The sequence below is a fragment of the Neofelis nebulosa genome, chromosome 5 (genome assembly GCF_028018385.1).
Source record: "Neofelis nebulosa isolate mNeoNeb1 chromosome 5, mNeoNeb1.pri, whole genome shotgun sequence".
NCBI lineage: Eukaryota > Metazoa > Chordata > Mammalia > Carnivora > Felidae > Neofelis > Neofelis nebulosa.
Window position 1 is genome coordinate 7,580,115 of NC_080786.1, and position 531,821 is coordinate 8,111,935.

Here is a 531,821-nt window from a genome sequence, read left to right on the forward strand (position 1 = left end):
TTTTTCTCCTGCTGTATAACAAATCAGCACACATGTAGCAGCTTTAAATATAACACCCATTTAATAACACACAGTCTGTAGGTCGGAAGTCTGGTAGGACTCAGGTCCTGGTAGGAGTCATAGGACTGAACCTTACTGGCTGTCAGCTGGGGTCACTCTCATTCCGAGGGGCTGTCCACATTCCTCCCCACATGATCCTCTCTATCTTCAACAGAAAATCCCTCCTCACTCAGAATCTCTGTCATGCTTTGAATCTTCCTGACTTTGAACTCCAACCTCTAGACCCAGGTTTGAAGGGCTCCTGTGAACAGGTCAGGCCCACCTGGGAAATCTTCCCTTAGAGACAACTGTCCCCCATAACTTAACCTAAGCACATAGCGAAACCCACCATGTTCACAGTGCTGGGGTTATAAAGTGCTTGCACGCCAGGGAGCTGGGAAGCTCAGCCCATCTTCAAATTCTACCCACCACAATATCTATATCAATATGTAGTCTAGATAGATGTATAGATAGGTAGGCACACAGAATGTTTATTCATAATGTATGAGTATGTTCAAATATGTGTCTACTGGATATAACTGAATTCCCAACTCTAGGCCAGCCAGCCTGTGGTAGATTAAATAACGAAATACTGTTATTGCTTTGATGTATGTGTCCTTACATATGTTTCTGGGACGTTCTTGCCTGCTCGCTACCTCTAATGGCAATGTAATATCACATGGAATAGTGTGTGTGCAGTGACAATAAGAATTGCAAAACTGCATATTAGGATTCCTACAAGGATCAGATTGAAAATTGGGAAGATGGGGTTTTTCATTATTTTGTAGTTGTTATAAGGTGGGGGATGGGCAGAGAAGGAGCAAATGCCTTCAGATAAACAAAATGGGCTTCTCCTGTCTTTACCATTTGGGGGCTTCTGCTCACACCAGGCAAAATTTTCAAACTAACGGGGCAGAAGTAAAATGAATTTGGCAAACACACGCTTCCAGGTGAAGCCAGACTCCCAGATCATTTCACGGCTGTGTGAAGTTGGCTTGCAGAGGCAGGGCGGCTGGGGAGAGGGATTCAGTGAGGAGGGCAGTGGGGGAGGGGGACGGGTGACTCGGCTCCCAGGGCTCCCTTTGCTGAGAGGCTCTGTCTGCTCCTGACTGTTCCCTTCATCTCTGAGTCACTGATCGTGAGTGACAGCCAGAGTAAATATAAAGTCCTTTTCTCCTCTTTCCAGCCAGCCGTCCAAACTCCGTTCCCCTCTGGCAGAGAGGCCCCATCCTGGTTGCTGACTGATCTCCCCAGGCCTTGGACAACCTTCCTTCACACTCCAGGCATCAGACTTCATTTTCCTTGCTTTCCCAAGCAGGCTGCCCTGTCGAAGGCCTGGAGGGAAGAGGCCAAGCAGGGGAGAGAGGCCAGAAGCTTGCCTTCACACTTCAGAGACTTTGGTAAATGAGTTTTTCTTCCCAACAGTAAGAGCACTGGGACGGAGGGGCCATGTCTGTTTGAAGCTTGTAATTCAGACATCCATCTTCCTGGTGAATTCGTGTTGTAATTTTCTCGGGAATCAGAGTAAACTAAACTTAGGAAGGCCTCTGTGCTTTCAAACAGCTCAAGCTAGGTCAGAAACTGAGGTCCCATGATGGCTGCTCCTTCCAGTGGGTGGTTGGCTCCTACCCCTTCCAGTTCCTGAGTCGTCCTGCAAAGCTGTTCTCCCCATTTCATGAGAGTGTTTTTAAGCTTTAAAAAATGTCTCCTTTCTCTTGCTACAAGTCACTGAGGGCTTTGAGGAGCGTGATAAATTTTCCTGTGCTTGACATCTAAGAGACTTGGAACAAATGTGCGTGGGCTCAGGAGATGCCAGTGCAGCTGAAAGGCACAGAGCTTCTTCTTTTGTTTTGTTTTTCTCCCATGCCAGGGTCCCATCCCTGACTTGCAAACAACATAATCCCACCCCTGCTCACAAACATAGGTAGTAAATCTAGGCCCACCACAGGTGAGGTGTTTTGTTTGAAAACTTCCTGAAATCTCCCTTCACGTTCACAATAAGTCTCTGAACCAAAGATCCCCAGGTCAGTGACTTTCCCCTATTTTTCAGACGGTAAACAGGCCAGTAGAAGGGCCAGAATGGAATAACTGAAACAAAAATCCCAGGAAATCAGAAGACTTACAACAAACGAAGACAAACATTTCCTAGGGAATATAAGAAAAAAATGCAAAGAAGGCTCCATTGTGAAATGCAAAACACCAAGGACTTCTTTCCATTTGTCCAAATGAAAAGAAAAAAACAGCCAATTTTGAAAACAGTTTGGCGGTTTCTTTAAATATTAAACATATGCTTATCATATAATGATCCAGCCGATCCTAGGTATTTTCCCAAAAGCAACAAAAGCATATGTTCACACAAGGACTTGAACGTTGAGTGGTCACAGTGGTTTTATTTGTAAGAGCCACAAACTGGAAGCAATCCAAATGTCCAGCAACAGATGATGAATAAGCAAACTGTGACACATGCATATAATGGAAAGCTACTCAGCAATAAAGAAGATGAACAGCTGATACATGCAACTACACGGAGGGGTAAAAAAATTATGCTAAATGAAAAAAGCCAGACAAAAAGAGATTGCAAATGGTATGCAACCATTTATATAAAATAAAAACTCATCCATACTGGCAGAAAGCAGATCACTTGTTGCTGGGGATGAGGTATGGGCTACCAAAGGCATGAGAAAACTTTTGGGACAATGGCCTTAATTGTGGCGATTGTTATATGGATGTCATCAAATTGTACTTTGTATTTATTCATTTATTTATATTTTTAAAAAAATTTTTAACGTTTATTTTTGAGACAGAGAGACACAGAGCATGAATGGGGGAGGGGCAGAGAGAGAGGGAGACACAGACTCTGAAACAGGCTCCAGGCTCTAAGCTGTCAGCACAGAGCCCGACGCGGGGCTCAAACTCACGGACTGCGAGATCATGACCTGAGCTGAAGTCGGACACTCAACCAACTGAGCCACCCAGGCGCCCCAAATTGTACTTTTTAAATATATGTCCTTTATTGTGTCAATTATCTCTCCATAAAGCTGTAAAAAATAGCAATGATTCTTTCCTTCATTTCAAAATGAAAAGTAAAAAAGAATATGCTGTGTGTCCCCAAGACCTGTGAGATGATTTAGACGTTTGCAATGACATATACATAGACATAGACGCTTTTGACTTGAATGTTTAAGACTGGTTAGGAAGGCCCAGAGGTCGGAAAAATAATTTCTACTGTTTGGGCTCTCCAAAAATATATAATAATCTGATTGTTCTGAACTTGGAATAAATTTTATAGCTTCATTTGCGACGTTTCCTCACAGATGATGTGCCTGTAGAGTAAGAGATACTGATTTGGTCCATGGGATAGGATCTGTCAGTACTTCCATTGGGAAGTGCTTCCATTGGGAAGACCCTTTGCCCTTACACACTTTCCATGGCAGGAGAAGTGACTTACCTGATGGGCGAGATTAAAAGACATGGCCCTCTCTCTGGCTGAGCCTCATGGACACAGGCTGTTATTTTCTTCTGTCTCCCCCTCCTTCTAATGGCAAGTACACCTGGGTTGGGCCCCTTGTCCACCCATCTGATGGGGCTTGAGGTACATTCCAGATCCATCATCCACATGACTATAGGAGTCCCCTGTGCAGATGATTCCACCACCCCCCCCCCCGCCCCCGACCCTTCGTGTAGAAGCAAGGTCTACGTTTAAGTGGGGGGGGGGGGGGGGAGAGGTCATTGAAAACAGAGTTTGGCCTCAGGTCTGAATCATATTCTGTAATTTCACTAACAATAAAGTGGATACTATGATTCAATTCCAACCTCTCAGTTGGTTCAAAATCCATGGAGATGGGTGGTGTAATTAGAGGATGGGATCATATCAGGTGGTGCTGTAACTGCAGTAGCATTTTTCATGGAATGGAATGATGGGTAGGTTGTCATATTCCCAACAGGAGGGGGACTCTTTCCATAAATAACGTAGAAAGTAGGACTTCCAGCTATAAAATAGATCGATGATGGGAAAGTATGGTGACTATAGTTAGTAATGCTGTATTGTGTATATGAAACTTCTTTGTTCACAACCCCCTCGGGAGCTTCCAGGGTAAAATCTGAAACTGGCGCCCATACTGGAGTGCAGGGAGAGGTGAAGAAGGAGGCAGACGACTCCAGAGCGGTAGGTGGCAGCTTTCTTATGTACCAGGTTTGCCTTGGGCAGCATTGTGTCAAGTGGGTCCTTGTACTCACACGCCAAATCTTAAAAGTTTATAGAGAGTCCTTAACTGGGTTTATTCACATATGCCATGCAACTATTCTCAACATCACACCATTATGTTAAGGCTGTGTCCTTGGAGCAGGCTCCGAGAGCGGGAAAGGCAAGCCAAACCCACATTCCAAGGACTGGGGAGGGGGTGAGGAGCCTCAAATGCCCAGCTTAGGTCTTATGGGTCAACTGGCAGTCACATCCTGTCAGTGACTTCCCCCAACAAAAGTTACTGAAGAGTAGATCTTAAAAGTTCTCATCAGAAGAAAAAAATGTTTTGTAACTATGCATAGTGATGGATGTTAACTAGACTTTCTGTGGTGATCATTTCACAATTACCATGTTCTAGGTTAACTCTATCTCAAAAAAAGAAGAGGAAAAAAGTGTTATTTTTAAAAAGTAAAGGAAAACGAAAGGTGAAATCATTGTCATATTCCTAAATTAACCAGAGTTTCTTCCCCTCATTTGGCGTTTTGATATAACAATGATAAAAAGTGTTACACCTTTAAATCAATAGGTTCACAGAAGAGATTAATCACCCTTTGACGCTAAGAATGCCAATGCTGCCTGATAGTATGCTACAACATTTTGATATGTAAAGGTATTTTTTGTCATTCAGTTGCCAAGTAGTTTGAGAAGGATTTAGAAGATGTTGAAGATATATGGGAAGACTTGTTATATAACATTTAAATGAGTAAACTATTTATGAGATTATTTTTCCTGCATTCTTTGCGACTTTAGTTCTCTAAAATAAGAAACCTGAGGTCCAAAAATAAAGGGAAGAATTTAAAGCCATTCAGAGGTCCTTTTTCCTTTGTTACACATCTCTCCACTAATTTTCGAACTTGTTATGGCTGAGGAAAGGTTCGAGAAGTTTTGCACGGGAAGAGCCGGGGAACAGAATTGCCACGCGCACTGTGTTCCCTCCGGGCTCAGGTCAAAGGACGTAGCCTTGACACCTGCCATTCTCCCACAGGCCCTCTGAAATGTGGGCCAGGGAAACATCGGAGTCCAGTGGGTACCACTCGTGAGAATTTGCGTTTGCTGCTTATTACCTAACCCTCAAGCCATAGTGACAGCAGTAATTTTGAAACAACAGGTACTTTTTCTGTAGTGCTCACCATGTGCCAGGCATAGTCTAAGTGCTTTACGTGCATTATTTCATTTAAATCTCTTATCATATCAATGGAAAAGCTAGAACAAATCTTAATTCATTAGAGATCTTCAAGCCACATCACACCACTTATAAAGTCTTGTGATCACTGCAAGTTTCCAGAAGACAATTTGTATGTTGATTCTCACTCCTAATCTCTCTCTCTCTCTCTCTCTCTCTCTCTCTCTTTTCTTTTAATGTAGCTTTGAAGAGTGGCCCAGAGTATGAGCTGTGTGTTCATGGCAAATAAATACGACAAAGAGAAAGAAACGGTGCCCAGAGAATCAATCTGTAGTAATAAGTAAGAACTGACAGTCAATATAGGGGCTTAGAGTGCAGAAAAGAGAGGTGTGTGTGTGGCGGTGGGGGGGGGGGGGAGGGTGGTATGTCTGGGTAGCTTAGTCAGTTGAGTGTCCAACTTTGGCTCAGGTCATGATCTCATGGTTCATAAGTTGGAGCCCCGTGTCGGGTTCTGTGCTGACAGCTCGGAACCTGGAGCTTGCTTCAGATTCTGTGTCTCCCTCTCTCTGCCCCTCCCCCACTTGTTCTCTCTCTCTCTCTCTCTCTCTCTCTCTCTCTCTCTCTCTGTCTCTCTCAAAAATAAACATTAAAAAAAAAGAAAAGAAAAGATAGGTGTGATGGCCCCATGGAATGATATACCCACCATGCATCATTTTTTCATGTCATAGTACTCTCAGTTAAAGGACTAAGAGTCTCGGGTACACTGCCCAGATGGGGCAGCTTTGTGAATAGTTTCTACCACACACTTGCTGAGGAGTGCTCTTACCTTCTCCCATCATCTGCCACTGAGCCTCATCTCTCCCCAGCCCCATTGATTCTCCATCTCTCTTTCTCCTTCTCTTCCCTCTTTCCATCTCCCTCAATACTCTTTAACTATTTTTTATTTTAAAACCAGCTCATTGAATACCTCTTTTTTTTTTTTAAGGGACTTGAGAAGCCCTCTCCAGGTGCAGTGGAGAGAGGCTCCAAGTTCTTGGGTTGGACAGGAAGTGCCACCAAAATGGTTTAGAACACAATCCTCTATACCGCATTTACTTCCAGTTCATGCTGGACTAGTGTTCTAGTAAAACTGCTGTCCTAGAGAAAAGAATTTTGAGAGTTGGTTGGACTGTCTCCAAAATAAAAATTGGATTAATAAGAAGCTTCATGGGGGGAATGAGGATAAATTAAGTGACATGTCCAAGACAGAGCTGGAGCCAGCCAAGGTTTGAAGCCAGCTGCGTCTGAGTTCGGAACCACCCTCTCTAAGCACTACTCTGTAGGGTCTCCCAGCTAAGGGGCAGTTTACCAATTACCAGCCCCAAGTAGGTCAGTCTGCATAACTGTAGTTGTTTCTTATAGAGCTTTACCTTTTCGTTGTGAGTGGGGCAGTCCATGGCAATGTCTTTGGTCTTTCTCTTTTAGGAGTGCTTCCCAGGGTCAAAGGCCTTCTAGTCTTCTTTCTAAGTACTATCATTATTTCAGGTGTAACTGATAATTCAAGAGCCTCGCACTTTTAATTCTTAGTGTAACGTGTGTGCTGCTTCTTGTCATTCCACCTGCCATGGGTTCCCGGCCTCTGGTCTCACCCCAAAGCCAGCCTCACAACACTATTTACTTGTTTCCCCAATTCCAAATCCTATCTGCAAATGCAGATTTTACTAAAGAATTTGTAAGAGAGGTGGAGGAAGTACTTTACATAGCACGATAGATGTGTTTCACTCAAAAATCCCTAGATATCTTCTAATTCTCTCTTCTGGGACTTGCAGTCGCAGAATTTCCTTGCTCTCCTCCAGCCATCTTCCTGTAGGCTCCTCCTCATCTTCTCCTCTCAATTCATATGCAGAGCAATGTAGTTCTCTCTCTGTTTCCATATTCAAGTTTGCATGGCTCCACAAAACCACTGATAGCGTTGTCAAAGGTATTGTTTCTGAACACAGAGATTTTTGTTTGAACCAAGCAAGCAAATGATTCATCAACCATTTGATGAATAACCAACCAGCAAACGAATAACCAACCATTTTAAAGACAGTGGAATATGGTGAATACTTAATGCAGAAGGAAGCAGGGTAATCAGGGCTGATTAAAACCCATCTTGTCCAGGAGGACAGAGAGGCTTCTTAGAGAGTGACTCCTGAAATCTTTAGAATGAACATCTCATGGAAACGTTTGTTCCTGGAGAGGCTTCTTCATCTACAAATGGAAGAGGCTGGGAAAGACCTTTGACAGACCATTCATCTGTATGAGCCCAATGTAAGGACCAATGGGACTGTAATTCACATGTCTAATGCTAGAGATCTGGTGGGAGGGTCAAGACCTCCCCAGGAGAGGCCTCATACTTGACCCAGAGTTAGGTGGAAGAGCCAGTATTTTATTTGCTCCTGAAATAGTTTTTAAAGAGTTAAGAGTTTGTGTCCAGCAAAGATCTATAATACATGGCAGGACAATGACAATGTGGACCAGGGTCAAAGAACTCCATTTATGTAGGCACTTATTCTAATATCTTTTTCTTTTTATCAACCTGTGTCCTGCCATGATGTGGAGAAAGATTTTCATGAGGTTTTGCACAAAACTGTAGAGATGACAGCAAGCTTCCTAGCATCTCACCGTCTCCCGCCATGATCTTTCCTAGCTTCCCAGTACCTCATCCACTTTTCTCTTTAGCCAGAATGAATTATACAAGAGGCTCAGTCCTACGACTGTGAAGATCCAAGATCTGGCATTTGTCGTGGAGAGGCAACTACAATGGAAGGATGTATTGGTTTCTTGGCATTTTATGTCCAAATGTTGATCATTTCTTCCTGCCAACTACTGAAGATCCCGAATTTGAGATACGAGCAAGAATCAGCTCCCTCCCTCTGACCCAGGATAAGAACCTAAGCGTCTGCATTTCTCAAAAACACCGGCAGCTAATTTTTGTGCAAATTAAAGTTTGGTAATCACAATGATAGAAAGATTATGGATGGAAGCTACCAGGAGAGTATATTGGGAAGGGTGAGGGAGCAGTGCTAGTACATATGGGCCGAGGATGGTTTGACAGGCTGGATTCATCTTAAGAATAGAGAGAGTTAGTGAGGCAACTTTTGGTGGTTCCTCCAGAACTTTCTTACCCCTTGTCAGATATCTTTGCTGGATTGACATATCCTTGGCTGACTACAAATCAGGTCTGCCACTGTCCCACCATCTCCCTCTTTTCCACAGACACAGAGCTGCTGAGGTGAACTGGTTCATAACCCCTTGAGAGGAGCAGTGATGATACATTTGCATTAACATCTGTCCCTTTATCTTCAGACACAGTCTGGGTGGCCTCATTTAGGTAGATGCTATACACTCGTGTCCTCCTAATTATCTCCTGCAAACGTGTAGTGTAGTCTTTGCAGCTGTTTCTGGAGTCTCGAGGGGCATCCACCAGGCCCTTCTAGTTCCCTGCCCATCTGTCAGCCTTTCTATCCTCACTCTCAACAGTGGGACTCAGCTGCAGCCACTGCATAGAGGTCAGGGCTCCAGCTGACCTTTACCTGCTGCATAAGCAAGCCAGAAGCAGGCAACAGTGTCTTGAGTATGTTTCTCTCTGGCTTTGCAAAGGCTCACTGAGGCTCCCCGCCTAGGTATCCTGAGACCTTTTCCCTGGAAGAAGAGATGGGACAGCAAAGATATCTAAAAAGCTCCTTAGAAGTCGAGCCTGATCCAGAACTTTAAGTGTTGTGGTGTTCCTCCCTGGGTCAGAGCCAAGAGGGCTCAGGCCAGGGTTGGTAGCTGTGGGGAAAGAGGACCTTAACGTCTGTTCTGAGGCTTTCTCCTGTCTTGACTTTGTATCACCTTTGAAGCTGAAGTGGGGAATGGTTTGTATCTTGAGATAGATTCTGCACAGTCTCTTAGAGCAGACTCTGCACTGGCTGGCCTCCTATTAGGGTGTTTTTCCCCACAAGGGAGAAGATAGGCATGTAATAACCCTTTAGGGAACAGGGTCAGGCTCTTTGAGCATAAGTTTATTCCCAAGACCTTAGAGCTAAAGAGAAGTTTCCTTTAACCCTAATAAGAGGAATCATGAAAGACTGATGGATGCAGGGAGAAGGGAAGGGAGATAATAACCCAGCAAGCCTAGCCTCTTGGTAACCAGTAAGGAGAAGTGTCAGAAGATCTTCCACTATCAGTGCGCCCATGTTATCAGACTTGTGCTCATCTGTCTTGAGTTGGGTTTCTTAGAACAGAGCCCATGAGAGACTCCAGGTTATGGAATTTATTGATGGAGTGCTTTTCAGGAAAAACCTGTGAGGAAGGGAACCAGAATAGGAAAGTAGAAAGAGTTAAAGAAGGATAAAGTCTCAGCCTGATCCTTGGGTCCAGAGAAAGGAATACTCCCTATACCTCAGCCTTGACTTCACTCCCCAGGGATTCTGCACCTCATTCTTTTTTTTTTTTTTTTTTTTTAATTTTTTTTAAAATTTTTTTTCAACGTTTTTTATTTATTTTTGGGACAGAGACAGAGCATGAATGGGGGAGGGGCAGAGAGAGAGGGAGACACAGAATCGGAAACAGGCTCCAGGCTCCGAGCCATCAGCCCAGAGCCTGACGCGGGGCTCGAACTCACGGACCGCGAGATCGTGACCTGGCTGAAGTCGGACGCTTAACCGACTGCGCCACCCAGGCGCCCCTCTGCACCTCATTCTTTTTTTTTTTTTTTTTTTTTTTTTAAATTTTTTTTTTCAACGTTTTTTATTTATTTTTGGGACAGAGAGAGACAGAGCATGAACGGGGGAGGGGCAGAGAGAGAGGGAGACACAGAATCGGAAACAGGCTCCAGGCTCCGAGCCATCAGCCCAGAGCCTGACGCGGGGCTCGAACTCACAGACCGCGAGATCATGACCTGGCTGAAGTCGGACGCTTAACCGACTGCGCCACCCAGGCGCCCCTCTGCACCTCATTCTTAACTGCTGCCTCACTCAGCTCCACAAGCTTCGCTGGGTGCTGGAGGTGGGCCAACATGTCCCTGTCTTGAAGAGCTCACAGTGGTCATAAATGACTGTAGGCAAGCAAGTATCTTTGTTCTCGCACTTTTTGCTATCACTGGATTTCTATACCTTATACTGGGAAGTGAGTTATTTCTAGTGAATCTGTCTCTGCTCTTGGGCACATCAGTTCATGAACACGTTTCAAACCTAGTTTTCTAATGGTTCTGAAATAACCTTCCTCCCAGATTTTGCTCTGGGCTACAACGGTGGGTTATTATTCCTATTTTAAAAAAACCCCTGCAAACACTTACTTCCTTTTTTAAAATCTACTTCTATTTTTAGGAGAGTTGCTTGTAATTTGGTGTTTTAGAAATGATTAACATATTGAGGTTTTCCTATTTCTAACTTAAAGTTAACTTCTCAATCAAAATGAAGGGAAAAAGAAAAAAAAGAGAGAGAAAAGGAAGCAAACTATAAGAGACCCTTAACGATAGAGAACAAACTGAGGGTTGCTGGAGGGAGTTGGGTGGGGCATGGGCTAGATGGGTGATGGATATTAGGAGGGCACTTGTTATGAGCACTGGGTGTTGTATGTAAGTGACAGATAACTGAATTCTACTTCTGAAACTAATATTATACTATATGTTAACTAACTAGAATTTAAATAAAAATATGGAAGAAAAAATAAGATGCTAAAATCAGTAAGTATACACCATGATTTGTAACATGTAGATAAAGTTAATTTTATTTTAAAATTAAAGTTGATGGCACAAAAACAGACACATAGACCAATGGAATAGAATAGAAACCCCAGAACTAGACCCACAAACGTATGGCCAACTAATCTTTGACGAAGCAGGAAAGAACATCCAGTGGAAAAAAGACAGTCTCTTTAACAAATGGTGCTGGGAGAACTGGACAGCAACATGCAGAAGGTTGAAACTAGACCACTTTCTCACACCATTCACAAAAATAAACTCAAAATGGATAAAGGACCTGAATGTGAGACAGGAAACCATCAAAACCCTAGAGGAAAAAGCAGGAAAAGACCTCTCTGACCTCAGCCGTAGCAATCTCTTACTTGACACATCCCCAAAGGCAAGGGAATTAAAAGCAAAAATGAATTACTGAGACCTTATGAAGATAAAAAGCTTCTGCACAGCAAAGGAAACAACCAACAAAACTAAAAGGCAACCGACAGAATGGGATAAGATATTTGCAAATGACATATCGGACAAAGGGCTGGTATCCAAAATCTATACAGAGCTCACCAAACTCCACACCCGAAAAACAAGTAATCCAGTGAAGAAATGGGCAGAAAACAAGAATAGACACTTCTCTAAAGAAGACATCCGGATGGCCAACAGGCACATGAAAAGATGCTCAACGTCGCTCCTTATCAGGGAAATACAAATCAAAACCACACTCAAATACCACCTCACGCCAGTCAGAGTGGCCAAAATGAACAAATCAGGAGACTATAGATGCTGGAGAGGATGTGGAGAAATGGGAACCCTCTTGCACTGTTGGTGGGAATGCAAACTGGTGCAGCCACTCTGGAAAACAGTGTGGAGGTTCCTCAAAAAATTAAAAATAGACCTACCCTATGACCCAGCAATAGCACTGCTAGGAATTTACCCGAGGGATACAGGAGTACTGATGCATGGGGGCACTTGTACCCCAATGTTTATAGCAGCACTCTCAACAATAGCCAAATTATGGAAAGAGCCTAAATGTCCATCAACTGATGAATGGATAAAGAAATTGTGGTTTATATGCACAATGGAACACTACGTGGCAATGAGAAAGAACGAAATATGGCTCTTTGTAGCAACGTGGATGGAACTGGAGAGTGTGATGCTAAGTGAAATAAACCATACAGAGAAAGACATATACCATATGTTTTCACTCTAATGTGGATCCTGAGAAACTTAACAGAAACCCATGGGGGAGGGGAAGGAAAAAAAAAAAGGTTAGAGTGGAAGAGAGCCAAAGCATAAGAGACTCTTAAAAACTGAGAACAAACTGAGGGTTGATGGGGGGTGGGAGGGAGGGGAGGGTAGGTGATGGGCATTGAAGAGGGCATCTTTTGGGATGAGCACTGGGTGTTGTATGGAAACCAATTTGAGAATAAATTTCATATATTGAAAAAAAATTAAAGTTGAAAGCTTTAAATAATGTCATCTATTTGTTTAGTGTATTTCCATATACTATATCAGTATATTATAATTAATGAACAAAGGAAGCCTATGCATGATGAAAAAGAGGGAACTAGTAGCTTAAACCTGATGTTTGGAGAATTTAGTTAGCTCTTAATAAGAGGTCATAAAGAGCTGTTCTCTGCACTTTGTGTAACCTGCCCCCAAAACAGACATTCCTTGTCTCCCCCCCCCACCCCCCACCCTAAATTCTCACTTGAGTGCTGGATAACTTTGTGTCTTTGTGCTGACTTTTGCCATCCTCTTGAATTACTTTATAAGCAAACATCAAAAATTCCTTTGTCTAAAATGTTAAAGCTCTTAGGTTACCTTCTGTGATGTCTATTTTATTTTATTTTTTTAAACTTTATTTATTTATTTTGAGAGAAGGGGGAGAGAAAACACGAGTAGGGGAGAGGCAGAGAGAGAGGGAGAGAGAGAATCCCAAGCAGGCTCTGCACTGTCAGACACAGGGCTCAATCTCACGAACTGCAAGATCATGACCTGAGCCAAAATCAAGAGTCAGATGCTCAACCGACTGAGCCACCTAGGCGTCCCTGCTGTACCTATTTTAAATGTTGCATTGCCACTCTGGTTAATAAGGGACCCAAGCTATTAGCATTTTTTATTCTCAGGCTCCTATGCTCCTATCCTAATGAAGAGGCCAATCTCCTGCAACAATTTTTTTTTCTGGATATAATGCAACTTTATTACCTTTAGAAACATCTTTTACATATGTGTCTTTTCAGAGTGCAACAACTTTTTTTTAATGTTGCGCCCACTTAACAGGATGGATTGGAAGCCCCCAGAGAGATTTGTAAAGGCTCTCCACAGCTACAATATGTTCTTACCTTCAGGGTAATAATTCAGCCTGACTTATTTAAAAAATATATATGTGCATGTATACTTAGCATAACATTCTCCAGATCCATCCACATTGCTACAAAAGGCCATATATATGTGCATGTATACTTAGCAGAACACTCTCCAGTTCCATCCACGTTGCTACAAAGGGCCATATTTCGTTCTTTCTCATTGCCACGTAGTGTTCCATTGTGCATATAAACCACAATTTCTTTATCCATTCATCAGTCGATGGACATTTAGGCTCTTTGGCTATTGTTGAGAGTGCTGCTATAAACATTGGGGTACAAGTGCCCCTATGCATCAGTACTCCTGTATCCCTTGGATAAATTCCTAGCAGTGCTATTGCTGGGTCATAGGGTAGGTCTATTTTTAATTTTCTGAGGAACCTCCACACTGCTTTCCAGAGCGGCTGCACCAATTTGCATTCCCACCAACAGTGCAAGAGGGTTCCCGTTTCTCCACATCCTCGTCAGCATCTATAGTCTCCTGATTTGTTCATTTTGGCCACTCTGACTGGTGTGAGGTGATATCTTACTGTGGTTTTGATTTTTATTTCCCTGATGAGGAGTGGTGTTAAACATTTTTTCATGTGCCTGTTGGCCATCTTGATATCTTCTTTAGAGAAGTGTCTATTCATGTTTTCTGCCCATTTCTTCACTGGGTTGTTTGTTTTTCGGGTATGGAGTTTGGTGAGTTCTTTCCAGATTCTGGATACTAGCCCTTTGTCTGATATGTCATTTGCAAATATCTTTTCCCATTCCGTCGGTTGCCTTTTAGTTTTGTTGATTGTTTCCTTGGCAGTGCAGAAGCTTTTTATCTTCATGAGGTCCCAATAGTTCATTTTTGCTTTTAATTCCCTTGCCTTTGAAGATGTGTCAAGTAAGAAATTGCTGCAGCTGAGGTCAGAGAGGTTTTTTCCTGCTTTCTCCTGTAGGGTTTTGATGGTTTCCTGTCTCACATTCAGGTCCTTTATCCATTTTGAGTTTATTTTTGTGAACGTTGTAAGAAAGTGGTCTAGTTTCAACCTTCTGCACGTTGCTGTCCAGTTCTCCCAGCACCATTTGTTAAAGAGACTGTGTTTTTTCCATTGGATATTCTTTCCTGCTTTGTCAAAGATCAGGTGGCCATACTTTTGTGTGTGTGTGTGTGTTTATCAGTCAAAGAATTCTATCATCCTCCATTTTTAATTCTCGTTTGTCACTGCAACAGATTAAACATTCATTTTGTTTTGTCATCAGTAGGTGGTCTCTCTGCTCTCCTCTCACTTTGCCTGAGGGCCTATTATGAGTTACAGACCAGAAACTGCAGCTTCTGAAAGTAACACAAAGGACAGCCTCAGAGCATCGTAGGAAAGGCTGCACCAGAGTCTGATACTGATACTGTAAGGAATATATTCAGGGAAAAGCATCCAGAAGGAATGACGCCCATAAATAACCAGGACAGCTATACCAGAATATACTGGTTGAAAATCCATTGCACAATTATCACCTCTCCCTTTCCTCTACACCCACAACTTAGATTCAAATATCACTATATGAGATGCTGTATCTAACTGTGACAATGTCCTTGACCCTTTGGTCTTCAGCCTTTTTTATTTCCTAATGCATTCATTAACTTAGAGAAAGTAAATCGAATTACCTGTAAAGTCCTCCCTTTCTAGGATGTAGGCTTCTGGCTTCTTAATGTTTTGCTGACCTTTGAGGAGAATTTTTTTTTTTTATCACTAGATAGTAACTATTTAGGTTCAACACAAATATATCCAGGCTCCAGGCCAATAAACCAATGCTGATTTGCATGCCTACCCAATTTAATCTTGTTATTATTTTAGTCAATGTAATTTCTCATAAAAATAATTGACTAATGATTTGTACTTTCATTATTCAAAGAGCTCTTATAAGTACAAGTGTCTCTTCAGTGATGTAAAACTTCCTTTTCTTCAAGATTAAATACAAAATTTTAATTAAAATACGCAAAGCAATAAAGTAAAATTCAAATCCCTTTATGTAGTCAATGAAATGGAATTCAAAGAGAGAGGAATAGTGGATTTTTTAAAAATGATCCATCCAATCTTTTTAAAAATTTCATTAACTTTCAAAAATAAGTTATCTGAGATAATGTTTCCTCTTAACAGGAGGCAGAGTTTTCCAATGAAGTTGTTATTATTCAGTCAATAGTAAAATAATCAGCTCCAGGGGATTTTGCATCCCTAAAATAAATGTCTGGTCTGCTAATGGACACATACCACCTCTTTCTAGGCCACTTCCATGTAATTTTATTTTATGTAGGTATATCTCATCTCGGCGTTCGTTAGGGAAGTGGAGACAATTCTCTCATTTTAGGGACTGCAAATATGCCAGCAGCAAGCAACCGTGTCACGTAGAACTTTCAGAATTTGCTCTACAGCATTTTAGTACACAACATCCACACCTGCAATTTCCACACAAAGTTGCTTGGCCTAAGTTGCCATGAAAAAGGTTAAAGTTCACTTGATCCTACATATATATGTATAAGGGAGAAGTTCTCTCCACCACCACAATTATGCTATTACACATCTTGTGTACTGTGAATAACAAATTTAACTATTCTAAGTGTCTCTTCTTGCACAAAGTTGCCAGCTCCCTCCTTCTTAAGATGCATAAAACCTTAAAAAGCTAATATGTGGTAATTAAAAATTACAAGTAACAGGAGAAGCGTCTGTTGAAGATTAGAAGAAAGAATCGTCTTTGAGAAAATGACTTGTATAGACAATAAAATAAAACTTAAGAAATTGTCATGTTCTATGAAACGGAAGGGGAAAGCTAGCATTATGAAATGAGAGTCACTTTGCCTTCTTCATGAGCACATTAGAATGTTTGCCACATAGTACTCACTGAATCAATATTTGTCATTTTAATAGTTGAAGAAAAAAATTTCTGAACTAAAAAGAACACCAGGGTATGCATAGCAACACAAAATGCATCCTGGGTAAGTTTTGTATTTAAAGAATGAAAGGTAGGTAGATAGATAGGTAGACAAATAGATGAGAGAGAGGGAGGACAGAAATTTCTATGAGCATTGAATAAAGGGGGAAAAACTGGGAATGGAAATCCGACTGGCCTCACATCTCCCTGGAAGGAAATACTAGACCCCAAAGTACAATGAAGAAACCTCTATAGACTTTAGGAAAAAGTTACAACTTTTTCCTAAAGGTGGAAGAGAGAAAGAGAGAGAGACAGAGAGAGAGACAGAGGAGATCATGAGTGGGGGAGGGGCAGAGAGAGAGGGGGAGATAGAGAATCCCAAGCAGGCTACGTGCTCAGCACAGAGCCTGATATGAGGCTCGATACTACGAACCATGAGATCAGGACCTGAGTGTAAATCAAGGGTCGGATGCTTAACTGATTGAGTCACTCAGGTGCCCATTCTGTCAAACCTTTATGCTTAAAAGCAATAGAAAAATAGTTCAAACATTTTGTTATTATAATTATTTTTGAAATATTACATAAATATTTTATTCCAGCAGTCTTCAATATAAGATACACTTACCTCAGGAGTATACAAAGATTCTTTAGGGAGATAAATGGGCAAGTTTCATGGGAATCAATTCCTATATCCTGAACATATGCACTATTTATTAGAACTAGTTTGCTTGGTGGGCTTTTCTTTCCAAACTCCCATTTAATGATCACCCTTATCCCACTTGAAAAAATAAAGGTCCACTTCTTACCCACCCAGAAAACTACTACTGTACATGATTGCCCTTGGTGTAAATATCTCTGGCACAATTCAGAATAATGGTGTCAGGATTGAAAAAGTGACCCTAAAGACAGTAAAAACACTTTTGGAGATCAGGGAAGTGATCACTTTGGAGTGATCACTTTGGAGATCAGATGCTGACAAACAGCATCTGTTGTCTTTAATAACCTAAATGGTAAGCTGCTGGATTGCTTAAAAAATTATTTCACACTAGTGAATGTGATTTTTGACTTATAACATAGAAGTCTAAAGAACTAACATTGTTATAGAAAAGACTTTCTATTGCAATCTACTTAAACATTATTTTGTGCTTCCTAGAGTTTCATATAAATGTACTGTTTTCAGTCTGACTTCTTTCGCTCAGCATAATACCTTTGAAATTCACCGGTGTTGTTGAATATATCAACAGTCCACTTCTTTTTATTAATGAACAGTACTTGATCCTATGGATATACTACAGTTTACTTATCCACCAGCTGTCAATGTACGTTTATGTTGTTTCAGGCTATTATAAATAAAGATGTTATGAACATTCGTGTACAAGGTTTTGTAGGGACACATGTTTTAGCAAGTATCTAATATGAAACAACAGTTAATGTTCTTTACTCTTTTATAGATATCTCGAAGTGGCATGAGCAGATCACATGGTAAGTTATGTTTAATATTTTAAGAGGCTGACAAACTCTTTTCCGGAGTGGTTGTGCCATTTTATATTCCCATCAGCACTGTACGAGAGTTCCAGTTCTGCCACTTCCCACCAACATTCTGTAAGCTGAAGCGAAAGCAGTGCTTGTAGAAAACGTATAGCTTAAATGCTTATATTAGAAAAAGAAAGTTCTAAAATCAAGCATCGAGTCTTCCAAAACAAGGATCTAAAAAAAAGAGCAAATTATATCCAAAGCAAGCAGAAAGAAGGAATTTATTGACATACAAGGAGAAATCAATGAAATTGAAAATAAAAATAGAGTAGAGGGGCGCCTGGGTGGCGCAGTCGGTTAAGCGTCCGACTTCAGCCAGGTCACGATCTCGCGGTCTGTGAGTTCGAGCCCCGCGTCAGGCTCTGGGCTGATGGCTCGGAGCCTGGAGCCTGTTTCTGATTCTGTGTCTCCCTCTCTCTCTGCCCCTCCCCCGTTCATGCTCTGTCTCTCTCTGTCCCAAAAATAAATTAAAAATGTTGAAAAAAAAAAATTTTAAAAATAGAGTAGAAAAAAATCAAATGAAACCAAAGGCTGGCTCCTGAAGAGCATTAATAAAATTGGTAAATCTCAACAAAAGCAAAAATGAACTATTGGGACCTCATTGAGATAAAAAGCTTCTGCATGGTGAAGGGAACAATCAGCAACACTGAAGGCAACCAACGGAATGGGAGAAGATATTTGTAAATGACATATCTGATAAAGGGCTAGTGCCCAAAATCTATAAATAACTTATCAAACTCAACACCCCCAAACACCAAATAATCCAGTGAAGAAATGGGCAAAAGACATGAACAGACACTTTTCCAAAGCAGACATCCCGATGGCCAACTGACACATGAAAAGATGCTCCACATCACTCATCATCAGGGAAATACAAATGAAAACCGCAGTGAGATACCACCTCACACCTGTCAGAATGGTTAACATTAACAACTCAGGCAGCAAAGATGTTGGCGAGGATGCAGAGAAAGAGGAGCCCTTTTGCGCTGCTGGTGGGAATGCAAACTGGTGCAGCCACTCTGGGAAATAGTATAGAGGTCCCTCAAAAAATTAAAAATACCCTACAATGTGGCAATTGCACTACCAGCTATTTACCCAAAGGATCCAGGTGTCCTGCTTCGAAGGGGCACATGCACCCCCATGTTTCTAGCAGCGCTATCGACAAGAGCCAAAGTCTGGAAAGAGCCCAAATGTCCACTGACGGATGAATGGATAAAGAAGATGTGGTATATATACAATGGAGCATTACTCAGGAATCAAAAAGAATGAAATCTTGCCATTTGCAACTACATGGATGGAAGTAGACGGTATCTTGCTAAGCAAAATTCATCAGAGAAAGACAAATATCATATGGCTTCACTCACATGTGGAATTTAAGATACAAAACAGAGGAACATAAGGGAAGGGAAGCAAAACTAATCTAAAAACAGGGAGGGGGACAAAACATAAAAGATGCTTAAATACAGAGAACACACTGAGGATTGCTGGAGGGGTTGTGGGTGGGGGGATGGGCTAAGTGGGTAATGGGCATTAAGGAAGACGCTCGTTGGGATGAGCACTGGGTGTTATATGTAGGGGATGAATCACTGGATTCTATTCCTGAAATCATTATTGCACTATATGCTAACTAACTTGGATGTAAATTAAAAAAAAAAAAATTGGTAAATCTCTAGCCAGATGTACTAAGAAAAAAAAGTGAAGATACAATTTAACAACAGAAGGAATAAAAGAGAGGCCACTGCTACAGATATGCCAAAACACTAAAAAGATACTTAATTCATCTGTCATAAAGATGACATTGAGGGAACTAAAAAGATATGGGAATATTACAAAAGATAAAAAGATTATAAGGGAATATTATAAAAACACTATGTCTATAAATTTGACAACCTAGGTGAAATGGATCAATTCTTTGAAAGACACAAACTATCAAAATTCATTCAAGAAGAAGGGCAGATAACTTGAATATTGCTGAATTTATTGAAGAAATTGAATAAATTATTGCTAATATTGTTTTAAAGCAATAAAGAAGACTCCAGGCCCAGAAGATTTCACTGGCAAATTATACCAAACATTTAAAGAAGAAATAATACTAATTCTACGCAACTGTTTGAGAATATAGAAGAAAAACAAACTTCTCAAAGACAGAAGAAAGAAATCTGTAGGTCAATATCCCTCGTGAATATAGATACAACCCCCCTCCAAATATTAGCAAATCGAATTCAGCTATACAGAAACAGGATACTGCATCACAATGAAGTGAAGTTTATTATGGAAATGCAAGGTTGGGTCAACACTGAAGAATCAATACCATTTACCATGTTAACCGACTCAAGAAGAAAAGTCTTATGATAATCTCCATAGAGACAGAAAGAGAATTTGATGTTTCCATCCCAGTACTACCTAGCAGTGACCTCAGGCCAATGTACTTTTCAGAGCAGAAAGACCCTGTCAGCCGGTCAATACTTCCATGGCCAGAGGTGAGCTATGTTTGCTTCTGTGTTCTAAGAAATAAGGACGGCCTGGGTATAAGGGTATCACCTGGACAATAATCTTTTCAAATCAAGCTCCTTGAGCCCTCTCTCATGAATGGAGAACAGGGCAGGGGGAGGGGGGGAGGAGGTGAGAAGGCAAGGACCTTTTCAACAAAACATTTCTGCCCCTGTCATCAACATTTTGCAAAGAGCTGAGTTTTAAGAGAAATGGAACAAGAGAGGAGATCAAAATAGCTCAAGGGCCATCAAACTTCTTTTGATAATGTTTTAACGAGATTTGTGAGTCTCATTTTGTGGCTTAAATAAAAGTCCTTCCGTCGAGAATTTGAATAGTTTTCATAGACTTCATCTTTGTTATGAGACAACAGAAGGCAGTGATGAGTCCCAAGCATTTTTCTTGGGAAATTCCTTTTCTTTTCTTTGGGATGTTTCCCCCCTTTGGCCTTTGAGACAACAGCTGTGGAATATCTTCTAGTACCTGGTATCCCTAATACCTGGAGAAGAGCTCGTGGTGGATATGTTCTAATTATAGTAAGGGCTTGAACCTGGGGTGCCTGGGTGGCTCAGTCAGTTGAATGTCCGACTTTGGCTCAGGTCATGATCTCACAGTTCATGAGTTCCAGCCCCACGTCAGGCTCTGCGCTGACAGCTCAGAGCCCGGAGCCTGCTTCGGATTCTATGTCTCCCTCTCTCTCTCTGCCCCTCCCCTGTTCGTGCTTTGTCTCTCCCTCAAAAAGAAATCAACATTTAAAAAAAATAAATAAATAAGGGCTTGAAACTAATTGCAGCCCTACTTTCCATTCATTTGCTCATTGTTCACAGTGAAATTCAAAGTTCTCATCCTGGCTCACGAGGCCCTACAACTCTAGCCTCTTCCCCTGTAACTCTGTCCTTTCTTCTCCTCGTTCTAGTCACTATTTCATAAAGCCTTCCTAAAATTTGCCTTCAGACACGCTGTTCCCTCTATGCGAGATGTTCTTCCCTTCATTCCCCACCTGCTTACCTCCTATTCATGCTTCAGGGGTCCACCTAAAGGTCCTCCTCAGAGATAACCTGCCCCGAGCCCACCACCCCAAGTAGGAAATGTTCTCCCCTACGCTTTCTCTCAGCACCCCTACTACGGCTTCATTGCACTTAGAATGATTTGCTGCTTTGTACGCATTTGGGATCTCATCCTTGGCACTTCTCCCACTAGGCTGTAAATTCCATGCAGGCAGAAGCAATGTTCACTTTACTTTTTTTTTTTCCAGAAAAATTTAACAGGTTTATTTATAATTGTTATACAGTTGAACTTGTTCACAGAAGCATTTTGACTTGCATTAATGCTTTCTGTCCCCGCATTTATATTAAAAATTCACCCACAAATGAAAATGGAAAAACTGCCAATACCTGACTTGGGTCCCCTATTTTTCCACTCGCAATGGTATACTTAGGTGCCCTTTGGCCCCATGGGGGAAAAATATCTAATGTTTGGAACTATCAATAACAGGAAGAAGAGATTTATCTATTTATCTATCTATCTATTTATTTATTTATTTGTTTATTTATTTATTTCTAGGAACGAAACGATTTCCATCATAGCACCATGTTAAGCACGCGTTCCTCTGTGCAGTGCGCTAGCTGGGTGTCTTCTGGCGTAATTATTACACGTTAGGCATGGACAGCCCACAGGCTGGTGTTTTCAAACAGCCTCACCAGATAGGCCTCGCTTGCCTCCTGCAAAGCACCAAGAGCTGTACTCTGGAAGGGCAGAGGTGTTTTGAAGTCCTGAGCAAGTTCTCGCGCCAGGCGCTGGGAAGGAAGTTTGCGAATCAGACGTCCTGCGGGCGTCTGATAACGTCTCATTTCACAGGATCAGGCCCGTGACCACGCGGTTTCTTCACCCCTCCAGTAGAAGGCACACTCTGGCCAGCAGCTTTTGTAGCCAGTTGCTTCCTCTGTGCTTTACCACCGGCGGAGTTGCGGGCAGTCGGCATGGTGTAGAGACCCCTTCCTTGATTCTCCTCCTTGGACAGCAGCGACCTGAGCTGGAGGGGGCGCGGGTGTTAGCGAGCCGAGGAAGGCATAGCGGTAGCGGCTGCGAACCCCGCAGTGTTCGCTTCATACACACACTCCATACGTACACTCCAGTGCGTAAACAAGTACTACCACATAGTAAGCGCTCAATAAATCCTTACTGAATAACTGTTGAATGGACTTCCATTATTCTTCTGGACTTTCCTACTTGATCCACAGTGAATACTCCGGACTTAAGCCCGGTCGAAATATATTACTGTAATTAAAAACTTTTAACCACATGGCATACCTATTAAAATCACGTGCACTATTAGAATGAAAATGAAATTAGTGTAGTCTAAAAGAAAAAGGCACGGTTTTGAATGTTTAGTTACCTTGGAGTGCTGGAGAGTCAAGCAACCTCACCACCTGTGCCATCCGGCATTGCCACCATGGGTTGCTACCAGGTATGATCAGATAGCTTAGAAAGAAGTCGTTCTGCAAACAATTCCACTAATTTGTTTCCACTTTTCTCTACTTTTCCCACCCATTTCCTAGTAAATGCTCATGCAATGGGAAACAATCATTTTATTTTTCTAGTAGGCTACTCTGTGCTTGATGAAGTGATCAGCACAGGGAATCCAAGAAGTGTATGTAATACAGGCTGTCTCCTCTCCTGCTAAAAATAGGATGATATGTTGGTTTCATTTGTTATATTCTAATTTTTTCCATTTTAAAAAGCGCCCCAAAGTTGGGGTAAGGAGGTTGAAATACCCAGTCTGTCTTTGCCTTGGCAGCTGAGATACACATCTGTACCTTTCATTTTTCAGTTGCTGGACCACTACTGTGTCTAGCTACGGAGTGACAATGATAAGGAAATTAATAATGTTGACCATTTTGCTCCTAGACTAATGGTTTGTTTAATTAATTGGTTGCCAGGCACAGCAAACAGTATTTCGATGTCCCAAGTCATCCATAATGGGGACAGCATCTCTAATAGACTCAGGATCCAAGAGGTAAAGGAGACTGTATTTGAAATCAGGCCAACTACAATGACAGCATTATAACTTCAACATGAAGACATATGGTTTGATAAATACTTTCGGGACACTGATTCATCATGTGAGATTGGAATGGCTCCAGGAAAAATCAGAATCAGGTTATCCTAGCCAAAATGTAAAGAAGAATGTTTGGATTCTTGTAAGAAACAAGGCCTGATGAGTATTTCCAGTGTCCAAGGCATCCTTCTGACCAATGAAATGGAAAGGGGAAGCGAAATGGAGTCACTTCCTTTGCAGCCTTCTTGGGACAGAAGGAAGGGGCTATTGGCCTGGGACCTGAAGTGGAAGAAAAACCATAAAAAGCCTGCATGATACTAGGACCCAGAGAACTGGAAAAATTAGCAACCATGGCTAAGAGCAAGACAGACAGAGAGAGAGAAAAAGATAGTGACAAAAGCCATCTGGTCACAGTGGGGACCAAACTGAGTGACATGATAGAATTCTGTGCTCATGGACAGCTGAGGATCTGAATGGGGCCCTACAGAGAGGTGAGGTAAGTACATTTTGCATGCTTTTGTCACCCAGAAATTCCCAGTGGCTCTTTTCAAACTACATGCTTAATGTTTTATATGTGTTGTGTGTATATATGTAAATAATATATATAATATATATATATTTGTGTGTTGTGTTATATAATACTACGTATATATACTATTATGTGTATATGTAATATAGAGACGTTATATATAAATAAATGTAGTACTCTATGTTATTTAGATAGTGCTTACCCAATGTTTCAAATAATCTTCCAAGTGGTTGGGACAGGGGGTTGTGGTATCTGGCAACATTCTATGCAAATCATTAACTGTTTTCTCTTTCATTCCTTTCTTTTCTAGAGTAACACCAAATTTATTCCCTTTTTAATAAAGCATGAATCTGCCCAACCCCAAGTCCCTGACTCTCCCCTCTTTCCATGAGGCGGACCCAGTTCCTTAAGTGGAATACAGAAATAACTATTGCTACAATTGTATATACAGTTGAGTTATATCAAGTGGCATGTAGGAATATTCAGAGTTCTTTACGTTCATTCTTTGGGGAAAGAGAGCCGTGCTTTAGGCTGGTATAGTCAGTGTTGGTGTTTCCTGTCCCAGAACCCCTTAATGGAGCCAATGGACCCATCCCCTAGTGGGTGTGTGCCCTCACATGGCTCTCCACTGTCCCCTTCCCTGGAGAAGAACTGTTTTTGGCCAAGGAGAGCTCTTTCTGGAAATGTCCGGGAGGTTGTGTCCTCTGCATCCCCATGATTGATTCATATGTGGTTAAACTACTGAGTTGTTTAAACTAGGGAGGTCTGAGCAGGGGACTACAGGAAATATAAAAACGGCATTGTTTCTTCCCCAGAGGACCATCCTTCACCACTTAACTGAATGACCTACCTGGGGTCATTCTTTTGCCCAAAGGGGTGAGGTGTAACATCAACATTGACCCTTACCTCCACAATGGGGAGCAGGCAGACAACTGGCTGAGCAAACAGCATAGAGTATAAAACCAAAGCGAGAGACTCTTAACTATACAGAACAAACTGAGTTTTGATGGAGGGAGTGGGTGGGGTGATGGGCATTAAGGAGGGCACTTGTGATGAGCACTGGGTGTTGTAAGTGATGAATCACTAAATTCTGTTCCTGAAACCAATGTTACACTCTATGTTCATCAACCAGAATTTAAATAAAAACTTGAAACAAAAAAATAATAATAAAAGCTAACCACCACCCCCAACCCCCCCCCCCCCCCCACCACAATGGCAAGAAAAGCCATTTCTGGGGGAAATAAATAACCAGCAGCAAGAACTTTGGAGACGGCATGGAAGGACACTCCATGGAGGAGACTCAGCACTTAAAACTACATCTGGAAAATCTTAGAATCAGACCTAAAATTAGCTGCAATTGGTAATAAGAACCTTCACATAAAAATAACAGTAATAAAAAGTAATAATAGCTATTGTTGATTGAGCGCCTGCTGAGTCTGGGGCTCTGGGAGGCTCTCTGCCAGGTTCCTTACAGTTATTCATCATAATCCCTGCAACAAATGTGTAAGGCTGGAGTGGGGCCAGCGCCTGCCTCCAGCCACAGCGCCATATTGCCCTGTTCTTATTCCGGTACAAACTTGCATGGGAAAGAGGGGTGTGGAACATGTAAAAAAAGAGAAATGGAACCCATAGTATCATTTCCTTCTTAGCACACAACACAGTGAGTGCCTGGCTCTGGTAGTCACTCAATAAATTTTTATGGAATGAATGAAAGACAGGAAATTTACATACCAAAATTTTAATAATACTTAACTTTGGATGGTGGGGCCAGGAGGTGCACTTTTGTTTGTGTGCCCTCAAGCTTTCTGCATTAAATTAATTCTTTCATAAGTTGGAAAATTATGAGCATATATAACTACATGCCGATACTTAAATATTTTGGAAATTATGATCAAATTATGTATACCAAAAAATGCTTTAATGAAGAGAATTTTTTAGTTTTTCCATGTATCCCTTTAGGCTTTAATTTATTGGTACACATAAATCCAAAGTTGCATAAATGCCTCTTAGAAATAACTGTTAGCACCAACTATGGCAATCTGCCTTATGTCATTATGACTCCAACTGTGTCCCAAGTTGAAGTGAGCTTCAGCTTTTCCCTGGGGGAGGGGGCCACGGTTTAAGACATCTCTTCTCTATGAAAAGGGAACTTTTACTTTCATCTGTGGCCATTACAAACGTCCCCATGAGAGTCCTGGACATGTTCTTTAAATCATGGGCCTGTTTTTCATAACAAACAGCAACAAACAAAAGAAATCTCAGCAAATGTGATGGCAGTCAGATTCAAAAATTAGGATTCTAAGAAGTCTACTTAGATTAAAATATGCCTGGGTGCCATGACTCCGTTTTCTGGAATTACACCTCGGTGAGATAAATGAAAATACTCTGGAATGCCATTTCTTTTCCCCAGTGAGCCGCTTTCTGACCAGCCATCAGTCCTCTGCTGGGTAACCTGGACCCAGAAACTGAACTGTGTTCCCATTTTAGATGAAGAAACCGAGGCTCAGAGCCGTCTGCCAAAGAGCACAGCTAGCTGAGAGCAAGTCTGAAATGAGAATAGGTTTCCTGGTTGCCCTATGCAATCTCTGTGGTACCCACTGACGAGCACAGTTTTTCTGGTTCTCCTGCACACGTTCTTGTCCAGAGGCCACTCGGCTTCCCCATCTCACCTCTGCCTCCACCCCATCACCACTTGCTTCTGGAAGAACTCAGCATCTGGTCCATCTCTCCCTGTAATGCTTTCCCCATCTGCAGCTGACATTTTTCCTGCCTTCAACCTATAGGGGGCAGAGGTGGTCCTTCCCGAGGGTCACCGTGCCAGGAGCTCCAGGGCGGGGCCCAGCCAGCCCTCTCAATGCCACTTTCTCTGACCCCTGTCCCCGAGCAGCCCTTTTGGCTGATCCTGGTCCTTGGAGGCTGGGCGCTTTCTTTCAGCTGTGGTTGAATGAAGCTCTCACTAGGTTCTGGCCAAGCAGCCTCCCCATTTCCTCCTAGCTTGGGGTCCTCACACTTGCTGGGCCTCCTGGAGAAGGGCTCCTCTTAACTCCACCCTGCTGGGTGCTGACTACATATTCGGTTAAACCATATTATCCATATTTTTTTTTTCACCTACGAAAACGTCAATTTCGTTTGGTTTAACTTAACATGGAAAAGTCCTGCACAAACACCAAGACACCAGACATTGTTGCATTGTAAGTGGGTGAGATTTGAAAGAAAGGTTATCTTCCAGGCATTGTACTTTCCTTTTTGGAAAGGCTTGACTTTTCTAGTCACTTACATACCATATAGTTATACATCCTCCTGTATACATGTGCCTGTGCGTGTGCGTGTGTCTAAACGCGTTATGTTTTAATATGTGTTGATGCTATTCTCACTGACTACCATTTAACATGGGAACATAACGGTTTATAACTGAAAGCGAAGCCAGGGCTCTAGGTCCTGTACTCTTAGCACACGTGGAGGGGCTCTGTTCACAGCTGTGCCCTCGGTGGGTGGATTCCAGCAGGGACCACAATCTTCAGATGTCCTTCAGTGGGCACAGCAATGTCATTCTGCCACAGGCTTGGTTCCCTGCCAAGGAAACAGCTAAGCTCCAGAACAGAGAAGCCAGCACATCTGTCTGCTTAGGAGGAAGTTTTGGCCCAGTCACGCAGAAGGTCTCAAAATGGGGCGGGAGCAATTTGCAATTAGGCACCCTCATTTGCATTTTTGTTACGAACAGCCATGTCGAGAAGAGCTTAGACATGCTGGCTAATGATTCTGGGAGCTGGGTCTGCCTCTATCCACAGACCTGCAGGCAGAAGGGATTTTACCAGAGCATCATTTAAATACTTACGGGAAAACACTTATGAAGCAGATATTCCATCTTGCTTTTTGTGTTAGTAATATTTTATCTGTTCTCGGGACTGTTTACTACAGCACATACTGGATTTCTCCATAGGCTATCTGGGTGAGCTTAGACAAAGCATTCAACCTTTCTAAATCTCGGTCTCCTCATCTGTAAAATGGGATAAGAACGTGTTCCTCATAGGATTGTTGTGAGATCACGGTTACATTGTGGTGGGGCGGGCATCCAGCAAACCATGATCGTACTGGTAAGTGTTTGTTGTCGTTGTGATGAATGATGAAAAGGAAGCATTCAGGACATCATAAGAGTCACTAATGGGGATCTGAGTTGGTTGGGGGTAACTTTACGTCTTAGGGAAGATGTACTGAAGAATGACGTCATTATGATACCCAGTTAGGAAAAGACAAGGGGAGCGTCCTGAGGTTATTACCAAAGTTTAGGTCTGGGATGCATGGCTTTGGGTAAAGGAAGGAGCTAAGACACCATAGTTATCAGTAGACGCTTTTGTATTCTGTTAGTATTTCTAAATGTGCTTGATGAAGCAAAATAAAGGAAGTGAATAAATCAGAGGTAGGCATTTACTTCTGGTTCAGGGTTTTAAACACTATCGACATTTTGAGTGGGGTAATTCTTTGTTGTGGGGATCTGTCCTGTGCACTGTAGAATACTTAGCCACATCCCTCAGGTCTACTAACCTCCTAGTCATGACATCCAAAATGTCTCCAGACACTGTCAAATGTCCCCTGGTAGGCAAAATCACCTCCCACGGAGAATCACTGTTCTAGTGAATTCATCTTAGAATCATAGCATTTGGAGTAGATAAATCAATAGCAAATAGTCCCCCACTTTTGAGAAGAGAATAGATGAAAACAAACAAGTGAACACAGTAACAAAGGCAGCCCAAGACTTGGTCAGCGCGCAGGGTGGGTCTTTCAGCATGAGGACGTCTCCCTGAGTTGGCTGTGCTGGGTCTTTCTGCTGTCAACTTTGTAAGCTGGGACTAGATTTCTCAGAAGCCCCATCCCTGAGCGGCTTCAGACAGGGCTGGTCAACAGAGGAACCTGCATCGAATCTGGGAGGCCAAAGTGAGGCACCAGCCATCACTCTCAGAAGACGTTCAGGGTCTGGGGCAGACACACAGCCAACTCCAGCTTGTCCTCATTCTCTTCCACTCCTTGTCTGGTTCTTCCCGACAGCTGGTCCTGCTGACCGACAACGACCCCAGTTCACCACCAGAAATGTGACTGTGGAGGGGCAGAGATGGTGGCTGAGAGACAACAGCTTTATCTCCACGACAGATCTGCTTGGGGAACCAGACACGCTCGGCTTCTCAGAGATCCCTGCAGCCTCTGACTTGTCCACCTGACTTGTGCTTCAGGACGTCTGGTGAGGGCTTCTCTGAGCTCCTGATCTCTTTCCGAACTTCACTCCCCCTGCTTTTCCCATAGTTGGGCAATGTCCAACTTCTATAAATAACCCAACCCCTTATTCCATTAACACTCATCACAGTTGAACGACCGATCTTTGAGACCACCTCTCTGTCCCTTAGCCTTCCTCAGAACTGGAAATTCAGGAGCCACTGCTATCTGAGCCATTGTTAGTCACATCCATCCCAAGGGAGGACACTTAGGACATGAGTCATCACCCAGAACAGAGGCAGAGGGAAACAGGACAAACAGTCAACTTCCTTCCTAATTCAATGGGCACTAATAAATTTATCTCTACTATGCCTGTTCCAAGAGCTCAATTTGTTTTGTCTGCCCTGGAAGATTGTAGACTAGAAGAAAATTAACTCTTTGTAGGCTGGAAGAATAAGGCTGTCCCCTGAGCAGCCTCAGGCTTTAGATTTAAGCTGTGGTGATAAGTTCAGTAGAGCGGCCCCCGGCCCCACCTCCCTACTGAAGGTAGTAACCACCGTGCAACTGTGGGATTCTTCTGTGTCTTAGTTCAGGTTCCCCAGAAGCAGACCCAGAGGCAAGGATTTGAGGCAAGCCGTTTACTTGAGAGATGATGCCAAGAGACACTGAGAGAGGCATGGGGAAACGGGGCAGGCAGCCGATAAAGGGTTCGTTATCAAGCTAGTGGCTGTGTGGCTAACTGCAGGTGCATTCCACTGGGGGGCTCTGGGAACCAGCATAGAACACACTGGGTGAACCCACCTGGGGTTGCTGCCTCTTAGGAAGGAGGAGTATTATGTTAATTCTTGACACGTGCTTGTGACGTGCTCTGCACACCGGCAGAAGACCCCAGCGTCCAGAGAATGCAGATGTTATAGCTGGACGTTGGCCAGTGGGCACTAAAATGTTAAGGCCCAAGGGAATATGCAGAGGGGCACTGACAGCATCTGTTGTTCTCTGCAACACCGGGTTTTGTGCCTAAGAGTCAATATTCAGACAGAACCCAGATCTTAGAAAAGAAGCACATCAAAAAATGTAAAAGGGTGTGTCGGATGTCTTGTCCCTAGTCTCAGGAAGTGTTTGGTACCACTGTCTTTGAATCTTGAGTCCCGGAACCTTAAAGTCTTCCTCATTCATGTTCCTCTGTTCGATTTAGAGTAATGTGGAGCACAACCCATGTATTTGCTCAGTTTATTTGTTTCCTATTCTTTCTGGATTTACATCATCTTCAGACTTGATGGTCATTCCTATGCTTCCTCTTGCGTTGGTACGTTGGGCCACAGAAAGGAAAGAGGTCAGAGGTTGTTCCTGGAAACTTCACAAAATGAAAAGGGTGACTCTCGAACATAGGGATATATACAGGTATCCAGGGAAAAGAGCAAACTCAGAATGAAATGCACCCATGACTGGAGTGCCACTTGTCTTGGCACTCAAGGAAGAGAGAGAGAGAGTGATTAAAGTCTGGGGGAAGGACGAAGAGGAAGGAAAAGGGAGGAAGAAAGAATAGACAGGTGGGCCATAGTGCTTCCTGTTGCCAGCCGGTGAGATGGTCTCATCTTAATTTCGTGGTGATGCCCCTTAAGCTCAGAGACATTAAGTGGCTTCCCTATGGTGATTTAGCCAGCATGGCCAGGCAATGCTCACATTCAAACCAGGTCCGACTTCCTCCAAAACCAATATCTTTTCTACTTTGCAACCCAGTGCAACAGTTGTACTTAGCAGACAGCCTGGGTGGGTGGGTGTGGGGGTTCATGGTACAACTCCCTGCAGAGGTGAGAAAAGCCCAGTAAATGCAGTTACTCAAGTGTCACCCGCAATACCTTCGTCTATATTATTAACGATAAGTGAATGATAAATTGCATTTGGGAAATTACTACATGCTGTGCACTGTGCCTGTCACTTAATCATCAGAGCAACTGTGATAACACTTTAGAATTACCTGGGAGCTTTTAACTATATGAACACTTGCTGGCTAAAATGAACAAATCAGGAGACTCTAGATGCTGGCGAGGATGTGGAGAAAAGGGAACCCTCTTGCACTGTTGGTGGGAATGCAAACTGGTGCAGCCGCTCTGGAAAACAGTGTGGAGGTCCCTCAAAAAATTAAAAATAGATCTATCCAGCAATAGCACTGCTAGGAATTTACCCAAGGGATACAGGAGTGCTGATGCATGGGGGCACTTGTACCCCAATGTTTATAGCAGCACTTTCAACAATAGCCAAATGATGGAAAGAGCCTAAATGTCCATCAACTGATGAATGGATAAAGAAATGGTGGTTTATATACACAATGGAATACTATGTGGCAATGAGAAAGAATGATATATGGCATTTTGTAGCAATGTGGATGGAACTGGAGGGTGTTATGCTAAGTGAAATAAGTCATACAGAGAAAGACAGATACCATATGTTTTCACTCATCTGTGGATTCTGAGAAACTTAACAGAAGACCAGGGGGGAGCAGGAGGGGGGAAAAACTTACAGGGAGGGAGGGAGGCAAACCATAAGAGACTATTAAATACTGAGAACAAACTGAGGGTGGATGGGGGGTGGGGGAGAGGGGAAAGTGGGTGATGGGCATTGAGGAGGGCACCTGTTGGGATGAGCACTGGGTGTTTTATGGAAACAAATTTGACAATAAATTATGTTTAATATAAAAAATAAAATAAAAAATAATAAAGAAACATTAACAATTTTTTTTAAAAAAGAACACTTGGTGGGTCCACCTGGGATCAGTATATTGGACTTGCTTGGGGTTGGAACATGGCATTAGTACATTTTAAAAACTCACTGGGTGCTTGTAATGAACACAACCAGAGTGAAGCACTATGGCTTATGACAGTGGTTTCTAGACCAGCGTGCATCAGAATGCCCCCGAGGGTCAGTAAAAAGGATTTCTGGGCTTCCCTCTGAGAGTTGATGACTCAGTAGATCTGGGGTGGGGACCACAATTTTGCATTTCATACAAGGCCCCAAGGGACCACTGATTTTGCTGGTCTGAGGACTGTACTATGTGAACCATCAATCTAGAGCAACTTTGAGGATGGTGTTAGGGTGATGTCCATTTTTCATTTAATAAACTGAAGCTTGGTGGTGACCAGGCAAGAACTTGCACTCAGGTCTGGGATGCTTAAAATCTATTCTCTATTTGCCTAATTTTATACACAAGTAGATCAGGCCTGACTTTGCCGATTACTTCACTGAAAAGCAGCTGCAGCCAATTTCCAGCATTGTGTAAAAGTCTGCCTGGTGGGCTGCATTAAGTCAGTTCCAAATTCTTGCCTAGCAAGAAGAAAGAAGCATTAGAAATGAGAAGGCTAATTTGGCTTCATTAATCAAGATAACATTAATTGCTCCAATCTTCTTAATGAAAAACTGCTAATGCATACAAAAACACTTTATCCAAGAAAACTTCCAAGTGCCTCCTCCAGGGCTTGTGTTCAGAATGAAAGCTCTTCTGGATAAATGTTCTCTCCTGAGTGGACTCAGCTGTCTGCACTGCCTGCCTAGGTAGCCAGGATGTTCCTTAGAAAGTACAACTTCTGTTCCAGCTGATCCCCGGGGCAAGCCCCAGCCATCCCAGTGAAGGAGGGCTTTGGTCTATGGGGAATTCAGGGACAGTCCTGGGTGGATTTAAATCCGTTGTGAAAGTCAGAAGTTAAAGCCAGAGAACATCATAAACAAATTGATTATGAGTTCAATTTCCTCCAGGATATATATTTTTTTATTGCCATGGAAGTGAATTTTGAAACCTCAAGCATCCAAGTGATTTCACTCCTAACTTCAATCAATTCTCAATTTAACTTTTAGAATAGGCTGAGGGTCTCTCAGATTCTAGAAGGAGGCCAGCCTTCCGTGTATATGCCCTCCCTCCCAGATCCTCCCTCCATGCCACCTTGCTCCTTATAACAGTGGTCCTTTCACTTAGAAGAGGGGTATGGAGCTGAGACATGCCCTGATAAGATTATTCCCTGACCCTCCTCTCTCCCTTCCATTTCTCCCTCTCTCCCTATAATATTCCTCACTTCCTTCCTTCCTTCCTTCCTTCCTTCCTTCCTCCCTCCCTCCCTCCCTCCCTCTCTTCCTTCCTTCCTTCCTTCCTTCCTTCCTTCCTTCCTTCCTTCCTTCCTTCCTTCCTTCCTTTTTCTCTCCCTTTTTTTATTTCCTTCTTTCCTTCCTTCTTCTTTCTTTCTTTCTTTCTTTCTTTCTTTCTTTCTTTCTTTCTTTCTTTCTTTCTTTCATGAGAGCCATACCACCAACAATCTGAGAGTAAACATAGAAAACTATCTTATGTGGATTCTCTAAAAGCAGAACCTGAGATGGCTTATTTGCAAATAATGAAAGGAATGATCTCAATTCCCATGAGAGGGAGGAGAGCAGGCAGGAGAGGGAAAGAAGCCAGGCAAAGATGTGAGTCAGCTGAAGTCTAGCCTCAGCCTGACTTCACGAGAAGGGTGAGTACAGTACAGGGTTCCTTCCCTGAGGCCAGGGGGTCAGCCTTCTGTACCCTGTGTCAGTCAGTGACTGGTATGCCACTGGTGGAAAGGGCGTAATAGATAGGCATTTCCAGAAGTGATTCCCAACAGACCAAGGGCATATCTTGGGATAAAGAGACAGCTATCTGACATTCACAGAAGCTGCTTATGGGAGCACCTGCCTGATAAAAGGGATCTGGACACCAATAGCATCACTACGGGAACTTCACAGAATCAAGGGGATTCTTTCTCTTGTGTGCAGATAGCAAGTGCCACTAGGAAGAAATCGACATTTTCCTTCTACAGAAGGTCCTTTCTTTAGGACCGCCCAGGGCCCTTGGCTTTCCCCCCTCTCTATTCATACCTCCTCTGTAGCCCTGGGGTATGTTAATGTGTTTATTGTGTCCTTCTCCACCTTGAGAGCAAGAGGTCCTTGAGGGTTGGAACCCGGACTTACTCCATCTTTGTATCCTGAGACAGCACCTGGCACATGCAGGAGCCTCCTGGTTTGCTAAAGGTATGATCCAAAGCTTTCCTGTCCCTCCTCTTCATTAACACTTCTCAGTCCAGTCCCATCTGGGCCACTTTCAGTGAAAAAGACGGCAATCAGGATCTTAAAAATGCACATGTCTGGAGCTTAAGAAGCATCTTAATGTAATTGCAATTGTGTAGAAATAAAGACCGATTATTCTCTCTGAACAGAAGACAGTGCCAAAAGATTTAGTTATTCTTGAACTTTTCTGGTCCAAAGAAAGACCCACTTACTGGATCTTTAAAGGACGAGGCAACAACCTGCACAGAGATTAACAAGAGAGACATGGACCATTCTTCAGGGTATTAACTGGCACATTCAGAGATAGCATTTTGTATAACAAAAGTTGTTATGGAGAATAAAGGCAGAATAACTTGGGAATAGACGCTCATTTCGCAAGGCCGGTAGCCTGTAAGTAGATATCACTCTGGCATTGTTATAATATGTAGAAATTGGGTTTTTCAAGTATATTCCAAAACATCTTCTACTTAAACGAAAACTCTTTCCTTTCCACTTATAACCATGAAAAGTTATTATTGCAATACAATAATCACAAGCAAAAAACAACTTGCACAGAATTGATCCAAATTGCATTTTAAGGAAAGCAAAGATTGTTTTTTTGTGGTTGTGTGTGTGTGTGTGTGTGTGTGTGTGTGTGTGTGTTTAGAGAGAGAGAAAAAGCATGTGAACCAGGAGAGGCTGAGGGAGAAAGAAAATCCTATGCAGGCTCCATGCTCAGCACAGAGCTTGATGCAGGGCTCGATCCCATGACCCTGGGATAATGACCGAAGCCAAAAACTAGAGTCCGATGTTCAATTGACTGAGCCATGAGGCACCCGAGGAAAGCAAAGATTGTATCATGATGGCCACTTGAATACATGGTTTTGCCTAAAATCTCTAAAAGTCACACATAAATGATGAAATCAAGGTCTTGATTTTGATCGAGAAGATCAAAGAAGAGCTCCATCTGGACACAGTGTTTCTGGAAAGATTAGGAGTGTTGGAAAGGGTTCTCTTGGACCACTACCCACATACTTAGCTACTGTGACATTCCCTTCTAAGAATGCGACTGGTGGAAACTGGGCGATGTGCCTAATCCTAGTGCCATTTTCATGGTCCAGTGGGTCTTTTTTTTTTTTAATGTTTATATGTATTTTTTTCAAATATGAAATTTATTGTCAGATTGGTTTCCATACAACACCCAGTGCTAATCCCAACAGGTGCCCTCCTCAATGCCCATCACCCACCCTTACCTCCCTCCTACCCCCCATCAAACCTCAGTTTATTCTCAGTTTTGAAGAGTCTCTTATGGTTTGGTTCCCTCCCTCTCTAACTTTTTTTTTCCTTCCCCTCCCCCATGGTCTTCTGTTAAGTTTCTCAGGATCTACATAAGAGTGAAAACATATGGTATCTGTTTTTCTCTGTATGACTTATTTCACTTAGCATAACACTCTCAAGTTCCATCCACATTGCTACAAAAGGCCATATTTCATTCTTTCTCATTGCCACGTAGTGTTCCATTGTGCATATAAACCACAATTTCTTTATCCATTCATCATTCTAAATGGTGGACACTTAGGCTCTTTCCATAATTTGGCTATTGTTGAAAGTGCTGCTATAAACATTGGGGTACAAGTCCCCCTATGCATCAGCACTCCTGTATCCCTTGGGTAAATTCCTAGCAGTGCTATTGCTGGATAGATCTATTTTTAATTTTTTGAGGGACCTCCACACTGTTTTCCAGAGCGGCTGCACCAGTTTGCATTCCCACCAACAGTGCAAGAGGGTTCCCGTTTCTCCACATCCTCGCCAGCATCTATAGTCTCCTGATATTTTCATTTTAGCCACTCTGACTGGCGTAAGGTGGTATCTCAGTGTGGTTTTGATTTGTATTTCCCTGATGAGGAGCGATGTTGAGCATCTTTTCATGTGCCTGTTGGCCATCCGGATGTCTTCTTTAGAGAAGTGTCTATTCATGTTTTCTGCCCATTTCTTCACTGGATTATTTGTTTTTTTGGGTGTGGAGTTTGTTGAGTTCTTTCTAGATTCTGGATACTAGCCCTTTGTCTGATATGTCATTTGCAAATACCTCTTCCCATTCTGTTGGTTGCCTTTTAGTTTTGCTGATTGTTTCCTTTGCAGTGCAGAAGCTTTTTATTTCCATGAGGTCTGAATAGTTCATTTTTGCTCTTAATTCTCTTGCCTTTGGAGATGTGTCAAGTAAGAAATTGCTATGGCTGAGGTCAGAGAGGTTTTTTCCTGCTTTCTCCTCTAGGGTTTTGATGATTTCCTGTCTCACATTCAGGTCCTTTATCCATTTTGAGTTTATTTTTGTGAACGTTGTAAGAAAGTGGTCTAGTTTCATTCTTCTGCATGTTGCTGTCCAGTCTCCCAGCACCATTTGTTAAAGAGACTGTGTTTTTTCCATTGGATATTCTTTCCTGCTTTGTCAAAGATTAGTTGGCCCATACTTTTGTGGGTCCAATTCTGGAGTCTCTATTCTATTCCATTGGTCTATGTGTCTGTTTTTGTGCCAATACCATGCTGTCTGGATGATTACAGCTTTGTAGTAGAAGCTAAAGTCTGGGATTGTGATGCCACCTGCTTTGGTCTTCTTCAAAATTGCTTTGGCTATTCGGGGTCTTTTGTGGTTCCATACAAATTTTAGGATTGCTTGTTCTAGCTTCAAGAAGAATGCTGGTCCAATTTTGACTGGGATTGCATTGAATGTATAGATAGCTTTGGGTAGTATTGACATTTTAACAACATTTGTTCTTCCAATCCATGAGCGTGGAATGTTTTTTCCATTTCATTATATCTTCTTCAATTTCCATCATAAGGTTTCTATAGTTTTCAGCATACAGATACTTTACATCTTTGGTTAGGTTTATTCCTAGGTATTTTATGATTCTTGGTGCAATTGTGAATGGGATCAGTTTCTTTATTTGTCTTTCTGTTGCTTCATTATTAGTGTATAAGAATGCAACTGATTTCTGTACATTGATTTTTGTATCCTGCGACTTTGCTGAATTCATGTGTCAGTTCTAGCAGACTTTTGGTGGAGTCTATCGGATTTTCCATGTATAATATCATGTCATCTGCAAAAAGTGAAAGCTTGACTTCATCTTTGCCAGTTTTGATGCCTTTGATTTCCTTTTGTTGTCTGATTGCTGATGCTAGCACTTCCAACACTATGTTAAACAACAGCGGTGAGAGTGGACACCCCTGTCATGTTCCTGATCTCAGGGAGAAAGCTCTCAGTTTTTCCCCATTGAGGATGATATTAGCTGTGGGATTTTCATAAATGGCTTTTATGATGTTTAAGTATGTTCCTTCTATCCCGACTTTCTCAAGGGTTTTTATTAAGAAAGGATGCCGAATTTTGTCAAATGCTTTTTCTGCATTGATTGACAGTATCATATGGTTCTTATCTTTTCTTTTATTAATGTGATGTATCACATTGATTGATTTGTGAATGTTGAACCAGCCCTGCAGCCCAGGAATGAATCCCACTTGATCATGGTGAATAATTATTTTTATATGCTGCTGAATTCGACTTGCTACATTCTTATTGAGTTTTTCTGCATCCATATTCATCAGGGATATTGGCTTGTAGTTCTCTTTTTTTCTGGGTCTCTGTGTGGTTTAGGAATCAAAGTAATGTTGGCTTCATAGAATGAGTCTGGAAGTTTTCCTTCCCTTTCTATTTTTTGTAACAGCTTGAGAAGGATAGGTATTATCTCTGCTTTAAATGTCTGGTAGAATTCCCCAGGGAAGCCATCTGGTCCTGGACTCTTACGTGTTGGGAGATTTTTGATAACTGATTCAATTTCTTTGCTGGTTAGGAGTCTGTTCAAGTTTTCTATTTCTTCCTGTTTGAGTTTTGGAAGTGTGTGGGTGCTAAGGAATTTGTCCATTTCTTCCAGGTTGTCCAATTTGTTGGCATATAATTTTTCATAGTATTCCCTGATAATTGCTTGTATTTCTGAGGGATTGGTTGTAATAATTTCATTTTCATTCACGATTTTATCCATTTGTTTCATCTCCCTTTTCTTTTTGAGAAGCCTGGCTAGAGGTTTATCAATTTTGTTTATTTTTTCAAAAAAACCAACTCGTTTCATTGATCTGCTCTACAGTTTTTTTTAGATTCTATATTGTTTATTTCTGCTCTGATCTTTATTATTTCTCTTCTTCTCCTGGGTTTGGGGTGTCTTTGCTGTTCTGTTTCTATTTCCTTTTGGTGTGCTGTTAGATTTTGTATTTGGGATTTTTCTTGTTTCTTGAGATAGGCCTGGTTTGCAATGTATTTTCCTCTCAGGACTGCCTTTGCTGTATCCCAAAGAATTTGGATTGTTGTATTTTCATTTTCATTTGTTTCCATATATTTTTAAATTTCTTCTCTAATTGCCTGGTTGACTCATTCATTCTTTAGTAGGGTGTTCTTTACCTCCATGCTTTTGGAGGTTTCCCAGACTTTTTCCTGTGGTTGATTTCAAGTTTCATAGCATTGTGGTCTGAAAGTGTGTATGGTATGATCTCAATTCTTTTATACTTATGAGGGGCTGTTTTGTGACCAAGTATGTGATCTATCTTGGAGAATGTTCCATGTGCACTCAAGAAGAAAGTATATTCTGTTGCTTTGGGATGCAGAGTTCTAAATATTATCTGTCAAGTCCATCTGATCCAATGGATCATTCAGGGCCCTTGTTTCTTTATTGATCCTGTGTCTAGATGATCTATCCATTGTTGTAAGTGGAGTATGAAAGTCCCCGCAATTACCACATTCTTATCAATAAGGTTGCTTATGTTTGTGATTAATAGTTTTATATATTTGGGGGCTCCCGTATTTGGCACATAGACATTTATAATTATTAACTCTTCCTGATGGATAGACCCTGTAATTATTATATAATGCCCTTCTTCATTTCTTGTTACCACCTTTCATTTAAAGTCTAGTTTGTCTGATATAAGTATGGCTACTCCAGCTTTCTTTTGACTTCCGGTAGCATGATAGATAGTTCTCCATCCCCTCATTTTCAATCTGAAGGTGTCCTCAGGTCTAAAATGAGTCTCTTGTAGGCAGCAAATAGATGGGTCTTGTTTTTTTTTATCCATTCTGAAACCCTATGTCTTTTGGTTGGAGCATTTAGTCCATTTACATTCAGTGTTATTATTGAAAGATATGGATTTAGAGTCATTGTGATGTTTGTAGATTTCATGCTTGTAGTGATGTCTCTGGTACTTTGTGGTCCTTGCAACGTATCACTCACAGAATCCCCCTTAGGATCTCTTGTAGGGCTGGTTTAGTGGTGATGAATTGCTTCAGTTTTTGTTTGTTTGGGAAGACCTTTATCTCTCCTTCTATTCTGAATGACAAACTTGCTGGATAAAGGATTCTCAGCTGCATAATTTTTCTGTTCATCACATTGAAGATTTCCTGACATTCCTTTCTGGCCTGCCAAGTTTCAGTAGATAGGTCTTCCACTAGCCTTACGGGTCTCCCTTTGTAAGTTAGAGCCTGTTTATCCCTAGCTTCTTTCAGAATTTTCTCTTTATCCTTGTATTTTGCCAGTTTCACTATGATATGTTGTGCAGAAGATCGATTCAAGTGACATCTGAAGGGAGTTCTCTGTGCCTCTTGGATTTCAATGCCTTTTTCCTTCCCCAGATCAGGGAAGTTCTCAGCTATGATTTGTTCAAGTGCACCTTCAGCCCCTTTCTCTCTCTCTTCCTCTTCAGGAATTCCTATGATACGGATATTGTTCCGTTTGATTGCATCACTTAGTTCTCTAATTCTCGCCTCATACTCCTGGATTTTTTTTTATCTCTCTTTTTCTCAGCTTCCTCTTTTTCCATAATTTTGTCTTCTAATTCACCTATTCTCTCCTCTGCCTCTTCAGTCCGTGCTATGGCCGCCTCCATTTTATTTTGCACCTCACTTATAGCATTTTTTAGCTCCTCATGACTATTTCTTAGTCCCCTGATCTCTGTAACAATAGATTCTCTGCTGTCCTCTATGTTTTTTTCAAACCCAGCGATTAACTTTATGACTATTATTCTACCTTCTTGTTCCATTATACTGCTTAAATCATTTTTGATCTACTTCCTGGAGTTTCCTTTGAGGAGAATTCTTCCATTTCGTCATTTTGGGTAGTCCCTGAGGTGGCTCCAAACCGCAGGGTGCTTCCCCTGTGCTGTCTGGAGTAACTTGTGTTGGTGGGCGGGGCCACAGTCAGACCCCACGTCTGCCCCCAGCCCACATGGGGGGCCACAGTCAGACTGGTGTGTACCTTATCTTCCCCTCTCCCAGGGGCGAGACTCACTGTGGAGTGGTGTGGCCCCTGTCTGGGCTACTTGCACACTGCCAGACTTGTGGTGCTGCTTCGATGGGATCTGGCATACTAGCTGGGGTGGATCTGCAAGGTGCACAGAGGCGGGAGGGGCAGGCTCAGCTCACTTTGCCATTGGTGGTCCCCTGTGGGAGGGTCCCTGCAGCACCGGGAGGGAGGCAGGCAGACCCGTCGGAGGAATGGATCCACAGAAGAACTGTGTTGGGTGTTTGCACGGTGCAAGCAAGTTCGGTGAACTGGTTCCCTTTGGGGTTTCTGCTGGGGGATGGGCAAGGGAGATGGCGCTGGCCAGCACCTTTGTTCCCCACCAAGCCGAGCTCTGTTTTCCGGGCTCAACCCCTCTCCCTCCTGGTGTCCTCTCGCCCTCCTGCTCTCCAAGCAGAGCTGTTGACTTTTAACATTCCAGATGTTAAGTCCCACTGGCTGTCAGAACCCATGGAGTCTGGCCCCTCCACTTTTGCAAGTCTGACTCAGGGGCTCTGCCTCCCGGGCAGGCTGCCCCTCCACGGCCCCGGCTCCCTCCCGCCAGTCCGTGTAGCGCACACCCCCTCTCCACCCTTCCTACCCTCTTCTGTGGGCCTCTTGTCTATGCTGGGCTCCGCAGAGTCCATTCTGCTAGTCTTCTGGTGGTTTTCTGGGTTATTTAGGCAGGTGTGGGTGGAATCCAAGTGATCAGCAGGACGAGGTGAGCCCAGCGTCCTCCTACACTGCCGTCTCCCTAGTGGGTCTTAATCCAAAGGTGGTTTCCCAGGAACAAAGGCAGATCCTCTTGTCCTGCCCTGACCAGGTACCACAGCATCCTCGTTAGAGCATGTATGTGCTAGAAGGAAAACTCTCCCTAGCACTCATGGATATCAGGGCCCTTTTGGTCGATCTCCACTCCTGCCTACCTTTCCTGAACTCCATTCCCTTTTTTTGTGGTTGGTGGTGAGCAAGGGGAGGGAGTTGCCATTTGAGGGGAGTCACAGAAAGAATTCCTAAAAGATATCATGGTGATAGGGGTAGGGAACCCTTCAACAAGCCATGATGATTCCAGGTTTTTCAATTGTTAAGATTCCTAGAGCTCTAACTCAAAGATTAGCCCTGGGAGGAAAGCCTGTGTTTGTGTCACTTTCCTCGCCATGCCCAGTACTTTCCACCTGGGAGCTGCTGTGGCCGATACAGGCATCAGTTGCTATTCTAGATTCTCACCAGAGTGATAAAACTAGTGAAAATCTCCTTGATCCTGGAAGTCTGTCTACTTTGGGGCATTGACAGGAGTGTAGTATGCTACTGGGACTATGCAAAAGGCTGCTCAGACTGCATTCAACATGTCATTTTTACACCCAAAACCCCTAACTTTTAGTGGAATGTAGTTAATGTGACTGCTTCTGCTTCCAGCTTTTTAATGCCTGAACCACTTGGATGCTTTACTACCTGATGTCTTTAAGACAGATCTTCCTTCCATACACTTATGATGCATGAACTTTGCTCACCTACATATTTTGGTGTGTTTTTAAATGGTTTTCCATAAATCAGTCAGAAAAATACAAATACCATGTGATTTCACTCATATGTAGAATTTAAGAAACAAAACAAATGAGCAAAGAAGAGAGAGAGAGAGAGAGAAACCAAGAAACAGACTCTTAACTAGAGAACAAACTGATGGTCATCAGAGGGGAGGTGAGGGAATGGGGGAATAGGTGATGGGGACTGGGGAGTGAATGTGTCCTGCTGAACACTGGGTGATATATGGAATTGTTGAATTGCTATCTTGTGCACCTGAAATTAACATAACGTTGTATGTTAACTACACTGGAATTAAAACAAAATCTTAATTAAAAAATGGTTTTCCATAAGTGTTACTTAACCTCACAAGAAAAATCTAAGTGATCTGATAAACACTCCTAGTATTTTATCTAGTTAATTTTTCATTTTTCCCAATGTTTACTTTTTAAAAATTGAGCCTATAATAAACTGAACAAATATTAAGTGTACACTGTGATTATTTTTTATTATTAAATTCACATATAATTAAATTACAGTTAAACATTAGTTTCAAGTGCACAATATAATATGATTCAACAAACGGTTTGATTAATTTGACATGATAATCCACCCGGGGAACTTCCTCATCCTCCTCCCATTCAGAGGGAGCCAGAAGGTAACCACTATTCTGATTTCTGTCACCATAGACTTGTTTGGTCTGTCCTTGAACTTCATGTAAATAGATGCTGTTTTCCTTTTTTTTTTTATTTTTTTTTAAGCATTTGATTTACTTTTGAGAGAGTTCAAGCAGGGCAGGGGCAGAGAGAGGGGGACAGAGGATCTGAAGCAGACTCTGTGTGGACAGCAGTGAGCTTGATGTGGGGCTTGAACTCAAAAACTGTGAGATCATGACCATGAGCCTGTGCTCAACCAACTAAGCCACCCAGGTGCCCCTATTTTGCAGTTTTTCAAAAATTTATTTAACATAATGTCATTGAGATTTGTCTTTGTTTCTGCATGTATCAGTAGCACATCCATTTTTTTTTTTTTTTTTTTTTTTTTTTTGCTGAGTGGTGTTCCATTGTGGGAAGATTTTTGTCCTTTTGAAATAAGTGTTTCTATTTTTATTGAAATATATAGGCATGGAATTGTTGGATCACAGAATAGGTGTATGGAAGTCATTTCTTGTTCCACATGAATGATGAGTGTCAGTGATAGTGATTTAACAATCACAGACATTGAAAGCCAGAAGTTAATTTAACCTGTTCTCATAATCAAATTTAACTATGGGTATGGGTGAATTGACCTATGGCCAGGACCTCCCTGCTCAACAGAAATAATAGCCATATAAGGAGGCCAATCAGAGACAGCTAGCTACCACCTCTGGAGAGATTCCCTGCCCTTGGTGTGCCTTTAGAACAAGAAGAATTAGGAAAGGGGATTGAGAGAGTCAGGGATACTAAACATGGAAATCTGGTTAAAACAATTTTATTTGGCAATGTAGTTCTTTGCTGAAAGGGTTGTGGAATGTCCTGTGGTCCAATATGCATGGCCATGGGTGGGGGCCAGTGCTGGATCATGAGGACATTTATCTGCCAAGCTACCCAACTTACATTATGTTGAAGGCAGCACGAAACCATTGAAGGTTTATAAGCTGGAAGGTATGGGATTGAATTTAGACTACAGAATGATCTTTTTCATCATGGTAGGAAAAAAATAGATTAGCAAAACAGAAGGATCGGGAGCAGGGAGACTAGCTGAGAAGATGCAGGGGTCATCTATATGAGAGTCAGTGGGGTCTGAAACCAGAGACGTAGCGAGGATGGAGTATGAAGGATCAGAATCACCCTGGATCGCTGGGACTGCAGATGATGAGAAAACCAAGGAGGTAAGAATGACATTCTGATTTCTGACTTGGCTATTTAAGGGGATGCAATGCCATTTGCTGCTTCCCAAGACAAAGGAGAAGGAGGGGTTTTGACGTAAAAGAGGCATAGAGATGAGTTTCGGACACTTTGAGTTGGAGATGTACCTGTGGGACAACCAAGTGGAGGTGTCTCAGAGACAGTTGATATTTTGGTCTGTCTCTCATAGCAGAGCAGGTCCCGTGGGTGTGCAGCATGTGGCAGTCACACAGGGCCGCGAGTTCAGAATAACCCCCTGCTGGGCTTAATGTTCTGCTGTTGCCATCTTGAAATTCATGATAAGTTTTTAAAATTTATTTTTCTTAACGTTTATTTTTGAGACAGGGAGAGACAGAGCATGAACGGGGAGAGTCAGAGAGAGGGAGACACAGAATCTGAAGCAGGCTACAGGCTCCGAGCTGTCAGCACAGCCCCACATGGGGCTTGAACTCACGGACTGTGAGATCATGATCTGAGCCGAGGTTGGCTGCTTAACCGACTGAGCCACCCAGGTGCCCCATGATAATTTTATTGTGCATTGGGCCCCACAAATTCTGTCACTGGTCCTACTCAGTAAAGTAATCAGTTCTGGGGATACAAATTTGTAAGTAATGAGTATACAGGTGGTCACTAGAGCCAATGGAGTAAGAATCAACATAGGAATTTCCACAAGAAGAAAGTATGGAATGAGAAGAATCTAAAGGTGTCTCTGGAGAAAGACATATTTAAAGCATGAGTAAGAAGAGCCCCACAAAGGGAATAGAAAGCATCCAGCGACATCAATGGGGAATGAATCCGTGGACATTATGGAACCAGCATCTAGAAAGATGGACATGGAGAAAAGAGAACATGCTTATAGAATCCTGAGAAAGTTACATGCAGCTTTATACTTTCGATGAATACTATCTATTGGTCCATATGGAGACTTCTGTCAAACACATATGAGCCCTTTTCCCCCGATCTTCCTCCTCCTTCTCCCCTTCCCCAGGATTCATTTGCCTCTTCTACACTCCTATCCTTCCTTCAGGGAGCTCATTTGTGAAGTAGACACACAAGGTTACTGGTCCATGACAGCAGATCTTGATGCTCTGACCTTGGGAGTAGGGGGATGGGAGGTAGAGGCAACAGATTGTAGCTCGAGGCCCTTCCCATCCTTAAGAGTGCTATCTTCAAGGTGAACATATCTTTTTCATGCTTATATTAGCCATCTCCTGTGGCATACCTTTAAGCATTATTATAGCAAGAATATTTCTATCTCCTTACTTTGTCTTACCAGAGACAGACCTCCATCTGGACCAGGTAAAATATCGGGTGGGAGAGAAAGGATAAAGAAAAAAGGAAATCCCAACCAATCACTTAAATCAAAAGAGAAGAGAGCATTAAAAGGATGTGGTAGTTACCTGTCAAATCAACAGACAAGTCAAATAATAGATGATCTCACAAAACCTGCATCAAACTCTACAATGTAAAGATCACAATTGACTTCTTCCAATCATGATGGAATAGCTTGTAATAGACCAAGACTAGCCCGATCGGTTATTTAAAAAATATATTGGAAGGCATAATACAGATTCTGGGGGCTCCCAGGACTTCAGGGCCAGTATTCTGGAAAAGGAAATCGTGAAGAGGTGGGCCAGCACCCTACAGTTGGTTTTGCCTTGGGGCATTTGCCTTTTCTAGGATCAGGAAGAAGACTTGGGAATCTGAGTGGCTTCCATGCCAGAGAGCTACTGTTAACAAGCAGAGAAGCCAATACATTTTGGGGAAGTCTTGTAGACCTAAAGGGATAAAAATACGAAACTTGGGTGGCAATACTGTGGAAGAAGAGAAGACAAAGAGTGAATGGTAATGAAGATTTTGAGAAGTTTGCCTTCCAAGAGGAGAGCAGAGACTGGGTAGGAACTTTAAGGATATTCAGGGAAAATAAAGCGGTAAAAGTGAGGGTCCTAAGAACAAATTTGTAGGACTCAGATTAACTGATTCTAAGATTTATTATAAAGCCACAGGAACTGAGACAAAGTAATATTGGTGAAAGGATGGGCACATAGATCATTGGAATAAAATTAAGACTCTAGAAATAGACACATGAATATGATCAATTGATTTTTGACAAAGGTTCAAAGATAATTCAGTGGAGAAAGGACAGTCATTTCAAAAAACAGTGCAGTGCTGGATCAATAGAACATCCACGTGCAAATAAATAAATCTGACCTATGCCTTGCATCATAGAGAAAACTTGCCATTCACAAAGGATCAAAAGCAAAAAAAAAAAAAAATGCTTATGAGTACATTTAACCTAGGGGTGGAAGATCCAATACACTGCTAACTGTAAGGTATTGATGAAAGAAGTTGAAAAACACACAAATGAAATTATATCACGTGTGTATGAATCAGAAAAATTAACGCTGTTAAAATGTCCATACTACCCAGAGTGGGCTATAGATTCAACGCAGTTCCTATCAAGATTCCAATGGCATTTTCCACAGAAATAGCAAAAACAACCCTAAAGATGTGTATGGAACCACAAAATACTCCCAAATAGCCAAACAATCTTAAGAAAGAAGAACAAAGCTGGAGGCATGACATCTCCTGATTATAAACCATATTTAGGGCACTCTTTGGGATGAGCCCTGGATGTCATATGTAAGAGATAAATCACTGGGTTCTACTCCTGAAACCAATAATGCACTGTGTGTTAACTAACTTGAGAACAAAAAACAACACAAAACAACAAAAAGACCACCCCCCTCCCCACAAAGCTATAGTAATCAAAACAGCATGGTATTGGAATAAAAACTGGCACATAAACCAATGGAACAGAATAGGAAGCCCAGAAATAGCCCCCACATTTATGGTCAACTAATATTTGACAAGGGAACCAAGAATACTCAATAGAGAAAAGATAGTTTCTTCAATAAATCATGTTGGGAAAACTGGATATTCGCATGCAAAAGAATGAAATTGGGCCCCTGTCTTACACCACTCACAAAAACTAACTTGAAGTGGACTGAAGACATAAATGTAAGACTGAAACTGTAAAACTCCTAGGAGAATACTTAGGGGAAAAAAACTCCTTGATTTTGGCCTTCACAATGATTTTTTGGATATGACACAAGAAGTACACGCAATGAAAGCAAAAATGAATGAGCAGGGCTAAATCAAACTAAAAAAAAACTTCTGTAGAGCATACAGTCAACAAAATGAAAAGGCAACCTATGAATGAGAGAACATGTTTACAAACTATATAGCTGATAAGTTAATATCCAAAATACACAAGGAGGGGCGCCTGGGTGGCTCAGTTAGTTAAACATCCAACACTTGGTTTGGCTCAGGTCATGATCTCACCGTTCTAGGGTTCAGGCCCTGGGTCGGGCTCTGTGCTGACAGCGTGGAGTCTGCTTGGGATTCTCTCTCTCTCTTCCTCTCTCTCTCTGCCCCTCCCCTGCTCTCTCTCTCTCTCTCTCTGTCTCTCTCTCTCTCTCCCCCAAAATAAATAAATAAACATTAAAAAAATAAACCCAAATTAAAAACAAAACAAAACAAAATACACAGGGAACCCACACAGCTGAGGAACTGGGGTGGGGGGAAAGTGATCTGATTAAAATGCGCAGATGAATTGAACAGACATTTTTCCAAATAAGAGATACAAATGGAACAAATACATGAAAAGGTGCTTGGCATTACTAATCACCAGGAAAATGCAAATCAAAGCCATAATGAGACACCACCTCACTTGTCAGAGTGGCTATGATCAAAAAGACAGAAGATAACAAGTGTGGGCAAGGATATGGAGAAAAGGGAACCCTTGTATACTGTATAAATTGGCACAGTCACAGTGGAAAACAATGAGACTCCCTCCAAATTAAAATACAACTACCATATGACCCAGAAATCACACTTTTGGTACATATCCAAAGAAAATGAAATCAGGATCTGGAAGACATATTTACATTCCTATATTCATGGCAACATTATTCTCTGCAGCCATCATGTGGAAACAACCTAAGTGTCCATCAATGGGATGGACGGATAATGAAAGATGTGGTATAATGGGATATTATTCAGCCACGAGAAAAAAGGAAATATTTTCCACAACATAGATGGACCTTGAGGGCATTATGTGAAGTGAAGTAAGTCAGACAGGGAGGGACAAATATATGTGGAATACAAGAAAAGCTAAACTTACAGAAACAGAGGGTAAAATGGTAGTTGCCTGGGAGAGGGGAGTAGGGGAAATGGGGAGATGTTAGTCGCAGAGTACAAACTTCTTGTAAGATGAGTAAATTCTGGGGGTCTCATGTACAGCATGACGACCATAATTAACAATACTATATTATATATTCGAATAGTGCTTAGAGAGTACATCTTCTTTTTTTTTTTTTTAATGTTTTTATTTATTTTTGAGATAGAGAGACAGAGTGTGATTGGAGGAGGGGCAGAGAGAGGGAGACACAGAATCTGAAGCAGGCTCCAGGCTCTGAGCAGTCAGCAAAGAGCCCGATGTGGGGCTCCATCCCATGAACTGTGAGATCATGACCTGAGCCAAAGTCGGACACTTAACAGACTGAGTCACCCAGGTGTTCCAGGACTTTGAATTTTAGAACTGGGATCGTGCTGAGTAGCCCAGGATAAGTTGGTCACCCTAGATCTCACCTTCTAGGCTCTGAGAGATGTTTGTCACAAGAAGGGATTTGCAGAGGCTTACTCCTCTAGGGTCTCATGCGACTCCTTTCATGAAACCGGGGGGCTCAGTGGTTCTCTTCCTACTTTCACCATGTGCCTTTGCTCTTCTCAGAAACCTGTGGCCCCTGCAGAGAACACTGTCTAGTAAGACTCAAGGAAGGAGAAACCAAGGATTGATTTTGTTTTCTTTCTCTCCCACTCTGAGGCTTTTTCTGTTTCCAGTTCCCATGTGAGTCTGGGAAGAGCAGACGTCCAAAGGTCCAATCAGTCACCAACCCCCTTCCCGTCAACAGTGCTTCTGGTGCTCACAACCACTAAATCAGAATTAATTTAATAATTCTGGATCTTGCATTTATATCGCCCGTTGCCTCAAAACCTCTTTGAGAACGATCCCTGAAAGAGAAACAAAATGATTCTAGCTTTCGATGGATTTCTTTAACTTTCTGTTTTGAATGCATTTCAAGAGAAATTTCCAGTTGATTTCACTGAGGTTTTTAAAGTCATCGCCTGCAGCAGATGTGTGTGCTGCCTTCCCATAATCCCTCACTCTTGCTTCCTCAGGGCATGGCTGTCCAACTTCCAACTGGCAGCACCTGCCTTTCTTTGTTGAGAGTTGTCCCTGGTCTCCCCCCCCCCAAAAAAAAATCACATGAGGTGACCCAGAAGTGCAGAGGAATTAACATCTGCAAGGAGCAGCCCCCGGTCCGTGACTGAGCTGTAGTAGAAACAGCCTACAGCTCCCTTGCCTTCCAGCAGAATAACGCTGAGGCCGGAGTTTCCAGCTGGCTCCAAATTTCCCCTGTGGGATTAAGGTTCAGGTGCCCCCCGTGGTAGCTTTGCTTGATGATACAGCCCTGGTTGGCTGTCTTCCCTTTGCTGTCTCACTTCCCCACTCACCCACCAGTGTTTTCTTCATTTCGCTAGGAAGCTGCCTGTTCTCCAGGCTCTGTGTCAGGTTCTGCTTCTGAGGAAACCCAAACTACAGCTCTCCCGGTTACAAACCCAGAGCAGGTTGTTTTCTTTCCGAGCACGCTGTTTGTTTCTTCAGAGCACTTACCACGATGTAAGATTATTGCTGGTGTTTTTTTTTTAAACCAATTTATTTATTTTGAGAGAGAGGGCATGTGTGACTGGGAGAGGGGCAGAGAGAGAGGGAGAGAGAGAGAATCCCAAACAGGCTGTGCGCTGTGAGCACGGAGTCCAATGCAGGACTCGATCTCACGAACCGGGAGATCATGACCTGAGCTGAAGGCAAGAGCCGGATGCTTAACCAACTGAGCCACCCAGGCGCCGCACAATGTAAGATTATTGTGTTTACTTGGGTATTAACTCTCTCCCTAACAAGGTAAGCTACGTGAGTTTAGTCTATGCTCATGTTCCTCAAGCCTTTCTCCTTCGAACCCTCGCAGAGCTTTGCATACAGCAGGTGCTCAATAAATGGTCGTTCAATGAATGGATGAAAGAGTGAATTTGAAGAAAACTGACTCAAAACCAGGAGATCTACAACCAGCTTACCCAATTATGTTTCAAGGAACACACACACGGTATGTGTGTGTCTACACCAAGCTTGTCTAATAAATGATGTGCAAGAATATCCTCCGGTCGAAACTGGAACCTGAGCCACTAGACTGACGTTTTCATCATTTAAAAGCAGTTATTACCTACATTATTCCCAACCACAGAGGCTTCCTGGGATCATTACAGTACTGTGCGTACGACACAGCTGTGAAAAGCATTCCGCACGCCCACCTCTGGCAGACACTGTCCATGTCTGTGTGCGTGAAATGGGAAGAATAGGACCCTTGTCTCTGACGGAGGTTGAGGGCATCCTCAAGGACATAACATCTATAATCACAACCGGCTTTCCAGAGGAGATCCCTATTTCCGTAAAGCCCCTGGGTACCTGCAGGGTACCCGAAGCATCTGTTTTCAGGATACCGGCCAGCTTGTTTGACAAGTCAGGCTGCTTAAAGACAAAGAGGCTGGAGTGCAGGGAAAGCAATTAAGGAATAGGCTGAAGTGTGAAGCCACAGGCCCGGATGGACGAAGCTTGAAGAGGGTGTAAGGGCAGAAGTCCAGCTCGGTTCACTGGCTCCCACCATGGTTCCTAGGATACTTTCTCCTCTTCTTTCAGGATCTTAAAAACAAATCCCACCCCTTGCCTCATGCAGAGCAACTTTTACTTTTTTCTTTCTTTCTTTACATTTTTTAAATGTTTATTTATTTTTTTTTGAGAGAGAGACAGAGTGCAAGTAGGGGGGGGTGGGCAGACAGAGAGGGAGACACAGAATCTGAAGCAGGCTCCAGGCTCCAAGCTGGAGCCCCACGTGTGGCTTGAACTCACGGACCGCGAGATCGTGACCTGAGCCGAAGTTGGGTGCTTAACTGACTGAGCCACCCAGGCACCCCTTTCTTTATTTCTTAATACCTTCCAACACCCAGGCCCACAGAACCTCCTCCATTTACATGGCTGTGTAAAGTGGAGGTCCCCAGAAGTAGAGTCTGAGACAGGGATTCACGTGCACAGGACATATTCGGTATGTGCTCTCAGGGGGAGACTTGAAAGGGAAAGAGAGAAGCAGATAAGGTGGACAGAGGGGCTGAGAGAGAATATGATCTCAGCTGGGGTCCAGCTTCAGCCCGATCCAGTGGGGAGCTCAGGAGTATGAGCTCAGGAGTCGGTCCCACTCTGAGACAGGCGGCCAGTGTTTGTCAGTCACTCATTGTTGTGGGGCTGTCCTGGGCTGCCACCTTGTAGCAAGTCAGCTCTCCTCTGGCTGAGGGTATCATTTTGGAGAGGGGACAGCTATGAACCATAAGAGGTCTACACTCACTTCTACCCTTCACTTCTCAGTACTACAGTACTGAGGTGATGGGGGCACCAATTGAATAATGGGGTCTGAAATGGGTATCGAGAGCAGTTAAAATGGGGCTATGGAGTTACTTTGCAAAATGGAGGCACCGAAGAGGACTTAGGTCTTGGGAATCTCCAACATGCTCATTTGTAGTTATGCATCCCCCTTTCTGCACGTCTTTGGATGAATGGATTAAAAGCTATAAGAAGAATCCTATACCGTCCGTCTTTTTTTTTTTTTAATTTTTTTATTTTAAAATTTACATCCAAGTTAGTTAGCATATAGTGCAACAATAATTTCAGGAGTAGATTCCTTAGTGCCCCTGACGCATTCAGCCCATCCCCCCTCCCACACCCCTTCCAGTAACCCTCTGTTTGTCCTCCATATTGAAGAGTCTCTTCTGTTTTGTCCCCCTCCCTGTTTTTATATTATTTTTGCTTCCCTTCCCTTATGTTCATCTGTTTTGTCTCTTAAAGTCCTCATATGAGTGAAGTCACATGATATTTGTCTTTCTCTGACTGACTAATTTCGCTTAGCATAATACCCTCCAGTTCCATCCACGTAGTTGCAAATGGCAAGATTTCATTCTTTTTGATTCCTGAGTAATACTCCATTGTATATACACCACATATACATACCACATCTTCTTTATCCATTCATCCATTGATGGACATTTGGGCTCTTTCCATACTTTGGCTATTGTCAATAGCGCTGCTATAAACATGGGGGTGCATGCGCCCCTTCGAAACAGCACACCTATATCCCTTAGATAAACACCCAGTAGTGCAATTGCTGGTTCATAGGGTAGTTCTATTTTTAAATTTTTGAGAACCTCCATACTGTTTTCCAGAGTGGCTGCGCCAGTTTGCAATCCCACCAACAATGCAAAAGAGATCCTCTTTCTCCACATCCTCGCCAACATCTGTTGTTGCCTGAGTTGTTAATTTTAGTCATTCTGACAGGTGTGAGGTGGTATCTCACTGTGGTTTTCATTTGTATTTCCCTGATGATGAGTGATGTTGAGCATTTTTCCATGTGTCTGTTGGCCATCTGGATGTCTGCTTTGGAAAAGTGTCTATTCATGTATTTTGCCTATTTCTTCACTGGATTATTTGTTTTTGTGAGTGTTGATTTGATAAGTTCTTTATAGATTTTGGATACTAACCCTTTATCTAATATGTCATTTGTAAATATCTTCTCCCCTTCCATTGGTTGTCTTTTAATTTTGCTGATTGTTTTCTTCTCTGTGCAGAAGATTTTTATTTTGATGAGGTCCCAATAGTTCATTTTTGCTTTTATTTCCCTTGCCTCTGGAGACGTGTTGAGTAAGAAGTTTCTGTGGCCAAGGTCAAAGAGGTTTTGCCTGATTTCTCCTCTAGGATTTTGATGGCTTCCTGTCTTTCACCCATTTTGAGTTTCTTTTTGTGTATGCTGTAAGAAAGGGGTCCAGGTTCATTTTTCGGCATGTTGCTGTCCATTTTTTCCCAGCACCATTTGCTGAAAAGACTGTCTTTATTCCATTGGACATTCTTTCCTGCTTTGTCAAAGATTAGGTGGCCATACGTTTGTGGGTCCATTTCTGGGTTCTCTATTCTGTTGCATTGATCTGAGTATCTGTTTTTGTGCCAGTACCATACTGTCTTGAGGATTACAGCTTTGTGATACAGCTTGAAGTCAGGATTGTGATGCCTGCAGCTTTGGTTTTCTTTTTCAAGATTGCTTTGGCTATTTGGGTCTTTTCTGGTTCCATACAAATTTTAGGATTGTTTGTGCTAGCTCTGTAAAGAATGCTGGTGTTATTTTGATAGGGATTGCGTATACCATCCATCTATATGTCACCTATATACTGACTTCTATAATCATGCATTTGTCACTCATATCAAAAACAAAAACTGCCTGAAACTTGTGACTATGTCCCATCCTAGCTAATATTAGTTGAGTGCTTACTCTGTGCTTGCCACGGATCTAAGATTTTTTTTTTTAATTTTTTTTAACGTTTATTTATTTTTGAGACAGAGAGAGACAGAGCATGAACAGGGGAGGAGCAGAGAGAGAGGGAGACACAGAATCTGAAACAGGCTCCAGGCTCTGAGCTGTCAGCACAGAGCCTGACGCGGGGCTCGAACTCACGGACCATGAGATCATGACCTGAGCTGAAGTCGGACGCTTAAACGACTGAGCCACCCAGGCGCCCCGATCTAAGATTTTTATATGGGGGCACCTGGGTGGCTCACTTGGTTGAGCAGCTGACTCTTGATTTCGGCTCAGGTCGTGATCCCAGGGTCGTGGCACTATGCTGCTTGGGATTCTCTGTCTTTATCTCCCCCTGCTCCTCTCCCCTACTTTCACACTCTCTCTCTAAAATAAGAAATTTAAAAAAATATGTTAAGATCTTTATGTGTTATATGACCTAGCTCTTCCACAAACAGAGGAGGTACTATTGGCCCCAAAGTAAACTGCTCTGGAACAGAGTAGAAGAGGTCAGACTTCCGAATTCCTTTTCTAAAAACCAATATAACTCAGATACCCAAACCTGACAAAGAGCACACGAAGGAAGGAAGAAAAAAAGGAAGGAAGGAAGTAGTAGATCAATTTCACTTATAAATAGGGACAAAATCCTACAGGCAGGAAAAATTTAAGAATTCTTTTATCACTGTAACTATATAACACATATATGTAATATAATTAATACCCAATATGATTAGATAAGAGAAAGAACAAGAGGTATAAATCATAGGATATTAGAAAGGCACAGGCAAAAATATTACTATATGTAGACCTTGTAATTTTATATCTGAGAATTTAAGAGAATCCATTGTATTTTACAATTCAGTGATCATATTTTTTTTTCTTGAAGGCATTTTTTTTCCTGATCTAGATTTCTTTCTATATCCCTTGTTTTAAATTTTACACTTACAGTGGTGTTATGTTGTTGTATTTGAGTCTTTTGAACTAAGCAGGGAGGAAAGCAGTGAATTCTCACTTAAAATGCTGCATGGCAGGAAAATTATTCACTGTGCTGAGAGGTAGGTATCTGAAGCCTGAAGTTGACTGATCCACTCTCCCCTTTTCAAACTATTTCCATGATTGGTGGATATTTTAGATTTTAGATTAATTTACATATTAGTGAAATATAGTATTGCTACATGTGTCCCTTTCTATTAATAGGGCCAAAGTAAGTTGTTGGGGTTTTTTTTTCTGACTGCTAGAAGGGAAAAAAAGGAGAAATTGTATACTAGCTTTGGTTGTTGTGATTTCTTATTTGTTTGTTTGTTTGTTTGTTTGTTTAAAGTAGGCTCCATGCCCAACATGGGGCTTGAACTCATGAACTCTGAGATGAAGAGTCATAAGCTCTACCACTGAGTCAGCCAGGCCCCCCTACTTGCTGTGATTTTGATGCTAATGTCAACTCCCTACTACATTAAACTGGAAAGATTTTGAAGGCAATATACATCTCAGCTGGGAAGCCTAAAGGAGGACTAAACAGAAGGAGTGTGGGATGGTAAGGAAGCAAGTAATCTTGCAGAGTATTTTCAATTCTCAAAAAAAAAAAAAATACATTTGAAAGTAAGCTTTGCCACAACAGGAAATATTAGAACTATTCCAAATGTCCATTAAACATATCATCAACCTGTCTGAGCAAAGCTAGGATTGCTTCCTGGGAAGCAGTAATATTTCCAGAAAATAAAAATGTAAACATTCTTTTTGCCTAATTCCTCTAATATGGGGAATTAGCAATTAATTACAAACGTAATAGAAGGGCTTATTAAAAAGACGGAAAGTATCAGGGTGCAACTCTTTTCCTGGTTCCTCCACTTATTGGCTTCATGAGCCTAGAAAAGTTACTTAACTTCACTGAGCCCATGGTTTGCATCTTAAAATGAAAAGAGTATATATAGTATGCCACTTTTTGTGTAAGAGAAATAATGAAATAATAACACTATGTATGTATCTGTAAATTTTTGCAAAAGGAAACACGGGAAGGACTGTTGGAGAAAGTCATTGAGAGGATGTGACCCCTGGTTGACCCAGAAGCTGGACACGGGTGGGGTAGGGAGCAGGGGCTAGAGGGTGGGGGAGCAGTTGGAATTTTCTCACCCCAGCTGCTGTCCTTGGAATATACACTCTCCCCAGCCTTCCCCCAATGGGAGCCGTTTTCAAGGATGCAGTCTTCAGATAGTGATGTGGTTTTGAGACCATCTGCAGGGTATATGTGACTCAATCCTGATAAACCTCTATATACACTTTTAAGATTCTGGTAGGGAGGCATGGGGATCTACTGGTCTTGTAGCCACCAGAGACAAGCATCATAAGTAAGTTCCCTTTGCTTATTAAATCACCACCCTTTCTCCTTTCCCTCCATGTATGGAGCCAGTTTGTGAACTGACAACGATAAACCAAAAACTAATGGGATCGTTTACCTAAAGGAGGTGGATGTGAACGGGGTGGATGGGTTGGGGGCAATAACTCATATTCCTCTGCGTATCTGGTTTTGGATAGTTTTGACTTTTGGAACCATGGTGGTGTTTCATAATAAACAACAAGTAAAATTAAAAAAAAATTACCAAGGATAAGAAGGGAAACCCTAAAATAGAACAAACAAAACCAAATGTATTTAATTATACTTCAAATGAATAACATAACCAAACTGAAGAGGGGAAAAAAAGAAATAACCAATGTAACTTCTCCACACAGTATTTTGACTAGATACCCTCAATCTGAAATTAATAAAAAACTTAAGTAAATATTGAATTCTAGTTAGTAAGTTTCTTTTTTTTCCCCCACCATTGTGTGTTAGCGATTCTAATACTGCTTTTTATACATTCTAAGATTGAGCAAATAAGTCAATATATTAAGGATGGAGAAGGTACAATCAAAGCTGTGGTTTTGGATTGGAATTGAAAGCATCAGCACAAACTTGTGGTTTCTGATATAGAGATACATTGATAGGTGATAGATAGAGATGAAGAGATGCGTATATTTACATGTACATACATACATTTCCTAGCTCTGTCCACTGTGAGTCTGGAAGCTATGATACAGCAGTAGTAGTAAATACATCTGATGCCCAGATTGTAGTTGCTAAATATCATCTTCTAATGAAGAAAACCAGAAGTCCTTGGAGAAACGGCTGATGCCAGGGCTGGGGCTGGGAGCGTAAAGGATAAACCTTGACATTTTGTCGTGCCATGTTGACATAAAAGCTAAGGTAGAGGAGCACACCAGGCCAAATAGGGGACGATGTGAGGACCAAACAGAATAATGGCAGTAAAAGATTAGAACACATGAATTGGGGAAAAAAAATCCATGAGTCCATAGTGACACCCCAAAATAGAGATAAACAAGGAAAGACCTTTTCTTTAGAGAAGAAAGCTGGCTAACAGATAGAGAAGAAATAATAGAAATTAGGGAGGAAAATCACCATCCTGCAACCTGAGTGTCATAACTGATTTAGGCAAGAATTCACAATGGATGCTGATATCATTTGTTGATAAGTTATTGGGAAACAAAATATTCAAATGGTTTCAAGTTACCTTTCCACAAACTACTCATTTGCAAAGGGAAAAATTTACCTTCTAATGGGAGACACAGGATACTACTTTTGCTTAGGAGAGGTATTTACAGCAACCAAGATCAAATAACATACATAAAAGGACAAGGAATAGGAGAGAGGCCAGTTCGCTCATCTGATATACAAGATTATAGCATAGAACTTTGTCATTGCAACAATACAAGAAATAGGAATATGAGATGCAAATATTCTTCTGGAAAGATTAAACTCTGCGTGTAGCTGATATGGCTATATGTCTAGAAATTCAGGAGAATCAAATGAAAAGCTATTGTAACCAATAAGACGATTCAATAAGGTAGCCAGAAACATAACCAACAATTTAAAAATTCAATCATTTTCTATACATCAGAAAATGTTAATAGAGAAAGATTGATTCACAAAGGAAACCAAAGCTAACAAATGACACTGAATATGTGCAAGACTTGTGTGAAGGAAACTATTCAATTACCCAGAAGGACACAGACCATCAAGATCCCAATGGGACGAGTCGATAATGTAACGTTAACCGTTCTTTCCAAATTATTCCATGATTTAATTCAATGCAGTGTTAATCAAAGTCCTCAAAGTAATTTTCCAGGTCTGTTTTCTCAGATGACAAAATTAACAAAGATTGCCTATATATTTTTGAATAGCTTTAGTGACGTGAAATTTACAAACATAAGGTTAACTTGTTAAAGTGTACAGCTCAGTTTTTAGTATTTAGAGAGCTGTGCAACCATCATCAAAATCTAAGTTTAGGACATTCTCATCATCCCAAACAGAAATGTGGTATCCATTTTCAGTTGCATTTTTAAAATGATAGCTTTCTTGAGATATAATTCACATACCATAAAGTTCATCTTTTTAAAGTATCAATTCAGTGATTTTTAGTGCATGACAAAGTTGCTCATAGATTGCCACTAATTCCAAAACATTTTCATCACTCCGGAAAGAAACCTCAAGTCCATTAGCGGTCGCTCTCTATCTGTTCCTCCAACCATCCCTGGCAACCACTCATCTAACTCTTTCTCCACGGATTTGTCTATTCTGGACATTTCCCTGTAAATGGAATCATACAGTAGTGCCTTTTTGTGTCTGGCTTCTTTTGAAAAAAGAAGAAATGGAAGAATTTTGCCTGATATTAAAACATACTGTAAACAGCACAGAATTTTGGTAGACATAGAAAAGCATATCCCGATGATTAGTGATGTTCAGCAATTTTTCACGTGTTTACTGGCCATCTGTATGTCTTCTTTGGGAAAGTGTCTATTCAGGTCCTTGGTGGCCAGAGGGGAGGAGTGTGGGATAATGGGTGAAACAGATAAAGAGGATTTAGAGTACACTTATCTTGATGAGCACTGTGTAATGAATGTATAGAATTGTTGAATCATTACATTGTACATCTGAAACTAATATAACACTGTATGTTAATTATACAGAAAGAAAGATGGGGCGTCTGGGTGGCTCAGTCGGTTAAGCGTCCGACTTCGGCTCAGGTCATGATCTCAGGGTTTGTGGATTCGAGCCCCGCGTCAGGTTCTGTGCTGACAGCTCAGAGCCTGGAGCCTGCTTCGGATTCTGTGTCTCCTCCTCTCTGTGCCCCTCCCGTGCTCATGCTCTGTCTCTCTCTGTCTCTCAATAATAAATAAATGTTTAAAAATTTTTTTTAAAAAATTATACAGAAAGAACAAAAGAAAGAAAAAAAAGAAAGAGAAAATAATGAATCTCTCCCTCCTTCCCTCCCTCCCTCCCTCTCTCTTTCACACACACACACACACACACACGCACACACACACGCACGTGAACACACACACACACAGCATAGACCACCACTTTACACATGATAATGGTGGCAGTTCAAGCCAATGGGAGAGAATGTTAATACATGATGTTAGAATAAAAAGTGACATTAGGGCAAATAAAAGTAAATACAGAAGAAACAAATTTAGAGCCTTCTCTCATGTCACACACAAAATTGAATTACTATTAAATATTTAAACGCCATAAAGCTTCAGGGAAGTATTATTATTATTAAGGCGGCAGAAGCTGTTCCTCACAAGGTATAAAACACATAAGATATATGTAAAAGGTTGACAAATTTGAAAACACCGAAATTCAAATTTCTGTAATAAATTGAACGATAATCCGAAAACTAAAACATTCATAAAGCCATATCGACACAAAGGAATGACCGAAGAATAAAGAAATAAGTGGTGAAGGGGAAAACCTTAACAGAAAAATTTCATATAATAAATGTAGATTCTTTCCCCTATTCCAGGCGGCGGAGCTTAATTTCCTTCCCCTTAAAGTGTAAGCTGGATTTAGTGATTTGCTTCTAACAAACAGAGAATGGAAAAGGAAAAATAATGACTCTGCAATGGAGAAATCTGGCAGACACCATCTTCAGTGAGTGATGAAGGCTAGCGTCACCAGTGGAAGGTCATGTGGATATTATGTACCCCCGATACGATGCGGTGACAAGGGCACTTCACCTCCAAGGTGTTCTTCCTCCAAGTCAGATTGTGAGAAAATGCCAGAGAAACCCAAACTGAGAACATTCTACAAAATACAGATAAACACTCACCAGAAGTATCAACGTCATGAAAAACAAAGACTGAGAAATTGTCATAGATTGGAGGCAGCAAAGGATACATGATAACCAAATGCATCAGGGTGTCCTGGATGAGATCTGGGACCAGAAAAGGGCCAGTCGTGTGAAATCTGGTGGAATCTGAATGAAGCCTGTAATTTAGTTAATACTATTGTACCAATGTTAATTTCTTAGTTTTTGACAAATACATAATGATTATATAAGATATTCATATTAGAAGAAGCTGGGTGAAGAGTATACAGGAAGGAACTCTTTGTCTTATCTTGCAACTTTTCTGTAAATCTAAAATTATCTCAAGACTTAAAAATGTTTAAAAGCTTGATAATAATGAAGAATCCACACCACAAAAAGAGACAATATTATAATGACAGAACAGAAAGAAAATTATACATACATACATACATACATACATACGTACATAAAAAGCCCCTAAAAATCAATAAAAGGCAAACAGTCTGGTACAGAACTGGACAGAGAGTGTGAAATGGAGGGGCTCCTGGGTGGCTCACTCAGTTAAGTTTCCGACTTCAGCTCAGGTCATGATCTCACAGTTTGTGAGTTCCAGCCCCTAACTGGGCTCTCTGCCATCAGCATGGAGCCTGCTTGGGATGCCCTCTGCCCCTCACTCTCTGCTCCCCCCTCTCCAGCTCATGTGTGCTCTCTCAAAAATAAGTAAACATTTTTTAAAAAGAATATGATGGAAAACAAACACAGAAAGAAATTACTATGACTGATATTTCTATGAGAAAATTCTAAATAATCAGAAAAATGCAAATCAAAACAAAAAGATATGGCATATGCCAACACAGATGGCAAAAAATGAAAAGAATGCTAATAATGGGGACCGGGGGGCATGGAAACTTACTTTTTACAGCTGACTGGAGTGTAAATTGGGGCAACGTCTTTTGAAGGCAATTGGCAACATCTATCGAGCTTTTAACTTGGGATAGTCTTTATTCACAACTCAACCATTGGGAAAATATTCTGGAGAAATGCTCTCACTCATACACAAGTGTATACACACAAGGATAATCATTAGAAATTTGGTTTATAAAATCATAAATGCTCTAAATGTCCACAGAGGAGGGTATTCAGAAAATTGACAACAATGTAAATGTCTAAAAAAGAGCATTTAGGGGCATCCAGGTAGCTCAGTCAGTTAAGCGTCTGACTTCAGCTCAGGTCATGATCTCACAGCACATGTGTTCAAGCCCTGAGTCAGGCTTTGTGCTGCCAGCTCAGAGCCTGGAGCCCGCTTCGGATTTGTCTCTCTCTCTCTGCCCCTCCCCTGATTATGCTCTGTCTGTCTCTGTCTCTCAAAAATAAATAAGCATTAAAAAATTTTTAAAAAGAGAATTTAAATTAAATAAGTGTATGAATATATGAAATATCATGCAACTCTAAAAAGGAGGGAAGAGATAGAGAGGTAGATGATAGACGAATAGATAGATAAATAAAAAGAAATGATAGATATGTGCTTATTGTCTTTTCTTCCTTTGACGCGACTATGGGCCCTGTGATTTCAGAAATATAAGCAACAAGAGGGATGAGTGGAACAAATAACGTACTTATTTTGTATCAAGCGTACTCTTTACGAATACCTGAGCTTTGTTGACTTTGGGAAGGGCAGTCTGTCTCCTTGTCTTTAATGATCTTGAAATAGAAAGAATATATGATCATTATTTCACCTCAAATGAAATCAAGATGCTCCGCATTCTGAGTAATGCTGGGAGAAGGCTAACGTTTTTGTGTGTCTGTTTGGTGTTGCATAGATACGTGCTCATTGTTTTGCAGGAGTGTGCCTCTGTACGTGTATCTGGTATTTTGTGTGTGTGTGTCGAAGTGCGTTTGTGTGTCTGGGTTATAAGGAGGTGCTGCTTCTCACCAGTCCAAGAACTGTGTAAATCCTCTGCTGTCCTTGTCTCCCTGGTCCCCTATTTCCACCCATGACAGCTGCATTGGCATAGGAACGTTTTGTTCTGGCCAAATGATTGTGCGCAAATGGCAGTATTAATGTTTTTGGAGCAGGTATGTGCCAAACTCTACCAAGGATAAAGGGGAAAGAATGTTTTCATGCCCTGTCTACAACCACTATCCAGGCAGGGCTCAACTTAAAATATTTTATTCTCCCTACAAATCGGAAAAAACAATTCTTTGTCAGACAATGTATCTCACTTAGAGGTTCAAAAAATGCAGCCATTCAATCCATACCAGGGGATACTATTCATCAATAAAATAGCCCCAACTTCTGATATTGACTGCCACACGGATAAACCTCAAAAACATTATGTTCAGTGAAAGAAGCCAAATGCCAAAGACCACATTTTTCTGGTTCCACTTACACTAAACGTCCAGAAATGACAAATCTGTAGAAACGGAAAGTAGATTAGTGTTGCTTGAGGTTCAGGGGTGAGAATAGGGAACGTTTGCAGTATATATCTTTTGGGAGTGATCAAAATATTCTAGGAGTGGATTGTGGTGATGTTTGCACATCTTTGTAAATTTACTAAAAATCGCTGTACACCTAAAATGGGTGAGTGTGATGTTATGTAAACTATACCTCAATAAAGTAGCTAAAGATATTTATACAATCTTAAACAGAACAGTCAGACGATGCTGAATTTACAGCATCTACGGGGTCTATGTGGTACTCAATGCGTCGCTGCCTACAACTAGACTACGTCCCATATCCACCGAATGAGAGTTGCTGTGGTTTCTCATCTGATGGCTTACTCATCCATCGGAAAGTGCTCAAAGGCCACAGTGGCAGGAGGTTGCCTTTAGCCATGGGCACACGGAAGCCCTCGCCTTCACATACTGCCCTCTCCAACCCCTTACATACACCAATCAATATACAACCAAACAACTAAAAGAGAGGAACAACCATCGATGTTGATAGACACAGAGGCTTGGACAAGGTAGGCAAAAGCATAGCTCAGGATCATCATTCACATTAATATTGGGCAAAGAACAAGCCCAGTTAGAATTGTCCAACTTATAACTTGAATAACAAGCAGGAACATCCACAAAACTAAGGACTAAACAGCTTGCAAGAGAAAGATGGAGAAAACATATGGATTACTGCAACAGATCCCATACCCCCATCACAGAGGCAGAGCCATGGCCCAAGCCGAGCCATTCTGTTCTTTGTAAAAAAAAATTTTTAATGTTTATTTATTTTTGAGAGAGAGACAGAATGTGAGCGGGGGAAGGGCAGAGAGAGAGGGAGACACACAATCTGAAACAGGCTCCAGGCTCTAGCTGTCCACACAGAGCCCGACACGGGGCTCAAACCCACAAACCGCGAGATCGTGACCTGAGCTGAAGTTGGACCCTCAGTCAACTGAGCCACCCAGGCACCCCTGAGCCATTCTGTTCTTAATCTTTTGACCACACTCACTGATGTAGGGATAGGAATGTAATCAGGCTACCTCCTAAATACTCCTTTCTCCCTCTAGCTAGAGAGAAAGTATTTTGTCTCCCACGATGAAGGGTTTGAACGAGGGCCTGTAGGAACCAGGTATACCATGAGAGAGAAGGAAATTAATCCAATGATACAAGTAGAGGCAGGAGACAGAGAGGCTGCCGATGGCATTATGCCCCTAAATCCAGCTCCAACCCTGCCCCTCCTGCAGTTTGGTTATGTGAGCCAATAAATTTCCCATTTGTACTTAAACTGGTTTGTTTCCATCAGTCGTAACCAGAATCTTTTCTAATGTAAACTCACACCGGAAAAAAGAATCAATGACAACAGGGACTCAATGAAACAGAAGTTAAAGAGGAGACACAGCACTTCAAAGAAGCAATAAAGCAACAGAATGGGATGTAGAGGTAGCTAGCAGAATAAATTAAAGAGACGGAAAAGAAACCGAAAACCGCCTCAAAGCTAAACATTAAAACAAGAAACAGCAAGAAGTAGGATTGACCAAACGGGAAAGTGTATCAGGGATATGGAGTGCAAGCTTGAGGGTGAAAAATCACAGAGAAAAATTACAGAGGGATTAATAAAGCAATTTTTTTCTGAGATAAAAAGGCCCGCATCTGTAGAGGGAAGGGATCCACAGATCCCAAGAAGGGATAGAGCCATCACCAACCTTTAATGCCAGCATGCAAAAGAAGCAGTACACTTACAAAGGAAAATGAACTAGACCAGCCTCAGAAGAGGATAGAACAACACATATGACTGCAGAAGACACAAGAATATCGATACCGAGTGCCATCTACATGATAAGAAGGTATAATGGAATTTAAAATGACACGGGAGGCATTGATCATACACCCTTTGCTTTTGTTTGTCTTGTATTTATGACTGGATAACTGAAACTGTGCTATACTTGAATGTGGATCAACACCTGATAGTTGTAGCTTAAAACTAATCAGCCATGTGAAGTCAATACTGGAACGTTCTCTGGTGCGTGAATGTTTTCAGGGATCTATGTCACAAAGAAACAAGGTGGGAGGCAAGTGTGTATGAATGTGGGTCAAAAATGACCTAAAGGTCTGAGTTAGACACATTTGAGGAGGAAATATTCCAAAGGCATTAAGGCCACAGAATTTACCTACCATCTCTGTTCATGGGCTATTCAGGGACTTGACCTAAGTGATATTCTGTGACACCAGGAGGAGAAGGACTAAACACTTTACACCGCTGTTCCAACTCAAACGTGTGAGGCCTTGGCGGTCCATGCCTGTCAGATAGTTCCAGAGCACCACAAGCGGAGATCCCAGTGTGCCCCTCAGCCCCACCTCAGCTGAATAATTACGGGAGCCAGCAATGGCTAGGTGTCGAGACTAGATTGGAAAAGACACAATTCCCCAAAATGGTGGAACCCCAGCCAAAGGAACACCCTGTCTTGAAAAAACAGGAAAAGTAGAATGATGGTAGTTGGGGCCCTATCATGATTTCAACAAATTATATCCCAGTAAATATTTCTATACTCCAAAAGCCTGGCTACCCAGAGAGTTCCATGTTATCTGTTTTAGGCAGATTGGGAAGAGAACTGGAAATCTTCGACTCCACTCTGACCGGGGCCATCCATCATAGAAGTCTTGATGGAGATGTGATCAAATATGCCAGGAAATCTAAAACGAATGCTCTCTAATGAAAGAATTTACTTCAGGGTATAACGCAGCCCAAGAGGAAGAGAGAGAAAGGGAAGGAGAAGGAGGCAAAACGAGAAGAACTCACAAAGGGACAAGCTGTGGCAATAAAGCCACAGGAAGTCTTGGCTCCATTTAAATATATTCTATATAAACAGATGTCAGTGTATGATATATAGATATATATTGGTACAATATTACTACACAAATATATAAATATATATTAATACGCATAAGATGCAATTACATACATTAATCACAGTCTAAATAATTACAGTAATCTTGATGACAAACATAATGTATGTGTATAGTTCCTAAATGAAAAGATAAATAATGTAAAATATAATTTATCTTTAAGACACAGAAATATAGCTCAGAGGACACTTGGAAATAACGGGAAACGGGGCCAGAGGTGGGAAGAAGTATGAGTTGCTAATTTTCCCACTTTAATTCGGAGAAAATAGAAACTTCTTGGTTTCTGAAGTTGTTACATTGGTGTTGGTGTTGAGATGATTGATTTTAATAACCAAACTTCTGTCTGGTAATATCTGAGGCTTTTAGGAACTGTAAGTGGCTCTTCTGGAGAGTAAAATGGCATAACCTATCCAAGGTCTGAAATACCTTTGTAAATGTTGATTAAAAAATTCTACTTTTGGGAATTTTCCTAAGAGAGTAATCAGATGTACACAGAAGCACACAGATACATGCAATCAGATGTACAGCAATTTGTGTGCAATTTTGTTTACAGCACCAGTATGTATGTGTACAAGAGGTCATTCAAATCCTGTACAATCAGGAAGGTGCCAGTGCAAGTTGCATTCTAGCCAGGATATTTCTGAGAGTGAAAGGCAGTGCTGTTAATAATTATACCAGGACGGCAGGTGCCAAGAGGGATGGTGTCAGACACCAGCGTGTACTACGAGTACCATAGGTATATATTACCTTTATAGTCAAGAGAAAAAGGGTTACTTTAAAATCTACTAAGTTCTGGGGCGCCTGGGTGGCTCAGTCGGTTAAGCTCTGACTTCCGCTCAGGTCGTGATCTCACGGTTCGTGAGTTCGAGCCCCGCGTCGGGTTCTGTGCTGACAGCTCAGAGCCTGGAGCCTCCTTTGGATTCTGTGTTCCGCTCTCTCTCTGCCCCTCCCCTGGTCATGCTTTGTCTCTCTCTGTCTCAGAAAAATAAATAAAAAACATTAAAAAAATAAAAAATATATACTAAATTCTTTTTTTTAATACTTATTTTATTTTTAGAGGGAGGGAGGGAGAGAGAGAGAGAGAGAGAGAGAGAGAGAGAGAGAGAGAGAATCCCAAGCAGGCTCCATGCTCAGCACGGAGCCCAACATTGGGCTCAATCCCACAACCTTGGGATCATGAACTGAGTCAAGATTTGGGGGGCCTCCAGCATATACAGGCTGAGATGCTGACATTCTAGCATCACAGGACTAGAGCAATCGAGAAGCTTGCCTGGCTGCTTCTCACCACTCACCGTCCCCCAGTCTGCTGTAAGACAACATGACTTTGATGATTCTCTGTTGTATACCTAAAATCTCTTAATCCAGAATTTTCTTAACTTTTAGGACATCAGAACAATCTAGCAGTATCTTAACCACACAAGGAATCAAACATCCAACAAAAGAAAAGTCATCCACTAGTAGGAGCACGTTCCTTCACATACACATCTGTTAATGCACCAGGAATGACTGCACACAAAGAAAAGCTCTCGGGGAGTTTTGTGGAGGCTCAAAAGGCTGTCTCATTTAGCCAAGTTTTCCTGAAGGAAATAGGATCAGGGAGGCTCTCAGAGAGGAAGAGACATTGAGGTAGTCTTGAAGGAAGTCTTCACATGTCGGAATTTCACGAAGTCTTAGTGTAGCTGGTGCAGAAAATATAGGTTGAAAGCCCAAAGAGAAGCTTCCAGAAAGGGAAGAGTGAGGAGACGCATGGGTCCTTCCACTGCACCCGTCTCACAGGCTCCAGCCTAGTACCTAACAAAATCATCCCTTGTTTGCTGGGCCAAGAACCAAGTGTGTTTCGTTGGATCTCCACGTTCACAGCCTCCTTGGGCATAGATGACAATACCAGACACTCAACTGCTCGAAGCCACCTTTGTCCCAACTCTGACGCTATGAAAATGTGTTAGGGTTGCAGCTGCTAACAGACCTAGGAGTGACTGCTCTTCCCTCACCATTGTCTGCCCAAGGAGAAGGGGAATTAGCAGGAGTCTTCTACCAATGGGAGCACTTTGAACTCTACCCAGTGTGAGCAGACACTGTGGGGCTGACCTACAGGAGTGGTGTGAACAGCAACAGGTTGCCCAAGATCTCTGAGAGGATCGGCATTTCGAAAACAATCTTGCTACGGTTGGTGGTGTCGGACAAAGGAACTCAATGGCAAGATTATTGAAACTGTTGAATTTGTACCTGATACACAGATCGAAGGCTGACTTTTCTTCATTCCACTGATCATCACGACACTGAATGGGCAGAACTCATCACCATAAATTAATTTTACTTTGTTTCCCACTGCCTCTTTCAAGTTTGCTCAGTAGGAGGACTTCTCCGCCCCTAGTTCAAAACTCACTCAGTAAATTGTTTTCTGATCTCTCATAGATCATGGAAGATCCTTCACACATTTAAAAATAAAGCATAGGGGTGCCTGGGTGGCTCAGTCGGTTAAGCGTCCGACTTCAGCTCAGGTCACGATCTCACGGTCCGTGAGTTCGAGCCCCGCGTCGGGCTCTGGGCTGACGGCTCAGAGCCTGGAGCCTGCTTCCGATTCTGTGTCTCCCTCTCTCTCTGCCCCTGCCCCGTTCATGCTCTGTCTCTCTCTGTCTCAAAAATAAATAAAACGTTAAAAAAATTTTTTTTTAAATAAAGCATAGAATCTCCACTGAGAAATTAAAGTTCTAGTCACCTATAATAATTTAGATTCCAAACTTAATTCAAAGTTAAATCTTCCCGGCCTTCCTAGTTAGGGCCTTCTGTAATCTTTCCCTTATATCCCTTCTGCTCACCAGCCTGGTTTCTGACCCACATTTGCTTTGCCCTGGCAGGTTGCGTGAACAGCCTCTTTACTCCCAGCCACTTCAGCCTGTCAGGTAGCAGCCTGTGTCTCACCCTTTGTCTTCTCAGTCAGCCCTCGGTCCACTTTGTCTCTCCAACTGTAGGTGATACGGTACTGTGCTATGAAGAGTTTCACTGAGATGAAACTCTTGGTCTGAGATGAAGGGAAGCATCGCCCACCTTCACCCTTGCTCACAGCCCATGAACAGCTCCCCACAAATCAGTCCAAACTATGATAAGCTCCCTCTGATGCCCAGAAACCCAATCCTTTTATACTCTCAGTGTCAACGAGGAGTTTAAGAGTCACGTAACTGGTTTCTACTCATTCCTTTGAAAATTTTCATTTTGGTTTAACACCTTGTTATTCAAATGTGGTCCAAGAACCCTCTAGCATCGTCTCAGCGCTTGTTAGAAACAGAGAAACTCAGGTCCCTGTCTCAGACCTACAAAATCAAAATATGCATTTTAGCAAGATTTCCAGGCAATTTGTGTGCATGTTAAATTTTGAGAAGTGCTGCTTTAGAAACTCTTTTCGACTGTATTTTGGTGTCTCGGTCAAAACTTCCTATTTAATTTTCTGTTAACACATTTGTGGTTCAACCTCCTTAATGTAGCAGCGTGGGTTCTATTTTCAGAAAGGAGGGATGCTGGTGTCTGTCCTTTGCAAGTTCGGATCTCCAACCGCCTAAAGAACTAAAGTAAATGTCTTTCTACTGAATTCAAACATTCCTCTGTTACTTCCAATTCAACATAACTTAAACCTTAGTCATCATTTTCCCCCAGACTTGACACCTCTTCCCGACTCCTTTTACCTATAAACCTACCCATTCTTTAAGACCTGATAAAGGTCAGTCTCCTCCAAGGCTTTTCTTGACTACTACAGACCACACTGATCACTCCCAAGTCTCATCTCACACACCGTATCATCCTTCAGCACTTCTTATATCCTGCTATGTTTCATTTAAGCTAGACTGCCCTGAATTGGTATTTAATTTTTTATTCATTCACTAATATTTATTGAGCACTTACTATGTGCCAATCAATGTTCTAGGAGCTGGGGATATAGTGAAAAGCAAAACAGATTAATTTTCTGCCCTTATGAAATGCATATTCTTGGGGGAAGAAAGAGACAAAAAAATAGATAAACAGATAAATACGTAATCTTCTAATGATGACTATCAAATTAAGATCATGAGTCCCAACCTCTCCCTTTACCTGTAGCTCATACAGTCAGTTCTCTGCTCAGTATCTTCACTTGGATGTCTGACATGTGTCTCTAACTTAACATATCCCGATCGAACTCATGATTTTCACCCTAATGCCCCCTTTCTCAGTGTCCTCGTCTCAATAAACGGCATCCACATCCCATCGATCTCTCCTTCTGTCCACCCCACTTCTACTCCATCACCAAGTCCTGGTAACTCTGCTTCTAAACTTATCCAAAACATCGCCACGTCTCCCCACCTCCTCTGCTGCAGCTCTGACCAACAGCTCCTTTGGACTGTGACAGTAACCACCCGCCAGGTCCCATGCTTCCGGCTCCGTCCATCTACCACAGTAGCACTCAACACAGGAGCCGGAGCAAACCTTTTACAGGGTAAGTCTGAGCATTCCCTAGCTCATACCCTCCAGAGGCTTCCCACTGCACTAAGAATTAAATCCAGAGACGCTGCAGACTCTAAACTCCTTGTGACCACTGACTTTACTCCCACCTTTGTCCCCATGCCTTTCCTAGCCCAGCCACCTCAGCCTACTTGATGTGCTCCGACTCACACAGCAGGCTCCCTCCCTAGGGCTTTTGCAATTGATTGTAGCACTCTTCCCCCAGAGAAGGCCTTCTCCCACCTAGGAGGCTGGCCTTCTCACTTCCTTTAGATCTCTACTCAAACATCACCTCCTCTGAGAGGTCTTTCCAGATTACTTTACCCAACAAGGCACTCCCTCACCTTCTCCTTTTCTTTTCTTCATGACATTTGCCCACTGTCCACCCCTGCCGCCCCCCCCTCCACCACCACACGGAAACACACATTTCTTCATTCACCTGTTTATTTACTGTCTTTTCACTAAAATGTAATTACCCTAAAAGGTAATTTCTACAGATAGCAAGAAATTTGTTGTTGTGTGGTTTTTTTTTTTAATTTTTTTTTTAACATTTATTTATTTTTGAGACAGAGAGAGAGAGAGCATGAACAGGGGAGGGTCAGAGAAAGAGGGAGACACAGAATCTGAAACAGGCTCCAGGCTCTGAGCTGTCAGCACAGAGCCCGACGCGGGGCTTGAATCCACGGACCGCGAGATCATGACCTGAGCCGAAGTCGGACGCTTAACCGACTGAGCCACCCAGGCGCCCCTGTTGCTGTGTGGTTTTAAACTATTTCAAGCCAAGCCCCTCGACCAGTGTGTAGGGAGTCGATATTCAGTAAATATGTGTTGAGTAAGTGAAGCATAATTAGAGTACCTAAGTTTGCGAATTATTGACTTTGTTTAATGACAACCCAAAGTGTCCCTGTAATTACACCACTGTCACCAACTTGTATTTTAAAATGCTTCCTTAAGTAGGATTACAGCTGGGAACTAGCCCTCGCATATTCCAGCCTGACAGTGTCACGCACATGAGTATCGTCCATCATATGCATGGCAGTAGAAGGAAAATTTGAGAGCAGTTGGTCTAAAACACAATTTCCAGGCCCGTTGTGCAGGTAAGTTTTTCTTCTGGAGGCATTAAGTGACAAGGCGGGAGCATGGCCTCAAGAAGCTGTCCCCTGACCTTCTCTGAGGAGTTGGGAAGATGTTGCCTCCCACACGCAGTGAGGAATTCACCCTGCCACCACCTTGCCTGCATCAGAGCAAAGATGTGGACATCAGTTTGATGGCGATGTCCTCTCGGCATGGCTCTGACTGTGACCCCTGACTGCGCTGTAGACACACACAGAAGTTTTTAAGAAACAGCCACACCCCTAGAGATTCTGATTTAATTGTTTTGGGTGAGCCAAAGCATTAGCACTTCTTAAAAGCTCCCCTGGCGATTTTAATGTGCAGCCAGGGGGCCAGCGTCTGGTCTATAATCCCCGGGTGTTAGCGCCAGGGTAACACAGAACAGAGGCACATTCTGGGCAAAGCCAAGTACGAGGCACTTGGGGTGAGACCCGGGAACCACAGCTGGTCTCAGCCTCCTTGAAGAGCTCACGGCCCTGTGGAGGGCTTCACAGCTGTATGCTCATATCCCAGTTAGAACACTGGGAACACTTCGGGGTTCGACAGTTCTAGAGGTGTGGAAAACTTAGGAAGATTCAAGAAAAGAATGGATGGAAATATCTGCGGTGTTTGGAACATGAAATATATGAGGCAAAAGTCAAAAATTAGGTTTAGCTAGCTTGGAGAAGTAGAGTTGGTAGGAAAGTTGGTAGAACAGAATTAACTTTTCGATCATTTTTAAGTGATTACATATATACCTACACGAAGAAAGATCTAGTGTACAAAAACGTGTGAAATAGACACAAGAGAGGTTAATTATTTATGCCTGTATTATACACACAAATACACACAGATTAGTTACAGGCTGATATTTACACAGTATTTACCATGGGCTGGGTACCATTCTAAACTCTATGTACAGCTGCGTGTATATTCACTCATTTAGCTCTTTGGATAACCCGATGAAATAGATACAGATATTATTCTTATTTTACGAGGAAGAATCTGAGGCACTCGAAGGTTAATTAACTTGCTCTTGTTACCATATGGATCTGGAACTTAAATCTAACTGGACTGGTTGCAGTGTGATACACATACACATATGTGTATATACATGTATATATACATAGATATATGTTATATACGCTGTGAGTTTATGCATGTATATATCCATCTTTCTAGATACATACTATAGCTAGCTATGTAGTACTATGGGTGAGTATACCCACCCATCCACAGACATACAGATGCACATACGTGTGTAGTAATGTCTTAAAGAACACACATACACATTTTGCTTTACAAAAAGATGCAGTTTGCTTTCAACAATAAGCAATACTTATTTAAACAATAACTTTTAACATTGGGATTCACAAACAAGTAAGCAAGAATTTTGAAGAGAAAAACACTTCCGTGATCATGTGATAACCCATTACAAATCTCTTGCTGGGAAAGGTTTTTGAGACAGATTAACTGGAAGGCACGAGTAGTTCAATGGAAAGTCTCGTACATTTGTTCTGAGTTATTTTAGCATGTGATGGATAAATATGGTGAAAAATGTGTTCTTTCAGGATTTTCCTGAGGGAAAACATAAAAGCCTGGCTTTTAAATATTAAGGCTCCGAAATTCGGTGACTCGATGACTTATTGTTCTCTAACTGGCTAATTGGCAGGGGGGCAGGGGGGTTGGTATTGGGGAGGATGGCATGTTCTTGAGGAGACTGCACATCAACAGGGCCATTAAAAAGCTTGAGTTTGGGTTTGTTTTTGCTTTCGCTGTTGTTATTTTAATAAATTAGGCAAGGTGCTTAAAGGATTGCCCAGGGAAGTAGTTGAAATGCCAGTTTTACAAATACCATCTAAAATTTTCTTGGAAATAGGTCTGGGTTTAATGCGATGATCTTTTTTTTTTTTTTTTTTTTTTTTTTTTTTTTTTTTTGGTTAATGTTTATTTATGTTTGAGAGGGAGAGAGAGACAGAGTGCTAGTGCAGGAGAGGCAGAGAGAGAGAGAGGAAGACACAGAATCCAAAGCAGGCTCCAGGCTCTGAGCTGTCAGCACAGAGCCGGACACAGGGCTCAAACCCACAAACCGGGAGATCATGACCTGAGCTGAAGTTGGACGCTTGACTGACTGAGCCATCCAGGCGCCCCATGCAATGATCTTTTAAACGACGAATGTGCACATGGTTCTAAAAATTAAAATATTCTTTTATTTTCTATTGGTTTACTTGAGAGACAATTTAGAAACCTTCCTATGTGGGATTGAAATTCTTTAATTTCCTAAATATTTGTGATTTGATCATTGTAATGCAAACTCAGCTGAAAGGTTAATTTGAAATGAACTCACAACATAATCATTTGGTCAATTTAATTAAGTAGTACTGAGTGTAAAGAGTGTGCAGCAATAATGAACAAACATAAGCTGAGGGTGAGGGGTGAAAGTCTCCGAAGGTCGAGGATGATGAATAAGTAAGGAGGGTGATACCAGTTACACTGGCCCTTGTTCCATTGTCCTGAAGTTGTTGATAGTTAATGAAATATTTGAGTATCAAAGACAAGAGACAAAGGTGCTTTATGGAATACTGGTGACCAAAGTCTTCTTGTGAAAGGGCAGCCGCTCAACTTGGTTGATGCCCATTAAGGGCCAAATTAGCCAATTTTTAAAACACAGAAGCCCTGCAGAGCCATCCTTTCCCTAGTTTCATATTCCCCTTTGTCTAGTAGGATGTGTGCTGTGAATGTAAATGGACTCTTCAGACGTAGTTACGAAGTGACTCGTGGAGCATCCATAGCATTTCCGTCCTGTCAGCCGGATTTCCTCGGGGGGCTGGGTCTGCCACCTCCCCTGCCCTGCCCTGCCCCATCCGGTCTCCCCTACAGTTAGGGATCTCTGGGAGACAGGGAGCGTTCTCCCCTGCAGCTCGCACCCTGCCCATTCTTAGCCAAGCTTTCTGCTCCAAACCTTTCCTTGTGTCCTGACTCTGGTGGTGAGTGGAGCTACATCTCTAGGATCCCCACTTGGATCTTTCTCGAAAAAGACCAAAAGCAGGAAGCAGGGCCACTGCCTATCCCATGCCCCTCCTCCTGGCACTGCCCAGATCTTGTCATTAGAGGCGACCTTCCACACAGGAGGTACCATTAGATCATATCAGCCCCAGGAGAGAAAAACCATCTAGCACTAGAAGAAAAAGGATGGCAAGAGTCTCAAAGAACTTATTTTAGTCATCTTCACTTTTCCAGAGCTACCAACAATACCTGGCAGTCACGGGTGTTCAATAAATACTGGTTGTACTGAACTTAGACTCCTTTTCTTCCTCCTCCCAACGTCACCTTCAGGATCAGCAGCCCTACTGGGGGTTTCTTATGAAATTACCATAAAATATTTTACTTATAATGCCTCGCATGTGAATTGTCCCAGGTCAACAAAATTTCCAAAATTCAGATGCCTTAATTAAAAAAAAAAAAAACTTTTTAAGAGATAAGGTATGGTATATAATTTGGAATATAAGGCATAATAGTAAAGAAATGAGTTTTAAAACTCTGTAAGCGTTAAAAACTGGCAATTACCAAAATGCCCTTTAATAGTGGAATGGATAAATAAACTGTAGTATAGCCACACACTGGAATACTATATAGCAACAAAAATAAACAGTCTACAGCTACACAGAAAAATACGAATGCATGTCGCAAATATAATATTCAGAGAATTAAGCCACATACAAAAGAATACAGTGTAGGAGTTCATCTATATAAAGCACAAAGCAGACTAAATGATCTATGCTATTAGAAGTCATGATAGTGGTTGCCTCATAGGCAGAGGTTCTCAACCAGGAGTGGTTTGGTCCTCAGGGCATATTTGGCCATATCCGGAGAGATAGTTTTCGTTATCATGCCGGAGATGGGAGCTGCTACTGTGGGTAGAGGGTAGAGGCCAAGGATACGGCTCAAGATCCTGGAGTACATAGGACAGCCTCCCCCACCCCCAGCAAAGAACTCTTCGGCCCAAAACATTAATAGTGCTGGGGTTGAGAAGCCCTATCTTAGGAGGAGTCATGGCTGAAAACATACAGAGGAAAGCTTCTGGGGTCTGGTAATATTCTGTTTCTTATCTGCTTGCTGATTACACAAGTGTGCTCCATTGGAAAATTCATCAAGCTATACACATGGCACGTGTACTTTTCTAGATGTACATTATCTGTCAACAACATGTTTTTAAAATGCTGAAAAGCTACCTATGCTTTAGTAAACCTTTGTTTAATAAAAAATATACCCTAGGATTCAAACAAAGAATATGCTAAGCAGCTCTCAGCTTACATTAACCAAAATCATCTAGACTTAGTAGAAAACAGAAAAAAACAAGTAACATGTTATAGAAAACCCTAAATGTTTAATGATAAGACACAATTTAAATCTTTCACTCATCGAATCTTGCACTGAATATTAGAATTTAGGATGCACTTTAAAATGGCAATGACAATTTCATAAAAAAGAATCATGCACTAATAAAAAATGCATGAATGTTTTATTTACCAGAAAATCCTGCTTGATCTGTAGGTAGGAATCCGGCCAAGTCACTTAGAATCAGAATTTGTTGTGTCAGCATCTGCAGAGACCAAAGAAGAAATTATCTACTTTAAAATGCCTCAGTGCTTTCCATAGCTTCTTCTTGGGACCTCTCTTCAGCCTGCACATCTGCAGCGTCTCCTGCTCTGGGGTTGTTGGTTCGCAAACCAGACCCATACATGGAGGCCAGGCAGAGACCCAAGGAAAGGGTAGGCCACTCCAGATTGGCAGATGGCAGGTTTAACAAGCAAGGGAACTTACTTGCCAGGCTTGTCTTGGGTGGCCATGAGACGAGTAGACCCATACCTACTGCCAGAATCTTAAAAAGTTTCCATAAATTCCTGGACAGGGTTCAGTCATGTATAACGACCTTCCAGAGGGTCTCAACACCACCTACCTCACTATCTCGAATCTGTGCCCTTGAAAATGGCTCCAGTTGTAGGAAAGGTGGGCAGAAGTTACATTCCAAGGACAGGAGAGGGGTTGGGGAATCTCTCATTACCTGCTAGCAGCTTGCGGGTCAACTTGGGATCACATCCTCTTGATGACCTTCCCCAACAGTGATGAGGTCCTTTGGCCCATGAAATTTACAAGATTTTCACTGAATGAATTGTTCTCAACAGAGCGTTCTGAATGAGAAAGTCTACTGTGGTCATCCTGTCCTCACCTCCCATTTATATGTTGTATGTGTTGAGGGCAAATAACTTCTCTTCTTAGTTCCCAGGCCTCCAATCAAGCCTCATGTGGAAGGAGGTAGATCCCAAAACCATGGACTCCAATCCAGATGGAAAGAGATCTTGGAAGGGGGTAAGTCTATTTTGCATGTAGAGGAAACAGGAATAATTATGGCCAGAACATAAGGCTGTGAAAGATCATTTACAAAAATGGCCATAGTTACTTTCTTCCCTCAATCTAGACCTCCATGAACCATGACTTTGCAGTTCTTTCCCTGGGGAGATGGAGTCCATTTCACCCCTGCTTGAAATCCGGACTGGACTCGGGGCTTGTTTTGATTAAAAGAGTGCAGTTTGGAAAGTGAGGCCATTCCAGTTTGGAGCCTAATGCTCAAGAAGTCTCGCCCACTTCTGCTTACAAGAGCCATGCCCCTGCCTCGTGAATAAGCCTGGGCTAGTCAGCTGGATAATTAGAGACCACATGGAGTAGAGACAAGCCATTCCAGATGAGGTCATCTTAGACCAGCCAGGTCCAGCTAATCAAGGGGATGCCCACAGATATGCAAGTGAGTCCATCGAAGACCAGAAAATTAACTCAGCTGAGCCCCGTTCATATTGGCAGCCCACAAAATCATGCACCAAATAATTTAGAGTGATTTCTTGTATACCTTTGTCCTCAGAAAGATGACTGTAAGCAGCTCCGGCATTTATTCTGTTCATGTCAAGTCCAGTTTTATGAATAGCCCCTCTTTCTCAATAGTTGGCCTAGCTCACGTAGCGTAACACTGTGGCCAGGGAGTTGGATGCTTGGTGGCCATATCTTGGTCCTTTTCAGAAACCGGGGAGATGGGATAGACTGTGAGATAGTGGTACTTCCCAAAAGGCAAAAATGCACAACGCACAGGTTGCACCGTATCTCATTGCCTCTAATGTGAGAATTTAGCTGCTACGATGTTTCCAACTGGTTGGTCACTCATTGCTTTTGTAGATTCTGTCCTCACCACGGACACCAGAGAAATTCATTTATTCGTTATTCTACTTACATGATTTGAAACATGAAGGATCACGAGGAAAAAAAGTCAATCAAAACAAGTTTTGTCTTGGGCGCCTGGGTGGCGCAGTCGGTTAAGCGTCCGACTTCAACCAGGTCACGATCTCGCGGTCCGTGAGTTCGAGCCCCGCGTCAGGCTCTGGGTTGATGGCTCGGAGCCTGGAGCCTGTTTCCGATTCTGTGTCTCCCTCTCTCTCTGCCCCTTCCCCGTTCATGCTCTGTCTCTCTCTGTCCCAAAAATAAATAAAAAACATTGAAAAAAAAAAAAAAAACAAAACAAGTTTTGTCTTTTGAACGCTTCAGTGTTTGGATTTCTGGATGACTTATCTTCTACCATATTTTATCCTTGAAGTATATCAGAGATCTTTTCTCCTGAGAGTGAAGGAAGGAAGTGTTGGCCAATTTTACACTGTGACATGTTACGGAATGACACTCCTTATAGCGAATGCTCCCGTTTGTATGGAAAGTAGAATTAGAAGCATAAAATGAAGAAAGAGATGTTAATGCTTGAATAATAAGTACAGAGCATTGGCAGATAATGGACAAAAGAACACTATTTCCTTTAATCTTACTTAATAAGCTTTGTCTTCTAGCCTTTTGATTTTTTTCTGGCTGACTGCGGATGCGCTTGACTTGAATTTATTTACTTTCAAAAATAATGAACACTAAGAGGTGGACATAGTGCGCGAGTGGGAAATGCAGTGGAAAGCACTGACAGAGCTTACTAATCCTTCAGGAGATGAAGAGTGTGTGGGTTCCTTCTGTTGAAACATTGGTTTTGTGATGGGTAATTCACCAAATCATCCTGGTGCGTAAAGCACTCAGGAATCAAGAAATGAATTCTAATACATTCATAGGACGGAATGATCTGCAGCTGTTGAATAGTGGTGGCAAGGGGAGTGTACATAACATTTTGCCAAGTGAAAGAAATTTCTAGCAGTATATTATATTATCATTTTCATTACCCACACACACATATATGTGTGTATATACACACACATATATTACATATATATTACCAGTGGGGTCTCCAAAGACAGATCATTTGAGTGCATTTCTCCCTTTAATGTTTCTTTATGTTTTCCAGTCTCCCAGTGTTAGAATATATATATATATATATTTTTTTTCTGTGTCTCCTTCTCTCTGCCCCTCCCCCACTTGTGTTCTGTCTTACTCTTTCAAAAAAAAAGAAAAGAAAAGAAAGGGGAGCCTGGGTGGCTCGGTTGGTTAAGCATCCGGCTTTGGCTCAGGTCATGATCTCACGGTTTGTGGGTTCGAGCCCTGCATCGGGCTCTGTGCTGACAGCTAGGAGCCTGAAGCCTGTTTCGGATTCTGTGCCTTCTTCTCTCTGCCCCTCCCCCACTTGTGCTCTGTCTCTCTGTCTTTCAAAAAAAAAAAAAAAAGAATATATATATATATAACCAGTGGGGTCTCCAAAGACAGATCATTTGAGTGCATTTCTCCCTCTAATGTTTCTTTATGTTTTACAGGCTCCCAGTGTTAGAATGTATTACATTCATAATTATAAAATATAAAAATGTAAATGTATCAATTAACTATATTGATAGTCATGCTGACAAAATATTTGCAGCCAGAAAAAAACTGATTCCCTCCCTCCTCAAGGTGTGTCCCCCTTGTATGAATTTTGAAATCAGTATTGTAGTCTGATGGGGATATTCTTTTGAGGGCTGCCGGGTCTAAGCTAAACTACATAATTCCTGACATCTACAGAGGACACGCTCTATGTCAGACCCTGTTCTAAGTATTTCATGAGCTTACGCTCATGGGATAGTCACAATATCCTATGAGGTGGTGACAACTGTTATCATTTTACACATGAGAACATGGAAGCGTGGAGATTTGAAGCTCAGACCCCAGGGTTCTTGCTCTTGACAAGTATTCTACAGTTCTCTCCTGTCTTGTGAGACAAGCCTTTCCAAGTATCACTCATCTGAAAAGGAAGGACCTCTTAGAGAAGAATGTAGAACTGTGAACGCAGAGCTGAGGTAGCCACAGAAGGTCCTGATATTCTTCTCTTTGTCTCTTCATGGAGGAATTCATCTTGAGTTTTCAGGACAGCATCTACCATTTAGAAGCTGAGAAGGATGTGGGGAAGAAGAGACTCTGGCACCCTATTTGCCTTATGTGGGTCCCCTTTGTAAGGCTTGGGATACAATTCAGGTAACCAAACTGATATCTCAGGACATGGTGTCCATAAGATATTGGTTGTGTGCTAAAATAAAATGTTCTGTACTTGAGAATCGCTGCACTAGGAAAAGTTAGAGGTCTGTTGCAGGACTGCTCAGAGCCTTTATTATGCCCATGTACCTTTTAGTATCCGTGAGTTAGATACAGTGTGCACCACTGCCCAACTTCGTTCAACCACAAACATCTTCTCATGGAGCAACTTCTATTAGCGCCCCCAAATTAGTGTTCCGTGGGGCAAAATTTGAGAAACACTAGTCTCAAATAATGGTACTCTTTTAAAAAAAAATTTAACGTTTATTTTTGAGAGAGAGAGACACACACACACACAGAGTGCAAGCAGGGAAGGGGCAGAGAGCAAGACACGGAATCTGAAGCAGGCTCCAGGCTCTGAGCTATCAGCAAAGAGCCCCATGCGGGGTTCGAACTCACGAACCGCGAGATCATGACCTGGTTTGGAGTTGGCCGCTCAACTACTCAGCCACCTAAGCACCCCTCAAGTAGTGGCATTCTTGATGTTATTTCCATTTTTCCTCGTCTTCAGTGATTTTTTTCAACATCCCAACCTTATCTCAAGTGTTCTCTGGAGACACAAGGAAAAGATTTGTGTCCTTGTTTGGGTATGTTGATTAGAAGAAGAGTAGAAATCCACTGAGGCCAACACGGTGGAAGGAAGGTGGGGGAAATAAATCTTGGTGCTGGAATAGAAACAGGGTCTGAAACTTCACCAAGTCCACCATGAGCTCTCTCTCCATCTACAGTAAACTGTGGGAGGTTTATTGTTAATGAAGCAGTGTTTCCTTCTAGTAATGTTAGTTGAGCTTGGCCTGTTGAACTGCAGAACTGGCTATATGATACACATGGTTACCAGAGGAGCATATGGAGGAGCTCATCACCAGTGACCTGATTCAAAAGGCACGATGGGGTGGGAATGATGCTACATTCTCGTTTTGTAGATGGCAAAGGAATGAGAGATGTTTATAGAACTCAAAAGGTCGTGCAGAAAGTCCTTTTCCAAGTTTGCCTCCTGCACACGCTCATCTTCAAAAATACCGTAGAGTATATATTTGGTTGAGTTGTAAGGTTGTACACGGAAAGAAGTTGAACATTCATGCTAGGAAGAGACTGCCGGTCAATTATTAGGAGCATTACTGTGCTTGGTAATACAACCAACTGATAAATATTTCAAAAACGTTTTTGTGCGTGCCTTGGAATTACAACTATGTCTTATTTAAAGAATGGTGGAGAGGGAACAAGAATAATGAGGGAAAAGCATAGAAAATCACTAAAACAATTTGTTAGACGGCCTCTGACTTACAACCCATTTCATTCAGTTAGTAAGGCTAAGTTATCCGTTTGGCAGATGACCCACTTCCTCAATGACCCCAGCAAGATCAGCTGAGCCAGTCCAGTCCCAAAGAACCACCCAGCTACCCCATAGAATGATGAATTAGTAAGTGCTTATTGTTTGGGTTTTTTAAAAATTTTTTAAAATGTTTATTTATTTTTGAGACAGAGAGAAACAGAGCATGAATGGGGGAGGGTCAGAGAGAGAGGGAGACACAGAATCCGAAGCAGACCCCAGGCTCTGAGCTGTCAGCACAGAGCCCGACGCCGGGCTTGAACTCACGAACCGCAAGGCCGAAGTCCGACGCTTAACCAACTGAGCCACCCAGGCGCCCCAAGTGTTATTGTTTTAAGTTGCGACGTTTTGATGTGGTTTGTTACACAGCAACATCTAACTGATGCAGTGTCCTTGGCACGGTGAAGATTTGGAGTCTTTCCCTTGATGACCTGACCCCACTTTGGCTCTTAACGTCATAACAGAACCTCTGAACTTCAGCCAAATCCCACATCAGGTCTCCGGCCTTGGCAAACCACCTCCCATCCCCTGCAACAATATTGCCTACCCCCTCCCGACAGTGCCCCCTGCAGGCTTGCTGGCCCTCAATAATCAGTATCTTCCACTCCATACAGGAAGTGTGCAGGCATTTGTGGATTTCTTCCATGCTGTATAACAGCTGAGGGAGTGTCGGGGTTCCATCTCCTATTCTTTCTCACCTTAAGTTGGACACAGTTCCACTCCTGCCTGGCAGCGGCTGCTCTGTGTTGCCAGATGGGAGCCACGTGGGGCTGTCTCCTTCCGGAGTCCCAGATGAGCTATGGAAATAAAGGAGTACCATGCAAATAAGAAAGCCACCATCGCTTGCATTTGGTAGAGTCAAAAGCAGACAGGAGAGTAGGAAAGTTTTGTAACTAAAGAGAAAAGGAAGGTGTTAAGTATGATCTGATTGGAGGCTGTCAGCATAGGAAGTCTGGATGCAGTCTAACTAGAAGCGGGGCATCTTACACGATTGGTTTAGAAAGTATATTTGGCCTTCTCTGTTTGATCCTGATTGGAAGCTGGGGCAAAACAATTAAAAAGTTGGCAATTATTAACAAAATGCTAATTGTTCTGGGCCAGATGCTACAGAGGTTGTGTTTTCGCTTCCTGAACTGGTTGCTGCAGAGGTTGTGAGCCAGCATTCTATTGTCATACATGGTCTGGTCATTTTCCTTTGTATATTCAGTCTCTCAGTCTTCCTTTTGGCAACTCTCTCACTCCTGCGAGTGATGGGTTGGCCAATTCAGGGAAGGCTACAGATCCAGATCTTCACTGTGGGGATGGTTCAGTTGTCTCCATGGTCAACTGCATAACTGCAAGATCACCTTGAGCTTTTGGTTGTTGTGTTGTCACGGTGATTATCTGTCAAGAGAGGAGCTATGCAGTAGGATTTACTATTCTGGATAGGATGCCAGAGACCAACATCATGACCACTGACAAAAACCAAGAATAATTAATAGTCCCTGTAAGACACTTACAAGAACCAGGAATCCCAACTGCCCATCCCAGGCCCAGTAAATGAATCCCAGGGGCCATAAAGATCAACCTAAAATTGTCAAGTAGCTGTTTCCCTAAGGCAATGTATTACCTGTTCTACTTTGCCTGTTTCTTTAGTCTAAGTATTAGCAAAGACTAGCAATGGCACAGATGCCACCAAGACTAGCCAGCAAAAAATCTAGGGTAATATAATTGTCCATCGTTACTTGTGCCAGTGAGTTGAGATTGGTCTGTACATCATCTAGGGTGGAGGTGGTATTGTTAATCATTTCTGCCAAAGTTAATAATTATTTATTTATTTAGAGAGCACGTGCGTGAGCGAGTGAGCTAGGGAGGAGCAGAGGGAGAGGGAGAGAGAGAATCTTAAGCAGACTCTACATTCAGCATGGAGCCTGATGCAGGGGCTCAGTCCCATGCCCCCTGGGATCATGACCTGAGCTGAAATGAAGAGTTGGACACTTAACTGACTGAGCCACCCAGGCTCCCCACTGATAAGTTTTTTTTCTAGATTTTCTGCTTATAAGATTTCCCCATTGGAAACACTGCTGTCATTCTTCACATAAACAACTGGTTAGTAATTTCTCAGAATGCCTGGATAATCAAGGATGGGCTTGTTTGGGAACTTGCATCTCAGTTGGAATTTGCTATGTTCATGATTTCTAGAATTAGGATCTCTGTATAGCGATGTCTTGGCATACTATTGCTAAAGTGCATGAAGTATGAGTCAGAGGCAAACAAGACCAGGCATTCTGGCTGCAAAAGAAGTAGTATCCAGTAGGGCGCACATGGAGACCCAGGAGAAAAGGAGTCCCTGATGGTGGAAGAGGAGGTCTTACATTAGCCCAGTTACAGTTTTGATCGCTATTAATGTCTTCCAGGTGGCAAGTAATTGGCCCATCACCCCATGAAGGTGGTTGAATTCCAATGTCTTATAATAATTGGTTCTTTTTCTGAGAGAAAAGAACTATGCTACCAAATTCATGTGTTGATTTAATTAAGGTCATTTGTCTATTTTGATGCAAATGCCATTCCTTATGGCCTTGCTTATTAAGACTGAAATCCCCCCGGGATTTTTTATCATGATGATCTGGTGATGGATGGCATATACAGCAATCAGCGAGACTCAAGGCAGTGGTTACTGTTTGGGATAATCCAAGAATGGCATTAGAATGCGTATGTGCTGACCTAACAGTTATAATAAAGACCAAAAGGGCCATTATGGGTGGACAATAACCAAGGGTCTATAGGAAATGAGCAGAATGGTTATAAGTGAGCAGATGAGCAAGCTAATTCCAAAACAGGAATTAGCCAGGAGCCTCGTCCTATGTCTCAGGCAGTGACTGTCCACTATCCTAAGTTATTCGCATATTCCATAGACCTTGGGTCAGCTACCTACTTCCAAAAGCTGGTTGCTACTAGAGGATATCTGAGAATTTGAAATTTGAGGTCCTTTAATGTAGTAGACTGCCAACTGTGTGGAATTCTGAATGCTTCTTTAATTATGAAACATGGACCCAAGGATGGACTCCCTGGAGTTTCACTGCTATATTTGTTGCTAACAGTATATGATAGGGTCCATTCCAATGAAGTTCAAGAGTAGTTTTTCTTTGAGGTCTCTTCTAATAGGTGAAATTTTCTGGTTTAAGATTGATAGGAGGCTGAAGCTGTTTAGGAAGATGTTGTAGGAGGGCAGCCTTAACCTGTTGATGATGGGAATGAGTACATGAGTCCTTTGCAATGTTTTGCCAACTCTGCAAGAAACAGGGTAGAATATCAGAAATGAAATCCCTAAATGTGTGGGTCTTGCAGTTACGAGATCATAGGGGGATAATGATGTGTGCCTGAGGGAGTGGACTGAATGGCCACAATCTCCTACAGCTCATCTTTTCTTTTTGTGTATGATTAAATTATGGTCTAATAAAATTCTGTTGGAAATGTTTTGGGTATGTCTTTTAGCAGACTTTTCTCTAATTTGGGGGGCCCTTTTGTACCCTCAGGATTATTACAAAAGAGTAACTCGTAGACCCCTTTCTGTGTTTGTTCGATCAGTTTTTGCCATCCAGGATTTAGCATCTGATGTTTTGATCAACACGTGTACAAGTTGATATAGTTCAGGTAACCTTGGGACATATGCACCCAAAAGAAAGGTAAATTCTATCAATAGGAGCTGGCCTTCTCTGGGTTAGGGAAATTCTGAATTCTAACTGTAAATTCAGCTTGGATCCAAGGCATACCTGACTCATGGCAGGAATGAATTTTTAGAAGCAACCAGCATTTAGGGGTCTTAGGAAAGTCAGTAGGAAAAGATAGGGGATCTGGACAAGGGAAAGAAGAGAAAGAAGTTATCAGAAGTGTGGAAAGAGAGAGATCAGAAGGAAAAGAGGGATGAAGGAGAGCTGGATATAAAGAGGGAACTGGAGGACAAAGAGGGAGAATTTACTCAGGAAATGAGTCTAATTTGTCATTGCTTAGGATTGTCAGGCTTCTCATTGGCTTCGGCCAAAGAATCTTATGGTGAAGCAATTTTTTCAATCAGAATTTCATTTGGAGGCCTCTGCATACCAATAAAAATGCTGCCTATTAAATCTGAGAAGTCTTGGATCCTTTGTTTTCTAAGGCACCTCCCAGATGAACAATTTTATTCAAGCCAAGTGTTCCCAGGGTGGCTACTGAATCTCCAAATCATCGCTGGTGAAGAAGTGCCATATTTTGGGAATTAGGATTATAAGAAGAGTTCAGGTAGAAAGGAGGAGTTTCTCCTGGAGGAGGAGGAGTAAAGGATTTAGACTGAGATGGTCCCTTGGGAGCAGGCAACCCTGTGTAAAGTGATGCTTGTGCACTTTGTAGCTTGGCCCCCAACCTGATGGTTTGGCTGCCTCTGAACACAGACTTGACCATCAGCACCTCCAGGCAGGTGGAAAACCGAAGAGAACATTCAGCAAAGAGAACATTTTCTCTGGATCAAAGCCAAGCTTTCAGAACAAAAAGAACAAAAAATGTGGTGGAAGGAAAATCTCACCCCGTCTTACAGGTAACGTGGCAAAATTTGCCCCAATGGGCTTTGCTTTGCTGGGAACCACAAACTCGGGCTCAAAGGGACCTATGCTTGCTTCCTATTCTGTGATTCTCCTTCCTATGGCAAACACTTTTGAGAGCACATCACACAAAACAGAAGCACAAAAGAGCAAAATGGGTAAAAAAAAAAAAAAAAATGCCTGATTACATTAAGGGTGCCAAGCCAATAGGTACCAAGGACAGAACCCAGGTACCGAACTGAGAATAAATAGTGGAGGAATTCCACGTCCAGAGAGCAGAGCTCAGGACCAGGGCTGGTTCGCAAATGTTTGGTGAGAACCTGACAAGCCACAGTGACGAGGCACAGGGGGCCTCTGTGGGCACCTCGCCTGGTAAAGGCTGGGGTCCGTGGGGGTGGGCAATGCAGTTTGTCTCAGTAGAACCTTTAGGAAAACTGGAAATAAATGAAGACCACCCAAATGAAAATAAACAGAAGCTTTTTGTTCAGCACTTGTGTTTGGCAGAGGCTCAAAGGCAGGCAGGGGAATAGGAAAGCTTTATAATGAAAAAGAGGAAAGGCTTCCAGCAACCTCCCTGACTGCAGGCTGGGTCACGAGGAAGCCGGAAGCAGGCTACCTAAAAGCAGGGCAACCCTACGTGATTTTGGAGCGTATTTGGCTTTCTCGGTTGGAAGCAAGGGCCAAACAATAAGGAAGCCGGTAGCCAGTGACCAAGTCCTGATCATTGAGGGCTGATTGCCGCAGAGGCTGTGGTTTGGCTTCCTGCCTGGTTGCTGGAGAGGTCATGGGTCAGAGCCCTGTTGTCATCTCTGGTCTGGCTACTGTCCGTTTGTACATTCAGTCTCTCGGGGGCTCAACTCCGCCAGCCCCAAATGCTATGTGGTTTTCAACTTCTCACCACCTTTCCTCATTTGCTAATCTCAGCGCCCTGGGGACCAAGAAAGATTCACAAGATTCAGTCCTGCATCTTTGGGAGAACCAGCATTATTTTTTACCTACGACACTCATTTCAAATGATTCCCTTGCTCTTCTGGTAGAGATTTCTTCTTTTTCCTCCTCCTCCTTGCCTTCCTCCTCCTCCTCCTTCTCCTTGTCCTTCTAATTCTCCTCTTCCTTCTCCTCCTTATTTTTCTTCCTCATCTTTTACCCCTTTTTCTTCTCCTCCTTTTCCTTCTTCTCCTTTCCTTTTCTACAGGACAGAATCTTCCTCCACATTATATCCCCTTTCTTTCCAGATCTTTTTTGTCTCCGGGAGTCATACGCCTCTTGGCTCTGCCTTAAAGGTAGTGATGATCATAGTGGAGGGGGGAATTACTGAGAGGAGAAATATCCTCAATGAACCGTCAACACTGCAGCCAGCATGGAAACGCTTCATCTCTGGAAAGAATTTCAAAACACGTGAAAATTCAGGTCACCTGACTAAAAAAAAAAAAATCAATGTGAATATTCAGCATGCGCAAAAGCTTCTGAACATCTTTGAATTGTAAATGTTGGTGGATGAGCATTTTCTCTGGCATCTTCATTTGTGTAATAAATATTTATCCAGCACTTCCTATGTGCTAGGCCCAGTGAGCAAAACAAAAATCTGTGCCCTCATGCAGCTTATGCCCTAGTGGGGAAGACAGACAATAAGTAGTAAACAGAATAAGAAAGTTAATAGTGTGTTAAAGGGTGACAAGTGCTATGGAATAAAGAAAATGCAGAGCAGGGCAGCGAGGGAAAGAGGATGGATTCACCTGCCTGGGGATGCCTGACTGCCACCGCAATGGCAACTTGATTGCTAAAGCCTCAGTGAATAAGATCACGGCAATTAAACCATCCCTCAGGCTTTGAGGATTGTTACGAAGGGGATGCACACTCACACACAGGGCACTGGCTAAGTTTCCGGGCATTATTGCTAATGTTATTAGTCCCCAGCACAACCGCAGGCTGAATCAGCTGCTTCAGACCTCAACTGGTTCAGGGTTCAGCGAAGCGTTCTATCTGATTTGGCTGTAGAGGTTATCAACCAAGCCTGGGCTTTATCGTGGGGACCTAATTTATAGTAAGAAAATTCTAAGAGAAGACAGTTGCAAATGAAGGCTCTGTAAGTTGGTAATCATCTATACTCCCGTAAAATAACATTTTGTATCAGTATCTCTTAGCAGCAGCAGGATTCCTTATTGGATACTGTAATCAGTGAATGACAAGATTCTATAATTACTTCTATACTGTCCTTCCAAGATAGAATCAACCTTACTAAAGAAGGCAATAAAGCTTTTTAGAAGCCATTATTTAGTAGGGAATGTATAGCTGTATAAAAAATATTCATTGTTCCAAAAAAAAAAAAAAACACCTTGGAGAAAAATACTGTGCTTACTAGAAACAATGAATTCGTTTCTAAGCATTTCTATTTCTAGTTCTGTTTCGTCTAGTATGATCTATTTCATCAACGCAAGATACACATATGGTCACATGTCTTTTGTTTTTCCAGTTAATCACTGCTGAAGAGCAAGAGTCCAGGATGTCCATTTTGAAGCCTCCCATTTCTCCTTGGATTGTCCAAAAACATGAGTGTTCACTTAGTGAACACTAAACTCCATCCTGTTTCCTCATACGGCATGCAGACTGGATGTATGTTGTGGTCCTCTGCTCTCCTACCGTGCTGGGTGGAGCTCTGAGGACTGGTCCTATGCAGCTTGGTTTGTCAAAGTTGGTGTGAACGCATACGTTTTCATTTCTCCAGGACAAAGGCCCAAGGTGAGATCGTTGGGTTGTGTGGTAGGTTCGGTTTTTGTCGGAAAAGCAATAGCCACACTGTTTTCCAGAGCGGCTGCACCTTTGTACATGCCTACCAGCAATGCGTGAAGTGTCACAGTTTCTCTGTCTCCTCGCCGGGATTTGGTGTCGTCACAATTTTGTTATCCTACCCATTCTGATAGTATGTAGTGGTACCTCATAGTAGTTCTCACTTCCATTTCCCTTGGCTAATGATGTCGAGCATCTTTTCGTGAAATATCTCTTCACGTCATTTGCCCATTTTCTAATTGGACTGTTTGGGAGTATACTATTGAATGTTGAGAGCTCTTTATATATTCAAGATACAAGTCCTTTGTCAGAGATGTTATTTGAAAATATTTTTTCCCAGCATACCACTGTCTTTTCATCCTCTTAATAGGGCCTTTTACACAACAAATGGGTTTAAAACATTTTTTGATGAGGTCCAATTTAGCCAATTTTCCTTTCACCCACTTGCTTTTCATTCAACAAATAATTACTACATGTCTACGGTTTATCAAGATAATGTTCCAGGTGCCCATAGGAATCAAAGATGTGACATGGTTCCAACTTCAAGGCATTTCCAGTCTAGTTGGGGAGATTGGTGATACACCCAAATAACTAATATTACCTAACAAGTGTTACGTGGAATGGAAGAGGTAGAGATACATGTTTGTTTTTTGTTTTTTGAAAATCAGATATTATGTTTTGGCTGACAGCAAAGTAGTGGGCAAAGGTTTCATCACTTCTATGCCAGCAGATGCCACAAAATGGTATGGAAACTTCCTTTATAAACTCGTTTTTTCCCAGATTGAAACAATCGTTTTTAGATAGCTAACATATTAAATCTCATTATGTGCCAAGAATTTCACAAACATTGTATCAATAATAATCTTGCCGGGCAGTGGAGAGGATTATACCATATTTTAAATTTAGAGAATCTAGGATTCAGCAAAGTTAAGTAACTTGTCCAAGGTCACAAAGACAGGAAGCCGTAAGGTCATAGGAGCACCCTGGTCTTTTGTGATTAATCTTTTTTAATTTTACCCAGAATCCTCCTGAGACATGTCCTTTTCCTGCCAGTATAAACTCATCAATCTTCTGGCTGAGAAATGGACTGTCTGATTTATGTTTTAAAAAGAGGAGATACATATCCTTGGTGCACAAAAGTCAACGAGCTCTTCTTGATAAAGGAAGAATCCATTCAAACTTTTACAGTGGTCAAGACGATGCAAAAAAATGGAAAAACAAGCACTACCTCTGAGTCAGGAGAAGCAAAAGAAGGGATGGATGTTGCTGGAATTCAGTAAAATTTTGCTGAATGACAGCCCCGGATGGAGTGGTCAAGGGGGTAGCACTTTAGGTCACCTTCTAGCAGGCTGATTGTTACCCAAATCATCTTCGAATGCCAAACCTTTCACGGAATGTTTAAAAAAAAGTCAGTAATAGCTCAGCAAAGGATGGACGCTGTGCCTGTTTCTGACCCTATAAGACAACAGAAAGGGAACTGGGGCTCTTTCTTGTGCATAATGTCCCTGGATTTCCATCTGTACTTTCTTCCTGTCTTATTTGTAACCTTGCCCAAATCGCTGAACCCTTCCGCATTTATTTTTCTTTTGAAATGTTTCTAACTTAGGAAAGATGTTAGGATCTTGATTCTGAAAGAGGCTGTAAAGTGGCGAATTTATAGATTAGGACAGTTTTGCAAACACCTGCATAATGTCAAATAACCTTCGAACCCAGTCCCGGTTCTTGCCAGGATGCAGCCACTACTCGGCAACCCCCAGGTGGAGAGTAAGTCACACCTTTACTCTGCTGGCCTGTGCCAAAAGTTAGACCTACCATTTTGCATAACAAAAGGCAAAAATGGGAACACGGGACAAATACATCTGGTTGATTACATTTTCTCTAGGAGGGTAACCGGGAACTGGACAGCAATAACAGGACAGCAATGGGGCCCCCCCGGGGAGAGGAAATGAGAGGCTGGGAGCGTGGGTGGGAGGGTGTCTTGTTACCTGTGTACCCATTTGGACTTTCTGAATTTCGTCCCATGCTAATGGTATTCAAGTACAGGTAAATAAAATTAAAACTGAATGTAAAGAAAAAAGGAACAAAACACAAACTTTCTTCCACTTTAGCCCGTCTGTGGATAATAAAATCCCTTTAAGAGAGGAAATCAGATCTTTAGAGAAATCAACTCATTTTACCTTCCAAGTTCCCTTCCTAAAGGTTTTTTTCTTCCTTCCTTTTCTTTCTTTTTCTTTCTTTCTTTCTTTCTTTCTTTCTTTCTTTCTTTCTTTCTTTCTTTCTTTCTTTCTTTCTTTCTTTCTTTTCTTTCCTTTTCCTTTTTCTGCTGCGGACAGATCAGCAAAGGAGCCATCCAATTCTACTGAGCAAATCCACACGGAGAGGACACTCTTAATCCACCGGCCTGCGAGAGGATTCCCAGGGCTTTAGGAGTCACCAGTGTAGGGCAGCTCCACAAACGAGTTATTTTGATGGAGTGACTCCCAGGCTGCAGCTAAAACCGACAATGTGTTTTCAGTCTAGTTGTCGGGGCTGAGGCAGTCAGTCTCAGGAAGATTCCCGGCCCTGCGCCTGAAGGATGCAAAGGCGCTAGGAAGCCCTGGCCTGGGGGGGAACCTTTCAACTCCCGGGCGTTCTTCCAGGACCTGGACCCCCTGCCAGGGGCCCGAATGCATCCGTCACTTGCGGCCATCCTCGGGCATCCTTCTGGCAGCGCGGGCTCACTAACCCGGCGGTGCGACGGCGAAGGGGTCTTGGGAGGTTTGCGCGCGCAGTAGCCCGGGGCGGACCCTGAGCCGGGTGCGAGCCCAGTCGGGGCGTGTTGAACGACTGGGCGGCGCTACACAGCACATTCCCGGGAGAATGAAAGGAATCCAGCTCAGGGAATGGGTCACCACGGTGACTTTAAATACCCAGGGACTGTGAAGAGAGGAAGAGCTGTGTTTGGAGAAGCGCCACGCCGGCCCTGGTGAGGCTCGGGAGAGAGGGCGCCCACACTCCGGAGGGCGAGCGGCAGCGTTGGGAGAGCCAGGCCCACCCCGGATTCGGGTGACGCGTCACTCCGCGGTCTGGGGGGGTCCGGGCCCCCGGGGCTCAGGGGCAGGGGACAGGAAACACCTTCCTCCCAGGCTGATAGCGACCTGAAGTCTCACCTAGGGGCTCCCGGGCCGTGGCCCCAGCACTGCACTGCGCCGCCAGGAAGAGCCCGAGAAGGGGCGCGGGTCCCCGCCCCGGGCGCGCGCAGCCCCAGCCCCGCCTCCTCCCCAGGCGCCCCGCCCCTCCCGGCGCGTGCCGCCCGCGCGCCCGGGGAGCTTCCGAGGAACCGGCCCGGCGGGCACCCCGTGCCCCGGCGCAGGCGCGAGCGCGCGCCGCCCCTCCGGCCGGGCGCCCCGCTGCGCGCCCCCCCCCCCCGCCCCGCCTCCGCACGCGCCCCCGCCCCGGGCGCCTCTGATTGGCCGTCGGCCGGGCCAGCAGGTGTCGGCGGCGGCTGCGGCCAGGCTGGCCCCCGCTGCCTGCGGCGCGGGCGCCTCCCTCGCAGCCGCTGCCACCGCCGCGCTCCCGCCTCCTGCCCGCTCCCGGGCTCCCGCTGCGGCTGCGGTTCTGGCGGCCGAGCCCCCGCGGCGCTGCAGCTCAGATCCGGCGCGCCGAGCGACCCGCGCGCCCCTGCCTCGCCGCTCGCAGCTCCCTCATCCACGCGCCGCGCTGCGGCAGGTGCCCCGGGCGTCCTGAGGCGCGGTGGCCTGAGCGCGGCCGCCATCGGTGACCCTGGCCAGGGACCTGCTCCAGCCTGGCCACCCCGCGTGAGTACCGTCTCCTCCCCTCCGGCGGCTTTGCGCCACTGTCCCCCTTGCGTTGCCGCAACTTCGGGGGTGGGTGTGTGGAGGTGCCTCTCACGCTCCCCCACGCCCGTGCGAGTCCTGAACCAGGAGGGTCCCCGGGCACGGCCAGCCTGCCTCTGCGGACGGGCTGGCGGGGGGCGGGGGCGTTGAACTTGCTCGAGGTTCGTCGCAGAGTCGCAACCGCCCCTTTCCCCCCTTGGCCGCGGCCAGAGCTCGTCCCTGCGTTTCCCTCGCGTTCGCCGTTCCCCGCCGGCCACGTAGCTCCTGGGCTGCGGTTCGCCGCGCACCTACTACGCTGCAGGTGCATCCGCCGGGCGCCTGGAACCACCGGGTAAGCGCCCAGGAGCAGCCAGCGCGGCGGACTTGGCTCTCTCGGACTCTTAATTTCTGTAAAATGGGGCTAGTCAGAGACTCACTCAAGGTCATGGCCCGTGCGCGGAGTAAGAACCCTAGTCGATCGCTTCCGGCCGGGTCGGCGGACTGCCTGGGGAGGGGCGCGCTGTGGCGGGTGGGTGGTCACTTCGGCTTCATCCCGGTCTCTTCCTCTTACTTCCTTCCCTCCAAGTCCGCGGGATTTGCAGACGTCGGGAGCCGGTCCCAAGGGACCCTACAGAGGTTTGGGGGCGTCCGTGGGGGACCTTTGGGGGGAGCGCGGTGCCGAGCGCTTCCGCGGCGGAAATCCCTGACCTGACACATTTGCAGCATCCCCTCCAATCCCAGTCATTTAATTTGCTAACGTCTCGGCGGGGTAGGGGCATTTTCTAGGTGTCTGCTCTTAGAGCAGTCCTCCTCCGTTTCCATTTCCCAGATAAGCCCTGTCCCCAAGATAAGTATGGGAGAGACGAAGTGGACATGTCAGTTTGGGTCCAGGGACTTCGTAAGAGAAGCGGGTTCGCTCTGCTGTTGGTTTAGGCAACCCTGGCTCCCATCTGCTCTAGGAAAATGCCTGGAGTCTGGCTTCATTCCTGCCCTCCCTACTCCCTGCCCCTTGATCTGGGTTTGTTGCACACTTTCCCTGGGGAGGGTGGAGTCCAGTCCCAGAATGTGTAACTGTTGCCGGATGTCTGTCGTTTATTCCAGATCCTTTGAGGCAGTTCCAGTGGGTTGTGGGCGGTTCTCAGAGCTTTGGGCTTGGGAGAGACTTACCCCTCCTCTTTTGACATTGTTTCTTTGTCCCTCCAACTCAGCCTACCCCGCCCTTACTCAGCGATCACATGGCTACTTGGATAGTTTTGTGATGCCTGACAAACATCTTTGAGCCTCAACTTTTTTTTTTCTTTTTAAAGCAAGCTCTGTGCCCAATGTGGGACTTGAACTCATGACCCCAAGATCAAGAGTCGCATACTCTGTAGACTGAGCCAGCCAGGCGCCCCCGAGCCTCAATATTTAAAATCTATAAAGCAGAATAATCCTTGTGTTACAGTCTTTCCAAGGCGGTAAGGGTTCAGGGGACATGGTGGAGGTGAACGTAGAAGGCAGATGGTTCCAGACGATCTGAGCTGTGGGTGGAAGTGGAGGTGATTTCAAAAAATTTTTACAGCAGTCTCTGAGACCCTAGGCACAGATGTAAAAATCTTTGTTTCTAGAGAAATTTACTCTGCCAAGACTTTGAAAATACTACTTTTCATCTTCCAGTTGATGTCTCTCACTTGGCCATGGGCAGCTACATCTCTCCTAATTACCCCCTGCCCCATCTGTGGTCTTTGTGGGCAGGGAGCTGGCTGTCTCTGCCGGGCTGGGGGCTGTCTGTGGTGGTGGCGAAGCACTGTATCTGTGTGTGGGGGTGTTGTCTCTGTGAAGGTGAAGTGTATCTCTGTGGGGATGTGTGTATCTCTTTGTGGGCTAGGTTTCCTGTGGAGGCGGAGGGACAATTGTTTGCTCCAGGGTCTGCTCATTTTGGGAAAAGTGAAGGGCTAGCCAGGCTCAGCAATGTAAACAGTGGTATGGATTGTATCCCGTCTCCTTCCTCCCTGTCCAGAAGGATAGAAGGAGAGCTCCTCTGTGGCCTTGGTCTTTAGAGAAGTCAGTTGGGGCAGACTGGAATACCTCAGAGAGAAATGGGCATCCCCTGTTTTGGGTTATTATTGTTTATGCAGTCTTTTGTTTCAAAGGCGAGTTAAAGAGGGACGACGGGTCTGAACTTGGTGACTTTATTTTAACGTTATATTCAGCTATGACATAATAACAGAAAATAGCACAGATCTGAACTCTCAGTGGATTTTCACAAGCTGGACACACCTGCACCTGCCCAGATTAAGACCTAGAATATTCCTCATCTCCCCATGTCCTCCATAGATCTTATCCCTCAAGGGTAACCATCATGCTGCTTAGTTTTTTCAGGTGAGCTTGATTTTTATTTTCATTATTATTTATTTTACCAGTTTAGTGTCAAAGGTAAAACGAAGCTGCTTGGTGATTTTCTACTTCTTCTTTTAACGGATGCTAACCAAAGGTAGTTGCACATGAACCAGTCCAGAAAGCTCGTAGGGAGGATTTGGGCTTAAGATCTAGGTAGAATCTAAACTGATTGTCTCTTCCTCGCCCCCCAGCTGGTTCTTGGGTGGTGAAATAAGCCAGACCGCAGATACAACAGCACTGACATTGAGACATTGAAGCCAGGTTGTTCATAGAGTGTATTTGAATAGAGCAGACCTGAAATAGTATCATGAGAAAATATACATGAAAAAACATATGAATTAATTCTCATTTGAAACATAAAAATGGGAATATTGTGAATCTCTCAATGTTAAAAATTGGTAGAGGACCACAGAACTTCAAGGCTGAGTGATTTATAAGCCGTTTGTGCTGTTACCACATGGTGGCGCCACCTTGGCTGCAGAACGGCACTACTGAGCATTCTTTCCCAAGCCCCCAGTAAGGAATCCCAGGAATAAAATCCAACAGTTCAGTATCTCCGGAAATGATTTCCAAAGTGTTTGGCAGGCAGGCCTCCCCTCTGGCGCCTGCTACCCTAAATCCACGGATCGAACCCTATCCCAGCTTTTTAGGAGGGTGGCTTGTGTGTTGGAGAAGGTGGAGTTGGGACGTTATGGCCCTCTCTTTGGTAGTATGGAACTGTGGTATGTCCTTGGAATTTTAAAGAGGGTTGACTGAGAAGCTAGCTCAGGTGTGTTGTGATTATTTTGGACTCATTTCACCCCAGAATTCCCCCAAAGGTATGAGAGAAGGAGTTCTCTTTCCTGAGCCAGGTAGCTATAGTCACACCGCACTGTCCATGGTGAACTTGAAAGAATAAATAGGTATAGGTGTAGTCAGACTGTTGCCCTCTGAAATGCCCTCTGTGTTCCACACAGAGGTGGGGGCCAAGTCACAAGGGGAGGCCACAGGGTGTAGACTTTTGTATCCAGCTGTGGAGAGGGCTAAGCAGACCGTTCTAGTGCCTTTTCCCTTCACTGTCCGTGTGATCAAGATGCTGCCTAGAAGACTGTATTCATGATGGCCACCATGCTAAGAGTATTGCATATTGGCCATGTGCTGGACCATATATACATATATATCCCTGTATTTTATATACACACACACACACACACACACACACACGTATATCCCTGTATTATATATTTACATATATATATATAATATTATATATATGGATATATATGGGGTTGAGTCCATGCAGCCTGCAACATTGGGACTGAGTGTGTGCTCATCAGAATGTGTAGTCTTACTTTATGGTTAAAATTTTAGGGGCGCCTGGGTGGCTCAGTTGGATAAGCAACCGACTCTTGATTTCGGCTCAGGTCATAATCTTGCGATCTGTGAGACTGAGCCCCAGCGTCGGACTCTGCACTGACAGTGTAGAGCCTGTTTGGGATTCTCTCTCTCCCTCTCTCTCTCTGCCCCTCCCCTGCTTGCATGTGTGCTCTCTCTCTTTCTCTCTCTCTCAAAATAAATAAACATTTAAAAAATTTATGTAAATGAAGGTCTGTTAATTTATTTTTGTAATTTGCTGTTTTTCACCTAACATTGTTTTAAAAACATATGTTGATAGCATTTGTTGATAACTGAAAGTTTGGTTGATGCATTTTAACATAATATTTCCTTGTTTGGTATCATCAATACCTCATTGATGGACAAAAAGATATTTTTACTGTTTGCTGTTATGAGAAATATTGCAGGGACTATCCTTGATAAGGTCTTGTAGAAATGTGTAAGTGTCTCTAGGATAATTATCCCCAGAAGTTGAATAACTGGGTAGTAGGATATGCCTGCCTCAACGTCTGTCTGTTACAGGTTTTGCAAATTGCCCTCCGTAGTAGTTGGCCCGCATTACATTCCTACTAGCACCGTGTTGGAGTTCCTTGTGTCCCCATATCTTTGTGCATCAGATGTTTCGGTTTTGGTTCATCTGATAAGCATAGAATGTATTTCACTTTGCATTTCACTTTTACTTTAGATTTCCCTGAGAGTCTTTTTTTTTCTTTAAAGATTTTACTTTTGGGCAATCTCTCCACCCAGTGTGGGGCTTGAACTCACACCGCTGAGATCAAGAGTCACATGCTCTACCAGCCAGGTGCCCCTCACTTAGAGATTGTTAAAAAATACATTTTGGTTTTCAAAGTTTCTTTTCTAGGCATTGCCATATTTTACTAGAGAAAACGTTCAGATCTTAAAACTCCTCTGAAATTTGTATTTCTGTATTGTGTGAGGAAGGGATCTAACTGTTTTCCATACTCAAAACCACTTCTCCCATTATCATTTATTGAATAGTTTCCTATTTTCTCACTTATTTTATTGCAGTCTTCATAATATGCCAGTTTGGTTACATTTTTGGATCCGTTTCTAAACTCTGCTTTATTAATCTCTTATGATTCCTCAGCTAATACCATTTTATTGAATTATTAAGGCTGTATAATCTTTTCTTCTTAGCTTTTTTCTTCAAAATGGTCTCGGTTATTCTTGACCCCCTAGGCTTCGACATGAATTTTAGGATCTTTCCTAAAGATCCATTTTAATGAAAAATATTATTACGGAAATTTGGTAAAATACCAAATAAACTATATTTTTGTGTTTCTTTTTCTTCAAATATATATTGTGCTCATCAAAACTTTTAATTTCCCATAATTTGGTCTCCATTTTAAATGGATTCACTTTATGTGACTCTTCTCTGGCACCAGATATCTTGAATAATAACGACCATTTGAATATGATTTTTCAAACACATATAGGATCATTTTTTAAATTCAACAACATACGAGCAATGTTAAAGTCAATGATTATTCTTCTGTGACATTTGTATCCTCGTAATAATTCATTTCATTTATGTACCATAATCTATTTAGCAAATCCTTCTTTTTGTTAAAACCTGAAGCACTTTATACTTTTTATTGTAACTTCATCCTTGTGCACATCTCTGTTTCATTTGTATGAATTACTTTGTTGAAAGTTGTTTACTTTTCCTTACATTTTTGGTACACATTGCCAATTAACCCCCCAGGAAAGTTTATAAATTGATTTTGCTATTAGTCGCATATGACTATGACAGATCCCCATGACTTGCCAGCGATAAATACAATTATTCATCATCATTTCCAGTTTCACGGGCAAAGGAAAAAAGCCAGAATCCTGGGTTGTTTTGTTTATTCGTTTAGCTTTTCTTTTCTAGGAAGACAGAACATATCTTCATGTTTATTGGTTCTTCAAAGCTGACTTCACTATAGAATTTTCCACGAGGGTCGTTTCTCTTTTACTTTCTGTAAAAGAAACTTGCATTATCACTCTGCTTTTTTTTTTTTTTTGAGAGAGAACAGATTGTTTTATACAAATCATGTTCATATTTTTAATGTTAAATATTCTGTCATATGAAAATACCGTATTTCAAAAAGCTGTTCCCCCGTGATGGACTTTAGATTATCTCTGTATTTTTTGGCTATTACGTATATACATGCAATAAACATCCCGGAAATGTATTTATGTGCATGCAAAAGAAATTCTTGAGGATCTGTGCCCAGAAGTGGGATTGCAGGATCATATTATATGCAGTTTCACAGCTTGATGACCTGTTGCCAAATTGCTCTCCAAAGCGGCCATACTCAGTTAAACTTCCCTGGCACTGTGTATGGATAGTGTCTGGCCCATAAAGGAACCGATACTATTAGAGAAGGGAGAACAAAGGCGTTGAAAGAAAACACAGTAGGTATGTATGTTTGTGTGTACGTAACTATCCTAAAGTTCATTTAGCAAAACTCAGAGGTTGTTGACCTTTTCATTTAGAAACTTGCATCATAGAAACGATTACATAGAAGTACATAGAAGTAAGACCAGAACAGCATGAAACTGCCAGAAGGTTAGTAGGGAAAAAGCTGGATGAGGAACTCGGTTGGAAACAGGCTGGAAACTTTACTGAAAGAAAGCTGACCCCATTCAAATGTACTCTGAGAATCAAGTCTGCATTTGTGGAAGGGACCTAAAAAGAGCCTAATGAAACTGCGTAAATGCTGTCTGAAAACTGTTTCTGGTTTGGTGTTCGACCATGTGTTATATTCCCCCATTTTCTTCTGTCAGTAATTATGAGTTCGTTTTTGTTTTTTTTTTTTTTTGTATATATTTATATATCATCAGCTGGGGAAAGAAAAACACTCTGTAGAAAGTTCTTTTGTGGCTGTGATTTACAGCGTAATGCCACAGATACGACAGACATGCGATCTGCAGCTGGGATGCACAAATCCATTCTGTGGGCTGACAATTTAATCTCACTGAGCAGACACTTGAGAAAAGAACGCAAGACGTGCAAGGAAGGGCGGGTGCCTGGAGGACGGAGGTGCCCGCCCGTGGCCCCAGGATCTGTTGTGGCTATTTGCCAGAGTCCCCAAATCATCTTCTGACACTGACTCGTGACTCAGATAACCATGTCCTTCTATACGGTTCTTTCTTTGTGGTATGAAATAGAACTACCTCAAAGTGTGCAGGGTCATTTTCTAGGCTTGGATGTACTATCTATATCACTGCAGAAAAGGAAAATTACCCATCTCTTTGCATTGTTTTCTCTGAAGATTCACAGTCTGGATAAGCAGTGCTTCTCGCCCCAAACATCTTCCTAACCTCCTCTTGAAAACCATTGTCTCAAGCGTCATTTCACTTTATCTGTGTAGCTCCAGACTCAGAAAATATGGAAGGTGCTGTTTTGTGTTTGTGTTATATAAATGTGGTTTGGGTGTTTTGCCTTTTTTTGAAAAGCAATTTATTGATCATTAGGGACTTTGATTTACTAGAATGACATGTAACCAGCATAGTCAAGATTAGTCTCTTTTATGGCTAATTAGAAGAAAAAGAAAAAATGGCTGTTTTAATTGAATCTCTGTTTAGTCTTTTAGAAATCTGCGAGTTGGTTTTTCAGCTTTGCAGTCCAGTAAATGTCAGGTGCCTCTCCCAGGACGGCAGATCTTGCAGTCTGGTGCCTGAATGCTTCGGAAATCCCCTAACTGTCCCTTTGGGCCCCCAGTCTCGAATCTCTCCCCCTCAACTTCCGGGTACCTGATCCTTCCCTTCCCACTGTGGTCACCCTCACTTTCTGCCTCAGTTTCCTTCCCTTCAGACTGCTGGTGGATGCCAATACATTGCTGTTATCTTCCCCTTCTCTTCTTTAAATGATCCAGAACCGGTTAAGAGAATGAGAAACAAAAAGAGCCCAGCACCATTTTTGGCTAATCAGGGAGATGGTTAAAATTGCTTCCCCTAAGAGGAAGGGCTTCCCAAAGAAGTGAGATCTAGTGGGAGTGCTTTGGAGACGGGCAGATGTGCTGTGCTTGTTCAGTCAAGACCACTTCTCAGGAGGGCTGGGGCTTTTGGATGGACACAAAACCCAACTTCCTTCTAGGCCACAGTGGGATAAGAAAGCCTATAGAGTTGGCCACCACTTTCTACCCCCACAGCTTAGTGCTGTCCTCCTTTTCCTCTTGATCAATATCACTAGAGTTACAGTTTTTTTCCCCCAGATTTTCCAAAGAAATTTGGCTTTCTTTTCTCTATTGTGTCATTATTTTTTTATTTTATTAATCTCTGTTCTCATCCTTATTATTTCCTTCCTTCTATTGACTTCATTCTTTTTATAATCTCTTACCTTTACAAGATTTAACTCATTAACTTCCAGCCTTTCTTCTTACATACACATGCATGAGCCCAATCAATTTGCCTCAAGTATTGCTTTAGCGATATTTGTATTCCACAGTTTTGATTTGTAGCGTTTTTACTGTTCACATGTAAGTTTTTTGCATTTTCACTAGGATTTCTTCTTTGACTTATGAGTTCTTTATATGCTTTTATTTTATTTTTTAAATTTCCAGAACCTTTAGCCATTATTTTTTCTATTTTAATACATTGTGATAAGAGAATGTGGTCTACGTGAGTCCATTTCCTTGAAATTTGTGGCAATTTTGTGTTATGGCCTAGTACATAGTTTTCGCAGATGTTCCCATGTTTTCATGAAAATAAAGTAACTGGTTACAGTAGTCAATATATGTTCATTAGCTTAAGCCAGTTAATTGTGTTATTCAAATCTTCCCTCTTCCTTACTCATTTTTTGGCAGCTTAATTAATCAGTTATTGAGGGAGAATATATATAGAAATGAATTTGTCAATTTCATATTGGGCTGCTTTCAGTTTTTGCTTTGTGTATTTTGAAGCAATATGTTATTAGGTGCATTCTAGTTTACTTTTTCTCCTGGTCAACTGAACCTATATCATTATGAAATAACCCTGTTAATGTCCAGTAATGCCCCTTGTTTTTAAGTCTGTTCTAATAGAGCTATGCCAATTTTCTTTTGCTTAGTATTTGCCTGTTTTATCATTTTCTTATATTTTCACTGCCAACAGTTATGTATATTTTTCTTTCACTTGTGAAGCTGTTTTAAAGAGCATAAAGTTGCTTTTTTTAACCTGTATGTTTTAATGTGAAAGATACATTCATTTTCAGTGCTACCATTAATATATTTGGTTCTCTTTTACTGTTGTACTTTGTCCCACCTTTTATATACTTAGTTACTCTATCTAGTTGCTTTCAGTATAATTTAGATCCTCTCTTCTACCCCACATTACAGTTTCCCCTCTCACTTATTCAAAACTTTATGCTCTATTTCTGTTTTCTAGTGTTTATGATATGGTAATTTTAGCACACGTGTTTACCTTAACAAAATTCAAACTGAGTCAGAGTCATTTCTGTCTTCCTGAGCAATTCAAGGACTTTATACTTAACTCTGATCACCTCCCTCCCCAATTTATATGTGAGTGCTGTCTGGTGTTTTAGTAAGATTTTAACACTTTATTATTATTTTTTTCACATAGTATGTGATGTGTTGACGATATTATTCCACTGTCTTCTAGCTTCTATTGTTTCATTCCAAGAATTCAGCTAATAATATGCTTATTGTTCTTTTGTAGTAATCTTTTCTTCCTGGCTGGTTTTAATTCCTTATTAGTGTGTTTGTTGTTCTGAGTTTCACTATAACATATATAGTAATGGGCTTCTTTTTAATTGTCCCACTCAAGAATCACTGGACTTCTTAAATGTAAGGATTGCTGTCTAATCAGTGTTCTGGAAAATTCTCAGCCATTTTTTTTCTTTGAATGCTTCTCTTCCCCATTCTCTATTATCTTCTCCTGAAACTTTGATCAGAACCTTCTTCCTATATCATCTGGGTCCTTTAAACTCCTTTCTTATTTTACTTCTTTTCTTCCTGCTGCACTTTGGGTTATTATTTCAGCTCTCTCTTCCAATTTACCACTTATCTTCTCTGCTGTGTCTAGTCTGTTTTTTAGTATGTCCACTGAGTTTCCATTAACTTTTTCAAATAAATGTAATTTTTATAGCTTCTCGTTCACAGTTGCACTTTGATAAAGTCTTATTTCCCGAACCATATTAAGCATACTTATTTAATATGTTGTATAAAATAATTTCATGATTAACAGGAATTTAGCAACTGGGGAAGACTGATCTGGCAGTCTAGTTCTGGGTTCTTTATTAATTTATTAAACAAGGGGTCATGTTGGGGACCACACACTAGAACTCAGACTTGCCCTCTCCAGATGCTCTACCCATGTCCCTCCCAAAGGGCAGTAGGGGGTTGTAAGCGTGAGTAGTACTGGGCTTCCTCTGGTATCCTCACCGTCCACGGTAGGCACCACAGGGCACCCTGCTCCCAAGCTGCCCCTGCTCAATAAAAGTTGAAAGGAGCCCCTCACGCTGGGTTAAAGGTCACGTCTACTTTGGCCTTCTGTTCTCCATTGACTTGGTCAAGAGGAAACTTGAAACACTCCTCCCTCTCCCTCTTGCCCCTTGTGACTCATGGTCCCACTCCCACTCTGCCTTGAATGGACCAGGACTCATCCCATCGTGCTCTTTATCCCCGTTTTTCAGTCCCCCTGACTCCAGGGCTGTTGCCTTTCAGTTCCTGATGACTTCAGCTCCAGATTTTCCACCACCCCCTGCAGCACTGCTCCTGCCTTAGAACTGGCACTTTGGTATACAGGTAGGGAATCCTTCTAACATCGAGGCCTCCCAGTTCCTTGACCTGCTTTGCTCTGATTTTCTGTCTTCCACCCCGTCCTGCCACCGACTTCCACAGTCATAGATGGACACTTTCATTCCCAGTAATGGCCAGCCCTTCATAATCTGTTTCGTGCAACCAACTTCCGTCTTCCAACCCTTTTCCTGTCTTCTTCCAAGTCCGGCAGTCCCTCAGTGCTCCTCACTCTCAGCCCATGACCCTAGACCCTTGAGGTCCTCTCCTCTGCCTTTTCCAGCCTATAACTCGTGGCGTGCCCTGTAGTCAGTCTTTGGAGCACACCCTCCGTTCACAGACCCATCCCGGACAGCATCCTTCTCTCTGGTTCAGTCCCCATCTCTGCCTCTCCCTGCCTGCATCTTTGCCACTGAACGTGGCCAAAGGAAAACTCACAAGCAGTTGACTGGCCTCGTATGGCCATGAGCTTCAGGCGGGTGCCTGATATTTCCCTGGGCCTGGCCCTCTCCCGTTCTCTGCATTGATTGTTTCACACTCTTCCCCTGCCTTCCCATTTGCCTCAGATGTGCTCACCTCTCCATCCTCATTCTTAAAGTGTCCCTGAGAAAGCTGGAGCCATCCAGAGGGAGCTCCCACAGACTCACTCCACCATCTGTCCCCCCACCTGCCTTCCTCTGTATCTACATCCTCTGCCCTGTGTTCTGGACTAACTATGAATCATCTGTGTTTGGATCTAAAGTGAGACCCTCCGCTCCCTGGCCCCGTAGCCCCTCCTACCTTGAATACTCAAAGATATCGCTCCGGCGATTCTCCCTCTGTATTGCCAGTTTTCTCTGTCTACCAGATAATTCTCGTTGGCTTACACACATGTTATTTCTCCTTTCTTGGAAAACACTCCCTCTGTAACTGACTTTTACCTCTAGCTCTGAGTCATTTCTCTGTTTTCCTATATACAAAAACAGCTAAAGAGAGTTGGTCGTCTAGTCTCACTGTCCACAAATTCCCTGCTCCCATTCTGTGTGACCCCACCCTGCCCGCCGCAGATGGCCAGCTCAGTTTCACCAACTCCACCAGCAACTGCCCGATGATCCGTGAGCGACTCCACCTTACTGAACCCAAGGGCTGTTCTCACTCTCCTCCTTCTTGTTCCATTAGCACCATTTGACTCCGCCAGTCGGCCCCTCTTCCTCGATATACTCTCTTCCCCAAGTCTGGAGGATACATTCGTAAATGCCTTCTACATCCTTCGTAGTTCTCTAGCTGCTGCTTTGTCTTTTGCTTGACCTCTGAATGTTGCAAGGCCCCAGGGCTGAGCCTTTGATCCGCTTTGCCTTTTTATTTCCATTTCCTCCCTACAGACCTCACCTCGGTCTTATTTCATGGTTTCAGATACCATCTATGCCAGTGATCCTTGACCCTTTATCCCTGGACAAGACCTCTCTCTCAAGCTCCTCGAATAACTTACTTGCCCTCTCCTCCTGGATGTGTAATAATCATCTCAACTCTTTGAAAACCGAACCCTGATCTTACCCCCAAACCTCTTCTACCTTCTTTTTTCTCATCAAGCTGCTTAGGTCCCAATCAATATAATCAATCTAAAATTATTAATGCCTTCCTTTACCTTCTTTTTTGTTGTTGTACTACTCTTTGAAATCTGATGTGTACTTTTCAGTCATGGAAGATCTCAATTTGAATGCTAAATTTTCATCAGAATTACTTGATTCAGGGGTGCCTGGGTAGCTCAGTTGGTTAAGCATCTGACTTAGGCTCAGGTCATGATCTCATTGTCTGTGGGATTGATCCCCACGTCGGGCTCTGTGCTGACAGCTCAGAGCCTAGAGTCTGCTTCAGATTCTGTGTCTTCCCCCCACCCCCCTCTCTCTCGCTGTCTCCCTCTCCCTCCCTGCTCATGCTCTGTCTCTTTCTCTCTCAAAAATGAGTAACCTTAAAAAGAATTACTTGATTCATAGTTAGATTTAGTGAAATATACAGTTAAAAAACTGCATCCACACACCCAAGTTGTTCTAAATTTATTTAAATGTTTTCCCATAGCTGAATTGACTATCATTTAACAGGAAAGGTTAGACTTGTTTTGCATAGCAGCTAGCTCTCTGTCGGTTAGAAGGAAGTCAAAAATTTTGTCTGGAGCAACTTTGCTCTCCTCTTTGGTATCTACACAGTAGGATATTACCTAGGGTCAACTCTCTTTATAATCCTGTTGCTTAAATATCTTTGAATATGACCACAGTTTGAAGGGCCTAGCCGAACACGCTATTTTATCAGAAATATTTTCAGTGTCTCCTTCCTGAATAGGGGGGCAACCCTGGGTTATAACTCAAAACATAGCTGTAGCCACCTGGCATTAATTTTCTTCAAGTGATTCTTCTCCAGATTCATGGAAGAACTCCTCAAATAATTATCTTTCCAGGGGAAGGGATGTCTTGCTGTGTTTCCATTCCTTCTGTTAGAAACATGTGCGAAATTCACTTAATTGCCAGACCGAGACAGAGGCTGAGATCCTGTGTTTTTGCCCTTTTGGACTCATTATTCTGAAGTGGTCTTAGAAATAAGCTTTTGGGACTTGGGAGGACAGGCATTCAGTACTTAGTATTTACATCAGATACGCCTGATAAAATTGAAAAATTTTTGAGGAAGCACTATCAATGTACAGCCTGGGCAGTGTGGGCATATAACACTCCTTTCTCAGAAAGGGACTTACTGAAAACCTAGGCAGTGGCAAAAACAGGTTTTTAAAAAGAATCTAAAATTATTTGGGGTTCGGTGTGGAAGCAAAGGCCTAATTTTGGTGTAGAGCGGTGTTCCCGGTGAACCTGCACAAATGGGAGATCGGCTGTGGGCACACCAACATCTCTGTCCATTTTTGCTCATTAGGTGCCTTCACTGTTTAGATGCCGCCCTTCAGACACGCCGGAAAGTATGTCTCAGGAGCCTTATTGTACCCTTGGACTTAGCCATTTCATTTCTGGGAATCTAGCCTAAGGGGGAAAAGTCCTTAATGCGGAAAACCCTTGATGCACAAAGATGTTTCTCATAGTTCTCTGTGAAAATGTCCAAAATTAGAATCAACCCAGATGTACCACACTGGGAACGGGTCGATAAGGATATGCACTGGATAAAATGTGATGTAACCATTAAGAGTGATGCTTAAAAGGGACTGTACCAACACAGAAATACACCGGAGGTAAGGTGTTTAGTGGACAACGGCGCCTGCCTCTGTGCGTCATTGGACAAAACCCAACAGCAGTCCCTACAAAGAGTGGGACAAATGGCACTTCAGCGAAGCCATGTGTTAGTATCCCCTGTTTGTTCAGTAGTGTCGTGGGATTAATTTTCTTTTATGATGTCGTCCTATCTTTCAAATTTTCTTAAGTGAGCATTTTCTGGGGGTGCTGAAACCACACAAAAATTCCAAAGTAAAAACTCAAAAGGATGAGAAGGGGTGGAGATCTGTGAGAGGCTCCTTCTGATGAGCACCCGGGACATTGTTTCTCTTTGAGAACTGTTTCTGCAAAATTGAGAGTGAACAAAAAAGGGAGAGAGATGGTAGAGGACAGGTGCCCCAGCTGGGCCAGATGGGGATACACATTGTTGGGAGGTTGTCTCCTCTGCCTGGCTGGAAAGGTCGGGCAGGGCTGCGTGCTGTGAATCTCAGTCCTCCTTTGTTGGACATATCTCTGGGCACATGGGGGCACCCCAACAGCGTTTGTTGACTGAAGAATCGATGGGCACAGACTGTAGCGGATTCCATTGGCCATGTTACAGAACACCGAAGATTATGCTCTTAGGGTGTTACCTTTGAATTTTGAGAAAAATCTGGAAGAAAAAATTTTCGCTTATATCCAGTTTGAATGGAATGCCTATGGGCATTACTACTCAAGACTAAACTACCTTCCCCGCCATCTCTCAAATTGCTGAACCCATTTATTTAAAATTTTTTAATGTTTGTTTATTTTTGATAGAACACAAGGCAGGGAGGAGAAGAGAGAGAGGGAGACACAGAATCTAAAGCAGGCTCCAGGCTCTGAGCTGTCAGCACAGAGCCCAACGTGGGGCTCGAACCCATAGACCATGAGATCATGACCTGAGCTGTAGTCGATTGCCCAACCAATTGAGCCACCCAGGCGCTCCTGAACCCGTTTATTGAAAATAAAGGTGTAGTTATTTTTGGTTAGCTTCTGCTTCAGAGTTCTGTAATCTTGTCTATAGAATTTTGTGACACACCTTTAATTATCCTCGAAGTAGCTAACTTTAATTAAAGCATGTGTCCCTGAACCCCCTGCTGATGGAAGATGTACTTCATAGCTGGGTTTGTGAAACCCGCCACAGATCAGGCTAATGTTAAAGATCATTAAATAATTTCCCTTCTGCCAAGGTACTGAATTGGAGATTTTTTTTTTATTGCCTAGAGCAGCTTTACTCTCTTCTTTGGTATCCAGTAGGATGTTACCTAGGGTCAAATCTCTCTTTATAATGCTTTTGCTTATATATCTTTGAATATAACCACAATTTGAAAGGCCTAGCCTAGCACAATATTTTTTTATAAGCTTTTCTGTCTGAAACTATTTTCCCTTTGAAAATGTACACTCCAGTCTGGTTCAAACACTCATTTCAATGTTCACTATATTGAGACTTCAAAGAAAGAGAAAGAAAGAAAGAAAGAAAGAAAGAAAGAAAGAAAGAAAGAAAGAAAGGGAAAGAAAGGAAGGAAGGAAGGAAGAAAAGCAATATATTTATCGCATGTGGGCCTTGGGTCATTGACGAAAGCACGCAGTTAAAAAGGATCAGATCGGAAAGGGGTTTTGAAAAGGATCTGGTCCAGAGGTAGAAAACTGATGGGCCAAGAGTCATCAGTAGGTCATTCCCTTATCTCACCAGGTGATGTGCCATGTTGGTGAGACCAGTGAAGTCTATGGACATGAGCCCATGGCCAAACTACTTTTGCTGTAAAACGAGTTTCTTGGTCAGTCACAATGTGACAGAGGGAACCGTGGTAGAGAATGAAGTATTCGTCACCGACGGGCAAAGATACAGGCAGGAGCGTTACAGGCACAGTTGGCAAACCCCTGCTTGTCTATTCCAGGCAGGAACCAGTGCTCCCTGTGTGACAGAAAGGGACTAGTGTAATCACTCTCCACCAGGTAATTGGCTGGTTTCCTCCCCTCCACGTCCTGGGGAAGGGCTGGCACTGGTCTCTGCTATTGGGAAAACAGGCCTAGGCACTGAGCAGTGGTGACAGTCAGATGAAGCCTGCAGCGGGGAAGTTTGTGAGCTCGGACCCGCGTGTGGCCGTGTTGGTGGACCGTGTCCCCAGGGCCCACTGTATAGGGGCCCCGCTGGGGAAGAGGCCACCTGATCTCCCCAGATGTCATCTTGTCCACCTGATTATCGAGAGCTTCCACAGAGATACTGAGACATTGCCCTGCTGCGCTCCTCTGGGGGGCCCATCGCCCACATACCTCTTCCTCACACCTCCTTGTCACTGGCTTCCCAGTCTTCTTTCCCATCCTGCCGTACTGTCAGCCACTGCCCCTGAATTGGTCTAGGTCCATTCTTCCAGACATCTCTTGGTCCAGACAACATGGAAAATCAATATACTGCTTGACATCCTGTCTGCCAGAAGGATTAACCTTCACTGTTACCCGTCGGGGCCACTCCTCAGCAGGGCTGTGATGTCATGGCTTTCCACTTTTGGAAATCTCGCAGAACTGTCTAAAGCAGGCTTGGGGGTTTTCTTCATGTTGGTGATCATCAGCAACTTCCTGTGAGGAGATAGGTGTGGCTTGAGGGAGAGGAGACAGAGCAACAGATACGGAGGGTGTGGCAGCCTGGGACGCCTGCCCACGCAGCTTACATCATCTGATGTTGCTTCAGCCTGATTGCCTATATACCATTTCCACTTAACAGTAGATGCCTACTGTCCAGCCTAACGAGAGGCTCAATGCTGGGTTCTTCTGGTCATGGTGGGGGGCGGGGGGTGGGGTCACTGGATGTCTCACTGTCACGTGTTCAGTACCAGAAGCCGTTTTGCACAAGGAGAACGCTTCTGTGTAGAAGAGGGCATGGCTGTGTTTTAACACCCTTAGAGGCCTTGTGAAGCCTCTCTTAGAACTTCCCAGAGGTCCTGCCCAGCATCTCTCTTTGTTACAGACACTTCGTATGTCACTGGGTCTGTCGGATCCTGCGTAAACCAAGGGGCAGAGTGGCTTGCATTGCTGCCCGGATCGCTACAGGGGCTTGTCTGACTTCGGGCCCCGCTCACTTCTGGCTGCCTTATAGTTTACTTAGGAAATGGCTGAGAGCAGCGTTCTTGTGTGTTTCTTATTTTTTTCTTTTTCTTTTTATTAAAGTTTTTATTTATTTATTTGAGAGAGAGCATGAGCATGGGAAGGGCAGAGAGAGAGGGAGAGAGAATCCCAAGGAGGCTCTTTAAGTGCAGAGCCCAGTGTGGGGCTGGAACTCACGAGCCGTGAGCTCATGACCTGAGCTGAAACCAAGAGTTGGACGCTTAACCGACTGACCCACCCAGGTGCCCCTGCTTATGTGTTTCGATGTGTCATCTTTGAAATCCAAAATAGCCCTCAAAGCTTCAAGCCTCTTTTTTTTTTTTTTTTTTTTTACTGAAAGGCTAAAAGATGATGATGATGATGATGATGATGATGATGATAGCAATAATAAAACAACAACCCTAGGCTGTCTAGGACATTGATCAGAGAAATAACAGCTACGCGCAGGTGGTTGGGACACGAGTCTGCAGCTGGCAAGGTGGGGTGCTAACTCTGTCACATCCTGGTGAGACCCAGGTAGACAGATAGGGGCGGGCACTCCTGGGGGCACAGATGCTTGTTCTTGAAACTCTTGGTTTAAAGTACTGTGGGAGCTGGTTTAGAATTAGACTTTTTACCGGGTGCCTGGGTGGCTCAGTCAGTCAAGTGTCTGACTTCAGATCAGGTCATAATCTTGCAGTGTGTGGTTTCGAGCCCCACGTCGGGCTCTGTGCTGACACCTCAGAGCCTGGAGCCTGTTTCAGATTCTGTGTCTCCCTCTCTCTCAGCCCCTCCCCCATCTATGTTCTGTCTCTCTCTCAAAAAATAAATAAACATTTAAAAAATGTAGAATTAGACTTCTTATCATGGTTTTGAAAAGTACCCCTCATTTGGGAGTTTATCATTTCTATACATTTCCTCTTCTTCAAGATTATTGTCTATATGTGTGTCTTTAGCTCATCAAAGGCCATCATCGGGGTCATTTTCTTTTCTATTTATGTATAGACCGTATCTCTGAGTTTCAAAGTCATATATTGGGTTTTAGGCACTCGGCAGGCATTTGGGATGAACTTATTTGCCAGTTGGCACTGTCTTAGTAACAGCACTTGTGGCTGGATTTTATGAAGTTTGGCAAATTGTTTTTAATGGCCTACTCTGAAACCAGTCAAATAAATGCCACCAACCCATGAGTGACTGAGTAGAGGCAGAGGCTGGAAGGCCCCCTGGGTGCTGAGGGAATTGTCACCCACATGTTTTCCAAGCTCAGACACTTTTCTCAAGCCAAGTCTTTGCCAGTGAAGCCCTGCTGAACAGATACCCTGTGGCACCAGAGCCTCTCCCCCAGCAGAAAATCCATACTTCTGGGAGTCACCTGGAATCTGGATCTGAATACACAGATTGAAAAAGCTTAGATCAGAGGGGTGCCAGGGTGGCTCAGTCAGTTAAGCATCCGACTTCGGCTCAGGTCATGATCTCACGGTTCATGAGTTGGAGCCCCGCGTCAGGCTCTGTGCTGACAGCTCGGAGCCTGGAACCTGCTTTGGATTCTGTGTCTCCCTCTCTCTGCTCCTCTCCCCACTCATGCTCTCTCTCTCTCAAAAATAGAGCTTAAAAAAATTTTAAAAAGCTTAGATCAGATTGAAATAATTTAAATTTACTATAAAACGAAACAACTTTCCTGCAGTCACAGAACAATTCCAGAACAGGCAGATCAAATAAGTGTGTGCCTTTGAAAGGGTGTACTAGAGAGTTGAAGTGTGTAGATAGTTTGGAAAATCTTGTTTTGAAAGATCTAAAATGGACTACAACAAGCACAGAAGTTGAAAGAGTTCCTTCCCGCAGCGTTCAGCACTTTTTCTTTCTTTTTTTTTTTGAAGGCAAATCTATGAAGTATGTTGTTCCCAATTAGTGTCATCTCTTCCTAAAAGTAGTGCTAAATTTTTACACCAAGAAAGAGGAAGGCCTCATGAGCTATAATAATTTACAACTCCATGGGAGGAAGGAGTTGGAAAGAGAAAGGGGAGATCCAGGTCGAATATGCTAGAAGATGCTCAGGCTTCTGTATCAAACATGCACAGGAATGGTTTGCAGAGAAGGGAATGAATCACTTTTCAGTGTTCTTTCTTGCAGTTCAGCGAAGCTAAGAGAAAGTCTTTTATTCTGTGGAACCCATTTCTAAGATGTAGTGGGAACTCTGTGTTGGTAGATAAACCACAGCATTGAAATGGGAGCAGAAGGAAAGGACAAAGGATCTGAAATGATTTGCTGACACTTGCTTTACCTTCTTTCCACCATGGCACTGAACACCCCAATCCTCAAGTAGGCTTCCATGTCCCGTAACCAGGGCACGGTGAGAAAAGGGGTTTTCCCAGGATGCTTTGAGTCGTCCGAAGTTGGATAAAAATAGATAAAGCCATCTCTGGGCTCATCATTTATTTCTGAGTCTAAATACTGAAGACATCAAAACAACTACATTTTTACAAGGTGTTTTTAGTTGATGATGTGTTTGAAAAATTGTACCAGGGTAAGACTAGGGAGAGGTTTTCTTGAGTGCACAGAATGCCGCGGCGGGCCATGGGCGACGGATGTCCAGCAAGCCCCATGTAGAAATGGGAACTGCAGGCACATCGTGGTGATTGCTTATAACCTGGTAACTTCTGATAACATAACTTGAAAGTGGGAACTTTCAAGTTGTCTCTCAGCCATTTTAATCTGGTAGAGAGGAGACATTTTTAAGACCGTAAACTGAAGAGTTCCTGTCCTCGGCAGTCCTTGGGCTTTGGTCTTCCCGCAGCCACATTTCATCTGACTCAGATGAGAGTTTCTTCTATAGTGGAGAGAGGCTGACTCTCCCTTAACAGACTGAGCTGTGAGGCCCAAAGGATGAAACGTGGGAGGTAGAGAGAAGAAATCCTGGCCCTTTGGGCCAAGCAGTGTGGGGGAGAGAGGAGAGAGAGAGCGAGAGAGCACAATGTGGTGAGGAGTGTATGTCCTGACCCTCCTTGCAGTGGGATGGAGGGAGGTGTGTGTGGATGCCATATGTTGGGCAGAGTAGAACCTTCAGCAGAAGGGACGCGGGTTCGAGAACATGGGGGGGGGGGGGAAGACTAGGCTGGAGGGCACTGCATCCCTCTCCGGGAAGTCCTGTATAACCACATGCACCATGGCCCAGGTGTGACCATGGAGCACTGATGGGGAGAGCCACCTCTCGGGTTGGGTCCCTCAGCCTGTGCAGTCCATGCAGGAAGCCAGGGGTTCCTGTGAGCTCTAGTGAGCGAGTGTTGAATGGCTACATGGACAGCTGGAGCTGTCGAAGCCTGGGATCCAGAAGGGGAGGCTGCCAAGAACAAGGACCTTGATGTTGAGATGCCTCGGTGGAGCCACGGCCAACAGCTCGGTGTGCCATTCATGACAAAGGACAGAGAGGGCTGGTTACCACTTGATAGATACGGTCCAGACACCAGACCAGCCCCCCTGCGGCAGAGCCCAGCCTAGAAGAACCCTTGTCTACTAGTCACCCTGTCCCTCATTGCCAAGAGAGCAGTAAAGCCTGCCCCTGGTGTCAGATGGCATCTTGGGAAGGAGGAGGGATCACCAACACCTGGAAACCTCCCCATCTCTGGCTCCTCCTCCTTCTCTCCCACCAAGGGCAGTGACTCACAGTCCATTCCTCAGGTAGCCCTGACCACTCTGTACTTGGATTGCCCTTTATTGCCTGCTATCCTGACCTCCACTCAGTGAAAGTGTGAACAAACAGCACTCACCCTGGTCCCAGGATTAAGTGCCAGCATTTGTGACTCGGAGAACCCTCAGGTCTGAGGTTTGCATACTAAAAACCCAGGCTCTGCAGCTGTTATTTGCTTACACTGTAATTGTAGTGTTTACATACAAATTGATACTTCTAAGTAAGTACCTGCTAATAATTTGCTCCCTTTGGAAGGTAAATATTCTCCTTTTCTCCTCTGCTATTAGTTGCTATTGGCTATCCCTTTACTCTGAGAACAAATGGCTGAATTTTAGCATACCATGTTTGATCACAAATTCAGAACTGATGAGGTCTGAGTTAGTGAGGTTTTAGTGTATATTTCTTCATAGTTTTATGTTCTCTGCTGTAATTATGTGATCTAATTCCAAATACAGCCAGCTGCCAACTCTTATCTTGATGCACTTTTATTACAGGCAGAAGAAATGTACCAGACTTTTATATAGCAGAGGGAGCAAAGAGCATCATTATCCAGTTGAAACTGAAGAGGAAATTCTCAGTGGGGAGAAGAGCTGTGTATTTTTATCGAGTGTTCATTAGCTGTCCTCTGTGCAGGGGATCTACATGAAAACACCCTTCCCTTCCCCAAAGGATGGGAAGCAGACAGAGAAAAAACCCAAACAGCAGGAGAGGCCTCACACAGCTTCCACTGTGTCCAGTGGCTCAGAAAACAGAAGTATGGGGTGTCAGGTGCTGCTTTAATGTCAAGATGGGAGAGAAAAGCGCTGGGCTTCATATAAACACTGGGCTTTTTTTGTCTCCTGTAAGTACAGTCATCACAGATGAAGCCAGAAAAGTGCAATCAAGGTTTATTAAAGAGGTCAGGTTTGTTTTTTTTTTTTTGTCAATAAAGTGTAATGTGTGTATGTATTAGGGTTTTCCACAAACAGGACCAATAGGATGTGTGTGTATAAATATACATATTTATATAAATGTGTTAAAGATATTTATCATGAGTAATCGATTACATAGGGTGACCTATCCCATGTTTTGTGGCTGAAAACCCAGGAGAGTCAATGGTTAGTTCTAGTGTGAGTCCGAAGGACTGAGAACAGGAGAACCAGTGGTGCTGTTCCAGCCCAAAGATCAGCAGGCTTGGGAACCAGGAAGAGCTAATGTTTCAGTTTCAGTCCTGAAGCAGCAAAAAGCCAGTGTCCCAATTTGAACACATCAGGCAAAAAGAATTCTTTCTTACTTAGGGGGAGGGGTCACCCCTTTTGTCCTGTTCAGGCCTTCAACTAATTGGATGAGGCCCACACACATTAGAGAGAGCAATCTGCTATATTCAGTCTGCTGATTCAAATGTGAATTTCATCTAGAGATCCTTATGGACATACTCAAAATAATGTTTAACCAACTATCTGGACACCCTGTGACCCAGCCAAGTTGACACATGGAGTGAACCATCACAGGGTCTGTGAGTGGTTTCTGAACCCAGAGTCTACAATGATCCTAGTCCCTTATGCCTTCTTGTGGTGACAGTAATGAAGGCCCCCTTGTGGACTCTGCTGGGCATGCCTGGGGATGCCAGGGCACAAAGAGCATGCTTTGCAGCTTTCGGTTTAGATCCGGGTTTCTCACCCATGGCATTATTGACATTTTGGACCAGATTATTCTTTGTTGTGGGGTACTGTCTTGTACATCACAGGATTTTGAGCATCAACCTCTGACCTGTACCCACTGGATGACAATAGCATATCCCCAGCTGTGACAACTAAAGACCTCTTAGACATTGCTGATTGTCCCCTGGGAGGCGATATAACCCTCAGTGTAAACCAGAAAACCACTGGTTTAGACTCCTACTCTCTTGCCCTTCCGCCAACCAGCTTCTGCTAACTCCCTCCACTTTGTGCTTGGGGTGCGTGTGAGTATCCTTCTACTGCCATTTCACACTATCTCCTAATAGCTGTTGCCACCAGACAGAAACCAGTCCATAAATATGGGATATTTCTTCTGTGTTTAGTGTACAAGTCTTGAACTTCTTATGTTAAATTTATTTGTAAGTATTTTATTTTTGACACTGTTGTAAATGAAATTGCTTTCTTAACTTTATTTTTTGAGGATCAATTTCTAATGTTTAGAAATATGATCGATATTTATATATCAATCCTGTGTCCTGCAACTTTGCTGTTCTCAGTTTTTTGGGTGTGTGTGTGTGTGTGTGTGTGTGTGTGTGTGTGTGTTCCTTAGAATTTTCAATATACAAGGTCGTGTTCTCTCTGAATAGAGATAGTTTTACATTTTCTTTTCCAATCTGGATGCTTTTTAGTTCTTTTTCCTAATTGCCCTGACTGGAGCCTTTAGTACAATACTGAATAGTAATGGTAAGAGTGACAATCTTGTCAATATTTGAGGAGAAAGCATCCATCCTTTCATCATGAAGCATGATGTTAGCTGTGAGCTTTTTGTAGATAGCCTTAATCAAGTTGAGAAAGTTCCCTTCTGTTCCTGATTTGTTGAGTGTATATATAATGAAAGGGTGTTGGATTTTATCAAATGCTTTTTCTTTTATTGAGATGATCATGTGGTCTTTGTTGTTTAGCTTATTAATATGCTGTATTACAGTGATGGATTTTCTTTTTTTTTTTTTTTTTTTTTTTTACAGTGATGGATTTTCATGTGTTCAACCAATCTTACATTCCTGGCATAAGTCATATTTTTTCATATAGTATTCATAATCTTTTTTTATATGTTGCTAGATTTTATTCGCTAATATTTTTGAGCATTTTTCATCTATATTCATGAAGATACTGCTGCACAGTTTTATTTTATTGTGCTATCTTTGTCTGCTTTTGGTGTAATAACCACTGAAGCCATCTAAACCTGTGCTTTTCTTTGTGGGAAGGTTTTGGTTACTAATCCAAAATCTTTACTGGTTACAGATCTGTTTTCTATTTTTCTTGAGTCAGTTTTTGTATGTTCTGTCTAGGAAATTTTTCGTTTCATCTAGGTTATGTAATATGTTTGCATACTGTTCTCAGTATTCATTTATGATCCTTTTTTATGTCTGTATTGATGTCCCTCTTACATTGTAATGATACAAATCTTGTATCTTTTTCTTGGTCAGTTTCACTAAAGGTTTGTCAATTTTGTTGATCTTTTCAGAGAACCAACTATGGGTTTTACTGATTTTTCTTTGTTGTCTTTCTATTTCATTTATTTCCTCTCCTGACTTTATTATTTCCTTCCTTTTGCTTACTTGGGCTTATGTGGTTTCTTTTTCTAGTTTTTAGGAGGTTATTGACTTGTGATTCTTATTCATTTTTTTTTTAACGTTTATTTATTTTTCGGACAGAGAGAGACAGAGCATGAACGGGGGAGGGGCAGAGAGAGAGGGAGACACAGAATCGGAAGCAGGCTCCAGGCTCCGAGCCATCAGCCCAGAGCCTGACACGGGGCTCGAACTCATGGACCATGAGATCGTGACCTGAGCTGAAGTCGGATGCTTAACCGACTGAGCCAGCCAGGTGCCCCGATTCTTCTTCATTTTTTAAATATAGGTATTTATAACTATAAATTTATCCCTAAGCACGGCTTTTGGTGCATAAGTTTTGCTATGTGTGTTTTCATTTTCATTCATCTCTAAGTATTTTCTTAAATCTCTTGACCCTTTCGTTATTTAAAAGTGTGTTGTTTAATTTCCATATACATGTGAACTTCCTACATTTCCTGCTGTTATTGATTTCTAATTTCAACCTACTGTGGCTGGAAAACATACTTTATATTATTTCACTTCTTGTAAATTTATTGAGATTTATTTTACACCTAATATATGGTCTATATGGAGAGTGTTCCATGTGCATTTGAGAAGAATGTATACTCTTCTATTGTATAGAATGTTTTGTAGATTTCTGTTAGGTCTAGTTAGCTTGTAATGTTCAAGTCTTCTATTTTCTTGTTGATGTTTTGCTGGTTGTCCTTTTATTGAAAGTTGGTATTGGAGTCTCCAGCTATTATTGCTGAATCCATTTCTTCCTTCACTTCTGTTAGTTTTTGCTACAAGTATTTCCTTTGGTATTTCTTGCAAGGCAGGTCTGCTAATCACGAAGTCTTTCTGTTTTTGTATATCTAGAATGTCTTATTGGCCTAATTTATCATTCATTAGTATAGTTTTTCTGGGTATAGAATTTTTGGCTGATAGTTCTTTTCTTTCAGTTTTTTGACCTGCATGATTTCTGATAAGAAGTTTAGCAGTTGGTGGGATTGAGGATCCCTTGTATGTGATGAGTAACTTTTTCTCTTGCTTTCAAGATAATGTCTTTTTGGGTGGGTTTTTTTTTTTTTTTTTTGGCTTTTGATAATTTGACTATGATGTGTCTAAGTGTGCTTCTCTTTGAATTCATCCTACCTAGACTTTTTGGTGAGCTTCTTGGATGAGAAGATTAATGCTTTTTCATCATGTTTGGGAAGTTATCCACCATTATTTATTCATATATTTGTCTATGCCTTTTACTCACTCCTGTTTTTCTTGTGTGCTTGAAGGAGTTCCATAGGTCTCTGAGACTCTCTTCATTTTTCTTCATCCTGTTTTTTGTACCCCAGACTAGATCATCTCAATCTCAAACAATCTCAAAACTTATCTTCAAGTTACCTAATTCTTTCTTCTGCCAATTCATATTTGCTGTTGAGTCCTTCTAGTGATTTTTTTCATTTCAGTTATTGTATTTTTCAAGTCCAGAATTTCTACTTAGTTCTTTTTCATAATTTCTCTCCCTTTGTTGATAGTATTTGATGAAATGTAACTCTCATACTTTGCCTTAATGATTTAGACATGGTTTCCTTCAGTTCTTTCATCATATTTATAATACTTAATTTAAAGTCTCTATCCAGTAAGTCCAATATATGGTATTCCTCAGGAACAGTTTCTGTTGACTGATATTTTCCCCTCTCTGAGTCATTTGTCTATTCCTGTGTCATAATTTTTTTTAATTGGAGAGTCCAAATAATATAGTATGGCCACACTGAAAATCCAATCTCCCCTTCCCCTGGGTTTGTTTGTTTCTCTTTGTTTGTTTAGTGACTTTTCTGGACTAATTCTGTAAATTCTGTATTCTTGGTAATGTATGACCCCTGAGGTTCTTGGTTAGCTTAGTGGTCAGCAGATTAGCCAAGAGATTTCCTTGGTGCTTTGAACCAAGTCTCCCAGCCTTTGCCAAAGGGGCTCTGTGTTTGAGTATGTTTTCAGTGCTGTGGCAGGCAATTTACACCTCTGTCTTAGTCTTCACCTCTTGCTTGCTCAGTGCCTGAAGGTTCCTCTAGAGATGAGAGATTGGAGTCTCTTCATCTCTTTCCTGAAGGTACACACAGCTCTGTGAATGCACACAGCTTTGTAGATTCCCAGGCATGTATTGAAGCTTTTCAGAACCTCCCATGGGCATCTCATTTCTCAGTTTTTCTTTTTAAATGTTTTGACCAACCTCTTGTTATCCTTACTGCATATCCTATCCTTATCAGTTATCCTTAACTACTCTATCCTTAGAGTACACTTACTCTAGAGTAACTCTTACTCTAAGAGTAACTACTCTATCCTTAGAGTAGTTAAGGATACTCTTTTCTGGGTCCCCTTATGTTCTTTTTACTCCTAACTTGTAGAGCCCTGTGCACTTCCTAGACTGAGCATGACTCACTTTCTATATGAGGTAGTCTGTTGACTTGCATATTTCCCCTCCTAAATTACGATGCTTATCTAGGCCAGTGATCAATCCTTTTTCTTTTTGCATCTGAAAATGTGTAACATATTCCCAGATGTTTGTGGAACAAATGACTATTATGGACTCTGTAACACAAGGAAAATTCCTTATCCATATGATATGTGGTGTTTCCATGTTGCATTTAAAGTTCTTATTTAGCACTCAGAATAGGAATTCTTTTTAGATAAACCTTTCTTTGCAACCTCTCACCTGTTAGGCATAGACTTGAAATGTGGGAATTATTTATGTTTTTGAAATATGCTGAATAGCCTTCAGTTCCTGATGCTGGTTTGACAAGGCTGCTGGCTCTGGGTTGAACAGACCTGACCTTTTCAAACTAAGCCATAATTGTTACTGAAAGCTTGATATCGTTTATTAGAAGGTATAGATTTTCCCGTTGGAACATGGGACAGAAGAGAGCCTGCTTCACATTCCTTAGTGTAGCTTAGGTAGATGTGATATGAAACTGACATTTGTTTTTGGAAATAAAGATCTATCTCTATCTCTACTTAGATATATTTTACTTAGTTTGATTTTAATTCCAATAAAATATATATAACACAATACTTAGAACTGTAACCATTTTTAAGTGTGCAGTTCAGTAGTATTGAGTATATTCACATTGTTGTACAACTAATTTCTAAAGCATTATACCAAAGACGTCCATTAGTACCTGTTTTTGCTAATTGAAAGAAATCCAGGGGCGCCTGGGTAGCTCAGTCGGTTAAGCATCTGACTTCAGCTCAGGTCATGATCTCATGGATGGGGAACTTGAGCCCCGCATCGGGCTCTGTGCTGACAGCTAGGAGCCTGAAGCCTGCTTCGGATTCTGTGTCTCCATTTCTCTCTCCCCCTCCCTGGCTTGCGCTCTGTCTCTTTCTCTCAAAAACGAATGAGCATGAAAGAAAGAAAGAAAGAAAGAAAGAAAGAAAGAAAGAAAGAAAGAAAGAAAGAAAGAAAGAAAGAGAAAGGAGAGAAAGAAAGAAAGAAAGAAAGAAAGAAAGAAGAAAGAAGGAAGAAAGAACGAGGGAGGAAGGAAGGGAGGAAGGAAGGAAGGAAGAAATGCAAAGAGGACTTTCGTATTTACCAAAAAAAAGAGGCCAAAAATGAAGATAGCATTCAGCTGTTTTCCAGTGAGCTAAGCCACTACAGAGGCAGTGTGCATCCTAAGCCACCAGACTGGTGCTGCCCAGCTCCTTCCCCAAGAACCTCACTCAGTGTCTCAGCATCAAGTGGTCATAGCTTTGAACTGTGTCTGTGAGCATCTGTGCCTTATTTTGATTTATTTGGTGCATCCATTAGCAAGATGTGTCCTAAGGTGTCAAAAAAGCCTAAGAGACGTTATTTTTGGGGTCTGGGAATGCTAAAAATTTTCCACCTGAATTAATGGTAATTGTGTCTTTGCTTTACACAATTTCAGCTTAAGAAAGTTTTCATAGAAACACTTTACTTTCAGATAACAGGGGAAACCTGTATTTTAAAAACTGAATTCTATAACCTGAAACTGTCTTGATTATTCAAGGGTGGTGAACCAGTTTTTGGAGATCCTTTGGGTCTGTGTCTGCCTCCCTGGTGAAGCAGTCTTCATACTTCATAATAAGCATGCTTGTTATCAGCCGCGGGGGAACCCAGAGCTAAAGGAGAGTGAGATCCATTTCTGTTAATCATAGGCAACTTCTATTACTGCACTGGTGGGCAAGGAGCTTAAGATATGGTAGGTGATGTTTGAGCCTTTTGGGTGGATTGCAATGAATCATGCTCTATGGAGGCGATGTGTCACAGGAGGCAGAGCATTGACTTTGGAGGGACACCATTGTATGTTTTGAATAACTAGGTTTGTAACCTGGGGTAAAGTACTGAATCTCTCTAAGCCTGTTTCCCCATAGGAAGAATGAGACTATTGATATCTGTTGCCTAGTTAGATAAGGATTTATAAAATTGCTGTTACTGTCTTTTACTTGTTTGTGAAAACCAGAAAAACCAACTTTGTCTCTCTGTTACTTAGAATTTTGATCCCCTCCCCCCAAAAAACCCTCTACCATAAAAATAGCATAGTTATTTTTAAAAAGCTTTATGTGTGCTTAGTAATAAGTTGATGCTTTTCAGCTTTAGTTTCACATGCCTAGAAGAGGATTTCAGCTTCTCTTCACATGTGGAAGCAAGAGTCCTACTATTCATACGTGTGGCTGTGCTAGTTGAAAATGATTTGGTTGCAAAGGATAGGAGTAGCCTTTAGCTTACTCAAGCAGAACAAGGAAGTTTGGGGAAAGAGACGTGGAGGCCTCGGAGATTGAAACTAGGATGGCTTAAGGATCTCGGCACACGGTAGTATGTCCGGATGGACAACCTCTTCACGGAGGAGCCCTCGGAATTACTCAGCTCCAGTTGGAAACAGTCTTTGGGCTACTTGGTACAAGAGTCACATTTTGGGGGAGAAAGTCTGTGCCTGTGTTTTGCCTGGAGTGACAAAAACTTTAAAATAAATGGTTCCACCAAGACCGCGTGAAGTGTGGGACTAGAAGTTCCGAGGAATGGAGTTGGGTAGCATTACCAAATTGTTGGGGGGGGGGGTGCGTGGATACCGGGCAGGGGAAGACAACATGTATCTATTCTCCCAAGTACAACCTTCTAGGAATTGCCCCAATTGATCAAAGCCTGGTAGGCAGAAGCCATGTTGATGTGAACAGAATAAAGACTGTGCTTTAAATTCAGAGGCGATAAGAACCATCTCCCCACCTTTTAAATTGTTTTCAGTGTTTGGAAATTCCAGTGGTAAAGATTTATAAAGTAGCAGGTAGGATGGTGAAAAGTCATGTTCTCTGAGACATGGCTTCAGGATCTCGTGGGGTTCTGATATTGGTCTCTCAAGAGAGATACAGGATTCGTTCCCTCAGAATAGGGAGGTAGAGAGCCTAGAGCCCAAACTCTACCTGGATCTGACTCCACCTCTTTGATTTCTGTTGATCCTGCATCAGGCAAGTGTTTAATCAAGCTAAGCACCAGTATTATCATCTGTAACGGGGGACTGATAATTTCACCCTTCATAGTTTTCATAGTTTCGTAGTTTTGTAATGTCATTACAGGCAGCAGCTAGTACATGTTCGGGTAGACCCAACGTACTGATGTCTCTTCCCCTAAACTCACAACCCTCGAGAAAACATTTATGCCACCCCTTCTTGACTAGGCATTGAGGAAATTAAGACTAACAACGTATGGTCTCTACCCTCAAAGAACTCTGCCACAAGCAGACGGTTGCAGGCTATCAGCACAAGGTGTGTGAAGGCAGACGGGTGGGCAGTAGGAAACGGGGGCATCTAGCCTGATCAGGAAAGGTTTTCCAAAGCAGAGATGGATCCTGAGGCAGGGGGCACCGCATAGGTAAAATGATGAGGAGAGAAACCTGATGCACACAGTGCTTGGAGGGACTGCATTGGTTTGGCATGGCTAGAGTATAGTCGTACTCAGGGTAGGGACAGAGCTGGAGAGCCGGCCAGGGTTTACCTGGCTGGGAAGGACTAGGATATCAAGCCAGGAAGTTCTGTCTTTTCTTGTTCCTGGAAAACATCCTTCGCAAAGTGTAATCCTTCTGGGTTATCTTTACTTTGTCCTGAAAGAAGGAGGGAGGGCATATCTGATGCAGACTGAATAATTCTCGGGAATTTGGATGCCAGAAAAAGCTGGGTCAGGTTGCAGCAGGCACCATTATTCCTTTCCACATTAACAGCCAACATGGCACAGAATTCTCAAATGATGCAGGTAGGATATGCTTTCATTTAACCGGAGCTAAGGCTGAGTTTCATCCTGGCTATAGGACTGCCTTAAGTTTAGCAATAATTTTTTTCCTTTTGTTTCAGTTTTTGATTTTCTATCCATTTTAGGAAATACTTATTTTAACGGGTATTTTCAATCAGTATTCCTGTCTTTCTCCCAAATCCTATAAATCAAGGAAGCCAAAGGAAACCAAAATATAAACTTGAATGCAAATTCTAGGTAATTAAAAAAAATCACTCCTTTTCATCTGCCTTACTCCTACTTAATTTGTGTTTTCCATTGACAACTTTAAATTCAAACAGACTTTATTTATGAACTTAATTTCATCAGATGCTTCATCAGCTCTTTGAGCAACAGGGGAATGTGATAACAGGAGTTTCTTTGGGTCTTGGCAAAAGATTATACCATAGTTGGTGATGTCCTGACAGATAAGTCTTAGTGAAAAATGAACAATGGCGTGTCTTCAGGTTTTCTGATCTTGATTCCTGCCAAAGAAATGATAATGTTTATATTCCAGTTGAGGATTTTCTTCTCTGCAGTCTCCCTTTTTGTGTGGGTAGGCTGTCAGACCTGCTGGAGTTTTACTGGGGTTTAATGACACATCCCCCTGGGACCTTCCAGTTCTCTGTAGCTACATCTTCCACCAGAAGCCAGTGAGGGTTAATCTAATCTAAGAAGCTGGTACCTTTGGGGGAGGCAGATTGTATTCTGACAACCCCCAAGTAGGAAGATTCTGGGACATATGCTTGAATATATGCCACTTAAGTTAGATATTTTGGTTTAGCCAAGAATTTCAAATGTATAAAACTGTTTGCAAGTTGGAATCTCAGTCACTTAAAACTTAAATGTAGGTTTGCATTACAAGTTCAACTTAAAATCAGCATGGACTTTGGGACTATCCTTTAACAGTCGTTTTCATACACATAGAGGGAAAGATTTTCAATGTGATTGCTTCTTATAATGACCCTTTGATGGTAGGATGGAGCAGGTTAGGAACAAGATTCTGGAGTCAAGTATCTTTAATTTGTAGGTTGGTACAGCCACTTACCAGTTGGTGACATTGAGTCGCTTGTTTAACTCAGTGCCTCAGTTTCCCTCAGTGAAAGAATAGGAACTATAATAACTGTGATTTTTTGAGAGACTTTAGAGCAGAGCCTGCCACAAATAATACATTTTATAAAAAATGTTAGCCACTTTTGTTATTGTTAGTTAATGATAATCATCATTAATATCACTTAGACCCATATGTTTGGCCAACAGAGGTAGTGTTTGCAGAAAGCAGGAATGCTAATGTAGAAATTATGTCTGAGTTATTAGAATCATTTTTTAACTTTCTAAAAGCAATTGCTAGTACTATTAGTATAAAGTAGAGAGAGTGATAAAAAGGGCTTACAAAGTGCCAACCATTATATATGTGTTTTATAATATTGCACAAAATACATAGCAAAAATTGAACCCAGTACAAGCTGCTGTATATTCTATAATTGTCTGCAGCTGTCACACATCATGGATGCCCCAAAGCTGTTATTAAATATTTTTGTATCTCTTTCTGTTCTTATCCCTGGAGGTGCATTTATAAAACATGGACTGCTGATGAATTTCCTGTCTCATGGCCCAGCTTTATTTTTCAGAAATCATGTAATTTTTCATTTACTTTCCCTCCCGATAAGAATAGCATACATACATATATTCTGTGTAATATCTATTATGTATGTGATAGTATATATATGTATACACACACATATATATGTATATATATAGTTTCTGGTTATAAAGTTAATAAATACTTAGAGGAATGTAAAGAATATACTATCTTAATAATTCTAACTCTTTCACTATGAACTTTGGTGTAATTTTTCAACGGTATGCACCTGGTACTTTCAGAAGGTGAATATTTTTGAGGATACTATGTATCTTCATACCAAATAGGTTTTCTAATGCGTTTTTACTAAAAGATATAACAAGGAGATATCAATGAATGTAGCTGTCCCAAACTCTGCTCCTTCTTAAAGTGTATAGGTTATCAAACACATTGAATTTGTTACAGCAAATTGCCTTTGACATAAATACTGCAATTTCTGCTTTTTATATATTGTTTGATATATTTTTGTTAATTATCTTACTTTTACCCTTTGAGTCTTTTTTTTATTAAATTTTTTTAAATTTTTTATGTTTATTTATTTTTGAGACAGAGAGAGACAGAACATGAACGGGGGAGGGTCAGAGAGAGAGGGAGACACAGAATCTGAAACAGGCTCCAGGCTCCGAGCTGTCAGCACAGAGCCCGATGCGGGGCTCGAACTCACAAACTGTGAGATCATGACCCGAGCTGAAGTTGGTCGCTCAACCGACTGAGCCACCCAGGCGCCCCTCCTTTTGTTTTAAATATGCCTCATATATGGAATATAAAATTGGTTGTTAAATCTTTTTTGACAGAGTCTTTTTTAAAAGTGGTTTTATTTCACTTACAGCTATTATAAATTATAGGCTGGTCTTAATTCCTGCTGTCTCATTTTTGTTTGCTAATCTTAACATCTGGGTTATCTCAGCCTATGTTTCCTTTTTCTCTTGGCCTTGAGTGACTTTTTTGTCCTATTTTTCCCATGTCTAATAATTACTGATTGTATATTGGACATTGTAGAGGATATATTGTAGAGCTCTAGTTTCTGTCATTTTCTTCTAAAGAGTGTTGTGTTTTTTCCTTCAAGGCAGTTAAATCATCTTGATGTTATGGAGCTCGATTTCACACTTTATTAAGAGCGATGTATTTCAGGTTTTATCCTTAGACTTAGGGTGAGTACCTTAATTTTGGGAAACAGTCTTTACTTTTGCACTGTGGCCCTTCTTGGTTTCAAAGGAAAAGCTTGAGGTGTTCATTCACCAAGATGCTGTAACTTGGCAGATCTCAAACTTTCTTCACTTCTTCAAAGAGCAGGAGCTGAAATCTCTCCTTATCTTTCTCAGTGTTCCATGTATTTATTGCTTTAAAATTGTGCTCCTTGGAATTCTCCCCCCGCAACCCCCCACAGGGATGAGGTCAGCCAAGGATGTGAGGGGAATTTATAGGTGGATTTTGAAGCTCCCCTCTAGGACTCCCCTTGTTCTGGGTCTACCCTCAACCCGCCACCTCAATTTCCAGCCACCCTGGCAACACTGAGCTCCATCTTCCGATACTTCATGAGTTCCAGTCATCCTGCACCACACAGACTAGTAACTGTTCTCATTGGAGAAGCCCTAGAAATATGGAGGTTACCCCATGAATGTATTTCCCTTTTTTCAAGGGCCAAATCCCCTCAAATTTCTGTTTGCTTTTGATTGCTCCCTGGTACCTTCAAGCAGTTATATTTAATTTTTTCCAAAGTTTATAATTGTTATATGCAAGAAGTTTAGTCTGATATAGACTACTTGTCTATTACTGGAACACACTTGGAATGATTAAATTTTAATAGCTTGGAAAATGTTAATTTTGTAAGGAATAGGTGTTCTCAAATTTATTTAGCCATTTCCTCATTGAGGAAAATCTAGCTTTGTTCCTATATTTTTTTGCCTGTAAAAACCATATGCGTGCTAATAAGTCAGCTCTGGAACCAGATACCTTGGTTCATTTCATTAATCTCCTACTTCCAATATGTGTTACCTAGAGCAAGTTATGTGGTTTCTCTTTGCCTCCCTTTGCTCATCTGGTAAATGGGTATGATTGTTTCTGTCTCCTAAGTGTGATGATTAAATGGGTCAGCACATGTAAAATATGTAAATAATTATTTACCCATAGACTGCAATAAATGGTGGGAAATTGTGTTGTTAATCATTATTTAAACCATGTGTTCTGAAATTTGCTCTGATGTTCCTTGATGTAGGTCATTTTTTATTCATTGTTCGGGTCTCAGTGGATTCTTCTAATCTGGGAATGAATATCCCTCAGTTGTAGGAATTATTTGCATAATTTGTTTTGATAATTTATTCCTCTCCAGTCTCTCTGTTATATCTTTTTGTATCTCCTTTTTTTCTTTTAGTCTTCAGTTTTCTGTTTTTTTGTTTCACTTCCTGGAGATTGCCTCAGTCTTCCAAACTTTTTTGTTGAATACGTTTTTGCCATTATGTTTTCGACTTACAGATGTTTATTTTTGTTCGTTAACTAAATATTTGTTTTTAATTTAGTGTCATTTTTTTTCTCATGGATGAAATTGACATCTTCTTCCGTATCTTGGAAGGTATAGGGTTTTTTTTTTTTTTTTTGCATTTTCTCTAACTCTGAGCATTGTATCTGTTTCTTCTATTAATCTTTTTGTTAGTTTTATTCTTTGTCTTAGCTGTGGCCTGAGCTGTCTGACCACCTGAGCAGGCTGTTTACTCATATTTATGTTTTTTTTTTTAAGTTTATTTATTTGGAGAGTGAACATGAGTGGGGGAGGGGCAGAAAGGTGTGGAGCCCTATGTGGAGGTTGAAGTCACGAACCATAGGATCATGACCTGAGCTGAAATCAGGAGTTAAACACTTAACTGACTGGTCCACCCAGGCACCCCTGTTAACTCATATTTAAAAATAAGTAATAAACTGCTGGTTAGAAGCTTCACGTGTGTGAGAGGCCTTACTGACGTATAGCTATCACCAAAGGCTGAAGTAACTTGTTGCCTTGCTACTCAAAAGTGAGTAGTACCTCCAGGGCTTTCCATTTGAACATACCAGTTTTTCCTCAAAGGAATCTTCTGGTCTTTTGTTCAGGTATAAGCCTGAATGCCACCTTGCTGGGAACTGTGTATGGGGAGTGGGTTGGAGGCCCACTTTATGTAGATTTTTAATGAAGCCTCCTGTTTTCAGGGTGATTTTACACTGACCTTCAGCTATGCCTATAGTTTGTGCATTCAGAGATTCTCTAGCTCAGTCTCTCCTGAGAGGAAACTATGTTTCTTCTTCACCCATCACCCCATTTTTAGTGGTCCTTGGTGCTCCCTGATTTTTTAATACTTTTTCAGCTGTTGTGGAACGGATCAGCTTTTTCCTGATGACTTTCCCCTCTGCAAACTTGGATTTTAGTTTTCTTAACTTCACCAAGTCAATTATCCTTCATCTGTGTGTTTCTTTCAAAATTTTGTTGACATCATTAATCTGTCTTTTCTTCTTTTGTTTCTTTGTTCCTGAGTTTTGTTTGGTTTTGTTTTTCTAATGATTTTTAGATTTCTTTCCCATCTTTTTAAATAGCGTTTTGGGAGACGGAATAGAAGATAAATGTTTACTCCAGTATGTATAAATCGAAACATCTTTGTTAAATGTAATCCTTATTCTAATATTTTATCTAATTTATGAACATTAAAAATGGTATCTGAACATTTTTCCCTTTTCTTATTATGTTTTTTGCAGTGACTGTTATATCTTGAGTGATGTACTGAAGTCATCCTTCAGTTTGAATACCTGTGGATTTATGCCCAGTCTATTCCACAAAGGTGGTTGATGCTTTGCATGTTAACTTCTTTTCCCTGTGGCCCCAGTTTCAGTTTAGAAGCTCTGAGAAAATTTCATCTTTTCTAGAATATCTTTCTCTTTTGCATCCCATGAGAGGATCTGTTGGGCCTGTCCATTGGACTACTTTGCATGCCCAGTTGGGTGCATTAAATCCTGTCACCAGTCTTACGATATTTTGTGAAGGGGGGTACCGGAATAGAGATTTAGGGACTCAAAATGGCATTGTAAATGATCTTAAATATAATTTAATTTTTCTGTTCTTTTTCTAGAAAAAGATTATGCATTATTTCTGGATAGTTTCCTAATATGATTTTGAGAAATTTAACTAGGTGAGACTGCTTTGCTCGGTGGTTAGGGGCATAGACTCTGGAGCCAGTTACAGATGCATGATCTTGGGCAAGTCATTTGCTTTCTCTTTGCTTTAGTTTCTTTCTTTTTGAAATGAAGATAATATTAGTACCCACTTCCTAAGGAGGAAAAAGTTAATGCATGGAAAGTGTTTAAAACAGTGCCTGCTTTGTAGTCATTGTGATGCGTTTCCTGTTACGTGCTTTGAATCAGGCATACAGAGTTAAGTGATCCACACGTAATCCTATAATTTCCTCCTGTTTATGATAGCAGAAGAGCATATCTGTTAATGGCAGATCAGGCAATTGGGACTTGCTCTTCTATTGATGATGACTGGAAACTCTGAATAAAATATATGGGAAAAAATAACAAAATACCTCTGTTTAAGAGCGTTGGAGAGCTAACAAGATAGTGAAGACTCAATGGGCCAGAGCTTCGGTGGACGAGAGACCGTCATTTGGGGCTTTTCCCTGGGGCATTTGCCAGTTTGTGAGGCTGAGCAGTATTTTTGACAGCTTCTTGGGGCTAGGGAGATGGGACTTAGAGGCCTGACAAAGCCAACTTCCTTGTGCTGAGATCCCCAAGGGTTCCACCCTTCAAGTGGGGTGAACTGGGTGGAGAAAGCCTGTGCAGGAACAGCAAGCTCAGCTTCCGGTGTTTTCAGTTTTGAAGTTGAAGTTCAATCTTGAAGGTAAGAGTGCTTGCTTGCGGTCACTACAAGGCCCCTGACACAAACAAACAAGAATCCTCCGTAGAGGAAAGTAACTACAACATAGGCTTCCATTTTCAAACCCAGTGTGCATAAAAAAATAATGGGGTACAAGAGGAGATGAGAGGAAATGAATACAAACAAGCAGGAAGAAAAGGGAAATATAAACAGACCTACAGAGTTCCCAGATAGTGAGTTATCAGACAGATTCAAAAATAACTGTGTTACTGTATTCACGGAGATAAAGGAAAAGATTGAGAACCTAGAAAGGAAAAAAAAAAAACAACAGAACAAGCAAGAAAGAATGAAATGGAAAATTTAGAATTGAAAAATTACCAATATTAAAAACTTAAACATAGATTTAATGATAGGCTAAAAATACATGAAGAGAAAATGAATAAACAATCAAAGAATTCTGACCTCGATTGGAAAAATATCCAGAATGATGTATGAGAAACAAAAAGGCATAAAAAAGAGACGAGTATATTGAGAAGGTCTGACAATCACATGTGCTTATAGTCACCAGAAAGAAAGAGAAGGAATAAAAGAAGTATTATTAGAGGGAAAAAATGCCTGAGAAATTTACAAAACCGATGGAAGTGTAGGAGTGTTACAGATCCAGGATTTCTCCACAAAACCTCTACAAAATGGAATGTAATTATGAAACAAAACACAACTGTGATGGCTAATTTTATGTGTCAACTTGGCCGAGCCACAGTGCCTAGATATTTGGTCAAACACTATTTTGATGTTTCTGTGAGTATGGTTTTTTTTTTTTTTTTGGATGGGATTAACATTTAAATAGGAATTTGAGTGAAGCAGATCACTCTCTATAATGTGCGTGGACCTCATCCAATCAGTTGAAAGCCTTAAGAGAACAAAGACTGACACCCTCCTTCCTCTACTGTGAGCAAGAACAAATTCTGCCAAGGGACTGCCTTTGGACTTAAACTGTAACTCTTCCCTGGGTCTCCAGCCTAATAGACTCCCCTATCAGACCTTGGATTCGCCAAGCCTCCACCATTGTATGACCCAGTTCCTTAAAATAAATCTTTCTCTCCTCCTTCTCTCTATCCTGCTGGTTCTGTTTCTTTGTAGAACCCTGACCAATACAACAACCAAAGGAGAATTTTGAAAGAAGAGAAGCAAAAGCCAACTATCTGGGGAGCCCCGGACCAGAGAAATAACATAGTGGCATGGCATCTGATGATACTGGAACCAACGGCAGAAAAGGACTCAGCTTCAGTGTTTCCTGAATTCCAACCTATAGGCTCATTCCTTCTCCAGGTTGAGCAGGCATCCGACAACAACAGCAGATGAACATGACACCACCCACAAGGGGAATCAAATGGGAGCCAAGTAGGGATTGGGAATCAAGTAGAAATGGGGAATCAGTGGTGGATCAAGTAGACAGGGCAAGCACCCCCCCCCCCCCCCCCCCCGCTGGAAGAAGGGGATGATTCTGCCCCAAGTACCTGGGTTGAGAAGCACGCAGTATCACCACACGCTGGGGCTATCTTACCACAGGTGCCCAGCCTGGGAAGCCTCTTCATCCCTGTGGGGCTGATACCTTTCTCCCCACCTAGACATACTAGGAGGAGTCCTGCCATAACAGGCAGCCTAGACCTAGAAGCCTCTTTTGTTCCACGGGTGGGGTCCTCCTCACCACACCGGGCAATCTGGTTTAGGAAAGCCCAGTGCACTCCCTCATGAAGCACAACAGGGACCAATGTGAACCTCAGTGGCACGAGATAAGCCAAATGGATTTTTGAAGGCCGTGGTAAGTAAATTGTCACTGGAACCTTAATCTAAAAAAGTAGGACAGGACCTTGTGCTAAATAAACCTAAACAGAGGTACTTCCTGTTACAACAAAATAACTAAATAGGACCCAGAGTCTCCTAACATAATAGCCAAAATGTCCAGGGTACAAATGAAAAACACTCATCATACCAAGACCTAGGATATTACAATTCGAATGAGAGAAGACAACAACTGATACTAACGCAGAGATGAATCAGATGTTGCAATTATCTGACAAGAATCTTAAAGCAGCCATTATAAAAATGCTTCAACGAATAATTACAGATCCACTTGAAACAAACGAAAAATAGGAAATCACAATAAAGGGAGTTATAAAAAAAAGAACCAAATAAGAAATTATGGAACTGAAAAATATAACCACAGAAAGAAAAACGAAAAAACTTGCTGGATTAACAAAAAAACTATAGTGGAGATGACAGAGGATCAGTGAACAGAAGGACAGACCAATAGAATGTGCCCAATCTGAACAAAGAGAGAAAACAGACACCCCCCCCCCCCCCCGCCACCACACACAAAATGAGTAGAGCCTCAAGGACCTATGGGACAGTAACACAAGATCAACACGTTTAAGGGTAAGGGCAAGAGAGAGCAGGATGTGTTCTGATAACTTAATGTGCCTGTTGTTTCATAGAGATCAGGAAAGGTCAAAGTCAAGCCCAGAGAGAAGGAACAGGTTAGGATGAAGTCTTCAAGGGCCTTGGTGGTAAGCTGAAGTTCTCTGAAATTTGCCAACAAAACTGTAGGGAATAACAAAAGGTTTTTACGCATGGGGGTAACTTGATCAGTTTATCTCTTTTAAAACAGATTATATGTCAGTAAAACCTTGGATTATGAGTAACTTGGTCTGCCAGTGTTCTTCAAGACAAGCAAACATTTCTAATAAATTTTAACTTGAGAAACGAGCGATGTCTTCCAATACGAATAGTATGTGATAGCTCAATGTCACATGATCACAACTGAGCCAATGGTTTGCTTTGCTTTGATATGCAAGTGTTTTGGACTACAAGCATGTTTCTGGAACAAATTATGCCCGCAAACCAAGGTTTTACTGTATGTAAATTTAAAATATTAAATACACAATACATTTAAATCTTTCAAAATTTCAAAAGCATTAAAAAGTATGTTTCACATAGAACAGATGAACATAGGGGAAGGGAAGCAAAAATAAGATAAAAACAGAGAAGGAGACAAACCATAAGAGACTCTTTTTTTTTTCTTTTTTCAATATAATTTGTTATCAAGTTAGCTAACATACAGTGTATACAGTCTGCTCTTCTTTTCGTGGGTAGAGTCCCGTGATTCATCACTTACATACAACACCCAGTGCTCATCCCAATAAGTGCCCTCCTCAATGCCCATCACCCATTCCTACCCCCCACCCCTAATCAACCTCAGTTTGTTCTCTGTACTTAAGAGTCTCTTATGGTTTGCCTCCCTCTCTGTCGTAAAGGACTCTAAATACAGGGAGCAAACTGAGGGTTGCAGGCAGGATGTTGGGTGGGAGGGATGGGCTAAATGGGTGATGGGTGTTAAGAAGGGCACTTGTTAGGATGAGCACTGAGTGTTATATGTAGGTGATGAATCACTGAAGTCTATTCCTGAAGTCATGATTACACTATATGTTGGATTTAAATAATTTTTTTAAAAAAGTATGTTTCACATCCCTGACCATAGTTACCCTTCTCTTTAGGTAAGTCATGCTACTGGGTTTTTCCCATGCATTTTTCCAGAGATATTTATGCACATACAAGCAAATGTGTGTATGCACATATACATTAGAAACATATATTTTGTTCTCTTTTTATACAAATGATGGTATGGTACACCTACTGTTGGGCACTTTGCTTTTTGTGCCTAGTGTTGTGCACCCTGTACTTAACCCTGTATTTGAAGAATTTTCCGTATCAGCTCATACAGTTTCTTCATTTTTTTCTTAATAGCTACATAGTTTTCCATTGTATGACTAGCCCATTGTTATTTTTCACTTAGTTCTCTAGTGATCTTTCTAAATATGCCATTTTGCATAAACATATGTGTATTATCTCTGTGGGATGAATTCTTAGAAGTGGAATTGCTGAATGAAAGGATATCTATCCATCCGTCCGTCCATCCATCCACCCATCCATCCACCTACATATAATATCAATAGATATTAGCAAATTGTCCTCCACAGAGATCGTACATTTACAGTCCTCACAGCAATGGACAAGAGTGCCTGTTTTCTTAAAGACTTATCAGCACACCGTGATACTAAGCTTTTGAATCTTTGCAGATCTGATTGGTGAAAAAAAAGTCTTTCAATTTGCATTTGTCTTTTTATGTGTTCGATAGGTTTATGAGCCATTGATAGTTCTTTTGGTGCACTCTATTTCTTTTTATTTTTATTACTCTCTTTGTCCATTTTTCTATTGGGTTTTTGCTCTTTTTTTTCTTACTCGTCAAAGTTTTTATATTGAAGGAAATTATCTTTTTGTCTTTGATGTAAGATGTATTTTTCTTTCTTCTTTGTCACTTAACTCTGCTCATAATGTTTTGGTACCTTATTATGCAGACATTTCCAATCTTATGTTGAATTTATCCATTGTTTTCAATGGCTTCTGAATTTTGTGTCTTATTTAGCAATGGTTTTCCCCCTCTGAGATTATGAAAGAATTTTCTCCTGTTTTCTTTTATTACCTTTATGGTTCTATTTTTTTACCTTTAAGTTAGTCCTGTATTTTGGAATTATTCTGGTGCTGTGTGAGGTCTGCTTATGTTACCCATTATTTTTGTAGCTTACAAAAATTCAACATTGAAAAGGTCATTTTTCCTTCAGACCCAGTGTAGTCTCAAAATCTTCAGGAATTGCTTATGTTCTAGTATTTCCATTTCCTTCTTTTGGGTCTCTTCTAGGTTTCCTCCATATCTACAATATTCTCCCCAATCTTTCTAACTTTATTTGTTTCACTTTGGCCCCTTTCTCATGTCTTCTCCCTACCGTGTCTCTCACTTTGTTCCGCCGGTTTCTCAGCTACCTCGACTGCCTTCTTGGCATAATTTCTGTAGTGGTTGTAGTTTTCCCCCACTCCTTTCCCAAGCGCTGTCAATTCACATTTTATCATTTCTTGATACTTTGATATTTTTTCCTGTTTCTTCATTCATGGCTGTGATTTGATCAATAAGTGTTTAATTTCTTAAAAATCTTTGGTCACTTCATTGCTTCATCAAATGTCTTGTAATGAGAGGTCTTCCCTTGCTGCTTGCCTTTCTTGCTCATTTGTTCTTATCTTCGAATGTTTTTATGTAGTTCCTGAGGGTTTTTTTCTTTTTTATTATTCATCATCAAAGGAGTTTAATTTTTCCTGAATAATTATTGTGGAAGGTTTATAGAGATTGGGGATGTGGTTCTGCTAGGTGGAGTTTTGTTTTATTTTGTTTTGTTTTTGTTTTTGTTTTTTTAGAACTGGCCTTTATTTTACCAAAGCCAATGAAGAAAGGAAGATTTTTTTGTTTTGTGTTGATTTAACTCTTTTATTTTTGGGTAATGAAAAGATTGTGTTTTCTTTATGGCACAAAAGGAAGACTGCTTCCTGTAAATAAGTTTTCTTTGTGATTCCTTGTAAATTGTTGCCATTTTCTTTGTGGGGGAAGAAAGGAACAGACAAAACACTGGATCCACACAAGCTCATGGAGCCAGCTGGTCTACCTCTCCTGTTTCAAGCAAGAGTTGAAATGTCAGCCTGTGTCCTTTGCCTTCAAGAAGGGTAGTTTTGCTGGTGCTTGCCGAGACCTTCAGCTGCAAGCTCTGCAGCCTTTTCTCTTCTCTTCCTCCAACTTAATTTCCTCTGTTTTAGATGCTTTTCCACTTACATTCGGTCTCTGTAGTTTTAATTGTCTCCTGGTTTAGCTGAAATGAAACTTGCATTTTGTTTCTCATTTTCCTTGTTGATTTTTTGGATGATTTCCAGGGGGAGAAGGGGGAACTGTCGACATTCACACACGTGGCTTGAACTAGAAGTCAGTCTAGATTTTGTTTAAGCTGCAAAAGGCCCAATAATTAACACCTTTATTTTAAAAGTCATTTGGTGGCATTTTCAGGTGGGATTGCAGCAGGCCACCAAAATCAACACACTCTAGCTGAATGTTAATAGCATTCCCCAGACAAGGGACTCTGCCATCCCTGGTCCAATCAGCTGTGCCCCGGTGGTGCAACGTGTCTGCTCTGGGCCATTCCTGTGTGTAGGGAAAGGGGGGGGGGGGGAGTCTCAGAGAAGCAGGCTGTTGTGGCAGGGATAACCACTCTTAAAGGTGAAGGAATGAAGGTCATTGAGCCCTACAGCCCAAGTACCACTTGCTCCAAAGAACAGACCCAGTGAAAAATACATCTCGTGTGTGTGCGTGTCGGTGTGTATGTGTGTGTGTGTGTTTCTTTCCAGGTAAAGTTTTTTTTTTTTCTTCTTTTCTTTTTATCCTGGGAGAGTTCTAACATTTAGATTTTTTTCGAGGAAAATAAATAAGAACATTTATTTTCAATTCTAGTCAACACCTAGCCATGGTCAAAGAGGGCAGTTCCAGCTGTATTTACAGCTTTATCATTTTATCACCTTCAGAATTTCGGACATTGCAAGTTAACCTTTTTACTTTTCTCTTTCTATTAGATTCATCATATCACACATTGTGGGTTTGTAAAGATCTCATTCAATTGTCTGTCCTTGACCTTTTTCTTCTTAGTACCTTTCTAGAATGTCACTTTGTGTAGATAGACACTGACCTTTCATGATGAACTTTCCATAAATTATGTATGTATGCACTTAGTGTCCTTGGAGTTACTTTTTTTTTTTTTTTTTCTCATTTGCGAAGTTTGTACTAACCAGTTTCCTGTAGAAGTGTCTGTGTCCTCCCTCATGGCTGTTACTTCTATCCAGGAATAATACAGACGATTCTACTTGTGTTGGGTCTTCTAACTTCAAAGTTATGAGCCATTTGCAGCTATAGAGAGCTTTGAAAATATAAAGAAAATCACTCATGAACAACTGCTGCCAGGCATCTGCTCCTTTGTTACAATCTAGCTTCTGCTTTGCTTCTCAGGGTGGCTGACACAGGTGGTTTTTTCTCTGACTCTTGCAATCAAATACCTCTTCCATAATGTCTTGCGGAAGTGCAGGTGAATACATGTGAGCACACTGCTGTTTTGTGTCACATGGAAAACCTCCAAATGGAAGCTGAGTATGATGAGACTTTGTTTGGTTTCCTGTCTAAGCTGCCGTCATCAAATTTGACCACGCACAGAATTAAAACACTGTTCAGTCTTGAATGGGTTGCATGGTTTCATAAGTAAGACCCCCACCTCTTTTATAGGTGGGTTTTCTGTTCTCCACATTTTGAGAATTGTACTGTTTACAGACGGCCTCAGGCCAAGCTGTTTTCTTTTTGTTGGCCTATCAAGATTGGAAGGATTTACCCATTTTTGCATGAATTATACTAAAATTTCCAATTATCTTTTGCTCGACCCCAGGTTTTTAAAGGTTTTCCAAGTCTTGAGATTTAAATATTCTTTGGTTTCTGGAGCATATTAGGAACCTGAATTGATATGAGTTATTTATCAGTTGATGCTAATAGCATATCCATCAGGCATTATTTCAAGGCTTTGACATAAAAAGGGATTTTTTAGTGATTGGTCTTGTAGCTTTTCTTGTTTTAGGGTATCTGGAGCTGTAAACTGATGTGAAATACAACATAATTGAGTAGTGAGCAGTTTTCAGACTCTTTCCTATATTATGATAACATGAGGCTTCTCCTTTGACATTTTAGTTTTCATGATCCTGTTATAATGTCAAGATCATGTATTATAATTTTGAGTTACTCTTCCAATGTTATTACTAGCTTTGTTAGTGTTCAAAGTAACATTTATTTTTCATTAAGGAAGTAATCCATGTTCATTGTGGGAAAATTGGAAAGCATAAATAAGCAAAAACATAAAAAATAATTAAAAGCTTTAAGAAATCCAGTCATCCAGAAATAATAACTATGAATGTTTGGCATATGATTTGTCATTCTATTCTTTTCATTTTTTTGGTTGTTCTTTCTTTTTAATATGAAATTTATCGTCAAATTGGTTTCCATACAACACCCAGTGCTCATCCCAACAGGTGCTCTCCCCAGTGCCCATCACCCACTTTCCCCTCCCTCCCACCCCCCATCAACCCTCAGTTTATTCTCAGTTTTTAAGTCTCTTTTCATTGGAATTCACAGACTTTTTTTAAGAAAAATAAAACAATTGAAATCACTTAACACAGTTTCCAGTCTGTAATTTTCAGTCATAAATATGTTGTGAGTATTTTTCCATGTCAATAATATATCATTTTTATAGCATTTGAATATACTGTCTCAGATACAGCAGATTTAACCAATGGTCTGTCATTAGACATTTCAGTTGTTTAAACAGATTTGCTATTGTAAATAGCATTAAGGAGAATACCCTCATACGTATCCTTGATAATGTGTGTTTAATTATTCAAATGGTGTTTATTGTAGAAGAAAGGGAAAAAACACGCCGAAGCGAATTTTCAAAAATTGCATCATTCGAAATTTAACCATTCAGAGATAACCCTTGATAATATTTCTTGTCATTATATTTCAGTGTATATTTTGAGTTTATCTGTTCACATCAGGATTTTACTGTTCATACTGTATTTTCTACCTTTTATTGAGCCATGTCACACATAGGAGAATACACAAATCGAAAGTGTACACGTCGGTGGATGTTGACAAATTGAACACATCTGTGTAACTGGCACCCAGGTCGGAAACAGCATTAACAGTCCCCAGCCTTGCCCTTTCTGGCCACTGTTCCCTGCCCAGTGATGACCACTATCCTACTTTTCACACGACAGAATAGTACTGCCTGATTCTGAACTTTGTATAATTGGAATCTCCACGTCTAGCTTATTTTGCTTAGCATAATATTCCTGAGATTCAGTCACACTGATGTATGTAGTTGTAGTTTACCCATACTTACCGGCATGTAGTATTCCACTGGTGAATATACTACCCTTTAGTCTTCTATTGAAGAGTATTTGCCTAGTTCCTAGTCTGGGTCTACTATTCATAATGCTGCTTTGCACCAGATGCGTTTTCATCTCAGCAACAAATTTTCCATTTTCCTCTTTGTTTGTTTTTATCGCTTTAGTTTCTTTAAGTCACTAACAGGTGTCCTTAGAAATCTCACAAACCTGATGTGATTGGCCAACTGACCCAATACCACTTATTGACCCATCTATCCATCTGACTTAGATGATCCATGAACAGACAGTTAGATACACAGACACACAGACACATATGGGACTTTGTTGGGACTTTCTGTCCTGACCTGTCCTAAGGTGGTCTCATGCCAGTAGCACACTTTAAAACCCACTATTGCAAATCACCTCGCATCATTTTTCCTTTTCAGAACTGTCTGGCTGACATTATCCATTTATGTTTCCAGATGAACCTTAAAACATCTTTGCCAAGCTGGGAGCAAAAATTCAAATGAATCTTTTATTGACTGAGGAATGTGTCACTTAACCTGGCAAAGATCCTCTGTCTTTACAGTGTTAGGTATTCTCATAAAGGAGTGGAGAATAGGTAGGAGTTTATGCATACTTGATGATAACTTAAACATAACACCCAACGTCTTGCTGCATAAAACAGGGAAGTTCACATGGCAAAACATAAGATGAATAAAATTCAAAGGCCAGTGGCAATTCGGGGAAAAACAGGACAGATGATTATTTTAATATATTAAGCCTACTTTTAAAATACTAAGAAGTACATAAGATTCTCTAAAAGATAAAATTACACAGCTCATGAAAGTAGATAATTCCACAACTATCAGGGTCCAAAACAAGGTTTAATGATATATTCCATATACTGGTAACCAAAGCACCGCTAATTATAATAACTTGCCATTTTCATTTAATAAGATTTGAGGAACACAGGCATTCATATATCCTAGTAGGAGAAATACAAGAATAAATGCTTTAATAGCAATCTGGCAGCTATTATCAAATATGCCTAAGCATTGACTCAGCTGTTTTGATCTAAGAATTTTCTTTAAGAATGTGCAAGGATATATGTACAAAGATGTTCATCTTAGTGTTGTTTATTTTTTTTTAAGTTTATTTATTATTGACAGAGAGAGAGAGAGAGAGAGAGAGAGAGAGAGCGAACACAAGCTGGGGAGAGGCAGAGAGAGGGAGATACAGAATCCAAAGTAGGTTCCAGGCTCTGAGCTGTCAGTACAGAGCCCAATGCAGGGCCCGAGCCCACAGACCGTGAGATCGTGACCTGAGCCAAAGTCAGACACTTAACCGACTGAGCCACCCAAGCGCCCCAATCTTAGTGTTGTTTATGATAGAAAAATATTGAAAATAAGCAGAAAGTATGTAAGTATGATTGGTTAAATTGTGCTACCGCCATACTATGGAATATTTTGGACCCATAAAAATGTCTTAAAAGGAAAGAATTTTATGACATATTAAGGGAGGAAATCAGATGAAAGATACAGCATGTAGTTTACCAAAAGTATGTGTTGTTACAATATTGTATTCTCTCTGCTACCATCACTTATAAACCAGAGAGATCCAGGAGCAAAAGCACTGTTCCGGAAACCAGGAGCTTCTGAACCAGTTTATGTGTTGGGGAACCCTCTTCCATTTCCTATGTTTACCCTCTCTCATCTGTAAACGAAGAGGTCATACCTAAGTGACCTGTGACTCGTGGATGTGAGGCTTCTCTAGCTCTGAGACGCTATTTCTGTTGTTACATGGGAAATCTAATTGTGTTTACTCTAGAAAAGGAAGACGCTTTCCCCATTTTCCCAAAAGGTTTTCTCGTTGTTCTCCGCCTTGTCCATGTAGAGCTACTTTATTTATTTCTTTACAGAAACCATGTATCCCTTTGGAGTCCCGATCATTCTATTTAGATTTGAGATGATCAGAGCTGCCGCTTCTGTCTTTCACTAACTGGGCATCTTAGAAACTCAGTTAGAATTCTCAGAAACCAAAAGCCAGTAAAGTGAAGTGAAGGGGACAGATAGGTCACTTTGGGGGAAACTCCAAAGTGCCATTATCACCTTTAATGGGGTGTTTTGAAGGAAGAAGTCAGTCTGCATTTTCCCTGTGCCCTCTGATCTGTTTCTTCCTGCTTGTCGAGGGATTTGAAGATAGCAGTTTATGGAGTTCCCCTTGGCCTGGCAGCCTAAGAGTGGAGTCTTACTTCTAATTTACTTCTGCGGACCAGCAGGTGCACTAGGCTCTCTCCCTACCCCCACCGCCCCCACCACCCCACCCAACACCATGTGTGCAAAGCGGCCCACAGATTTACTTTTGACAAGTAGCCTAAGAGGCGTGAAAAATCTTTTTTCTTTTTTCAAATAGTTGGGACTCCTGTTGTGATATTTTGGCTAAATTTTGAGGTTCATTTGTGTCATACAGGCATGGGGTTTTAAAGTCATTTAACAGAGGACGTTTAAGGGCTGACACTTCTCTGTTCTCTGCGTTTGTTGCCATTATTTGGAAACTAAAAGAGCAGGTTACCTTTGTCTGAATAGCAGCCAAGTGATGGGATCCCCTGTTCTAACATGTTAGAAAGAGAGGGCAGGGAACTCTAGACCCCAAGGGTGAAAACCTGAGGTCTAGAGTTTCCCTCTGCATCTCACAGGAAGGCCTACACGTGGAGTAAAGGTGTGGCCTCTGAGCCAGATACAGACCCAGTCAGACCCTAGCGGTCTTTTGTCATTTATCTGTTTTACAGCCAGAACGTGGAACTATGAATCCGCACCTTCTCATCTGTGAGTGGCGGCAATGGCTGTGGTTGCCTGTAGAATTTTGTGAGAGTTAAGAATATCAAGTGTAATATATCTGTATCTGTATCTGTATCTATATCTGTATTTATATCTGTATCTATATCTATCTCTGTATCTATATCTGTATTTATATCTGTATTTATCTCTGTATCTATATCTGTATTTATGTCTGTATCTATGTCTATCTCTGTATCTATATGTGTATCTATACCTGTGTCTGTGTCTATATCTATATCTGTATCTATATCTATATCTGTATATAGATATCTGTATACAGATATCTATATCTGTATATCTATATTTCCTCTGAAACATAGTAGGTGTTCAACCAGTAGTGATCTATCAAAATCATTATTTAACAATTTACAATTTTTTATTGTTGAAGGATAGTTGGGCATACAGTGTTATTTGTGTTAGTGTCAGGTGCACAGCCTAGTGATTTGACAAGTTTGTACATTACTCACTGCTCACCACAACAAGTGTTGTCACCATCTGTCACCATACAGTGTTATTGGAAGATTATTGGCTATATTCTCCATGCTGTACTTTTCACCTTCACGACTTACTTATCAAAATCATTTTCATCATTTTTCTTACACTTCTCAGCATATTCGCTGGACAGTGTTTCAAATGTTTGCTCTAATGATGGTGAAATTACCTGAGTTTTGTTTAGTGTTACGTTTACTTGAGTTTATATGCTTATAAAAGATACCTTACAGACAAAAGTGTATATAAAAGTTGGACTTTTAATAATCAGTAATAATAATAATATACTATTAATATAATTATTACTTAATAATAATGGTAGTAATAATAAGAAGCAGCAGCAGTAACACTGTCTTTCCAGTGAGAGCTCTGAAGCCTCTATGTAATTATCCCCAAACCCTCCCTCTCCCTCAGTGATCCCATCTCGCTCTTTAGAGTTTTACCATATTTGTTCCTAAAAAATACATGCTTTGACTTTTTATGCTTTTGAACTGTTTATAGACAGGATTATAGTGTGTGCCTGCTGCACATGTGTGTACATATGGTGTGCTTTTCCGTCTCAACATTATGTTTTAAGATTCATCCATGTTAGTGGATAGACGTACGGCATGCCGTTTTTCACTGCAGTGGGGAACTCCATTATGTGAAATAAATATACATATCTGTTGACCTTGCCATTAATGGATGTTCAGGGTAGTTTGCAGGTTTTATTTGATTTGTTTTACTTTTTGCTTTTTTGAATGTGACTGCTAGTAACGTCTCCTGCTAGGTCGAACTACGTGAAATAGACATTTTTATAAATTGGAATGGTGCAGATTTAGAAATTTCATGTGAGCCAACCAAATCCCTACCTCTTGGTGCATGTTTGCAAGATTATATCTGAGGCATACACCCAGGTGTGGCAGAAATGCTAGTTCATAGGGTACATGCATCGTCAGCTTTGAAAATGATAATTGTGTCACAAAGCAGTCGGGTCAATATGTACGCGCTATGTGAAAGCCGCCATTGTCCCTCCTCCTGTCAACACTTGATAAAGGCTCTTTATTTTGGTGGGTGTGAAATGTGGTTTTGATGTGCAATTCTGTAATTACAGGTGAAATTAAGCATCTTTTCATCTCTCGTATTCTGTTATTTCTATGTAAACATGTGCAGGTGGCTTTGGAAGTGGCTCATGGGTGAAGGTGGAGGTGTCCTGAGTCACACGCTAGAAAAAGCCGAGGTTGCCTTGAGGAGACTGTTGGTGGAAATATGGATGGTAAAGGTGATGATGCTGAGGGCTCGGGAGGAAGAGAGGTACCTTCTGAGAGAATACGGGTATCATTGTGAATAAAAGGTGGTCAAAATGTGAATGTTTAAAGTACTTCTGTTGAGGGCTCAGACAGAAATGAGGAACGTGTTATTGGAAGTGAAGGAATTGGATCCTTGTATAAAGTGGCCGAGAATTTGGCCAAGCTGTGTTCTAGTGTTCTGTGGAAGGTGGAACTTGTCAGTGATGAACTTGGGTGTTTAGCTGAGGAGACGTCTAAGCAAAGTGTTGAAGCGTGGCCTGGTCTGGCCTTGCTGCTTCTAGCAAAGTGCAAGAGTAGAGAGATGAGTTGAAGAAGAGATTGTTAAGCAGAAGGAACCAGGATGTTAAGGTTTGTAAAGTTCTCAGTCTATCCATATTGCAAAACATGAGAAAGTGTGTCTGGGGAGAACATCAAGGGTGTGGCTGGACAGCCACTTGCTACACAGATTATGAGAACAACTCAGGGATTGAATCAGCCATTTCAGCAGAAACCAGGAACAGAGCTTTGGTTACCCAGGAGAGAGCTGTAGAGGACCCTCTTGTTTGATGGTTTGGCCTTCTGTGTATTGCATGGGAAGCCAACAGAGTTTTTGAGAATTCATATCAGCAGAAGCACTGCCAGTTTAGACTAAACAGAGACAGGATGAAATGAAAGCAGCCTGGCGTCCTCTGAGATTCTGCGGGATGTGGCCAATAGAGCTATCTGGCTTCACACGTTGTGTTATCCTTCAAGAAAGGGGAAGAATGAGCCCGAAGGCAATTCGGAGGTCCCTGGAGCTGGACTGCCACCATGGCCTGTGGGGTGGGACTCCTCCTGTGGCAAGGCCACCTCCTCAGTTTCAGCAGGGCAAGCTGCTGTGGCTACAGGGCCAGGGGAGTGGGATAGCCACCCTGGTGGGCTCAGAAGGGAGGGCCACTTGGGGGCACAGAGGAAGGGACTTATTCTTGAGGCTTAAAATCTAATGAAATTTGCTCTGCTCTCAGATATGCTTGAGACCCAAGACCCCTTTCCTCTTTTCAGTTTCTCCCATCAAGATTGGGAATGTCAATCCAATGCCTCTCCTGTGTCTTCCATTTTGGAACAGGTAACTTGCCAGATTTCACAGGTTCACAGCTGGAAGAGAATTTCACCTCAGGATGAATCATTGCTCACGACTTGCCTGTACCTAAATTAGATAATATTCAAAGGAGGGGTGCCTGGGTGGCTCAGTCGGTTAAGCATCCGACTTCGGCTCAGGTCATGATCTCGCGGTCCGTGGGTTCAAGCCCTGCATCGGGCTCTGTGCTGACAGCTCAGAGCCTGGAGCCTGTTTCTGATTCTGTGTCTCCCTCTTTCTCTGACCCTCCCCTGTTCATGCTCTCTCTCTGTCTCAAAAATAAATAAATGTTAAAAAAATAAATAAAAGAAAGAAAAGATTTGCCTTTAAAAAAAATAAATAAATAAAGGAGACTTTGTACTTAGAGTTGATACTGGAATGGGCTAAGACTTTTGTGGCTGTTTGGATGGGCTGAATATATTTTGCATGTGAGAAGGCCATAAATTTGGGGAACCAAAGGGTAGAGGGTGTGGGCCAAGCTGTCACCCTAAATCTCATATGTTGAAGTCTTAACCCCAGTGCCTCAAATTATGACTGTATTTGGAGATAGGACATTTAAAGAGGCAGTTAGGTTAAAATGAAGCTATTAGGGTGGACCATAATCCAATATGTCTAGTGTCCTTATAAGAAGAAATTTATGGGGCGCCTGGGTGGCGCAGTCGGTTAAGCGTCCGACTTCAGCCAGGTCACGATCTCGCGGTTCGTGAGTTCGAGCCCCGCGTCGGGCTCAGTGCTGACAGCTCAGAGCCTGGAGCCTGTTTCAGATTCTGTGTCTCCCTCTCTCTCTGCCCCTCCTCCGTTCATGCTCTGTCTCTCTCTGTCCCAAAAATAAATAAAAAACGTTGAAAAAAAAAAATTAAAAAAAAAAAGAAGAAATTTAGACATTGACACATATAGAGAGAATACCATGTGAAAACACAGGGGGAAGATGGCCATCTGCAAGCTAGGGAGAGAGGCTTCAGAAGAACCCAACCCTGCCGACCCCTGGATCTCAGACTTCTAGCTTCCAGAACCATGAGGAAACTTTTTCTGGTGTTCAAGCCACCTAGTCTATGGTACTCTGTTATAGCAGCATTGGCAAACTAATACACCTGCCTGTATGTCAATACCACTCTGTCTTAATTAATGTAGCTTTATAATAAAGGCATTCCACACTGAGTAGAGGTAGTGAGAGTGGATGTTTGAGCCTTGTTCTTGACCTTTAGGGAGAGCATTTGGTCTTTTGTGATTGAGTATGATGTTAATTTTAGTTTAGGTTTTCTTTCTTTCCCTTTCTCTCTCTCTCTCTCTCTCTCTCTCTCTTTCTTCCTTTCTTTCTTTCTCTCTCCCTTTCTTCTTCTTCTTCTTCTTCTTCTTCTTCTTCTTCTTCTTCTTCTTCCCTCTCTCTCTCTCTCCCCCTTCCTTCCTTCCTTCCTTCCTTCCTTCCTTCCTTCCTTCCTTCCTTCCTTCCATCAATGCCCTGCCCTATATATAATGGAGGAAATTTCCTTGTAGTCTAAGTTTGCAGAGGGCTCCTGTCACAAATGGGCATTGAACCGATCATTTATTTTTCCATTTTATTCTGTTAATGTGGTGAATTACACGGGTTGATTTTGAATGTTGAACCAACCTGGAACTGTTTAGATAAAACCCACTTGGTCTATATATATAATCATCTTTTTGAAATCTTGCTGCATTGGTTCTGCTAATACTTTATGGAGGATGGTTGCATTCAGGTTTATGCTGGTCTTCAGTTCTAGGCGATTTTCTGGAATTATGTGTTTGATTTTATAAATGGATACAGCTCTTCATTAAAAATGATTTTTAAAAATATTGCTTCCCGTAATTTCTAGGCATGCGCGGCTGGGAGGTGCTCCTTTCAAATACCATGTTTTCTACCGCTGAGAAAATGGCTAAATAAGATGATTTTACTGTATTTTTTCCTTTTGCAGAAGAGAGTTTATTGGTTTCTAGTTTATATTTTATAGCCATGTGATTAAAAGTTCAGGGGATAGGGTCTCCTGGGTGGCTCAGTCAGTTAAGCCTCTGACTTTGGCTCAGGTCATGATCTCGTGGTCCGTGAGTTCGAGCCCCGCGTCGGGCTCTGTGCTGACAGCTCAGAACCTGGAGCCTGCTTCGGATTCTGTGTCTCCCTCTCTCTCTGCCCCTCTGCCTCTCATTCTCTCTCTCTCTCTCTTTATCTCTCTCTCAAAAATAAATAAACATTAAAAAAGAAGTTCAGGGGATATAGTGTATATAGGATATTTTAAAAAGTATTATAATTTATTTTATCTTGGAATTATAGATAATACTTAGAATTTAAAACTTCAAGTCACAAAAATTTAGAAGTTTTGGATCCTGTCTTTGGCATTTAGTGGCTAGGGCCACTAGCTCTCTTGTATGCTTGCTTCGTTGCATCAAAAAAAGTAATTTGTGTCTTTTTTTCTAATTTAAGGGTTGGGTGGGATGAATGAGACTGGCAGATGATCAGGTACCTTCTCCCTTTCTCTGCGGCCTGACATCGTCTGTAGATGTTTGCTGAATATGAGAGCAGAGCAAGGCACCATCTTAGATGAAACTGTATTAATTTCATGTGAATAAAAAAATGGGTTGATTTTGGTCCCTGGAGTGCATTCCTCTTGCCCTCAATTTGTGGTCTCTCCTTGATTTCTCAGGTCTTGTGTTATCGTCTGTGTTGGGTATTAAATCATGGGGAGGAAGCTGGACCTGTCTGGTCTGACCGACGACGAAACGGAGCATGTCCTCCAGGTGGTTCAACGAGACTTCAATCTTCGCAAAAAAGAGGAAGAACGGCTAAGGTGAGATGCTTCTGTTGCCCTCCTGGGTAGCACGGGACAGCTTTCCTGAGAATGTTCCTCTCCGCTAGCCCTGAGTTCGAAGTCTTTATGTCATGTACACACACTTCTGTTTATAGGAAGACTGCCCTGTCCTTCACAGAAAGGCTCACCAGCTTCAATGCTGGGCACCATAGTGCCCGTTCGGAAACATGCCTCCCCATCAAGGTTTTCCTTGGGCTTCTCACCCTGCACAGTTTTAGCTGCAGGAAAAGTATACCTTGTGATGACAGTGGCTATTTGGAGCTTGCAACTTGGCTTTAATTTTCCTGTTGGCAGGTAGTAATCTTCCTGTTGCTGAAGAATAAAGTGTTAGGTGAACAGTTCTTGGAAGAATTAGACTCACAGAGTCTGTACAATCTCCTGTTAGAATACTCAACTCCCATGGTGCAGAAAAAGAGTTCCAAAGACCTGGTATAAGAAAAGTGCCATCTGGCTGGGCTGGGGTCACCTGGCCTAGCACCACCTTCCTTATTTTATAGAGGAGGATACTGAGGCCCAGAGAGGGGCTCTTCCAACGCTCTAGTTGGCATTTCCTCGTGGAATGTTCTGAGAAATACAGTTGCTGCTCATTTGGGTAGAAATGACTAAATTTGGAAGAGGTCAGAGTGATCAAAATGAGGTCATATGTTGGGTCTAGTGTGTTGGAACTAGAGAGTAAGTCATCATTACCTGCCCTCGTCCATCCGTCTGTTTTCCCTTGGAATCTGATGGGTTTATCATGGCACTGTCTTCTTCCTTAGCCACCGAGCTCAAAACCCCTTTGTAATTCCTCCCCTGACTTGGTCCCCACGCAGGGCTGGACCAGGCACTGCTGAATCTGCCTCCTCACCATCTGTCCCCGACTTTTCCCCAAGTCCAGCTTTTATCACTGTCATCCTGGGAACTGTCATAATCTTTATGGCCTTCTGCCTCCACTCCTCCAAATAGCCAGGGCTGTGCAACATCTGAGCCCCAACCATGTCCTTTCCTAATCAGCTTAAAATGTGGGTTTTTTTTCCTTTTCACTTGGGGTACGTCAGGCTTTCCAGCTCTTTACGTATTACCTCCCTGACTAGATTATAAGCACTCTGGTATAATCATTCTATTTCTATCATGGGTTTTTTTCTCTGTCATATTATATATGGTTAATATGTGCTTGTTTGAAGGAAGACCAAAAAAAAAAAAAAACAAAAAAAACCTGTTAATTAAATAATTAATTGATTTACAAACCATGTGCCAGGCACTGTTCAAGCTGCTGGGAACATGGTGAGCAAACCTAGTCTTTGTCCCATGGAGTTTATATTCTAGGCACCAATCATGGGTGCCTACCGAGCACTTGAAACGTGATGAGCCTGAGTTGGGATGTGCTGTGTGACATACACACCACATTTCAAATTTAGTGCCCAACAATGTGTCCTGCCTTAGTAATAATTTTGTATTGACTTCATTTTTGAAATGCTCTTGTTATACAAGATATACAAGGGGAAAGAAAAAAACATTAAATGTAATTTTCGCGGTTTCTTTTTACTTTCTCTAGTATGGCTACTCGAAAATTCAAAATTCTGTGTATGTCTCATGCCATATTTCTGTTGGATGGCACTGCTCTAGAGGGAGGAGAGAGAGGGGAGATGAACAAATAAAAATGTGTTTAGATACGTTCAGTAGCGGTGAGAGCCATGAAGAAAGATAAAGCAGGGAAAGGGGCAGAGACTGGAGGAGGGTGGCAGGTGCTGTTTTTCCGTGGGCTGCTCAGGGAAGACCTCTCTGGGGACGTTGGGGACATTTGGGCAGGGATCTGAAGGAAGCGAGGGAGGGAGCTCTGCAGCTACCTGGGGGGACATTAGGCGCAGCAGAGGGACCCACAGAAGTCAAGTTTCTGACTTAAGGACATGCCTTGTATGTTTCCCCGAGGAGCTAGGAGGGAGTGAGCCAAAGAAACATAGTACAGAATGAAATCTCATCAACAGCCTGAGCTCAAACCATGTAGTAAGTAGAGAATCTGTGGTAAAGCCCTGAATCTCACTCTAGGTGGAGGAATCACAGAGTTTTTAGCACAGGAGACTTGGTGGCCTGACATCTGCTTTATAGGGTCACTGTAGCTGCTCGGTGGGGGTTGGGGGAAGGCATCACAGAAAGGCGGGACTAGCAGCGGAGGAACTGATAGGAGGCAGCGGTCCAGGTGAAAGGTCGGGCTGTCTCAGAGCAGGGGAGGTGCAGCGGGTGGTGAGTGGTGGTCAGATCCTGGATACGTGTCAGAGGTTGAGCCAACAGTGAATACTGCTGCATTTCCTTACTGGGATATGCAGTGTAAGAGAGCACAGAGTCAGGGAAGACCGTGAGGTTTGTGGCTTGGGTGACTGAGAAAATGAAGTCGCCTTTCACCGAGTGGAGAAGACAGAAAAGCAGAGAGATGTCAAGTCGGCAATTCCGTACTTGCATCTGGCGTTCAGGTGGGAAATCCAAGCCAGAGATAAACACTTTGTAATAGAAATGGCCACCAAAAGGCAGCAGAGTAGGCAGAGCCTGGAAGTACAGTATAATGCCAGTCAACACGAAGACTATTGGGGGTTTGTGGCCACTCATTTCCACTGAGACCAGTTTCAGCACGGTAGTGTGTTTGCGCCGCGTTATCCAGCTTTTCTCCTCAACAGGACCACCAACAGGAATCATGTCTAACTCAGTTTTGTGCCTCAAGCTCTGGGCACTGGGCCTGGCACATAGTAGGCATGCCCTAAATATCTGTGGAACAGATGGATGAGTGTAGATGGGCTGTCAATCTATATGGCCATCTTTATGTGTGCCTTGAACAAGCAGTCTTCCTATTTTCTAGGAGTCATAAAGACCAGCTGTGTATCATGCCTCATCTCCTGCAGACTCAGGTATGGGTAAACCAAGAGTGTATTCAGTGTCTTCTGACTGTGGATACTTGTCTCAGCTTCACTGGAGTCATGTGCTGGACTGCGTAGAAGAGTTGCTTTATGGCTTGGTTTGGGGAGACTTATTTTTAAAGGCAGCGCAGTTGCCGTTACAGTAGCTTGCCAAGGTGGGCGCCATCTTTCTTGGAGGACTCTTGGCCTTTGGCCAGTAGTCAGTGACTCTCCTGCAGTTCCGTACAAAAGCACACTCATGGGAACCTGCATGTGTTAGGAAAGAATGATACTTGAAGCCATCAGTGCCTCAAGAGGAGTGACACAGCACCTCTTCTGTCCCTGGGAGTGGATGATTTTCCTCTGAAGACAGCCGTCACTGTTGTCCTTCTACCCAAAGCCCAGTCAACATGCCTCCGTGAATGCTGACCAAACTCTGAATGATTTGGCCTAGGACCTTATTATTGGGTAAGAAGAGGTTGGGACATCACCACCTCAAAACCACCGAAATCATCAAAACATTTGCCTCACCTTTTCGGCATTGCTTGGATTTAGGGTGCATGGGAGAATCTAGGGAGCTGTGTTATAGCAGGCATTTTTGAATTCTTTAATATTTGCTTAAATGACCATAAGACTCAGAATGGAGGATTTTTATTTTAAAGTTTTAATTTGAATTACGTGTCTTTCCTCCTGATCAGCTGTTTTTTATTTACCTGGTTTCTCTCGTGAGCTTTGGTGGGGGTAGGATTGGGTTTAGAAGTTATGCAGTGTTTCTAATGATCTTCAGCGTGGACATAAAGTGCGGCAAATAAATAGGTGGTGGAAGTGTGAATTAAATGTCCTCAGAACAGAAGGGGAGCTAGTGGGACTGAAGAATTCAGCACAATTAGGTCATGGAAATGAATTCACGAAAAGAGAACTAGAAGGTGCAAAGCAGTCACTGTGAACTGGCACTGCCCTGGGTACTCTGTAAAGCCATCTTACTGCTTCCTCCTGGGAATCTCTATAAGGTGGATCTCCACGTTACCTGGAGGCACCCAAGCACAGAGAGGTTGCAAAGCTTGCTCAGAGTAGCACGGCTCGTTGGGGACAGAGCCAGGATTTTGTTTCCCAAATTTCTCTCAGTTATATATGCTAGATGAAGCCTTTTCAAAACTGTCTCCCTTCTTTCCTTCCATCCTCCCTCCCTCCTTCCTAGCCCTTCTTCCTTCCCTCCCTTCTTCTCTCCTTCTTCTCTACCCCTCCCCTCCCTTCCCCTTTCTGTATTTCCCTTTCCTTCCCTTTCTTTCCTCTGTCTTTCTTGTGGTTAGGACCTTGTTTAACCAAAAGATAGCCCGAGGTGGTGAAGAGAGTCTGGTTTTAGAGTTTCAAAGTATGAGTTTGGGTCTTAGCTTGAGCCCCAACCCTTAGAAGTGCACTTACTCCTTCGGTTTAAATTGAACCTCTAAAAAAATGGGACTAAAGGCACTTGCCCTATCTATTCCATTATGTTGTTGTAAATACTGAAATAAATGATGCATTTAAATGTGTTTTATGGGGGCGCCTGAGTGGCTCAGTTGGTCGGCTCAGGTCATGATCTCATGGTTTGTGAGTTTGAGCCCCACATCTGGCTCCTCAGTGCCAGTGCAGAACCTGCTTGGGATTCTCTCTCTCTGCCCCTCCCCTGCCCATGTGCCGCGCTCTCTCTCTCAAAATAAATAAACTTTTAAAAAGTGCTTATGAGTTGTTAAAGATATATATGTAGATCATAGTAACTGACATAGATGGTCGGAGAACATTGACCAGTAGTGGAAGCACCATGACTTGGGGAAGCCTTTCAAGATGGCGAGCCAGGACGGAATCCTCACGAACTGGAGTGACAGGCAGGTAGGATGGATAGTCTGTGCCTCAAGCCAATCTCTCTGTCCTGAGTTCAGGCCTACAGAGTACACTCTGGAGAACGGTTAGCACATGGCTTCCAGATGGCCCTCCCGGGACATCCCACAAGTACCTCCGTCTGCTGTGCCCAAACGGTGCACTCTCCCAAGGTGGCAGGGGATGGGGAGTCACAGACTGACTTTGTAGACCTGGCCTTCAGCAGGAGGAACAGCGGGCTTCTGCAGGGCCTTTCGGATTTCCCAGACATACCTGGGCGGTCCATTATGATTTAGTGTGCTCTGGGTAGACTTTAAAAAAAATAATGGCACATTTTAAGTGAAGGTTAGGGCTCTTTCCTCAGTTTATTCCTAGGTTAAACTGCCTGTGGGCTGTGGGGAAACAATACTTAACAGACATTTATTGGGTGCCTACCATTTGCCAAACACCGTGGTGGGTACTGAGTATAGAAGATTAGTGAAACAGTTACATGTCCTGCCCGGGGACAATGACACACATTAAGCAAGCAATCCTACAATTGGCTATATAACTTCAACTGTGGAGAGTGCTCTGAAGGAAAATTGCAGGATGCTTCATCAGAGCATACACAAAAGAACAGGTTAGATGCTGGGGGGCATAGAAGACATTCCCAGGAAACTGACATTCCTGCTCATCCTCAGGGCTGATCTGGAATGAGCCGGGTCAAAAGTTATGTGGATGTTTTGGTGGCAGCTTTGGTATGTGTGCCCAGGATCACGTTGTACCAGGCTCCCATCTCCCCACCTTGGGCAGTGGGATGGTGTCACTGAGCATTTATATACCAAACTGGTTTCAGCAATGCCTGTGCTTGGGTGTAGAAGGTTCTCTGGTCACAAAAACAGAATTACATATAAGAGTATAAATGAAATGTGTGAAGAGGTGACAGGGCTTCTAAGCCGTTGCTTGGGAGCATTGCAGAATCTGCCCCTGGACCAGGTGTCTGAAGATTCGACACATCCTTTTTTCTGGTTCGCTGTGGAAGGGGGAGAGAGACTCCCTCACTGATGATGAGCCCACAGAGTAAAGTCATCATTAGACCTCACGCCTGTGCTGTTGTGGATCTTGGTCCCCATGCTGACGTGTGGATCAATTCTAAGCCCATCTTGATAGGCTGGTGGAGAACTCAGTCATTATTAGGGTGGCCTGTCGCCCTGCTTCTGCAAAGATCCCAGGTGGGTATAGTCCTGAGGTATTGGAGATTCTCTCTGGTTACCTGTCCATCCACATAGGTTTCTTTTTTGATGCCCATTATCTCAGGCCACGTGGTCCTGTTGGTTGGGCTGCTCTGTTGCCACATCCAGTGCAGATGTCCCCCTGCCACTCTGCCTCATGACCTGTGGTCTCCTCCTGGTCTAATGGAAACCTTTCTTCGCGCCCACTTGCTGCCCTTAATGGTTGCCCTCCCCGCCTTGCTCTCCTCTGAGTCCCCAGGCAGCATTAGTAAGTAAGTTTGGAATCTATAAAAGATGTGAGGAGCCCTTAACTTCCAGCAACTTCTACTTCTTGCCCTGTAAAATTTCTGCAAGCCCAGAATTGACAAAAGCAAATAATACCCATAAATCTGTAGGGCTCGTATATGATTTGATACCTTATGTTGGCAAGTGACCTTGTCTTCTGTGCCCAAGGTATCTTCACTTGGCCGTGGTCTCAGTCATAATTGAGCCCTTAGCAGCTGTCCTCTCCAGAAGTCCAGAGTGAAATGTTTCTCCTTGGGCTAGCTTCTTATGTGAAGAACATAGAGTCAGGTTTGGGTTTTCATTTGTAATGAGAAGTCAAACCAAGCATCATTGTATTTTTGTACGGGATTACATTTTTGGTTTCTAAGATGAATTTCACATAAACTTAAGTGCACATAGCTTACACGTGTAGTTGAACTTTGATAAATATATGCACAAATGGGTGTGCCTGGGTAGCTCAGTTGGCTAAGCAGCTGACTCTTCGTTTTGGTTCAGGTCATGATCTCACAGTTCATGAGTTCGAGCCCTGCATCAGATACTGACAGTACGAAGCCTGCTTGGGACTCTCCCTTTTTCTCTCTCTCTCTGTCTTTGCCCGGCCTCTCTCTCTCTCTCTCTCTCTCTCTCTCTCTCTCTCTCTCTCTCTCTCTCTCTCTCAAAATAAATAAATAAATAAACTTGTATATACATATATATGTGTATATATATATATATGGATGGATGTATACACACACACACACAAATGTAACCAGTATGCTAATGAAGATGTAGAACATTCCATCATCTCCCACAGTTCCCTGCCTCCAGTCAGTCCCCTTGTCTCAGTAGTAGTGACTGTTTTGATTTCTTTATTTTAAAAATTTTTTTTTAATGTTTAGTTATTTTTGAAAGAGAGAGAGAGAGACACAGAGTGTGAGCAGGGAGGGGCAGAGAGAGAGGGAGACATAGAATCTGAAGCAGGTTCCAGGCTCTGAGCTGTCAGCACAGAGCCTGACGCGGGGCTGACTGTTTTGATTTCTATTACATGGTAGGTACTCTTTAGGATCTGGCTGTATGTATGTATGTATTTATTTATTTTTGCTCAGCACGGTGGCTTTGAGATTCATCCATGTTGTGGTGTACATCAGCAATTAGTTCCTTTATTTTGCTGGGTAGGACTCCCCGGGGTGATCCATGCTGCCCCAGCTTGTGGACCCCTCCTCCTGTTGTTAATTGCATCCTTTCCAGATTCTAGCTGTTACGAACAAGCTGCTATAAGCGTTCTTGTACAAGTCTCTGTGTGGGCTGTGCTTTCATTTCTCTTAAGCAAATACTTAGAGGTCAAATTGCTTGGTCTTAAGGAGGTTCACACAAGTAGAAAGTACAAAAAACCAGCGTGTATCCACTCCAGTCGTAGCAACTACCGGCATCCAAAGGCATTTGCGGACATGGTATTATTTTGCCTTGAAATACTTCATCATGCATCTCAGAAAAGGCGCTTTATTACGTGGCATAATGCATGTTAACAGCTAACAGAATTAAAATAATTCCTTACTATCCCCTGTTATTTGGTAAGTTTATCCGGTGGTCTTTTTTTAAAAGGTCTTTTTACGGTGAGTGTTTTCAACGGAGAATGAAAAGTGTCCACTCACTAATAAATGTTTTGAATCTAAAGTCCCTTAGTTTTGTCATGACTTCTGACTTAAATCAGCAGGCCAGAGCAGGACTGGGTGCCTCCCGGGAATAGTTTTACTTTTGATTTGTTGTTCTCATGGTCAGGCAGAGTTAGAGATGGAGCTTAGTTTTGTTGTAATTTTCCCCTAAGAAGGTCCTTTGTGGCAATTTTTTCCATTGATCTCCCTCCAAATTCTATTAAAAAATTTCTTATCCATAACTTAAGTGTTCTTTTTCTTTTCCCAAAACCATGTATTTAGGTTGGGTGGGATATTTTAACGCATGCAGAAAGGACAGCATGGTCGTCAAGGTGGGTGAGTGGAGAAGGGCACGGTGTGGAATGTTACAGCCTCCATTTTTTCTAGGGCTCCCAGTGAGCGACCAGAAGATGCCTGTGCCCCACTCCCCCCAGCAGCTTATGATGGGCACAGTCACATCACAACTGGGGTGTATACATCAGCTCTTATGTATCACCTCTTATGCGCACGCAGAGGTCTTACTATGTAAAGTGATTCTGTGGACCCCATATCAGTAAGATTGCGTGCTTTCCCAGTGCTGCAGATGTGGGGCATTGAACATTTAATTTCACGAAAGACTGTGTGTAGAGTGGGACTGTTTGGAGGGAGACCAAGACCTGGAAAGTCCTGAGACTGGTAGACATGCAGTACCAGAAAGCGGAGGGGACACTTATTTACAAGTTCAGTAGAGTGAATGCCGATGCACTTAGCTCTAAGACACACAACAGCATTGAAGCTACGAATAGAGGATGTTGGAGAACACAAGACATGTTGATTTCTGTTCCTACCTTCCAGGGAGCTTGGGTCTAATCTACTCAGGCACAAGTGTAGAAAATGCACATTATACTCGGTTGATTTTATTCTTTGCTTTTTCTGTTTTTGTCAGATGATTTCATGCAGACAGTAGAAATCAAAATGGTAAAGAAGATCTTATAATGAAAAGCCTAGTGCCCTCTGCTTCGTGTTGAATCATCTTGTTCTTAGCTCTTAGTCTCCCTGGAATTACCCCCATAAATCTCAAAAGTATGCTTATGTTGCTGTTTCTTGATGAATCAATTTTAGACATTCCTTCAGTTCTCTGCTCTGAATGGGCTTTTGCTCACTCACACTACCATTAGCTTTTGTTTCTTGATGTTTCTTATCTTTGTTTCTTGATATTTCTTGAATTACTTTTGGCCTGGTTTTCTCTTAGTCGTCTTTCAACCTTATATGATAGATACAGACCTTTGGGTCTTACCCCATCAACTTTTCCTATCCCTTCTTGATTCTGACAGTGCAGATGTGCATATTGGTGCCCCTGCCTTCCCTCTACCACTCCTTCGGCTTTCTTTAGCTCACATCTATCTTTGCTCTTACATACTCAAGGCCGAGGCCATTCACAGGCTCTTCTGCAAACATACTTGAGCCTCTCCAGTTTTGTTCAGAAGTTGACGCTAATGTTGAAAATCAGCAAGCAGCCCTTAAGTAATTATGATGGAACATATTATCTGTGCTCCCTCTCCTTTTTTAGAACTTCACTGGAACCTGTAGGTGGCTGATTGTTCTCCTTTTCTCTTTACTTTTATAAATTAATTGCACTTTTATTTCTTTGCTGTCATTTTGAAGTAGTCTTGGGAAGGAGGGAGAGGCAGCTAAGTGTTTGTTTAGTCTGCCATCTGGACTTGCTGGTCAGGGCCGTGAGGTGCAGAGGTGACGAGCACTCCGGTGGCATGAACCCAGAGCACGCTCGCGGTCCAAGGGATGTGGATATGTCTCCTTCTATCACCTCTTCTCTTAGGCTTGGTACCCAGCTTCCTGAACCTGGGAGGTCAAAAGGAGTCCAGAAGAAGCTGGTTCATTGCTGTACGGGAGCATTGTCCTATTCTCAGGAAAGTTGACATTTCTGGAAAGTCTGTCCTCACTTTCACTTCACCTCTGTGGATAGAGTGTTTGGGGGTGGGGTGGGGGGAAGGCAACCCATGCGATGGACCCTGTTCTTTCGGTCTTGGATCCATAATTCCAGGCATCAGCGATGCCTGCTGAGAGGCACAGCCTCTCATGGATTTCAGGTTTCTACATTTTTCTTTGCTTGACTGCCCTCTCTACTTCTAGTGTTGGCCTCCTTGACAGAGGAAACTGGGTTCAATATATTGTCTACACAGGATTCACTGAGAATAATAAAGTTAATTTGTATAAAAACTCAGTGTGTTCAACACTGTGTTCAACGGTGTGCCCTAACAGCTAATGAGATTCGTCATCGGCGTATGAAGTTTCTCTATTGCCTTCTTTCCTTAGTTATGCAACTCTTAAAGAATCTTTCTATGGTAGAAAAAAGTAACTAGACATATCTGCTGCACTGAAGGCCATGCTGTTCCAGAATCTTACCCAACTACTTTATTCCTTAGAATTTGAGTTTCTGGGGACGGTTGGGGTGTGGGAACCCCAGCCGGGATCAGTGTGGTATCTTTAGCAGCTCTGAGCCTGGCACCAGGCTCCATTGAAGTTCTGGGCCAGCCAGGATTTTGATGACATCATTTATGGCAGCAACAAAGCCTCAGAGGGGGAGCAAGGCCCTGATTGGAGGAAGAAGTGCTAAACATAGCTTCCTAGGCTGTAGGCAGACTAGTGGACAGACCACCATAGGGCAGTAAGGCTGAGGGTGGGGACGGCCAAGTCGTGTTGCTTCTTCGTTGGACTCCTCGTGCTTCCCATGTGACTCAGATCCAGGAGGCCCAGCATGCATCTGAGCGTGCCAGTCTCCCTGTGGTAGCCTGCAGAGGGCCCGGCCCTGGACTTGTACCTCGTCCCTCTTCGGGGGGCTGTGTTCGCTTGAGTATTGGGCATTTGGCCTGGCGTTCCCTTCTCTCTATCTGCCTCTCTGTGTTTCTGGCATACTTAATTTGAAGAACTTCTTTTTCTTCTGTGATGTAGCCTATCGTGATGCTCTGTCAATATCTGCTCAGATAAACAGATTAAATTAGTAAAATAAATAAATGAGGTGTCATCTGTACGGTGGAGGTAGAGAGTGCTCGCCAAATATGTCATGTGTTCCTGCACATTTCCCAGCCTCCCCTCCTCCCCTGCGGTGAGGTCGAGGCCATGTAACTAAGTCTGGCCGATAGGCTGTGGGAGGAAGGGTACGTGGCACTGTTGGACAAAGCTGATACTCCTCTCTATCCCCCTGCCTGCTGTGGGGACCCTGGAGGCCTCATGTTGAAACGTGGCATCACCAGATGGACGGAGCCCAATTCCTAAGACATTGGATGGAACAGAGTTTCTGATGGCCAGCAAGGGACTTTATGTGACAAAGAAATAAACTTTTATTGGGTTAAATCGCTGAGGCCTCGGGGTTTATTTGTAACAGCAACATACTCTAGTATTGCTTTGAATAATATAGTTTCTGGGAGCTCAAAGGGACCCGAGTATTCATTATTTCTCTGCCCTTGACTTGCAGCTGAAGAAGCAGGCTCAAACAGTGCAGATAGTGGGAGAGCCTGGCCAGGCCCTGAGGTTCTGGATGCCAGGGCTCCTAGCCTTCTTCCCCATCTGGCCCCTCGTGTGGTAGAAGATACCGTGGAAAGAACTCCAGACACGCAGTCGCATCATAGTTTAGACCCTGTGATTTCACATCGTCAGGCGCGTTTACAAAGTGGTTTTAACAGTGACTGTTAATTGCACGGTACCCTGGTGTTCAAATTGAGTCTCGGAGGCATTTACGAGATAGACACAGCCTTTACAGGTTTTCATTTAATACATGCTTGCCAGAAGCTAGTTAGCAGCTGGATAACTTCCAAACATTTGCTGGTGCTCTAGTGGACCTGTCTGTGGTGGAGCAGGGGTTAGAGGTAATGAAGTGGTTTCCTGTAACTGCGACTGGCCATTAATTGTCAGCGTTTGCTGAACTGGCGGTCTCCTTAAGCCTGCCACGCACCGCGGGGCCAGGCTGGACCGGGCCAGCGGAAGGAAGGGAGGGAAGGGTTGAGAGTGCTTCCTGCCTGTCTTTGTCTGAGAGGCTCTCGGGGATGGGGGATGGCGGTGTGCGAGCTTCTCCCCCTTTCCCTGTGTTAAGGAAAGGGAACCGAATGCACCTGGAGACCTGCTTCTGCCGCCCCCTGGTCTCAACTGCTCACTTCTGATAGGACCCGCACCTGCTTTGCCCCGTGTGGGGGAGGGCGGTACTCCACCGCACAAGAGTCAGGTCCAAGTGTCTTGAGGAAATAAGAGCTGCCAGGCGTGTGGAAGAAGCCCTGTAGGGAAGAGAAGCGTCTCCGCCGGTCTAGAAATAGTTTGTGTTTCTAGTCTGTTATACAGACACTCCTTTGAGGATTCATCGCCCTTTTTTATTAAAGTAGAAAGAACACAGTACTTTTAATAAAATGGGTCAGTGATCTTTCTTCATTCAAAATTCATTTTAATTTTCAACAAATTAAAATTGTATTACAAGAACTTGAGTGTTCAAGAAGTTTCTTTTTCAAAAAGTAAAACGCCTTTGTTCTCAGTGTCTTTTGTTGGGACGCTTAAATCGAGCTAACGAATGAACAAAGGCCCCCGGTTGTATCCGTCTCTGAATTTGGAAGTCCGATGGCCTTGTCTTTACTCGGTTGGAATAAGTGGGCCCTACGGTTGATGAGATAGCTGGGCATTCACAGAGTGCCTCTGCCTGACATCTCCACACTGGCCCTTTGTAGCTCCTCATACTCCACACTGACACCGTGGCACTGACCTGTCCAGTTAATGAATCTGTCATCTCAGAGGGGACAGGAGGGACTCCTTCCTCTGCAGCAATAGATCAGCGTGGCCAGCCAGTCACCTGGAAGGGCCCTTGAAAGAAGAGAGCCCGAGAGCAGGTGCATTTTAAAGTCCAGTGGAAGGTCTGGTATGGTTCTGTTTGAATGTCACTTTGGGAAGGGGAAGGCCCTGTGAGAGTCAGAACTGGGAGACATCGGGAGAGAGCCTGGAGACCTGTGGGGACAGGTGCAGGGACCTCAGAAACAGGTGGGGGGCGCAGGGTATAGAGTATCAATCTCAAACTAGAGGGGACCTCCCAAGATTTTTTTAAAAAATCTCCTTTTTACTTATTGTTAGAATTTTTATTAATAATGAGAAGGTCAAATATACTAAATCAGAGTTGTTGGATTATTTCAAAATCATGGACTTAATGTCAGGACCCTCCTGGGCAAATGAGAAGGGAATGAAAGGGCAGAGGGAGAGAGGGAGAGCTTTCCAATTTTAAAAAGTGCCTTAGCTCTTGAGGAATAGTCCAGAAGGTGGACTTACATGTATAGTTAAGACTTACGTGTATAATTAGAATGTTCTAGAGAGTTAGAAATAAAAACATCAAGGGGCACTTGGGTGGCTCAGTCGGTCAAGTGTCTGATTTTGGCTCGGGTCATGATCTCACAGTTCGTGGGTTTGAGCCCCACATCGGGCTCTGTGCTGACAGCTCAGAGCCTGGAGCCTGCTTGGGATTCTGTGTCTCTGTTTCCCTCTGCCCCTCCCCCACTTGCACTCTGTCCCTGCCTCAAAAATAAACCTTTAAAATTTTTTTTTTAAAAAAGAAAGAAAACCATCAAGGCAGACCCATGGGAATACCTACATCTCGGTGGAAGGTAGGAAAAAGGAAAGACTTCCGTAAGAGGGGAATTTTTAGATCTGATTCTTGAAGACGGACAGGATTTTTTAAGCAGATTAAAACAAAGGTCTGGGTAACAGGAAGCATCCTGGGCAAAGTAATAAGGACATGTTTTCTCAGCCCCACATCGGGACCTGTGGGGGGCCGTGGAGGAAGACAGTAGTTTTCCATCCACTGTTCCTGATCATAAGGGATAGAGTGTGGTGTTCCAAGGATGTCACCTCCTCTTATTTCTAGTGACCCTCAGAAAAACGCTTTCTTATCCATTGCCAGAAGGGGGAAACTGAGGATCCGAAAAGATGTTAAGTAACTTACTGAGATTGTGCAAAGTGAGAGGTAAATTCAAGCCGAGGCAGTTTCACCCCAGAGCTGAGGCCAGTAACTAGGATAGATGGCACACAGCCTTGGCATTGAACCAAGGCCACCCAGGCGCCATGGGACGTAGCAGGGGAAGTTAGGGCCATCTTAGAAAATCTGGTACCTGTGCTTGCTAAAGCTTTGCATATTGGAGGGGGGAGCTAGGAGGGCTTGATTTAGGATATGGGAAAGGGTAGTTGGGACATTATAGTAGTCGTTAGTCCCCTGTGGCATTGAGCTCTTCAAATATGGCTTGTCCAAATTGAGATGTAGTCCAAATATAAAGTACACTCTGGATTTCGAGGATCTAGTGTGAAAAAAGCTATAAAAGATATCAGTAATCATTTTTATATTGAAAACAAAACGTACCTAAAATTACATTTTAAATAAAAAGACAGAATTAATTTTACCCATTGTTTATTTTATTTTTATTTATTTATTTTAAATGTTTTTATTTATTAGAGGGGGGGGAGGGACAGAAAGAGGGAGAGAGAGAGAATTCCAAACAGACTCCGTGATGCCAGTGCAGACTCCGACGCGGGTCTTGAACCCATAAACCACGAGATCATGACTTGAGCCGAAACTAAGTCAGATGCTCAACCCACTGAACCACCCAGGCACCCTGTTTTTTTGTTTGTTTTTATTTTTTTAATGTTTTATTTATTTTTGAGAGAGAGAGAGCACAAGTGAGGGAGGGGAAGACACAGAATCTGAAGCAGGCTTTAGCACAGAGCCCGACGCAGGGCTCCAACTCACAAACCATGAGTTCGTGACCTGAGCCGAAGTCGGACACTTAATCGAGTGAGCCACCCGGGCACCACCCCCGCCTCTTTTTTTTAATGTGATTGCTAGACTACTTTATATACATGTTTCACATTAAGCTTTTATTGGACAACACCAGTTTGGAATGCAGGTTAAGCAGTTTGGAATTTATAAGACCAAAAAGTAAGCTTTCTTTCTCCATTTTGTTTGAGGCTAGTGCTTTTCTGTATGAGGTTTTTAGGTATCTGAAGGGTCCAGGCAATGTCTTAGCTACCAAATTGTATATTGACCTTTGCTTTCAAGTATTGTCGTCTCTCTCAAGTGAAGGTGGTCTCAGAATAATGTCCTGGTTTGGGCCTTACTACGTAGTTTAAAAGGAAAGTCCATTGTGTTCATGCTATATTCACTGCAGAAAGTTTGCACATCTCAGGATGGAATAAATCCTTTGATGTCTCTTTGAAGTTAATGGTTGACCAAGTATGTCATGACCTTTGAAATAATATGTGGCTTTAGAATAGCCTTATCTTCACAATTTGTATGGTGTCTCTGGCACCATAAAATTAAATTATCATATATTTGCCTATGGGGCCTGCCTTTAGGAATGGCCAGGGGAGTTTGTTGCTGCAAATGTGGTTGCAGGGTAAAAGGGAATGACACTAAAGCTTCCATTCACTTTTAAATGTGTAGCCCTTCGAAGATGTGTAGTTACTAATTGGGAGGTTCTGGTTCCATTCACCCCATAATCCCATAGACTTTAATAACAGTTTCTTACAAGGTTGCTTTTGTGGTGTTAAGTTCCTGATCTTATTTACTTTTCCACTGCAAATGCCAGAGCTTCAACTCTGTTGGGCTGTGATAAAGCTTCTTGGCACAAATTCTTGGCCTAGCCCTCATTCCTCCAACCAGGCATTTCTTTGGCATTCGGTGTGCACAGATTTCAGAACTTGAAAGGGAGGAAGGAGGAAGGTTTCCACAGCCACTGAAAAAGCAGCTGTCTCCAACCACAGTAGTTCAGGCACATACACAATCATCTCACCAGAGACACAGAGCTGGTGAGGGCAGATGGGCAACATGGAGATCAGAATTTCTTGTACTTCCTCGCCCTGTGCTGTGTTGCTAGAATAACTTGCTTGTTCCGTGAACAACTTCAGTTTCTGGATATGGACCCTAGCCTTGGTGGCCAGCAGCTGCCTTCCCTTCCCTCCTCACCAGCTCCTAAAGCCAACAGTTCCTAAGCTGACATGTTCATAAGGAAATTCATGAACAACCTGTTTGACTCACAGGTGACTTTTAATGGGCTCCTTCACCCCAGTGGGAGACTCCTGGTCCAGGGTAGAGATTCCTTTGCTGGAAATTGGAGCAAGGCCTCTAATTCGAAGAAGAGCTCGGCCCCAGGTGCGCCTTCTTCAGTCCCAGCCTTCTTCAGCTCACCCTGGCCCCTGTTGGCCTGACTCACGGGCTCCCATTCTGCATTAACTATTAATGTGTGTAAGCCTAGGAGGCAAGTATCCTGCCCTGGCTGATTCTTCTCCCCATGCCTCAGGCCAAACCCAGAGTGCCTAGCTTCTGCATGCCTAAGTAGATTCTGGGTCCCAACACGTTGACATACCCAGTAAGTTGCCAGGGTCTTTGGAATTAGTTCAGGAATGGAGTGTCTCCTTTGCCCCTACCAGGCTTCCCCAAATGTTGGTGTGTGGTCAGCCCCAGTAACTGTGCTGGTTTAATGCTGGTCGTCTCCCACAATGTAATGCTTCGCTTGCCTTTTATGTCTTCTGGGCTGAGCAACTCATAGCCACCAAGGCCTGCTTTGCCCCATTCCATGCCAGGAATGTGCCCGGAGCCTGCATTTCCTCCCTTCCCAAGGCTGCTTCTGGCCACTGGTTAGACAGACATGGTTTTGTATTGCTCTCGGAATCCCGACTCTAGAGCTCCCTACCCTACTGCTCTACACACCAGGGCTGGCGTCTACCTGAGTGCTCTTGGCAGATTGCCACCCTCCCCTGAACCAAGGCTCAGGCAAGGTCCGGTCAGACTGCCCGATGTCTATGGCTTGTGTCCCTCCCTGAGCCGCATCTCTGAGCCCCAAGAGGACTGACACTTCCCCAGACCCTGGACATTTGCCATACGGTCTTGCCCTAGCCTGCTCTTGTGTCCTCCCCTTTTCTTCCCTCGCCTTCTCCTTCCCCTCCTGGGTCGGCTCCCCCACAACCAGGTTTATCCAACTGGGGGGTCCAGGACAAAAATTCTAGAAGCTTCTATTCCTGTGAGAGCATAAAAAACATCTGTGTGTGGTCCTGAAGCAGAGCATAATGGCCTATGTTGTCTGCCGTGCTTTGGTGACGCGTGGTGACAGAGGGAGAGAAAACTCTTAAAATTCATTGTTGACCGTATTTTTGATCCTCCTTCCTTGGCACAGTATTTATTCATTTTTACATGAACCTCAGAGCAAAAGCGTGGGGGTGGTATGTAAGGCCAGATGCTCAACTGTACTACGTCTCGTTGAAAATACAAGAATGAAGGAGTTCATCAATGTTGGTTTGCTTGATAGCCGAAGAGGCCTCACCTGACATGTGACCATGGATATGTTCCTTCATCTTTTGTGCTCTGCTTTTCCCACTGTGCAGTAAGAACGATGGAGGTGCCTATCTGGGGGCTGTGAGGGTTCCATGAATTAATACATGGACAGCCTGTGGACAGATTTGGGACATAGAAAGGACTCGGAAGAGCTGTTGGTGGCTTGCTTTTGGCCGGTTCATCTGGTGCAGGAGTTAAATCATTGCAGTTACGTTTATATTTTCATATCTGTTTAATACATTCAAATGGTTTTATGGCTTGGCTTTTCCTAAAGCGAGATACGTTCTCTTTTTGATTATTAGATGATTCTCCACAGGTAGAAAGGAATGCTCGAGTTTGTTTTATAGCCAATGCTTAATTGTTTGGACCTTTTAAAATAAGTTTTCATTTAAATTCCAGTTAGTTAACATATAGTGTAATATTAGTTTCAGTTGTACACTATAGTGATTTAACACTTCCATACAGCACCCGGTGCTCATCGTGACAAGTGCCCTCCTTAACCCCTGCCACCTATTTAACCCATCCCCACCCCCACCTCCCTTCTGGTAACCATCGGTTTGTTCTCTACAGTTAAGAGTCTGTTTCTTGGTTTGCCTTTCTCTTTTCTCCCCCCTTTCCTCTTTTGTTTTGTTGGAATTCCCCCCGTGAATGAAATCATATGGTATTTGTCTTTCCAAAAATACTAATTATTTGAACCTTTGATGTCTGTCTCCACTTTGTATATTCACTCGAGTCCCGACCCACCGTGGCCAAAGGAGACTTTTTTCCCTTAGATTTGGACACTCTGACTCCTTTTCATTGAGGGAGGTTGCTCTATATAGTTTCTGTTGCCCTGCATACCTTCTGTAGGGCTGTTTAGTAGCTTCTTTTCTTTCTGATTAGAGAAACAAAGTATTTCTATATGAAGTAGAAAATGGCTCAGTGGGCCCATGAAGAGTGGATTTATGAGAAAATCATACTTTCTGCTTTGACAGCTTAAGTATGAAAGGGAAGCTTTTAAATATAAAGTAGAAGCCCTGTACGCAGGCAGGCACCCCAGCAGGACTATGATTGACCTTAGGTGCTGCCACCGAGCGTGTTTGTTTTCTCCTGGAGCGACATTTCTGTCTCTAAGGCAGTTTCCAAAATCTTGCGTGTCACAGCTCTACAGTCAGCAGGGCCTCCGAGCACTGCACAGACGGCGTCCGTCCTTTAGTCCCTTTATTCTGAAGGCTCTCTGCCCTCATGTGACATTAAAGCCCCCAACATTGCTGATGTGCTCAAAGCCACCCGACCCAGAGGTGATTCCGGTCCACTGTTGCCATTATTGGGAACAGCAAAGGATGCCTCTGGTTGGAAAAGCTTTACATTGAGAAGCCCGTCCCTAAAACTGACATTGTCAAACCTTCGTTTCTTCTCTGAAGTAGAGAGAAAACATTCCAGAGCAAATGACGGGTTTAGGAGCTAAAATAGGATGTAAACATCAGTCCTGAATTCAAGCATAGCCTGCTCGATTTATAAATGAGGAGTCTAAGTCCCTGGGAGTTAAGCGTGTTACGTGAAGCGACACGGTCAGTGACACTGGCAGTCTCGTCCTGTTCCCTCAATCGTGACAGCGTGTGTCTTGTTTCGTCTTTGTTTTGCAGTGCAGTCAGGCATTCACTTAAATGTCAGGAGAGCTACACTCCACAACCCCCACCTACTTTCAAGGGAATATTTAAGTTAAGCCCACTGTATTGTTGAAATACAAATAATCATGATTTAAAATAAATCTGTTTCTTAAGGCATTTGGTTTTGAAAATTGAGAGATGAATTTGCATCCTTCATTATGAAGCCCGCGCATATTCGCGTGGGCTATTACGGCCCAGCTCTAGGTACATTGTACAAATGCCAACAGCTGGCTGATTTCTGCTTCCGGGAAGTGGAACAGAGGTACTTCTCCCTATTCCTTCTGCTAAGTACAACTAAAAACGCCGGACACTATATGTAGACAAATGGAAGGAGACTGTGAAAGGTAGCTGGAAGAAGGCAGACTGGCTCAGTGCCCCTGGAACTGAAGAATGACACAGTGGCAAGTTCCCTGGGCTTTCTTTGTGCCTCATATAAATCTGAGATTTGGAAGTAAAATATCTGGCAGCCTGGAAATGCAATGGTCATAGACAAAAAGAGCCTCAACCCCCCCACCCTGCCACCCCCCAAACAAACAAGACCATCCAACAAAAGCCAAAGAACCAGGAAAGGAGTAGCTGAACAAGACTGAAAACTTGTAGACAACAACTGCTCTCCTCGATCCAAACACCAAAGAAGAGGATCTGGGGCTCCCAGCCCTACCCAGAGAAGGCCAGGTAGGGAGCTGAAGCTCTTAGCTTCAATGGCCACTAACAAGCCCCCACCTCTCTTGTGGTGTAAACGGGGCCCTGTAGGGAGCCAGACTTCTACCTGCACCCGGCAGAAACAAAGTGCTTCTCCCCATCCCTGCCATGGTGGTGTCAGTGAAGGACTAGGGAAGACTCAAAACTTCCAACATTGGCAGAGATAATGAGGCCATCTGCCCTATGGAGTTACTGAAGACCATTTGGGGGGGCTGCAGTTCCTACCCAGCAGTAATGAGGAGCCTCCTCCCCGGGTGTCAACAGAAGCCAGTGGGGAGCCTACGCTTCTCCCCCTATCTGGCAGCAACAATGCCACACTGGTGTCAGAGAAAGCCAGCTAAAACAGGCTTAAATAAGACCTAGAGTCTTAGAACATAATACAAACATGTACAGGCTTCAGTAAACAAAAAAATTGCATACCAAGAACCAGGAACATCTCAAACTGAATGCAAGTGGACAATCAGTAGATGCCCACGCTGAGATGACAGATAGGATGGGAATAGGCAGTATTTGGAAGCAGCCTTGATACAAATGGCTCAGCCAGCAATTTTGAACATGTTAGAAACAAGCAGACAAAACAAAACAAAAAGCCTCAACAAAGGAGTAGAAAGTTTGAGCAAAGAAATAGAAGGTATGATGAAGAACAAAATGGAAATTTTTGAACTGAAAAATATAGTAACCGAAGCTCAAGAACAGAATGGAAGAGTAGAGGAAAGAATCAATGAGCCGGAAGATACAACAATGGAACTTACCAAATGTGAACAACAGGAGACAGTGAAATGAAACAAAAAAATGAACAGAGCCTTAGTGGCCTGTGGGACTATCACATGGTATCTTACATTCGTGTTATCAGAGTTTCAGGTGAGAGAAGGCTGAAAAAGTACTTGAGGAAATAATAGTTGAAAACTTCCCAAAGTTGTCAAGAAAGAAACACAAGCCTACAGACTTAAGAAACGGATAGAATTTAAAACAGGGTGAACTCAAAGAAACGCTCTTCTAAATTAAGAAAAGAAAAAATCTTGAAAACAGCCAGAGGAAAATGGCACCTTACATACAAGGGAAAAACAATTAGAATGACAGGAGATTTCTCAACAGAAACTGTGTAGGCCAGAAAGAAGTGGTACTATTACTATTTTTTTTTTTAGCTGCTGAGAGAACTGTCAACCCAGAATCTAATACGCAGTGAAGACAGTCTTCAGGGATGAAGAGAAAAATCAAGACATTTTTAGGTGAAGAAAAACTAAAGACTGGCTAAAGAAAGTTCTTTAAGCAGAAATGAAGTGACAAAAGAAGTAAATTGAAAACATCAGAAAAGAGGAATTTGATAAGCAAAAATAGGAGCAAATATAATATTTTTTATTCCCTGGTAAATATGGTTTTTAAATTATGCTTGACAGTTGAAGCAAAATTATGCCATTGTCTGATGTGATGCTAAATGTATGTAGAGGAAATATTTAAGGCAATTATGTTGTAAACAGGGTAAAAGGACTTAAAGGGAGATAAGATTAATATATTTCACCTGCACTGGTAAAAATGACTACATTAGTAGACAGTACTATGTTTTGTATATATAAAATGTCATACCTACTAACCATTATAAAAGTTATACAGATAACATTCTAAAAACATTAGATAAATCAAAATGAAATTCTAAAAAAATGCCCAAGTAACCTGTAGGAAGACAGGACAAAGAAAATAGAGAATCAAGAGAATAAACAGAAAAAAAAATAGCAAATTTAAGCCCTAACATATCAATAATTACGTTAAATATAAATGGCCTACATACACCAACCAATTAAAGACACAAATTAGCAAAGTGGATAAAAAGACACATCCCAAAGATATGCTGTCTATAAGAAACCTGCCTTAAACATAACAATAGAGGCTGGTTGAAAGTGAAAGTATGAAAAAAGATATATCATGCAAAACTTAATAAAAAAAAAAAAGCAACAGGGGGCGCACCTGGTTGGTTCAGTCAGTTAAGCGTCCGACTTTGGCTCATGTAATGATCTCACCTCACCTGAGTTCGAGCCCTGCCTCAGGCTCTGTGCTGACAACTCAGAGCCTGGAGTCTGCTTTGAATTTTGTGTCCCCGTCTCTCTCTGCCCCTCCCCTGCTCATGCTCTGTGTGTCTCTCTCTCTTTCTCAAAAATAAATAAACATTAAAAAAGAACCAGGAGTGGCTATATTATAATGGATAAGCTATATTGCAGAGCAAAGAAAATCACCAGAGACAGAGGAAGAAGGCATTACTTAAAAAAGGGTTGATGTACCAAGAAGATGTAGGAATCTTAAATGTGCATGTACCAAACAACAGACCTTGAAAATAGGTAGAGAAAATCAGGTAGAACTGAAACCAGAAATCGTCAAGTCAACAATTAGAGATGGAAACTTCAACAACCTCTCTGAACAGTTAACAGAACAACTAGACAGATAATCAGGAAAGATACAGAAAAAACCCAACACCACAGTCAACCATGGAGAGGCAGTAGGTTACTGTGGAAAGAGTCCAGCACCAGGGTATAAAGAGCCACCATGGAGAAGAACATGAGTTGGAAGATGCCTCCAAATTGGAAATTGGTAACTTTGTCCATCAGTCTGTGCCCTCAGAGCGAGTCTTAGCTCTCCCCGTCAGTGTCTGCAGACCTAGTGTGTGCAGGGCCAGAAGAGGTCAGAGAGTCCCGCAGTCGATCCTGAGAGCTCACTCGGTCCTCCCTCCACTCTTGTGACTAACGGCACTGAGGCTGCCCTCCACCCCTGGGGTCTGTGTATTAGGCACTGACAGTGCCCAGCGTCAGGGATGAGACCCTCAGGCCTCACTTCCTAGCAGTATGCTTGCATTTCCTCAGAGCATCGGCCCAAGCTTCTGAATTGGATATGTTAAAGCAACCATAATCTGCATATGAAATTTAAAGTTACATTTGCATGAATGGTGTTACCTCTAAAAATACGTAGACCAGATTTTAAACAAGGACAGAATGCACAGAATCTCTAGAACTACTTTAGAATAAGTGACCCTCTGGCAAACTGCATGAATCTAGAGGCAGCAGTATGAACTCTTAGCTTTTTAATTTCTTGCCTGATCAACCATCACTGAAAAGTTAATAGCTCAGCATTAGGAACCTTCTCGTGCAGAGATTGGCAAACGATGGACCCACGGGCCAAATCTGGACTGCCACGTGTTATTGTATGTGAAGTTTTATCGGAACCTAGAGAGCAACATCAGAACCATCTGGGAACTTGTTGGAAATGAAATTCTCCTGCTGCACACTATTGACTCAGAAACTCAGGGGGTGACACTCAGCACTGTGTGTTGGAGAAAAGTTGGAGAACCAGTGGATTACAGTGTCCTACCATACATTGGCTAATGCTGTGATATGGCAGTACCTAATACCTTTGTCTTCTCTAAGGATGCAGTTCAGCCAACATCCCTGGATGCTGTGGCCATGCACCTGATCCCTTGCTGTGCCTGAAAGTACACAGGCTCTGGCCTCCCAGGGAAGCAGGCATGCGACGGCAGTGTGGCGTGTGGAGTCTTCTAGGGATGCGTGAGCTCTGCAAGCCTGGAGCGAGGAGGACGGAACTACCAGAAGTCATAGACTTTCCTCGTCACGTCTGTGTTTCTGGAGGTAGGGTGTAAGGTCACCCTTGAGACGGGCCTCAGGAAGCAGGATGAGTGAGAGCCACGCCCAGGTTGCAGCGGTGAGCCTGGAGCCCAGGCTCGGAGCTGGAGGAGGACAGCCCAAACTGGAGTGCCAGGCAGACGGGATCACCACAGCACAGGCAGCAGCAGACGGCTCAGGGAAGGACGAGACTGGGCTAGGGGGAATGGAAGAGTGTTGCTTTTCTTCTTTCTTTTGCATGCCTCGGTGTGCTGGGCTGCAGGATCTGAGGACGTGATTCAGGATAAAGAACCTAGCTCTGGAGTCTGGCTGGAGAAGAAGCAGAGAGCAGCAGTACCTGAGGTGTTCTTATTGTTTCTAAAAATCAGAGTTGCGCTCACAGATGAGAGGTGTTATCAGTCTCCAGCGAGGCATCAGCCAGGAGTTGAGGGTCAGAGGAAGTGATAGAACACTCCGTTATTCAGGTGTAATTCAGATGAAGGCTCCATCACTGAGGCTGTAGCTACATGTAATCTGAAAGTTGCCCCACCAAAGAAGTGGGCAGAGCAGGTAGAAACTGCCTCTCTTCTAAGCTAAAGTGGCAAAAGTCATTTTGAAAAAGCCAAGAACCAGGTGACAGGGATACCTCTGTGATGGAGAATGAACCCAGACATCATGAGGCAGGAACGTCTGGATAAAAGGTTGAGTTTAAAGTTGTCCAGAGACAGGGTCTGAGTGAGAACATGTTAAATACAAGTGGGAAGGTTCCAAGGCAATGGCTGAACAAGGTCTTTGTCAGGTGGTTATTATGTGTTTATGTGGTTAAAGGGCCAGACACTGGATGGGATTGGTGTGTTACCCAAGATGTGGATAATAAAAATATGCAGTGAATACAAATGAGATGACCTTAAAAAAAAAAGAGAGAGAGAAACCCCCAACTTGTGCTTCCTTCTCCCGTTCTCAGGCTGATCCCTTTCCTCCTTCTATGGCGGGTGATGTTTTGTTTCACTCCCCTGACTTGTGTGTCAATGACAACATCCCTGTCTCTACTGGTATTGCTCTGTGCTCAGGCATTAACTGGGATAGGGGATCTGGGGCTGAGCTCTTTGCCTGGACACACAGCTCCCTCTCTAGAACACCACGCGTCCTGAGTTCAGATCGTGTTCCTTATGCTTTTCTGCCCCAGCCCCCAACCCTCAGTTTAGAATTCTTTTAACAGTGCTTGGACAGGAATCACAGGGTGAGGCAGCCATAAAGCGGGCCTCGAGGGACTGGAAAGTCTCCGACAGGGGTGTGTGCAGTTGGAGTGACAGTTGTCAAAGACGGGGAGCTGCTGGGGCACAAGGCAAGAAGGGATTCTGTAAATCACAGACAGTCGGCGCTCAGAGAACGGTGGGGTTAAAGCATAAAGCACATTCATGAGCTGAGTGGACTGTCGAATACAGCCCAGGAGTTAGGAAGAGGGCAGGAGCCTTCCTGCAGTTTCAGAGTGGGGAGGTGAGCCAGAGTGTTGGGGACATAGCTGTGTGGGAAACAATGGGGAGAGCAGGAGGCCAGACATCCCCACTGGGAGTCTTGGCATGTGTCTCCACGTGGGGATTCCTTCCCAGCATGACTCAGGGTGTTTGCGCACTTTCCCAAATCCCTAGAAAAATCGATAGAGGCCTCATGACAATAGGAGGAAGCGTTAGAATTTTTCTGTGAGAAATGAAGCTTACCAATCAATGGAGAGATGTTAATTAGTTTGAAGGAATCCACTGATGTCAAGCAAGGGCAGGGACAAAAGCCACGGACACACGATGTTGAAGGTGAAGGTCAACATTTCTGGGAACAGGGCAGAGCAGTCAGGAGAGAAGCAATCATGGTCTAAGTGGTCATTCTTGCTTACGTCTCTTTCCGTGTTACAAGTGTGGGTCTACAGCCCTGGCTGCTGTGAACCCAAGTCATTGTTTGCAAATGGAATAAATATTAAAAGTGTGTAGTCGTAGTGTACTTTAGTCAAATTCTGTGAGTGATATTTCAAGGTACAAGTTTTTGAAACAAAAGAAGTCCTTTTGGCCATTTCAACATTAAAGCCGTGTGGAATTGTTAACTTTGCTAGGAGATCAAATATTTCATTATTCATGTACCACCATGTAACGTTCACTCTTGTTTTCCAGCGTTTGAATATTGGGCGTAGACCACAGTCCTTTGTAAGTTCTACTAAACAGAATATTTGTTTTCCTTAAACAGTTTTTAGGTATCTGTAGTAAAGACGAGAGGGTATGAAGAAGTGAGTATGGTGAAGTAAGTTTTCAAGAAACTTACGATTTTGAGCTTTCCCAAGAATGCCAAGAATTCTAGCTTCTCATTCTGAATCACATTATCTTTGGGGAGTTTGGGAACACTAGCTAGCTAGCTACAGTCCCCTCATAGGAGGAGACAGAACCACAGAACCACAGTATGGCCAGTGCAGCCTCTGCAGAGGAGCGCTGGGGATTCGTGGAGCTAGACGGAGACAGGAAGGAGCGAGAGACGGCCACTGAAGGTCAATCAGATGGCTGAGGCGTGAGCATAACCTGGGAGCCCCGCTATCTCCAGAAAGCCAGCACGATGTGGTGGGGTGGGCTGCCGATCTTCAAACAAAGAGGTCTCTCCGGGACGTTCACATTGGCCATGTCTGAGCGCACAGCCAGGTGTTTCGCAGTGAAACTCTGGAGACGGGAAGGGCAGGAAGAACCAGAAGGCAGATCCCGTAACAGCAGCATGTAGGCATATGTTTACATCATGGCAGATGAGGACTTCTGGCAGATTCTTCCCAGGGCTCTAAGCACTCTCTTAAGCATTTGTGATTTATATTTAACCATATATATATAAATGTATATGATATGTATATGTATACGTATACATATATGTCTACTTTGCTCTGAAGTTAAGTAACTGAACCATATTCAGGTTGTCATTCTCCACACCCTTGAACCTGAAGCCCGCCTGCATTTGTGGTCTGGCTTTGTTCAGCACTTTATGCACTTGGCCTAATTTAGTCCTCACTTCAATTGTGTGAGGTCAGGCATTATTGTCCCTAATTTACAACTGGAGAAGGAAAAGTCACTGACACAAAGTCACTCAGCTCCACCGGTGGTCAAGCCCAGACCTGCCTGTCCCTCCAAACCTTAACACCTGGCCACCGTGCTCCAGCCCAGGTGAAATCATCTGGTGCTTCCACCACTGGATCTTAGAAGGGCCTTCAGGAGATCACGGGCAGCCTGTCCCTTGCCTACAGGCGAGACGTTTTCATCCTCACGTTGGAGATGATCTGTCCGAGGTGTTGGCATTTTGCATGTGTTTTTGCACAGACCCCAGGAGTAAACTGCAGAAAGAGAGACTAGAGCCTTGCGCTTCCTTCTGTCAAACCGTGCTGCGCTTTTCTTGGCTTGCACCATTAAGAATGGACAGTTTAGCTTAAGGGATCAACAGATAGTTTGAAAAGGTCATTGCAGACCAGACCTGTCCTTTGTTCCTGCCCTTGTTTGTCAGATCGCTGCCTGGCACGACTGGCCGTGGTTGTGTTAACGTCCGCCCATGCTGAGGATTCCTTTTCCAGCAGGATATTTAACATCAGGTGCATCAATCTGGCCGCTTTCCCGGTAACAGCGCGGCGTGACGTCGGTGTGTTCATCTTCCAAAGACAGACAAGGCCGCCTTCAGCATACTTGGGGCAAGATGTGTGTTTGCCGGGACGACGGCCAGGTTGTTCCGTATGACTGCTATGCTGCTCTCACTAAGTACTCTTTTCTTAGGAGTCGGGGCCTCTGACACTTTTATTTACACCAAGGTTTCTGAGGCGGAAATCTGGTACATTGTACCCGTGTCCTTCACCTCGTCATTTCTGAGTGGGAAAACGGTGTGGACATTCCCAGCGTGCTTTCTCTGTACCGGGGCACCCCTGAACAGCATCTCAGGCTGGGGCGAAGCCTCTGCATCGGAGTTCCAACACGCGCCTGCTCTTTATCCTCAGGTCCAACTGGTCTCTGTGATGTGGACCGCCCAGTATTTATGTATTCAAGGCTCGTCACCATTCAGAGGGACTGGAGTTTGTCCAGTCACATCCAGTGTGGCCTCTCTTAGACCTCTGTGCATGAGCCCAAATGAAAAGGGAGCTAATGAAAGGGGCTCAAATATGAGCTGCAAAATGCTTGAAGGCCTGAAAGATACGATTTAATAAGAAAAATGAAAACAACTAATGATAGGTTAACTGGTACATTACGGCCACTGCTGACTCTACCTTCCATGACAATAGTGAATTACGTGTTAGTGGTGCCGAGAGAGTGTTAGGTTTCCCTGAATTGTCACCAGGGGAGAATTAACCTCCTCTGTATATATGATAGGTAGGAGCTTTTGGGGGAGGAAGAGGGATAATTTAGAACTGCAGTGAATTAAATCAGAGATAGAATTATAAAGAGAGAGAGAGAATAGGATCCAAATAAGAAGAAGAAATTAAGGATGAGGGCACAGAGAAGCAGCAGCCAGCCATCTTTAGTTAAACCGTGGTCTCTGTGCTGGGAGAAGACACGGGAGCTTGGCACCAACCTTGACACTGAATGCCCCCGTGTAACAAGCATCCGGATCGAGAAGCAGGACATACGTGACCAGCTTCCAGAAGCCACTCTTCCCCCTTCTAGTCACTAATGCTCAAAGAGAAGGCCAATCTGTGCCTCTAGTGGCAGGATCAGTTTGGCCTCCTTTTGAGCGATAGACTCATAGAGTATATATTCTCCTCTGAGTTTGGCTTCTTTTGCTCAATATTGTTTCGAGATTCATCCACATGATACGTGTAATTGTGGATTGTGTATTCTCACCGTCCCATAGTATTCAGTGTATTCGACTGTCTGCGTGGGCATCTGCATAGTGCCTAGTTGGGGTCCTTGCAGATACATCCACCATGAGCACTCTGTCTTGATGAGGCCACGTGGATGGGTTTCTGTTACGGACACACCAAGGAGTGGGATTTCCTGTCAGAAGCATGAGTGTATTGCCAGGGAAGATATTGTCAAACGGTTTTGCACCAGTTCGCACCTCTAAAGGTTCTGATTATCCTCATCGGAACTTGTATTTTCTCTCGTAATATTAGCCATTCTGGTGGCCACTAGGTAACGGAGGAGAAAGCTGAGGCACAGAGAGGTGTCTGATACTCCATACCTCCCAAGTGGTGAAGCTGGTGTTTGTATCCTTACAGCTGGCTCCGGGCTTCATGCCCCCCACCCCACCCTCACGATCTTCCTTCCTCCCAGGAGATGCTTCCTTTCCTGTGATGACCCATGTTGGTCAGCCCTGGCCAGCCACCACACCAATAACTCAGTCAGCTTCTGTGGGCCCCCGCCTCAGATATTTTAACCAAGCTCTGTCGTCGGCCATTCGATTGTCAAACCAACCTCAAAATGTAATTTCTGGACCCAGAAAAGCTGCACGCTGCACCCCAAATCGCACTTTGGTTTCACATTTAAAATTCCAAATCCCAGTAATGAATTTCCCAGTGAGCCCCAAAAGCGGCTGACTTGTGGTTCACTCTTTGTCTTTGCTGGCCAACCTCTGAGGGAAGAGGCCAGTTGTGTCAGACAGCAGGAAAAGAGCGACCAGCGAGAAAACAGAAACAGCCAGAGCGGGCAACATTTTTGCATGAGAGGGTTCTTTCTGCAGACGTTCCTGGAGACTGTGGGAAATGGACCAGACATGACAAATAGGCAAGTAGTAGTTAAAAAAAAAAAAAGCAAGATCTAAAATGTTACGACCATTGAAATTACATCTAATAAAGCACGCCTGTGCACCTGAACATGTGTCTTTAAGCTAGCAAGAAAAAACAAATGGCTCATAGTGATTGTTTTAGGTTGACAGGACAGTGCCTAGGGGTTTGTAGTCTCTTTTGTATTTCGTGGAATTTTTTGCAAATTGCTTACGTTAGTTTTGTAAAGGAAAAAAAATCGCTTATATCTAAAAAGATTGTTTTCCTTTCATGTTTTTGCTGCTTACATTTGGGGAAAATAATGTAGAACTGTAATCATTTGAAGCTCTGCAATCATTGTGTTTAAAAATCACAGAACCATCATGTGACAATTAATGGCAGGGTACTACAGTGAAATGAGTGAAAGCAGCCAGTGTTCCAATAAGGAAATGAATCTATATTAATAAAATGGGACCTATGCCAGAAGTAGAATTAAGGAGGTTATAATCTGTGTGTGTATAAATGGATGTATCAGTAATTATGCATATGTACATATATCTGCACATATATACATTGGTGTGTATGCAAACACATGATTCAAATTCACTATACACACTATATATATGTAATTTATCAGTCTATTTCTGCTCATTCTTATTAGTCTCCCTCTTTTTTTTGAAGTTTTAGTTATTTATTTTGACAGAGACCATGCGAGCAGGGGAGAGGCAGAGAGAGAGGGAGAGAGAGAATCCCAAGCAGGATCCATGTAGTCAGTGCAGAGCCTGATGCAGGGCTTAATGTCATGAGCCATGAGCTGAAATCAAGTCAGATGCATAACCGACTGAGCCACCCGAGTGCCCTAGTCTCCCTCTTTTAAAGATAGACAGGGATGCTAAGGACCTGGGAAGTAAAATATGTATAATATGTGTATAATAGTAGATTATATATATCAATAAAATATATATGCTAAAGTATACATTTTGTAAGTGTGTATATTTTCATATAGCTGAATCATATATACACAGGTCTGCATGGAAATACACAAAATAACATCATTGCTATTTCTTGGTGGTATTATGAATAGTTTTCCTTTATACTTTATTGTATTTGAAGATTTTTTTACGATGAACATGTGTTTAAATGAAAAAAGTCAGAAGGAAGGTCTTAGGTAACATTTGAAACTTCTAAGTCCCCTTTGTAAGGTGGGTAAGGACCCTATGAAGGAAAAGGCAGTGTTGTGGAAAGATATTGTTCTCTGTTTTTCAAAGGAACATTGAATTGTATTGTTCAAACCACAGCTCTCTTTAAGTAGATAATACAGTAAAAAAAATTGTGAATGTTATGTTAGATTTTTTGCCAACAATGAGGATGTGTTCTTGGCTTTGTTCTCTTTTCAAGGTCTGTTTTATTTTCTATCAGATTTATGGATTATTAGACCCCATTTCTTGCCTTAACAGAGACAAAATGAATCCTTTTATTCTTCTTAATGCTCAATGTTCTGTTCTACTTGGATAGATAATGAGACATTATCCATTTTGTGCACTTATGTGTTTAGTAAACCAAACAAGGGAATAGAAATGTATTAGGCAGCAAATAAATATAATTGCATCTATTAAAATTCATTTATTTAAAAATGTTTTCTGATTACAAACATGTGACAGCATACAAAACTAAGAAAAGGGTGTAGAAACTTAAAGAAGGGGTGCCTGGATGGCTCAGTTGGTTAAGCATCTGACTCTTGATTTCAGCCCAGGTCACGATCTCACGGTTCATGGGTTCAAGCCCCATGTCAGGCTCTGCACTGACAGTGTGGAGCCTGATTGGGGTTCTCTGTCTCCCTCTCTCTGTGCCCCTCCCATCCCCCCCTTTATCAAAAATAAATAAACAAACATTAAAAAAGAAACTTAAAATTTTGCATAATTGCACACTTTAGAAATAACCACTTTAGAAAACAGTGGTGAGTTGCCTTCTAGATATTCAGCATTTATTACCAGTTATTGCCTTTAATGGGTATTTACTGAGCTGCATGGTTTGCATTGCTGTATTCTGGGGAAGAGTTTGTGAGCAGGACAGACAAGGTCCTGCCCCCACATAACTTACTGTGTCTGCCTGGGCATCACTGTGTGTGTGTGTGTGTGTGTGTGTGTGTTTAGAGGGGTATGCAAAAGGCAGAGGAGGGAGGAGGGAGAGCAAAACAGAAGAGTCCTCTATCAGTTCAGTGGGAAAAGTGCTATTATGGGGGAATTGTAGTCTTCTAAAAATTGTGTGCAAGTTTACACACATACATGCATACATATATACGCAAGTACGTGCATGTGTGTATACAGTAGCCAGATTGTTAAAAAGCAAGTTGGCATTCTATGTAATGTTTTCCCATGTTAATATTATATTAAGCAGTATCCTATGTTGTCAGATATGGCTATGCCATGTGATATTGCAGTATCATATTACATCACATCATATCATACGCATGCTTGAGAGAGAGGTTGAGAGAGAGGGTGTGTATGCGCCAGATAAAGGGGGAAGGGGCAGAGGGAGACAGAGACAGAATCGTAAGCAGGCTCCGTGCCGAGTGCGGAGCCTGACGCAGGGCTCGATCTACCAACTGTGAGATCATGACCTGAGCTGAAATCAAGAGTCGGATGCTTAACCGAATGAGCCACTCAGGTGCCCTGCTTGCTTCTTAATCTAGTTAACCCTTCCTTGATTGATATTTGGGATATTTATGATTTTTATACTATAAAGAATGTTGCAACAAATATCCTTGTATATAATGAAATTTTGTCATCTTCCCAGTCTTTTTTCCTTAACATCCATTCCTGAAAACAGAATGACTGGCTTAAATGTGTGAGATGAAACTTTTCCAGGCTATGGGACACGCCATCAAGTTGGTTTCCAGAGGGTAGTGCCAGCTGCCTGCCCATTTTTTGCTCACTGGGGAAACATTTCATATTTGCTTCTTCTGAAACTTGTGGACCGCATCCAAGGGAACACGCCCTGTGTTAAGATCTTTATGGCAAGTGCTGTTTGGCACGGTTCTCTGTTTATTGTCAATTAAGCAAATGGAGCTCAGTTCCACCTACAACATAACAGTGATAGCAGCCCCATGAAGTTAGTACCTCTCTGTGCATTCAGAATAGGAAATGGGGGTTAAGTGGAGGTCAGAATAACAAACGAGAGCCATGTCACTGGAGTTTCCTTTGATCTCATTTGTCTGGCTTGGAAGGCAGAAAGGACCACCACTAATATAAGAAACAACAAGCCCTATATACTTTGTTCCAGAATAAAAATTTTGTCATACGAACCCTGCTGAGACTCTCTCCTAGAAATTCATATCTGACATCTCAGATGTTTGGATTTTATAGAGATAGGAATTAGCAAACTTCTTTTGTGTTTTAGATATGTCAATTTAATCAGCAAAGACAAATAGCTTTCAAAAAATTAAATGAGATACTTGTTGGCTCTGGAACAGTGCTGTGCCTAAGGACACGATAATGGAGTGCCCATATAAGCACTCTTATTTCTGATGACCTTGACTCTTGACCCATCTGGGACACCCACGACTGAGACCATGTTTAGGGATGTAAAGCAATCTTCATGCTCTAGAGATTTTCTGTCTCTGATATGGATGAGCTATAGAGCTCATTAAACTTTTGGGCATAATTGCTTGGATGACCACCATAATTTATGACAACATTCTTGTTAGTTCTATATTATAGACCCTACCCTTTGGTTTAATATTGTTAAGGTTTTATGGTGGTCCCATCCAATGATGAAAAATAAGTGGCAAACATCTTGCCCTGGTTTCCTGTGCTTTTTACCAGGCGGGGATCCCATGATAGGGCAGGTCCTGAAGGTGAAGTGAAAATGAGTGTCCCTTCAGTGTTGAGAGAAAGGTCTCGGTGGATGAGGGCTGAAGTGGGATGGGCTGGAGGCAGCATGACTGTGTGTCGCAGTGCCTCTGTGTAGCGCTTCGACTTTGGTAACTGCCTTCCCCTCCTTAGTTATCCAGTAGAAGACCACTGCTCTAAGAGATCAGTACATTCCCCTGGAATTACCTCTTAATTAACTTTTCTGGTGCTTAATCATCATAAGCCTTATTTAATATCTAGGCAATGTAGGATAGTACCGGATGGGATTTCTTTTATTAGCAATAAGATAAGGTCCCCTGGAGCCTGTTAAATCAATTCTCATTAGACATTGATTCATGGAACCAAGAACTCACCAGCACTCTGCTGCTTTTATGTTGAGTTTAGTGTTTTTATGGGCTTTGTAGAGATGCTCAAATTTAATGGATTCTGGACACTAATCATTTCAATATGTCCTGAAGCTTTATAGCGATAGTGTGTTTTGTGGTATTCATGTGTCATAGGGAGAAGAGAGTGAGAGGAGCCAGGATGTTTGGAGCAAAAGTCAGAGCCCATTTGAGTCTTCGCACACCCATCCCACACAGCCACACAAAAAACAAACAAAAAATTGGGGACAGAAATTTGAAAACACCATATAGTGTGCATTGGAGCTATTAAAAATCATGCTATATTTACTACCATACGACCCAGCAATAGCACTACTAGGAATTTACCCAAGGGAGACAGGAGTGCTGATGCATAGGGGCACATGTACCCCAATGTTTATAGCAACGTTCTCAACAGTAGCCAAATTCTGGAAAGAGCCTAAATGTCCATCAACTGACGAATGGATAAAGAAGATGTGGTTTATATATATAACAGAATACTACTTGGAAATGAGAAAGAATGAAATCATGCCATTTGCAGCAACATGGGTGGAACTGGAAGGTATTATGCTAAGTGAAATAAGTCAGTCAGAGAAAGACCGATATCAAATGTTTTCTCTCATATGTGGAACTTGAGAAACTTAACAGAAGACCATGGGGGAAAGGAAGGGGGAAAAATAGTTACAAACAGAGAGGGAGGGAGGAAAACCACAAGAGACTCTTAAATACAGAGAGCAAACTGAGGGTGGACGGGGGGTGGGGGTGGGGGAGAGGGAAAATGGGTGATGGGCATTGAGGAGGGCACTTGTTGGGATGAGCACTGGGTGTTGTATGTAAGCCACTTGGACAATGAATTATTTTTAAAAAGTGTCATAAATTAAATCATGCAGTTTGCAACCTTTTCAGAAAAATCATGCTATAGTAGGCTCATACATTACTAGATGAAAGTATAAATTGTTATTTGCTTTCTGGGGAGCAGTGTGGCTATAACTATCAAAATTATAATATGTGTAGCCTATAACCTAGTGATTTCATCATCTTCAGAACTATCCTGCATAGGTACTTCACACATTTGCAATGGCATACTTGAGGTTTTAACTGTAATATTGTTTAATATATATACCACTAAGTTATTGGGAAAATAAACCATGGTATATGTGGACAATGGAATATTACATTGTTATAAAAAAGAATGAGGGAGGAAGCAGTCTTAATATACAAAGATCTCCAAGATATGTTAAGTAAAAAATAAGTTTCAGGACGACTGAATGATACAATTTTATCAAAAGGAACAAAAAATTAAAAAAAAAAATAGAGAGAGAGAGACAGAAGGGCAGCAGGAAGAGGCAAGATAGAGGGGGAAGAGAGAGAAAGAGTCTGTATATAGATGAAATATCTCTGGAAGGATATATGGGAAACAAATAACTTGGTTTGACTGTAGGGAGGGCAGTTGGTAGCTGAAGGACAGAATTAAGGGCAAAGAAACCTTTCTGTTTTAAAAGCATTTTTTAAATGTTTTATTTATTTTTGAGAGAGAGAGAGAGAGAGAGAGAGAGAGAGAGAGAGAGACAGAGTGTGAGTGGGGGAGGGGTAAAGAGACACAGAATCTGAAGCAGGCTCCAGGCTCTGAGCTGTCAGCACAGAGCCCAACACGGGGCTCACACCCATGGATCTTGAGATCATGACCTGAGCCAAAGACGGACACTTAACCGACTGAGCCACCCAGGTGCCCGAGAGGAGACCTTTCATTGTAAACCTTTCCATACTTTCTAAACTTTGAGCCACATCACTGTAAAACAATTGTAAATGGAGCCTAAAAACAATCATAAGAGTCTTAATGGCTTATGGCATTTTGGATGAATATTAAGGGTTCATCAGAAGTTTATTTTCTTTTCCCTAAATTGTAAAATAACGCGATTGTACATATCCTTGGAAGAAGTATTGTTTATAAGTTTCTACTTTCCTTTAGAAGCAGGGTACTGAGAGAAACATTTATTTTTTTGTCCTTTGAAATTTTTTATCTGAGTAGCGTTGACACACAAGCTTACATTAGTTTCAGGTGTATAGCATAGTGATTCAACAAGTTTATACATTATGCTGTGCTACACTATTGCAATACCATTGACTAGATTCTTTATACAGAAGTATTCATTTTTATATTGCCCTCACTGTGTGACCCTGAATCTTTATACACATATCAGTAGATTTCATTAATGTTTTGCTGGAACTTAATTTTTCTGCTTTTATGGAGTAGTGTGTTGATAGAATATTAATATTTTTATTTGTTTTATACAGTCTGGGCTTATGCATCTGGAAGAGTCTCTAAGGTGATTTGGTTGGGCCCCATTAAAGGATATGCATAAGGTCCACAGCTAGTCAGAGATGCCTGGATGTTTTCATGGGTTTTTTGTTTTGTTTTGGTTTTTTCTGGTTTTGTTTTTGTTGTTGTTGTTACCTTAAGTATATATTTTGGCCTCAGAAATCACAATTATTCCTATGCACTTAACCTCATTCGAAAGGCCTATCAAAATAATAGGAGCTTCATCAACAAGCCAGAAACAAGGGAATACCTTCTAGTCCTCAACCCAAAGGACTCCTCAGCCCATCCAAGGACTCAGAATTGCTAAAATTGTCCAGTCAGTTAAAAATTTAATTGAAAGAGAGACCTCAGATTAAAGGAAAATGAAATATAAATAAGTAGTGGGTAATTAAATTTACAAAATTTGAGTTAGTGTTAAATAATTGTTCTTAATGATTGTACAGCTTAACATGACATCATTGTTAAGAGTCATGAAAAGCATTAATATTCTAATCTGAATAATAAGGCTATGATTCTTTCATGTGGCAGTGGCGGGGGGTAAGAAGAAGAGGGAAAGTTTCATAGGCCTATCTTCAGATACTGTTTTATTCTTTATGATGATAGAGAAAATAGGATTAAATAGTTTAAAAACATGCAGGTAATTGCTTAAAAAATTGAAGAGACTACATGGGACTTCTGGATGACCAGAGAAAGAGAAGAAAGATCAAAGGAAGCTTTGATCCCTGCAGGAAAAGATACTGAAGCTGGTAGGAGGGCAAGGGGACAACAAGAAAGCACAAGATAAAATGACACAGGAAGATCAAATATAGTCTCCCAGTTAATGTGAATTTGTTAAAGTTATTTATTGAAAAGTAAAGATGCTCAAATTTAATAAAAAAGCAAAGTCAGTGCTATTGTGAAAGATCCACTTAAACATGGTAATGTAGAAAAGATAAAAATAAAGGAATGTGGTGCTTGGCAGAATTTTAAGATCATCCTCAAGGTCCACTCCATCTGACCCCATCCTGGTATACAAGCCCTGCGTATCCCCCTCCCCGCCCTATGATTGTGTCATGTGATCTGGCACAGCTGGCCATTAGGAAAGGGACTTGTCCAGATGGGCCTGACCTAATCCCATGAGCCCTTTAAAAGCAAAGCATTTTCTCTGGATGATAGCAGAAGGGAAAGTCAGAGAGATTACAAGTGTGACAGCAGGGATGTTCCCTGTCGCTGGGAGGGCACAGGCCATGTGGCAAGGGCCCGAGACCAGCCTCTAGGAGGCAAGTCACAGCTAGAAGACAACAGGGACCTCAGTCCTGCAACTGTAAGGAAACAAGTTCTGCCAACAGCCTGAGGGAGCTCGGGGAAGGATCTTCCCCTGGTCAGTGGAGTCCTCTGGATGATATACCAGCTGGCAACGCTTTGATTTCAGCCTTACAAGACCCTGAGCAGAGGCCCCAGCTAAAACACCCAGAAACCCCTACCCCATGGAAATGGGTAGATAGTACCTTTAGCGGCAAAGTGGTATTGCCACTGAGTTTGTGGTGATTTGTTACATAGCAATAGAAAACACACACACACACACACACACACACACACACACACACACACACGTACAGTCTGGACAAGAAAGTTGGAGTGTTGCTATTAATGTCAGACAAGTTAGAGGTCACAGCAAGATGCATTACATGGGACCAAGTAGGCTTTTTAATTAAAGTAATTTTAAATAAGGTTAGTCTGGTGTGAATTGATTTTGCATTGTAGCTCGGTCACTTACAGCGGAACTTTGGACAAATATACTTGATGTTTAGGAGCCTTGATGTCTGCGTCTGTATCATGGCAGTATGCCATGCACCTCACTGAGGTGGTGTGAGAACTAAAAGACACGTGATATCCAACAAAAAACCTTTATATGGTGCCACAAATTGCAGTGATTTCTAACCCTCTGGAGTCAGCTTTTTTCCAAGAGCCCATTAACCACCTGTTTCATTGACTGTCTTTCTAGACTTTAATCAGGCATCGATTTGAAACTTTACCTTTAAAATCCACCTCCTTCTCTTCTCTCACTTGAAAAGCGGAATACCACTGATCTGGCTCAGAACTCTTGGGGTCTATCCTCAGAGACTATTGACAGTGATTTGTGATCACATTTGCAACTTTTGTGGGGGCCCCGATGTGATTTGTCTCAGGCAGGCACCTGGAAGTCAGTATAAGGCACCTGTGTCCTATATTGTTTTAACTCATTTTACCTCTTGTCTTGGATTCCAGTTTCGTATTTAAACTGGAAGATAGTTTCTCCAGTGGAGAACATGAAAGAAAAGAAGATGTTGAAGCGCCCTGAATTTTCCACTAGGCTCCATGAAACAGCATTATACCACCTGCTCCAAGCAATATCACTTTTTGTTTCTTATTCTCATTGCCCTGTGACATAATTTTAGATACCATTTATTTTGAATGTCTTAGCTTATTCTGAGCTTTTCTGTAAATATTCTTGTACATCCATGCCCCTTTTTAAAATAAATTTTTAAACATACTCTTTTCAAAAATATGAGTTCTTCTGTGTTTAGTTTATGCTTTTAAAAATATGGCCTCGTTAGAACACAGCACTCTGCACACGGCTGATATTCCATGTTTGTTGGTTTGTGTGTATGAGTGAATGAATCAGATAATTTTCCATATAGCCACACTAATGATTAGTTAAGATTTCTTACCCTTTATTCCTTATCAAGGGCACTCACAATTATATTATCAGTTTTCATTTATAAATATTTCTTTCTGAGTTGTCCTTCACGGGCTTCACCTTTTGATAATACACCTGTTTTTCATATGTTTTAAACAAATATACTTCCCTTAGTTCTTTTCTGCATTTGATCGTGTCCAGCTTTTATTTTTTCACCGTTACAAATTGCAGAACCGTGTGTTATTTCTGATTGTATCTTTCTGTTTTCAGGTTTGGTGCTCTTCAGCAGAAATCCTCCTTCTGGAGGTGCTTTGTCGCAGGGACTGGTTAATAGTGACCAGCCCAGTTAATGTGTCTTGAAACACTGACTGGGAGGCAGCAGTTGTCTTGGTCCCTTCTTTTCAGGAGACTCGAGAACAAGGTAGCTTTGTCACAGATAGGTACATTTAATCTGCCAGGGATTTCGTTTCAGATCACTGACCTAAAGCTGCTTTGTGTACTGATTTTCACAATTTGATGTGATGTGAAAATAAAACTCAAGGCCTCTGGTCTTGCGTCCATGGTTGATGGAGAAGAGTGAACTGTAGTCTTGGTGACTGGAATCAGCTAAAGAGCTTTTTAAAAACTACACTGTCTGAAGTTGGTCAGTGTAATTCGTTGGGCAAAGGGGAAGGAAGCTGATGGAATTCAGTTGAGAATATTTTTTTTTAAACTCCCAGATGGTTCTAATGTACATTCAGAATAAAGAAGCACTACTTTAGAACAGGTGTTCCCTTTTTCTGTAAAGGGCCAAGGAGCAAATATTTTAGGTTTTGTAGGCCATAAGTTTTCCGTTGCAACCACTCAACTCTGCCTTTGTAGTACAAAAGCAGCCACAGACAATGTTGTAAAGAATGAGCATGTGTATACTTCTATAAACTTTATTTATGGACATTAAAATTACGACTTCATGTAATTTTCACATGAAATGAGAGATTCTTTCTTTGGGATTTTTTCAACCATTAAAACATGGGAAAACCATTCTCAGCTTATGGTGGATCTGAGCAAAATGGGTCGTGGACCTGACTTGGCCCACGGGCCAGAGTTCAGTGACCCCAGCTCTAGGTACCTCTGACAAAAGATCTCTCCTCCACTGAAACACTTCTCATGGTCTGGGAGGAGGGTTTCATCATTATTTTTTTTTTTTAATGATCACTTTTTAGTCACTGTGGTATTTGTCTTTTTAGGCTCTTTATCCCAGCTTTACTGTGGTTTAATTTACATGCCATAAATTTTAAGTGTGCAATTCAGTGATTCCGAGTAAATTTATAGATTTGTGTGCAATCATTACTACACCCAGTTTTAGAATATTTTCATTACCTTCCCAAAGATTTCTTGTGACCATTTGCATTCAGTCTCTTTTTCCATCCCAGCCCCAGGCAACCACTAATCTGCCTATCTTTGTAGATTTGCCTTTTCTGGATATTTCATATACATAGAATCATACAATATGTCATCTTTTGCATTTGGCTTCTTTTGTTTAGCATACTGTTTATGAGTTATTCTATGTTGTAGCATGCGTGAGTAACTTATTCCCTTTTACTGCTCCATAGTATTCTATTGTATGGATATACCACATCTTGTTTGTCCATTCACAAAATGGATTGTTTCTATTCTTTAGCTATCATGAATAATGTTTCTGTGAGGACATTCCTCTTCAATTTCTTTTGTTGAGAGTTTTTGTCCCAAAAGAACATTGGATTTTGTGGAATCCTTTTTCCGCACCTATTAAAATGATCACGCATTTTTTTTGTCCTTTTCCTACTAATATGGTGTATAACATTAGTTGATTTTCAAATGTTATAAACTTAGTCATGGTATATGATCCTTTTTATATGGTCCTGGATCTGGTTTGTAATATTTGTTAAGGATCTTTGTATTTGTATTCCTGGGGGGTATTGCTCAGTAGTTTCCTTTAATTTTGATATCTTTATGTAGCTTTGGTATTTGGCATTTGGTATTAACCTCATAGAATGAGCTGAAAAGTGTTCTCTGTCTTCTGAATGTGTTTGTGAAGGATTGATAGCAATGAATTTTCTTATCCGGCAGTGTCTTTATTTTGCCTTCATTTTTGAAGGATAGTTTTGCTGGATATTGAATTCTTTGTTGATAAGAATATGGATAGTGAGGGTCCTTTCCAGTCTCTACTGAGGGTGTGTACAGCCTTCCTCTTATACACTGCCTTCCAGAACCCCAGGGATATATGGAAGTTGATGATTATCTACTGCGACTTCCTCACCTGCCATGTCTCCCTGGTAAATTTCTGGCTTGTCTGCTGCTCTGTTGTTTGGCTCAAATAAGATCACAACTTTTGTCTTTCCCCATTCTTTTGTCTCTGGGATTGCTCCTGTTTCTGACAATGCCTAGGGACGTGAGGTTTTTCCGTGTTCTGCTCCAAATCAGAACGGCTTCCTTTGGCAGCCTAACCACAGGTTTTCATGGCTTCCTTCACCTTGGTAGAATTATCAGCTGGCAAGTGGGGATGGATGTATATGTGGGTGTCTGCCTCACACTAAAACGTACAGACTTCCTCTGTTCTTACGTGAGGCTCAATAGTGTTATTTGAATAAATGCTTCTTAATTTGCTGTGTTCCTTTGGACCACTTCCAGAGTCCTGAAACAGTCGTCTTTGACTTTTTTTTTCTTTTGAAATTTGTCATTGCTTTTTGGAAAATAACTTTTTTGTGTTTTATCATTGGGGATTTGCTGAGCTACTCATGCTGCCATTCTACAGTCTTTTTAACTTATTGATTAATGCTTCCTTTCTTAGGCAGCTTATGGAAAATCTACTTTTCTTTTGTTACTGTCAATAAAATCTGTAACAGGATTATTGGCTCAAGAAAACTTACTGGATTTTATTCAGGGTATTCAAATGTGCTACTAAAACGGGATTTGTGTGGAGGAATGAAATTTTAATATTAAACAATTAAGTATTATTAAATATACATATTATAGATTAAGTGATAGCATAGTTAAATATATTTTTGTATAAAATAGTTTTCTTTCTGAGTGGTAGTCCTCCTGTCTAGCACCATCACACAGAGTTCTTTCTTGTTCTGGGAGGGCCCTGAGTAAGCCAGAGGAATGAAGAGCCATGAAAAGCAGTTCATCCCTAGCCTCCTTGTCCACCAATGTAGGCAGGTTGAATTGAGCAGTCTTGGTATCAGGTGCAAAAAGGGTAGGAATGAAGACTATTGGGTAGAGTGGACAAGGCAGGAAGTGACGTCAGCTTCCTGGGCCCCCACAGCATCTCCCATTCCCAGAGCCACGACAGACTGTTCTCTTGGTCTTGGAATTATCCCTGGAGATGAGAAACCAGCAGTAGATGTGACCATGACTTTCTCTTCTAGTCCCCGTTACTGGCCCAGGGTACATCAGAGAGTCAGTGGGTTTGGGTCTTGGAAGTTGGTGAGAAATGGAACCTACTACTAGTCCCACCTCCTGACCGTTGTTCAGTCTATTTATAGTGTCCCCTCCCACCATCCCCATTCTTTCCTGTCTCTGCCCTATCATGCTCTCGAAAGGCCATCACATCAAAGTAGGAATCAGTTCTCACTGAGCATCCTCTTGTAAGAGAGAGATGCTCTTGTAAGAAGCATGAGCCCAGGTAATAAAGCCATTAGTGAATTTTATGTAGAAAGGCAAGGCTGAATAAAAGCATGCAGTAAACTGTTTCTGCTTATGATTATGCAATTCTTCTGTTTCCTTTATTTCCCTGACCAAGGCATTTGTAGTTCATGGCTTGCTTTCCCTTCTTCAGCCAGCAACCAGAACTTTAAGAAATCCATACAGCTTCGCAGAAGAGCAATATTATGTAAAGACAACACTGTACCCACAATGAAACCAGTATGGCTAGCTTATATGTCTCTGTAATGCTATTGGCACCATGCACATTTGTTGGGCATTTCTTCTGGCCAAGTTCCAACTGAAAAGAATTGAGTATTCTGGGCTTCCATGTGGTGGTTTAGCCATAACAGGTTGGTAACCGGGGGATCAAGACAGAGGCAGATGTTGCCTTCAATATGAGCTTACATAAGCCATGTTAGTCAGTGCTGGTTTTTTTTTTTTTTTTAAGTTTATTTATTTATTTTGAGAGAGAGAGAAAAAGAGTGCAAGCAGGGGAGGGGCAGAGAGAGAAGGAGAGGGAGAATCCCAAGCAGGTTCCGTGCTGTCAGCGCAGAGACTGACACAGGGCTCAGTGCCAATGAACTGTGAGATCAAGAGTCAGATGCTTAACTGACTGAGCCACTCTGGTGCCCCATAGTCAGGGTTGGTTTTAAATAATTCCATTTCTTAGGAAGCTAGTTGCACACTGGATCTTCCTCCTAAAAATCAGTGCCTTTCCCCTCACGAAGGGGGCGCTGTGCAGACAGGAACCTCACGGCGAGGAGAAGTGTCCCTTGGATTGTTGTTGTGCTTGTAACGTCCTGCTAAATGGAATGGGACTTTGCAATCTCTCAGCCCCAGCAGTTTCCTCTTCTCATCCAAATCGAAGCACACAAATATTTCCCTAACTATGGTTTGGATCCAGAATGTTTATCTGGCAGACCTGGGCAAGTTGAATTTTCTGGAAGGAAATCTAGCTTTAAAAAACATCTTAGAACATTGTGTCCAGGGTTGAAATCAAAGACCATGTTTCCCACACACGTTGTTTTCCAAGCAGATTTCCCTGAGGTTCACCCCCCACCCCTTCCGAAGATTGGAGCTTATAGGTGGGGGAGGGGAGGAAACAGCAGGAGACTCAGAGAGCAAACGGATCCACACACGTTTCCCTAGTGATATTTGCTTTATTCATTGACACCTCTATTTGACTTTAGAAAGGACTACTTGAAGTGGCTTCCTGATGTTACCACTTTCCGCCAGGCAAGGGGAAATACGGGGGTGGAAAAGCAAGAAGCGATGAACCAAGGTTACTCTCGAGGGAATCGCTGGGGATTCCTACCACTCGAGGCCCATTTTCCTCTATGCTCTGGAGACCCAGCGGGAAAGCAAAGTGTTGTCCGCATGGTTGAGGCCCGGGGGGTAGGCACCGGCTTTGCAGGACAAGATTAGCCACAACGCCCTCATTGCCTGGCCTTACCCTCTGGAAGATTCCAGATTTGGATTTTGAATGAACCCCTCTATTCCTAGTTGGGGTGTCTACTGTCAGAGGGCCACACAACTGCGTCTTTTTGCCCTCTTCCCTCTTTTTGTCTGTTTAGAATTAGCTCCGTCTGTAAGGCACATTTTTCCTGTTCTGCTGTGAGGTAGCCCCTCTTCATTATGGCAGTCAGCCACATCTTGCGGTAGGACCGTTCAGCACATGGGGAATTAAAAGGAATGGAAAGCCAATATTTCAGGTAGGACCAATGGCATAGGGTATTATGTGGCTGGTTACATGGATGGAGGCATCAGGATTAAACTGACTCACTGTGTGATTCTGTTTCATGAACAGAGGGTGAATGGACTTCCCTAAAAGATCTCCCAAGGCCAGTCACAGGCCTGGTAGCATAGCCTGCTGATGTAGACACTTCTTTCTTTTTAAAAAAAATTTTTTAAATGTTTGTTTATTTTTGAGAGAGAAGGAGACAGAGCATGAGTGGGGGAGGGGCAGTGAGCGGGGGGAGACCCAGAATCCGAAGCAGGCTCCAGGCTCTGAGCTGTCAGCACAGAGCCTGATGTGGGGCTCAAACCCATGAGCCATGAGATTATGACCTGAGCCGAAGTCAGACACTTAACCGACTGAGCCACCCAGGCGTCCCTAGACACTTATTTCCTACCCCCTAATTCATCTGGGTACCAACTGCAGACCTGCCATTTTTTAGCTGTACGACCTTAAATAAGTAATTTAATTTCTCAGAGCCTCAGTTGGCCCATCTGTAAGATGACTGTAAGAATGCTACCTTTCTCTAGGTTATTATGAGGGTCAGAGAAGATTATGCACATAAAAATCTTAGGTATCACCTGATATGTGACAGTGCCTCAGAAATGGCAGTGGTTATTGTGTCTAAACTCCTGAACCTGTTGTTGTTATGACTTTGTAATTTTGCATTTTCATTGCTTAAGAGACTGACAATTAGAAGGAAAAAAATTGCCTATCAATCTCCTGGAGAACAATTTGGAGATGGGGAAGAACGCAGAGACACTAACAGCTATATGTTCTCTGAGTTCAACAAAGGGACAAGAACAGAGCATCTTTAAAATTCGCTGTAATGTGGGGGTTCTCTGTAGGTGAAAGGGAGCTGTGTGCTTGTCCAGAGATACACAGCCCACCCAGGAGGGCCTCAACTGCACCACAAAAGGAAGGGCTCGCGGACTCTGGTGCAGTTACCTCCGCCGAAGACATTGCTCCAGAATGTCCTCCACCAAGGACATCCCAGAGCTGGGACGAGGGGCCAGAGGCACCCCGAAATCTTGGAGAATTGCGCCTCATATTTTAGAGCCCTGCATTGCTGACTGTGGCCGTGACTTGGAATCACTGTGTAAGAAGATAGAATGTCTCCGCCAGCCCATTTCTGGCCAAGACACTCAGATAGATGCCAAAAATCACTTGACTTGGAAACTATTTGTGTCAGAGTGGTAGAATTCTGGATGATTGAGTTGTTTTCAACTCTGTTGTGTATTCTAAAGTTATCACCCCTCAGTCTTGGGAGAGAACATATGCATGAGACAAACGGAGCGAAGGAAAATTAACACAATTCTACGCATACAATTGCATAAGCTCGTGTATGAGAGGGCCCGGTACCATCTAGATGTCATAGAAAGGTAAAGAGGGAAAGAGCACACTTCGTGTCCTGGGTTTGAATCCAGTTTCAGCACTTTCAGAGTGACAGTGCCAGGGCATGTCCTGGCTCAGAACGTCGGTCTCGTGATGGACACTGTCCACCTGACTTAACAGCTGCACACAACAAATGAGATAGCGGGTGTGAACTGCCTGCCCGCATCCATTCCTGTGCATTGTCCCCAGCCGGGTTTGCGTGGCGGTGCTTGATGGGGTGAGGGGGGAAGCATGAGCGACTTGTGAAGATTTGTGATAGAGTGTTAGAGGGGGGAATGACTTCGCTGAGTTGCCGGTGAAGCTTATCTGGTTTCTTTCTGTCCATCAGTCTGCCTTCCACCTTATTTATTCATAGATGTGTGCATTCCTCCATTCACCTACCCGTGCAGCCCTTTTTATTGAGCATCCTGCAGTGTGCCAAGCACAGATGAACAAAATAGGAGTTGAGACATGGCACCAAACAGGAAGTGTAGAGATGTCACCTTCTTCCTTACACACTCTCACGTGCTGGTGTTTAGATATAAAAACACGGTCACATTGAACACATAAAGCATATTCCTAGAATCATCAATACCAGGAGAAGTTCGATGATCTGCGTGTCCAAAGGTGATATTTATACGTACGTGTGAACATGTGTGTATTTGTATTTCTACTGCTCACTTATCTGTATTAGAAGTAAAAGCAGTGGGATCTCATTTCGCATGGAATCTCATTTGCTCATTGTTGTTTCCTGCGTCTTTTACCAATAAATCTGCATATTCATGTTATGTACCGGAAATCTCCATCTTCAAAGATCAGTTATTTTAGCTTTATGTTTAAGAACTACTCTTAAATTTTTTTGAGAGAGATAGAAGGCACAAGTGAGTGAGGGGCTGAGAGAGAGAGAGAGAATGCCACAAGGGGCAGAGAGAGAGAGGGCGGGTGGAGGGAGGGAGAGAGAAAGAGAGAGCGAAGCGGAGTTCACCTGAAGCAGGACTCATGTTTACCTGAAGCTGGCTCGAGCTTACCCGATGCGGGACTCAAACTCTCGAACCATGAGATCATGACCTGAGCCGAAGTCAGACACTCAACCGACTGAGCCACCCAGACGTCCCTACTTTTTAGCTTTTTTTTTTTTTTTAATTTTTTTTTTTTTAACATTTATTTATTTTTGAGACAGAGAGAGACAGAGCATGAACGGGGGAGGGGCAGAGAGAGAGGGAGACACAGAATCTGAAGCAGGCTCCAGGCTCTGAGCCATCAGCCCAGAGCCCGATGCGGGGCTCGAACTCACGGACTGCGAGATCGTGACCTGAGTTGAAGTCAGACGCTTAACCGACTGAGCCACCCAGGCACCCCTACTTTTTAGCTTTTAATTACCATTATGAGCAACTTGGTTTCGTTCCGGTTGTTTTGCTTCAGAAGAAAACTTTGAAAAAATTGTTTACAAAGTATTTTAAGCAGTATGAAGGGTTTTTGAATGGCATGCATGACAATAGAGCAGGTAAGAAATTGCTGGCAGGCATTCCAAGCAAAGAGGCAGTAAGATATTACGTAGCGGCCCATGCAACGAAGAGGCTACAGCGTGGGGCCCTGCCGCGGGATTCTGGCCTGACTGTGAAGAGAAAGAACTTCGCTGTTCTCCTAGAGCCTTTTCTCTGAGTTATTGAGTGGATCTAGATAAATAGTTGACATCTGTTCAGGGTCTTTGGTTCCTCTTTTTAAAAACTGGGTGCAGGTTGTTTTTTGGTTTTTGGTTTTTTTTGGTTTTTTTTTTGCTCACAGTGGAGTGCTATTCGATGTTAAACTAATGACAAGATCACTGAGGCCTGAGTAGATGCTGTTCGTGAAACCCTTACTGCAGGGTCAGGCTGCCGGTAAAACATCATTTGGAAGAGGTCTGGCCTTCCAGGAAATTGTCATGAAACCGATCCAAGAAGAGCTTGGAATTCTAGACTGCTTTGGAGCGCGCTGTAGGCTGCGATGGAATTTGTTCACAGCTTTCATGGAAGATGACACTGTTTGTAGAAGTTGGAAACTTTTCTCATAGTCTTCATTTAACTGTGGACACATCTGATTGGTGTAGCTGCTTGGAGAATCATGCCAAGGATAAATCTTGGGTTATTTTGATACATACCCTTTCTAGTTTTGAGAGGAAGAAGGAGAGGTGTATTTGCTAGAGGGGTAGTAAAGAGTCAATTTACAAACTCACAATGTTTTAATACATACCTTTGAAATACTTTAAATTTACAATGAAATTCATATTTGTGATTGTGTCTGAGGTGCAAGCTAACAATGCAGTGAAGTATTTTATGTAGAAGCACAAATTTAGTAGAAATTATTCTTTATAATTTTCTCCGTGTCTTCCCATAAATCCGCCCTCCCCCCGCAAGTGGACATGTTACATATTAAATTTGGTTTTATTGAACTTATTAGTATTTTGACCCAATTGGAGGCAGCCTTCTTTATGTACATATTTGTGGATCCCAGGAGCCTCTAGGTGAAGCCCTTTGGACGATATCTCACACATTTCTTAACACCATTTCCCGAATGCCACATAACTGTGAGTTGTATGAAAAGCGAAAGCATTTTATAGAACTAAATGTGATTTTTCTCAATTTAAACTTGGTATTCTTCCCATTTGGAGCTACTTAATGATTTGCTATTTTGTCCCTCTATCCCCTGCACCCCAAATCAGTGCAGCTTTATTTTTACTTAATTATAGCAATTAAGAATATTTTTAAACTCTCAACTTTTTACTTTTCCTAGTAGATATTTGTATCAGTCAGGGTCACCCAGAGGGCCAGAACCAGTATGGGATACGTGTGAACATTTATTGCAAAGAACTAGCTTCCGTGATTGTGTGAGCCGGCTGGGCTTGTCCAAAATCCACACAGCAGGCTGTCAGGAAGGGCAGGCTAGGACTCATGTGAGAGCTGAGCTGCTGTCCACAGGTTGAATTTCTTCTTTCTCAGGAAAGCCTCTATTCAGCTCTTAAGGCCTCTCAGCTGATTGAATCAAGCCTGCGCAGATCATTGAAAATAATCTCCCTTACTTAAAGTCGACTGATTATGGACTTTAATCACATCTACAAAATACCTTCACAGGACCACCTAGATTAATGTTTGAATCACTGTAGACTATAGCTTAGCCAAGTTGATACATGAAAAAGGAGCATCACAACATTCAAATGCAAGACATTTCAAATTCAGCAAAACCGATATAGATTTATGCATAATTATATTTGATATCAGCTGAAACCCGTCATTCCCTTGGTGTTGCAATGAAATGCATGTTTGGAAAATAAATGTTCAAGTCCCTCCTGTCTTGGCAGAGGGAAAAGGGCATTAGAGAGGTGATACGGGTGGTCGTCCGTCCCTTGTCGCAGACTTTGAGTCCGGAGTTCTGTCTTGTCCAGCAACAGAATGGATGCAGAATTGAATATGAGAGAGGCTAATGCCTGGGAGGAGACAAGAGCCCCAAACAGGGGTTTTGTCTCTGTATTTATTGAGCTCTCAGGTTTTCCATATGTGGTGAACGTGCAGAAGAAAACAATAAGATAGTGACCATTAATTTGTGTATGTAAGAAGCAAAGGGTTTGCAGGGTGAGTGTCATTAGAAGTTGAGATTTAAGTACAATGATATATTGGAGCCTGATGCCAGATGGACAGTGTTTCTCTGTGGGTGATACGGTCAAGTAGTTGTTATCTCCGAAGTGTAAGATTGTCAGAGCACGCTGCCTCAAGGCTAACAAGGCACCCTTTCCACTAGCTAACCTTGGGTGCTTTCGCCCTGTGGTAGCTTTCTGCCTCTCTGCTTTGTCTTACTTAATGACCGGCCTTGGGCACTTCCGCCCTGTGGCAGCTCTCTGCCCTAAACCGTGTTAACCCATTGATGCAAGCCTACAGAATTCTTAAACTTATTTCCCACAGTCCCTGAGATTCTCTGTCCTGCAGCTAAGACAAGCAGTCAGTAGAGTAATTCCAGGATTTCAAGGCAAGTGCACCCCAGTATGTCCTGTCTTCTCTCAAGTTCCTCAGATCTCATCTTTCTGAAGGGCTCTGTCTAATAAGTCAAGAGGGCTTTCCTTGGCCGTTCAGAGTGTGTCTGTTGCTGAATGATTATTCAAAACAGCCAGGCTTAAACCCAGAAACTTTGGAAGCCAGGGGAAGGCACCCTGAATTTTACCAACTATACGTATGATGATGAAGGAGTGGCTCCCCAACCATTGCCAGAAAAGGGGTGACAGATACTAGGCATTTGAAACATGGAGTGACTGCTGCATTTGTCTGCTTCTGTTCCACCTCTGAAAATGAAAGCTTCTTGAGGGCACAGACTATCAGTGCCCAGAGCATGCCACAGTAAGTAGCACATGTACCAGTTTGGGTCCCAGCAGGAAACAGTGTACTCAAATCTGGGTAATTTCAGGAGGGGTTCACCAAAAGGCCTAGGGAAACCCTAAATGATAATGCGGCACTCTATAGCCATTATAATCTCCAGTCTGGAATTAGGGGTGGGGGAAGTCACTGGAGGTCTGAAGACAAAGTCTGGGATGGAGGGACCATGGCCTCTGGTGAAGGGATAAGCCAGCCCTCTGGAGATGAAGCTGGGGAAAAGAAATACCTTTGCCCTGAAAATGGACCACATTATCTCCTTCTTTTCACCTGCCTGGGCTCCCCATTGGCTGAACCCACTAAAAATCAGAGGACCAAGGAGTCTGCTGATGTGTTCCCTTCAAGTCAGTCACTGGGAGGCACAGTGGAAGGTGGATCAGAGGGACAAAATTAATGCTCTAGACAGCTCCAGGTACGTGAACTTGAACAGGCTGAGTAATTTCTCTGAGCTTCCATTTTCTCGTTTAAAAATGGGATGATCATAGTTATCTGGCTATGTTAGTTTAGGGGCAGAGAGTATATGTGGATTACCTTTAACAATGGGTGGCATTTCATAACTGTCTCAGCTCTTTTTTAATGTTTATTTCTTTAAAAAAATTTTTTTTAATGTTTATTTTTGAGAGAGAGAGAGAGAGAGAGAGAGACAGAGCACAAGCAGGGGAGGGGCAGAGAGAGAGGGAAACACAGAATCTGAAGCAGGTTCCAGGCTCTGAGCTGTCTGCACAGAACCTGATGTGGGGCTTGAACTTACAAACTATGAGATCATGACCTGAGCCGAAGTCAGACACCCAACCGACTGAGCCACCCAGGCACCCCATTTATTTCTTTTTTGAGAGAGAGAGAGAGAGAGAGAGAGAGCAAGCAAGTTGTGAAGGAGTAAGTAGAGAGAGGGAGAGAGAATTCCAAGCAGGCTCCCCACAGTCAGTACAGAGCCTGACGTGGGGCTGGAATTCATCAACTGCGAGATCATGATCTGAGCTGAAGCCAAGAGTCGGATGCTTAACCGATGGAGCCACCCAGGCACCCCTGTCTCAGCTAACTCTTAACATAGACCAGACCTTCACATGCCAATAATAGGGAAAGAGGTAAGATATTTAAGAAGCATTTTAAACTGTTTTAGAATAACCGTAGCATCTTACATACATATATACATACTTTAACCTAAATTCTGATCACCAATAAAACAAAACTCCCATCTCCTCTAGAAGCGCCTTATTACCCAAAAATTTCACTTTTCCCTACCTAATTGCCAGGGATAAAAAACAGATTAGTAACTTCCCCACTTTGAATTGCATTCCCCTACCTATCTCGTAAAGGAGAATTTAAAGACAAGGAAAAAGGACAAAAGATTTTAAGAGAGAATCGGAGACTAATGCGCATTTCCTGACTTCACTGTTACTGCAGTGTGATGTGATTACATGAAAACTGTGAGTCTATATAGGCAGATGAAAAATGTGAGTATAGGCATTGTGATACAATAACTGTGCCCACCTGTGTAATTTCTTGTCTCTGGAGTATTTATGATTAGAACGGAGGATTTATAGATAAAGTAACATAGATAATAGTATATACATGGTACAGATTACTGTGCTTTGTAAGTTAGATCGTTAAGTCACATGGAAAACCAAATAGAAACATCTTAAGATTTCATCTTAGGAACGATACAGAGGGAATCTGCGGTCTTTGCAAAGAAAGAAATCTGTACCTTCCAGGTCCTGCCCCAGCATCTGATTTTGAAAGACATTCTTGCTGGTTCCTTAGGACAAACACTTGATGTTGTCTGCGTGGATGAGACTCCTGCCTGTGAATAAAACCAGGTCGGAGGTTTGCCACAGTTTATCAAGATACACCTATGAGTAATTCATGAGCCATCTGTTGGCCAAAAAGCCAGTTAAGGAATTCTAATAAATGTGTGATTTCCATTTCCTAGGGTAGAGCAGCGTTGGCATTTACAACCTTCCTCAGCAACAAAATGCCAGTAAAAATATAACTGACAGTTATGGGTCTTTGCTATTTCTAAGCATTAATCACCTCAAAGGCAGTATCACAGATCTTCCTTTCTAGAACTATGAGCTACAAAACGTTGGCAACATGTTAAACTTCAATTACTTCTTAGAATACAACATCTTACATTCACATGAGCAAGACTTAATGACTCACAAAGACAATTTGGAATAAATATGGATATTCACCCTGGAATTTTCTCTTTCAGTGGCAATAATTATTAACAACACTAGTTTCTTCTCTGAGGTAGTAATCTTTGGCAGTTTAGATCTTATTCAGAATGTACTGAAGATGTGATTATTCTTAGTGCCTCTGTCTTTACCAGCTTGTAATAGCTCACATGGTAACTTAATTTCTTTTTTGTGTTGGGTGAAGGTGGAACTGTTATCAGCAGAAGGATACGATTTTACAGTATCATGACACAGAGTGATCTTTAACGTGAACTGTTATGATTCTGAATCATTTTCAGAAATCACAGGGATTGCTTTTTCTGACATCCTGATCGCCCCGGGGAAAAATAAGGAAGTTATACTTTATGAAAGTATCAAACCCCAATCAGACTTCTGTCGCGTGGATTATTTTTGTTTCTGAACAACCCGTCTCGCATTTTTTGGCCCAAGGACGTGATCTGATTGCTCTGTGGTGAACAACGTGGGAATGTCTGAGAATCTCACCTAAGTGGGTTAGCAAATAGAGGCGTGTGTTATGCAAACCTCAGGGCTGGCCACTACTGTGCCAGATCCTCCTAGTTTTTTCTTCTAAAATGAGAGAATAGACCCTTCTTTTCATGGCGACAGAGGAGCTAGATTCTGTCGGTAAGCATCTCCTTTGGGCCAGAAAAAAATTCATGCCCTGCAAAGTCTTGATTTTATCTCTCATTCCAGCTGACTTGAGTAATGTGACTGTCTATTAAACTATCTTCGTATTTTGAAGATAAAGATGATGGGTATATAATAAGACCCCAATTTTGTAAATAAATAACGGGTTTTATATGTGTATCGGTACTGATTTTTAAAAGACCTAGAGGGAATATTGCTAAAAATGGAAAATGATTACTTCTGGGTAAGTTCTGTTTTCTCTCTTGTATTTTATTTTCTAAATTTCCTTTAATCATACAGTAGTTTATTTAAAAAAAAAAAAAGATGGTAGTAAGTAAAAGTGTTCATTTCCCTCCTCACCTCATCCACTAAGGAGCACAGCCAAAGAAAGCACTATAGGAGTTTGAAAGAGGGGGTGTGTACTGAGGGGTTGCGAGGGTGACAGGTCCTTCCGGCCAGCCACTCGTTTGGTCAGTGCACCGAGAGATCTCTCCGAGACGACTCCCAGGATGAGGTTCCCAGAATCCGACAGGGACGTCGGCAGAGCACAAGGGCCCCAGTATGATGGTTGGGCAGTTCCAGCCTCTGGGACAAGGATGCCCCTGTTGACGTGACTGGGGTGCTCTCTGCCCTGCCGGTTCCAGAGCGGACGTTTGTCCAGTGTGCAGGGAACCAGGGTGGGGCTCCCTCTCTCAGGCTGGTTGCCTTTGGACTCCACCTCCATGGGAGGGACGCACTGCCCTTAAGAGTGTTTGGCACGAGAACTTTTGGTTAAACACGACTGGGATGAAGCTTGCCTTTTGCAGTGGAGACCTGCACAAAACCTATTGAAATGGAAAGAATGAAACCTGCAAACCTTGAGGCTATTTACTTTCTAGGTCAGCCTTTATTACTTACCATTTGCATTTTCTGACCTCCTCCTCTGTGCTTTCTTTAGACCAGAACTTCCAGGCTTCCTGTGTAATACTCTTAACCTTCTTTCCACATGGTCAGTACTGGTCATCACCTCTCAGGACAGGGTCCAGCTCTCCCTTCTTTTGTGTTTGCCGGGGAACTCATCCATCGATGGCTGTGGAGTCCCTATTGCATATGTCCTAGGTCCTGGGCAGGGTAGATGCCCTCGTGGACCCGTGAAAGTAACCTCCCTTCGTTAACAAAAAGGCTCTCCAGCCCTCCTCTCAGCAGGACCTCTTAGAGATGAGTTCATTGTTCATTAGCCTTCGCCTTCTGGATATGAGTCTAGACTCAGGCTTCATACCATGTTACTACTGACAAGGGCTGGTCCCAGTCGATGCCTTTGAATTGAGACGTGGGTGGTATGCAGTGTGTCCATTACATTACCAATGTCTATCATAATCCTCCAAGTATAAATAGACAAATTCAGACTAGTGGTATATTGTGCATTGGTATATATCAGACCTGTGTGACATCAGAGGTTTCACTGGTGTAGAGTCACGGAGCAGGTAGCATCTCAGTTTGATGCACAAAGGTTAAAAGTGGGGGATGAGAACTATGGATGTTGGGATGTCTGTGCTATGGAGTTTGGCTGGTGTCCCCCACAACCGTCTGTTTTGCCTGTCTTCAGGTGACCTTGGGGCTGTGCAGAGTGAGTGCCCGGCCCCTCCCCGATCATTGCATCTTGTCTCTTTTACACAGTAAAAATAACTGGGGATGCTGTGTTCCGCCTGGGATTATGATGCCTCATTGCCATATGTTTGTGTGGATATAAATAGTCTTCTCAGAAATTTGGCACAAGCCTGGCCACATGCTAACTGGGGACTGGACTTCCTAGAGATCACAGAGAAATCAGTTCCAACCTGAGCCTTGATCGGATGATTGAATTTGAGTTTGGTGCTCTAACCTTCCAAGTGGGTAGCTCCATAAATCTTGTCAAAGACAGTTATTTGGAAGAAAAGTGCTTCAGAACTTGCCATTGTGTCTTACTGAACTTTGTTGCTTTCGTGAAAATGTAACTGGAATCCTCATGTCCGTCACCTAGGCCCCCAGCCTCTTTTATGTTCAAAGTGGTAGCACTTTTGCACTTTCAACATGATGTGATGCTCATTTGCTCCTCCCCCTACTTTTAAAAAATGGCATAAAATGGAGAGAAATTACACAGAGGGTGCAGCCCTCGATAGAAACGGCCCATCGATTCAGTGTCCCATTAGTGTTGACTGTTGAATGAAATCCAACTCAATACCTGCAGAATGCTTAGGGCCTAATGTTTTCATATTCTAGAGCTTTGTGGAGCACTCAGCCCAGATTTTTAATGAGTTTGTCCCTCTTGGGACTTGCAGCATTTAGTAACGAAAACTAAGCAGCTGGCTTGCCAAATATAGTCAGGTGAACAGCCTTTGATCACACGTTCTCCTGGGGGATGCAGGCGACATTCGATTTCATGGCAATTAATAGGTAACTTTTAAATGGCCAATAAATTGGCAGTTGATTATATTTTCAAATGAACATGGCCACCGCAGAAATACCATGTCACCTTTAGTTAACATCAACATGACACTTTTGTAATGACAATTAGCATCAGTGGCTGAAAGACTTCTACAAGATCTGTTTAAAAGTATTTAGGGAATGAAGGTTGCTGTGGTTGGTGCTGAGGATAACAGAAGTGAGCACAAGAGTTCACATCCAGTGGGGAGGCAGAAATTAGCCAAAGATTGGCAGAAGGAGTGTGAAATTACAGGTGTAACACAGGTAATGAAGAAGGATCATAATGCTGCTTAGCATTATAGGTTCTCTAGAAGCAGAGCCTGAGGCAAGGGTTCAGATTTCATGATTTATTGGGGAAGTGCTCGTAGGAAGAGGAGAGTGTGCAAATCAGGCCAAGGCCGTGGAGGTGAGATCTCAGCTGGACGGAGCTTTAGCCTGATCCCATGGGGAGCTCTGGAGCACGAGTTGTACCCAGAGTTGCCCCACCTTAAGACAAGGCTGGTCTTTCATAGTCTCTCCTGCCCTGCACCCGTCAGACATCAACCAGGGTCTGACCTGCGGTGGATGGGTATGTCCTCTGGGCAGGCGGGCTTCTGTAAGGTCAAGGGCACCACCCAGAGGAGGAGGACAGCAACAGAGAGAATGAGTGTGTGGACCTGTTAGAGGCCCTGGGTGTCGCATCAGCTGCATACTCCAGAGATGCGAAGAGAACGTGTGACACAGTATTCTTCCTTATTCAGAACCCTCTGGTGGCCTCCCATATCACCCAGAAAAAGAGCCACATTTCTGGAAAAGACTGCCATTGCCTGTGGGGCCTGGTGGGGTGAACTTTCAGTTATCTTTTCTATTTAAACAGCAAAATCTATTTTGGACCCCGTTTCACATTTCTTCAGCATGTGTTGAGGCACCCGCTTTTGTTGTCTTACATTTTTATTCCAAAGATCTGTAAGTGCCCTCGAATTTTGCTTTAAGGTGCAACTTGACATATGGGATGACTTACCTGGCTTCAGAGAAATCTTTTTTCCTTCACCAAACATGACCAGAATTCCTGTCTCCTTGAAATTGGCCCAGGGTTGAAGAAAGAAAGAGTCTTTGAGGTCAAGAAATACATACATACTTTTATTTGTTTATTTTTTTATTTTTTTCAACATTTTTAATTTATTTTTGGGACAGAGAGAGACAGAGCATGATCGGGGGAGGGGCAGAGAGAGAGGGAGACACAGAATCGGAAACAGGCTCCAGGCTCCGAGCCATCGGCCCAGAGCCTGACGCGGGGCTCGAACTCACGGACCGCGAGATCGTGACCTGGCTGAAGTCGGACGCTTAACCGACTGCGCCACCCAGGCGCCCCCATACATACTTTTAAAATCACACAAAAGTTTTGCTGCATACAGTGGACTTCTTTATCTGGGCTATGTCCTTACTTATAACATCTGCCTTTCCTCCCACATTTGGGTTTGTCTCTTAGATCTCTGCGGTCTTGGGTCTTTTCACAACTTTCTCCAGTGCCTGTCTTTATTATTTGGTATCGGTTCATTTTTTTCCTCCTTGAATTCTCCACCTTTCTGAGTTCTTTCTTAACATTTGCTTCTCGTCATATAGCAGATCAGAGGAGGTGCCTGAAATCTAGTCATTTGTCAAAATCCTGTGCTGCCTCCTACCTCCCTTAGCATCCATGTCTTTGAGGCCTTGGTGGGAGAGAGGCCCCCTGTTGATGCCATTGTGGTCCTTCCTTGGAGATGTTTTGAGTCCTTGTCATTATCACCCTGGCTGCTAGATCTGAAACACTGCCAAGTTCCCGAAGAGACAGTTCCATCTGATAAATGTCTTCCAATTGTAGGAATGTATGTTACTTATAAGACCTGTATCTAAGGACCGATTTAATGTTGGAGGTCATGTTTTCCTGTATGCCAGTGGTGGGGGCACAGGTTGTGGGGGGGGCTTCTGGTGCATCGGAAGAGATCGGGAACTATATGTAGTTTTAATAAAAGTGAACTGGCTGGTTTGGAGAATACAAAGATGAAACATTTTGAGTTTTGAAAAACCTGAAATACTAGAAGGGGAAGTGGACTTATAAACACATGATTCAATAAACTGTTAGGTGACTCAATTTCCTCGTCTGTAAACTAGGAGCAAGACTTCTCTTTTGAGAGTATTAAATGAAATAGTGCATATAAATAGTGCATATTAACAGGATGATAGACTTAATGTTAGGGTGCTATTTGGTAGAGATATGTACACAGCAGGGAAAGGAGTTAATTTTGTAGAGTAGTGGGTGGAGAAGTGTATCCAAAAACACTTAGAGTTAGCACCTGAGAGTTGAACAAGATTTTGTGGTTCTATCCATCTATTCGTGATCTGCATTAGCAGCAACACCCATATCTGTTGGTGACATTCTGTTTGTTTATATAGGGTGAGAAATTGGACCCTGGTGGGTAGGTCTGATCCCCTCAAGTGGCCTGCCATTTTTGTTCATGGAATTACCCGTTTTATCACCAACTGACAGTTGCAGTTAAATATTATTTACAAATACCTGATGACCTTGATCATACTAAACAACAAGAATTGCTAATCATTGTGTTTCAGAATCCTAGGCCCTGCCAAGTCTCTTGGGAAGGATGCAAAATATTTTCATAACCAATTTAGTAATTTTAGCATCATAAAATATCTATTAGGGGATACTAACCGAGTACATATTGTTAATCTTAAAAAGGATTTGAATGTTTTTAAGTAGCTTCCACGTCCAGTGTGGGGCTTGACCTCACAGCCCTGAGATCAAGAGTCAGATCCTCTAGGGCCACCTGGGTGGCTCAGTCGGTTGAGTGTCCGACTTTGGCTCAGTCATGATCTCATGGTTTGCGAGTTTGAGCCCTACATTCGGCCCTCTGCTGTTAGTACAGAACCCGCTGAATTCAGTCTGTCTCTGTCTCTCTCTGTCCCTCCCCCACTTGTATGCACTCTCTCTCTCTCTCTCAAAAAAATAAACATTAAAAAAAAAAGTCAGATGATCTACTGACTGAGCCACCCAGGCGCCCCTTAAAAAGTATTTTTAAATGAGAGGGGAGTATCTTTTTATTATTTGCTCTACATTCAATTTTTTGTTGTTGCCTGAATCATTATCCTAACAATTAGGCCTAATTTTCACTGAAAATGGACTCTCAAAAACACTTCCTGGCAAACTGAGGCAAAACTGTATCATGGTACATTGGCAAAATCTCCTCCAGGATTATTTACCCAGTAATGTCAAACTCTATAGATACAAGAACGTGTCAACTCCATTGTCCATGAGTTTGAGTTATCCAGAATAATACAGAAAGTATTTATTGTGATGATGAATGAGAATGAGGGTTTAAAGGTTAGAAATATTTAAAGCCTAAAGCAACCATAGAAACCTAATTCTTCATAAATCTTTTTGAAATTTTGCTTTTGACGAGGCTTAATCCATAACCAAATACCATTGCTAAATATAAACTTGAAATACAGGTTTCTGATATTTGAAAAGGTGGGCCTGGCCTACATTTCAGCCTTTATGTGACCCAGCTCCTTCCTCCCTGCTGGCTTCTGAGCAGGATATAGGGCACTAACTGAAACATTGTCAGGAAAATGTGAAATAGTCCTGCATAGAAAAAAGGAAAACCTAAAACAAAAAAACAAAACAAAACACAAGGTAACATTGGTTTCCTTGGTTGAAACTGTTTCCTTTGGATGTCAGGTGTTTGTGTATATATTTTTACCTTTTTGTTGTATCACACGGTTTTTAAGCCTAAAGTTTGAGTCATTTGAGTCACTAACTAGAAGTATTCCTCATCACTAATTACTCAGTTTTGATTGATTGTTATGCTAGATGGTTTTGACCCTGCAGAGTTTAGTTCTTAATGCCTTTTCTGCTACACCACTTTAACCTGATGCTTGACCTATCCTATTTATTCAAGAAATAGATGGCAGCCTGCTGTTTGACCCCCGGGAAGGGCTGTGCCTGCAGTGGGGGAGCCACCCAGACCTGGCCCCGCCCTCAGGGAGTTCTAGGGGAGGAAGCAATTAACAAGTAAATGAATGAATAGGTATGTAAAGTCATCAGTTACAGATTGTGATAAGATCTGGGAAAGAAAGAAATAGAGCAGAGATAGACATTAATGGGGACACATTGTCTACAAAATGTTTGAAGATGGGAACCTTTATGTTAACTTGATTTCCCAATGTAAACAGGACAAGAGACATTTAATTTAGGATTAGGTGCCAGAAAATGCTACCTCCTTTGAGGAACTGGAGAGCTTCCTTCTTTGTATAACAGAAAATTATCCAATTTATCCTTGTCCCCCCCTTTTTTTTTCTTTTTCTTCCTCACCAGTCCCCTCCCCCCCACCCCCCACCCCCCCACCCCACCCCCACACACACTTTGGTTTCCAGAAAGCTTGGAGAAAACTTTGACGCCCAATTAAAATCTCTCTTCTGGTCAGTGTGATTGTGCAGCAGATACGCTAAGCACCACCCTGGCCCTCGTACCCCCAACCCAAGGATGTGCTTATAAAATAGTGAGTGGTTCTGGGGCAGGCCAGGGCCAGCCTAAACAGACCAGAAAAGAGATATTTCAGACCAGAGCAGAGACAGCAGAGATTTTTTTTTTTTTTTTTTTTTTTTTTGGAAAGAGAGAACATGAACATGTGTATGTGCAAGAAGGTGAGGGCAGAGGGAGAGGGAGAGAGAGAATCCCAAGCAGGCTCCACACTGGGCTGGATCTCATGACCGTGAGATCGTGACCTGAGCTGAAATCAAGAGTCCGGTGCTTAACCAACTGAGCCGCCCACAGGCCCAGAGTAGAGGTACTTGAAGGGGAGTTTTTAAAAGGAAGTTTCTCCGAATGATGTGCGACATAACTCACACTTCCATTTCTGCACCAAATTCTCAGTAAAATCTACATTATTCTCTGGCGTGCGGTAGGAATTGGATTTGTGTTTTGGAACGCATCCAAGTGTTGAAGCTGACCTCAAATTGGCTGTAGAGTTAGAGCAGATGTCCCGAAGAGGCCAGCTGCATTCTGTTTACATTTTGTTCCGGAACCTTTCATTGCTTTTCCTTATTACTTCTTTTCCTGGTTCGTTGATTTTATTGGGTTTATACCTTTGTGTATGTGAACATTGATGATAAATAGAAATAAATCCCTCTCTCTTGAGTACGCTGAGAACCTACAGTGTGATAGGCGAACAGACCTGGATTAAAATCCTTGCTCTGACACCGACCGGCAGTATCCTTGGACAAGTTGCTTTCCGGTGGGTGCTCCAGTGCCCCCACCCAGATCCCTTTTACCGGTGCAGGGCTCCCATAGCCCAGTGGCTCTGAGTGTTGACTGCTGATGGCTCGTAATTGCTCCCATGTTAGACTTTCATCCCTAGAGGTAACAACCCCTTTGGGTCAGGGGGTGGAGTGGCCTCCCACACACATGACTGACCTACACAAGGATGCGAAAAACTATCCTCTTTTCTCAGAGTGGCACCAGCTCTTAAGTATAATCCCAGAGCCCCCAGAGCTCCCATGGGGTTGGATTGAAGCAGATTCCACTGAGACTACATCTCTGCCCGACTCCTTCTCCTTTCCTCACCTGCTTCCTTTCTCCCCCTTTTGAGAACGTTCCTACAATAAATCATGTGCACAAGAATCCCCATCTCAAGCTCTGCTCTTTGGGCCTCTATTTTCTCATTTGTAGAATGAAGAGAGCTCATCACTGCTAGAATTCTTTTGAAGATCAAGTGAAATAATATATGTATAGTGTCCAGAAAGGCTTAAAAAATAAGTGTTCAGGAGCTAATATTAACTGTTATATGAGGGAAGGCCACATCACATGGCTAAAGGAATGTTGAAAAGCTGAAACCTTATTGAACACTTCTAGAGTGTCTTGTTATTCACTTGGATGGTGCTAGGCATCATGGTCCCGCAGATGACAATAATCTGATTGCTAAGCAGTAGACTTTTTCCAATTTCTTTTTTTTAATAATTTTTTTAAGTTTATTTATTTATTTTGAGAGAGACAGAGAGGGCAGGAGCCAGGGAGGGGCAGAGAGAGAGAGAGAGAGAGAGAGAGAGAGAGAGAGAATCCCAAGCAGGCTCCACAGATTTGGCACAGAACCCGACACGGGAGTCAAACTCAATAAAGCATGAGATCATGATCTGAGCTGAAATCAAGAGTCGGACACTTAACCAACTGAGCCACCTAGGCACCCCACCTTTTTCTCCTTTCTAAGTGCAGGGCTGCCCTCTGCGGGACTCTGAATAAACGTTAGTTGACGATATTAGGTTATGCAGTAAAACTCTTGCACCCAATGGCAAACTGTGTGAAGATTGTTCTCTCTAAGCTTTAACAAGCTTCCAGTTACCTCTAGAGACAAACCCTGGCAACCAAGTGTCCTCAGAACTTGTGTCCCTGTTTCCTTGAGGCTTGGGTTTTAGGACCCAGTGGAACCTTTCATATCTGCTCCTACTTATCATTTTCAGAGAAGATACTCAGAATTCAGAGAGGCAAAGTGGCCGTTCACTGCCCCATGATGAATGAGGAGAACTGAATTCAAATCTTACTTGAGCTCTAGCTTCCAACTCAGACTGCTTTTGTGTGATGTGCTGCTGTCTTTGTGGGAATGGATTTGTTCTCTATGAATAGTTCCCATCTGTTTAATGACATCGACTACTGCTTATTTTTCCTACCTGCCTCCTTCTCTCCACTCTGCTCACTTATCACTAACCAGCCTGTCATCATACTGTTTTTCCAGCACGAGAGGCAACCTTCCTACTCCAAGACCTTTGCTCTGGCTGTTCCCTTTCCCTGCCATGCTCTTCCAGGTACTGCTTCAAGTCTTTGCCCAAATGTCGCCTTCTCACACTGGCCATCCTATTTAATATGGCAGGGCTCCCCCACCCCCACCCCCCGCAGCACTCCAGATTTCCCCTTGTCCTGTTCTTCTTTTTTTTCTTTTTTTTTCCATAGCACTTATCACCTCCTGCCACACTGTATAATTTACTTGTCCATTATGTAATATGATGAATGGAGGTACCCCGAGAGCTGGGATCTCTGTTTCTTTTGTTCACTGACATAGTCCATGTGCCAGGAACAGTGCATAGCACAAAATATGGACTCAATAAGTGTGTGTTGAATTAATTAACCTTCCAAAATGCATTTGTCACCTAATGGAAACGTCACTACTCCAGTGTGAAAGTACAAATCTCTGGGACGTCTGAGAGGTTGAACAAATATCCTATGCCTCATGAAAGGTCAGGTCACTGCTGTCTCAACTCTGTCCACCAAGAGCCCAGTCTCAAGAGGTACACTGTGCTTAGAAACCCCTTATCCACCCTTTACCGCCTTCATGCCCACAAGGCCAAGCCTCCTCTATCCCTGGGCTCTCTCCCCCTGCAAGGCAGGTCAGCCTGTGCTCTGACTCCGCCTCCCCATCTCCCCCAAACACTTCTATTCTGCCTCCAGGCTCATCACCACCAGTGGCAGAGGCCCCTGTCCTCAGCCTCTTCTCTGAGAGTTGCCATTGCTGTCTCACTCTTCTACTAAGCTTTTAATAGAGAAACTAAGGCTTAAGTTACATTAGTCTAATCTTTGCCCCTCTTCAAAGATGGGCAACTTCCCTTTTAAAGACAGTTGAGGCTACTTTCTATCCAAAGATACACACTGTTAACATTTTGGTGTTTACTCGTCCAAATTATTATTTTTTAATTTAATATCTTCTTAATTCAGCAAGAAAATAAAAGTAATTGGAAGCAACCGCCTCATCTTTCCACCTCTCCTCCAAGGACACCATTACCCCAAAGCCTTTTCAGATGGTGGCTGCTTTGTCTCTTCTCCCCTGTACCCCTGGGCCAGCTCCAGACCAGAACCTCACCCCTTTGAAGCACTTGCCGTCTGAATGTACTACTCACCACTTGACCTTGCTCTGGGCATCTGTCAGCCTTGCGGCCAGTCCCCCTCATTCACAGAATATTTTGTTACCTAGACCTCTGTGTCTCACTCTCTGTTCCTGTGACCCTTCCACTTCTGTTTGGTGACCTCAGCATCTCTGCAGTGACCCACTCAGCATCCCAGTCTCTCAATTCTCTGCCTTCCATTAATCTTCCAGTCCATGGCCCTTCTCTAGCCCTTGGCATCCTCAACAATGTCCAGCTCTTACATTCTTGACCTCGAGCATCCCGGTCTTTGACCACCACTTCCTATCTTCTAGAGGCCTGTCTCCATCAATTCTTCTTCTCTGGGATCCAGTGGGTCCCACGTTTTCATTGTCAAGGCCACCTCTTGTCCTGACTTCATCCTTACTCAGCTGGGATTTCATTAACGTATTTGGTTTTTGTGTGTTCATTTTCAGTCTGTTGGCCTCTGCTTCCTCAGCCCTACCCACCTGGGAAACCCCACCCCTGGTAAACCCCCAGTTGCCCTCTGCACCTCCCCCAGCACCTGAGCAGCTAAGTATGGATGCAGGGAAATGGACCACCATGCTGACTTTCTGACCATAAGAGTCAGTGGGTCCTCAGCTCTGCCTGGTGTTCCTAAATCATTTCCATAGTCAATCTCCACTGTCCAAAACGTCAGTTATTCACACCTCGTCCTCTGTTCTCCACCCTTCTCACCCATGTCCCCCCCTCATTCTCAGCTAATTAAATCTTTTTTCTTGAAGATTGATTTTATTTATTCCTTTCTAACTAAGAATAAAGCCACATGTTTTATTAATAGAGGAGTCCTATCCTCCCAGGCATGGTTGCTTATTAATAATAATGAACCAGTAATTGAAATTTCAACTAGAAGTAAATTGGACCTAAGAGAAAAGTCAGCTAGTACCCATTCAATTTTTCCCTCTTCTACTAAACTTTGTATGGAGAAATTAAGGCTGAAGTTACATTAGTCTGATCTTTGCCCCTCTTTGAAGATGGACAACTTCCATTTTATTTTATTTATTTTTTTTAATGTTTATTTATTTTTGAGAGGGACAGAGAGACAGAGCGTGAGTGGGGAAGGGGCAGAGAGAGAGGGAGACCTAGAATCCGAAGCAAGCTCCAGGCTCCGAGCTGTCAGCACAGAGTCCGATGCGGGGCTCAAACTCACTAACTGTGAGATCGTGACCTGAGCCAAAGTCGGACCCTCAACCGCCTGAGCCACCCAGGTGCCCCCGGCAACTTCCATTTTAAAGAGACCTGGGGCTACTTTCTGTCCAGACATACACACTGTTAATATTTTGGTGTTTATGAGGCCAAGTTTGTTTTTTTCAATTAAATATTGTTTTAATTCAGCAAGAAAACAAAAGCAATTGGGAGCAACTACCTCATCGTTGTACCACCAGATCTGCTCTGTCTTTCCTCTTCGGGCAGGTGACTAGACATTAAGCATGGGTAGCAGTAAACAATCTGTGGGTAGGTGCAGTATCCCCAGCATCTCAGAGCCCGAGAGAGATGGGCATAGCAGGCCTGAGTTTTTGAGGTTATAAGACTTTGACCTTGTGCTAACTCTTCTCAGCCTTCAAAGACTGTCAACCTTCCAGTTACTTCCTTTACAATGATTTCATTGAAATAATGACATCATTTTTAATCATACGTCTGTCTGCTTTTAATTTGCCTGCTAAATTAGCATAACGTGAACTTGATAACTTAAAGGATTACTTTCAGTATAGCTTAAACTGTAGTTTAAACTATAAACGGTTCTTTTGTGATTTAAAGCATACTTAATGATTACAGTATGAACACTTCAAAGAGGAGTCCCAAGGACACAGAACTTACAAATACGAAAAGAACGGATGAATGTAACCTTATAAATGCTATAAGTAAATGTATGCCACCTGGTTACTGCAGGGTGAGGTATTATCATCCATAAAGACAATTCTCCGTGTTTCCAAGTAGATTGCTGTCATCCTTTCCTTGCAGTAGCATAGCTAGAAAGAATGTACGAGGTTGTGCTGGAAACAGCATCTGTGCTTCCAGGAAAGGCTCCTTCCTTCCCATGGCACAGATGACTTAAGTCTTAAGTTCCAAAGCAGAGAGTCAAGTGAAAAACCCACACAGACTGCCCCTGAAATCCTTCAATCATGCATGAAGCTGGTCCACAGACTGTGTCATGGGAAGGTGCACACTATATATCTTTACACAGACTCACACCCAGGAGAAGATACTTCAGGGACTTAGGTTTAGTGGTGTCTATGTTGCTTTCTGTTCCTTCCGTAATTTTTTTGAGTCTTAATTTTTGGGAGGTGAGAGCCAGATTATAAGCCAAGACATCTGATGGGACTGGCATAAAATGCTCCCCGTGTGGTGGATCATCGCACAGACAGCCCTGAGCAGCCCACAGCTGTGATGACAGGTCTCTGCAAGGTTTTACAGATGGAAATTATACATGCTTGCTCATTTCTCCTAATCATGTCCTTACATTAGAAACATGGCTGGCTGCCTCCTCCTTTCTCCTACCCAGTATCTGAATACCCAGAAAACGTTAGAGGTTTTTGCAGTTCAGTTGCAAAGGAATTTCATAAAGTCCCTGTAGCAATATTTCCCAGCGTGAGGCATACAGGTAGACCAGATGAATGTGGGTGGTGCTGGATTAAACATCTTTTATATTAATAGTTATGTTTTTGTTTTAATGTGTATTAGAAAAAAAATTAACAAAACATATCTTGCCCAGTATTTCATGGATGTAAATACCTAGAATCAGTCAAAATAAGGATAGTTAAGTTCTTTTAGGTGAGATGATTAAGAGCATTAAGTAAATAGTAATAAAGTTGACAAATGCATGTGGCAAAAATTGTGTAAGCAGCCCACAGACCTGCAGTGAGAAGGTGATGCCCTCAAGGGCAGACCATCAGACACAATTTCTTTTTTTTTAATGTTTTTATTTACTTTTGAGAGAGAGAGAGAGAGAGAGAGAGCATGAAAAGGGGAGTGGCAGAGAGAGAAAGGGAGACACAGAATCTGAAGCAGGCTCCAGGCTCTGAGCTGTCAGCACAGAGCCCGATGCAGGGGCTGAACTCGTGAACCACGAGATCATGACCTGAGCCGAAGTCGGACACTTAACCGACTCAGCCACCCAGGTGCCCCCATCAGACACAATTTCTTACATGGCAAAGGATACGGAAGCTTTCGAAGACCATTGCTTAAAACGAGACAACTCAACATAATCCCTTATGGAGAGATTTGCTTCTCGGGCATTCAAGTTTCCCACTGGAGAGTACAGCTGCCAGTGATAACTACCCGTGCAGAGTGGGCATTACTTTACCATTCTTACGGCGTTTTGTCTCATGAAGAAATGGTAGGAACCATGGAGTCTTTTGCTTTCAGAGTCCGCAAATAACCACCTAGGGACTACAACTGAATTCCGTCAGTCATTCATTCAACAAACGCTGCAGAGCACATGTGTGTGTCAGGCGCTAGGCAGGGGCTGGGGCTAGAGGAATGAGAAAGTCACCTCTGGCAGGGTGTTAAGCTTGGGAGTGACTTCCTCTGAAAGCTCATCCTGGCTGTCCCTGTGACTTGACGGGCAGCAGAAACAGAATAGACCGGAGAAGAGGTAATGCAGGAAGACACGATGGTGGTGGCAGCAATGGAGAGAAACGAGCAGGTTCTAGAGATACTTCGGGGTAGATCTGATAGGATGTTGCGGATGAGAGAAAGACGGGAGTCGGGAGGAATGCTAGGGTTTTGGCTTCAGAAGCCCTGTGGGTGGGGGGATGTCAGGTCCCCGGAGCTCACACAGCACATTGCTGGGGCTCAGTATCGCATTGTCTGGGAGGTGCTGCTGTTGTGGCCTGCGTGTCATTCGTCCTGAAGGGAACATCCTTATTCTTCTGGCCTGAGGCCAAGCGTGTAAAAGGCATTCGACCAACGTTGGCAAATGGGCTAGTGGAGAACGTGGGACATAAGATCACATGGGTGATTGACTTCCGGTGTAGAGCAGTCACCTCTGCCCCATTTTAAATTTCACCTTGAAGATCATTTCGAAACTAGACTCCTGTATTACCTTGTCACACAAGGAAACACAACAGAAGCCCACCCTTCTGCCGCAGGGACATAAGAATGTGCTTGGGGACAGGCAGAGCTGAGACCAGGTGAGCAGATTGAGGTGACACAATAATGGAGGGAGAGGCTGAACACATTTGTTGAAATCCAGTGGAGTTTGGTGCCAGCATGTCTGAGTTCTTAAACTTGCTGCTATGCCAGTGTCTTCTTTCCAAACATACATTCATTCATTCATTCATTCATTTATTTATTTATTTTTTTAAAGTTTATTTATTTTTGAGACAGACAGAGACAGAGTATGAACAGGGGAGGGTCGCAGAGAGAGGGAGACACAGAATCCGAAACAAGCTCCAGGCTCTGAGCTGTCAGCACAGAGCCCGACGCGGGGCTTGAACTCACGGAACGCAAGATTGTGACCTGAGCCGAAGTCGGACACTTAACCGACTGAGCCACCCAGGCGCCCCGATTCATTCATTTAAATTCAAGTTAGTTAACATATAATGTAGTATTAGCTCCAAGAGTAAAATTCAATGATTCATCACATGCACACAACACCCAGTGCTCATCCCAACAAGTGCCCCCTCCAGTGCCCACCACCCAGTTAACCCATCTCCCCCACCCACCTCACCTCCAGCAGCATTATACTACTGTCATATTTCTTACCTTTACCTGAGGGACTTAACACTAATCAAAAGAGCCAGAGAAATATTGGAGAGTGTATACTGTTAGAACATAGAGCCACGGAGCAGAAGCCTTGCGAGAAAGAAGTCTGCGATGCCCGGGAAGAGTTTCCATCTACCTCTGTCTGGGCTACGAGGTCGGTGTTCCATCGTGCCCACGGATTCTGGCACACCCCACATCAGGCCCACTCTGAATCCTCCACATCCTGCTTCTTTCTAATCCCCACATACGTGTGTCCTGAGTCCCTCTGCTCCTGTGTGCTCCAGGCTCCTGTCCTACTGACCCCCCCTCTGTGGCCTACAGCACGTGACCCTGTGCCGTGAGCAAGTCAGTACCAACTCGGTCCTGGTGAAATGCATGAAATAGCACACGTCTCTGCCCCAGGCTTTAGTTTTACCCTCAGTTGTTATCCCTACAAATAATTCAGGTCATTCTTTGGCTTCATTCGCCATCTCACCCTCTCTTTGTTAATGGCTCCAAGGTAAAAGTGGATGCACAAAATCACTGAGGTAGAGCAACTGTGGTTTTCAAAAGGATGCAGCCGAGAGCGTGACGGTGCGGACACAGGCTTCACGAGCAGGTGATTTGAAACGATGCGATTTGACTTCACGGGCACCGAAGCGAAATAGTAATGGAACCATCGGCGGCGTTGCCCCTTGCTGTCCCTGGCCCACCCGGTGGCAGCCTGGGCATGTCGGACACATGCCGTACTCATGTTTTGAGAGTCTTGTCTCTATTTTGCAGCACGGTGTATATATCACGTCACGTGATATTTTGCGAGCCTCTTCTGTAACTGAGTCTCTAGTGGCAAAACAAAAACAACCACACGCGTGTGACTAGAAATGAAGTTCTGGGAGGACCACGGGGGACTTGATTTACTCTGAAGGGCAAGGGAAGTCCTTTCATGGGGGAACGGAGGAGGGTAGATGGACTCAGGCTGAGGGAACTTGGGGGAGAGGGGCTTTCCAGGAGAGGGGTCTCGTGGGAAAACCTCGGAGGGGGCAAGAGCATGGCATTTTCAAAGAACAAAGTTGAACAGACAGCATGGGGAGAGCCTGATAAGGGGAGTTTGGAGGCAGGCGGGCCATGTGGCTCCTGTTATAGCTTGAGAAAAACTGGAATCTGTGAAGTCATGTTAAGCAGGTGGGTAACCCAGTTAGGCATTCAGTTTTATGTTTTATTTTTTATATTAGAGAGAGAGAGAGAGACAGAGAGAGAGCGAGTAGGGGAGGGGCAGAGAGACAGAGACAGAACCTGAAGCAGCTCCAGGCTCCGAGCTGTCAGCACAGAGCCCGATGCGGGGCTCGAACTCACGAACCGTGAGATCACGACCTGAGCCGAAGTCGGATGCTTAACTGACTGAGCCACCCAGGCGCCCTGGCATTCGGTTTTAGAGATCCTTCTTATTGTAGTTTGGAGAAGAAATCAGGGAAGAGAAAGAGATTTCATCAGTTAGAAAGAGGTTATTGCCCTGGTCCCAGGGGACGTGAGGTGGGATGGGACTGTGGGGTGGCAGCGAAGACAAGCACGTGGATGCCAGGTATTTCCCACTCAGGAGCTAGAATGTACAGACTGGCTCCTACTGGACTGGCCATGATACGTAAAGAGAGGCAAGAGCAAGAAAATATCCCGTGTCTGGCTTTAGCCGCTGGGTGGATGGAGGGGTCACTCCCGGAGGCCAGGAATCCTGAGGAACCAGCAGCTTGGCAGGGACTGATCCAACATTTAAAATGTTAAATTTGAGGTGTCTGTGAAATGGCATCCCCGTATGTACTTGAGGAATCTGTGATTGAGCGCCATCTCGCGGTGGTGGAAATGTCCACGTTAAGTGTTAACGGTGCTACCCCCGGAATGATCAAGGCTAATCGTGTCCCTCGGGAGCACTGTGTCTCTGCAGCGTTCACTGGCCACCATCTGCACCCACTTTGGCCACTATTCAGGAAATGAGGAGAGCTGTCGGGGTACACGGAAAATTGCCATGGTTGTGTTTCCCCGTAAGTAGCCAAATCGAATGAGGGGCACGCGGTATGCGATGGCCTCAGCGAATGCTTGGGAAAATCCCTTTGCTTCGGAGAAGGAATTCATATCAGTTTAGTCTTCAGAGTCACTGGGAGACAGAGACAGCCTCTATTTTTGTCAGAGTTCTGTTTCAGGCTAATGCATCCAGCCGTGGGGAAAGCGGTTTCAGAAGAGACCGGATCAGGTGTCAGGGAACAGTTCACGTTGAGACAGTAGCAGCAGGGCCTTGGCCGGTCATCATTCTCCCATGAGCTGCTGAGCAGACCGGTCTCTGATTTTATCTTTATTTAAATCTATGAGAAAATATGCACAAAGCGTGGCTTTTAAAATAGCAGAACCAATAAGCAAGTTGTGGGAGGAAGTAAGACAGACACACTAATGCACACGAATGCTCCCGGCCTCACCTAGGCCATCCTCTCCTGTCAGTGCACACAGCCTGGGTTCACATCCTCTCCCAACCAATCCCTCGCTGAGTAATGAGAATTCAGCCTTCGCGAAACCTCAGTTTCTCCTGCACACGCTGGCCATGTGTGTAGGGTGCCTCCCATGACTCCTGGCCCATAGCAGGTTGAAGTAGTCCTCTCCAGAGAAACATGACCAATAGGGTGTGTGTGTGTGTGTGTGTGTGTGTGTGTGTGTGTGTGTGTGAAGAGAGAGAGAGAGAGAGAGATTTTATGGACTAGAAGCTTGGTAAATCAAAACTCTGTACGGTAGGCGGGCGGGCTAGAGATCATTCCAGTCCAAAGGCAGTCCGCTAGCAGAACTGCTGCTCCAATGTGGGTGGTCAGTCTTTTTTAAATTAATCCAACTGATTCGGGATGCCTGGGTGGCTCATTCGGTTAAGCGTCCGACTTGGGCTCAGGTCATGATCTCACGGTCGGTGGGCTCGAGCCGCGCATCGGGCTCTGTGCTGATGGCTCAGAGCCTTGGAGCCTGCTTTGGATTCTGTGTCTCCCTCTCTCGCTGCCCCTTCCCTGCTCATGTTCTGTCTCTCTCTCTCTCTCTCTCTTTCAAAAATAAATAAGCATTAAAAAAAAACATCCAGCTGATTGGATGAGGCCCATCCACATTATAAAAAGGTAATCTGCTTTACCCAAGGTCTCCTGATTGAAATGTTAATCTCACCTAAAAAGTACCTTAGCAGCAGCATCCAGACATGTTTAACCAAATACCTGGTTGGCCTAGCCAAGCTGACATCTAAGATTAATTATCACACAGGTGGTCTCTACAAAACGCCCTTCAGGGGGCGCCTGGGTGGCGCAGTCGGTTAAGCGTCCGACTTCAGCCAGGTCACGATCTCGCGGTCTGTGAGTTCGAGCCCCGCGTCGGGCTCTGGGCTGATGGCTCATGGCTCGGAGCCTGGAGCCTGTTTCCGATTCTGTGTCTCCCTCTCTCTCTGCCCCTCCCCCGTTCATGCTCTGTCTCTCTCTGTCCCAAAAATAAAAATAAAAAACGTTGGAACAAAAAAAAAACAAAAAAACAAAAAACGCCCTTCAGACCGGGGGTGCCTGGGTGGCTCAGTCAGTTGACTCTTGATTTTGGCTCAGGTCATGATCCCAGGGTTGTGAGATCGAGCCCCATGTTGGGCTCCACACTGGGCGTGGAACCTGGTTAAGATTCTCTTTCTCTGTCTCTCTTTTCCTCTGCCCCTCTGCCCCTCTGCCCCTCTTCCCTACTTCCCTTCCTGTGCTCTTTCTCTGGAATAGAGAGAGAGAGAGAGAGAGAGAGAGAGAGAGCAAACAAATGCCTTTCAGACTTCCCTAGCTCTCCCTGCTCAGGTGAACCCTCAGAAGGGCTCTTGCCCTTTTTCATGCCTCCTGTTACTTGCCTCCATGCATGACTTTGTCCTTTTTTTTTTTTTTTTTTTTTTTTGGTCTCTGAACCCCCCTGTGTTTAGGACATTATACAGCACAAGGTAGCATCTCCGTATCTGTTCATTTAATAAAGAACCACATAAATTATATAGGATTCATTTATAGAAGCAAAAGATAGAAAATTCAACAGGCTGTGAATTTATTTATTGAGTAAAAATTTTAAAGCAATGGATACATTTAGATGCAGGCTTCAGGACACACATCTTAACATACCGTTAAAATAAAAATATACAGGGGCGCCTGGGTGGCGCAGTCGGTTAAGCGTCCGACTTCAGCCAGGTCACGATCTCGCGGTCCATGAGTTCGAGCCCCGCGTCAGGCTCTGGGCTGATGGCTCGGAGCCTGGAGCCTGTTTCCGATTCTGTGTCTCCCTCTCTCTCTGCCCCTCCCCCGTTCATGCTCTGTCTCTCTCTGTCCCAAAAAAAAAAAAAAAAAAAAAAAAACGTTGAAAAAAAATAAATAAATAAATAAAAATAAAAATATACAACCAAAGCCCACGGAGACCGTTAAATTAATGCTGTCGTTCTTTTCCAAATGGTCTTTCCCGTATTCAATTTCAGACCATGTTGTCGGGCATAGCTGGGCTGTAAGTCCTTGTCTGGGCCCTGGTTTTCTCTCCAGGGGACAGAGAGCATGCTGGAAGACAGCTGCGGGAGAGAGCTCTTCAGTGATTTTGGTGATTACTGCAGGACCCTGCAGGACACCTAACATCACGGCTCTCCGTGTGGACACTCACCCTCAGGGGACCCTGCCACCGCCAAGGGCAGAATACACACTCCTTCCGATCAGCACCCTCCCGCCCCCCCACCAGCGGCGTTGCTTAAGGAACGAGAAGCGCACAGAACTACAGGTTCTCTGCAGTCACTTTTGGCTGCTGTCTTCCCGGTCCCTTGTTCCCAGACGGGGCCGCGAAAACGTAGGGATGCAGACAAGGGGTGATGCAGACTGACCTCACTTAGTCGGTCTCCCCTCTGACTGTTTTTTTGCCTCCTTGCTTAAAGCTCCTGCCTGCTCTTGCCCCAGCACTGGGGTAGGGGCAGTCGGACTCACTGTCGTAAAGCCGAGGCAAACGGGGTAGGGAGGGGAAGGAAGTTACAACACAGGGGTTCCCCACTGGAGTGTGTCTTCTAGCTCGATCATCTGCGACGGGGAGACAGGGAGCCCAGAGCTGCATGGCCCAGATGTGGAGCCGACCAGAGCCTGCTGCTGAGCCCTGTCCTGGGCAGGGTCACCATGGGCAGGTGGAGGGATGGAAGGCTGTTAACCTCCAGCGTGATGGCTTGGGACTTCCTAAGGAGTGATCTGAGATGGGGTTCTAGGGGACACAGGTCTTCTGGATGGATGGTGGTCTCCTGGGGCTGGAAATCCCTCAGTTGGAGAAGCCATGTCCTAGCAAAGGACTGCATTTCTCAATGTTTCCATAAATGGTCATATTGATATGACCTACTAATATCATTACAATGATAAAACCCGTGATTTTATTATATGCCCATGATGTACAGGTGCTGTGACTGTACATTTCATCTCTAGTCCTCTGACAGCCTTCCGAGGTAAGCATTATTGGCCTCGTGTTATCGATGAGGAAACTGAGTCAGAGCGCTGAAATACCTCACCAGGTCACGATTCTCACCCAGGTCCCTCTGATGCCAAGGCCTGTGCTCTTCATGAAGAACTTTCTTGATAAAGATGATTTTTCTTTCTCCTCCAAGGGAGGATGAGCCCAGGGAAAGGAAAGTTATCCTGGGAACTAGGAAGGAAGGACAGCAAATCAGAGTCCTAGGAATATGGCCAGCCATTGAAGGGCAAGCCAATGGGGGTGGGGGGGAGCTGTATATCCAGGCAGGGAAAGGCAGAGAGAATGGGCCAGTGCTGGCCACTCTGAAGCACAGAGCCAGGAGATTTCTGGGAATTGTGCTGGACAGCAAGGCCACGGGGAAAGAGCAGTGCCAAGACTCGAGGAATTCGGGCCCCCAGAAACCCATGGAAAGCTGGTTTCTGAGAGCCGCCACTGAGGAAGCTCTGGCATCCAGGGCCCAGAAGGGAAGAGAAAGGGCAGAGGGACCCTGGCCACCCCAAAATTCTAGTAGGAAGGACCCATAGCGGTGACAAATAGCAGTGACCAGTTGTAAGCCCTACAGGACCATGACATGAGGGCTCCTGATTGACCTTCATGTTTCCCTTTGGTTCCAAGATAAGAACAGAGGGGCCCCTAGTGAGCCAGTGAACGAGGAGATGTCAGAAGCCCATGCATAGAAAGCTGTCCCACAGCAGGGTCATTTTTAGACAATCTTCACACCCAGCCCCATTCTGTGGTGGGTTTGGCATGTTTCTACACACAATACTGTGTTTTGCAGGGGTTCCCCAGTCCAGTATGGTAGCTTTAAGTTGAGGTACCTCCCCTGCCCCAGTCACCACCTTAAAGGGGACTTCAGTAATCTCTGGGATGCATGGTCTTCGTTTGGGGCTGCTTGGGTCCTCCCTTCTTCTTTTCCATTCCAACTTGCTTTCAATCCTGCCACTCTCTGCCTCATCACCCAGCTTTCCCTTTCCATCCTTACCTTGCTCTCCTTGACCTTGGCCCTGCCTTCCTCTTTCAGAGTGAGTCTTATCTGCATATGAGAAAGAAACCCAAAGTAACAGTGGATAAAGTGGGTAAACAGTGATCAAACAGGATAGGAGTTCATTTCTCTTTCACATAAGAGAAATTCAGTGGTGAGTTCAGGACTAGTGTGGTGGCTCTCCCATGTCACTGAGGACCCAAGCTCCTATGTTTCTGATCCACACAGCTTCCCAAGCTCAAATCATAGATCAAGATGGCAGCCGGAGACCATGCTATCAAGAGCACAGAGCGACATGGGGGAGGAAAAGCAGAAAGACAAAACAGTGCCCCTACTGGCTGAGAGAGCTCCTTCTAAGCACCCTGTGTCCCACACGTCTCTTCCGCTCTTGTCTCATGGGCCAGAATGTAGTCATATGGCCGCACTGTAGGAAGTGTGGGGAAGCGTGGTCTTTATTCTGGGAAGCAAAAGTCCAGGTTCCGTCATTGAGGAAGAAGAGAAGAGTGGGTATCTTCCTTCCCCTCCTCCTGTGCCTCCTTCTTGGCAATGACCAGTCTCACCATCAGTCATGGTTTGGGTTTCCTTCTGGGTTCAGTGTCTTTAGCTGCCTGCGTATGGATGAAAATTAAGACACGTCTAACCTGAACTTAGCGCCAAGATTATAGCCAGGCTTTCAGCTTACCTGTCTTCTTGTAGGGACGGCATTACTGCCACTGTGTGTGCTCCAGCCCCCTGCGGGGACCCAGACACACTGTGCTGTGATCACACCCGGGGGAGGCAAAGCCCTAGAGCAGCTGAGGACAGATGGAGTGTGCCCTGAGTTTGTTCTTCTTTTATTTCATGAACCAGCCTTTACAGACAGAATTAGAAGCAAGAAAATAGAAATCCTGGGGCATGTAAAAGGTAAACAATTCCCACTCCAACTGTAGAAGCTCTTTTAAGCAAAAACAAGTAAAAAAAAATACACAAAATGAAAAAGCTCAAAATCTACAGCCTCAAGGTATCCACATTCGGTGACTTTCAGCCTACGTAAAGGAACCATATTAAAGATAAAACCTCAGGCCGATTCCCAGTGTGTAAAGCTAGAAAAGCGGTATTTTATTTCCATTAGTTTACTTAATATTCAAATGTATACTATTTACTTATAAATCCCGCCATGAAATAAAGCCACATGAGTGCGCGAAACTACTTGAAATCAATACTTACAGGGGTGGTCTTGACCACAAGGTTGATATTCAGTTTATTTTGCGTGTATCTTCAGACGTAATATCGCAGCGTATTTCATGACATCATGGAGATCTGGATACACATAGATGAGTGATTGTAAATGGTAACACCGTTTACAGCTCATGTCACAACTATTTCTGCTCTGCCGTGTGGTCTACACAGGAGGAACAGCCTTTATGTGAACCTGCCCGGCCCACAGTGGTAAATGACCCTTGACACTTCAGGCTAAGCCATTAGTGGCTTCGAGATATTAAAAGATAGCACGTAACGAGAAACAGACCCATAAATGCAGAAAGCAAACTGGCGGTGCCAGTGGGCAGGGAGGTGGGGAAGGGGCAAGCGGGGTACAGGGGAGTGGGACGTACAGCCTTCTAGTTGTGGAGTGAGTCCATCGTGGGGACGAAAGGCACAGCACAGGGAATATCGTCAACGGTTATGAGGGCTGTACGGGCACCAGCAGTAGCTACCCTTGTGGTGAGCACAGCCTAACAAAAGTTGTTGAGTCCCTGCGTTGTACGCCAGAAACTCACCTAAGTATAACTGTGTGTCAATTATACTTCAATTAAAAAAAAAAGAAATTCAGGGGATGCCTGGCTGGCTCCGTTGATCGAGCGTCTGACTAAGGCTCAGGTCATGATCTCGCAGTTTGTGGGTTCCGAGCCCCGCATCAGGCTCTCTGCTGTCCGTGCAGAGCCCGCTTCAGATTCTCTGTCCCTCCCTCTCTGCACCTCCCCTCTGCTCATGCTCTGTCAAAAATTAAAAAAAAAAAAAAAATTAACATTTTCAAAAAGTCAGAACAAAATATAGAGTACATAACAGGTTTGAATGTGATCCTGGTTTTTTTTTTTTCTTACGATTTCATAAATAGTGAAGTGTGTTAAAAATGAAATAAATGGGGCGCCTGGGTGGCGCAGTCGGTTAAGCGTCCGACTTCAGCCAGGTCACGATCTCGCGGTCCGTGAGTTCGAGCCCCGCGTCAGGCTCTGGGCTGATGGCTCGGAGCCTGGAGCCTGTTTCCGATTCTGTGTCTCCCTCTCTCTCTTCCCCTCCCCCGTTCATGCTCTGTCTCTCTCTGTCCCAAAAATAAATAAAAAACGTTGAAAAAAAAAATTAAAAAAAAAAAATAAAAATGAAATAAAACCCAGAGCCACAGAAGCCCTGGAATACTGCCGGCCACGGTAGTATCTCCAAGTGGAGAATCCAACGATTTGGTCTCCCCAAAGTTGCCTGTATCACACTCCCCAGCCTTCCCCGTCCTGCTGCTTCTTCTCAAGTTGTCTGCCCTTCCCTCTTGTCTCTCCTGCCGACACTGCCACTTGCTGCCCCCCCCCTTCTCTGTTTTCTGCCTGTACAGCTTCTCTCTGGTGACTCAGTGTCCCCTTCCTCACATCTTTCTTTGCTGCATGTCCTTGGAGGAGGTAGGGGTGGAACGGGCAGGATGCCGAGTTGACAGGAAAAATCACATTTTTGTACTTCCCTTCATTACCCTCAGTAGCCACCTTGGAGAAGGAAGAACCCTAAAGTGTCTTCCTTCTGTAGTGCATGTGGACAAACCAGTGTGCAAAGTGGTCTCTTCCAGAAGGCAGAAACCTTTTATTTCCTGTGGAAGGAGAGAGACCACGGATGCAGTTCACAAAACGCAACGCCAGATCTTAGGAGCCGGAGCTCTGTGTTTGCAGGTTCAAGACTGGAGGGTTCTCATTCCCAGTTCTCTGAAATCTTGCTCCAAGATTAGAACATGGGCCCTCACCCAGCAGCATCTTACTGCAAAGAAAGAACCTTTTCAGTGTTTTCCATGGCCAGCCATGGTTTCCTTACCAATCATGGGCGGTGGTCTACTGTGGGAAAGGGAACCCGGGGTTTTGGGTGGGACGTCTGCATTCAGCCCCAGGTTCCACCATTCATGAGCTTTGTGGGACAGAACAAGTTTCCTAACCTCTCCATGCCTCAGTTTCCTGATCTGTAAGCTAGGAAGGTGAGAGCTGCCTGCCTCTACGACACATGGTCTCTGGGCAACTAGATGGAACCAGCATCTTTGACAGTTCTGTGAACCTGTGGAGGTTACCCGCGGTCATTTTGGGCAGGTGGGCACACTTGAGAGCTGGGGACCAGCTTATTAATTAAAAAAAAGGGGGTTGCTTAAATTCTCACCTCTTTTCTCGTCCTTGTCTGGTTCATATTCTAAACACAGCTCTTGCTGTATTGGTCCCCACTGCCAGAAGCACTAGAATCTATTGATGTAACATGAGCATTAAATTTATTCACGACCTAATCTTATTTTCATAAAGAGAGGAAAACATAGATCTCTTAGGACATTTTGTAGACGCCGGTGTTGGGGAAGATATTTATAAGAAACTGTTTTTTGAGTTTGCTTTTCTGTGAAACCATGTGATGATTTAGGGATCTCATTTAATTAAATAGATCTTTCGCCATTTTTACCCATATGAGCAAAATTATGAGTGATTTGTATACATTTCCAAAATTCCCAAGACCAAAATATTGTCTTAGAATGCTCCTTCGGTAGAATTTATTTTGGTTTTATCCCTGTGCCAAAGAAAGCTCCAAAAAATAGTAATAAACCAACATTTTAATATGAAACAGTACACGTAATTTACCGAAATAAGGCTTTTAAGTTTCTTTGACCGCTATGTTGCATGTTTTTTTGTTTTGTTTTGTTTTTCCCTGAAAGCATTTAGCAAAGTCCCTGGAGTCTTGGAGACAGAACAATTACCACCATTAGTGTGGTTCTGAAGGAAACAGGGGACAGTGGGAAGAACCTGTCCTCTGCAGGGGACAGTGTGGACCTCCACCCAGAGACCACTGCTCCCTGGGCAGGCGCCCCTCTCCTGGACCTTAGTTCCCTTGCCCGTACAGTGAGGAGCTCCCCCCACTGCCCCTTCCTCCCGCCATCTGGCCTATGGCAGTTTCCTTCTTCCTGGCCAGGTCTAACAAGTCAAGCATGTTACGTGGGGTTTAAAACGCTGGTGACCTTCGCAGACCTTAACCCGACTATACACATTTTGTTTGATCCCTACAGTATTTTGAAACTGGAGAGCTTTCATAAAAATTCAATCAAGAGCTTTGACTGAAAAATCGGAGGATTTGCAATGCTGGCTGTCTGGTACAACTGTTGTCCACGCTTGAGTTATATGGCCACCCCTTTGTCGAGTCAGAGAGTCTGGGCTCTCCTGCTCCCTACCTGTCCTAGTCTGGCTCACCCAGGTCACCTGCCCAGGACTTGTGCCCACCAGAGTTGGGTGATCCTTATAGAGTAGCTGTCTGGTGCCTGTCTCAGCCTATCCATAGTAATGCTGTTGGCTAAAAATGCCTGGGGGCACCTCCGTGGGCCCCAGTGAGCTTCCGACAGACATCTCCCCTTTCCAAACTAGTATTACCACTTGTGGTAACCCTTGTGGTTTGTATTTGATTGCAGGATGCCCGTCGTCAACAGCCATCAGGAAACTTTGAAAACAATAAAGGTCTATACCTACAAGACCTGGAAATTACATAGCACACCTGGGACCACACAGCCAGGCCATGGGGAGAGAGAGGGAGAAGGAGAGTGAGTGCACTGGGGCCCATGCACATAGGGGCCAGGCTTCTCCTTTTACTGGGGTCAAGGGTGGGGGCCTAGGGTTTCTCAGGCTCACTCTTGGTGAATTTAAAATTTAGGAGTGGGAACGTAAAGCAAAGGAAGAGAAAAAACAAGTGGCCCAAATGGTCAGTTCTCAAAATCAAGCGACATCTCTCAGACAAAGGTGCCTTGGTAGGGGAAGGTGGCCTGGCAACATGTTGCCTCTTTGAGATGAATCCCTCCCCACTCAAAGCTTAATAAGGCAGGCACTTCTTTACAAAAACAAAAACAAAACAAAACTGTCAAGGCTTTACACTGTAGTAGCAGAATTCATTCTGTTCTTCTTTCCCCTCAGAGATTTGATTGTGAGTGGAAATATCTCTAAGAATGAAAGAAATGGTTTTAACTTTCCATGGGTCCATTTTATAAGCACAACCGAAGGAAAACCCTACCTTTCAAAGTTGCATGTTGTCATTGCTGATTGATTGATTGATTTTGAGGGAGTGAGAGCAGGGGAGGGGCAGAGAGGGAAGAAGAGTGAGAGAATCCCAAGTAGGCTCCACACTATCAGCACAGAGCCCAACACAGGGCTCGAACCCACGAGCCACGAGATCGTGACCTGAGCCTACTGAGCCACGCAGGCACCCTGACCCTTGCTGATTTCTCGTGGAACTCTGCAGGGTAGTTCTGGCTTACGTGATTTGCTCTGGAAGTGGTTAGGTTGGTCTGAGAAAGTCAGGCTGCAGGTGAGAGTTCGGTTATAAATTTGTTCAGGTTTTTTGTAGGCCACTGCAGCCTACCCAAGAGCCCCGGGGAGCAAGGCCCAATAACCGGCAGGCTCAACACATGAGCCTGAGCGACATTTGAGGCTTGTGACAATAGCATTCCAAGAGCACCTGCCCAGTGGACGTGGATTCTGGGGCCGGCAGTCACATGGCAGGGCACTGACGGAAGAGGGGAGGTCTAGGGGCCCCTGCATCCCCCTCTCCGAGGGAGCTGGACCCTGTGCCAGAGGGCGGGCACCGCACAGCTAGTTTAGCAGCATGGCCTGGTGAGACAGCCACGGCGGGTTGCTCACCCAGCCCTGGGCCCTCCATGCGTATCCACCATTTGGGCGTCTGTGCATGCATGCTCTTGGCAGTCGATCTGGTTTTGTACCTTCGTATCTTTTAAAGACATTATTGCGATGCTAATAAGCGACGCATTTAAGACAGGACACTTATTACCTACCATCATCACATACCTGTTTTTACATCGCGCTAAGGAGAGTTTATCTCACAAGCCATTCTTCACCGTTGCCTGGCTGGCTTCCCTCCTCACCCCTCACTGCAAGCGTGCCTTCAAAAGTCACTGATCGGAGTAACTGTGGTGGGACACCTTTTGGGTCTTCGATTGCTTGAGCTCTTGGCGGAATTGGGCAAAGGTGACCGTGCTGTCCTTGAAGAATTTTTCCTCCCTCCAGCCCCGATTCTTCCTACCTTGTCTGCCATCCGTACAGATAGGTACATGGCTTGGTCCCAGATTCCTTCTTATCTTACGTCTGCCCTCTCTTCTCAGATAATCTCACCCATTCCCATCTCTATGCTGACAACTTCTATACTTTCATTTTATGCCCAGATTTCTCCTCTGCGTTTCAGATCTCTGTGTCTTCCTACAGAACATCTCTGTTCCAATATTTTCATAGCTATTGGTAGCGTCCCACCCAGGTCCCGGTCACTGCCAGGCCTACCCATCCCCCAGCTGCTGTAGCCCGTTTTCCAAACAACTGCCCTCTACCTAATTGGACCTGCCTCCTTTTTGCCTCTACCCCACCCCAAGGGAGGATCTCTGCCAGCTCCCAGGTGACATGGGGTCATGCTACGACATGGGATGACTTTGGAATGATTCCTGCTGCAAAGCACCCATGGGATCAGGCTGCAGAAGACTGCTGAGACCTTGCTCTTGCCCTGTCCAGTTTATCTTACATCCCGTGTCCTGAGGGAAGTATTTTCAAGAGAATCGTCATCTCAGACTCTGCTTCTGGAGCCTGGGCTAACACAACTGTGATATTGACAGCTCAGAATTACTATATCTAAATGTCCCCCACCTCTTCACATCTTATTGATGTACACAAACCTTGAGTGCACCCAGTTAAAATCGGTGTCTCTCAGTCAAGTTACAGATTGTACTGTATTTCATGGTCCAGTCAGGTTTCTTATAAAGAGTTGGACCAGGCTGATGGGGAGGTCCAGGTGTTACCTTCTCCAGATGGGAAAACTGAGATTCTAAGAGGGTATGTACAAGGTACATGTTGCAATGATTTCTCGAACTAGAAATGCAGTTTCCTTCATTGACATAATTACAGAGATGGAATGCTATACTTTGGATCTCTGTCACGTGTGATTTCTCCCTTTGGAACTCACCATCCAAAGCAACTGAAGTTGTTGGACATATATTCCTAGACTGTACAACTTTAAAGCTGGAAGGGAACTTAGAAATTACACAAGAAGCAAAACCAAATGCTAGCTCGCACTGTCTTACATATCTATGAGCAGAGCAGGCGTCATTAATCAAACATGGCACTCTTTTCCAGAGTGTTTAGATGTGCTCTCAGAACCCATCTTAATATGGTCTTAATAAAGCTTCCAGATGACCACTCCCAGTCCATGAGATAGATACATAGGGAGATACAGACAAAGACACAAACTGAAACAAATATATAAACTGAACTTATTCATAACCTTTATCGGGTTCGATCCCTTTGTTGAATATCTGAGCAAGCTGGGTTCTGATTAAGATAAGTGACTTTCCCAGGGAGAGGCAGACTATTGGCAGACAAGTCAGTTCTCAAACCTAACCCTACAGACTAATGACTGTGTTCTTTTGGATATCTTCTATACAGACTTGCATCTCTGCTCCTTTTGTTTGAATACTTAACCACCAGAAGTTTTGCTGATGAAGATACGTGCATAATTTCCAAATTCCACTTAATCAGGTTGATTTTCTGGCAAACGGTAGAGAATCTGAGACAAAAGACATACAATTCTTTTCCCCTGAATGTGAGTAGTGTTGGACAAGGGAATTATTTACTCTGGGAATTTCCAGATGGGGCCACGTTTTGCGAGTTGTTGAGGGGAAGAGTGTATTTGGTTTTTAGTTTAGCAGATTAAAATCCATTTTATTTCGGGGTGCCTGGGTGGCTCAGTCGGTTGAGCGTCCAACTTTGGCTCAGGTCATGATCTCACAGCTCGTGTGTTCGAACCCCGCGTCAGGCTCTGTGCGGACAGCTCGGAGCCTGGAGCCTACTTTGGATTCTGTGTCTGCCTCTCTCTCTGCCCCTAACCCACTCGCATCCTGTCTCTATCTCTCTCAAAAATAAATAAATGTTAAAAAAATTTTTTTAATCCATTTTATTTCTCACCACTTAGCCTAACGAGTAATCACCTTATCGAAGCTTTTTTGTTCATTTGTCTTTCACTAGTTTGTGACCATTCGTTTGGAGTTGGGTGTTCCTGTGAATTTTCATGGTCCTTTCAGGTAACAGAGTAAATTCCAAACGGGAAGACATGAATTTTTCATGCAGTGAGTTCTAACACAGTTGAGACCTGTGTGAACTTTAAACTGGAAGCTTTCTCTTTGCCCTGTGAAATGTGTCAGTCCTAGCCCAGCAAGGTGTGTATGGATTACCGTTTTCTGTCCCTTCCCCGAGGACACCCCTTCTTTGGCCCCTGTGTTACTACATTACCGACACTCTGACTGATGTCTTAGTTTCGTCCACGACTGTTTTCCCCCTTTTTCCCTGACTATTGATGTGCCCCAGTCCTCAGCACTCTGCTTTTGTTCTTTCACCCTCAGAAATATCCTCCCAGAGGCCCGGTGTGCTTTCTTGTCACCTGCTACACTCGGTCACTTCGTGTTCTATTCATTGCTTGGAGTTAGTGAGCCAGACCTAGACTCACCATATGCTCGCCCGTCCTCAACGTGACTGATTTCTTCATGCACACAGCAAGGGCCTTTGTCAGTGAGCCATGAAAGCTGAAGACAGTGGTGGTCTTTGGATCCCCCATTTCCTATATCCTGATATTCTAGGCCCCAGATCCCCTCGGATGTTTTTGTCACGACGTGACTCACACCCGTGTCAGCCCTTCAGCTCCCACTGCCACCTCCCTGGTCCAGGCCTGGGCGGGATGAGCCCTTTGTCTGCTTCCCTCCCAGCATTCATGCCTCCTGCAGGCCATGGAAGTGTAGCAATCCTGGGATTCCTAGAAGAGCTCACTTCCAGCTGTGATGCCTTTAACATCAGGGACAACCAAATCGATAAGGTGGTTATAAAAGATAAATAACATGAGAAGAAGGAAGGAAATGATCGCAAATAACAGTACCCATCACCCACCTGGTGATCCGTGCTAGAAACCCGTTTGCCATCTTTGGCTTCTATGAATCCCAACGTTCTATGAGGCCTACTTTTTAAAAATTTCTCAAATGAGTTTCTTCTTGAGTCCCACTGCCTTGGTTTTCATTTATAGTCTCAGCCTCAGTAACCATCCCTGCGACAAAAGTCTCAGCCAGCTTCCCTCCCCTAAGTCAGCTAGCACCTTCTAATCTACTCTCTTGGGTCAGGACTTCCCTTTTTGAAGCAGATTTCACCTTGGTGAAGACCATCATTGTCTTCTTTTTAATTACTTTTACAAATCTTTTTTTTTAAGTTTATATTTTTTGAGAGAGAGAGAGAGAAGAGAGAGAATGAGTGGGGGAGGGGCACAGAGAGAAGGAGAGAGACTCCCAAGCAAGCACTGTCAGTGCAGGGCCCAGTGCAGGGCTCGAACCCATGAACTGTGAGATCATGACCTGAGCTGAAATCCACAGTCGGATGCTTAACTGACTGAGCCACTCAGTCGCCCCACAAATGCTCATTCTTTCCGTAGCTTCCAAGGCCCTTTAAGACCAGCCACAAGCCCTCACCTCTGGCTTGTTCTCCTCCCTCCATTTCTTACTCCAGACACCAGACCAACAACTCCCTCCTTCTCAGACTCTGTTCAGTGATGTACCTGCACTTTTGTGCAAGGTGGCCTCCCCACCTACAATACCTTCTTCCAAATACCACAGGGTATCATTACATGTGGAATCATAAAAAATATCACTCGTAGAAACTGAGAATAGAAAAGTAAGGGCTGAGTGTCGGGGAAATAGGGAGAGATTGATAAAGGATACAGCCTTCTAGTAATAAGATTAATGGTTGTACTCTAAGGCTCTAATGTACAACCAGGTGACTGTAGTTGATAATAATGCAGTGCATAATTGAAATTTGCTGTGAGAGTGGAACGCGAGTGTTCTCACCAAAAATAGAAATAATAAAATAAAATACAGGTTAACATATGAGGTGTTAGACATGTTAATTAACTCAGTGGTTGAGAATCCCCTCACAATGGATACTTACAAATATTATGTTGTACACTACAAATATATTACAGTTTTGCTAATTATACCTCGGTAAAGCTGGGGGGAGATCTCCCTGCATCCTCCTGCTGGCAAACTCCTGTGCATCCTTCCAGACCTAGCTCAAGCCCCCCAGCTTCTATGAGACCAAACTCCATCTCTCCCCGTCTGCTGCCTGGAAATTTATACCCTTGTCTGTCGCACCTCGGACATTATCCTGTAGCTCCCTGGTCTTTGTATTGTCTCCTCTCCAAGGCTGTGAGCTATGATTTACTTGATGTTCCCACAACCTGGCAGAGAGCCAGACACAGAATGGGAGCTTTAACCATGTTGGGTGAATGAATGAATGAATGAATGAAGAATGAATTTTCCAAGAATAAAGAGGAATGAACTAAATAATTTCCTTTTTGTTGGAGACATGTGTAAAGTATATTTTTAGAGTGTGAGTTAGCATAAGTGGTAGAAATTATTCAGATTAGTTAGAGATACTCTATTTTGGCAAGAAAACCTTTTTGAACATTCATATGGGATTAGTGAACACAACAATTAGTGTCTCTAATAGGTGATAGAGACATGTTTTGAACTGACATATTTTGAGATGTTTTTTAAAGTTCCTTTTGTATTTGAATCCATATATTTAATTGTGTTTAATACCAGTTTATCCTTACCTAGTATTACTTAACTTTTAGAGACATGATAGTTTCAACAGTTACACCTGTTTAAATTATTCAATTGAGTTTATTTCTAAAAATAGAATTTGTACTTCTTTACCTATACCTTTTGAATTTTCTTTTTTTTTTCTTAACGTTTATTTATTTCTGAGAGAAAAAGAGAGAGAACGAGCACAAGCAGAGGAGGGGCAGAGAAAGGGGGAGACCCAGAATCCAAAGCAGGCTCCAGGCTCCGAGTTGTCAGCACAGAGCCCAACGTGGGGTTTGAACTCACCAACCATGAGATCATGACCTGAGCTGAAGTCAGATGCTTAGCCAAGTGAGCCACCCAGGTGCCCTACCTTTTGAATTTTCTGAACCGGTGTTGCCTTTGGTCCAAGGCGAACTGTTTTGTGACCAGTCCCACCAGGCAGTGATTAAATTTCAAGTGAAGGGTGATCATTAATGACACGAGCAGACAGGTGACCGGCTACGGGACCTTGCACGTGTTAGTTTGCACCTATTTACCTGCCTGTGGGATGAGAAGGGTTGTGCCAGAAAATAAGGTTTTCCTTGAGCGCACACATTCTGGATGTGGAGTGTCAGTTGCAGGTATGGTAAAGGCATCCAGGAAAAGCTGGGAATACATCAAATAATATACTTTATATGTAGAATAATTACTTTCCCGGGGCCGCTCTGATTTTTCTGACTTGCGGTTTTGGTACTTGTACATGGTCTGCAACCGGCTGCACACATCCTGACACCATCGTAACCATCACGTTGTCATCAAGTGCTCACGTGGGCAAGCCACGCTTCTAGATGCCCTGCAAGCAAAGGATTCCACTCATGTCCACGGGTTGCTCATCATTCAAGTACAGAACATGGCACCTGCCAGCACCCTCTAGAAAGCAGCCTGAGTGAAGTGTGGAGGCCCCTCCTTCTTTGCCTCAAAAACGTTTTGGAGGGATCACTTCTGCCAAAGGCCTCACACATAGCAGGCATTTCGCAAAGGTGACTGCCATTCCTTTTATGGAAGCATGACTGAAGAAAGGAAATCTTGACTTCCCTTTTGCTCTGGGATGGGAGATGTCAAAGAAATATAATATTTATCTTATTTTTTTAATTTAAGTCCAAGTTAGGTAACATATAGTGTAATAGTGATTTCAGGAATAGAATTTAGTGATTCCTCACTAACATATAACACACAGTGCTCATCCCAACAAGTGCCCTCCTTAATGCCCATCACCCATTTAGCCCATTCCCCCATCCACCTCCCCTCCAGCACCCTGTTTGTTCTCTGAATTTGAGTCTCTTTGGTTTGTCTCCCTCTATGTTTTTATCTTATTTTTGCTTCCCTTCCCCTGTGTTCATGTGTTTCATTCCTTAAATTCCACATTTGAGTGAAACCATATGATACTTGTCTTTCTCTGACTGACTTACTTTGCTTATTATTAGCACAATACAGTCTAGTTCATCCACATTGTTGCAGATGGCAAGATTTCATTCTTTTTCATTGCTGACTAATGTTCCAGTGTGTGTGTGTGTGTGCGTGTGTGTGTGTGTGTGTGTGCGTGTGTGTATATATATATATATATATATATATACCACATCTTTATCCATTCATCAGTTGATGGGCATTTGGGCTCTTTCCATACCTCGGCTATTGTCAATAGTGCTGCTATAAACATTGGGGTGCATGTACCCCTTCAAATCAGCATTTTTGTATCCTTTGGGTAAATACCTAGTAATGTAATTGATGGGTTGTTGGGTGGTTCATTTTAATTTTTTGAGGAACCTCCACACTGTTTTCCAGAGTGGCTGCACCAGTTTGCATTGCCACCAACAGTGCAAAAGAGAGCCTCTTTCTCCGCATCCTCGCCAACATCTGTTGTTGCCTGAATTGTTAATGTTGGCCATTCTGACAGGTGTGAGGTGGTATCTCATGGTGGTTTTGATTTGTATCTCCCCGATGATGACTGATGTTGAGCATCTTTTCATGTGTCTGTTAGCCATCTGGATGTCTCCTTTGGAGAAGTGTCTATTCATGTCTTTTGCTCATTTCTTCACTGGATTATTTGTTTTTTGGGTGTTGAGTTTGATAAGTTCTTTCTAGATTTTGGATACTAACCCTTTGTCTGGTATGTCATTTGCAAATATCTTCTCCCATTCTATAGGTTACCTTTCAGTTTTGCTGATTGTTTCCTTCGCCGTGCAGAAGCTTTTTATCTTGATAAAGTCCCAATAGTTCATTTTTGCTTTTGTTTACCTTGTCTCTGGAGATATGTCAAGTAAAAAGTTCTTGCAGCCAAGGTCAAAGAGGTTTTTGCCTGTTCTCTCCTCTAGGATTTTGATGGCTTCCTGTCTTACATTTGGGTCTAAGAAATATAATATTGTAAGAGGCGTTACAAAATGTTTCTGTGAGTTTTCCAATAGTTTCCTTTTTGTATTCAGATTTGGAGAAGGTAGTTCACTATGTAGTATGAAAGGGGAGACCCAGGTCAGGAGACTCAGCTGTGCATGAGCATTAGGGGGGTAAGTGCCTTAACATCTATGTCTCATCACCAGTGAAATTTGGCATCTCTCCGCAGGCTGACCTAAACAGTGACTTCTTCTAGATGGAGAAATCAAATATTCATAGAATTGAAATAGGTGTTCACACACAGTGCACGATGCATTAAATGTCAGAATACGTGTGATGGTCTGCAATGTAGAGATTTTCTGAGCCTGTGTCCAGCCCAGGTAAATGAGAGAGAATGAAGCCTGGAACATTTCTGTTCCATTCACAACAGCCTGGAGAGTGATGACAGTTCCACTTCTCATGGGAGAGTTTTCTTGCTCAAGGTCAGATCTATATCAACTAGCTGAACAGCAGGAAGAAAATTCTCTAAGGAAAAAGTGTCTGTTTCTGTGGATGCGATGGCCTGCAGCTTCGACTAGCTGCAGAAGCGGGCCTGTGCTCAACCACAGAGAAACTTTTATTTGCGTATATTTGAATGATGAGTAAGAACCTTCCAGATACTGAAGTAGTCTCTCTTATTCAGAAATAAAAAAGAAGAGTCCTATCCGTTCCCTCATTATATGTGTTTTGCGTTCTTTTAACTTTCCTCTGGTGCTTTCCCTTCGGTGAATTGTAAGCAGCAGAAAGCAGAACGTCTTGACCTGCATAATCAGAATTCACAGATGCAGAGTAAGAGTTGGTCAGGTGTTTGGTTGTTTTGTATACGGGTTCTCCATAATGGTGGAAGCCTAAGCAATTGATCGTCCGGAGGTTTTTATGTTCCCCTGGCCAGCGCTCTTGTTTGACTGTAATCTCCAGCCCAGTGGCAGAACTTGCTTGGAAAGAAAAAATACACACCGAAACACGCAATCCAGGCCAGGCCTTCCGTGCCGGGGAGGAAGGAAGCCACCGGTGCCCTCCTCTCTGGGGAACTCTTTGTCCTGTAGAAGGGACATGAACAGATGATTAAAATCCAGCGTGGCGAGTGCCCTGAGAGAGTGAGACACAAAGTGCTAGTCATGGGAAGGCGACACCTGAAGTGGGTCTGGAAGGAGAAGAAGTGTGCCGGGAAGGTAGCGGGGGAAGACACCCCACGTGGGGGAGAGAGCACAAGCCGGCGTAGGGACAGACTGGTCTTTGCAGCTCAAGGGAGTGCCATACGGTCGGAAGTCATCATCACGCCTCTCTCAGTAGTGGTGAAGGGCAGCCACGTGTGTTTCCGAGGCTGGTCACTACGTATTGTTGCAGGGGGCTTGGAGTAGATAGAGTCTGACGCGGCCGTGCGGGCTGCTGAGGCCGAGGGCCCAAGCTAAGGGGAAGTGTGTTTAAGGGGGACTGTAGTGGCAAAATGGATAGGATTTGGTGTGCAATTACAAACAAAAGTAAGGAAGAGTTGGGGATGGCTCTGAGGATTCCAGAGGGGCCTCGGGATAGACGTTAGTGCTCTTTGGGGAGATATCTGGGGAAGGAAGTAACAACTATAATTTCAGAGAGTCGGAGTTCAGTCTCACCTAAGGTGACAACCTGGAGATCTTGGCTGCTCCAAACCCTAATCTGAAGCTTAGGAGACCAGAGGGGACCAAACGTGTGAGAACTGCCAGCACATGAGCGTCATCTGTGATGCACGTGGGGCTCCATTTCTCAAAGGGGGAATGTAGAAGAAGACGAGGCAAAAGGAGCAACCTCTGAGGAAGACGTAATGAAATGTGAATTAATCTGGAGAGGAGATCCGTAGCCAGAGAGCAGGGTGGTCAAGAGAGCCGATGTCAAGAAGGTCAGATGGAAGGGGGACTTCAAAAAACTCTCTGGATATGACAGTGTGTGACTTCCACTGTCTGAAGATGTGTCAGTCAGGGTCCCATCAGAACAGAAGCCCTCTTAATATTTCATACAGAGGCTTTTAAATTCAGGAATTGGCTACAAAAGTATTGGAAGAGATCATAGAGCAACAGGAAGAAAGCGATGTTCCCCAGAGATCAGTCACCATAGGCGCTGCTTCTGCCTGGAGGGCTGGGTGGAGAAAAAAAGAAAAAGTGTAACTCAGATCCCACAGGCCTGCACTTGATGGAGTCACTGCTGTTGTCACCTTGCTGCTGAAGGAGCGCCCACTGCAAAAAGGAGACCAAGGAGCCACATTCACCGACGGTCACCTGCCTCTACTGTAACATAAAGCAGAAAAATGGCGTCTCCCTCCCACCTTCCAGTCTCACACAAATGCCTCCCATTGGCAGAGTCCAACCAACACCAGCAGGCAAGAGGGTCTAGGAGATGTAGTTTCCAGGCTTCCAGCCCCCTTTGCTACCTGGAGGAGGCCATGAAAAAGCAAGAAAGAGGCATAGTTCCAACAGCCAATACCTGGGAGAGGGGACTAAGGCAACTGTTTTTATATACTGGGTGTGCTATTATTTCTCTTTTATAGAAATGATGGTATGTGACATGTGCCAATTTTTACAGGACGTGTTTCATGAAGTGAGGCACGATGTCTTGTTTTCTTTCTATTCCTAGTGCCTGGAATAGTAGGTGCTCAATAAGTGTGAAGTGAGTGAATAATTGGCAAGCTAAGCAATAGTGTCTGTGACCATGAAGTGACAGCTCATAGCTATGGGCTGGAACTCTGTCTCTTTGATAGAAAGCAAGTGACATATGCCATCCCTTCTCCCTGCTACACCTGTGACAGACACGGCTAACTTATCATGACTCTCTAGCTCCATTGAGCCTGTGTGCCTCCTCTCAACACATGGTGCTTCACCATCTACCAACCAATCAGAGTTGGCGTGGCAGTGGACAGAGAAACCATAAAATGTTGCTAAGCTTTTCAGATGTCCGTTGTAGTTGAGAGGGGGCTAGACCAGATGTTGGATGCCATTGCTAAAAACCAGACTAACCACGGTTAACGTCCTTAGTCATTTGGAACAGGCAACCCAAAACCACGAGATGTCACTTCGCACCCACTGTTCCCTGTACTCGAGCAACAAGTGAGTACTGAGCATTCTTGTCCAGATATGAGCACAAAAACCTTCCTGACATACAAACGAGGTGACTCAACGTTACAGATACTCAGACCACTGGGTTTCTTGCCAATCCAAATGAATAACTAGTATTCGCTTATTGTTGCTTTGCTCATTTAAAATCTTGAGGCAACTCTAGAAAGTAGAAATTGTTACTGCCACTCAAAAAGGATGGGGCTGTTGGTAAGTGGCTGAGCTCAGCTACGCGCTCTAGCTTCTGACCCATCCCTCTTTCCCACACGGCTGACCATTTGGGGCCTGGTGCTTCCCAGGACATGTCAAAGCAGGTACCTGGTCTTGCATGATTCTTGGTTGATTCTGCAACCAGCTGCTGCAAGTTCTCCTGTATAATTCTGTTTGATGTCTTTCTCCTTGAGGTACTACAGGGCATAGAATGTGATAAATGAGAGATGGTTCCAGAAAAGGGCATGCTACTCCTCCACTCAGCCTCTGGTTCAAGACACTCCATTTGCTTAGAACAAATTCTGGAGGGTTTGGTACAGTTTTCTTATTAGATACTCACTTTTAAAATGCCATTGGAGTTTGCAGCCCTGTGTATCAGGAAACAAAACTCATCAAGCTCAAGTGATCCTGTGGATTGACTTCACAGAGCTCTTTTGATCCCCAAAGAGTTTCCTTCCTGGATGTTTCATCCCATTTAATTTAGTGTCTCTGAAATACCAATAGAAGCTGGTCAATTGCTGAGACTGTTCTTATGTTGTTTACAGATGTCAGAGCTGTCAATGACTTAGCTTCTGCTCTAAATCTGAGAGCCTAGAGAACAACATCTTCATGCCTTAAGGGAAAAAAACCCAAAAAACCTCTACTTGCTTCCCTGTAAATACTTTGGCCAGCCGAGTATAACTGATCAGCTGGCCTGATGTAGCATCCCCTTCTAATTCTGGATTCAGCCTCCCCCATCTGCCCATTACTTAAGCAACAAATAAGTATTGGGCACTGTTATGCAGACCAGGTAGTCCTGCTCATATGCTGGCAGTGTTTAAGCCAGCTCAGGACACCTGAAAATTGACCTGCAAACACTCCTGAGTTGTTATGGAAAGATGTTTATGATACATTGCTGTTAAGTGAAAAATGAAGTTATAAAACCATACATAAATTTCCAGCTCTAGTAGCAAGGTAGGATAAGCTAGTGCAATCCTTCTTTGTCCAAAAAACACTAATAAAATACAAGATTTAATATGAGAAAGAGAAGATATTTGCAAATCATGTGTCTGATAAGGGACTTATGTCCAGAATACATAAAAAAAACTCTTATAAACAACAACAAAAAAAGCCAAATAAATTTATCTTCTTTTGTTTTAATTAATTTATTTTTTAAGGTTTATTTATTTTTGTTTTATTTATTTTTGAGAGAGACAGAGAGTGCAAGCAGGGGAAGGGCAGAGAGAGAGGGAGAGAGAGACAGAGAGAGAGAGAGAGAGAATCCCAAGCGCCTGGCTCCACACTGTCAGCCCAGAGCCCGATGCTGGGCTCAACTCACGAACCATGAGATCATGACCAGAGCCGAAACCAAGAATCAGATGCTCAACCAAAGCTACCCAGGTGCTGCCCCAATAGTCTAACTTTAAAGAGGGCAAAAGGTTTGAGTAAACTTTTCTCCAAAGAAGATGTACCACTGGCCAACAAGTACATGAAAAAGTGTTCCACGTTGTCTGTCATTAGGAGAATGCAATGGAAACCTCAATATGATACCACCTCACTGTCCCTAGGATGGCTATAATTAAAAGGACAGACAATAGCAAGCGTCGGTGAGAATGTGGAGAAACTGGAACCCTCATGTATTGCTGGTGGCGATGTAAAATGATGTAGTGATTTGGAAGAGAGGCTGCTGTCTTAGAGGCTTCAACATAGCATTACTATACGACCCAGCAATTCCACCCCCAGCATTCCAAATATGGATTCACACAAAAACTCGCACACGAATGTTCACAGCAGCATTGTTTGTAATAGCCAAAAGGTAGAAACCGCCCAGATGACCATCAGTTGTATGAACGGGTAAATAAAATATGGTGCATCCACAAATGGAATATTCTTTGGCAGTAAAAAGGAATGAAGTGCTGATACATGCGACAATATAAATGAACCTTGAACATGTGCAAAGAAAGCAGCCAGACACAAAAGACCACATATGGAATGATTCCATGTGTAGGAAATGTCCAGAGTAGGCAAATCCATAGAAACAGAAAGTAGGCGAGTGGTTGGCAGGGGCTGGGTGGGGAGGCCAACAGTGGGGAGTGGCTGCTTGATTGGTATGGGGTTTCTTTCGAGGATGAGGAAAATGTTCTGGAATTAGAGAGTACCGATGGTTACACACCTTTGTGAATGTACTAAAAACCACTCAAACCGTTTAATAGGGTCAATGTTATGGCATGTGGAAGTATATCTGAATTTTTTTTGAAGTCGGGGAAAAGTAAAAAGGGAAACTCCCAGAGGGTGGAAGTAAAGAGGGAAGTAAAACCAGAGTGGTCAGCCTAGTCAGAAGGGAAGGAAGGGGCTACAGGCTCTGACGGCTAGTGACTGCAGTGTTAATTTCTGTACGGGGGCAGGAGATGTGGCTTGAGCCTTTGGAGGACAAGCAGATGGAAATGAGACACATGTATAACATTCAGCATTGGAGGGTTTCACTCTTAGTGAGGGGGGCACCCGGGAAATTTCTACTCACTGGCTTAGGGGAACTACAAAGCAGATGACCTTTGCCTAGACCCCTGGGTGGAAGAAAAGAACTCTCCATTAAGAAATCAAGCCTCAAAGCCCCAATCCTGCAGTACACACGGGATTGAAAATCCGAATCTTATTATTCATGTGGCACAGGATTCTCCAAGCTGAGAAGTGAGTATGAACCTGGTCTGGAATCAATAACCTCTCTGTGATGCCTCGTGAAAGCAGGTGCATAGGCGCTCTGCCATGACACCTGCACAGAACAGGTGCACCACAGGAGGAGTGAGCTTGGCTGACGAGGACCGCAATCAAAGTGATAAACCGTGAAAGCAGAGACTTCACCCTGAGTAAGACTTAATAGACACATCCAGTAGAGGACTTAGCACTCCTTCTCAGAATTTAAGATAATGTAAGAATCAGGAAGAGGGTATAAAGGAAGTATGTTTAAAATAATTAAAAAGATTTTAAAAAATCAATAGAACTTGTATTGACTTGCACAAAAGAGAGAAGACGGGCAAACTTCAGTGGGAAGAAAATCAATACAACTTCTGGAAATGCAAGTTAAAGTCAGTAAAATTTCAAAAGAGTTAAACAATGGAGAAAACGTGAGTGAAGAAAGAATTTCTAAACTAGAAGCTAGAACTGAAATATGTGTCCTGAATGTACCTCAGAAATACAAAGAGATGACAGAAAGATTAGGAGGCATGGAAGAACAGGGAAGGCTTGACATAGAATTCCAGAAGGACTGATTAGAGAAAATAGAGCAGGGGACAACACTCAAAGTTATAATTGGAAAATTCTTTAAAATTAGTGAAAACTTTGGGGCTCCTGGGTGGCTCAGTCAGTTGCACATTTGATTTGTGATTTCGGCTCAGGTCATGATCTCACGGTTCATGGGTTCAAGCCCTACATAAGGCTCCATGCTGACAGTGTGGAGCCTGCTTGGGATTCTCTCTCTCTCCCTCTCTTTCTGCACCCCCCCCCCCAACTCATGCATGTGCTCTCTCTCTCAAAGGAAATTTTAAAAAATACTATAAAATGAATGAAAGCTTTAAAAAAATTACCAACAGTTCCAAGCAGAACAATGCAAAAAAATCCTCTTTTAGATACTTTATAGTGAACACCAACCGGAACACCAAAGACAAAAACAAAACAACAACAGCAACAATAACAACAACAACAACAACAACAACAACAACAACAACAAAAAAAAAAAAAAAACAAAATAAAAACTCTCAAAAGTAACCAGTGAGAAAAATGAGATTTCCTACAAAGGAATAATCAGACTAACAAACTTCATATTACAACTTTTGATGTCAGAAAAAAAAAGGACTAATTCTTTTAATATTATCTGGTGCTTTTGGAAAAGAACTGTCAACTTAGGATTCCATACCCATTTAAAACATCATTCCACTTTAAGGATGAAATAGACACTTGGAGCAAATGAAGATTGCTAGCGTTTTCCTTGTGGGAAGAATTGCAAGAAGTTCAGCAATTAAAAAAAAATTAACAGGAGAGGAAATATCAGAGGCAAGAAGAAATGACGAACAAAGAAATCTGTAAATGTGGATAAATCTATACAAATGTCAACTTAAAAAATAGTAAATGAATTCTGCCTCTGGTATTGACGAAGTAATCTCCTATTGGACCAACCCTCTTGCAGATAAAAAGTGTACTTTCTGGGCACAACACAAAACCATTTACTGCACAGCACCCCATTTGCAACCAAATCCAAGAGGTACGAGAGGGATGTTGCCACTTGGAGGAAGGAAATAGCCCCAGAATTTCCTGTGTTCAGGGCTTTTCGTCTGAGAGCAGGTCCCAGACTGCATCACGGGGGGTGGCTAAAACTATGGCTGAACAATATTAAGAATAATTTTTGCAGTTACAAAGCAAGATCGAACCCAAACACTCTCAATAATAACATAGACCATTAGAGGGAATTAACATGATGTTGATGAGGGGAAAGCTGTTAACAGTAGGTGTTAATCCCAATATGCATGTTAACCACTAAAAGAAGTAACAAAGAACATAAAATGCCAGATCATGCTTGGGAAAGCAAAGACAATGAAGAATATCAATGTAATAGAAAGGAGAAAAGAAGAAAAAGAGGAAACAAATAACATTAGATAGAATTAACAGTAGATATAACAGTAGAAATAAATCCAAATGTATTAGTAATCTCAATATAAATGGTTTACACTTTCATGGGAAAAGAGATTCTCATACAGTATGAAAGTAGAAGATTCAGCTACATTCTGCTTATAATTATCCCAATCTGAAATATGATACATATGGTGAAAGTGAAGAGGTATAAAAAGATATACCCCGGCACACCATCAGTTTAAAAAATCTAAAATATTAACAAAATAACTAATATAGACTATACATATAAGACAGACTTTAAGACAAAAAGCATTATTAGGGATGAAGAGGGTTGTGTGTGATCACAAAAGGAATATTTCATTAAGTACATAACATTTATGAAACTTGATGCACCTCACATTATAGTCTTAAAAAACATGACATAAAAAATTAACTAGAATTGAAGAGAAATGGTAAATCCACAATTATAATGGGAGAATTTAATGTCTTATTCTCAATGGATAGGGAATAAATATTCTTTTCAGACACATATGGACTTTACAACAATAGAGCTTGTAGTAGGCTATCGTGCAAGTCTTAACAAGTACCAGAGAATTCACTTCTTCTAGACCCTCTTCTCTGATAAAAATGTAAAAAAAAGTAAAGGTAAAAATCAATAACAAAATCCATATATTTGGAAATATGTTAAATTATTAAAAGTAAGTGTGTTTTACTTTTTTAAGGTTTATTTTTTAGAAGTTAGGGAAAAAACTATATACAGAAAATCCTGAAGACTGAAAAAAAAACCTGATAAATGAATTCAGCAAAAGTCTCAGGATACAAAATTATATACAGAAATCGGTTTCATCTCTACACAGTAGTAATGAAGTACCAGGATAAGAAGAAACAATCCCATTTAAAATTGTACCAAAAATAATAAAATATCTAAGAATAAACTTAACCAAGGAGGTGAGAACTACAAAACATTGATGAAAGAAGTTGAAGGCAACACAAATGCAAAAATATTCCATGCTCATGGATTGGAAGAATCAATATTGCTAAAATATCCATACTACCCAAAGAAATCTACAGGTCTAATGCAATTCCTATCAAAATACCAACAACATTTTTCACAGAACTGGAACACATACTCCCACAATTTGTGTGGAACCCCCAAAGGCCCCAAAATAGCCAGAGCAGTCTTGTCTTGTAAAGCTAGAGGTATCACAATCGCAGATTTCAAGACAAAGCTGTAGTAATCAAAATAGTAGGGTACTGGCACAAAAATAGACCCATAGATCAGTGGAACAGAATAGAAAGTCCAGAAATGAGCCCACACTTATATGGTCAATTAATCTACAACAAAAGAGGTAAGAATATGCAATGCAGAAAAGACAGTATCTTCAATAAATGATGCTGAGAAAACTGGACAGCTACATGCAAAAGAATGAAACTACCAGTTTCTTACGCTATATACAAAAATAAACTCGAAATGGATTAAAGATCTAAATGTGAGACCTGAAATCATAAAATTCTTAGAAAAGACCACAGGCAATAATTTCTTTGATATTGGCCATAGAAACATTTTTCTAGATATGTCTCCTAAGGCAATGGAACCAAAAGGAAAATTAAACTATTGGGACTACACCAAATAAAAAAACTTCTGCATAGCAAAGGAAGTCATCAGTAAAACAAAAAGGCAACCTACTGAATTGAGAGAAGATATTAACAAATGATAGATATGTCCAACAAAGGGTTAATATCCAAAATACAGAAAGAAGTTAACAACACACTCCCCAAAACAAATAATACAAAATCTATTTCTGCCCATGAAAATGGGCAGAAACCTGAATAGACACTTTTCCAAAGAAGGCATACACATGGCCAACAGACACACGAAAGGATGCTCAACATCAGTAATCATCAAGAAAATGCAAGTCAAAACCATGAGATATCACCTTACACCTGTCAAAATGGCTGGAATCAAAAAGACAAGAAGTAACAAGTGTTGGTGAGGATGTGCAGAGAAAGGAACCCTTGTACACTGTTGATGGAATTGCAAACTGGAGCAGCCACTGTTGAAAACAGTATAAAGCTTCCTCAAAAAGCTACAAATAGAAATACCCTATGTCCCAGTAATCCCACCACTGAGTATTTACCCAAAGAAAACAAAAACACTAATTTGAAAAGATACACGCCCCCTTGTGTTTGTTGCAGCATTATTTACAATAGCCAAGATATGGAAGCAGCCCAAGTGTCTATTGATAGATGAATGGATAAAGAAGATGTGGTATTTACATACAATGGAATATTACTCAGCCATAAAAAAGAATGAGATCTTGCCATATGCAACAACATAGATGGATCTAGAAGGTGTAATGGTGACTGAAGTCAGTCAATCAGAAAAACAAATAACATATGATTTCACTTATATGTAGAATTTAAAAAACAAACAAAGAAAAAAGAGAAACAAAAAACAGACTCTTAACTATAGTGAACAAACTGGTGGCTACCAGAAGGAAGGTGGCGGGGCGGGGGTTGGGGGGGGAATGGGTGAAGGAGATTAAGAGCACACTTACATGATAAGCAGTGATTAATGTATAGAATTGTTGAATCACTATATTGGGCACCTGAAACTAACATAATATTGTATTTTAATTATACTTCAATTGAAAGAAGAAAAGAATAGAGCAAATTCAAAACCAGTAGAAGGGAGAAGTGGTAAAGGTGAGACTAGACTGTATTGCGGCGGAAAATAAATAAGCAACATAGACCAGCAACCAAATGCTAGTCCTTCATTTAAATTAATAAAATAAATAGACCTCACAACTTACTGATCAAAGGACAAAAAAGCTTAGGGTCAACTAAACAATATTTGGGAAGAAAAGGAGACATGATTACAAATACAGCGGTGGTCTTAAAGTCGTGAGAGAAATCTGTGAACCTCTTTATGCCAGCATTCTTGAAAATCGAAACAAAACAGACCATTTCCTAGGCTTCAAGATCAAAACAGTATATACAATACCATTTTAAAATAAGAAGGCAGGGGAGGGAGAGAGAGGCAACAGAAAGAGAGGGGATTGGGGAGAAGAAGAAGGAGAAGGGAGGGAAGCTAAAATAGCTCTGAGTAGTAGAATACAGGTAATTCTAATATGTGTCCTTTCTGCTTACCTGTGTCCTGGTTAATTTACTTCCATCCCTAATGTGTCAGGCAAGGGCAACTCCTATCCACGCAGCCATTGTTCACCATTTAGGCCATGGATTTTGAGAATTTGCTTCTGGTCGGGTGGGCCACGGAGGCCCCTGGAAAGAAAGGGGTCAGGAGGAAGCCTGGATGTGCAGAGATGGGACAGCATCATGGCTGGTGGTGGGCCTGGGGAGGCAGCCTACAGGCCAAGACGGTTGAGGACTTGAGCCCCATCTTCTCATTGTCTTCTCCATTGTGTGTCTCCTATAAAGACACTTCTCATTGGATTCGGGGCCCACCAGGGTAATCCAGGATGATCCCACCTCAAGACTGTTCACTTGATTACATCACCCTTTTCCCCAAATAAGGCACATTTCAGGCTATGGTGGTGGGAGCACGGACATACCTTTTGGGGGCCACCATTCAACCCACTGCAGGGGCTGTATGACTGAGAGGTTTATAGAAAAAGGAAGTACTTCTAAATGATGAAAGATACCATATGGCATGTAGAAAAGACAAGTGCAAGACGGGAGAAAGTATTTGCCACATACATCGTAGATTTATCTGGAATGAACTGCACCATCACAGACTGAGGGTGGAAAAATGAGGTACTTTGCTGTTACTGTTTGTGGGCATCCACTTTTGTGGCAGGAAAACCACTCAAATTTGCCAGGTCACAGTAGCTTGGCTACTTGCGGTCAGTTTTTCCTTAAGTAACTCGGCCTGTTTGGGGGCATCCTTGCCTCTCCGAGCTTCTCTTTCCTCCCCCCTGCGTGTAGACAGAAAGGCAGGCAGCGTGGTGTATTGCATTCATATGGCTGGCCGTGTGCCCAGTATGACCGTGAGCTCTTTGGAAGAAAGGATTGTCTTTGATCCAGTTCTGAATCAGCAGTGCTTGGGATTTGCCCGTCACCCGGGGAAGCTTTATTGACTTACATCGATTTGAAAGCTTTTAAAATCCCTGGGTGCGTTAGTTTCAGGGGAGGTTAAAGAGGACCGGGGCTGCATTTATCGTATTCCCAGCAGGGCTGTTGTGAGAATTAATGTTTTAGCATGGATGATCTCCTGCTCCTTTAGAAAGGCATTAATTAAGTGAAAGGTTTTATTTTTCAAGGATGTGCTTAGTTTTATGATAATTTGTATCTCAACCTATTGTCTGACATAGAAGTAAGGAGGCTCTTGGGCTTTCTCGTAGAAAATGCGACTCGCAGAAGTGCGCAAGAGTTAATCCACCAGTAGGGCTCCTCTCTGGATATCGCGTCAAGCAGTTGGTCTCTTGGAGTTTGTCGTTTGGAGGGCAGGTCGCCCAGGGCGGCGCGGCCCATGGGGGGGCCCGGGGCGGGGGGTGCTTTACAGAGAGAGCGTCCTGACCGGATGCGCTGTTTCTCTTCCCCCCGCCCCCCCCCCCCCGCCACCTGCTGGCCCAGCGAGATGAAGCAGAAGCTGGCCGAGGAAGGCAGCAAGTGCGGCATCCTCTTGAAGCACCAGAAGTTCGTGGACCACTGCTGCATGCGTTGCTGTTCGCCCTTCACCTTCCTGGTCAACACCAAGCGCCGGTGTGCCGACTGTCAGTTCAACGTCTGCAAGAGCTGCTGCTCCTACCAGAAGCACGAGAAGGTGTGGATCTGCTGCGTCTGCCAGCAGGCCAGGTGAGTGGCCGAGTGGGCTCGTCAGGGGCCCGCCGGTGGCCCCGTCTTCCTTCAGCCGGGTGGGAGCAGCAGAGGCCGGCCGGGCAGGACGAGAGTCGAGAGGTGGCCCAGGTGCGCGGGACGCCACGCGCCCTTCACAGAGAGAACGAGGCAGGGCGACGCTTCTTGTCCGGCCTGACCAGTCACCCCTTCGGCTGCGGGGGGCACAGAGCACGGGGCCGCCAGCTCTAGGGTTTGGAGAAAGCTTCCCAGGAAACAAGAAATAAGGGCAGGATGGTAAAAGATGAAAAAGCAATGCTGACGTGAAAGTGGGGTGGGGATGATGGTCTCCACGTGAGGGAAATGGCTAGCGTGGAGTCTCACGGGGACACGTATTTTTATTCTTCCCTCAGTGACTCGCAGAGCATCGGTTTGACACATTGAGTATTTGGAAACCGGTAAGCCTGATGAGCCGGGGTCTGGCGTTTGTCCTGTGGAATTCTTAAATCTTTGCTGATCCCAGCATCTGCCAGGCACATTCGTATTCATTGCGTCCTTCCTAATGCCTCGCGCCGTGAGCAAGATGGGGTGTGGCCGGTCCCAAGAACACACACAGGAGCCCCTGCCCCCCTCATCTTTTCCTTCTTTCTTCCTGCTTCGTTTGTTCACTTCCATCCTTTAACGTATCAAGTCCCAGCATTTTCCCGTAAAGCTGGTTACTGCGGATGACTGCCAAGCGCCCTTGGGATCGATCCCCAGGGAATCTGTGTCTGAGCTGTAGATACCAGAGATACCAACTGAAGCAAATGGGGTTTGTTGAGCACTCATTACCCAGGGTAGGGTGCTGCCCAGGCTCTGCATATGACTTTCAGAGCAAGGAATCCATCCGAGTCTCCATATAGCAGCTCCTTGGTAGGAGGAGGAGAAGCTCTGTGGCAACAAAGAGAAGGAGGACACTTGAGTTGTACGTGAGCCTACGATTGAGAGTGGATGATGCAAAGAGGTACATCCTGTGCCTTCCCTTTCTCAGTAAAGTTGGGTTAAGGTCAAGTGCTGATAACAAGAGAGTTGGCTGTCGGAAGAGATTATGTGCAACAGAAGTTGGAGACCCAGGCTTTGGAGCTGGGTTCTAATCATTGATTTGTGTACTTGCAACCAACGGGATCATTGTGTGTTTTGCTCCAGCCATGCTCAACCTCACATGTATAGACATGAGGAAAGTAGACGGCCGGGCTCTTCCTGGATTGGTGGCGGGGGTGGGGGGGGGGTGCGTTTCAGAACTTTAGGACAGATGCAAGGATAACGGAGTTCAAGATATTTAAAATGTAGAAATTAAAACGATAGACTAATCTGGATAGTGAAGGAAGGAAAGTCAGAAAGGAGCTGTAAATGGTGGGAAGAGGACGAAGAGGTCAGTCAGCTAGAAGTCCCTGGTAAAGTTGATGAACTGTGACCATGGGGGTATTTAGCAGAGAAAATTTTGTGTACGGGAAAAGCTGTTTGAATTAGTGGCCTCTGAAGTGGATCCATCGGGAGGTGAACATGGGCATAGGAGGTTGAGGTCTAGCTGAGGAAGCCACGGGACTAGAAGACAGGTGCACACGGATTCCAAAGTGACCAGGTTGATGGCAGAAGTATGATGGTGATCCAGGTGACATAATCTCATTGAGCAAGGAGGAGGAACTAGCAGGCCGGGAGGCGATAGCAATAAGGAGTAGAAGAGTGTGGTGTGGCCGGATATCACAATTGTGTATCCGGGCGGGCGTCACACAGCATTTGGCTCAAACACCTGCCACGGCACCACAGCGCCGCACCCGTGTTTGTGACCAGCCTAGTCTGTGGCCAATACCTTCAACTCCATTTGGAGTACCAGAGCCCGGCATGTAGGAGACACGCACATCTCTGTGGGTTGAGTAACAGAACAGGACAATGTTCCAAAGCAGCCAAATGCATGGTACAGGTGAGACTTCAGGAATTTTAAAGAGAAGGGATCCAGAGAGTGTTGGGGCATTCTTTTTCTGGAAAACAGGGGGACCCCAGATGGTACTCAGGTTGGGAAGAGGCATCACAGGGCACTCTTGGACAGGGTGTGCCATGAGCCAAAAAGATCCCACAAGGTGTGCGGAGGGCCCGGGACAGAGCACTCTTGCAGTGGCATGTAGAATTTAGGTCGGTTTAGGTGAAGAATTCGGGTTTGATCCCCGAGAGGTTGTGGCATCATTGAAATTCAAAGCATTGAGACTCTAGCAGTCATCAAAATATGCTATTCTGTACTATTCTTCATGTATTCATCTCCACACAGCAGGAAATACTAGCTCTTGCACGATCTTGTTTCTTTTCAGTTTTTCTCTTTTCCTCTTCTTGGTGGATCAGAAGAATCGCCACCTTTACTCAACAGCGAATAGCAATAAAACATGCAATCACGGCCTTTCAACCCCACATCCACCCCAAGTTGTGTGTATGGGTCTGTTATCAGCTCCAATTGAATGGCACATTGCTTTCCTTAAACAGTAGTGATGTTAAGTGGGTTCTATACTGCCTCGGGATCATATCACTGATAAATGGAAGAACCTTGCCTTGAGAGCCAGTCTGCTGATTGAATGCTGTGCTGTTTCATTTATACTATTCCTAGATTGTCTCAAGGAATAGTCAGATATTGAAACATGAGCCATAAACGGGCAGCAAATGGTTTATAAGACTGTAGTTTAAATTTCCATTTTACATTTCGAGCCACCGAAAGAGGAGGCAGGAGGCTCAGGTGACCCCATTGACCTGAATCTTGTATCATTTTCACGTCAACATCGCGTGACAACTCCCTGAGTCTCAAAAGAAGGACGTCAGAAAATAAAGAACCCTTTGTAGAAGGGATACCTTGAAAGATATCCAAAAAACTAATGTAAATTTACCTCCATTAGTTTTTTAAAGAAGGGTGGGGATTCCTGAGAAGTCATCCACATTCAGTGCGTCTAGCACAGATAGAACACACCCACACTTGTTTAATCAAAGTTGGCAGAAAGAGGATCCTGAGGAGAAGTTGGGAATTTTTCTGTTTTAATCTTGTGTAACGTCATGTGGGGACATTTCTGGGAGTCTTAGGATTGTAATAATATTGTCTGAAATCAAAGGAGATGAAAAAGTGGAGCTTGTTCCCTGTTTTCTTCAAGTTCATCATAGGAACTCGTTTAGGGAAAAAATCCGTGATGCATGTGGCAGGTTTTTGCTTCTAGAAATTTCTCTAAGGCCCAGTGTGGTAGAGAAGTATGCCTGGGTCAAAGCACCTCAGATGTAGGACCTGTGGGCTGACAGTCTTTTTTTTTTTACATTTTGAAGGATGCCTCAGAAGAGTTTATTTTTCTGATGTACTAACAGGCTGTGTAACTCCTCATTGCCACACAACAGACACAGCTAAATTCATCATGTGAAGCATTTAAGGGCCACTGTGACTTGAATCATGTCTGAAAAATTTCTGACTAGTAACAGCTTTTAAAGCCTGTCCAGTTTCTTGAAACAGGAAAAAAAAAATAGTTTACAGGAGATTACGGAGACTAAATACAGATTTTACCTGGCAAAAGCTGGTGTCATGCTGGGGGATGGCATCGTGGGCACTGTGCCTCCCTCCATGTTGTTCATTGGTTCCTCTACTCCTGGGGCAATCTGAAGTTCACCTCTTGGTCTAGAATTGATTTATTTTATTTTGGATATCCTTCCAGTAGATTCACAGTCAAGCAGTGAGATTTAAAATCGCTGTATATGTCAAAATCTATGAAGAACACATTCCGTGTGTGTGCGTGCGCGCGTGTGTGTGTGTGTGTGTGTGAAATCTCAATGAAATGGTCCATAGCTCTGTGACATTGCAGAGGTGAGCACTTTGGTGAGGCCACATTTAGACCCATTTTTCACTGCCCACTGGCCATGATGTGCTTTTTCCCTTCCTATGTAAATTAATTTCATTTTTGTTGCATTGGTTTAATTTCAAGCTGTTTATCCAGTGGCTATACCATATGCATATGGAGCCATGAATGACTATAATGATAAGAATTCTGGTCCACAAAAAATTAAGGGGCTAAGAGTCGAGGGTAGACATTTATGCAAAAAAAATTAACAAATTGCGTCAGAAATAAATGACTATCAGGCACCTGAGCCTGTCTCTGGTGTAGTTCTAAATGAGCGATTTGGATTAGAAATGTAGGGCTCATCAGGGAGGACCCAAATTGTGTCTAGTCTCTGTAAAAATAGTAGAATCTGTAAATTCACCTTTCTTCTTTTTTGTCTCGTGTCCTGGTGTTCTGTTTGGTTATTTATTACAGTAAAAATATTTCAATTTTAAATGAAAATTCCCTTTTAATGGTCATTGCTAAAATTATGATGCTGGTTAGTTCATCATCTGTTCTTTTGCTTCATATGTTTTGCATTAAAATATATATTTTTTGTCAGTTTAGAATTTTTAACTTTGGGAAATTAACAAACCTTAGATGAATTTATTATAGAATGAATGATGGATTATTTATTTTAGGGATTATATAGCCAATTGGATACTACTGAATCATTCCGTCATATACGTATATATATATGTATATACATATATATATGTAAATTGATCTTCTCAACAACTTCTTGTATAGATTTATCCAAACACTAAAAATAAGGATGTAATAGTAGTTGCATTTTAAGAACTTCTACAGGAAACAAAACTTTCAGAATGAGCCCAGACCTTGCTTCCCAGCCACTGTCATTTGCGGTCAAATTGATTCAAGAACAACACTCCTATTTTCCTTGGGAACAAATTGGCTTCCTAGTAGTTCTTTGCTTCATTATAAAAATTGTTCTCTCTGATTTTTGTCACTTTGTGCTATTATCTTTAACACAGACCAATTTGGGAGATTGTTGTCAGGGAGTGAGAAAAAAAAATTATCCTTGGAATTGAAATCAAAACACATCTCCTCATTATGCTTGTGTCATTTGCTTTGTTTTTTCTGAGACAACTTAAGGCTTCGTTTCTTTTCACTTGGAGCTGAATATCCTTTACTTCTACCTGATCATTTATTCCTTGGGTCGTCACACAGTCCACATGATTCGTAAACTAGCATTACTGACCTTTTGGTATAAACTCCACAGTATGTTTGAGAGATACCCCAGTGGATTTGCAATATCCCTGAGGAAGATACAGTAATATTAAAAATTCTCATCATATGATAAAGACATTCACAAGGGAGCAAATATTTGGAAAATATTGAACTTCACTAGAACGCAAGGGGGTAGAGATTTATGCTTCAAGTAGTTTTGTTTTCCTCATTAAATTAGTGATTTTTTTTCACCATTCTACTCAGTGTTGATGACGGTAGACTGAGAAAGGCACCCTTATCCATTGCTGGTGGAATCGAAATGGACATTATCTTTTACCGACACGTATCAAGAGCCTTTAGTGTGTCCAAGCCCCTGAACCCAATCATTTCATTTTTGAATACTGCACAAAAATGAGGTGTGCTGAATTATTTGTAATACAAAAACAGAAGTAATCTAAATGTCCAACAGCAGAACAGTGGAAGAAAATTAGGGCATATTCAACTTAATAGATTATGATGAGGCCTTTAAAGTAGTGTATACATTGTATTAGCAAATACAAATTTACAAGGGTAAATTCTTACATTAAAACATTATATTAAAAACTGCAATGTAGGGGTGCCTGGGGGACTCCGTCGGTTAAGCATCCGACGTCAGCTCAGATCATGATCTCGCGGTTGGGGAGTTCGAGTCTCCCATGGGGCTTTCTGCTGTGATCACAGAGCCCACTTCAGATTCTCTGTCCCCGAGTGTGCTTACGCTCTCTTTCTCTCTCAGAAATAAATAAACATTAGAAAAAACTACAATGAAAAATGTGTGTACAATATAATTGCCATATAATAAAAGAAACAAAAAAGACTGAAAGGGAATACACTATCAATGCTGTTAACATTGGCATTGGGAGATAACATATGGATAAATCATTTTTCTCTTACCTCTATTTTCCAATAAGTTTCCAAATTTCCCACATTTTACGCATGTGCTTTTATAACCAGGTGTACATAAAGCAAACATGAAATCTGGGATGTGCTCCTTTCTCGCCTTCCCATTCCAAATCCTCTCGCCCATCACCTCATTGTTGCTGTTCCCCCAACAGCACCCTGCTTTCCACCACAGAGCTAAAACCACCCAGCTTCCCGGGGAAAATGGACCCGTCAAAGGGAACTTGTATTTTGAAGGCCCATATAACGGGCACTTTAGGTTATGGATAGCAGCCTGTCTATAACAGATCTCCACAGAGACTGTGACTGCAGCACTCAGACTAATCATTGTCAGAGTGACCTGAATCATGAGGCAGTTGGGAATTTGGAAAACTATAAATTGTCCCCAGTGAAAGCTAAGCATCTAAATTCTGGTCACTGATTTTTTACTATGAATAGATTAAATAACAAATATATCAAGAGTGCCTGCTAAGGGCATGGGATTGAATTTGCCTTTTCGGATGAATTATTTCATGTAACCCTCATAAGAACTCTGAGAGAGGGCAAGAGATTAGCCCCGTTTTAGAGGCAGGGCGGTCTGAAATGTGGAATGACCAAGTGGCTAGCCAAGGTCACTTTGTCAGTCTCAAGTTCAGGAGTCTCCTTACAATCTCCCCAGGAATGCAGCCTCTGGGCCCCTCTCCTTCAGCTGCCCGGCAGGCCTCCTTGCTCAGCCAGCCACCTGGACCCTATTTTTAAGTCTGCAGAAGCAGGGGACAGCCTGTGCTCCCAGACGGTGTTAAAGGGATAGTGTAGATTTCAGTTCCTCTTGACGTGCACATTTGCACTTCCTGTACAGCCAGAGCAGTGAGGACAGACTGAGACACGGGAGGGAACATCAGGGAAGGAGGAAAAGTGTGGTAGCTTCACAGCCCATGCCACCACAGTGCACTCCCCTCCCGTTGGCCCTTTGGGCTCCTCACAGCCCCACTTACCTGAGATGTGTCACTCTAACGTGTATCCTATCTGTGCCATCAGGGTCGAGTGGGTACTGTATCCGTTGAATGACTGACTGAATCTCCGAAAGCCTGCATTTTTAGGAAAGATACAGACTATGACATTGTGTGACATTGAACATTAAGAGCATGAACTAAATACTTGAGCTATTTTTGGTAAACCAGTGGCCTCTGAACACATCATTCTAACAGGTTTTAAAAAAGAAGATTTACTTTGATATACAAAGTTTAGTAGGCTTTGATTAAATCTGCAGTATTCACAATGAGCATTTAGGATACATTATTAGGCTGACAACCATGGGTTTTATTAGTGTGTTTACATAAGGAGCTATGATGGCTAATTTTATGTGTCAGCTTGGGTAGGCCACGCTCGCTGGGTATTTGGTCAAACAATAGTCCAGATGTTGCTGTGAAGATATGTTCTAGATCAGATTGGCATTTAAATCAGTAGACTTGGAGTAGAGCAGATTACCCTCCATTATGTGTGAGCCCCTGAGTTGAAGGCCTTTCGAGAAAAAAGATTGATTTCCCCAAGGAAGAAGGAATTCTGCCAGCAGATGGCCTGTGGTCTCTAGCTGCAACAGCCACTCTTCCCTGAGTCTCCAGCCTGCTGGTCTACCCTAAAGAGTTGGTTTTTTGTTTTGTTTTTTTGACTTGCCAGCCTCCATAGTCCTATGAGCCAATGTCTTAAAATAAATGTCTCTCTCAATAGATGATAGTACATAGGTAGATAGATCGATAGATAGATGGATATAATCTCCTATTGGTTCTTTTGGGCGGGGGGGGGGGAACCTTAACTAAGAACGGGACCTTCAAGGAGGGCAGGACAATGGGAGGTGGGAAGTGGAAAGGAGAGAAGTAAAATGGGACCCCTCGTCGTATATTGTCCAGCCTGGCCCCTGAGAGAGAGGGAGCCACAGGCAGAAGCAAAGAAGCTGTTTTCACCATGGAACATGGGACTCAACAGTGTTGCTCTGCAGCCTAGGGCACAATGTATGATATAGACATGGGGAGAGAGGCATTGTCCTTTGAGGACAGAAGCTCAAGCACAAGAAGGATTATTGTCCCTGGTAGCACTGAGGGGAGCTGGGCAGTGATTTGGCATTTGCCCAGGAGAGCAGGGCTTGGCAGCAGAAATCCAGTGGTTTCTCTACAACTAGACGTTAGCAGGGGCTGGAAGGGGGACGCACCACTAGTGAATTCCTGCAAGACTTCCCGAGAACTCCAAAAAACACCTAGGAGACATACCGTGGGTGGAGGCTGATGTCCTGCTTCATCCAGGAGGAGACACAGAACCCGTACCGTTGGAATTGTTATTAAGATGACCTTACATATGTGTTTCCCACAGGCTGGTGGCACTTGGTGAAATTCGGGTTGCAGTCGTAAGGCAGGCATTGATTTGGGCAAAGCGAGGAGAAAAGAAACCCTAGGATATTGAAACATTGGTAGATGGACCACCTCAATAAGCAGGCCTATGACCCTGACAATGCCAGTCTGATCCTCTCTGGGAATTTGAATCTTGGGTGGAGCAACACATCGATTGAGGACAATTAAAGCTGAGTCATCCCAACATGACAACGTCCCAAATGTTGACCAGGGGTGATGTTCCCATTAGTGAAAGCCCTGGTCCTGCCACCTCAAGTCTTGGATGTTCAACTTTCCCCTTAGTTCTTTAAGCCACCGGATCTTTCCATTAAATTACCTTTTCACAGAAGTCATCCAGAATTCATTTTTATGGCTTAAAACAGAACCTAAAGAACCAGATCCGCTACAGTAGACATAATGCAACCAGAGCTGCAAGATAGAAATTTTAGACCAAGAAAGAGTAGAGGCCTAGGTCTTTCAGGTAGACCACCCTGATATGGGACTAAGAAGGGGATATTGTTGTTTCTTCCATGTTTCCTATCTTCCACACTTACATGTGGTGTCTCGAAATTGGCAGGCCTAATAAGTGTGACCTGAAAGAAAGAGTTCTTGAGTTTCTAATTTTCTAAGATCCCTGTTGCATAGAAAACAGAAAGGTTTTCAGCTATGACATTAGTTAAATATGTGTTGGAAAGAGAAGAGTGGATCTACAGACATGGTGGAGGATATGAGGGTATAAGCGATGTTTGGGCAAAGGCCAGGAGTGGTACAAACATGTTGTCGTACCTAAGAACTGAGAAGCGACCCCTTTTGTAGGTCAGGTGGTTTCTGTGTCTTTAGTTTCAATCAAATTAAAGGAGGACCTGAATGGCCACTAAAGGTACTATTGGGTCGTAGGTAGCCATGTGATTTTTGGCATATAACTCAGATGGGGCTCAAAGTTGAAGGACATTGCTATAAAAAACAAAACAACAGGGGCGCCTGGGTGGCTCAGTCGGTTGGGTGTCCGACTTCTGCTCCGGTCATGATCTCATGGTCCGTGAGTTCGAGCCCCGCGTTGGGCTCTGTGCTGACAGCTCGGAGCCTGGAGCCTGCTTCGGATTCTCTCTCTCTCTCTCTCTCTCTCTCTCTCTCTCTCTCTCTCTCTCTCTCTCTCCCCCCCTCTCTCTCTCCCCCTCTCTCTCTCTCTCTCTCTCTCTCTGCCCCTTCCCTGCTCACACTCTGTCTCTCTCTCAAAAAAATAAGTAAACATTAAAACAACAACAACAACAACAAAAACCAAACTGCTTCCATTCCCGTGTAGAGGGAGAAGTTTCCTCAGAGCTTAATTTTTTAAAAAGAAGACCTAAAACTAGTGCTGAACACAATCTCGTTCAGATAACAAATGATCCCCATCTGTGCGCAAAGGAACCAATAAAAAAGCCATCTCACTGCAAGATGTATTTCCAATAAACGTATGCTTATGTTTCATTACTATTTATCAAAATTGGAATATATTTATGGGATTTTCTTGTACTCCAATAGAACTTTATTTATGAGCCCTGAAAGTTGAATTTTGTAGTTTTCATATGCTATGAGATACTGTATGTTTATGTTCTTGATCAACTGTGTCTTAATAATCAGAATTGATAACTCAATTCAAGATACGTATTTTGACACTTTGAGCCTCAAGGCTCAAAAAGTTATTAAATTCAATTTATTACACATATTTCTGTGACAAAGAATGATAGCAAGGTGATAAATAAGACTGAAACATCAAAATATATGATATAAAATTAAATTCTGAAAGGGAAGTAGATGAGATAGAACTATCTGTTCAAGGAGGAAAATGGAAAATGGTAATATTCCAACTGTTAGAAGAGTTGGCAAACTATGACCCACAGACCAAATCTGGCCTGTTACCTGTTTTTATAAAAAAAAGCTTTGCTGGAACACAGCCATGTTTATTCACGTACATGTTGTCTATGGCTGCATTCAACTACAACAGCACACGGGAATAGTTACAGTGGGGACCAGATGGCCCACAGACACAAAAATATTTGCTATCTGGCCACTTACAGAAAAAGTTTGCTAGCCCCCAGCTTAGACCAATCATGGCCCATCCCAGCGCATTTCCACCATGAACATGCTGGGACACCCTCATCATAAGATGCTGGCCAGAATGCAGGGGGGATGGATGTGATGACAACCATCAGTGGCTACCATGATGCACAGTTTAGAATATCTGGGGATCTCAACCACCCCCGCAAAATGTCACACAGGCTGGTAGCACCATTTCTGTTCGTTGACTCCAGACCTATGGACCACAGAACCCCACGGAGAGAGCCACACTTTGTGGCCTTGGAACAGATAGGGAACTTAAGAAATCATTGGTTCTTTGCAGGATTTTCTTCTAACATTGATCAGTCTAGCAGGTGTCCTCATCATGAACTTTGCTCCTTGACATGGTAGGGGAAAAAATGCCCCAATTTTTAACCATTAGACTCAGATATTTAAATTTTTGCACTCAATCTTGATGCCAATAGTCATTTCAACCCAGCAGCACCTTTTTTTAGCCTGTAATTAACCAACCACCAGGCCCCCAACTGATGATACATTAACAGAGAAAAACATTAGAAGATAGTCTTTAAAATTGAACCAGTGGTGAACAGTTTGTTGTCATTTGAAGAAAAAAAGAGAGAAGAATGTAGAAAGCACCCATGCTTCAGATGCTTGATGCTTTTCCGGGGATAGAGCATGCCCGTCTCTCTGGTTTGCCTCACATCACCGGCCATACCGTACCAGACATGAAGAGGTCTTATGAAAGATGGTCCCTGTTATAACAATACTTTACCTCTCCCTAGCACTTCACTGTTTTCACATGTCTTTGTTGAGGTGTATTACATCCAGAGCTAACAGACCTTCTCTTTTGCCAAGAGAAAGAAACAGCTCCTCCACTGATGCCAGTCTTGGACCATGATCTAGGCAACAGGTGTCAGCCCAAAGCCCCAGAATAGATTCCACTTTTAACATTAGCTGGAGGTTCTCTTTAACCTGATTAACAGAAACAAGAGAATTCATTGGGAATGACGGAAGCCATGCCATGGACTTGACCATATATGATTATGAACATTCACATAAACATCATAATTCAACAAATATAGAACGTGGGCACATCTCAGAGATATTGCGTGTTGGGTTCCAGACAACTGCAATAAGGTGAGTCTCACAGTGGAGTGAGTCAGATGAATTTTTTGGTTTCCCGAGTCTTATAAAAGCTATGTTTACACTCTACTGTAGTCTCCTGGGTGAGATGGCATTATGTCTAAAATGACAATATACATACCTTTATTTAAAATATTTGTTGCCAGTCCTGGGTGGCTTAGTCCGTTGAGCATCCAACTTTGGCTCAGGTCATGATCTCGTGGTTCATGGGTTCAAGCCCTGTGTTGGGCTCTGTGCTGACAGCTCAGAGCCTGGAGCCTGCTTCGGATTCTGTGTCTTACTCACTCTCTCTACCCCTACCCCATTCATTTTCTCTCTCTCTCTCTCTCTCTCTCTCTCTCTCTCTCAAAAATAAACATTTGAAAATATTTACTGCCAAAAATGCTAATCTTGTGAGTTTTCAGTGAATTATCATCACTGACTGCAGATCATCATCACAAATATAATAATAATGAAAATGTTTGAAATATTGTGAGAAAACCAACATGTGACAGAGACACGAAGTGAGCAAATGCAGTTGGAAAAATGGCTCTGAGAGACTTTCTGGACACAGGGTTGCCACAGACCTTGAATTTGTAAAGAACACAATGCCTGCTAAGTGCGATAAAGCTCAACATGACAAAACAAGGTTTGCCTGCACGTCTGAATTCTGATGTCAATGTCAAATCCCTCCCCAATGAAGAAGGGGTAAGAGTCCAGCCAAGAGTTAGGAGAGACAGCCCTGTCCCTGTCCCCATCCCCATCCATCTTCCTGGTTCTTCGTCTGGCAGCCACGCTTTCTCTCCAACCGTTCCCAACCTGCACAAGAATGAGTGTCTCATTAATCCAAGGCTTTTACAACAATTGCAAAGACACAGTCTTCCTGCAGTCGCTCAGATTTTATAGTTTAGAAACAATGTCTTTGGCAGGAATGATTCCAGAGGTCCCAACTGGCCCCTGCTTGGGTCCATGAATCCTTCAGCTCGCCTGCATCGCCTGAAACTTGAGCCCAGTCTTGTATTCTGCACCTTGTCGGTGAGCACTTTTCAGCAACACCTGAACTTTTTCAGCTTGGGCTTTTTGTTTAGGGACGTGAACAGTTTCTAGGACAGAAACCAAGAATGCACTGTCTTATATCAATTGATCCTGGCCAAAATATGCAGGGCAGTCTTGTTTCCTGTCCCATAAACAAGGAGATTGAAGCCAGGAGGCTTGGGGGACTCACCTGAGTTTACACATTTGCTGGCCTGTAGACAAAAGCTCGGCAGCCAGCGTTGAGTCCCTGGAAGCCGGAACCCCGCACGGGGGTCGGCTCCTGGCACATAATAGGCTACCAGTCATTGGTGGCTGAAATTGTGAAAGAATAGCAACTCAGTCCTGAACCCAGCCTCCCTCTACCAGTACTCTGCCAGGCTGCATGGTGAGGAATAACCACCCTGTCACAGATCCATTCTCTTCAGATGAATCCTATCACTGGGAATGAGACCATGAAAGATTAGCTGTAGCTATTGAAGCAGTTATTGGAGATGCCTGTGAATAAAACCTGGGAATCAGATAGGCAAGAGGAAGCAGGAGAGTTAACATTGGGGAATTTCCATTCAAAAACATTCCTTCCTGGGGCACCTAGTGGGCTCAGTCAATAAGGCATATGACTCTTGATTCAGGGTTAGAAGTTCAAGCTTCACATTGGGTGTAGACATTACTTAAAAATAAAATCGTTAAAAAAAATCCATTCCAAACACATTTAATAAATGTCCATTATTTTTGTCAACACTGTGTTTTACACAGTGATAGAATGATAAATAATACATGGTTCTTGACCTCAAGGAGCTCGTAGGTGAGTAATTGGAGTGAGCGAGCGAGAGAGCAGGTGGGTGGCCGGGGGAGGGCTGGGGATAACCAAAACTTGCAAGCATGTATTTACAATGTAATTAATTGTGTAACTGCTAGAATTCATATATAAAAGATGTGTTTGGAGAAAGAAACAACCATCAATTCTGGCTTGAGAAATCAGGGAAAGTTCTACAGCAGTCAGGACCTGTCAGAAGGGTCTTGGAAGATAAGGAGGCCAACAAAAAGATTGGGTGGTAGGCAGGGGTGGATATTGTAAATCAGAGTGAACCCTATCTTTTAGCGTAAGGGGAATTAACAAGCAGCAAAAATATCTACAGGTTACATCTTCCAAATTGTATATTTTTTTATTTTTTATTTGAAAAGATTAAAAAAAATTTTTTTAACATTTATTTTTGAGAGAGAGAGAAGGAGAGAGGCAGAACGTGAGCAGGGAAGGGGCAGAGTGAGAGGGAGACATAGAATCCAAAGCAGGCTCCAGGCTCTGAGCTGTCAGCACAGAGCCTGACGTGGGGCTCGAACCCACAAACTGTGAGATCATGACCTGAGCCGAGGTTGGATGCTTAACTGACTGAGCCACCCAGGTGCCCCCCAAATTATATTTTTAATACAGAAAAGCGTTATCTGCAACTGTACTGACATTCTTTTTACTGTTCCCTAACTGAAGGGTTTTCTTTTCCTTATATTTTGGGGGAGAGGGCTGGGGCATGGTTAACATTTTAGAGACACCCTCACAGGCGTGACAGGCTCTATCTGGCTGTGATGCTTTGGCACTGGCTGCATTTTGAGCGTGTCATGTTGGCACCAGAGGTCTGCTACAGGCTGGAACAGCATACAGAAAGCTATGGCTTGGGTGGTGAGTATATCTGAATGGGTAATGAAGATGTGGCAATGTATTGGGGACTGGCAGGTGAGGGAGGATGTATAGCAAGGTCAAGATTTACTTACTCGGCAAACAAATAATCCTCTTCCTTTATCACCAGCCCTATGGACTGTGAGAACGCTAAAGGCGTATTTTCTTGGGCACTCCTTTTCCAGAAATGGGCGTGGGGGGCACGGGAGGGCCCTTTCGTCTTTCCACACTCTGCCCTGACCGTGTGCTGTCCCTGACAGAGCAGGAGTGGGCAGCGGGGCAGCACCCGGCCTCGGTGCTGGGACGGAGTGGCTGCTTGGGAAGGGCTTGCTCAGAGTAGGTGCCTGCATGACCAAATGGGAACTGGATGAATCAGCCGTACGATTTTTATTTTCTCTGGTCTTAAACTAGGTCTTGGACCTTCTGTAAAGCCAGTAAGACTGTAGCCGTTCATCTGTGCTCTAGGTGGGGTGAGACCGGAGCTTGAAACTCTTTGGGAAGTTGAGGGAGCCACAGATGGTTCAGCACAACTAGTGTGCAGGGTGCCACTGGGATGTCTGGGAAGGAGGCACAGGAGGCCAGGGCCCAGGGTGGCTTCGAGCTCTTTGGAGAACATCTGTGGTTCTTTGTTGCTGAACAGCAGTGCTTCCAGAACCATGCCTGGACATTATTTCTTTCCCGGGATGGAATTCAACATGAACGTAGTTGAGGCAACCCCACCCCCACATGCGTCTTGTGGTTCAGCTCCGTCTTGACACTGTTTATTCTACAATTAGTGATTTCAGTATCGTTTTTCCCGATGGAGAAGATAGAACTCAAGGGCTCAGTTGTCAGCTCAGTACCTGTTGACATTAGACCTTTGGCTTCAGACTGGAAGCCTGCATCCTCCTTCGACACCCTCACACACAGCAAGAACCTTCTTTGTTGCCTGCCTTCCAAGTCTCCCTCCACCCCAGGTTCCCGAGCTCCTGTTTTTCTCTGCTGGAAGAATATGGCCATTCTCCCAAATGCCACAGGGCCAAGCTTTATTTAGTGAGAATTTTATATAACAGCCACTTACGTAACACTGTAGGTTAGGCATGGTCTACGAGCATTATAAATAGTAATTTTTTTAATATTCATAATGGTATTTGAAGTAGGTACTATTATTTGCCCCTTAAGCAGGAAGAGGTTAAATAACTTAGGTTACATAGATTAGATTCTATTAAACAGGTCTGTTTCAATAGATGGGATGGGATTGGCTGAAAAACCATAGCATATCCTAAATTAAGCAGGTTGGGCACTTACTGATAGGAGTCAGTCCGTGCTGTGTTGGAAATAGGACAGATGCTGGAATTGCAGGCCTGAGTTCAAATCCACCACTTGCTGCCAAGGGCACAGGATACTAATGCCCTCCTTTTGGAGTTACTGTGAGAATTTAGTTGAGGGGACCTGTTTCAGTGCCTGACATTTGGGTGTTTGGCAAATGTCAGTTACTGTTGTTATGACTGCTGTTGATGTCATGATCATAGTGTGGCTGGCTTCTCTGGGGACCCTAAAGAGGAGCCCCCTTAGTGATTGTGGAGCATGCTGATATCGACCCCCCCCCCCCAACCTCCCATTTCCTACTCTCTTCACCAGCCTTCTTATGTACTGGATTCTGGTGAGCCCTGGATGCACAGAAAGAGCCTCAGTTAAGACTTCCAAGAAGCCTAAACAAAACCCTATGGCAAAGGCTGCCTTGAGCCAGTGTGTTCTTCACATTTTCCTTCAGCCTGACGCATCCACATAGGCTTGTTACTGGGATCGTATTTTGGGGTTAAGGCAGCCGATCTTCCACAGTGGCTGAATTTCATAGAAAGATCATGGAAAGCTCTCTTTTCTAACCCAGCAGAACTCTTGAGTGGAATGGAACAGCCACGAGCAGCCGTTTGTGTTCCTCTAGGCAGATGACGTATGCCACTGGCTAATTGCAGAGGAAAAGGATGCTGACCCATGAACACAGGTCCCAAAGTGCCTTGGTGACCCTCAGTGAGTCCTGTTCAGGGGCCCTAGTGGCCACCATCAGACCATCATTGTCCCATAACTCTTTCCTTCCCTAATGTAGTGGTGCACACACATGGGGTGACGGAACCTAAAATATATTGTATACGAAAGGTGGTCCTCTACACTGGAAACTTACGTTGATGGGAAGTCCAGAATTTTCCTCTGTTGACAGCACTTCCCGGAGGAAGGGGTTGGATTGGTGATCTCTTGAGGTTCTTTTCCACCCTGTATTCATTCCATCCAACAGCCTGCAGTAGACACACCTAGGGTTTGAATCCTGGATCATCAGCCACGTTTTTACCATGTGACCCTGGGCAAAGTTATTCGATCCTTTTGAATTTGGGAGTTATGAGACTTGCCTTAAAAATTACTATAACCAGCAGGAGAGAAAAGGTATATAAATCACTTAGCAATACTTTACTATAATAACAAATAGCTCTTATTATGTTGTTTTCATTTTTTTTTTTTAGTTTTTTTTTTAATGTTTTTATTTTATTTTTGAGAGAAAGAAAGACAGAGTATGAGCAGGGGCAGGGCAGAGAGAGAGGGAGACACAGAATCCAAAGCAGACTCCAGGCTCTGAGCTGTCAGCACAGAGCCCGACACGGGGCTCGAACTCACGAACCGTGAGATCATGCCCTGAGCCGAAGCCAGACTCTTAACCGACTGAGCCACCCAGGTGCCCCATATGTTGTTTTCATTTTGAGGTTGTCAAATAGCTATTCCCTTTACTTTATAAAATATTAAGCACAGTATAGTTGCCTCTAAACATGAAGCATGGCAAAAACAATTTCGTTTTATAATTAGTTCTTATAGTTTCTTTCCCAGCATTGACCAAGACAGTTAAATATATCACCACTCAACAAATGAAAACACTGGTCCACCATCTGAAAGATGCCATAGGATCGCTAAGAGAGTGTTTGAGGATATTGGCTTAAACCACTTAATAAACTTAAGTGTGCATTGCTTTAAATTTTAGTGCTGCTAGGAACTTAAAAAATGTGCACAGCAGACTATAGCTTTAATATAAGCATCAGGTAAAAACCACTTGTACTGTATCACAATATACATTTCACTTTTTTTTTCTACTGAAGTAAAATGTTTACTCATCAGGCTAAGTTACACAGCTGATGTTTTTTTATCTTGGCAGTGTGAATGTTATCTTTAATAGCCAATGTTTCTTAATTTACTACGTAATAATAAAGTTCCACAAAGGGAATTAAAATGGTTTGGCAAATAATTATGGATTCATCACCCAGATTTTTATGTTTTTTTTTTAAGTTTATTTTATTTATTTTGAGAGAGACAGAAACAGCACGCGTGGGGGAAAAGCATAGAGAGGGAGAGAGAGAGAATCCCAAGCAGGTTCCACCACAGTCAGTGCAGAGCCTGACGTGGGGCTTACCCACGAGGCGGTAAGATCATGACCTGAGCTGAACCCAAGAGACAGAGGCTTAACCGACTAAGCCACCTAGGCGCCCCATCGCCCAGATTTTGAACTAAAATTTTACCTATCCTAAAGGAAGCCCCTGAGTGTCCCCCTTTCATTATCTCTTCCCCCCTTCTTCTGGTGGTAGCCACCATTTTGAACATGGGACTTGTTGATTCATTCATTGCTGCAGACCTTTGGTATGACTGGACAAATCCCTAAAAAAAGTTGTATTATTTTGCTTGTCATCTTTATGTAATTGGTATTATGCTATCTATATTGTTCCACAGTTTGATTCCTCATTAAACTTTGTTACATCTATTCATATTACATGTATGGTTCGTCTACATGGAAGAGACACAGTGTTCATGAAGTATGCCTTATGCTCCCTGTATCTTCCGGCCTCCTTTACAGACCCATACAATTGATTCTGGACAGACGCTGAGCAGAAAAGTCACATGTCGTGCTCAAGTCAAGGCAGTTAACTAGAGGGCCTTCTCTCTTCCCCTCCAATGACGGCCTTAAAGGCCTAGGGTTCAGATTATGCAGCTGTAGATGGCAAAGTCTTGCACAGCATGAGTCTCTAAGTGATTGTGTGGAACAGAGCCTCCTGTCAACCCACACTGAACATGTAATATGAGCAAAAAAAAAAAAATCCCTTGAAGTTTTAAGCCAACTAAGATTTGGAGGTTGATATATCAAAGCCTATCGTATCTTGAACAGGACAGCCACTCATACTGCTAATATAGTTCTCCATTGTATGACTGCCCCATGATTTCTGTTCTCCTCTTAATGGATGTTTACATTATTTCACATTTTTAGCTGTTATAAAACAGTGCTACCAAGACATTCTTATACATTTATCTACATATGCAAGAGTTTTTCTAGGGTATAGAGCTAGGGTTGTAGCTATACCCCAGCTGTTCTAGCTATACCCCAGCTGTTCTCCATCAGAATTATAGCAGTTTATATTCCCACAATCAGTTAAAAAACAAAACAAAACAAAAAAACCTCCCTTTGTGTCACAACCTTACTACCCATTCATTGGTATTAAAATGTATTTTTAGGGGCGCCTGGATGGCTCAGTTGGTTAAGTGTCTGATTCTTGATTTCAGCTTAGATCATGGTCTCATGGTCGTGAGATTCAGCCCTACATCAGCTTAGGATTCTCTCTCTGTCCCTCCCATGCTCTCTTTCTCTCTCTCTCAAAATAAATAAATATTAAAAAAAAAAAAAAAGAATTCTCGGGGCACCTGGGTGGCTCAGTCGGTTAAGCGTCCGACTTCTGCTCAGGTCATGATCTCACAGTTTGTGGAATTGAGCCCTGAGTCGGGCTCTGTGCTGACAGTGAAAAGCCTGCTTGGGATTCTCTGTCTCCCTTCCTCTCTGCCCCTCCCTCACTCATGCTCCCTCTGTCCCTCTCAAATAATAATTAAAAAAAAAAAAAACTTAAAAAAAAAACCAACAAATAGAAGTTCTTCTTATGTCGTGAATACCAATCCCTAATCTTTTCTTTGTGCTGCCGGTATCTTCTCCCAGATTGTGGCCTGTCCTTTCATTTTTTTGACAAATAGAAGTTTTAAATTTTAATGTAGTCAACTTTTTCAGTCTTTTCCTTTATAGTTAGAAATTTGAGTCTTGTGAAGAGATTCTTCCCAATTTTCAGGGCATAAACATATTCTACTACATATTCTTCTAGAAGTTTTAAAGATTTGCTTTCAATGTACAGTACCCACCCCCCCACCCCCCATCCACAGTTTCATTTTCCACAGTTTTCAGTTACTGGCCATCACCCGTGGTCCAGAAGCAGATAATTCTCCTTCTGACGAATCGTCAGAAGCTCCGTAGTAGCCTGACACTCTATCAGAGTAATTCACCTCACTTTATATCTTCACACAGGCATTTATTTTATCATCTCACGTCATCACAAGAAGAAGGGTGAGTATAGCACAACAAGATATTTTAAGAGAAAGAGAGAGGCCATATTCACATAACTTTCATTACAGTATGTTGTTATAATTGTTCTATTTTATTATTATTGTTAATCTCTTACTGTGCCTACTTTATAAATTAAATTTTATCATAGGTGTGTATATATAGGAAAAAAATAGCATTTATAGGGTTCAGCAGGTGGTTTCAACCGTCTGCTGGGGGGGTCTTAAAATGTACCCCCCCCCGATAAGGGGGGACTACTGTAATTCTTTGATCCCCCTAAAACTGATTTGAGCCTAAGACTTGAGGGAATATGGATCACAGTTCAGGTACAAATAAGGAGGCCAATCTGCCTGTTTTGAGCAGAAAGATATTTAATCTAGAGAATTAGATGCTTGTGCATTGTTGGCAGGCCTGGAGAAGCATGCTCCAGGCCAAGTTTCGTGGAAGGACACCCAGGACAACCTGGAGAACTGACCTAGGAAAGGGATCGCTTCCTCTGCCAAGAGCAGGAAGCGGGAGACTTTCAGGAAGCCCCAGAAATCAGGGCTCTCCTTCCCAGTTCTGGCTCCGGGATGACCCATCTCAGCCACGACCCCTGCTGGGTGGAGATCCCACCCGACTGCCTTCCAGAGCCACAAAGGAGGAACTTGACCCTGGGACCTCTGCCATCCCTGCCAGACCCGTGCCTGCCCGCAAAGGAGAAGCACGCGGCCCTTTGCCTTCATCTCATATGCAGATGACATCTGTGCTCATCACCAGTGCTTTTAACACATCCACCTGCTCCAGAGGTCATTTTTTTAAATGTTTGTTTGTTTGTTTGTTTGTTTATGTATTTATTTATTTATTTATTTAGAGAGGGACAGAGAGAGAGAGAGAGGGGAGGGGCAGAGAGAGAGGGAGAAAGAGACTCCCAAGCAGGCTCTGCACGGTGAGCACACTGCCCGGGGGTGGGGCTCGAACGCACAAAACTACAGGCTCATGACCTGAGCCAAAATCAGCAGTAGGACGCTTAACCGACTGATCCCCGTCCCCCACCCCGGGGGGGCCTCCATTATTTTGATTATGTATCTTCTGTTTGGTTGGTTGGTTTCATCATGAAGCTTTTTTTTTTTTTTAAGAAAATTTAAAATCATGTCACGTATACAATTCTGTGATCACAGGTTTCTTCCCTCTCGGGCCCTTTATCAGTATTGTTTGTGGTAGAGATTAGCCCTGTTCACTGTAATTTCCAGCTCTCGTCTTCCCAGGCACGTGGAGGGACGGTCTCCTTCACTTTCTGGAGGACAGGTGTGGCCCTGTGGCTTGCTCTGGCCAATAAAATAGGAGTGGAGGTGACCCAATGTGCTGTAGATCGTTTCCTGCCCCGTATGATATTTTGACATTTAAAAAGAACCCTTTCTGGTTGGGGAGAAACTGCCCTTCCTGAGGCTAGCCAGTTCTTAGAGGCGGCAAAGGGAGCAGCCCACCGTCTGTCTTTGATTTGCAAACTAAGCAGTCCCGGTCTTGCCTCCTCTGTCTGACTGGTACATCCCAGAAGGCAATGTTCCTCTGCCTCAGTCATCCCAGGGTCAGGTGCCTGCCAACCAGGGACCCCCTCGGAAGCCCATAGCCTGCAGAGATTATTCAGACTAGCCAATCCCAAACCGTTCAGCCCGTCTTTGCCCTTCCCACGGGAACCCCGAGAAAGGTCCTGGCCTAAGCGCTCCCCTCACTCCTGCCTTCAGCCTCCTGACCGCGCGGGTGTCTTTCCTGTGTGACTCTGTGTGGCATTCTTTGCCTCTCATGTCTAGGACCTGTGAGTATAATAACCTTCATTGTTCCCTGGGTCTCTCTTCAACCCCCTCTCCTGGCTGCCCCTGACTGATCATCTCATAGAAGAATACAAACACCCATGTGTCACTTTTGGATGGAAGCACTCAGTTGCCCTTGTGAGAATCTCTGGAGCCCTCCTCCCTTGTTTTGGAGAATGTGGCATCACGTGTTGCTGTGGAGGTGCCGTGCTGAAGCTTCACAGGGAAGGGTGATGGACCTATGGCAGATTTTGCATGATGGCGAAGTCGGTTGTTGAGGACAAAAGTCACTGAGAGGTGAGGGCTGTTTGCACCCATATCTAGCCGGCTCTGATCAACACACAACTCCACTGCTTTCTGGTCCTGGGCTTCCGCTAGTCCCTTTATCAGGGCTTTTCCATCCATCAGCTTGTTGGCTGGATTCTGTTACTCAGGAGGTATTTGTTTTTTCAAGATTCATGAGTAACTTTTTTTTTTTCATATCTGAGAATGTCTGCCTGATGCTTTTCTACATTCTTAACAACAGTTTGCCCCAGGGCACTGTCCTCGGATCACATCTTCTTCATGAACTGCAGAAGTTGCTCCGTGAATGTCAGTGAATGCTCCTCTGGAGAAATTTCAAGCCAGATTGACATTTCCCCCATTTAGGTCACAACCACATTTCTGTCTGATTGCCTGGAGTTCTGTCCGTATATATGAAGTTATAACCTCACTACCGTAAGGCTCAACGTAGCAAAAGTTTTTATGAAAATATTGTGTGCCTTTGGGATATACAGACTCAATCTCTCATTCATTTGAAAGAAGTTTTCTGCTATCATATCTCTCTCTATATTTTTGTTGTTGTTTCATTTGTGGCTCACTGAACCTCATGAACAGGAGTTGCCCTTATGCTGAATACTCTCCATGTGCCTTGTGTATCTATTCTCTTAAAGTCGCTTGGTCATTCTCCTACAGATCCATTCTGATTGTTCCCTGTTTTTTATTTAGGCCCACAATTTGATTTTTATCTGCTGTGTTCCTTCGTGTTCTAATTTATGTAGTAGTTCAGTGACGGTGTTTTATCCTCAGTTTGTTTCTTCAGATCTGTGATCATCCTTCCATACTTTCCTCTTGTTTATCATTTTTTCTTTAAGTTCTTGAGTACTTGTCTTGTTGAGTTCACGTTCCTATTAAGTTCTCCATAGTGCCAAAACCTCAAGGGGGAATTTTCTTCTTTTTCCTGGGTTCTCTTGGCTTCCAGACTGGATTGTTTCCTGCCTTTGACATGCTATCTATTTTTTTTTCTGCCCTCCCTCCCTCCCTTTCTTCTACACGTCCATAATCTTTCCTGCCATCCTTCCTTGTGTTTCATTCCCTTTGTTCTCTTTTTCTTTGTGGTCCCTGTTTGCACAGTCATGATCCTGATTCTTTTCACTGTGACCCGGCTGAACATGGGAAGCTCTGTCCAAATCCTCTGTTTCATGTAATGTGATGTATTGGAATTTTGCAGATACAGCTCCATTACTGTGGCCTTAGAGCACTGGGGTGGGGCACTTTGTCATTAATGAGTCAGCCTCTCTGCTGAGATTCAAGTCATCTTCTTGCTCCAGGTTTCTGCCCACCCCACCCCCCAAAACAGGAGTATTTTCTTTCTCATGGTGGAGGGAGGAGATTATCCCTCCGGTTTCAGATCATATGCCCATGTTCAGCACAGATCCCTAGGCAGGGATGGGCTCTGATGAATCTTCATGTGATGGGGGTAGGGCACTTGGACAGCGTTGCACAAGGGGAGGCTCTTACAGCAGGGGTCTGTCCAGAACTACCTGGGGATCGCTACTCAGAAGGAGAGAAGAGCATGGGGACTTCTGAAGGAGAGGGATGTCCCCTAGTAGCACTGCAAGGCTCAAAGTAAGAGAGTCCTAGAAAGCCATAGTAGCTTGGGGTGCCTGGGTGGCTCAGTCGGTTGAGCATCCGACTTTGGCTCAGGTCATGATCTCCTGGTTCGTGAGTCCAAGCCCCGTGTTGGGCTCTGTGCTGACAGCTCAGAGCCTGGAGCCTGCTTCAGATTCTGTGTCTCCCATCTCTCTCTTTCTCCCCCTCCCCTGCTTATGCTCTCTCTCTCTCTCTCTCTCTCTCTCAAAATAAATAAACATTTAAAAAAATTTAATGTCAAAAAAAAAGGCTGTATTTCTTTTGTTTTGAATGCAGAGCATTCTTCCTCTACTTGCCCTTTGAGGAATATTCATGGGGCAGAGGAGCCTTCAAAGTCTAGATGAGGTAGCTGTTAACCTGGAATTTTGGTTTGCTACCACAGAACACATTCTCGAGGGCTAGCAAGATTTGCCCACCCTTACAGTGAGCCTTGCATGCTACAATGTGTGTGCATGTGTGCATGCATGCGTGCGTGTGTGTGTGTGTGTGTGTGTAAATGAGTTGTTAACATTTACTCTTCTAGCTGTCTAAACTCAGAGTCTCTGGGGAAGCTTGTCACCTGTACTCTCTCCTCCATCCTGCCTGCTTCCTTCGAACATGGCTCCCCGTGACTCACTTTGTTCACCTGCCCCTATCCTGCCAATCCATGCTGAAGAACACCAGTAGGATCTCATAGCCTACATGTGCCTTGACCTTGCTGATCTAAGCCAGGTGTTTTGTGACTGACCGGGTGCTAGATTCACACTCCATCTAAAATTGTTTGGATGTTAAGACTGATGACCCCTCATCCACCAAGAGGATACAAAAGGGTTTATTACTCACATGATGTGACTTTCTGGGGACAGCTGGAAGGCTCATGACAATCCACATAGCAAGCAAAGCAGAGAGTGTTTGGGACTTTATAGTGCCTAGGTCGTAAGACAGGAGATGGAGGGGAGGAGTGTTCCTGTGTGGGACTCAGGTCTTGCGTGGGGTGAGTGGGCTTTCTTATCTGCTTGCCCAGATGTAGGGCAAAACGCGGGGGAAAGCAGGGGACTTCAAAGTTGTCAGCTGTCAAACAGCAAAGACAGAGTCTTTTTCTCAGTTTCTCCGGGCATCATTAATTTTGCCCCTTAGGGTGACCCCTGCTTTGGAGGGCTCCATGCTCTGACCATTTTGCCTGAGAACTGTGAGCTCTTCTTAGATGGCGTGAGAGAAAGGAGCAGACAGTGATGCCTCTGCTCTGTTTTCTTTAAACCAGAAACCTCCTGTCTAAATGCCTCTTTTATAAATGATATTGATGGGTGGGGAGAGTTCTGCCACTTTTGGTTTGTGGACTGTGTTCTAAATAACCTCAAAAGTTTTCTTAGTTTTCCTTATCCCAAGGGAAAAAAACACTGACAAAAAGTATATATTCTGTTCATGATGATTTTGCAAACAAGACCTACATATGCGTGGTTATACTTGAATATTTCAGAGGGCCATGTTTCTTGGGGAACATTAAGGATTTCAGTATGAGATTTTTATATTAAACCAACAAATTAAAGATTTTAGGCTTACACAGTTGGATTGGATATGCTTTCCTAATCATTCAATAAGATATGCACATAGATGTTGCTCTAGATGTCTTTGATTAAAAGCCTCATTCTATCATGCATTTTTAAAAATTCTACTTTCTTATGGAAATGAGAGACAATATCAAAGGATTTTAAAGCACTATTTAGTATAAACATTATACTAAATATATTTTATTTTTAAATAAAGTTCTAGAGTATGTGCAATTTGTAGGAGAGCTACCCAGAATCCCTAGGCGCCCAAATCTTGACTAATCAGATAAGATTAAGTCTAGATGCTGTTAATTGGTCAGAATAAGATGCTCATGTTTTTACTCGTTAATGATCCTGAAATCAGGATGTGTCTTAAAAGTGATTACCAAGCACCAGGAAAAGAATAAATTGTAATTATAATTGTCCCTTCACTTGTAGACTTGGCCTTACATAAGAGGTGTCTGTTCTTGAAATGATCGCCTCAGTTGAGTTGTGTTGGTAGAGCCGTGAGCCAAACTTCCATTTAGTTTGCATTGAAAGATTAGCTCTTGAGAGGTCTTCACCCACCATGATACGGCAAGTCAAAGAAATGTACTGTGTGCTTGGAAACTCCCATCTTACATAGGGCTGTTCAGTGGAAAAACTGTAAAACTGACAAATCTCTTGACTAGACTGACAAATCTGAAGGAAAAATAAATTAGGAAAAGTTGATGTGAAGGTCCATTCAGGTACTGCCTTTCCAAATATCAGAAGAAATCTAACTGATCTTGAGGAAACATCAGACAAGGACACATTGAGGGATATTATACAAAATAACTGGCTTGAAGGGCACCTGGGTGGCTCAGTTGGTTGAGTGTCCAGCTTTGACTCAGATTATGATTTCACGATTCGTGAGTTCGAGTCCCACGTTAGGCTCACCGCTGTCAGCACAGAGCCCACTTTGGATCCTCTGTCTCCCTCTCTCTCTGCCCCTCCCCACTCATTCTCTCTCTCTCTCTCCCTCTCTCTCTCTCTCTCTCAAAAATAAATATATAAAAAAAAAAACTGGCTTGAAGTGTTCAAAATGTTGATGCCAGGAAAGACAAAGACTGAGGAAATGTTCAGGTTAAAGAAGACTAACAAAACATGACAGCCAAGGGGCCCCTGAGTGGCTCAGTCGGTTAAGTGTCCGACTTCCGCTCAGGTCATGATCTCACTGTTCATGAGTTTGAGCCCCACGTCAGGCTCTGTGCTGACAGCTCAGAGCCTGGAGCCTGCTTTGGATTCTGTGTCTCCCTCTCTCTCTGCCCCTTCCCTGCTCTCTCTCTCTCTCTCTCTCAAAAATAAATAAATGTAAAATAAAATTTTTTTAAACATGATAGCCAAATGAAATGCCTAATCCTGGACCAATTCCTAAGGTGAGGGAAAACAGCCATAATGTATATTGGGACAATTGACAAAATCTGAATATGGATAATACTAGAATAGTATTAGATTAATTTAAAATTTTCTGAAATAGATCACTGTACATGGAAATACACATGGAAACATCTCATGGCAAACGGACGTATTGTTCACTTCTTTCCTCCATAAATCCTTCCTGAGTTCAGTCTGCACAGGAGGCTTGCGGTAAAAAAATTGTGTCCTGCCCATCACTGAGTTTCTAGAGAACTGTTTATTCACATTTTCATTTGTGTTGTTTGTTTTATAACTTGGGGGGTAAGAATTCTTGGTGTGCCTCTTGTCTTTAATGGTTCTTCTTTTTATCCTGAAGCCTCTTTGCATAGTTAAGGGCTGTTATTTGGGGGAAAGGGCCAGCCTGAGAGTTTGATCTCTTTGGGATTTCTTTGTGTGATAAGCAGAGATGTTAGCGAATGCCCAGGCCCATGAAAACAGCCAAGATTGGAGAGTCAGAGGGATCACAGTACTGCTCGTGCAGCCCCCATGGTAACCTTTATGAGTGGGGTTTATGAGTTTATGGGTGGGGGGGAGGAGAGAGAGAGAGAGAGAGAGAGAGAGAGAGAGAGAGAGAGAGAGAGACTCTCCTGGGGAGGCAATAATGAAAATAAAAGTCTGTGAAACACTATCTAGAGCCAGACAGGCAAGGACAGGTGTCCTCAAACCATATAGGTGCTGAGATGCCTGAGTCAGGTTGACATTTCTGTTCCTTGAGCTAATGGCTTCCGTGGCTTCGTTAGAAGCAGCTGGATGGCCCCATGAAAGCCGTGGTTGATCTTCTTTGTAAAAAGTGACAAAATGAGCTTTTGTTGATCCAAGAAAAGAATCCTCACCCTGTCAATTCGTTCCTCACCCTGTCAATTCGTTCCTCACCCTGTTCAAAGTGACGGGTCTGGCGCAGTGTGTCAGAGGAGCATATTCCCAAGAGGGGACAGAAGACAGCTGTGGTCCTGGGTAAATGACATTTAGGGAGTGATGACCTACCAGACTCCAGGCTGCCTGCGGATGAGTAACATTATGTAGGGCTGCTGTGACAAAGTACCACAAACTTGAGTGGCTTAAAATGACAGAGATGTACTGTTTCCCAGTCCTAGAGGCTAGCCATCTGAAATTGAGGTGTGGGCGTGGCCACGCTCCCTCTGAAACCTGTAGGGCAACGTTTCCTCTCCTCTTCCTGGCTTCTGAGGGCTCCTCTTTGATCTGGCATCATGTGGCTTGCAGCTGCCTAGCTCCTGTCTCTGCCTTCGTGGTTGCATGGCATTGTCCCATTTGTGTCTGTCTTCACACAGTGGTGTCCTTATAAGGACACCAGTCATCACCTGTCATATTGGACTAAGGGCTCCACTATGACCTCCTTTTTACTTAATTCATCTGCAATAACCATGTTTCCAAATAAGGTCACATTCTCAGGTTCTACATGCTATTAGGACTCCACCGAGTCTTTTTTATTTTTTTATTTTTTTAATATTTATTTAATCTTGAGAGAGAGAGAGAGAAAGCAAGAGAGAGCGAGAGAGCAGGGGAGAGGCAGAGAGGGAGACACAGGATCGGAAGTGGGCTCCAGGCTCTGAGCTGTCAGCCCAGAGCCCGATGCGGGGCTCGAACCCACAGACCGTGAGATCATGACCTGAGCCAAAGTTGGATGCTTAACCGACTGAGCCACCGAGGCACCCCGTTTTTTTTTTGAGGGATGGACCACACCATTCCACTTATAACACCCTGTTTCTGTGTTTCTTGTCTCTTACCCATCAGTGTCATTCAGGCGATGTTGATGTCAATGCTGTAGGTTGCACCCTAAAAGCTGGGACCTCAGGGTGTTAGTCTGGGACTGGTGTCAGTGTGACTGAAGCTTAAGAAAGAGATAGCAACGTACAGTGGCAAGTAGGTAAGAAAAGGTCACAACATGTGGGCACCACAGACAAGGTGACAGTTTTAAAACGAAAGGGAGATGCTTTTAACGCCAGGAAGGATTTCACACATCTTGCATTTCACAGCATCACACCCCAAAGGAGCCACTGGGTCTGTTGTCCCCCAGCACATGGCTGGGCTTCATTCTACCAGCCCTGGAAGATGGGGTCTGGTCTTTGTACCCCCACAGCTCAAGCCCAGCATCTGGCAGATGCGGAATTGAAGTCTCAGGGCCGGGACAGTGTCCCATGGACCGCCACTCCTGCAGGGCAGGGCAGAGCCTGGGGACATGGGTGAGTGACGGCTCAGCCCACAGATGTGGGCTCCTGCTCTCGATTCTGGGAGGAGGGCTGCCCGGGTGGCTCAGTCGGTTGAGTGCCTGACTCTTGGTATTGACTCAGGTCATGATCTCATGATTCATGTGTTGGAGCCCCAGGTCAGGCTTTGCACTGACAGTGAGGAGCCTGCTGAGGATTCTCTCTCTCTCCCCTATCTCTGCCTCTCCCCTGCCTGCAAAAAATTCCAGGAGGGAAAGGACTGTGTCATGGTGGAGAAGGATCCTGTAGCTTTCTGTACAGCCTCGCGGGGACCATATAGTGTGGGAGCAGAGGTGGGTTTAGGGTTGCTGTGGTGCTCACTGTTTCAGAGAAGCACGGATGGAAAGAGGAAAAGCAGACCTCTCAGATGAGACCAAGGAAGCCCTGTGCTGTCCCACCCTTACCAACAGACACACACACACACACACACACACACACACACACACACACACACACACAATGTGGCCTTTGTCCTGCACTTTCCCAGCTGCATTTGGAAGACTCTGCCTTGGAAGCTGTCACACACTCAGACTACAGACTTTCGGGCTGATATGTTAAAGGAAATCCCTCCCCAGACTGCACCTCTGGGGGGGGCGGGGGGCAAGGGAGGACACAACACAGCCTTTAGGCCTGGAGATAACCATTTTCCTTTATTTTCGTGACATCCCCACTTCTGTGCAAAAGGTGTTGGCAGTGCTTGCTTGGGGTGGAATTGGGAACATGCTGGTTTCAACACTGTAGTAAGGACTTTTTTAATCCATGACTTAAGACTCTTGATGTAAATGAACACCTGTGGTGCCCTTGAGGTCATAAGTCTAGTTTAAATGTATACCAGATTCCTAACTTTTGAATTCTGGTTGAAAATTTTTTTAATTTTTTAAGTGTTTTTTTTTTTTTTTTGAGAAAGAGAGAGTGTGAGCTGGGGAGAGGCAGAGAGAGAGGGAGAGAGAATCTGGGCTGATAGCATGGAGCCCATCTCAGGGCTCCATCCCACAAAACATGAAATCGTGACCTGAGCCAAAATCAAGAACCAGACATTCAATCGACCAAGCCACCCAGCCCCCCCCTGAATATATTTTTTTAATTAGTGAATTTGGAAGTCCTAAAATTTACTCAATGGAATCTTGTTACAGAGAAGGTTCTCTATTCTAAGTAATTTACTCTTAATACTCACTTGGATACTCACTTGGATAAGACTGCAGGTTATGCCGTAGGAGCAAATGGATGATTAAAATACTAATTTTTGTCTAAGATATTTTCAGCAGTCTGCATTGCTCCCACCTTGCACTTACTATATTCCTACCAAAGGAATTTAATTTGGATTAAATTTAAATATACTATTTAATGCTATTTAATACACTATGTGCACAAATAACATGTATGTGTATGTGCGTAAATTAAAAGCAGTTATCTCTCCATGTATTAGGCCACTTTTATATCCCTTTGCTGTTCTGTAGTTTCCAAGTTCCTGCAATCAACACTTACATAATCAGGAAAACAGTGATGACCTTTCAGAAAAAAAAAAAAAACAACTCTTAAACCCAGGTTAAGAATGAAAATAATCTGTTTCCTTTTTCAGAGACCGTAAGAGTTGGGGGTAGTAAGTAAAGATTCTAACTCTGGGCTTTTCAGAAGAGAACATGCCTACAATTAGAAATGCTATAAACTAAGCAAGCATTCAGGAAGATGTGCATGTCTGATCCAGACGTGGATGGGTTTGAACAAAGGCCTTGTGCAGGTGTAAAGCAAGGCTGGGGTCTGGGTGAGGGTCTGGGTGAGGGTCTGGGTCGGGATGGACCCAGTGGTTCCCACGGGTGTCCGTATCACTGCCCAGGGGGAGTTCAGAAATATCTTCAGTGGGAATGTTTTGATTATCACAGTGGGATTACTCCTGGCCTCTGGTCCCTAGGGACCAGCCATCTCTCGGTGTGTGGGACAGTCTCAGCCAAGAAGAGCTGTTCCCTGCAAAATACCGGGAACATTCTAGGGAACAAGAGCAGTCAGTTATATTGTGTGCGTTTTCCCCTAATAGAGAGGAGGCTGAGGGGCTCCGCAAGTCAAGCTGGGTATTTTACTCAGAACGAATGATAGGCCTTATTTCTGCACAGAGAGACCTAGTTAGCTCTGCCTTTGTTGTAAAAGGAGCTATTCCACATAAAGCCCAACTTTTCTTCTTCACGGTATGCCCTAGACACCCTGAAATGAAGTCTAAGAGTCAGTGGCACCAGTATCCGTGCTAACATTTATGGATTGCCAGTCAGAAACCGGGTGTGGTCCAGCCCATTCTCCTCTTACCTTAATGGAGTTATCATCATCTGTACGTATTAGCATCCATAAAAGCCCATATTTTACATGGTGATCATCATGGTAATACCTACTCTTTTACTTAAATACATCAACTTTTACCCACATCTTATCCAAATTTCTATTCAGCATTCACGACCCACTTTTGTGTTTAAATGCTGGCATTCCTTGTCCCAGTTTTGTTCGGCACTTACAGGCAATATTTCCGTGAACATCTTCGTGCAGGTGCCCTTTTACTTCTAGTTATTTTCCTAAGAAAATCTCGGGGTGTAGAACTCTTGGCTCAAAGACTGTGTATATACCTCTGACTCTGATTAAAGAGTACCATACTGCGTTCCCGCAGAACTGTCCAAACTTTTTCTGCCCTCAGCAGTAAACATCAATTCCAGCGCAAATGCCAATGTCAGGTTCTCTCAGTTTTTAAGCTCTTACTACTTTGCTGGGAATAGAACAGTGTTTTCCTGCAGGAGAGTCAGCTGTATCGATGACTTCGAACGCTTTCCTTCACTGAGGCGAGAGGGCACACGAAAGGAAAAGTTACATTAGCTCTAGCTTTCGTTCCAAACCCTTTGCTGGTTTTTCATTAGTGTTTTAGCAGGTGGTCGTTACGCTTCTATGCAGAGAGCACTGTTAAGGCTGGTTTTAGCGGTAGCAAGATGGAGTGTCCGGAAGGCTGTGAACGCATCATGCCTTTGTGGATGTCCAATTTGAAAACATGCTCTCTGTATCACCAGCTGCAAAACCTGAGCACAGTCCCATTTTCACTCACCTCTTCGTTATATTTAAAAAAACAAACAAACCCCAGGGTGCCTGGGTGGCTCAGTTGGTTAAGGGTCTGGCTTTGGCTCAGGTCATGATCTCAAGGCTTGTGGATTCAAACCCCACATCAGGCTCTCTACTGTCAGCACAGAGCCCACTTCGGATCCTCTGTCCTTCTCCCTCTCTCAAAAATAAATAAGCATTAAAAAAAAACCCTGAGAAGCAAAGCCTGACTTGTCCTGTGTATCATCTATCTATCTATCTATCTATCTATCTATCTATCTATCTATCATAATATAGTCCTGCCTTTCTAAATAAATGAATATATTCGTAGCTGGTATTCATGGGACAAATGACTGGAAACAACCAATGGGTTCAGTAATATGGCCCCTTTGCAAGAGGAAGAGGTTGTTGCCCATTTTAGGGGTGCACCTGGATATCTTGTCTCCCTCTGGCACCGGGCAGTGGCTACACAGAAATCACACACGCCACCCCTTTGTCCCTAATGCCATTATACGAGTGACTCTTCAGTTAGTCCTTTCAATTGCTCATTTCATCTAAAAACACTTACAACACCTTTTAATCCAGCCTACCTCCAGGCCAAATCTCACAAGATACTTAAAAAAATTTTTTTAATTGCGAGAAGATATGCATAACCTAAAACCTATGATTTTAACCGCGATTAAATGCGTAGTTCAGCATTTTAAGTACATTCCACTATTATGCTGCCACCACCATCCATTTCCAGAACTTATTCATCTTCCCAAACTGGAGCCCTGTACCCCCTACAGTCTCCCCCCATCCTTTGCCTACCACCATTCTCCTTCCTGTCTCTGTAAATGTTCCCTCCTTTACATACCTCATGTAACTGGAGTCCTACAATTTGCCCTTTTGCGTCTTACGAGTTACATTGGTAAACATTTCCAGTTTTATACCAGCTTCTGTTAACATGGTCTGTAGTGTCTTACGAAAAGGTCTTCTCTAAAATAGAAAGATACATGTAAAGAAATTTAGAAATAGGACCAGGAAAATGTAAATCAGCTATAATGCAAAAGCACTCCCTGCAGTAAACAACACAATTCCAGATGTTGGACCACACGTTTGTATCTGAGTTCCTTGGTGGCCAAAGCAGAAAACACAACTCGATGGATTATGTAACTCTGGGAGAGGAAAATACGACTTCCAGGCAAAGCGAGGGTTTCCAAGCCCTTTAATTCTGCAAGACTTTTCTCCATTTCATTTTTTGAAGGGAAGCATTTATGTGGGGAATTATATTTTTGATAATGGCTTCATTAGGATTTCACAAGACTGCTCCTTAGTGAACTTCTAAAGTTAGCCCAAGGCCTGATTCCGCAGAAGTACTCTGAGAAAGGCCTTCAACGTACAGCCAAGACAGCATGGCTGAAGTTGACATTATTCGTGTAGTTGTTTAACGTGTATGTATTAAGTCACCTGTAAGCATGGGAATTACAAAAGCAAATGAGACCTAGTTCTTACCCTCAGTGAGATCACAAAGTACAGCCTAGTGCTTTTGATGATCAGACTTGATTCAGGGGCTAGAAATCTTGGCTTTGTGTCCTTTAACATCCTAAATACCATTTTCTCTAACCATGCGTTTGTTCAATGTTGGGCATTGGGACAGGCATCTTCCCTGGCATTCCACGTGGGGGTTTATGGTGAGCTCCAAACACCCTAAAGCATAACCAGTATGCGGTGGGGTTCGTGGTACTCACTGGCCAGATGATACTTTCTCTTCCACATGGAGCGAGTCAAAAAAGGTATCAGGCAAAACCCAAGTAAGAGGCATTCGCCTTTTGCCGTAAGAATCTGGCTGGGAGGAAAACATGGAAGGAAGACCCATTTCAACATTCTCACCTGCGGTAAGAGCCATCCCCCAAATCTTCTGACCTGACTCGTTCCCTGCTATAATTTCCTGGATGAAGAAGTCCCTCAGGCCACTCAGGCAGGCATTAAGGATCTTGTTGGGGTCAGAATGTGGGCCATAAGAGAAATGGCAGGAGCAGAGGACTCAGACAATTATATGAGTGGAATAGTTTGGGTTTGGAAGGGGTACAGGGTCAGGAATGAAGGCAAGTGGATTGAAAATGAAAGATGTGGAAATGCAGACAGCCCATCTAGACAGCTCTTGGCAGGAGTTTGCCATAGAGAATAGGGTGATAACTGGAAAAGATGGGGGCATCAAGGGGTGGGCGTCTGTTTATTTACCATGGGTGATCTTAGAACCTGTGTGATGATCCAATAGAGAGGGAAACATTGGTGATCGGGAACACAATGGTAACTTTGGGTATGAGGCTCTTGGGAATCTAAGAGGAGATGGGATCCAGAGCATGAAGGGGACTGGATTGTGATCAGAGGGGCACTCCCACCATTACTGGATGGTGGGGAGGAGGGTGCTGGGAGGCTTAGGGTGGGAGATCAGGAACTCACTCTTTTTATCTCTGAGGAGTGAGGCAAGGGCATTAGCTGGTACGTTTGAGGAGAGAAGACACAAAAAAGAGTTGACTTTGTGAAGGGAAGGGCATTGCTAAAGAAACACAAAAGGACTGCTGATCAGAAGGGCATGCTCACTTAAGTCTATAGCCTCTATTTATTGGGAAACCAAGCCAGATTGGTCATGTGATTTTTCTATAGCATCTTCAGTGCCTTGGGGTTTGGCATGCAGAAGGCAGGTCATAGAACTCATCTGGGACAAGCATCAAGATAGGTGCTTAGTTCACTAAATTTCCACCTTTATTCTGTTCTATTATATACATTTGAAAACATAAATTGTTTTCTAGATACTGTTTTACTATAGTTACAAATGTTTATAAATAGTACTTTTGTTATCACTCAATTCAATATGTTACAATTTTTATTATAATTTCTTCTTTGACCCGTGAGTTATTCAGAAGTGTGTTTTCTAAATTTCCAAACATAGAAATAGGTTGGTTACATTTATGTTACTGATTCTAACCTCATTGAGTTGAGATCAAAGATGTCTGCTGTGTGATCTCAATCCCAAGAAATGCTTTTAGACTTGTTTTATGGTCCAGTGTATAGTTAATTTTTGTAAATTTTGTATGTATTTTTTAAGTTTATTTATTTATTTTGAAAGAGAGAGAAAGTGGGGTAGAGGCAGAGAAGAGATGGGAGAGAGAGCATCCCAAGCAGGCTCTGCACCACCAGCACAGAGCCCAATGTGGGGCTCGAAGTCACAAACCGTGAGATCATGACCTGAGCTGAAATCAAGAGTCGAATGCTTAACCAACCAGGTCACCCAGGCACCACTATATGTCTTTTTTTTTTTTTTAATGTATACTTTTCGGTTGATGGATGCAGTGATCTGCATACATATATATGTATATAGATCATATGTGTGTGTGTGTGTGTGTGTGTATATATATATACACACATATATATGTGTGTGAATATGTACATCATATTCATATCCATACTCTCCTATGTTCTTAATGCTCTTTTAAGGTATTCCTTGCATAATTTTTGGAAGAGATATATTAAAAATATTCCAGTATGGTTATTTGTCTGTCTGTTTCTCTGATAGCTCTGTCAGTTTCTGCTTTATTTCCTTTATATATCTGAGGCTATATTGTTAGATGCATACATATTTAGAATAGTTGTGTCTTCCTGATAAATCTTATGGTGAATTATTTCTCTTTATGTCTAGTAATGTTGTTTTCCCTAGAATCTATTTTCTTGAGTTGTCTATAGGTACAACAAATTTCTTTTGGTTAGTATTTGCATGATATATATACTTTTTCTATCATTTTTCTTTCCAGCTTTCTGTATCATGCGTTTTTAGATGTGTCTTTTCTAAGCAGAATATGTTGTGGTTGTTTTTGTTTTTTTTAATTACTGTTATTGTTGCCTTATTTTTAAGCATCTTTATTGAGGTATAATTGATACACTAAATATGCCCATATTTAATGTATACAATTTGATGAGCTTGAAGATATGTGTACACTTGTGAAACCATCACTACAGTCAAGACAATAGACATATCCATCACTCCAGAAGTGTCCTTGTGTTCCTGTGCGTGTGTGTGTGTGTGTGTGTGTGTGAGAGAGAGAGAGAGAGAGAGAGAGAGAGAGAGAGAGAGAGAGAGAGACGTGAGAATACATAACATGAGATCTACCTTCTTAACCAATTTTTAAGTGCATAATACACTATGTTGACTGTAGACATTCTGCTATACAGCACATTTCTAGAACTAATTCATCTTGCAAAACTGAAACTTCATACCAGTTGAACAATAATTTTCCATTTCCGTTCTCCTCTGGCCCCTAATAACTACTGTTCTGTTCTCTGCTTTTAGGGGTTTGGCTATTTTTTTTCAATATATGAAATTTATTGTCAGATTGGTTTCCATACAACACTCAGTGCTCATCCCAAAAGGTGCCCTCCTCAATACCCATCACCCACCCTCCCCTCCCTCCCACCCCCCATCAACCCTCAGTTTGTTCTCAGTTTTTAAGAGACTCTTATGCTTTGGTTCTCTCCCACTCTAACCTCTTTTTTTTTTCCTTCCCCTCCCCCATGGGTTTCTGTTAAGTTTCTCAGGATCCACATAAGAGTGAAAACATATGGTATCTGTCTTTCTCTGTATGGCTTATTTCACTTAGCATAACACTCTCCAGTTCCATCCATGTTGCTACAAAAGACCGTATTTCGTTCTTTCTCATTGCCACATAGTACTCCATCGTGTATATAAACCATAATTTCTTTATCCATTCATCAGTTGATGGACATTTAGGCTCTTTCCATAATTTGGCTCTTGTTGAGAGTGCTGCTATAAACATTGGGGTACAAGTGCCCCTATGCATCAGTACTCCTATATCCCTTGGGTAAATTCCTAGCAGTGCTATTGCTGGGTCATAGGGTAGGTCTATTTTTAATTTTTTGAGGAACCTCCACACTGTTTTCCAGAGTGGCGGCACCAATTTTCATTCCCACCAACAGTGTAAGAGGGTTCCTATTTTTCCACATCCTCGTCAGCATCTATAGTCTCCTGATTTGTTCATTTTGGCCACTCTGACTGGCGTGAGGTGATATCTGAGTGTGGTTTTGATTTGTATTTCCCTGATGAGGAGCGACGTTGAGCATCTTTTCATGTGCCTGTTGGCCATCTGGATGTCTTCTTTAGAGAAGTGTCTATTCATGTTTTCTGCCCATTTCTTCACTGGATTACTTGTTTTTCGGGTGTGGAGTTTGGTGAGCTCTTTATAGATTTTGGATACTAGCCCTTTGTCCAGTATGTCATTTGCAAATATCTTTTCCCATTCTGTTGGTTGCCTTTTAGTTTTGTTGATTGTGTCCTTGGCTGTGCAGAAGCTTTTTATCTTCATGAGGTCCCAGTAGTTCATTTTTGCTTTTAATTCCCTTGCCTTTGGGGATGTGTCAAGTAAGAAATTGCTATGGCTGAGGTCAGAGAGGTCTTTTCCTGCTTTCTCCTCTAGGGTTTTGATGGTTTCCTGTCTCACATTCAGGTCCTTTATCCATTTTGAGTTTATTTTTGTGAATGGTGTGAGAAAGTGGTCTAGTTTCAACCTTCTGCATGTTGCTGTCCAGTTCTCCCAGCACCATTTGTTAAAGAGACTGACTTTTTTCCATTGGATACTCTTTCCTGCTTTGTCAAAGATTAGTTGGCCGTACTTTTGTGGGTCTAGTTCTGGGGTTTCTATTCTATTCCATTGGTCTATGTGTCTGTTTTTGGGCCAATACCATGGTGTCTTGATGATGACAGCTTTGTAGTAGAGGCTAAAGTCTGGGATTGTGATGCCTCCTGCTTTGGTCTTCTTCTTCAAAATTACTTTGGCTATTCGGGGCCTTTTGTAGTTCCATATGAATTTTAGGATTGCTTGTTCTAGCTTCGAGAAGAATGCTGGTGCAATTTTGATTGGGATTGCATTGAATGTGTAGATAGCTTTGGGTGGGGTTTGGCTATTTTAATGGACTCCATATAAGTGGAATCATGAAGTATCTATCCTTTTTTGGCTGGATTATTTTACTTCACATAATGCTCTCTATGTTCTTCCGCATTGTTACAAATGGCAGGATTTCTGTCTTTTTTAAGACTGAATAATATCCCAGTGTTGGTATATACCACATTTTCTTTGTCCATTCATCTGTTGATGGACGTTTGGGTTGTTTCCATAACTTGCTTATTATGAACAGTGCTGGAGTGAACATAGGGGTGCAGGTATCTATTAAATATCCTGATTTCAATTCTTTTAGTCTATACCCGGAAGTGGGATGGTGAGATCATATGGTAGTTCTATTTTTAAGTTTTTGATGAACTATCATATAGCAGCTGCACAAGAAACAAGGAAGGTTATTATATAATGATTAAAAGGGTCAATTCATAGGAATAGATAACAATTGTAAATATATATGTATCCAATATCAAAGCACCTAAATATATAAAGCAAACATTGGCGGATCTGAAGGCAAAAATAGACAGCAATACAGTAATAGTAAGGAACTTCAGCACCCACTTTCAACAATGGATAGAACATCCAGACAGAAAAATCAATAAGAAAACAGCAGGCTTGAACTCCAATGTAGAGTGAATGGACTCAGCAGAACATTCTACATGTACAGAACATTCTACCCGACAACCACAGAGTACACATGCTTTTCAAGTGCACACAGAACATCCTCCAGGATAGATCACATGCTAGGTCACGAAACAAGTCTCAACAAATTGAAGAAGATTAAAATCATACCAAGTATCTTTTCTAACCATAACCGAATGAAACTAGAAATTAGTAACAGAAGAAAAACTGGAAAATTCACAAATATGTGTTGCCTTTTTGGCTTTTTTGTAGTTATTTGTTTTTCATTTAGTCTGATAATTTTTAAAACTAAACTGTGTAGTCCATACACTTTTAGGGTAATACCATATATTTGGGTTTCAATATACTACACTCTTATATGCTTTCTATTTGTCATATCTCTCTTCTGCCCCTTTTTCTCTCCTTTCTTGATCTTTATTTAGATTGCAGGAGTAATTTTTCATCATTCTGTTTTCTCTTTCTACCAGTTTAAAAGTTTTATTCTCTTATTTATATTTTGGGGGTTATCCTAGAGATTATAACATACGTCCTTGATTCATGGAAGTCTAATATTAACTCCAAATTATCACCTTTATCCATCTCCTAAAGTTATAGGCAAGTATCACCTTTATCCATCTCCTAAAGTTATAGACAAGTATTTCAAATATTTGTTAATCCCCTCTTGATTCCTATTCTAGCTTTGTTGTATTTTAATATTGTATCAACATATTCCAATACTGAATTCTTAAAACAGTTTATTGGGATATAATTTACATACCACCCAGTTCACCCATTTAACATGTACACTTCAGTAGTTTTTAGTGTAACACAGAGTTATATCAACCATCAGCACAGTCTAATTTTAGAACATTTTTATCACCCTGTAAAGCAACTCATGCCAGTTATAGCCATCACTACCCATTCTCCCCTCCTGTGCTGAGCCCTGGACAGCTTAATCTCCTTTCTGTTTCTGTGGATTTGTCTCTGTCCATTTCATATAAATGGAACCATGTAATATGTAGTCTATTGTGACTGGCTTCTTTTCACTTAGCATAGTATTTTCAAGGCTTATCCATGTTGTAGGATATGTCAGAACTTCATTTTCTTTTTATTGCCAAATAATATTCCATTTTATGGATATATCACATTTATTTATCCGTCCATTGATAGCCATTTGCGAAGTTTCCACTGTTTGCCTTTGTGAATAATGTGGCTATGAGTATCTGTGTATAAATTCCTATATTTTTGAGACATGTGTTTATTTATGTTGAGAAAGAGAGAGAGTGTGCATGCATGTGAGCAGGTGAGGGGCAGAGAGAGAGGGAGAGAGAGGATCCCAAGTGGAGCCCCACACGGGGCTCGAACCTACGAACTGTGAGATCATGACCTGAGTCCAAATCAAGAGTCAGGGCCTAACTGACTGAGCCACCAGATGCCTAACTATATTTTCTAATTACATGGCATACATATGTACACACACCCCACTTGGCAGACTACAGCCAGCAGACCAAAATCAGCCTGCCATAGGCCAACTCCAGCTCCAGCCATTTACATATGTATTATATTTAGCACTTCCATGCCACCATGGCAGACTAATTGCCATAGAGACCATATGGTCCACAAAGTCAAAAAATGCTTACTATCTGCTCCTTTACAAGAAAAGTGTTTTGACCTCTGCTTTACATAGTCACAGTACATGCGTGTTTGCTAATTTCTACACTTTTCACATGACTGAAATGAATTTCCTTGTGCTTAGCATTCTCAAGAATTTCCGTGATGGCTGATTTCATGCTGGCAAGTTATTTTGGTCTGAAATGCCTGATTGAAAATGCTTTGATGTTGTCTTCATTCTTGAAGGTTCTTTTCTGTAGTGGGAGATTCTGGGTCGGCAGGTATTTTCTGTCACCTCCTTGACCACTGTGTCTCCACTGGCCTGTCACTTCCGTCCAGTGTTGCCGTTGAGCCATCAGCTGTCTGTCCCTCCTTTAGGTAATCTGCCTCTTTTCTCTGGTTGCTTTTCAGATTTTCTCATTATCCTTTATTTTGTTCAGTTAACTAAGGTGTATCTAGACATGCTTTTTCAAAATCTTTTTTACACATCATTGGACATCTTGAACCAGTATGTTATGATGTCTTTCACTGGTTCTGGAGAATTCTCAGCCATTTTTTTCTGGGCCAGGCACCAACAGCAACTGTATGTGGGTAAAGACAACAAAGAATATTTTGTACTAAATATTCACCTTTCGGATGTTATAGACTATAAATGTTGGTGGCCAGTTACAGACAAGCCCTCATGTAATACAATCGGGGCTTCACGGGTTTGTAATTCCCCAGGGAATGATCCGACTGAAGTATGCATACTTGAAGCCTTTTTAAAACTTAAAACATGTAAATGCAGGTCTATTTGCCAATACTTTCATGGAGGAATGAGCTGTGATCCTCAATGGTGGATTTAGTGAAGTTCTGTATACAGCATATTCATAACGGGCCATGTTAAAATTCCAATTGCAGTGTCTTTAAGCTAGGGCAAGAAGTTGAATATTCTTGCAAAGAATCTAGAAGCAGAATTCTAATTTATTTAGTTTTTCCTATCTTTTAGTTTCTTGCCCATACCTAATTTCGTCTACCCAATCTTCCCAAATTTTCAATTTCATTTTAAGAGAACACTTCTCTTTTCTTTTATACGTCTTTCATTACTTCCATACTATGTAACTAAATTATGAATAACTGAAATAAACACATGTGCATACTGATTCTTGATTTACAATTCAACTGGCCGAAGCAGAAATGTCTAGGTGTCATAGACAGTGTGATCTTTCAGTGTAGCTTGAGGATCACATGCTTTATAGAAAAAAAGTGGAAAGATGGAGTATTGACTTAATGGAGGCTGATTTTTCTCTACTACAGCCCTGCTTCCTAGGATTCATCACCACTAGCCTTTGCCCCATTTCTTCACCTTAACTGAGAATTTTTTAAGTGTTTGTTTATTTGAGAGAGAGAGAGAGTGGTGAGCAAGGGAGAGTCAGAGAGAGGGAGAGAGATAATCCCAAGCAGGCTCTGTGCTGTCACTGCAGAGCCGAAAATGGGGCTCGAACCCACAAACCACAATGTCATGACCTGAGCGAAAACCAAGACTTGGATGCTTAACCAACTGAGCCACCCAAGTGCCCCAAGAATTTGTTTGAATTATTTATTTTGAGAGAGAGAGAGAGAGGCAGGGAGAGAGAGAATCCCAAGCAGGCTCCATGGTGTCAGCATAGAGCCCAATGCAGGGCTTGAACTCACAAACTTTGAGAACGTGACTGAGCTGAAATGAAGAGTCAGATGCTTAACCGACTGAGCCACCCAGGCACCCCTAACTGAGAATTTTTAAATCATTCATAAGGCTTCAGAGTACAGAGAAAAATTTTTACACAATGCTAAGATAGCACCAAAATCTGAAACAATAGTACAATATATGAAAATGTCAGATCAGTCTCATTTATGAAAGTTAATGCAAAATCCTTAAGTAAAAGACAAGCTAATAGAATCCAGGAATACACTGAAAGAACAACACCTCATAATAAAGTGCTTTTCATCCCAGAAACACAAGGAATTCAATAATCTATTAATACAATATCACATGTTAATAAGCCAAAGGAAATCAACCATGTGAGTCTCTGAATCAATGTTAAAAAATGCATTTGACAAAATCCGTTATCTTTTCCACTTTAAAATGGACAAAGAGAAAGAAGTGAATGTTTCATTAATGATAAATACCTGAGTGCCTGCTTGCCTACCCACTCCCTCTCTCCTGAAGCCAAAGGCAGTTGAGTACCAGGAGCGTAGGCATTAAAGCCAGGATGTTCACAATCACCACTGTTATTTAACATAACAGAAAAAGAAGTCAAATGTCTAAAAATGTAAAAAGAGGAGGCAAAATCCCCATTATTTTCCAATGGTATAACTGTGACACTGGAGGGTGGGCTACTGAAAACCACTTACAGTCATGAGTGGCAAATGACAGCCAGGCTAGGGTATAAAAACCAGTAGGTCTCCTACCTAGAAACAGTTACAAATATAATGGAAAAGAACATCCCATCTATAACAGCAGCAATAGCGAAAAAAGGTAAGATGCCTCAAAATACCAGGAAATCCATAGACTCCAGATGGAAAAACAAAACAAAACAATGTTAAATCTCTACCGGCCATAAAAGAAGACTTCACTAAGTGGAAATATGCCCCTTGGATGGAGAAGCCAACGTGGTAAAAGCCTGGTTCTCTCTAAATCGATCTGTAAGTTCCATCTGAGCCCAAGGAAATTCTCAACAGGATGGGTATTAAAGCTATCCGAGCTGAACGTAGAAGTTCACGTGGAAAAAAATAAATACAAGAAAAACTCGGAAAACTCAGAGAAAAAGATAGAACAATGGAGAGCAATTTTGTCCTGGTAGATAACCAAACATGAGGTAGTTCTGCTATGAATATAACAACAGCATACTGGCCCCTGAATAGGTAGCTCTTGAAACAGAGAGCTTAGAAATAGGCCACATAGGATTGAAATGGACTGATGTAGTTTGTGACACTGATGGCATTTCAGTTCAGTGGAGAAGGGTTCAATGAATGGTATTTGGTTTAGCTAGCTGGCCAGCTTGGAGAAAGGGGGGGGGGGGGCTATCTCCTTAACTTATCTCCTTACATAAAAACAAATTCCAGGTTAATCAAATATTTCAATATCAAAGACTGAACGTTTTAAGAAGTAGATGAAAACACAAGAAAACGTATAATCTCAGAGGGAGCCGAACCCCAAATGCAGAAATTCTAAACTACATCTTAATTTGATCACATAAAAATTAGAAATTTGTATAATGAAATTTAAGCAATCAACTATATATATTTATGGAAAAAAAAAAGGACACGCTGGGGAAGAATATCTGTACCATGAATTCGAAGGGATAGCATCCTCCAATTATAAAAGTTAATACAAAACCAAAAGAAAAGATACGGAAATAGGGGAAAAGGCATACAAGCAGGCAGCTTATAGAAAAAGAAATAGCAATACCCAGTTATATATGGGAAACAGGCGTCCTGTTGCACAATTAGTGGGACTATAAACTGGTACAAACTTCCAGAGGACAGTTTTACACATACTTCCAATTCTAAAAATGCACTCAGCTGCACAATTCCCCAAAAAGTGGCAGACGTATGGGAGCATCGTTTCTAATTACTAAGAAAAATATATATTTACCATATATATTATACTTATTACTACATATTATATTACTATGTATTATATTATATTATTATATATTGTATATATATTTACTATATAAATGCCCATTCATCAAGGACTGGTTTTAAAAATTGAGACATCCTTTCTATGAAGTGGAAGTAGGTCCGTCCGTCCTGACGGGAGAGGTGAGGAGCGAGCATGGCTTTGGAGCCAAACCTCCTGGGTGCAAATCCCAGTTCTGCTATATACTAGCAGTGTAATCTGGGCCAAGTTACTTGCATCTCTGTGCCTCAGTTTCCCCATTTGCAAAATGTGAATAGGAGGACCTAACTCCAAGGGATATTTTCAGGTTTCAATAAATTAATAAAGAGGTATTTAGAACAGTGCCAACCACAGCGTAAGCTGTCAATAAACGCTGAGGATCATATATTATTAAATGGTGCGAAGGCAGGGTACAGGCCAGTGTGTAGTGTGGTTTCTTGTGCGAGTGGAAGAGAGGGAGTGAGTAGAGTAAGGAGATGTGATAGATCAACCTTGATCTGAGCCTGGAAATGGTTAACTGTAGTGGAAGAGACTTTCTTCATTTTACACTTCTGTCCGTGTTTCCCGAATTGCCCAACTGTGTTGTTAGGAAAGCTAATTTGTGATAACAGAAAAAACTCCAAAAATGTGATTTAAAGAAGAGGTGGTTACCTCTCTCCCCTGAGAGTGTTGCACGTTGGCCAACGTGTTGACTCCACACGGTCATTCAAGGCCTCAGGACTCCACCATCCCCCAGGGCCAGGGAGTTCCCGTAACTGACTTCCTGTTAGAATCCTCTGGAAAGCTTTGAGAAAATCACGTTGTCCAGCCACACTCCTTTCCCATTCAGTCGGAATCACTGGTGTGGGACCCAGATACCAGTAACTCTTACAGTCTTCCAGGAGATTTCAACGCAGCCAAGTGCCCTGGGGACTTACCAACCGTTACTAACGGTTGAGGCCAAAGCCACATGGGGTTTCCGTCCCCAGGAAGGAGAGGAAAGCTATGGAGGAGGCCCACTCTCATATTAAGGGCCTGACCCCAAAGGGCACACGTCCCCTGTGCATCCACTCTCTTGTCCCAGAACATAGTCACACAAGGGAGCTGGCCACCACATGGCTAAAATCCCGTTACCAGAGAAGAAGAGGAGAAGGCATTCTGGTGGCCAGCTATCGTGACACAGATCATTTGAGAGGATTCTTCACCTCCCCCTCCCGCCCCCCGCAAATACCAAGGATTATCCAGAGGGGAGGGCTATGGCTGAATTTCTTCCTTAATAGCTTCATGTATTTCAGCAAGTCTAATGTGATTTTTTTAAGCTGGAATAAAAGAAACATTTAGTTTTCTTTTGAGTTTTGTGAAATAAACACACAGTTCTCAACTTGTGAAAACGAGATGTCATTACTATGGAGCGAACATGCTTCAGGGCGGCTGTCTCCGGTGACATTCAAAAGCGAGGCACAGCGATAAACAGAAAGGAGGGTGGCATCTCATTAGCGAATCCGCTGGTACATCACAGACGCCCCAAGGGTGGTTGTATTAATATTGATAACTGCTTTCCCACGGCACGCGACAGTTTACAATGCACTGCCGTATGACGTTCTCGTTTCAGTTAGAGGGTAAAATAGAACCACGAGCCTTTCGCATAGCGATTTTCATGTCACGGTTTTAAAATGCAGTTTAGAAATGTACGTGATGTGTGGCTGAAAACACTGCTGAATTCAGGATCTTCTTCCCTCTCTCCCGAGTTTATGTATGGCTGAGCCTCCCACAGGCACCTCAGCTGCCGGTAAGAAAGCCTCCAGTGGTTTTCTCTCCCTTTCTCGCCCCCACGCCTCCCAGATGAGTATGTGTGGCATTGCTTCTTGGGCTGTGGCGGGCAGGTTGTCTGCCAAGCATTGGCTTGGGCTCCGGAGAAAAGAGCCCGATTTTAGGAGATACTACAGCCTGCCGGTACCGTAGGCGTGCTAGGACTTCCACCTGTCAGAACGTGATTTGAGCTCCTCTGGAAAGTGGGATGTGCGTCGAGACCTCGGAACCCTCCTTCTCTCTCAGTCACCTCGGTTCTCCATTCAGTCGGAAGCCTGCAGCCCCTAGGATGAGGCCAAGCAGCGCGGAAGGGACTTTCAGGAGAAAGAACAGAGTCTCTAATTTAGCAGTGACAAGCCCAGACAGTAGATAGAAGCTGGCAGGGGACTCGCTCCATTGGTATTTGTCACTGGAGATAAAGCGATTTTAAAATGCTGCATCTGGAAATTAACTATATGTAAGATTGCATAATGCATCAGTTAAGCCTTCTAGGACACTTTTGAGAGTAAAGGGGAGTGCCTTTAATTGCACTAGGATCGGTAGATATGAACTGGGACTGTTCTGGGTGAACGGGACTATGTGGTGTCCCTAATTATGTGGCCCTCATTTTCATTCACAGAAAAGCCCTCCTCGGGGGGGGTGCCTGGGTGGCTCAGTCCGTTAAGTGTCAGACTTTTGATTTCAGCTCAGATCATGTGAGATCGAGCCCCGCGTGCAGCTTGGCACGAAGCGTGGAGCCTGCTTGGGGTTCCTCTCTCTCCTTCTCTCTCTCTCTCTCTGCCCCTCCCTGCTCACAAAGTCGTGCCCCCCCCCCCTGTCAGTAAATAAGTAAACTTTAAAAAAGTCCTCCTTGGTATGTATTTCTAACTTTTCATGGCCAGTGGGCCGGCCTGTCACCCTAGATCCGGGGAGCTAGGATCAACTGAGCTCAACTCAATTGTTGAGTCTGAGACATTCAGCTCCGTCGGGGGACAGTTGCCACAAACCCCCCTGAAGAGTCCTTCTGGGGGCTCACGCCTCTGTCAGAGCCAACCCAGACCCTCCCCTTAAAGCATTTAGCTTTCAGATCACGCCCTTGTGCTAAAACGGTCAGGACTTATTCTGGTTGGTTGTGAGACAGAACAGGTGCCCCTGTTAGGGGCATTAGCTAGGCACACTCTCCTTTTGCAGGATGCTAGGCCCTTTCGTTCCAAGACCTCTTGCAAAACCAACATGGGATCCTGGAATGCATGTGTGCTGGCTAACCTGAGGTATGAATTCCTCTTAGTTGGTCAAGTTCAGAGGGCTGGGGCCAAGTGAATGCGAACTATAGTATTATGCACAGGTGTTTCACGAAAGAAGATACTTCCTCAACAATTCAACATAATTTTGCCACAAAGCTTGTGTGATTCCTTTTTAAAAAATAATTCTAATTATTTATATGTTGATTTTCAGGGTTTTCTAAGAAACTATTCTTACCATATAGGAAGAACTAAGTAATCCTCATAAATTTCATTTCTTTTCTTGTTTTTCTGCACTGCCCAACCCCCTAGTAAAAGCTAAATAACATTAGGGATCACCACCAACATTATATGGTTCCTAATGTTAAAGGAAATGGTATTAATATTTCACCAATGTGTGTGATGTTGACTGTATGGAGTTTTAGATGTTCTGTTCCAGAATGAGCAAGTTCCCTCTCATTCCTAGATTGCCAAGAGATTTTAACATAAATGGGTAATTTTTCTTCTCTATTAATATGATGAATTAAGTTCATTAGTTTTCTAAAAAGTAAACTAACTTGCATTCCTGGCAGAAACCCAAATTGGTCACGTATTATCTTCTTATACTCTGTTTATATTCGTTAGGACTTTTGCATCTATGTTCACTGATGAGATTGGCCTGTAATTTTCCATTCTTTTACTTTTCTTTGTCAGATTTTGGCTTTTGGTACTAATGTCACATTATCCCCATAAATTGAATAGAGTATTGTGCCTTCTTTTTCCATTTTCTAAAAAAAAAAATTATATATGAAATAAAATTATTTGTGTTCTGATTTGTGGTAGAACTCACTTGCCTGGGACTGGTGGTTTCTTTTTAGGAAAAACATTTTATTGTTGATTGAGTGTCTTTAATAAGTGTAGAATGATTCATGTTTTCTATTTTATCTTGAGTTGGTTTTCAGTAAGGTGCATATCCTAGGAATGCGTCATTCCATGTAACTTTCCACTTAGTTTGCATTCTTTTCTTTAGAATAGCATTTTATTCTCTCTCTACTTCCTATCTGCATCTGTAGCATCATTCCTACCAGTATCATGACTTCTTTCCTCCTTTTTTAAGATGGAAGTTTATTTACTTTCTCATTTTTTTAAAACCAGCTTCTGATTTGCTAGGTTATCTCTATTGAATATTTGCTTTCTAGTCTATTTCTGCTTTCTTTTCTCCCTTCTATTTTCTTTGTGCTTTTTTTTCCTACTGTTCTTTCTCTACTTTCTGAATGTGGATGCTTACCTTATTTATTTTTGGTCTTTCGCTTTTCCCCTAAATGCCTCTCAGTGTACCATGTTAATGATGTCCCATAAGTTCTGATTTGTAGTTTTCAAAATTATCACTCAATTGTAAGAGTTTTTAATTTGTTTTGATTATTTTTCCTTGACCTATGTGTTTGATTCCTCCAAATAAATTTTTAAATTTCCATCAGGGCGCCTGGGTGGCTCAGTCGGTTAAGGGTCCGACTTCAGCTCAGGTCATGATCTCGCGGTTCGTGGGTTCGAGCCCCACGTCGGGCTCTGTGCTGACAGCTCAGAGTCTGGAGCCTTGTGTCTCCCTCTCTCTCTGCACCCCCCCCCCCCACTCATGCTCTGTCTGTCTCTCTAAAATAATAAACATTTAATAAATAAATAAATAAGTAAATAAATAAATAAATAAATTTCCAGACTATGAGGTTTTTCTAAAAAAATTTTAAGTCTGTTTATTATGAGAGAGAAAAAGAGTGTGTGCATGCTAGCAGGGGAGGGGCAGAGAGTGAGGGAGAAAGAGAATTCCAAGTAGGCTCCAGGCTATCAGCACAGAGCCCAATGTGGGGCTCAAACTCATGAACCATGAGATCATGAACTGAGCTGAAATCAAGAATCAGACACTCAACTGACTGAGCCACCAAGGCACCCCCAAACTATGAGGTTTTCCTAATTGTCTTTTGTTATTATTTCAAACTTACTTACATTATGCTCCCAGACTGTGGTCCATATGATGCCAGACCTTTGAAACTTGTTGAGACTTGCCCAAGTCATGGTCATCTTCTCTAAATAGTCCATGGGTGCTTGAAAAGAATATATATATATATATATATATATATATACACACACACACACACACACACACACACATATATATATATATGAATTACTAAGTAGAATGTCCTATGCATGTATGATCATTAGATCAAGCCTTGCATTGTGCCATTTAAGTCTTTTGTATCCTTGCTCGTTTTTCGACTGCTTGATATATTAGTTACTAAGAGAGGCATTTCAAAATCTACCACAGTAATAGATTTGTCTGTGTCCCCTTGTAATTCTATCAGTTTATGTTTTATATATTTTGAAGCTGTGTTATTAGGTACCTACAGGTTTATAATTGTTAAATATTCCTTTTTCAATTTGGCTTTCTGTACTGCATTTTGGATAATTTGTTTACATCTCTCCTTCATTTCACTAATTTTCTATCAAGTTGTGTTTAATCAGCTGTATAACATGTCCATCAAGTTTGCAGTCTCAAGTATAATTTTTTTTTCACTTTTGGGAATTATATTTTATTGTTTGAAATTGGATTGATGATCGTATAATAATTGTTCCTTGCTCATAATTTAAATACTCTCTTATTTCTTTATACTTATTAAACATAGTTATTTTTTTGTCTGATAATTCTAATATTTGAGATGTTAAGTGGTCTGACTCTTCTGTTATTTCTCCTGATTCTTGCTCAAGATTATCCAGGTTTAGCAGATATTGCTTTAATTTTGTTTTTGTTTTTGTTTACCAATAAAGGTAGTGAGAATTTAGGCTAAAACTCCAAGAAAGTTTTGTGGGTCTGACTTGAGGTGATAAATTTTTCACAGGAAATTTTAATACACCCATCTTCAAATACAGTTTATTCCTTTTCATCACGAAAATGTTTCTTTGCTGGCCCCTTCTGCCATGGTGGATTTATTTCTAGGTGACTCTTAGACTGGAAGTATAACCTATGGCATCCAAGCTTCATATGAAGGATTTCTCATATTTCTCTACATTGGTGGGAGCCCTAAAATTCGTATCTGATGCCTTGCGCCCAGCGCAGTTGTCAAAAAGAGAAGGATTGCCTGGAGTCAGCTGAAACCCTCTGAGCAAAAGGCACCTCCATATTCGCTTATTTCCTTGAATTCTCATTTTTGCATAGCTTTGAGCTTTGCAGATTTCCTTTTTTTTTTTTTTCGCTGTTTTTAGGAGTTTATAATTTAAGGAACATAGCCCACCATACTCCTGGGAATGGGAGTCAACTTATACCTTTTTAGGTTACACCACCACCAAAGTTTAGTGACACTCGCATGGACAAGTTTCTCAGATCCCTCCTGGCATTTCTGAGCCTTCCAGTAGCTGAAGCCACAGCAGAAACTCATGGCTGAAGTCAGTAGTTTCTGCGACTCTGGCGGGTGTACGTTTAACCAATTCCAACAGCTTTGAGCTCTCTTAAAATTACAGATACCTGTCTCTTGTGTATGTTTTTCATTAATCATTTAGTCAATTTATATTTAATTACCCAAAACTATGAACTTCAAGCTCATTTATCCTCCAGGCCAGAAATCAACAGTTCATCTCTCTAGCATTTAGTGCCCTGTATGCTTTACCTGTGATCATTAGGGTTTGGAAACCCTATCATTCTAATTAGGGCCTAGTGACCAAGTTATTTAAAGTATAAATCTTATTGTCAATTCAGTTACAGAGGCTGAGAAAAACCAAACACGATGAATTTTCACCTGCTTATTACATGGCTCTTTGCAGCAAGGCCACCTACATTTCTTTAGCAGATAAAGATGAGAAATTAGTCCCATAACTCTTTTTATAACAAAACACTTAATAAGATAAAAATCTGATTAAAATCAAAGTATCTGCCCATAAAATAATACTGGATCGTTTTGAGTGAGGACCCCAATTTGAAGAAGGTGAGCGTTAGCTTACATTTAATAGGCAATTAATGTCCATTAGTAGACATTGGAGTTTTCCCAAGATAACACAAAAATCCCTTGGTAACCCATTTAGGAGCTGATAGGGATTTAGTCATTTGTTCAACATGTATCTAATGAGTGGCCATTATGTGCAAGACACTGTGTTCCAGCATTAGGGATTTGGAAGCGAACAGAACCAGACACAGGTTCATGGACCTCATGGCCTAGAAGGAGAATAAGCAAATTACTGTGTGATTCCAGTCAGAGTAAGTACTGAAAGGGAAAGATATAGTGCTGTGAGACAGAAAGATTTAGGCTATGGGGACCAGGGTGGGGGGCGGGGGGGGGGGTGACGTTTCAGTTCTCCTAAAAGGATGGTGGGAACTGGTCAGACAAAGGCAGACTGGGCAGTGAGAAAGGCAGGAGGATAAACACATCCCAGAGAAGGCCAGATGTAGGCAAGACTGCTTCCTTCCTTATTTGTCTTTCTTCTTCATTTTTCCACTCTCCTCATTTCAGTTTCCATCTTCAACAGTAAAACGTGGTAGTGGTGATAAAGGCAAAGGGAAGAGTCTTGAACTACAGAAGAACCCTGCATTTGGAGCTCCCTAAATACTGGACCTCAGTGAGACCTTGGGGGCCAGGGGTAAAAGTACCATCTCCTGCAATGTACTTCACAAGAGCTACCCCAAGCAGGCTTACTTTAGAGATGCAGATTCTAGAACCTCTGGTTAGATTCTGCTCCTTTTATCTCCTCTTTTCCTACTTTTGCTCCTGGTTATGACTCCATCTGGCTCCTTGGAAGTACCCATGCCCTGGCTTTTTGGGTTACCACCTTTATCGTTCTCCTAATTATAGCTTTGCTTCTTCATTAGCTACACACTCAAGTTCAGCTAAGCGTCCAGACCCTCCCTCCTGCCAGCACAAAAATCTGCCTCTCCAAACCTTGCGTATAAAACTCAGACAATCTTAGCAAACCTACTCCTTTTGCAGATAAGGAAACTTAAGTGACTACTCTTCTGTGTTGCCTCTGTCCTCAGCACTTTTTTTTTTCAGAAAGGAAATCAGTCATATTTAATTTGGATATCAAGTTATTTCAGCACCATTGGTACAAAGATGTTTCTCCCCTTGTTCGATTGCTTTGTCCCTTTGTTGAGTATCACATGACCATAGAAGTGTGAGTCTATTTCTGGGTTTGCTATTCTCCACTGATCTATTTGTTTATCCTTTATGACAATACCACATAGTAATAATAGCTTACTATAAATTAAGTTTAGAAAGCAGATAATGTACACTCTCCAAATTTGTTCTTTTTCAAAATTGCTCTGACTGTTTTAGGTACTTTGCATTTTCAGGTAAATTTTAGAATCATCTTGTCACTTCTACAAAAATACTGTCTGGGATTTTGATTGGGATTGTGTTGAATCCACAGACGACCCATCTGGGGAGAATTAACATCTCAGTACCAAGTCTCCTAGTTCATGAACATGGTATAACTTGCCATTTGTTTCGTTCTTCTTTAATTTCTCTCAGCAGCAATTTATAGGTTTTCAGTGTAAAACACTTGAGCATCTTCTGTCAAATTTATTCCTATTATGTTTTTTGATATGATTATAATAAAAATGTTTATGTTCTAATTATGTGCTGCTTGCATGTTAAAGTACAATTCAGGCTGTCTGAGCAGAAGGGTTCAAAGCACAGCCAGGACAGAAACCCCCTAGGAAATAATTGTTTCTAGAATTTTCTTCTACCCTTCTGATCCCCGTAGCCTATGACTGAAAGGTCCTTTTATACCTAACAGAGTCTCTTGTCCTCCTTTCACCTCTACCACAGACTTGGCAGAGAAAGTTAGATTTGACTCTTAGTTTTGCCAGCTGTGTAGCCTTTAGCCTTTTATTTCTCATCTCTGCTCATCATTCTTCTCATCTATAGATAAAGATACTAATACCTAACACTCAGGGTTGTAGTGAGGTTTAAAGGGGATGCTCTGACAAGTGCCAGGAACCCATCACTAGTAATTCCCTTCTGTTATCCTTCTGTGGGCAACCCTAACTGACTTCTGCTCTGCAGAGGGACCGTTACTTTCCAGCTCAGGAAAGTAGAGAGATGCTGTAGTCATTGTGCCCTGTTATTCTTATAGCCAAAGTACCAACGAGCAAAAAAAAAAAAAAAAAAAAAAAAAAAAGTGAGGCCAAAAATTAAGTGTAATTAGGTAGAATCAGAATATCTCTATCACAAAAATGGGAAGAGGAGTTTCTTGCCCTTTTTCCATTCGTTGCAGGAACCTTATTATATCCCTGACCCATGACGGGCTCAATGCTAGGGTTCATGGCCATTAAAAGCCTAAAGCAGCCAATTTTCCCTCCTCAGAGATCCACCTCCAACACTTGTTTGTGGACCCAGAGCTGACAGAGAAGAGGACTTCTCCCTCAGGAGCCCCCACATCTTCCAGGCCTTGGGAAGTATAGGAATGCATCCAAGAATGAGTCTCCAAACACTTGTGAAAGATGGTTTTGGTCTAAACTGAGAGGCAAGAGGAAAAGTTTAAGCAGTGATCACATGTGAAGCATGCCTCAGCTAGTTTGGAAAGGCAGACAACGCTCTGGCACCCAGGTGGTGTTGGGTCACCAAGGCTGGGACCCAGACAGGGCGACGTAGAGCCCCTTCTCAACAGGAGAGTTTTCCCCCATTTGATTGGGTTTTAAGCTTTGATTCTGTATATCAACATGGAAATTTGGACCTGAGTTTTTTTCCATCTTTTTTCCATGCCTCATGCTTTAAAAAATTATCAGCAGTTAATCTACAGATATGTACTAAGCACTTAGTGTGTGTCAGCCATTGGGCTAGCACCTGGCTGCACAGTGTTGACAAAATGCACATAATTCTCGGCTCTCTGGGGCTTATAGCATTGTGGGAGAATGTGACTATGCTGATATGACCACAGAAATGCATGCATATTTTCAAGCAGTGCCAAGGACTGTACAAAAGAAGTTTACAAAGATGTGAGCGCCTATAGTGGGGATACCTGGTATGGGCTGGAGGTAAGGTAGCCTTCCCTAATGTTTAAGCTAAGATCCAAAGGTTGAGTAAGTGTTGACAAGGCCCAGTGGATGGGCAGTGTGGAAGAGAAGTTCCCAGCTAGAGGGAACAGCATATGCAAAGGCCCTGAGATGAGTGGAAACGTGGCCTAAATAAAGAACCTAAAGGCCGGGGTGTTTGGAGCTAGCAAAGGGGAGAAGAGGGGGAAGGTGTGAGGATGGAGGGTGGCAAGGGCCTGGACTGGCCTTGGTGAGAAAGTTGAGACCTTTAGCTCAGTAAATATTTACTGAGCACCTTCTCTGTTCAGGCCTGTTCTAGGCGCTGAGAGTTCTCCAGAACAAAGAGCAGAATGCCTGCCTCATGTGCTTCTGTTCCAGGGGAAGCCTCGTCTGATGGCGACTGCAATGGCCCAGGTTCATGGTGAGGGTGGGGAGGTGCGGGGGTGGGTAGGCGAGGAGTTTGAGACCCAGCTCATGTATCTTTTGATGGAAATTTCCCATGGCCCGCAAGGCTCCCTTGGTACATATTCTCATTTAACATTTCCTACGCCAGTGCACTTCATGGTTTGTAACTATACGTTCAGTTGTCCAACTATTTTCTTATTCTTACTTCGCTTTTCCCTTGAATAAGGCTCTATGGGCCCTGTGGCCTGGCCCTTGCTGGGTCCCCAGCGCCTGGCACAGCGCCCGGTGCTTACAGGTACTTTGTAAATAACTGCTAGCTGGAAGAATGCATTGGCTGTTGGGAAATGAGGAAGGGATCAAGGATGACTGCCTGGTTCCTGGATTACCATCGGTGGGAGGAGGGTGGCCCCACTGGTGGAGTTAGAGAACAGTAGTGAAGTACCATTGGAAGGACAAGATAAAGATGATGGATTTGGTTTTGCGCGTGTTGGGCGTGGGTGCTTTTGCTGTGGTGTCTCAGGTGGGGAGCTAGCCAGAGCTCAGGGGCTCATAAGTGCTTGGATGGTGCCTGGGGCGGGAGGGAGCACACCAACGTTGAATGGTGCAGTGAGGGGAGAACAGGGTGGAGGGTGAGTCTTACGGGTACAAAATCAAAGTTCCCCCAAAGAGTCAGAAGCTACTGCAAAATGCTTTTAAATATTTTGAATTCTCATCGGACAGCAGGAACAAGGGGCCTAAAGAAAGCAAGCTGATTCAGCATCGCCTGGGCTGTGTAAGCTATCCGCCACCAGGGGGATTCCTAGGAATCCTACCTGAGGTGTGAATTGCTCTCAGAATCCCCATAAAAGCGTCTGAGAATATTCTGCTGTCTGTAATTCAAAGGCAGCACTAGATGGGGAGTACAGGTTTCCCCTGCTATCTGAAAGGAGAGCGTGCCTATGAATCATTGCGTAAGCCGAAATGATGCAAAGCAAAGAAGTAATTAGCATTAACTTACATAGAAAATTTTTTGAGCATTCCCAGAACCCAAAAATTACCTCTTAGGCTTTTCTGATACCTTAGGGCACATCTTGCTAAATGGATGCACAACATAATTCAAGATAAAGCACAGATGTTCGCTCAGTCCAAAGCTGTGGCGGCTCCCTGTGAAGATGCTGGGGGAAGTTCCTGGGGAAGGACCTTGGCAGGGCCACTCTCGCTGCTTGGATGCTTGGGGTGCGCTGCCCCTGAAATGGCTTGCTGGAAAGCAAACACCAAATGCTTTTTCACGTCTTGCCTTTTTTCTTGAGAAGGAAAATCCTCTTTAGATTTCTTTCAGTTAGCAAAAATAGGCACCAAAGTAGGACTTTTGTAAAAACAAAGTGGCATAATGTGAAATTTCAAAGAGCAGGAGATCCCTGGGTTTAGGAATTCATTGGTAAGGGAAGAATTGAAGAGGCTTGTCATTTATAGTGGCAGAACTGAGGTTAGAAGATAATTAAGAAAAGAGGATCTAATTTATTCTTTAAAAAAAAGTTGTGCCAAGAACCACAATTGCCCAGTCAGGTAACTTCCAGACACTTGTCCAAATGAAACCACACAAAGACATGTGCATTTTCGAGGGCTGTGTGTCCCTCAGGTGATTTCTTCAAGCTGCGGAGTGAGGTTCTCATGCCAACCTCTAAAATGAGATCCCTGGAGAGATGTGTAGGAATGGCCTTCTAAATTCAGGAAGTGTCACAAATTCCAAATAAGCTGAATAACTTTAGAAAGTCTTTGTCAGCTGTGCCCTTCAGATAGAGTCATAGAGCACTGAAACTTTTTCAGTGCTTCTAATCAATGTAGCATATGTCTCAACTTTGGGAAAAATAATACACCATCCAATAGGTAAGCTATGTCTTGGCCATTGTTTTATCAAATAGAAGGAATTTGCTTCTTGCCTTTTATAAATTTCCTATGTATTAAATTATGTCCTTTATTTGTTTAAAGTGACCTTCAGGGAACCAAAACTTGTATAATCTATATAAATAAAGTGTGTGTGTGTGTGTGTGTGTGTGTGTGTGTGTGTGTGCGCGCGCGCGTGCATGCGCCCGTGTGTGTCCTAGGTTTATTTATTTAGTATTTCTGTCCCCATCCACTTACAGTTCTATCAACCTGCAACAGAAAGAGAGGGAAGCAAGCCTTCATTCAAGCAAAGATTTGAAAGAGAGGTGGAGCCTGGCCGAGGAGGGGTAAAGCAGGATGCAGGGTTGCGAAAGAGCGTGTCTTTTCTAGGAGCAGCAGAACGGGTGTGCCTGAAACAGGGGTTCATTACTGGGGGCCAGTGGGGAAGTCAGTGGATGATGTGGGAAGTTTAGGAACATGTAGAGCAATGCAGAGTGTGAGATGCCACAAAGCGTGGGAGGCGTGAGGGTGTGCTCCCGCGTGCGTGTTTCTTGGAGAGGCAGGACTTGCCCTTGCCTTGCTTCCAAGGGCTCACCAAGAAGGGATTGAAAACTGCTTGGGGATCACTCTAAGAACTTACTCAGAATTCTTCCTACTTAAGGCAATAAGAGTCTGCCTTCCCTGTGCCCCTGTGGCTAAAAAGAAGAGAAATATAATCTCCATAGCAAAAGCAAACACATGGAATAAAACAAAACCGGAACTTCCTGCTACATGGCGGAACCAGGCAAGAGGAGCTTCCATTGCTTTTGTATGATGGTCTGTGTCCAGGAAGGGCATGCACACAAGTGTCCATATTAACTTCATCTATAGTACCCCCAGACTGGAATGACTGTATAATTTGTACTGTATCCGTCTAATGAAATACATCCGTCTAAAATGAACTACAGAGGCATGTAGCAGCATGGATGCACAGACATGATGTTGAGCCAAAGAAGCCAGACACAGATGGGCACATACCACATGATTCCATTTATGTGGACTTCCAGAATGGTCAAACTGATCTATAATGAAAATCAGAATGGTGATGGTCCTTGGGGGTAGGAAGGGCGACTGAATGGGAGGGGACACAAGGGAGCCTCCTGGAGCAATTAAAATGTTCTATATGTTGACTAAGTGGTGGTATTACAGGTATACACATATGTAAACATTCCCTGAGTGTGACACTTAATTTTATTTATTTATTTTTTAAATTTATGTTGATTTATTTTTAAGAGAGAGACAGAGCATGAGCAGGGGAGGGTCAGAGAGCGACGGAGACAGAATCTGAAGCAAGCTCCAGGGTGTCAGCGCAGAGCCCATCGTGGGGCTCGGACTCACAAACCATGAGATCATGACCTGAGCGGAAGTCAGACGATTAACCGACCGAACCACCCAGGCTCCCCTATTTAATTTTTTTTTTAATTTTTCTATGTTTATTTATTTTTGAGAGACAGAGTGTGAGTGGAGGAGGGGCAGAGGGAGAGAGGGAGACACAGAATCGGAAGCAGGCTCCAGGCCCTGAGCTGTCAGCACGGAGCCTGATGCGGGACTCAAACCCACAAACTGTGAGATCATGACCTGAGTCGAAGTCGGATGCTTAACCAACTGAGCCACCCAGGTGCCCCTATTTAATTTTTTTAAGTTTATTTATTTTGAGAGAGAGAGAGAGAGAATGCACACCTGGGTGGGGAGAGGGGCGGAGAGGGAGAGAGAGGATCCCAGGCAGGCTCGACACAGGGCTCAAATCTCGCGACCAACCGAAAGATCATCACCTGAGCTGAAATCAAGAGTTGGACGCTTTACCAACCGAACCACCCAGGTGCCCTACACCTTATTTATTATATGGAAGCCATAGTGCCCCGAAATAAATTTTAAAAAATTAATTGAAACATTTACCCTGGTGCTACCATTTAGCTGTGTAGCTACTGTCCAGTTGCCAAGCATCTCTGAGCATCATTTTCCTCATCTGAAAAATGGGAATCGATAATATTGGGCCCATAAGGTTTGCTGAAAGATTAGAGAAAGGGTGACTTGTGACCCTCACAGTGTCTGTCGCACGGTAGGAGGCGCCTCGTGAGAACTTAAATCCTTGTACGTAATGGTCTGCAGTCCGAAGCCCCAGGCTCAGGCAGCTCCAACTTGGATGGCACAAGTGGCCATGCTGAGCCCCCGCGGGAGTGCCACCGGGTGGCATTTCCCATGACAAGAACATCGCTTCTGATCGCACTCACGACAATATTCCAACTCCCCCTTTCATTGCAGTAGAGGATTTCCTAAGCAGGGGTGGAGAAAATTAGAAACTTCTAAAGAAGGCTTGTGGGTGGTACTTGCGGGAGGTGAAAACCGAATAAACTCACTGGCGACTGTTGAGGAGAAAAAAAAAAGTCATTCTTTGAGAATAACGCTAAAATGTGATCCTGAAAAATAACCACACAACTTGGAAAACCAAATACGTTCAGATCCAAGCCAAGATGCATCATAATTAAACTTTTAAAAGCTAAAGAGAAAGGAAAAAATTCTCAAAAGCATCCCTATAGACTAACGCATTTCTTATAGGGGAAGATCTACTCGGGCGACGGCAGATTTCTCCTCGGAAGCCATGGCCGCCAGGAGGAAATGGCACAACATTTTTCAAGTGCTGAGAGGCAAGCCCTGTCAACCGTACATTCTAGGTGTGAGGAAACTCTTCTCCAGGAATGAAAGAGCAATCAAGAGAGTCTCAGATAAAGGAAAATTAGAAAAGAATTTGTAGTTGGCAGACACGTCCTTAAAGACTGGCTGTAGGAAGCTTTTCAAACAGGAGATAAATGATCAGAGAAGGAATCCTGGAGCATTAGGAAAACAGAAGCAGCCATGGATAAAGCAGAACTATGGGTACACCCAATGGACTATCTTTATAAATCACATGCTTGGGGGGTGGGGGGGAGGGCGTTGCCTGGCAGGCTCAGGCAGTAGAGCGTATGACTCTTGATCTCAGGGTCATGAGTTCAAGCCCCATGTTGGGCATGGAGCCTACTTACAAAAAAAAAATCAATTGATCAATCGTATATGAGGACAAGAACAAAAATGATAATACCATCTGATATTCAAGACAATGATATTTAAAAGTGGGAGAGGAGGGGCGCCTAGATGGCTCAGTCGATTAGGCATCAACTTTGGCTCAGGTCATGTTCTCAAGGTTCATGAGTTTGAACCCCGTGTTGGGCTCTGTGCTGACAGCTCAGAGCCTGGAGCCTCCTTCGAATTCTGTCTCCCTCTCTCTCTGCCCCTCCCCCAATCGCGCTCTGTCTGTCTCTCAAAAAAAAAAAAAAAAATTAAAAGTGGGAAAGGCAAGGGGGCCTAAATGTAATTAAGGTTTCCACACCTCTCTTGAAGTGGGAACATGTTCATACCAGTACACTGTGATCGGGAACATATGTTGTGTTGCCCAGAGTAATTGCTACAAAAGTTATACAAAGAGATATACTCGAAAACCCCATGAATAATTCAAGATAGAACCCTAAAAGTAGCACACAAGAAGGCAGGAAAGGAAAAAACAAAGGAACGAGACCCAAAAGAAACAATTTCAGAAGGAATTGCCAAAGTGTGGGCAAAATCAGGGGAAATTCTCCTACTGGGTGTTTGGAAAGTTCTGCATCTTCCCAGGTGAGCCCCAGTATAGACCCCAGGACAATGACTTACTGTGTGAAAGGTCCACTCACACTAGGGTGTCCCACAAGGACACGGGAGGAATGGAAGTGGTCCCCTAAGTGACCTGAGCTACTCTTGCCTTAGCCGCCGCCTTAAAACAAAGTCAAGAACTTCCTTCTTACTGTGTGGACTCTTCCTTCCAAAGGATGAGAAAACTTTGTGGCGCTATGGATGCCCACAGAATAAGGCCACAGCTCAGCCCACTACAGGGTCCTGCTCACAGGGGCTGGGATGGGAGGCTGGGCCCACCAAGAGGGTCACCAAGGTGGGGCCTGCTGTTCTCGGGGCCAGGTGCCAGGACATGGTGGTGTGAATTGGCTTCCCCGGCCATTCAGAGGCCTATCCCCTGCCTTCCACTCAGGACCCCTGGTGTTGTGGAATGCTGGCCCTGCCATGAGATACACTGGCCTAAACCCTGGCTCGGCCCCTACTAGCTCTCTGTCCCCCAGTCCGCCATCCATCAGGCAGAACTGATGCTGGTCTGGGGAAGTGCTGGGAGTAATAACCAAGAGACCCCAGTTCCTACTGCAGTGGACCTTCAGTGAATGCGTACGTGGCCAGGATCAGAGAGGCCATCTGAATGGCTATGGCTCCTGGGAGCCTCAACCCAGAAGGAAGAACGGAGCCGCAAATGAATTTCAGGGTGGGCACCGAGGCCGGTTGACATTCAGAGCTCTAGGATGGGGACGGGGAAGCCATCCCCACGCCCTGAGCCCGGGATGAAAACTGAGGACGGCCAGGGAATTCATAAAGTGCCACAAGGCATTATCAGTGAACCCCCCCTCGTGCCATTGCTACACAGAAGACGATAAAACCACGGCCACTGGTATCGGACATATGCAGAGGCATGGTTGTCCCTCCAGAGGGAGGCCCCAAGAAAGAAGCAGGGCAGGTGACCCAGTGTGGCCATGACAGTGAGGCGATAGGGCTGAGACAGCTTGGGTTCTGGTGCTGGCCCTGCCTGCCCTCGGGCAAGGCTCCAAAGCTTAGTGTCCTCCTTGGTCAGATGAATGTAACAATAGTCCTGGCCTGACAGCACCGTGGATGAGGTTCAACGACAAGTGCACGCCAGAGCTCAGCCTAGCAGCTGGCCCATAGTGAGCACCAACAGATGTTAGCTATTATTGCTGTCGGTATTGTTGCCATGAGTGGGTGGTAAGCCAGGCAAGTAGGTCGAGGGAACCGAGAGTACGCACTGAACGTTCACTTCAAGGAGGGGGAGTATTAAATTATGGAGATAGGTCAAATGTCCATCCACTGATGAATGGATAAAGAAGATGTGGCACACACACACACACACACACACACACACACACACACAATGGAATATTACTCAGCCATAAAAAAGAATGAAATCTTGTCATTTGCAATGGCGTGGTTGGAGCTAGAGAGTATTATGCAAAGTGAAATAAGTCAGTCAGAGAAGGACAATTACCATGTGACTTCACTCATATGTAGAATTTAAGAAACAGAACAAAGGATCATAGGGGGAAAAAAGAGGAAAACCAAGAAACAGTCTCTTAACAAACTGTTAACAAACTGATGGTTCCCAGAGGGGAGGGGGTGGGAAGATGGGGGAAATAGATGATGGGGATTAAGGAGCACACTTGTGATGAGCACTGGGTGTTGTATGGAATTGTTGAATCACTACGTTGTGCACCTGAAACTAACATTACTCTGTATGTTAACTAAGCAGAATTTAAATAAAAATTTTTTAAAAAAGAAGGGAGGGTACTCTGAGGCACAAGGGTTTGGTCGTGAACAGGCAGGTGGGGAAGGAAGGGGGACCAAGGACAGATGTTGGAACTAATCAGTGTTTACTAGTTTCCAGCCTTAGAATTTTTTACTCCAGTGGTTCAGGTGGCCATAGCTGTTGGTAAACGGTGTGTTCATTCAGTCAGAACTGGCCTAGAACCTGGAGCATGACTGGGACACAGGCTGAAGCCCACCAGTCAACCCAGCTGATAGCTGTAGGGCGGGGGTGGTGCTCAGATACCTGAAAATCAGAAATTGTTACCCTCCTATAGCCTGAATGTTCACCAGTTTCCTTTCTCCTCTTTCTTTCTCTTTCTTTCTTTCTTTCCTTTTTTTTTCTTTTTCTTTCTTTTTCTTTTTCTTTTCTCTTTCTTTCTTTCTTTCTTTCTTTCTTTCTTTCTTTCTTTCTTTCTTTCTTTCTTTCATTTTTATTTCTTTTTCTTTCTCTAATTCACTCATTCATTCATTCATTCACATCTAGGCACCATGCAAAAGCTGGAGACACAGCCCCGAATAGGATGAGGTTCCTGCCCACCAGGAACTGAGTCCAGTATGGAGAGTAGGGGAGATAGAAGGGCCCCATCTGTGACCCCACAGCATTCAAGACCATGCTGGGAGAGCACCCAGAGGCAGTGCACAGGTCCTGAGGTGTGAGCCAGGAAATCCGGAGAGCAGAGTGGAGAGTGTTGCCATGGCCGGAGCCTGTTTGGCAGGAGCAGGGAGAGGCTGGGCTGGGGCTGGGAGGGAGTGCAGGGCCCCACCCCAGGGCCTTCTCAGACCTAATAAGAAGTTTATGATTATCTTGAGAACAAAAGACAGACTTCAGGTGCAGAGGCAGACACGCGCAGATTCCTGTTTGAGGAGGATGCCTCTGGATGTGTCCAGAGAGGGACGCATCTGGAGGCAGGAACACAGGCCACGGCAGTCACCGATGGCTGGGATGGGAGCCTGGACTCAGCGGTGGCCGTGGGTATGGTAAGGCACAGATAGCTTTGAGAGAGATCTAGGCATGTGGACGGTGGGAGCAAAGAGTAGGGGTCAAAAGTAATTCTGGGGTTTCAGCTCGGCCCCTGGATGGATGCTGGTGTCATTTGCAGGGAGACGATGCAGGAGGAAGAGAGGCTCGCATGGAGGGTGATACGTGAGTGTGGGGCTGTCGTCCCCCCAGTGTAGATGCCCGATACAGGGACCTAGGGAGAGGGATGACCATCAGCACCCTAGTGCCTGGATCCAAAACTGGACCCTGGGTCATTAAGAAGAATACAGCCACGTCTGATTTGGCACTTAAATTTCAAAGTAATGTGCTTGCGTTATGTTATTTTCACATCTCAGCCATCCATGGGGTATGTGGAGCCAATATTCTGGTTTTGTGACTGAAGAAATTGATGCTTGTAGAAATGGTGAAAACATGGTCTCTTTTCATTGGTAGCCTTCAAAAATCATCTTTGGCATTAGTGGCTTTCCACGCAGGTTTAAAAAAATAATTAGTATTGGGGCACCTGGGTGGCTAAGTCGGTTAAGCATCCAACTTTGGTTCAGGCCGTGATCTCACAGTTCGTGGGTTCAAGCCCCACATCGGGCTCTGTGCTGATAGCTCGGAGCCTGGAGCCTGCTTCGGATTCTGTGTCTCCCTCTCTCTCTGCCCCTCCCCCCACTCACGCTCTGTCTCTCTCAAAAATAAAATAAACATTTAAAAAATTATTATTGAAGTATAGTTGACCTACATTATATTCGCGTCAGGTATACAACATCGTGATTCAGCAATTCTAAACATTATGTAGTGCTCACCACGGTAACCGTAGCCACTATCTGTCATCGTACAGCGTTATTACAATATTATTGACTATGTTCTCTGTGCTCTATTTCTCTGTGACTCCATGCAGGTTTTTAAGACTCTGAGATGCTCTCCTGGCATCTTAGATCGGGATGCATTCACGCTGCAGGAAACTTGGGTCGTAGATTTAGTTAGAGCATGCCAAGATGCAGGCAGTGATCTTTAGACTTGTCTGTGGCTCAAAAACATCAACTCAAACAAGAGCCACTAACAAACAAACAAAGCTGAAAGCAGAATTTTTTTCTGAGGTTTTGGAGGTTTCATAGAGCTGGAGGTTTTGAGGTTTCTTAGAGCTTTTGTACGTTAGTTCTGACGGAGATGTCTCTCTCTGTGAGACATTTCTGGGCTTATTGTCTTGCGATGGCCTTGGCAATGGATTGTTTGTGCAGAATTGCATTTGCTTCCCTCAAACCGCTTTCTACAGATTTCTCTTTTCTTCTCTCAAATTCTACACGGGATCTTCACACCAAGGTATCTGTAAATGTATAAGAGCCTGTGAATCTATTTCTGTGGGACAAGGCCAAGGAAATAGATGTCTATACTGTGCGCACCTCTGATCGTAATATAAAAGTGCTTCTCTCCATGCTTTCGTTTTTGACCTTGGGAAAATCGTTCTCAGGAGCTTAATAATAAGTTCCTAGTGGGTGTTGTGAGACCTGAAAAACACTCCATGAATAATTGCTGCATTCACAGTTGCATCCAGAAAAATCAACACATTTGGTTTTGTTTCTACTTGGACTTTTTTTTTTCTTGCTTGGTGAGCTTTAATACCTTGTACAAAATCCCTGACCTTTCTGGGTGCCCCCCCCCCCCACCGTGACACATTCCTCAAGAGCACCCAGGGGGCGGCCCTGGGAGCCGGACTGGGGCTCGGCACTGACGTCTGCTGATGTCGTGGAGGGCGGTGATTGTGTACAGGTGGCATCGTGCACGTGGACGTGGGGAGCAGTGTAACTCCCCAAGACAGCTGCAAAGGGGGGGGAGGGGCAGCAGAGGGGTTTACCTTTGCTAGGAGCCTAAAGCCCCCAGAGAGAGCCCTCTCTCCTTGGTGACCAGCCCAACTTTCTGCTGAAGGAAGGTTTCGTCTCCAAAAGCAAGTCAACTGTGTTATGGGCTGTGGTCTCACTTCGGGGAAGGACAACCGAACTCAGCTGACCGACTTCATTCATTTTTAACTCATTATCTGTCAAACCTGCTGGAATATGCACTTCTCTGCCCAGAGCCGTTTCAGAATAAAAGGCCCAAAGGGGACGTCTCATGTGGCCCGAATATCTGTTCTTTCTTTCCCCAGCGGTAGTGTCCCACTTCTCCTCGGCGTGTGTCCTGTGTGGGTGTCTGCCAGGGACACACAGTGTTGAGCTGTGTTCTAGACTGCTGGGGCCGTGACGCCTTCAGGAGTGCCGCGTCCGAGCTCTGTCCTCGGGCACTCGCACGGAGCTGAGGTGGGCGTTCAGGAAGGAGCCAAGAAGATTCCTTTTCTTCCTTTTAAGCGTGGGTTCTCAGGTGTAAAGTACAGGAAGTCAGGGACAGGAGCCTGTGATTAATCCCCTCCTCCCCTCCCCTGTGCCTGTCACTACACCTGCCCAGCACACTGTGGGTTCTCAGTAGGGGGTTGGGAATCCCATCCACTTACTCCAGCCAAGCCTTTGTGGATCCCCAGGGACAGAAAACCCAACTCAAGCTGGCTTAAAGAAAAGGGAATGTATTAGCTTGTGTCATCAAAGAAGTTCAAGGGCACTGGCCTGGCTTCCGGCACTGCTGGATTTAGGGTTCAAACTCCCTTCGGGACTCACAGTGTCTCACAATGTCAAGGTGACAGCCCAGCTCTACACTCCCTTCTCTCAGACACACGCCCCGGTGCTCTCAGGGCTGGACGAGTCCCAGGCGTGGCTCACATTGGCCTGCCTCAGGGTCACCTGCCCCTCCCCGATGCAGTCGCCCTAGTTCAGAGGGGCCAGACCCACCATCACTGCTGAGAGTGAGAGCTGGGAGTGGGGAGAGGCCGGTCCCCGAGTATTTGGAGTACTGTTTCACTAGGAAGAGGAGGGATGGATACCAGGCCCTGAAAACGAGATTTCCCGACCTGACCTCACACCTCCTCCAAACTTGACTAGTGCGGCCCTGTTTCTGTCCGTCGCAAGGCTAGGGCCTGACTTCCGGTTCCTCCCGTCCCTTCCGGGAAGGCTCTGTCAGGCCCCTGTCTGTGAACAGCTCCTGGCGTCCCCCTCGTGGGGCGGAGAGGGTGGGTCAGCTTCTAGCTGCTGCTCCGAGAAACCCCCAGGGTGGGACCGGCAGCCTCCCCAGGGAGGACCAATCCATCCGGCTTAGAACCTGGCCGACTTCCGCAGACCCAGACCGGAAATGGGGCCCTGGCCAGAGAGCAGGACCCTGGAGGGGCCTCCCCGTCCCCTGCCTGCAGACGTGGAGAAGGCAGCCTCGCTGGAGAGCCAGGCAGAGGAGAGAATTCCCCAAACCCCCTGCCTGTGCTTCCTCAAGGAGCTCGGAAGTTCTCTGAGAAATGTGTAGGCAGGGGCGGTGTGTGTTACTCCAGTCACTGGTTATAGCTGCCATGCACCACGCGTTGGTGCTCACAGACACAGACATGCACTCACGCGCATGCACACACACACACACACACACACACAGACGTACTCGCACGTACACACCACATACAAACACATAGACATGGACTCACAGTATACACACACTCACAAACACGTAGGCATCTGCTCACAGGTACACACACCCCCCAGGTGCCCTCTCTGCCTCTGCTCTGTCTTGCTCTCTCTCTCTCTCCCCATTCCCTTTTCCCCTCACATACTCAGAATGCTGTCACCCAATGTCTTCCTCGAATACTCCACACCCTCTCCTCCGTCTTCTCCCTCCTCCCCTCCTCCACCTCTCCCTCCTCCCTCTCCCACTTGCCCTTCCCCATCCTTTCCTTCTCACAGGCCCCTAACATGGATAGTGCCTGTCTCTCTGCTTCTCTCCCACGCACACACCCCCTTTCGCTCGTATGCGCCCAAGGCGTACAACGTAACAGCTCCCCACTCTTCCCCTTTCCCTAGACCCCAACACACACACTCCAACCCTGAGCCCTCGGATCATGAGCACTGATCCTTCAAAGGTTGGCCTCCGTGGGTTTTCTCAGGTTTTCCTTCTCTGGATACACCCCAAATGGCAGCCAATAAACCCTAAGCTTATGTTCCAGCTTCAGAAACTGGACCCGTGCTCACACGGAGTACCTCAGATAAGAAAACCGTGGTCAGAGAAGGGAAGTGACCCGAGCGTGGTCACAGAGTGACAGAGATGGGCATGGGGCCCATCTCTCCGGCCCCCAGGCTGCTATTCCCTACATGTCCCTTCTGATTTCAGGTACACCCCCCTGTCCTACATGCTCACTGCATAGTAAGGGAGACACTGTGGAGTGGAGGCCAAATCTAGTATACTACCAAGGTGGCATGATATATCAATGCAGAAATCTCTGTATGCAAACTATTTCAAGGCCTTAAGTCCAGCTCCCTTCTGACAAAACCCCCATCTAAATAACCAAACAGGGGCACCTGGGTGGCTCAGTCGGTTAAGCGTCCGACTTGAGCTCAGGTCACGATCTCACAGTTCATGCGTTCAAGCCCCCTGTCAGGCTCTGTGCTGACATTTCAGAGCCTGGAGCCTGCATCGGATTCTGTGTCTCCCTCTCTCTGTGTCCCTTCCCTGCTCTCTCTCTGTCTCTGTCTCTGTCTCTCTCTCTCTCTCTCAAAAGTAAGCATTTTTTAAAAAGTTAGAGACGGAGGGAGCCAAATCATAAATGACTCTTAAAAACTGAGAATAAACTGAGGTTTGAGGGGGGGTGGGAGGGAGGGGAAAGCGGGTGATGGGCACTGAGGAGGGCGCCTGTGGGGATGAGCACTGGGTGTTGTATGGAAACCAATTTGACAATAAATTTCATTTAAAAAGTGAACACTTGAAAAGATTTCTTAAACACTCTCCTTAAAATAAATTACCAAAGAAATCAAAGATCACTTTTTTAAAAATATTTTTTCATGTCTATTTTTGAGAGAGAGAGACAGAGCATGAGCGGGAGAGGGGCACAGAAAGGGAGACACAGAATCGGAAGCAGGCTCCAGGCTCTGAGCTGTCAACACAGAGCCCGACGGGGGGCTCAAACTCATGCTTCAACCTCTTGCTCTTGACCTGAGCCAAAGAGGGACACTTAACCTACCGAGCCACCCAGGTGCCCCAAAGATCACTTTTAACAGGCCTGCTCTAGCTCCGGCCACAGGGGTGGCCATCCCCGGCCAGTTCTGAATGATCCATGCCACGGATGGCATAGAGCAGCGCAAGACCAGCTCCAGGTGGGTCCCTCCCAGAGCAGTGGGGCAGGGGCATAAACAAGGATGAAGCGACGCCTTTGAAATGACGAAAGCTTTTTTTGCCAGGCAAAATGACAACTGTAAGAAAACTCTGGGCGCTCCTGAGATCGAGCATCTGTGCCACCTGGCAGAGCCCTGGTTTACTGTTTGGGTGGAGCAAAACGCTCCCCCCGTCTTCCTCTCTCCTTGCTTTCTACGTCAACGTGCCTTGGTACCAGAGGCCCTGCCAGGCCCAGCAGTCAGGGAAAAAAGGCCCATCTGTTGCCATGAAGGCTTTCAGCTTCTTCAGAGGCTGGGCCTTGAATCGCTGCCTTCGCAAATAGATCCCATAACCAACAACAACCAGCTTGTGTAGCTGGGAGATTACCTGTTGGTATCATAGCCAACACTGAGAGCTTGTTCTGTACTGTTCTGGCACTCAGTCACCCTGACGACGACTCCATAAAGCAAGTATACTACGTCCGTTTTAGCAACGTGGAGACTGAGGAGAGAGGTCAAGAACTTGCTCACGGTCTCACCTCCAGGAAGTGGAGGAGCCAGGTTCACGGCCGGGCAGACTGGCTCCATGGCGGCCATTCTTACCCTCGACGCTGTGATGCTCTCAAAAACTCAAAAATGTAGATTTTCTCAAGAATGGGATCGCAGGTCCTTGGTTGAATCCTGGCCGGCGGTTTCAATTTTGGTGGGTCCCCTCTAAAACAGTGTATTCAATTTTTCAAGGCTTCTCTTGAGAGATGTTTTTGGCCACATACAGATGGAGTAGATCTTTCTGTGCAAAGCCCTGAAGTCCACCATGATGGTTAATGCTAAAATAAAATCCCTCCCCGCCCCCCCCCCCCCCCAACACCACCTACACACACAAGATCTTTGGCCAGGCTCCCACTCTGGAGGTGGGGACTGGTAATGTGCACCCTTTCCATCCCGGAAGGAAGTGTCTGTCCCACAGTGTGGTGCTCGGAACTCAGAGCCCCCTGAGTTTCTCTGTAGGCAGAAATCCACAAGGTCTGGCGGTTGCCACGGAACCCAGTTGGTGGTCCCTTCTGCTCAAACAGCGTGGACACTGGAAAGGGATTTGTGACCTTCTCTTGACAACATGGAAGACAGAGGTGGTGCAGAACTTGCAGAAGAGGAGCTCAGTGACTGAACGAGAAAGGAAGTGCTACTGGGGGAATTAGCTAGAAGATGGTTAGCGCATCCTGGTATCCCTCTTCCGCTCTTATCTTGTGGAGCAACCGTGGAAACCGATCCTTTGTAAGTCAGAGTTACCAGCACCTTCAGATGATTTGCATTTGGTCCCCTCGGAGACTTTCAACTTCTTTTCAAGTCAGACAATAACAGCAGCCTTTTCTTGAGATTTACACGCGAACAGAAGTACATTAAGTTCACGTGTGATTTGCAGAATTTAAATTTGTTTCCATTTGTGTAAGAAATAGCCCGTTGATTTATGCATGAAAATGAGCGGGTGAGGCATGTGCCTTTGCAAAGTTTGTGTTTATGTCCTGGCGTGTGTGAAGAGGACCCATTTCTAATGCAATACAGTCCGTAAAAGTGTCAGCAGGATTGGGCACCTGCGCATTTGTCCAGAGGAGAGGGACCCATCGGCAGAGGGTTGGCAGTGGGCAAAAAAGAACCAGTTCCTTCCTTTCCGCCTTACCACCCCGGGTTTATCTATAGGTCCTTTTCCAAGTAAGCGCTGCGTACAGAGGTGGGTGGACTCTGGTTGACAGAGTGACCTAGGTTCTCATGAATATTCTGAATCATGCACCCATACTCACAGACTGGAGCTGTGGGATCACTTGCACAATATTCTGCCTACCACTCCACAGTAAAAGGGTGTGCACGCTCTTCAAAATCTTGCCTAGGTGCTTTAGAGAGAAGCTTTTCCCAGTTCTTTCCTATCAGATGTTCTGCTCCCGGGAGGGAAGGGGAGGAGTGCCCGAGGGAGCATGCACGCAGGAATTGTGGGTCAAGATGTCACATTGTATTTAGCACCAGAATGAGATCTTATCTGATAAAATCTATGCGGTTTTGGACAGAGAGCAGACTGGCCCAGCCGAGACCTGCTACTTGGAATTGCACTGGGCCACTTGGCAGCTTTTTTTTTTTTTTTAAGAACCTTTTAGTTTCTGGCGACCACTTGGATTTGTCCCGCCTACCTAGAAGGGAGGATTCGAGGCAGAGTGGGAGGGACATTGCAGGAACACCTTTGCAGTACGTGCTGGGGTTACCAGTAAACGTTCTGCGATAGCACCTTCATAGTTGGTATGATCAGAGGAAAACACTTTTCTGTGTTTGTGAGTAATAGTACTTACGCCCAAGCACTGAAACATGCAAGGTATAGTAACTGGGTGTACTACAAGCGTGATCTCTTTTGATCCTTTCAGCAGGGTGGGGGGCAGGGATGAGGGGACACTGTACAAACGAGGGGACATTTCCTCCATGAAGTTTTCTTAGGCGGGCGGCTGTAAAGGAAATGCAGCCCCTCTCCCTCCCTTTCCCACGCACACGGATGGGTTTTTCTCAGCCCGGTTGTCTGGGATTTCACAGCTCCCCGTCACCTCTCTTCTGGAGCGGGTAATAGAAACAGGCGATGTCACTGTGCTGCACCTTTCCTGGATTTGCCGTCTGCCCCAAGTTCTGTGTCTTCCTAAGAAGGATTCTTGGCTCATGTTCTGGCTCGGAGCTTCTGTGGGCATAAGGACACAGAGTGAAGATGTGAGGACTCCATTCCCTGTGTCCTGGCATTTAACTCTCTCTCAAGACACTTGAACTAGGTCTGGGTAGAAGAACTTGGCAGGAAAAAAAACAAAAAACAAAAAACCACTGTTTCCGGCCATTTGAATAATTAAGTGATGTTGACTTGTCCTTTATTTCACAGCTTACTGTTATTGATTATTTACTACAATCCTTCATTTTAGGCTGCCTGGTTGTCGTGATTGATGTTTTCCAAGAGAACTGGGTCTTTTTTTTTTTTTATGTTTATTTATTTCTGAAAGAGTGAGAGAGAGAGAGACAGAGCATGAGCGGGGGAAGGGGCAGAGAGAGAGGGAGACACAGAATCTGAAGCAGACTCCAGGCTCTGAGCTGTCAGCACAGAGCCCGATGCGGGGCTCGAACCCAGGAACTGTGAGATCATGACCTGAGCCAAAGTCAGACACTTAACTGACTGAGTTACCCAGGTGCCCCCTCCAAATTTTAAACAGCTTGCTTACATTGCTTTGGTTTTTTTAATCTCTTCACTTTCTATTGTAAAAAGGCTTTATTCCCTTATTGCTCCAAGTTCCCAGCACATACACCTGCCCCTTTCCTCTCTTCTTTCAGTTATTTATGACATAGTCTCTGTTACATCAGTTTCAGTGTTTTACTATTGTGACTATAAAAAACAGCCTTTCGGTGTTTCTACTGAGTGGTCCAAAGTCATTCTGATGTTTGATCCTTTTTATGTGGCTCGCCCCTCCCTCACCCCCAAAAAGTTGATAGGATCTTCTCTGGTCTCAGTGATTTCACAGTGATGTGTTTTCACTTGGGTCTTTTTTTCGTCTATCTTACTGGACTCCTAGAGACCATTCCACTTTAGAAGCTCAGCTCGTTCAGGCTTGGGAAATTTTCTTGAATTATTTCTTGGATCATTTTGGTTCTTAATATCTTCTTTTTTTCCTTCTGGAGCACAGATATGGGATCGCACAGATTAATTTTCCAGTTTTCTTTTTCTCCTGAATTCTGTCTGTCCTTTTGTTCTTTCTGGAAGGTATATCCTCAACTTCATCTTCCATTCTATCTACTAAGGTTTAAATTTCCAGAATAATTGTGTTTAATTTCTGTTATTTTTGTTTTTCTGTTCCTTTTGGAGTATAATGTTGTTCCTTCATATCTGCAGTGTATTCCATTATTGATGTTCTGAAGCTTTCTTCTCCTTTGAATTTCTTTATTCTGTTTGTTTTTGGTGTATCTCTTTAATGACAGACACTTTGATCAAGCAGGAGATGACCCAGGACTGTGAAGTTCATCTGAAGAGCAGTGGGGCTGAGTGGGGCTTGTTGGCTGGTGGACTTTCTCCTAGAATGATCTGACTGGACCGTTTTAGTGGAGGAACTGTCGGGAGGTTTTTTCCTTTGGAGATGGTCCGTTTCTTCAGAGAGGAATGTTCCAGTCTCTTACTGGGGATGTAAGTCTGAGAGTTAGTTAAGGGAGCCCAGGGCAGAGAGGGGCCAAGGCTAGATCCAACATTCAGCATGGGGGGCTTTGACTTGATTCTCCTGTTTTCTGTGGGTGTCCCTGCCCTTGATGTGCTTGGAGCCCTGGTCTCAGATACCTGTATGAGCCTTTCTAGCACTAAACCTCGAGTCTTCTGCTGAAACAGATGAGGGCAGTTACCTGGACGAAACAGAGCGTAAAAGGGTACCTGAGGGCCTAACCCCTTTCTATACCTGTATTCCCACTTCCAAAGGTAACTGATGCTTGTGATTCCTGAGCCTTGCTGGGGTTCTGATGTCTCACTCAGGCTTCCCTACTGCAGCATCAGGGTCCACTGAGTCATTTACTTATGCTTCATCTGCTTTCCAGGTTCCCAGATGTCATTACTGTGGCGTCTGCACGTTATTTGTATTTTCCTAGGGTTTGGGAAAGAGCAGGGGTAAAGTCATGGGTTTAATTGACCTTGTTCAGCTAGAAGCCTGATCTTTGACTCCTGCTCCCATTGATGGAATTGAGGCTACATGAGGACCCATCTGGGACCACGAAACACCAGTCTCAGGCCGTGGCAGTGGCACAAAGTGTTATTCCTCTCTGGCAGCCAGAGGGTGGCCCCTGAATCTCATAGTTGGGCACGACCACCCTAGAGGAGGGCAGTGCTAGGGGAGGAATGACCCACATTAAGAAATTCAGTGTGGGGCCGCTGGGTGGTTCAGTTGGTTGAGCATCTGACTCTTGGTTTTGGCTCAGGTCATGATCCCATGGTTCGTGAGTTCAAGCCCTGCATCGGGCTCTGCACTGACCGCGTGGAGCCTGCTTGGGATTCTCTCTCCCTCTTTCTCTGTCCTCTCTCTCTCTCTGTCTCTCTCTCTCTCTCTCTCTCTCTCTCTCAAAATAAATAAACTTTTAACAAATCTTAAAGAAATAAATAAAAAGAAAAGTTTCTTAAAAGAATTTCAGTTAAGCTCACAACCTAGGAGGCAGCTACATGCACTTCTGTAGGTAAAACTCCTGTATAGAAAAAGCAGAGGTCTGGAAAAACAGTACCTACCCTTGCCACTGGCACAGCACTCAGATATTTCTAATCTGTTTCACTTTTTTTTTTTTTTAATGATCCTCTCGGCTCATTAATGGGTCACAACTAGAAGTCCGAAAAGCACTAGTGACCGGAGGCCACACTGGCAGCATTATCACCGCGATTGTCACTGTTTTGCTTCAGACTCTGCAGAGCTCTCTATCTATCTATCACACTCGGGCCATCCTGTATCCCGCACGCAGCATGTCCACACGGTGGGGGGGTGCCCCCCCACAGCGGTAACTCCGGCACGCTTTCTGCCCCCCCCATCTGTAGCCCTTTCCTGACAGTGGTTTCCCTGCCTGAGCACCCACGCCCCCCAGCTTGCACCCGAGAGCTCCACGCACCCTGGGAGACCCAGGCAAGAAGGCCAAGCACCTGCGAGGCTTCCCCTAATGTGCACGCGGAATCCCAGGTATCGTGGGGTCAGAATGCACATGCGTGTTTTCCATTTGTATCACAAAGCTGAACTATGGCCAGAGAAGAGCACAGAACATAGAAAATTAGGGAAGCACCAAGGAGGGAAGGCACTGTCCAATGTATCCCACCGCCTGGAGACAATGGCCATAAAGACTCTGGTGTCCATCCTTCCCACTCGCCCTCAGTCATGTATTGCTCGGGGGGTTTCCTGCTTTGTTTTGCTTTGATATAGAAGTAGGTTAGTCGTGTGGGAATTAACTAGTAACAAATGTCAACTACTTTTATGTGAAAAAATACTCTTCTAGCATACAGTGCTTATAGTATACCCTCATAAAGATATGCTGTAATCTATTAAGCAGTTTTCTACTGTTTGGTATTTAAGTATCTCTTTGACGTATCGTGAAGAACTACCTTGTCCGCGTCATTGTACAGAAGTCTAAATCCTGTAAGTACAGCACTTTGACTGGATTCTACATACATGCTTCCAAGTCCTCCAGAAAGAACAAACCAGTTCAAAGTCCCACGTGTGGTGAGAATGCCTCTTGAACTACAAGCTGGCCTCTTCTAGTGATTACCATTTTTTTAAATTTCTCTGCTAATTTTAAATTTTAGTAGGGTACCATGCATCAGTCATTCCCTTTACAATTCCTACCTCAGGGTCATGCTTAAAAAGGACTTCCAGGGGGGCGCCTGGGTGTCTCAGTTCGTTGAACATTCGACTCTTGATTTGGGCTCAGGTCATGATTGAGGGTCACGGGATCAAGCCCCGCGTCAGTCTCCATATTCAGCATGGAGCTTGTCTCTCTCTCTCTGCCCCTTGCCCTTCTTCTCTGCTCACATGCTCTGTCTCTCTGTCTCTGTCTGAAAAAAAGGGAAGGGGGGACACCTGGGTGGCTCAGTCGGTTGAGTGGTGAACTTCAGCTCAGGTCATGAGCTGGCCACCCCAGCTAAAATGCTAATCCCCATTTTCACATGGAAAAATGAACAGAAGTAGAATTCTGTCCATCTTTGATACATAAACTTTTAGAAGGATAGGCAAAGTAATTTTATGCCTTCTCATAAAGCTATTAATACATGCTTACCTTTAAAATCATTCATGGTGGGGGCACCTGGGTAGGGTAGTTCAGTCGGTGTCCAACTTCGGCTCCGGTCATGATCTCATGGTTCATGGGTTCGAGCCCTGTGTCAGGGTCCCTGCTGACAGCTCAGAGACTGGAGCCTGCTTTGTTCAGATTCTGTGTCTCCCTCCCTCTGTCCTTCCCTGCCCCCCCATCTCACTCTGTCTCTCAAAAAAATAAATAAATAAATAAACATTTAAAAAATTTTAAGTAGCTCATTGTGTATAATCATGTATTAATTGGGAAGCGTTGCCTTTTTCCTCTCTCATTTTGCAAAGGGGTTTTCCTGAAACCCTTTGTATCTTTGCTGTCAGCCTCCTTTTCATCAGAACCATCCAGAGTCACGCAACATGGTTTCCCCAGCACAGCAGCCGTGTTTCCATCTGAGCGATCTCGAATCTACAGATTGCTCTGTCACTGGCATTTTTAATTTACAACACAGAGACAGTCTCATAATATTAGCTTTTAAAACTATCCTGAGGGTGTATATTGTCCTCCACAATGAGGCAATTTACTCTGTGTTTTTAAGATTTTACTTTTCCTAAAGATGTATACGCACAGGGTTTAAAAGAGTCAGGCTCTGTTGTGAGAAACACAATCTTTCACTTTTCTCCAACGCGTCCCTCCCCGGGCAACCCCCTAGGGCAACCACTTCGGTCTCTTTCACTTATTTGCTTGATAAAATTGTCCTTGCTGTCTATGGTATGCCGCGTTCCTTGGTGATTGCTCAATTTCAGGCATTCTCTGTTACGTTCAACCACAGAATAGGATTTACACCCCGTACTCCCTCCCTTCCCATTCCCTCACCTTCCAGTAAAGCCAACACCATTATTTAGTGTTTCATTGTTATGGCTGCATAAATGCTGTTTCCAGCTGAGCTGTGCACTAAACTGTGGTTAATGTTTTTCTACTCTTTTTTTTTTAATTGCAAATGTGTCCTCTATCCCGAAGAGTGTATAATACGTATTTGTTGTATGGAGCGCCTGGGTTGCTCAGTCGTTTAGTGTCCAACTTTGGCTCAGGTTATGATCTCACGGTTCGTTGGTTCGAGCCCCGCATCGGGCTCTGTGCTGACAGCTCAGAGCCTGGAGCCTGCTTCCAATTCTGTGTCTCCCTCTCTCTCTGCCTCTCCCCCACTTGTACTCTGTCTCTGTCTCTCAAAAATGAACATTAAAAAAATTTTTTAAATATGTATTTGTAATGGATAGAAGAGAATAATAAAGTGAATGTCTGGATTAAGGAAAACCACCTTTCCACAGTCACATCCCCTTCCTCTGCCCAGTTACATCTCTCCTTGTGTGTTAATCATCCTTTCCTTTAGGGCTTTATTTACCATTTTCATAGATAGCCCTGAGCAGTGCTAACTGGAAAGGTTCAGTGAGAGGAACTGCAGTGGAAAAGTGGCATCCTCTTATGGGGTCAAGGAGCACATGGACGCCTGGGGTAACCTCGACTGAATGTAAGACAGTCTGCCTGCCTGCATTACACGTCCAGCTGCCCACAGGCTCCCCATGCCGGTCTCACCTATGTGTGAAAAGAATACAGAACATATGTGGAATTTGAGAAACTCAACAGATGAACATAGGGGAAGGGAAGAAAAAATAAGATAAATACAGAGAGGCAAGCAAACCATAAGAGACCCTTAAATGCAGAGAACAAACTGAGGGAGAGGGGGTGGGTGGGGGTGGGTTAAATGGGTGATGGGCACCCACTTTCTGGGATGAGCACTGGGTGTTCTATGTCAGAGATGAATCACTGGGTTCTACTCCTGAAGCCAGGACTACACTATCTATTAACTAACATGAATATAAATTAAAAAACAAAATACAGAACAGTTGGAAACACCACAACACAATTAGATGTTTTATTCCTTTTTGGGCAAAAGCTATTTAAGAGGAATTTTTGATGGGGGGCGGGGGATAGGTGGATATCGAATTTCCTAGTGGCTTGAGTGCTCCCATTTATATGCTTGTTATTAATGCCTACCTTTATAAAGTCAGAGAATTTTATCTGGACGGTCTCTACTCCGAGGGATCTGTTGAGGGTTTTTTTTGTCAGGAATGTGATTCAGTTTTATGAGTTCTCCTGGCACCTTTGTGGGGAAATGTGCCCTTTCTGTTTCAAAGATACCACATTTATGATTCAGCCTATTACAGACCTCATTATGGGTCATTCCCTTTCTCAGTGGAAAAATCATGATCTGTCCTATTTCATGGATTTTTCTTGAATTTGTTTTATCTGGTTTGTTCTCCTTGTGTCTCTGTGTTCAGCCGGTGCTCTGCGGCCTTCTCCTTCATTTTTAATCTTCCCTTTGATTTTTTTTTTTTTTGACATGTTTCTTGTCAATAGCATGTAATTGGGTTTTGCTTTTTTTTTTCTTTCTCCAAGCATCTATTAAATACGGACTAGACCTCTTGACAGGTATTATGATAACTGACAAGTCTGTCGCCTCTTGTATGCTTTATCTGCGAGCCGCTAAGGTGGCCCAACAACTCCCCCTTTTTGCCACTGGAGAGTGATGGGGGTGAGTAATAACTGGTTGGATACCCACACATCTCCCCACTCATAAATTGTGCAAACAGTTACTGCATCTCTGCTGGGTACCGGCTTCCAGGCCAGGCTCTGGGGATACAACCGAGGATATAACCGAGCTCCTGCCCCATAAGCAGGGTTACCTTTACGGGCATGGTGGCTTCGTGGCCCCAAGCTCCGTTGAATGCTCTGTCACTGTTGTTTTGAAATTCTTAATAATTTTTTTAAAAGGGAACCCGCATTTTCACTCTGTAGGGAGCTGCATAGATTCTGTGCTTGGTCCTGCCTGTAAGAACACAGAGAGACAGAAAACAGGAAATTTCAATATGGGGTAATCGATGCCCTAATAGGAATTGGCAGAGGGGACTGTGACAACACAGCAGGGCTTCTTGGCAGTCTGGGAGGCCGCCAAGATGCAGCTGACCACGGGGCTGAGTCAAATGAGGAGTAGGAGTCGCCCTGGAGGGGCTAAAGAAGGGGCTAAGGAAACTGTGGGGGCAAGGCCAAGGTCTTTAGAGAGGATGAAGTCTGTGGCCAGAGCACAAATCATAGGTATCCCTGAACAAAGCTAACTGAAAGCATCAAGTTCAGAAGAATTATAATCTAAAGTGGGGGCAAACATCAAAAAAACATTCCAGATACATATACCAGATGTTAAACTGACTGTCTGCATTTTAATTTTTTTTAATGTTTATTTATTTTTGAGAAAGAAAGACAGAGTGCAAGTGGGAGAGGAGCAGAGAGAAAGACAGACAGACAGAATCCGAAGCAGGCTCCAGGCTCTGAGCTGTCAGCACAGGGCCTGACACAGGCTCAAACTCATGAACCGTGAGATCATGACCTGAGCCGAAGTCAGACGCTTAACTGACTGAGCCACCCGGGTGCCCCATGCATTTTAAGTCTTACCAACAAGCTCATTCTAGAATTTACAGACTTTATACTAGGCCATTTGCCAGGGCTACAGGAGCCAGTGTGAGGGAGAGAAACAAATGAAGATCTCTGAGGGCCTGGAACACCATCAGAGAAGGTTCTGCCCTCATCCTGAGTTAATGGGGAGCCGAACTGACCACATCAGTGTCCCTCATCAAAGTGACAGTGACCATCTGGCTTCAGCATGGAGCTTCCCTTAGAGGGGTGAGGGGGAAGCTGGATGATGAGAAGGCCTTGCATGGTCATCCAGGTGGGGGTGATGGTGGCTGGAAAGAACACGTGGGTAAAGCAAGTGAAGTAATAATATGGTTTCAGTCAAATGCAGAAAGGAAACGGAGAGGCACTAACAACTTAGCTATGGTTGTAAGAAAGAGGGAATGAGTCCAAAATGACGGGGTGCTCGGCAGCCACTGAAGCAGGGAGTGGAGACCCACACCCATGCTTGTGGGAAAAAAGACAGTGTGCTGACCTTGTATCTGGGGTGGGAGCCATAAGTGGAGATAAGCAGTGAGCAGGAGGGTCAGAGTTTAGAAGAGAGAAGCAATGGCAGCTGAAGCCACGGGGGTGTCCCTGGATTCACCGTGGTGAGTTCAGGGATGGGGTCTAACAGTACTGACGGTCAGTGGATAGGGAGAGGGGCAGACTTTACAAAGATCTGAGATTGCGAAGGAAGAGCCAGAGATGAAGGGAAAACAGCGTTTTGGAAGTCAGAGAGTGTCACAGAAGCCAAAGGAAGAAAAGCACTTCAGAAACAATGAGAAGGTCAAACACATCAATTGTGGGCTGAACCCGCACATGAGCTAAGGTCAGCAAAGTGGCCCTTCGACTGGGTGGGGAAGGAGGGGAGCCTCGGGAAGAGGAATTTCAGTGGCATGGACACTGAATTATCTGCAGAGGGAGGGGGGATGAGGAAATCACAATGGACTGTAAGGCCGGGAGCTCCTGCCTGCTAAGGAGAGAGGGGCAATAATTAGGTTTTTTAGGTTCTGTATGATGCTTTCCCATGTGGGGCCCTGCTGACTCTGGAGGGACAGCTTATTTCTAAAGACATTCAACAACTCACCTATGGGTACACCTTTCAAACGCAAACCAGCCCTTCCAGAGCCCCCTGCCACCATCAGGCTGTCACAGTGGGCCACTGTCCCCTGCGCTAATCACCCGAGCCAAGCACCAGACAACAGAGACAGCCCCTATGCCCAGAGCCCTCGGAAATTATTCACACTAGCCAATCTGAGACCGCCTTGCCCATTCCTTCCCATAGCAACCACAACACAGACCCTCACCCACACTTTCCTCTTAGTCCCTCTGCCTCCTGACCCTTCCTGGTGCTTCCCTGAGACCCTGCATGGCATGGCATGCCCCCTACTCTTGGGAGCTGTCAATCTTTGGATAATAAACTACCTTTTCATATCAGTTGTCTTCCAATCTGTTGGCCCCACCGTATCTGAGCGGTAATGAAACTTACATTTTCAAACAAGAGGGAAAGGTAGTGGTCAAGAGGGGATTGGAGTTTTTGTGTGTTTTTAGCAGACGAGAGAGGCCAAATGTAAGTCAGTGCTGACCGGAAGGGGCCAACCTCACAAGTATGGATAGTTCAGTGTTGACGGGCTGGAGAAGTGGTGCTTAAAGGCACTAGTGGTGAGGATGTGAATCGGTATAGCTCCCTTTTTTGGAGGGTGGTTTGGCAATAGCTACAAAAAATGACAAACACGTAACCTCTGAGCTAACAGTTTCATTTCTAGGAGTACAGGGTAGAGAAATGTGCCTATACCTAAGAACATTCATTGCAATATGGTTTGTAATTGCAAAACTGGAAACTATCTAAAAGTCTCTCATTCGGTGCTGTAAATACAATATGGTGTAAGCTTCTACTAGAATATTCTATAGGGACGAGGGGAAAATGAAGTGTTCCTATATGTGCTGTTACGGAACTATTGGTATGATAATAGGTCTGTCTATGCCCAGAGATTTGGGGGGATACAAAAGAGAAAGTGGTTGTCCCTACTGTGAGGTGGAAAATCTGGAGAAAGAAGAGGACAAAATATCCCCTTCCTACTTGCCGAGCACATTTATTACATTATTAATTTTTTTTTTTTAGTGTTGACTTATTTATTTAGAGAGAGAGAGCATATGAGCAGGGGAGGGGCAGCGAGTGAGGGAGAGAGAGCGTTCCAAGCAAGCTCTATGCTCAGCACGGAGCCTGATGCAGGGCTCAATTTCATGACTGTGAGATCATGACCTGAGCCAAAATCGGGAGTTGGACGCTTCACCAACTGAGCCAGCCGGGCGCTCCACACTTTTTTATTTTAAAATAAAATTAGTATTTTAAGCCGTATATCCAGAGTTAGACTCCAGGAACTGAGCTAGCAGACACCTTAAACATCTTCTCTTTCCACTCTCTTAATTTCAGAAGAACCTGATGCTTACTAAGTCCACAGTCACTCAGCAAGTTAAGCTCAAGAAGAAACTTGGCATGAGATTTCCTACCTCCTGTTCAGTTGTTCCTTCTTCTAGGTGATGCCCTTTGCTGTGGAATTTACTTGGCTACTTTACAACAGAACGTGTCAGTTTCCCCAAGTGCGTATAAACACACCAAAACTGGTCTGAGAGCCATGTCCTCCTGTCCCCTCACTCTGCTGTGGTGACAGCCATGCCATTGCAGGTATCAACAGCTCCACAGAGTGACGTGGGTGGGTGGAGCGGGAGTACAAATTGGCACAGACTAAGGAGGAGTCTGAATTCTCAAGGGTCGTTAAAGGAGCTGGCTGTAAGGTTCATGTGGCAACCAGAGAGCTCCCTGGAATGGCCATCCTTTTGTGTTTCCATCCACATTTTCCACCTGATCCCTAAAAGAGCAGGCAGCCACATCCCTCTAATGTGTGTCCTCTTGTCCCTGGCAGTGGGATCTCTACCCCCTCAAACCACTATTAAAGAACCTCCTTCATTGCTCTCTTGCCCTTGGGGGTAAAACAAGGAGAGGACTCATTGCTTCTAACACTTTATTTTCTCTACATTCGGCAATCTTTGGCTCAGTTCCATTTTATCTGATCCAGAGTAGGAAGGTTCTGTCTGTCTGCATCTTTGCCGCAGGTTTCAAGCGCCATTTTTAACCTAGAGTTTTAGTATATAGCATTTTGGATTTTGACAAACTTCAAAGGATGCTCACAGGACTGGAGAACAGAATAGAACATACTATGTAGAGATTACAGGTTCTTAGCCACAAATCAATTCATGAGTGTACTACACCAAAATAAAAAGCTTTTGTACAACAAAGGAGATCATTAACACAACAAATAAGGCAATCTGATAAGTGGGAGAACATATTTGCAAATGATGCATAAGGGATTAATATCCAGAATATATAAAGAACTTGGGAGAAGAAGATGGAGGCAGAATAGGAGGACCCTATTGTCACCTTGTCCCACAAACACAACTAGATAACAATCAAGTCTAAATACCCTAGAAACTGACCTTAAGACTGAAAAAACAAACTCCACGATTAAAGGGAGAGGCCATATTGAAGAAGGTAGGAAATATGGAGATATGGTTTAGGGGAGAAACAAATTGTGGATGCTGCAGAGGGGAGGGAGCCATGGTCATAGAGAAGGGTGAGAGAGAGAGGAGCACATAGGGGAATGCCCAAAGAGAACATTTCTCCAAAGCTACTGATTTGAAAAATGAGAGGGGCTGAATTTTGTGAGTTCTTAAAACCAGCAGGCCTTAAAACCTTGAGTATTAAAGGTCAGCTGGCTTGGTGGGATAGAGCCCAGAGAACCCCATGCTGCTCCTGGAGAGAAAGCAGGCAGACCACCCAGGGGCAGACAGTGTGGAAACAGCAATCTGAAGAGCACCTGGGGCACACCGTGGGGAGATTATTTGCTCTTCTTGGAGCATGTCCCTGAGAGGCACTATTCACAGAAACACCTCTCCAGGGAGAAAATAGCTGGCCAATGACACTTCCCTTCCCCCTCCCCCAGCATAAGCACAAAACCACCTGTGGGAAGCAGCATAGCACCTACACTGTGTGCCTAACTTGCTTATACCAAGCTCCACCCTGCTGCACTCCAGTGGGACTGCCCTTCTCAGTCAAGCTTGCCTTAGTCCCAGCACAGTGGGCTTCTCTCCCAGAAGACCAGCACAAACTTTCGCCCACACCACATTTTCTAACCAGAGAGTTCTGCAGGGCCTCAGTTCCAGTGGAGGTGGTATCAGGTCTTATTTCACAAGCAGACCAGAGTACACCTAGTTAAAACTCACCACACTCAGGACAGGGACCAAACACTGCCCACAGAAGGCAAGGAGAGCCTCCGAACATGACTTATCTTAAGGATAGAGAAGCCAAAACACACAACAGAGCACATGCAGCACACCCCGGAGACACTCCCTAAAGCAACAGGCCCTGGGAAGTACGTGACCTCTTCATAAGGGCATTACTTTCAGGAGCAGGAGGAATAACTGACTTTTCTAACCCATAGAAGACGGCAGAGAGTTAGATAAAATGCCAAGATGGGAGAATTTATCCCAAATGAAAGAATAAGATAAGGCCACGGCCAGGGGCGCCTGGGTGGCTCAGTCGGTTAAGCGGCCGACTTCTGCTCAGGTCATGATCTCGCAGTCCGTGAGTTCGAGCCCCACGTCGGGCTCTGTGCTGACTGCTCAGAGCCTGGAGCCTGTTTCAGATTCTGTGTCTCCCTCTCTCTCTGACCCTCCCCCATTCATGCTCTGTCTCTCTCTGTCTCAAAAATAAATAAACGTTAAAAAAATTTTAAAAAAAGGCCACAGCCAGAGATCTAAGTGAAACAGATGTAAGTAACATGCTTGATGGAGAATTTAAAGCAACAATCATAAGGACACTCATTGAGCTTCAGAAAAGAATAGAAGACATTAGTGAGACCCTTACCATGGAGATAAAAGAGTTAAAAAGGAATCAAGATGAAGAGAGCAGTAAACAAAATTGGAAACAGGCCTGATGCAATGAACAGCAGGCTGGAAGAAGCAGAGGAATGAATCAGTGACCTAGAAGACAAAATAGTAGAAAGTAATGAAGCTCAACAAAGGAGAGAAAGAAGAATAGATTTAGGGAACTCAGTGACTCTGTCAAACGTAGTAACATTCATATTATAGGAGCCCCACAAAAAGAAGAGAGAGAAAAAGGAGAAGAAAACTTATCTGAAGATACAATAGCTGAAAATTTCCCTACTCCGGAGAAGGAAACAGACATCCATATCCAGGAGGCACATAGAACTCCCATCATAATCAACAAAAGCAGGGTTGGCTGGGTGGCTCAGTCGGTTAAGTGTCTGACTTTAGCTCAGGTCATGATCTCATGGCTTGTGAGTTCGAGCCCCACATTGGGCTCTGTGCTGACTGCTCAGAGCCTGGAGCCTGCTTCCGATTCTGTGTGTGTCTCTCTCTCTCTCTGCCCCTCCCCCACTCACACTCTGTCTCTCTCTCAAAAATAAGTAAACATTTAAAAAATCAACAAAAGTAGGCCAACATCAAGACATATTGTAATTCAATTTTAAAAATATAGTGCAAAAGAAAAAATCTTAAAAGGAAGAAGATGAAAGAAGTCCTTAATTTACAGAGGAAAACCCATAAGACTAGCTGGACATTTCTTAAACAGAAACCTGACAAGCTGGAAGGGAGTGGCATGATATATTCAACGTGATGAATGGGAAAAATCTGCATCTAAGAATACTTTATCCAGCAAGGCTATCATTCAGAATAGGAGAGATAAAGAGTTTCCCAAACAAAAACTAAAGGATTCCATGACCACAAAATGAGCCCTGCAAGAAATATTAAAGAGGACTCTGAACAGAAAGGAGAGATCAAAAGTGACAATGACAAGAAAGGATGAGAAAATCTCCAGAAACAATGACAAAAAAGTAATAAAATGGCAATAAATACATATCTATCAATAATTACCTGGAATGTAAATGGACTAAACATTCTAATCAAAAGACATAGGATATTAGAATGGATTAAAAAAAAAAAAGGTCCATCTGTATGCTGCCTACAAGAGACTCATTTTAGACCTAAAGACACCTGCAGATTGAAAGTGAGAGGATAGAAAAACATTTATCACCCAAATGGATGTCAAAAGAAATCCAGAGTAGCAATGCTTATATTGGAAAAACTAGACTTTAAATCAAAGACTGTAACAAGAGATAAAGAAGGGCACTCTACAATCATAAAGGGGACAATCCAAACCAGCAAGAACATAAAAAAATTGTAAATATTTATGCAACCAACTGAAGCACCCTAATATATAAAACAATTAGTAACATTAAAGAACTAATTGATAATAATACAATAATGGCAGGGAACTTCAACACCCCACTTACATTAAAGGACAGGTCATGTAAACAGAAAATCAATAAGGAAACAATGGCTTTGAATGGACTAGATGGACTTAACAGATATATTCAGAACATTCCATCCTAAAACAGAATACACATTCTTTTAGAGTGCACATGGAACATTCTGCAGAGTAGATCACATATTAGGTCACAAAAGAGGGCTAAATAAATACAAAAATATTGAAGTCATACCATGCACCTGTTTTGACCAGAACACTATGAAATGAGAAGTCAGCCACAGGAAAAAATCTGGAAATACCACAAACGCATGGAGATTAAACAACATTATACTAAACAATGAATGAGTCAACCAGGAAATAAAAGAATAAATTTAAAAAAAATCTATGGAAACAAATGAAAATGAAAACCAAAGGTCCAAAACCATTGGGATGCAGCAAAAGCGGTCATAAGAGGGCAGTTTATAGCAATACAGGCCTATATCAAGAAGCAAGAAAAATCTCAAACAACATAACCTTACACCTAAAGGAGCTAGAGAAAGAACAGCAAACAAAATCTAAAACCAGCAGAAGGAAGGAAATAATAAAGATTAAAGCAGAAATAAATGATATAGAAACTAAAAAGACAATAGAAGAGATCAATGAAACCGGGATCTGATTCTTTGAAAAAATTAGTAAAATTGATAAACCTGTAGCCATACTTATCAAGAAAAAAAGAAAGGACCCAAGTAAATAAAATCACAAATAAGAGAAGAGATATAACAACTAACACCACAGAAGAGAATATCATGAAAAACCATATGCCAAAAATTGGACAAGCTGGAAGAAATGGATAAATTCCTAGAAACATATAAATTACCAAAACTGAAATAAGAAGAAATCAAAAACTTGAACAGACTGATAACTAGCAAAAACATTGAATCAGTAATCAAAACATTCCCAACAAACAAAAGTCGAGGGACCAGATGTCTTCACAGGCAAATTCTACCAAACATTTAAAGAAGAGTTAATACTTACTCTTCTCAAACTGTTCCAAAGAAAAAATGGAAAAGGAAGGAAAACCCCCAAATTCATTCTATGAGGCCAGTATTACTCCAATTCCAAAACCAGACAAAGACACTATTAAAAAAGAGAACGACAGGCCAGTATCCCTGATGAACATGAATACAAAAATTCTCAATAAAATACTGGCAAACTAAATCCAACAATACATTAAAAGAAATCATTCACCACGATCAAGTGGGATTTATTCCTGGGATGCAATTATGGTTTAATATTTGCAAATCAATCGACACGATACACCACATTAATAAAAGAAAGGATGAGAACCATATGATCATTTCAGTAGATGCAGAAAAAGCAGTTGACAAAGTACGGCATCCATTCATGATAAAAACTCTTGACAAAGTAGGTTTAGAGGGAACATACTTCAACATACTAAAGGCCATATGTGAAAAACCCACAGCTAATATTATCCTCAATGGGGAAAAACTCAGACCTTTACCTCTATGGTCAGGAACAAGACAAGGATGTCCACTCTCACCACTGCTATTTAGCATAGTACTGCCAGTCCTGGCCACAGCAGTCAGACAACAAAAAGAAATAAAAGGCCATCCAAATTGGTAAGGAAGAAGTAAAACTCTATTTGCAGATGACATGATACTATATATAGAAAACCTAGAAGACTCCACCAAAAAGCTTCTAGAACTGATAAATGAATTCAGTAAAGTCACAGGACACAAAATCAACATACAGAAATCTGTTGCATTTCTATATACCCATAATGTAGTAGTAGAAAGAGAAATTAAGAAAGCAATCCTATTTACAATTGCGCCAGAAAAGGAAGATACCTAGGAATAAACTCAACCGATGAGGCGGAAGACCTGTACTCTGAAGACAATAAAACATTGATGAAAGAGACTGGAGATGACAAAAAGAATGAAAAAACCTTCCATGCTTATGGATTGGAAGAATAAAATTGTTGAAATGTCTGTGCTACCCAAAGCAATCTACACATATAATGCAATCCCTATCTAAGTGCCGCCAACATTTCTCACGGAGCTAGAACAAACAATCACGAAATTGGTATGGAACCGTAAAAGATGCTGAATAGGCGAAGAACCTTGAAAAAGAAAAGCAGTGCTGCAGGTATCACAATTCTGGTATTCAAGTTATATTACAAAGCTGAGGTGATTGAAACAGTATGGTACTGGCACAGAAATAGATGCATAGATCAATGGGACATAATAGAAAACCCAGAAATGAATCAATAACTGTTAATCTTCAACAAAGCAGGAAAGAATATTTAATGGGAAAAAGACAGTCTCTTCGACAAATGGTATTGGGAAAACTGGACAGCAACATGCAAAAGAATTGGGCCACTTACACTATACACAAAAATAATTTCAAGATAGATTAAAGACCTAAATTTACGACCTGAAACCAAAAAAACCCTAGAAGAGAACACAAGTAATAACTGTTTTGACATTGATCATAGCAACTCCTTTCTAACTATGTCTCCTGAGGCAAGGGAAACAAAAGCGAAAGTGAACTCCTGGGACCTCATCAAAATAAAAAGCTTCTGCACAGCGAAGGAAACAATCAACAAAACTAAAAGGCAACCTACAGAATGGGAGAAGATATTTACAAATGACATATCTGATAAAAGATATGATCAAGAGTTGTGTCCAAAATATATAAAGCACTTAGACACCAAAAAACAAATAATCCAATTAAAAAATGGGCAGAAGACATGGATAGACCTTTTTCCAAAGAAGACATACAGATGGCCAACTGACACATGAAAAGATGCTCAACTTCACCAATTATCAGGGAAATGCAAATCAAAACTTCAATGAGATATCGACTCACACCTCCCAAAATGGCTAAAAATCAACAACACAAACAATAGGTGTTGACAAAGCTATAGAGAAAGGGGAACCCTCTTGCGCTGTTGGTGGGAATGCAAACTGCTGTAGCCATTGTGGAAAACAGTATGGAGGTGCCTCAGAAATTAAAAATAGAACTGCCCGTGGGGTGCCTGGGTGGCTCATTCTGTTAACAGTCCAACTCTTGGTTTCCACTCAAGTCATGATCTCACTGTTTGTGAGTTCGAACCCTGTGTCAGGCTCTGAGCTGACAGCTTGGATCCTGTTTAGGATTTCTCTCTCACCCTCTCTCTCTTCCCTTCCCACACTAGCACGTGCTCACTTGCTCTCTCTCTCAAAAGATCAATAAATAAACTTTGAAAAAGTAGAACTACCCTACCCTGCAATGTACTTACCCAAAGAATACAAAAATACTAAATCAAAGGGATACATGCACCCCAATATTTATAGCACCACTATCTACAATAACCCAGATAGGGGAACAGCCCAAGTCTATTTACTGATAAATAGATAAAGAAGATGTGATATATATATAATGGAATATTGCTCAGCCATAAAGAAGTATGAAATCTTGCCATTTGCAATGATATGGTTGGAACTAGAGAGTGTTATGCTGAGCAATGTAAATCAGTCAGAGAAAGACAAATACCATATGATCTCACTCGTGTGGAATTTAAGAAACAAAACAAATGAGCAAAGGGGAAAAGAGGGAAACCAAGAAACCTTTAAGTATAGAGAACAAACTGATAGTTAGCAGAGGAGATGGGGGGCAGGGGATGGGTGAAATAGGTGATGGGGATTAAGGAGTGCCCTCATGATGAACACTGGGTGTTGTATGGAAATGTTGAATCATCTATTGTGCACCTGAAACTAATACTACATTGTATGTTAATTAACTGGAATTTAAATAAAAACTTTATATACATACATATGTATGTATGTATGTAGGGGTGTGTGTGTGTGTGTGTGTGTGTGTGTGTGTGTGTGTATAAACAACTTATATAACTGAGCACCAGAAAAAAAAATACCCCAACTTAAAAATGAGCAGAGGACCGGAATAGACATTTTCCCCAAGATCTACAGATGGCCAACAGACACATGAAAAGATGCTCAACATCATTAATCATCACAGAAATTCAAATCAAAACCACAATGAGATACCACCTTACACCTGTCACAACGACTAGTACAAAAAGACAAGAAATAATGAGTGTATTTAAGAAACATTAAAATGATCTGTCGGCTTGAAGAAGATTACTTTGCAGTCTCAATGGAACTGTTATTCAAACTATGAAGCCCTTTTTTTCGGGATCCGTACAGAAATATATTTCAAGCCATTCCTCATCCGTAGCTGCATGACCTCCATGGAGGCCACACCTACGTTAATTCCCTGCCCTCCCTCTCCCATCTCTATCTCAGTCGGGGACACATAGCCAAGCCCATGGCTGTGACCTCTTGGCAGTTCCCTGCGGATATTACTATAGCATCCGGTAAGGCCATGTGTGCCTTCCAATCCTTTTTCCCCCTTTCTGAAAGTTTATTATTTTGAAAATTTTGTAACCGCACCATCTTTCAGTGGTCACGTTAGGAACATTTGGTAATTAAATTAATGAAGACATTACATCCTCCATCTAACATGTTGATCTGAGAACCTGGAAAGACACATGGTACATAAAAGCAGAAGTGAAATAACAGCACTGATTCTGGGAACTGGAAGTCAGAAACGGAACTGAGAGTCCTACGCTACAACGTGTGATTCACCAGAATCACTTGGGTTAATAGAAAAGTAATTCCATTAATATCACATCACAGACTCCACCCTTTTAGCTACTATCCTCCACTGTTTGAAGTAACGTGTGACTGGTTTGCTTCTGCCCATGTGTGTTCTCCTCCTTTCCAGATTATTCCCACTTCTGTGTACTTAGGTTTGTTCTTTTTTTTAGATTTCCAAATTGAAGTGTCTTTTATTTACTGTATATGTCTAGCACCCTCACGTACCTTGGTATTATTTCTTCCCTTGAGGGTAATGGCACATCTGAAGAAAGAACCCTCTGTTATCATCAATATGATATATTGATTCCCTGGTGCATTCTTTAGTGTAGAGACAGAAAAGAAACAGCAAGCCGTAGGATATAGTGGGAGTCAGTTTTGCAGGCGTATCTGGGTTCAGATCTTACCTCTGCCTGGAAAACATGTGGGTCTGGATACTTCCCGCCCACCAACATCAAACTTAATTTCAGTCAGTTCATTGCGGTTGTACTAACATACAGAGGATCCTTCAAGTCCAAAAGAAAAAAAGCCCAACAACCTAATAATAGATAAAGGGACGAGGAAAACGAATCGAGAGTTTTTAGAAAATTAAACACAAATAGCCCTTGAGCAAATGAAATGGCACTTAGCCTCCCTTATAATATGATAAATACAAATTAAATTCCAGTAGCACACCCGTGCTCATCTATTAGATTGGCAAAGATTTAAAAAAATTGATAACACGCTGTTGGTAAAGATTCAGGGAACTCACATTACAGGCAGGACGGGGAGAAGTTGAGGTAACCCCTAGGGGACAAAATTGTGCACAATCTGTGAAATTCAAATGCACGTACCTTTCAACACTCAATCCTATTTATCTTGCGGACACATTCACCCATATGCAAAAGGATGGGTGTATTGATGGGATAGCAAAGTAGGAAACAATTTCAATGCCCATCAATAGGGCACAGATTAAATAAATCATAATATACCCCTAAAAAGGAATGAGGAAGCTTTTTATTTTTAACGGGATGCTCTCCAGACTATGTTCTTGTGAAGGGACGCTTGGGTGGCTCAGTTGGTTAAGCGTCTGACTCTTGATGTCCACTCAGGTCAGATCTTGTGCTTCATGAGATCGAGCCCCTCATTGGGCTCTGTGCTGACAGTGTGGAGCCTGCTTGGGATTCTCTGTCTCTTCCTCTCTCTGCCCCTCCCCTGCTCATGCTTGTGCGCTCTCTCTCAAAATAAACAAACATTTGAAAAAAAGAAGGGACAACAGCAAGTACAAAGCAGCATGTGATGGCCTACTGCCTGCCATATGTGCAGACAAAAAAGGAGAAAGGAATATTTGGTGAGCATTTTCTTGGGTGTGCAATAGGTACACAAGAAACTGGTGACGTCGTTTGTTTCTATGGAGAGGAACTGGAGGGAGGGGGAACGCGGATGGTATTTTAAACTCTGTGACCCATCTTTTAAATTTTTTTATTTAAAAAAATTCATAGGCAAAAAGAGACAATGTTGGCTTCCCCTTGACCAGCTCTGTAGGCTTTGTTTGACCTGTGTCAGTCTTATTTTTTAGGACTAAAAGGACCTAGCTCCATGGCAGGCACGTAGTAGGCACTCAGCAAGTGGCAGAGATTATTATATACATGTCAGCCCCAACAGTTCCAACCTAGGTATTTTGCTATGAACAAACAGCGATGTTTTTACGGTATCTTTAACCGCTCGCTTAATACAGCAGAGTCCTTGACTTTCGCTTTGCACAGCAATACATCGTGTGTACATTATAGCCAGAGCCCAGAATTGGCTACTGTTAACAGTAATCAAATCCTGTTCCAACAACCAGCTTGGAACTTAATTTAAAGGAAAAGGGGCACCTGGGTGGCTCAGTCGGTTGAGCATCGGACTCCAGCTCAGGGCATGATCTCACAGTTTGCGAGTTCGAGCCCCGCATCCAGCTTGCTGCTGTCTGCGCAGAGCCCGCTTCGGATCTTCTGTCCCCCTCTCTCTGCCCCTCCCCCACTTGAGCTCTCTCAAAAATAAACATGTAAAAGAAAGTAAAGGGAAAACGTCCCACCATGTAGCATAACGCTACCACTAATCGAGCTGGTGAATAAACCGAAGGGGCACTGGACACGATTCTAGATACGAATGGCAAGATGTTATCAGAGCGAAACCAGCACAGATCAGCGTGTCAGGGACGTGAGAAATGAGGTAACATCCGATGCGACCCCGTGTCCCTGGAAGTCTGGTTGGAGGAAGCTGTGACCATTTGTATTCTGAGGCCATGGGAGGTGAGATGCATGAGAGATAAACTGACAGTCCGAAGGCCACACACAGAGTGATGTGGTTGGGGAAAGAATCCAGATACGCTGACTGTTCTTTGCTGTCTCCGTCCCCAGATCATGCAGATGAACACAGGAAGGGAGCAGGGTTGCTCTCCGGGGCCAGCTTGGCTCAGAGTGAATATTTCTTTGTTGTTGTTGTTGTTGTTGTTGTTTATTTATTTATTTTGAGAGAGGAGAGGCAGAAAGAGAGGAAGAGAGAAAACCCCAAGCAGTCTTGGCATGGTCAGCACAGAGCCCAACACGGGGCTCAAACTCACCAAACCGTGAGATCATGACCTGAGCCAAAACCAAGAGTCGGACGCTCAACCGACTGAGCCACCCAGGCGCCCCCTCGGAGTGCAGATTTCTGCAGCGACAGCAAGGACAGCAGCTTTTCAAATCAACACCCGTAAATTGGCTCACTCACTCATTCATGCTGAACGAAACCGTGTCGTCCCCCACACCCATCATGACAGCTGCCTGGCTGCATAGGAGTCAAACCTGCTGCGCCATACAGAGTGAGTCAGGCAGGAGGGCAGAGCTGGGGGCCATGGAGACCACCTGAGAGATGGAAAGTTTAGGACAAGGTCAGTGCCAGCCGCCTTAGGTCTGAGAGGGTTGCTTGAGGGCCAGATATGGACAGCTGGGCAGGTCCTGCCGAGGCCAGAGTGCCTGCAAAGAAGAGGCACAGCAGTGCCTGAATGACGCCAAAGAAAGTCCTAGAAGGGACAGAGGTACTCTGATACATCGCCTCCGGACCTTCTCAGAAACGTATTCTCTTACAGACTTTTCTCGGATGACGATGTTCCATTGGTTTTCATCCCTAACTGCTAACACAGGACCCCAGCCTTTCAAAGCCCTCCTGGCTACCCTACCCGTCGGAATTTCTGGGAGTCTAGGCACAGGGCTCAGCAGCTGGCCTGTGGTGTCCCGGAATCTGTTTTCCTTTTGTTTTTCCCCACCGCTTCTCCTCCCCAGTGTATGTATTTCGGGCAACGCCACATCCATTCCCCACCACATCCCTCTGGGTACAGCCGCCGTTCTCTTTGGGCTCCCCCTCTCCTGGGATCATCTGCTGTACTGCACACTTTCCTCCTTTCCACTAGCACAGTGCCCACCACCAGGCGCCCTGTGGCCACCTTGGAGCCCTGGAGTCACGGGTGTCAACATGGTGCTGCCCCATCAGGGCAGAGGTTGGGGTGAGGTGAGCAAGACCCCCACCTCAAGTGCAAAAGTTAAGGTCGTCCTAGGCACCTGGGTGGCTGTCATTAAAGCATCTGACTTCGGCTCAGGTCATTCACGATCTCACGGTTCTGAGTTCGAGTCCCATATTAAGTGAGCTGGAGCTCCACTCTGGGTGAACATGAACCCCACTCTGGGTGACCTGGTGAAAAAACACCATGAGCCCACTTCAGGTTAGCCCTGCTTCTCTCTCTGTCTCTGTTCCTCGCTCACTTGTGCCCTCTCTCTCTCTCCCTCGCTCTCAAAAAATAAGAAAGTGAAGACAGTGCCAAAAACGCTAATAATCAAGATAAATAATATTGCAACGTTTTCAAAAGACCAAAACAATGTAAAATTTACCCAAGGGATACAGGAGTGCTGATGCATAGGGAAACTTGTACCCCAATGTTTATAGAAGCACTCTCAACAATAGCCAAATTATGGAAAGAGCCTAAATGTCCATCAACTGATGAATGGATAAAGAAATTGTGGTTTATATACACAATGGAGTACTACGTGGCAATGAGAAAGAATATGGCCTTTTGTAGCAACGTGGATGGAACTGGAGAGTGTTATGCTAAGTGAATTAAGTCAGAGAGAGAAAGACAGATACCATATGTTTTCACTCTTATGTGGATCCTGAGAAACTTAACAGAAACCCATGGGGGAGGGGAAGGGAAAAAAAAAAAAAGGTTAGAGTGGAAGAGAGCCAAAGCATAAGAGACTCTTAAAAACTGAGAACAAACTGAGGGTTGATGGCGGGGGTGGGAGGGAGGGGAGGGGGGGTGATGGGTATTGAGGAGGGCACCTTTTGGGAAGAGCACTGGGTGTTGTATGGAAACCAATTTGACAATAAATTTCATATATTGAAATATATATATATATACATATATATATATATATATATATATGCATATATATATATAAAGAACCAAATGTAAAAATTTTGAATAAAGACAAGATCTTGTACAAAGTCTCTGTGTTAGAGACTGGGACATAAGGAATTATGTTTATATGCATTTTTAATGGTTAATTTTTCTAGAATATTAAAAAGTCTGGAAAAAGAGACATTTAAAATTGAAAAGTAGGTGTATTAAACTCACATTATTTTAAGTTTAAATATTTTATTTAAATAAGAAGCAGAGGCTGCTGCAATTTCACTTTCCTGGTCTTAATGGAACCATGTTCATTGACAACATTTTCAAAAATCTACTTCTGTGCTTCCTTGTTTTCACCTGAGAGCTGTAAGTTTCAATGAGAGAAAGGAGCTCTGAAAGTCCGTTCGATGAGCGTAAGACTTTAACAAGAGAAATGACCTCCCAAATTTGAAAATAAATGACAGACAGACTGGAAATGTATCAATTTGCTGGGTCAGAGTATCAATTCTTACAGGAAAGTGGTATTAAAATAGAAATTAAGAAGATGATAGATGTTCTTATTTCACATTGAAATGGAGATACAAAAATTAAACAAAAGGCCTGCAGATTATGACTTTTTAACTTGAGAAGAGTTATTTTCTGTGACTATGTCTGACTTGTAAAAAGCACCCAGTGGTTTGGCTCTTGACTGGCCTGATAATTTAAATCCTATAGAAATGTCCTCTGGCGTAGATTCAAGCAACATGCGATAATCAACCATTTGTAATAAAAATCGCCATCGTGGTTGGATCTTCTAAAGCTTGGTGTTACCCAATTTGGAAGTGTTCTTGAGAATTGTTTGTAACAACACCAGCCACCCTGGCCTCCTGTGAAAGAAGTTCCAGCAAGTGGAATGGAATTAAACATTATTTCACATTGTAATTTGTTTGGAAACATTACCAAACGTGGGCACTTCTTTAATTTGAAAACAGGATGGACTCAGTGGCTGTGGCTGGAGCCAGCCCTCCCCATAGTCTCGTGGCCTAATGGTCTTAGGACAGCTCTGTCTCTTATGCAGCAGTCCCAGACTTCCAGAATGTTCCAAGCAGCCTGGAACAGAAGTGCAGGACTTCTTGTGACTTAACTTCAGAAGCTCCAGAACAACATGTCTGCCATTTTCTTTTCCTTTAAAAAAAAATGTTTATTTTATTTTATATTTTTGAGAGAGAGAGAGAGAGAGAGAGCAAGCTCGGGGGAGTGGCAGAGAGAGGGAGACAAAGGATCCAAAGCAGGCTCTGCACTGACAGCGGTGAGCCCCAGTGCAGGACTCGAACTCACAAACCACGAGATCATGCCCTGAGCTGAAATTGGATACTAACTGAGCCACCCAGGCGCCCTCTGCCATTTTCTAATGGACAAGCAAGTCACCAAGGCTAACATAGATTCAGGGGGACAGAGAATTGAGACTCCACTTTTCAAAAGGAGGAATAGCAAAGAATTTGCAGCCATCTTTCGCCCACCCTGTTCCAGTGGAAAGACACTTCCATCAGAGCCTGACTGCAAAGCCTCCAGAAACTCAGAGATCTGAGTGCCAGCTGTGGCCCAGCCATGTCACGGGCTTCCTTGGGGCAGGCTCCTCCCTGTACCAGGAGCCCTCTTTGAGTGCTCTCTGTGACTTCGGCACCCTTTGATTTTTACAGCCATGAGTGGCTCTGTCTGTAGAAAGAAGTTCCACACTTTGTCAGCTCATTGGGAGAAGGAGGAGGGGGCTGATCACTCCTGTGGCCAGGGCTGGAGCTAGGGGTGTGACACAGGGAGAGGACAGCCAGGCAGCCCACACTCTCTCCCTGCACTCACTTCTGTCCCTGTTTGGGGCTTTGCAAGGAGGCTCAGTCCTGGAGAGAAAGGCTGGCCCGAGGGGGTCCTTGGGGTTTAGCAGAGGCTGGCAGGGTTGGCCCTGCAGAGTAGCAGGTGAGAAAAAAAAATGTGATCGGATCCAGAAAAGATGAGTCAGAGTGGGTCAGCAGAATGCAGCTGGAGGGGGGGCAGCTGGGATCTCCACACAGACCCCCACAGATATCACCAGCCTTTTTCAGCAGCTGCTCTGTAACTTTTTTTTTTTAATGTGAGCTCTGTGCCCAACGTGGGTCTGGAACTTACAACCCTGAGATCAAGAGCCGCATGCTGTACCCACTGAGCCTGCCAGGCGCCCCTCTCCTCCATAACTTTAGACAAGCCGCACACTTCTGCTTGGCTTATTTTTCTGTTGAATCGTCGCTTCATAGAAGGGAGCCTGTGCAGGGCAGTGACGATGGACACAGGCTCCGAAGCCAGGCGGCTGGGCCCCATCCCGGCTCTGCCTCCTACTCCCATATGTCCTCAGCAGGCCATGTAGCCTCCGGTTCCTCTCTTGTGAAATGGGTAGTAAGAAGAACACTACCTCATAGAGTGGTTGTGAGGCTTAGACAGGTGAGTTTGCATAAAGGGCTTAGAACATTGCCTGGCATGTGGGAAGTACAGGGTGGGTGTTTTCACATTACATCCATAATCCGTGTGGTCCCGTGGAGACGTAGGGGCTCTGCAGCCAGATGGAGCTGGGGTCAAATCCCAGTCCTTTCTCATGGACCAGTGATACCCCGTTGTACATATACCACATCATCTCCGTCCACTCATATGTTGAGGGACACTGGGGTTGCTTCCATATCTTGGCTACCGTAAACGAGGCTGCAGGGCGCCTGGGTGGCTCAGTCGGTTGAGCGTCCGACTTCAGCTCAGGTCACGATCTCGTGGGTTGTGGGTCGAGCCCCACATCGGGCTCTGTGCTGCCAGCTCGGAGCCTGGAGCCTGCTTCACATTCTGGGTCTCCCTCTCGCTCTGCCCCTCCCCCCCCAAATAAACATTAAAAAACTTTTTTAATAGTAATAATGCTGCAATAAACAGGGGTGCCTGTATCTTTTCAAACTGATGTTTTCGTGTTCCTCAGGTATACACCCAGTAGTGGAATTACTGGCTTTATGGTGCTTCTATATTTAGTGGTTTGAGGAGCCTCTGTACTGTTTTCCCCAGTGGCTACAGCAACTTACACTCCCACCAACAGTGCACGAGGGTTCCCTGTTCTCCACATCCTCACCAACGCTTGTTATTTCTTGTCTTTTTGGTACTAGCCATTCGGACAGGAGTCAGGTGATAGTCCACGGAGGTTTGGGTTTGCATTTCCCTGATGCAATAATTCCCTGATGGGGATTACCGATGAGCATCTTTTCCTGTGTCTGTTGGCCGTCTCTAGGTCGTCTTTGGGGGGGGAGGGTGGTAAATGTCTATTCAGGTCACCTGCCCATGTTTCAATTGGGTTGTTCATTTTTTTTTGGTGGGGAGTTGTATGAGTTCTTCTTGCCACTTGCAGCAACACGGGTGGACCCAGAGGCTGTTACGCTAAGCAGAATAGAGAAAGACAAATACCATATGATTTCACTTACAGGTGGAATATAAAACAAAACAAAACAAAACAAAACAAAAAACAAAACAAAACGAAGGAACAACCAACCACAAAGAAACAGACTCATGAATACAGAGAACAAACTGGTGATTGCCGGAGAGGACGGGCAAAATAGGTGAAGGGGTTCACCTTAAGAGGTTCAAACGTCCAGTTATAAAATAAATAACTCATGAGGATGAAAGGACAGCATAGCGAGCATAGTCAATCCTATCGTCATAATGTTGCACGGTGACAGACGGTGACGGTGACGACACTTATTGTGGTGAGCGTATCATAATGTATAGAATCGTCCAGTCACTGTTGTTCACCTGACACTAATATAACATTGTATATCAAGCATACTTCAATTAAAATGTTAAAAAAAATTTAAACCTGATTGAGTCACGAGACACTAAAAACTTTTAAGATTTAAAAATCCCAGTCAAGCCGTGTGACCTTGGGCATCTCAAGTGTCCCTCAGCCTCAGTTTCCTCATCTGTCTCCCCCTAAATGCCGTGCAGACTTAGCGACATTGCGCGCGGAGGGCCCAGGAGCAGCCGTGGGTTTGTCAGACAACTCGCTGTCCTTCCTTCTCACCCTTCGCAGGATGCTTCACATTAATGGCCATTGTCACGTATCAACTGAACGTGACGCTTGCAGCCTCCCGGCGAGTCTGTCTGCAAATTCCCAGCGACACACAGGGGTCCCAGTGTGAGGGCTGTTCTTTTCCATCCAGCCTCCCAGTCTCTCTTGCCTTTTCAAAACTGATTGCTCTGACTCAGTGCTCCAGGGCCTGTCTGCTGTCAGGGCTGAAGGAGCCTTGTTTTCCAAACACCTGACTGTCAGTCTGTTAGTTTGCCCACGGTCCTGAATCCGCAATATCTTTGTGAGCTCTTTGCAACCTGCCAAATCTGTCCTCGGCCTCGTGGCTCTCTGGTCTTCTGGCTAGCACCATCATCTCGCCTGGGAATCTGTCCGAAATGCCCATCCTTAGGTCTCTCCCAGACCTACCAGACCAGAAACTCTGGACAGGGCCCAGCAAGCTGGGTGGTCACACGTTCCACAACTACTAAAAATTAAGAACCGGGGCGCCTGGGTGGCTCAGTCAGTTAAGCATCGACTCTTGATTTCGGCTCAGGTCATGATCTCATGGTTCGTGAGATGGACTCTGTGTTCGGGCTCTGTGAGGACAGTGCAAAGCCTGCTTGGGATTCTCTCTCTCTCTTTCTCTGTCTCTGCCCCTGTTGCACTCATGCTCTCTCTCTCAAGATAAAGAAATAAGCGTTAAAAAAAAAATGAAAAATTGAGAACCACTTTAACCCGAAAGTCTCCTTCTGATTCAGATGAAATGTAAGGATGGAACACATTTCTTTCCAAGTATAGTTTTACTCTTTATTTATTGATTGTATTCACATCCTTCTAAAAAAAAAAAAAAAAAGAATGCAGAGGGCTTAGGATAAAATGACGGTGTTGATGATAATAAGAAATGACACGTCCTGGACCTTACCCTGGGTGAAATAGTGTGCTCAATGTCTCTCGTGTGTTATGTCATTTAATCCTTATAAAAACCTGAAGAAATATTTATTTTCTTCATTTGCATCTGGGGACACAAAAGCTCTGCTAGGTTAAATGAATTGCCCAGGATCAGATTTAGGGGAGAAAAGTTTGGTGGGGTCTTTCTGGTGAATTGGGCAATCGTGCCTTGCATTTATTTTAGGGACACTGTATCCAAAGAGTTATCTAGAAATCATATTTCGGGGTGCCTGGGTGGCTCAGTCGGTCAAGTGTCCGCCTTCAGCTCAGGTCGTGATCTCACGGTTCGTGGGTTCAAGCCCCACGTCGGGCTCTGTGCTGACAGCTCAGAGCCTGGAGCCTGCTTCCGATTCTCTGTCTGCCTCTCTCTCTGCCCCTCCCCCGCTCATGCTCTGTCTCTCTCTCAAAAATAAACATTAAAAAATTTAAAAACAAAAATAATAATAAAAATAAATAAATCCTACTTCCTAAGAGTTGGGTCTCACTGAGCAGAATAGGACTGAGTGATTCTGGTAGCAGGGCAGTCCCTGGGCCCCTCCGCGATGCTGAGCGCTCATTCGGGTGAGCTGCCCTCAGCAGGATGATGGACCCCAATTAAAGAGTTCTGGACTCTACAAGCCTGTGCTGGCAGGAGACGCTGTGTCCTTGTCGCTGAGGGAAGCTGTTCCTGCACACGGCTTCCCTCTGAGATACATCAAGAGGCTGAGACCCAAGGTGATGTCAGTTATTGGTCCTAAAGGATAAACCCAGGTCTTCCTGCTGACCTTGTACTGTGGTCCACATAGGGGGCGGGTGGCTCTTTGTTTGACTTCTTTAGAGAAAAAGCCTTGCTTGTGACAGAACTTAGATTTAGTGAATTTGTAGTTTCTTCTGAGATTAAATACCTATTTTCTTAGTGCTTACTGTGTTCAAGTAACGGTAGATGCATGAGCCCATCGGGCCAGTGATGCCTCGTAAGACTCTGCCAGATAAATATTGGCAGCTGCAGGTTGCGGGTGAAGAACACAGCACCCAGAGAGGTTAGTAACGTGCCCTTGGCCACAGAGGTGGTAAATGCTAATGTTCAGTCTAATACCCAGCCCCCTGTCTGCCCCACACCAGCAAGTTCTAAGGTATGTTCTGTGGGCACATGGCTGCCAATCGACCCCCCGACATAATTTCTTTCTTCCCTTCTTGTGGCCAAATGAGTCACAATTCTGCAGACTTAAAATTTCAACTTAAGGGGCGCCTGGGTGGCGCAGTCGGTTAACCGTCCGACTTCAGCCAGGTCACGATCTCGCGGTCCGTGAGTTCGAGCCCCGCGTCAGGCTCTGGGCTGATGGCTCGGAGCCTGGAGCCTGTTTCCGATTCTGTGTCTCCCTCTCTCTCTGCCCCTCCCCCGTTCATGCTCTGTCTCTCTCTGTCCCAAAAATAAATAAAAAACATTAAAAAAATTAAAAAAAAAAAAAAAAATTTCAACTTAAAACCAAGGCTACTTAGTGGTGCCTGGGTGGCTCAGTCAATTAAGCTTCAGCTCAGGTCATGATCTCACAGTTCGTGGATTTGAGCCCTGTATCAGGCTCTGTACAGACAGCTCAGAGTCTGGAGCCTGCTTTGGATTTTGTGTCTCCCTCTCTCTGCCCCTCCCCTGCTAGCACTCTGTGTGTGTCTCTCTCTCAAAAATAAATAAACATTAAAAAGAATTTAAGGGCACCTGGGTGGCTCAGTCCGTTGAGCATCCGACTTCGGGCCAGGTCACGATCTCTCAGTTCGTGAGTTCGAGCCCCACATCGAGCTCTGCTCTAAGTCAGAGCCTGGAGCCTGCTTCAGATTCTGTGTCTCCCTCTCTCTCTCTCTGCCCCTCCCCGTCTCCCTCTCTCTCCTTCTCCTCCTTCCCTATTTATTTATTAAATAAGCATTAAAATTTTTTTTTAATTTTTAAAAAAGCTAAGGCTACTTACTAGTAACCTACTAAGAGAATTATTAAGGGCCGTTGAAGTCTGGTGTTCATAAACATTCCATGTGTCCCAGTCATTGGCTGTGTGATCCCAGACCCTGCATCCTGGCTCTTCCTTGCTCTGCTCTGTTTGTCATGGGCTGGCTCTCTTCTGACCTTGGCCAATGGCAGGCCCGGAGGGAGATGGGAGGGCGGGAGGTCAAGAGAAGACCAGGTACCAGTAATTTCCCCCATCTGTCCCTGGCATCATTTCCTCGGTGGCCCCAGCTCCTGGCTCCAAGACTCTGCCCCTGGCAATGCCTCCTCCAGCCCTGGGGGGGGCGGCAGCTTCCCTCTGTTGTTTGCTTCTAGAGTCCCTCATGGTCCCCTGTTTAGAGTCTCAGCAGTTTCCTTATCTCTGAAACCAATTGCCTGTATGCAAGTCCCTCTGTTTGAAAGGCCTGGAGCCCTTTCTCTTTTACTGCTATTCAGTGTGTCATTGGTGCTTGCTGAAGCTTGTCATTTTGCATCCTGCACAAGCTCAAGGTCACAGACGTCCCTACAGGTTTTAGGGGGGATGCCTCCCTTTCCAGACGTCATCAAAACTGTCTTCAGCCAGTCGTGGGTTTTCATCGCTACTGTTCTTAATTTTCACCAACAAAGAAATGTTAGTTTAGGTTAATGGTTATCAGTTTATTTGGTTGTAGGTTGTTTGGAGGAACAAACAAAATCGCTAGTGTTTATTTGGTTGTAGGTTGTTTGGAGGAACCGTGCTGCGTATGATGGCTTGCATTTGCGTCCACAGTATTTTTGGCATTTTATTTTCTTACAACGAATGCACCTGAAATTTGGGGATGCCATTTATTCTGTTCCTTTTTTTGTTTTGTTTTTGTTTTTGTTTTTGTTTTTTTATCACCCAGCTCACTTCTTTGTCCTTGGAAAGTGGGAAGGAGCGAGGCAAGTCAGCTGCTCTGTCTCCCGTCTATGTAAGTGGGTTGTGGTCAGAATTGAAAAGAAAAATGAATCAAGTGGTCTCAGAAAACACCCTGCTAATTGTGCTAGGCACGTGCTTGTCAGGCTTTGAGGAACAGAGTAGTCACTTGGGAATCTTGCCAAAATGTGTGTTCTGATTGGGCAGGTCTCAGGGTGCGGGTGGAGGTCTGGGATTGTGCATTTCCGTTTAAGCCTTCAGAAGGCACCCGGGGACCATACAGGAAGCAGAGATAACAGGATCTCAGTCTTCCCCCAGCGTGAACTCAGTTTATGCGGTGCCCTGCCGTGCTGGGGCTGAGGGCCTGAAGACTTGCTTCATCACTAGCAGCCAGGATCTGAGCAGTTTTTATGTAGGCAAATTCCACGCTTCCCACAATTATATTGTTTTAGTCCAATGAACCACAATCAGTCTGGCATTCTTGGGCAAAGCTTCATGTGATTGTAATTTCAGTGCTGCTCTTGTGCTATGATTCTAGTCTTCTAAGGAGACTTCATCATGTTTACAAATTGAGTCATGTCAGAGAAAAAAAACAAAGTAGACAGCTGCTTACACAGTAAGTGCCTTGAAGTGTTAGTGTTCACAATGGGATAAGTGGAGGGTTCTTTAGCAAAACAGTACAACGTTTTTAGGTTTTCCTCTGATTCCTTGATTTATGGAGCTTTCTATTAGCTTAAACTTTCAAGCAGAAACCCTAATTTTCCATAAGAACACGAACCGGGATTTCTGGAAGGAAAACACAGTCTGATCAGACATCAAGGCACTGACCCAAGAATAGGGTCTGTAGTCTGTTCCCAGATGTGCTGGTTCAGTGACAAATCAGCAAATTACCTAACGTGTTTCCATTTTCCTCGGTAAGAGCAGATGAAGATCTATGCCTCTGATACATCAATTATTTACTGCTACCCATGGACCAAGAATTCCCAAATCTATATTTCTCGTCCGGATTTCTGTTGCCACTTGGGGTTGCAATGGGCGCTCCAAATTCAGGTGTCCTCGTTGAACTTCCACCTTCCCCCCAAACCTGATCCCCTTCTTATATTACCTCTCCTGGTTATGTGACCAGGTTGTGTGACCATTATAACCTCCTCATCCAAGCCAGGAGGTATCATTCCCTGTTAAACTGTGAGCTCCTTGAAGCAGTAATTGGGCTTTACTCGCCTTTATAAGCACAGTACCCTCTGCCGGACTCAGCGCAGCAAAATGCTCAAAAAATACCTGAATTGAACGAAACTTCATAAAGATGGATGGTCCTTACAACTCCCGAAAGTTGTTTTTAAGAATTGTGGAGAATTACAGCCCCCCGTCCTGCCAAAGAAAAAGTGAATGTAGGGGTGCCTGGGTGACTCAGTTGGTTAAGCATCTGACTTCGGCTCAGGTCATGATCTCAAGGTTCATGAGTTCGAGCCCCGTGTCAGACTCTGTGCTGACAGCTCAGCCTGCTTTGGATTCTGTGTCTCCCTCTCTCTCTGCCCCTCCCCCAATCATGCTCTCTCGCTCACTCTCTCTCTCTCTCTCTCTCAAAAATAAGTAAACATTAAAAAAAATTTTTTTAAGTGAACGTAGCTTTTTTGTTGATTATTTCTGCCGCCAGGTTATAGTGAACTGCCATGAATCTAGAATCCATGTGAGCAAAGCTTTGTACTTTTCTAATTTATTTTATATTCTGTGATCTAGATGTATCTGTGTATTTTCAGCTTTTTCCTTAACACGTTTCTTGCAGCCTGTCCCTCTCCTTCGTGGATACATTCCTACCATGTACCTTTGGGATGCTATCTTTCATTTCACAACCTGGGAAGTAGATTTTGTAAACATCATTTTAAAATGAGAGGACACTGAGGTTCACAGAGAGTAATTACTGACTTTCCCAATATCACACAGAAGTGAGTAGGCTGGAGCGCCTACCCTTTCTTCCCCATGGCCATAGACCTTCTTAATATACTATAGAGGAATAGGGTCTCTCTTCCTTTTACTTGGAAACTTCATAAAGACGCAGTACATTCTTTTCTGTTTATAAAATAGTATACGTTTGGGGTGCCTGAGTGGCTCAGTTGGTTGCATGTCTGACTTGATTTTAGCTCGGGTGGTGATGCCGTGGTCATACGATCAAGCCCTTGTGTTGGGCTCCACTCTGAGTATAGAGCCTGCTTGGGATTCTCTCTCTCTCTCTCTCTCTCTTTCTGTTTCTCTCTCTCTCCCTCTGTCCCTCCCCTGCTCACGCACCCGTTCTCTCTTTCTCTCTCAAAAATAAATAAGTAAATTAATTAATAAATAAGTAAATAAATAGTATATGTTTGCACAGTTTGAGAAATCAAAGTTACCCATAATATCACTGTTCAGAGATATCAATAGTTATATTTTATACATTGTCTTCCAGGTTTCTTTCCTATTTGTAATTATATTTTTTTAATGTTTATTTATTTTTGAGATAGAGACAGAGCATGAGTGGGGGAGGGGCAGAGACAGAGAGAGACACAGAATCCAAAGCAGGCCCCAGGCTCGGAGCTGTCAGCACAGAGCCTGACGTAGTGCTCGAACCCACAAACCGTGAGATCATGACCTGAGCCAAAGTTGGACATTTAATCAACTGAGCCACCAGGCACCCCTGTCTTTATATTTTTAATATAACACACTATTTAAGTTATTATGCATTTGTTTTAATATCTTATAGGTCAAGTTTACCCTGCCCCCATATTTTTTTCTTTCTTAAAGCTTCCCTTAGCTAGAAAAATATCCCTAATATTTTTTATAATTTAAAGTTTATTTATTTTAAGAGTGCAAATAGGGGAGGGGCAGAGAGAGAGGGAGGGAGAGAATCCCAAGCAGGCTTCATGTTGCCAGCGCAGAGCCTGGTGTGGGGCTCGAACCCACAAAACCACGAGATCATGACCTGAGCCAAAACCAAAAATCAGATGCTCAACCAACTGAGCCACCCAGGCGCCCCCCTAATTTAAAAAAAAAATTTTTTTAACGTTCATTTATTTTTGAGACAGAGTGTGAACGGGGGAGGGTCAGAGAGAGAGGGAGACACAGAATCTGAAACAGGCTCCAGGCTCTGAGCTGTCAGCACAGAGCCCGACGCGGGGCTCGAACTCACAGACCTTGAGATCATTACCTGAGCCAAAGTCAGACGTTTAACCGACTGAGCCACCCAGGCACGCCTCCCCCTAATTTTTTTTTTTTTAAATGAGAACTTCTCTAAATCTTCTACTTTGTGGGAAGGGGCTGTTCTGAGTTTCTAGACACAGCAGCAAGAATTCTCTCCATGCAAAAAAAGATTCCATTTGAAAAAGCCTGGATTGAGGAGGCTCTCGATAAATGATGGCAAAAATCCATTTAAACTGGGCTTATATCATTTTTAAGAGACCAGTTTCCTTAATGACTATGGAACTGCCAGTTTCTCCCTGATGCCTTCCTTAAGTGGGGAATTAGTAAAGACATCATGACACAGGATAATGAGACAGGGCAGAGAGAAAATGGGGAAAAAGGCTTTAAAGAATGCAGAAAATATGTTGCTGATTCTCTGTAGCTGCAGGAAAGGAGCTCCATCTTTTGTTTGGGTTGGACTTTAGCTGCAGAAGAGAACTCGACTCCAAGCGGGTGCCCCGTTGTCATCCCAGATGTTCCCCTGGGCTCCTGGGTGGCTCCTTCGGTTGAGTGTCTGACTCCTGATTCCGGCTCAGGTTATGATCTCACGGTTCGTGGGTTTGAGCCCTGCATCAGGCTCTGTGCTGACAGTGTGGAGCCTACTTGGGATTCTCTCTCTCTCCCTCTTTCTCTGCCCCTAGTCTGCTCTCTCTTTCTCAAAATACATAAATACACTTAAAAGAAACACACGAGTTTCCCAAACAAACGTACTTACCCCCGCCTCCCCTCACTTTTCAGACTGAAAAGATTGGGCCCCGTGGCTGTGGACCCGGAGGTGCTCAGCTCTGACTGCAGCTGCCTCCTCTCCTAGCCCTTCTCCGTGCCCACCTGTGACTTTGAGAACCAGATGCTGTCACACTTTAATACGTCCAGAGCTAGACTACTTGGGTGGCAGACCAATTTCCCAGAAGCCCCACAGCTGGGGGAGTGGAAACCATAAGACCACAGTTAGATATCTTCCTGGGCCAGGGCTAGACCAAGAAGAAACCCCGGTTCCCTCTGGGTGTTGACCCCCCAGAGAGTCTGGCACCAGACAGACCTCTTCAGGAAGCCCGACCCTGGGTGCGTGAGGTTGCCGTCCAGCCCTTCCTTCCTGGTTGGAACACGGGCCGTCCAAGAGGGTTGAACCACCGCAGGCTGTCCCCAGGGATGGTGCAGAATCTTCACCCGACCCCGCGCTACACCGGGGCCATGCGCAGAGACGGGCACCGTGTCCAGCGGCTGAGCCCGTGACGTCACACAGCATGGGCTAGCAGTCCGGTCTGGACGTGAACACATTCTCCCATCCCAGACCAGCCCTCCTTCCTGGAGGCAAATTGGGTTTTGTTGGGGCAGACACACAGCCGTGGGGAGACTCCTGTGGCTAATGGACCATTGGTTCATGGCGGGGATTAGCAAACGTTGAGGGGCCGATGGCGTGGGGTCAGAGGTCACTGTGCACCCCACACAGTTTTCCGTGCTGGGGAGAACGTAGAGCTTGTGCTGGGGGGGGGTGCCTACGAGGAGGAAGGTAGACGGCATGAGATCTGCAGTGCAGGGCACGAGGGAGATTTAAAGAAAGTGATGTCTGTTGAGTCAACCAGAAAAACAAGAATTCATCCACCAGCAGACTAAGAACCCTCCTGCGAAGCCAGGAAAGATAACAACTTGAGAGCCGGTTATGGTTGGGGTTTACAAAAAAAAAAAAAAAAAAAAGGAAAGAAAACCCGAAGCAATATATTCTTGTTCTCTTCGCGGAGATCATCTTAGGAGACGCGGCATCATAGTGCAAACTGTGAAGTGTGTCTGCAGAGGCTTCTTCTCTTAGTGGACACTTAACTTAGCAGTGATGACAGGTCCTAAAATAATTTATGAAAACAGCGCCGGAAAGTGCTCCAATAAAGGTTTGTGCTTAGAGAACAGATGAAGAGGTTGGATGAGGTTTTGTTAAGAATGAGGACAATAGGTGGCAAGATACGTGTTGCGGATTCTGCTGGGTTTTCTTGTGTTTATACTGTGGACTGCTCCAGGCCTACTCCAAAGTTCCCGGCAGGCTACAAAGACACCCATGGGCCAGTCGTGTCCGTCCTGATGGGGCAGCCCTCATGGACCCCGCCGGAACAGGTTTTACGGTGGGGCGCCTGGGTGGCTCAGTTGGTTAAGTGTCCACCTCTTGATTTCAGCTCAGGTCATGATCTCAAAGTTTGTGAGTTCGAGCTCTGCATCCGGGCTCTCTCTCTCTCTCTCAAAACAAATAAACATTAAAAAAAAGAACAGTAAAATTTTATGGAGATGAGATATTACTGACTCTGTTGAAGCTCCATTGTGAGCCCTCTCTGACTCCAAACCCTTCTCTCCTTGAAATTGGACACATTGTTCCCATACAGATAATTCACTTTTGCAACTTATATATAACTATATATACACATACACATAGTCACTTTATGTGATGCTTCCAACTTACGTTAATGGCATGATCAGCCCATAGGGTTCTGAAGTTTGTTTTATAGATTAAACATGTTGATAAAGGTAGATCTGGCTCATCCGTTTAATATCACTGTGTAATCTTTTAATCTTTTGTGGAATGAATAAACCGCAGTTTACTTAACCATTCTCTCATTGACAGACTCCTCACTTGGTTCACTCCCCTCCAGACAGTTACCTCTTTGTTATTGTCGTTCAGATATTGGAAGCAAACCAGGCCCCAGGGCCTTTGCACTTCCTGTCTCCACCTAGAATGTCTGAAACCTTGTCCATTTTGTCCGTTGCAGGATACGGTGCTCACCCCAGCACCTGGCGTGTGGTGGGTGCTCATGAATGAATTTGTATTTGATGTACGAGCGAGTGAATGAACAAGGAATGAATGAATGAGCCAAGGCTGTTCACAGTTTTTTTTTTTTTCAGGGAATACCCCTGAGGACACCTGTGAGTGCTTCTCTGGGGAGATTCCAAGAGTGAAACTGCCAGACCATCGGGGACACACGCACTCCTCCTTCAAGCACTTTATAAGGAAGCGTCAATCTCCTCAAAGACAGAACAGACCATTAGGGGTCGGGGGAGGAAGTTGGGCACTTCCATCTGTGAAGGTGGGGTGCTCATGTTTCTTTCTGATGGGAGGTGGCGTTCCGTCCTACCTCCCGCTGTCGGTCCAGCCTGGAACAGGGCTCCTGACCTGTCTGCCTACCCTGCTCCCCCTCACTGTCACACCCTGCTCTCTTGTCACCCTCTCAGAGTGGGACACCTGACCCTCTTCCTCTACATACACTTCTTTTGAAGCGCCTCGAACTCAGTGAGGACAGCGGTTGAGTTGTGTCAGGGCTGAGCACTTAACTTGGATTTGCCCGTCAGCTGCTCCCTACGCGCTATGGTTGTGCTTATCCCCATTTTACAGGTGAGGAAATGGAGGCAGGGGGAGGTTAAGTGACTTGCCTGAGGTGGGTTTTTGCCGCAATCGGCACATGCTACATCTTTTGTTTGTCACGTCACCTCTCCGGCTACTCTGCAGAGGGGGCCAAAGCACCAAGAGGCGGAGTGACCTTGCAGGACGGCAGGAGAACCAGAATTCGGACTGTGCTTCCCTTGAATTCGAACAGCTCTTTCCACGGTGCTGTGCTTCCCCAGTGTAACTCGAGGGGCTCACCCAGCCTGTCCTGGGGCCCAGCACTCACTCACTCCTTCGGGAGCTTCATAGTAAGTTGGCCACACCCATGGCCTCGGGCCCTTGGGCACCTTCTTGTCCTGACAGGTCTGTGACGTCTTGGAGGACAGTCCAGGCAGACCCCTGTGCCATATGCTTAGTTGCATCACCTAAGTAGTTTGTCGTGCCCGGTCTTGTTTTCTGCCTTGTCGGTAACATCTCTCATTGCAACATGGGAGCGGAGTAGGAAGGGACGATGGGGTGCCAGAGGAAGGGCTTATCAGCATCTCCAAGAGCAGGTGCATCTGGGGGGAAACCCTCCTGGCAATAGATAGTGCCATCATCCCCATCAAAGCACATGCCCCACACGGGACCACGCGTTTGCAGCGTTTAGTGAATACGGACGTGGGAGGCCATGCCCCAAAGATGTGTCCACTCAGACTCAGCTGGCACCGTGGGCCTGCCCTTTCTCTGGGCACCCTGGGCTGAGTTATTTAATTCTCCCTCCAGCCTTGCGAGGTACCATTAATATCACATTTTCCAGAGGACAAAGTAGCTCCCAGGACCAAAAGTCATCAATTCTGCCTATGTTGTATTGCTGAAGTTGAAAGGTTCGCTGCTGACTTTTAAAACTCTTTAGTATTTAAAGAAACGTTCACACTTAAGTTGGGGAAACTACAGCGTGCTGAGAATCGCTGTGCAAACATTCTTAGGGATAACTCGGGATCGTTTACAGAATAAGCCAGGGAAGTCAAGCAGGGTCCCTCTGGACAGTTCCGGGTTGGGAAGCTGTTGGCAAGCCTTGTCACCAGGAGGGTGGCTCCCACCCCTGCCTACGTCTCCTCTCCTCCACATGTAGTGTCGCATCCACCGGTGGGAATAATCCAGAAGCCAAAGCCTATGTCCGGCCACTCCTGAGACACCTTTGGCTTCCTTTTGATCCCATCTCATGACACCTGGCACTCTTTGAGATTAGTCTGGCAGCACTGAGGGGTAGCCGCCTTATCTGTGTGTGACCTCCGATATCCCTGGCACGGTGCCTGCCCCAGGGGGCACGCAAGAAATAGCGAGGGAATTAAAGAATGGGTGAGTGGACAAGTGAAGGAGTCCACGTGCACGCACAGGACTCCATTATGCCTTCCACTCGAGCAGGATGCCGACACGAGGTTCCTTCCTTCCCGTCCGCTCTTGCCTGCAGTCGTGTCCGTTCAGGTGGAGGCTGGAGACCGGACTACCCTGAGGTCTCCAGCCTCCCTGAGACCAGGGAGCCCCCAGGAGCACATTTACCCAGTCCCCGCTGGTGCTGGCATCCTCACAGCCCCCTCCCCACACCCCTCCCCCACGAATCACGTGCGTCCCATGAGTTTCCTCTGGGCCCTGAGATTTTACATAAGTGAAATAAGAGTGCTAATCTGAAATGAAGGTCATCCTGACCGAGCCTTGCCTGACTTCCAGGAAAGCTCTCCACGGTAACGCTAAGTCAAAACATAGTCTAAAACACATCACTTTGTAAGAGAAAAGCTTTCTGCTCCCAAATCAGGCTGTGGTTTTGACAGTCATTCTCCAAGGATTCGGTGCCGGCCTCCCACCTCCCAGCAGCCCAGGGCGGTGCCCTGGTCCCACTCCAAGACTTGAGCACACTGGGGCTTCCAATGTAGAGGTCATTAACATGCTTCTGAATGCCAAAAGTTTGGGTATAACCAGGGAAGAAAGAGCTCATCCTTTTGTATACTTGAGGTATGAAGACTCTTGATTGCCAGTAAGGGAAACCAATTCCAAAAGGTATAAAAGAGGGAAATTACTGGCTCATGTAATAGACGAGTCCAGGGCTTGACCTTGGGCTTGAGGAGATACAAGTGTTCAAAGTATAGCAGCAGGATCCTGTCCCTTTCCAACATCAGATCTGTTTCTGTCCAGAAGACCACAGATATCCCCCCAAGTGATGGGCGGGATGGCCCCAGCAGTTCTGGGCTTTCCTTCCTCTGTGGGGCCAGCCCAGCAGAAAGGCAGCACCCCGCCTTCCAAGAGCAGCAGCAAAAACCTCCATCTTGACCTGGGTTCGCTGGTCTGTGTCATGTGACCACCCGCATGCTGACCAGGGCGGTGTTGGGGGGGGGGGGCGAGGGGAAGGGGCGCTAGGTTTTCCAGAACAACTTACCCTCCGTTAGGAGGGAAGGGTGAGTGTCCCAAAAGGACAGGGAATGTCCTTTGGTCAAAGGAATGTGGAGCACAGTAGCAACTATCCCCCAACAGTACCATTGTGGACCCTCAGCCACATTGCTGAGCCACCAACAGGTCCTTTGTGATGGTCGACGGCTCGGAGAGCAGGGCAGTGCACCGGGGATGTGGCCTGGAGAACATTTCTAGAGTCACATTCCGTTTGTGCTTTTAAAGCTATCAAATAAATCGTAAGCCCAGATGTTATGGTTTCCAAGGACAAAGTCTTCTGTACTTTTTCTCCTGTCTGCCGTGTTAGTGTTTATGCTGAAAATAGCTGTATGGGTTTTGGATAAAAGTGACAGATGCTAAACTAAATGACAGTTATTCTTTGTAGTGAATTAAAACGCTACAGGAAAATACACTAAGGAGAGCCAATCTCTCTTCCCTTTGGATGCCCGTGGCGAGCACATCTGCATGGTTGAGCTCCCCTTTTGAATCCCTGCTGACGCGCTTTGCTCCTTTGGGCGACACAGTCAATCTTACTACATCTCGACTTAACCATCTATCCCAATGAGGCTCGCCCTTGTGGAGCTGTCTTAAGAAATCACCGAGCTGTCTTAAGAAATCACATTTCGCCAGGCAACTTACTGCTTGTGTTCTATCATTTAATCCTCAAACCGCCTTACGAGGTGGTTACTGTCATCCCCGTATCATAGACGAGAAAACTGAGGCTCACAGACAGGAATTTGCTCAGCACCCACACAGGTAGCAAATCCCTGGGCCCGTCCCAACCTGCCTCAGCACGCATGGTCTTAACTCCCCGTGCTATGCTCTGTGAATTAAGTAAAAGGATTCGAGGAAAGCTTTTGGCACAGTGCCTAAGACGGAACAAGCACTCACATAACCGTGTCCATTTGTTTTAATAGCAATGATACGGGTGATATAATGCAGTTTTAAATAAAAGGGATGAGACATTTGGTACGTGCTGTTGGATAGCTGCTTTTTTCCCCTCAGTGGAGACCAGCCTCTAAATGCCCTCTTGGGGGTCAAACCGGAGTGCGGAGGAGGTGATGCTCGCCTTCCTTCCTGGGCTGCACGTAGGGACCACAGGTGGGCTTTGCATGGAGCCATCAGCCACTCCTCTGGGGCTTTCTTTTCCATGTGAGGCCACTTTGAGGATTTTAGAATCTCACGCCCAGGCGAGGAGCAAGCTTTCTGGTACAAACTTTATGAAAGATTGATATCTGTGAGCCCAGTGATTCCGCTTCCAGAATCCACAATCGTGGCTGTGTGAAACCATAGCCACCAACATACGTGTCTTAGAATTGTTGTTAATAGAAAACAAAATGGGGAAAAATTCTGCGTCCGAAGATAGGAGATCAGTTACGTAAAGCAGGCTGCATCCAAACCGCGGAGAACCCTGGGACTGCCAAAGGTGCCGTGGGGGAAGACTGGTTAAGGACATTGAACTCAATCAGGAATAGCAAGTGAAAACAGTAGGTTAACACAGTGTGTGTCCCTCACTCACCGGATTTTATTGAGGGTCCGCTGTGTGCACACGGTGGGTCTAGGCACTTAGGATACAGGAGTGGGAAAAAAAACCCTGTTTCCCGTGAGCTTATTACGTTCTGTTGGAAAGGAGAAAGAAATCATGAACAATTTAACAATCATTAATTAATGCATCAACATATTAACTTGTAAGTAACTCTATACAATTATATATAATGACGCATGAGGGGCAGAGAAGTACTCTATGGGGAAACGGAGAGAGAAAAGGAGACCGATACAAGACGTGTTGGTGTGGTCGTGGTACTCTAGCCAAAGTGGCCAGGCAGGGCCTCACAAGGAGGTGACGTTTGTGCCGAGACTTGAATGAAGTGACAGACTGAGGTCTGAAGGCATCTGCAGGATCGAAGTCATTGTGATCCCATGTTTGTTAAAAGACAGTGTCGGGGTGGGGGTGGGGGGGGGCGGCACCTGGGTGGCTCAGTCAGTTAAGCGTCGGACTTCGGCTCAGGTCATGATCTCACGGTTCGTGAGTTCGAGCCCCGCGTCGGGCTCTGTGCTGACAGAGCCGGCTTTGGATTCTGTGTCTCCTCCCCCACTCAGGCTCTGTCTCTCTCTCTCTGTCTCTCTCTCTCTCTCTCTCTCTCTCTCTCAAAAAATGAATACACGTTAAAAACAAATTAAGAAAAGACAGTGTGCGTATTACGTGTACTGGAGGTCCCTCGCATGTGCTCAGGAGCAAACCCGTCCAGAACTTCTCTTCAGTGAAGTCCTGAGCCTTTTAGGAGGGGTGCCCCTCCACTGCCACCCTCACTGCCTCCTGGGTACTCTTGGTGGCTGCACTGATGCTGCCCCACAGCTTTTGTCGGCTGGGCTTTATTGGAAGGGGGAGAGCTTCCTCCCTCTTAAACGTGGTCCCTCAGAGCCACACTGGCCCTGGGGCCCCTTCTGCACCAACAGACTTGAGACCGACACTGTCTTCCCCATGTGTGTTGCGTTAGGCGTGCATGCACACACGTGTGCACACACATACACACCCACACATACCACCTGTTCCCGGCGGCTATCCTACAATGCCGCAGACTGAGTGACTTCTAAACAACAGGAACGTTTTTCTCACAGTCCTGGAGGCCGGGAAGGCCAAGATCAAGGCATGGGCAGACTTGGTGTCTGGCCAGGAGCCGCTTCCCAGCTCATAGACGGCCGGCTTCTCGCTGTGGCCTCACACGGTAGGAGAGGGGACAAAGCACTGTAGGGTCTCTTTTATAGTGACACCATCCCGTTCATGAGGGCCCCACCTCCCAAAGCCCCCCACCCGCAGGTAACATCACATCGGGGATTCGGTTTCAACATAGGACTTTTGTGGGGATATAGACTTTCAGTCCATAACAAACACTTCAGATGTCAAGTTCCAGTGGTAAGACTTTGGGGTGATTTTTTAAAAAATCTTCTTTTACTTATGTTTTTGTTTTTTGAGAGAGAGAGAAAGAGAGATTGAGAGCATGAGCTGGGGAGAGGGTCAGAGGGGGAGGGAGAGAGAGAATCTTAAGTGGGCTCCACGACCAGCACAGAGCCCAACGTGGGGCTCGAGCTCATGACTGTGACATCACGACCTGAGCTGAAATTAAGAGCTGGACACTTAACTGACTGAGCCACCCACCTGACCGAGACGCCCCTTTTGTTTTTATTTCAGTGCTTTTACGTTAATGCATGTACCTGGTTAAAAAAGAATTTAAGCAATATAAAATGATATGAAAGTTAAAGGATCTCATGCCCCCAGCAACATGCCAAGTCCCAATGCCCCAAGCAGTCACCTGTAAACATTCCTTGGGGTTACTGCTAAAATTCTAACTAACGTGTTGATCTTACCATTTCTTGATTCGTCAACTTCACACTTTCATGCCTGGCCCACGTCCTTGCTACCTCTTTCCCCTCCCCCCAAAGTTTTATTAAAACCCGGTGACCTCTGTCACTTTACATGACATATTTAAACCGTGATTGTTGTCCATATATTCGAGAAGCCGGTCTGGACCCCACTGTGCAAGATGAGGAAGTTAGGCTCTGTGAGCCTTCTGTGTTGTTCCTGCCTCTCTCTGCATCCGGGCTTCCTTTCAGGCCAGCTGATGACTTGGTTTCGCCTTCAGCAAAAAATGCAAATGTCTTGACAGGGAGGGCCTTTCATGCTTTGTCTATAAATAGAGTGTGAAAAGTAAAATGGTGTTTTCATTATACATATAAAATTATAATGCATATATTATATATGTAATACAATATATACAATTTGCTATAGACCAAAGTCTTGTCGCGAAGTCTTGCGGAGAGAAGGAAATGTGATCCTTGGCCACGAACCTGGGCCACGAGCCGTTTGCCTCTTTTCTTCTGCTTCGTTAGTTGGCAGAATCTGACGGCCTTGAATGTGCTTCCTGATTAGACCGTCGCTTTCTAGAGCTGCTGTTTTAGTTTTGGTTTTGTTTTCCCTGGGGCTTCTAATTATCTCTCTTTATTCTTATTGCCAAAAGAAAGATGTGCCTCCTTCTTCAGCATCTCTCTACATTCATTTGGCCTCTTAATCATGTGCTTTTTGAATGGCCTGTTTGCACTGCCCGCCTTTCATACCTGCTGTGCAGCTGGCACCTGAGACTTCTGCCCATTGGATCCCTGCACTGACTCCCTCTTTCTAGAGAGCCGTGATTTCCTCTTAGATGGTTTTTTCACTCTCCTATGGTTTACTTTAAGAATTTTTTTCCTCCCAGAAAGCACATAAACTTTCTGAGCTCTTGCATGGCTGAAGATACCTTTATTGGGCCCTCCTCCGATGACAGTTTGAACATAGAACTCTGAGTTCCTGTTAGTTCTTCTCTGGGCTTAGGAAACCCATGCTCCATTGTCTCCTTGCATTCGGTGTTATAGATTTCAAATGTTAATGTCATTCATATTTTTGTTCATTTGCAAAAATGCCCTTTTTTTCTGTCTGGAAGCCTTCAGAGCCTCATCTTTTTGAGGGTCTGAATCTTAGATGTGTGTAGGTAGGATTGTCTGCTGTATTTTGTTTGGTATTTAATTTATTCTGCTTGGCCTTTGGTAGACTCTTAACCTAAATGCCTTTGCCTTTCTTAGCTTGGGCCCCTTTTATTCTGTTATATGTCTGATGTTTTTTCTTTCCTCTTCTCCCTTGCTGGAATCCTGTTAGATGCTGAGCCCACTGAATTGATCCTCATGTTCCTTTCTCCGATAAGTCCTATCTTTTTGACTTCTTGCTCTGCATTCAGGAAGATTTTACCAATCATAGGTTCTGTGTCCAAGAAACTATTATTGCCTGATTACTTACTTTTCACACCACGTAGTCTTGTTATATGGATGGGATACAGTGTCGTTTCAAATCACTGTTATTTATTAGAATGTTTAGAGCGATTTTCATTACCCTAGATTACCTTCATTTCTCTTTTTAAAAGTTCTCTCTTAGTTTCTCTTGGTCCTTCTTTCCCAATCCATTGGATTGTTTCAAATTTCTAGTGATCTCTGGTTGTCTATCCAATACTTTTTAACAAAGGACTTGGCTGATTAATAAAGATGACTAACATGGATAGGCTAGTATTCCCAGGAGACCTGTCCTTTGAACAGGGGGTGATGTGCTGACTGACAACTCCAAGTTTGTCGGCCAGGCCCATCTTCAGGTAGATGGACAGGATCTGGTGGGCAGGTGTTGGCGGCGGGGGGGGGGGGGGGGGGGGGCACTCCTCCAAAGCTGCCCAAGGAAGGTTTCACTCCCAGGTGTGACCCTTGTATTCAAGCCCTAGTCTTCTTCAAGTAGATTGTCCAATTTTATTACAGGACTGTTTTCAGTTTGGGGTCTAAGGACAAAGCATCCCTGGACCAGTTGTCCATTTGATTAGGAATTGGGATGGAGACCGAGAGGCCTCACTGTTGTGTATGCAGCCATTAGATCAGCTTTCTGAATTCCTTCTCACAACCAGTGCTGCTCTTGGCACAAGCCAGCTCCAAGTTGGACCCCTCGGTCCAGGAGGCCCAGATCCTGTACCTGTCTGGAGGACAGAATTCTCTCTTACGTTCATGCTATCATCCACTTTCAATTTTCCAGAAATATGTCAAAATCTCTGGTGTTTTACTCTCACCCCTATTCTTTGTTTGTGTAGATTTTTCCCTTTGGGTATCTTCTTCCATTTTACTGGCATCTGGGGAGGAAGAGTAGATACAGATGTGCTTGTTCATCCATTGAATTAGAGGCCTTTATGTTCGTTTCGCTTTTCTGAATTCTCTAAAGTGAGTATGTGTTATTACATTCATAATAAAAGTAACAATAAAAGCTATTCTTGAAATGGAAGGGCCTTAGAAATATGTCATCAAGCGAAAAAGAGAAGCATCTTGGGGGCACCTGGGTGGCTCAGTCATTTAAGCATCTGGCTCTTGGTTTTGGCTCAGGTCATGATCTCACGGTTCGTGACTTTGAGCCCCTCATCAGGCTCTGTCCTGGTGGTGCAAGACCCTGCTTGGGATTCTCTCTCCCTCTCTCTATGCCCCTCCCCTGCTCGCTGTCTTGCTCTCTCTCAAAATAAATAAATAAACTTTAAAACATTTTAAAAAGAGGGGCGCCCGGGGTGGCTCAGTCGGTTGGGCGTCCAGCTCCAGCTCAGGTCATGATCTCACGATCGTGCACAGGCTCTGTGCTGACAGCTCAGAACCTGGAGCCTGCGTTGGATTCTGTGTCTCCTTTGCTCTCTGCCCCTTCCCCGCTCAAGCTCTGTCTCTCAAATATATATAAACTTTCTTAAAATTTTTTTTTAAAAATTAAAAAAAGAGAGAAGCATCTTGTCAGTGTTCTGGACCCACCGTTCCAGCACTGCCCAAGAAACTGCTTTCCCTCCGTGCTCCCAGCTGAATGCATAAGTGGCTGGAGAATCTTGTCTCTCTCGTGCTGAGTGAGAGGTGTTGTCAGTGCAACAGGAGTATCACATACAAAGTCTGCTATTAAGCAGGTGTATCAGTCAGTGGCTTAAAATGGCCAGCATTTATCCACTTGCTGTTTGGATGGACTCAGGAGCATGCTTGCTCTCCTGGTCCTTCTGCAGGCCACTCGTGCATCTCCAGTCAATTGTTTATTTGTTTAAAGAGAGACTGGCTTTAATAACAGCCAAGGTTTGGAGGAGGGGAGGAAAACGAACAAGGCGGAGGGCTCACAAAGAGACCGCTGGAACCATGCGTTTCTGTGCACAGTAATCGTGTCTGCGCCAGTCCTGGGGGCCCTGGGACTCGGTCACTGTGCCCGGAATCCAAAGCTGTGGCTTCACTGCCAGCCTCCTGGGCTGAGTGCTCGCTGCCCCTGGGGGTGAGACAGGTACTGTGGCTCTGGCTGTGGCTGCAGCTCCCCTGGCCACCCCCTGTCACTGCCACAGGCTGGCCTGTGTCCTCATCACCAGAGTCAACTGTCTCATCTTCTGAATCCACACCGCTGCTGAATATCTCTTTGTCCGGGTGGCCTAGACCTCATCCTCGCTGCTGTCCTCCTGGCTGCTATCACTCTTGTCACTCGCCAGGTCCCTGTCACCTTTTCCCTCGCTCACCTGTCCAAGATGGGCCGGTCATTGCCTGAGGCGGAAGGGGTGATTTGGGCCAAGCGTCCGTGGGCACCCCGAAGGCCAGCTTGGGCTTGCTCGCGTGGTCACGGGGTGCGGGGTCTCCAGGAGCGGCAAGAGAGGTCGCCGTAAGGCTCAAGATCTGCAGTGTCACACCCACCCATCTCCGCGGTCCGAACAAGTCACACACGCGCACCAGCCCGGACTCGAGAGTGGAGAAGGCAGCTCCACGTCTTGATGGAAGGAGCCGCGGAGTATCACGGCACCTTTGGCCACCCACCATTTTAATCACTCCAGTTTTTAACTGATTTTCTTTTCTAATTCTGTGTTTTCCGCAGGCTTCTGAGGACCCAGTCTCTGGAATGGTTCTACAATAACGTGAAGAGTCGCTTCAAACGCTTCGGCAGTGCTAAGGTCTTGAAGAACCTGTACAGGAAACACCGGCTGGAGAGCGGGGCGTGCTTCGATATTCTAGGTACGTGGGCGGTGCTCTGCTCTGGGAGTCTTTGCGGGGCTGGTGGGATGGAAGGAGGCCAGGCGGGGAGGCCCCTGACACCGGCCACACTCAACTGGGACCAAGAAAGTTGCTTAACTATCTGGCCCCAATGAGGATCAGAAGTAGGAGGCTAAATACCAAAGATTCTGTTAAGTTTGAGTTACCCCGTGCCAGCATCCCCACTGGGCTGTCGGATGTGCTGAGAAGACCAAAGTATTGGGGCCCCTGGGTGGCTCCGTCACTTAAGTGTCCGACCCTTGATTTTGGCTCAGGTCGTGATCTCACAGTTGGTGAGTTCGAGCCCTGAGTCGGGCTCTGTGCCCAAAGCATGGAGCCTGCTTGGGATTCTCTCTCTCTCTCTCTCTCTCTCTCTCTCTCTCTCTCTCCTGCCCCTCTCCCCCCTCAAAATAATAAATAAATTAACATTTAAAAAAGAAGACCAAAGTATTTCTGCGTGTTGTGGACATATTAATTCTAGACCCCTAGAAATCAAAGATTCTGGATCGTCTCCCCCTAATGATTAAAACGTCAGAAAGTCCTCTTTGTTTGATCACATAGACTAGTCTGTACTCTGAGGTATGCCCTCCACTCCCCTGCCCTCCTACTCCAAAATTCTACTCACACCAGTTCCAGAACTTGATGTGTTGGGAGAGTCAGGAAAGTACAGGCTTCTCTCCCAGGAAGCCTGAAGGACTAATTCTACCTTCGCTGTTTTTATATAGTTAAGACAACCAATGTAATTAGAATGAGAAATTATATTCTTCAGTTCTATTAGACCAGCCAGTAAAAAGAAATTGTTGTCAGAATACGAACAGCGTATCCTCCAAAAAAAGGCTCGTGTTTGTTGTTGTTTTTTTTCCTTCTATCTAAAGGCAGATTTTTTCCAACACTTTGCTGACACAGGTAAATGCTTTTTATCCACGAGAAAGAGGGAAGGAAAAAAGATCTCATCCGTCTCATTCTGGAGCTTTTTCGCCGTCATTATTTTACATTGTTGTATTTTCAATAAAGTCTATGGCCATGTCTTATCTAAAAATATGCCAGCCACTGAGACGAGGGAGGAAAGCATTAAAGGACGCATTAAACACAGAGAATCATTAGGGCCTTTTGTGGTGGTTGCTAGACTCTATCTTTCAAACCGTTCAGGAAGCCTAAGCTAAGAGAGCAGCGCTGAAGGTTTCTACAGATTATTTTTATCTTCCCTTTGCTGGTTTTTCGAAAAACCTTTTCTCCAGGAATGGAGGCCAAAAAAGATATAAAACCTGAGAGGAATCCTGTTAACAGTCGTTTTTCAACCCAGAGAGATACCTCAGGAAGTTTCCAGAATATTATTGGCTCACTTGACTGCATCTCATCCTTTCTTTTCTCTCACATACACCCCCAGGTCTGCTTGGTGTACCCCTATACCAGTCACCAAATTCAGACCTCCACTGCCTACTGCAAGACGAGGGGAAAAGCAAACATGTGGAGAATCCCGCCGAACAGACCACAAGTCTGCTCTCCTCCCCTGTCTCCCTCAGGCCCCAAGGGTGGCTCAGGCAGACATGTGTCCCAAGCGGGCCAGCTCAGGGCTTTGAAATTTTCACGTGCCACTTTCTGAGGAAAACCATCCACTGGGGGTAGCTGTCTGCCACCATAGAGGCAGATCTGGGTTCTGGGCCTTCCGGGATTCACCACTTCCTTCATCTGGGCCTTCAGGGAATGCTTTACACGCCTCTCTCCTGCTCAACCCTGTGAAGCAATAGCTTCATCACCTCTGTGTCCCCAAAGTGTGGCTCAACCCCTGGCACATCTTCTGTCCTCAGCGTGGCACTCGCTTAATCTTGAAAGCATTTTGTGGGTACCAAGACGCTTCGCTGAAGCATTCCAGCCAGTTGCCTTCATGATTCGGGGCGCCATTTAAACTAAGATTTCTGTTTAACAGAAGCGAAGACCAGGGGACAAGAAACGGTTTGTGAGATCATGTTCAAAGCTGATAAGCCGCCATCATGAAACAATGGGATTTATTCTACACACCGCCTAGAAAATTCAGTCATGCCTCGAGCAGGGGGAGATCCCCCAGGGCACGCGTGGCCTCCCGGTTACGCCAAATGACTGGGGCGCCCTCACAATGAGCTCCCACCTGTCACCCAGCACCCTTGCATTGTTGTTACCGGCCTTCCTCAATCCCGACCGTACTCAGTCCGGAATCACCTAGGGGGCTCTAAAACAGTGCACAGGGTCATCTTCCACGCTTAGCCACGTACTTCCGAATCTGTGGAGGTGAGCCCAGTACAGATACTTTGTAAAGCTCCATGGGGTATGTTAAGGCACAGCCGAGATGGAGAGCCCCAGAGAACACCTGACCACAATTTGTGCAACAGCATTCTTTTTTTTTTTTTTTTTTAATGTTTCTATTTATTTTTGAGACAGAGACAGAGCACGAGCAGGGGAGGGGCAGAGAGAGAGGGAGACACAGAATCTGAAGCAGGTGCCAGGCTCCAAGCGGTCAGCACAGAGCCCGATGCAGGGCTCGAACTCAGGGACTGTGAGATCATGACCTGAGCTGAAGTCAGATGCTTAACCGACTGAGCCAGCCAGGCAGCCCTATGCAGCAAGCATTCTAAATAAGATGGGCCCATCTTCAGCTCCACCAAAGGGTACTCGTTTTCAGAATCGTGATGGTCAGAACATAACATGCAATATCTACGGCACGCAAGGCATGTGCTCTGCTCCAGAACTCTCGGGGTGGAGCTCCTTGTACCTGTGAAACCTCTCCACCCCCAGGACCAGCGTAGTTGGCCTGAGCACCCTCAGTCCATTGAAAATTCATTGAGTTCGTAGAATCTTATGGGTCAGCCACCAGGTGCCCGCCCTGCACCCACGTCAGTCCTTCCGGCCCTCCCAAGCTAGGCTTGCTCCTCCCACAGCCCGTATCAGGTGACCCGGATAGGCCAGGCCTACAAGGAGACCCATTAGTTCCATCAGATAGATCTAAGATGTAGTCATTCCTTTAATAAACATGCAGCAAACATGTATTGAACACCTACTGTGTGCCCACCTGGTTTGAGTGACAAGACAGACAACACCCTACCATCCCAGGGCCAGCAGGCCAGTTGGAGAAGTCAGATCATAAGTAAATAAATTTTTTAAAAATATAGTGTCCAATGGTAACGAGTGCTCACCTGATTCATCCGATAGATTGAGCGTGACATTTTTAATGGTTACCCTAGAGAGAAGCGGCACTACGTGAAATGATAAATGTAGTCGTTATTAATGTACTTAATCTCTAGACAGTTGGATAAATAACATACGCGTTTATTGGATAAACAAACGTTTATTGGATAAATACGCGTTTATGGGATAAATAAAATGGGAGAAATAAGCCCTGCCTTTTTATTCATGAACACTGTATATCTATTTTGGATGTGATTCCTGTAAAGGTCTATAACATCCTTCATCTGGGATTTGACTGACAAACGTGGTCTTCTGAAAATGCTGAGCCGTGTGAAATCAGAGGTTCCTGCAACTCACGAAAGATAGGATGACCTGGTGTGATTGCCACATCAGTGCTTTCCAGAACAGTTCAGCCGCTTTCTGCCATTCCTAAATAACACTGAAAGATCCCACCTGTGAATTTAAAGGGACACGGGGGGAGAGATGCTGTACTAGAAAGTTCAAAATCATGCGGAGCAAGAGCTTGCCCTCTGGGCAGCTCATTCTCCCCAAGATATTTCTAGATCTTCTCTCTGCTCATTCCCCCCTCCACCCTCCCCCATTCTCTCGGCAGATGACCGCACCTTCTCCTTCACAGGGCAGGTAGTATGCACCCCTACACTGGATCCTGTCACCTTCCAGGAAGGTCTCAAGGTCATGCATCCCTTCCTTCTTGCTAAGCCAGCCTCTCTCTTAACTGGTTCCTTCCTATTGATCTGTAAACATGCCCGGGTCTCTCTGTTTCCCAGACCATTCCTGGTCTGCACATTCCCCCACTTGCCGCCCTGCCTCAGTACTCTTCCCAGTAGGTGGCGGAGACCCTCAACTGAGAGCACACTGCACTCAGGGCTTCCACTCCCTGCCTTTCCTCACTGCCCCCACCAAGGCGTTCTCCCGATGGCAGCCAGAGTGCACTTGGACGTGCAAATCTGACCAGATCACCTCCATGGAAGCTTCACTGGCTATTCATGTGGCTGTTGGAATAAAGATCAAAAAATAAAGATACGGTCACCATGCCCTGTGTGGTCTGGGTCTCCAAGCCCAGCCACACTGCCTCCTGTTTAGGTCCTCAGATACACCTGCTACCCCCACCGCCTTCCCTGTGCATGCTGTTTGCCCGCCTGCCCACCACCCCTCTGGCTGGTGACTCACTGTCCCTGTTAGACACGTCCACCATACTATGAACCACCCAGTCAGGGCACTTAACGTATCTATAATTTTACATTGACTTACATAAATCTTTGATTGATGAATTCTTTCCCACTAGACTATCCAATTGGTCAGGGCAGCAAGGATTTCTGGCTTTGCTCACCAGTATACCCTAACACCCAGCCCAGAGCCAGGCACCTAGTTAGTAGGTGCTTGTGGACTCTTGGCCGGATGGATGAATGAATACTGGCTGTAGCCACGCCACAGTGAAATATTTGCACTAAGATCTGTAGCTTAGGGTCTGCAGAGATGACATCTTAAAGCCTTACATCGTAAGTGAAGACACTGAGGCCCAGAAAGACAAAGCCACATCTTCAGGGTCACAGAGCTAGAATAAATGGACTTCATATATATTATGAAAGGCTGGGCAAAAAACACAAACACGGAGAATGATATATGGTCAGAGTGAGTCGCCATGACAGGCTACCCACTAATGGCTTGTTTCGTGAAGGTAGCCAGCTATTAAACCTGCCTCAAATACCTATAGCATTTACCCCTGGATTTCCCACATGGGAGGCCCCCTAACAGCCATCCAAGAAAGCACAGGGTGTATTATAAGCACTGGAGGCCTGTTGCTTAGTTTGACATAGCATTACTGGCATTTGCCCCGTTTTGAGCTAAGGCACATAGACCCATATTTATTTTCTGGGTTCCATCAGTGTTCCCACCAACATCCAATCCAATCCATTTTTCTTGAGCCACCCACTGTTAGGTGCTATCTTGGGTACCAGGGATATAATATCCAGTGACTTTAAAAGAGTCCCATCATCCCCATCTTCAGAGATCTCATTTGGTGAATGAACACATATCATAAAAATCCCCAACTTGGAAAAGGGCTTTAAAAAGGGCTTAGCCAACTGCTCTGCCCGGCCTGGATTAAGATTAGGATTGTGTGTTCGATTCAAAGAAGACCAGAGGAGAGGCAGCGGGCCTTCAAAGATCAGATGCCAGGGGGTTGACCTTGGCTATCTCTGGGCTTGTTCCACGTGGACTCCCTTCTACAGAAGAGAAGGGTGATAGTTAAATCATGAGCTAAAGGCAGCTGTGTGGGTCAGTGCCACAGACCGCAGCTAAAGACCAAACCCCAGGGTCTCATCACCGTCACGAGCTCTTGAGATTTCTCTTTCTTCTAGTAAGGAAGCCGAGTGTCCGAGAGGTTAAGTCACAGACTCAAGGTCACATGGCTAGTAATTTGCAGGTCCAGGAATCAACCTTTCATGTCTCTGACTTCGATCTGTTGTTCTGTTTTTGACTCCACGCTGCCTCCAAAGAAGGTACCGGAAGAAAGCTAGGGGAGGCAGCAATGTAACACCACAAATCACTGTGAGAAGAAAAGGGTGACTGGTCCAAAACTGTAGCATTATTATAAAACCCAGAGGTTCCCTAAACCTGTTTGCAAAGCTGACTTAATCAGAGTGGGTACGGGTGACCTGCCAGTTCTGTGACCGTGCACCTGTGCTCCCTGGGGACCTGTGATAATCCTATTCTCTGTCCCGCTTTCTCCCTCCCTGTAGGAGGAAGCTTTTTCGAGGCAAACCTGGAGAATGAAGGAAGTGTGTCAGGCAGTGATTCAACATTTTATAGACAGTCTGAAGGTGAGTTTGCCTAAGAGTTTATAGCTAACGGGAAGTTGGAGGGCTAGGAACACCTTCAGACCCCGTCAGGGTCTCCCGGTTGCACTGTAACCGCTGGACACAACTGCTTGTGGCTGTGTGTGAGTCTCCACGGGCATTCTTGTTGTTGCCATTTGTGTGACTCCATCGTCGAAATTGGTGAGTATATGCCAGGCGTGGCCTAAAGAAACACATTTGCTGCCCCACCCCTGGGTACCTCACATCACCTGGTGAGTCAGAGCTCCAATACCATCTTCCAGAGTTGGAATATAATAATGAATACACCCGCGTAGCTCATATTAAACTATTCTTACAGGGGTGCCTGGGTGGCTTCGTAAGTTGAACGTCTAACTCTCGGTTTTGGCTCAGGTCATGATCTCACAGTCCGTGAGCTCGAGCCCCGCATCCGGCTCTGTGCTGACAATGCGGAGCCTGCTTGGGATTCTCTCTCTCCCTCTCTCTCTCTCTCTGCTTCTCTCTCTCAAAATAAATAGATAAACATTTAAAAATAATAATAAAATAAAAATATTCTTATAAAGAATGTGTCATTTCCTGATTCACTTCTCCTTTTTTTATACCAATATAATAGTCCCCTTAGAGCACAAGTTAAAAGCCAAACAAACTTCCGGTTTCAAATAAAACCTTCTCCACTATTTCACCTCCTTCTCCTGAGCGCTGGACCTTGAGAGCCTCCTGAGTCCCCGGCTTCTGGCGCCCTACAGCTGCTCTCCGTTCTCTCCTTTGGGTGCCTTCCCAGGAAGGTCCCATCCTCCTCCATCCTTGCTGCCTGGAACCTCTCCACGGGGCACCTTACACCCCTGTGCCCCCCGTGCACCTCCGTTCACTGCCGAGGCTGCAATGCCTGGCACTCATTTCAGCCCAGAGATCTAAACTCACATTTCCAAAGCTTGATTATTAAGCCCTGTAAATCCTACAGTGATCTGAACCTCAGCCCATCCTAATCAAGGTCCTCAGCCGCCTAGCTCCACCGGCAAGAGTTCCCTTTCCCTCAGCCCCCCTCCCTGCCACTTTGCCCCAGCCACTCAAGTTCCTGTCAGCTCTGTTTCCAATTCTGTCCTTCAATTTCTATCCTGATATTCTGACATCCATGGCCTGAGCACCTCCTGCCCACAATTCCCTGGTATTGATATTGCCTTCGGTGACCGTTCATATCCACCAGGGTCCTCCAGAGAGGCAGAACCAGTGGGACATACACACACACACACACACACACACACACACACACACACACACAGATTTATTTTATTTTATTTTATTTTATTTTATTTTATTTTAGGGACTTGGCTCACACACAGTTGTGGGGTCTGGTAAGCCTGAAGTCTACAGTGTAGGTCAGTAGCCGGGAGACTCAGACAGAAGTCCATGCTTCAGTCTTGAGACAGGCTTTCTTCTCTCGGAAACCTCAGTTGGTACCCTTAAGGCCTTTGCTCTCAACAGCTTGGATGACGCCCACCCACGTTACCTAAAGGGCAGTGCCCTTCGCTTCAAGTCAACTACTGTAGATGCTAACCACATCCACAACATACCTTCATAACCCCAGTTTGATTACATAACTGGGTACAGTAGCCTAGCCAGGTTGATGCCTATAACTGACCATCCCGTTGTCTGCTGGCCTTCTGAGCTTAGGTCAGTCTGCCTCTGGCTTCTTCTCCTTCCTCTACACCCCCCAACAGTCTTTCCCTCTGTGGCACCGACCTGAACCTTCACTTTCAAGCTAAACCATCTTCAGTGCTCCATTTCCTCCTCCTCTGGAAGTCACGACCGCAGCATCCAGAGCCTTTGGGTTATGGCTCCAGGCTCGTACTTGTGCGGGACCCGTGGAGCTGGGTAATGATCCCCGCCACCCAGAAGCACACAGGACCGTGGACTTGGTTTGTCTCTCAAGGCATCATGGGGCCCCTCACAGAACCAGCAAGAGCTTACAAGCACTTCTTCTGTGACAAATATATTGGCTAGTATCTTGAAGAAGAGACATGGGAAATCCAGTGTCCTCCAGGGAGTACTTGGTGTCATGACAACCTCAATTTTGTAGCCTGTTCGAGTGGAGACATTAGGGAAAATACATGTTCAGTCGGGCACCCTGAGGTGCGCAGAGCCTCGACCTGGGTCGCCCCAATCCGGGTGTCTTGTGGCTATCATCATAGTCCGCTTACAATGGACCCGTCAGCCGGCTGGATCGCTCTGAGCTTGACCGGCTTGGCTTTAGAGATTTACTCATGTCTGCCAGATGCCAATCTGGGTCCACGTTTGTGTCTTTAGGAGCCTAAGAAGCTTGAATTAAGTTTTTTTGATTGATTAATGAGTGAGTTGATGTATTTACACCTAGTCTCGCTCTACAAAGGATTTGAGGCAGCTTTCAGGAGGTTTGCATGTGTTAAATAATGCATGAGGAGGAGATTATAAATGGAAACAGGAAGTTGAAATCCGGGCAAAGAAGACATAGGCACGCAGCCCTTGCAGACCTGTGTTCTTGTGCCTGGTGTGAATCAGGTTTCCGGGCTGAACTAAGAGAGGGATGATAGAAATTCGCACTTTCAAGTAAGAAGAAGAAATCTAGCTTCTGGGGAAGCAGAACTCTTCCAATCACTTAGATCCAAAAAGAATGTGGTTGGGGCACCCAAGTGGCTCACTTGGTTGAGGGTCTGACTCTTGATTTAGTGTCAGGTCACCCCCCAGGGTTCCAGGACCAAGCCCTACATTGGACTCCATGTCTCTCTCTCTCTCCAAAATAAAAAAAAAAAATTAAAGAATTTTGTCACCTTGCAAAAGTCCTTTGACATGGGGACATTTCTATCCACCTGTCGCCATTTGCAAACAATATGCCATTTGCAAAAAATAGGCTTGCTAAAAATAACGATAGCATTAGACTCTAAATCATGTTAGCTTGTATTTGTCTCGCTTTTGCGGTTAAAATCGAGGGCTTTGGAGACAGTCTGGATCCCAACTTCATCTCTCTTCCTGTCTCCCTGAGTTACCTTGGCCAAGTTGCTTGACCTCTCTATGCTTCAGTTCTCTTGTCTGTCAGATGGCACCTACTCAGTGGATTCTTGTAGAGATTAACTGTGGGCCATGGATGTGACACTCAGTCTGGGGCCAGCAGGTGGTTAAGCTTGGTGAACTTGGTCAGAGTTGTTAGTGATAGACTTGGTTTAGAAGAACCAGTATTTCCTTACATGGAGTCCCTCTGTGCAGTTATCCGTAAGCCACTCTGTGTGTCGGGAGCCATGCTCAGTGTTAGGGCACAAGAGGGACCGTGTGATCCAGTCGTGCTCTCTGAGAATGACCTGTGCGGGGAGGGACAGTCTTTCTGGCCCCACGGGAAGGAACTGCAGAACCTCAGATGGATATCCAGCCAAGGTGGGTAGACAGAAGGGATCTGGACAGGAGGATTTTCAGAGGAGGAATGCTTGGGCCCAGGCTTGGGGTCCCCAGAAACCAGCTCAGTTACAGAGCAGGGACCAGAGGAAGGAAGCCCAAGATATGGGGATCATAAAGGGAGAGATAATAACTCTGCAGCAATTCTGTTGTGGCTGGAGTTGAGGGTGAGTGGGAACCACTAGGGGCCAGGGTGAACAGTGGGGAACTTATCACCGGGCCCCTGCAAGACTTAAACACAAGCAGTAAAGTGGAACCATCATTTTACTTGTCTTTCCCTTTCCGAAAGTGGTCTGTGTTCTGTTTCCTGTCTAGGACACAGCATGATGGACACATTGGCTGTCGCCCTGCGGGTGGCTGAAGAGGCCATCGAGGAGGCAATTTCCAAAGCAGAAGCCTATGGGGACAGTCTGGTACGACGCCCTTCTCCTCCCTGGGGGGAGGTGCGGGTCAAGGTCCTGGCCGCCAGGACAAAGTATAGGTTCTCAGCAAACCGGCCTCATGGTGTCTGTCCTTGACTAGGGCCGGGCCCACCCTCCCTCTGCCTCTGTGGTCAGAACTCCCAAGAAAGTGATTGCCGGGTCCCCCGACCCACCCACAGCATGCGGCCCTTCTCTTCCCTCCTTCTGCAGGACAAGCAGAATGAGGCCAGTTACCTGCGGGACCACAAGGAGGAGCTGACGGACGAACTGGCCACGACCATCCTGCAGAAGGTAGGTAGACCCTGGCCTCCCGCACTGCAGTTCGTCACCCTGGCCCAGACCAGGGCCTCTGGCCGGCTGAGGCGCACCTGTGGGTACCATTGTTGCCTTGGGCGCCGTTTCTGTGCCTTGTCACTCTCCCCTCTTGTGCTCTGGGGGCCAGTGCAAAAGGATTTGCATTGCCCGGCAAAACGTAAGCAGAGGGGTCGAATATGGTTGCCTTTATGGATGGAGCTAGTGGGTGGGGAGCCAGGAACTCAGCACGGAGCAGGTTACTCACTGTCTTCCTGTCCCCTGGGCCTCCCACGAGTGTGTGTGTGCACGTGCATGCGTGTGTATACGTGTGTCCTCTTCTCACACCTCTCAAATAGTCTCTTGCTGAAGAAAACCTGCAGTCACCCCCTGCTACCTCTATGCCCTAAACTGTCCCTTACATGGTGTGTCAGTTAATTACTGTTGAGAAGCCAGCCACCCCAAAACTCTGTGCCTCTGAGCGGGATTATTTCTGTGTTCCACAGGCAATTCTCTGACGCCACAGGGGTGTTCTTCAATTCAATTCAATTCAATTCAATTCAATTCAGTTCAATTCAATTCCATTCAATTTTGACACTGTGTACTCAGAGTTAGCACAGACCTCACAAGCCAAGGGCTCAGCCCCACTAGAGTGCCCCCACTCCAGATACCAGTGAAGTTTCAGGTACGCCCAAGTGACAGCACTCCTGTCCAGGCTACTACTCATTCAGGGATTCCCATGACTGCCCTCGGGTCGGATGATTTTCATAAAACTCGGCAAAGCGCTATACTTCCAATTACTGGTTTATCATAAAGGAGACAAATGAACAGCCAGATGAAGAGATACATAGGGTAATAAGGCCTGTGTAGGAGGGGTGTGCAGACCTCCATGCCCTCTCCGCCCGCCACGCTCACTCCCAGCACATCAGTGCGTGCACCAGTCAGGCGCATAGAGTTCCTCCCTCGCCCCGAGGGAGGCTGAAGGTGGGGCTGAAAGTCCCATGGTTCACATGGTTGGCTTTTCTGGCCACCAGCCTCCATCTGGATAGTGGTCTGGCTCATCACCTCATTAGCCTAACGACGACGCTCCAAGCTTTGTGCCGGGAACCAGGGTCAAAGACCACACATACGTTTTATCATACTGCAGTCTCTTTCTCGCGCGTGCATCTGCAGTGACCGCACCTCAAGCTATGGGTTGGGATCTAGTCCGTGCAATGTGTTCATTCTGGGGCCGGACTGAAGGCACGTCAGCTACACAGCCAGGACAGAAGCACAGGAGACCAAGAGGAAGCAGTGGTGTGGACGAGGGCCCAGGCTCCGCCCTGACACCTGTCGCTGCCCACTCCCTCCTCACCCGTCATTGGCCAAAGCAAGGCGCACAGTCGGCCACAGCCAAGGTGGGAAGTATATTCTCCCTGTCCCGGCAGCGATGAGGAGTCACCCAACAAAGGACTGCATGCGGGGAGCGATGAGCACGTTCGGCCGTCCTTTTGGGTCACAAAAATCCATGTCCCTGATGCCGTGCACACTCAGTCCACCCAGAGACCCCCAAGCGTCTCATCCCACCCACAGCTCAAAGTACGTTCAACCCAGATTCGGCTGCTTCTAAGCTGGAGACCTACGAACCAAGCAAACAAGTCACGGGTCGAACACACCCTGTGGGGGCACAGACAGCTGGTACAGGACTCTGGAGATGGGCGTACGCCTCCATCCGGCCCTGGTCTGCCCGAGGCGTGGTGAACATCAGTTCATCACTCCCCCTGGCTCTCAGCCTCCCGCTTTCTCATCCTGTCTGGTCTACAAAGACATTGACGGATACACTTAGATCAGTGGCTCAGCCGTTCTCTCAGCTGCTTCCTGCCTACAAGAGGTTGGGAGCCCAGACACCAGTGTATAAATGGACTCATTATATCCAAATGGCTGTGCCCCACGTAGCAAGCGGTACAAACGAGCAGAAGCCTTCCCTGATGGCTCTTGGTACCTGCCCGCTTCACAGACTCTGCCAGCGCTTCCTGAAACCAGAATTTATAGCCAGAGACTCTGGGTTTGAGATGCAGCTCCAGTATTCATGAGCTCTATGGCCTTAACTGATAACTTAACCTCGCCGAGCCCGTTTCCTCATCTGTAAAATGGGAAGAGTTATAGAACACAGCCCTGAGAATTATCTCGATGATTAAATGAGGTAGACCATATACGGTGCCTGAAACAGCCTGGCATGTGCTGGCCCTTAATAAATAGAAGTTGTCAGCATCACAAAAGGATTACTTATAAACCGCAAAGTGCTGTAGAATGTTTAGGGCTGTAGTTGTGTCGTTTTTACCGTAAGGCAGATCTGAAACGGGCTGGTATTCTGTTGAAACTAAGCCCTTAAATGTGGCTAAAAGAAAGTGGCTAAAAAAATCCCAGAGGTGGCCCCACTTGCTCCACCCAGCACCCAAAGGCCTTGCCAGTAACTTGCCCCCTTGTGTCACCCACTTCCTCCCCAGATCATAAGAAAACAGAAGAACAAAGGCGAGCAGCAAATGGGAGAAGAGCCAGAGTGGTCACAGCCCCAGAGCTGCAGTGCAGAGGCCGCTGATGAGGGGACCGCAGCCCCCCTGGGAGGCCCCCGAGCTCCCTCCACCCTCTGGGTGAGTCCCAGGCCCCCCCTCCCATGCAGATGTCCTGCATCAGGCACAGGTCAGAGCCGTTGTCCCCATGGACGTGGGGCTGCCACGCCCAACCATCTGTAGTTGACTGGTGTGCCAAGGGTTCCTGAAGGAGGGACGGGGTGCGGAACAGAGAAAGTGTGGGGGGGGGGGGCCTGGGAGGGGACAGAGGGAGGAAACACAGTCGGGCTCCTAAGGAATATGGAGGCGGGTTTTTACACAGAGACCAATTTAGGAAGAACAAAGGTGTCAGTAAGCATGCTCCTTCTGGAAAGAGTTGTACTGGCCCTGTGAAAAGAACACCTGTATGAGGGCCACGTGTGTCCTTACAACTTCCGCCCCTTGCCTTAGCGGACCTGAGAGGTGACCGTGAGAAAATTGCCGCCAAAGTGGCCACGGCCACATCTGGACACGGCTGGGAAGTCGGGAAGGAAGGGGCTCCGGCCTTTCTGCCTGTCACCTTGAAATTAAGCCAAGGGCCGAATCACAAAGCACGGTGGCCTTCCTGGGACCCAAGGGTCTGGGCCTGCTGATGTCTCTGTAAAATCCTTCACTGGTTTAAGCGGCCCCACGGGGGACACGGGGGCTGCTGGGAAGGACGGAGGCTAAGGCTGCGGAGCCGGGCCTTCCTGGTGGAGATTCAGCCCGAAACACAGGGACTGGTAGGCAGGGCTCGTGTTCTAGAAGCTGTCGGCGCCCACGGACCTGGCAGGGGGAAGGGACGGGGCAGCACACAGGCGCTGTGCCGAACTGGGCAGTCAGACGTGGGAAGAGCGATGCCAAGCCTGTATCCTGCCCCTCCTTGGGGTCAAGGGTCGAGAAAAGGGCGTGCACACCAGCTGCGTGGTCGGCGTGCAACTCCGGAAGTGATGCTCCGTGGCCTCACCACCACCAGATGCACGGGGGGTGACGAGAGGCACCTTGATGGCTTTGTCAGAGCTTTAACGTCATTGATTTATTGGCAGAAGCTTCCCTTGCCAACATGCTGTCAGCTTGACTGCTGTTCGTTGTGTGTGCTCCTCCATAAAATAAGTAGGAGACCCGATCCCAGCCCTCCGGGACTCAATAGCCTGGTTGGCAAAGCAGGACCGGGAAAAGAGTCAGTCCACGGTGATAGGCACTCGGTTGAAAGGTTGAGACCAGAGATGGATTTGGGGTTCAGAGAAGGGAGAGGCACACGACCTTCAAATAGCCTGTCATTCAGATGTTTTGCTAAGTGATCCCTGCCCTCGCGGGCTCAGGCTGCATACACAGCGTCACCCTGCTTTCCGGGGGTCTTTCTGAAGGAAACTCGAAGAGTCAGGTTTGGGGGTCTCCAGGAGGTGCAGATCTCCACAGCACCCAGACCTGGCCGCGAGCTGAGGGGTCAGAGGCAAGCCCAGGGGGCTTGGGCGCTCTGCCTCTGGCACTTCTGGGCATGAGAGTCTGGAGTTGCCCTTAACCGTGACCTTGAGCAGCTGTTTAGTAACTGTCTGTAAAATAGGGATAATAAGAGAAATACAAGGGGACAAACTCTAGTCATTGTCGTCAAGAGGAGCCAAGATGGCAGGAACAGAGTACTGAGGCAGGTGAAAGCTTGGCTAGGAGGCCGGTCAGGGAAAGCCCTTCCTAGGAGGTCACCTGAGACTAAGGTTTCAGAGACTTGGGAGCAGTGAGAGGAAGAGCATTCCTGCAGAAGGAACAGCATGCACGGAGGCTCAGAGCAGGAAGGAACTTAATGTGTTCAAGGAATAGACTAGAACGGTAACTAAATGAGACGTGGCTACTGGCCACTTTTCATGGAGATGGCATTCCCCAAATGATAGATATTGTTCTTCTTCTTATCACCTTATTTCTACGTTTCAGAACTGAGGCCACAGTATCATCAAGGGACCTCTGCGAGTTGCGAGCTGAACCCGCTGTGCTTTGGTCAGCTAGGGCAGCAGCTGTCAGTGGGTCACTGATCAGTCTGCTCCGACTCACAGTCCCCCCACCCCGTTCCCCCCCAGCCCAGCCCCTGCCTCGTGTCCTCCCGGGTGCCCTCTCCCCACCCCTCCCCCTGCAGCCAGAAGGCATCATCTTGCTTCTCTGCCGCTGTCTCAGCTCACCCACTGGATGCCTCTGGCCACTCACTGCATGTTGGGCCATCCTGTTTTTTCTTCATGGGAGGCCGGAAGCTCCCCTCCCCCACCCTGACCCCGCGCTGCTTCCCCAGGGCAGGGGAGAGACTCACTCCCCGGAAACACACTCCTCCAATGCTCTCTGGTCATGTCAGTTGCCCGCAGCTCTGCACAGTAACTAACGGATGCAGACGGACTTGGGAGTCATCATAGAAACTGTAACTAATAAATAGCAGTAACTGAGGGATTGTCGGACATCTATAGGAATAGCATATGGCCAATAGTTTTCCCTAACGTAGGCTTTAAACTCACAGGGTATTCCCACGTATTATTTCATTCGGTTCACGCAAGAGCACCAGTTATAACCCCCATTTTACAGGGCGGTAAACTGAGGCCTACCTAGTCTGAGCCACTGGAATGAAGTTGGGGGAGGAGGCAGGACCAGAATCCGGGTCTCCTGGCTCTGAGCACTTCCTCTGCTCTGCCCTGCTCCCGTCTCCTGGCTCATTGGATATGAACTGCCTGTTTCCCCGCCAGATGTTCCAGGGGACCCCCCATGTTCACAGCGCAGCCTAGAAATGATATTCCTGTCCCCTCACAGAGACTGGAGACACTCTGCATGTCACCAGACACGTGGGACAGTGGGCGCTGGAATGAGCCAGAATGCAGCGGCCCCACCTTTCCACAGCGGGGCGACAAAGTGCTTCACGCACACCCCCCAATCAAGCACTGGCCGAAAGCAGCCCTGAAGCTTCCCGGGGGGGACCCCCTGCTCAGCCCCTCGGCCGGGTGGAGAGACTCTAGTCCACCCGGGACGCAGGCCCGCGGCGGGCACAGGTCAGAGTCGCACGGGACTCCCGTGGCTACGTCAAAGCTTCTCAGGGGTCCTTTTCTCACCAGAAAGTCTGTCTCGCCCAACGCCTGACCTCTGCACAGCACAATTGTCATTTTGGCTTCCACATCAAGGCAGACAAAGCTGACGCGTTTCTTACTCACTTTTCCTGAGGCAAATGGCAGAATATGATTTGTTTCCAGATTTCGACATAGACCAAGGCCTAATGGAAGTCGTCTCGGATCGAGTACCTCTTGAATCTCTTTGATGCAGTGCTTTGCAGGCTGTGTCCACCTAACCCACGGCTTGCATCTACCTGTGGGAGAGGGGGTGGGAGGGGGTCCTTGAGGCTGTAGTTTGGGAACACCCCATAAAGGACATTGTTACACCTTCTTGCACAACACTTTAACCACCCAGGTCGTAGGGCTTGGCAGGAGTGTGGGCACCTTACCGAGGGGATAAGATCGCGAGCTGGCTGCTATCACTGACAACTTCATCTTTAATTTTTAAAATTATTTTTAGTGTTTCATTTATTTCTGTGAGAGACAGAGAGAGACAGAGTGCAAGCGGGGAAGCGGCAGAAAGCGAGGGAAACACAGAATCTGAAGCAGGCTCCAGGCTCCGAGCTGCCAGCCCGGAGCCCGACGCGGGGCTCGAACTCACGAACTGTGAGATCATGACTTAAGCGGAAGTTGGACGCTTCAGCGACCGAGCCACCCAGGTGCCCCATGAATTTTGATGTTTGATCGAAGAAGTCCTCTGCTGGCCTCTCCCTGTGAGTTGTGCCCATACTGTGATTTGCAATATGTAAATAGCATATTTTTGTCAACAACATCAGGCAGAGAGACATGAATGCTTCGTCTTTCTCCAACCACATTGTACTCATGGGAGCAGCCCCAAACAGAGCAGCCTGAATCTGGAAGTGAAGGGAAATCCAGCATGCAGCCAGGTCCCTGGCACAGCCTGTTCCACGTAGCGGCCACTAGCGTCAGCCCCCGGTTGTCACTGGTCACGTATGTTCTGGCGTTGGGCCAGCTCAGCATCAGGCACGTGGCAGGGGTTTCTCGGATACAGGGCCATGGCCACCTGATGGCAGGATGTTGATCTGTGGGGACTCAGTCATGGCCCGGACTTGAGCGCTTCCCCTCTGGCTTCCAGGATACCCGTGAAGGAAGGAGAACATGTGGATTAAGGTCTCAGCAAAACGCTGTGATCCACACTCTCGCGAACAACCATTTGTAGCTCCTGGTTTGGTTTAAAGACAGCAGTGTGATTAGAGCTTTGCAAAAACGTCTGGAAGGAGAGCCTGTGCCTTACCCAGCCCTCGGTGATAAGAACCCTTCGAGTCTTGATTAGCTGGCTGTTCGGAAAGGCATAAGCCAAGTTCTGGCTGTGCGGGGACAGAGAAGCCTGCATCCCTCCTCTGCCTGAGTTGCCGTCTCATTTGGCTGCAACCACATTAACAAACTAACAGGACAAGCTGGCCGGCCGAGGCCCCCAAGAGGGCCTGCAGGACAGGGCAGGGCCCCTTCCGGTGCCCCTGACCCACCACTTCCCACCATGTTTCATGCCTTCCTCCCTCTGTCCCTGTCTCTGGCCTGTTGCCTTCCTCTCTTGCCTTCAGACTTCCATGTGACGCTACACCTGGGGCTTAACCCCTGGATAGACCGCAGCCTGACTTCCCTTGGTCAGGACCCCAAGCCCTTTCCCTCTGACCGGCACCATGGCAGGGCCAGCCTGGGGCCTCAGGCGGTGACACACCCAGCGGACGAGGGTCAGCTTCTCCAAATGCTTGCCCTTGAGGGCTAAGCTGGTGCTTTCTGCCGGCCCCTGGCCTGCACTTGGCCCCACTCCCCTGCCGTGAAAGAGTCTGTGCCAGCACCACATCCGGAGTGAGAGCCTAAGGGAGACTTACCGTGGCCAAGACCACCACATTGCACAGCCATTCACCTAGAACCCGGGCTGAGCGGCAACCCCTGGGTTGTGCGGCCTGGTGACTGCTGATGAGGCCGTGTGGGGAGGGGACAGCAGTGCATACGGGTCAAGGAGCAGGCACTCGTTTGCCCACCTCAGGGTTCTCTTACCCCTCACCATGAGGCAGGGATGCGCGTATTATTGAACCCATTTTATAGATAAGTAAACTGACGCTAACGCTTTGCCATAAACTGCCTGAGGTCCCACAGCCTGTGATTGGTGGGGCTGGGAGATGAACACCTTTCTCCTGTTCCAAAGCCTTTGATCTAGCTTCTTCCTCTATAGAATAAGATCAGCAGACTCAGTGACCTCCAAGTCCTGGGGCTGTGCTCTCCAATATGGTGGCCACAAGACCCAAGTGACCGTTGAAATTTAAATTAGTTAAAATGAAACAAAGCTTAAAACCCAGTTCTTCTGTCACACTGGCCACATTTCCGGTGCTCAGCAGCACCTCTGGCTGGCGGCTACAATATTAGGCAGCCCAGATGCAGAACATTTCCATCACTCCAGAAAGTGTTATTGCACAGCATTGGTCCAGGGTTTTAGAAAAAGAGGAAGTGATAAACAGAGGAAGAGATAACCAGAGGAAGTGATAAACAGAGGAGGTGATAAACAGGAAGTGATAAACAGAGGAAGAGATAAACAGAGGAAGTGATAAACAGGAAGAGATAAACAGAGGAGGTGATAGAGGAGGTGATAAACAGGAAGTGATAAACAGGAAGAGATAAACAGAGGAGGTGATAAACAGGAAGTGATAAACAGAGGAAGTGATAAACAGGAAGAGATAAACAGAAAGTGATAAACAGGAAATGATAAACAGGATAAACAGAGGAAGTGATAAACAGGAAGAGATAAACAGAGGAGGTGATAAACAGGAAGTGATAAACAGAGGAAGAGATAAACAGAGGAAGTGATAAACAGGAAGAGATAAACAGAGGAGGTGATAGAGGAGGTGATAAACAGGAAGAGATAAACAGAGGAGGTGATAAACAGGAAGTGATAAACAGAGGAAGTGATAAACAGGAAGAGATAAACAGAAAGTGATAAACAGGAAATGATAAACAGGATAAACAGAGGAAGTGATAAACAGGAAGAGATAAACAGATGAAGTGATAAACAGCCGTGATAGAGGAGGTGATAAACAGGAGGTGATAAACAGGAAGTGATAAACAGAGGAAGAGATAAACAGAGGAGGTGATAAACAGGAAGAGATAAACAGAGGAGGTGATAAACAGGAAGTGATAAACAGAGGAAGTGATAAACAGGGAGTGATAAACGGAGGAAGTGGTAAACAGGAAGAAATAAATAGATGAAGTGATAAACAGAGGGCATAAATGCAGAACTACGCCTGGTCACTGGCCAGAGCCCGGACATGAAGCAGCGGGCCAAGTCTTGGTTCTCGGGGACTTCGTGAAAGTTGGTCGTCCCCACCTCCCCACCTGCTGTTCCCACCCTGGATGCTCATCTGCGTCACCCGCCAGAGCCCCGCTCCAGCGGTTCTGACTCATGGGGTCTGGAGTGGAGCCTGGGCCTCAGTGTACTTGACCCAGATCTGCCCAGGTGAGGCCAACAGGCTTAAGGACAGCCTCTTTCTATCCCAGGAGGACTCCCTGACCTCCGGACCGTGGACGGCCCTGACCATCTGCGTGGCCTCAGTGCCCCATTGACCTGGCCCCCGCTGGCTCAGGGAATAACTATGCAGAATCCCAGACAGTGCAGGCGCTGTGACTTTCGCTGATCTGCAACCACACTGAGCCCATCCCCAGGCAGACAGGAGCTCTCGTCCCTTCTCTTGAAAAAAGTTGACTGTGACTGTTCTCTTTTTAATTTCCTCCCTTATTGTGTGGTTCCCTGCCAGGAGGGGGGTCAGTGCCACCCAGCTTTCCAAGCCTTAAGGTGCAATATCCTAAAACTGCAGGGGTTGTGATTCATGTAAGGCCTGTCTCTTTGGGCGTGTATATACACAAAATTGCTTTAGTAATAATTTGATGATCCTACCGATAATAACGATGGCAACAGCAGGCTCCAGACTCTTAGGATGTGCCCGGTGACCAAGAGGCACCTCTCTGTCCCTTCTCTATTCCTCCCTATTCTTCTCAGCCTTTCCTCTTGTGTTTCAGTCCCTTCCTCCCTCATATAAAGTATTTCTCATCAGTTATGATTACCAGATTGAATTTAGTATCTATGCCTGACCCTAAAACTCCAAAGCAAAAGCTTGGTCTCAGTTGTTATTCATACAGGCGCCACTGTTGATCCCTTGGCCCCCAAACGCCTGATACTAAAATCATTCTCTCCCTGTGGCGCGGCCTCCGTGAGAGCAAAGGCCACTGGGGAGCCATGGTCAGGGCCTCAGGGAGCCTGCCCCGTTGATAGCCCTAGCCACCATCGCAACAGCATACCCTTCCAAGGGCTGTGGGCAGCACATGATGCAAAGGAAGCTGTAACAGAGGTAATTCGTGGTCCTGCTGCGTGTTTCGCCCAGAGCAACAGAGCCAGCTGGTTCAAGTGGCAAATCCCGCCGGGCTGGAGCATATCAGCCAGGAGCTCATTGTTCCCAGGCTTCCGGCACAGGCTCCACACAGCATGGAATAGCTTCAGCCTGGAACCAGACAGACCCGAGCTCAGGCCCTGCCTCTGCCCCCTGACCAACGATGTGCTTGGGCAGAGTAGTCCACCCCGGCCTCAGTTTCCTCGTGCTTGTTTCCTCGTTGTCCGGGCTAGGTGGCAGAGCTTAATAAACACTCTTGTTTTGACTGATATTCATCGAGTGCTTTTGAGGTGCCAGGCCTGACACTGATCCCTTTACATGAGGAAACTGAGGCGTAGAACAGCTGAGGTTCCACCCAGGATCCCACACAGCAGGAGGAGAAGCTGGCACGGACCCCCTGCCTAACATACCCCATTAGTTAGTGCCTGAAGAGTTGAGGCAGGCCTGTTTCCAAGCTCAGGTTCTCAAGTTCATCCCTGCGAGGCTTTGCTGGCTTTGCAAGCCTCATATTCCTGGACCGTCGATTCCACCAACCATTCTGGCCCCTCCTTGCAATGCACGTGCAGATGCTAACTCAGGTCAACCCTTCCTGACAACATCACCAGCCCTGTTTCTTCCATGGACGCTAGGGCGGGTAAGAGAAAGGAAAGGGAAGAGAAGCAGAGGTCATGGGTACGAACGAAAAAGTGGCACAAAGGTCCGGTCAGGGTAATGAGCAAGTAAATGACTCAAGTAATCCCATCACTTCCCAGGAGCCAGAGGTTGGACTAGCTGCTGAGTAAAAGCATTATCGTGGCGCCATCTGCTGGACCATGTGCTTATTGCAATGAATTTGTGGCAAAACCAGATCTGGGTCTCAGAACTGGGGTTTTTGCACCCTGGCTGGAGACCTGGCCAGCAGCGTCCTGAGACCTGTAGAAGCCAGATCTTGGGGTCTTCTGTGACTGTCAGGATACAGTTCTCTTATAGTGTGAAAGAGCAGCTTGCCTGAAATAGATTATAAAGTCTGGTGTCCCCAGCTCTCATGAAGAACACAGATTCCATCTTCCATGTTGGACCCAAAGGCCCCTTTCATTTCTTGGGCTTGGCTTTTGTAGGTGGGGGAGCATTTTTGAACCATAGAAATGGACCCAAGCCACCTCTTAAAGACACATACGGACATACATAAAATACCATGCGAACCACCGAAAATGCAACATTAAATATCGTTTTTGTCATGATGTAAACATGTGTTCAGTGGCTTACAGTTGAGAAGCTTGCAAATATAAAAAAGGAAGAGCAGGGCATATAAAATTGCTCATTGTGTCCTTGGCAATAGATCATCAGCTCCTTTAGCGCCAGACCTCCATCTTACATCCTGTAAATTCAGTCACAGACGTGTAACCAACCATCACATCCAAAAGACCATCCCTGCCTTCAAGGAGCTCACAATCTTTGGCAGAACTGACATGTCGTAATAATGACTGTATCAGAAGGGCGGTCTTCTTGCCAGACCTTGGAGGGATGAGTGGTCAGGGATGTAGCCCCTGAATACACAGGAGTTTGCCATAGAAGGATTTGGTCCTTCATTTTTTTTAGTGTTTATGTTTGAGAGAGAGAGGAAAGCACAAGTAGGGGAGGGGCAGAGAGAGAGGGAGACAGAGGGTCTGAAGCGGGCCCTGCACTGAAAGCGGAGAGCCCGACGTGGGGCTCGAACCCACAAACTGTGAGATCACGACCTGAGCCGAAGTCAGACACTCAGCCTGCTGAGCCACCCAGGTGCCCCTGTCCTTCATTTCTGGGAACTTCACTGGACCATCAGGCTTGATCTCTGTTCTCTCTGGTAGCTGATCATCACCTGTTAAAGATCTAGCAAAATCATAGATGGCTCCCTGACTACCCATCTCCATGAAAACCTTGGTTGTTGTCAAGCGTCAGAACTGTTGACGCATTTACTGTGTGCAGGACAAGGCTAAGTTTCCACATCTCCCAGGGAATTCAGTCATCTGGCCAAGGTGTCGTAGCAGAGGCCGTGGTGGAGCCCGGGTACGACTGAGTCCTGACCTGGCTCCGACCACCGCAGGGCCCTGCTCACCACTCTCCCAACATGCTCTCCTTTTTCTCCTATTCTTAGCACCTGTGGTGGAGGGTGGACCTTACCAAGAGCAGCGTTTCTCCCTGGAAGGGAAGGCAAGGGGGGCTGTTGGCGCTGAGGTCTGCCAGCAGGGGGAGACAGACTGCCCAGGGGCCGGCATTAGAGCTCAGTGCCTTGTTTCCCGTGGGAGTCACAGAGGCTTGGAGTGGCTCTGTCCTTTCCCTCCTCACTTGATCAACACGAAAAGAGCAAAATCAATCACCAGGGAGGGATAATCCCTTGATGAAATGGCAAAGGGAAAAATTGGCCTCTTTCTGTTTGATGAAACTCTCTAAATACAGAGAACAAACTGAGGGGGGGTGGGGGAGGGGGAAACGGGTGACGGGCATTGAGGAGGGCACTTGTTGGGTTGAGCACTGGGTGTCGTAGGTAAGCGATGAACCACGGGAATCTACCCCCGAAACCAAGAGCACACCGTTTACAGTGTGTGTTAGCTAACTTGACGATAAATTATATATGTAATAATTAATTTATATATATTAATTAATATATATAATATGTACGATTAATATATAATAATAAGTTAGTATATGTAATATATAATATATACATATAATTCTTTGTAACATTCGTAACATATATATGTTTGTGTATATGTCGTAACATATACATGTGATACGATTCAAACGTGTTTCCCCCTCACCACTTCTTAGGTAGCAGTGCCTTTTCCCTGCTGGGTGGGAACATGTTCCAATAGTTGTAGGTTTGTGGACGGCCACACTTGGCTCACTTAGCCGTTGTAGCATTTTCATGGTGCTAGATCTATGTGTGCTGCAGGAACTCTCGGGTTTGGAGGTCTTCAGGGGGAAGATGCTTTCCTTTTCCGGCACAGTTGGCCTCAGAGGTGTTGCTGCATAAAAGGAGCCTTACGACACAGGCTCTGTCGGAGGCCGCTGCGTCTCTGACACTTTCCGGAAGGCCTGGCCAGCTTGCGGTGCAGCAAACAGGGCACCGTTCCTGTCGTGATACAGCATTATGCACTTGGTTCGCAGCTTTTAAGCCTCAGCACAGGAAAAGCCGTCCTGCCTTCTCCACGTCGTATCGTCCGCCAGAAAGCGCAAGGCTTTCCTCCCGGTGACTCTCACTGAGCTCACCCTTTTCCCCTCTTGTCTCTCCTCAGCGATCCCAGTCTGCGTTCTCACTCACCAGAGAAGATGCCCCGAGGACCCCTTCGCTGGAGGCTCTGTCAAGGCCGCCCAGGGGCCAGGACCAGCCACCGAGGGAGGAGGCGGCCTTGCCCATCTGGAAGAGCGTGGACAGGCTGGACGACACAAGTAACTGTTTTAAGCAGCATCTGGTTGGTCTGTGGGTCTCCGAAGTGCTGTCTGGGGGCTTCTCGGCTGTTGAGTGGCCCCCCTCCACCAGCCCGAGTCGGTGTGTGCCCCCTTGGGGCCGCTGAGCCACCAAGTCACGAGGCCTCTAGCCCGGTACACGCTTGTAATGCGGTCGTGTTCCCCACTGGGCAGGTTCCTGCTGAGACCCACGGGCCAGCGGGGGGCTCCTGGGCCAGTGTGCTACGGTCCTTGGCTGCACGGTCTCACTCCAGCCTCCTGTTCCACCTGGGCCAGGAGAATATGTCTCAGGCAGGCCAGAAAGGCTAATCCCACCTGGCAGGGCATTTCAGCGTTCAGAAGGATTTGGGTCCCAGCGTGGGTTGGTTTGGAGAGAGTCCTTTCTAAAACCCGACATACTAGTTGGGGTAGCACTCTCTACTGTCCCAAAGGAACCAAACATTTAGGCGGCTCAACACAATGGTTTAATTTCTCACCACACACCGGTGCAGTGCCTTGAACGGGCCTTCAGAGGCCAGAGGCTCCTTCTGCTTTGTGGCTCTGCTGTGCCCTGTGGCCTCTGACTCTTCCACTGGGTCCTTCACCTCGGCCAGCAGTTAGAGGAAGGGAGAATGGAGAAGTCAGTGCACCTGCTCCCTACCCGCCTCAGCAGGGAAATGGCGTGCAGGGCGATGACCGCAGGCCAGGACCGGTCACACAGCCCCACGTTGATGCAGAGGGCCTGGCAGACGCAGTCCTGGCGTCGCAAACACATTCCGGCCACACAGCTGGGCCGTGAGAGGGGCTTTCGTGGCCAGCTGTCATCCCCGCCACACCTGAGAATGGCGTGCTCCCCATTCTTCCTGCTTCTGGAAGGCCCTGTCTCTGCACAGAGCTCTTGAACTCACCTCTCCAGAGACCCGACATCCACAACACGCGGTCCCTTGTAAACCTGTCAAGTCACGTAACCCTTCCCAATGAGGAGGCTCGAAGTAGCCTGTCGCTTTCCCAGAGTCGCACCTCAGGAGGCCGTGAGGGGGTTGGAACCACGTGGGTAACGGCCGAGGGCCATGGAGCGGCCTGGCCAGGCCACCTCGGTCTCCCCGGCCCGTGACTGACTGTCCACGTCAAGATGCTCACTCCACCCTGGCACAGGCCTGTTCTTTCCTCGCCTAGATACACGTAATGAGAGCTAGGACCACTGTCCTCACAGGAAGAAACCACAAAAGGATTCTCAGCTCCCAGTATATGTCAGCTCTGCCCTCCCCTTTTCTGAACAACACCACAAAACCTCGCAGCAAAACATTCGTCTTAGAAATATGCTTTTAACGATGGTGCTCTCATTGCTGCTTTCTAAGGGAAAAGACTGGAGTAACAGCTACTGAGGCAAATTCCGATGCTCCATGTTCTCCCAGGGCAAAGAATGGCCAATGCAGTGATTACTACAGTCGTTCTAAAACTTTTTTCCAAACAGGTCACTTGCATGCGTCCCATGTAGTAGAACCCATCGGGAGAACCTGCAGGGATTCGGTCAAACACATGAAATGGTCTTCCTTTATGTATATGGCTTGGGTTTTGTTTTGTAATTGCATTCTTCCATTTACATTTTTTTTTAATGTTTATTTATTTTTGAGAGGGAGAGAGACGGAGTGTGAGCGAGGGAGGGGCAGAGAGAGAGAGAGAGAGGGAGACAGAATCTGAAGCAGGCTCCGGGCCCGGAGCTGTCAGCCCAGAGCCCGACGCAGGGCTCGAACTCACAAACTGAAGTCGGATGCTCAACCGACTGAGCCACCCAGGCGCCCCACATTCTTCCATTTTAAATGAGCTTTACTTTCCCTTCCTCCTGCTGTTCATTCATTCAGATTCTTTCTTTTTTTTCTCTCGTTAGCTCCCACCAGAGACTGAAAGTCCCCACAGAGAAGGGACTGTAAAAGTTCCACAAGGCATGTGAGGATGTCATATAATAGATCGTCAATAAACAATAATAACTAACTTTTAAAAATACTCTACAACGTACAGGGTTCATCTGCAGGCACTATTTTATTCATTCCTCCAGGGTCATTATCTTGTGAGGGGCAGTGAGGGTGAACGAGTTTGAGATCCCACAGCTAGTGTGGCTAAACCCAAACATCGTGGCCCCAGCTTGTGGGCTCTTTCAACCACTGCATGATAATAAGTGCGTCCCAACTCCATAAAAGCAAACCAATAAACAACAGCAGCGACAAAGAGCCTTTCAGAATCCATGCTTAACACACTGATACATTTAGAAGAGATTATAAAAACGTCTGACAAACACTCCAATTCATGAAATAGTTCCCTGCTGAATTATGAGCATTCCAAATAAATTTGGAAAGGATTTTAATTTTCAAAATGTAATTTTTTTTTACCTAATTTTCTGTAAAATAAAGCACCCATATTATAATTCACCAGTTGTATATAAACAAAATTTAGGGGTGCCCGGGTAGCTCAGTCGGTTAAGCGTCCGACTTCAGCTCAGGGCATGATCTCATGGTTCATGAGTTCAAGCCCCGTGTCGGGCTTTGTGCTGACAGCTTGGAGCCTGGAGCCTGCTTCGGATTCTGTGTCTCCCTCTCTCTCTGCCCCTCCTCTGCTCGTGCGCTCTCTCTCTCTCCCTCTCTCTCTCTCTCTCTCTCTCTCAAAAATAAACATTAAAAATTTTTAAATAATATAATTTAGTTCAACAATATCACACACAAAAGATTTCATACTCAAAAGCTCCATGCATCCCTCAGGATGGAGATTTAAAATTACAAACATAGAAAGCCCTTGTGCAGAAAACTGCAGGGTGTTTTGAGGATTGCTTGGCCTTGCTAAGGTCTCCAGGCCAACCCCAGAGGTGCTGAGGGATGTCTGATATGTTTAGCAGGAAGCAGATTATACCCAGGGCCCTTGCCCCATGTCAGCGGAGCAGAAATGGAGACCAGCGGAGGGGCGCCTGGGTGGCGCAGTCGGTTAAGCGTCCGACTTCAGCCAGGTCACGATCTCGCGGTCCGCGAGTTTGAGCCCCGCGTCGGGCTCTGGGCTGATGGCTCGGAGCCTGGAGCCTGTTTCCGATTCTATGTCTCCCTCTCTCTCTGCCCCTCCCCCGTTCACGCTCTGTCTCTCTCTGTCCCAAAAATAAATTTAAAACGTTGAAAAAAAATTTAAAAAAAAAAAAAGAAATGGAGACCAGCGGAGACCCAGAGGTGGAGAGCATCTTAGGTTAATGTCCACTGGGCTATTTTCAGCACTTCTGTGTATGCCTCAGGGGAAAGGTCGCTTCCAGAGCCTGCTAACTCACGGTCAGGGTCAGCCATAGGGACGCTGTGGGCTGAGTAAACCAAAGCAGATCCACTTGGGGCCTTGGCAGGGCTGACCGCAGTCTGTGGATGTCTCCCAAGACACATCTTCCCCTTACAGACCTTGGCTGCGTGCACGGCATGTGCTCGGTGCTGGACATTGCAGTCAGGGGACAGCCCCTGCTCTTGAGCTGTTGTCTGCACCGTCGTGAAAGAGGATGCGGAAAGAGGAGAGAACGGAGGGACGCAGGGTCCCCGGTGCATGTTCCCGGAGGACTGAGAGCATGTGGTTTTGGAGCCCAGGCGCGGCCTTGAGCTGTTCCAGCCACAGGAAGCTAGACAGCGAGGTTTCCGTCGGGTCGGGCATTCAGGGAGCCGGCTCTGTTTTTGCGGAGATAGAAGTCGGTCAACTTCTAGCTTCCGCAGAGGCCCGTGGTAGATGGGACCGTAAAAGGCGGAAGAGAGGAGCCAGCAGCGGGCTGAATCCCTGCCCGCCCTGGGGTGGGTGTTGAAGGCAGATGCGTGACCGCAGAGAAAACACAGTCCGCCCTGGAGCCAGGCAGGAGCGGCCTTCTCAGGGCCTTTCTCTTCTTGGCTTCCTCCCACGGCCCCAGACAGCCTCGCATCGAGAGTTCGGCCTCGTCCCTGCAGCCTGTGGGTGTCCGTGTTCACTAACAAGTAGTCTTTACCAGCCCAGGACAGGTTCCAGAAATGCTCAGGGAAGAAGACACAAGCTGTGGTCAGGGTGGCGGCGGGCCAGGAGTGATGGGGGTGGACGGCCAAGGAAATAAGCTGTAGTGTAGTGTAAGGGTTTAAAAGTGAAAGCTTCCCGGAAGAGCCCAGAGAGCAGAGGGGCCAGTCTGCCCAGGAAGCAGCCGGTGAGTTGGGCCTCCAAAGACCACCCAGAAGGCAGACAGGGTGACCGATTGTAAGGCCCCAGGGCCACACCTCTCCCCTCGGAGTGAACGCTCCCCGCGGCCAGGGCGGAGTCTGCTTTGCATCTTTGCATCGTGGGGGTGTCTCTGTTTGCAGACTGTAATGTGAAGACTTGAGGACCTGTGGTTTATTTGGAGGTGAGCCCAGGAGACACAGAGAGGGGAGGGGACAGGAGACAGGAAGGGAAGGCAGGCAAATGACTCATTAAACAGGATGGCGGTTCGTCCCCACTGGGGAACTCTTAAGAGCCAGCATAGAATACTGTCCTGCGCAACAGGCAGGGGAGTGGGGAGACTTATCCACCGGCTTCCCGTGTCATTCGTTGAGGGCTGCATCCAGGGGCCTGGGATCGCCCCCCGCCCCTGGGGCAGCCCAGCAGTCTCTGGTAAACAGAGCACACCTCAGGCAAAGAATCACAAGTGCTGGCAGTTGGGAGCCCAGAGGATATATATACCCTGAAATGATCCACAACGTCTGCTGCAGAGAAAATCAATATTGCCACTTACTGGCCATTCGTAGCCTCACTGAGAGAGAGCCCAGGCATTTCTGGAGAAACCCAGGTGGGCTCTTTGGTCCCTGCCTTCCACACCAGCTGACTGATGCTATTGGGATGTGGCATTGGGAAAGTGCCAGCAAAATAGAAACCCTTTTTCCCAGAAGACCTCCATTACCACCACGGCAGGTGGAGCCCATAACAGGTAAATGGTAATAACACCCTCACTGGCCTCTCTTCTGAATGTTTCCATGGCCAATGAGAGCAGTGTTGCTGTGGTCCAGAATAGCAACTATGGGGTAGATGCATACATATACACATGTATGGAGTTCGTGGTGCTGCCCTGTGACGTCAGATAAAAATAATGATAGTATAAGCCCATTCAACAGGTAGAAGATAAAAAAAGGCTGAGGGGGAGTGGATAGTATGATCGATGCTTTACACAGGATGTCTCGTAATAATCCTCTGACTGCCACGGAGGGCACACTGTCTCCATTTTCAGGTCAGGGAACTGGCGCAGGAGGTGCTCTCTGACCAAGGTCACCTGCCAGGAATCCCAGTAACTGGGGCTCAGCCCTGGATCTGCCTGAACCCACAGTCCCTGTTCTCCACCCTGCCCTAAAGCAGCCCAGGTATGGGTGAGGGGAAGAGTGCTGTTATGGCCGTCCCCTGCTCTGAACAGGCACATGTAACACCCTTGATCGGTGTCCTCTCATTTAAACCCCACACCCAACCAGGGGGGGATTAGCTGTACCAAGGCTGAGAGGCTCTCAGAGCTTTCTGCCCAGGCCCCCTGACTCCACGGCATCTGCTCTCCCCTCTGCACAAGCTGGCTGTGGGGCAGAGCAGGCTGGAGAGGTCAGAGATGCAGCCCCAGCCGCGGGGCCTTGTCCTGGGGGGGGGGGGGGGGGGCGGGGGGGAGGGCGTGGTCATGCGCGTGATCTACCGGAACACGGATGGGGTCATGGAATGAGCCCGACAGGCTATCACACCAGGAGGACTCGGGGAAGGAGGAGGCCACATCTGGGCAGGGGGAGAAGCAAGTGCTCTAGGAAAAGGGGGGCCTAGGACGTGAGGCCTTTGAGGGGTCACCAGAGCTCTGCCACATGGAGATGTGCGGAGAGACCCCAAAGATAGCAGAACCAGCCAGAGAAAGGCAGGACCCAGGCCCTCAGGCTTCTGGGAGGGCTGTACTCCAATCAGCCGCCACCGGGCTCAGAATGTAGAAGGCCTGTGTTCTGACTCCCAGAGAAAAAAGGGAACTCAGGTGTCCTGCCAGCCTGGGCAGCTAAATTAGAACTGGGTCTCTGAGCTGAGAAGAATGTCCAGCCAACATCTGAATGCCCTTCAGGCTGTGGTTCTAGAGCAGGGTCCTGGCCAGGGCAGTCCTCCGTGGACAACACCGTGAAATACTGATAACCTTCATTTCATTACGTGAGACAGTAATCATCTAATGGGTAAAAATGAATCTGTGTTTTAAGTGGCATGTGACAGGACTCTGCCCCCATGTCCCAGCACAGCAGCGCTGTGGCCCTGTAGGCCTCAAGCCCAGGAGCTGGTGTCCACACACAAGTTAGTCCCCAAAGCCCCAGGATCCTCATCACCCAACCTCCAGGGAGTCCTGTAAGGCTCCTCATAAAGGAAACAGCTTCTGGTGGCAGTTGCTGTGCCCAAGGCCGGTGAGCTCTGCCAGGTACTCAGGGCTGAGAAGGACCGTGTACATGGTCCCCAGGCACATGGGCAGGACACGTTGTCCTTTTAGGCTTCGGCAAAAATAAGACAAGGCAACTTTCACCCCCTGGCGTGCAGATCAACCCTCGGGGCCCGAGTCAGCAGCCATCACAGATGCTCTGAGCAAAACTGAGCCTAGCTGAGGGCCAATCCAGACCATGACCCTGAACTGAGGACCTCTCCAGCCTCACAGCTGACCAAGGGTTTCCACAGCACAGGCTGTAAGGCAGGGCTGCTTTGGCCTTGGGTAGAGAGGCCCCTCATCCCGACTCGGCCCGTTATGGGCTCTGGGACCTTTGACAAGTTACGTAGCCTTGCCTACCTTTGTTCCCCCATCTGCAAGGTAGGATTGGGGATACCAACTGCTTTCTCCCTCAGATCCTCTTCAGAATGGGGCACGTGCCCTGAGTTGAAGAGAAACGTACATGCGGAACAGGAACAAACCCTCACTCCTCCACGACCCACACAGAACGCTTCTGGGGCCAGATGTGTGGGGTTTTTCCCATATCAACCAACTCGCTGACCACAGCCGGGTATCCTGCAATTCCATGCTGATCCTGTCTCCCTGGAGTGAGCCCCAGATCCCGCAGCCAAGGGCTCAGGACTGAGTGACTTCGGATACCAATCGCAAGTCCCAAGTTGTCACTCGCATTTTGACCAGCCAGCTATACTCAGGGTTCCCACGACCTCCTCCCGAGGTGCAGTAGTTTGCTGGAACGGCTCAGCTCACAGAACTCGGGGAAGTACTTATGTCCGTAATAAAGGACACAGATGAACAAGCAGATGAAAACGTACATAGGGTGAGGCCCTGGAGGGTCCTGAGCACCGAGGAGCTGGGGTGTGCCACTCTCTAGGCACATGGACGTGCCGACCAGGAAGCTCTCAGAACCCCCTACTTCGGGGACTTTTATGGAGGCCTCATTCTGTAGGCACAATCAATTATCAACTCATTTTCCAGCCCTTCTTCCTTCTCTGGAGTGTGGGGGTGGGGCTGACAGCCCTAAGTTTCTACTCATGGCTTGGCCTTTCTAGGGGCCAGTCCCATCCTGGAGTCCCCCAGAGTCACCTCCTTAGCATAAAAGATGCTCCCAGAACCCAGGAAATCCCAAGGGATTTAATTTAGGAGTCCTGTGTCAGGAACTGGGGTCAGAGACCAAATGTTAGCAGGAACCTGGACAGAGTCTGGAGTGTGTGTGTGTGTGTGTGTGTGTGTGTGTGTGTGTGCATGCCTATATCTTCTTTCATATATGCCTTCTCACAAGGCTGTGATTGGTGAGATCTGTCCAAGTGCCAAGGGCAGGCAGGGTGTGTTAACCTCGAGGGAGGCCAGGGAGGGTGATGGAATCATCTCCCATCCAACCAGGGGAAACCATGGCCCAAGGGCAAAAAGCCAGACCCGGGGTTGCCAACAGTAGCTCTCCCTTCACCTCTTCTGTGCCCAGCCGGCCTAGGGGAGGAGGGGGGTGCCATTCTGAGGAGGTCGAGGTGACCAACTACCCAGGTATATGTGCAATAGAAGCCTGATCTCTGAGTTTCTCCCCATCTGTGGAGCACTGGGGCCTCGAGGGACTTCCTGGGGACCTTCAGCTCTGCTAAAGGGGCGTGGCCTCGTGGACTTCCTAGAGTCCGCCGATCCAAGGACCCCCACAAGCCGGTCGTGGGGAAGAGACAGCAGCCTCACCTTGCTGTCAGGTGATAACAGCCCTCTCTGGTTTCTCTCCTCCCACCCGCAGACCCGGCCGCGGTTTTGCAGAGCCCCGACGGGAACTGGGTGGCCCTGAAAGATGGCGCTCTGCCGCCCACCCGCCTGCTGGCCAAGCCCAAGAGTGGCACGTTCCAGGCCCTGGAGGCAGCCTCCCGCGTGACATCTGCCTACGAGGAGATGGGCTCCGAAAGTGAGGAGGACTTTGACTGGAGTGAGGCCTTGAGCACGCTGTGCCCGCGGCCCCCAGGCCTGCCCAGGAGCCCCCAGCCTCAGACCACACAGGCCCAGGGTTCGGACCAAGGCCCCTCGGCCACCTCTGCCTCCTCCGGGCTCTCTCCCAACCCCGAGGCCATGTGCTCCGACTCAGAGACGTCCTCTGCGGGCTCCTCCCGGGAAGCTGGGCGCCGGGCCAGACTGTCCTGGTTGCAGAGGAAGGCCCCCAGGGACCCCGCCGCGGAGAAGATACGCCTGCAGGGAGAGCTGGACGTGAACTTCAACCCCCAGGCAGCCAGCAGGGAGACCTCGGACAGCAGCGAGCCCGAGGAGATGCCCCAGGCTGCGGACCGGAAGGCCAGGAGGTGGAGAAGGGCCCGTGTGGGCTCAGAGGAGCCGAGCGAGGAGTTGTCTTCTCCCAACGCCCATTGCCAGGGGCTGGATGCACATCAGGTAATAAAACCAGCTGCCTGCAGGTGCATGTACACGCTTCTCAGCAAGAGGTGCCCTTCTGCCAGCATGACTGGTGCCGAAAGGGCTGGGTTTAGAATTCACAGACCCAGATTCTCACCTTGGTTTGCTGGGAGGTAGCTGAGTGGCCCAGACAGCTCGCGTCACCTCTCTGGGGTTCCATGACCACCTCTCTGGAGACGAGCGCCGACAGGTCAAAGTGGGTTTGCAGTGTTGCCCCCAGACCATCAGCGTCAGCACCACCTGGGAACAAGTTAGAAATGCAAATTCTCAGGCGCCGCCCCACCCAAAAACCCTGGGGACGTGGTGCGGCATCTGCTGGAACCAGCTCTCCTGGTGAGTCTGCTGGACCGAAGCGTGAGGGCCGCTGGCTTAGGGTTAAAGGTATGGGGTCTAGAGTCAGGCTGCCTGGCTTCAAATCCGGCTGTGTGGCCTTGGGCGAGGGTTCAGTTCCTTCCTCTGTAAATGTAGATGATTTTACCAGCCATTTCAAAGAACGGTTCTGATGCACGAAAAAGGTGAGGTTTATAAGGAACCGAGCTCTGTCCTAGACAGAGGGCTCAGTAAATATTATTCCAGTATGATAGCTCAGGCCACAGTTTACTCACATTCTGTGATTCTTTCGTCCACCTCACACCCCCTCTACGTGTCTTCAGTGGCCTTGCCAACATGAATTAGTTCATGAGCCTCCTTTGAGACTCTGTGATGAAAGTTACGGACTCTCTACCTGGAAAAATGCACCCGTACACACACGCACTCACGCACCTGACACACACACAAATATACACACACATACACATACACACAGGCATGCAGTCGAATGTCATTTTACGTACAACGTCAGGTAGTTCGTGCACCCCCAACCAGATTAATTCTGTATTCTCCAAAGACACCCTGCTCGCTCGCAACTCTGTGCTGGGATCACGCTGTGCCCTTGCCCCTCCCTTGCCTCTTCCCGGCGAAGCGCGACGCGGCCAACTGAATGTGGAACTTTGTGGAGCCCGCTCTCATCTCAATATTTTCTAAACTGAAAAGCGACACAGGTGGCCCGGAGAATTTAAATGACTTCATGAAAACAATGGGTTGCATTTGAAACTGAGAGTCTAATGGAAGAATCTAGTTAGGTTGCCCCTGCCTTCTGTAGGCTCACATTACTGTCGGGTTGACCTTTTACACTCCTAGAGAAAGCACACCCACTTCCGGAACCTCACTGCTTTGCCAGTAGCCCTTAGCCACCGTGCTCTGCATTCCTAGTTTCCGTCTAACCAAAAGCAGACGCTGAGTCAAGGATTTGGATGCAGGTTTAGGTGGGAGGAGATCCCAGGAACTCCAAGAGTGAGCCAGGGTGGCGAGAAAGGCCTATTAAGGCTGACTACGGAGGCTGTGCTCTCCAGCAGGGACCCACTGAGAAGCCCCATGGGACACGCCTCCCCCCTGAGGACAGGAGCATTAGTCACAGTCTCCCGTCTCCCATTGGTAGAGAGTGGCCCCACCCAGGAGAGAATTAACTCGAGACACAAGCAGTTTCTGGAGAAATCCTGCAGGCAGAGACACCCGGGTCTGAGGTGGGAAACTATCAGTAGCCAGAAACTATCCCTCAGGACTTCAGGCAACTCAGGCACCTCCAGCGGATACAGGCTGGGACGTCACCAGTGGCTCCGACAGTGCCCTCTTGGGAATGCATCAGCCAGATCCCTGCTCTTGAGAGACCCCGTGGTGAAGATCGTTGGGGACTCAGAGGCCCTCGGGTCACAGAATCTGGCAGCGGTCCTGCCTGAGCTGCTAATGTATCCCCTAGAAAACATCCTTTCTTCGCTCCAAGGTCTCATTTGCTCCTCTGTAACACCAGACCATTATCATCTAGCTCAAGTGGAGACTGTCCTACAGAGACTTTGGGTGACTTACCTGAAGGGATGTTCTTGAGGGCAGTCGGCCTGACTCACAGGCAGGTATCAAATGCCTCATATCCACAACAGCTGGCTGCATGAAGCTTCCTATTTATTCTGAAGTGGCTTGAAAGTTGTCTTCCGGTGGCAATATTTGCAAGGCATTGATAGAAGGCAGGACCGGCAGAAGAGCGCTTGGGACCAGCGTCGCTTCTGCCTCCCTGCAGTGTCCTCTCCTCCCCAGTAGGTGGCAGTGGTGTTGCACCAACAGAGACTTCAAAACTGGCCCTCCTAGCTCTCCCTCTTAGTTTACTAGAGCAAGTCTCTCTTCTGTCTTCTCAAAAACAAAACTAAATAAAAATAAAAATAAACACACACACACACACACACACACACACAATCTCCAATACTGAGGGATGCATCATTTTTTGAGAAAAGTATGAAATCTTTTGTATATATGCGTGAACATATATATACGTGTATATATATGTATAGTATTTTTAACTACATGCTTTTTATGCAAATTTATATTTAATATAAATAAATATATATTTTATATGGTTAGATATATTTCATAAGGTTAGATCTTATATGTGTGTGTACATATATATATACATGTATATATATGTGTAGTTATTTTTAACTGCATGCTTTTTAACTATGCAAATTTATATTTACTTTTTTTTTTTAATTTTTTTTAACGTTTATTTATTTTTGAGACAGAGAGAGACAGAGCATGAACGGGGGAGGGCCAGAGAGAGGGAGACACAGAATCCGAAACAGGCTCCAGGCTCTGAGCTGTCAGCACAGAGCCTGACGCGGGGCTTGAACTCACGGACCGCGAGATCATGACCTGAGCCGAAGTCGGCCGCTTAACCGACTGAGCCACCCAGGCGCCCCTGCAAATTTATATTTAATATAAATAAATGAATGTAGTGTAAAAAAGTTGTGAACGTACAAATACAGTCCCCCTTGACCACAATCTAAATCCCTGCCACGTCCCCCAGAATAACTGCAGTTGTGTTTGTACATTCATACACATAGAGTACGTTTAGAAATACAGTTCTGGGGGCACCTGGGTGGCTCAGTCGGTCGAGCGTCCGACTTTGGCTCGGGTCATGATCTCGCAGTTTGTGAGTTCGAGCCCCGCATCAGGCTCTGTGCTGACAGCTCAGAGCCTGGAACCTGCTTCACATTCTGTGTCTCCCCGTCTCTCTCGGTCCCTCCCCTGCTCATGCTCTGTCTCTCTCTGTCTCTCAATAAATAAACATTAAAAAAAAAATTTTTTTAAGAAATACAGTTCTGGAAAGCGATCTGTATTTTAGCAAAATGGGCCTTTACTCTCCATATTCTCCCGCCACCAGCTATTCACAGTGATAGAAATGTCAGCGCACATCTCCACGCAGTGCCTGCAGAAGATTGCCTCCAGGTGGTCCCTGGAGACGGGGGAGCATGGGAGAGGGAACAGTGTGTTCAGGGTGCAAGCAGGAAGGGTGCACTTCCAGTAGAGAATTTTAAAACAATAATAAGTTCAACAAAAGTCAGCCTTTTTGTTGTCACTTGCACCATGCCGGGACAATTCTGAGTAGCGTAACTTACGGTTAGGCCTTCAGTGGCTCTGCTCTTTGCTTTTCCGGATGATATGTGGTAAGATCTGACCTTATTTTTCTTCAAATGAAGCATTTGTCACCAAATCATTATTAAATAATTCATCCTTTATCTGCTGGCCTTAGGTGTCCCCTTTAATATATATTAACCTTCTTTTATTTCCACGAGCCTGGTTTCCTTATGCTCTATTTTCTTCACTGACGCAGAAGTCCATTCATGTACAGATACAACTTTATTTTCACTGTAATAACATCATAACGTACTTTGCTATCCGGTAGATGATCTTCCCTTCGTGGTGGTTTTTGCCGAGGATCTTTTATAAAGTGTCTCAACTTGTCTCAGGCCTTTACTCACATAAGTGATTTTTCACAATCTTCCCTTCCAGTTGAAGAAAATTTTAAGTTTTGATTCGATTGCTCCAAATGCATTTATCTATTTGGAAAAAATGTATGTCTGCATAATACTGAGGCTCCCCATCCAACGGTGTCCTCCTTGTCTCTATTCATTTACTTTCTGTCAAGTTTTAAAGATTTTTTTCAAAGCTCTCCTCTTTTTGTGAAGAAGTTTTTAATTATGTACATTTTATTGACATTGTGGTTGAGATCTCTTTTTAAAATTTTTTTTAATGTTTATTTATTTTTGAGAGAGAGACAGAGTGTGAGTGGGGAAGGGATGGAGAGAGAGGGAGACACAGAATCCGAAGCAGGATCCAGGCTCTGAGCTGTCAGCACAGAGCCCGACGCGGGGCTCAAACCCACGAACCGTGAGATCATGACCTGAGCCGAAGTCGGACGCTCAACCGACCGAGCCACTCAGGTGCCCCTAAGATCTCTTTTATCCATTCCCTGTTCTGAGTTCTGACGGTGTATAGAACACTATTGACTTTATGTTTGTAATTTTATAACTCAGCCCTAATAGATTCTTAGTCCTAATAGTCTTTCCCATGGTTCTTTTAGCGACTCCTGGTAGATGATCATCTTGTCCACAAGGAAGGACATTTTTATGGTTTTTTCCATGATTTACACTTATTTGTCTTGCTCGTATTATGGCCCGGCGACAATCGTGTGCTATACTATGAAGGACTAGTGACACCCAGCGTTTGGTGTCTATCTTGCTGCGGTCCTTAGCCATCTGCTTCCAGTGGCGACTCCTCTATGTTTAGTAGATATGGTTAAGTAAGTTACCTCCTGTACCTTTAGTAGATATTCCAAGACAGAGAAGCATCTGTCTGTTCCTGGCTCCCTCAATGATTTAAATCAGGAATGTGAGTTTTATCAACTGCTTTCTGCCATCCCGTGAAATGATCCCATAGTTTTTCTCCTGTTGATGTTTGTAAGTCCCATTAATAGAGTGCTTAATTCTGAAACATCTTTTCATTTGCTGCGTAAATCTTACTGGATCCTGGTTCCTTTGTACAAAAACTGGTTTCTGGTCGCAGGTTTCCATTTTCATGCCTCCTTGTTCAGCTTTGCTGTCAAGTTGTACTAATGACTTGACAAAGACTCTCTGTTGTTTACTATTTTCTAGAACGCTTTATATGACTTGACAATTTTCTGAAAGTTTGGAAGAATTCACCTATAAAGCTGTCCAGGTCTGCCCACAGCTTTAAAAGTGAACTTTATACGTGAAATATTTTATGTATTAGAATCTGTAGAAAATATATATTAGAAATATATCAGAAGACAAGAAAGTAAAATGAAAAAATTAATATAAAAGCAAAACAAAAACACCTTGAGATCAATTAATAAAATGATAATCTGGCTCAAATATATATATATATATATATTCATTATATATAATGTAATATATAGTGTGTGTATATATGCGTGTATATATAATGAATTTCCCTCAAGTCAGCTTTGTTAGCATCCCATAGGCAATGTAGTGTACCCATCGTCAAACTTTTGCAAGTAAATTATCATTCCCAACATGATTCTCTTTTCAATCAAAATGAAGAGGTAATCAGAAGAGTAGATAACTTTCTGGTTGGTTTTGCTTTGTTTTTTACTCTTTGTTTGTTTTAGTCTTACAGCATTGTGAACAATAAATATGGCTTATGTGATTTTGCTGTTGGGATTTCCTTTGTGGCCCGGTCCATGGCCAGTTTTCATGACTGTTTCATTTGTGTGTTTGAAAAGAACACATATTATCTGTCTGTTGAGGAGAAACACCATGTACACAGGCACAATGTTGTGCACGTCAGCAAGATAGACAAGGCAGTGCCTCAGAAACTCATGTTCCTTTGCCTTCCTGTCCGTCAGGCTTCATTCCCCTAACTCCCCATTCTTTTCTACTGTCGTCTTCATGCTTCTGTGGTTTTCTTACTTTCTGTCTCTTCGGACTCTGGCGACTCCCTGGAAGACACACCAGCAGGTACTGGAGGCTCCACCCCCTGCTGGACCCCTGCCGTCGCCAGCCCTGATCAGCAGGTAGAGCCATTGAGGGCAGAAGTCCTGTCCCACATTCTCTAACTGCACCCCCAGCCTCCAGTCTCACCTCACACATAACGTAGCACATGGAGTCGCTCTGTCATCTGTTACCATAGACTGCTGAGCACATTCTCTGACCTCTGGAACCCCAACCCCTGATGTCCACGGATGGGATGAAATCCATGCGGCTGGATCACTTGCCCTCCAAAGCCCTGCAACAGGTATTTCACCATCTCTAGCCTTGGAGTGAATAGACACCTGAAGACATCCTAATTTTTCCTTTATGTGTAACGATTTTCTCTTCTCTTAGACGTTTGTTTGGTTCACCGTTATCTTTAAAGAGCAAACAGTTTGCCAGAACGGTAGTGTCTACTCGTTTCATGCTGTTGCACATAATACAAAGACCTTTTTTCCTACACACTTAAGTATTGTTCCAACTCTAGTGTTTTCTTCTGCCATTTTGATTCTTACTTCTTCCAGCTCACCTGTAGTTCTTATGCTGAATCTTGATTCTCTGTCTTCCATGTCTACAGCCCTCTCTTATTGTTTTCCCCTTCTCTTATTGATCTTTTTCTCAGCCTCTAGAATACCTTCCCAAGTTTGTCCTCCCCATCACTCATTTGTGTTCCCAGGGTTAATTCAGCTATTACCATTGTCAGATATGAGTTCTAATCCTGCTGCCATGCCTGCAGTCTTTCGGGATTCTTTTGCATCAGCAGTCTCCCCATTTTATCTCATGCTACTGCCTTGCCTTTTAGTCTGGGTGCTTAGCCCTCATAACTTTCTATACCTCTTCATTGAGACTCTGTATTATTATGCCCTAATGAAAATGCAAAACCACCATCAGACATTGTGCCCTACTTGTTAGTGAAATTTACGTGATGCCTCTGAGCTAGCTTTTGTTTCCTTTGCTCTGCAGTATTTTTCCCTAAGTTCCATGTTAACGTGTTTCTGTTAGTCATCGCTAAATGAGAATAATGCTGTTTCCACTGCATTGTTTACCAGTATCTAATATGCTCAAACCATTTCCCCTCTGCTAGCTTAAGATACAAGCTTTCTCCTACTCGCGTTGTCTTGCTTTATGTTTCTTTGGACAAATGGCTAAGAACCTACAATATGTATATGTATGTTGAATGAATGAACGAATGAATGAATGGAAAAGAACAAAAATCATTCTATGTTTCTACATGGTTTTATAGTCTCTGCCCCTGGTGCTTTATATTTCATGACCATACCTCCTAGGAGGCAACATGGTACCATGGTGAGCTCTTTCCTCCGCCCACTTGAATGTTTGAAGAAGATACTTCCTAAGTAGCTATAAAACAAGGAGGAAGTAAAAGGACTAGGAGTAGGGCTTATCTCTGAATGTTTCAAATGGCCAATACCACAACAGCTTGGATAATGTGCTTTTGTTTGTCTGGTGTTTTGTTTCGTTTTGTTTTGTTTTTTGTTTTGTTTTGTTTTGTTTTGTTTTGTTTTGTTTTGTTTTTATTGTGAGCATTTATCTTATACTCTGAACCAGGAGGAGGTACTCTTTGGTAGGAGGGCAACCAATTATCCTGACCACTGAGGAGAGGGAGAGAGTGGACAGGCCTCCGCAAACATTTATTTTTTCTCTCCATTTCATTTCCCTGGGCTTTGTACTTAGTGAAGATTGTTCCCATCCATTTGCCAGTAATGAGCCGACTTCCATTCCTTTTTCGTTATGTAAGTTTTCACCTTTATCTGCATCTTCCCACACAGTTCTGGTGGAAAATTTGGAGAAGCTGTAGAATGATGTTTGCCAGATGCCATTTTAAAATGGAAACCTGCTAGTTAATTTTTCATTGATTGAGACGTCAGGGTTGCAGGGGCTGCTGTTTTCAGTTTCCTCTGAGGTTTCACATTTTGTTGTACTCATTAGTGAACCTTGTTTCCTTGGGAGAAATTTGCCCCCTTGTCTAGCGTGCTAGGTCCCAGTTATTCTCAAAAGACATTTTAAGAATCTCGCCACATTGAGAAGCTAGTAATCCTTTATAACTAAGAATCTGTAAATATTCCTTTATTTTTGCATGTTTATGCCTTGCTACGGAGAGAATTTAAAGTGGTTTCTATAAATGTAAACAGAAGAGAATAAAATGAAAATATAAGAAAAGTAGGACAAAGGGGAAATCAGGATAGGAAAAATAAATGAAGCTAGGAGTCATGTTAGTTCCCAATACGAATGCAGTGAGGTTCCTAATCACAGGCTAACAGTACCAAAAATTTGGCTCTGAGCTTTCCAGAAGACAATAGGAAGAGAATGATGCGAGCAGCTTGCTGAGTCAGGGAAACCATATTAGAACAGTAAATCCATTCCTTAAAGCGGGCTGCTCCTGGAGCTGAGATCCATGAGAAATTTATCCCATGGGTCCTCATGGAGAGAAGGCAGGATGTATCACCCTTTGCTATAAATGCCTCCAAACAAGCACACACATCGGAGGCTGCTCCTCACAGTGTCACTCAGCGTGAACCAGTATATCACCGTGGGCACAGTTCCATCAAGTCAGTCTATCAGGGGCCAAATACACCAACCTCTGCTGGTCCAGGTTGTTCGGGATTCAGTTCGGGATATGTGGAGGAGTGGATGGCTGCCCCCGCCCCAAGCCCTGGTTCGTGAGCGTTGTTAAGTTCCGAATTCAAGGGGGTGCTCTCTGACAAGTGCTAGCAAGACCCACGGGTATTGGGGGTAGTGTGACGCCCCCCGCATCCCGAGAACACCGAGGCACCCAACAGGTGCACCTCCCTCTGAGGTGTGCCAAGAGAATATCCCCCAAGCAGGCCCTTCAGTCTACTGCAGTTGAATTTGAATTGCCTCCAGTACACAGACCAAAGGGTGGTAATCCCCACACCCTGCCCCCAATTCTTCACCTCCAATTGTCTTTTTTTTTAATATTTTATTTATTTTTTTAAAGCAGGCTCCACACCCGATGTGGGGCTCAAACTCAACCCCACGATCAAGAGTCGCACGCTCTACCAACCGAGCCAGCCAGGCGCCCCTTCGCCATTGATTTTCAGACCTTTTTAGGCACGGAACTTTGCCTGAAATGCAAACTTAAGGAGAAGACAATATATAATATAACTGAAAGCAGAACAGCTCTGAGACAGGGCTGGCCTCTGCCCTTGTCCCTTACTCCCACCTACACAACAGCCTAAGCAAAAACAAATAATAACCTGGAAACAGTTCCGAATGGGGGTGACCAGTACCCCCCTCAACAGGAGCAAAATCTTAAGTATCTGGCAAATGATTCCCCTTGAACATGAGGACTGCTGGGTGTGCCCTCCAAGGTAACCTCCCTGCAGAGAACAGGTCTAGAAAACAAGGAGAGACACTTGCTGAATAATGGTGATTCTTAAATATGTTTGTGTCATAGGCCCTATTGAGAACCTGCTGAACACAGACGCCTCTCCCCAGTGTGTGTTACATGGGGCAGCGGAGGGCTAAAGGGGGTGGGGGGCGGTGGTGCATAAACACAGTCACTCAAAGGTTTACATCCAATGTCAAGGAGTTTGGGGGGCAGGAGCTTCCCTGAGGCTCCACAGACTCTGGGTGAGAAGTCCTGCTGTGGAGGATTTTTAATCAGGAATCATTAGATGCTAAGAACCATCCACCAAAAATGATGACATTAGGTTTGCAATAAGTTAAAATGTAGTCTTTATTTGGGGCAGATATTAAATACCAGGGCTAATTATGAGTTAAGACCTTTACTTCTTTGTGGCAATCCAACCATGCTAACTCCGCAAGGAAAATGTTGGCCTCTCTATTCCAAATGGCTTGGACCTGAACCTAGCTCACTCAACGTCATTAGCAAGTCTTAGAAACCAGTGAAAAGAAGGGAATCTGGAACATACCTCAGTCCCCATACCCCAATCCCTGCCCTGAATGTCCTCACTTTTAGGAGACTCTTCCTAACCATTCTGACTCTCGTGCTGGCATTAAGGTCCAAGTCTAAATGGCCATCAGAATCCAAAGGTCACAGAACTTAGAGTCTCCCTTCAATTGCAATGGAGAGTCAGAGAAAAAAAAAAAAAGATGAAATCCACTGTTAATGATGCTTTATTCCTAACAGATTTCTCTACAAAGCAATAGACCAATTGTGGTCAGTATGAAAAAATACACAAATGATTGTGTCTCAAATGCCCATCCCTTGAGTAAATACTGACCCGAGAAGCCCAGGCGAGTGATTTTCTAGCTGTTTTATATGGAACTGCCATCATTCTGGCCCTTTCAACAAACAGCATGGTCTAATTCCATCAGAGAGGAGATTATAAAGAGAGGGAACACAGACGAGCAGAAGAGCCCATCAGTCAGGGAATGATTTTCTGTTCTGGGAGAGGGAAATGTGCCCCAGATTAGATTCAGGTTTTGTTCATTTGGTTTTTTGTTTTTGTTTTTTAATTTTTTTAATGTTTATTTTTAAGAGAGAGACAGAGAGTGAGAGGGTGGAAGGGCAGAGAGAGAGAGGGAGACACAGAATCTGAAGCAGGATCCAGGCTCCGAGCTGTCAGCACAGAGCCCGACGCGGGGCTCAAACCCACCAACCCACCATCAGGAGATCATGACCTGAACCAAAGTCAGATGCTTAACCGACTGAGCCACCCAGGTGCCCCTTGTTCGTTCGTTTTTAAATCAATTTTATAATATGAAAGACTCAGAAAACAGCCTGGGATCCATACAGGACAACGGACCTGTAATTGTAAAAGCTAAAATTAAGCCTTTCGGATCAGTATGTAGGTGCTAAGTTTTCACAACCTCCTTCACCAAATGCATCCGCAGCAGCTGGGGCCGGCATCTGCCTTCCATACAGTTCCACCGGCCAAACCCAGGTCCTTCCATGTGAAGGGGTTCTCACAGAGGCAGGAAGAAATAGATGATCGTATTCAATTTGATAAGATTCCAGGTGATGTGTTCCCATTTTAACCATGATAGTTGGCCAGGGATTTGGTGTGTAGCTGTGTGACTGTTCTTATCACACCAGTTACAAGAAAAATAAGTGCCTTGATCACCAGGGCACAGCCTGTGAGCAAAACTGGTTTTAGGTTAGTGGCAGTACGTTGAGAGAGGACAGACCTCTGCCTTAAGGCACGAGAGACGGAAATCGTCCGAGTCCTCAGAAGAAACAGGCCGACAGTAGAGCCAGCCAGCGCTGAGGCCCATTCTCTCTTCTCCGGCTTCTGGAACAACTCTGCCAGGGCATCTGCAAGGAAAAGTACGTGCATTCGCCACGCATGGTAGTCCCAGGGCGGGTGCACCTGTAAGCCAGGCCCCTTCTCTGAAGTTCACTGGAATACCTAAAAGCAAGCCGCAGAACTGCTTTTTTAGGTCAGGTTCAGTATTTTTCATCAGCAGGAACAGAGAGAACCACGAGAACCCGGGATATAATCAACGAAGGCTGATACCTAACATGTGAAAGTAATCCTTTAGCCGGGTTTTTTTCAAAGGTGGAGAAAATGCTAAGCCTCCCACCTCTCCCTCAAATGACCTGGAAGATGAAAGACGGGCTTTGTGAAAAAGTGTTCCTGGGACCGGGGTTGCTTAGTCTAGAAGACATTGACATTGCTTCCCTTCAAACATGTGGAGAATTTTGATAAGGACGATGGAGAGGCGTAATAGGAGAAAAACTGCTTTAAATTAAAGCAGGCAGGATTTCAGGGTGCATAAAGACAGATCACAAGGGTGAGTGGAGGTAAGAACACTTTATCCTCTAAGGAAATCTGAAGGTAGGCATCTCCAGAAAGCTTCCAGAGAAAGTATCTTCTCCCCCATTTACACTTGTGCTTCATGAAAGAGATTAAATCCTTTGCCTGTCGGGTTCTGTCCCTATTCTGTGGTTCTGCTGTCTTTCTCTAATGAGCGTGGCTTCATCCGGAGCATCTGGCCTTGTCTTGGAAAAATGGCAAGAGCGTGGCCTGCAGGGTCAGGCTGTCTGGTCACATGACCTCCGACAGCCTGCTCAACCTCGGGGCCCTCGTGGATACGCAGGGAATCATCAGGACACGTGAGTGAGACCCCGCGTGTCCTGTGCCCAGCTCCCTGCTCACCCACGCTAACGTGCACAGCCACAGCTGTCCAGTTCCGGCCCCCCACTCTCACATCCCCATCACTTTCTTACTTAGCCGGGGTCTCCGGGTTCCACGAGCTAAATTGAAGTGTGCAAGGAAAAGGTGACCTTGTGTCCTTCTGTAACTGCCTTAGCCTTCCTTCTCTGCCTCCCCACGCTGCGTAACCAACGATGTAAACTAGCCAATCCAAGAACACCTTGCCTCTTGTGATTGCTCTCTTTAAAACTGTCTTTCCTGGGGCCCCTGGGTGGCTCAGTTGGTTAAGCGTCCAACTCTTGATTTCAACTCAGGTCATGATCTCACAGTTCATGAGATCAAGCCCCTTACCAGGCTCTGCACTGAGCATGGAGCCTACTTGGGATACTCTCTCTCTCTCTCTCTCTCTCTCTCTCTCTGCCCCTCCTCCACTCTCTAAATAAATAAATAAATAAATAAATAAATAAATAAATAAAATGGTCTTTCCTCTTCTAGGTAGATAATCAGTCCTCCAACCCCTCCACTCTCTCCACTTTTGCCATCTTGGGGCACCTGTTGGGGAGCTTCTGTATCCTTGTGGCTGTATGGCCATCTTAGAGTTCAGCAGGGTCCTCTGGGTCCTTGCAGGTCTCTTCAGTGAAGGGGTCCCTGTTCACGAAGTCATTCCCACCCCGCTGGCGTCCTAAGGCTTGAGAACCGGTGGTCTGTTCCCTGTGTGCCTGGTCAGAACCCAGTATCTCTCCCTCGGGCCGCCCCCCCTCCCCCGTGGCCGTCACTGTCATCACCCTTGGGACCCGGCTGTCCAGCCCCAAGTCAGCCGCTTCCTTCCCACCTGAGGAAACGCTACTAAGCTCACCTTCCGGCACCACCAATGATCTTCTGTGAGCCGGCTCCTGGATGCTCTCTGCACCACACAGGAGCCCGGGGAGACCAGGAGCCCCTTCAGGTCCCTCTGAGGCCCTTCCTCTGGGTCTGATTCAACCCTGGCACAGCAGCCCCAAATTAATACGGTCCAAAGGGTGAGAGGCCACCGGCAGCCTGTGAGGCTCCTTCTCCCTGGCCCCCAACTGAGGAGCAAGCAAAATCCAGCATTTGAACTTTAGGGAACTTGAGTCTCTAGAAGCCTCTTCTCTCTTTCCATAAAATCTGGCTTTCTACATTATCACCATGTTAAAGAGGAGGTAGAGTGAGCTGATCCATGATCCTTCCATTCTGGGTCTACACTCTTCTCCCCTGGGTAAAATGCTTAGGCTTGGCTAAGAAAAAGGAGGTGCGAAGGAGTGTTGTTTTAATGGCAACTGAAAAACATCAGTTTCTTATTTTCAAAGTAATGTCATCCCATTATACATACCAATGCCGACCTATAAAGTGGAGTGGGCGGGATTGAGAAAAAGCACCAGTGGAAGGCAATTATGATTTTTAACTGATTCTATAAAATGTCTTATGCCCAGATACGCATATTGCTATGTTATCCAGCTTGCCCTTCAGGAATTCCATTCTATGATTATTTTATTTTTCGAGTCGCCAAAGTTTCTTAGAATTCTCCACTGTCTTCATAATGCTCCTGGTAATCTGTTTGAGTCACCGTCCAACATTTTCATTTTCAAGGTCCCTTTGAGGTACAAGAATATAGTCTTCAGGCTGGACATTCTGCAGCCCTTCTCATCTTCTCTAAACCTTCTGTCCAGGTTCCCAACAGACTCTGGAAACCGACTACACTTCTCCCCCTTCCTTTGATTTCAACTGGAAGTTTGCTATTCCGTATTCGACTAACGTGTATCTGTCTACTGTTGTCTTATCAGGAAGTAGGATTATTTATTCTTTTCCTTCTTTCTTAGTTTTTTGGGGCCATGGATGCCAGTGAAAATCTGATGAAGGCCGGTAACCCTCTCCCTAGAAAATTGTGCATGGAAACTGAAGTGTGAAAACAGTATCAGGGATCCCCAGAGGCCAACCACAGACCCGTGTTAGCTGAGACCCCAACTTAACATCTATTGTTCCAGCTCTCATGGAGACTGACATTAAAATCAATACATGGGGGAAACCTGTAAGTTTATAACAGAGCAGGGATGATTCGATCCTTTGTAGACTGAAAACACAGACTCATTTTTCTTTAGAGATGTAACTATTTGTTGACGCACTTAATATTACGTAAATATTACAGGGCCAAATATTACTTAAGTTAGTTTTGAAGCTCTCGTGGCTTTTGATAATGATGCTTTCATCTACGTTCATGGTACTACATCTCCTGATGTCAGATCCCTGTGCGTACGACTACAGTGTTTATTGAACTCTGGGACCATCGTGTATCATTAATACAATTCTCAACACTCAAATAACACTGGACATATATCCCGATAATCTCTAGGACTTTATCCTTTAAGATTCTACTCAGCTATCACCGATTTCTCTTTCTTTCCTGACAACATCCATCCGACGAACTAGGCGAGGGCTCCCCCTGAGTCTCATCAAATGCTCACGTGTGTGTGTGGTACCCCATGTGTCAAGATGACATCCCTCCACCACCAGAGAATTTCACCAGAGTGGCATGGTTTTCACTTTCCCCTGTGGGCTCCAGTGGCCAGCACGGGCCCAGCACATAGTAGGCATTCGGAATGCATTTGCTGAATGTAGACTGAATCACCATTGACCAAGTCTTCAAAGGTTCCGGTGAGGTAAATACATAAGCCAAAGCTAAAGAAAAGCAAACTGAAGTTAAGACGAATTGCTATTTCAGTGTGTTAAATCTGTTGAGTGAGCTGAAAAAAGGTTGCGGGATGTGGATTTGTGGCCAGTTGCTGACTTCCAGGCTAGTGTGGTATACACCACAAGGCAGCAGCAAAACTATCTGGTAGACGAGCTCAGCTCCTTGGGCTCATCCTCCACCCTCTGCAGTCTGACCCAGGCCCATTTTCTCCTCCCTCCCAACCCCCCCCCCCCCCACTCTCCCATTTCTGAGCCTTATTCCTCCAGCTACACCAAGCAATCTCATGCTCCCTGGGTCTTACTGGCCCTGCTGCTTCCTCATCAAGAATGTCTGACCCGACATCTGCATATTAAAATTTTCCTCATCTTTCAAGAACCTACCCAGAGGCCATTCTCCCCATTGAGCTTCCCTGTATCCCCAGACAAAAGAATTCCTCCTTCTCAAGCACGCTGGGAGTACTGGTCACCTCCCATGAGGCCAGTTCATCACGGATTCTTGCTCAGGACCAGAAAAACAATCATTTCCAGTGGACTTTTTTTCTTTTATCAATCCAGTCAGGGGCTCTTTATTTTCCTTTCTATGTCATCTGTTTGCTCCTACTCCCCTTTATATAGACTGCTGCCTTTAGCATCCGTCCAGTTACAACTGTGGCAAGTAAATTTGATGTGCAAACGTCACAAAGAATGAAAGAATCTGTCACACGTTTTTTTTAGCAGAACAAGACGGTCCCAATTCTTGCTATAATATGGTATATGATGAAGCCCTTCCTGTTGAATGGCCAACTGAATGAAAATACCATATTTCCTTGTGTCCTTATAAATGCATTATTTACTGATCAGATTCTTTAGTCTGAGGAAATTCACCTTGAGGCACTATCATCTGAAGACTCTTGGGCTGAGCTTTTACTCATACAGGCAACTTACCATCATTGTTAGCTCTGAAGAGCCGCTCTCCTTCTCTTTGAATTCATCCTCTGAGTCATCTCCTCGTCATGAAATGTTGTTCTCTGTCACTTTCCTTCTCTTTGCAGTTATGAAAAATTTTGAGTTCTCAACTGTATGCAGTGAGCTAAAAGCAGAGTCAAAAACGGCGATGATTTATTTCGTTACCGAATCATCCTTCCAGGCAATTCCATTCTTCTGTTGTATTATTTTGGTGTCTGTTAGCATAATTGGGCATAATTGATGAGTAATGATGGAAGATAATTCCCAGGATGATGAAAGAGCAAAATATTTCAAAAGATGGGACAAAGAAGATCACAAAGATCCCGTCATGTACCATAGATTGATGAAAGGGTCCAACGAACCCACGTAGTAATTACAAAATAGAATGAGTCTTATTTTATTTTTTTAAAAATCAGTAAATTTTCTCTTTGTTCTTAAGAAAGCCTTCAAGAAAGAATAAAAACAATAAAACGTCAAGCCTTATAAATAGATAGAGCAACTCAAAGAGGAATTAAAGAACTGAAGTCTGGTCTAATGGACCCCAATGGTTTGCTGAGAGTTATCTTGTTAAAATTCCATGCACATCTGTCCACCTTAAGGCCAAGGCCAGAGCGAGAGTCACAGTCTCCATGTCTTCAGGGATCTACTCCCAGAAGAAGCTTAGGAGATACCCACCAAGTGGACAGTAGGAGCCAAAGGTATCATTATTAAGCTGGGACTGTAATTATCAAAGGAAGGTCACACAGTATTGCTTACCTACCTACAAGGACCTCACACCATCTCAAAATCTTTGCCCTTTGCCCAGAATGCTGTCCTTCCCTGTCTCCCTTTTAGCTCGGTAACTGCTGCACTTTGTATGCCCATTTCCATGAGAAAGCTTCTTCCATCTTCCGGCCCTCAAGTGCCCCTTAGGGGGGCCTTCAGAGCATCCTTCCCCACCCCCTTCTCGGTACTTACCACCAGGACAGTTAGCACCTGAGGTTTTAGTGTGTCCCTTCCACAAGGGGGTCGCCAACCAGGTGTCTCAGCCTCCTCCTACTCAGCTGCCTCGGTGGGTGCCCCGTAAGCATCTTGTGAGCGAAAAAACGCTGAATTTGAACACATTTCTGAGCACAGGCGCTCACCTGCATGGTCGCTTTAACGAAGCATTAAGGTGCATGTATTTGAGAAAGTAAAAGTGGAAAGTAAAAGGCCATCTGTAGAGCAAGCAGGTCAGGTAAGAGAGCTTGATTTTCCTGGACAGTCCCTTCCCCGGGGGGTGATGGGGAACAAGCACCAGGACTCTGGCAGAGGAGTCCTCAGCTCCTGATTCTGACTTGCATTTAGGCATCCGGTGATTTGTCGGAGACCGACACCAGCAATGACGCCAGGCACCCTCGGAGCCGGGCGGCCGCCACGGAAGAGAAACTGAGAAACAGGCTGTACGAGTTAGCAATGAAAGTGAGCGAGAAGGAGACCTCTTCGGGGGACGATCAGGAGTCGGAGCCCAAGACAGAGTCTCAGAACCCCAAGGAGAGTCTGTCCTCTGAAGACAACAACCAGGGCGTCCAGGAAGAGCTCAAGAAGGTAAGCACCGTGAAGCCACCGGTGGACAGCTTGTTTTGTGTGGCCGGGGTGCGGGGAAAGTTCTATATTTGTGCCAAAGTGTCCTGTGCCCCCAAAGAGCTGTCTTTCAAATGCCTATCCTGTGCACAGGGGAGACCCCAGAAACCCCAGTTGTTTAGCACTGAGTAGTTCAAGCAGGAAAAGGGCCCCGTGTGGCACAGGCCTCCCGAGCCCTGTTTCCTCCTCCTGCTGTCCTTCACCAGACAACCCTTTACTTTCGAGACTATAATTTTTTTTTTTAATTTTTTTAACATTTCTTTTTGAGAGACAGAGTGTGAGCAGGGGAGGGACAGAGAGAGAGGGCAACACAGAATCCAAAGCAGGTTCCAGGTTCTGAGTTGTCAGCACAGACAACCCCACCCCAACCCAACCCCACCCCACCTTGAGCACCTACGGACATAGCTTGAAAACCACAGCGGGAAGGACCCCTGGCAGAAAGGGGGTCCCAGACGCTCTGCCCCCCAGTCAGTGCTCCACCCCCTGTCCTTCCCTCTACAGCTCCTCAAAGCACAGCCGTGCTAGACTTGGCCACATTAGAGTCGGGATAAGGCTGCTTCCAATGGAAGAGAAAGAAGCTAACATTTGCTGAGGGTCTCCTATGTGCCTGGTGCTTTGCTTATGTTAGTTCGTTCATTTCATAAAAACCCTCTGAAGACGTACAGGAGGAAACAGGCTTGTTCTGAAGGTACTTACCTGAGGCCCACAGCTAGTAAGTTTCAGAGCTGGGGCCGCTTCACAAACCTGCTTGGCCTTAAATCACAGGCTCCTTCCCTTACAGCAAGCTGCTTCTTCTGTAACTCAGATAAGATCTCGCCTAGAAACACTTAGATTTCTTTGCGCTTGTGGTCAGGTCTGTCCCCCTATTCTGAGAGTACGTTACATAGGCTAACAAGTTACCGGTAGCCCATGTGAATGGGGGAAGAAGCCCTCTTCATCTGCTCTGTAGGCAGGCTGTTGGAGCCAAGCTCCGTAGTACAGATGGGTGCCATGGGGGAGCCAGGCCAAGCCAGGAATGACCGCAGATGGTCAAGAGCAGGCCCAGAGGGCTGTGGGGACCATCTCCCATCGCTGAGCCGCCGAACCCTCCAACGTCTCAGACTCTGCCTTTCACTCATTCCCACCCCACCCTCCATAACCTTTGAGTCCTTATACTCGTAAATCTATCAGGTCATCTGCCTGTGGACAGTGCGCACATCTTTCCACTGGCCTGCCGTGGGCTGGAGCATGGAGCTTGGCCCTCGCAGGCAGCCCCTCCCAGGGATGTGGGCTCCAACCCATTGCTTCCTCGATGGTAGTGGGCTTTGCTTCTCCCCGTTACGTGAACCAATACCCCATTACTATCATCATTTGTCTGCCAGAACTAAGAGCCAGAGGGTAACTGAAGAACATCACATTATTTCTTACAATGGCTCTACATCCTACTGGCTTTGCTGCCTGATGGTCACAAGGCTCCAAAAACTCCCGCTGTTCTGGCATTCCAGACCCTGATGAGTCATGCACTCCCGCCCGCCACCCCACCCCTCCATCAGCCAGCAGGCGTCACCTTCTGGAGGCACAGCCACCAATCTGCACGGGGTTCTCCTGGGCAGAGAGTGAACAGGGAAAGGAGGAGCCAGTGGGCAAAAATCTTAGCTCCCCTATCCTTCCCCATGGCTCGCTGAGCAAGAAATGAGGAGAGTTGTTGAAAAGGCTAGCTTTTATTCAAGCTCCCAAATATGTCCATCTCTCGAAATTTAAGTCTTTCCCCAGCCTATCATGAATCAGTGCATGAAAATATCAATCAGATCTGTTGTGTGCAAAAATCCACATAAGCAAACAAAAACAGATAATTAGCACATATCAGGCAGAGGGCTACTCTGGGATGGGAAAACAAATACAGGTTTCTATCTTCAATATTATTTAGAAGCAGAAAGATACAGGGATAGGCTTCGCGATTAGACTGAGTTTGAATACCAACCATGCAATCTGCAAACTCTGTGAACTGTGGTTAATATCCTAACTCGCCGCCAGTGCTTTCAACAAGCTGGCGTACCCTACCCCCAGGCTGCTCCCCACTGTCCCTCCAGGCCCTGCGTGGTACTCCAGTCCTTTCTGCACTCAGCAGCCGGAACTGCCTTCCGGTCCCTGAGCTTTGCTCCCAACACCACTGACAGGCCCACACCTGTCTTGTTTTTCAGTTCATCCCTGGGACCCATCCCGGGGCTTCACTGTTGATTAGCTAAACACATCTTGGCCTCATCTGTAAAATGAGGGTAATCATACCCACTAATAGAGTTGTAAGGGTTGAGTTATACAGCATTGGGTTTAGCACATTAGCAGGAGGCCAGCAAATATCATATCCCCTGGAACAACCTCCAGGAAAATAAACTTCACTGCTGTGAGATAACATCCGTCTGCTGGGACTGAAGGAACAGCTCTGCACCTGGTACGTCAAGCCTAGGTCTGTAACCACCTTTGGGGCTCTGTCATGAGACGTAGAATGTAAGTGGAAAGGCAGGGCATCAGAACACCCCGGGTTCCCATCTTTAGGATCAGAATAACTGGGACTATCTCTGGGACACCTGGGTGACTCAGTAGGTTAAGCATCCGACTCTTGATTTCAGCTCAGGTCATAATCTCGTGGTTCGTAAGTTCTATCCCCGCATCGGGCTCTGTGCTGACATTGCACGGCCCGCTTGAGATTCTCTCTCTCCTTCTGTCTCTGCCCCTTCTCTGCCTGCACTCTGTGTGTCTCAAAATAAATAAACCTAAAAAAAGAGAGAGAGAATAACCGTGACCTTGGCACAGCATGGTTTGGGAGTGGAACTCACTAAAGTGACTATTTCGGACGCTGCCGGTGCTCCCCGAATCTTCTTACTGTGGCAGTGCCCCCTGGTGCAAAGTCCAACTGCCTGCGGACACCTGACGGGGCAGAAGCCCCTCTTCCTGCACAGAAGGCAGGCTGGGAGCGAGAAGAAAGTAAATGCTCTCCAGCTATTTGGCCCCCACTGGCATGATGATTCTGGGGCAGAGCTACACTGACTCCCCGAGCCTCCCCGGCACGCTGAGCTCTGGGCACCCACGCTGATGAGCCGTCCCCATTGACTCCCTTCCCATCCCTGCCCCTACTTCCCCCTCCTCCACCACTACTTCCCCAGGATCACCTCCCGAATGAACTAAATCCCTATCTCAGATCGGCTTCTGGGTGAAACCAGACTAGGCCAGTAACCAAACAGGAGAAATGTAGGGTTCCCCGATTGGCGAGTACTCCAGGGTTGTGACCGTACGTCGGTGTTCACACGTAGGCAGAGAGGAAATCCAGATGCCCGACTGGCTGCTGATGGCCTTTGCCTTACGAAGAGGAGCCTTGCCTCACACAGAGAGAGCTTTGCTCAGGCCCTACTGTCCCCTGCCTCCACCACTGGCCCTGCTCCCCAGGAGCCAAAGCAGAGGAATGTGCCTGTTCCCGTAGACACATGACATCAGTGGCTGTTTAGCGTCCTTAGTATGATGACCCATGTGGGAACTGGGACTTCAGAATCCTATCCAACAGCAGAAGAACCATTTCAGAAACATTCTTTCTCTTTCTTTTTTTAATGTTTATTTATTTTGAGACAGAGAGAAAGAGAGCATGGGCAGGGAAGGGGCAGAGAGAGAGGGAGACACCGAATCGGAAGCAGGCTCCGGGCTCTGGGCTGTCAGCACAGAGCCCGACGCGGGGCTCAGACTCACGAACCGTGAGATCATGACCTGAGCCGAAGTCGGACGCTTAACTGACTGGGCCACCCAGGCGCCCCTGAAACATGCTTTGCCTTGATTACCTTGATGGGAGTCAGCCCTTTGCTGTAGGCCAACTTGTCATAGAGGTGGCACTTGGGGATAGTCAGTACCACCCGCATTTTAACCAAGTGTAGAACAAGTCTGTGGAGCTTGGGGCAAGCCCAGAAACCTCTCGGGAACCGGCTTCCCAAAGAGTCATTCTTTCCTTAAGTCATCGTATTCCGTCAAACCTCGGCGGTCAGTCCTACAAACCATGTGATCCTTCGAGCCCAGGAGTGAGCACTTACTTCTCCTCTCCCCCTGGGCAGGTGGTCATGCCGATGGTTCTGGCAGAAAAGTCACGGACAGAGCGGTTCTTACAACTGTCTGCTTCTAGGTATGCAAGCGCAGCATCCCTGAAAGAAGGAGCAAAAGAATGGCTAAGAACTCCTGGCCTGAGTTTGGAGACTACTTTCAGGGGCTGGATCTCCTGTAAGCCCCCTAATCTTTCCAGGCTTGGAGCAGTGGTCCCCAATGTCCCTTCAGGCTCCAAAGTCCCATGGTTCTAGATCTGTAACAGATTAGATGGATTTTTGTTTCCTGACATAAGTATCATTTATGACACTGTTTATATGACAAAAGATGTCCATGGAATGTTGAGTGTCTGTTGAAGGCCCAAATTAGTAAATCCTTACATTATAAGCAAATGTTTGTATATCCAGGCTCCTAAAAGCATTTTGTTTAAAGTGGCTTTGTTTATTATTATTATAAGTGGCTGGATCATTGTGCTTTGCTTTCCAACAGAGTCACAGACTTGCACATATCACCCATATTTATAGTTTCTTGAAACAATTTTCATTAAAGCACTAAGACTTCCCTGAACTGTTAAATGACTTTCTCCCCAAACAAGAGACAAATTTGTGTATCTCCTGGCTGTTCCCCATTTACTAACCTCAAGGGACAGAAAAACACAGTCCTGGTCAATGATCAAGGAGACCGATCTACTAACTGTTCCAGAAAACCTAGAGCCTAGGGTTTCTAAAGTTTAACGTGCTTGTGAAAAACTTTTCGTTGATATCAGTGTTGACATAAAGGCAAGTTTGTCCACATGTGCCATACCCCATAAAATAACTCGCCATTCACATAAGGATCCAATGTCTTTCATCCAAGATCATATTCTATTTGAGAAGAATGTCTTCATCTTCAGTTGGTGCCAGAGAGAATATAGTGTTAGATACTGACTTGTATCTTACAAGTGACTCATCTCAGTAGGCCTGTGCCTGTTGAAAAATTAGAGCCTCTTTTCTAACTTTCCATTTAACCGTTGGGGTGGCGGGGAGAAGCTTTAGCCATCCACTGAGAACTACAGCTCTTATCCACGGTGCTTGAACAGGTGAGGAGGCTCCATACCACTCAGGATGTCATTGGCGTCACTGATTCCCACAACCGTATCCTGTGGGTGTATGGGGAGGGGCCTGGCTGCCTGTCTGGGAAGAGTTCCAGGTTCTCTCCTGGATCACTGGGGTTGCAGCAGAACACCGTCTTCCCTTGGCAGAAGATGAACTGACTAGAGAAAGATTGTCCAGAACTCCAGTGCAAAGATTCCTTAACGTCTCTGTGAAATGCAGGTATTATCTGAAAGGCCAGGAAAAACTGAGGTTGCCTCAGCGACAGCAATAGAATGGGACATAGGACAGATGTGGTTGGAAGAGAGAAAGGCAGAGTTGCCCTAGAAGGCCGCAAATAGGAAAGCACCGGTTCAGAGTTCTTGGCCCACAAAAGCTCAAAAGTAGGATCCCCTGGGGAAATGGGGCCACAGGAGGTAAGAAGGGAGAGAGACCAAAGAACATACTGTGTGCAGGCAGCTCCCCAGAATAAGTAGGAGTGTGCTCTTGGAAAACACTTCTGGGTGGAGAGAATACAAGACCAAAAGAAAGAAATATATACCAGTCTGACCTACAAACACAAATACCAAAATCCTAAATAATTAGCAAACTAAATGTTGTAATATTCGAATTGCATGCCCACACAACTAACACATTTATTCTCAGGATGAAAAACTGGAGGCAATAGCAGGACACCCCACTGTTTTAATAAATTGCTTAGTAAATACTGTGTTTTTAAAAACACACGATAATCCCAACTGATGCCAAAATGGCCCTTGGAAATATTCAACACATATTCCATTAAAAGAAAAAAAAAAAAAAAACTCCCAATGAAATAGATAATTCTAATGAAGGATATTCATCTCAAAGCACCTAGGGAGTTTTTCCTGAATGAGAACTCGTTGTAAATATCAAAAATGTCTTGAATATTATAATATTTCATTATTGATCAAATCCATATATGATGAGTCATGAAGGCAAATGATTTTGCATAAATGCTTATCTTGTTAATCAAAAGAGCATGTACATGGATTTGAAAAATAAGTATGTGTGGCTTTAAGATTTATGTAAAATTATAGGTGAATAATTTGATATTTGTAATGATTTTTTTAAATACTGAGTATTTTAAGAGAAGTAAATGAGCAAAACGGACCAGACAGAAGAAATTGGCAAAGTGGTCAAAGAACTATCATCAAAAAGAAGATAGTCCCCATGATCTTGCCAATAAAATCCATTAATCGTTCATGGTACCAATTACTCCCATATGATTTAGCATTAAAAAATTAAAGGTATACAATTCCACTTTATTTATTTAAAAACTTTGTCTGAGTCCAACCCAAAAATCACATACCACCAAAAATTTGCATACTATCTCACTGGTTGATAAATATTCAAAAATTCTTAATATGTTAACAAAATGTTTCCAGCTGCATATTAAAATAATAATTTACAGTGGCCAAGTAGGATTTTGTCTAGGAATGTAATCACATCAATTTTAGGAAACCTGTTAATACTTTTCATTATATTCACAGATCAAAGGGGGAAAACATAGTTATTTTGATAAATTCCTAGATTGGTGTTTAACATGTAGTAGGAAATTCATGAACACTCATAAGTATTGAGTGAAAAATAGTTGATAAATTGGAAGATAAAAACTCAACAGTAATGACCCTTTTGAGTCTCGCTGGTCTCTTTAGGAATTTGATGAAAACTATATGCTGCTCTCCATAAACCTGTAAAGAATGAAAAGGATTTGGATAGAGTCCCAGGATGAGTCTCACTCACTTATGCATCAAGTAACAGGAATACAGAGCCCAGGCCCAGCTGTGGACCTGATGTGTCCCATCAGCCAGCTGCAGCCCATCTCAGCCATGGTCTAGAAGCCCCTGGAGAACACTGACCTAGACAATTGCACATATGCGGTTGGGAATGTGGAAGGTCCAGGAGTCCCTCAGAGAAGTTCCAACATCCTGTTGGAGCAAACCCAATCCAAGCCTGGACACATTGGAGATGGTAAAAGTAACAGTTTGACTTTACCTGCCTCACCCCTCCCCCTGGGTGGCGCATTGCCCATGATGTCTCCCATGGGGGAAAGTAAGAACATGTGAATGAACACCCCGCCTCCCCAGCTGTGCAGGACACTACCAAAGAGGTCAGTTTCTCGCTTGCCCCATCCAGAATACTGAGTCATAAGCTACATGAATAGGGGCTGGCGAGAAGCTACAGGAACAGCAGCCAGGGCTCAGAATGTATCAGATGGACTCAGATCCTGTTAACTGCATCATGGACTCCTTCTAGAGTCCTGCCTACCACTAGGACACCTCATCCACAGGCTCCCCAACAAGGATACCCCCAGTGGCTGCAGTGAGAGGAAGCTTTGCCAGATGGCTAGTGAGCATGCACACAAAGCAGGACTGAACCTGTGAGCACAGGAGAGGCCACAGACTTGATAACAGCACTGCCCTTTGGAAAGCAAAAGGCAGGCTGTCAGCACTCAGCCTGGTGCACTGCAGAATTGACAGAAGGCATACAAGTTCAAGAATTCTGCCTCAGGAGGGAGGAAGAAGTGTAGAGCATGAGTATCCATAGAAGGTCTGAGAAAGCCTCAGAATCCCTAGTAAAGCTGCTGGAAGGTATTTCTCTCCTGAAGTCAGCCAGTAAAGATTGGAGGAGGTGGCTGCTACTTCAAATGCAAAGACAGCAACACGACTTAAAGGAACATGGAAAATCAAGGAAACGTGATGCCACCAGAGGATCAAAATAATCTTTCAGTAACTGACCCCAATGAAATGGATATCTGTGATTTACCTGATAAAGAATTCAAAACAGCTTTTTATTTATTTATTTATTTATTTATTTATTTATTTATAGAAAGAGATAGCACATGCAAGTGGGGAGCAGAAGGAGAGAGAGAATCCCAAGCAGGCTGTATGCTCAGCACAGAGCCCGATTCAGGGCTCAATCCCATGACCCTGGGATCATGCCTTGAGCAAAAATCAAGAGTCAGACGCTCAACTGACTAAACCACCCAGGCACCCCAAAACAGCTTTTAAAGGAAGCTCAGTGAGCTATGAGAAAATACAGAAAGTTAATTCAACAAAAGTAGGAAAACAGTGCATAAAACAAAATGAGAAGTTTAACAAAGAGGCAGAAATCATAAGAAAGAACCAAACAGAAATTCTGGAGCTGAAGAACACAATGAATGAAATGAAAGCTGCAGTAGAGAATATCAAGGGCAGAATGGATCAAGCAGAAGAAAGAGTATGTGAAGTAGAAGACAGGACCTTGGAGAGTATCCAGCCAGAGAACAACAAAGGAAAAAGAATGAAAAAGAGTGAAGAGAGCCTATGAACTATGGGATACTATCAAGAGAAGCAATCTGTGAATTACTAGAGACCAAGAAGGAGAAGAGAGGGGGAAGGGGCAAAAAGCTTATTTAAAAAAATAATGGTTGAGAACTTCCCAAATCTGAGGAGGGATTTGACCATCCAAGTTCATGAAGCTCATAAGTCCCCAAAAAGGTCCAAAATATTTTCTCTGAGGCACATAATAATAAAACTAACAAAACTAAAGGACCAAAAGAGAATCCCAAAAACAGCAGGAGAAAAGAAACTTATCACTTATAAGGGAATCTTCATAAGGCTATCAGCAGATTTCTCAGCAGAAACCTTACAGGCCAAGATGGAGTAGAATGAGGTACTCAAAATGCTGAAAGAAAAAGAAAAGAAAAGAAAAAAGAGAAGAGAAAAGAAAAAGGGCACCTGGGTGGCTTAGTCTGTTAAATACCGAACTCTTGATTTTGGCTCAGGTCATGATCTCAGAGTGGTGAGATCAAGCCCCACATTGGGCTCCATGCTGGTCATGAAGCCTACTTAGGAGTCTCTCTCTCCCTCCCCCACTGCCCATCCCCCTCCTAAAAAGTGCTGGAAAAAAAACCCTGCCAACCAAGAATACTTTAACTGGCAAAGCTTTCCTTCAGAAATGAAGTAGAGATAAAGACATTCATTCCCAAACAAAAGCTGAGAGAGTTCAGCAACACTAGACCTGCCTTACAAGAAGTGCTGAAAGTTCTTCAAGCTGAAATGAAAATTCACTAATTAATAATATGAATGAATGAAAATATACAACACACTGAGAAAAGTAAATATATAGTCAAATTCAGAATACTCTGATACTGTAATATGGTAGTGTGTTAACCACTTAATGCTAGTAAAAAGACTAAGGACAAAAATATTAGAATTAACTTATAGCTACAATGATTTGCTAATGAATACACAATATAAAAAGAGGTAAATTGTGACATCAGAAACATAAAGGGGGAGAATAGACGGTAGTTTTGTATGCCATTGAAGTTAAGTTGTTATTGAAGTTAAGTTGTTTATAGCATAAAGTAGACTGCTATATCTAGAAAATGTTTTGTGTAAGCCTTACAATATAAAGCAAAATCTATAGTAGAGACACAAAAGATAAAGAGATGGGAGTCAAGGCATACCATGACAGAACATCATCGATTCCCAAAGGAAAACAGCAAGAGAGGAATAAAAGGAACAAGAGAACAACAAAACAGCTAGAAACCAGTTAATAGGATACATTCATTAGTCCTTACCTGTGAATAGTTACTCTACATGTAAGTAGATTAAATTCACCAATCGAGACACAACTACACACTGCCTACAAAGGACTCACTTCAGCTTTAAGAACACACATAGGCTTGAAGTAAAGGGATGGAAAAAGATGTTCCATGAAAATGGAAACCAAAAGAGAATAGAGGTAGCTGTAATTATATCAGACAAAGTAGACTTTAACTCAAATGCTATAATAAGAGGCAATGTCATTCTAGAATGATAAAGGATTCAATTCATTAAGAGCATATAAATTCATAAATATATATGCACCCAGTATTGGAGCATTTAAATATATTAAGCAAATACAAACAGGTCTGATGAGAGAAATAAATAACAATACAAGAAGAGTAGGGGGGAGAGACAGAGAATCAATAAGGAAAGGTTGGATTTGAACTATACTTTAGACCAAATGGACATTTGCACCATTCCATCCAATAGCAGCAGAACACACATTTTTTTCAAGCTTACATGGGGCATTCTTCAGGACAGAACATATTTTAGGTCACAAAACAAGTCTTAACAAATTTAAAAAGGTTGATATCATACTAACTTTCTTTTACAGCCACAGTGGTATAAAACTAAAAATCAATAAGAGGAGGAAAACAGGAAAATTCACAAATATGTGGAAATTACACAACGCACTCCAAAAAATCAGTGGGTCAAAAAAGAAATCAAAAGGGAAATAAAAAAAGCCACTTCAAACAAATGAAAATGGAAACTAAATATACCAAAACTTATGGAATTTGGCAAAAACAATTCGAAGAGGGAAGTTTATAGTGTTAAATGCCTACGTTAAAAAAGAAAGATCTCAATAAACAACCTAACTTTATACTTCAAGGAACTAGAAAAAGAAGAACAAACTAAGACCAAAGATAGCAGAAGATAAGGAAATAACAAAGAACAGAGCAGAAATAAATGAAATAGAGTCCAGAAGGCAATAGAAAACATCAGTGAGGGGTAGCTGGGTGGTGCAGTTTGTTGAGCGTCCAACTCTTGAATTCAGCTCAGGTCATAAGCTCATGGTTCATGGGACTGAGGCCTGCATCAAGGTTCATATTGACAGCCCAGAGCCTGCTTGGGATTCTCTTTCTTCTGTCTGTCTCTGCTCTTAACCCAACTCGTGTGTGCTCTTTCTCTCTCTCTTTCAAAAAATAAACATTAAAAAAAAAGAAAAGAAAAGATCAATGAAATTGGAGCTTGTTTTGTGGGTAAAATCAAAATAGACAAACCTTTAGCTAGACTAAGAAAAGGGAGAAAAGACTCAAGTAAAATCATAAATGAAAGAGGAGACATAACAACCTATATCACAGAAATACAAAATACCATGAGAGAATATTATGAACAATTATATGCCAACAAATTGGATAACCTAGAAAAAAATGAATGAATTCCCAGGAATACAGAACCTATGAAAACTGAATCATGAAGAAAAATCATGAGTCATTGTAGGAAATCTAAATAGCCAATAATGAGTACTGAAACAGTAATCAAAAGCCTCCTAACACAGAAGAGCCCAGGACCAGATGGCACAGTGGTTCATTCTACCAAACATTTAAAGAAGAATTAATGCCAATCCTTCTTAAACTCTTGCAAAAACTTAAGAAGAGGGAGTACTCCCAAAGTGATTTTATGAGGTCAGCATTACCCTTTTACCATAGGCAGATAAGGACACTATAAACTACAGGCCAATACCCCTGATGAATACAGATGCAAATATTCTCAACAAAATATTAGCAAACTGAATTCAACAACACATTAAAGAATCCTACACCATGATCAAGTGAGATTTATCCCTGGGATGCAAAGGTGGTTCAACCTATGCAAACCATTAAATATAATATACTACATTAATATAATGAAGGATAAAAACCTTGATCCTCTCAGTAGATACAGAAAAAGCATTTGACCAAATTCATCACCCTTTCATGATAAAAACCCTCAACAAATTGTGTATAGAAGGAACATACCTCAACATACCTCAGAGATGACAAGCCACAGTTAACATCATACTCAGTGGTGAAAAACTGGAAGCTTTTCCTCTTTTACAAAGGGGCCCACTCTTACCACTCCTTTTCTATATATTACATGAAGTCCTATCCAGAATGATCAGGTAAGAAAAAGAAATAAAATGCATTCAATTTGGAAAGGAAGAAGTAATATTGTCATTGTTTTCAAGTGATATGAGCTTATATAGAGAAAACCCTAAACACTCCACCAAAAAACTGTTAGCACTAACAAAAGAATTCTGTAGATTTGTGGGATACAAAATCAACATACAGAAGTCAGTTGTGTTTTTAAAAACTAACAAAGAAACATCTGTAAAAGAAATAAAATCATCTCATTCATATTAGCATCAAAAACAATAAAGTGCTTAGCAAGAAATTTAACCAACTAAGTGAAGGTTCTGTACTCTGAAAATTATGACTTTGATGAAAGAAATTGAAGATGATGCAAACAAATGGAAAAATACCCCATGTTCATGGATCAGAAGAATTAATAGTTAAAATGTTCATACAATGCAAATCCATTTATAGAAGCGATGCAGTCCCCATCAAAATTTTATCAAAATTCCAATAACGTTTTTCACAGAAATGGAACAAACAATCCTAAAATTTCTGTGAAACCACAAAAGACCGCAAATAGCCAAAGCAGTCCTGAGACGGAAGAACAAAGCTGGAGGCATTGCACTTCTTGATTTCAAACTATGCTTCAGAGCCAGAGATGTGAAAATAGTATGGTACCAGCATAAGCAGAAACATACAGATCAATGACACAGAATCACGAGCCCAGAAATAAACCCTCAAATACTCAGCTAGGAGTACGGAATGGTAAAAGGATAGACTCCAATAAACAATATGGGGAAACTGGATAACCTCATGCAGAAGAATGAAAATGATCCCCTGTCTTATACTACTCACAAAAATTAACCTGAAATGAATCAAAGACTGAAACTCTAAAACACCTCAAGAAACAGGGAAAAATTTCCTTGACGTTAGCATGGCAATGATATGAAAATACACCACCAAAAGCACAAGCGACAAAATAATAAGGAACTACATCAAACTAAAAAGTTCTTGCGTAACAAAAGAAACAGTCAGCAAAAGGAAAAGGCAACCTACAGAATGAGAGAAAATATTTGTAAACTGTCTATGTGATAAGGGTTAATATCCAAAATATATAAGGAACTCATACAATTCAATAGCAAAAAAAAAAAAAAAAAAAAAAAAAAAAACAAAAAAAAAAAACAACAACCTAATTTAAAAGTGGGCAGAGGAATTCAGTAGATATTTTTCCAAAGAAGACATACAAATGACCAAGAGCTAGGTGCATAAAAAGAACCCTTAACATCACCAGTCATCAGGGGCATCCAAATCAATACCACGTTGATATATCACCTCACACCTGTGAGAATGGCTGTCATCAAAAAGATAGGAGAAAACAAGTGTTTGTGAGGATGTGGAGAAAAGGGAACCCTTGTGTATACAGTTGATGGGAATGTAAATTCGTGCAGCCATTGTGGGAAACAGTATAGAGGTTCAACTACCATATGGTCCAGTCATCCAACTTCTGAGCATTTATCAGAAGGAAATGAAATTGGGATCTGGAAAAGATAGCCCTCCCGTGTTTATGGCAGCATTATCCAGTAGTCAAGATATGGGAACAATCTAAGTATCCATCTACAGATGAATGGATAGAGAAAATGTGGCATATAGGTACAATGGAGTATTATTCAGCCCTGAGGAATAAGGAAATCTTGCAATTTGTGACAAACTTGAGAGTGTTATGCTAAGTGACATAAGTCAGAGAAACATAAATACTGCATGATCTTACATGTGAAATCTAAAAAAGCTGAACTCATAGAAACCAAGAGTAGAATGGTGGTTGCCAGGGTCTGTGGGATGGATGGAATGGGGAAATGTTGGTCAAAGAGTACAAACTTCCAGTTATAAGATGAATAAGTCCTGAGACTCATACAGCGTGGTGACTATAGTTAATAATACTGTATTATATACTTAAAAGTTGCTAAGAGTAAACCTTAAATGTTCTCACTATACACCAAAAAAAAAAAAAAAAAGGATTATATGAGATGATTGAGGTAGTCACTAACCCTATTATGGTAATTCATTCAAAATATATAAGTGTATCAAATCCTGTTATACACCTTAAATTTACACAATGTTCTGTCTCAATTATATCTCAATAATTCTGGAGGGAAAAGACATGTTGATTTTTCACAAACCATAAAATTAAAGGACAAATAACTGAAAAGACATATTGCTTAAATATATAACGGGCAAATAATTAATAGCCTCAGAACGCTAATGGATAAAAGGGCAATGCATGTAAGCAGGCAGTTCACCAAAAAGAGGAAGGAAGGAAGGAAGAAAGGAAGGAAGGAAGGAAGGAAGGAAGGAAGGAAGGAAGGAAGGAAGGAGAAAGAATGCGAATGACCAATAAGCATGTGAAAAAAATATGTCACTTCATCTGTATTTCAACTGTGTTCCATAAAAGGGCAATGCATGTAAGCAGGCAATTCACCAAAAAGAGGAGGGAAGGAAGGAAGGAAGGAAGGAAGGAAGGAAGGAAGGAAGGAAGGAAAGGAAGGAAGGAAAGGAAGGAAGGAAGGAAGGAAGGAAGGAAGGAAGGAAGGAAGGAAGGAAGGAAGGGAGGGAGGGAGGGAGGGAGGGAGGGAGGGAGGGAGGGAGGGAGGGGAAGGGAAGGGAAGGAAGGAAGGAAGGAAGGAAGGAAAGGAAAGGAAAGGAAGGAAGGAAGGAAGGAAGGAAGGAAGGAAGGAAGGAGAAAGAACGTGAATGACCAATAAGCATGTGAAAAAAATATCTCACTTCATCTGTATTTCAACTGTATTCAATACAACACCTAGCCCAGAACTTAGCGTATGGTTTGCGCATTCGTCTTTCCCGTTCAACAAGTGCACAGTGAGGCTCTGGGAAGGCAGCCCTGAACAGGGCAAAGCTCATCATTCGTTTACACAAGCAACAGAAATGCAAATTGAAATAACGAAATGTCACTTTGCCTAACAAATTGGACGATTAAAAAGAACGATGACCAAAGTCGGTAAGAGCTCAGGGAAACAGGCAGTCTAAGAGACACAAAATAGTAGGGGCACATGTTAGCACAGTGGTGACTGGGTAACTCTGAGCAATCAAAGGGGGCATAGCATTCGATCCAGCAATTGTACTTTCCATGCTTTATCCTACGGAAAAACTGAACAAGCAACCAAGGGTATATCAGTGCAGTTCACCAAGCATCGCATTATTCTTGTAGGGAAACAATGACCTTACTGTCCAACAATAAGGGATTCGGGGGAATGGAGGGGGATGCGGTCCAGAAAACAGATGGGGCACCAGCACTGGAATAGCAGACAGATTTGGTCCAGACACAAGGAAGTGCATAAATTTGATGTCAGGAAGTTGGAGAAGTCTTATGTTCTGGGTTTTTCTCCCACTCTCTGAACTGGAAGGCAAGTCTGTCTTCTGAAGGTGAGGGGGTACTGGAATTGAAGCTTCAAGGTTTGAAACAGCTCTAGCATAGAAAGGGAAAGGAAACAGTGTGGGCAAATAGAAAGGGTCCCCACACGGCAAGGAAGGCCTGGGTGAGATCAGTGACCACAAACATTTACCTGAGACATAAAGAGCAAGTAACCTTGAGCACAAATAAATCCAAAACAAAAATCCATTCTATTCGAAGAAAAGGTCTGTTAGTAGCAGGTGTATTCATAAATCCACATCATTCAGCATAATTACATAGGACAACTCAAGTGTCAATTCTAGGATTTACATTACGACTCTTCATATCAAGCGTTTCTAATTGAACCATTAATTTGCAGTGAAATTTGTAGATGAATCTCAACCCAAGTTTGGGAGTTGGGGAGAGCAAATAAAATGAAAACAAATTTTATATATATATATATATATATATATATATATATACACACACACACACATATATATGATATATAACAATTATATATATAACATATATAATATATAACATATATATAAATATAACACATATATAATATATAACACATATATATATATATATATATATATATATATAACTTAAAACTTAAGAAAACTGAAGTTCTCCAGGAAACCTAGCAGTCTGATGGAAGAAAAGATAATGTAAAAGAGAATTCTTCCAAAATTAGGGTAGAAGTCTAATGTTGGTCAAATCAACATCTGAACCAGATGTTTTTTAAGTTTTCAAATGGATTCAAAAATCATCAGATAGGGAAGAAAGTCAAGAATAGCTGAGAAATATTTAGAAAAACCAATGAAGATGACCCCTGTATTAAGATATTACAGTATGCTTTAAAGGCACAGTAATTAGGGGTGACTCAGTCGGTTAAGCATCCAACTCTTGATCTCAGCTCAGTTCGTGATCTCAGCATCATGAGTTCAAGCCCTGCATTGGGCTCTGTGCTGGGTTTGAAGCCTACTTTAAAAAAAAAAAAAAAAAATTAAAAGGGCACCCGGGTGACTCAGTCAGTTAAGCATCCAACTCTTGGTTTCATCTCAGGTTATGATCTCACAGTTCATGGGTTCGAGCCCCACATCAGGCTCTGTGCCGATGGCACAGAGCCTGCTTGGGATTCTCTCTCTCTCCCTCTCTTTCTGCCCCTCCCCTGCTTGTGCTCTCTCTCTCTCTCAAAAAAAATACATATGGGGCGCCTGGGTGGCGCAGTCGGTTAAGCGTCCGACTTCAGCCAGGTCACGATCTCGCGGTCCGTGAGTTCGAGCCCCGCGTCAGGCTCTGGGCCGATGGCTCGGAGCCTGGAGCCTGTTTCCGATTCTGTGTCTCCCTCTCTCTCTGCCCCTCCCCCGTTCATGCTCTGTCTCTCTCTGTCCCAAAAATAAATTAAAAAAAAAAAAAAAAAAAATACATAAACTTAAAAAAAAAAATAAGGTCCTAGTAATTAAATTTGTGAGATAATGATACAAGATACAATGAAATAGTCCAGAAGTACAGTCTAGAATATATTAAAATTTAACTCACGATTTATCTCATGATTCCCACCCACCTGTCACCCCTGTTTGGAAAAAGAACACTTTCTAATAAATGGTGTTGGGACAAACATTCACTAGTTATATGGAAGAGGGGAAGATGTAGCGAGAGAAGAACGTCCTTAATTTTCCCTCCAATGAAGGAATGAATGGATCTTCCTGGTCTGCAGGCCCAACAGTACTTACAGGAGACAATAAAGAAAGATTAAAGATCTGAAGTCTGAATCCCTGTTCATTTGCCATTTATCCAAAAAATAATGGTTGAACTATTCCAAGAGCTGCAATACAGCAGGGATAAGAGAGAAAAGTCCCCTGCCTCGTGGAATTTACCTTCTACTGGAGGAGACAGCTGAGAAAGATGTAAACAGGTTGAGGGCAAGGTGTCAAATAGAGAGAAGAGCTCAAAAGAAGGTTAAGCAGGGCAGTGATGGAGGGAGTTGGGAGGAGGGGGAGTCCTGGAAGGTCTTTTCAGACACCATTCTGGCCAAGTGTCCCCTGGATTGAGATCTGAAGGGCAAGACAGAAGAAGGCAGGCAAAGATCGAAAGGAAGCACTTCCCAGGCAGAAGAACACAAGCAAAGCCATACTTTGGAAATGACCTGGACAACTTTAAGGAACAGATTAAAGAGCCAGGGTGGCCCGAGCACCGTGGCAAAGGGGAGGGCAGTGAGGGAAGGTGACAGAGGGCCAGGCGGGGCACTTCTGCTTTGACATAGGGAGCACCTGGGAAGGTGTCAGCAGAAGTGACAAGGAGGACCCTACATTTACCAAGATCACCCAGGCTGCCATGTGCCACTTCCGTCCCCAGTGAACGTGGAAGGTGGTTTCACGTCCCACTAAGCTTCTGTAGATGTGAGCATGTTCCTGGGCAGCACCCTGGCTACTGCCAGCAGTGGAGAAATGTTTCCAATCAGGATCAGGAACTAATTTTTTTTAAGTTTTTATGTATTTATTTTGAGAAAGAGGGAACAAGCTAGGGAGGGGAAGAGAGAGAGGGAGAGAGAATCCCAAGCCATTTCTGCACCATCAGCACAGAGCCTGGTACGGGGCTTGAACCCACAAACCATGAGATCACGGCCTGAGCCTACATTAAGAGTCAGCCACTTAACTGACTGAGCCACCCAGGTGCCCAGGAACTATTTTTCTTTCTTTCTTTTTTTTTTTTTTAATGTTTATGTATTTGAGAGAGAGAGAGAGAGCATGAGCAGGGGAGGGGGCAAGAAAATGACCTCAGGAAAACATGCAGACCAGTGAGTTTAATTCTGGAACAAAACTACAGATAGCACATTTTCAAAAACTCATTTCTGTAATCACCATTAAAAAAGGAAACCTTGGGGCACCTGGGTGTCTCCCGTGAGTTAAGCATCTGACTCTTGGTTTTGGCTTAGCTCAGGATCTCACGGTGGTGAGATGGAGCCCTGTATCAGGCTCTCTCTCCCCCTCCGCCCCTCCCCCACTTGCTCACACGCTCACTCACTCTCTCTTTCTCAGAAAAAAAAAAAAAAGGAAAATATTTATTTCTTTCATAAATGGCCTTGGCCATGAAAACCAAGATGATTTAAGAACCTAAACAGTCCTAAGAGGTCAGTTCTCTAATCTCTGTTACGGTTCGTAGCTTCGTTTTATTACACATGCTAATGTATTAGGTTTGTGCTCCAATTTCTTTCTACAATTCTGTGTCACCCACTTTCATCAAGTCCCTTCAGGGACATGAGTCTGTTCATGGAGAACGTATTTTGACGGGTTGTAGAGGCATCGCCAGAGCGCCTTCTGTTTTATGAGAGCTGAAACGTATTTGCATTTAGTTTTTCTAGCAGATTTCTGTCAACTATTTAAGAGGACATATGGAGTTTCTTTTCTTACCTTTGAACAGGGAAAAAAAATACATGAAATCGGGCTTTTGGACAAATTTCCTTGCTTCCTCTGGTTGTCTGATGGAAGCATTTTGTAAAGCGAAGAAAGCACCTGTAATATGGGACAGAAAAGTAATGAGGAGACCGTCAAGTCTGGACCACACTTAGAGCAGATTTCCTTATAGACCGAATTCCTTCCCACTGAGTGTTCTTGGTGCCCCAGTCCTAGTGGGTTCAGTAAGGCTCAGAACTAGACCTTGTCACCAGGGAGATCTCAAGCTCTATTGTGTGGCTTGGTGGTTGGTGTGGCCAAATTCTTACGGATGTCAACCAGTCAAGGGTGTAGAACATTCCGAAGGCTCTCACATGCCCTTCTCTCGCTGATCTGTTATTCCCTGACCTGATTATTCAATTCAATTCAGTTCCACCATCACTTCCTACAGACTGTTGGGTCCCAGGAATTATGCACATGGAGGAGGTGCTATGACAGGTGGGAAGGAGCATGGGCTTGGGAGACCAGTCTCTGGGTTCAAGTCCCAGCTCTGCGTCTGCTTCACTGAGCCATAGTTTCTTCATCTCTAAAGATGGGATTAAAACATCAACCGTGTCCAGTTGTTGTGAGGGCTAAATGCAGTAACGAGAAGCCTGGAGTCACAATGGCACCGGATGGACCCACATTAGCTCTGAGTTGGCCGCCGCCTTTCTTCTTCTGTTCCCTCCTAGAGGGGTCTCGGGAGCAGCATTCGGCAGGGGCCCATATGTGTTTGATGCACCGTGAGCTCCTGAAGGGCTTTTCTGTGCTGCATGAGAGCCCCTCTTTGTGTTCAAACCGGTCCCTAGAAGGGCCCTGTTAAAAAGTTCTTTCCTCCAATACCTGGGATGTCTGCTGTCCCGTGAGCCCCTTGAGGAACACTCACGTATCACAGGGCTGAAAGGAGACCTGGAGGGCTCCACACTCCCACCATCTTCCCTTTTTTGCCAAAGCCAGCTCTGGAGGTTGTGTCCCCCCAGTCTGCTCAGGACACTTGACATCGAAAATGATAGATTCAAAATAAAGACTAAATAGACGACCTGGAGGTTTTCCATCCCGGCCGTTGGTAATCACAGCCTCTCGGGTTGTCAGAAAGGAGCTTTGGGGCACCTGGTTGGCTCAGCCGGTTAAGCGACAGCCTCTTGATTTCAACTCAGGTCATGATCTCACAGTTGGTGAGATTGAGCTCCACGCTGACAGCTCGGAGCCTGCTTGGGACTCCCTCTCCCCCTCTCTTTCTCTGCTTCTCTGTCTCTCTCTCCCTCCCTCAAAATAAGTAAACTTAAAAAAGAAGGAGTTTTGAAATATCACATTGTCCCTTATTCCAAGAGCCCAGTGAACCGTTCTTTCTCTGCCGGCATCTAAATCTCCTTACTGGTGCGTCAGTTTGCACCCGCTCCCTCCACTGGGATTACAGCCTGTCCCGCCGTGTCCCTCCCCACCCTGCAGCCACAGCATGCTCTGAGCTCTCTTTCCAGAAAACTGCTCACCACCTACTCCCACGCAGCTGCCCCACCCCGGGGCCCTGGTGACCTTGGATTCCAGCTGCAGTCATAGTTTCCGACGCTTTTCTCTGCCACGGGTCCTCCCCAGCCCTAAATCTGTGCCTCCTCTGCCGGTCAGAACCGCCTTCCTGAAGCCTAAGCCTCTTGTGCGGCGTGGGAGGAACCTGGCTTTGAAATCGGGCGGGTCTGGGTGCAAAGCCGACTCCTGACGAGCAAACCCCCCTCTAAGGCCCATCTCCTCATCTGTGAGATGTGATCAGAATACCTGCCTCCGAGGGCGCTCAGGAAAGTTCGGGGAGGCAAGGCCAGGCCAGTGCTTGTCCCAGAGCTTGGCATGCAGTCAGTGCTCAGGAAATGCCAGCTCTTGAGAACAGCAGCAGCGAGGACCCGCGGTGGCGCCTGATGGCCTGGAGCACAAAACTCAAACTCCTGAGCTTGGCGTTCGGGGCACTGCCCTGCCCCCGCCTCCCTCCTGTTTGTCATCTGCACGCCCCACGCTGTGCCCTCCAGCCTCCGAGGCCAGTGCCCTTCCAGCTGAGGCCGGAAGCCCAACTTCGCAGTTTCTTCACCTCTTTCTTGTGCCTCCAGACCAACCCCAAAGTCACATACCGGCGTGGCCTCTGCAGGTCTGCAGCCTGTGGCTCACAGGCAGGGTAAGGCCTCCCCTCTGCTACCTGCTGTTGGTCTTCGTGTCCTTCTCCCCTCTCTGCTCTCTGAGGACAGGGACCACGGCTTACTCACCTCTGCATCCCCTGCAGGGTTCCACGCCAGGGCCCTGGCACAGAGGAGACTCTTCCCGAAGGCTTTGCATTAAGTTAGTGCCGGTGAGAAACAGCAGACAATGTTTGAGGACCTGATTCATTCAGTTTCCCAGCTAGGCAATGACATACCTTGCTTTTATTGCATCAGAAGTACATATGGTTCAGTCTGCTTGCAGTCAGAGGGAGACACAGGGTCGGGGACATGTGTGAGTGCCGAGGGCGGGGGGGTGGGGGGCTGTCCGAATGTCCATGTCAGGTCACCTACTGTCGTTGCTTAGGATAGACCTTCTATATTGTGATATTATGTTCTTTTTTTTAAATTTTTTTAATGTTTATTCATTTTCGAGAGAGAGAGAGAGACAGAGCGTGAGTGGGGGAGGGTCAGAGAGAGAGGGAGACACAGAATCCGAAACAGGCTCCAGGCTCTGAACGGTCAGCACAGAGCCCGACGCGGGGCTCGAACTCACGGACCGCGAGATCGTGACCTGGCTGAAGTCGGACGCTTAACCGACTGCGCCACCCAGGCGCCCCTGTGTTTATTTATTTTTGAGACAGAGAGAGACAGAGCATGAGCAGGGGAGGGTCAGAGAGAGAGGGAGACACAGAATCCGAAACAGGCTCCAGGCTCTGAACGGTCAGCACAGAGCCCGACGCGGGGCTCGAACTCACGGACCGCGAGATCCTGACCTGAGCCGAAGTCGGCCGCTCAACCGACGGAGCCACCCAGGCGCCCCAAGTTATCTCTTCTTTATGAAATTGTGGTGATGTTGGTAGGCAATACTAGATTACAGTGTTGTTGTTTTGTGTGTTTTTTTTTAAGATATTCTTAGTTGACGAGGAAAAAAAACCTGGGAAACGGAGAGCAGCAAAGTTTAACTTTTTTCAGGAAAGAACAATAAAAAACATTCTTCAAAACATGTCGTAGGCAGGGAAAGATGCTTCGAGAGCGTGGTACATAATGGAAGGCACGTAAGTCGGGCAGTAACAGGCCCATCTAGAGCCAGTGGGGCAGTTTGGCGCGGGGAGGAGGGGCGGCTCACAGCTCTGGTCCCAGACACTTTGTGGACACGACATATGCTGTCTGATTTAATCTCAGAAGCCCCTTGAGCTGGATGCTATTATCTCCATTTTGGGATGGAGGCTCAGAGAGGTTAAGTTATTTGCCCAAAGTGTCACAGACAGTGTAACCTGAATTTCCCAAGCCTCGTGGTCTGGTGTGTGCAATGGGGAGGTCACATTAGCATCAATCCTCAATAGGAAGCCGCAGGACCACAGCACCTACACCCACCGTCTCCCTCCGTCATCTGGGGGAAGCTCGGAAAGGTTCTCCCAACTGTGAGTGGACAGCCCCCTCTCACGGGCCTGCCTGGGGGCCTCACTAATATCTAGGGAGGACAGCAGTGCCCCCAGAGGACAGGTCTCACCAGGCCTCTGCTGCCCACATGCCTTCTCACAGAGGGGCTCCAGGCCAGCCACATCCAGGCCAACTTACGACTTCTTGCGCCCTTCCCTTTGCCCTCATGGGCCCTTTGCTCTAGAAAACACACTTGCGAATCAAATCTTACAGCTGTGTTGGTATATAGGTTAATATATTAATATTATGTATGAAAACATGCTCCCGGGCCTGAGGGTTCTCTTTTATCTTCTGATTTTAAAGCATTTGTGTAGGCTTCTAAAAGAACGATGAGCTGTAGGCTCGACACCTGCTGAGCCCAGTGGGCAGGGAGGCCCTTTGCAAGACCCTGGCCACTGACCATCCCTGTCTCGTGGAGTGACCCACGGAGCTCACAGCGTACCGCCTGCCTCCGTATCTCACAAACACCCTGGTGTCGCTCTGCTTTACGGCTTCTACCAATTTAGCTTTTCTGCTCCTGTGACGGGACTCAGAGCAGTTCCCAAACTAGAAAAATTCCTCCTCTGCCCCAGATACCTGTACGTATAACTTAATCCTCAAAGCTTCCCCCCGCCCCCGACCTTGTATTCGATGAGATCATCGTAAGACTCATATCAAGTCAAATAAATAGACACCCCAGGCCTCTGTCACACCCCAGTTCATCACACGCAGCCAGCCATGGGGTCTGTTCTGGCCCAGCCGAGGCAGGCAGACACGTGCATGCACATGGGTAGAACCGGGGCCAGAATCAGCCGTCTGGCATCCACAGTGTTCCCTCTGGATTAAGCCAGGCATTTCACGCACCCCCGCTCTTTGCGTGTTGGCAAGCTTGGGGTATTCTGGTAAGGAACATTCCTGTCTGTTCCAGCTTGAAATGAGTCTGCGTTTCTTTGTCCAGCATAGAGCTTTGAAATGAATGATGACGCCGGAAAAAAAAAAAAAAAAAAATCTCAGGAGAGTTTGCAAGGGTGGCTAATAAGCAAGAATGGCTAATGGTTAGGATGGAAACCGCCTTTTCCGTAGAACTCCACAGGCTCAGAATCTCCTCCTGGCAACACCCTGCAGTCTGCATGCCTTTGGAAAGCAGTTTCTAAGGAAGAGTAAATGGAGGAGGAATTTGTTCCAGAACATGTTTTATCTGAATAGGGAGTGTGTGGGGACAGGAGGGAGAAATCACTGAGGCGAATCTCTGCAGTCCCTAGTGAGAGAAGAAGGATGCTGGGGTTTACGACTTGAGTCCTGACCTGCTCTTCTGCCATTGAAATGGCCCCCGTGGCAGGACCCCCGCCTTTGAGCGGTACGTAACCTTCTGAAAGGTCTGCATCGGTCCTATTGTAGGTTACAGGCGGACAGGAAACAGGAGCCTTTGTTGAGGTTGCTTGTTCTGCTGCTGCTGTGAGAGATCGAGGGCACCGGAGAGCTTCGCATCACCCTCTCTGTACCCCGAGTGTAGACTTTGTTTCGGCCCCAGAGGTAGCAAAGTCGGCATGATGTATGCGATGTTCCATATGACGTCCCCATGAAGTTATGCAAAGTCATGCTGGCCCACACAAGCATTTTTTTTTTTAATGTTTATTTATTTATTTTTGAGAAAGAGAGAGGAGAGAGAGAATGAGCAGGGGAGGGCCAGAGAGAGACACAGAATCCAAAGCAGGCTCCAGGCTCTGAGCTGTCCGCACGGAGCCCGACGCGGGGCTTGAACCCATGAGCCGTGAGATCATGACCTGAGCCGAAGTCGGACACTTAACCGACCGAGCCATCCGGGGGGCCCCCCACACAAGCATTTTAAATGGGAATCGCACGGGTATCTGGTGCCTGATACAATTTGCCATTTAACTTGTATCTCTTTGACAGCTGGGAGGTTGAATTTGTTACTGTGTGGCCGTTTTCATTCTGTCATCTGTGGGGCCTTGGCCCCAAGTGTCAGTGAGGCCACCTTCCCGTTTGGTAGTTGTCCCTGCTCTGTGGGCTAATGGCCACACTTTCACCTCTCCCTATTTGATCCCATGAAACCGTCACACTGGACCCATCTTATAATTGTTATCTGGAGTACCATCGGCTACTGCAGTAGCTCGCTTTGGGCTCTGCAATTGTGTTCTGTTGGTGCCATTCAGCTCGGCTCTCTGGGGCTATGAGCAATAAAGCAGAGGGTCCTTTACTTCTTCACTTCTCCCACACACGGGGCTCCCTGCCAGCACCCCGGTCCACACCAGCTTTTCATCTGAACAAGATCCCGTCCAGTGCTAAATCTAGCTTTATTTAACGTAACTGTACAAGGTGCTTTCTACTTTTAACTCTGGACTGGGCAGGGAGCGGGACATTTACATAACAAGTCCGTGTCAGCCCTGCACCAAATCTTCTGGTCTCCTTAATTGGACCAGCGAGTAAACCAAGGAACAGGGAGGCTTGGAGCCCCGCTCCTGCCATGTGGCTAATTAAATCCCAGGTATCTTAACTTCCAGCCCACGCACTGTTCGCACCCACCCCCACGTCCAAGCAAAAAGCCCCGTCAGCCCTTTGTAGTGGACAAGTAGACCTGATTCCCTGCCGGAGTTCATGGCTTCCAGTTTGCACTTGCCCACGGAGAGCTCACCACCAGACAGAGGGTAGTGGTCCCGCCGACTGGCTCACCAACCAGAGAGATCTTGTCCAGTTTTCATATTCTTTCTTTCTTTCTTTCTTTCTTTCTTTCTTTCTTTCTTTCTTTCTTTCTTTCTTTCTTTCTTTCTTTCTTTCTTCCTTTCTTTCTTTCTTCCTTTCTTTATTTTTGGCCACTTCCCCCAGCTGGCGGCTAGTTCGCTTCTGAACTTTCCCGGGGCTTCCCCCAGACCACAGATCTTCCCATTAAAGCTGTGGTTGCTGTTCTCGGACCGGCCGCCGGGGACCCCACGCTCTGACTCAGCGGCACATGCAGACGGCCTTCAGGGGACAGGAAAGTATGTCTGCACGTCCAGTGGCGGGGGTAGGACTAGAGGCGTGCCTTGAGGGCAGGGACTTCATCCACTGTCCACTGCTTCATCCCAGCACCTAGAGCAGAGCCTGCCCACCACAGACCACCCCCAATAAAATATGTAGGGTGAGCCATGTGGGGACTGCAGAGACCTGGGAAGTGCATGTCTCAAGGAAGGCATTCTCGTCAAAAAAAACAAAAACAAAAACAAAACAAAACAAAAGCATGCCTCTGGGCAATGTTTGGCTTCCAGCGTGCAACCCCTGTGGCTGAATAAACCACACTATTTCTGGATGGAATGGAACAGTGACCGCCAAGCAACATGGATGCCCAGCTTTGACGCGATATGTTCAGTCGGGGTCAGGATGCAGATAACCCTTCCTGGCGAAGCACCTCTTAAACCCTTCCCATCAATAACCCTGGCCCTTGAATGACCCTGCGCCCACTGGGGACATGTGTCCATCTTCACACTTTTCCCTCCTACTGTGCTGTGGTCCTTTTTTTCTTCTTCTGAGTCTCCTAGTCATACATTTTTCTTTTCAAAAAACTGTACAAGGACACCTCTTCTACCAAAGAGGGGGCAGAGTTTCTAAACACGAACTCACATGCTAAGAGCAGGGCAACGCATCTGCTTTCGTACCTACAACGTTGCCTCTTCTGAAACGGACGCGAGCCGACGGCGGTAGAGCCGTGTCGTGCCAAAGTCGTGCCGAGCCCCGTTCATCCTCGCCTGGTGCCACGGCAAGTCCCGGCGTCCTGGAAAGTGGCGGGGTAGCCCCTGCAAGTCCCTCCTCAGATAAAGAGTTGGCACTGGCTGCTCCCTCGGACACTGGCCCTATTCTACTGGGTCTGTGTACTGTCCCTTCCATTCCCTTCTCCTGACACCGCAGACCGAATTGTTTGGGTTTATGGCAGATCCCTTAAACCGAAAGGAGTGTGGCCGTTGGGTCAGGCAAGCAGCTGTTGTGGAGTGGACGGGCTCGATGGGGGGCCCTCTTATCACAGGCGCCCTAACCCTACAAAAATTTGACAGATAGGAGACCATGTGCATGGAAGCCCAGAGCCAGTTTCTAGACTGTGGACTCACTCACTGATTTGTCACTTAAACACTTTGATTCCCTAGTGAATTGGGAAGGGTGTCAAAACATCCTCTGGGGCGCCCGGGTGGCTCAGTCGGTTAAGCGTTCGACTTCAGCTCAGGTCACGATCTCGCGGTCCGTGAGTTCGAGCCCCGCGTCTGGCTCGGTGCTGACCGCTCGGAGCCTGGAGCCTGCTTCGGATTCTGTGTCTCCCTCTCTCTCTGCCCCTCCCCTGCTCACACTCTGTCTTTCTCTCGCCCTCAAAAGTAAATAAACATTAAAAATTTTTTTAAAAAATCCTCCAGCAAAACAAAACCTGCAGTAGCATCATCTGTTCGGAGGAACAGGCTTTGCAAAATCGAGCCGTAGCTGCCATTAACTATTTGGCCAGGATACGTGAGTCAGAAAGGTACCTTAGAAGGTACCAAAGGGATTAAAATTCCAGATTTTCTTGAAACACTTTACTGGTAAATGGTAAACACACACACACACACACACACACACGCGTGCATCCGCAGTATCTGAGTTCCAATCTACAAACCCTTCGATAGGATAAATAAACTTGATCATAGGTAGATGCCATTACTATCAAGAAACATTGATCTCCAGCTTATAATGATGTTCTATGTCCTGATGAACGCGAAGATGCAGATAATTCTTGGTGGTTGAAGTGCCTCTGCTCCATCAATGACTTTGGCCCAGATCCTGATTGTAATTTTCAGCCATGAATGGAAAAGCAGGAACTGACTTACGTCGGTGAGGAACCTTTTCAGCCACAGATAACAGAAAAAGAAGTGGGGTGGGAGAACATCAGCTAGATCTCTTCACTGGGTTAGGAAAACAGCAGCTTTGCTAGAGCCCCCCTCAGCAGGCTTTCCTGTGGGGCTCACTGGGCCCGTCACTGTGTCACATGCCTGCCCCTGGCTACAGAGGGGTGGGGAATGGAGTGCTCTGTCCCGCCTCTGTGGTAGAGGAGAGCAAGGGAGAATGGGCTCGAGAAGAGGTGTGTGTGAGCTAACACACGGGGGGCTACCGAACCCTGCAGGGAAACTCTTCTACTCTCATTCCACACATGACAAAACAGAGTTCCAGAGGCACAAAGTCACTTGGTCGCGATCCCAACACCAGATGAAGGGAGAACCAGATCTGGAGCCCAGGTCTCTTAACATCCAGTCCAGACCTACCAGACCACACCGTGGATGTGGTTTGACAGAGTCTGTGACTGACGTTCTGTTGAGGACATAGAATGCCATGCAAACAGTGAGGTGATGCGTCTAAAACCACCAGCCGTGGGCCGAAGATGTGGTAGCCTCAGCTTGATGTCTCCTTCCTTCTCGAGGGATCAAATAACCCGGTGTGAGTCACAGAAGTGAGGCCATGTCAAATCAGGCCTCCTCCAGGCGCCTTCCTGCTGTGTAGATTTTTTTTTTAGCTTCTCGTTCCTTCGGCACAGCGATGTTTATGTGTGTTATGATGGAATAAGTCTCATGATGAGCACCAGATAATGTGGAATTCCCTTGTCACTGTTAATGTGCTGTTCTTGTCTTCTGTCCCCTTCTGTTATTGGGCCAAACAGAAGTATTCTGCTGTTTCTCTCTGCAACATCTCCACAGAAGTCCTGAAAGTCATCAACGCCACTGAGGAGCTGATAGCAGAGTCCGCAGGGCCCTGGGAGTTCCCACCTGTCCCTCCCGACAGAGAGAAGGGGACATTTCCTCTTGGGACAGACCAAGTGAGACTGGATGAACAGCTGACTTCTCTGGAAGAAAACGTAAGCCGGTGTGGGTGTTCCCCGTCTCGGGCAAACGTGAGAAGAAACTGATGACGTTGTGACCCGTCACAGACAGTGCAAGGACACATGCACGCCACACAACGTAGCAAGTATATCCTCAGGGAGGGTGTCAGGCCGGGTCCTCCAGAAGCCGACCCTGAGGAGAGGATAGGCTTGCAGGCGATTTCTTTCGGAAGTGCTCCCCCAGGGAGGCTCATCAGGGAGCGGGGAAGGACTGGGGAAAGCTAAGAGGTCAAGCAAAGGTGTGACCTTAGACCAAGAGTCGCTTTGACCTGTAGGGAGCCCTGGGGTGTTAGCTGCATCTCAGGGTTGTCTTGACACGAGCCAAAGGAACTGGCTTTTTCTACAGCCAGCAGGCACTTCGGTCTCTTGGCAAGCAAGCCAAATGTAGACACTTCTGTCTACACTAGCCCCAGGCGGTCTGGTGTGTAGGGCTGAGCGGGTGGGAACCCAGGCACACTGAAGCTGGGGGGTGGGGCGATGCAGAAACTACAAAAGGGCCCCGGGAGGATCCAGGTGGAGCATTCCCAGTGCCACTGCAGGGCAAGGGCGTGGTTTTCCACGGAACTTAGGTCACAAGTGGTCTGCCCAGCTCACAGGTCTGTTTGCCAGTAGGGCGTTTTTCTAGCCTCCCTCGGGAGGAAAGGATGGAGGGAACAGATTCTTCCGTACAAGTATCCCCGCTCATCGCCGAGCGTTTTCAGAAATGTCTGATGAGAATTTGCCAACACTTCAGACGAGGGGTGACACAGAGAGATCTGGAACATTAGCCCCTTGGGCCACACTCACTATCACCGGCTGGCAGAGTCCTGCCCATGAATCAGATACCAAATGAAGTTGGGTGGTTCCATCTTTCCACACCCAGCAAGAACCAACCCTGATTTTGGGGTGCTATCAGGAATGCAGCTCCCAGAAATCAGGACCGGTTGGTAGAGGCAATTTTTGCAGAAAGTTGCAACAGCGACAAATCAGGATGCCTCCAGGTTAAAAAAAAAAAAAAAAAAAAAAAAAAGTGCCGATAGTCTCTTTATCTTAAAAGGTAAAGACTCTCTCCCTCTGAATTCCCATAAAACCTGAGCAGAGGTCTATCTGCCAGTGAACGTCACTTGGCTGCCCTTTCTGTCCACCCGTCTATCCCCATTAGATCGGCACCACTTACATTTTGGGTTTGATAATTCTGTTGGCGGGGGGAGGGCGTCCTGGACGGTAGAGCATGTTCAGCACCCCAGCACCTACCCACGAGATGCCGGTAACAGCACCCTCCTGACTGTGGCCATCAAAATGTCTCCAGATGTTGCCAAACATCAGAGAGGGAGATGCACGGAGGTGCAGTCGCCCCCAGATTAGGAATCAGGTGTATAAATCCCTGAAGACCGGGGTCCTGCACATCACGAGCTCCAGCCCTTGCCCAGAGCCTGACACAGAGGTGCTCAAAGAATGTGGTTACCTGATAGAAGGTTCAGATGAATGAAGTCCTTTTTTTTTCTTTTTTTTCTTTTTTTCCGGAAGAAATGTTTTGCTTCTGATGCGTCGGGTCTCTGTTCTTTAAATGCGTCTATAATACGGTTCTTTCAGTGCTGATGGTCCTGCAGTGGCCGTAATCCCCTGGACACATAGAAGTGAAAAAGTGAAAGTCAAGATATGGTTCATCAGGCAAGGGGCGTGGGTTTTTGTTTGCCCGTTTGTTTGTTTTACAAGGTATTGTATTTAAAAATATATATATATACAGTGCGTGAAATATTCAGATTTAAATGACAGCCATGGGTTCCCGTGGCACACACTTAAAGTGAAGACAACCTGCCTTTTCTGCCCTCCAAGGGGGATATCGTGGGGGGTTTCGTTTTGTAACGTCCTGTTATTACACGCTATGTCTCCTTTCCTGGGGTTCCTTAACACTTTCAGTTCAAATCACATCCACTCAGCCGCCAATGTGAGAGGTCCCAAACCCCGGCAGGGACTGCGTTGCAGGCCGCCGTCTGTAGTGCACCTCACCCCTGCCCAGCGTCTGTAGTTTACTTCACCCCTGTGCAGTCCTGGGAGAGGCCTCTCCTGGTCCCCAAGAGTTAACTGCCTCTTCCTCCTCCTCCCTTCCCCCCATCCAGCTCTTCAAACTGCACCTCAGAAGAAACTCCATAGCTGTTCCTTTGAATTCTCTGGGTTTTGAGTCAGAGAAGGGATGGCTGTTTTCTTTATCTCTTTAGAGACAGAGATCACAGCCCTGGGCGGGTCTGGCTCTGCGGTTTCCAGGATGGAATTCAGCAGAGCAGCAGAAGGGCAGGGAGATTCTTAAACCGGCCTCTGGGTGCAGTGGTTTAATTAAACTGGGGCTTTTGTCTGTGTTCTAAAGAGCGGCTCCCGCGTTCCTCGTTTTCTCGCTGCCTGGCTCCTTTGTGCTCAGGGATGGGGACTGTCAGAAATAGCAACGGGGACACCTCTTGTCACCTTCTGAACATTGGCCACCGCAGACCAGCCCGGGGACTCAGAAATGAAAGAGAACATTGGCTCGAGAATGTTTCACCTTCAAAAATACTTCTGAAGGTTTCAGAGCTGCCTCCGATAACAAAAAAATGTCGTTCACATGGCGAATCTCCTGTTTTCACAAGGTGCCTTGTTAATCCACTTAATTAGAGTAGGGCTTGGGGACTTCAGAATTCCCTTAGTCTCTCTGTGTTGACACTTCTCACCTGCTGCCTGGCTGGGCACTGTGAAATCAGCCCTTGGCTCCCTTGCAGGCAGGGGGATCCTGGGGCCAATCCCAGCCTCCCTTGTGCACCACGGGGAGCTCAGTCCCTTGGATTGCGTGCCTGCGTCTCTTGTGTTTGAAGCTCTCGCTGACAGCTGTGGGTTGTAGGGTTCCATTGTACCTGCAGGGACTTGGCTGGGAAAGGCAAGTTTCGGGAAGAGACTACAATCTGAAGTGTGGGTAAGGTCCAGGGATGCTGCAGCCCCCAGGGAGTAGCGTTCGGCGGGGAGGCAGGCAAGCGGTCACCACCCCTGGGCAGTGGAGCCCAGGGGAGAGCTGGAGCCTGGGGGATCGCCCCCTAGTGGGAGCTGTCACCAAGAAGCCCACACAGAGAGGGAGCAGGGGAAGGGAGGCTAACTTCTTTCTCCTCCTGCCTTTGATCTCCTGCTGGTGTCTCCCCACAAGGGGGCCTGGGTGATGAGGTCCACACAGGGCAGCCTGAGAACAGAGTGGGGCAGAGAAGAGTGGAAAATGGATCTAGGAGTCCACAGAAGAACGGGCATGACCATTCTCAGACCTGTGGTGTGAGCAGTAGGGACCCACAGAGGCCATCTTGTGGATTTATGCAGGGTTATGAGTAGGAGGGATGAGTCAGCTGCCTCACCCCTCCACTGCCACCATTTGAGGAACTCCCAGACAGCCTGGGGCACCCCGTAATTCCCAGCACAGAGGCAGGAGAGGGACAGTCCCAACTTCCCTTTTCGCACTACCCCGTAACTTTCGGCAACACCAAATCCGTCGCGTAGGTGGTGGCTGGAGACACCGGGGGACTTCCCCTTGAGGGGCACCAGCTCGGCCACAGAGTCCGGGACCGGGCAGAGGGTGTTGTCGGTCCTCCTCCTCAAGGCTCTCGGGTACCCCTACAGCACCGGAGAGGTCGTGGCCCTGGAGATGGTCCTGGCTCATCAGGTGCTCCTCTGCCCTCGAGAGCAAGCAAAGAATTGCTATCGGTTCCTGTCTAGCCTTAGTTCTCTAGAATGCGTTTCATGGAAGGTAAGTCTGACGAGACGCGATAAGACCAAATCAGCTTGATCAATCCGGATAGTGTCTTTCTAGGATCGTTGAGATACGGATTAGCACATTAAAGACTCCAAGAAGTCCTGCAGCAAAGAAATATGTTTCACTCTCTTCATCCTACAGGCTTTGACCACAAGGCCTCTTGAGACCAAAGTTATGTCAAGTCCCTCCTTAATGAAACACCTGTTCTCGTCCCCTGACCCGCTTTGAGAAGGGCGTTCTGAAGCAGGAGCCAGTCCATGGGGTCATGGGCATCAGTGGCTGGAGCTTGGAGAAGACACAGATTGCACAGACGTGGTAGCCTTGGTTCTTGCCAAAAGTGGGCCTTTAGTCAGCCAGCAATTCCAGGTTCATGGTTTTCAAATGGGTTGTTTTTTTGTCGGTTTGGTTTTTGTTTTGTTTTTTTAAGATTAGAATAACATTTCCACTGCTATAGAATGTTAACGTTTGTTGTTTTAGCCCCAGCAACAGAGCCAAAGTCATGTTGATCTATAACCACAGTAACTCTAGAACTTTCAGGTCAGAGTTCAAAACGTACAAAGTCGCAACATAACGTGGCAAGCAAGATTAAGTATCAGGCCACCATAGGACAGGGTGAATAAAGGCAAGGGAATTGGCATCAGCCCCCAGGAGCTCAAATCCCAGCTGCACCATTTCCCAGCTGTGAGGCCTGGGGAAGTCACCGGAACTCCAGGACCCAGCGTTGTCCTCTTTCACACCGTGACTATAATAGCACCCACCTCAGGGACTGCCATGAGCAGTAAAGAAACGTCACATCAAACCCTTGGCTCAGCGCCTGGCTCCATAAATGTGTGGCGTCACCATCATCACCATTACGGGCCCTTCCGGCTCCATCACCTTGGTGGTGAGTTCCTGCTCAGCCCACGTCGGTGCCAAACCACAGAACCTTCCTTTCCCCCTCGTGCCAGGAGAGCAGGCTTTCAGGGAACACAGAGTAAAAGACGAACATTCTGGCCTTACTGAGCTATTTCACACGGGAGCTCGGAGGCTTGGAGCTATTTCATATCGCTTTGACTTGGCAGAGAAAACAAAGAACGTTAGCGGATGACCATGCCGAAGACAAAACAAGAGAACGTTGAGATGATACAGCTGTAGGGTGTGATGATGTTGAGTTTTGTGTGTTTCTGGAAAAATCCAGGCTCTTGAGACCCAAGTCATGTCGAGTTGTGTTTAACCCCATTGTCACACTCACTCAAATTATTGGTCTCATTTAAATAATAATTCCAAATTTTGTTTCATCGTGCAACACTGTAAGTTTATATTGAAAATTATCCAGGAGCGCCCGGGTGGCTGTTGGGCGTCAGACTCTCTGTTTCAGCCCAGGTCATGATCTCATGGTTTCATGGGTTCGGGCTCTGCACTGACAGTGAGGAGCCTGCTTGGGATTCTCTCTCTCCCTCTCTCTCCACCCCTCCTTCGCTCACACTGTCTCTGTCTCTCTCAAATAAATAAAACTTAAAAAAAATTTTTTTTAATAATAATAAAATAAAATTGCCTTATCAAGGGGTGCCTGGGCAGCTCAGTCGGTTAAGCTAAAGCTAAAGCTAAAGCTCAGGTCATGAGTTCGAGCCCCATGTCAGGCTCTCTGCTGTCAGCCCAGAGCCAGCTTCAGATCCTCCGTCTCCCTCTCTCTCTGCCCCTCCCCTGCTCGCTCTCTCCCTCTCAAAATTATATATTTTTTAATTAAATAAAATTAAATATTTTTTAAAATTAAATAAAAATTTAAAAAATAAAATTATCTTATCAAAATACATTTACCCTTTATCCTCTCTCCTTGTCTCTTCCTCCCTCTCTTTCTCTCTCCCCTCAATTTTCTTTCCCTCTGAAGAGAAATTTTTAACTTCAGAACTTTTGAGAGACTAATTTTTAAGGTTTTCTACACTCAAATAGCTTTGAAATATTCATCATTTCCTTCAGGTGACAAACAATAAAGGAGTGTATCTTGTTTTCAAGGCAAAGAATAAATGTCTTCTATTAAACTGTGAGGATCTTTTAGAAACACAAGTTCTCTGATACTCACATATGACCAAGAAATGCACAACTAAGGGCAAACTGAAATGCAATTGTCAACAGACATTTGATTCGTGGCCCACCATGCGACTGACGAATCGCTTAACACGACGGACATCCACTACCCCAGTCAGTGCCGGAAGCCCCCCAGCCAAGCCCATTGTGCCTGGTGTGGCACCAGTGCTCATTCATCAGACCTGCACCTGCCTTTGCTGCACTCTGAAATGTTGTGTAAAATTGCCAAGTTTTTTTTATTATTATTTTAAAAAATGTTTAATGTTTATTTAGTTTTGAGATAAAGACAGAATGTGAGTGGGAGAGGGGCAGAGAGAAGGAGACACAGAATCCGAAGCAGGCTCCCGGCTCCGAGTTGTCAGCACAGAGCCCGACAGGGGCTGGAACTCATCAACTGTGAGATCGTGACCTGAGCCGAAGTCAGATGCTTAACCAACTGAGCCACCCAGGCGCCCCTAAAATTACCAGTTTTGATGGAGATGCAGGAATTGGGCTAAGGAATTGGGGTTCTCAGTGTTCTTTCCCCAACTCAGCAACACTCACTGTAGCTCAGTGCAAAACGCTTGCTTGTCCTGTGTGCACAAGCTCTTGGCTTATCCCAACTCTGCTTTATTTAACTCAAGTTAAAAGAGCTTGTGTGACCACCATGTGTTTTCATTCAAATCAACTCCAAATTGCTGCAGTCACATGCTTAGAGCTTTGTGGATGTTGATTAAATTTCAAAAAACCCCTCGTAAGTAATTAGCTTCTTTAGATCAAAGAGGTCTGGTGTTGGTCATTTCATCCACGTTATTCTGTAGGCAGAAGGGAATTTGTTTCACTCCTCCCGTGGTCTGAATGATTCCAACGATGCTACCTTCTGTTTGCCCACTTTTACGGCAATCGCTGTATTAACTCCTGAGTCAACGTTTTTTTCCCTTTAATTTTTCCTCACATCACTCCCTTCGTCTGACTTCCTCTTTAATTTTCAGTAGCTCTCAAAAAACTGTCTTCCTTGACAGGTGAATAGAGTTGACAGATTTGTTTTAACATCGCGCTTTTTTCTAAGAAATAAACTATTTTCCTGCTATGAATTTCAGGTCCCTTTTAATGCCCTTCACCTGCTCCAGGCAAGCTGTAGGTAATCAATCAGAGATAATTCATTCAAAATGTTTTAAATTGTTGTTTTAAATTAATTTCATCTCTTTTATGTTTTCTGAATTTTTCTCAATTACTAAATGCCAAGCAAAAAAAATTTTTTAATTTTAATTTTTTTTTTAATTTTTATTTAAATTCAAGTTAGTTAACATACAGCGTACTAATGGCTTCAGTAGAATTTAGTGATTCATCGCTCACATATAACACCCAGTGCTCATCCCAACAAGTGTCCTCCTTAATGCCCATCATCCATTTAGCCCACCCCCCCAACACCCCTCCAGCAACCCTCAGTTTGTTCTCCATGTTTAAGAGTCTCTTATGGTTTGCCTCTTTCTCTGTTTTCGTCTTATTTTTCCTCAAACAAAATTTTTATTGGAAAAATCACATCACGAGTTGTTCTTTGCTTCTTCTGTCTTGGTATTCTGGTTGTTTGAATCACCGGACAAATTTGCAACTTATGTAGCTGACGCCATGTACTTTGGAGTATTTTGTCAGATTTTCAAAACTTATAAGTTGCTTTTTCTTGCCGGAAAGTTGAGGCAGGGGAGGTGCAGTTGACGGTGAGGGGGTGGTAAGACCTCATGCTACCGTTTAAGCGTGAAGAAGGTTTATAGATGGGGGCGTTGCCTGGCTTTTCCCCCAGTGCTGAGCCTGAATCACCTGGGCGCCCATAAGGGACCCCACCAGTCCTGGTTCCAAATCCTGAGCTCAAGGCTGCACCCCCTCTGCAGGTGTACCTGGCGGCAGGCACCGTGTATGGACTCGAAGGCCAGCTGAGTGAACTGGAGGATGCCGCCCGCTGCATCCACAGTGGCACCGATGAGACCGAACTGGCGGATCTGGAGGACCAGGTGGCCACGGCTGCAGCCCAGGTTCACCACGCTGAGCTCCAGGTAAGAACCCCCTCCCGCCTAGATGGAGGACCACCGTGAACGAGGGGAGAGCACCCCATCTTCCACAAGAATTACTGCAAAGCCTTTGTATCAGTTCCCTAGCACACTCGCATGGTCCTTTCGGGTGGATTCCGCCCAACCCTCCTTCTAAAAAATTATAGCCTTGATAATATATCAGAATTTTCTTTAAACCTTTGTCGCCTTCCGCTTTGACAAATCCTCTGACCCACAGGCAGATCTCCTTGCTATATAGGTTCCCATTCCATCTCAAGACCACCCTCCCCTAACCTGTATCACGCTGCTGATGACTTACTTGATGCCCTTTTCCCCTCTATACACTAAGAGCCCCATGAGGACATGACTATAACTGTCTAGCTTAACACGGTAACTTCAGTGCCTGACATCTGACACGGCTTTAGCACTTTGAATAAAACTGGGGTGAATAGCTGAGTGAAACTGAAAATGTAGATTTCTTTATGAAAGAAAGAAAGAAAGAAAGAAAGAAGAGAAAGAGAAAGGAAGGAAGAAAAACAAAAAAGAAAGAAAGAGAGAAAGAGGAAGAGAAACAAAAAAAAGAGAAAGAAAGAGAGAAAGAGGAAGAAAAACAAAAAAGAAGAAAGAGAGAGAGAAAAGAGAGAAAGAGAAAGGAAGAAAAAGAAAGAAAGAAAGAAAGAAAGAAAGAAAGAAAGAGAAAGAGAAAGAAAGGAAGAAAAACAAAAAAGAAGAAAGAAAGAAAGAAAGAGAGAGAGAAAGAAAGGAAGAAAAACAAAAAAGAAGAAAGAGAAAGAGGAAGAAAAACAAAAAAGAAAGAGAAAGAGAAAGAGGAAGAAAAACAAGAAAGAAAGAAAGAAAGAAAGAAAGAAAAGAAAGAAAGAAGAGAAAGAGAAAGAAAGGAAGAAAAACAAAAAAGAAGAAAGAAAGAAAGAAAGAAAGAAAGAAAGAAAAGAAAGAAAAGAGAGAAAGAGAAAGAAAGGAAGAAAAACAAAAAAGAAGAAAGAGAAAGAAAAAGAAGAAAGAAAGAAAGACAAGAGAGAAAGAGAAAGAAAGGAAGAAAAACAAGAAAGAAGGAAAGAAAAGATTTCTCAGACCAGTATTTTGATGATTTAGATATGGCCTTTTCAGAACTGAAATGCTATTATCTGTAAGACAGATAGTATCATTGTAATATTAGCTTGTGAAGACACTTGTTTGCAGCTTGCATGGATATCCCAGTGGCCTCTGACTCTGGATCAGAATTGATTGTGGACTAAGTCGCTGATGCTCAAAGTGGGGTCCTTGAGACGTGCTGGTAAGACGTGCAGTGTAAGCTCAGTATAAGCCCCTGGTTCACAGATGGACACCTTGCACCCCTAAACTGTATCCTAGGAAAACTGGGGTCAGTAGAAACCACCTATGGAGAGAGAAGATGACAGTCTTGCGTGGTAATTATTTTTTCAACCGGGATTTTGTTTTAGAGAGTCAAAAATCACAACCGCCACTGACAGCGGGAAGCACTCTTGAGAGTGTGAGCACGCCCGTTCTCCACCCTGTGGGTGCGTTAACACTGTGGGCTATAGGTGTGGTCTCTTTGGACGCGGCCCCGTCAACTATTCATTATCAGCAAGAATGACTGAAGAGCGTCTGTCCCCAAATACAAATCATTTCCCATAAGTGCCACCCAGCCTTTAATCCGTTTGCCATAAAGGCTACAGGAAGTGGGATCAAATCTTCTCTTTTCTGGGGTACACTCTGCAGCAAATAACTTCTTGGATGGTTTAGCCAGAAGTTATATTATTTGCGGGTGTCTGGGAGGGTTATGTTGGATAATTAGTTATTCCTGGTTCTAGATTTCTCCGGTCTTCAATTGTAAGAGCCGTGTTTTATGGGAGAAAATCCTGGAGTCCAAACTACCATTTTCTGTGTTTGAATGTGCCTGGTTTTTCTGCGTTTTTAAACATTACAGTAACGTTATCAATAATACCTAGTGTTCAGCGAGCCTGTCTTTGTGCCAAAAGTTGTACTTGGCGCTTGACCTCAGTATTGCAATGAATCCTTCCAGCAACTCCACGAGGGGCTCCGTGATGTGTCCCCTTTCATTTCTAGGGAGACTGAGTCTCAGAAAGGTTATCCCACTTGCCCAAGGTCAAATAACTAGCAGGTGATAGAGCCAGGGTTTTAACCTCTCTGACCTCACGGCCACGTTCTTCACCAGCCTGCGCCGTGTGGCTTCCTGAGAAACGTGTCGGTGCTGCCTTCAGACACGCAGACACTCGCATCGGTGCCCTTCATTGGCAGAGGAGGGCATCAGCCCTGCCTTCGGTTTTATGGACCTTGTCTCGATCCGGGAACCGAACTGCGGGCCGCTGTCAGAGCAGGAAGCCTCACACTCCCTGTAGTCTGCCCTTAAAGGACAGATGTGTCGCGAGCAGCTCAAGAGAGTGCAGGAATAGGGGAGGGAGGGGGGACCTCAGGGCAGAGCCCACGCACACTGGCTGCAGCCGCCTTTCAGGTTTCCTGCCTGACACCCCAGTAACACTCAGGCTGCGTGGGGAGAGCAGCAAGACGGCTGGGACCCCTGCCTCCTGCCGCCCCTCCACCGGCCCGCTCCGGCCTCTTCCTGTGTCCCCCACGGCACATCCTCTGAGAACGTGGCGGTGTGGCAAGAGCATGAGCGTTGGCATGAATCCGGAGCTCTGCCCCAGACCAGCTGTGAAACGTTGGCCGTATTACTTACCCTCGGATTCCCCATTACATACCACGGTCTCCCCATCTTTCAAAGCACGGTACCTGCGTCATAGGTTCACGAATGAGTCCGTGAGCGAAGCGTGAACGAGTTCGCATATTTAAAGCGCTTCGCATGATGGCAGCACATACTAATGCTCTTTTCCGGGAGCAGGGACTGTTGTCTTCTTCAACCCTGGGGACCTGATGGATCAGGCTTCTTTCTGGGCCCTGAGTAGGCTCCTGCTCCCTGCATCTGCCTTAAGACTCTGCTGGGGGAAAAAATTCTCTCTGACCTTCTGATGTTATAGTCGAGGAAACTGACGCCCAGGGAGAAGAGGGAGTTTCTCAAGGCACTTGTCCTTTTAGTGAAAGAAACGGACTCGAACCAGGGGCTGTTGGACCTCCCTCCTAAGAGCCGGTGCTCTGCGGTTTTGATTCATGGAGTCATGGGAGATGGAAGGGCCTCTAAATCATACCTGCCTTTCAAAGTTCACATCAAGTGTTGCCTGCTATAGAAGCCTTCCCTGACCACCTTACACACCCTCCGCCCCCGGGCTGAGCCAGGAGGCCCTGGGCCACGGTTCCCATCATGCCCTAGGCTTCCATTTATCCCCAGAAATACTCTGACAAGGGTGTTGATACAGTCTGGAGCTACCAAGCTAGACATGTAAATTTACAAAGAAAAACCTATGCTGTTTTTTTACTATGGCACTAGATAGAGAAGGGCCTCGTAGAAGTTGAATGAATGAGGGGCACCTGGCTGGCTCAGTCAGTAGAGCACGGGATTCTTGATCTCAGGGTTGTGAGTTCGAGCCCCACGTTGTGTGTAAAGGTTACTTAAAAAATAAAATCTTAAAAAAAAGCAAGTTGAGTAAATGAGTATACATAAAGGCATATTTAATCTTTATAGATTCCTAACACTTTTTTTTAAATTTTTTTATTATTTTTAAGAGCGAGAGACAGAGGGCGAACGGGAGGGGCAGAGAGAGAGGGAGACACAGAAAAGGAAGCAGGCTCCAGGCTCTGAGCTGTCAGCATGGAGCCCGACGCGGGGCTCGAACCCACAAACTGTGAGATCGAGACCTGAGCCGAAGTCCAACGCTTAACCGACTGAGCCACCCAGATGCCCCAAGGTTCCTGACACTTTTAACAAAGATTCTCCCCTCCTGTGCTTTTTCGCCTACCAATTCTGTCTTTCTGTTGCATTAAGATTTCTGATATTGAGAGCCGGATTTCAGCCCTGACCATTGCAGGATTAAACATAGCACCGTGTGTCCGCCTCACAAGAAAACGCGATCAGAAGCAAAGGAACCAGGTGCGTTTGTCCCTCACTCCCTCTGTTGGAATATTGCACCACCTGGAAAATTTGGAAGATAATGTATCTTTGGCTTTGCAAAGGCGTATTGATTGCTGTGTTCTGTTTGTAGGTACAAACCATAGACACATCAAGGCAGCAGAGGAGGAAACTGCCTGCCCCACCAGTGAAAGGTGTGCCTAAAGGAAAACAGTAGCAGAGCTATCAAAGAATTAAGGCTGACTTTGAGTGACTTGGTGATCTGAGTTTGAGAACCAGACCTAACGGGGAGTTCTTACCTAGAAGTGTTCTTGTGGAGAATCTGTCTTGACTTGAATCCCCCCAAGAAGCAGATCCATGGACAAGGATGTGATTTGGAACGTGATTGCAAGAAATCGTGGTAGGAAAGAGAGAAATGAAAGGGAAGGAAATTAAATCAGTATAGTCCAATGTCTTTTTTTTAATGTTTATTTATTAATTTAGAGAGAGTGTGTGTGTGTGCAAGTGGGGAAAGGGCAGAGAGAGAGAGAGAGAGAGGAGGAGAGAGAATCCCCAAGCAGGCTCCGCACTGTCAGCACAGAGCCCGATGCAGGGCTCGAACTCATGAACCGCGAGATCATGACCGGAGCTGAAATCGGGAGTCAGACTGAGCCACCCAGGCACCCCGGTACAGTGCAATTTAGTTCATAGCTTACTTCTCTGGGCAAATGAGGCTGAATCCTGCTGGGGACTTCTGGGAGACAGTATTGACTGCACCTCAGAGTTTCCTGCCCAAAGAACAGGAAGCTGAGGATATCAGCTGTCAGCCCTCAGCCCCTGAAGTTTCCGGTGGGGGTGGGGAGGCATTAATTCCCTGGTACTTCTGCCCCACCCCATGCGTGAGCCAAGGGAGTGACGGTGCTTGTGGTCACATGCTTCCAGAATGTGCCGAATGACAGAATGTGTGGTGATGTCAGGGAAACGTGGGCAGGACACGGAAAGCATCTAACACAGCGCCCCACCCGGAAGGGAGTCCAGCAATGCCGGGGTGGCATCCTTATCCACTGGGCATTTTGAACACTTTCCCTGGATTTAGGAGCCGCTTACGATGATGCCAAACCAGAAATTTAGATCTACAAAGTGGAAGAACAGACAGAAGATAGATGTTTGAGTCTTGGTTCCACCGATCTTTTCTTCAACAAACATTTATTGAATGCCTACTTCATATTCCATGAGACCCTATACAATTACAATTTATTACAGATCCACGGTCCCTTATCTGAAACCCTTGGATAAATATATGTTTTAGGACGTGTTGGACATCAGAAAGCTAAGACGGTACATGTACTGTATATTTCATAACAGTCCCCTCCCTCTGGTGTCTGGGGAAGCCTCTGATAAACACATTAAATCCTTTCAGCAAAGCTCGAGAATGTTCACACTGGGTGGGATGGACCAGGATTTTAAATGGCCACATGTCAGTTTAAGTCAGGGTTTCCCATCAGACAGTTTTGGCCCCAAAGTTATAAAGATTCTGTCTTTAGAGCCTTTCATAGTCCAGAACTGCAAATAAGGATTTACGAACTATGTTCAGTTATCTCCAAGCTACCTTTTCCTGGAAAGCCGCTAACAATTCTTGAGTTCATTTGGTGCATATCATAAACATAGACACAAAATTTAGAGATTCTACCGTCAGACCTGTGGACTGCAATGAGATGCCAAGTCTAGAGCGAAAATCTGGGTGATGGGGACACCTGGTCTTTCTTCCTCAACACTCGGCCCCACTCCTGGGTACCACTTACTTCCATGTGTTTCCTTTTAGCCGAAAACATTGAGGCATCTTCAGTGACCACCATTAAAACATTTAACCGCAACTTCCTTCTCCAAGGCTCCTTGACAAACAGGACTAATGAAAGGAAAAGCACCACCAAGGATTTGATGGTAAGTCAGCCCTGTCTCAGTGCCCATCGCTTCCACTGCCGACGGTGCCTCCAGTCTGTGGCCCTTCTGTCTGCAGCTCCCCCGTCAGAGCCCCGGGAAGCATCCTCCGTGGATGGTTTCATGGTCCGTTGGCTGGGGAGACGGGCGGGGGTGGGGGTGCAGTGAGAAGTGATGAGCACCCTGCCCGGTACCGCTCACCTCTTTGATACGTGGATACGTCCTCTCAGCCGTACATCCAGCTCCTTGTGGGGTTTGATCCGAGAGAAGTAAAAATACGTACATGGGAACGTCAAGGTCTGGTTGAGGTGCCAGAGTCTTTCTCCTGTTTTTGATCCAAATTCACTCTTCCTTAAATCTCTTCTTAGCCCTGAATTACTTGTTGTGCTCCTGAGAAAAGCCAGCAGCTGCCCCTAAATGCAAAGGGAGGGACAGGACATCATTGGCACGTAAAGAGGCGATCGCGTAAAGAGGGCTAACGGACTGTTTGCCTGAACACCAACACATGCTTCAGATTTGGGCAAAGGCTTGGTGCTGTTGATACGGGAAGTGATAATCCAGCTAACCTGCCTCAGTGGTACCAATATGCTGAGGGCAGATGATGTCTGAGTGACAGGATTAGAGCAAGGGCCAGTTTGTTCTGTTGTCTTTTATGCCTCGCCCCTCCCTCCCTTCCCCTTCCTCCCCCCCCCCACCCCCACCATCCCTGTACTCTGAGTACGGAGCACCAGGTAATGATGTAATGGGGGGCGTGCCCTTTGGGGTTCCGGATTACTGCGTCTCTTAGGCACCCCATGGCAACAGCGCTGCCCGCTAGCTTTTCTTCACTGCTCAGCCGTTACCCTCGACCTTTTAAAGTCCAGTTACTTTGCTCCTGGCCGTCAGAGCGTTTCTTCAAAGAGTGAAAAAGATGCATTACGCACTTAAAAGGGCAGACCATTGGGGTCAGGGAAGGAATCTGTTATAAATAAGAGAGTTACAAATAAATTACCTTTCATAGAGACAGAACACAGATCAGGGGGTGCCAAGGGCTGTAGGGAGGGGCCGTCGGAAGAAGCCACTCGGTGGATAGGAGGTTTTACTTTAGAGGGACAGGAGGTTTTCAAACAATGGCTGCACAACATGGTGAATGCACTAAATGCCACTGGACTGTTCACTTTAAAATGGTTAATGGGGCGTGTGGGTGGCTCAGTCTGTTGAGAGTGCAACTCTTTTTTTTTTTTTTTTTTTAATGTTTTATTTATTTTTGAGACAGAGACAGCGCATGAGTGGGGTTGGGGCAGAGAGAGAGAGAGACACAGAATCCGAAGCAGGCTCCAGGCCCCGAGCTGTCGGCACAGAGCCCGACACAGGGCTCGAACTCACAACCCGTGAGATCATGACCTGAGCCGAAGTTGGTCACTCAACCGACTGAGCCACCCAGGCGCCCCGAGAGTCCAACTCTTAATGTCGGCTCAGGTCATGATCTCAGGGTAGTGAGATCAGGCCCCACACTGAGAGGGGAGCCTGCTTAAGATTCTCTCTCTCTCTCTCTCTCTCTCCCTTCCTCTTTGCCCTTCTCCCCTGCTCATGCTCTATCTCTCCCTCAACATAATAAAATAAAATAAAATAAAATAAAATAAAATAAAATAATAAAATGGTTAATGTTACATCACCTAAGTTCACCTCAGATTATTTTGAAAAATAAGTTACCTTTAGATAATACAGCGAGGTTAAAAATGAAAGAATGGACAATATTTCCTAAAGAAATGCAAACAAAAAACAGCAATATCACTTTCAAAGAAAGTAGAATCCAAGAGAAAAACATTTGGAGAAAACGGGGAAGGAGGATGTTTTAATTTTGATTTAAAAAAATCGGGGTGCCTGGGTGGCTCAGTCAGTTAAGCGTCTGACTCTTGGTTTCAGCTCAGGTCATGATCTCATGGTTTGTGAGTTTGAGCCCCACATCGGGTTCTGTGCTGACAGTGTGGAGCCTGCTTGGGATTCTCTCTCTCCCTCTCTCTGTCCCTCTCCCACTTGTACTGTCTCTGTCTCTCTCAAAATAAACAAGTAAACTTTAAAAAATAAATAGGTAAGTCCTGAGCCTTTCTTGATTCAGCATGCAAAAGTGATACAATTCATTGTGCCATGGCTGGTGACTTTAAAATTCCCTTAGCAACCCTGGGAAGCCCAAATATGCCAAAAATAAACACAAATTACGAGGAGCCCGGGTGGCTCAGCTGGTGAAGCGGCCAACTTCAGTTCAGCTCATGATCTCACGGTTTGTGAGTTCAAGCCCCGTGTCAGGCTCTGTGCTGACAGCTCAGAGCCTGCTTTGCATCCTCTGTCTCCCTTTCTCTGTGCCCCTCCTCTGTGCACACGTGTGCGCTCTCTCTCTCTGTCTCTCAAAAATAAACATTTTTTTAAAAATTAAGTACAAATGAAAGCATGTGAAAAAGAGAGACTCTCCAGCCGCGCTGTCATGCAGAGCTCTCCAAAATGACGGATATGTTCTCTGTGTGGTGTACAATATGGCAGCCGCCAGCCACATGTGGCTGTTGGGCCCTTGAAATGTGGCTACTGCCTCGAAGGAACTGATTTTTTAAATTTCACTCATTTTAATTAATCTAAAGAGCCACATGTGCCTAGACCACCAGAAGTGACAGAGCAAACCTAGCAAATTGGAAAACTTAAAATACACAGAAACTCTACTTGGAAGTTAGAAAGCACGTACACCCACATACACGATGCATTCCAGACATCAGAGATAAAGGCAGAAACCGATGAATGCAAGCCAGAAAACTATAGAAATGATCATAAGTTCAAGAGCTTATTCTTCGAAAAAATAAAAAGCAGAGTGTTTTGTAAGCCAAATCAAGAAAATAAATAAATAAATAAAAATAAGAGACTCTAACAGATGTAAATTTTTAATTTAAACATACCATGCGATATAAATATATAGTAATGAATTTTAGAGGCTTAATTCTAATAAAATAAGAATTACATCAGAATATTAGTAAGAACTGACTTAAAACTTAGTAAAACTTAAAGAAAAGATTGTCTGGGGCCACCTGGGTGGCTCAGTCAGTTGAGCATCTGACTCTTGATTTTGGCTCAGGTCATAATCTCACAGTTCATGGGAGCAAGCCCTGCATTCCAAGAGAGCTTAGAATTCTCTCTCTCCCTCTCTCTCTGCCCCTCCCTTGCTCACTGTAATCATCAAGACAATACGGTACAAGCACAAAAACAGACACATAGAGCAGTGGAATGAAATCAAAAACCCAAAAGTGGACCCACGACTATATGGCCAACGAATCTTCAACAAAGCAGGAAAGAATATCCAATAGAAAAAAGGACAGTCTCTTCAACAAATGGTGTTGGGAAAACTGGGCAACAACATGCAGAAGAATGAAACAGGACCACTTTCTTACACCATACACAAAAATAAATCCAAAATGGATGAAAGACCTAAGTGTGAGACGAGAAACCATCAAAATCCTAGAGGAGAAGAGAGGCAGCCACCTCTTTGACCTCGGCCGCAGCAACTTCTTACTAGACACATTGCCGAAGACAAGGGAAACCAAAGCAAACATGAACTACTGGGACTTTATAAAAATAAAAACTTCTGCACAGCGAAGAAAACAACAAAACTAAAAGGCAGTCTATGGAATGGGAGAAGAGAGTTGCAAATGACAGATCTGATAAAGGGTTAGTATCCAAAATCTATAAAGAACTTACTTGCACTGTTGGTGGGAGTGCAAACTGGTGCAGCCACTCTGGAGAATAGTATGGAGGTTCCTCATATCAACAATAGCCAAACTAGGGAAAGAGCCCAAATGTCATCAACTGATGAATGGATAAAGAAGATGTGGTTTATATACACAATGGAAGATTACTCAGCCATCGAAAAGAATGAAATCTCGCCATTTGCAACAATGTGGATGGAGCTAGAATGTATTCTGCTAAGCGAAACAAGTCAATCAGAGAAAGACAAATACTGTATGATTTCACTCATACGTGGAATTTAAGAAACAAAACACATGAACTTAAGGAAGTGGGGGTGGGAAGAGAAGAGAGGGAAGCAAACCACAAGAGACTCTGAACATAGGAAATTGGCCATGGGGGTGGTAATGGGAAGGGAATCAAATTAAATAACTGCTGTATTCCACATGCCAAATAAATTTCAGACAGATTAAAAAGTACAGGTAGGGGCACCTGGGTGGCTCAGTAGCTTGGGCATCCGACTTAGGCTCAGGTCATGATCTCATGAGTTTGTGAGTTCAAGCCCCACTTCGGGCTCTCTGCTGCCAGCTGGGAGCCTGCTTCGGACCCTCTGTGTGTCTCTGTGCCCCTCCCCTGCTTGTGCTCTGTCTCTCTCTCTCTCTTTCTCACAAAAATAAACACTTTTTTTAAAAAGTACAAGTAAAAAATGCATCACTTTTGGGGTGCCTGAGTGGCTCAGTCGGTTGAGTGTCCGACTCAGTTTTGGTTCAGGTCATGATCTCATAGTTCGTGGCTTCGAGCCTGCTTAGCATTCTCCTTCTCTCCCTCTCTCTCTCTGCTCCTCACCTGCTCATGTGCATGCAGGTGCACCCCTCTTTCTCTCCAAAATAAACTTTTTTTTTAAGTATGATTTTTTAAATAATTAAATATTCCCAGTCAACGAGCACAAACATTTTTTATGATATAGAAAACAGGGGCACCTGGGTGGCTCAGTCGGCTAAGCATCCAGCTGTTGATCTCAGCTCAGGTCTTGATCTCAGGGTCTTGAGTTCAAGCCCTGCATTGGGCTCCATGTTGGGTGCGAAGCCTATTTAAAAAGAAAAAAAAGAAAAAAAGCAGGAGACATTTTTAATTGCCTCTTCTTGCCCTTGCCAAGTGGCTGATGACCATGCGCTCATTGTCTCGCCGTAGGAGCCCAGTCTGGCGTCTGCTGTGATGTATTAGTGCCACGGAGCTCCACTGCCAGTGACCCACTGCCTCCGGCCGTACACGACAGTGCCTTGACCCAACAGCCATCCAATACTGTACCGATTTCCACCCGAGGAGGGGGCCTGGGGGGGCCATGGTGCACCACTGCACAGGGCTGTCCTGATACCTCACCCAGAAAGCAGCCCCAGACTTGAGCACTGCGGTCTTGCCCACTCGCTGCCTTAGGCTCCCAGGGGAATCCAAGACAGAAAACCGAGACGCTGGCTTCCAACAACAGAGCTCCCTGTTCAAAAGACGCATCTTCTCCGTGTTCGCTTCGCTACTGTGTGTTGTCTTTAAGATCTCTCTTTTTTTTAATCCCTTTGATTCAACTGAAATTATATGTCAATAGTTATTTGTCCAAAGGAGAACCGTTGGGAGCTGGGGGGGGGGGGGGGGTGGAAAGAAGGGAGATGGAGATTATCGTTTAATTCATCACCAGTTCTTACTAATCTCTCAAAACCACGTTCGTCCCACAAACGCTAAGGAAAAATGTGCAGATGTCCCCGCAGTGAACATCCGGACCATCCCATCTGGGGAGTGCGCACCCAGCAAGGATGCAGGTCTCCCTTCAGCCGCCTCCTTCCTGGGAAGCTCCTAGCTGCCCCTCTCCCCACACCACACGACCATAACCAGTGGCCCAGTCATTTCCATCGCTTTGCAATCACACACCACGGAATGGAAAGTTCTGACTCACCCACGCCAGGCCCAGGTCTTTCTGAATCGAGGTCTCATGGAGAATTCAGGGTTTCTCCTTGGACTCACTGACAGGTTCCCCACTGTGAAGGGGAGAGGAGCTTGAGAAAGCTCACCATTGGCTTAACTTTGGGGCGCTGTCTGGAATCCACGTGATGCAGCTTAGTGATGGCCGCGTCTAAATGGATTCTAGCCACATGAGAAAATGTCCTCCAGAATTTATTTCCCAGTAGATAATTCGGCAAAAGTAGTAGGATGACCTTAAAGGAAAAAAATGGTTAAAGAATAGCCTTGGAAAGCTCACAGGCATGAAAAAAGCAAGGACAAACTGCGAGTTTAACAGACACACGAGCCGACACGTGCTCCATGTTTGTGGTCTCGAAGGCATGACCGTGTAGAGTGTGCTTGTAAAAGCCAGGGGAGCAGAATTCCGCTCAATGAACTGAGCATTTACAGCCTTTGTTAAAACTTGTCCCTGAGACATTCTGAATCTTAGGAAGAGAGCAAACGATGGGGGGCAAGGGGGATAGTTTGACTAAAATGTTTTAAGTGACTGCTTTGAGGAAGGCAGTTTCTTCTCATTTTCATCCTTGGAGCAACCCTCTTCAGTAGGCATCCCCACTTTTCAGATTTGGAAACTGAGGGGGCCAGAGAGATTAGTTTGCCAAAGTCACACCTCTAAGCCAACTGTAATCGGAATGCCTCCCCAAAGCCTCACCCTGCGTCGGTTTCAACTTCTACCTTCTTTTGCGGCTACACGCATTGCCAGACCTGATTTGCTGCTGAAATGTGCGTTCCGATCCATTCCTGATGCGATCTACCTATCTTCCGGTGACACCCTTTGCTGATCCTGTGTATGTGCTATCCAACAGAAGTGACTTCTTTGAAACACAGTAAATCTTGGCTTTGTGTTCTGTTGGTATGACTCAAAGCAGACAAATACAAATTTTAAAAACACAACAACAACAACAACAAAAGATCTGAGTTCCAAATCGAATGTTTCCTTTAAGAGGCATGAAAAGCAACTATTGGTGTGTTCCAGTGTTAATATTCAGTTTTCTTTGACAAAAATGTGTACTGTGTAAGCCTTGCAAAAAACAAAAACAAAGAAAAAAAGAAGAAGTCTGCTCTATGGCATTTGAAATTTTATAAAGGTTTCCTTGTGCCAAATAAGTGCAAAGATTTAATTTACTATTAAAAACCATAAGCATATGTTATAGTTTCGGAAGAATTATTTTGTCATCAAGTGATTTTGATCTTCAGTGTCAATATTTATATTTAGATTAATTTTTATAAATGAAAATATTTTAATGGTTTAAGAAAACGAGGACAATAAGACCATATCTTTGATGACTTCTGAAAGTTATGCTTGCCTTCATGTTATATGCACATCGCCAAGAATTACTGTCAAGAGAAATGATAAAGAAGTAAAAGTCATTTATGAAAATAATGTGTGTGGGGGTGTGGTTTTTGGGGGTTGGGGAAGACTGGGAGTGGAGAGGAGGCAGGGAAAGAAGTCAGTGGCCAGTCGTCGGAGGGGCCGAGATTCAAGGCTGCTAGCCTCACACACACCCCACGTTCCTTCCAGTTACACCACTGGCTTTTCCATTGCTCGTTATCCTGAGAACAGAATTTCCCAGCATAAGCCCAGCAGTCTCAAAGCAGGAGACGGGAGGGGAGTGGTGTGATTTAATCCCTCAGGAGACCTTTTTGATTGTCATTACTTGGTGGGGCAGAGTGGGTGGGGGGGGTGGGGGCGGGTGCTGCTCCTGGCATACAGTGGAGAGTGGCCGGGGATGCTGGTAAATGCATAACCACCCACAACCAAGAATTATCCAGCGCCAAATGTCCATAGTGCTCAGGCTGAGAACCCTTAGACCCTGCAGGTAAGCCTGGACATCATCGGGGAGGCCCCTGCCCATCCCTGCAGGGACTGCATAGCCAAGCAGGAAGCAGGACCGTGACTCTCCCAGAGTCTTGCACGGGATCGGTGGCAACTGTTGCTTCTCTGAGGCTGGCCTCCCCAGACCCTGGCCCCTGCCATCCCCAAAGAAGAGTAGGAACCCTCCTCTAACCTGAAATGAATGAATGAATAGTAATTCTGATAGAAGCCACCAGCCTTCTCTATCTGGTGGCCTAACACAGTAATACTCCAACTTAAGTGGCACCAGAATCACCTGTTAAGACACAGATCCATAGGATTCACCCGGTCATCTCTAGCTTTCTCCACACTCCCGTGAATGTGCCTGGCACATCGGTGTTTGCTAAGCATTGGTGACAAACGAGCTAACATTTAGGTCAACAGGGCATTTCAGATGGGGGAGAACAACATCGTCGACCCACCTGAAATTCTCTTCAGGCAGCGTTTCCTGGCTGGAGTTCCTGATTTCTCCATCCTTCCTCCCCACGGCCCCAGCCCTGTAGGATAGGATAGCAAGACAGTCAAGAGAGGCCAGTCACACTCAAGTGACGGGAACAGTCCGCCTCTCTAACCCGTAGAAGTCCCCAAAGCCTGTGTTGAGCAACCAATCGGCATCATCAGTGTAGGTTTTCAAGAGAATCCATTTGAGCCAACAATTCGAATATCAAGAGGGATGGGCAGCTGTGCTCACAGAAAAAGTACGGCACTTCTTGCTTCTGGGGTATTAGAACAGTGTAAGAAAAATATTTCCCCCTAAGAGGTCAGTGTTTGATTTGCCACAACAACAACAAAAATGTGACCCAATAGTCAAGGCACGTGAAGGCTGCCAGAAAAAACTAGGCTCCACTCCTAGACTGTCCACGTCCTAGCTCCTTGGCCTGTCACCTTGTATGTGAAATGGGTTCTAGTGGTGTTAAAAGGTTCAATGAAATAACATGGGAGAAAACTCAGTAGAATCTTGGAGTACTATAGGCGCTCAGTGCTTGTGTCCTCCTTCTCTCGGGATAAGAAAATCCTTCACACACGAGCACCGTGACTTGTACGAAATGCTATGCCTCACTTTTCCTACTGACAGTAGAAAAGACCCTCGTTCTACAAATGTGCACGCCTTTTACACCCTAACTCTGAGAAGAGGGCACCACCACCCTTGACATTGGGCTTGACCACGGGACGTGCCTTATGGTCGGTGGAACATACCTCTCTCAGTCCACTGGGGCTCTGTGATGAAATACCGGAGACCCAGCAGCTCATAAACAACAGGAATGTATTTCTCACCGTTCCGGAGGCTGGAAATCCAAGACCAGGGTGCCAGTTGCGGACTGTCGTCTTCCCACTGCGTCCTCCCACGGTGGAAACAGGCGAGGAATCTCTCTGGGGCCTCCTTTAAAAGTACACCAGTCCCAGTTGGGAGGGCGGACCCCTCATGACCTAATCACCTCCCAAAAGCCCCGCCTCCTTATACCATCACCGTAGGGGTTAGGTTTCAACATATGAAATGGGGGGGGGGGGGGGAGGCACATTCAAATCATAGCATCGGAGTCTCCAACCCTTGGTTTGGACTTGGCCACATGACTTGCTTTGGCCAATAAGATGTTACGGTGAGAGCTGCATAAGGGGCTTGAAATACGTTTATGGAGGTGGGTTTGTCCACTTACCTTTTGCCACTCACTATGAGAACGTGTCACAGGTCCAAGGAACAGGGCCAGATCCAACCAACCTACAGCCTGCAGCCAAGCTTGGCCGAGCCCAGCCGAGATCAGCAGAGCCACCCCACCAACCTTTAGACAGACGAGCAAGAATAAACCACTGAATCTGGCAGTAGCTTATGACACAGGAATGGCTAATGGATACGCTACCTGAAAGATGAGTTTTATCACCTTAGATGAATCCTGCTGGGGAAGAAGTGAAGGTGAGTGGCTGTCAAAGAGAAAATCACGTGCCAGTATGAAGGATGGATAAGCAAACCGTTGGGCTGTTTGTTTTTGACATTTCACAATTGATGTAGGCAACTTCTGTTAGGTTTCCATCACGCGCCCTAAAACAGCATCGCTCTCTTGCTCTCACTCTCGCGTGTGCGCGTGTGCATGTGCGTGTGTGTATTGGTCTCTCACAAAGGGTTCTCTTTCATTGAGATTTTCGATAAAACACTAAAGCACGGGAGACATTTGGTGTGTTCTTGTAAAAATAACCTCTCTCACAACAGCCACTCCATTTTCTCCCCGGGGAAGTATTTCCCATGCACAATTTGCATTCTACAGAACAGTTGGCTGTGCGAGCCTTCTGTCTCTGCAATTGAGTTCCAATTATGATAAAGTGCAGGTAAATGGAGCTGCATTTTAAAGGGTGTTCAAAGGGCTAGAAAACTTTAATATCCACTTCAAACACCGGAAACCTCAAAGAAGTTGTTTAGAAGGATCCAGGTTGGTAGAATCAAGTCCTACAATATGGAAAAGTATGTTTTATATCAAAGTTAATCAGGTTTCATAAAGATGAGAGCGTTAAGGTAGCACTTCTCAGGGCGCCTGGGTGGCTCAGTCGGTTAAGTGTCTGACTTCAGCTCAGGTCGTGGTCTCGAGGTTCAGGAGCTCGAGCCCCCGGTCGGGCTCTCTGCTGTGAGCACAGAGTTTGCTTGGGATCCTCTGTCCCCCCTCTCTCTCTCTGACCCTTCCCCAATTGCACTCTTTCCCTCTCTGTCTCTCTGTCTCTCTCTCTCTCTCTCTCAAAAAATAAAAAATAAATAAGCACTCAAAAAAAGTAGTAGTCCAAAGTGGGGTACAGATAACACACAAGGTATAGAATGTGGTCAACTGCGGACAGGTGAAAGAAAATACTAGAACTTCTATTTATACTTATTTTTTATCTGGAAGCAAGTTTACCAATATTAAATACATGATAGATGACAGTACATGTAAATAATTTATAAATGAAACTGCATCTTTTGAGCACGCATCATCAAACAGTTTTTACTCATGGCCTATGTAGCCAAAAAGGTTTGGAGACCACCCACGAACTAGAACACCCAGGGCACTTCTCATGACTCAAATTCCCCTTCCAGGTAGTCCCCACCCCTGCCCTGTCAGGGACAGTGCTAACTCTCAAGACATGACCCAGGGCTTGAAGGGCAGCAGAAAGCAGGGCAGAGGTGGGGAGGTCATCCTGAGAGCCCCAATCTATTGGTTTGCCTGGGATGAGTGTCCCTCCAGCCGTTCAGAGAAAAGCTTTCCGTCAGTCTTGCCTTCCTTGCTCTCCCCCCCGCACACCCCCAGCCCAGGGAGGGAATGTCTACTTCCTGGCCAGCCATCTCAACTGAGCTTCTAAAGGACATCAGGGCATTTTTGCCCAGAAACAACCCAGGAGGCAGCCTTGGGGTGTGGGGATTTCCAATCAAGTGTCCTTGTGGCTCTCTGAAGCGGACCCAAGTTAAATCTCTGCTAGCAGAGGTAAGAGCCACGTGGCACTGTGAGGCAGGTGTAACAGCCTCTCCTCTATCCCGTTCTGCGTCCCTCCGGTTTATAGCCCCCAAAGCCCTCCAGCCAGGCGGGCTCAGCCGTTCACAAGCCCAGCAACCTAAGGACCTCCAGGAAGTCTACTTGCACAGGAAAAGGGCACCAAACATCCGTACATCTGCCATCTCTTAAGATCTCACGTGAGTCCAGGAGAGGCTGTACTCTGCTCTGAGCAGAGCAATTTGGAGAGTATTCCCTTGGCCCTTCCCCGTCAAGTTTGCCAAGTTCTCAGTCTGTGCTTGCTCAGGAAGGTCTGCGAGACCGACCTGAGAGCCTTGTGGCCTGAGGACCGCGAGAGCCACCTTCTTCCCCGTGTGCTGTGTGATCAAATGAAAAAGTGATGCTGGCCCAGAGCCAGGGTGTGCCACAGCCATGGGGTGTTAGGATGACAGGATGCGAAGGCACGTAATTGCCGTCCTCATTCATTGAGCAATATGGCCATTACTTAATGGAAGCTAAAAGAGCAGTTTGCAGGCAGTCGGGGTAGGATTTTTTGTTGCACTTCCGTCTTCAACACCCCCCCCCCCCCCCCCCGTTTTCTGGTAATGACAATAACTTGGCACTTTCAAGCCTGTCTTTCCTGGTTTATTCTTCCCTTCTGGTTTAGTCATTTCACGACAAACGCACTCAGAAGTCAGAAAAAGATTGCCGTCTTTGAGGACGGGCCAGTCTTTAAAAGGGGAAGGCTGGACAAGCATTCTTTGCCCTGAGAAATGTAGACCATGTGTCGTGAATGCTCTACCGGGAACAGACTGTGAATGAGCATTTCCACCCCATTTGTAATTTGGGTCTTTGTAGGACCATCCTGGTGATGAATGGGTTTGCTCTCCTCAGTCTGGCAGAGTTGAGGTTCTTTTTTGTCTTTGAATGGCACTGTTTTTGCTTTTGCTGTGCCCAGTAGCGATTCTTCCTAGTGACCACGGGCTATTGAAATGCTGACTATCTGAGGTTCAACAGCTCTGCTGATGTCACTCGGCCAAATGTCAGCTTGGTGCCCGTTGATTGTTGAACTGTCTGATGACAAAAGAATAATAAGTAAGTCCTTCTTGACTCGAAGGAGTTAGGATTCTGCTCTACTGGCCTCCACTCTGTCTTTGATTGCAGGGGAAAATAAACATCTTGGCTAATGCTGAAATAATAGATCTACAATGTGGTTAGAAAGCCCGTTTCAGGCATTGTCAGAGCTGGGCTGTACCAGATGGGAATTCTGGACCACAGCTCCTGGTAGGGTCCCATTTACCCTTTGTGGGTCACAAGCCATTAAAGCTAAGACCTTTCTCAACTCTGTGTCTTCCCACATCATATTCAATCCCCTGGAATGCCTCCCTCTGACTGGGAAAATCCCTACCTATTCTTTAAGAAGGCTGTGCTCAAGTGACACCTCCTCTCTGATGGCGCCGGATCCCTCCCAGCCTAGGAGAATCCTAGTGTAACCCAGGTAGCTGGAGGGGGGTGCCACTCAAAATCTAGGTTCAAACCTATACTGGTTCAAACCCTTAATTCTATTTCCTGCGAAGCCCAAAGCCTTTCCCCAAAGTCTGTGAGTTTGTACTTTTGAAGATCTGTGGTTTCTGATCTCTGCTTCCCTGCTGCAGGCTCTGTTTCGCACTGCAACAATCCACAGAGGAAATTTAAGCCCGTCGCCATTTGCATTTAAAACAACAACAAAGACAACAACCCACCATTTCTAAATAGTAGACCTCACTGAAGGGCTTCAGGGCAGCAGGAGCTGGCAGAGGTTGGGGGTGGCGTGGGGGAGTGGGTGGGGGCATATACATGTCACCTAATGGCTAAAAATCCCACTGAGACATTCCTGTTCCTCAAAAGTCCTCTTTCCAACCAACAGTGGACTTTCCATATGGCACCAGTCTCCTGCTGTGCCCTGTCTCCTCCTCTCTGACCTCCAGGATTGCTTGGCCAACTCCACGGGCCTCCGTGATGTTTTGGCCCCACTGAAAACTCGAGGCATACAATCCGTCCCACTTTCTGCCCCGAGCACTTGCCCAGAGACACCTCTCCACCTATGCAGAGTGCCGGGACTCACTGTTAAGCTATCATTTTCCACCTAGTTGTGTGATTCACTCCTTCCTCTCTATGCAGACCATTTTGCATGTTCCCCCATCACCATCCCATTTATCACAGATAAATATCATTTATGTGCAAGTCTGGATCGATACAGTGAAATCCATTTAGTCCATGATTTAAGGCAAGACATTGAAAAGTTTGGGAGGGAAGTGACCCAATCAGATTTGTGAGTTATTCTTTTTAATTGCTCTGGATTTTTAGCATAAGGAATACATTGCAGCAAGACAAAGATTATGGGGAAACTAATTCAGAGACTTCCCAGAGAGTCCAGGAACAAATCAAGACTGCTTGGATCAGGGCAGGGAGGAAGGAGAATTTCGGTGGATCCAGGAGACATTTTGGAGGCAAAAACGGGATTGGGGAATTGGTTGGATACGGGGAGTGAAAAAGATTGAGGTGTGAAATAAGGAAAACATTGCTCCCATTCACTGAACTGGCGGATGGTGAAGGAAGATGAATTCCTTTTGGGATATGTTCAATTTGAGATACTGGCCAAGTGGAGAGGTCCAGGAGGTAGGTGGGTCTACTTTTGCAGAGATCAGGGCTGGAGGTGGAGATCAGAGGGCGACTGGGACATGGATGGAACCAGAAGTGTGCACATGGATGAGGTCACCAGGGGACTTTACAAAACCAGATAGGTACCGAGGGCCTGGACCTATGGAACCGTATTGGCCGAGGAAGAGCAGTCAGAAAGAAGGAAAACCAGGGGAGAATAATGTCTCAGGAAACAGGAAGTTTAAGAAGGAAAAAGCGAGTGGCTACTGACGACTCAAGTTGTGGGCACACCAGAAGACATCAGGGTTCTGACTTGCTCGACTCCATTCCACCAACCAATACGGAAGTAGAGGCACACGAGTAAGCACAATCCAAATAAAAAGATCAGTTTGGGGTCATGTTGAGTATCAGGTGCTTTTGGAACATCTTGATAGAGATATCCAGGTGCAGATTAGAAACACACATTCACTCACTGAATTCAGCAGCATATGTTTAGTTAGTGTCTACCCTTTGCCAGGCACCAGACAGGTAAAAAGTAAAGGATTTGTAATTCCGCCCTCTGGCAGTCTGCAGTCTAGGAAGACACAGAATTCATGACGCTGGCATGCCCATTAGAGAAGGACATACGGTCGGAACTGGGTAGAGTCCTATTGCCCAGAGGCAGGCTGGGGGTGCAGGGGTGGCCAAAGATCGGTATTGAATATCTCAAATCTGGGTCTCTGGCTTGTCCTGTTTTATTTCATGTTCTCTCACATCTCCTTCCTGGTGCCTTTTTGTCCTTTATTTTGCCTGAATGACGCATCTGGGGTTTAGAATATCTGTTCCTGCTGTGAAAGATCTTGTATTTCCTTTGATCTTCAGAATTTATATTATACCTTCAAGTTCTTAACTGTGGTGGTGGTGGGGAGGGGAATCAGAATCCCCGGGGGTGCTTTTTAAGAATACACATGCCAGCCCATGCCAGCCCCCTTTCCCTACCAAAATTCTAATTTCACACAATCTTATTCCCTATCTGATAGAATAGGCAGTTAGCTAGCTATTAGCAGGGAACAGGATTTTCTGACCATTAATCAATCAAACAAACAAACAAACGAATATAAATAAATAAAAATCCAGAACACAAACAGCTAGGAAAAGCCCCAGGGAGCATACATGTGCCTTTCCCTATAACCACTGCCCTAAAGCAACCTATAGCTTCATTATAATACATTTACTTTGTAGTTTCGACTCCCCTTTGGAAGGGAAGGCTGCCATGACAGTTTGGACAAGGACCCTATAGGGCCAAAAATTCCCCCCTCCCAACCAGTAGGAGGGTCCCTTAGTTGACTGGAAGCAATCTCAGAGACTGCCCTAGCTATGGAGGCAAAAGCATAAAAAGAGAACTCACCCCCCAGCCCTGGTGCATTTGCCGTCTCTGAGCCTGCCTGCTGTCCCATCCTGAGAGTGTACTTCTGCTTTTGAACTTTCTAATAAAGCCTCGCTTACTTGAGAGTTTGGCTCTGCATTCTTTCTTGGACGAACTCAAGAACCGGGGTCTGCACAGAGGCAGGGAGGGGACCCACCCTCGACACAGCCCCCTCCGCACCCAGGCCCAAGGCAATAGTGAGGCTGAAAACAGGTGTTCAAGGGTTGGAGGCAGATGTGGAGGATCAAGAAGAAAAAGCAGAGAGAAGGGAAGAAAGGCAGGAAGGCCCCCAGATTTCCTGCTAGGGCTGTTGGGTCAGTAGCTGAAACAATGGAACAGATACGGGATATAGTAGTTCTTGCTTTTACTCTGAAGTTTGCTCAGATTTTTGCTTGAACTGATTTCCCCACCACTCCTGTAACTTAGCACCCCAGCTATGTAGCGGTGATGTCCCCACCACTAACCACGCAATTACATAGAAAAAATAGGGGGGTGCCTAGGTGGCTCAGTCAGTCGAGCGTCTGACTCTTGATCTCGGCTCAGGTCATAATCTCATGGTTCATGAGTTCGAGCCCCTCGTGGGACTCTGCACTGACAGAGCAGAGCCTGCTTGGGATTCACTCTCTCCCTTGCTCCCTGCCCCTCCCCTGCTCACTCTTTCTCTCAAAATAAATAAATAAATAAGCTTTTTTTAAAAAAGAAAAATATCTGTGTTTGCTATGAAAACCAGATTTGGTTTTTGTAACTGGGTACTTATTTTGGAATCTCTGACATTGCAGAGGGGAAACTAACAGCATCTCTATACATCAAGCACATATACAAAGTCATAATAAGATTGGGTACTTTTAATACAACTGTTTCTAAGACAGTAAAGATATTCACTCTTTTTTCCCCTATAAGAAAAAGCTACACAGAACCCCTTTCTGTGCTTGCTGTGGAAATTGCTCTTGAAAATAGTCTGTTATATTGCTTGGGGTACTTTATTTAGCTTGGAATAGCCCAAGAAACAATGATGCTGCCCTCCAAACTCATGGCCCTTATTGATAGCTCTACAAATTTTCATGTTTCTGCATTAAAGAGAACTAACATTCAAAGGGAATTAAGGTGCCCTGAACTAAAGAGTAGATTTTGTTTTATTTAATCTGTTTTCTCACCCTCTCTCCGTGTCCTACCCACTTCTTAAGGTCAAATGCCTTTATTTACATAATTGCCCACCTTTGTTTCCCTTCCTCAAAGGTGTTTTTGATGCATGATGCATCAGTCAGTTGAGCATCCGACTCTTGATTTCGGCTCAGGTCATGATCTCAAAGTTCATGGGTTTGAGTCCTGCATCGGGCTCTGCACTGACAGTGCAGAGCCTGCTTGGGATTCTCCCTCTCCCTGTCTCCCTCTGTCCCTCCCCTGCTCATTCTCGTTCTCTCTCCCTCTTTCTTTCGCTCAAAAATAAATAAACATGAAAAAAAGATGTTTTTGATGCAGAAAAATTTCCTCTCCGTCTTCATTCTTCTTTAGCTCAAGGGAAAATTCTAATGCATTTCCTTCTTGCTGGTAGATTACTGTAACTAGTATAACCAAAATGTGGATGATCTGAGACCCTCCCTGGTCTCCCGAGTGTTTGGAAATAGCTACTTTCTCTATTTCAGCTCTATCCTCCTCACCCTGAAAGCATCGTGCCACCGAATAAAACTGTGACTTTGCCAGGCCACTGGGCTTGACTGTCCTCTGCCGGTGACTACTCCTCCTCACCCAGCCTCTAGGATGCACCCTTCCTTCCTTTGGTATCCAAAACACCATCTTCGGATTTTCCTCCTTTCTTGATGATCACACTGACATAGTCTGAGCAGAGAAGGAGCCAGCAAAGGTGCTGGAAATAGTGTGACAGAAGATATAGAAGAAAACCAAGAGAGGGTGATGTCATACAAACCAAAAGAAGAAAGGAGTAGTAGTTCACTTCATCAAATTCTGAAGTCATGTAAGGAAAAAAAAAAATGAAGTTTCATTCAACTGGCAATATGGAGGTCAACCAAACTTGGACAAGTATACTCTTGGTGCGATGGAGAGAGAAGCCTGTTTGGAGGGGTTTAGGAGAGATAGGTCTTGAGCAAGTGGAGAGAGTAATATAGACAGCTCTTTGGAAGAGCAGAGAAATGGGTCCTAGCAAGACAAGGAATGAGGTCAAGGGAGGTTTTTACTTTTGTCTTTTTGAGATCGAAGATTCTAGAGAATACCTGCATCCTGGTAGAACTAATACTATACAGAGAAAGACATTATAAATACAATAAAGAGAAGGGGATTCTTCCAGGACCAACATCCTAGAAAGGACAAAAGAGGAAAACAGGGATTCTACATCGATTGTAACAAGAGGCAAAGTAGAGAGCAGAGGTACAAATGCAAAGAAATTTGGAGATTTCGTGGCTGGATGATGTTTGTTCCCATCTGATTGTTTCTATCTTCTCAATAAAGCATGCGCAAGGCCATCAGCTAAGATGAATATAGGGGGAGAAGTTGGGTTTTGCAAAGAGAGAAGAGGTCTGAAATCATCACTGTAGAGAGTTAAAAAAGGACATCCCAGGAAGTACAGCAAGAAGTGAAGTGCAGACTACCCTTTTGAGATTTGTGGTCTCAAATTTAAAATGAGGCTGGCTAATGAACACAGACGTATTTTGTGTAAAGCACTTAGCCCTGACCTGGTATATAATGCACATTCAGTAAATGCAAGCTATTACTATTTTGCCACATGAATATGTCTTTGCTGTTTGCTTAGATGAGATACAATCCCGTCCAAAGAATGGATGGATGGAAGGAAGGAAGGAAGGAAGGAAGGAAGGAAGGAAACAAAGAAAGAGAAAATGAATCTTGGGTGAGATGGCTTTACCAGCATTGTAAGTCCATTAAATACAGAAAACATTTCCGATAAAGTAAGATGACTTAATTTAAGAGTCTTGAAAAGTAGACCTAAAGCCTAAGGAACCAATGAAACATGAAGAGCGTGCTATCAGTTAAATAAGATTTTATACAGACATGGAACCACAAGTTTGTCTCATTGTGGCTACGACATTGTGATAGCCTTGTGCAGCCCTGTAACATAAGGGCATGGTTGGCCTGGGATTACAAACCTTGGTGAGCAGACTACAATATGGGTATATTGCACATAAAAAAAAAAATAACTTGTGCCTTGGTTAAAAGAGTAATAGAATCGATTAAGCAGCTCTTATATTGAAGTGAGCTGTGGAAAGAATTTGGGGAGGCTATTATTACAATGCAAATATCAGCATAAATCTGGAACTTGGAAAGGTCACTGGTCTATCCTTGAGATTAGAAGCAACAGCTCCTGCATCATCCCACTTGGAGAAAACATACAGGTGATCTAACATGAGGCCTTAACCCCCACTGTGGTCCTTGGCCCTTCTCATACTGGGGACAAAGCCAGGCAGGGGTTGTGGGGTGGGGTGGGGGCTGTCCTTAGAGAACAGAACAAGGTGATTGATTAAAATCACTTTTTATTTCACCTTATTGAGAGGACCATAGAGCTGGGGTTCTTTAATGTATCAATGTCTTGGGGAAGAGAGTGATCCCTCCTTTTACAACATGGTGGTGCATCACGTGTTTAACTAGGAGTTACAGCCTCCATGCCACTTTCCAAATGTATATGATCAGCATCGCTTTCCAAAGAGCCTTTCTGAAGTTAGCTGATTGTACTTATGATGTTGACCTTTCTTTCCCATGCTGTCAAGGGGTCTCATCTCCTCCATCTGGCAGATGCGGGTCTCCATCACCTCCACTTGAGTATCGCCAAGTCTCCATTCCCTCGTTGAGTGTCCTAAGGCCCCTTCAACCTTATTAACTGAAAGGAAACTCCCACGAGTGGTCTTGGTTATATATGGGTCATAAAAGCCTTCATTCTGATGTGTTAAAAACTTGCGGTGTGGAGGGTTCCTCAGTGTGGAGAGTTGGTAAACATGTCTCCCTGTTCCTCCAAAATGGCAAAATCCTGTATTCAAATCCTTATATATTAAATGCTGGGTCTTTTACTGTAATTACAATAGTACATTTACTTATGCTTGATTACCCTTGCATGTCTGGGTTAATAATATTCTTTTTATTATTAATTAATAAAATATTAATAATTAATATTACTATTATTATTATATTAATAATGCTGTCAATGTATTGACAGGAAGTAGGAGAAACTGGTGTTCACTTTTTTTGATTACTCTTCCTTTTTATAACAATTTTAGAGAGATACCAAATTCATATACCATACAATTCACCCATTTAAGGTGTAGAATTCAATGGTTTTTTTTTTTTTAATATATTTACAGAGCTGATGTAACCATCACCACAATCAATTTTAGAACATTCTCATTGCCCAAAAAAAACCACAAAAAATAAAAAAACAAAAAAACCACATACTCATTAGCTGCAACCACCCATTTTCCCCTTACCATGCACTCCTAACCCCAGGCAACCACTAGTCTACTTTCTGTCTCCGGAGACCAACCAATTCTGGACACTTCACATAAATGGGATTATGTAATATGTGGTCTTTTGTGACTGGTTTCTTTCACTTCGCATAATGTTTTCAAAGTTCATCCATGTTATAGCATGTAACCTTCTTTTTATGGCTGAACATCCATTGCACGGAGAGACCACATGTTGTGTATTCATTCATCAGTTGATGGACATTTGGGTGGTTTCTGCTTTATGACTCTCATGAATAAGGCTGTTATGAACATTCATGTACAAATGTTTTGTGAACATACAGGTTTTCATTCCTCTTGGGTATTTACCCTGGAGTAGTACAGCTGGGTCATATTACAAATCTGTGTTTAACCTTTGGAGGAACTACCGGGCTGTTTTCAAAAAGACATTCCATATTCCTACAAGTAGTTCTACAAGCAATTTATGAAAGTTTCAATTTCTCCACATCCTCAATAACATTTATGATTATCTCTCCTTTTGATTGTAACCATCCCAGTGGGTATGAAGTGGTATCTCATTGTGGTTTTGATTTGCATTTTCCTGATGTCTAATGGTGTTGAGCACCTTTTCATGTGCTTATTTACCAACTGTGTTATCTTCTCCAGAGGAATGTCTATTCAAATCTTTTGCTTATTTTAGTTGGATTATTTTTTTTATTATTGAGTTGTAAGAATTCTCTATGTATTATGGATACAACTCTCTTATCAGGTATATAACTGGCAAATATTTTCTCCCATTCTGTGGGTTTCTGTTTCACTTTCTTGACAGTGTCCTTTCAAGCACAAAAGTTTTTTAATTTTGATGAAGCCCAATTTATCTTTTTTCTTTTGTTATTTGTGCTTTCGGTGTCATACCTAAGAAACCATCGCCTAACCCAATACAATGCTTTCTTCTAGGAACATTATAGTTTTAGCTCTTACATTTAGCTTTCTTGTCCATTTTAATTTGTATGTATGATGTGAATTTAGAGTTTAACTTCATTCTTTTGTATGTGAATATCCAGTTGTCCCAACACCAATAGTTTGAAAAAACTATTCTTTCCTCCATTGAATTGTCTTGTCACTGTTGTCAAAAAATCAGTTGACCATAAATTTTAGGGTTTTTTTTTTCTCTGAACTTTGAGTTCCATTCCACTGACCTACAATGTCTATCCTATGCCAATACCACACTGTCTTAACTACTGTGGCTTTGTAGTAAGGAGTATGAATCTTCCAACAATGCTGTTCTTTTTCAAGATTGTTTTATCTATTTTGGGTCTCTTAAATTTCTATATGAATTTTAGGATCAGCTTTTCAATTTTTGCAAAGAAGCCAGCTTGAATTTTAATGGATATTGTGTTGAGTCTGTAAATCAGTTTGGGGGAGATTAGCACCTTAGCAATATTAAGCCTTTTGATCTATGAACATGTTTCTTCATTTATTTAATGTCTTTCAAGAATATTGCATTGCATAGTTCTAAAAGTATAAGTTTTGCACTTATTTTGTTAAATTTGTTGCTAAGTATTTTATTATTTTGATGCTATTATAAACTATTCCTTTTGCTTTTAGAGTTCTAAAACAAGTTAGAAAGGTTTCCATCTTTTTCTATGCTTTAAAAATCCCATTTTAAATAAGATGGGATTTTTGATGTTTGATGAACTTGACCATCAAAAACTATTGGGCCAGGTTCCTTCTTTAAAAAAAAAAAAAAAAAAACTTTTTTTAATGCTAATTTTTGAGAGGAAGAGAAAGAGCGCAAGTGGGGAGGGGCAGAGAGAGAGGGAGACATAGAATCCAAAGTAGGCTCCAGGCTCTGAGCTGTCAGCACAGAGACTGATGTGGGGCTCAAACTCACAAACCCCAGACCATGACCTGAGCCAAAGTTGGATGCTTAACCAACTGAGCCACCCAGGAGCCCCACCAGGTTATCTTTATAAGCCCTCTTCCTCTTTCTTGTTCGCAACTGCCAAGAGTTTGTCTACTTTGAAAGCCTTTAAAACAAAACAAAACTTGGCTTCTTACTGATCAATAAGTTATACTGATCACTACTCTTGCTTTTCCTAACTTACTAACTTTTTCTTTGCTCTTTATGATTTTGGGGATTTTCCCCATATTTTTGGACTTATTTTGTTCTTTTTCTAGCTCTTGAGTTGAAAATATAGTCCGGGTATTTCCCATGTTCTCTCGTAAGTACAAGTAATGCTATGCATTTTCCCCTAATGCTGCTTTGGCTATATTCCCTAAGTTTGGATGTATACTGCTTTCTTTGAAAAATGAACTTCTTGGGGTGCCTGGGTGGCTCAGTAGGTTAAGCGTCTGACTTCAGCTCAGGTCATGATCTCGCGGTTTGTATATACGTGTATATGTGTATATATGTATATGCATATATACACATACATACACCCCACTTTTCAATTAGCAGTTGCTTGCAATAAGTTTTTCAATCTCTCTGTCACTTGACTTTAAATGTGTCATAACTACAAGCTAGATAAAGTTGTGAAACCATTTTTAATTGAAACCAGACGTTGTATTATAACCAAAAAATATTATCATTCACTTTTTAATGTTTATTTATTTTTGAAACAGAGGGAGATGGAGCGCGAGTGGGGGAGGGGCAGAGAGAGAGGGAGACACAGAATCTCAAACAGGTTCCAGGCTCTGAGCTGTCAGCACAGAGCCCAATGCGGGGCTCGAACCCACGAACCATGAGATCATGACCTCAACCAAAGTCGGACACTTAACCGACTCAGCCACCCAGGCACCCCATATCATTCACATTTTTTGTGATTACTGATAATAATGTACTTTATTTGTTACCACTTAATGTTTTTAATTTACTACATGGTTTCTTCTGGACTTTATCCTTTTCCTTGCCTTTTGTTTAATTAAAAAATGCATTAAATTTCTATTCTTCTAGAAATCACCCATAAAATATTTCACTCTCATTACATACCAGTATGATTTAGACATAACCTCAATTTTTACTGATTTGTTTATATACCTATATTTCTTTTGTCCCATATCTTTCTTTTCTGTGTCATCAATATTGCCTGTGGAAGAAAACTTTCTGAGTTCTTGAATATTTTAAAAAATGCTTTAAAGGGCCTTTATTTTGCCTTCTTTCTTACATATTCTTTTACTTAAATATAGGATTTGGGGTTCAAAATCTCCAAATTTTGAAGATATTCTGTGATCTTTAAGAATCCAATGGTGCCAGTGTTTAAATATGCAGTTTCTTCCATCAACTGATTTTCATCTGTTTTTTCCTTCAGGTGGAAGGAAATGTCTGATCCAAAGATAGTATACCCTTGTTGTCCAGTGCCAGATTTATTCTGTCCCAAAATATATCTTGTCTGAGACCCTCAGGGACTTTTTGATGGTAAAGATGCTGAGTTAACCATCTTGAGCCAATTACTATTCCCTTCTCTTTAAAGATAGTATAACCTTTTAGTATGATGATTACTATTAATGATCTGTCATCCAAGCTCCTACTGTAGGTTAAGTAGGTTTCTGGGGACATGATTTTACTTTTGGCTGGTGCAAATACGCCTAACAATGAGTTCTGCTGTGACAGAATTCTATTTTCAGTGATAAATAAAAGAATTAAATCCTTCTGCCTAGTAATGTTTCCAGTATTTCCTTTATATCACACGTTGCTGATACAACATCAGGTGTTCATAGTAAGTTGAGATTTTTTACTCTTTCTACCTGACCTGGACATGAGAGGGTGTCTAACAGGCCTAGAAACATAAATAGTGTATTTATTGTACTTGTTTCAAAATAAAAAATAGATTGGACCTATTGCTTTAAGCTTAGTTATTTCACCTGAAAAGTTTTCTGGGGGTTCAAAAAAAAAATATCTTAGGAGTATTTGAGCATTTGAAATGTTATTTGAAAATGTAATTACTATGCTTCTAAAAATGAGTTCAAATGTTATTTCAAATGTTATTTGAAAACGTAATTAATATGCTCCTAAAAATGAGTTCATCCTTACGTTTCTTGACTTTTCAGACATTCTGTAATTATTTCCGTTTGCTCCAGCTCTGTGCAGCACTGAGGTATGTTTATCCAATTTCTGCCCAAAGAGTACGAGGGAGTTAGAGCATAAGTCATCATGAGACTGGATCAGAAGCCCTGGATTCAGGTCTCAGCCTCGAAGCTGTGTGAGCATGAACAAGATTCTTAACCCCCCTCTTAGCCTCAAGTTCCTGCTACGTAAACATAAGAGAGTATCACCTGCTTTATTTAGCCTCATTTAATAAAACTATATATATATATATATATATATATATATATATATATATATATATAAACGCTCTGGTTTGGACATTTTTAGCCAGAATGATTGTATGCTTAGAGTCTTAGGATTCAGACATTGAAATATATGGATAATATAGGGAACAAGTCGTGCTTCTGTTTGGTGGCCTTAAAACTGCCAGATAGGGGCACCTGGGTGGCTCAGTCGGTTGAGTGTCTGACTTCGGCTCAGGTCACGATCTCATGGTCTGTGAGTTCGAGCCCCGCGTCGGGCTCTGTGCTGACAGCTCGGAGCCTGGAGCCTGCTTCAGATTCTGTGTCTCCCTCTCTCTCTGCCCCTCCCCTGCTCATGCGCTCTCTCTCTCTCTCTCTCTCTCTCTCTCTCTCTCTCTTTCTCTCTGCCGAAAATAAATAAACATTAAAAAAAAAAATCTGCCAGATAAACCATCACATGTCTTGGTGTCTAACTGGAACCAAATTTATTTCTTAAACTGAAATCTGGAAAGGCTAGTATTTACATTTGGGACCAGGCAACTCATCTTCAGGACAACAATTTACAAGTGACTGAGCCTCTCCATGTCACATAAGGCTCCAGGTAAATTAAAAAATCATGAATATCGGTCATCATAAACAAAAGAAAAGGTGGGAGAGAGTCCAGACAAGTATTTCCCCACAGCTCTCAATTACTGTGAATGAATTTTAAAAACCTGTTTTTTAAAACGTATTTTACCATTTCAAAAGGGCTTTGCGTATTTACATACCTCGCTTCATTTGGTTTTCCTAGCAGGTCGTTTTGGCAAGTACTCTTCCCCCCCCCCCCCCCCCCCCGTTAATTTACAGATGAAACTGAGGTTCAGAGAGGTGATGTTACATCCATGAAGCCATGTATGTGGTAGACAGAGTGAGCCTTTGGGCCTTTGGTTATTGATATGAATCTGCTCAGACGTTCCCATGATGGACCTTCACTAACCAACTCTCCAAGCTGCTCGACCCCTTGCTTCCGTCGATCACCCCGCCCTGATGCTGCTGCCCAGTCTGGCCGGGTCTCCACCACGTGAAACGCATGCCCACCAGGAGTCAGTCGTGTTTGCTCCCAAATCTGTTTGTGCAGGTTTTACATGTTACTGCAATTATCTAATTCAACTATAATAAAACTGAGTGAGTGAGTGCACACAGAAAGACGGTCGTCACATCCAGGATAAATACATGGGCTACTTTGGAAAAATGAGATAAAAGCAAATCGCTGAAGAAAATTACGGTCAAGTAAAGTACAAACAAAACCAACAAATGTGAGCGGGAAGTAGTCATAAAAATCTAGACAGAGTTTGCATTGAGAGCTTAAAAATACTCTTTAAGCGCTTACGTTAAAAACACAAAAAGAGGACACTGTAACCAGTGTGTTATTGGTAGAATTTGTGATCCCAGGGAGCTCCAGTTAGTAAGCCGATCATCAAAAAAAAGGCCTGAGCCCAATATTGAAAGACTATCAAATTACTTATTTTAGTAAAATGCAAACACATAGTATGTCTATCGCTGCTATAGATCTTTAACGGACTTTTTTGATTAGCAAACTCCACTGTAAGCAGCCCAAAAATACCTGATAAGAATGTCTATTTTACTACAGGTTCCAAATTCCTCCCCACAAACCATAAGGCCCCACAATCCCTGGATCCAGCTTGGTGGAGAGGGAGCGCTGCCCAAGAATTTGCTTTTCCAGAACTTAAAGCAAAATATAACCTACAACATTGCCGCCCTTTGCTACTGTTGCTATGCAGTGGGACTCCAGCATAGCAAGGCCTCTACCCCGAGATGGGTGGGGGATTGAGGGAGGCAGTTAAAACTGCTCTGCAGGATAAGGTACCAGAAAACGTTCACCTTCCCCTGACGAGTGGTTTCCTTGCCGGGAACGCGGGGAGACCATGAGTCACATGGCAGTGGGAGGGGTCTCAGGAGGCAATGATGCCTAATCCTGAACTTGGAAGTTGATCCCCAGCCCGTGCAATGCCGTAGCCTCTTGGGTTCTCTCCAATTTTTCCATAAAAGTGCTAGGCGCTATCACCCTGTGTTAGCACTGTTTGGGGAAGTAAGGGAGGAAGAGGGGCAAAGAACTCCGCCAGAGTCAGAACTGAAAGTAGGAGAGGGCCAGGAGAATGCAGACCGCCAGAGAATCCTTGGGAATTGTAGGTAGGGTGCAGGATGGCCCAGAGTCCCGTGGGATTGGACTTGAATCCATTTGTTTGTTTATTTATTTATTTATTTATTTATTTATTTATTTATTTATTTATTTTAACGTTTATTTGTTTTTGAGACAGAGAGAGACAGAGCATGAACAGGGGAGGGTCAGAGAGAGAGGGAGACACAGAATCCGAAACGGGCTCCAGGCTCTGAGCCGTCAGCACGGAGCCCGGCGCGGGGCTCCAACTCACGGACTGCGAGATCGTGACCTGAGCCGAAGTCAGCCGCTTAGCCGACTGAGCCACCCAGGCGCCCCTTGAATCAGTTTATTAACAAAAGGAAAAAAGGAAACAGTAATCTCAGAAGACGCAGTGCTTGGATATGCCTAGATTACTTGTTTGTGGAAATCACGAACTAACTGCACTCTCCCTGTTTGCCAAAATGCAGATCAAAGCCGACAGAGACACTGTTACTGTGCCTACCTTCGAATGAAAGCAACGTGTCCAGGTAGCATTCTACAAAGGCCGTAACTGTACTGAAGTGGTTATTTGCAAAACCATGGCGGGAAGAAGAGCTTAGAAGTGTCCCCAGACATGGCATTTAGAAAGGACATCCTCTTCGGGTACTTCCCGTTTGTACTTCACAGCTTGGAGAAGTGAAGTTCCTAATTGTTACTCAGTGTAAATCCGTGATGAGTTCGTGCTGAAATTCCGCTGAGGAAAAAAACATAAAATGCCTGTGTATCTGGGTTCCTGTGATCACCTATCTACTTTGATTTTCCGTAACTTTTGAGTGTTTTCTCCCTTCCTTCCTCCCTTCGTTTCTTCTCTGCTTCATTCCAGAAAGGTTGTAATAAGGATACTTACAAAGACAGGGAGAAGGGAAAATTGGACACTTACAGACAGGTTTGTAAGATTGAAAAAAAAAAAAAACCCCAAAAAACACAGTTTTCCCGGAGTAATACAACTGTTTTGCTTCTAAAACCAGTGAAGCAAGTCTCTGAGGATTCTTATAAATAGACACTGTGATATAAAAAAAAAAACACACACACACACAGTTTGACAACGATCTGTAAGACAGATGACAGAGAGAGTCATTTGTGCCGGTCCCTTCCCTGTCTCTCAGCACAGGCTGATGACATCACCCAAAACAGTTCAGCAAGACCCGCTCCGCAGAGGGTGGGAGGCGGCAGGAACAAACTGAAACAATATACCCGTTCTCGGTTCCTCTGCTGACCTGATTTGATCCGGGACTGGACTCTGGAACATCTAGAACAATACCCTCCACAGTGTTTCAATCAAACGACTGACAAAAATTGGGCAGCAATGAACACGTTGCTGGCAAAATGAACACTGTGAGCTCAGATGCCTAATTTTAAAAGTGGAGAGGGCCCAAATCCAGGAGAAATTTTGCTGTTTTCGTTGCTTGTTCATGCAATGGTCGAAGAGGTCCAAAGGGACGAGCGGGCACTGGGGGGGCTGAGCAGTAACTATTTGCCGACCAGCACGGGCGTATTTTAATAATTGAACAACTTGTATGGAGGCAGTCACGTACACCAGCTGGATGTCAACCCTCCAACAAATACAACCAAATTCTAAAAAGCCAAAGAATGTTTATTTAAGACTTTTTTTTTTATTTATTTATTTTTGGGACAGAGAGAGACAGAGCGTGAACGGGGGAGGGGCAGAGAGAGAGGGAGACACAGAATCGGAAGCAGGCTCCAGGCTCCGAGCCGTCAGCCCAGAGCCCGACGCGGGGCTCGAACTCGCGGACCGCGAGATCGTGACCTGGCTGAAGTCGGACGCTCAACCGACTGTGCCCCCCAGGCGCCCCAATTTAAGACTTTTTAAACTTGAGCTTTACGGACTCCGCATCCAGTTCCACAGGGAGAGTCCGGGCGCGTTGTTTATAAGGCAGACAATAAACAAGGCTAAATTTCACCCACTCTTCCCCTTAAAACTCCCATAGGATGCCATCTGTCACCAGTGTTTATGGCAAAGATGTGATGAGCCCCAGACAGCTGATGGACATCTGCCCGGCCAGGTGGCCTCTGAAGTGTCAGGAGACACAATGTAACATACTGTCAGTTTGTTTCTAGCATATCCTCCTACAGCCCACGTTGGGCGGGCCCAACTTCTCCTGGATCAGGCTAGCGCAGAAGGCATGATCCGTGCCACAGACAGCCCCAACACAGGGCACTGGGAAAGTGCACGCCCAGCTTCCCTGGGTCCCAGGGTTTCCACTGGGGCAGCAGCACTCTGAAGGCTGGGTTCCGCTTCATCGAACAGAAAACCCAAAATAGCAGAGGCTTAAACACGTGGGCTTCCTTCTGTCACGTAACAAGACCAGAGACAGGCAGTCCGTGGCCCCAGGCTCCCTCTATCATTCTGAGCCACCAGCGGCAGCACAACCATATGGCGAGGTCACCTTATCGTCCAAGATGGCGGTCACACTTCCAACATCACGTCTCCATTCGAGGCAGCAGGAAGGAAGAAGAGAGAAGGGCAAACCGGGCCCTTTTCTGAACCGAGTCGGCTTCCGTTAAGTGAATTCTTAGAAAGCCCACTCAACGTTTGTGCCTATACTGCATTGGCCACATCTAGCAAGGCCAACTGAAATGGAGTATATCCTTTTAGCTGGGCACGCCGCAACCCAGAATGAAACTGGGTTTTGTTTGCTAAGAAAGAAGGGGAGAACGATACTAGGTAGCAACCCACAATCTCTGCCACAAATCCCAGGGCACAGAACGGCGAAACAACACAGCATGGCATTGCTGACGTATTATGCACGCTGGACTAACCCGAGTCAGGAGAGGAGCCAAAAACTCTGTACCACCAGATGCTCTCTCAAGCCAAAAGGTTCAGTTTTAACTTTTTAATACAAAACACAAATTCCTTCCTTCAGGACCCCACTCTTTGACTCGGTACTAAACTCTTCCCCAAATGCCCCCTAAAGTGGAATAATCCAGGTCATGAGTGGTTCCACCGCTGTCTAATATTTTCCTAATTCACGGTTTGTTTGTTGTTTTTAATCACAATTCCATTAACATCATCCCACTGCCTGGGCCATCAGAAGTGAAGTATCTACAGATCAGCCTTGACTTTTTTTGTTTTTTTTTTTTTTGAAGATAAACAGTAAATGTAGATTTTTTTTTTCTTAAGGGAAGACAGAAATCTCAATTGTCGGGGAACCTGGGCAGCTCAGTAGGTTGAGTGTCCAACTCTCATGGTTATAAGATCGAGCCCCGCGTCAGGCTCTGTGCTGACAGCATGGAGCCTGCTTGGGATTCTCTCTCTTCTCTCTCTGCTCCTCCCTTGCTTGTGCGCCCTCTCTCTCAAAATAAATAAGTAAACATTTAAAAAAAGAAATAAGAGGTATTGGGGCACCTGGGTGGCTCAGTCGGTTGAGCGTCCGACTTCAGCTCAGGTCATGATCTCGCCCTTCATGAGTTCGAGCCTGGCATTGAGCTCTATGTCGACAGCTCAGAGTCTAGAGTCTGCTTCAGATTCTGTGTCTCCCTCTCTCTCTGCCCCTCCCCCTCTCATGTGCGCGCGCGCGCGCGCTCTCTCTCTCTCTCTCCCTGTCAAAAATAAACATTAAAAAAGGAATTTAAAGAAATAATAGGTATTGTGACAAATTCCAGAACTGTCCCTAAGCTAAGGTAGAGCAACTCCTACCAGTGTTTCTGAATTTTTTAGAGATAAGCTAGAAATTCATATACTGTCCTTAAGAGAATAAACCTAAATTTTATAAGATTTTAGTGAATATACTAGAATATACTAATTCACGTTCAAAAAAATAATGAGTGGGCCCCCAGCACATACTGAGTTACTCCCTAATTGGTTCAAATGTATGTATCTTGTCACAGCACCAGGCTGCCTGATGCTGTCACTTGGCCAATGAACTTGTACCCTTCATGGAGGGACGAGTTTCAGGGCTGCTTCAGAACTTGGATAGGGTCACGGGACTGAGAAATAGGAGCTTGGTTATCATGAAGAGGAGATCCAATCACTTTTTCATTTCCAGTCAAGGAGAACACCGTGGTTTCACACCTGCTTTGTTAGCAACGAAAACCCTGGCATTATGAAAAATTAGCGTTAGTGTATGTTTGACACAAGCTTTAGTGACATCTATATTCGTGAGCGATTTTAGGGCATCTATCAGCAACCACTGGAACTGTACTTTCCTGGTCCATGTGTTACATGTTTTCAACTGGCCAGATTTTCCTATTCTTTCCCTGTAAAAATACTAATACACATAGTGTGGCTCACAGTGTACGCTTAGCCTCCGTAAAGGAGTAAGAATATAGGATAAAGAGCACAGAATTTGGAGGCAGACAAACCCAGGTTCAGATCCTGGCTATGCCATTTACTGGCTACAGACTCCTGAGGAAGGAATACCCCTCTTTGTGTGTGTGTGTGTGTGTGTGTGTGTGTGTGTGTGTGTGTGTAAGTAATCAACTTCCTGAGACTCATTTTCCTCATCTGTAAAATAGGATAATAAACCCACCTCACAAAATTATTATGAACGGTAAAACAATAATGTAAAGTGCTTAGCACATCTCCTGGCCCACATGGAATATACAAAATATTACTAGCAATTTTCTTTGGTCATTTAGTGCATGCCTCAGTTCAGAATATGTTTTCTCGCTCTTTTTTTTTAATTTTTAATTTTTTTTAATGTTTTATTTTTATTTTGGGGAGAGACAGAGCATGAGCAGAGAAGGGGCGGAGAGAGAGGGAGACACAGAATCCAAAGCAGGCTCCGGGCTCCGAGCTGTCGGCACAGAGCCCGACGCGGGGCTCGAACTCACAGACCGCGAGATCGTGACCTGAGCCGAAGCCGGACGCTCAACCGACTGAGCCACCCAGGCGCCCCTGTTTTCTCTTTTTAGCCATAAAGTAGGTCAACTCACACTTACCAAATATCATAGTATATTTAACTCCCTACACAGTACTTGCAAATAACTAAGAAAATTTTCAAGGTCTCAGGTATAAAAGTGGATAGGTGGGCAGACTAACACAACAGGAATTTAGTTAACGTAATTTATAGGCTGATTCATTTCTCTGCCATAAAGCAACCCAAAGAGCACTTACAGAAATACACATTTGCAAAGGTCTTCTGAAGGACCGGTTTTTAGGACTGTAAGAAATGCGCACCACCGGTGGATAGAAAACTTGCACGCACATACGTGTTCACCACTGTAGCACATCCACATGGCAAGGTCACCGTGCCGTCCGAGCGTCAGACACCTTCACAGCGAAAGGTTTAACCTCAGGCTGGACGCCAAGGAGAAGCTCATTCATTTATTCCAAATTCATGTAGTGGACTTTTGTTGTCAACCAAGATGAATTTCCTGAATTTACTCTCCACCTAAAATAACCAAAACAAAGGACACAATATGAGCCACCACAGATTTTCAAGAAAGTCTATGTCAAAGGATAGTGATCCCTAAAAGATGAAAAACAAGTGAGGTGAGCCCCGTGACCACCGCATCTCACTGCCTTGAAAGAGTTTGGAGGGAAACACAGGCAGAGCCCAGCAGACTCCCTAAGCTAAGTAGAAACAGTGACAAGTCCAAGGCAGCTAGAGTTCATAGACAAAAGTCCTGGAAAGAGCTTCCGAGAAAGGGGGAACTCTGAAGAGTTCTTGGGCCCTCCTCCAGTAATCGGCAGGATACTGATCAGCACATGAATATAAGGCAACCATGTGGAGCTTAGGAAGAAAGCACCCAAAAGGTTAGGGGAACAGCGCGCAATACCCCACACAGGGCTGGGAATAGCGCCTGTACGTATCTCTTGCCGGTTCTACTTCTCTAGTTGAACACACACAAATATATAGAAAGGAATTTGTTACAGGGGATGATCGGCTTATGTGACTGTAAGGGACCTTTAAGTAGCTTCCTTAGGACTGCATCTCTGCATCCGATGCAGGTAAGGGAAAGAAGAGAAGATTCAGGCAAGTCGGAACCCGACAAGCAACCACATGCTGGAATCGCACGAAGATGGCCTGACACTCATGTCCCTTCTTGTTGCCTCTGAGCTTAGTGCGAGAGTAGACCCCAGAAGCTGAACCTTGTGTCCCACCCAGCATGGGGTTAGTGTACCAGTGTGGGTCCTCTGAGAGGCAGACACTGAGATGGGTTTAGATGCGCAGGATGTGTGGGGGAAAGAGGGAGGAGCCAAGAGGAGGTGACCCTGTGAAGGAGGAGGGAAGAAGGGTTGAATAAGAGACTCAGACCTCAGCCCAAGGTTAGGAAAGTTCACCCAGGCCAATGGAGAGTCCATGAGGAAAGGTGCCCATCAGTTGAGTCCCACATCTGGAGAACAGCCCGCACCGGCACCCCTGTTGCACAGTCATCTGCTGGGAGCAGCGGGTGGGAAGTGTGGCCTCAGCAGTAAGCAAGGTAGAATTCAGAGCCCAGTGTCTGGGGCTGTTGGTCAATTATGCATGCTGAAGCAAGGAATCTGAGTGGCGCATTATCACCCGCCTGCCACAGAAGGATGGATGAGGACCCAAGGTTCTAACCAGACAGTACATCTTCATAACTAGCAGATATAAAAAAGAGCTGCATAAAACCCACCATTGTCTTCGTGGTAGGCAAACTGCTGGGGATGCTGTCCACTACATCACAGTGTCTCCTTTATGAGGACCCAAGAGGAACATCTAGTGTGGCTCAGGGCCAGGCAAAGTCATTCCTCCTGCACAACTGGTATGTTTTCATCCTGTAGACATACAAATTTTCCCATTGATTTTCCCTTTGTCTTAACCAGTTAAGATCCAGACCTGGGGTCTAACTTTAGCTTTGGGGCTTTTATTTTTCAACCATTCTACCTTTTTTCTATTCTTTCCTGATTCCTTTAGTCAATATTCTTTTTCCCTGCAGGTGATCTATAATCCTTTCTGAAATAAGGTGGGATATAATCACGTTCAACTAGGCCAGTACCTGTTAGAACTAAAAAGAGTAGTTTTTAAATGCTTCAGTTTATTCCTTCTACGGTAACTTTACATACAGTCAACCCTTCTACTCTAAACCAGCCCTAATAGAAACAGTGAGAGACCCACGTGTAATTTTAAATTTTCTAGTAGCCACATCTTAAAAAGGAAAAGGAAATAAATGAAATGGAAACAATTTGAACCTTTGAAAGGCCAGTGTATACTTTATACTTAGAACATGTATGAATTTGGACCAGCCACACTACAAGTCCCGGCCCAGTGGCCACATGTGAAAAGTGGTTCCTGTATTAGACAGTGTAAGCCTAAAATAGGCCTACCAATGACCAGAAAATCAGAAGAGTTTTTAAGATAATCGTATCTAACCTATGTGATTGCCTTTTATTAAAGATTTCTGAGGTCCTGGGGGTCTCTGACACAACACTAGGAAGTAGAAAGGAGTTCTCCCAGGGGTAATGATCATGAAATCCCTAAGATACTGTGTGTGTGTGTGTGTGTGTGTGTGTGTGTGTGTGTGTGTGTGTTTAACTTCTCTATGTATCTTTGTTATTTTATTCTTCACTAAACCACCATTGTCTCCTGCTGAGAAACAATGTAATATAAAATGGCTAAGAAAGAAAACAGAAACAGATATGCATTTTGTATGTCCTGTGCTTCATTACAGTGGTATTAAAAATTACTTCAAAACATGCTTACAGAGGTGTTAAAACCAAAGAACACAAACCATCATAGTTGTAATCAACAAATGGGCAACCAAAAAAAATGCCTGATTCTCCTTGTTTTGGAACCAGCTCTAAAACCTTATACCTAAGTTTGGATTTAAAAAGTATTATTCATTTACATCAAGATTGGAAGACCAAAATTGTAGTAAGATACCTGAGAGTTAAGAATTTGAATTTTTTTTTTATTTTAATTTTTTTTTTCAATGTTTTTTTTTAATTTATTTTTGGGACAGAGAGAGACAGAGCATGAACGGGGGAGGGGCAGAGAGAGAGGGAGACACAGAATCAGAAACAGGCTCCAGGCTCCGAGCCATCAGCTCAGAGCCTGACGCGGGGCTCGAACTCACGGACCGCGAGATCATGACCTGGCTGAAGTCGGACGCTTAACCGACTGCGCCACCCAGGCGCCCCAAGAATTTGAATTTTTAAGGCAAATTATTTAACCTAGGAAAGCCTCCATTCCTACATCTTTTCAATAGTTATAACTAAATCACAGAATGGCTATGAAAATACGTAATAATATTACGTATAAGTCCAACCGACAAATAGTAAACACTCAGTAAGTGGTACCCGTCATCATTAACTAGAAAAGATTATTAAAGCCAGGTATTCTTAACTTGGGGTCTACAAATACCTGGTCCATAGACAAAACTGCAGGGTTGTGGGGAATCCCAAAACGTGGATGGGGAAAAGAGATTACATCTACATTTTCGCTAACCTCTAAGCAAAATTCAGCATTTCCCAATTATGAATATTCACCACAATAGTATTAGAAGAACCTGTCTCTTTGCACTAATAGAAGTTACAGGTGTTTTCATGTTACATTTCTGATGTTACAGTTATCTCAAAATATCTTTTATCGTCTCTTGGAAATCTAGTTGTCGTTACACCTGGTGCTAGATCTTAATGCGTGAGTAAAGAAACAATACTATGTTATCAACGTTTGTTTTTAATTTCGAGAAGCGTAGTTTGCTTTGTAATCCTCAATGTTTTACTTTATGCGCTTAAAGCATTATTCTGAGAAGGGGTCCATGGGCCTCACAAGACGGCCATGGCACCAAAAAAAGGTTAAGAATCCCTACATTTTAGTCTCTCTCTTTCCTTCCAGAAGGCCAACCAAGTTGGACAATTGAGCCCCTGCCTGGGTGAGCCCATTTCCAAAGTCTCAGGTTTGTTTTCTGTCCGTAGCTCGCTGGAAACAATATTACAGTCCTGGAACCCGACTCTGTATCAGTCAATTTGCCAAGCTCGCCTTCCATTTACGCCTGGCACCTGTCCTGTTCAGGGTCCTGTGTCCCAAGCTGACAGGCTGCTTTTCTGGTACGTTCGGATGACACAGCCCTGGCCCCCGCTGGACGCCGGGCCCCTGGTGAAGCGGGGCAGTGAGTGTGCAGCGTGGTCCAGGCCCAGTAGCCTCTGCGTCTCCTGGCAGTTTGTCAGATTTGCCAATTTGCTGGCTCTCGGGGAACACCGCAGCCCTGAAACGCACCCGGGGCTATCGATCCGTGTTTTATCAAGCCCTCCGGGAGATGCACGCTGGACTTGGACAACCACCCGTAGGGAACGGGAGGGCGGCCCCACCCGGGGCGAGGGTGGGGGTGGGGGTGGCGGAGGAGCTCTCTCGCCTCCAACCTCGGAGCTGGCTCCCACAGCTGCGGACCAGGGACGGGGGATCGGAGTCGCGGGACGGAATTGCGACGCAAGAGGCGCTGAGCGGCGGCCGACGAGTCTCAAACCAGGGCCGGGGTGCTTGTTTTGCTCCTGCACCCCGATTTTACTTACATTCCCCTGAGCCTCGACGGTGAGTGATGGAGACTGTGCACCCAGCACCGACCCGTCGGCGCCGCAGCTGCACGGCGAGAGAAGGGGAGTCAGGGAGAGCGAGCGAGGCACGGGGTGCACAGCCCCCCCCCCCAACTCCCCGAACCCCGCGGGCTCTGCCCCGACGGCGCCGAAGCCCCCGGTACCCTCCCGGCCCGGCCGCCGGCGCTGGAGGGCGTGCTCCCTGCCGGGAGTTGCGGTCCCGGAAGCCCCCCCGGGCCCCGGGCTGGACGGGCTCTGCCGCCTCGAGAAAACTACAAGTCCCAGGATGCCCGGCGCGGGCGGGTCACGAGGGAGGGGCGGCGGGCGCGGCTAAATAGCCTCCGTCGGCCATTTTGTGGGAGAAGCCACAGCGCCGCCTCTTCTCTCGCGTCCTCGCCTCCGTGGCCGCCGCCTCTTCCTCCGCCTCCTCCTTCGCCTCTTCCTGCCTCCTCCCGGCTTCCGCCGCCGCCGCCGCTGCTCCAGCCGAGTCGCAACCCCGGAGCGAAGCGTCTCCTTAGTTATTTACGTTTTTCTCGCCACTGCAGCCTCCAGACTCGGTGATCCGGGCGGGCCCCGCAGCAATTTTATCCCCTCACCGGCCTCACACTAGTATCGCATGTCCACTATCCAGAACCTCCAATCTTTCGGTAAGATCCGGCCGCCGCCCCCTGCCCGCTGCCCCCCGCGCGCCTGCCGGCCCGCCCTCGGCGGGGCCGCCGGCCGCCCCGCAGCCCCGTGGACCACCCCGCCCCGCCCCCCGCCGCCCTCCCCGCACCCCGAGTGGGGCTTTGTCTCGGCGCCCAGAAAATGGCGACTGGGCCCCTGGCGACCCCCTCCCCGAGGACGGCCGCAGCCGCCGGGACACCCCCCCCCCCCCCCCCCCCCCCCGCGGAGCCCCGGGCCCGGGCCCTGCCCCCGCCGCGCCCGGACCTGCCCTTCCGCTCGCGGGGCGCCGCGGGGCCTGGCCCCCCGGGGATCGGCGTCCTTCGGCTCCGGTCGGAGCCGATGCCCAGCGGCTCCGGCGGGCGTCGGGCTGGAGACGCGGGTCGCGGCCTCCGATGGGTCACGGGCCCGCGGTCCAGCTTCCCCGGCGGGGCGCAGTAATCTGTAAAATGACGCCTTTGGGGAGACCCGTGCTCGTGCTTGTGCGTGGACGTGGGTAGCTTTCTCCTTTTCGCTGCTTGCAGACGCGGCCGCGGTTAAGTGCTTGGGGTGGGCACGTTCGAGTGCCTCTGTTGTCATCAGAATGTGGGCGAGATGACGCACGTCTTTATCGTAGCTGTAAAATCGTGTTTTTGAAATCCCCCCCCCCCCCCCCCCCCGTTAGAGGACGACGCTCCCCGAGAAGTCTGCCTGGAATAGCGTTTTCTGTTCGGATGTCGGGGGGCATCGGCCGTTCAAACGTGCCTCTTTCTGCGAGAGCACCTTGCCGGGGGGTTTTGGTAATGCCCCACCCCCATCACCGCCGCGTCCCCACCCGCAAAAACAGCAGAGGCACTAGAACCTTCTTTGGCGCTGGCCTGGATCGTAGTGGGCCGTACACCGGGGAATCACTTTCTGGAAGGTAATTCTTCCGCTTTGGCGTTTTTTGTGTGTGTCCCTTTGCAGACCCCTTTGCTGATGCAACTAAGGGTGACGACTTACTCCCGGCAGGGACTGAGGATTACATTCATATAAGAATCCAGCAACGGAACGGCAGAAAGACACTGACTACTGTCCAGGGCATTGCAGATGATTATGACAAAAAGAAACTTGTGAAAGCTTTCAAAAAGGTAAAGGTGTTGGGAAGGAAAGGTTAAGCCACAGCTACTGATGTGCTTCTGAGCAGGACACCCTTACTCGACTCCAGCGGTGTGGGCGAAAAGGATGGGGCTGGGGAAAGCCTGTTGGTTCTGGTAATTAACACCCAGGCATTTATGGGTGGCCTCCCATTTCGAACTGAGATGTGAATGGCTTTCAAACGAAACGAAATGTGGAATACTCAGTTCTTGGTGTTTTAAGTAAAATCATTGCCCGTATGTTTCCTGCTGATTCACTTGCAAATCAATTTGGGAGTGTTGGGGAGACCAAACGTGTTTCCTAAACACGATCAGCTCTACTCAAATGGTATATTGGTCTTAATGGGCAAAGTGAAACCTCCTTGTTGTATCTGACTCCATTGTGTGACACATCTCCTTCTCCAGAAATTCGCCTGTAATGGTACTGTGATTGAGCATCCCGAGTACGGAGAGGTTATTCAGCTTCAAGGTGACCAAAGAAAAAACATTTGCCAGTTTCTCCTGGAGGTGAGTGATTGGGTGCTTTATGTACAACCTTGAGATTGCTTCCAAAATTGTATTCAAGGACAATGTGAATTATCTCCTACTTCGTTCAAAAAAAAAAAAAAAAAATCACGTGAGTGAGGTAAATCCGTTAACTGAGAGAGAAAGACAGTATCGGTACTTTAAAGGCAGCGGAACCGTTTTTGGTTTATTTTGTCATTCGAATGACGTGACCGTTCTTGTATCTGCACAGCCAGTTTTGGGGCACGTCAAGGTATGTCCGCGTCTACTGAATTGCTAACGGTAAACGCCACGAGGAACAGTGTTGCAACAGACTGTTAACCCCGATTGTTTTATCATCGGGGCTCCACGTTTTCTTGGGGCTGAAGTCCTGCATCCCTCAGAGCGATTCTCTTACGTTTGTCTTGCAGGTTGGCATTGTCAAGGAGGAACAGCTTAAGGTTCATGGATTCTAAAACGAACCCGAAGACGTGGAGAATTTCTTGAATGATTTTGTCCTCTAAACCCGGTGTGGCTGCCTCGTGAAATGACTCTCTGCACTAAACGGACTTTTCATGTATTTAGTCGTTCAAACTCCCCTTCACACCTGCATGGTTGCAGAGAACATGGGGTATGTAGGCTGGTAACACACAAGAAAATTGCAGTAAGATGGTAACGAAACCCAGTATTCATCTTAACATGTTTCCAATGGAAAATATTTTGTTTTGAGTGTTTATTTGTTTATTGTTCAGCTTCTTTTTCACCTGATTAAATGCTTTTTTGTTGTATTAAACCATGTATGTTGCAGCTTGCCAATAAAGAAACATCTCTGAATCCTTTTGTGAGCAGTCAGGCTCCCAAATCTAAGCAAGTAAATACGCAGGTTTTGTCTTTCAGAGTCGGAGTTCTCCTTCTGCAAGTGTTCTTTCTGCTTAGTTTTCACCTGCTGTTAAACCCAAAGCCGGAGGGGCACCTTTGTTATGTAACCTGTGTTCTTCCTTTACTGACTTACTGATGAGAATGAGAACTGGAGTATAAGCTCAGCCAGAGGCAAGATTTATCAGAAGGTGGGGTGGTAAAGTTTGAAAACAGGAAGTACAGTTTAAATTCCCAGGTATTAGCACGTAGAATTCTTCTGTGTGTTTTTATCGCTGTTACTGGACTACCCACATGAGTCTGTCCCCAAGTCCAGGTGACACAGCAGGCTCCCGACCCCAAATAAGTTCAGTCACATGCGCTGTCCTGCAAGTGTTGGTGGCTGCTGTCGCTGTCCTACAGATGGAAGACGAGGTGCAGATTATCTTGCCGGGAGTGCTGGGCATCGGGGTGCCCGCTCAGGGCTCCCGGGCCAGAAGATCCGTGTTCTTTCACTGCGTCTTGGCTTTGGTATGTGTTCCGCCACAGGAAGTGAGAGCCGTGGGTGATCTCGCAGGGGATTGGGGACGGTGTGAGAAATAGATTTGCAGCTCGAGTTCCACACTCCACTGTGGATGGTGGATGGTAATAATTTGCTCGGTTACATAAGCCATGCCCTTGAAACCATTTTGCCAAGGTGCGTCCGCAAGTGTGTCCTCTCCGGCCTGATGATGATGTGAGAGATGTCTCACGCGGGCCACCAGTTCTGTACCAGCTGAACCTTTGCCCCTATTTTGAGGGGACTGCTTTTGGACAAGCAAAATGGGCCCCATAGTTGACCTTTTAAAGACACTAAGTGATAGACTCACTTTCTCACCCCGTTACTACTTAAGATTGGTCCTATTAAGTGAGAATACCAGAATACGGTGCCAGATTTAGCAAGCTCATTTCTGAAAAACTACAATTTGAACAAGAAGATTAAGCTGTTGAGCATTCTTCAGCTTCACTGAGCAATCCTCAGTTTTCTATCCGTGACATTTTACAACGATTCCACCTCTAGTTGAGAGGTGCTGTGGAAACGGTTTATGAAAACGATAAAGCAGAAACCTGAGTTAACAGGTACATTCCAGAGTTGCCTTTTCATTGTAGCGTATTTAAAGTCGAGTCAAACTATTGCCCAGGAGAGAATTGACTTAAAACTGAACACAGAAAGGGTGCCTGGGTGGCTCAGTCGGTTGAGTATCCAACCTCTGCTCAGGTCGTGATCTTGCGGCTCGTGAGCTCGAGCCCCATGTCCGGCTGTGCTGATGGCTCAGAGCCTGGAGCCTGCTTCGGATTCTGTGTCTCCCTCTCTGTCTGCCCCTCCCCTGCTCATGCTCTGTCTCTCAGCAATAAAAAAATGTTAAAAAAAAAAAAAAAAAAAAAGGGAGGAGGGAAACTTCAGATGAAAAGGGACCTCATCTTGGCTCCCATAGGTAAGCTCTCCCATTGTCAATGCGTCAGTCCACTCCCACCGCATGGATCAAAAACCTTGAGCAAAACTGGATTTTTTTGAGGAGCACCTCTCTCGACCTCCCTTTAGCCTGTGAGCCCCAGATACCTGATTGGACTTCTCACCTGTAGGGCAATCCCCATCCTTCGAGCAAGAACAGTTCATGTACCCTTTCCTCTCTGGTGTTTGCGATGCCATGGAAAGAAAGGACATAACTAAGAGCTACAGATTTCTGCAATTTTACGAGACTTCATCCAAGGATGAACTTGGAATAAACATCACCCTCACGTGGAAAAGCTCTCTGAGAGCCTTAGAGGTACGTAAAAGCACAGGACCAGGACTAACTGTGCTTGTCTGCTTCAGGGGCAAAAGGGACTAGGCAGCATTGTATAACCGAGGAGGGAAAATAGATCACGTCTTAAACGCACCGAAAATAACTAGCCAAGGGGCGTACTTCCTCGTGCTTCTGGTGTGGGAGTATTTAGATCTGCAGTGTCGTAAGTGGTCTGTACTTTGAGGAGGCAACATGGAAAATACTGACTAGAGGACAAGGACGTTTGTCCCTGAACCTCTAGACTTGGCAGAGGTCTTGGCGAAGCCTTTAGGAAACGAACCTTTGGTTGAGGCGCAGCCTGGAGGAAGGGGCTACTAGCAGTGAGGTCCTCTGCCCTCAGATCTCAGAAGCCCTGAGGCAGAGGAAAGCCTGGAGAAGCCGCCCGGCTCCAGGTACAAAGGATTCAAGTGACAGTGGCTGTTCTCAACCATCCTCGGAAGGGGGCGACTCTTCACACAGAAGAACAGTTCTTTTCCCAGGCACACGGCAGTGGAAGTAAGAAACACAGAACGTGAATAGATGTCTGTGTGCCACCTGCCACCGCTGGGCTCCAGCTAAAGGAACGGGTAGCTCGTGAAAAAACCAGCCTCACCAGATTGCCCACAACCTCATTAGGGTTGTTCCACTGGGGCTCCTGAGGATTCCCCTTACCAAGCCAGAATTCCTTGGTGGGGGAACAAGGGAGGCATGGCCCTGCCGTAACGAAAACCAAGGGAATCTTCATCTGCGGCGGATTGCAACCAGCTGCCCTTGCTCGACAGGCAGGCGGTAGCCAGGTGACACGATGCTTGTCTGGGGTCAAGGGACCAAGCAAATCAGCTACGATTAAGCAGGAGTCAAACCATGTAAAGGGCCCTCAGCGTTGACAGCTCCTTTCGCGTGGCCATGTTGGCGTTAACTCCCTTCATCTGGATAATGGAAACTTGGAAAAAGAAACACCATTAATCAGAGGAGTGGCTGCATTTCCTCACTCGTGGAGAATCATTCAGAGTGGAATTAGTGCCGGAAAGGGGAGAGAATTTCCAACTGTCCTTGGATACTCCTCATCCAGGCATCATCGTGTTCGATGCCATCCAGCCAGTGGGGAGCCTCTCACCTGCACAGAACTGGAATGCCCAGCTAAAGTCAGCCTTGGCTGTGAGGATGCCTGGGGGTCAGGCAGCTCACCGAGCGGCTCATCAGTCTGATTTTGAACCTAGCAGGGGGAGCGGTAAATCTGCCGCGGTCTGTAGTTCTCCCGATGAATTGAGGGCATGGTTGGAATTGTGGTTGGTGCCTTCATCTCAAGGGAATGAACAACCTACAGACGTTTTTCATGCAAAAAGCAAGTATACACATAGGTGCCATTCATTCAAGGCACAAAAGGGGACTCAAGTTCAAAGCCAAAATTCCTCACGGGGAATCTAAGTGATCTCAGCCCCCCAAACGGTGCTTCAGCTGAAGCTCTCTTCTCTAGCCTGGCGGGTTTCACGGGGCCTCTGGGCATACAGAACGGTCTTAAAGGAGGCTAACTGTAACCCTCAGGTTTGTCTCCACGTGTCCTTCACACATTTTTTTTTTAACTTTTTAATGTTTATTTATTTTTGACAGAGAGAGAGACAGAGCATGAGCAAGGGAGGGACAGAGAGAGAGGCAGACACAGAATCCAAAGCAGGCCCCAGGCTCTGAGCTGTCGGCACAGAGCCCGACCCGGGGCTCAAACCCATGAACCGCAAGATCATGACCTGAGCAAGATCATGACCTGAACCCAAGCTGGATGCTCAACCCACTGAGCCACCCAGGCGCCCCCCTTCACACATTCTTATCAGGACCCCAGGTGCTCGCGACAGCAAACATCACGGCAGTGGAGATAGAATCAAAAAGTACTTTAATCCATGTAAACCATGACAAATTCCGCGGAGAAGACATCGCCAAGGATTTGGAGAGAAGCATGACTATTTGAAGTAGGCAAGAGGCCCACCTACTCCCTGATCACGAACTGAGGGCCACTGTCAGCTCTTTGTTGCCCTCGACTTGTTAAAAACACAGGAAATGTGAGCCCAATGTTCAGATTGGACTACAGGAACCCCTAGCGACCTCCTTGGTAGACCAGGATTGTTGAAATAAAACCGCATAGGGTGCAGGGGCGAGTTGGGCTATTAAAGAGACCGGGAATTAAAGGGGCAGGTGAAAAGGGGAGGTGATTGGGGCAAGTGTGTAGCCCTTTAACGCCCCCTTGTGGCCACTTTAAGAAAAAAACGATAGCTCCTGGAAGGCAGTTCATCGTAAACTGCTGAGGTTTAAGTTGTTGGCGGGGGGATCCTTAAAGCACCAGCTGACGACTTTAATTTTGTCGCCCCTCGCGTATTAGGCCGAAATTGGTCCAGCCGATCTTTTATCACTGCAATCCATAAAAACCTATTGCGATCTACTTTTACGTGGGAGAGACCAGAAAACGTTTCTGCAGCCTCACCCAGGGGAAGTATAAAGCCACGTCACCTACTATCGACCACAATGTTATTAGAAGGAATTTAACTCAAATGTAAACAGAGACATCTGTTTAGAGCCTCCAGAGAACAAGTGCTGCTCCTAAACTGTCACCTGTTGAAGAACACAGTTGGAGTTTCATACACAGAGAGAGAGAGAGAGAGAACTCAGATATATAGTGCTCTCGATTTAAACCTCTGTCACAGGTTACTGTGCCTTTTTGGCTGCTAGAGGCACACCCACACAGAGGGTCAGCTGCACATCAGCGATTTTTATCTGGGAGAAGTACTGACGGGATTCCCTAAAAGCTCGTAAGGCCACAATACACGATGCCATTCCATTAAGCCTGGAGAACGCAGAACAGAACTCATTTGGAGAGGCTCAATGTCACAAGCAGGGGAGACGTAATGAGGGCTCGGGGCGACAGGGAAATTGTACTGTAGGGATCTCATCCTACGTGATCAGCGTCAGCACCATGAGCTGGGACCCCGACCCCGAAGATGCCTTCTAAAATTCAAATGAGATTACGTCAGTTCCCTGCACAAAATCTTTGTGAACACTGTGCTTAATATTAATGCGGAACATATTCTAGGGGCTTACGGGGTCCCAGTGACCTGTTCCCTGCCTGCCTCCTGTTCTACACCTTTGACCTTCCACTCTGCTTCGGGACATACTGGTCCCCTGCCTTGGTGCTTTTGCACTCGGCGTTCACTTTGCCTGGGATGCTCTGCCCCCTCTCCATCTCCCCCCTTGTCACTCCATTTTAGTTCCAACCTCAGGGAGGCCATCGCTGACTATCTAGTCCTCACAAGCCCCCCGCCGTCCATTGCTAACAAAACACCCTGTATTTTGCTTTCTTCATAGTACTTCCATTTATTCAAAAGTATCTTGTTCATTACTTGTTTGCTGGTTTCCTTTCCCTGTAAGGTCCAGGAGAGACTCTTGTAGGAGATGCTGTCAGTGTCCCTCATTCCCTCAGCACTCACCATTCCTGTGCACGTTCCCTGGGTGTTCCATCTACAAGCAGCTGTGGCCTTTGCTTGAGGGCTTTCTCTGGCCACAGGAGCACGCTGGGCCTGCACAGGGAAGGGAATTAATGCCTGCACCTTGCCCCTTACTTCAGTGGCCCTCAAACAGTGACTGGTGGGAATTGGTATATTGTACCCCAGATCTCTCGCCCGCAGATGAGAAAACTTGGAAGCGTGTTCTATCCTGGCTCCCAGAATTCCCCAGCAAGCTGGGACCTCAGGTGCCCATAATAATAACCTATCGATATTGCGCCCTTGATCGGCTTTCTTTCTTTTCCCGTCTCACGTCCCCATTCTTCTGCCAATGCTTTCTGAGCTCACCTCCCAGATAAACTACAGGCACTTAAATCCTTATCACGCAGCCTTCCGTGGGAACCCAACCTAAGACGCCCCTGTATCTCTCACCCCCAGTGCTTAGAATGTGGTCTGGGAAACAATAGATGCTCAGTAAACACTTGTTGAACAAATGATTAAGTCTTCCTTCCTTTGACCTCCACTCACCCTTTGGGAAATTCCAATCCAATTAGATAACTTAGCTGCGGATCGTTCCGGTTGCGAAGGCATTTGGAGCCCACCCATCCCCGAAATGGGAAACGGCTACACTTTTTGTCATCAGATTGTTTGAACACAATTCTTCCTGGCGAGCTGTCTCCTCACCCTGCCTGTCACCCATGCCGTCTCCCTGGAGTGGGGGCAGAGGAGAGGAATTCAGACGCAGGAGAGAGAAAGCTGGCAGGATGCCTGGCGGAGGCATATCCTACCAGGGCCTTGGGGAGATGGGGACGCTGGGCCCCGCTGGCATTCACCAGCATTACCCAGTGCCCGGCCCTGCCAAGATGCTGGATGAGACTTAGTGACATTCTTCTCACAGGCCTTCTATATCACAATGGGAATCCACTGGGGGAAAGAATGGATTGTTTGGTTGCAGGTGTTGGGAAATGTGGCTGAATGGAGAAGAAGTTGGGTCCCCACTTCGCACGATGAATAGTGGTGGATTCCAGACGGATCAACGATCTAATTGTGAAAAGCAAAGACTTAACGGTAATCAAAAAAATGTAGTAGGGTACGTTGTGACTTCGAGACGCGAAAGATTTTTCTATTGTAAAACATACCTAAGATGCAATTTACCATCTTAACCGTTTTGAGGTGCGGTCAGTGGTGTTAAGTGGATTCACCTTGGGTCTCCACCACCACCATCCTTCCATGGAACTCTTCTCATCTTGCAAGACTGAAACTCTGTGCCCATTACATAGTAACTCCCTCTTCGGCCCTCCACCCACCCCCCCACTGCTCCTGGAACCACCATTCTGCTTTCAGTCTCCATACATTTGACCATTCTAGATTCCCCACACGACTGGAGTCCGACAGTATTTGTCCTTTTGTGCCTGGCTTAGTTCATGTGGCACGATGTCATCGAGGTTCATCCGTGTTGTAGCAGGTGTCAGAACGTCCCTTAATTTTTTACATTTATTTTGTATATTTAAAAAATTTTTTTTAACATGTATTCATTTTTGAGAGACCGAGTATGAGCAGGAGAAAGGTAGAGAGAGATCGGGAGACACAGAATCCGAAGCGGGCTCCAGGCTCTGAGCCGTCAGCACAGAGCCCGATGCAAGGCTTGAACTCACTGACTGCACGGTCACGACCCGAGCCGAAGTCGGACGCTTAACCGACTGAGTCACCCAGGCGCCCCTATTTTACTTTTTTAGAGAGTGAGAGCGTGCGAGAGCTGGGAGAGGGGCAGAGGAAGAGACAGAGAGAATCCTAAGCAGGCTCCACACTCAGCACAGAGCCTGATGTGGGGCTCGATCCCACAACCCTGGGATCATGACCTGAGCTGAAATCAAGAGTTGGACGCTCAACTAAGCCACGCAGGTGCCCCTTTCTTTTCTTTTTAAGGCTGAATAATAATTACTCCGTGGTATGTATGTGCCACATTTGGTTCACTCGTTCACCCCTTGATGGATACTTGGGTTCCTTCCACCTTTTAACTATTGTGAATAAAGCTGCTATGAATATGGCAGGAAAGGAATTTTGTAACAGGACCCCAAACAAAGGATAAGGAGACAAATTGATGGTTTGGTCGCCATTAAAATTAAAGACTGTGTTTTGTCGAGGGGCGCCTGGTGGTTCAGTAGGTTAAGCGTCGGGCTCTTGGTTTCGGCTAGGTCACGATCTCACGGTTTGTGGGTTTGAGCCCTGCATCTGGCTCTGTGCTGACAGCGTGGAGCCTGCTTGCGATCCTCTCTCTCCCTCTCTTTCTGTCCCTCCCTTGCTTGCTCTCTCTCTCTCTCTTTCTCAGAACAGATAAAGTTACAAAAAAAAAATTGAAAACAAAGACTGTGTTTTGTCAGAAACACACCAGGCGAAGTTAACAGACATTAACAGAAGATATTACAAAGGTTAGGATATTACAAACCTATGAAGGTTTAGCGCTAAATTCTAGAATATATAAGGAATTCTTGCAAATCAGCAAAGAAAGCCTTTTGTACTTGAGAATGATTTTTATTTCCACAATGTTCATTGGAGGATTTTCTGCCCCCTTCTGACTATTTAAAATCCGGCACCTTCAAAAATTTGGCCCCACATCAGGCCAAATTTTTAAATTTATGCTTTCAGGGGCACCTGGGTGGCTCAGTCGGTTAAGCGGCCGACTTCGGCTCAGGTCATGATCTCACGGTCTGTGAGTTCAAGCCCCGCGTCAGGCTCTGTGCTGACTGCTCAGAGCCTGGAGCCTGTTTCAGATTCTGTGTCTTCCTCTCTCTCTGACCCTCCCCCATTCATGCTCTGTCTCTTTCTGTCTCAAAAATAAATAAACGTTAAAAAAATCTTTAAAAAAAAAATAAATAAAAATAAAAAATAAAAAATAAATTTATGCTTTCAGAAACCAAACAAAAGAAAATCTAAAACAACAAAGTTTAAAGACACAACCAAACTAAAAAGAAACATTTTCAATATATACCAAGGGGTTATTAAGCTTCTTTCAAAAATATGCACATATCATGGCTTTCAGAAAAAAAAAGAGAAAAATTTTTTACCTCCATTTGAGGGAAGACAGTTTTGTGTTTTGGCTATTAGAACTGGAGATAATTAAATGAAAGAATAAACTTTTTGTTTTTCATGAAAGCTTGAACTTTTTTATTGTTATCTCTGTAATGTGTGGGGTTTTTTTCGGGCCTTTTGGAAAACACAGAAAATCCAGAAGAGCTTAAAAAAAAAAAAGTTACCCATAATTCCACCATGCAGGGGAGACACTGTATCACATAAGTATATAACCTTATAGCTTTTTGGGGTGCCCAGGTGGCTCAGTCGGTTAAACGTCTGACTCTTGATTCGACTCAGGTCATGATCTCATGGTTCATGGGATCGAGCCCCTCGTCAGGCCCTGTGCTGATAATGCAAAGCCTGCTTGGGATTTTCTCTCTCCCTCTTTCTGTGCCCCTCCCCCGCTCATGCGCGCTCTCTCTCTCTCAAAATAAATTAATTAAAAATAATAATAATCTTATAGCTTTTGAGGGTTTGGGGTATAGTTGTTTTTATAATGAAAGTAGGATTAGCCTATTATATTTTGTACCCCATTTTATTGATTATTTTCTCTCTCATTAACAATTTTTTATGTCATTCATTATTCCTCCTCCAGTGGTTGATAGCCCCTCCCCCCTAGGACCTTGCCTGTCCAGACTCAGGTGTGGAAATTCTGGGTGTTCCCATTGCAGTTTGGCGAAGCCAAACTTTGGATTTCAGAGGAATCTACGTAACAGACCTTTGTAACCAGCTCTTTGTACCATTAGTTTCTGCTGATAATTGCCTTCCTGCAATTTGCTGTCCCTAGAAACTCCCAAGTCCTCTCCCTTTTTCTTATCACTTGTCCACAGAATTATTGTTCTTTGCTACGTGGACCCAAGACGCTACATGGACCCAAGTGCTACCTATCCCTTTGTGGTACTCATCACCGAATACTCCTGTGTGTAAACACGTGTTAATACACTTCTGTCTTTTGTTGTCTCCTTTGCAAGGTCCCAGGGGAGGCTCTCGAAGGATAAGGAAAGGTTTTCCTCCCCCGCAATACCAGTACCTGAGGTTCTGTAACCCAACAAGGTCGTCCGCCCTGGCTCCTGAAACTCCAGCCAAGGACGGAGGCTTCCAAAGGCCCAACGGCGGAGCAGAGCAGCTCCAGGTTAAAACCCAAGTGAGCTGTGTGCAGCAGACCTTCTTATAATGGCTAGATGGCCTTTATTTCAATAATCCAACTCCATCTTGGAAGTGACTGTGTTCCAATAAAACTTTATTGATGGACCCTGAAATTCCAATTTCATAGATGTTTCACAAGTCACAAAATAGTACTCTTCTTTTGGTTTTCTCCTCCACCACTTAAAAATGGAAACACCATTCTCTCTGAACTTACTGGCCATGGAAAAACAAGCAACAGGCTGGATGTGGCCCAGGATTCATAGTTTCCAGACCCTAATTTCATGTGACACGGGGATCATGGCGCATAAAGAAATCACACACAGGACCAAGAAATACCGTTCTGATTACGATGGCATTTTGCAAAGCCACACTTCTCCCTAATGTAAAGCAGGTTTTTATCTGAAGCTCCTCAAAGTAAAATGTAGTGGCCCATAACAATGGATGAAAGCCTGTTTAAAGAGTTATTTCCAAAACAGGCAGGAGAGTGAGACTTGATGTAGAGGCCACTTGGCCCCCAAAGCCTTGGAAACCTCCTCCAGGTATTCAGGACCATGTGAATGCCCACATCTAGGACCAGACTTGCATTTATGGATTCATCCTGAGTCTCAAAGCATATCCCCGCTCAATTTGGAGAAGGAGAGGAAAAAATAAACAAGAGTTGTTGATGTCACCAGGACGTTGGTCAAAAAGGCCTGGATTCTGTTGTCTGCTTGGTCCGTGACTGCTCAGCCAAAAGCCTGGCTCTGGGATACGAGGCATATTTCACTCTGGCTCTGGGATACGAGGCATATTTCTCCATGTCCCAAACCTCAGTTTGCTTATCTATAAAATGGACATGATGATGGGGCGCCTGGGTGGCGCAGTCGGTTAAGCGTCCGACTTCAGCCAGGTCACGATCTCGCGGTCCGTGAGTTCGAGCCCCGCGTCAGGCTCTGGGCTGATGGCTCAGAGCCTGGAGCCTGTTTCCGATTCTGTGTCTCCCTCTCTCTCTGCCCCTCCCCCGTTCATGCTCTGTCTCTCTCTGTCCAAAAAATAAAATAAAAAAACGTTGAAAAAAAAATAAATAAATAAATAAATAAAATGGACATGATGATGATAACCTCAGGGACTCATTGTGGGGATAACTACACGGTGCTTGGCACATAATAAGCATTTAACAAATGCTTTCTCCTTGAGTTATTATAAAGGAGAAAACATCGGTCGTGTCCACTTTACAGAAATCAACGAGGTGCGTGATGAGAAAATGTGAGATCTAAGGTGGCATTTCACCCATCCTGTTAGAAGCAGGGCCTGCACAGTCCTGGGGACCAAGTCCATGCATTAAGTTGGGGGCCGGGCACAGTGGCCCCTGTTTACGAAGAGTCAACTTTGATCTTGAACTGCTTAATTTCCATAGCATTGTAGTTATGGCTCCACTTTCATTCTTTGTTGGTACCTTTTCTCCTTTTCTCTTGATAAGTATTGTCAAGAACGTATCCGTTTTGTTAAAACAAACAAAGAAACAAAGAACCACAAATTTCTTTGGTTTCCTTGACCTAATATGGAAAAGCTAATATGTCTATTCTTTGGTTTCTTTCATCTCTGCCCTTTATTATTTTCTTCCTTCCACCCTCTTTGTTCTATCCTTTTGGTCCCTTTTAAAATTAGACACTGAGCTCCCTCACGTTTAACTTTTCTTCTTTTCCACTGTAAGCATTTAAGGATGTACATTGCCCTTGTGCAGCCCACAGGTTTTGATAGCTAGTCTTTTCATTATCATTCACTAAGAGATATTTTCTAGTTTCCATTAACTATGGTCTTCCCGAAGCTCCTTGGAGAGCTCGGTGCTCTTCTGCCCTGAACTCTGCAGGCATCCTCAACCCGATTTGTGTTTTTTGTTTTGTTTTGTTTTGTTTTTGTTTTTTTGAACCAGATTCATTTTTACTGCTCGTGTCAAACTCTCTTCAAATATTCTATTTGGAGATATCAGATGTCAGCTTATTGCCTTGAAGATCGCACTGCTTTTACACTCTTTGTGGTTTTGCTTCGTTACAGCGTGGGCAGGGCTGGGGGTGCGACGGGGAGACAATTTGTCTTAGTTAACCACAGATCTCCAAGTGTAGCTTGTAATTTGAAGTGGAAAAAAAAAAACGGAGATGCAGTACCCACATACGGCCAATAGATGGTGCTATTGACCCATTTAAGGCCAGCCCTTTTATTCCGTAGGGCTCTCTAATTTCTGTTGATTTGCAGGTGAGTTTGTTTCAAAGAAAAGACCCCAAAGTCAGAAGAGGTAGAGAGGTTATATGATACTGGCTAAACACTTAGATGCTCCAGGCACTCAAGTTAGAAGCATAATAAATTAAAACTTTGGTTTAAAAGATGCAGAGAGGGGTGCCCGGGTGGCTCTGTCAGTCGAGTGTCTGACTCTTGATTTCAGCTCATGTCATGGACCTCAGTGAGGTCGGTGAGATTGAGCCCCGCATCAGGCTCTGTGGTGCTGAAAGCGTGGAGCCAGCTTGGGATTCTCTCTCTCTCTCTCTCTCTCTCTCTCTCTCTCTCAAAATAAATAAAACTTTAAAAAGTAAAAATAGATAAATAAATAAATAAATAAATAAATGCAGAGAAATGTCCCTGTGAGAACTTCTCATTCCAGAGGTCTAGTGAAGGAGCATTTGTTTTCCCTCCCACGTCCTGATGTCCCAGTGATCTGCCCAGTCAGTCCCTGGTGATGCTTCTCCTGGCACAGTCACCTGGATGATTTGTTTTGGATTACAAATGAACACTCCTCCCAAAACTCACCTTCAAGGGTTAAAAAGGTTAGAATCTATTTGGGCACAATTTTCCACCAGAGTGAAACAGGTTGTGGAAGTGACAGTGAGGGAGGGCATCCGCCTTTGCATGATTACCTTTCCAAGGTACACATATCCTCGTGTTTGTGTCCTGTCTCTCTCAAATGCCCTCTATTCAAACCACAGCCTCCTAAGTGCTCCTTGAGACTTAATCTGATTAAGAACCACCAGCTGTCCCACTTCTGGGTATCCATCTGAAGGAAATGAAATCCCTATTTCAAAGAGCGATCTGCACTCCCATGTTCATTGTAGCATTATTCACAATAGCCAAAATGTGGAAACAGCGTAAGTGTCCATTTATAGACAAACGGATAAAGAAGATGTGAGGTGTGTGTGTTTATGTTATAAAACAAATAAATATGTATGTTATATATGCATATATATGTTATATGTATGTGTATATGTATGTATGTATGTACATATATGTGTGTATAACAGAATATTACTCAGCCATTAAAAAACAGGGGTCTTGCATTTGGGACAACATGGATGGACCTTAAGGAAATTACGCAAAGCAAGATAAGTTGGACAGAGAAAGGCAAAGACTGGGGGCGCCTGGGTGGCTCAGTCAGTTAAGTATCTGACTCTTGATTTCCGCTCAGGTCATGATCTCCCGGTTCATGAGATTGAGCCCCAAGTCGGGCTCTGTGCTGACAGCACTGAGCCTGCTTGGGATTCTCTCCCCACTCGTGCATGTGCTCTCTCTCTCTCTCTCTCCAAATAAGTAAATTTAAAAAAGAAAGACAAAGACGGCACAATCTCACTTATATGTGGACTCTAAAGCTGGAACTCCTAGAATCAGGGAGAACGGTGGTTGTCAGGGGCTGGTGGTGGGAGAAATGGGGCGATGTTGATCAAAGGATACAAACTTTCAATTATCCAATGAACACATTCATCCCTAGCCTGGTGACTGTAATTAACAATCCGGTAACCTGTACTGAAAAGTTGCTGCGAGAGTAAAGTTTCAACAGTCCACCAAAACAACAGCAACATAGTAATTATGCGAAGTGAAGAAAGTGAAGGATGTGTTAACTAACCTTACTTTGGTAAACATCTCACAATACGTACAAATCATCACATTGTATGTCTTAACTTACATAATGTTATATATGAATTCTGTCTCAAGCTGGAGGGGAAAGAATCCCCTGATGGTTTCATTAAAATGCAGATTCTGTTTAAGAAACCGAACAGATAAACATATGAGAAGGGAGCGGGGGTGGGGGGAGACGAGAGGGAAACAAACCAGGAGAGACTCTTAATGATAGAGAACAAACTGAGGGTTGAAGGGGGGGTGGGAGGGGGGGAAATGGGCTAGATGGGGGATGGGTATTTAGGAGGGGACTTGCTCTAATGAGCACTGGGTGTTGTACGTAAGTGACGAACCACTGAATTCTACTCCTGAAACCAATATTGCACTGTATGTTAACTAACTAGAAATTAAATTTTAAAAAAAACCTTTTAATGTAGATTCTGACTCAGGAGGTCTAGCCACATGCGTGAGAGTCTGCATCCCTAACAAGCTCCCAGGTGATGCTGGTAGCATAGGTCTGCCAGCCACACTTTGGGTAGCAAGCGTTCATGGCCGTGGTCTAATGGCAGGAGTCAGGGTGGTGGTCCCTTCAGAGAATCTCTAGGATTTGGAATCAGAAGGCCTGCCTTCAAGTCTAGGCTCCACGCTGAAGTGTGAGCTGACCCAGCCAGAGAAGCTCTCAGAGCCTCAGTTTCCTCAACAGTGACTTAGGGATGTTACACTTAATAACACACAGGGTGAAATGGAGTGATTTGATTATGGCTCCCAACCCAACGCCTCGCCAGGCTAAGAGCTTGGTCACGTTTTCGGGAGATGTGACACTTTCACGGAACGTGGCAGTGTGAACACTGATACAGGACGCCCTGGCCCACTTGTAGTTTGTCACGGAAACGATCTGCGGACTCATTTTCTAAATCTGCCCGAGATGCTATGAAACGCCACAAACCCGTGAGACCCTTCCTCTCCCACATCTTCAGAATGTCAGGGGAGGGAAGGGACTCAACGTTTTAACAGGTGCCCAGAAACGTCTTGAGATCACGCAAGTCTGACACACTGTTGTACAGAATTTAAAAATATGGGAAAACCCACCCGCCTCCTTGCTGGAAACTAGGGAGACAGACCATCCATCCGCCTGATGCAGCGGCATTGATCTCTTAGTTTTCATCACGAGGGAGTCAGAGGAAGCCCAGAGAGACAGCTCAGCCCTCTCGTGGAAGATGGAGGAAGGGAGAAGGGGACAGCAGTCACCAGACGGCCCTACGAACCCCCTAACGTGGAGGGACGCGGGCAGGCCTGGGACGAGCCTCTAGGCTTCCATCCACGGGGCAAGGGCCACCCCCGGAGGCAGGGCTTCCTGCTTGGCCGCAGGGAGACCACTAACCCGCCAGCCCTTCCTTCTCTGGGGTCCACGGCTTCTCCCGAGAGAATGAGAACAGGAGGAGAATCCTCAGGATCACAGAGAGTGCCCACTTTTGTGCAGGGCGTGTTACCATTTTCATATCAAAGTGTCCTGTACGAATTCCCTTCCCTCCTAGCCATCCCACTCTGGGGCAAAGCGGAATGCATTCAGATGTTTCGGGCACCGTGGTTGAAACGACCAATCCCAGAGCCAGAATGAGTAAATACCTTCAGCCCGAGGAGGATCCAGGCAGGCCAAAGGTGGGAGGTGGCAAGCTTCAGGATGTGGGCTCGGCAGACACAAAGGGCCCCCCGTGACAGAGCAGATGGCCAGTGTGATGAGAGCACTGAGCCAGAGGGCAGGTTGGCAATAGAGGAGGAAGCTAGAAAGCCAGGCGGTCAGACGGGCTCATAGGCCCGGGCCGCAAGCGTGAGTGTTACCCTGAAGCATTGGTGTGTTTAAAATTTTTTTTTTAATCTTTATTTATTTTTGAGAGACAGAGAGAGACAGAGCATGAGCAGGGGAGGGGCAGAGAGAGGGAGACACAGAATCCGAAGCAGGCTCAAGTCTCTGAGCCGTCAGCACAGAGCCCTATGTGGGGCTCGAACTCACAGACCGCGAGATCGTGACCTGAGCCGAAGTCGGACGCTTCACCAACTGAGCCACCCAGGCGCCCCAGCATTGGCATATTCTAAAGCAGAGAAACAGCCCGATAGAGTTACTGGAAGAAGCCAGTTGTGGCTGTTGCACAGTGAGAGGAAGGGAGGTAGGGTGAGCAGTAGTGGAAGTGAGGAGACCAAATCGAGGCTACTGCACCGGTCCAAGCAGGAGATGGTGGCAAAGAGAAGAGTTGGGCGGGTTACACACTTGTTCTGGGGACAGAACTAACAGGACTCGGGGTTGTACTGGACGTCAGTGACCAGGAAAAGATGACTCCCACATCCAACCATTAGAAACAGAGGGGCAGGAGGTGACATGACGAAAACGAGGAAGGCTGGGGTAGAGACACACGATTAAGGAGTGGAAACGCGAATTCTGTGTGGATATGCTATGTGTTAGGGACTTTAGACACACGCCCCTTCGGAGATGTCAGGCAGGTAGTTGGGTGTATGAGGCTGGTGGTCAGAGAAGACATCAATTCAGGAGGTATGGACTCACAGACTATTTAAAGCCATGGTGAAATTTTTAGGGAGAGATTGCATAGAGAAGAGGTCCCGGAAGGAATCCATGTGGCACATCAGAAATGCTAGTTTCAAAGAAGTATTTCTCGTGTGACATCGTTTTGTATGAAATTTTAAAATTTGGGGCATCTTGGTGGCTCAGTCGATTCAGCATCCGACTCTTGATTTTGGCTCAGTCAAGATCTCACGGTTCTTGAGTTCAAGCCCCGAGTTAGGCTCTAGCGTAGAGCCTGCTTGGGATTCTCTTTCCTTCTCTCTCTGCTCCTCCCCTGTTTGTGTTCTCTCTTCGTCTCAAAATAAAATAAATAAACCCAAATCTTTTTTTTTTTTTATTAAAATGACATAGAAAAAATCTGCATGAATATTCAGCAAACTGTTCGTGGTGGGTACCTCTGGAGGGTTGGGTGGGAGGGCTTTCTTTTTCTCCACTGTATGTCTCTGGCACATTTGAATTTTTATAAAGTGCATGGTTCTTACCTTTGTCCTGAGAGAAAAACGATAAATGGAATTGATTTAAATGATAGCTCCCATGATTGGTGAGGATGCTGTGACGTGGGCGAATGCGTCCTCTTTGGAGAAAGCGTAAGTTGGCACAACTTTCTAGAATGAAATTTGGATTTCATTTGAAGGAAAGTACATGTCGGGGCCCTTGAAAAGTTGAGACCTTTCCGCTTCCAGGCACTTTTGCTGGGGAAACTGTCAGAGATGGTTGTTAGGAAGCATGGAAAGGTTTTAATAAATCCACGATGGCACGTGAACGCTATCGATGTCCCCAGACTCGGCTGGATCCAGCCATTCCTTATCCCCGTTGGATAGCTGGGTACTGGGGAATGCTCAGGATGGGAATTACCACCTGATCATTACCCATCCTGTGCCTGCGCCCTCCCCTGCAGGTCTCCGGGGAGCCCCACACTTAGTCTGAGGCCCCAGGGAAGTTGTCGTCTCCCACATCCAGCTTCTGGATGAAGAGAAGCACCCATGAGATGGGGAGATGGCCAAGTTCTCCCGGAGAAGACCAGTTTCCCTGCATGGTTGAGAAAAGAACATCAGACACAGGGCCCGTGCTCAAAGGCTCCGGCTTCTAACGGCCCGGCTTGACCCCACCGAATGTCGCCTTCCACCCCAACCACCAAAAGCGCCTTATTATTGGACCCGAGCCGTGACCGGCTTGCCCTGAAACAAACACGCTTTAAGATTCAGGCCTCCTCCAGGACCCCAGGCTAGATTTGCATGCAAACCTCTCCCTCCCTTTGTGAAGAGTGTCTGAAGTTGCATGAGCCTGGGCCCCCGGAGATGGGGGATTTTCCCTCTGTCAGAAACCTGAGCTGAGCTGGAAAATAGGGAAATAATCAAACGGTTAGCAGGCCCCGTGGCTTTCTGAAAAGAAGCCCGGGAGAGGCCGGAGGAGAGCAGGAGCGAGGGCAGGCCGAACATTTGCCTACAGGGGGTTAGGAAGCGTCACTGGTGGTGGGGGAGGTGGCAATGGGGTGAAATGCCTCCTGGGTTCTGCTGAGGAGACGACGTGCGGAAAGGTGTGAGCATGTGCTTTGCACAGTCGCTGCTCCCTGGACTTTCCTCTCAGGTTCACCATCATCGTGTTGGTGTTTCCGGGAAGGCCTGCCAAGTCCATTTGCTGAAGCCCTTGGACGTGCCCGTGGATCCGGTTTCAGTCACCCCAAAGCCTGGTACCACGGGGGTCTGCTTTGCAAAGCAGAGTTTCGGTTTCCATGAAACTCTGTCTTCTTCATTGCTGTCATGTTCTGGCACTAAAGGCTCATGTGTCCTAACCCTGACAGGCGTCATTGTCTCCCGGACACCCCCCAGGCGGGCTAAGGCGAGGGACTGTCATCCAACCGAGAGGACTGTGGCTCAAATGGCTTCTGGGTCTCACCCAAAGTCCCAGAGCCAGGGTGTGACAAGGCCCACTCCCGAGCCCTGATTGTGGCTTTCCCAATCTTTTTTACTTTCTTTAATGTTTGTTTATTTTTTTATTTTTTTATTTAGAGAGAGAGAGTTAGAGAGCAAGCAGGAGAGGGGCAGAGAGAGGGAGACAATCCCAACTCATGCGGGGCTCGAACTCATGAACTGTGAGATTGTGACTTGAACCGAAGCCAAGAGTTGGGCGATGAACTGACGGAGCCACGTAGATGCCCCCCTTTTCCGACCTTCCGGTGACTTCTCTGAGCAGGTAAGTCAGCTTGGCAGTGGACAGAGAAGCTGGCTCACCCATGCCAGTAAAAAGTACTGAAGGCTGCCTGAGGGGCCCGGGAGCTAAGGGGCCCGGAATTCAGGGCTCCAGGTGGCTTACAGGCCCAGGAACCTAGTCTGCATTTCCTCCTCCAGACTGCCCCACACTAGCGGTCTGTGTTTGTACAGCCATATTCCTCCACATTTTTGTATCCCCTCTGCCAAAGAGAAAGAAAGGTGTCCCACAAAACTGCCCTTGGGGGGACTGATCGATCACACACCAGCCTGGGACAGTGGTGCAACGTGGCCGGGGGTTATGCTGCCCTGTCGAACCTCGCCCACGGGAACTACCCAGGAAGCAACAGGTCACCCCATCTACAGCCGAGTTTCGCCTGTAATTAAACGTGAATTCACTCATGCCTTGTCCCTGTGCCCACGTGCTGCTGGGAATCTGAGCCACAGTAACCTGGGCTGAAGCCAGGCCTCTCAGAACAGCACCGAGAGGCATCAGGGAGTAAAAATAGACTCCTGATTATTAAATCCAATGCCTCACTCGGGGAGCTAATGAGAGCACTCCCAAAGGAAGCCGAGAGCTGCCTCTGGGCACAGAACAGGTGCTTCCAGTAAATGCCCCCACTCCAACACACACACACACACACACACACACACACACGAGCGCGCAAATTGGGATTACACAATTACCTATTTAAATTCATCACATTTCTGTTGGGAAGCCATCAGGACCAGGATGTGAAAGCAAGAACTTCTAACCATTCTCGTGGAGGAAGTGCTCATTTGGTGCCAGGCACTGTGGGGATATGAGGTGAGGTCACCTTTCAGCAAACGTGGCCAGCACCCCACCCACCACGCACCTGGAAATCACCTACGGTCCCTCAGCCTCCTACCCTAAACCCCCGCACGTCTCTGACTGGGGGCCATCTCTGGCTGTGGGAGCTTGAGGCATGTGAACAGGACTGTCGCAAAGTGCCCCCAGGAGGGGGTCCGGTGAGGGAGGAGCTGGCAGACAAATATCACAGCCTCCTCACCCCTTGTCCCACTTGGGTTCCCTGGGGCCCCTGGGTGGGAGGAAGCCCCCGTTGCCCACCCTGGCCCCCTGCTCATTAACTTTCCCTGCCTTGGCCTTCCTCCCTTTTCTGACTCACTTTATAGAATCGCTTTTCAAGTACAGAAATACAGTGTATTTGCATCCAAATCCTAGTCTCAGCATCTGCTTTCAGAGGAACTCAAACTAAGACTCAGTTTCACTCTTAATCTCAGTAATGACATTTCCAAGGTAACTGTACTAAGAGTGAACATCTCACACCCAAATATCTACAGGCCAAAGTCAATGAGTGAAGAAGCCAGGAGGTGCATGAGGGGTCCTGGGGCAGGGGGGGCTATGTCCTCTCTTGGGGATAGCTCCTACTCTGCTCAAGAGACTGTTGCCATGCAAGGGGGGGGGCACTTTTGCTAGATCTTTCCATTTTTAAAGAGGCTGAAACTGCCTCTTACTATGGGTTTTCTTAATTTTTAAACTTTGGAATCGATTCAAACATGTTCAAATACTGTGAAGTTACGAGAAACCTACTCATGCACCACAATCCCCCAGCTTGCAGCCTCTGATTGCACTGGATTTGTCAATCAGACATCCACGGGGACCTTTCCGGGGGTAATTTAAGTTGAGGAGGGGGGCCAGAAGGCATATTGTGGAGAGCTGAGGAAGGAATTGGAGGTGAGAATAGAGAAAGCCAGTGTACGGGGTTCATTCCAGAACAGAGGGAGAGTAGTTCTTGAGGTCGAGGAAGCACTTTGGTTTTTAAAGTTTGGTCACTTGAGAGTCTTTGTAAGCAGAGAGGAAAGATCCAACAACACAGAGGAGACTGGAAACAGAGGAGACAGGCAGGGTAGCCGGCTGAGAAAAGTTCCTCAAATGAGGGCAAGAATGGACTCAGTGATGCCAGATGGGGACTTGACCTTCATGATGAGGAAAACCCATTACTCTCAGAGATCAGCCTGGGGGGCAAGGGGGCAGTGGGGGTGTGGGGTCCCTGACACCCTATGGTAAAAATGTTCTGATACACCCCAAGGCAGAGGGACGCATCCCTTTGAAAATAACATGCATTGGATGTATTGGGTATTTTTTTCATTTTAATTATCTAATTACAAAATTGATAACACGCTTGTTGTGAGGATGTTGGAAAATGCAGAGAGGCATAAAGAAGAAAATAAAAATGTCCTGTTGTCCCATCACCTAGAGATAACCACTGTTCGTATTTTGCACCTATACCTGTTTCCTTCAGACTGGAATCACACCACCCACACTGTTTTGTAATCTGATTTTTACTTCTTAACATGTCATGAATGTTTTCCCATGCCATTAGACATTCTTTTAAAATACGATTAGTTACAGTCACAACCATGTTACCCAAAGATGCCCACACTGGAGTAGATCCCACACTGCAATCTCTTCTGACAATGCGACATTGACACATCACCATTAAGAGGTGGGGTCTTTGTTTCCTCTCTTTGAACCTAGCCAGACTTTTTTAATGGTCACAGTCAACCAAAGGAGGCGTAGGTGATGCTGCGTGACTTCCAAGGCTAGATCATGAAAGGCAATAATATGTCTTCTGCCTGACTCTTTCTTTCTCTTCCACCTGGGAACCAAACCACGATATCACGGGGAAGTCCAAGCTACGTGGAAAAGCGCCACGTGAATGTTCTAGCTGAGCTCCTGGCTGATCATCAGCATCTGCTAAATACGTGAGCAAACCAACCATCACGTGATTCCCGCCTTTAAGTTCTCAGGCTGAGCCCCCAGACGGCACAGAGCTGAGATAAGCCATCTCCACTGTGTCCCGTCCGAATTTCTGACCACAAAACCATGATTAGAAGGAATAATGGTGAGGTGCCTGGGTGGCTCAGTCGGTTAAGCGTCTGACTCTCGGTTTCGGCTCAGCTTACGATCTCATGGTTTGTGGGATGGAGCCTTGTGTCCGGCTCTTCGCTGACAGTGTGGATGGAGCCTGCTTGCAATTCTCCCTCTCCCTGACCCTCCCCCTGCTCTCTCTCAAAAATAAATAAACTTAAAAAAACAATGGTATAATAAATGGTTACTGTTTAGTAACTGAAGCAGTATGGCATTGCATGAACGTATAATAATTCTCCTTTTTGGGGCTTTCGGTTGTCTCCAATTTCTTATTAGTCCAAATAACAGTGAGATGAGCCTCCATTTAGCTGATTCTTAATTAGTCATCTATTTCCTAAGAATAAAACTAGGTCAAAAGCCACTATCCTTTTAGAACGATCTTTGGGAACACATTGCTAAATCGCTTCCTAGAAAGATTGTGTCAATTTACATTCCCATCAGTAGTGGATGAGGGAGTATGGAAGCATCTAGTGAGTTGTTCTTAGTCAGTGAGTTGTTCTTAGTCACCATCCTCTGGCAACCTCACATTTCTTGTCCTCACGCCGTTGGTCATTTTTTGAGGTATACGATTCTGAGGTTCCTCAACAAAACCGTGGATGCCATGTTGGGAGTTGATCAAGGCAAGGGTTGGCTGGTGGGGCTCCGGGACCCGACAGCTTAGCTTAGAGCAGGGGTCCTTGGGGGGACTGCTGGCCTTAACCACACCGCACACCAGAGGCTCCTCCTGTCCTGCTTAGATGGAACCACAACACTAACCCCAGAAACTATGTCTGCTCCCATCCTCCTCTTAAACGTGGATGATAATAGCAGCAGGAATATCCTTTCCTTCTATCCAGTTGTCGAGACGACATTCACATAACATAAAATTAGCCAATTTAAAGTGATAAATTCAGTGGTACTTAGCAAAATTCACCATGCTGTGCGACGACCGACCACCTCTATCTGGTTTCAAAACATTTTCGTTGCCCCTAAAGGAAACCCCATTCCCATTAAGCAATTTTCCCCATGCCCCTCTCCCTAGCCCCTGGCGACCACCAATCTGTTTTCTGTTTCTGTGGATTTGTCTATTCAGAGTATTTCGTATAAATGGGGTCATGCAGTAAGTAGCCTTTTGTGTCTGGTTTCTCTCAGCATGATGTTTTCAAGGTTCATCCACCTTGAAGCATGTATCAGTACTCCATTCCTTTTTATAGCTGGATAATATTCCATAGTATGGCTATCCTACAATTTGGTTATTCATGGATGGACATTTGGATTGTTTCTGTCCTGTTCTTTTTTTTACCAAGATATATGTACTGAAACTTGTCCCCCAGATACAGTCATTTGTTGTCACTTCTTTGTCTGAATTCTTCCCAGGTTCTTCCACTCAATGATTGAGGAATATTTGTCACTCTATTTTTCATCCCTAAAAGCCACCTAATTCCTTATCGAAGCCCTCCTTTAACCTGATCTGGATTCAGTTTCTCCCACTTACTTTCAGAGCAAAGCAAAAACCGTCCCAGAGTCTATCGCATGAGTCAAAAACTCTTTTTGATAGAATAGGCTTTAAAAGAAGATATTCAGGGGGCGCCCGGGTGGCTCGGCCGGTTAAGCGTCCAGCTCTTGATTTCGGCTCAGGTCATGAGCTCATGGTTTGTGAGATCGAACCCTACATCAGGCTCTGTGCTGACAGTGTGGAGCCTGCTTGGGATTCTCTCTCTTCCTCTCTGTCTCCCCCTCCCCATCTCGTGCTCTCTCTCTCAAAATAAATAAACATTTAAAAGAAGAAGATATTCAAATGGAGTTGAGGCAGCTATGGAGTTCTTAGAAGGCATTTCTGATTTAGCTGGAGAAATTTGGGCCAAATAAATGGTTCTCAAAACTCTCCTTTGTGCTTCCACATGGTTTGATAAATTAAGCATGTGACTAAAAATAGAAAAGAAGCCAGTCGTTGGAGTGTTAGATGCCAAAGAAGGAGTTGGTGGCCCTCCCTGTCTCTACCCCGTCTTTTTTCCCACCCCTGGCCTCAACACAGGCCTCTCATTGTGACATGTGATGGGCACATTGAGTATGAACTCGATTACCCCCCTGGTGCCAGAACCACAGTGCAGCTGCCCCATTCTTCACGTCCAGTCGTTGGATCCATGTGGGAACACGAGGGGGCCATGGCTGACACTTTAGAGTTAAGGGCTTGTATCTCATTCACTAATTCCATCCAAAGACCTACTGAAATGGGCGCTAAATATACTGGGCTCCATTGGTTTATCTTACTCTGAGAAAAAAAGTTCAAGTTCACCGCAGCTTAAGAATGAAAACCATTTGCATGGCCAAATCTTACTGCCCCTAGGTGTTGCTGTTAAAGGCCAAACACCAACAAACGACCATCAACATCTTGATCTATTGAGCAGTTCAAACCAAATCTATTGAAACCGTATGACTCTTACGTCTTCTCCAAAGTAAACACTCGGCAAACGGCTCCAAGATTCTGTTCAGTATTTAAAGGAAGCAGGCATAAAGCAAGCTTTCAGGGAGCGGGGGAGACCTCTATTTTGATGTGGGTGAGGGTTTTCAGGTACTGATCAAAGATATAATGATCAGCAGATAAGATGCCTGAGAATATATACCTCCCCTGGACGAGCACCTCTCAAGTGGCAATTAAAGTCAGGTTTCACAGGTAAGCTGTCTTCTCTTGTCCGCTGCCATTGAGGATGTAGGCCAAAAGGAAGGGGTTAGGTCAAAAGGCAAGATAGTTTGCAATATAAGCAGAAGCATTGTATTATTAGTCCAGACTGTTTTGGTGGCCTGTGCCAGAAACATAGCACAAGTTAACTAAAGCATAAAAAAGCAAATTGGTTCACCAATCTTCAGTCACAGCTGAAAATACACCGATGAACAGAACAGGCACCCCCTCTGCCTTCATGGAGTTTGCATTTTAAGGTCAATATACTTCATTATGACTCCATCCAGACTAGCTCCTGTCTTCCTGAATCACCACACAACAGCTAATGGGAGGAGTATCAAAGGCCAGAGCCCGAGACAGGTACCGGGCGCCTATGATTTACAGAGGGAGTATTCTTAAGAGAGAGGAGAGGGAGGGAAACAGGGTGGAGGCTAAGCAGGAAAGTGGTCTCAGCTGGAGTAAGCTTCAGCCTGATCCCCTGGGAAGCTGTGGAGCCTGAGTTGTACCACAGAGTTGGTCTCAGCTCGAGGCAAGAGGGCTGGCCGTCCATACCTCCATGTCAGTCACTCCGCAACAATGCCCAGGGTAATGAGGGAATTTCAGGGAATGAGGTTGAATACTGTAAATTGTGTTTGGCAGCTGGAGAGCCCATGTCTACCAGGAAATCTCTGCTTCCTAAAAAATGGAAGCGCTGATAAGGTCAGGACAATTACAGCCTTTAGTTATTTGTAACTAAAACCTTGTAACCGAATAAAGCGGGAGTCGAAAACTCAAGATCTAATTTGTCACCAACGGACAACACGTTATGTCTTCTGGAACGTCCACTGCGGATGAACAGTGAGAAGTGTTGGCAAATATTTTACTGTTTCTTCAATTTCAAATGATTCTGTTTGTTACGAATTGCATTTTCAACGACTACAGAAACTTTACGAGCTTTAGGAAGATGTCAAACGATCCGCCATGTTCTAGCATGGGAATGGAAGGCCTGGGGGCCCAGAGTCAGCAGACATAATGCAGTCGGGGCTGGAGGGCTGGAGGCCGGCACCCAGTGTGAGGAAGGGCCCGGGAGGTTTTTGTGTTGAACCCACAACCAACTCCCCACTACACAGACAGAGTGTCCTGTCTACATTAACAGGACTTTACTATCTCCATCATATTCATGAGCGTAATTTCTCTATGCCAGGAGACTCCTGCCCAGGAAAGTAACTTGAAAATCCATTATAAGAACCTCCCAAAAGACACATCAATGCCTCTCCGGGAAGCGTCAGCAGACCGCTGACTTTCTAAACTTCTTTGGATCTCTCACCTCAAAACCCTTGCCTTGCTGTTTCCAGAAACTCTAAACCATTATGCCATGCTCTTTATCCAATCCTAATCAAGCATCTCACTGAAAGAGTCACTTTAAATAACACGTCCATTTCTGGGGCGCCTGGGTGGCTCAGTTGGTTGAGCGTCCAACTTCAGCCCAGGCCATGATCTTGCGGTTCATGAGTTGGAGCCCCACATCGGGCTCTGTGCTGACAGCTCAGAGCCTGGACCCTGCTTCGGATTCTGTGTCTCCCTCTCTCTATGACCGCTCCCCCCCGCCCCCCACTCACACTCTGTCTCTCTCTCTTTCTCTCCTAAAAATTAAAAAAACAAACAAACATTAGAAAAACCCACTTCCGTTTCTCAGTGAAGTCCAGCTTTGCCTTTGCCCCTCGGAGTTCCGTTGTGGTGTTTTTCTTCCTTACCAGAGTAAGCAATCAACTCAGCACTGTCTTAACAACAGGTTGTGTTGGTGGTATTTGGGGAGCTTGTATTTGACAGATTTTAGTAGCTATAGCTTTTCTCAGACATAAAACTTCATGCTTGCTCCTCTGCCATCCTCAAACTCTTCCTCCAGGGCCACGTCTTGAATCTCTGCTCTTAATATTGTGATGTTTCACATCTTCCTCTAACCACCCCCCCCCACAATGAAAACAGGAGATGTACCCAAATATTAAGAGTAGGTAGAAAAATTATATACGTGAAACTTTACGCACCTAGTATGAAAGCTTTGAAATCTGTGAAACAAAAATGGTAGATGTACAAGGACAGATGGACAAATCCACAATCTTTATGACAAAATTAAAAGTCTCAGACATTGGCAGAGTAGGTACAAACAAATGAGAATATAGATTGAGTAACAGTTGATAACATACATTAAATGTTATCGCCTCAAAACAAATAATATATTCCTTCTCCTTGATTCACTTTCTACACTGAGCCTCCATGATCCATCCTGTGTTTTCTTCTCACTTCATTGGTGCCTCTTTCCCAGATCTTTCCTTGTTCGTCTCCTTCCCTCAGACTTAACATGATGCTGGAGCTCTCCTCTCTATTTACATCCACTCCCTTGGAAACCTCGTCTGGTCTCTTGGCTATAAATACTAACTGCCTGCTAACAGCTCCTAAATTTATATCTCCATTCTGACCTCTCTTCTGAGCCCCACATTCATAGATCCAATCATCTACTCAACACAACTCAAATTTAGCATTTTGGACATTGAATTCCAGACCTTTACCCCCCAACCTGACTTGTCAACAGTCTTCCCCATCTCAGTGGATGGCGACTGTGGAAAGTCACACAGCACAAACCTTGACACGATCTTAGACTCCAATCTTGGACTCCCCATGGCTCATCGGTCAGGAAATCCAGTTGGCTCTACCTTCAAAGTATATCCCAGATCCAGGGTACCTGGGTGGCTCAGTTGGTTAAGCATCTGACTCTTGATTTCGGCTCAGGTCAGGATCTCGAGGTTCATGGCTTCGAGCCCCGCGTCAGGCTCTGTGCTGACAGTGTGAAGCCTGGTTGGGATTCTCTCTCCCTGTCTCTCTCTGCCCCTCCCCTGCTTGTGCACACATGCGCACTCTCTCTCTCTCAAAATAAACTTTCAACTATATATCTATATCCCCAGTCCAATCACTTCTCCCCACCTCTACTGCTGTGATCCAAATCATGTCCTACCTGAACAACAACATTAACCCCCTGGACATCTCCCTGCCTCCACTTTTCACTCCCTACAGTCAATTCCCCACAAAGTTATCAGTGTGAGCCCTTAAAAACTGAGATCATGACACTCCTCTGTCCAAACCCACTTCACCAGGAGTCAAGGGGTCTTACACAGCCCTACAAAGCCCTACAAGATGTACACACACGTGCACACACACACCTACCTACCTCCTCTACCCTCACATTCCACGTCATGTTGAGGCCTGTCCTGACCACCCAATTAAATTGCCATCCCAATCCAACTTACCCTACTCTATTATTTTGGAAAACATTTGTCCCTTTCCAATGTACATACATCATTACTTTACAATTTGCTTATGCATTGCGAGTATTGCTTATCGTCTGTTTGCTCTCAGCAGGATCTTTGTTTTATTCACCGATGGATCCTAGGAATCTGGCACAGTGCCTGGCACATAGTAGGACCTCAATACATATTTGTTGAATGAATATGCATTCTTCATGCTAAGATGGAACATTAGCAAATTTTGACTAGGTATTAGGTCACACAGGGAATGTTGGCAAACTTCAATGAGTGGAAATTACTAGGTCACATTTCATGACAACAGTGTAATATAATTACAAATTAATAACCAAACAATACTTTTAAAAATCTTTGCCCTTTGATATTTTAAAATACTTTTTGGCTTCTTCCTTTTCTTCTTCCCTTCTCTCTCCCTAGCCCACCTCGTGCTGGCAACCCCGCCCCCCCCAACAACTAGTCCATGTTTTGTGCTAGAGATATGCTGAGTTCTGAGCTGCAAGGCTGTGGGAAAAGAGGAGTCCCTGGAGGATGTGGTGTGGGGTTGTCAGTATCAGATCAACAACCATTTCTATGGTAAGTACAGGTCATGATCTGTCTATGATATCAGCAGCTCAATGGAGGAGAAAACTGCGGGGGACAATGAGGTACAGCACTCTGCATGGTGACAGTGAGTACTTCCCTACTGACCTGAGATATGGTGTGTCCACCATGGGCAGTCAGGCAAAGAACCCAGGCCTGGAGACCGGACTGAAGTTTTCACACTGCCTATGAGCACTGGTCCATCTCTGTAAGTTGGTTTTGTGATTCATGTGTCTCCAAGAGTTGTTGTGACCATGGGACTTGGATATCTGATGTTCATCATATTCTCTTTCATTTTATTTTACTGAATACGCTTTTTTTGAGAGAGAGAGAGAGCATGAGTGGGAGAGAGGGGCAGAGAGAGAGGGAGAGAGAGAATCTTAAGCAGATTCCACACTCAGCACAGAGCTTGATGCAGGGCTTGATCCCACGACTGTGAGAGCCTGACCTGAGCCGAAATCAAGTTGGACACTCAACCGACTGAGCTACCAAGAACAGCCCATATTTTACTGAATACACTTCTTACATTCAGAAAAACATACAAATCATTGGTGAATAGCTCTGCTATGGACTAAATTGTATCCCCCGCTTCACTCCCTAAATGCCTCCGTATGTTGAAGTCCTAACCCCCAATGTGACTGTGTTTGGAGATAGGGCCTGTAAGAAGATGATAAAGGTTAAATTCCATAAGTCATCTAGGTCATAAGGGAGGGACCCTAATCCTATAAGATGCCCTTATAAGAGGAGGAAAAGACACCAGAATGCTCTCCCCTCTGCCCCCCTTCCATGTGAGGGCACAGGAAGAAAACAACAATCTGCAAGCCAGGAAGAGGGTCCTCAAATTGGCTGGCACCTTGACCTTGGACATCCTAGAAAATGAGAAAATAAGAACTATCAGAAAATAAGTGTCATTGTTTCAGCCACTAAGTCTGTGATACTTCGTTAAGGCAACCAAAGCTGCTGACTAACACAAGCTCAATGCATCTCACAAAGCGAACACACCCATGTGATCACCAAGGGGGTCAAAATAGAAAATTATCAGCATTCCAGAAGCCCTCATCATTTCCCCTCCCAATCCCCCTCTTTACCAAAGTTAGCCAATATATTAACTTCCACTAACCATAGATCAGTTTTTGCTTAATTTTGGGCTTTAAATAAACAGAATTATACAGGGTAAAAAATAAAAAAAACAAAAACAAAACAAGTAATTCCTAGTCTAAGCACCCCCCAAAAGGAAACTAAACACTATTATATTAAAAAATAAGACGATGACCTATAAAAACCTGTGATGCAATCTAGTTATACTTAAAGGAAAATTTTGAGCATTACATGAATTTATTAAAACAGAAAAAGATTGAAAATAAATAAACCCAAGAATCTGCAAAAGAGAGCAAGTGAATCAAAGCAAAGAAATTAGAAGAAAGGAATTAATAAATATAAAGGCAAAAAAAAAAAAAAGATGAAATAGGAAATTAACATAGACCATCAAATCAAATGCTTGCTCTTTCAGGGGCTCCCCTGAGGTAGCTCAGTCAGTTAAGCATCCAACTCTTGGTTTCAGCTCCAGGTTGGGGAGATCGAGCCCCGAGTGGGGCCCTGCGCTGACAGCGTAGAGCCTGCTTGGGATCTCGTCTCTCCCTTTCTCTCTGCCCTTCCCCTGATAATGCTCTGTCTCTCTCAAAAATAAATAAGTAAACTTAAAAAAGCAATGCTTGTTCTTTGTTTTTACAGTTTATTAAAAACTTAAGTGCCTGAGTCAGGCACCTACCCAACCAAGCCACCCAGACACCCCTGAAAAGCTTGTTCTTTAAAGGACATCTTCCCTTTGTCCCTTGAGAGCCTTCACCTTCTCCACCAGATTCTATGTCCTGAGTGAGATACTGATCACTGTGTATGGTGTCCAGGGGTCTCCAATCGGGTTTGGCCACTGGGGAGCGCTAGCTTGTGTTGGAAGAGAAAAAAAGAGTCAGATTAAAACTTTTATTCCTTTGTTCCATGTATGTCCCTTTCTTCAGACTGTGTCTGCTTGTGTATCTCATTGTCAAATCAGAGCTCCTTCCAAGGCGGACCCCCCGCCCCGCCAGGGTTCTCTTCTTCCGGGTGTTGGTCACTGCTTCCTGCCCTCACCCGTTCCTGTCTAGGAGTGATAATGCCCCCACCAATGCCAGCCCCTGGCATTTCCCTGTACCCTGACCACAACTTCGTAGAGTTCTTTGCTAAACGCCTCTCAAATTATCCTATTTGAGAGTGGCAACTGTTTGCCCCCTATAGCAACACACCCCAAATTTTTAAATTACACATCAATTAAAATTTGAAATATTTTGGCAAGTGTCATCAAGAAAAAAGAGAACACACACACACACACACACACACACACACACACAGGAGAAATGATTGCAAACATGGAAGAGTTTGAAAGGGATAAATCAATTATGTGAAATTTTGTATGAATAGATTTGGAAAACTAGAGGAAATGGATTGCTTTCCAGAGTAATACAGATAATAAAAAATTGGTTTGAGAAAGAAAACAACCAGAAAAGAAAAGGCAGTCAAAGATCTACCCTAAACAAGGCACCTGAGGTAAAATGATGAAAACAAGGTAAGAATTTCCATGTCACATAAATATTCCTACAGCAGAGAAAAAGGTGGATATGTCCCCAACTCATTTAGGATTGTGGCCTAAAAATCTGATACCAAAATTAGTGAATTAGAAGAAAGTGATTGGTCTATTCTGCTTAAGAACATAGTGGAAAAATATCCCAATAAAATACTCGCAAATTGAGTCTGGCAATGATTTAGAAGAATAATGTATTATGAATATATTCTAGAAATAGAAAGATGATTCACCATTAAGATATCTATTACTCTAATTCAGTACAGTAAGAGATTAAAGGGGAAATACATTATCATCTCACTAATGCTGAAAAACCATTTGACCAAATAGAGATCGTCCCGCATTGTATTACTGTCAGCCACACGGCAGAGGTTTTATGAGAAGGTGGGGTGAAAAACAATAATCCTTTCCCCACCCTGGATTGTAAGAGAATAAAAAGTTATGCGGGGGAAGCACTCCCAGTAGACATGAGGGGGGTGGGGTTAAAGGCAAGGAGGTGGGGAGAACATTCCCAGAAGTGGTTGAGGCAGGACATCCACACAGCGTTTCAGGAAGTGGAGAACGGTGGTGACCACGTCAAGGACAGAGAGGTACACAGCATGGCAAAGCCACAGACAAGGCAGCAGAGTGGCCATCATCAAAGCCAAGTACTATGTCCTGGGTGGTCCCGAGGGGTTTCTGAGGGCAGACAGGATTCCAGAACCTTGCCTTCTTTATGAACTCCTTCCTCACACAAAGCTCTCCGAGAAGAAGCTTGCTGTCTGCCATTTTTCCTTCTACTGTAGAAGAGGCTCACGTCTCACACACCCCAAAGCTTCCAAAGGGAATTATGCTGGGGCACAGGGCACCCCAAAACTGGAAACGCAAAGAGCACGTCGCCTCCTGGGGGAGACTCTGGCCCTACTTTTTCTGTATAGTGATGCGGTTGTAAAGGAGTAAGCATAACATGTTTATTTGAATTTTAAATGCAGCAACTTCTAGAAAAAATAAGCCCAGTCTGCTGGTTGGGTTTGACCATGAGGACTGGCGTGGCTGATTGGATTGTACCCAGGCATTTCCATAAATTAGACAGGCTAAGTCTGCAACCACAGTGTTTTGACAAAGATATATTTAAGATTCATATGTTATATGGGCACACTGGGATTCTGTCCTTTGCAGGATTCTATCCTTTATTTAATCTTAAGATGAGAAGAAAGTAGGTGTTAACTTAAAATTGTGTTAACAGAAGACCATAGGGGAAGGGAAGGAAGAATAAGTTACAAACGAGAGGGAGATAAACCATAAGAAATCTTTTTCAACGTTTTTTTTTTTTTTTTTTTTTTTTATTTATTTTTGGGACAGAGAGAGACAGAGCATGAACAGGGGAGGTGCAGAGAGAGGGAGACACAGAATCGGAAACAGGCTCCAGGCTCCGAGCCATCAGCCCAGAGCCTGACGCGGGGCTCAAACTCACGGACCGCGAGATCGTGACCTGGCTGAAGTCGGACGCTTAACTGACTGCGCCACCCAGGCGCCCCCATAAGAAATCTTAAATACAGAGAACAGAGGGTTGATGGGGGTGGGGGCTGGGGGGAGCGGGAGAAATGGGAGATGGGCATTGAGGAGGGCACTTGTTGGGTATGGGCACTGAGTATGATATGAAAGCGATGAATCACGGGAATCTGCTCCCAAAGCCAGGACTACACTGTACATACACTGTATGTTAGCTAATGTGACAATAAATTATTTTTAAAAAGTTGCGTGAAGGTGCACAGTTATGATGTATTCTTTAGGCCCAAGAGCTTGAAGAAAAGTGCGGTGGAAATCTGGGAAGATGGGCACTGGCTAAAGAAAATAGAGATTTTAACCATCTCTTGGAAGTGGGGGGTGAACACTGTGGGGAGGGCTCAATTCACCTGCATGAGTCATGGCGACCCAGCAACCTTGGACCCCACAACTATGGGATGGGGGAGGGAGAGCGGCCGACATGAGGAATCATTACGTTATTCTTTTGAAATCTCTCTTCTTTGTACCTTTCCTTTCCTTTCTCGCTGTGTCTCTGCCCTCCACCCTTTTTCTTCTGCTTATTTCTGTCTAAATCCTATCCCTCCCCGCCCCTGCCCTGCCCCCTTCCCACTTTCTGATTTCCTCCTCTTTCTGTTGTTCTGTTCTTTCCTCCCCCTGCACCCCCGTGACTGAATCAGCATCAGTCCTGAGCTAATGAGTATGTTCTGCTGTTAATTCATGTTTTCGTGTTTCAGGCTCCTAATTCTTTTGAAAATTGTGTGAGACGGATTTTATTTCTCTCTCTTTCAGAAAGTATAACTAGAGAAGAGCCTGTGTGGAGTATATCACAGTACACGCTTTCCCTCCAGGACGATCCTTTCCATTCTCTTAGAAACCTGTGGAGTTCGAGCCCCCTGTCAGGCTCTGTGCTGACAGCTCAGAGCCAGAGAGGTTCCTGACCCTCGGGAGCAGTTCCCTTCTCCTTGGCAAAGATGCTCAACTGAGTTGTTCCTTCTGTGAAAAGTCAAGGTGCCCCTTTAGTCATGCACTTTCCAGAACCTTCCTATCTTAAGAGATGCAGAATTTCTATACTCCTTTCACACCTTTAATATTAATCTACTGCATGGACCCCAACCAGGTTGGAGACTGGTTTTCATCTCAGTGCTGCAAATACCAGTGAGATTTTGGGCCAGTCTCTTAATGTCACTGGGCCCCATCTGGAAAAATAGCTATTTTTTTCCCAAGGTTTTATTTTTAAATAATCTCCACACCCAATGTGGGGCTTGAACTCACAGCCCTGAGATCAAGAGTCGTGTGCTCTATTGACTGAGCCAGCCAGGTGCTCCTGGAAAAATAACTTCTAAGGGGCCAAATTTATTTTTTTTAAGTTTTTTTTTTTTTTTTTTTTTTTTTGGAGGTGGGGGAGAGAACAAATGGGGGAAGGGCAGAGAGAGAGAGGGAGAGAGAGAATCCCAAGCAGCCTCCATTCCCAGTGAGAAGCCCGACATGGGACTCGAACCCCTGAACCATGATATCACGACCTGAGCCGAAATCAAGAGTTGGACCTTAACGAACTGAGCCACCCAGGCGCCACAAAGGGACCGAAGTTAAGATTCCATCAAGTCCTTTATTTAGTTGGCGTCACAGAAAAATACAGACCATCTTGCCAGTGAGCCCCTGTCAGCCTCAGTCCTCCCCTCTGTAATTCCTGAACACAGCCCAGTGTTGACACATGGCAGGCAGTGAATAAAATTTGATGTTTGAACAAATACACAACAGATTTCCCCAGACTCTCTGGAGCCAGCTTTGTCACAGACGCGGTCAATGACACAAAGATCACTGAGGTATAAGGACTTACGAAGCCTGGGCCTCTCTCACCTCCTCTACACTTAAACAAGGCAGCCGAAGAGAGCCAAAGGATAAGAGACTCTTAAAAACTGAGAACAAACTGAGGGCTGATGGGGGGTGGGAGGGAGGGGAGGGTGGGTGATGGGTATTGAAGAGGGCATCTTTGGGGATGAGCACTGGGTGTTGTATGGAAACCAATTTGACAATAAATTTCATATACTAAAAAAATAATAATGAGTAAATAAATAAATAAACAAACAAGGCAGCCTTGGGATGGTGTTCCTCTGCCCCACCCTGCCCCCATCCCGCTCTCGTCTTCCTGCTGGATATCATGCTTGGGAATGACTCCTCAGGGCCCCGGGGGGAAAAGTGTTTAGCAAGCACTGGACAAAACACAGTGTGCTTAATAACAAGTTAGCCTGCCCCCAAATCGCATCTTGTCTTTACCAATATCTGTAATTGACTTCTAAGCAAACCAGCAGCTAAACTCACCACTGGCTCTGGGAGAAGGATCCAATGTCAAGCCTAAGGGCAGAATGTTTGGCTTGAAGTCAGCTCCCTCTCATTCTAAAAGTGGAAGCAAATCCAGGAACATTACAAGCTGGGCCCATGCCTCTGAGAAAGAAAGAGAAGTTGTAGTTATTGTAAATCTGTTGATTTTTAATTTAATGACATGATTCTTTTTTCCAGAAAAACTGTTGTTAAAGCAAGAGTGTAGACTACGATCGATGATGTCAAGGAATGATGACATTCTACGAATCTGCGGCAAGAGTCACTTTGTTGCATTGAGATTTAATTTATTTTACGGATGCCCGCCTTACCAGATCTTCTTTTTGCCTTAACTCCTTTGAAAGTCACAAGTGTTTGGGGGCGCCTGGCTGGCTCAGTTGGGAGAGTCCCTGACTCTTGATCTCGGGGTCATGAGTTCAAGCCCCACGTGGGAGACAGAGATTACTTAAGTAAATCAAACTTAAAAAATGAATCTTTATTTTAATAAAAACTGTATAAGCAAATTATCCTTGAAACAGCACATGAGGAAAAACGTGTTGGTCACTTCTGCAGAGGGGAACTAGGTGGAAGGAGGCAGGGAAGGAGGGAGACATTTTATTGTGCCATTTGAATTTTGAAACATCTGAAAATACTTTCTATTATAAAAAAATGCAGCTAAGGGGCGCCTGGGTGGCTCAGTCAGTGAAGCGACCGACTTTGGCTCAGGTCATGAGCGGTTCATGAGTCTGAGCCCCGCGTCGGGCTCTGTGTTGGCAGCTCAGAGTCTGGAGCCTGCTTCGGATTCTGTGTCTCTCTCTCCCTGCCCCTCCCCTGCTCATGCTCTGTCTCTGTCTTTCTCTCTCAAAAATAAATAAACATTTAAAAAATGCAGGTCAAATAACACCGGCACAGCATTTAACAATCAGTAGTATGAAAGACAGCTCTCTCCCTGACCTACCCTTACCCCCAAACTCCCCCTGTCCTTCTAGAAGCACCCGCTTTCAAGCCGTTCAGTGCTTCTTCTCGTACCTAGTCTCACACTATGATTTGCTTCCTTTTATAGTGGTCTGTTTTTCCCTAGTTTTTATTTGATTAACTTTCCGTGGAATTTTTTTAAGTGACCCCTCAGAATGGTTTTCATTCTCCCCATCCTGTGATTATCACCTCTGGTTATCAACAGAAGCACCCAAGGGGACTCCCTCCCTCCCTAAGAGCCTCCTTTGTTCCCGCTCGCTTTCACCGAGACCATGTTACCAGCCACAGTCCTACTTGGAAAAAGATAAATTGAATTCCGTTTCCTCCAGGGATATGTCCGCCTCTCCAGGGGCTGCCAGAACATCCTGAATGTTCTTCCCTGAAATCCCTCTCCTGCCTCACAAGGTAAGTGGGGCTCAAGGTGTAAATTCACCTATTCACATCAGAACACGTTTGAATGTAAAAAGCTGGCTTCATCAGTGGACAAGGATTTGTTTTTGTGCCCAGGCTCACGGTGGATGCGGAATGTACCGTATTGTCAAAGACACCAAGTCAGGCTTATGTGGCATAGGGGTAGGACAGAACCGAGAAGAAGTTCTCTTTCTCCTTCCCTTTCTCCCCAGCCTTCTTTCTGTCACCAGTGTTTTGAAAATTCACAGTGAAATGTCTTCATTGCTTCTTTTCCCATCTGTTGTGCTAGGCACTCTGTCAGCACTTTCAGTCTGGACATTCCTTTTCTTCCAACTCTGAGGATTTTTCTTGTACTACTTCTCTGATAATCTCTTCCCTCTCACCCTGTCTGCTTTATCTCTGGAACTCCTTATTGGGTGCTGTACTTCCAGGACTGAGCCTCTAATTTTCTTATCATCTCTGTCCCATTTTCCATAACTGTATCTTTTTATAATACTAATACTATACATTTACGTGACATACAGATATATATTACTTTTCCATCTCTATCTTCCAAACAATCTGTTATATTCTTCACTTGTCTATCCTGTCGTAAATGCCCATCAGAGGGCTTCCTACGCTCTGGCAGTTCCCGCTCCAAAGAATTTCTTTCTTGCGTAATGGATCCAGTACCTTCAAGTCCGTCTGAGAAGCTGAATGGTTGTTGGGGGTTTGCTTTTTATATTTTCTTCTGTTATTTGCATCATCTTAGCTTTCTCTGAGTTCCCTTTTTCCGATTTGTTTTGTTGTGGCTGTTGTTCCTTGTTGTCTCCCACTCGGTCATGCACGTTGGTGGCTTTTCTCTACTCAGCCTTGGCTTTGGTTCATATTTAAGACTTACCATTCAGCCTGGAGCTGAGGTCTTCAGTCATCACCAGGCATCTAATGAATCTTCCAAACCAGACTCCCAGAATCTAGACCGTTTCTAGGAGAGCCTGAGAATACCCATCTATAACTTCCTGTGGTAAAGCCATGAAGGGTTTGGTCAGAGGAAACTGAGTGGACCAGCCTGACCCTTTTCAGACATCGGGCCTCCCCTCTCCTTCAGGCAAGGCTCTCTTCAAAACATTCCCGAGTGCTCCCTTATGAGCCTCAGTCAAGCCCATATCACACCTTTTGGGAGAAATGTGATCACTATTAGCCAGTTTCCATTGACTTTCTCAGTGTTCTCAGGCAGTTTTCCTTCCTAAAATAGACATCACAATTTACTCCGATTTTTTAAAACTGTTTTTTCTCCAAACCCAAACAAAAACAGTAAAGCAGGTAAGGGCATGCTTTCTGGGAAAAACAAAACAAAACCAAAGCAAAGACAAAACAAAAAACAAAACAAAGCAAAACAACAGCAACAAAAACCAAAAAACAATGAAACCAAATCAGAAGAATTTAAGGAGCATGGGTCAGGGCACAGGGCAGGAAGATGAGAGGTGAAACTCACAGGAAGGTGACATTTACCAGACAGGGTCTTGGACCTGATGCTCAGATATCCCAGCCCAAGGGGCGCCGAAAGGAAAAGGTGCAAAGCATCATTTTGATGTAAAAGGGCACCGGCAACTGTATGTTGAGTAATTCTGTGGGAGAAATCAGTATACCAAGAGAGAAACTTTAAATATTAACAGTCAAAAAAGAGATAGGAATATTCAGTTCCTCCCCAAATCTGGGCATTTTTCAGACGAGCACTATGAATGTTGCTCAAGTTACCATTTTTAACAAGAAACCATTGAAATACAGCATATCTTTGGAGGGAGGTTTTCTTTCCCTCACACAACCTTTTGCAAGACTTCTGTGTGGGCAGCAGGCACGTCTGTTTCTTTTTTTTTCAACGTTTTATTTATTTTTGGGACAGAGAGAGACAGAGCATGAACGGGGGAGGGACAGAGAGAGAGGGAGACACAGAATCTGAAACAGGCTCCAGGCTCTGAGCCATCAGCCCAGAGCCTGACGCGGGGCTCGAACTCACGGACCGTGAGATCGTGACCTGGCTGAAGTCGGACGCTTAACCGACTGCGCCACCCAGGCGCCCCAGCACGTCTGTTTCAATCGCCTGCCAGACACCCCACCGCCAAGCAGGAACTAAGAGTCTGCGAGCTGTGGGCTGCACAACCTGGGATGTCCCAGCATCAGGAAGGAGAAATCGTTCAGTTGAGCAGCCACAGGGGCAGGATGGGCCAGAGAGGCCGGCCCTATGGGGCACAGCCTAAGTGTACTGTTACGGCACGGAACCTCCCCTGTTCCCTGGGGCAGCTCAAACCATATCTGGTTGCAGCAACCATCCCCTTCATTGCACAGAATGCCGGGTGTGGGGAAGTAGAAACCTAAGGGGAGGCAGGCAGTCCCCACCCGGCACTAGTGCGTCCTGCAACCCACCCCCTGCCCTCAGCCACTGCTCGTGCAGGTGAAGCAGGTGTGACAGTTTTCCCATGAGTATGGACAGTCATCTTCATGCAGCGACACATCCGAACCTGCCCCCGGCGCCCACGCTGGTCCACCTGCTGAATCCTGCTCCAGGTGGAGGGAAGGGCATAGGTGTGCAGGATGAAGGGATGTTTGCGGGAGGGTGCCGTCTCTCTATGTGGCTCCAGTGAGTCTGAACGGGCCGGACAGGTCATCGGGGGCTTCCTGGAACAGGCAGTGTCTTTTCAGGGGCTGTACTACTCATGCAAAGGGTCCTCGAGTCTTTCCCTTGTGGCACTTGGCATCCCTGTGGACAGGAGAAGGTCAGTTCTTGCCTGCAAAGTCCAGGGCTGGGTGCCCCACATCACGACCGCCAAGACCAGAAGTGGTTGTTGTCGTTGATCAGGCCATGTCTACCCTGAATCGTGCAACACACAGCCTAGGACGGTCAAGTCCTCCAAAGATTGCAGCAGGTCCAGGGGCTCTGGACACAAACCTTATGTTTAATCCTTTATCTTTTCAGAGAAATTCATTTAAAAGATGGACCACCTAGAGGTGCCTGGGTGACCCAGTGGGTTAAGCATTTGACTCTTGATTTCGGCTCAGGTTAGGATCTCACGGTTCATGAGATCGAACCTCACATCAAGTTCCATGTGTTGACAGCGTGGAGCCTGCTTGGGATTCTCTCTCTTTCTCTCTCTCTCTGTCCCTCCCCCATGCTTTCACACTCTCTTTCTCCTTCCCTCAAATAATAATTTTTTTAAAAGGTAAACAACCTAATAGAAAAAATAAATAAAGACTACGTACTCCCAGTTCACCAAAACGAACAAACAACAGCAAATGGCCAATAAAATATGAAAAGATACTAAAAGATATTGTCCATGTTTGAATATGATTATGTCATTCTGTCTTTCTTATAAGAATGGAGAGTGGAAATTTTCTCCAGATCTCATATTTTCACTGGTTTTTCTAAAGCCAATAAATGCCTTTCCCTTGGTCCATCTTAGTTTTTCCTTATATCAGAAGAGCAAGATGGTCTCACAATTTCAAAATGAGAACTAACTCGAAGAAAGAGCCAAAATATATTCACTTTGTTAGTCACACTGTTTGTCCTCTTTGATTCCTATTATCCATGGTCTGATTTATTTTGGTATTGAGTTCATGCTAATATCTGAAGCTGTCTGTATAATTACCAGTGTCATCTTACCGTGATAATTTAATGCTTGAGATTTCTATATTTAAAAACAACATACCATCTCACTGTTAAAACTAAAAGTTTTTCAAGAAGTATAGGCTGGCAGGCTACACATCACATTTTCTGACTTTGCTCTGGAGTAATTTTTAAATTATGTTGTAGAAACAGATGCGTTCAGGGGCACCTGGGTGGCTCAGTCAGTTAAGCATCTGACTTGATGTCGGCTCAGGTCATGATCTCATGGTTCATGGGATCAAGCCCCGAGTTGGGCTCTGAACTGACAACATGGACCCTGCTTGGGATTCTCTCTCTCCCTTTCTTATGTCC

The 531,821-nt window shown here is 44.6% G+C and overlaps 2 protein-coding genes, 1 long non-coding RNA gene and 1 pseudogene across 7 annotated transcripts; 2 read left to right on the forward strand and 2 right to left on the reverse strand.

Annotated features, from left to right (window-relative positions):
* Positions 1–21,964: 21,964 nt before the first annotated feature.
* On the reverse strand, positions 21,965–22,472 carry LOC131513032 (histone H3.3-like; annotated as a pseudogene).
* Positions 22,473–90,562: 68,090 nt separating this feature from the next.
* MYRIP (myosin VIIA and Rab interacting protein) lies at positions 90,563–460,996 on the forward strand. 5 transcript variants are annotated; one of them, XM_058729485.1, is made up of 17 exons: positions 90,563–90,661; positions 145,210–145,353; positions 244,723–244,944; positions 362,197–362,333; positions 368,273–368,353; positions 372,083–372,180; positions 372,400–372,480; positions 374,967–375,110; positions 385,776–385,929; positions 394,119–394,756; positions 411,732–411,971; positions 439,935–440,129; positions 447,825–447,986; positions 451,900–452,004; positions 452,117–452,177; positions 453,785–453,903; positions 458,794–460,996. In XM_058729485.1, exons 2-17 carry the CDS (start codon positions 145,244–145,246, stop codon positions 458,824–458,826), a joined length of 2,580 nt encoding a protein of 859 aa, XP_058585468.1. In that variant the 5' UTR covers positions 90,563–90,661; positions 145,210–145,243; the 3' UTR covers positions 458,827–460,996. The 5 variants fall into 5 exon arrangements, with proteins under 5 accessions (XP_058585468.1, XP_058585470.1, XP_058585469.1 ...); XM_058729486.1 differs by lacking the exons at positions 90,563–90,661; positions 458,794–460,996 and adding exons at positions 91,015–91,493; positions 454,269–455,537; XM_058729484.1 differs by lacking the exon at positions 90,563–90,661 and adding an exon at positions 91,016–91,493.
* Positions 452,402–454,796, reverse strand: LOC131511635 (uncharacterized). The gene is made up of 3 exons (XR_009261634.1): positions 454,692–454,796; positions 453,765–454,313; positions 452,402–453,095 (listed from the first exon to the last, which is right to left on the reverse strand). It is a non-coding gene; the product is annotated as an uncharacterized LOC131511635 (long non-coding RNA).
* A 28,716-nt stretch (positions 460,997–489,712) lies between the features above and the next one.
* On the forward strand, positions 489,713–492,424 carry EIF1B (eukaryotic translation initiation factor 1B). Its single transcript, XM_058729489.1, has 4 exons — positions 489,713–489,976; positions 490,938–491,101; positions 491,513–491,614; positions 492,022–492,424. The coding sequence occupies exons 1-4, from the start codon at positions 489,946–489,948 to the stop codon at positions 492,064–492,066; spliced, it is 342 nt and encodes a 113-aa protein (XP_058585472.1). The 5' UTR covers positions 489,713–489,945; the 3' UTR covers positions 492,067–492,424.
* Positions 492,425–531,821: the final 39,397 nt, after the last annotated feature.

Excerpts from the sequence above, each read along its gene's own strand:
- MYRIP (XM_058729485.1), top strand. The coding sequence starts at position 145,244 with ATGGGGAGGAAGCTGGACCTGTCTGGTCTGACCGACGACGAAACGGAG. Across the intron at positions 394,757-411,731 it reads AGGGGCTGGATGCACATCAG|GCATCCGGTGATTTGTCGGA; the intron begins GTAATAAAACCA and ends ACTTGCATTTAG. Across the intron at positions 447,987-451,899 it reads TTCACCACGCTGAGCTCCAG|ATTTCTGATATTGAGAGCCG; the intron begins GTAAGAACCCCC and ends TGTTGCATTAAG.
- EIF1B (XM_058729489.1), top strand. The coding sequence starts at position 489,946 with ATGTCCACTATCCAGAACCTCCAATCTTTCG. Across the intron at positions 489,977-490,937 it reads CCAGAACCTCCAATCTTTCG|ACCCCTTTGCTGATGCAACT; the intron begins GTAAGATCCGGC and ends GTCCCTTTGCAG. Across the intron at positions 491,102-491,512 it reads TTGTGAAAGCTTTCAAAAAG|AAATTCGCCTGTAATGGTAC; the intron begins GTAAAGGTGTTG and ends CTCCTTCTCCAG.